Source organism: Orussus abietinus, unplaced genomic scaffold (genome assembly GCF_000612105.2).
Source record: "Orussus abietinus isolate OABI.00-Male unplaced genomic scaffold, Oabi_2.0 scaffold4, whole genome shotgun sequence".
NCBI lineage: Eukaryota > Metazoa > Arthropoda > Insecta > Hymenoptera > Orussidae > Orussus > Orussus abietinus.
This window is the reverse complement of record NW_019396014.1, coordinates 1-566,136: the sequence shown is the minus strand read 5'-3', so window position 1 is coordinate 566,136 and position 566,136 is coordinate 1. Positions and strand designations below refer to the sequence as shown.

At 46.0% G+C, this 566,136-nt stretch overlaps 35 protein-coding genes and 1 non-coding gene across 88 annotated transcripts in view; 22 read left to right on the top strand and 14 right to left on the bottom strand.

The window, feature by feature from the left end:
• The window catches only part of LOC105695780 (transcriptional coactivator YAP1), a 16,711-nt gene extending 1,603 nt beyond the window's left edge, over window positions 1-15,108 (bottom strand). The window contains exons 1-6 of the mRNA XM_012417687.2: window positions 14,292-15,108; window positions 4,404-4,627; window positions 4,133-4,317; window positions 3,860-4,046; window positions 3,679-3,743; window positions 1-3,555 (exon numbers count right to left, since the gene is read on the bottom strand). The exon at window positions 1-3,555 is cut by the window's left edge and continues 1,603 nt beyond it. Coding sequence (XP_012273110.1) covers window positions 3,460-3,555; window positions 3,679-3,743; window positions 3,860-4,046; window positions 4,133-4,317; window positions 4,404-4,627; window positions 14,292-14,929 — 1,395 coding nt within the window. The 5' untranslated portion in view covers window positions 14,930-15,108 and the 3' untranslated portion in view covers window positions 1-3,459. The remainder of the gene's footprint in view (window positions 3,556-3,678; window positions 3,744-3,859; window positions 4,047-4,132; window positions 4,318-4,403; window positions 4,628-14,291) is intronic.
• Window positions 15,109-15,581: 473 nt separating this feature from the next.
• Window positions 15,582-21,444, top strand: LOC105695696 (serine/threonine-protein kinase 3). 4 transcript variants are annotated; one of them, XM_012417494.2, is made up of 10 exons: window positions 15,582-16,304; window positions 16,703-16,783; window positions 16,863-17,043; window positions 17,188-17,415; window positions 17,499-17,820; window positions 17,915-18,048; window positions 18,131-18,293; window positions 18,376-18,467; window positions 18,539-18,733; window positions 18,837-21,444. In XM_012417494.2, the coding sequence occupies exons 1-10, from the start codon at window positions 16,282-16,284 to the stop codon at window positions 19,014-19,016; spliced, it is 1,599 nt and encodes a 532-aa protein (XP_012272917.1). In that variant the 5' UTR covers window positions 15,582-16,281; the 3' UTR covers window positions 19,017-21,444. The 4 variants fall into 4 exon arrangements, with proteins under 4 accessions (XP_012272917.1, XP_012272919.1, XP_012272918.1 ...); XM_012417496.2 differs by having other exon boundaries at window positions 15,583-16,304; window positions 18,858-21,444; XM_012417495.2 differs by having other exon boundaries at window positions 15,587-16,304; window positions 17,499-17,817.
• LOC105695697 (sorting nexin-17) lies at window positions 21,378-30,368 on the bottom strand. The gene is made up of 10 exons (XM_012417498.2): window positions 30,216-30,368; window positions 24,324-24,438; window positions 24,147-24,266; window positions 23,698-24,063; window positions 23,530-23,620; window positions 23,202-23,452; window positions 22,909-23,118; window positions 22,637-22,819; window positions 22,469-22,561; window positions 21,378-22,366 (listed from the first exon to the last, which is right to left on the bottom strand). Exons 3-10 carry the CDS (start codon window positions 24,204-24,206, stop codon window positions 22,226-22,228), a joined length of 1,395 nt encoding a protein of 464 aa, XP_012272921.1. The 5' UTR covers window positions 24,207-24,266; window positions 24,324-24,438; window positions 30,216-30,368; the 3' UTR covers window positions 21,378-22,225.
• A 2,269-nt stretch (window positions 30,369-32,637) lies between these two features.
• On the bottom strand, window positions 32,638-60,886 carry LOC105695650 (sodium channel protein para). 6 transcript variants are annotated; one of them, XM_012417414.2, is made up of 30 exons: window positions 60,709-60,886; window positions 59,395-59,423; window positions 56,807-56,962; window positions 56,525-56,730; window positions 56,065-56,193; window positions 54,362-54,453; window positions 53,913-54,125; window positions 53,668-53,728; window positions 53,110-53,419; window positions 52,276-52,575; window positions 48,933-49,386; window positions 48,344-48,466; window positions 48,189-48,257; window positions 47,397-47,399; window positions 45,843-46,093; window positions 45,562-45,735; window positions 45,116-45,466; window positions 44,415-44,649; window positions 43,116-43,223; window positions 42,895-43,027; window positions 42,701-42,822; window positions 42,364-42,623; window positions 42,091-42,264; window positions 38,814-38,936; window positions 36,237-36,359; window positions 35,979-36,173; window positions 35,660-35,905; window positions 35,303-35,573; window positions 33,696-34,000; window positions 32,638-33,449 (listed from the first exon to the last, which is right to left on the bottom strand). In XM_012417414.2, the coding sequence occupies exons 1-30, from the start codon at window positions 60,884-60,886 to the stop codon at window positions 32,664-32,666; spliced, it is 6,180 nt and encodes a 2,059-aa protein (XP_012272837.1). In that variant the 3' UTR covers window positions 32,638-32,663. The 6 variants fall into 6 exon arrangements, with proteins under 6 accessions (XP_012272837.1, XP_012272836.1, XP_012272834.1 ...); XM_012417413.2 differs by having other exon boundaries at window positions 43,116-43,235; window positions 44,427-44,649; XM_012417411.2 differs by lacking the exon at window positions 47,397-47,399 and adding an exon at window positions 44,326-44,354 and having other exon boundaries at window positions 43,116-43,235; window positions 44,435-44,649; window positions 45,843-46,117.
• A 13,883-nt stretch (window positions 60,887-74,769) lies between these two features.
• Window positions 74,770-76,470, top strand: LOC105695467 (mortality factor 4-like protein 1). Its single transcript, XM_012417010.2, has 6 exons — window positions 74,770-74,954; window positions 75,035-75,152; window positions 75,212-75,520; window positions 75,618-75,836; window positions 75,926-76,098; window positions 76,159-76,470. Exons 1-6 carry the CDS (start codon window positions 74,927-74,929, stop codon window positions 76,326-76,328), a joined length of 1,017 nt encoding a protein of 338 aa, XP_012272433.1. The 5' UTR covers window positions 74,770-74,926; the 3' UTR covers window positions 76,329-76,470.
• Window positions 76,471-91,154: 14,684 nt separating this feature from the next.
• On the top strand, window positions 91,155-95,042 carry LOC105695422 (LIM homeobox transcription factor 1-beta-like). Its single transcript, XM_012416961.1, has 5 exons — window positions 91,155-91,275; window positions 92,625-93,044; window positions 93,441-93,746; window positions 94,409-94,507; window positions 94,804-95,042. Exons 1-5 carry the CDS (start codon window positions 91,155-91,157, stop codon window positions 95,040-95,042), a joined length of 1,185 nt encoding a protein of 394 aa, XP_012272384.1.
• A 2,020-nt stretch (window positions 95,043-97,062) lies between these two features.
• On the top strand, window positions 97,063-98,213 carry LOC105695552 (cytochrome c oxidase assembly protein COX16 homolog, mitochondrial). 2 transcript variants are annotated; one of them, XM_012417188.2, is made up of 5 exons: window positions 97,063-97,187; window positions 97,275-97,411; window positions 97,547-97,658; window positions 97,741-97,838; window positions 98,081-98,213. In XM_012417188.2, the coding sequence occupies exons 1-4, from the start codon at window positions 97,092-97,094 to the stop codon at window positions 97,822-97,824; spliced, it is 429 nt and encodes a 142-aa protein (XP_012272611.1). In that variant the 5' UTR covers window positions 97,063-97,091; the 3' UTR covers window positions 97,825-97,838; window positions 98,081-98,213. The 2 variants fall into 2 exon arrangements, with proteins under 2 accessions (XP_012272611.1, XP_012272609.1); XM_012417186.2 differs by lacking the exon at window positions 98,081-98,213 and having other exon boundaries at window positions 97,741-98,006.
• A 61-nt stretch (window positions 98,214-98,274) lies between these two features.
• LOC105695551 (fructose-1,6-bisphosphatase 1) lies at window positions 98,275-100,382 on the top strand. The gene is made up of 5 exons (XM_012417185.1): window positions 98,275-98,408; window positions 98,465-98,712; window positions 99,234-99,698; window positions 99,773-99,962; window positions 100,041-100,382. Exons 2-5 carry the CDS (start codon window positions 98,537-98,539, stop codon window positions 100,230-100,232), a joined length of 1,023 nt encoding a protein of 340 aa, XP_012272608.1. The 5' UTR covers window positions 98,275-98,408; window positions 98,465-98,536; the 3' UTR covers window positions 100,233-100,382.
• Window positions 100,383-100,546: 164 nt separating this feature from the next.
• On the top strand, window positions 100,547-128,793 carry LOC105695549 (tropomyosin). Of its 14 annotated transcripts, none has more exons than XR_002762415.1 (11): window positions 100,547-100,938; window positions 104,962-105,112; window positions 105,426-105,551; window positions 114,734-114,867; window positions 117,967-118,084; window positions 120,851-120,921; window positions 121,942-122,017; window positions 122,346-122,408; window positions 123,595-123,664; window positions 124,093-127,650; window positions 128,550-128,793. XR_002762415.1 is itself a non-coding variant. In XM_012417181.1 (10 exons), the coding sequence occupies exons 2-10, from the start codon at window positions 104,999-105,001 to the stop codon at window positions 128,627-128,629; spliced, it is 852 nt and encodes a 283-aa protein (XP_012272604.1). In that variant the 5' UTR covers window positions 100,547-100,938; window positions 104,962-104,998; the 3' UTR covers window positions 128,630-128,793. The 14 variants fall into 14 exon arrangements, 3 of the variants coding, with proteins under 3 accessions (XP_012272604.1, XP_012272599.1, XP_012272598.1); XR_002762417.1 differs by lacking the exons at window positions 117,967-118,084; window positions 120,851-120,921; window positions 122,346-122,408 and adding exons at window positions 117,234-117,351; window positions 121,585-121,655; window positions 122,795-122,857; XR_002762416.1 differs by lacking the exons at window positions 117,967-118,084; window positions 120,851-120,921 and adding exons at window positions 117,234-117,351; window positions 121,585-121,655.
• A 2,085-nt stretch (window positions 128,794-130,878) lies between these two features.
• On the top strand, window positions 130,879-134,960 carry LOC105695634 (tropomyosin-1). 3 transcript variants are annotated; one of them, XM_012417377.2, is made up of 8 exons: window positions 130,977-131,018; window positions 131,662-131,668; window positions 132,821-133,108; window positions 133,550-133,683; window positions 133,757-133,945; window positions 134,068-134,143; window positions 134,216-134,348; window positions 134,436-134,960. In XM_012417377.2, exons 3-8 carry the CDS (start codon window positions 132,869-132,871, stop codon window positions 134,516-134,518), a joined length of 855 nt encoding a protein of 284 aa, XP_012272800.1. In that variant the 5' UTR covers window positions 130,977-131,018; window positions 131,662-131,668; window positions 132,821-132,868; the 3' UTR covers window positions 134,519-134,960. The 3 variants fall into 3 exon arrangements, with proteins under 3 accessions (XP_012272799.1, XP_012272800.1, XP_012272801.1); XM_012417376.2 differs by lacking the exon at window positions 131,662-131,668 and having other exon boundaries at window positions 130,879-131,018; XM_012417378.2 differs by lacking the exons at window positions 130,977-131,018; window positions 131,662-131,668 and adding an exon at window positions 131,687-131,770.
• Window positions 134,961-135,678: 718 nt separating this feature from the next.
• Window positions 135,679-141,184, bottom strand: LOC105695631 (protein ENL). Its single transcript, XM_012417374.2, has 3 exons — window positions 140,435-141,184; window positions 140,058-140,323; window positions 135,679-139,969 (listed from the first exon to the last, which is right to left on the bottom strand). The coding sequence occupies exons 1-3, from the start codon at window positions 140,571-140,573 to the stop codon at window positions 138,113-138,115; spliced, it is 2,262 nt and encodes a 753-aa protein (XP_012272797.1). The 5' UTR covers window positions 140,574-141,184; the 3' UTR covers window positions 135,679-138,112.
• A 375-nt stretch (window positions 141,185-141,559) lies between these two features.
• Window positions 141,560-142,797, top strand: LOC105695635 (transcription elongation factor SPT4). Its single transcript, XM_012417379.2, has 4 exons — window positions 141,560-141,941; window positions 142,022-142,128; window positions 142,209-142,264; window positions 142,584-142,797. The coding sequence occupies exons 1-4, from the start codon at window positions 141,873-141,875 to the stop codon at window positions 142,700-142,702; spliced, it is 351 nt and encodes a 116-aa protein (XP_012272802.1). The 5' UTR covers window positions 141,560-141,872; the 3' UTR covers window positions 142,703-142,797.
• A 130-nt stretch (window positions 142,798-142,927) lies between these two features.
• Window positions 142,928-146,371, bottom strand: LOC105695632 (synergin gamma). The gene is made up of 7 exons (XM_012417375.1): window positions 146,280-146,371; window positions 144,936-146,209; window positions 144,474-144,858; window positions 144,235-144,398; window positions 144,019-144,160; window positions 143,797-143,939; window positions 142,928-143,715 (listed from the first exon to the last, which is right to left on the bottom strand). Exons 2-7 carry the CDS (start codon window positions 146,082-146,084, stop codon window positions 143,491-143,493), a joined length of 2,208 nt encoding a protein of 735 aa, XP_012272798.1. The 5' UTR covers window positions 146,085-146,209; window positions 146,280-146,371; the 3' UTR covers window positions 142,928-143,490.
• Window positions 146,372-146,795: 424 nt separating this feature from the next.
• Window positions 146,796-154,084, top strand: LOC105695784 (late secretory pathway protein AVL9 homolog). Of its 2 annotated transcripts, none has more exons than XM_012417694.2 (9): window positions 146,796-147,045; window positions 147,346-147,543; window positions 147,618-147,846; window positions 147,918-148,107; window positions 148,290-148,737; window positions 148,871-149,005; window positions 149,084-149,472; window positions 149,545-149,633; window positions 149,693-154,084. In XM_012417694.2, exons 1-9 carry the CDS (start codon window positions 146,977-146,979, stop codon window positions 149,893-149,895), a joined length of 1,950 nt encoding a protein of 649 aa, XP_012273117.1. In that variant the 5' UTR covers window positions 146,796-146,976; the 3' UTR covers window positions 149,896-154,084. The 2 variants fall into 2 exon arrangements, with proteins under 2 accessions (XP_012273117.1, XP_012273116.1); XM_012417693.2 differs by having other exon boundaries at window positions 148,209-148,737.
• Window positions 154,085-158,798: 4,714 nt separating this feature from the next.
• Window positions 158,799-213,539, top strand: LOC105695648 (serine/threonine-protein kinase tousled-like 2). Of its 11 annotated transcripts, none has more exons than XM_012417403.2 (17): window positions 158,799-159,326; window positions 160,481-160,735; window positions 168,796-168,899; window positions 191,657-191,857; window positions 208,731-208,821; window positions 208,971-209,248; window positions 209,366-209,599; window positions 210,735-210,827; window positions 211,124-211,585; window positions 211,663-211,866; window positions 211,970-212,061; window positions 212,154-212,301; window positions 212,378-212,489; window positions 212,566-212,704; window positions 212,797-212,908; window positions 212,997-213,104; window positions 213,193-213,539. In XM_012417403.2, exons 2-17 carry the CDS (start codon window positions 160,705-160,707, stop codon window positions 213,412-213,414), a joined length of 2,631 nt encoding a protein of 876 aa, XP_012272826.1. In that variant the 5' UTR covers window positions 158,799-159,326; window positions 160,481-160,704; the 3' UTR covers window positions 213,415-213,539. The 11 variants fall into 11 exon arrangements, with proteins under 11 accessions (XP_012272826.1, XP_012272825.1, XP_012272824.1 ...); XM_012417402.2 differs by having other exon boundaries at window positions 160,119-160,735; XM_012417401.2 differs by having other exon boundaries at window positions 158,799-159,697; window positions 160,119-160,735.
• A 3,867-nt stretch (window positions 213,540-217,406) lies between these two features.
• On the bottom strand, window positions 217,407-225,868 carry LOC105695647 (DNA topoisomerase 2). 2 transcript variants are annotated; one of them, XM_012417398.2, is made up of 22 exons: window positions 225,702-225,868; window positions 224,719-225,045; window positions 224,399-224,642; window positions 223,945-224,331; window positions 223,636-223,875; window positions 223,306-223,564; window positions 223,067-223,236; window positions 222,779-222,989; window positions 222,075-222,663; window positions 221,754-221,985; window positions 221,460-221,659; window positions 221,248-221,383; window positions 220,860-221,159; window positions 220,365-220,595; window positions 220,088-220,276; window positions 219,895-220,018; window positions 219,674-219,790; window positions 219,478-219,559; window positions 219,310-219,416; window positions 219,108-219,224; window positions 218,929-219,047; window positions 217,407-218,842 (listed from the first exon to the last, which is right to left on the bottom strand). In XM_012417398.2, the coding sequence occupies exons 2-22, from the start codon at window positions 225,018-225,020 to the stop codon at window positions 218,705-218,707; spliced, it is 4,494 nt and encodes a 1,497-aa protein (XP_012272821.1). In that variant the 5' UTR covers window positions 225,021-225,045; window positions 225,702-225,868; the 3' UTR covers window positions 217,407-218,704. The 2 variants fall into 2 exon arrangements, with proteins under 2 accessions (XP_012272821.1, XP_012272822.1); XM_012417399.2 differs by lacking the exon at window positions 225,702-225,868 and adding an exon at window positions 225,134-225,258.
• A 391-nt stretch (window positions 225,869-226,259) lies between these two features.
• On the top strand, window positions 226,260-228,481 carry LOC105695466 (myeloid differentiation primary response protein MyD88). Its single transcript, XM_012417009.1, has 7 exons — window positions 226,260-226,638; window positions 226,749-226,945; window positions 227,021-227,116; window positions 227,200-227,327; window positions 227,403-227,571; window positions 227,631-227,799; window positions 227,865-228,481. Exons 1-7 carry the CDS (start codon window positions 226,529-226,531, stop codon window positions 228,250-228,252), a joined length of 1,257 nt encoding a protein of 418 aa, XP_012272432.1. The 5' UTR covers window positions 226,260-226,528; the 3' UTR covers window positions 228,253-228,481.
• Window positions 228,482-228,937: 456 nt separating this feature from the next.
• LOC105695421 (uncharacterized WD repeat-containing protein alr2800-like) lies at window positions 228,938-230,831 on the top strand (the record flags this gene model as incomplete). The annotated part of the gene is made up of 6 exons (XM_012416960.2): window positions 228,938-229,116; window positions 229,183-229,406; window positions 229,864-230,053; window positions 230,137-230,338; window positions 230,414-230,608; window positions 230,670-230,831. Coding segments are annotated over 6 exons (1,152 nt in total), but the record flags the coding sequence as incomplete, so codon positions are not given.
• A 168-nt stretch (window positions 230,832-230,999) lies between these two features.
• Window positions 231,000-290,942, bottom strand: LOC105695717. Of its 4 annotated transcripts, XM_012417544.2 has the most exons (10): window positions 290,794-290,942; window positions 288,007-288,062; window positions 263,163-263,322; window positions 250,788-250,966; window positions 247,956-248,021; window positions 239,261-239,455; window positions 237,593-237,862; window positions 236,810-237,366; window positions 235,377-236,716; window positions 231,000-235,266 (listed from the first exon to the last, which is right to left on the bottom strand). In XM_012417544.2, exons 1-10 carry the CDS (start codon window positions 290,848-290,850, stop codon window positions 234,181-234,183), a joined length of 3,966 nt encoding a protein of 1,321 aa, XP_012272967.1. In that variant the 5' UTR covers window positions 290,851-290,942; the 3' UTR covers window positions 231,000-234,180. The 4 variants fall into 4 exon arrangements, with proteins under 4 accessions (XP_012272967.1, XP_012272969.1, XP_012272968.1 ...); XM_012417546.2 differs by lacking the exon at window positions 247,956-248,021; XM_012417545.2 differs by lacking the exons at window positions 288,007-288,062; window positions 290,794-290,942 and adding an exon at window positions 276,457-276,830.
• Window positions 290,943-291,371: 429 nt separating this feature from the next.
• LOC105695819 (protein CNPPD1) lies at window positions 291,372-293,374 on the top strand. The gene is made up of 5 exons (XM_012417770.2): window positions 291,372-291,698; window positions 291,794-291,890; window positions 291,959-292,164; window positions 292,243-292,371; window positions 292,445-293,374. The coding sequence occupies exons 1-5, from the start codon at window positions 291,654-291,656 to the stop codon at window positions 293,171-293,173; spliced, it is 1,206 nt and encodes a 401-aa protein (XP_012273193.1). The 5' UTR covers window positions 291,372-291,653; the 3' UTR covers window positions 293,174-293,374.
• A 97-nt stretch (window positions 293,375-293,471) lies between these two features.
• Window positions 293,472-297,209, bottom strand: LOC105695820. Of its 2 annotated transcripts, XM_012417772.2 has the most exons (7): window positions 297,119-297,209; window positions 296,582-296,970; window positions 295,510-295,635; window positions 294,552-294,593; window positions 294,097-294,164; window positions 293,838-294,041; window positions 293,472-293,760 (listed from the first exon to the last, which is right to left on the bottom strand). In XM_012417772.2, exons 2-7 carry the CDS (start codon window positions 296,946-296,948, stop codon window positions 293,689-293,691), a joined length of 879 nt encoding a protein of 292 aa, XP_012273195.1. In that variant the 5' UTR covers window positions 296,949-296,970; window positions 297,119-297,209; the 3' UTR covers window positions 293,472-293,688. The 2 variants fall into 2 exon arrangements, with proteins under 2 accessions (XP_012273195.1, XP_012273194.1); XM_012417771.2 differs by lacking the exon at window positions 297,119-297,209 and having other exon boundaries at window positions 296,582-297,098.
• A 293-nt stretch (window positions 297,210-297,502) lies between these two features.
• On the top strand, window positions 297,503-300,273 carry LOC105695817 (vacuolar fusion protein CCZ1 homolog). 4 transcript variants are annotated; one of them, XM_012417765.1, is made up of 11 exons: window positions 297,503-297,586; window positions 297,654-297,830; window positions 297,967-298,064; window positions 298,145-298,238; window positions 298,329-298,544; window positions 298,634-298,809; window positions 298,871-299,014; window positions 299,100-299,239; window positions 299,330-299,594; window positions 299,660-299,787; window positions 299,843-300,273. In XM_012417765.1, exons 2-11 carry the CDS (start codon window positions 297,756-297,758, stop codon window positions 299,893-299,895), a joined length of 1,389 nt encoding a protein of 462 aa, XP_012273188.1. In that variant the 5' UTR covers window positions 297,503-297,586; window positions 297,654-297,755; the 3' UTR covers window positions 299,896-300,273. The 4 variants fall into 4 exon arrangements, with proteins under 4 accessions (XP_012273188.1, XP_012273187.1, XP_012273189.1 ...); XM_012417766.2 differs by having other exon boundaries at window positions 297,560-297,586; window positions 297,660-297,830; XM_012417767.2 differs by having other exon boundaries at window positions 297,583-297,602; window positions 297,660-297,830.
• Window positions 300,274-300,494: 221 nt separating this feature from the next.
• On the bottom strand, window positions 300,495-303,385 carry LOC105695815 (25S rRNA (cytosine-C(5))-methyltransferase nop2). Of its 2 annotated transcripts, XM_012417763.1 has the most exons (8): window positions 303,254-303,385; window positions 303,002-303,191; window positions 302,680-302,900; window positions 302,057-302,550; window positions 301,813-301,980; window positions 301,541-301,736; window positions 301,095-301,463; window positions 300,509-300,946 (listed from the first exon to the last, which is right to left on the bottom strand). In XM_012417763.1, exons 2-8 carry the CDS (start codon window positions 303,108-303,110, stop codon window positions 300,509-300,511), a joined length of 1,995 nt encoding a protein of 664 aa, XP_012273186.1. In that variant the 5' UTR covers window positions 303,111-303,191; window positions 303,254-303,385. The 2 variants fall into 2 exon arrangements, with proteins under 2 accessions (XP_012273185.1, XP_012273186.1); XM_012417762.1 differs by having other exon boundaries at window positions 300,495-300,946; window positions 303,002-303,385.
• A 517-nt stretch (window positions 303,386-303,902) lies between these two features.
• LOC105695605 (MOB kinase activator-like 4) lies at window positions 303,903-307,419 on the top strand. Its single transcript, XM_012417321.2, has 4 exons — window positions 303,903-303,985; window positions 304,510-304,883; window positions 304,982-305,116; window positions 305,216-307,419. Exons 1-4 carry the CDS (start codon window positions 303,926-303,928, stop codon window positions 305,310-305,312), a joined length of 666 nt encoding a protein of 221 aa, XP_012272744.1. The 5' UTR covers window positions 303,903-303,925; the 3' UTR covers window positions 305,313-307,419.
• LOC105695606 (ribonuclease P protein subunit p25-like protein) lies at window positions 307,417-325,002 on the bottom strand. The gene is made up of 5 exons (XM_012417322.2): window positions 324,881-325,002; window positions 308,190-308,308; window positions 307,933-308,111; window positions 307,720-307,833; window positions 307,417-307,643 (listed from the first exon to the last, which is right to left on the bottom strand). The coding sequence occupies exons 2-5, from the start codon at window positions 308,298-308,300 to the stop codon at window positions 307,439-307,441; spliced, it is 609 nt and encodes a 202-aa protein (XP_012272745.1). The 5' UTR covers window positions 308,301-308,308; window positions 324,881-325,002; the 3' UTR covers window positions 307,417-307,438.
• LOC105695602 (aromatic-L-amino-acid decarboxylase) lies at window positions 312,489-316,334 on the top strand. Of its 2 annotated transcripts, none has more exons than XM_023434641.1 (13): window positions 312,489-312,689; window positions 313,287-313,400; window positions 313,517-313,568; window positions 313,667-313,737; window positions 313,802-314,044; window positions 314,156-314,281; window positions 314,363-314,601; window positions 314,672-314,846; window positions 314,929-315,094; window positions 315,189-315,241; window positions 315,618-315,811; window positions 315,890-315,964; window positions 316,030-316,334. In XM_023434641.1, the coding sequence occupies exons 1-13, from the start codon at window positions 312,489-312,491 to the stop codon at window positions 316,166-316,168; spliced, it is 1,848 nt and encodes a 615-aa protein (XP_023290409.1). In that variant the 3' UTR covers window positions 316,169-316,334. The 2 variants fall into 2 exon arrangements, with proteins under 2 accessions (XP_023290409.1, XP_012272741.1); XM_012417318.1 differs by having other exon boundaries at window positions 315,872-315,964.
• Window positions 318,679-321,942, top strand: LOC105695603 (tyrosine decarboxylase). Of its 2 annotated transcripts, XM_012417319.2 has the most exons (4): window positions 318,679-318,811; window positions 319,331-319,413; window positions 319,497-319,704; window positions 319,786-321,942. In XM_012417319.2, the coding sequence occupies exons 2-4, from the start codon at window positions 319,337-319,339 to the stop codon at window positions 321,247-321,249; spliced, it is 1,749 nt and encodes a 582-aa protein (XP_012272742.1). In that variant the 5' UTR covers window positions 318,679-318,811; window positions 319,331-319,336; the 3' UTR covers window positions 321,250-321,942. The 2 variants fall into 2 exon arrangements, with proteins under 2 accessions (XP_012272742.1, XP_012272743.1); XM_012417320.2 differs by lacking the exon at window positions 319,331-319,413 and having other exon boundaries at window positions 318,680-318,811.
• Window positions 323,533-324,751, bottom strand: LOC105695607 (peptidyl-prolyl cis-trans isomerase H). The gene has a single exon (XM_012417323.2). It carries the CDS (start codon window positions 324,314-324,316, stop codon window positions 323,762-323,764), a length of 555 nt encoding a protein of 184 aa, XP_012272746.1. The 5' UTR covers window positions 324,317-324,751; the 3' UTR covers window positions 323,533-323,761.
• A 204-nt stretch (window positions 325,003-325,206) lies between the features above and the next one.
• On the bottom strand, window positions 325,207-330,120 carry LOC105695806 (zinc finger protein 585A). Of its 4 annotated transcripts, XM_012417742.2 has the most exons (4): window positions 329,830-330,120; window positions 329,535-329,728; window positions 329,272-329,449; window positions 325,207-329,176 (listed from the first exon to the last, which is right to left on the bottom strand). In XM_012417742.2, exon 4 carries the CDS (start codon window positions 328,718-328,720, stop codon window positions 325,877-325,879), a length of 2,844 nt encoding a protein of 947 aa, XP_012273165.1. In that variant the 5' UTR covers window positions 328,721-329,176; window positions 329,272-329,449; window positions 329,535-329,728; window positions 329,830-330,120; the 3' UTR covers window positions 325,207-325,876. The 4 variants fall into 4 exon arrangements, with proteins under 4 accessions (XP_012273165.1, XP_012273166.1, XP_012273168.1 ...); XM_012417743.2 differs by having other exon boundaries at window positions 325,207-329,449; window positions 329,821-330,120; XM_012417745.2 differs by having other exon boundaries at window positions 325,207-329,449; window positions 329,535-329,716; window positions 329,821-330,120.
• Window positions 330,121-330,702: 582 nt separating this feature from the next.
• Window positions 330,703-333,497, top strand: LOC105695813 (dehydrogenase/reductase SDR family protein 7-like). 3 transcript variants are annotated; one of them, XM_012417758.2, is made up of 7 exons: window positions 330,703-330,944; window positions 331,044-331,207; window positions 331,322-331,465; window positions 331,573-331,792; window positions 331,873-331,957; window positions 332,061-332,221; window positions 332,299-332,498. In XM_012417758.2, exons 2-7 carry the CDS (start codon window positions 331,061-331,063, stop codon window positions 332,496-332,498), a joined length of 957 nt encoding a protein of 318 aa, XP_012273181.1. In that variant the 5' UTR covers window positions 330,703-330,944; window positions 331,044-331,060. The 3 variants fall into 3 exon arrangements, with proteins under 3 accessions (XP_012273181.1, XP_012273182.1, XP_023290385.1); XM_012417759.2 differs by having other exon boundaries at window positions 330,706-330,826; XM_023434617.1 differs by lacking the exon at window positions 330,703-330,944 and having other exon boundaries at window positions 331,061-331,207; window positions 332,299-333,497.
• Window positions 333,498-334,111: 614 nt separating this feature from the next.
• On the bottom strand, window positions 334,112-336,232 carry LOC105695814 (transmembrane protein 11 homolog, mitochondrial). 2 transcript variants are annotated; one of them, XM_012417761.1, is made up of 3 exons: window positions 336,148-336,232; window positions 335,226-335,443; window positions 334,112-335,147 (listed from the first exon to the last, which is right to left on the bottom strand). In XM_012417761.1, exons 1-3 carry the CDS (start codon window positions 336,177-336,179, stop codon window positions 334,861-334,863), a joined length of 537 nt encoding a protein of 178 aa, XP_012273184.1. In that variant the 5' UTR covers window positions 336,180-336,232; the 3' UTR covers window positions 334,112-334,860. The 2 variants fall into 2 exon arrangements, with proteins under 2 accessions (XP_012273184.1, XP_012273183.1); XM_012417760.2 differs by lacking the exon at window positions 336,148-336,232 and adding an exon at window positions 335,774-336,020.
• A 12,462-nt stretch (window positions 336,233-348,694) lies between these two features.
• LOC105695420 (probable G-protein coupled receptor Mth-like 1) lies at window positions 348,695-437,563 on the top strand. Its single transcript, XM_023434647.1, has 5 exons — window positions 348,695-349,507; window positions 354,122-354,360; window positions 382,295-382,373; window positions 428,285-428,469; window positions 437,421-437,563. The coding sequence occupies exons 1-5, from the start codon at window positions 348,732-348,734 to the stop codon at window positions 437,561-437,563; spliced, it is 1,422 nt and encodes a 473-aa protein (XP_023290415.1). The 5' UTR covers window positions 348,695-348,731.
• A 6,877-nt stretch (window positions 437,564-444,440) lies between these two features.
• Trnas-uga lies at window positions 444,441-444,522 on the top strand. Its single transcript has one exon. It is a non-coding gene; the product is annotated as a tRNA-Ser (tRNA).
• Window positions 444,523-479,981: 35,459 nt separating this feature from the next.
• Window positions 479,982-554,710, bottom strand: LOC105704058 (HIV Tat-specific factor 1 homolog). Its single transcript, XM_012432939.1, has 7 exons — window positions 553,967-554,710; window positions 553,459-553,832; window positions 553,003-553,365; window positions 500,470-500,636; window positions 488,903-489,089; window positions 480,593-480,729; window positions 479,982-480,356 (listed from the first exon to the last, which is right to left on the bottom strand). Exons 1-7 carry the CDS (start codon window positions 554,235-554,237, stop codon window positions 480,242-480,244), a joined length of 1,614 nt encoding a protein of 537 aa, XP_012288362.1. The 5' UTR covers window positions 554,238-554,710; the 3' UTR covers window positions 479,982-480,241.
• Window positions 539,143-552,932, top strand: LOC105704065. Its single transcript, XM_012432951.1, has 5 exons — window positions 539,143-539,544; window positions 550,658-550,933; window positions 551,231-551,464; window positions 551,710-551,920; window positions 551,995-552,932. The coding sequence occupies exons 1-5, from the start codon at window positions 539,508-539,510 to the stop codon at window positions 552,236-552,238; spliced, it is 1,002 nt and encodes a 333-aa protein (XP_012288374.1). The 5' UTR covers window positions 539,143-539,507; the 3' UTR covers window positions 552,239-552,932.
• Window positions 554,711-557,451: 2,741 nt separating the features above from the next.
• LOC105703727 (X-linked retinitis pigmentosa GTPase regulator) lies at window positions 557,452-565,072 on the top strand. The gene is made up of 12 exons (XM_023434624.1): window positions 557,452-557,581; window positions 558,919-559,044; window positions 561,387-561,479; window positions 561,566-561,628; window positions 562,258-562,581; window positions 562,668-562,820; window positions 563,001-563,165; window positions 563,239-563,360; window positions 563,445-563,522; window positions 563,598-564,507; window positions 564,622-564,710; window positions 564,788-565,072. The coding sequence occupies exons 1-12, from the start codon at window positions 557,452-557,454 to the stop codon at window positions 564,809-564,811; spliced, it is 2,277 nt and encodes a 758-aa protein (XP_023290392.1). The 3' UTR covers window positions 564,812-565,072.
• The last annotated feature ends 1,064 nt before the right edge of the window (window positions 565,073-566,136 follow it).

Here is a 566,136-nt window from a genome sequence, read left to right as displayed (position 1 = left end):
ATTAGCATGACCACGTATTAAAAAGAAGAAAAAAAAATAAAAGGAAAGAAAGAAAGAACAAGTACACTTTTGAACGGCCACGAGTTCTCTCGTGCTCCGAGAAGGAGGCCGCGACGCGAATCTTAGGGCTAAAAGATATTTATGTATCTCTATAAATATCATATACTCTCCTCGCGCGTAACTTCCGATTACATAACTGCGTGTTGTATAAAATCGTAAGGAAATTTTACAAACTAACAGGGCACGCTCGCATTCTCTCGCACTCGCACACTTACTCTCACTCCTACCCTTCCTCACTAATCATACCGATAACTGCAACTTCGTATAACAAGTATAGACTTTATATATATAAAAAAAATATATATATATTCATTTCGTGGTTACTTCCCTCCATCTCGATCTCTCAAATATTTTAAAGGTCTAGAAAAAGAAAAAAAAAAAACTCTGCTGCTGCCTACTTTTAACAATTACCACGTGGCTAAACGTTTCGCATGGACGGTTGTTGCTTTGAAAGGGTGACGACCGTGGCACGCGTCGTCAGTTCGATTGCAAAAATCAAGGCACATCGTTATTCGCAGTGTTTCGCGGGCGAAAAGAGGAAAGGGGAAAAAAATAAAAGAAAGAAATAAAGGAGAAAATAAACAACTAGAAACGAATGAGAAACTTATCCAAGTGGCGCGCCGGCGACTTTGGCGAAAAACCTACTTGGCGCGCGACTTAGTCTCTAAACACTTCGCCTCCGGTTGCGCCTCGAGGCAGACCTTAAACGCGTCGACGGAAACTCGAGGGAAATCCATCCCCCAGTTTCCAGAGGGATGTCGGCATATGCCAAACTTAGGTTTTCCCACGATCGGTACATCCCCAGAAAACCCCGACGTCCTAACCCGCCGTTTTCTCTTAAACTCTTTCTTCTCTCTGCCGAGCGAGTCAGATTATCATCTTCTAGATTAAGCCTAACTCGTTCGGCGCGCAAGATCGTCGTGTCCCGACTTATATTAACGATCGGACGTTTATAAAATCACTCGATCTAATTAAGCTCTGGATTTTTAAGGCACGAACGGTGATCGCTCGATCGTCCTAGGCTCGTGTACAACCAGAGGAGCACGTACACGTTTTAGGCTACTACGAGATAAATTGCATTAAATGTCACGGGAATACACCCGTAGAGTAACGTTGAACCCGTCGAGGAACAGTTTCGTTTTTCCCCCTTTTCTCGCAAGTCCTCGACGGAACAAAGTTGAAAAGAAGTCGCCCGTGAGTTAGCAGGTCCACGGACCCGATTCTCGAGTTCATGCAAATTCTTTTTTTTTTCTCCACATACAAGTAGATTCGCATAAAAGATTTTGCATTCTCGCGAAGTCGCCTAATTGGTCAACATTTGAAAGCCATACACTAAGCAGTCAGTTTCGCATGCGAAAGTTGATTTTATGAACTCGAGAATAGGGTGCCGATTTTTCTTTTTTTATTTATCCACATACGAATAGAATCGCATGAAAGATTTTGCATCGTTGCGAAGTCTTGCCTTCGGTAAACATTTGAAAGACGTACACTAAACTGTCAATTTCGCATGCGAAAGGTGATTTCATGAACTCTAGAATCGGGTCCCGGTTTCGGGCGTTCCGCGGGTCGCTTTAAAAAAGAAAAAAAGAAAAGAAAAAAAAACCGGAAGGAATAAACAAAGTGCTTATTTCCCTCCGTATCTGAAGTCTACAATCTAGTTGCTGTAAACGGAGCGCGAGCGTACGCGGCTCCTTTAATCGAAGGCGAATACTGAGACGTGTTCATCAGGGGGTCGTTTTACCGCGACTCGGCTCTCCTTACTTTAATTGCACTTGATTCGTCTACAACCTTCGAGAAAGCGTGAGGTCTTGCGAACACATCGGGTTTTTAACATGGTAAGGGACCACAGGAAAAGAACGTGCCAAGTGAGAATAAGTTCATAAGTTCACGATAATGACGCAGTCACTGTGCCCTAAAAGCGTTCTAAAAAATGTATTGTCCTATGCGCCCTCTTCCCTGATATATCCATCCGACAATGCTTTCAACAGTTACAAATACGAGTCTAAAAAATACATATTTATATATATATATAACGTTCCTCGAACCACTTTAACATCTTAATCCTTCTCGATATACTCTGAAGCCCAACAATTTTCTGACCAGTTGACACTGGTCGGAAAAATTAACATACTCCTTCAATTATTTAAGAATGACAGAGAACAAAACTCTAATTTTTTTTTATCCTTCTCCCGGACATCTTATAATGCCTCCTTCGCCCACGATTTTCAGGAAGACTGTAGGTGCGGACGTAAGCGCGCGAAATTAAAAAGAAAATTAAAAAAGAAAAGAAGAAGAAATTAAAACATCGAATCCGGTCTGTAAAATAAAATAAAAACCGTGCGAGAGGTTAACCGCGAGCAAATCGAAAGGAAAGATTAATCGATTTCGTAAAATAAAAATACCAAATCCTAGCAACATGGAATTCCTTGTTAAAACCGTAACAAACCATAATAGATTTTTCTGATAAAAACTGCCTGGCTTATCATTCCAACTCCTTACCCACTAATTTCAGACTACTGTCCTGGCTTAAAAAACATCGTAAAAATTAAAATTCATTTAAAACAGTACTTGACACATTCTTACCCCATAATCTTACCCGGGCGAGACAGACGACCGTATGAATATCTGATACGTCATGATACCAGACCTTAAACCTGACCAAGGGGGCACCATGTAGAAACGACAAATAAATTTCTCTTTGAACCCCGCCGAGGAGATTTCAACGTATCTAAAATCAAGGTCCCCAGTTCCCACCCACGTAAACGAGAAATAAAATAATCCCACCAATTTTGTCCCCTCTAAAACTCAAGAGCCGATTAAAAAGCAACCATTGAACGAAACCTAAGAATCTCTCCATGGTATCCCCCTCGGCGGAAGAAAAATCGCGAGATGTAAAATTCGTGTCCGAATCTCGATCGTCCCCTCTTAAACCGATCCACAACGATCTACACGAGGCACGCCGGAGTGCTCTCCACCATTCCATCATCAACAATCGTTACGTATTTAATTAATTATTGTCAACGCAATCGTACCTTCCTCGTACCTCCGAGTAGCCGTATATAACATGAAAAACGAATATATAGAGCTATGTACACGAAACTTAGCACGCATACATGTACGTGTAAACTGTTCGTGCACAATGTGTACACGTACACGTGCGCGTTCGTAATTGATTGTTGAGCACGCAGGGTCTGAATTAATCGTAATCGTAGGCCCTCAGAAAAAAAGAAGTTTGAAAATTGTCCCCCCTAGTGTCCGACTCATGAAGAAGTTCCCTAGGCTAGGTAGAAATCATTGGATTCGCGTGTTCTCGACTTCCGACGTAGTCCCTTCTCTGATTATTGCAGATTCCTTGGCGAGCCGATGTTTGACGGATGGTCAGAGCCTCTTTTCCACCCACTACAGCCACGTCAGCACGTTCTCCGGTTTACTCGTGTTGGGATTGATTAACGACTGGACATCATCCAGGATGTCGCTGCTAAACTCCTCCCCCAACTGTAACGAAGGATCATCGCTAATGAAAGAATACAAAATAATCAAAGCACTAGCCGAGAATCGGGCGGAGACACGGATTCGAAGGTGCCTCCACGCGTCGCTAGGAATATTTTTATGAAATACCTGAAGAGAAGGCACGAGATCACTCAGTGTAGACAAATCCGGAGTCTCCATGGGCGCACCTCCCTCTATCAAAGATACCTTCATTATTTATATCGTAATAGTTCCTGGAGTGAAATTTCGCGGTACGCGATATTATCACCACTCGCCGAGGGGTGTTACGGATTCGATGAAGCTTTATTACCGCTAGTCCCATCCATGTTGTCGTCGATGTTGGCGAGGAAGTCTTCCGGCGTGTGAGGAAGGGAATACGCCGAGCCGAGGCCAAGCCCGCTGTCGGCGCTCTCCTGACGCGCGTGTTGTTCGTTAATACCCGACAAAAATGGATCCATCGCAGCATCCGTCGTGCTTTGTCGTAGCATTAGTTCTTGCTGAGGAGTTTAAGAAAGCAGCCAATTAAATGATCACCTCGGAGGCCCGGCAATAGACCCAATTACCAGAAAACGAGCCGACCTACCTGACGCATGATTTCCTGCTGCCTCTGTTTCAGTCGTTCGCGTTCCATTTGCAACGATTGGAGTCGCAGTTTCTGTTGACATGCCTGCAAGGTTTGACTGCTCTGAATACCACCTCCACCGGGTTGCTGCAGCCAGTTCTGCGGCAGCATGGCACCGGATGTAGGGGCCCTTTGTAGATGTGTCGCTGTAAAACGGGTACGCCTTCGTTAGATTGCTCAAATTACAAAATGGCGGATAACTTCGGGGTGAGGCAATAGAGATTGTACTAACGAATTCTCGGGTCGAACCACGAGGTGGTACGCGTCTGATGATTGATGAAATAGATCTCGCCTTCCGGGGTGCGTGCCTGTTCCCATCCATCGGGCAGAGGCCCCAGCGAGCTGGTGGCTCCCGAAGATGTCTTTCCACTTTCCACAGCAGCGGCCACCGCAGCGACGCTCGCCGCTGCAGCCGTTTTCCTGGGGTCCTCCCATGTCGTCGTCCTCGTCAGGTGGCTGGAAAACCAATATAAAAATTAGATCCTTAGAGGAAAGCAATACATCTTCGAAGTTTTCTCTAATTTTCTCCAATTTATCACCCTATAGGGATCAACTCAAGTGCCGCCATGTGGAGACCCCCGTACCTCTTCGGTTCGATAAACGAAAATTACCCATCTACCTACTTATACAGTTTAAGGTATGTGCGCAATTGTTAAAAGAGCTACTTCTAGCAGTAAATAAACAATACTCGTTAAATCGTGATTACGGATTGATCAGTTTGAAATTCTTCCTCCTCCCTCGAGTACATTACGAAGGTCCGTCGATCCAAGATGGCGGACTCCGCGCACCTGTCGAGGGTTGACCGGAACGACGTGGATTTATCATTGAATTAATACCGATTTAGGGATCTCTTTAGATTCGAATTATCGATAGGGACCTTTTTAGGTTCTTTCCCGATGAATGGAAGATCCCCAATCATGGGAACCCATGAAAACGCGAGTGGAAGCGCCTTCGGCCGTTCGCCGACGGGAGCTCCCTCCCGCCGCCACTCGCGGAAACTGTATACTATGTACACCGGTGCGCTTCGTTATCCCAATATAGTAGAGCCGTCCTAAAAATAGTTCCATTCAAAAGACGATCCTCTCGACGGAAAGAGAGGACACCCCCTCCCGGGTGTCGCCCCTCCTCCGGGAAGGCGCGCGGGGATTTATTCGTAACGAAACTAAACGAGAAACGCAGCGAAACCAAATATTCTCGGCTTAGGCCGGCCTGATTTATCGCCCGGTGACCCTCGAGGAGAGGAGACCGTCATCGCCAGGGCGAATTAAGACCTCCTGCCGAAGGGGAGGAGGGACAGAGAGGTGCGTTTATCCTCCGAAACCGAGAATAGGTCTAGAAAAGAGATTGTTTTGCAGGCCCGACTGACGTCAGACCTTCGATATACGGGGGACGGGAGGTGACGTCAGACCGCTTCCTGCAGCCGGGACACCTTGGAAGTTGGCGCCGGCCGATTATCCCCGAGAGCCTCGCTAAATCCGGCGGTACGACGGATCGAATCTTTTTCGGGCCGTTTCCTACAACCGGGACGCCCATCTAGTCCCGGCGCCAGCCTCCGCGGTCATTCGCCGTCCTGTTGCCGAGGGAAAAAAAAAAAAGGCCGTTCCACTGGGACTATAAAAAAGTGTCCGTCCAAATCGTTCGACGTCCGTAAAAACATGTGTTTACCCCCGGACACCTCGTACACACCGTTCGGATCAAGGCGTTTCTACCGGGGGTTCTAAGTCTCGGGTCGACCTTCGGGCTCCACTATTCTCCGTTGGCCCTCTTTTATACTTCTTTTTTTTTCTCGCCATTTGCTATAAAATTAAGAAGCTAACGCTCGTCTGGTCCTCTTCCAGGGTTAATCGTGGCTCGACCTAGCGTCTATTCCGAGGCGTCTCGCGTCGGCCTCGTCGATTTCCATGCAGTCTCGGAATCGGGCCCCCTTCTGGACCGCGAACGGCCTCGTAGGCTCGCGCTGGCTCTCTTCCAAAGAACTCGGAAGAGTCGCGCCGCGCGGCGCTGCCGTCGCCTCGGTCCTCCTCGGGCGCCATCGGCCGGAGCCCCTCGTTGAGAGGCTCCCGGAGGGTCGCGAAGTTAACCGCACGCCCGCCGTCCCACTGGGCGACTTCGTGTCTCACGGAGCGCGTCGCGTCGACGCCTCTAATATGATAATAAAAAAGAAAGGAAAAGAAAAACAGAATATGAAACTGAAATTTATCGTTTCCACTGTTTCACCTGAAACCTCAATATTGACCGAAGAAAAAGTAATATTTAAAATAACATTTAAAACCAATTACACAAATCCGTACCAACGCGCGAAGGTGGAAAGAAATAGCGATTGATCGTAGAAAAATGGGCTTTGCAGCGTATTTCAAGACATGAGAATTTATATGTAATATCGTAACAAGTTTCACTTTAAGGCCAATCAGAACTGCGCCCAATCCGGATGTGATTCGGTTAATCCTCGATGACGCGCAGCTCTGTGTGACGTTCTCCGGCTTAAACGGGATAACTTCCGATAGTCACTTCCGGTAATTAACCTCGGAAAAAGCGTACGCAGGTGAGTCGAGGAAGCCTATCGGTTTGGAGAAGCTTTTTCGGCGCGTCGAGCCAAGGAAAGCGCGCTCGGTGGGACCCGCGACGCGCTCAGTGGGACTCCGGGCGCGCACGAGGCCGAGTGTAGAGGCGAGCGTCGGCCCGTACAGAGGGTTTCTGTGTGCCGCACCGGCGTATACGGACCACGGTGTATTTTTACCCCGGACATCACGGCGCCGGACAACTCGTAAATAGACACTCTCTCCGTCGTGCCACGCCGCGCGATGCCCGGCCCCGACGCGCTCCCTCCGAGGAGAAGAGGAGAGAGGCCTAACGGCCCGGAGGACGCCGGCAGGAATATTTTCACACGTGTTTTTCGCCAGCTCGCCACAACTCTCGGCCGCCATCTTGTTTTCCTGGATCGCACCCTCCACCTCTCGACTCGTTGCCGACGTCTCGACAAACATCCACGCCGCCTCCCTCTTCGATTGTTCTCAAGCGTTATTCACAATAATTTACAATTTGTCAATAAAATTCTGCGAGTATTTTCACACGTGTTTTTTTTCAAATCGCCACAACTCTCGGCCGCCATCTTGTTTTCCTGGATCGCACCCTCCGCCTCTCAATTCCTTGCCGAAGCCTCGACAAACATCCACGCCGCCTCCCTCTTCGATTGTTCTCAAGCGTTATTCACTATAATTTACAATTTGTCAATAAAATTCTGCGAGTATTTTCACAAGTGTTTTTTTCCAGCTCGCCACAACTCTCGGCCGCCATCTTGTTTTCCTGGATCGCACCCTCCACCTCTCGACTCGTGGCCGAGACCTCGACAAACATCCACGCCAAATCCCTCTACGATCTTTACCAGGCGTTATTTATTATAATACGTAAGTTATCAATTGAGTTCTGCGAATATTTTCACACGTGTTGTTTTCCAGCACGCCGCAACTCTCGGCCGCCATCTTGTTTCCCTATATCACACCCTCCGCCTCACGAGCCACGTCAACTCCCTCCACGACCCTTACCAAGCGTTATTTATTATAATGTACAAGTTACCACTAAAACTCTGCGAACCGGCCAGTAGTTCTCCCTCGTCCCAGTCCATTGACGATCGATCAAGTCGAAAAGATAAATGAAATCGCGTTAGTAGGATTGAAATCACCATTTTACAAGGGCGTGTCCCAGTGTACATGCTTAAAACCGGCCGATTCCGAGTACACTGATTTTCCCCTCTACTCGGAATCGTTTTCTCGGCGATTTCCTCGATTAGAATCACGCGAAGAAAAAAAAAAGGAAAAAAAAAGTACGCGGTTAATCAGGCAAGCGGAACACCTCGGCCACGTGCAATCGTACGGGCGTAATGTCTTATCAGCAGGAGGACCTTGAGGGTGCTCCTTAAGCCGAGTTTACGACCCGGGACGACGATCGACACCTCGTGTCGTGCCATATACCTTGGTACAACTGGAGCGATGATGTTTTTTTTTCTTCTCCTCTTTCCTCCACCTCGAAATATTCGAAAGAGCCTTCGAGGCGGCCGCGATAAGGCCCGGAATGCAAATCGCCGTCGCACTTCTCGAAAGCCGGAGACCTTCGGTTAGACTCCGCTCACGGAATGCCTAATCTCCCGCGAAGAGCTGGGAATACGCAAGTGCATATAGAACGGTAAATCTACCCGAAGGTATGCGCGCGCCGGTGCAAATTACGCGTCAACACCGGAAAACAACGAACCTTTGCTTACGCGGCTCTAATGGGACAATAAATTCGGCTTAACGCTCGATTTCTCCGACGACGAGAGGCGCGTATATAATACTCCATCCTGGTTTAATCCCCAGGTGACGCAAGAATTATTCCCCCCCCCCCCCCGAATCTGAAAATTTCCGGGCAAAATATACAGGAGATATCCCAAGAAGACACGACAAGAGCGACGAGTCGACCCGAAAAATTGAAGCAGTGAATATGAGTGTCTCTAAAATATACATATAAAAAAAAATGCTCGATGTTGAAATTGACGCGTATATAATACTCCATCCTGGTTTAATCCCCAGGTGACGCAAGAATTATTCCCCCCCCCCCGAATCTGAAAATTTCCGGGCAAAATATACAGGAGATATCCCAAGAAGACACGACAAGAGCGACGAGTCGACCCGAAAAATTGAAGCAGTGAATATAAGTCTCTCTAAAATATATATATATAAAAAAATGCCCGATGTTGAAATTGACAATCTTTCATCAACCAATGGGAGCGTTACAAATAAGAGGAAGCACTCCCATACATCCCTGGAAGGTTCGATTAGGAGTAAAAGTTATAAATAAGAATCTCCGTTCCGCAAAGTACGGATATAAAATTGAATAGCGATTCGTTCAAAATATTACCCTCGGGCCGTCAACCCACCCTGAGAGAGAAAAGAAAAACAGTTCACTGAACCAAAGAAACGTTTAATTGAATAGTACCGATACAAATATTTCCCGTTAATTCCAAGAATAATTATTTCACGGAAGTAAATCGTCGTGATTCCGAGTGAACGTTGCATCCTGATTTATTCGAGCTTATTCGAGTGAAGTCGTTATTAATCGAATTGACAAAGTATATCCTTGGTTGGATGGTATTTATTTTCCTCGGTGCCCCAGGTTTGGGGGAAAGTTTGATCGACCCCCCGCAATGTCGTTTTCGTATCGCCTTAAGGTGATGTTAAAGTGGCGTCGAAGAGGTTTCGTTTATAAAACTTTTCTCCCAACTAGATTAACCGAATAGTTTGTAACCTTACAACGTGAATAGGGAGACTATAAGGAAGGTCCTGAAACTCATGAAATTTCAATTCTTTTCAAATTTGTTTATGGGTATTTTAAAAATAGTTTATAAGAAATGAAATCTTGCGAGTTTCAGGACCTACCTTAGGGTCTCCACATTCACGTTTTAAAGTATGAAACGATTTGAGAGACCCAGTTCTATGAAAAGTTTTATGAACGATTGAGCTTTCGGATGCCACTTTCACATCCCCTTAAGAGAAACTCGGTGTCTCGCGGTTCGTATCATCCAGGATTAATAAGAACGAACGGAATCAAGAGGGATGAGAGAAATAAGGTGACGTTAGAGGTGATAATCCAGCAACAGGTGGGGGCCCGGTGGCACAAGTGCGTCGCACTTTGCGCGCCTCGAGACAACCCCGATAACGCTAAGATAAGCGCGACCCGTTATCACGAGGGTCGGACGAATCGATGTACGGTGGATTTCTAGCCGATCGTTATCACGCCCGGCATAAATCGGCCTCTTCCGTATATATATCTCCTACAAATGTATAATCGCGTCGCGCGGCATTCGCCTCGTGTAATCGCGATAGCCGTTTAAAACGATAAACTCGCGAAGTATGAAGCTTACCGAGATATCTAAATCATTCCCACGGGTGTTCATTATTTTTCTCGAATCTCCCGGTTGCGCAAACCTTCGCCGCGCAGATTCCTCTTCCGACAACAGGTGGGTCCGATGGAGCATGTGCGTCGCTCGGTTTGTGCGCTTCGAAAGGAGTCACCGATAACTCGAGTACGGAGCCGTTATCACCGACCGATACGCGACTCCCGACGTGACTGACGGTAGCCCGCCCGCTTGAAAACGGCCCCCTGGTCTCCTCTCCAAAGTTCCTGTCCCAAGGATGAGACCGATGAGTCCGAGGTAAAATACCAGAAAATGACAAAAAAAGAAAAAAAAATCTCGCACACTCGTTTTTGCCGCGCGGTAGCGCCAACAAACGAATAAGAAACCCTTAATCAAGGATTAGCAAACTCTCGATTAGAGTTAATCGCCCGATTTCGATTACCAAGTAATGGATTTTAATCATTGGTTGGGTTCATTTCTCCGTCCAACACGAATAGCATTCATTCAAGATTAACTGATAAACCGGAGAAAAAATAAAAATGCATGGAAGCAAAGAAATATTCATGTTAATTCCAAGAATAATTACTTGACTCGAGTGAATAATTTTTCGAATGAGTTAATCATTTCATTTGTTCGACGAAATTCTTTTCTCAGGGTAGGTTATGTGAGTTCACCCTAATCACGGTTGGTGTAACCGGCGCTTAGATCAACCTGCGAGATGCCTACATCCAAGGTCCATGAGCCCCGATCGCACGGTCCAGGAGAAGGCATTGTCCGCTCCAACGGAAATCTCCCTTCCGCCAATGGGGAGCGCGCAATGGCGGCGGAGGATGCGCGGGCTAAGGGTCGCTCGCCTTAGACAATGACAGGGCCGAAGGTGGCCGCGAGTCGAGGAGGGGACGCTAATTGCGGGGGGAACCTTGGTTTCGTCCGAGGCGACCAGACGAGGAAGGAGACGAAACCCGACGAGGGCCGAGCGAACCCGACGACGGCCGAAGCGGGTCGGGGGGAAGGCGGAGGTAATCGGACGGGCGTGCGTGCGACTCGAGGGAGGAACTCGAACACGCTCGACCAAGTTTAAACCCGATCCCCCGGCGCTGTCGACCTTGCGGGTATTGTTTCACCTGCAGGACGTGTGAACTCTCGCCGTTCCTCGCCTAAACCTGGCCTGAACCCGCGAGAAAGGGGTTAAGAGGATGCGAAGAAAAAGAAAACAATATGGAACCTCGCCAGGGGCTCCGGCGGATTTTCAAAATGGCCGCCGCGCGCCGCCTCGGCCCTTCGGTGGCGGGCGCCATATTTAAACGGTAAATCCACGACGTCGCTCCCTCCCCCCCATGTAAATAAACACCCCACTAAAGGTAAATTCTCCACGAATAATCTCTCTCCCGGGAGCTAATCCGCCTTATTCGTAAGATATTCGAAGAGGATGGCGTGGCGTCCGAGTCGAAGTAACGGCGAGTCGGGCGCCGCCACTGCGCGTGCGCGTACCGACCGGTCTCTCGCGTCCGTCTTCCTCGAATAATGTCTCGGTTCCCACGAGTTTACACTTTGCGCGCAGCAGGTAGGCCTTCTCACAGGTCCACGGGTTCGTGGGTGAGCCAGGGGCGTACCTCCTGAGGTGGATCTCCTTCCATAAATCGGACCGATTCAACGGATGCAAGTATAACCTCAAACACCGTGTCCCGGGTATCGGCGGTTTCTTTTTTTCTACGAGATAGGTAAAGAATAAAATTCTCCCGTCTAGACGGCGGTGCATCGAGAGAAAAAAAAGGAAGCTTCGCCAAGAGGACCCAGGTTCCAAGGATAGGCGGCGCGGACCTGGATAATCCCTGGAAGGACCATGAATGGAGCCGAGAAAAGAGACGGTCCGGTATTGTTCCCGTGATTTTCGTCGTCACGCTCTTTCTCGTATCCTTCCCTCGGTAAGGTGGATTCCCAGGAACCCTCCATTCATTCTGCCTCGGATTAAGATGCGAGCCGGCGATAAATCGGCCCCGTCTGGGGCCCCGTTTACATGGAGTACCTGAGCGAGAAGATCTCTCGAGAGCACCTTCCAATACCTTCGACGAATTCGAGAAAGAGTCAAGGTATTCGACTTCGATTCGCGACTATTGCTCTGAATTTGTTATTCATTTATCGCTTTGTCATAGTTACGCGACATTAATCATTCCCCTTGATCTTCTATCGAGGATATTAGAATCCACATAATCGTCCTCTAAATTTTTAATTATCTATTTTCGAAAGCGCCGCGCAGCGTCTCCGCATTCTGCAGAGCGGTGCCGTCTCACCTGCGGCTAATCATTCCCGGAAAAGGAACCGAAAAACAGGTAGAGCGGTTGAACATATTCGAATCCATTTAATTGTCCTCTGAATTTTTAAATATCTATTTTCGAAAGCGCCACGCAGCGTCTCCGCGTGCTGCAGAGCGGTGCCGTCTCACCTGCGGCGAATCATTCACGGAAAAGGAATCGAAAAACAGGTAGAGCGGTCGAACATATTTGAATCCACTTAATTGTCCTCTACATTTTTAAATTATCTATTTTCAAAGGCGCCACGCAGCGAATCATTCCGGGAAAAGGAACCGAAAAACAGGTAGAGCGGTCGAATATATTCGAATTCACTTAATTGTCCTCTAAATTCTTAAATATCTATTTTCGAAGGCGCCGACCAACGTCTCTGCGTACTGCGAAGCGGTGCCGTCTCACCTACAGCGAATCGTTCCCGGAAAAGGGACCGAAGGACAGGTAGAGCGGCCGAAAGCGATGTCTCATCCCGAAGTTGGCAAGGAAAGGTCACCGTCTCGAGATCTCTCGAGAATTCTAGGAGTCGGGCTGCACCCGGATACGTAGGATCAGAATTCACCGAGCCCCGATCCTACGCGACGGTTCTGCACGACCGGTTGACTTTCATTAAAAGGAAAAAAAAAAGAAAAGAAAAAGAACCTAAGCCAAAGAGAAATTCAAGCAAGACCCGGTCGCTCGCGCCCGTCATTCGTCATTAATTAATCACATATCACGAGCGCAATTGCCGTTGACGATACGGTTCACCGATAAATAAACAACCGGTTGTTGTGCCCGACACATGAAAGTAATCGGTCGATAAGAACAGATTTTTCTCCCGCCGGAGTACAGTAGACTCCCGTATAACGCGGTTAATACGTTACGCGCTGCATAAATTGTTATATGAGATCCTGTTGAACGGGAATTTTTCTTGTATAATGCGAATCAAGTATTTTTCTTTTTATTATGAAGAATTGTATTTGAAGAAAGTAATCGTAATATCTTCGGCGCGTTATACGGGAGTCTACTGTACGTGCCACGTGACATCGCTCTAAGGTGAATTTTCTTATCGGACACGTATCGATAAGGCGAAATGATACGATCCGTGGACCTGGTGTAAACGTAGTCGGCAGAGTCGCGCTTTAAACCGCCACCCTGTGTAACCTGCGCCCTAACCCTCGGCACGCGCATTCCCACGACAGGTGTCACGTGGTCGGCGAGCCGCGCCTCCGAAGCGGCAACAGCGCGGCACGGGAGAGGGCAAGAGCCCGTGTCCGCGATGCTAGAACTCGGTACTTAAATGCAACCAGAGAGCGCGATAGTCAAGTGTACAACGTAAAGTCACGCGTAATATAGTCGCAGGAAGGTATCGAACACTGTACGTTGCAACATCGATGTCGATACAGTACACAAAAATGCATCCTACTGCATTTTTCGCGTGAAATGTTCCTCGGGAATTTCATTCGAGATCTCGTCCAGGACGAAGTCCATCGCGGGTACGAACGTTAATCCTTTAATTATGAAACACCATTATAATGGATTCTGTATGACCGACGTTTTTTTTACGAAGCGCCACTATAGTGACCCACGTACTCAAAGGGATAAATGAATATGAAATTCATATAAATTATTAGCGCCCTTCGGTTCCACGTGTTCAAGGCGACAAATGAATATCGCATTCTTATAAAATATTAGCACTCCACGACTGAGGTATCCGTCCAGGGACCCGATTCTTCGATCCATCCGATGAACTTTCGCGGGTGAAATTGATAGTCCCGTGCACGACTTTCAAATGTCGACCTACGACGCGAAATTTTTTTTTTCTGCGAATCTATTTGTATGCGAGAAAATTCTTATGAACCAGAGTATAGGGTCCCAGGTGGTGCATCTCCACGTACGACTCTGCCGCGGTTAAAGGGTTAACCTCGAGGAGAAAAGAAGGGACACTCACTTGAGGAAGTAGATCTGGCCCTCGGGAGTGCGGGCCTGCTCCCAGCCGTGCGGCAGGGGGCCCAGGTCGTCGACGGTGCTGATGACGTCATAGCTGCGCTGCTTCTGGTGATGGTGGTGCCTGGCGTGGGGCTGAGGGGCGTGCTGGGGCGCCTGCTGGGCGGAGGCGTAGGTCTGCTGGAGGGAGGCGGGGCTGGAGTGGGCGCGGGGGTGCGCGACGGTGAGCCCGGGGGCAGCCGCGGGGGTCGGCGGCCCGGCGGCGGGGGGCTGCGCGGGCCCAGCGGCGGCGCCGGGGGGCCCGGGGGCGCTAGCGGCGGCAGCGGCCGCGGCCGCGGCGCCGTTGGTCGCGGCCCCGGGCGCCGCGCTGCCGCCCCCCACCCCGGGAGGCGCCACGCCGAACGCCGAGTCGGCCGAATTCTCACGCGAGTGCGATATGGAGGGGCTCTTGCTGCCCGTCGAGGGCGGGTTGAAGAACGAGTCCGGCAGGTTGCGCATGCGCAGCGGCACCTGCAGGGGCCGCTTGGAGTCGGGCTTTAGGACGCTGTCGAAGAGGGCCTGCAGGTCCGACTCGGAGTTCTGGTCGATCCTCACGACGAGGTTGCTCTTCGAGAGCTGGTCCACGTCCTGGTTGAGCGCCATCTTGAATCGCCGTCGCCGGCGCACCGCCTCGCGCGTTCAGAGCGACCTCCTCGACTGGCCCGAGGCCGGGCGCGCTCGGGGCCGGCACCGAGCGCTCGCTCCCCCGGAGCGAGCGAGTCGCCGCGCGGGCTTCCCTTTCCTCCGCCCCTCGGCCCGCCGACCCCCGGCCGTTTTGTCGACGTAGGCCGCCGCCGCCGCCGCCGCTCCTCCCGACCGCCCCTCGCGGGCCACCTGCCGCCGCCGCCCGCGGCTTCCGAGCGGCGCGCGATGCGGGCCCCGCCGAAGCCCGACGCCGAGTGGCCCCACGAGTCGGCGCCCTGGCCGCCCTGCGGCCTCCCGCGCCCGGGAGCGTGCGCCGCCGAGCTGGCACGCTCTTAAGAGAGCCACGACCCGGCCCCACTCGGCGATCGGCGGGTCGGTCGGATTCGCGGACGCGCGGGCTCTGGACTTTCCGGACGGGCCTCTGGCACTACCGAGCCGATCCGACACTCTGCACGGGCACCCACCGCCGGAGACCTGGTACCGACACGACGGTGCACGTCCGCTGCACGTCGCAGCGAAGCACCGAGCCAAGGCGAGGCGTGTTGGCCTGTTGCTCTTTCTTGGCAGCGGACGGACTGGGGAGGGGGGTTAGGCTGCGCGCGCATGAGGCGAAATCTGGCGGCGACGCAGCGCCTCGAGACGCCAGATAGAAACCGAACCGAGGCTTGAGCCCGGATCGCGCTTTCTAACCGTAGATTTTGTTTTTCACCTTTTCTGATTTTCACGAATTTTTCTTAGGCCGTTTATACATGGTTCTTCCCCGCGATTAATTCCCGCCTACTTTTAACCTAGGACTATGAGAGGAAAAATATGAATGTCCCCTGGGAATTCTTTGTTGTGAATTATCGGAGTAAATTAGGGTTAGGACGGAGCATAAACTTGGTTTTAGGGAGAATGGCAGGGAACGCGGGGAGTTTAGTTGCGGTTCGGTTTCTCTCGTTCCTCATTCTTGCCGTTCCTTATTCCGATGACGTTTTTCCGATACGAAATGCGACGACGATTGTCCTTAATTGGACACCACTTGCTTTTGGGAGCGGCTTTATGATCGCGCGTTGCGAGTACTGACTAACCTCGACACCCAGAGCCGCCATTTTTCTTTCGCGACGTGCTCCGCCATCTACAATGGCCCACGGTCGATGGTTTCGATATTTCAGTTGTGGTTACATTAATTTATCGCCAAAAATGTAATGTTAATTGTTCGTCGCAGGCCTTTAATTTTCATGTCTCGGAGGAGGTGTGTGTCGGTCGCTTTAGGCTACCTTCTCAGGCATTGAATGCGCTCTTGTTTAACCGACTAAACTCGCCGACGAATGACGAAAATGTCTTCTAAGAGGTATTTCATTCTGTTTACGTTCCCGAATTAATGTCGCGGAATGTCCGCCTATTTATTTCTTGTTTGGCCCCTTCGAGGTAGAGTTACGGGAACGCTTTGCATGTGCATTATTTTTAGGAACATTTCCATTTAACTGTACAGGTTCGTCGGCTTTTTGCCTCTTTGTGGTCCTGCACTGGTAGCGAGCAATAAAAGTAATTCTTGTGCCTCCAGATTTGAGCATTCGGTGATTTCCTTAAAAGTCGATGCTGGTCCCGGCATGGCGATCGAAGCTCGAATCTTGTTTTCTTGAAAGAACGATCGAATATGCTAAACTATTCTTGAATAAACAAAACGACACAAATTTGCATGAATTTATTACTCCCATGGGTTACATAAATTAATTCCTTGTATTTCAGCGAACTGAAAAAGTTATCAGAGGAGAGTCTAACGAGGCAACCGGAGGAAGTATTTGACATTATTTGTAAGTTAGGAGAAGGGTAAGTATAATTATCTAAATAAGAATAATCATAACCGATTATTTAATTTATATCTAATCGTCACTGCTTTGAATTATAGGTCATATGGATCGGTATACAAAGCACTGCACAAAGAAAGTGGGCAGGTTCTTGCTATCAAGCAAGTTCCTGTTGATACCGACTTGCAAGAGATTATCAAGGAGATTTCAATCATGCAGCAATGTGACTCACCTTACGTCGTGAAATATTATGGAAGTTACTTCAAAAATACGGATCTATGGGTATTAATCTTGTAATTTAATTACTTCATATTTCTCAAAATGTTGCTTATCGTTTTCATTTAAAATGTTCTCGATTTAAAGAGACAGTGAAGAAATTTCAAGAGTTCGGGTGAATTCTATGAATATTTTTTTTCTGTCGTGCAGATTGTAATGGAGTATTGTGGTGCTGGATCTGTCAGCGATATCATGAGGTTACGAAAGAAGACCCTGCAGGAAGATGAGATTGCCACGATTCTCAGTGACACTTTAAAGGGCCTTGAATACCTTCACCTCAGGCGAAAAATTCACAGAGATATTAAAGCTGGCAATATCTTGCTTAATAACGAGGGGCATGCAAAGCTGGCTGATTTTGGCGTAGCAGGCCAATTAACGGTATGTTTCATGATTCTAACAATATTAATTAAGTAAAACTTGAAAATGTTTTGGATTTACTTATAATTGAATATTATTTGCAGGACACCATGGCAAAGCGTAACACAGTCATTGGAACACCTTTCTGGATGGCCCCAGAAGTGATTCAAGAAATAGGATATGACTGCGTAGCGGACATATGGTCTTTAGGTATTACTGCATTGGAGATGGCGGAAGGCAAACCTCCATATGGTGATATCCATCCTATGAGAGCCATTTTTATGATCCCGACAAAGCCACCTCCAAGCTTCAGGGAACCAGATCAGTGGAGTTCAGAATTCATTGATTTCGTCAGTGGATGCCTTGTAAAAAATCCAGAAGAAAGAGCAACTGCGACGGAACTACTCAATCATGAATTCATAGGTGGTTCTTATATTTCCTAATATTGCTTAGCCTTACCTTAAGCCTTTTATATCTCTTTTATCTTAACGAGGAGTGCAACTGAATTTTTACTTCTCAGGCAATGCTAAACAGCCCAGTATACTTAGTCAAATGATTGCCGAGGCACATGAGATCCGAGAGAAGCAAAGTGCCCATAGAGCTCATGTAATTAACAATGTGGCCATTAAAGGGCAAAATCATGCAGATGACTCGGTATTGTTCTATTTTTGTCATTGCAGATAAATAGGTAAATAGGGTAACATTTTGTAAATATTGAATACATTTGGCATTTTAGGATGAAGATGATTGCAGTGGAACCATGAAACCTCTTCCGGAGGACACTGGAACACTAGTTCCGAGTCATGATCTTCCTGACACAGGAACTTTGGTTTCGGCAATGCTAGACCTCGGAACCATGGTTATAAATAGTGATACCGACACCGAAGCAACTATGAAAAGTACCATAGGATCCTTACATGCTTAATAACCAAAATATCTATTACTTGCTACGTTATTAAATGGGGGTCCGTTTATTTACAGGGCATAATACTGGGTCTGTTGAATCTGGGAAGAAGTATCGACCATTATTTCTTGACCACTTTGATAAAAAAGAAGCCACAGAAATTGGAAAGGTGAGTTAAAAAAACAAGTAATTTAATAGTGCTCTCATTCAATGTTTGTTTTAATTATAATATTCCTACAGGGAAACGGTCAGATATCGGGTGTGCACAATCCTGACTCCGATAACAAAATGGAAATGCAAAGTCCCACAGAGTCACAAAGGTTTCAAAGTCATTTACAGCTACAAATTAGTCAGATTTCTCATCCGGTGCAAGAACAGCCTCATAATAACATATCTAAATTTCAAAATGTCTTCTCTGAGCGAGATTTTGATTTTGTAAGTATAATTTTATGTTGCGTGATATAATTTATGTTTGACAAAAAACGAAATGAACCATTTAATGTAGATGTGTAAGTATTACCTGGATCGTTTAATGTAGATAAAAAACCATATCCTGCAGCTGAAGTTCCTCTCTTACGAAGAACTACAGCAACGAATGGCCAGTTTGGACGCGGAAATGGAAAGAGAGATCGATGAGCTTAGAAGGAGGTATCAAACCAAGCGACAACCAATTCTAGATGCCATGGATACTAAACGCAAACGTCAGCAGAATTTCTAACAGTTTAGTACTTTTTTCAAGTGAGATATGTGTGTGATAGACGAAGGGTGTACAGATGTATAAATGAATAGATTTATTCTACGACCTCGTCCCCGGTTTGTTCAGAAAGCATCTCATCCTTTCTATCGAGTCATACCTTGGAAATGAGAGGGAAAAATTAATAGCATCAAAAACAAGCTTATTACAACGTAGTATCGAGAACAAACTTCTCACTTATGATGAATCGATGGAAATTCTTTCTGCAAACCTGGGGATTTTAGTAATCACTAGCCAATAGCCTGACGTCACCAATGTAAATTATTTTACACGACTTAGGAAACGAGCTACGACTATACTTAATTTTTTTATTACGTAGTGATTGTTAAATGCTATTCTTATAGATGATATAAATAATATACCTGAGTGTAGGAGACGTTTAGAGAATATAGCGAAGGAGATTAAAAGTGAATCGAGGTGTAAGTAGAGAGCCAGGATTTTAATCTTTTTTGAAAATCCTCAGCATATAAGAGCACTTAACGAAATTAATGCGTTGTGTAAGTTTATGCAACGAGCTAGTCACTTATGGCGCCATGTCTCCCCTTTTTTTTGTTTCTTGACGTGAGTACTGGGATGTATCAAATAAAATGTTATTTTTCACTTTACATTTCAGGAAACCTTTTCTGGAATGAATGTACATTCTAAAATAGTCTGGAATGTATTGGGTGTAGAATTGCACTTAAAATTCGATCAAGATTTTAAGAGGCTTGTTTCCATGTCGAAGAAACTATTTATCGTCGTAAAGTAATGAATGGATAATTTTATTTGATACATCCTATCGAGTACACAGATATTTGAGGCCTTTTTGAAAGATTCGCTCATATCGAATGCACACATTGTAAATCGTGTCATATTGACAGAAGAGCTGCCGGAGTGTGTAAAGTTTGTGTAGTTAATATTGCGAAGAGAACACCGTTAGAGAAATGATTTTGCTTCCTAATGTACTGCCATATATACATATTTGTACATTTTGCCTGCTAATGACAATTAGAATTTAGGAGTGATTTTCGCGTCTTACAGGAAAATGATTATATGAAAATGATCTTACAGGAAAAGGATTACGTAAAGTCTGCACAAGTATTAAAATACGATTTAGTTAATTAAATAGTAACACGGCGAGGTTTCTTTGATGAGATTTGTCTTCCGTGTTAGAACTCGAAATTTCATCCAGGACTAGTTTAGCTTTACGAAACATGGTATGTCTAACAATGGGAAAAATGACTTATCGAGTGTAAAAACAATTCGGTTCTTTATTTGAGAACAAAGCAAGGTAATTCCTGCTTCGATAAACAATTAGAAAAAAATTACCTCAGCAATATTTGATTAAGAAGAATCTACTCGAATAAGTCCGTTACGTTCTACTCGTGTAAAGAACGATGTAGTTGCACTTAGAAATCCTTCCTCGAATATTCCTAAAAAATAATCTAAGACGCGACAATTGTAAAGATTATTTATCTCGGTGAAGTAACGAATAATTAGCGATTAATAATAAGAGTTAGTGTCGTTTAGATCGATAGCAGGTGCTACGTATGCACCAGACATCGAGTTTATTCTTTGTTGACGTTTGGCTATTTTTCCCCTTTTTTCACGTGTAATGAATGTAGGAACATTTACACCTTAGAAAGCATATTATACAGCCCGAACTGACAATTAATTTACACTCGTTCATTTTAGAACACATAGTCGTACAAAGTATAACATACATATTTTTGATATAGAACGCCGATGCGCCACCGATGGTACACGCGTCAGATCTGAATCGAGAATTATTTATTATCGACTTTGGGCTAGCAATTTGAGATCAATGTAGTTAAAAAAAAAAAAGAGCGAAAAACTAAACAATAATATAGCGAGGACCTACGGAAAAAGAAAAAAAGAACACATTGCCCTAGAGTGGATTGCCTTTGGACTTCATTTATTCTCCGCTGTTTGTGACTTTCTTTTTACGCGCCTCGTCGCGCTCATAGAAGAAGTTAATATTAATTATTAATAGTCTACTCGTTAAGTACGAATATACAAATTTATTGGTCTTATACATTTTTAAGAGCACAAGTTGACAGAGTCAAAACACTTTATAGACGGTGACGCGTAGCAAGGGAATGCGTTCTCTCGTGTGTCATGTTAAAAGATACAGTCGATATACCTCTAGATCCGAATCCAACTCGTGTCTTGAGAAATATAAACCAGTGTCAGTGAGCAATGCTAGTATGAGTGAGTGATTCGGCGAGCGACCGTCGTGGACCCCGCGTTAATCTAGTAATTATCGCCTGACTAACCTTATCGCGGTTATCAGGAAGTAACCTTTTTATAAAACGCCGGGATATGTATTTCAGAGTGACGGTAGGAATACAATTTTTATTTTTTCACTAATAAAACCTGGCTGTACAATGTACCTCCTCGGGCATTTCTTCCCCCTCTTGTATATCTACAGTATAAAAGTTATTTTCCATTACTTTGTTAATTGCTGCATTAGCTTATCATTAGGTATTATTTACCTGTAAATAAGTACAATGCTAGTACGAACAGCGTAGGGCTTTAAACAATTTGTATCAAATTATATCTATTTTTGGTTTCCTTGTCGGAACGGAGTGTAGAATAATCTGCTTCATTTCGTGCATAAGTTTGTAATTTAAGTCTTTGGACGGATAATCGAAATCTCAATATAAAATAGTGCAGTGAATTTTATGTACCAAGCCAAAAAAAAATTAAATTGTATTATCGTTTGAATATAAAGTTTAAATCTCAAAAACGACACTGCATGTGCAGATCGATGTCAATTTCCTTTACAAATATTTGCATGTCGAAAATTTCCCCTTTAATTTAAGTAGCCGTTAATTATAGTTTGCCACCTCAGAAATTATATGATGGGTGATCGTATACCCATAGTATTCTATTGATATGTAAAATGAACAAGGCTTTAAATGCATGTGGTGGAATCGGAGTGAAGCCTATACCAGTAATTAATAGTGATACATTCTGGCGATATGCAACATTCGGTAACCTCCACACATGCATCACTCGTGTGTATCTCTCGTGCTTTATATTTTACAAAAATAGTCGAAGATAAAAACGTCAGCTAGTAAAAATGCTTCAATTGTGTCAAGTCAAAATCTCAGTGTACGTAGAAAACTATAATCTATTCTCGTAATATTAAGTTCTTCCCCTTAGGAAATTTAAAGATCATCGTCTCCTATTGTGTCGAATGCATAATTCTCCATGATATCACTGGGCTTTCGTGCTTTTACAGCTGGTGGTTTTTCAACAAGCTTTTTTACCAAAGTTTCTCCTCTTACCGTGGAGTCAGTATCGTCCTCCTAAAATGAAATCAAGTTGAATAAAAGAAAAACAATTAAGATATGTAGCTATTTTTCTACTACATCTTTAAATCGATTAAATAGTGTGGATAAACAACAAACTTTAATTCCGTCATCAGGTGACGAGGAATTTAAAAGTACTCGTAAGTGCCCATCTCGAGTAATATACGTCCATGATTTTCGTGATGGCCTTGGCTGTAAAATAGCATAAATTAAATAATATAAAAGATCTAGATGCTACAGGATACATTAAAAAATAATCAACTTTACCACGCTCTTGCCCCGTCCAGCACTCTTTAATAATAACTCGTCGATCATCGCCTGCAAACTGACCGACATCAAAATAGCTTGACCCGAAGAGATCGTTATCCATTGCAATTGATTCCTTGCTACCAAATACTGGAAGGACAATTCGTGATTACGCTCACTACTGTCACCGTCTTTATTAGCTTCCTGAAAAAATCTTTTATAAGAAAAGAACTTGATAAAATTAAATAATTGAGATGCAGTTGGTGTTTAAATAAATAGAATGGGGTGATTACAGGATTGTGCAGTGTCGTCACTCTCCAGCATCTCATTCGAGTGACCTTAAAAAGAGCTTCTCGTTCTTCATCTTGAAGATAGATACGTAAGCTTAGTTCGTTTCCTCCAATAGCCACTACAGCTTTCGTACCAGGCTCAGGATAGTCGCAAGAGCATGGTGCAAATTGAAGGTATCCATAATACTTTATCGATCGAACTATTTTCAGATACTATAATTAAAATAATAAGTGGTTAGATTGTGAGTTAAATTATAAATAAATGTTTTTACTATCATAATTATCTGAAAGCTTACTTCTTTCTGCTCACCACGTTCTCCAAGTTGCTTGAGACGTTCTTGTAGGTTATCAGGGACGAAGATATTACCTTTGTCTACTTCTGCAGATGCTTGAATGTAAAGCAAATCAAGACCAACAGGGTCATGCATTAATTCATAATCATATTCAGTGTCCCAATAATTCTTTCCAAATGTCACTCTGTGACCAATGATACGCATATTCTTCTGGGTTATCATTGGGGACTCGAAGTTCTGGAGTTTCCTTAAATCTGAAAAACAATTCACTTTGTAATCCCTGACTAAAAATAATACTACCGAAAACTTTAATTACTTCCGGCTGGCTCACATTTCAAAGTTCCATCTTCTTCCAATACAGTAATAAACAATGAAAAATAAGAGTCATACAATTCTGGGAGCTTAATGTGTCTGCAGATTTTCTGAAGAAAAAAAGAAAATTACTTTATACGTTAATAAGTCTTCAATGACAACATTTCCAGATTGTTATAAAGTGCACCTTTAAAATTTGGCCTGAGTGTTCTCTTGTAGAGACGAGTAACGTAATTTTACAGTCATTCATAAAATATATATTGAGCTTTTCATTTTCCAGGGAAACGCCCAGCGTCTCTTCTTGTGCATTTAGTAAAAATCCAGTTAACAATTCTGAGCAATTAATACTGGAGTTCTGTCCGACAGCTTGAATATACTCCTCCAATAGAAGCCGACGTTCCTCCTGTTGATTGACCGTCAAGGGAAATAATTTCTTAGGAGGAAACGGAGGAAGTTGTACATCGAAATCCTTTACTATCTGTTCGTGCAAATTGTGCAACTGTCTGTACCTAACGGTACAGTGGAACAATCCATTTATATGGATATTGTAACCCTAAAATATGCAACATATAAATTCAATAATATTTACATCACCAATTTGATTTTGTAATCACTAAGCATAAAAATTATGATTACCAAGTACGTATTCCCTGCACTGTCGATGATCTCTTGAGTGTCAGGAATGGAAAAATGCATTCTTACTGCATAAAACGTTATGATTCAATAAACTGTTAAATAAGTGTACAGGTGTATGGCCTGTAACAAATAACAACATTACGTAAAGTAGTGTTAATTCGAGCAGCTGATATTTACCATCTTCCGTAATTGACAGTGACAGTTCCTCGTCCTTCTCAGGCGACAGCACGCCCCACTTTGGCCTTAAAAGTCATTCCACCTTCGGCTCGAAACTCGTTGCGAGTTTGACAACCTACACATAGGGATGACGTATCTCTCTTAACTCATCTGTCAAATCGTTCTCCCAGTAGTCCCAGAGATGAGTTGGGAGATTGCTTACGGGCAGAGTCGCGCGATCGCAACCTGTGCTGCCCTCTGGTTTCATCCGTGATTTTTGCCCCCAAAGGGCGGTGCAACGAATTTCTGGTAGGGGTTCGCTCACTCGGGATGGTGGTGCCATCTACCAGTCGCCGTTGGCGACTCACGTACTCGTGATGGTAATACCATGCGGCTGTTGACGGTGGTGGCTTACCTACGCTTACCGGCACTGCTCGCTTTTGATGGTAAGAAATGAACACTCGTGGCGCCCTCTTTTGACTTTACCCTTCATTTACCTTATTTATTTTATCCGCAAATGGGGGGGCAAAAAACGGTGAAAGCTAACGTACGAAACCAGAGGGCAGCACAGGATGCGTTCGCGCGACTCTACCAAACTCTACCCGTAAGCAATCTCTCCACTCATCTCTGGTAGTCCCAGTTTCACGTTTAATCTGGGGGAGTGAATGCTTAGAGAAGAAAATAACATAGTGGGTCTGTAGGCCACGTCCTGGAGGACTAACCTAACCTAACCTAAATTTGGTAAGTGACGCCATCTGAGAGAAATAAAAATGTCATGACCAGTTTCACAACAATTCGACAAGATGGCACCACATACGAAATCCACGATCACGTGACCGGTACAAATTCCCACGAGATATATCGATAAGCTCACCATATGAAAGTTTATCGATCATTCGATTTTGTGCGTTAATTCCGATTGATCCCATATTAGCGAAAAAAAAAATCAGCCGAACATCTAGCTAAAGAATGAGTACACGTTCACAAGAAGATAGGAGTGAAAAAACTGATATCTTTAATCTACTTCGAGTAAAGGTAACCAACGACGCGATTGCTTACTTCATAATCTTAGTATATTAATCATATTGTGTATAACAAAGCGGTAACAACTTGTTAATTGTAACTATTATGGTATTAATAATTTACTTTATCGTTACAATAATTAATGTAAAGATTGTTAACTTATTAATAAGAAATCAATCGGTTCCCCATCATGCTCCTGTTTCGCGACCTCGGGTCTCCTCTTTCATTTTTCTATCGCCCCAATAACCTATCGACCTCTCCCTCTCGTAAGTCATTTGCTGCCTCACGCTTACCCTCCGTATTAATTATTTAACAACAGTTTTATAGTTTTTTTTTTTATTAATATTTGCTCGTTAGTTTAATAATCGATAATGAACGTCGTAATTATATTTATAATATTGTGCAAATAACTCATATCCGTACGTTAAAAGTAATATGAAAGTCGTTCGATGGGCCGCTCCTCTGGGTGGGACGATCCTGTGTTTGCATGCGCAGTAGCAGGCACGAGCAACGCGAACTCGCCTCTCACTGCGCAGCTCAATGGAACGTTCGTATATAATGGACAAATGGTGTACTTAAGTCTCGAACGGCTAACTTGGTAAAATTGGATTCTTTTTAGCTCGTCTACCTAGCTTGAGCCATGGCAGTTGCTCGTTTATTACTGGCCGACTTTTTTTTTTATTTCTCCCCTTAGCATCGCGCGTCGCAGCTTGACCGTGTCAGAAAAGCCAGCTACAGTTACCTCGACTTATCACAATGATTCGAGCCGACGTCGTGTCGCGAGATCGATAATTCTCGATATCGCCCGATTCACCGCGAAAAGATTCAACGACGGAAATTTCCGAAAGACAGGAAACATCTCTTCGAGATCGACCCGAATTTCCCGGGAGGTTAATTTCGAATTCGCCAAAAATTCATATTTTATCCTTGGATGTGAATATCCGCCCACGAGGCGCGACAATCAGCGAAGACAATCGATAGAAGTGGTCCTCGGTGGGCAATCCCGAAAGCGCATTGACAAAGATGGAGATGAATTTCTTCGGAATTTAAAACTAGACTCTAAGACCCCCCGTGACGAGATATGGAAATGGTCGCGTCTTTCTTCCTCGGCATGGAAAGTCGTTTAAATTCCCTCCCCGAAATTTCGCCCTTTTCGAAGCGGCCATAACCTCCATCCGATGATCCCTCCGCGAATTGACATCTCCGAGCTCGTTACTTCGTAGAATTTTATTAGGAATATTCAACAGCGTACATATAAAGCCTTTTCGAAGTATCACACTGTATCTTCGTCAATGCGCGCGGAGTGTCGTCGGCTGCGGCTTATAACGAGAAAGGAAATATCGGACCGTGGAACGTCGAAAACTCGCGAAAAATTATCCCCGGGGTCGAGTTCCGTCGGCTGTCGGGGAAGTGACAGCCGGCGAAGTTCGGCTAAGTTCCACGGGGTGTCGCGAAGGTTCCAGGAAAAATAGAAAAAAAAAAGAAAAAAAAATTAGAAAGTTCATTATTGCTCCTCTCCCGCCATCTTGTTAGTCATAGATCGTCGGCTCGATATCGGGTTCACCGTCACTCGTCACCCCGTTAAACGACTACCTCGAGTCACTGTGATATAATCGGCATTGCGCACATACTCGCGTAGGTTGCATGGTGCGCGCGCACGCGCGACTCCTCGTGCAAGGTTAGTCGAGACCAAGGTTCGAGGGGTAAGGAAGGGAGCGCGGTTACCACTCGGCGTGAAAAAAATGGCGGCGGTCGTCGAGGCCTACGCTTGCACGAGGAAATGGCTTTCCAGGACCACGTGCTCCGAAAGACAAGAGACAGAGGGGGAAGGGCGCGCGAGCGCGCGCGGCTCCGTGGTTCGCTTAGCGTTAGTCTCGAATTATTTGCACATATTACAGCGTCGACAATTTAACTCGTTACCGAAGCGTTAGCCGATAGTCGAAGGAATTTAATATGTTCTAATTCGGAGGAGGTCGCCGGCATCGCGGACTCTCACTGGCTTCTCGATTTCTCGTCTAAGATCCTCCTATGATCGCAGGCGGTGCGCCAAGAGAAAGAGACAGATTCGGGTCTAGATGCAAAGGAGACACGTTTCCTGATCAGTTAATAAAAATAATGAAAAAATATACCGAGCCCAAGGTAAATTCAAGAGGTTAAATAAGAAGAACGCAAGCGTATTAATATTTTCGACTCTAATTTTCTTTTTTTTTTATATAGTTCTGGAGTATTTTAGAATTTTTCGAATTCATTCGTCGTGATGTTTGAATCTGATCGTTATCATGTCGCAATATGGCGGCGTTCAAGACGCAGGACGAAAATAAGACCTCCGTGGAAGGACTTGTCTCTTTTGCATCGTGATCGTCACGGTCGAATCGATTAAACCTGGGTTAATTCGAATTTGCGTGTAAGTGGAATCAGGAATCCCTGTTGGTGTCACGTGGTGCGGCGCCGAGCCTTCCGATTGGCCAACGCCGACCCACGTGACCGAAGGTCCGGTCACGTGACGCGAATCTTCGGGCCGAGCGCAGTTGAACGAATTTTCTAGTTTTTCTCGATTTAACCGTGATCTAACCGAACCTTTGCTTTTCCCAGGGGACCCCTGAACTTAACATCGCGTCTTTTACGGTGCACTTGGACTTCAACGGCGCGTCTAGACCAGGCATCACCAATCTCCGTCAAAGCCTGAAGCAGGAACGAGCCCAGCTTCAGGACTCGCGGTCGTGGAACGAAAGGAAACGAGAGCTCTTAAGAAACGTTAGTACAAATGGCAGTTTTAGCAACAATGCCTTGTCCCCTCAGGCCCGGCGCTGTCTCGGGCTGATCCGATCGTTTCGCCGAAACTGTGCGCCGAGGGCGATAATTCGACACAAGCCTTAAATCCAGCCGAACCAACCGAACCCAACCAAGTCGATTCGAACTACGGTCATCGAATCAACCGATGTTTGCTCGAACGGAATCAAATTTAGTCGATTCAACCGTGGTAGGTTAGGTTAAGTCAGGTTAAGTGTTCGTAAGGGACCCATAACGGTGCGAGTTTAGTAAAGTAGTCCGTTATTTCTCCAGGTTGAAGCATAAAACCTCCTCCAAGAAGAAGTGAAGAGCTACCAAGATGGCGGACTCGACTCGTCAAAAGTGAATTTCGAATCGTCGTTCTCGGCGCAGCGTAAATTTCGCGTCTTCCGGCGAGCTGTGTAAAACCGACGCCGTGTTTTCCGGACACGGGAAAGCGGATCCTTCCCAGGACCTCGGGGTCCTTATTCCAGTGTTAAACCTCTGCGTCCAGAAAAGACCTCTCCCGAATTATCGCGATGCGCAGGAAGGAATCGTAATTGCGAAATCTATGTAGAAAACGGTACGTGTGGATTATTAAATATCGACGGGCCTCTCTATAACACTTTGACAAGCGGACTCGACACCGATAAGAAGTAATTTGTACGAGTAATTTACAGTGACCCTCTCATTCCTTCCCTTTGAGCGTCTAGGGCTTAAAGTAATGAACATTTGTTTGCCGTAACCGTGTGTCAAGACTCGCTTCGCCTGGTCTCGTACACCGGAGTCTGGTTCCCCTTCCTCGAGGAAGGGGAACCCCAGGACTCGCCACGTTCTCGTCTCTCTCTATCAAGGATTCCCCTCGCAAAGCTCCACCCCCACCGACTCTTATCGCGCGACAATTATCGTCGTTTTCCTCGCTTACGGATTTAGACATAGAAAAATAACGACCATGTATCCGTAACATAGATTACCTCGCTGACTAGAGCTCCGCGACTTTTTAATATTTACTTATAACGTAATGTCATTATAGATAGGTCGGTTCATCTCGATCGGCAGGACCGCATTATATCATTATATTACACGTTTCGTCTCGTTTAACGCGCGTCAAAAGTGGCGTGGGTACTTCCGGCTGAAACAACGGAGTCGCTGACGCACCCGACATGTCCGATCGGGATTCCCCGACTCCCGTGCCGGCGTCGTTTCGCGGAAAAATCACTGGGATTTCTTATCTCGTTAGTTCGAAGTAGTGTCGTTGCAACTTGAACAAAAGACGTACGTTTAGGATAGATAATAGTGGATAAAGCTTGGTATTTGCGTTGGGGGACCATTTTAACTTGACTGACCGAAACACTCCAGACACGTTCTGGGACCCGATTCTCGAGTTCATTCGATCAACTTTTCGCATGCGAAATTAACAATTTCATATAAGACTTTCAAATGTTGACCAATCACGCGACTTCGCAACAATGCAACATTTTTCATGCAAATCTATTCATATGGGAAAAAAAATCCACATGAACTCGAGAATCGAGTCCCTGTATACGATCAATGACTATTTCTCCATCGTATGCCTCGAACCGTGATTTATCGGGTCCAAACCCAATACATCCAAATTCAAGTACCGATCAAGACGCTCATGATGGAATCTGCGTAATTATTAATGCAACGGAGACATGCAATTTACTGGATCCAGATCCGATAAATTCTGGATTTAGGAGTACGCTGAAGACGTAGTCTATGCTCGCATGTGAAACTGACAGTTTCGTATATAACTTCAAAATGTTGACTAATGACAAGACTTTGCAACAGTATGACATTTTGGTTTTGCAAATCCATTTGTATGCAAAAAAGCTGTAGGAACTCGAGAACAGGATCGCAAGCTCGAAGTTGGGCGAAACGACTCGGATTTTTGTAGAAGCAGGCACGGTCGGGGAAACGATCGGTTTATCGGGGCGGCCAGAGGCTTCGTTTTGGCCCAGAGCTTCTCTACGTCAAAACGGTGAGGTGGCTCAACAGGATGGCAGGTAAGCTGAAATATCGAAGAGAGTTACGATCGTGGAAAGCGTGGTCCTAGGAGAGACGACAGGACTATACTAGCTACTTTGAGGTGCGGCTCACCTGCTGTCCTGCAGCGTCGCACGCGAGAAGGCCTCGCTCTACACTCGCGATAAGGAAGAAAAGGATCGCGCCCTTATCATGACCGTAAATGCGACACTGAAATTCGCTTTGCGAACCCGCTTAAATACGTCTACACGCGCCGCGAGCGCGCGCGTCACGTGACACTGGACCGGCCTCTGAGGAAGAGACCTGCGCAGAGTCGCTCCGCGTCTCCCGGTTCGCATATCCCCCGATAGAGGGAACGGCAGCTAGTGTTCACTCGCGGGATTCAATGGAAAAAGAAAGAAAAAAAAAGAACATGGCCGCCGGCGCGGCGCGTACGATACGAAAGTGGATCGTCGAGAATAAGTTCGTAGCTAAAAATGTCGACGCCTACCGTCATCGACTCGGTGTATCCGGTATAACAAATAAGCCTCGTCCTCGTTTCGCAAGCGACGATCCCTCCGATTCTTTTTCTGGGACTCCCCGACGGAGACAACCTGCGCGCGCGCGCGAAGCGCCGCGTTCCGATCGGACGAGCTCGTCTCACGTGAGCAAAGTCACGTGAGCGCGCGGGGACCTTGCCTCCGGGACGCCGCGATTCCTCGATCGACGCGGGATCGTCGCGGGATCGTCGCTCGCGGTCCTCCTTAACTACCCTTAATCGTATTTACTTTGAAGCCATCTACGATTGCGTAACGTGTAGTTTCTCTCGTTCTTGCAAATGTGTAAATAGTTTACTTAGGGCGGCGTGTCGATCGGCGCGCGCGCCGCGTCTCCCGTCTCCGAGTGCTCCGTGGACGCGGGCCAAGGTCGTTGGAACGAGTCGGGCGTGCTCGAGAGTCCCTAGGTGCCGGTCGAACCTGCCGAGGCCCGGGGGTTCGATCGACCTTGGGCCGCCTCGGCCGGTTCGCCGCGTTCCCGCTCGGTGATCCGCGGCAAGATGGCGCCACGGGTGCGCGCGCGCGCGCGTGTAGAGGCAGGCGCGCGCGCACGCGCGCCTCGCCCGACACCTCTCGGCATGTAGAAAGTGGATTAAACGCTCGTACGAAGATCACAAATATAGTAGAAGAATATGCGATTATAAAAAGCCAGAATGCGGAATAGGCTATTCTCACGGTGGATGGAGACCGGCGTCGGTCGGCGTCGAGCGTCCGAACGGTGCCGCGCAGTCGGGCTGCCCAGCAGCCCGCGCCTTGTCGCGCGTTTTTCGTCTCTCTCCCCCTTCCCTGCCGCCGTGCGTCTGTCTCTCCTCGCGTAGCGCGTTCGATTGGTCGAGTCTCTCCCGCCGCGGGTCAGCCCGCTGCGGCTTCGACTCCGCGGCGCGTGCCTTCTTGTATGCGGGTGTGTGGGCGTATGTCTCGGTGGAGGGGTGTGTGGTGACGCTTGAAAAATGCAATCCACGATAAAGCAACGTAGAAAATCCGAATAAACGAGGAGCACGTCATATTCCGATCTTCGGAGTAGTCCCTCGGGTCTCCGGTCGGCCGGAGTTCTACCTCCTGGCACGTGCTTCGCTTGCCGGTGCACAGGTGGCAGCACCAACAGTGCCCGCGGGTATATCAAAGCCGACTCGATGCCCCGCGCGGCAGTCGACGCTGGGTACTTGAGGGTTTTGCCTCGCGTCTGTTGGGGAAGCGACTCGAAGCCGAACCTTCGAGACTCCAGCGTCGTCGACCGGTCTCTCTCCCCAGGAGAGGGACCACTGCTACGCTTTCGGTGTCGCCGCGATCCGAATCCGGGCACCGTCGACGTCGCGGGCGGCGCCTTCCTCCGCTGCTGCTGGGTAACGGAAGGCATCCACCACGTCGAGCGTCGGCGAGGACCCGTCCGTACCCTGCGATACCGCGACGATGGCATTCGCCGAGTCGCTCGTATCTCCGGGGAGGTCGTGCCCGCGGCACCGCGGCCACCTCGTCGTCTTCGTCCTGGGTGCGCTGGATCCGGCCGACCATCTTGGATTCTCTCTATCTCTCCTCGGTCGACCCAACCATCACGGAGTCGCCGTTGCTGGCCTTCGATGCCCGACGTCCTCTGGCGTTGACTCTTGGGTTGGCGAGACACGCATTCTCGGAGATGCGATCTCCCTCGGCTCTCGGGCAACTCGGGATACCGCGATACCGGAGTTCGCCGGGTCGTTGTTATCCCGGGGTGCCGACCAGCGTTGCTACCGTCCTCGGTCCTGGGTCCTCCGATCTCGCAGAGGGGTCAGCGAGTGTTCGTGGCCATGGGATTCGGCGACGTCGGTCGTTGTTATCCCAGGGGTCGACACGGCGGGTGCGAGGCCTCGACCTGCCGTCCTTCGACCCCCTCTTCGCGCGACCCCTCGGACCCGCGGGGCGTCGCGGCGGCCGCGTCGGCTCTAACGGCGCGGCCGGGCGCGCTCGATTAAAAGGCAACTCGTTGGAGGAATGTACTTTTTATACAACTATAAGGCTGACGAGTAGTAGTGCGTTAGCGCGGCCACGATCAAACGTCCGCAGTGCGCGAGGTGACGCTCGGCGAGCGGCTGTGGATGACGACCCGGTGCCCGTTCTTCGTGACGAAACCGTCGCTCTCGACGAGGACGGCGGTCTGCCGGACCCGGGGGTCGGTGTCCGGGTCGTCGCTCTCCTCGCTAGGTCCGCCCAGGCGCTGTTGCTTGTGCTTCCTCCAGGCGTTTTGGATCAGCCGAGCGCAGTACTCCTCCCGTTGCCTCCAGAGGGTCGAGGAGACTGGCTCGTAGCCGACCTCGCCTGGGCGGGTTTGCACCTCGCCGAGCTCCGTCGTCTCCTCGATCGGGTTGCCCTTTCTCGCGAAGAAGTCCTTGGTAAGGGCGTCGAGGATATCCACGCAAAACATAAGGTCGCCCTTACATATGGGGATGTCCATCGAGACGATCTTGTACTTATTCGGCTTATGGATCTGCAGAGGGGGCTCCAGGACGTCGAGGAAATCGGAGAGCTGGTCGTATCTGATGTATTGGGTCCCGTCGGGGTCGAACTGCTGCCAGATTTCGTAGTACATGTCGTAGTCGTCGTCGGTCAGGCCTTCTTGCACGTCTTCCGTCGCTTGAGAGTAGTTCTCCAGGATCACCGCGATGTACATGTTGATCACGATCAAGAAACTTATCACTAGGTACGAGAGCAAGTATGCGATCCCGATCGTTGACGATCCGCAGTTTCCTGGGTAACCGATCTCGTTGTTCGGCTCCTGGCAGTCCTCTTCGTTGATGATGCCGTCCAACACGCCGTCCCAGCCGGCGGAGGTTGACATCTGTTCGATCAACGTTAAAGAGAGATTAGAGATATCCAGAACACTGCATTGAGAAAATTAATTTCTTTGAAGAATTGGTAATATCTACGGATTAGAAATTCTGTGAATTTCTTAAGAAATATTGTAACGCGTTTAATTGCAACAAATAACGACGGAACGTTTCGTTCGATCTATTCAAAGAAATGATTTCATTGAATGAATACAAGTTTTTTCAAGGTGGGGACACCGTCTTTATTATTGATGTACCTGGAAGAGCAGTATCATCGACTGCCCGAACGTCTTGAAGTTGTATACGTCATCCAGTCCGCTTTTATCCTTCACGTGCATGAAGAACGACATGCCGAAAATCGCGAAGATGAACATGACCAAGAACAGCAGCAAGCAAATGTTGAACAGGGCTGGCAGCGACATGGCCAAGGCGAAGAGGAGCGTTCGGATACCCTTGGCTCCTTTTACCAAACGCAACACTCGGCCGACTTTGGCCACTCTGACTACTCGGAGCAGAGTTGGGGAGACGAAGTACTTCTCTATTATGTCGCTCAACACCAAACCTGGGGGATTAAGAACTCCGTTAGATTCTTCGCATCACCCACGCTTCGCTGGGAAAATAGGAAGAATATTGCGTCTTATTTCACGATGCTTCTACGTTAGCGTGGAGTTGTTCTATGACTGTTGTTTTTTTTTTATCGGTAGCTGAGAGTAGGAGTGGATCGCGTTTTGTGGGCTTTTCCTAAAGACTTTGTGAACTAGAACTATACTCTAAGATCTGGAGTTACAAAAAAATTGTTATTGACTCGAGAGGACCGTGTAAATAAATTCTTTTTCATCTCGTGCTGTGTACTCCGTGACTACATGTTCAGGCGTGAGATCTATAGTTTTAGATAATTTAAAGTCGTTGTAAAAGTGTACTACTATTTTTCGATATTTTTTTTTTGTTTGTACCTTTAGATGCGGAGTTGGTAGATTCGTGTAACTACTCTGTATTTTACTAGGTGGTATAAGAAGTAGGCGAGACTATTCTACTCGCGTGCAGTGCTGATAGGAAATTGTAAAAAAATTGCAGGAAACTGTAGAAAATCAGAGATACGTCTAACTAGAGTCTACGTAAGGATGACTCGGTCTAGTTGTATTTCCGTGCATTCGGGTCTACATGCTGTTAAATGGCGGAAATGATAACGATGTCGTAAAACTTTCCGGTGGGCAATTTCAATTAATTCGATAATTTATCGGACAAACGTGGCTTGTAATCCGAAAATGTTAAAACTGAAATACGTGATCATTATACCCTAGGTCTACTTCTAAGAAGATTTCTAGGATCATTCCAGATTGAGGGGTGCAAGAAATTGATCGGATGAGAATGCAATTAGCATGAGTCTTACCCGAGGTCCTAGATTAGCTATCACTAAAGTGATAGGATACCAACCTACCATCCTACCAACCTGCCTACCGATTAGGTGCTAAAAGCCCACGCTTTCTGTCATTTCTTTTTTTTTTTCCGATTCTCGAAAGGGGAGGGTTGGGGGTCTCGAACATACATTTACCACACCAATGTAAGGCTACGTAACGTAATGGCATCGATCAGTCGTAGTGACTCGAATGAAACGCTGAACCTGTTTGCTCGACTTTTTTTGGTGCAATCGTTTAGTGACTCAAAATGCGAGAGAACGAGAATTCGAGAAAGTAGCTTATCAGGCATTCCACTAGAGAGGCGCTAACAGTCGGAAGAGAAAAAATGGCCGCTAAAAATCGTGCCTATGGTGTAGTAGCGAAAGGAGGCTAACAGGTTGTTGCCCTTTATCTCTGACACGTCTCACAAGGGTCACACGACTGACGCAGTCATTACGTTACATTACCTAATATTGATAATATAACGACAACAAAATCAAAGAGGTTCCACGGCTCCTTGAAGTAGTGGTAGCGCAGGGCGAAGATCTTCATCAGACACTCGCTGGTAAATATCACTATGAAGAACATGTTCAGGTAATCCAGCACGTTACTGAACGTGTCACTCTGCTGATAATGGTCCAACGTCATCGTCAACATGTTCATCCCGATGAACAACATGATGATCATATCGAACTTTTTGTCCGTCACTATTTCGAACACTATCGCCTGAGGCCTCCACTGAAATACAAAATTAATCGATAATTACTATCCTTCTCGTACCGTGTATCGAATTTTAAATAAACAGCCAAATAAAAGACGTTCACCCTCGGTCGTGGAATCGCCTTCAGAGGTTTCTTGCTGCCCATCTTCTTCATCGCGTTGTAGTACTTCTTCTGGTCCTCCGTCATGAACATTTCCAGGGAGCCCCCCGCCTTCTTCTTCTGCTCGTTGAAGTTATCGATGATAACTCCAATGAATAGGTTCAGTGTAAAAAATGATCCGAATATTATGAAGAACACGAAGTAAAGGTACATGTAGATATTCGTTTCTCGTATCGGTTGCTTGTGCAGCTGGAATGGAAATTAATGGTTCGCTCCATATTGGAAGTTATCGATATTTCATGATTTATGTTTGTCTACGTACTTCTCTGGAGTCGATCGCGTCGTTCATGATTTGTATCCACCCTTTGAATGTCGCCACTTGAAATAAACATAAATATGCTTTCCCGACGTGGTCGAAGTTCATCGGAGAATTTTCCCACGTATAATTCTCGGCTATACAGGCGTTGCGGTCGGGGATTATTTCGTGGCTCAGGGTCGTCTTGTTCGCGTCCACGCACTGGGAAATATTAATAAATAGTAATTATTTGGTTAAATACGGGGAATTAGATTGGGCTTGTACCTTGTAATACTTCCCGGCGAACAGTTGAACCCCCATGATGGCAAAGATGAGCCAGAATATAAGGCAGACGAGCAGCACGTTGAAGATAGATGGAATGGCTTGAACCAGCGCGTTGACGACGACCTGGGGAGGAAATTGAAAATAATTTCACATCGTTGCAAGTCGCGATGGGAAGTCTAAATTTGTGACAGAGTGGATCTTGTCGATCGTGTAGCCCGCGACAAATGGACCAGGTGTCCATTTAAAATCCAATATTTGAATGCAGGAAAAAAAAATTTAAGACCGCAAAATTCCTGGAACCGGAATTATGGCACGAAAATCTTTGGATTATCAAAAAAAAATTACGGACAAATTTCAGGTTTTAAATCGAGTAACCGGTGGCATTAGGAAAAATCCTGGAACCGAAATTTTGTAAAAAGTAAAAGAGCGGATTATTTATTTAACACTGGTCACTTGGTGCCATTCGATTACGGGAATTATGGCGGATGCTAAACGTCGAGTAAACTAGAAAAGTGTCCATGTTGTCCTTAAAAAAAAAAAACAAATCGGCATGATGAGATGCTGTGCTCTGTTGTATCTATGTTGCTTTATCGTGTGTACGGTACAGCGACTATCAGTGCACATAATCCAAAAAATATATACACATCGTTTGTACCGTGGCACCTCGGGATATCATCGTCGAACCAAATAGATGCAACGCCTAGGAACTCAAGATACTCTACGAAAGCGAACTGGCGAAACCTCTACATGACGATTTCTACAATTGCGGTACTAATTACCGATATTTAGTCCATTAACGGGTAAATCTCTCGAATCTACGGGGCACTTTAAAAATGAATTCCATCAAAGACGACTCTACTTTTCTCTGCACCAGCCAATCCGATCATTGCCGATTTCCGAAATTTCACATTCGGTTTTGAAAACCTCATCGGACCCAATTTTCCTCATCTCGGATCTGAATTTTGACCAAGTCTCGCGATTCGATAAATGATTCGGACGTCGAAAAGTGCATTTTCACGCTTAACATTTAAGGCGTTTTCAGTAACTCAAGCAGAAACACAGTATACGTCTATATTCGTGCACGGCAAAGTCAAGGCACAAGTAAATTCGGTGAATTTCTCCAGCAAGAAAAATGGCGAAGCAAGTATCTTCTTTCTTCTTTAAAAAAGAGGGGAAAAAGAAACGTCCATTCGGGGGCCAAAATGCGCAGGCACAACCAAGCAGGGCTCAAAGTAGCCATAACACGGTGCGTCGAAAAAAAGGGGGTGAAGGGCATGCATAAATTAATTTAAAGCCATCATACTCTGTACAGTACACCGAGTACTTCGTTGTTACGCATACGCACGCGCATTCCTTAATGGGCCTCGTTTTCGCATTCGAAGCGGCGTATTTTTTGTTTGCGACTACAGCTTCATGCAAGAAAGCGTTAGTCGTATAATGAGAAGGCCAAGTTTTGTGATGTCAGGATATGGGCATGACTGTAATTTAATACCCAATGTCTCAGCGACCTTATACATTTTACGTATCTCTAACCTCAAACTACAACTTTTCCACTGCAGAAAGTAAAAAAATAACCACGTCTCAAAATAAACATATAAACCTGGGACGATATTTCTCCGACACTTATTAATAACTTCTCCCTAAAATCGACGCGCTCAGATGGCAATTTAATTATCGTGTAATTACAAGCTCATTAAATTCTCCAGGATGATCTGTGATCACCAGTGTCGCGTTCCGTGTGTAAAACAACTCGACACGATGTAACAGAACTCAAAGAGGAACGGTAAATGCGTAATGGCGAGAACACGTGTAAAGAAAAAAAAAGTTCATCTAAATTGCATTCCCTTAGTACATGCCTGCTGGAGCTAAGATCAACGAAATCAATCGGAATTACGCGTGACGTCAGCGGTGCCTCTCTTTTGTCAAGTCATACAAGTGTCGATTCAACTACGTGTACAGGTACTACTCTAACAATGGCTCAAGTGTCTTCTAGATCCATGAAAATCGATACGGGAATGCAGCCGCTACCGCTACAGCGAGAATACACTGAGAGGAAGATGTACGCACGTAAATAGCTTTGTAACAACAATTCTTCCGATCCAAAAGACACAAGAAAGAAAGAAATGGAGAAAAAAAAAACGAAACAAAAATATAACATTCGGGGAACCGAATCCACAGTCAGGACGATGATAATCGCAGAACACAGAAACGATCCTCGACGATCATCCATCAAATCCATTAAATCTGTCATCCAGAAAGGAATTCGTCCGAATTGAAGTGTCTCCGCGTGCCATAAAATCGAGGCTAGAGAGTACTAGAACCGTAGAAAAAAGAAGGGAAAAAAAAAGTCTCGAGGAACCAGGCTCCCGAATTTCGTCTAAACACGTGGTAATCGGCGGAATGGGAGTGGCCGTGGTCGGGGGCGTTCGCGGCGGGCGGTCCGCAGCCGCTGGACCAGCCCTCATTGATCACGCCCTTCGCCAGGCCACGCCCAAGTCAGCGGCCACGTCCCTCCCTCGCCCCGTACGCACCGTTCACGCATGTAAGAAGGTCTGCTGAGACTTTTGGGTTACATACCCGCATCCCCTGCATTCTAGACATCGCCCTGAGCGGTCTTAGGGCCCTTAGGGTCCGCATAGTTTTGAAGGCTTGAATCCCGCCCGCGCCGCAAAGCGACGCTACGAAGTTAATGAGCGACACCTGCGAGCGAGAAACGAGAGCGAGTCACACCAAGGTAAAAAGCCGACGGGCTCCCGGACTGTTCTCGAGTCCGCACAAGTTTTGCGGGCCGCCCTTCCGCCAGAAGGAGGGAGGAGTTTCAGGGCTGGACAAACCTGTTCGTCCGTATTTATTTTATTTTATTTTATTTTTTCTTTTAAATTCCGGAATGACGTCAGACGGGAGGCGTGTCTTGCACGAGGCACGCGTCACAAGTTGTACAGGGCGGGCGCGCAGGGCCGGCGCAGCGCAAGAGGTCGCAGGCAACGGTATATCGTTCACGGGCATCGTAAGTCAAGTCGGTGGTTTTCTGTCGTTTTTTCTTTTTTCTACTTTTTTAAAAATCACTTCCTTTCGCGCGTATCTTTGTCGTCCTTTGTTCATGGTAGGCACCGTCATTAAAGATTCGAGAATTTTATTAATTTTTAATGGACGTCGCTAGTGGAGAACGATCATTTTCTAGGTTAGAATTGAGTAAAAACGGAGTAAGACCGAATGTGGTACTGGAAAGAGCGGTGATTTGAATACCATATTATGTATGGGGAGAATTAAATGTCAGGAAATTTTTAGAAAGCTTTTTTTAACCTTAAGGGCGCCAGACACTATAGCGCCGGCCCTGCGGACATAAGAGAGAATTGGGTAAAGGCTCGACGGGACATGTCTATTTTTAAATATTACGTTTAGGGCACACCGAGAGAAAAATTCTCTTGAAGAGGGACTTAATTTCATTTTTTTTGGTTAACGACTTCTCAGATTATTTTGAATTGTTTTTTTTTTTTTCGGGGGGAGGGTTAGTTTAGTAGCAGGGGGAATTTTTTGGTAAGCTTGGCGATCGGGGTGACTCTTTTGGATACTTTTCTCTCGGCGTGGGCATTCAAACTCGAGTAGTATTGGGTGGGTCGAACATTTCTGGCACTAGCTGCACTCAACTGTTGAAGATTACGTGGTACACCGAGCTGTGTATGTACACGTGGAACGTACTCTTATGGGATTATATTTAATGTACCGAGAGGGTAAGTTTTTTGAATGTCGATCGACGTTCCAGGCTTACATATGCAGTTTAGTGACGTGATACGACGAAAATATGTATAGTAGACAGAATAGAGGTACGATAGAGAGCGTTACAATAACGATCATAGAGACAAGGTGGACAGTACGAGATGCGTAGGAGTTACGACGTCATTAGGCGGTTAAAGGATAATCGATCAATCGGCTCCATCCTGAAACAGACTAAACCACTGCACGTCGACAGGATTCGCGATGCACGGCTGGTCCGAAATCCAAAAATTACTCTAATTAAAAGGAATGAATAATTATTGAAATTCAGGAAACATTTAGGATTTCGAACGAGTCCGCCCATCGCGAAGCAGAACGGTGCTTTTCCAGACACGATAGTGTGATATCATATTTTATCTGCCATGCTGAAAATTAGGATGATGGAGCCTTTTTCTTCAATGTTACATTAAGTTGATGTTTATATGTAACACTTCGTGTTTGGCTCAGCACGCACGACACACACGGGAGACACACAAGGAAGTCTGTACACCGCATACAAAGCATACTTCACTTCGCAACAACGATTATCTTGTTAGAACTCGAGGAAAGGCGTAGTATGGCAATAGCTAGGTACGACAAAAACTCCAGTATCAGTGCAGACACCAAGTAGATCTTTGACGTCAGTGAACCTCTGCACATCGGTATAAGCACAACCATAAATGACGCTACGACGAGTGTAGCAGCGACCACTCTTTCATGTTCTTTTTTCTCTCATTACCACGGGGAAAGCTGAAGCTTTAACGAAATATCGGTCCTGTATCGATCAGATTTTCACATAGCTTCCTCCGACCCCCATAAATAATCCATTTCTCAAGACCATGTCCAAAAAAATCACCCCTTTTTAAGGCCGGCATTCTATCGCGACATAAAATTTGTTGTTTCAATGGAAAGTATATTTCATATTTAAACCCGCATTTTTACTAGCAAAGCATTTGTGGAAATACAGCTGTCGTTGCGTAAACGAATGTTCTTTTCAAGAACGCGGTATGTAAATCGGGCTAAAGATGTAAAGTGGCATCTGAGAGGTCTATCATGAAACTTTTCTCCATATCAGATGTACCGAATAGTTTCAAGCTTTACAACACGAATATGAAGGCTATAAGCAAGGTCCCAACGCCCATGAAATTTCATTTTCTAGACAAATTTTTTGAAACGTCTATAAACAATTTTTAAAAATTGAAATTTCATGGGGGTGGGGACTTTCCTTATAGTCTCCATATTCACGTTGTAAGGTTTGAAACAATTCGGTACACGAAGTTTGGAGAAAAGTTGCATAGAGACCTCTTTGACGCCCTTTTCATATCGCCTTAACACTAGAATTACCAAACCCAGTCAAAATGACTGGTTTCAGGTGGCCCACCACAACCGAATAAGATCCGCCGGTGGTTTTAGTGTTAAAAGGGTATTTCGAGCAATGGATTAGTTACAGACCGTGGAGGAGCAAATTTTTGGAGGAAAGGTGAGTCTTAGCGTGGCCGCGCGTCCTTCTTCACTTACTCTCATGCCTTCCCAGCGTGATACCGCGCGCAAGGGCCTCAGGGCCCTCAAAGTTCTCATCGACCGGAAGGCCGGGATGTCTGCAGCACCGGCCCAGATGGCGCCCAAGTTGATCAGCGATAGCTATTATCATGAACTCACAGATTACACAAGTCCAAGGATCGGGAGTCACAAAGATCGGCGGTTAGAAAAATCTCGAGGGACGGAAATTGGATGAATCCTCTGGAGACATCTGTATATACGACCCTAGACAAGAGCTCGGTAAAGGTATTAACGATTAACGTGTTTGTTAACAGGGTCACGACCAGACCCGCGTAAAGACAAGTCGCAGCTATTTCGAGAATCGGATCATCGACGACCTCAGGTGGCCTCCTACTATCGTTAGGAAAATTCCAAGAGGACCTTCAAGGTGGATTGCGATGGCGCAGAGAGACAACATTGACATCGCCAGTAGGTTGTCTGTACGTCGTGGGACCAATTCCAGCTAGATTGGGATGTTGGGATTTATTGGAAGGGATGTGATCGACCTTTCGCTCCGCCTTTTCGGGTCCTCATCGGAATGGGCGAATTTGGGTCCTCTTACCATGACGATGATGAAGTCCAGCCAGCACCAGGCGTTCGTGAAGTACTTCTTGAAGCCGAGGGCCAGCCACTTGATCAACATCTCGATGAAGAAGATCACCGTGAAGATCCGGTCCATGTAGTAGAGGATGTCTTGGAGGATCGGGCGCTGCTGCAGGTGGACGTCTTCTAGAGCCTGAAAAAAACCCACGAGCATTACGGAATGGCTAAGTTACGTTAAAAACGATGGGAACTTATTCCTCAACCTAATTGAATATTCCAACACGAAACTTACGAGGGCTAAGCTGCTCAGCAGGATCATCGTTATGACGGCAGTTTCGAAGTACTTGTTCTCGATCAGCTGAAAAGTCTTCAACCTCAGGTTCGCCCAACCTTGCCAGAACGGCGCGTCGTCGTCGCCGGCCAGGAAGGGGAATTTTTTGTAACAATTGTCTGGACAACAATCGGCCGGCGAGTCCTCGATGATGTCCTCGTCAGCCTGGATGATCTCGCCGCCCAGATCTCTCTCGCCTTCCTCGCATTCATCTTCTAGATCTACGGTTAATTTTCAATATTAATCACGTACTATGAATAATGCTCCAGATTAATAATGGAAATTCCTCCAGACAAACCTTCCGCTTCAAAGTCCTCCTTACTGGCATCTTTCTTCTCCTCCTCGTTCAAGGAATCGGTGCTCCCCTTGTGGCTCTCGTCTTTGAAGGGTCGATTTTTATGACTCCCATAGGATTTGTTGCTAAAAAATCGCAAGATAAAAATCAGATCTCTCCAAAGACTCGATCGCTGACCCTGTTAAAAATTAACGAACCTTATGGTGTCCTCTTCGTGGTGATTGATATACTCGTGCTCTATTCTGTTGTCCCGATGGTTGATCGAATTAACAATGGCCTTCGTGTTGTTCATGCAGAGCTTCCCTTTCTTCAGCTTGTTCTTCAGGTCCCCTGCGAAATGGAAGAATTATAAAATCGGGGCAAGTACGCTAAAAGGATTTTATTTTTTTTATTTTTTTTTTCAGCTCCATGGGCTCACCGTGAATCGTAAATTCCATTCCATCGCCAATGGCGACCTCCAATTGATTGCTCAGGTCTTTGGCGCTTTTCTTATCCCTGTACGCGTCCAATTCTCCATCTGCAAGGTCTAGATCTCCGTCTCGATCAATCCCATCTGCACAAGTACGCAAAGCCTTCAACGTTTTTCCAAATTATTGGCATTACTCGAGTTATAGAGTCGAAAGTAGCGGTTGTACATCACACCAGCGCTCTACGGTCGGACGTATTAATCGAAAGTGCGTCAGTTCCGTATTTAATAACCCTCTCATCTGTGCGATTTACATCTCAAACTGTATACAACGATCCTTGACTTTTTACCCGAGTCAAAGTGTAACCGTAAACCATTGCACCTGGCCGACAAAAAAGGATGTTCATACGTTACCGTCAGCAGGAAGGAAACGGAAATCCCCTCAGGACTCGCAGAGTAACTCTTTAAATATTTACAGGTTTCTCTACCGATGCATTAACAAATCCTTCCTCTAGGGTACTTACGTTCGCTCTATTTTTCGCAATTGCATCGTTACCGTGTAACTAGGTCCCGGTCATTGGCTAATTCGATTAACTACTCTGCGAATTCTCTCCTCCTACTAATACGCTAAGAAAAGGCGAGCAAGCCGTTGTCGAATCGCTGCAAAAGTTCACCCAAGAAAGTAAGTCAGTCATCGAAAGATGCAGCTAGTAATAATTCATGCCGATAATGAAAATGAACGGCTGGCATGCATGCGACATATCGGCAGAGTATAAAAACCCTCGAGGGGGAGGCATTGTTCACGGTTACACGTTATTACGAGCAATTAAGCTAGAAGTAACAGTTCCTTAACTTCAGGTCTCTCCGAAGGTCGCCAAGATATTGAAGACCCCGTTTAATCGATCAACGATCGCTGTATGGATTCTCAAAAAAAGAGCTAAAAATCATATCGCGTTCTCTCTCTGGCTAGCACTTACCAGTTTCTCTATCGCAACAGACGGCACCGTTTACACCGTGTTTTCGGAGTTGGCCGCAACTCCAGGACTTAATTCGTCCGATTTTTAACGAAAAGGAACTCGCAAAACTCTACGCACAAGGGTCATGCAGATCGGCAGCGTCGAATTTCACGGTTTAAAATGCAAATCTGCATCTAGGAGTGCTTCCGACTAGAACTCGACTCTGCGGATCGATCTACTTAGAACTTTCTGACTGTGTCGGAAACGTTCAGCAAGAACGGAACGCAAAACCCGGCTAAGACAGCAAGACAAGACTACACAGCGCACACGGCAAGCGATCTGAGTGGATATAAACCTTCTTTCCAACTGTTGGACGGTCCCTCACCTGGCGCCTGATCGGATATCTGGTTGGTGAACTTGGCTCGCATCAACTTAGCCAGGTAAAGGAGATTTCGCTTGACCCACTTGATGAAGCGAGCTATCCTGTCTATGGCCTCAGCGATTTTGTTGGTGTCATTGTCCGCGGTGGGTGCGGACAGATTGGAGGACCCGAAGTTGCTCAAGAGCAACGCCAAGAAGAGGTTCAGAACCTACCAAGCAGACTCGTTTTAAAGTTCCACATAAAAAAATCAACCTAAAATCCCATAATTCACTTTTAACGTCTACGTATAAAATGCGTCTTTTATATGTACCCCTCAAATGGCTAAAATACGCCTTTGACCCTGAGAAAAAAAAATTGTATTGAACCTAAGAAATATTTTATTAATTCCGCATTCAACGTATTAATTTTCAATTCGACTCAATTAAACGGGAATAAATTGTTATTGGAGTTTATTTGCGTGAAATGATTATTCTTTGAGTTAAAGAAATATTTCTTTTATTCAGTGTTTTTTTGCCAATGTGTAGCGAAAAAATTTGTTTTCTTTTTATGTAGCCCTTGAGTGGCGCTAAAAATTAGGCATGAGTATACACTTAAGTCAATGAAGTAGGTGGTTATGAGATGATTCTAGGTTGTGTATAAGTAGGGATTTTTTTTTCCTTTTTGGGTATACGTACGACCAGGTTACCGATGACCACGGTAGCCAGGAAGAACGGGATGCAGGAAACGTCCCCAACCAACATGCAGTCCCACATGGACTCGATCCATTCTCCACATAGTACTCGAAAGACGATCATGAACGAGTGCATGAAGTCGGTGAAGTTCCATCTGGGTAGGACGCCATCGGGGAATAAATCCACGCTATCGGTGTAATTCTTGCCGAAGAGCTGCATTCCCATCACGGCGAAGATGAAGATGATGATGCAGAGCACGAAGGTCAAGTTACCCAGGGCGCCCACAGTTCTACCCATGATGGATATCAAAAGGTTCAACGTCGGCCATGACTTCGCCAGCTTGAACACCCTCAGCTGTAAGTGGTTGTCACAAACGCAGTGAGGATTAATTTATATTTTTTATGTTTTTTTATAAATGGGAAATATATGTAGATATTTTGCATGCCTACCAATCTGAACGACCGCAGCACCGAAAGCCCCTGCACACCTTCGAGTCCCAACTCCAAAAGCGACAGAGCGACTATGATGAAGTCAAAGATGTTCCATCCCTCCTGAAAGTAGTACTTCGGGCTCATCGCTATCAGTTTCATCGTAGCCTCGATGCCGAATGTTGCCGTGAAGAACTGTCGACAGATAACGCAAAGGGCTTTACGTGGATCTTCGAAAGAAATTTTGTCTCGGGGTGAAAAGCATTGAAAATGTAGGCTTGAGGTCTGAGGTCGACACTTACGTAGTTTCCGGATTTCAGGACCCTTTCCATGTCCTTGTCCATCTCGTGGTGGTCCAGCGCCATGAAGAGGGTGTTAACTACGATGCAGAGGGTGATGAAGAGCTCGACGAAGGGATCGAAGACCACCAGGGCCACGAATTCTTGAAACTTGAGCCACGCCCAACAGCAGTCCCAGACGCAAAAAATGTCGATGCAACGCAGGCACAACGTCAATAACTTTTCCTTGAAGGTCGGACCTTCCTCATCGTCGTCTGTCGGGAAGTAATAGATCGAAACTGTACTATGCGTTAGTAAGCTTGTCTGGCACCACTCTTTTTGGGGAAAGAGTTTTTTTGCATATCTCTTTTGGTCTTTCCGTTTTTATTCCGGACGGTGTGTGGGTGGACTCAAAGATCTCGGCCATGGAGCTCAACTCAGGCGGAATGGGCTGTGCAAATACTTGTACATACAGAAGTACGCTAGCTCACTTGCTCCTTGCATTGTCCGCCGAGAAAAATGAATTGTATGCCGTGCAAGTACGCGAGAATGGTACATAGCGCTATGTCGAGGCAAGCCTAGGCGAGCCTGCGGAAAAAAGACTCGACTGAGTTCCGCACCAAATGCGCTGCGCCGTGAAACCGGGTCTCTATACGCGAACGCTCCATTCATTTTTCTCCAAGCCTGACGGAACGTCCGAAAAGCTCGCGAACTACATTAAACAATTACCAAGCTGTGCTTATACTTCATCGGTGACGTCGAAATATTCTGCGAAATACTCTGTGCGAACTAACGAGCCGCGAATGTCGAAGCGCTCTTTTCTCTTCTCTTTACGAAGCCTAGGAGATGCTCGCTAATAGTTAGTACTCTAAAGATCTCGCGGGAAAACTCCTTGCCGTGAAAACAAAGCGATTTTCTCGTGAGCGTCGATGTGCAGAACGATAGAAACTTGCACTTCCATTCCACCCTAGAAGCGACCGGTTGTTTCTGTTTCGTTTTTTTATTAATTTTTTTTGGTTCATATGCGTGCATGATCCTCACCTCTAAGGATCTCACTACACGATCGATAAGTACTACACTTTCAAAGCATCTCTAAGAAAATCCACATTGAGCACTGAGTAGCGTGATTTAATGTCTTTACACTACATGGGCATGATGGACCGTAGCTAGGGATCGCTATTCGCGGAAGCGCCTAAAAGTTACTCAATTGCGAGAAATAATTAATATTTCTTTTGGCGGATAAAGAAGGAGATGAAAAATCGGAAAGAAATTAGGAAAACGTGAGGAGGTGATTACGAAGTTTGCCCCGAATTTGGGGTATAAAAAGTGCGTTACGCGATACCGCTGGAAGTGTGTCTGGTTAGATACGTGCAATCATGTATATAAGAAAGACAATTTCGTGCAACTAAGTGCCAAGTGTTACACGAATATCGCTATTAACAATATGGCGGAAGCTGGCGGAAGGGGAAGATGCAGAAAGGACGCTGCCTCAAATGTTCAACTGTTTTTAAGCATATTTCTCATGTACGTTCTAATGCCTGGGCCATTTTGAATATGTGTTCTTAAAACAAAGAGTACCCTCTTCATCTCGGATAAATAAATTCAAGATGAACAGTATCGTACATCGTACAAAAATGATTAAAGGAAAACATAATTATACACAAAATGGAAACCAATCCTCTCAGCTCAGGCGGAATTTTGCAAAGCGTCAAAGAGCATGCAGCCGAAAAAAGCGGCGTTTACGGTGCGACACAAAAAAAAACTCTTTTTCCCCAAAAAATCTACAAACTACATCACTCGTCAAGAATGTCCATCCAGACATTGCACTCCGTCAAACTCATACGATCACATTGAAAGTAGAAACGGTGTGGTAGTCAGGCACGGGTCTGTTGTACTTGTAGTGTACACTGTACACGAGTGTCCAAGCAAAGAATTGTACAGCATAAGGCTGTGTAAATTGTGCGTAACGCAATGTTGCGAAGTGTTAATCTCGAATGGAAGAAGCCATGATATGTCGGTTGGATGGACGGGCGTCGCGTGAAAGAGTAATTAATAATGAATGAAGAATTAATTAATAATTAATGGTGACTCTCTCGGCAGGTCCGGAAACAAGGGAGTTCCGACATTGCCAAGACAAATTGGTCTACGAGAAATGGTACACGTCCTGAGACCAGGGATGCTGCGTCGATAGATGGTGACGATGGTTAACGAGAGATCGATTGTCAAATGCTGATGTGGATGAAATGAGGAATGCACGTACGAACAAGTAGCCAAACAGTGTTCGGTACTAGAATAAATATACACAAGTACATCGAGTTCTCTAGGGTATAGGTCAAAGCGAAGTGGTGAGATGCCAAAGGGACACTTTACCTCCGTGGTCCGAGGTCCTACTCTGCCGACCAGCAGCTTGCTCGATAATGTCGTTTAGCACCATCACATCTGTCGGGAATTGAGTCAACGGGTCACTTCGGTCCTACAAAAGTGCATTACGCTAGTTTACGCCGAAAGGAGCTCTTGACTCTTACCCTTCATGTCAACTACGGCGTGTTGCTGCGAGGGTTCGATGAACGGATTGTCTTGCTGCTTCGTCTTGCCCATCGGGTCCTCCGCGTCCCCGTCCTTCGACACAGCAAAAGCATCCTTACAGTCTTACTAAACTGTCTAATTACTATAAATAATTTGTCCAGACGCGAGCATTTTTCCGCGCACAGAAATGTTCACCCTAAGGACCTCTGAGAAATCAAACGTGCATGAAACTTTTCTCCGAACGAAGTACCGAATCGTATCAACCATTACAAAGTGAATATAGAGGCTGTAAGAAAGGTTCTACACCTATGAAATTTCTATTTTTTTTTTCAAAAATGAAATTTCATGGTTCTCAAGATCTCCTTTATAGTCTCCGTATTCACGTTGTAAAGTTTGAAATGATTCAGTATATCCAGTCCGGAGAAAAGTTTCATAAACGAGACCTTACCCCCTTATTATTTTTCTTATCGTTATGCCGCCACCACGTCGTTGGCGATAACAATATTGCAAGGGAATTCTGTAAACGCGTACGAGGGTAACGAAAGGGCTTAACCACTTTTTAACGACTCTGAGTGAACGACTCTGAACCAAACTTGAAGTTCATACTCACGAAGTGGTGCTTCTGATTAGAATCAGCGACGTGGTCGTTAACGGAGGGCGGCCTGGCGGACCTACTTCTGAGTTTACTTTCCTTGGTCATGGGTTTGCCCGCGCTGGCGATTCCACCAAGAAGATCCCCATGGGAGGTGTAAGAGAGCCTGGAGGCGTGAGAAGTGTACGAGGAGTGTCGAGAACCTAAACTCGTGTAATAAACCGGCACGACGATGGTGCCATTTTCCTCGGACATGGGTGTGACGGCGTTGGAGTCGTCGGCATAGGGCAGGTGTTCCTGAGCGTCGAGATAAGTCGAAAGGACGAGCGGTTTCCGGTCTCCTCCTGGAGGCCCCACGAAACGACCGCGTCCATTTCTGATGGTAAATTGATGGCTGCCTCGACTTCCTCTTCGCAAGTTGAACGGAGAACCTGGCAGGCTGAGGCTCGCCTGAAATCCAGAACAACACTTTGCGGGGTAAAGCTCGATCCGAGTGGTATAAACTGGGTCGAGGAGAAAGCCTTCGAGTTCTTTCGACGGCCGCCATCTTGAATCTCTCCTCCGAGTCGAGCGTCTCGATCGGTCCAGGATTTGGCCACCGATTGCGTGCTTTGGCCAAGAATCCTTTATTTCCCGGTCGAACTAGAGCATGCCCTGTCCTATTTCGGATTTTTACTGATCTTTTCGCGAGAGTTTGTCGCTATTTTCATGTTTATTCTAATCCCTTGTCGCGGTAAAAAGCTCGCGCGAGAAGGGGATTGAGTCACCGGGCATTATGGGAATTTCCTGAACGACGCTCGTTTTTCTGTTAATGGTGAATAATTATTCCTTCGCATTTATGGAGTCGTTTGATATCATTAATCGACCCTGAGAAAAGGAACTCGGCTTTTGTGCCGCTAATCGATCCCTGAAACCGGTCCTCTGTGAATCAAGGGATTTTTCGAGTTTTTTTGGAAATCACATTCTCTTGATCGGGTTGGTTATCTGTTATCAATGCAGAGAAATGGTTTTAGGGCTCGATGAGCAACTCTATTGCGTATGTGCGGAGAAATTATTTTATTTAAATTCGCGGCGAAGCAGAGCACGATGGGAGCACTTTGGACTCAGGTCCATCTCGTATTGGATGGTGAGTTTTTTAAATTTCAGCAGTTGAAGAAACTTTTTTGAGCAAGTAGGGCTATTATCTTATACTTATCAGACGCGTGTCATGTACGAAACGACTTGACATTCAAAATGGCCTCATCGAGCCTTCCGCTTTCTCAACTAGATCTAGGGGAAATTATTTCCGTCAATTCTGATCGGATCGTGGGATCGAATTCTGCCTTTTAATTATCCTTATATCCTTATCTGTCGTATAATAACAGTACGTACAGTTGGAGTCGTCAACCCTTTACGTACCATCCTCAGACTTTCCTGGTAGGCATAAGTTAACTGGCCATTAGCGGCGCGAGAGACCTTAAGAAAAAAGAAGAAAAAATATCTCCTACCAAAATATCTTTACGTTTTCGTGGTGAACACCGAGAAGGCACGACTTACGGAAGCACACATATCAGAAGTGTTATATAAAGTTTCGGCAAGGTTTGCTTGTCTTTAACCAGAGCCACGTCATCGTAACTAGACAAAATAGTGGGGACAGAGCGGACGCAGCGTTAACCACTTGCACTTTCCATTCTGATAACGAGCGACACCTTATCCTTGCATGCACGGAGGATGCACCTTGTCGATCACGTCGAATGTGACGAATTTTCCGACTCCGCAGGCACTACGACACCGGTAAAAATTCTCTGGCTTGAAAACGCTACGATAAGATATTAATTGTCATAATATACAGCGGATTCCGTTACTCGAGAACGCTATGATAAAATATTTATTATCATAATATGCAGCGAAGAGGCCACTCGAATTTCGAGATCCGACTTAAATACACACTATTTGAAGTGATTAATTTTAATATCTCTAATCACTCGACTTAAAATCGGCTGCAATTTTGCCGTTCTAAAACCGAGATGGGTGCATGTGCAGATAAGTGCATTCGCAGAATCGAAATGCAAGACGCGAGAGTGTGCAGCGAGCAGAATGCGCGACCAAAAACTAAGCTAATTGCAATGCGACATCGACGGTTGGAAAATGTACTTTGTAGAGTTCTTTCATTATTCGGGATCTCTCTACAATCGAGAAATCTTGTACTACACGTGCTAGAGTGCATTGTGCGCCTACTGGTGCATCGTTCGCCATCGTGTCATCGAGGAGCCCAGGAGATGCGTCCTCTTGCATGCGAAGTGAAAATCGATTCTTATCGCTTTTATGTGCAATTTCAACCCTTATAAAAAATCTTTTACGTATGTCATTTGAAGTTTAACCGTGAAAGAAGTGAACCTATTCACGCGATGACGCCGAAGTCGGCCCCGATTGAGAAATGCAGTCAATAACGAGATGCACTTGGGTTCGACCCGAAAGCTAAAGTACTCGATCGAAAGAGACACGACTCAATATAATTACTATAATTACCAGATTTAACATGCAATGTTCTTTTTCGAGTGTTTCTTTCTCTTTCTGTCGGGAAAGTTGTTCAAAATAATAATAACGGGTTGAAGTGTGTGATTGGAGGTATAGTGCATCGTGGAGGTCTAGAGTGCTCCTCGTTCGTTTTTTCTGTGGGAAAAAAATCTGATGTGGATTATAATCGAGGCTACTTCGTGTCGACTGGGCGCTAAGCAAGTCACCATAGGTTCTAATCATTGTGATGCAGAAAAATCAGGCCATCGATAACTAATCACTACTGACTAAATCTCTAGCAACTTGTAGAGGAGGTTCAACGAGCTCAACAAACTCGGAGAATAATATAGAAATATTCAGACTGACGCAGAGTCCACATCGATTAGCACATTAATCGCCTTGCATTGATCGTTGCCTTCCATTCCAGGAGTAAAATTGTACATCTCCAGATTTGAATTCAAGAAAAAAAAGAAAAATTAAAACCGTACACTCGACAAAGTCATCTCACAGTCGCCCTCCATTAACATGAAAATTCTTATAAAGAAAAAAAAATGTAAAATAAAAATCAAGGCACCTCTTCAACTAGACCTTCGACTCACGGGTAAGATAATAAAAAATAAGGAACAAAAGTTATTTTAAGGACGAAATTTCTTACCCCCTGAAATTTATAATTGGATATTTAATTTACGCAAATGAAGTAGGAATAGAAGGCGTGAAATCGGTCCATTCCTGGAGGCGACCGGTAAGCATAAATGCGTTTAATGGGCCGACAATTAGAGTACTCGATGTCGAGACTGGGATCGAAAGCTGTACCGAACAATTGCGGGCGGCCACGGTACTTACGGCACTGACTTTTCGTACTTTGGTGGTGGTGGTGGTGGTGGTTGTGGTGTGATTGTTGTTGCTCGCTTTCACTCTGTGCTCGCTCACCGACTCGATCGACCGTATGCTCATTCGCTCCTTATTGTTGTCGTCGTTCCCCTTTTCCTGGCCTACAAACAATTCGTAGCTCTGGCAAGAGAAGTCCGAGGGAGACTTGGCGATCTGTTCTGCAGCGACTGCAGCGGCTGCAGCAGCCGCTTCCTTCGCTGCAGCCTGCGCAGCAAGTTTGTTCTCCTTTGCCAGAGCTGCTTCTTCCGCTTCCTGGAGAACAGTGAGAAATATTAGGAAATTCCAATCAACCTCCACGAGGGAATATCCGAGTCCGTTGCAGCGCACTCCGCGCTGCACCACCTCCTTAAAAGTCGAATCTGAAGGTTCCATTCTACGCGGAATCGATCGATCGACTCATTAATTTCACGTAAAAATTCAATTCCATTCTTTCCCCGATAAACATTATCGATTCCACGCGGAATTTCATTTCCAGATCCGAATCCTGCAGACATGGTACGACGAGGAGGAACACCACGCAGGGTAGGGTCATCCACTCGTGGCCGCCATCTTGTTTTCGGTGCGGCCAAATGATAATTAGTGTCTTGGTGTGAGAGTTACATCTACGTAAAATGACAATGAGAGGGAACCAATGCTTGTATCACCTGGTACTTGAATTAATATGTTTCGAAAAAATGGAAAGAAATACCGATACCTACATATCGTGGATATGAATTGTAGAGCGATTGTCAATGACACCGAGTGTATGCGTGACTCTTGAAGCTTTTAGATTAGGCTTGTTTATACCCTTATAGCTTCCTCCTCAGCTGCCTCCTCCTCTTCTGCTTTCTTTTGCAACTCGTCGTATGACATCGCGACAATGGCGAGGATCAAGTTGACGAGGTAGAAAGAGCCTAAGAAAATGATAACTATGAAGAACAGCATGTGCCATGGTCCAGCCGATCTCAGCACCAGCTGGTACAGGTTCTCCCAGTAATCTTGAGTCATTAGACGAAAAGCCGAAAGCAGGGCCCATCCGAAGGTGTCGAAGCTCGTGTAACCGTAGTTCGGGTTCGGTCCAAACCCTTGTAAACACGTGTAACCGGGCTCGCACTGCCTGCATTCAGTTTAGTTTCAATTCTTTTAATCATTAGCGGTTGCAATTGGCATCTAAAAAAATCCTTTCGCGCCTCGAGTGTACAAGAAAAAAAATAAAAATATATCTAGTAGGAGGTTAATTCTTATACGCAGAGTGGAGGACAATTGGAAGAGTTAAAGAGAAAAAGAAAGGAAGAAAACTCGCAAATTTCGATTATCAGATCCTACGTTTCTAAGGTGTTCTAATCCAACATGTTCGGGACTCACCCAGCTCCTGATGAGTTTCCGCATAAAGGCATATTTCCACCTTCGTCCACGTACCAATTAGCTGAGGATGAAAATGCGTGTCATTATTTAGCGCGAATTGGTGGCGAAAAGACCTCGAGGGAATAAATACGGAAGTTGTGATGGTCTCCATGGGGAAGAGACCTCGTCAATTTTGGGTAAACTTCAGGTCCTGGACCTGTTATCTCATTTTTTGTTTTCTTTAATTTTTTTCTCAGATTACTTACTTTCGTTACTAACAAATCGCACCCAGTTCTCGTCAGTGAGGTTGCCCCAGGAGCCGTCTTCTGGGAAGTTCTTAATGCACTTCTGCGTCAACACCCCCATGTAAATTTGAAGGCCCATTAGTGCAAAGACGGACAGGGAGAACATCGTAAGGATTATCACATCGCGCAGGTTTTTTACGGATTCTATCACAGCGCCGACTATAGTTTTCAGACCTGGGGACAGTCAGAACGAGAAAAGAATTAGTCGTGGGTCCGGTCGGAAGAGAAAAAAGGACGTAGGGGGTCTCGGATGCTGAGAGGTCCTGCAAGGACCAGATCAGCTCGCGATCGGACGTAGGATCAGAATCAGACATCAAGTGAAGCGCAGTATAATCGGTGTTTCTAGGTATATTGACAAGGTCTAGGTCTAATGTATATATCTCTTACTACCTTCTATCGTCTAAGCATACCTGGTACAATAGCGACAGTCTTCAAGGCTCGGAGGACTCGAAATGTCCTGAGAGCGGCAAGGTTTCCTAGATCTATGCCCATCGTCACATAACTGCAATACATCCGAACATGACACACATTACAGTGTTACGAACGAAAGAGAAACGCAAAGGAAAGACAAAGTAATGGGAACACACGTCAAATCATCGGAACCGACTACAGCCTAGAAGCCTACCGTGTCCCGTTTCAAGTGAACCAACGAAAAGTACCGCAGAAAGGAAAGCACGAAAATGGGAAACGAAGGATAACCGGCGAGAGAAAGAAAGAAATAAATAGGAAAGTATAAGAGAGACAGGAGATAATATCCACAAAGAAATGATCGCTTTAACCCATGCACGACAGACTTATGGTCCAATGTATATTTAGGTATCAAGTTATCGTATATCGGGTATGTAAAATCGTCTAGACCAACAGTTATCCAAGTGTACTAGTCTACCAACAATTAATGTATTAATTATAGTTCCGACTCGCACACTAGACTATCAACGAATTACAGTAATGATACTTCGTCTGTGGCCACTAGGGGTGTCTGCGTGTCCCTAACTAATCGACTAAGAAACCTATGGTTTATGTACGGTATCGTATGTGGTATGTCATTACTATATGCGTGTATATGTCTGCATATAAATATATGTATATATATCGAGACTACGTAACTGGGAGTAGCGTACTTAACGTGTCGATTGGAGGATCTATGTTATGACCTGCAACCTAACTTTTGACTAGTTAGTACGACCGACTCGGCAAATGCAATAACAATTTGCTTGCGCTTTTCTTTGTCCCACTTCTCGACCGTACGTATTGGTCGACTCTTTTTTTTTCTCGTTTTCTTTCTTTTTTTTTTTTTCTACCGAGATAATTCTCTCTGGGACTTCTCTACCGTTAATTATTAATTATTTCTCATTTATTTACGGCGGTGCACGGTCACGTCTACGGGGCACGCCGTTTACGACGTGTTTAATGCGACTGCAATGACTCCTTTTTTTTTTATTACTTCTTTGCCAGTAATGTATGCTAGTTTTGGCGTACTTGATGTGCCTAGGTGATTTCCGACTATTGCATGAAAAAAAAACGGAAAAACGTAAAGGCCTTCTCGCGTCTTTTCTCCGAGGTCGAACGTTTCTTTGAGAATTCATTTTTTTTTTTTTTTTTTTAATAAACTCGGATACTATTTACGCTTTTGCATTTTTTTCTCTGCGAGTTAGAGGAGATATACTTGACAGTGACGAGGACGATGATGGCAGTACGACGACTATTACCTAATTTAATGTACGTAAGTGATGGGCGTGAATTATTCCTGGAAAAAAAAAAAAGATGGCGACGAGATACTGGTATAAAATACGGCATAGAGATCGTTGAAGGTTCGACTTTCAAGCAATTCTCAACCTCTACTCAATCAAATCAACTTAATCGGCGTCCTTCGATATACGTGAATATGAACTTCAATAGAAATATATGATATATCCAATACATGAATGTACTTTTATAAGTGGCCCTTCAAATGGCAAATAATCTGCGTAAAAGTAATTCGTCAGAGGGGAGTGTACTCGTGATAAATGTATAATAATACCAATACGAATAGACAGAGTATACAATTAGGCGAATATCGCTAGCAAAGGAGCCTCGAATTGTAGTAAATAAAGAAATATGTATTACTACTCACGCTAAAGCTATAACTACGAAGTCGAGCCAATTCCATGCATCTCTAAGATAGGTAAAAGGCTGCAGAATGAAACCCCTCGCCATCACCTTAACGGCGGACTCAAATGTGTAGATGCCCGTAAATATCACTCTGAAACCATAAACAAATCGCTCAGCACTGAATTTCCAGTCCACCAGACCATCTTCTAATTCCTAATAACAAGGAAGCTCTTACATAACCACCATTACCTATTTCTTTCATATTTCATTACCCATTATCAGCCGCTGCTCGAAATTCCGAATAATCGATACGCAACGGTGCCCATTTAAAATATAAATTGGACACGAGCTTTCAGGAGCCTTAGAGAATTTTCCTATACTTTATGTATAAATAATTAACGTATGGCTTCGTTAAATATTAATTCATATATATATATTTTTTTTTCTAAATCAAAAAGTATTACTCGGCCCGTCTTACTTACTCAGTGGATTCGATGGTGGGCGTTGTGGGCATGATCATGAGTACGCAGTTAACCAAAATCGTGGTGATGATGAATACGGAAAACAGTGGATGAACCAAAATGTAGATAGCCACCCGTCGTATCGGATTGAACGGGTCGAGGATCCACATCGCGTCCGTCGCGGAAAATCTAAATATGTCTTTTCCCTTGCTGATGACCACGAATGTCTGAAAAATTACGATAACAGGATGTTCATTATTTTCCCTGGGGGTCTGACTTTTCTAATATTTTTTCGGATATTACCCTCTGATTGTGGTAAAAGCTGTCGATATCTTCAAGCGGGGTGGAGGCCAGTTCTGGGGGAAATTCGTTGTGCATTCGGACCGGAATGGGCGCCCCTTGCTCAAACATCGGATCCGGCTGAGGTCCTTCGTCCTCGTCTTCGTCATCGTATCGCACCTGTGAAACGAATCCTGAATCGATACCTTACTTCGAGACGATATATCGCACCTATCGAAAAATCAACGCCACGAGAAACTATGGTCGGAATCTCGACGTACATCGGAAAGAAAATCCCTAATTGGGCCGAATCATCGACTCTTATTAATTCAATGTCATTTTCAATTGCGTTAGGGAAATTGTACCGTCAAATTCGAACTAGAAAAGAATCGATTGGATTCTGAAAAGACGCGTTACATATTTATATGCGAAAATGTATGTCTAGACTAAAAGGAAATGCATCCTTGTACAGGGCGAGCTCTTTAAAGTTGTCTAATTTTCGGTATCCGAGGGAAAATATGTCCCCAAAATGGAGATATTTGGTCCAGCTTAAACAGACCACCCTGTACGCCGTATATCGCCAAAATGCTATGTACAAAACCGAGTCCACGCACCTGCATATATTTATATTACAGGAATTGAGTGTTTCACCGTGAATTATGTGCAACCTATTGATGCCCATTTTCATGTACAATTTGTACGCCGAATCTCTTCCCTTGGTGTTTAAATATTAAATATTAAATTCCCCAGCCTTCGCTCTCTTCTAAACCATCGATTGCAAAAAATCCCGATGAAAAGATCGATTCGTAATTTTTTTTTCTTTTTTCAAGATCGGCAAGACTCACGGCCAACATTTCTTTTAGGGGCAATCGGCCCTAAAAATCGAATTTTATGGATTTACTCGAGACCGTAGCCTTTTATAAGGTAGGAACCATTGAAATCGAGAATAATACCGTCTCCTCTGCGTTCGTACGTACACGACATGCATGCATAGATGCATAGCTGCATAGCTGCATAGATGCATAGTGTATTGGGGGCACGCGCAAACGAGCCACCTTTGAATCGCCGGTTGCTTTGAAATCATATGGAACACCTAGCCGTAAGCTGGTCTTTATGCGGAAAAGAGACGTTACTATTAGAGACCGCTTTCATTTCGAAAGAGCCTCGATCATTTCCCAACAGCCTTCGCCATTCGCTTAAGCTTCGTCGAGAATCGCGCAAGAAAATCCTCCGAGTTTCCAAGCAGGCGTTATCGGCGGATTTCCGGCCAATTTCCATGAAAACTACGAATCCCAGCAAGCCATAACAGGTCCTCATATTTTTTTTTCACATTTTTAAAAAGGTTAAAAACATTTGGAGCGCCCCCAAAAAGTACGACTCTCGATTTCGGCGATTCAAAACTAGTTAATCCCCAGGTAAATTGTAAATTCTGAGAGATTCACTTTCGTAAGATATGAATCGAACCGCGTATTAATTAATTAACAATCCTAAAATTTTTTACAAGCATGCAATTATTTCCAAAGAAAATTCGCTGCAGATGAAATTTCTTCGGGAATTTATGGAACATCCAATGAGGTTATGGTACTCGAAGTCCTGTTCATAGTTGTTAAGTGAAATGGATATATAGCTAAAACTAGCGAAAATGTACCCTGGTAATTATTCTTTTTGCCGAACGGGCCCCTGGGTCTTACCATGACACACAGTATTAACAATCGTCAGCCAATGATAACGCTCGTATTAACGTTTTTGACTGGTCTGAAACGGCTGGTGGTCCCTTGCATACTTACACTGGATTGTTCGTATCTCTTAACATTGCATACGGTCAATACATCTACCACCTGTAGATCTAATCTACACGTAGATCTATCTAAGTCTAGGCTTAGAAAGCTGAAACGAAAAAGGTTGAACGACTTTCCGTGGGAAATTGCGGCGAGAGCTGTGGTGCGTGCAGAAATTCGCTAACGATCTCGAATCGTCTCTTGCTGGTCCATATTTCGTAAAATCGCAACCCGAGATGCGTGTGAGTGGTTATTACGCGTGTTTCTTAATTGTCGCTGTGGTAAATAATTCTTACAAGCACTGCTCATTCATACTAAAAGCAAATTTAAGCGGCTCTGACTCTCCTCAGAATATTAATCCCTCCTGCGGTGGACTCGCCAATTGTCGTACCTATATATTGTTTAAAGAATTTCATCTGTACAAGATTTCGACCGTACGGCGTGCGAATGCGTACATTACCAACTTTTCAGGCCACTGTGTGGAAATATTTAGAGAAGAGGCATGGACAGGCGATGAATAACATATCTTTTTTTATCTAAACTATGGCAGAGAAGATTAGTTCACATAACAGTGTGGCATACGAAAGCATACATCTCTACGTGTCCCGCAATGTATTAATTATAATTAACCTGGCATATCTACGAAAACATCTAAAAGGTATTATTTTTCACCACCACTATTCTTCCCTTTCTTAATTTATAAATAATTAATACATTGCGTCCTGACTAAGTGAAAGACATCAATCAAGGCGGAGGCAGTGTGAACGTAAAAGAGTGAAACTGAAATCGGAGAAGTCGGATGAGTAACGTATTACTTAGCATGGTATATCTTACTTCTTTTTTCTTTTTCTTCCGTCCATAACCTCCCTGAAATTGGAGAATGGAGAAAAAGTAGTTACACAGATACAGACATACAGATAGCATGAGAAATTCGGTATCTTTTCTATGAGTACGATTATTCCGGGTGTACCGATCACAGATGGGGATGAGGGGGAGTCAAGATAAAACACATCCAGGACAGATGATTTCTCAAAAGCACAGGTCGCAGGTTCATATCGATGTATATAGTAATATGACGATGAGAGGGGTGTCGAAGTCCATAGACAAACACTATCTTCCATTTAATCCCACCTCTCGGATGCGGATAAAGAAATTGGCCAAAAAGAAAACGTGAGAAAAACATCTCGAAAACACCTCGAAAGAAAAATCATTTCAAAAAATTCGACTCGACGTTCAACGATTGCCTTAACAAAAGTACACTCGATAAAGTAACAGGATCGAGAGGAGAAAAATGCCGAACCTCCCTGAATAAATGAATTAGAAATTTACTTGGGAAATATCTAATTTCCCATAAAACTAGTGTTTGAATATCCTTCGCTACGAGGGTCAAATTACAGAGATCGTAAGTTGTACAATGCAAAAGTCAGAAACAGGCATAGCACCAATGACATTGATACAACAAGCTCGCACGTGGTAAGGGGTCGGGGGGCGGAGGGAAGGGGGAGGCCAAAAAACACAAATGGAATACCAATTGGCACAATATTGCTGGTAATATAGGTTCCACACGTAAATGTACACAACGTATCAAGCGGAAGTTACTGTTACTCCTTTTAAACAATTTCGATTACAGTGGATTATTGCCGAAGCGCCACGTAGCGTTAAACAATTGCCGGACGAGGATGTAGCCTATACAAGATCTGCAACAATCATTCCGTACTTTCCCCCGAGAATGAACGCACTCTCTCAGGGATCGTTAATCGGAATTTGCCTCGTCCACGGTTTCTGAAAGAAAATGGCTGAAAGAATCCGCCACGTGTTTCGGAGTCGTCAATTTTGAGTCCAGATATTTACAGGGGGTGGTGACGATGCAATGATTATTCTTGCCAATTGCGAGGAAGCGGTTGTCAACGCGCCTCAAACTGTGAACAAGTTGTGACGGAAAATTTTTGGAAATAATTTATGCCAAGCGTCTGAAATGTGACATAGCCCTGGCCTGGAAACGGTGTGTAACGTTAATATTAATTATCGTCGCCGTGTTAACGTTATTTCGTTTCGTGTCTAGAGGGTGGAATGGGCAAAACGCGCCTCGACCTCGGAAAAAGTTGATGCCAAGACGTGGGAATTTCAAATCTCCCGCGGAAACCGCGCGCGGGGTGTCGAAATATAAAATGGAGCGTACCTCCCCTTCCGCTCTCTTCTTCTCAAGCTCCTTTTGTTTTGCATGCTCCTCGGCGATGCGAGTCTCGATTGCTGCTAAGGATTCCCGCGTGAACGGACGGAACAGACTTCGTTCTTCCTCTGATACAGAGTTAGAGTCTTCAGACATTGTCTACGCTGAGCACAACCGAGCCACCTTTCTGAAAGAGAGAAGGAAAAAGAATTAGAAAATAGGGACGATACCCACGAGAGTGCGCGATAATTGATCGATAATATCGTCTCCGATACCGTGACTCTCGAATAGGTCAGAGAATCACGCCTGGAATGATTTTTCCCCAGCTATAGCCATTTTTGGTTAACGTGCTCACATCGCCCTGACCTACTTAGCACACACTCTCCTTGGCGCATGTAATTCCCTTAATAAGGGTTGACACAATTTCTCGTTGCACTTTTTTTTTCCCCTCCCCCTCGCACCTCCTTGAGTTATTTTTTAGTGTCCACTCCGAAGATTGAGTAGCGACAACAAATCCAATTTACGTCGGCCACTATCCTTCTCTCTTTCTTGCCGAGGCAAGTCCTGCTGCTGATAAACGGTTACTGACCAGACTTCGAAAAAAGAAAGAAAAAAGAAAAATTACATTTACCCCATCGTTGGAATTTAAAATCATGGTAACATTTATTTTTCAAGATGTGACCATTTCATTATTGACATTTACTTAACCACCGGTGCTAACGATTCTTGAAATTACCATTTTCACATTTATTGGAGGATTTACGAGATATTTATTTAACCAGCGGTGGTAAAAATACTTGAAATGACGATTTCTCTATTTAGGGGAGAATTTACGAGATGTTTACCTAACCACCGGTGCTAACAATTCTTGAAATGACGACGACGCTTAGTCCCCGGATGCTGCCGATGTTGGGTGCGAATCTGGACGCGGCTTCGAAGGGACCCGATAGAAAATGGCCGCGGAAGTTTGAATCGCGAGGTTCTGCAGGGTAGGACGGATAGATGCACTAGGTTGCTCCGCGAATTCCGAGTCTCGGCACCGACACTCCCGTCTCGTGTTCCACAGGAAATACTTTCGCACCCCCCGGTGTCCTTTCTCGATGCAATGGCGGCGACTTCGAGCTGCGAACGCGCTGCGGCAGTGCGTGCTATGTTGGAATTCGTCCAACGTGAACCAGGACTTCTCATGTCCAACCTGTTGGAAAAATGGCGACATAAAAATAGTCCCAAACCATATGTGTCCACCTATCGCCGAACTAATTTTAACTTTATTATTATATAAATATATATAAATTAATTAACAATAAAAGGGACTCTTCCTCTACGTATATACGGATACTCACGTGTACATGAAGCGGCGAATAGAATCAATCATTTATCTGAATTATCATAGTCCGGACTTGAACTAGTTCTTATCTGAAATCAGAAACGATAACGTGTCGTTAGATGGACCGATGGTAAAAAAATCATCCCAGGGGAAGAACTTGCGACCTCTTTTCTATCGCCCGCCATTATTGGGGTGCATTTCGTCGAAATGAAAACCGACTGCACGGGTCTCTAAATTCGGTACAGTGTCGTGTACCGAACACACCCCATACACCCCTCGACCAAACAAGCAGGTGCAGGTCATTTCACATTATCGATCAGTTATTTGGGTCAAAGCCATGTGTGTTAATGGAGCTGAGGGAATTTTCGGGGATCGACAATGGGGAACAATCGCCGCGTACCATGGGACGAATGGGAATTAAAAAGAAAAAAAAATCGCCGTTTATACCTTCAATCATTTGTTTTAAATCGGTATTCAAGTAAAAGTGCATTTCAAGCAGGGGTCATTTAATGGCGAAGCGGCCGGGAGTTGTAATCGAGTAATTCGGTAATAATTCTTCTTTAACGGTGTATCGAGACCGGTCAGTATTAACTAAACGATGCATACAGTACTCGTGGGGTCTGTGTTCGCTAAAGTGTTAAAATTGGGTCATTTAACATTGTATCGATCAGTTATTTAGGTCAAAGCCATGGGCATCGACGAGTGCGAGGAAATGCTAGGGTTAGGAAGGCCAAAGAATCCCGCTATTATTAGTTCTTAATTACTTATCAAGTTATAATTACGTCCAGAGTCATCGATTAAACTGGAGCCGAATAAACTCCCATGGACTGAATATAAACCCTCCGTAATTCATGATTTATTATTAAGAATAAACCTCGTGGCTCGCAGACTTTCGTCCTAAGGTGGGAGGAATTACATTACCACAGTGTATACCGACATGTCTATATCAGATTACGCACCTGTTGAGCGAAGGAGGGATTATCGGATTATTCGTTTTTAATCGGATGTAATTATCAGCGAGCAGTCCGGCGAGGCAACGATGCGACCCTTAAGGCGACACGAAAGCGACTTATGTCAATTTCTTATAAGAAGGAAGCCTCTTATATACTTTAGAACGGGCATATGTAGTAACAATGGAAGTGACTTAAAAGAAGGAATTTAATTCCCAGGGAGAAAAGGAGACTCCTGTAAGGCGAAACGTCCAATCGGGGGAAGTTTCCGCCATATCGGGGCCGAAAATTAAATTCCCCGGACTTCGCGATTGAACCGTGAAACGGGGAAAACGTGCCAAACGTGCCGCGAATCCCGGAAAAGTGCTGGGAAAACGACAGATTTCGGGGGAAAAGGACATTCCCACGGCCGTTCAGGAATTTCGCCGGGCACTTTAAGATTCCGCAATGCGTCAAGAAATCCCCTGTCGTGACCTGGTCTTAATTCGCTATCCATATACGAAAAACGGCGACTAGAGCCTCCCTGGAATCGCAAAAATCTCCCAAGTCTATTGTTCCGATCGATAGTCGGCAGATTTCATCCTAAATTCCGGTTACACTGCGGGAATTTCACCTCGCGGTCCGGATGGATTTCCGAAATTGGATTTCGTACGACTCGATTGTTAACACTCCGATGCATTGCGCAAACCCGGAAGCCGTTTAATCCCGAATTGTCCACCGTGTTCAGTGTCGTGGATTAAACCCTCGGTATCGGCGTAATTTGCGGACTCGAATCGAGAAGCTTAATTCCGCAACGTCTGATTGCGAGTTTTCCCGAAATCTGGGGAAAAAAGGAATAACGAGGGAGGAATCATAACCGCCCCCGTTGGATATTAATGAAAAGAGGCGACTCGTCCAAGTGGTCCGTTTTTACTTTCGAGAACTCCGCTCGATGTCAAAACTCTCGGAAGAGGAGAGAAACGCCAGAAATGCATAACCGTGAACGCGTCCTCACCTTTACCTACATTCGCAGCATTCGTGTAGTACACGATTGGAATCGGAGAATTGCTCCGAGTTTAAGTCGGTCATACCGAGTGCCTGCATGTAGAAGTTTGCTCTTCTTGCCTCCCGGTTTTTCGGGCTCATTGTGAGTTGTCAAAGTAAACATCGCTAAACATCCCCGTGGACACGTTGAAGAGAGTTCCTCGTCCCTCCATTAAGTCCGTACGTCGATTGTAAAAAATAAAACGAAAAAAAAAATATCAAGAGAGAGAGAGAGAGAGAAAACGATCATAGTGGAGGGACCGAGAATTACAAGCCCGGCACGTTTAAACGCGCTTCTTGAAACAAGTCCTGAAATCGTGCTAAGTCTGAAATGAATTTACAAAAAATATAAATGAAAGAATCTTTCTAATCGCCAAGGCGAAAATATGCGACGACGCGTCTCCGCCCCTCCATTTTGGATGCTGCATGCAGAAAGGTGCGACTGATGCGAAAAATCGTTAAGCACATGCAAATGCGGCATCTTCTCGCAGAAACATGCCCACGGGGCGAAAGTATCTCTGGAATCCATATTTATGAAGTACGCAGGCCGAGTGCGCGAAGTTCATCGAGTCAAAGCCTTTGTCGCGCGCCAAGAACATTTTCCCGACACGGCCTCTTTACGACAAGGTAGCCACTCTATCCCTGAGACTTGCGCACTCCGCTTTCCAAAAGGGCTCAAAATGCCGGAAGGCAATTGAAAAATTTTCCCCGACCTCCCCGGACACTCTAGCTGGGTTTAAAAATTAATATTAACCGGGTTACTCCTCGTAATTCTTTTTTCCCTCGGTCGAAGGTTGACTTTCCGTGCAAGTGGAGAAACGGATTGCACACTGAAGAGGGAAAAGAACGCAAAGTCAGACCCATCGGAAATTGTCGCAATGCGCGCCCAGTGCATTCCCCCGTTAATTGCACATACCCAACTCCCGCAAATCGATATATTTAATAGAATAGAAATTGCCGGTTGATTTTCAGAAAGGTTCGTACATATTTGCGTGCGTACATGCGGCCCAATCGTCGCTCGGTTTCATTGTGGCAGGACCTCCATTCCAACTAGGGTAGTATTGATCGTTCCTACAATAAGGCCAGCGTACTTATTATTTATGACGCTAGTGTTAAAAGGGACAGCATTGTTTACATGGATCGGTTTAACCCTCTGATCCCTCCTAAGTGCAAGGTTGACGGCCAATTATCCGCCGATATCAAGCCGCGATCAACCTCCGATCGAACCCTTCAAGGACTGTTGCCGATAAATACCATCTAAAAATGTACAACAAATTTCCATTGTTAAAAACTGACTCCTGTAAATTATCCCGCAATGTGAAGAATTTTGGGAAATTTGAGAAAATATCTCCCGAGGATGTTGAGGGGTGATCTTCCATTTATCCATTTCTTACGTATTTCCTATGTATCCCCTACGCATTTCCATTTCGCTCCTATATATTGTGGTCGAAGAAACGCCCTCTTTCGGGTGGATGGAAATTTCTTACCAGCCAAGAGTGAAATCGTCCGAACTCGTCTCGAGGATAAAGAGGAAAAAGCCGGGTCGCTTTCGGGGGAGGAAAAATGTTTTCCGAGAAGGAAAAGCCGCTCGCAGCAACTCGGCCTAAGGCATGCCGTAATCCGCTCGATAAGTGGAACAAGTGGCACACACTGCGGCGCGTTTCTAAGAACCAATTGTCGCTCGCGCCCTGCAACTCGTAACGACACCTTGGCGAAATGCAATTATTGCCCTCCGAACGATTTTCCGTCCTCCCCTAGTCGGGGAAATGCGATTTACCAGGCCTCCCGGTTTGCGGAAACCGAATCTCCCTCCGATCCCTTCCGAGGCCCCTCCAGAGAGAGAATTCCCTCCCGACATCGAGAAGTATCGTTTGATCGATCGATGCTCATCGATCCTCCCCGGGGAGATCGGAATCCTCGCAATCATCGCAAACTCCGAGCGAGAAAACCCCAGCTCCTCCTCATTGAATGAAAAATAAAGGAATAGTTCTCCTCGACAGTGGAAATTGAACGAGAAATTCCGAATTTTCGGAGGAATTTATTTTCACGAAATGGGAAATGGCAAAAACCGCGTTTAGGGGAAAATTGATCACTAATGCGAAGGCCTAAGAGGGCAGGACAGTTATTGACAACGTCGGGCATGATTGACTGCTAAGGAATATTATGCATTGTTTAAAAAGAGACGGACAGGTGACAACATTGGAAGTCGTCCGCTATTTTGGTCGGAATCGTCGGAGTTCTTTACGCCAATGATTGCCGATTAATTAATATTTCATTTTCATCACGGCACATGATAATTAAAGCTCGAGTCCGGCCAAGTCAATCCGAGTTCCGTGACAATTGAACAGTTTTAGCATCTTGATCGATTAATTCGGCGCGGAATCGCGGCTACTTTCTAAAATTAAGACGAGGTCCAGTGATCGATCGACGCTAATCGCGTTAGACTATCGAACACTTCCGTAAAAAGAGATGACCCATATAACGCTTTCGATTTTTCGGGAACTCAAAATTCCCTTTATAAAAAAAAATTGCAACTTCCCAAAGAAAATCTTCGAGGGTGAAAATTCGAGGGCAGCCACGTGCTTCCTAATAATCTAAAATAAGCACAGAATAAGTCTAAGAGGGTAGTTCTCCGGGATTTTGAAAAGAGATAAGAATTTGTTCGCCCCCACCGTAAGAAACGAGGAAGTCGAATTTTTTTCTCTTCGTTTCCGCCGAACTTGGCGGAATGCTATTTTTTTCCCCCTTTTCTTTTTCTTCCCTCCGTTAAAGCAGGGCAGCAGTACATATTCCGCGGGGTCGTGCCTAAAAACTGCGCTCGGGAACGCTATCTTGCGATCAATACTTTCGCGGATATGTGGCACTTTTCAGGCGAGCCTCGCAGGGCGTTTGACCGACATCGGCTCGGCCGAGAACACGAAATGGAAATATCGGGATACCCTTCGACGTGTCCGCCGGGATGTGTGAAAAGCTCCGATTTTCCCGGCGCGTTTGATTCCGCATCCGGCACCGCTGCGGGATTATTTCGCGGCTCAAGATGTCGGCTCGCGCATGACCTCGCCCCGCGAGGTGGAATGACCTACATGTATGTACGCACGTTATGCATCAAGAGTGGCCTAGGTACCGAGAGAGAGAGAGGGGGGGGCCGAGATTCGGAAAAGTCGGGAAAAACTCGACGACCGATCCGATGAAACCCTCTCGAGAGCGCAAAGATGTCCGCCGATGCGGAAATATCGACATTCGATGCGACGAAATCATTTCTGAAGAGGAGAAAAAAAAAACTAAACGCAGCTACGATATTTCCTATTATCCCGATGATCATAATTTACCGTGATATTTTCTGTCATTTTATTAACGATGAAGTTTTTTGGTTCTTGTTTATGGCTGTATGATTTTCGGTGTACCGAGGAATTTCTTGATAGACCAAATTGCTTCAAAGGAGGTGTGCACTATATCGCACCGAATTTGATTTGCGAATGGGAATAGAGCATATCGAGTGAAGGCTGGAATCAACAGATAAAGATATCCGCGTAGTGTAAAAAGACGTCGAAGTATAACTATAGAGAGGTGTGCATATTGATTTGCGCTATGTACCGAGTGCATTCAATCCATGAACGTTGCGCCTGAGCTGACGTTGACCATCCCTGTCTGACTAAAACTGCTTTTACTCCTGAGACTCTTCTACTTTACTTTATTTCAAAATTTCGGAATGCAATTTAAACTAGAAATTATTAAGTATGACTATAACAGATGATTTCAGAATTATTGTTAGACTCCGCCTGACTTGACGTTGACTATTCCTTTCTGACTAATGAGTGATTACTACTGATACTTCTCCCCCACACATCTCTATTCCTTCGTTTTCGGAACGCCTTCCCACCGAAACGTTCCTAATACATCCAGCAAACATTACTCAAGGATTTCCCTCGACTTCCTGTATGCATCCCGGCGTCCTGCCTCTGCAGAGTCCAGAGGAAATACTTGAGTGGCCCAGAATACCCAGCGAGGTCGCCCACGTATGTTTATGTATTTGCCGTAGCGGCTCGGGGAACATAAAAAGTCATTTCGGCCGTCCCAAATATTTCTCCTTTATGTATCTCCATTCTTCCTCCCCCCGGGTGGACATTTTTCACCGCTCAGTTAACGAGGAAACTCATCCCACCTCCCGTGAATTCCAGCCGACGAAGATTTCCGGGAATTCTTTGGCCCTCCCCCGACCTGGTCCAGTCCGTGAAGAAAAATGGCGTCGGGAATGAAGAGGGATTCCACGGTTCCTAAAATACTAAAATATGACTTCCAGCGCGTTAAACTCCCTAAGACGAATACCTCTCTCGGCGATTTCCGGGGTTAATTTCGAAATTTCGAGTACCGCTCTCCAGTCTGCGATGAAAAGTCTGCCTGGAGCCTCCTCGGTGAATAGGAAAAACAATAAAAATAAGCAGATAAACAAGTTCGAACCTCTCGGGGCCCCGAATGGCACCCCGGCGATGTCATTGCGGGTGCTCGTGCACCGGTGGTGCACTCGAGTGGGGTGCACTTGCACCGAGAGCAGACGGCAGTGCACCCACACGGGCGCCCTATTGGGTAATGTCTCGCGGCGTCCTCACCCTATTGGTCTATGCCGGCGCACTGCATCGTGAGAAGCGAATAAAAAGAAATTGAAAAAAATATATACGTAGCTTCGGGAGGCCCTCGAGGGAGGTTCCAGGGAGTTTCTAAGGCCCAATTGAATCCCCCAGAATTCCCTAGAATTTTTTTTCCCTCCCAGAAATATCGACCAGGTCGACGAATAGCGAGGACGCCTTTTGGGCATCTAGGGTCCTTAAATGTTGCACTAGACGTCTCATCGGGGATCGTCGACGGACCTCGTTCTAGCCCTGTCTCTCTCTTTCTCCCTCTGGCTTATTGATTGGAAATTCGCTCGGCACAATCGTGCGGAAGGTCAAAGCGTCGCGTTCGATGGAAAAAGGAGAGAAGGAAAGGAAGGGAGAGAGCGGAGTGTCCTTTCCTTCCTACCTGGATCCCCGTGATAAGGACGCTTCAATGGCGGAGGGAAACGGGAGGTCTGGTGACGTCACGTGACGTGGAAGACTTCCAGGGGTTGTCTCATTGTCGGACCCTAATGGACGAGGACGAAAGGGTGAACGCGAAAAATGTGGGGAAACGGGTAATGTCGGGATTCACGTTGAAGATCAGGGGACGTGAAAATCTTCCCCATTTTATTTTACACCCCGTTTCCAGGTGCCACGTTAAGGAGTTAATGTCATTTTATTTAGTGTTAAATTTTATTTAGTACAAGAGTTCGCAAAATCGAGCCTTTTCCCGGTGAATTTACGTACGTCATGGTTTCTCACTATTTTAAATCTCGCACACGAAATCCTTTAAAGACAAATAACTATTTAATTAAGGAATCACCTTATATCCGATTAAATTGCCCGCGAATTTTGTTAATATTTAATATATAAATCATATTTCTTATCCCTACTCGTCATCTGAGAAAAAACAAGATGGCGGCGCGACCCCTCACGTGGCGTCTTATTCGTTACAAGATCTTCTACATCGCCTACGAGTGACTGTTGCAAAAGCCAAGAATTTATTTCAGATATCCACGTGTGAATGTTTTATAAAATATTTTATTTCACGAGTTAACTATTTTTTACGGTTACTGAATTGATTCGGAGACGCTTTTGGTTTAAGTAGTAGAGTCGAGTTGCTATTCATAGGGTAGACTCATAAAAGTAATCAATGGTTACCTTAGTCTTCGACTAAGCCTACGCGAACGTAGAGTTACGTTCCATTTACATATTGACTGGATATTTTGATCGGCGTCCGATCTTAGATTGGAATATCAGCGATATGGATTTAGTCCCTGCAGCCACGCTTCTTTTGATAGCTCAATTTATCTCGACATCTGACCTGCCCTAACCTAACTTGGCGTGCTATACAAAGACACAATATGCACATCGAATTAGTTCGACGATTAAAAAAAAAAAAAAATTACCCATAAGTGAACGTGAACGTTTACCGAAAATATATCCAGGGTGGAAAAATAATCCAGGAAGCTGTTAAAAATATTTTAAATGCGGGTAGGTGGGAGGCTACGCAGAAAGTCCTTCACAAACGTTCCAAGAACGTTTTCGAGATCCGGTATTCGACCCGACCATGTCGTGAAATTTCTAGGCCATATTTACAGCAGTCCAACTATACCTAGAAGCATAACGGATACGAAGTCCACGCACTCGAGTGTCTCGGTGCACCTTACTTAACCCTATCGGTGAGCCTATCGACGAAGTTACCCGCAAGACCCCAGCAGAGGTCTCTACATCCACATCCTCGATGTGACAGGGACAGAAGGTAATGAACGTCGACGTAGCCATGTTGCTAAGCTCGACGGAGGGACACGACCGCCCAAATCCCTCGTGTAGCATCGCCAAGCGCAAAGCCCCTGCAGGACGTTCCACCATTCTAAAATCCGATTCCCCCCCAAACGATTCCCGACGCCCAAGAATCGGGTTCCATGCAGAAGGAGGTCACCGCCATCCACGGCGTAAAGCGCCAAGTAGAGTGAAACGACAGGATGCGGCATTACGGGAAGTGCAGGATGCAAAAGCCAAAATGCCCCAAAATCCCCCTAATAGTCCCGACCGATCGCAAAGCCCGGGACTCCCGGTGTCTGCGAATGCAGCGAGCCAAGGAGTCCTCAGGGACTAGCGAGGTCCAGGGTATTCCGTCCAGAGACTCGCGAACTTACGTGCGACTCGCGCAAGTAGCTCGCGTAAGGTCGGCGCTGCGTCCTGCCCGCGTCTTTTGGCGGAGGGTGCGGGTCCCGAGGGCGAGGCGCCGCAGGGGCGGGTTCCGAGTGGCCTGGGCGAGTGGCCTCCTTGTGTCCGCTCTCGATTCCGGGTCACACCACTGGCACACCACCGCGGCACACATCAAGACCTCGCTCCGCACTCTGCCGCTCCGCTCCTCTTCTCTCCGATCTCGTCCCACTGGCGCCCTCTCGCGGGTTCTTCGGGTTCCTCGGGTTCTTCGAGTTCCTCTTCGGGCTCCTCCCGGGGGGAGGGCTCTCCTCTTTGAGCCGCGGCTATTCCCGAGCACCCGTCACCACAGCGGCAAGGACCCGCCCCGCGGTCATGCTACACGAACGTGTAGCGGATGAAAAGGGCGTAAAACTCGCTCTGCGACAACATCTCAGCGGACTATCGAGCCCCCGACATATCTCGCGGCGCCGTGGCGTGGGCCTGGTCCGGCAGCTTGCGCACTGTCGGGCTGGAGGGGCCGCGGGGCTTCGATTCCGCTGCACCAGCGCTGCCGCCGGCGGTCCGTGTCGCGCGCACGCCCCCTAGCCGAGCGGACTCCTAACCCCGAAACGAGACGCGGACCCGCCGAGACACCGTTCGCGCCCGAGATTCGCCCGTTGCGACGTTGCCGAGTTCTCTGCACCCTGAGCCCCGCTCTCCTGGACTCCTGCGCCGCGCCGCCTCTTTCTCTTTCTCCCTCAAGCGCCCTCTCGCTGCCTCGTCCGTCTCGCTCCCACTTGGGCGGAAGCTCTCTCTCTCGCTCGCTCGCTCGGCCACCCTCTTCCTGGTGCGAAGCCAGCCCCGACCAGCACCGCCGCTACTGCATTGCTCCGCGCCGACAGCGCTCAGCGGCCTCCTCGCGAACTAGCCGAGCCTCCTCTCCACTCTGTCGCGGGCCGGGCCGTTTCCAAACCCGCAATGGTTGCCGCTACTTTTGGGGATTGTTTGGACACCTCTTCTGGACAGCAGGAACCACCGACCATGGGGACTGCTCTGAAAGAGATATCCCATGGAGACGTGCCGTGATTCCTCCCGCTATTTCAGGACGTTTCAGGATTTAAATGATATGTAGAAGATATTGTTAAATACCCGTTTTACGAGATACTTGAAAAGTAGTTACGTGGACTTGCAAATATAGTCCCAGGGTCTGTATTGGTCCGCGACAGGGGAGAAACTCGGTATTGGAAAGCTGTCCTATTTAGGACCGAGGCACTGCGGAAGCGGTGCGTCGATGGGCTTGAGTTAAAGTCGGGAACATGGATACTTTCGTTAAGACTGAAATATCGGTTTAACTCGATTGTTTTACCTTAACAAGGACCTGCGATTACGTCATGGACTGGCTGCACCGATTTTTTCGCTCCCGTTCGTCTAGAAAAATACTTTAACCGGTTAACCAGAGCTCGATGTACGGATTCGTTGGAATAGAAATGAATACAAATCTATAGTAAATCGAATGATACAAATTATCCCATGTGGTTTGTGGTTTAGCCTGAGATGTGTGCAGGAATTCCTCGGAAAGGCCCGTGTTTATCCATTCGCTGGTATCGATTTCATCGTCCCATTCTTCAGTGGGAGTCTTAAAGGGAATTCGGTTAACTCTCTTTCGCCCCAGTTTCGCCGAGGGGTGGACTCGGGGTGGTCGATGAGTTCGTTTTCGGAAAAAGTCGAGCCTCCACTCGGGCGCTGGATATTCGGGATCCGGTCTCGGGGTCGAGAATGGGAGCGCTCTTTAAGGCGACCCCAAATCCGCGCAGGGACGCTCGACTCAGGATTCGTAAGTTCTCCGTCATGAAACCTCCACGCCATGGACGGATCAATGAAAATATAACCCCTACCCGCCCGTTAAACCCCTCCCACGATCATGAACACGGTACCACACCGCGCCAGTCGTACTAACCTCACTGGAAAACGTCGACCCTCGACGAGGCATCCGACCATACCCACTGAGACACAATGAGCTCGCCCAAACGAACGGACCAAGGACGCGCGACGCGTCGAGATCCGTCACTCCGTGGTCCTCGCGCGCCCCTGACGGAATCAGACTGTAACTCCGCGAAGATCCAGCAATCCGCCTCCTCAAGGATCCACGGGGATCCTGAAGAAATCTATTTTCTGATCCCCGGTATATTTCGTGGATCGGACACGGGATATTGGGCAACGATAGAATTTTACCAAGACCAGGAGAATACTCGCCGTCTACCGCGACCACGTGGCGCGGCTGACGCATGCGGATCTCGACTACTTCTTGTTTAGAAGAACTGAGATTCGACGTTTACACCGAGGGATTGCTGTGGTTTAAGCCCGGGGATAGGTCCAGAGACCTGAATCTAAGATGCGAACATCGGATACATATAATGGGAGGATATAAACCGAAAATATGGGAAAAGAAGAGGTTAGGATCCACCACGTGATGCCCGGTCTGACGCAGGCGAGTGATCGACTACTTTCTTCGAGTTGTGCCGCTTCTTGGATGTTAATTCTATGATATATTGTGTTATTTTTAATAAATGAAATTTCATGATTTTTACCGTTGTGAGGTTATTGGATCTTGCAATGTGCCCAGAGAGCGGATTTCTAAAGGTTGCTTTGTAGTCGTTGTATACTTGTCGGAAATGTTTGCGGGGTTAGGGGATTGCATTGGATTAGCGAAATTACGGCATAAGTGGGATAATGGATTGCGAATGAATGTCTGTGGTTTCGCTCGGCGAACTTCGTAATAGTTTGGCATTATATTAGGTGGTTACAGTTATTTACCTGATAGTTTAATAGGATGACAGTTCTTAACCGGCTTAAACTAATATGGGATCGCTTACAGGGTTTGGTAGTTTTAAGCGTCTCAGGTTGTCGATAAGATGCCGAAAGTTTCGAATTACATCGCCGATAAATTGGCGGCTGTCGTACTGTAATCGAGAGTTCTGAAACTGAAAGTGGAGTGAACCGTTCGATGAAGTATATCTTATCTCGTAGATATACCTACGTCGAAGAAGAACGAGATCGAACAAATTATTCACCGTATACTTTGGCAACGTTGCGATGTTAATTATTTTAAGTATCTTTTTTTTTCCGCGAACACTCCCTTAAATAGCTACGTAATTTTTTCCCCGAGGCCGCCCCAGGGGACAATAAAACTATAGAGAACCGTTGAACAGAAATATTGACTAAACTATTGAGAGTATGTGCGTCATGTGTATATGACTCCTTTCGGTAACGTCCTGCTGACAATAGTGACTTTGACGTCACTATAGTAAAATTCATGTTTATCTACCGACATCACCGGCGATAAATGCAATAATGGCACGGATCGATCGTTATTCTTTAAAGACCAGGGATGATAAAGAATAAAGGTTTCGTTTCGTAATAAAGAATAAAATGTATTCGTAAATGGTGATTATATTCGTAAAAGGTGAAAATGTGAATCCTCGACATGCCCGTTTTAAATAGAACGATCAATGGAGCTCCAATTTTAAGTGCAACTTCCTCAGGGTCCGCTGTCAATGTCCCTGCCGACTACTAAAAAAATCCCTTGCATAATTTGTGGCCCCCTAATTTAGATCACCGGGTCACTCGGTTTGAAAAGGTGAAGTGGCAGGTTAAAGTGTGGGAGAATTCGGACTGCCCTTCTCGGGGCTGCTCTAGTGCCACCATCTTGGAGGAAACTTATCGATACCTCTTCGCAAAAATACAGCGAATCTATTTTTGAAAAAGAGTGAAGGAAGTAATCATGTTCCTCTTGAACGTGTATGTCGAACACAGTAATTAGTGACCTGCAGAAACGGAAACGATAATGTACCTGCAGATGGTACAGCGAGTTTATCCTATGATCTTTTTAGGTTAGTTCTTACCTTAGGTATTACCAAGGGCCGATAAACGCCGTCACTGCCCTCTGCCCGAAGAATGGTAAACCGCCTTAGACTGACAAATTGAACGAGAAATGTCTACAGCTGTGCAACTACGTTTGTTTTGCAGGCTAATGTCACAATCAGCAGCGTTACAACTTTTCCACGCTTGACAGAAACGTCGGGTGTTTTTAATCTCAAGAACGATTGAGGTTTCGTTCGGGAAAAAAGTTCACAAAAATCTCTTCACTGATGAGATGCCGCCAAAGTGCAAGTTCCAAGAAGGTGGGAGATATTATTGATTGAAAAGTGGTACATGAACGTAGAATTGCCCATTTCTATGTGATATTTGTTGCTTATTACAGGGGAGAAAGTTCTATGTTTCCATGGCCCGTTGATATATGAAGCAAAATGTCTGAAGGCTCAGATCACGAAAGAGAAACAGATCAAGTATTTAATACACTACGCTGGGTGGAATAAAAAGTATGTATATTTTTTATTGCGTTGAGAGGAGTATGTAAGTGTATAATTTTTAATATTAGCTGGGACGAATGGGTGCCGGAGAGTCGTGTTCTTAAATACAACGAAGGGAATGTACAGAAGCAAAAAGAAGTGCAACGTGCACACGCCGCTCAACAAGCATCTCAAAAGGGGAAAAAGGCCACTACTGCTTTAAAGACACAGGGTCGAAAGTCTGAATCTAGTAATAAGGACAAAGATGTCGAAAGCAGAGCTAGCACACCTGGCCTAACTAACGAGAAGATGGGTGGCCGCTCAAATAAAACTACGGGGGGTTCCATTACGCCGTCTTCTCATGACTCGTCATCGGATGCATCACGAAAAAAGAGAAGGTTATCTCTGCATCATTTCTTTAAATGTTTTCATATCGATGTGCCACGCTACTGACTCCAGAAATCTTATTAATCATCTTTTCTTTACCTTTTACAGTCGCATAGATCCATCCGTAGAAACGGAGGAACAATTTCTAACAAAAGTGGAAGTGAAAGTAAAAATGCCAGATGAATTGAAGCCATGGTTGGTCGACGACTGGGATGCCATCAGCAGGCAACGCAAGCTAGTAATTCTGCCTGCGAGACATACCGTGGATCAAATTCTAGATGACTATGTTAAATTTAAGACCTCTAGCAAAACTAATAATCCAAACAAGTAGGTTGAATTTCACATTTATCCGAATACTCCTTTGTTAACTGGTAGCACATATGCTACAGAATTTACTGATCTCAAATAATTTTTAGGGAGAGTGCCGTAATGGAGGTGACAAAAGGTCTACGTGAATACTTCAACGTAATGTTAGGAACACAATTATTGTACAGATGGGAGCGCCAACAGTACGGAGAAATTATTTCCGAAAAGCCTGGGACTCCACCCAGCCAAATATACGGAGCATTCCATTTGCTTAGGTTATTCGGTAATTATCATAACCTCCTCGAGTCAATAATATATAAAACTCTCTTCCAACCCGTTTCAGTGAAACTTGGAAGCATGCTATCCTACACTCCTCTAGATGAAAGAAGCATCCAGCTTCTGCTGGCGCACATTCACGATTTCCTAAGATACCTCCACAAGAACAGCAGCGACCTGTTCAGCCTTCAAGACTACGGCGCGGCATCCCCGGAGTACCACCGGAAGTGCAGCTGAAATTATTTTATATATTTTTCTACATAAAGGCTCAGCTCATGTGTTCCCGTCTCGCGCATAATTCATTTATCCGCTCGGCATCGCACATTCACCGCGTCAAGAGCGACTTCTGCGGACAATAAACACCAAATGTTGACATTCACGTACAAGCGTTATTCCTATCATCCCTTACAATTACCTCTCATTATCAAATTTCTACATTTTAATCCGATGTAAACGCGGATTTGGACAAGCCTGGATAATAAATTCAGACCAAAAAGCTGGATTAAATTACAGACCCAGCAGGGGTCTAATCCAAAAATGTCCCCTGTCGAAAATTCGTCGAAAAAGCTCATGATGGTTCAAGGAGACCCCGTACGACCCCGTAAAACCTGCGTAAAACCAACTGGGCACCATACGCATAATTAACCCTGGTATTTTATCAAAGTCTCCCCGGAATAGACGCGCATTCTTGAAGGGTGGTCGACCCTTGGAACAGTTCAGAACAGTCGGCCTCGAATTGTCCAAGTTCCCCAGCGAGCGAATCGCGTGCTAGGGTTGCAGAAGGCGCACGTGCCGCCAACCCCTGGCGACGTATTAATATATTTCCCTTCCCCGCATTCTTAAGCCAGGGCTGTACGCGGGGGGGCTCGTATTTATATCAATTTATTGGACATTACAATCCCCGCGTTGCCGCGGTGATGTGGCGAGGCGAAGAACGCGCCGATAGGAAAACGATACCGTGGAAATTCCCCCGTATATCGGAAAGCGATCTTCCGGATTTTCCTGCCCGCCTCGCGGTTTACGGATTCCGATTTCCCAGGAAAAACGCGCTTCCCGTAAAACGTGCGACGGCTTGCGAAAATTGCCCTGTATATCGCCGGCTTTAATCGAGCCGGGCTTAATTAGGGCTTGTCGAACGAACGGACCGATTTTTGAGGTTATGGCGGAAATTCGTTGCCTCATTTTCGGGGTAACGAGAGATACAATTTAGTATAATCGTCAAGAGGATTGAAAAAAAATAACAATAAACTGCTGCAAGTCGTAAAATAAAATAACAACTACACAAAGCATAACTGTACAATTTGAAAAAATGAATACAATTGACGAGGAATTCAAATTCTTCCAGGAAGGCCGAAAAAGATTCGGGGAGAGGTTAGGTTGATTAGTCCATCGAGCGTTTTTTTTTTTTCACGGCTTAGCCAATTTTCAAGACTAAGACTAAGTATCAGGAAACTTGGTACAGTTTTGCGCCAAATACGTTAGAAAACATGCGCAAACGGCACTGAATACTTAAGGTAATATGAAAGTGTCATACATGCATTCCAAACAGTTAAAGCATTTATAAAACGTTTCTTCAAATTCGGTGCACCGAATCATTTGAAACCTCATCACGAGATTGTGGAAACCCTAAGGAAGAACGCGATGCTCGTGAAATTTCATTTATCGAAAAATTCCATAATCCATCAGGTGTCAGACAATTCGGCGCACCCAGTTTGGAGAAAAGTTTTATACATATTTTCACATTTGATATATATACACATATAGAATGCCCCTTTCATATTACCTTAACGCCAAAATCATAATAATTTACTTAATCTCTTTTTTTGCGAAGTATCCGTTCCACGTGGATGCGATTAACCCGAATGAAAATCGCGTTGCGTAAAGCCTGTCGGTAAAGAGGAAAAAATATTGTAAATAAAAAGCAGATAATAATGTAATGTAATGTAATGTAAATTATAACACAACTTACGCAATTGTGTTATAATTTAGCGGGCAAATTGTGGGAGGAGTGTATACGCATTCGTGGACATACATTCGTCCTATGCTCGATGTCGCGCGGGAGAGGTTAGGTTCGCACCCTAGGCCTGATCGCGGCCTCGGGGCCGTAAAATGGTGCGCACTCCCGAACGAATCGGCGCATAAAGCGAAGCTTTTCTTCTCGGAGCCTCGACAAGCTGACGCCACGTATAGCGTGGCGGGAGACACCCACATCGCCGGATAGAGAAGAACCCGACATCTTGGACCCCTCTTGGCCGCCCCTGCTCGAAACCTGCCGCTGCAGGGATATTGTATGTGCAGCCGGTGTCGACCGACAGCTGCCCCACGCCGTGTCGAGGTCCCCGTGGCCGTCTATACCCGATATTAAATCCTATCCCAGATTAATCGTTACACCCCTGATCTTGCTGTCCGGAATTAGGGCTGATCTCGTTAGCGCGCATTTAAATCGGATCATGCCGGAAAATCGAGACCTGGGCTTAGAGACCAAAGGCGATAATGGGTATCGAATGGCTACTTGACTTTTTCCAAAAATTCCGGCCACCTGCCTTATCGAGTCACTAGGTCAAGAATGGGCAAAAGCAAAATTTCGAGGCAATGCAAATCCTAGCCCAGATTAATCGTTACACCCCTGATCTCGCTGTCCGGAATTAGGGAAGATTTTATTAGCGCCCATTTAAATCGATTCATGCCGGGAAATCGAGACCCGGGCTTAGAGGCCAAAGGCGATAATCGGTATCGAATGGCTACTTGACTTTTTCCAAAAATCCCAGCCACCTGCCTTATCGAGACGCCAGATCAAAAATCGGCACAGACAAAATTCCGAGGCAATGCAAATCCTAGCCCAGATTAATCGTTACACCCCTGATCTCCCTGTCCGGAATTAGGGCTAATCTCGTTAACGCGCATTTATATCGGATCATGCCGGAAAATCGAGACCCGGGCTTAGAGGCCGAAGGCGATAATCGGTATCGAATGGCTACTTGACTTTTTCCAAAAATCCCGGCCACCTGCCTTATCGAGTCAACAGGTCAAAAATCGGCAAATGCAAAATTTCGAGGCAATGCAAAGAGCCTTGGAAATTTGACTGCGTTTACTTTGTAAATAAACCTGCCTCGAATTAGGGTGACCATGAGGATTAAGATTAACCTCAAATCGAAGGTGCCGATCATCCCCTAATGGATCCCACCCTGGATGCGTATTATGTTAAACACCTGTTTTGTTAATCTGACTTCGCATCTGGTCCTAATTCAAGGGACGTTAAGAGTCAAGAGCAAAGGGGCGATGGTATCGATACGTCGATGGTATTCGATACAGAGGATATCTAACCCTAAACGCCGTTAATCGATGATGAATATCGGGCAGACTCGATTTTGAAATGCGGTACAAATTTGAGAAATCTTAGCTCTTCGCCGGATAAAAGGGAAGAACCAGAGAGCGTTACCGCGGACACGTTTCACGGAGGATTTCAAAACCTGAACGCCTTTCATCCCGGATATAAAAAATATCTCAAGCCAACGCTCCGAAATGAAGTCCTCGCTAAACTTCCTGAAATCGCAGTCAACTGGAACGAAAGACCGAAGTTAACCCGAGAAAGTCGAGCTCAAGCTTCGGGCGAAACTTCCGACATGATAATCCCGAGAAAATCCTACACTACGAGGACAAAGGCGAAGAAGTTAAACGTCCAACACGCCCAGTCGAAGAAACTGGGTCTTGCGCAATAAACGGGGACAGAAATCTCAAAATGGCGGCGTTGAGGGGGCGACGACGCCCCTTCCGAGGGTCACTCGAACGAGCGGCGATTCTCGAGTCGCGATTGTCGATTCTTAAAGAATCCATCGAGGGCGATGAATCCCGACACGGGGAGCTTAAACGGCCTAAGCGACCCGAACGGTATAAACGGCAAAACAACGGAGGCGTACCGACGAGCGGGCGCGCTTGGAGGTTAGGTTCGCGGAGGAGCGGCGTCGCGAGGTTATTCGGTGAGGCCATGCGAGGTCCGGGCTCCGCCCCGCTCTCGCTATCACGCCACCCCCGATAAAGGGACATGCGCAAACACTGACTCTCGGCGGGGGTTCTCACTCTCTTGCATCTTGTCTTCACCTGACGGCGTTTTTTCTTCCCTTTCTCAGAGCGCTCGCGAAAACGAGTCGGACGATTCGTGAAAAAAATTGATTATCTCCCGAGAGACCCGAAGGTGCTTTTCGCCTGCATTCTTGTTCAGTGCAACCTTGTTAAAAAGTCCCCTGACGGCGTTTTTTCTTCCCTTTCGCAAAGCGCTTAAGAGAACGAGGACAACGATTTTTAGAAAAAGTGGATTATCTCCCGAGAAACCCGAAGAAAATATTTTTCACCTGCATTCGAAAATGCAACCTTGTTGAAAAGTCGCTTGACGACGTTTTTTCTTCCCGTTCGCAAAGCGCTCGAGGGAGAAACAATTTTCTCTGTTTGAAAATAATGTAGAATATTTGGAAGGATTACGTGAAGGGGATAATAATTTATATTATTTTATAATATTACTGCGGGTTAATATATCGCCTCGGGGCAATAAATTCATAACAAAATCAGGAACGCACTTTTATTCACAAATTAAACATTAGCTCTTAGCGTTAGAGGAAGATCGCAACTGGCACGAAAGACAGAAGAGTCGTAAGAAATGTTGTTCGGTCCAACTCCGATGTAGCTGACCCTCGCGCGTAAACGTGTAAATTGTCCGACAGTTTCCACAGGACGACACTCGGTAAATTTCTTAACGATCCAGCTTCGACTCATTGGCTATGTCCTGTACAAAGCAATAACAGTTTGCTTGAGTAAACAAGCCCTTATTGTCAATTACCCTGCCCTATCCGTGACAATGGTTTCCACCGATCCGATCGATGCCACATTCCCAGAAACAAAATTCATTTTATTTGAAAACCGCGCCAAAATTGGACTTCGCATCGCCGCCATTTACCGCGTCTTTTGCGTACGTAAAGTCGCATTCCGAGGGCCTGCTTTTTAATCTTAGCGCGAAGCACGTGTACTTTTGCATATATATTAAAAAAGTTCATATGCCAGGAATGTTTCGTGCTCTGTGAGAGGGTGTAAAACGCAACCACGCGAGCACCCTTTTCCGAAGATCGCCGGCGAAGAACGAGAGGGAGAGACCGCCATTTTCCACATTTCCATCATCCCCAAAAATATGGAATTCATAAGCGATCCCCTAACGACGAAAATGAACGAGACAAATTATTAATAATTTTAATCCTTATTTAAAAAATTAAAATCCAACGCCTTTTCTTTTCTGCACCTGTTAAAGCGCCTACCTAGAGAGGTTTTTTAATTATGCGGTATCGATACGCGTATCGATCGTCGATATCTATTGTCGGCCTCGTTACTTTCGCAGTATGTCGAAGTACAAAGGTGATCCTCGTAACGCACAATGCTCAGAGCTCGTACATCGCGTATTATGATGCATCGTCGAATGTCCATAGATCGGAGGCACACAAGGACGAGTTTTGGGGTGCTCAAGTGGCGTGTACTGTCCTTGTATGTGCGAGCGATCTGCCATTTCTAGCATTCACCGTGGGCTCCCAGTATGTTTGACCACAAACCGTTTTAATCCTCCTATTACCGTTATTTGTGCTTTCGCGTCGTTGAGCAATAGTCGGTCATTCGTGCAAACGCTCCCAACGCTTCAATTTCTGCCCCCAAAACGCGACTCCCAGCCGAGAACGCATTTCGCATATGAAATTACAATAATCAGAGTTTTACTCAAATAACACGCCGAGCGGAAACTCGAATTAAAATTCCTAGCAGAAATCAATGGAAATTTAATTTTTTTTTACACACCCCGTAACTGAGGTTTCACAGTTAGAAGAACGTAAAATGGAGTGATTACAAATAAGGAAATGTATGGATACACGTAATGGGTATTCACTGTAATAGTCAATTTTTACCCGAATTATTTAATTTAACTTAACCAAATTGCTGAATGTGATATTACAGAGACGATGTCATTTTACTGCAATTTACTGCGGCATAAGAATAACCAATGAACGAGTGCATATATTAGTATGAGTATTTTAATCGGTGAAGTTGTGCGAAAGGCAGTCATATTGTAGGAAGAATAGAAGATTCTTGAGTAGCGCCTTCAAATAATTGGTCTCCTCTCGAAGATAAATTTCTTCCTCAGATTGCAAAGTGGAGTTAATAGATTCGATATCATCGCCGCGGATGTGGTTCCTTTTTCGATTTTAGCCGTGGAATCTTCCAGGGGGCGCGACCTGAGATAAGATATGTTAATGTAATCTCTGGCGGTTATTATTTCGAAATGCCATACTTAACATAATGGCAACGGGGAGGAAGCTTCGAGAGTGGAGTCGGGACTCTCGTCGAAATCGGAATCCCTCCTGGATTTCTTCATCTCGGGATTTCTTCGGGTCCGCGATATCCAGACTCTGACAATCTTTGCTTTACTCAATATCTCCTCAGTTCTACCCTCTCGGGACCTTTCTACCGCTTTGACGTCCGCTCCTGGTGGGGGTAGTTTTATTAAAACTCCCGTCAATAGCGCCGCGAGGTGGGGCGCAGGGGAAGTTCTACTACAGGACGAGCCATGGCGCTTTATACAATGCTACAGTACAGCCTAGACCCCGTGAATAGCCAGGGACGTCCTTTCGAGTCCCTCCTCTAATTCCAATCACGCACCTACTTTACAATTTCAATAAGTTTACGGCGCCACTGCCTTAAAAAACTTAACCTAACAACCGTTCCCCCTATCGCTGATAATCAAACACTCGGGTCTGTTTTCAATATATCTTCCGACACTTCCAATCCATAAAATTTTGCCTTCTACTAGTTACAGACCCTCAAAATACGTTTACAACGGGAGCCGATATAGAGGGATGTAGAAACTAAAATTTAGACAGTAAATCTGAACTCGGTTTAAAAACCTGGATGGGAAACCTTAAACTCTGGTTAATAATAGGATTTATAATACAAACGTATTTTCCGGGTCGGGTAACCGGGAAGAAACAATATTTTCGGAGATCGGTGTTATTCGTAGGTTTGCAGCGTTTTGTAGGAGTCTCCAACCTCGAGGAAAAATGGCGCCGGTCGGCGTCTCTTCCTGTGAAGCGGCCCTGGAACGGTACAAGGGATCAACATCAGCTTAACGGCAGGCGCCAATATACCTACCTACTACTACAGACCGAGCAAGCAGTCAAGCTATGGTATTAAACCTGGCATGCGTGTGCCACACGACCCCCGCGGCCTTGCCTCGTCTTGGATGCTGCGCCCTCTTGTTTGCGAGTCTGCGTGGACGCTCGGCCATTACCGAGATCGTACTTTCTCGCTTTTCTTCGAGGCCGGTGCAAGGAATTGCCCGAAACTCCGGCGTGAGAATATATCAGGGCCGACGAGACTATCGGCCAAATAGAGAAGTTCTAATTAGTCTTACGAGGCGTAATAAACAAGGTCAAAGTCTCGAGGTGGGAGACATACCGCCTCCCCGCGTTTTATTAACCCGAATCTTTATCGCCGACACCTGTCGAGGCTCGGGGACGATATCGCTCGTCGATGACACGTCTCTGAGAACTCGAGGCTGAATATACATCGTTATCGACAACCTGATTATCAACCATCGATACGAAATCTAACGAGTTGGCGGAACTTTTGGCTGGTTTCGGCGTCGGTCTTGGGATAAGCTGGGATGTTCCATTTTCCTCGTTGACTTATTTAGTCCCACAGCTTGGGGGAAGTTTCGTGGCATTCACTAGGTGACAGAACTCGCACTCCGAGTTCGGCTCAAGTTCGAAATGGGAGGCAACCGAGAGATTAGGTGGTGGGCAGAGAATTTCCAATGCTAAGCGCCGGGGCACGCGCCTCGGGCATTAAATGCCGTGCCATAGGAGTCATTAAGGCCCATTTATTCGCGGTTATAAATGTGACGTCCCTCGGCCTCAGAGATTCATCGCCGCGGTGGGAACCTTCTGGCAGGGTTGCACTTTTGGGCGGAGAACGTGTCTCACTTTCGCGCCGTATCCTAGCACGCGTCACCCCGGATAGAAATGTCAACAGTTACATATTCATGGCCCCGTTTTTACGATCCCTGATGGTCCTGTGTACCCATGTCCACTGCAAGACTCGAATGCAGCTGCGGAGAAAGGTGCTTATTCCTGCAAAAATTCTAATACATTAATTAAATAATTAATACAACCTTGTAGACGCAAAAAATAAGAGTAAGGCAAATTCTCCTTAAAAAATCGGCGAGTAGCGATCACATGGAAATGACATTTTCAACCCAAATAAAATTATGCAAAATATTAATTCCTCATTTTAAGAGGGATTATTTTTACTTCGTATTCCTTTTATTTCTCTGTAAATCTCAAGAATTAACGGAGGTAAATTAAATGTATACCTCGCATAAAGTGCGGATTTATGTGGAGCGATATAGAAGGTTCCGCTTAAAGAAAAATGGCGGAGTTGCCTGAGAACCTTTCGGGCGCTTCGATGCCTCAAAATGATTAGAATGCGGACAAAGGGAATATTTTCCGGCTGGAGTTAAGGGGAGGGAAGGGGTAGTTTAACGCCTACCGCAGCATGAAATACTATCGGGGGTATTTATGAAGTGCGCTTCTCTAAGTGCGCGTGACCAACCTTTGCAGCCCCTGGGCCAGAGGCATGTACCCCATGGGCCATGGTCGCGTGTGTCCACGTGCCGGGGATTACTAATTGTGCCCCCAAGAACCATGGCGATATCAAAGACCGACCGGGTATCGAATAGATACAGTTAATGTCCGGTACCGGCAAACACCGTCGGCTTCACGGCTTAACGTATGAATGGACTGCCGGAAGGAAGGGTGCGGCCATATTTGATTTTCACACATAACCTGGAAATTCTAGACGCCGGGTAAACATATGAATTTTGCGCAGTAATCCCTTCGGACCTTAGCCGGAGGCGAAAGAGGTGGAAAATGAAAGATGACTATATTATTGACGTGTATTAATAAATGTATATTTTAGTATGTTTTTTAGGAGGAGAAAAATACGTCTCGCGTGTACGTTTCGTGTAAATGTTTGAGACGACTTTTGCGAGGCGCGGATTTTCCTATCCTCGGCAAGTCGGGGGAATGTCTGGAATAATCGAGAGATTACCGAGAATATTAACTAGCGTTTAATCCTCCCAGCTTTCCCAGGCACGGAAGCAGACCGGCGAGGATCGGCGTCGGTCGAGCAGACTCTGCAGAGAGGTTTATGTCGCCACGTGACCTCTGTCAATATGATATTCGGCAGTCCCCTCGGTGAATCGGATGGGCGCTGCGAAATTGGGCCTGAACCACCTCGGGCGGCAACAAGTATTTGCCAAGAGGCCGCATTTCTGGAATCAATAGTGCCGCCCACGGAAAGGCAGGGGACCGCCACGCTTTCGGGGCGAAACCCTGGGAAACTTTGCAAAATAAACGTTTCCCGATTTATTGGCCGCGGCTCGTTTTGTTTTCGCAAACAAGAGGACTCGTAATAGGAAGGGACCCTGATGTTCGTCTTCGGAGCGAAGCGGGGGTTTCGTTCGATCTACCAGGCGAGGGAATTACAGATTTCATCGGTTCTGAATGGATCTTTAAGTATTTCTTGGAAATTATTTTACTGCAAGGGATGTCGATGCGAGATGAGACACTGAAAACCACCGTGATTGACATTTTGTCGAATTAGAGCCATATCGCACCTCAGCGTCGATCCAAGATGGCGACGGCACGCCACGACGACGCCATCTTGGATCGACACTGAGGCGCGATATCGCTGGATTTCAACGAAATGTCTTCCACTGTGCTTCTCAGTGTTTTACAGTCAATGGGTTTCCGATTCCAAAGAATGAACAGCACATAAAACCGGGAAAAAGTAGTCGTGAAAGCGCCTCATTTCGAGGGATATCGACGTGCGATCAAAGTGGCGTCACCGGCCGTCCTGTTTAGCGTATCGCCGCCATCTTGGAACGAAGCTGAGAAGCGGTATCGCTCGACATCGGCGAAACGCCTTACACGGTGCTTCTCAGTGTTTCACAGTCAACTGCTTCTCGATTCCAAACAATGAGCAGTATGTAAAACCGGGAGTTAACAGTCGAGTTACGTCACGCGGCGCGCGCGTGGCGCCACGTGGCGCCGTGTTTAAGCACGTGGAAAATCGCTCTTTGAAGCCCTCTGTTGATCGAAATCTAACGCTCTCACCTTCGCCCGTTCGCTCGATCGTATCTTATTGTACTCATTACCGGCATTCCACGGGCACGAGCGGAATTGCGAGCCATTCGAGATCTGCGACAATTAATTCCAAATTCCCGGGAATTCGCCACCGCCGGCTCTCGGCCCGTGATTCTATACCTTGCAGAGTTCACTCGATAACATCCATGACGAGAAACGAGAGAATATTTTTGACCAATCCACTCAAATTCGAAATTACAAGTGGCCCTGCTCGTTACGTCATTCATAAACTTTTAGAGCCCTTATCAAAATCCGGGAATCACGTGAGAGTCGATTAATTAATTCTTAATTAATTAATCCTCTTCCGATCGCGTTCCCCGAATTCGTGGAACACTTTATTACTGGGTGAGTCGATAACTTCGTTTTTAAGGATTGTATGGAATTTAATAATAATTCCCTGATAGTCTGTTAAAGGTAAATGGCTGAGTTTTATTATGTCCGAATGGCTCTAAAATCTAGCGGAGATTGCGATGCGTCTCGTAGGGGAATCGATGAATCGAATGATCCTTAATCCTTCTTCCTTCGGGATCGCGTCGCCTCTCAGGGGTCATCCTCCTTCTCACGTTGTTTAGATTTTCTCAAGAGCAGGATGGGAGTGACGTGGCCCGGAAGAGAAGGAATGCGCCATCAGGATTAAACGGGAGAATCCGGTCGTTTTCTATTATTTCTATTATTTCTATTATTTCCATTGTTATGGAGAATTCGCATCTCCATCTCCGAACTATGCTTCCATTCAAGAGCCCGGTCGCTTCCGTTGAACGCCCAAGAACCATGGAGGAACCAATATGGTTCCAACCCCTCGAACTTGTACTGTTTCTCGCAGGTCCGGGGTCGGCACATTCCGGTAAAACGTAGCAGACGATCTCCACCCTCTCGCCCTCTCGCTCCGTCCTTCTCTGTTCGCTGGCGTGCGCGGCTCGAAGCTCGTCGCTTCTCTCTCTAACTCGCGCGTCGCGCTATCTCTCGGCCTCTCTCTTCGCTCTCGCCGTTCTCCCGTTCCAACCCCTCGCACGATCCGCGCTCCTGTCGGTTTCGCGTCGCTTCGTTTAGCGCACGGGTATCGCTCCGCATTCCTAACAAAGCAGTCATCACGCATTCCTGGAACGCAATCGCTGACCCCACTCTCGTTACCGAGGATGGATTCGCTGAGCCGCGGCACAGAACGCCACGGCCTCGCGGAAGGGACGCCATGTTGGATTTTATGTCCCTCCGTTGTTGACGACTTTCTACGAAGGGTTTTATTTATTGCAGCGGACGTTTAAATCGTCGAATCCCATTCTACGGACTGTGGAATTTACCTTGCTGGCTCGAACAACGATTTTCTAAACACTTCCTTCCTGAAAATGAGTCAATATTATTCATTATTACCGATTTATTCTCAGAGCTGAGGCGGAGAAGGCGCCATCTTGGATTTCGCGGCGAAGAGGAAGAACGGAGTTTCGAGCTGGAAAACCGAAATCACCGATGGTCGAAGGTGAGTTTACCCCAGATCTCGTGAAGCTTGACTCGGTCTTTGATATTCGCTCATGAAATATCAATCTTCTAGATCCGCACGACCAAAACTCGGCCACGGTGAACACCGTTCGGGCGAACTTCGTCCCCCGGCCCAGTACGCTGCGTCATTTGACAAAACTGTAAATAATGGTATTCAGGTGCAGAATGGATGCGCGGTGCATACGATGATGCAAGTGTAGCACCCCTCGATGCGTGACCAAAGGGTGTTTAGGGATGGCTATTTCTGGGCGACCCCCGCGAAGCGGAACAACGCCGAACCGTGGCGGCATAATTACACGGACGGTGTTAGTGTCACGTCTCAAACAATATGTCGATCCGTGACACGAAGAGGGAGAGACGAGGCGCACCTGCACGCCGCCATATTTTATCCAAGCGTTCTGTCCTACTATGTGCTGGACCACGGAAACAACGAACACTTTCCATCATAAGTTATCGCCAAGACCCTGAAAATGTGACCCTTTGTATGCACATTATTTTATATGCAAATATGCAATTTCTAATTCATCGTAGTCACGTCTGCAAGAAGTATTACGTCTGTTCTAGGGAAATATAAATTTGTCTGATCTGAACAGATCCGACCACTTATAACGTTGAAACATAACCTAACCCAAACCGCCCAATACTGTGTTTATATCTCAGTCATTCTTGTTTTCCAGCACCCATGCAGGAGAAGACGAGGTCTCGGTTGCCAAAGAGCCGAACGAATTCCCCTGAACACCTCGATGACACGGTTCATCCCCTAGGACGCAACCCCGAGATTTTTGGCCGGCATCAGCTGGGGCATCGCCAGTGTCGATGTCAATGCCGATGCCGTGTCCGATTTAACGAGACCGGCTAACCAGACTTGCTATTTTCCCCCTAGGCTCGCTTCCCGCCTTCGGGTCGCACGTGTTTTCCCCCCGAATACTTTGCATCCCCGTCGCCCGACCCTCCTGCATCGCGGGGGATCGGACTTTGATGCCCAACTAGCCGCATCATCGGGGCTTTGTGAATAAGGCGTCGAGAATAGGGCCGGGAGGGAGAGAGAGGGCGCTCGGCGGGGAGTCGGCGGTGCGAGAGAGACGGAGATACCTCTCCGACTACAAGACGCGCAAGCGCCGGGAAGAGGTTCTCGGAAACTGATGGAAGATGCTCAGGCATGCGCGATGAGACCGGTGCACCCTGGTGCATGCCGATCCGCTAATTGCACCGACATTCCTGTTTCGGAGGCGACGATGTAATTGGCTCGACACCCCGATCAGAGAGGAGATTTTAAAGTTACGCGAAAGACGCCAAGAAATTTAATTCACCGTTCAAATAAAATCCTTCCATTTCGAGTCTCCACCCTTCTCGGCGACGCCATTTATAATTCCCCAGCGACATTTATATTTACCTTGACGACTATACGTAACAATTTTCACGTAACGTCATATTCCATATGTCGTTTCGGTAGATTGATTACAAAAACATGGAAATAAAATTCGGGAATTAATTCCCACATTCCCTCGTGTTACTCTGTATAATATTGTCGATTTGAAAACGTGGTTTACTATAAATTGAAAATTCGTGGGCGGCGGGGCCTTCCTCGGAACCCCCATATTGTGGTAAAATTTGCATGCATTCTTTATAAGACTGATAAGCGATTCGAGATTCCACTTTCACCTCCCTTTAATATTCACATTTTAATAGGTCTTTCTCTCGAGAAGATTTTAAAAATACAGTCGAATTTCGGGGTTTGTCCCTGTGCCCGACGGACCGCGCCTCCCGGGATGCTCCCGTCGTCCAGGAGCCGCTCGGCCTTTCCGTATACGTGGGTGTCAGCGTTATCGCCGGGCGATAGCGGGAGATATTGATCCTGGCATCGCGAGCCTCGGTTGAGCGCCCCTGCGGACTCCCCCACTACGCGGCGCGAGGGGGCGTGGCCTAGCGGCCGGCCAATCGGCGCGCCGGCATCGGGCCGAGAGTGGGGTATAGCAGCGCCCCGCGCACCGGGACGCCCACTCAGGCCGCGACCCCCGGGGCGGCTCGACCTCCGGAGTGGGGGCAGATTTTTGTTGTCCGGTTGACACGGAACGCACATGCTCCGGTCCGTCAAAAAACTGTCAGCAGAGACCCGATCCGCGCGACTCGTTCGGGAACCTCGCCGCCTTCGCCCCGTCGACTCCGTGCCGTCTCTAGGTATCGATTTTTAACCTAGACTTCGCACCTCGACGCGATCCCCAGCCCAGTGCGACCAACCTCGAAGAACCGCGAGCCTTGAACCGCGAACCTGCAAGTGCGGAGTCGGGAATTGAGAACCACTTCGACCTGGCAGTGAACTACCGACTTCGGCGACGCAGCCGAATCTTCTCTATCTCGAAGAAGCCTCTCTTGCGCGTCGTCTTCCTCGAAGACTCCAAAAGTGACCTTCGGTGCAAGTGTTCGCTCTTAGATCTTGACCCGGAGACGCGACCCCTCCCTTTTAACGGTGCGTTTCCTGGAAAAATTCACAAGTGACTTAGAGGGGAAGGATCCCCATTTTTAGGGAATATTCTCCTTTTACAGATTTCTACGGATACCTCGGTGCGGGTTTGACGGTGTGATTTTTCGATCATTAAAGTGCAGGGCGAAGCAACCCTGGAAGTCTCCTCAAGGCGGAGTGGAACTCTCGGTGGTTTTAAAATCTTCGGGCAAATTTCCCCACTGGAAGTGGTACTTGGTGCTGTGACCTGTTCTTAACGTACGACCCGACCCTGCTGATATCGCGTCCCGGACTGTGGGAACCTGAAAACGAAAAACTTGGATTTTAATTCGTGGTTCCAAGAAGGTGCGGTTAAGGGTACTAAAGGAATCGCATCTCTTTCCAGAGACTCGGCGATTATCATGAAAATACGGAAAAAGCGCGGATGATGGATCGTTGATAGACCCAGTGGTTGTGCTGGACGAAGTCGGATGCAAAATCGGGGTCAAAGGTGACGAGTGAACTCGAATTTAGGCTGAGATCCTTTTATAAAGTCGAGGCATTGCTCAAGCTGTCGATTTCATCGTCGACGATTTTTCATCGAAGTGGAGGATTCAGGGTGAAACGAATCGACGTCAACAGTGGACTCGAAAGGACGAAACGAAGGACAGAGAATATCTCGTATTATTTTTTCTACGCGAGATCTTGATATGACCCATCGTCATGGATGATGGACATTCGCGTCATTTTGACTCGTGAAAACGACGTCTTAAGTTATCTTGGTAATACCGAAAAGTGATCCAACCTTTGCTTCGAGGGACATGCGAGTAGGATACGCGAATTGAAGGCGGATCGACGGATGCTGGATGAACTGCTGATTTCGGAACAGGAGTTGGCAGTATGCTGGAGTTTTATCCGCCGGTCGCAGTGGGTCCTTTGAATCATGCAGGGGAGTCGGGTCAACCATTGCCCACAGGTCGAACACTGCCCTTTCCACCCACTGTGAATAACAACAACCCTGGTGAGCTGATTCCTTAGTTTAAAAAATATTTTCCGACATTTTTAAACTAGGGTCTAGAGGGACAATTTTCGATTTCTCTCCGAATACTCTCGTAAAAAAGGACGGGAATAAGTATGTATCCCCGACGTTCAATATGTACAGAAAATCGGATATTCATTTCACATTGATTTTCAGAAAATTAATACAGAGAAGAGTCGGTTATATTTTTAGAAGGATAATTCCGGGATATGGAGCATTTTTCTTAAAAGCTCATGTTTCTCGGAGAAGAAGTCCCTGACGACATGAAAGGCAATGCAACTGCTTTATCTTAGTTTAAAAAAATATATATATAATACTGATATTGAAGTGTAGAAAAAAATATTATGGTGGAACGAGAATATCGATGTTTAAATTAATGTACGGTCCATCTTGGGTCGTCGCCTAGGAGTTACCCCATGGCGTATCGCTCGAGGGTGAAGAAAATTTCTTCGGGATTTCGAGGAAACGTCATCGTCCCTCCGCGGAAGGACGCTACCGCGTATCCTCCACTCCTCCGGAAGTAGTTCGCGAAAAGTGGATGTTTCCCGTATTTCCCTCCTCCACTTTTCATATCCGACATATTCGAGGCACCTGTCGAGAAAGAGCGAAGGTATGGTGATACCGTATTTGCACGAGATATATGCGCAGCGTGCCTTTATTGCCACTCGATGAGGCATTTGACTGACGTATTTCCCATCAAATACTCCTCGATGCCGCCCATGGCTAAAGCACTTCGCAGCAACAGATGGCGAACTTCGATGGTACGGCTTATACAGCTTATAGTACGTACAACTCGCTCACTTGAAATATTTCCCCGAGAAGTATATCCTGGCGAGGGTTTCGTCGCTCCTAAACCTTCCCTAGGAAGATCCTCTCTTCTGTCCCCGAACTCAAATCTCCTACGTATTTCCTAAAAAAAAGAAGAAAATTTGAATTTATAAATTACGTCCATAAATCCATCCGCACTAAATAATAATAATATTATGCATTTAATAATAATAAACGCCGGACCTTATCAGAGCTACGATACGGAACCATAATTAGTAGTTGCAATTTATAATAAATAAGTCTTTCTTTTTATCACTATTTGTCATGTGCTATCTGTTTTAGGTGGAGCCTGTTCTATATTTATAGCTTGGTTGCATTGATCAGTTTATCCGATAATTTTCAGACCTCTTGATTTCGGTGAAGACCGAGTCGGGTCCTTTGGAGGTGATCTGCGCGAGATGCGGTCTTTTTATCGTTATTTATCATGTGCTATCTCTTTTAGGTGGAGCCTATTCTATATTTATAGCTTGGTTGTATAGATCTGTTTATCCGATATTTTTCAGACCTCTCGATTTCGGTGAAGACCGAGTCGGGTCTTCTGGAGGTGATCTGCGCGAGATGCGGCCTCAGCATCACCGGCAGATACGTCATGAGAGTGGCCGACAGAAATTATCACGAAGACTGTTTGTCCTGCACCGTGTGTGCCATGCCCCTGTCCCACTCGTGCTTCATCAGGGACCACAAGCTCTACTGTCGAGCCGACTACGAGAGGATCTTCGGGGTGAAGTGCGCCCGTTGTATGGAGAAGATCAATTGTTCGGAGCTGGTGATCAGAGTGACTCGGCTGGTCTTCCACGTAGATTGCTTCGTCTGCTACCTGTGTGGTCAGAATCTGCCAAAAGGGGCACACTTCATCCTGCGACAAGGCCAGCCGATCTGCAGGAGAGACTTCGAGCACGAGCTCTTCTTGAACAGCCCTCAAGGTCGGTGCCCCCTACCGAACCCTGAAAATAAATTCCAAAAGCTAGAAAAATGGTACTCCTCGCATCCCCGAGTCGAAATTTCCATCCTACCAAGGAAACCATGGATCTTAAATGCGTTTCAAAGAAACCTACAAAGAGGATCCTTATTTTAGACCTAAAGGATGCTGTAATTTTAGACATTTTTTGGAGTGTGTATGACACTTGAATCTATTCCTTTTTAGATAAAGTAGGGCGCAAGAGAACCGAAGTAGATCTTCGACGTTGACTTAAAGTCGATAATAGGAAATCAAGAGCTGAACCGAAAGGTCTCCTACGTAGATTCAATGTTGGAACGAGATTTCGACTCGGGTCTCTTCTTCCGTTTCCGTTCCCGAAGAGTTTCGTTACTTGTTGCAGGCGACGATCTCCTCGACGAGGCTCGACCCCGCGATGGTCGTCGAGGTCCAAAGCGGCCAAGGACCATCCTGACCTCGGCCCAGCGCAGACAATTCAAGGCGTCCTTCGAGATCTCCCCCAAACCCTGCAGGAAAGTTCGCGAGGCCCTCGCCAAGGAAACCGGGCTCAGCGTGAGAGTTGTGCAAGTCTGGTTTCAGAATCAACGGGCGAAGATGAAGAAACTCCAGCGCAAGTCAAAGGTGGAGCCGGTGATCGAGAAGGAGCCCAAAGAGGAGAGAAGAGGCGAGAGTCCGCACAGCGATCACAGTGAGTCCTCTTCCGTCAGATATTCCGCAGAAAATTTCGGCCCGTTGCGTGGAGGAGAACATCGCAGAAAGATTCACCATCTACAGAGTCTAACAGAAATGGTGGTCACGGTTTAGACAGCGCTATCGTTGAAAAAAGGAGTCGAAAAGTCCTATACTATTTTCATCCCACCGTGAATTATTTACCTGTAATAATTAATTTAAGCGGAGCCAATCAATGGATTTCCGTTGGGGAACGCGACTGATTGGCTGTGCTTCAATTAATTGCGATGCGTTCACCTTGACGCCGACGTGGCCGAAGTTTGACGCGTTCCAGGTCCGGGTTTCTTCAACGTTTCTCTAGTCCACCCAGAATCAGGAAACTCGGTAGGGCTTCACCCGAGATACATTAAATGGCATAATACGCGAACGGCACCGAATATCTTACAATATGGCGTTAAGACCTTGACCAGAGACCTCGAATCGCGGGTACGATCCATTAATTCTGCAGCTCCTTCCGGAGGTGGAACTCGAACTTGACTCCCATAGTTCTGAAAAATCGAGACAGAGTCATTAATTTAAGGTCGTCGGCGAGGGACGGGCGGTGAATAGTCGGGAGGTCAAGTTAAAAAAAATAGTAAAAAATGTGCAGGCACCATGTGAACCGTCTCATCTCGTTCGCAGATCATTACGTGAACGCCATGAACATGCGCGATGGGGAATCTTCTAGCTTCCCCTCGGCCACCCAACCGCTCAACCCCAATAACCCGTACTCGCCCGACGGTAAGTCTCTTTCCGACTTAAGTTCGCGACTTACTCCTCCACCCTGCTTCACCATGGCGGTTCTCAGGAGCCCCGAAGACCCGTGACCCCATGAGAAACCGCATTTTGGTCGAAATTAGTAGATCCGTTGTCCCCCGTTACGACCAGTCCCATATAGAGGAGATCTCTTCGTCCTCTGGTCACGTTCCCCGGACCTTGAAGAAACGGATCCTGAAGCAGGAAACTTGCGAACTAGTCCGCTAACTGCGAGGTGATTTCCCCGTTGGGGTACAGGGTTTCGCTTTTCCGATTTCCAGATACGTACATGGGCCACTCGGGGGAGAGCTTTTGCAGCAGCGACATTTCCCTGGACGGGACAGAAGCCGGCTTCGACATCGGCGAGAGCGAAAGTGCCGGGGCTGATGGAAGTCATCAGGGGAGTTCCCATTCTCACCATGGCACTGCCCATGAACCGCCACCTCCGGCACACAACCCCATCGACAAGCTCTTCATGATGCAGACCAGCTACTTCAGCGTCGACCTCGCGAACGTTTAAAGCTGCTCCTCGTATCGTTTACTTATCTCGCTGAACGTCTCGTTTCAGGAGGGTCCAACGTGTCCGTCATATTCCGTGATAGTTTCACCTGGAGAGAGGTTTCGTTGCGACTTTTCGTGACGATCGGGCCACTTTTCATCGCGCCTTTGGCGGAGAGAAATTTTAATAAGCCCTTAACCTCGGGACATTTAACGCTTCATCCGATGCCGTAAAGAGACGGTTGACGACCACCGCGCGGGAGATGAACTTGGCGCGGAACTCCATACCGACGTCCGGTGTTTTATCGTCTTCTTGGTGTTCGGGATGATATTTCAATTTCGCCTTCATAAATTTTATTGCGTCCGCGGCGGTGATATTATTCACTTGGTCGCCTATTAACGAAACCTTCGCTCCAGGTGGTCGCTGCAAAAGAAAGAGGCTATTAGAATATGGAAAGTGGTCGAGATGGGGTGTGTTAAATCTTTAACACTTTGAACTTAATCGAGGGAGATGGTTTCTACCTTTTCACCTGGGATCCAATTGGCTGGCTTTCTTTTGAAGCTGGGAAAAATTCTGTCGGACGTTGGCCTGTTTCCTTTTTCACCACTTTACGGATGCACTTGTACATTCCTTTTTATTTTTAGTCGGTTGCGAGGTACTTACCAGGTTAATAACTCCCCCAGAAATTAGCGGCCGATTTCAGTTGGAGTGTTAACGAAACCAAAGAAGCACACTATTTTTTGAAAGTACTTTCGAGGTCGAGGGAGCCCGGAAGGCTCGGCGGCGGTTGCGTAAAATGTTGCATTTATTGGATATCCGACGTTATTTGGAGCTCTAATTGAAAGTAGATAGAAGATGAATTATTCGGTATAAGAAATAACGTTTCGTAAGTGTGCGTCGCTATCCATAGGTAACGGTTGCCGAAGGTAATGGCGATATAGTTGCTTTCCGTTCCTTTGCGACAAGAGGTAAGAATAGCTGTAGACGCGCAGACAGCTTCACTCACGTGTTGTAAATCTGATTGTACTCTTTATACAGTTTCTTCGGTGATAATGACATTACCGAGTAACGTACGCAGCAATAAGACGAGCCCCGATTGCAAACCTGTGAAACAAGTTCGAGATATTAATTTCCAATTATTATCCTTTATCTGTGTTTCGCGCTAGAGTAGACATTAAGAAGACGCGTAAACTCGGCTAAATGTATCGTTACTGGCTAACGAATAAATAATTCGGTTGTACAGTGAAGCCACTTCGTTAAATTACCTACGAATAGGATTGCGATAATTATTTGCCAGCCCGTAACAACATATTTAGTTAAATATGAAATTGTCGTCTCCGTGTACATGAGCGTTCGCGAATATTCCTCGATGTTTCCAAAATTCGTGTTTTCTTATTTGAATTATAGGTTACCCTAGGAATTAACCACGCCTCCAGGAGCTGTCACGAAATCCTTGTATATCTTCGATGGATATTATAATGTACAAACGTTAAACGTTAATTTATATCTTAGATTTTGGATGTAAACGCGGAGCCGTTAAATCATTCCGTGCTTTCGAGCTTGCATGTGTTAATAATGGCTCTCGGATTATATTTCACGGCACGATTAATTATGCCGTCTAACCTTGTATAAAGTATCGACTTCTTGGGACCTGTTAATTTGCCGCATTTATTATTGTCAAATAACCGTAGCGAGTAGGAAGTCTAGAAAAAAGCTATTCGATAAGATGTGTGATTGCGATTCACGACAACGTCAACGCGTATTTGTATTTATATTTAAAGACATGTCAATGTACTTTAATATATTATAATAATAAAATTATACGAGTACATTCACGTTAGATTATGAAGTTTACGTTCCTTTTTTCTTAGGAAGTAAGAGAAATTAAATGAACGAGATGCTTTCGATTGATGGAACGAGAGAGTGCTTCTTGTTCAACGGTTCAAATCGCCGACCTGGTGGCGCCATCTAGCAGTGCAAATGACAATTAACCTCCAAATATAGAACTTCTTACCTACTGCTGTTCTCTGTAAACTTTATTTCCAACAGTCACCTCCGTTACATGTTACGATGGTTGGATTCTTACGAGGTTTTTTCAAGAAACGTACTAACTGTCAGCCAGTGAAAATAAATCAGAACCCTTTCGAGTACAGATTTGAGAAAGTGGTAAGTCATTTCTGGCACGCAGTTAATTATTTGTCTGAGCAACATCATGATTCGCTCCCTAACCTCACTTTACTGTCTTCATTCTAGATTAAATGGACACAAAAATTGACGTTTCTAAACAACGTGATTAAATTTTTGAATCGTAAAAATAACCGATTAGCCATACCATTCCTCATTTTCGTCTTTGGAGGATCGTTGGGCCTCAGAGAGTTTGCAGATCTACGGTAGTGGATTTATATTTAGTTTACATTTTATTATTACAATTCAGATACAACATATTTATTGCTTAAGAGTAGCACCACTGTAGATCTTTCCTTCGATATTATAAGAAAATTTAAATTATATATTAAATGTTTTAGGTATAAATACCGCAATGTAGCACCCGTACGCGAAGAGCTCGAACGCACTGGGGTAAAACTAAGGGATCGTAAGGAAACTACGATAGAGGCAGCTTACGAAAAGCTTAAAGAGGTACTTCTAATTTCTTAAATATACTTTTCTAAAAGCCTACACAAATATCGCACTTATATCGCCGTTAATTTTAATACTTCAGGTCGATCTCGACAATTGGGAGAATAAAAGGATACCAAGGCCTTGGGAAGAAGAAGAGGCAAATCAAGCCACAGCGTCGAAGTAGTGTTGTATGCTAATGTAAGGTGATTTATTATAATCCACAATAATCCTCACCTCTGGGTGACGTATTATATCGTGCTCATTTTCTGTAGTATACATTTCCCAATGTTGTGCCCATATAGAAAATAACACAAAGCATTGTACATATGTGTTTAAAGAACTGAATAATTACAAATCGATTTAAAATTTCCTTGCTTCCAATGTACGAGTGGGGGATTTGCCAATTTTCCCTGCATTTATTTGCGTCGACTGTTCTCAAGGCTACCACTAAATGTCGAAATTCCTGCTCAAAACGTGTGACCCATGACACTCCCAGGCTGCTGTCCCCATGCTGGCATGTCGAAAAAATAGTCGCAGCCGTCCTTGGACTTTCTACCCGGTGTCGCAAGGAACCTCATCGGTGAGTATGTACCGACATGCAAAAGTACCTTCGTTTGATTACCACCTGAGTCTTGTTTCAGCATCCGATGCGGTCCATCAGGACGGATCCTATCGATCGGCCATGATCGGCTCGCAAGTGAACCAGAAAGGCGCTCAAAATAGTCAATACATGACATCCATGCGCAGCCATACATGTGATGTAACGTGGTATGTAGAAGTGTATGAGATAACGGACCGGTGATAATAATACGGCGCGAGGATAGGAGCATGCCAGTCGTCTTCGGCTTGCAAAGAAGAGCAGGATATCGACCAGAAGCGAAGCGCAAGACAGGAAAATGACTTCCAAGGGACCGTCCTTCGACCCCAATTGCGTGACCCTGACCCGGTTCGTCCTTGCCGAGCAGCGCAAGGTGCCCACCGCGACCGGAGATCTCACCCAGCTGCTCAACAGCATTCAGACGGCGGTAAAGGCCGTCAGCTCGGCAGTCAGAAAGGCTGGGATCGCTAATATGTGAGTCATGGGTACCATGCCCTTTTTTGGCATTCCTTTGGTCCACTAAAGTACGCCCGGATATGCAAATCCTTAAGATGTAGAAAAGCTCTGCACGCCCAGACGTTAAACCTTTCCAAAACCTGAACACAAGTGTACATATCTGAGCAGAATTTAGTATAACCAGTGTTTTTAGGCACTTCATCCGCCACTCTGTCAAGGATTTTATATTACATAGAAAATGGAGTCGGCGTTATTAACGTTATTAATGGGATGCACCGAGAAAAGCCGACAAGTTCAGTAATTCGATGATAATCCAACCGTGAGATAAGGGAAAAATATTTACTTCAATGTGGAATTGCGACGCGCTGTTTTGCAATTCAGATTACCTTATCTCGATAGAATTAAATTAATTATGTTGTCTAATTGACACTGAGGTGAACGCTCGGGCGATTAAGGGCACTTGATAGTATATTTGTTATTTGCAAAGATGTGTGGTTAATATTAAATTAATATTAAATGAGAGGTCGTGCGTGTTGCAGGTATGGAATCGCCGGCTCCACGAACGTGCAGGGAGAGGAAGTGAAGAAATTGGACGTCCTCAGCAACGAGCTCTTCATCAACATGCTAACTTCCTCGTTTACGACGTGCCTTCTGGTCAGCGAGGAAAATCCAACGGCGATAGAGGTGGAGACGGAGAAAAGAGGAAAATACGTGGTCTGCTTCGATCCCCTCGACGGATCGTCTAACATAGACTGCTTGGTTTCGGTCGGCTCGATTTTTGGGATATACAAAAAATTGGACAGCTCCAAACCCACGACGATAGCCGATGCACTTCAGCCTGGGAAAAATTTAGTCGCTGCCGGATACGCGCTTTACGGTTCCGCGACCATGATGGTTTTATCACTCGGCCAAGGGGTTAATGGGTTCATGTATGACCCAGCCATCGGAGAATTTATTATAACGGAGAAAAACATGCGCATACCTTCTAGAGGAAAAATCTACAGGTGAGGTTTCCCGCCCTTGCGATTTTTCAATTTATTTCATCGCTATGTTTAATACTTCATTTCTCCTCGCAAAGCATCAACGAGGGCAATACCAGTACATGGGATGCTGCTATCACGGAATACGTGCAATCGAAGAAATTCCCCCCTAGTGGGAAACCATACGCTGCTAGGTACGTTGGTTCCATGGTGGCCGATGTTCACAGGACCATCAAGTATGGAGGAATCTTCATGTACCCAGCCTCGAAGGATAGTCCAAACGGAAAGGTAGCGACCGGAACTCCGTTCATTAATTTAATGAGCGAGGAATACGAAGCATGCCTCTTTTTTACTTTTCATTTCCAGCTGCGCCTTCTGTACGAGTGCATTCCTATGGCGTACATAGTGCAGAATGCCGGAGGACGAGCCACGAACGGCCAGATCGACATACTCGACATCGTCCCTACGGACATCCACCAGAGATCTCCGATTTTCCTAGGATCTTCCGAAGACGTTCAAGACGTCCTCGAGAATATCAAGAAGCACGCCAAGCAGTAAAAAGTCTGATAACGCCTGTAAAAATATCGGACCTCGATGTTTTTACACGACGCCTTCGTCGCCATTCTACACTTTCCAGATACATTTATATGCGAACTCTTCCCCGGATGCTTGCAAGAAGTTGAATTAAAAGGAACGCGTAAAGGATGAGAGTGCCTAGCTTGAGTCATCGGCGGTTTCCGCAGGAAACCACATTCTTACATTATCATTTCCTACCGCTTATTGATATAGATTGATGTAACGGAACTGTTATTTCTTCGCCATGTCCACGCGGCGGGATTTTTAATAGTAATGATTTATTAAGTTGTGGAGCTTCAGGGAACGGGCAACTGCCGGAGAAGGTCTTGGTCTTCTCCTGGCCAATTGACAGGAACTTTATTCCGCGTGGCTGGTCTTCATTTTTCTCTCTATTTTTGCGCGATCCGAACCGGAAACCCCTCCAGCTGTAGCTCGAGGGTAGCGACGTTCGGATTAAAAGAGATCCACGTTGTTGGTGAGGCCGGCAAAGGCTCGTAGAGGTACCAGAGAAGCCGACGTAGTGGGAGTCGAGTCGACTGGTGTACGTTTTCTCGAAACGTTCGCACGGAGAAGGAGGGAGATCCTCGCAAGTAGATTCTTGCCGGGGCCAGTTGCGAGCCGACTAGCAGCTGAATCACATCAGAGGCTAAGACACATCAGGACCGACCTGCTAAATTTTTTCCCCTCTGTAAGTACCCTGTCTGATACACTAATAAAAGTACCCCTCGAATAAGACATTAATAAATTAATTATAACCAACCCGCTAAAAGCAACGTTACACGTCATTTCAGTCTGTTGTCGGGGAAGGTATGAGGAGGGTACAATGGACGCAGGAATTATAGGGAATGCGTAAAGAGCGAAAAATATCCAGGGAAAACCAGCTCGCTGATCCGCTTCGTATTAAAATTGGAAAAATTCGGGTAATTTGATGATAGGAATTTTTTTATTATTATTGTAAACGATTTGTAAATGGATGTGGAGTTTGATTCGACGACGGATCGAGATACGAGGTTCAAATTGAAGGTCCTCCAAAGAGAGGGGAGTCACTTCGCTACCTTTGTTCCGGCAGTTTAGGATTTCGATAATATTGATAAGGTTTGAATTCGGAGTTTATAGGCTCAAATATATTAATTCGACTCCTCTTTGTGTTTACGCGAATTCGAAGAATCACGTGTACTTGATAGGATGTACTTATGTTTCATACCGAGGACCTGGTTTCGAGTTGAAGGTTTTTGCCGACCCAGGTTGGTAACGAGGAGGAATCTCTGGAATTATTCATTGTTATCTCATTGAAATGTGGAGACTTTGAAAGAATATTTGTTCTCTGACGGTACTGGTTTAGGATGTACTGTAATTATATTTTTAATTATGGTTTTTTTTTTTATTGTACTTTGAGGCGCGGAGGAATTCTATGAGCAAAGTTTGCCTTTATACAAGTCGGAATCTCGCACACCCGGCTGTCACTTGTACTTAATGTAAAACGGTAAAGTGCCTTAAAGCGGTCGAAGACTTCTTCGGTTCTTGCTCCTTCCTCAGGGTCGACAGGAAAGGGTTTTGAACTGGAATGCGCTGAGGATGATCTTCAACTCCTGGAATTCACATCTCTGACACTTGTCACATGATACCCCAGGCAGAGGATCGAATGACTTTCTTTTTACTCCGCATACTTCCAACGAAATCTTGGAGGATTACTAAAAACCAAAAGGACTTATTAATATAAAAAAGGAAAAATAGGTCGCCATATTTGGAACTCGACGCCTGGATTTTTCGGTAAAAGTAAACGGCGAAGGATGGAAAGAATCTTATCTAATCTTCAATACTCGTAATTTCAAGTAATTTCGTGTAATTTTAATCAAGCACTCCGTGTACGGCGATTTCGCCAGGTCTTACCACGAGGGGAATCAAATACCGAAGGAGTTGCGAAAGTAACGTTGCGATGAGCGCCGGTGAAAAAAATTCGATAGTAAGCTGCTTTTATAAACACAATGACGCATAAAAGAGAGGAGCAAACGCCGAGGTATTCCTTTAAGGTGAGGAAGACAATTGGGTCAGGTGAACAAGTCCTTTCGGTCCTCGATCGAGTCGGGGTTCTTCTAGAGAGAGTTCACGTCGAGGATAGCCCGTAATCCACTTCTTAAACATGTACAATAGCACTAAAAACCAATTTAAACGAGTACTTAATATTCAAAATCCATTTTAAGGAAACTAGGCAGAAAGTAACGCGACACCGTCGAGATGACGGCATCAACGTACTCGAAAGATCGTCAACGTCGACGACTCTTAGTGTAACCCGATAAGGTCCGAGGACCTCGAAGACTCCCCTCTTCGAGGCGAAAATAACCCGTTCGGTCCGTTTCACATGGTCAGCTGAAAGTGATCGGTATACGAAAACACGGTTCCCGCTTATTTTCAAAAACGTCAACAAAGGTTGCACGCGACCCAAGTATCCCTCCGTCACCTGAAGAGCGATAAAGCATTCTTCCTCTCCAATATAAAAAAATGACGCCTCATTATATACTTAAGCCTCCATTTTTTTTTCTCCAGAATTAGCGCAAAATGTCGGAAACATTTACACGCTACCCAAGTATCCCTCCGTCACCTGAAGAGCGATAGAGCACTCTTCCTCTCCAATATAAAAAAGTGACGCCTTATCACCTACGCGAGCTTCCTTTTTTCTTTCTTCCAGAATTAGCGCAAGAAGTCGGAAATATTTACAGGTTAACGCGGGTTCTCGAAATTAGGTTGTAGCTAATTCGGAGCGGATCCGTCACGGTTTCAAATTTCTGAATGGATATCGGTTCATCATCAAGCTCCTGGTCTCCGGAGTTCTCCCGTTACAGGAGCGTCGACGTCACGCGTTGCAGGGCTTACGAAATTAGAATTTTCGGTCTCGCCCAAGATGGCGGTGGCAGGAGAAGAAGCCGGGATCTCCTCAGCCAAGACCTCTCTCTATAAATAAGGCGGCCGCTCGGTCACTAATTATAACCGCAACGATACAGGCGCCGCGCCTCGCATTCGCCGATCGAAGGAAGGAAAAGTTTCCTTGGAAAATCGAGAATAGACCGAATTTATACGACACCATTTCGTCGGTCAGCGATTCCACTCTTGCGCTACTCCGATGGAAAATTTCCCAGAGCTGGAAAAATATGTCCAGCTGATGCCAGACGCTTAGATTCCCTCTAAGCATACTTCGCCTGTGAAAATAGTTTCGATTGTTTGAATTTTTCAATTTATTCCTTTTATTCCGCCATCGGTCTCTGAATTATACCTGGTCGTTGATGTGGACTCGTTTCCAGCCAGTTTCCATGTGGCTACTTCGACATGGCCGAGAACATGCTTGAACGTTACAGGCTCGCCATGAAAATGGGTACATCGAAAGACAGGAAACATTGGAAAATTTCGTAGGATCTCGTTAGATGTTTCAGCTCCATTCAAACGTACATGGCCTGTAAAAATAGTTTCGATTATTCGATTTGTTTCCATTAATTCCATTTATTTAATTTATTCCGCCATCAGTCTCTGAATTGTGTCTGGACATAGATGTAGACTCGTTTCCAGCCAGTTTCCATGTGGCTACTTCGACATGGTCAAGAACGTACTTGAACGTTACAGGCTCGCCATGAAAATAGGGACATCGAAAGACAGGGAACCTTGGAAAATTTCGTAGGATCTCGTTAGATGTTTCAGCTCCCTCGAAACGTACTTGACCTGTAAAAATAGTTTCGATTATTCGATTTGTTTCCATTTATTCAATTTATTTAATTTATTCCGCCATCAGACTCTGAATTGTGTCTGGGCATAGATGTAGACTCGTTTTCAAGCAGTTTCCATGTGGCTACTTCGACATGGCCGAGAACGTGCTTGAGCGTTACAGGCTCGCCAAGAATATAGGCTCCTCGAAAGACAAGAGACCTTGGAAAATTAGTACACCAAGCGGCGATCCGGTCGACCTTTGTCTTCCGAACGTCTTGCGCAGCATCCGTGATAAATCACTCGGAACGGGGCAATACCTGGAGTGAAATAGTTCACATGATTAGGATCATCGTCGAGCGCTAGGTCGGTTTACAGGACCATTTCAGTGAGGGTAATAAATGAAGCACTGGTACCCTTTTTCTCGTCCCTTTCTTTTCTGGGTGGTAACTCTCGTCTCGGTTGTTGAGGTCGCTCCAAGGCTCGCAAAAGTGCAGCAAGTGTTGGTACGAAGAGGGGTTTTAATGTCGTCGTACGGTGTACGCATGCTATGTAACGTGATCTATGGGTTCCATTCCGGTATCCTGTGTCCTTGGCTTGCTCCAGATAAATCAACCTTTATTCTTAGCATTTATAAATTTATCCTCTGCTAAGAAACTGCGGGGACCGCGACGATTAACTGAAAAGCAAATAAGTAAACTTAACATTTCTTAGGAATTAATTGGCGGCAAGTAGAGGAGACCTCATTCATAGATACAGATGTAACCGAAAGAGAATTGAAATTAAGTTCAAGATTATGGGAATTATCACTTGGTTCCATGGGCAATGGTCGATGCGATATTTTCCTATTTTTATTAATTATAATTTTACTTCCCTCTCTGCGAAAATGGAGCAAGGGTATATTCTTGCAAGGCGAGGGTCGGACTAACGCAGCAAGAATGCCGCAGGGTGGTAGGACCAGGGTGTATAATGTGATTTATGGACGCGACTACAATGTTTTGCCCCCTTGCGCTTGTTGCAGATAAATCGCCCGAAGGTAAAAAAGTCCGGCCGGCACCATGGACGCGATCAAAAAGAAGATGCAGGGAATGAAGCTGGAGAAGGACAATGCGATGGACCGCGCATTGCTCTGCGAGCAGCAGGCCAGAGATGCTAACGCCAGAGCTGAGAAGGTAAGCCCATAAAACCTAGAATAAATACGAAAACCCGATTAATAATTAATACTCCCTAAATTCACCTATTACTCTGACTAAAGAAGAAATGTCATTGAGCCAATGAAATATTTTCTTAATTCACTGAATAATTATTTTCACCCAAACTCGAGTAAATCGGACGGCAACACTTGGAATTACGACAATTTCTCTGAGTTCATTCAAGTGAAATAATTCATTCCTTGAATGCACATAATATTTCTTTGTTACCATTAAATTAAATTTTTTTTCCGGGTATCGGATACCGTTTCTAAGTAACTTTTTTCATCTCCAGGCCGAGGAGGAGGCGCGTGCCCTGCAGAAGAAAATCCAGACCATCGAGAACGAGCTCGACCAGACCCAGGAGGCCCTGATGCAAGTCAACGCCAAGCTCGAGGAGAAGGACAAAGCCTTGCAGAATGTAAGTCTCCTCTCGAACTTTCCCCCTCATCGCTGTCCATTACAGGTGGTCTTCTGAAAATCGTCGCACTCCTCAAGGCTCGCTCGATCTCTGAAAGAGAGCCGACTCGTTAGTAATTCAGGTCATTGAAAACGCGGCTCGATCGGTGCTCGCAAATCGGCCGATCGCTTAAACGCGCAAGCTTCCGTATTCGGTATGTACCGAGTAATTCTTCGTTGGACTCGTTATGGAGTAAATTATGAAATCATCGTAATTTCTTTTTTTTTTCTCCCGACAAATGCCCGAATACGAGAGCCATACGAAAGCAAGTCGGTCGATCTACAAATCGTTCTGCAAGAAATTACTGCGTTCTAACTACCGAGCCGATCGATGAATTTTATGTGGATTTTATCATATCGTCGAATCGTGTCAATGGGTCGAGTTAATTTCGCCGCGTTAGCTCTAACAGTCTGCAAGTCGCTGCACTTGCGAATCTCATTCTCCGTGCCTCGAGACCCGCGATCATCGAGCGATGAATCATTTGAATGACGAACCACTCGAAGGATCTTTACTTGGGCAATCGGTTTCGCGAACGCAGGATGGACTTGCACCGATAAAAATGTGAACGCAAATCATTGGTACATATCATTCGATGTCACAATTGCAGTAAAATCCGTAATATCACACGCGGCACCTAATTTAAGTCTAAGTAAATTAATATAACATTGAACGTCAATTCAAACCGCACTAACACGGTAAACAAGGAATCTTAGGTATTTTAAACAACATCTAATTTCTAATTCTACCATATTACTTTTTTTTTTAACCCAAAAGTTTAGTAACAAGCGCGTGAAAATGTATGCAAATTTCCATTGATTTTTCCCAGTGCATAGTTAGTTTGTACCGATTATTGACGCTTATCAAAAGTGTACCAAAAACGTAGTATGTGAAAATTCGTGTAAGGAGGCTTGGTAAGATGATACATCGTTTACATTGAGTTTGAAGCCTTACACTTGATATTTTACTGCTTTTAGTACGTGTACCAAGTGATCGGTGCAAACTAATCCATAGAAGGACTTAATTCCCGATTCTCGAGCGAGCCCGAGGCGAGTAGACGCGGCACCTTTGGATGACATTTCTATACGCTCGATTTACATCAAAGTTCACGAATGGCTCGACATTCGAGATCTCGGGGCTTTCGACCATAATGGGCAGAATGATTCGGCCCATAAACGGCAGTGACCCTGGTGCCAGGACTGACCGCATTCGTCGAAAGTTCCCTCTCAAGACATGAACTCGATATCTGCATTCGTAATTCGAAGGACGCCTCGGAATACATAATTTTTTTTTTTTTTTCCAGAGGGTTAAAAATAACACAGCCCTTAATATTAATTTCTCGCCAAGCGGGTGTACCCGTTAAACGGAGAGAGTATAATCGGTAACGCAAAGTCTTTCTTCCGACTCGGCACGAAGCTTGCTCGGTGCAACTTGCAAAATGGCACTTCTGGGTCATCAGCTCCCCGACGCGTGAGGAATTCAACCGGCGATTCGAAGGCCTGCGTGTCCGGTTACGCGTTTTTCCAATCGAATCATCACAATTGGCATTCGATCGCTGCCAAGCGATTCGCCAAAACGTATCCGGTTTCGCCAGCCTCGGGATTCCAGCGTTCCTTCGACGGGGAAGAAACCAGACAAGCGCCTGAAATTTTACACGAGATTAATTACCATCGAACGTAACGAAACAACTTCCGAGACTTTCCTCGGTAGGATTAAGAATAACGCGGCAGAAATTCGAGCCAGACTTTCGTGCAGGTTTCGCTTTCACCGCGAACGACGCTTAAGATTTCCGAGCAGGCTTTGTATCGGACACGTTGCAACAAAACGATTCATATCAATCTCCCAAAAGCCTTGAACTCTCCCCCCTCGGAATTTTCAACATCTCGGGATTTATCGATACATCCATGAGATGATTAAAATACGCGAAATCGCGAGCAGACTTGCCGACCCGCCGGCGTTGCCGGTTGAGTACGGAGTCGGGGCGGCAATATCGCCCCGCTCCGCTTGGCAACGCCGCCTGGCGGTGGGCGGCGGAACCCGCAGGTAGTCTCGGCGAGGCGGTGGCGCAGTCCGCCGCTAGTTGGCGGCCGGTCCGCGCGTGGCGTTCGCGCAGCCCACCCTAGGCGCGCGCGGCGTTCGGAATCGCGGGGAGCGCGCAGCCTCCGAATCGCGGGGTGCGCGCGCAGCCGGGTGAGTAGAGGGGGTCGGAGTCCATGCCACTCCGCGTAGGTGCGCCTCTCGGCCGCGGTGGTGTACGTGTCGTCGGCCAGGAGGTTAGGTCGGCCACGGGGCGCGCTTGCGCGCGTAGGTGTGCGGACGGCGCGCGACACGCGAAAGGAAGCGCGTGCGAGCAGTGACAGGCAAGATGGCGGCGCGGCCGGTACGATGGTGACGGAGCGGCCGGCGGACTAGCAGCCGCCAGGTCACTCGCGCGGCGAGGGCCATGGAACCGCCGCTGACCTCTACGTCGTCGAGGCGTCGCGGCCACCAGCACCACCCGCGTCACGTGACGCGCCGACGCCTCGACGCCTCCAGCAGAAGACCCGCGCAGTGTGGCTCTGCCGGAGGTACCGAGATCGTCGTCGGCGGGAGGGCGACACAGGCGCCCCCGCCGGGCCCAACGGCGGTCGTCGGCAGCGACAACGTCCTCGGGGTCCTGCGCCCTGGGGTCCCGAGTCCGCCGGGAGAATCCCGAGGACAGCCGAGGCCTCCCGAAGCTGGCGATCCGGGGGACCGGAGACTCTCCCCAACAAGGCCCGCGCGGTGTGGCCAAGACCCGGATCGCGGGTCGACCCGACCCGAGAGAAGGGACCTCGACCTCAAGGAGGTCGTCGAGACTCCGACTAAATGCAGCTGCGACGACCCGGATCCCAAGGAGGAGCCTTTAACCGACGGCGCTCCGAAAATCCACTCGCCAAGCGAAGAGCGAGTGGCCAGTCCTGAGCCCGAGCACGCGGTCGCGAGGGCTCGCGGAGATGGGAACTCGGACGACGAGACTCCCAATCCCGAGGAAGACCATGAGCTCGCCGAGTTGGCTAAGCTCAGGTGCCCGAGCGAGCGCACGGAGATCCAGGCCGAGCGGGAAGCGCGCAGACGGAAGCGCTGCGCCGACTACCCGGGCCTTGCCTTCGGCAGCTCCATCTTCTCCAGCGACACCATGATGAAGTTCAGTCTGATTAAGAACGAGCTCCAGAATATCATGAGCAACCAGCTCAAGCGGGTCAGTATCGCCTAGGGGCGCCCGAGAGCCGAAATTCCTTCTTCCTCCTATATCGTCGATCGCCCGGCCAGGCGATAACGACCATGGAGAGGCGACTTTGACCCTCGCGGGATTTTCCTAAACCCATAAACAGTCCTGACGGACGACGGTGTCTTACGACCCGTGGCGTTGTAGCTCAGTGCACGAACGCCACGGGGCAAAGAGACCCGGATCGGACGACCTTGTGGGCGTCGGGGACTCGGCCGGTTCGAAGACCCCGCCACCGCGCGGCCACGTGACCTCGGCGCCCCGCCATTTTGGGGTCACGAGGCCACGAGTAATTGCATACGCGGCGAGACTCCGCTCGGCGGGGAAACGGACCGAGTTCTACGACTGCACTCGCTTTCGTTTCGCCTCCCTCGACACCCGGGATGTTCCTTCCGAGACATTCCGACTTCCGTGATTTTCCACCGGGATGAGGGTTTTGGCAGGGACTTCGTATTCGGCCGACTCGACTACTCGAAACGGGCCAGTGAGCGATGCGCTGGCACGGCACGATCGCGGACGCATTTTAATCCGTTCCATCTCCTCGAATATGGACTTTTAAGGCCCGAAGATTATTAATCCTTCGAAATGTCGCAATCCACCGCGGACGCATTTTAATCCGGTCCATCTCCTCGAATATGGACATTTAAGGTCCGAAGATTATTAATCCCTCGAAATGTCGCAATCCATCCTGCGAGCTCGCGCCCACTGGCCATTTTTGGTCATCGAGTCCAGGTTCTGCTGTTTCTTTCCTTTTCCACGTTCGTACAAGGTGGCAAGAAGTACGCACGCACGAGCATCTCCGTATGCTACGATACAGCTTCCGAAGTCCGCGGTTATCTTGCTGAAATGCTGTCGCAATTCTTCCTACGACTTAACGTCACGCCAAAGGGGCATCAGGGGCCTGATTCTCGAGTCCAAACGGATTACCTATTTTTTTTCGCATGAAAAATTTGATATTGTTGCGTCATTGGTCAACGTTTAAAAGTCGTAGACGACACACTTAATTTGGCATACGAAAGTTAATCCCATGAACTCGAGAATAGGGTCAATCGTTCATGAAACTCTTCCCCGAACTCGGGGTATCATATCGTGCTTTACCACGCCAACGTGGAGGCCCTAGGGAACGTCCTCACCTCCGTGGAATGTAATTCTTTTTTATAAGAAATTTGAGCAAAAAAAAAAGTCGTAAAACGGGTTCACGGAGGATTATGGCAACGGTAAACCACGACGCGTCATGCACTAGTCGTTCCGCTCTGTATGGAAGATGTCCAGAAAGTCTTGATGGTTCAACGAAACGCGTTATGGGAGCGGTTTTATAGCTCCTCGCCTGCAGTCGCGAGGTATCCTCGGAGTTTTTGAGAGCGACTCTCTCGAGCCAAAGTGATCCACTGTGGTCAGGGTTCTAAAAATACTTGGGGACGATCCAGTGACTCCGATCTCTGGGCGAGCGTTGCCGCGGAAGGTTGCATAATGCTTCCGGAATGCGCGGAACGGTTTCGGCGGCGCATTCCTGGGATTTGCCCTAGAATTCGCCTTCGGCTCTCTTGTTCCAGCCGAGCGATTTTTTCCTTTTTTTCTTTCCTCCCCGCAACGGGATCTCCCACGCGGAATCACCGTTTCGGAACGTCGAGGTCGAGCCGACCGAAGTCTTCGTGCCGACATTGGGACCACCGAATTCGATGAATTCCTTTGTGCTTCGGGGTTGAATTTCTTTTCTCGCGTTCCACGACCCGGGTAGCTGAATTTCTGTCGCCGTTTTTACGACCCTTGAGGATTTTGCAACCTTTTGATGGCCTCCTGTGCAGTCTCTCGATGCGTTCTCCGGCCTCTCGTCGAAGAAGGCTGGAGCCGGAATGCCCAGTGTAAATTTCCGGTAGGAACGCGTCGACGTTATTTTCGGACACGTGAAAAGCGGCTGTATCTGGGCACGAAAATATCTCGGCTGATCGGTTCGGGGAATACTTCATATTGTGCCGGGGAGTCGAGGTCCTCCTCGTGAATCTTTTATCCAGGACTGCGTATACACTTTGGGGGGAAAGAAATTTCCATTCAAGCCTTCGAACGATTTAAGATGAGACTTTGTATGGGAACTCTATTCCCTGTATAGTCCTTCCTCGATGCTCACACGTAGATACCTTGACGGATATTTATGGACAAGTTGATTGTAATACCTATCTCGAGCAACAGTCAATTAATCATGCTCCCTGGGAGAGATTATTAACTCGGAAAATCATGGATTCTGATACTCGAAACCACGTGGAGATCGCCGAAAAACGTCACACTTTTGAGGATCAACGTCCTTTGTTACCGAATCACATTGTCGCGTGAAATCAAAGGCAGTCGGTTCTCCAAGGAAATCGTCTTCGCAGATTTCCCCGTAAATACATACGTGGCTCTTAATAAATAATATAATATAATATAATTCATTGGACGTTTCGCGAATACGTCGAAGTTCCACCGAAGGATGTTCGTGATTTAATTGACTGTACCGTCGATAAGGATTAACAAAGAGAAAACACCATCGAACGGTGAGATAATGTGTCGAGGTTTACGTGTAACCGTCATATCGCTCGGCTTTTAACCCCCAATGATGTCATTCGGCGATGATCCTACCATCACCTAGCCCACTTCCGTTGGCCTTTGGACCACGCGATGTCGGCACGCTTCCTGTGGGCATTTCTTTTTCAATTTCACATCCGAACGTCTGCCTGCACCCCGCGCTCGAATTATTTCCCCAGTGGGAAACATAATGCGTGACTGGTTGAATGGTACCGGATATGGGGTTTCCGCGATTCGAATCTGATGGCCGAAGAGCAGAAGCGGTCGCGTCCGTAAACGTCCAATGGCGATTCTATATCAGGGAGGGAAAAATCGTTATTAATTCTCATAGGCTTGGATTTGTATGCGACGAGCGAATTTCCTCGTCTCACGCAATTTGGACTCGACTCCGGTCATACATTATGCATATTTCGCGGGATTTATGTCATTAGCACACAATACAACGTATATAGACATGCTACGCACATTTCGCTCGGTTGACTCTAAATTCCCTCCTTTTCTCCAACGGAGGCCCGGAATGATAATTCATTTTAATCGGGATATGTAGTCGATACTAACCAAGTCCGTTTGTCGAGGGTGGGGTCGGAGACGCTAATGGCGGTCAACGGACGACTTCGCAGGTTAACCTTGAGCGACCTAGAAATTACACGTGAAATGAACGATACTATCGGTAGGATTTAAAATAGAGTATCGACTAGTAGAAGGAAGTTGACGAAATAGTCTCGTGCAGTGTATGAGCTACTTTAGATAGATTTTTTCCTTTTACAAGGCCAGCGCAATTAGCCAAGCGAGCCCTTTCGAGTGGGACCCTCTCGAGGATCGACCACGTCCTCCGGAGGTAGCGCCTTCTCTCTCTTTCCCATGGCCCGACCCGTCTATCCGTCTTCGTCTGTCGCAGGGCCCATGTACGGGCGAGCGGCGCGCGTTCCCGCCGACGCGAGCGTAACCTGACAATTCCGTCATTGTGGCAGTGCGTAATTGCGCTTACGTCGAGTCGGAAGCGCGCCTGGCATCCGGATTAAAGGCCTCGGACGCACCAGGGACAATGTCCGAATTGTTCGCCGATTCGAGCGGGCGGCGGCGATGTGGACGGGTGCGGTATTTCCGGGGCTTCGCTCCACGGCGTAGGAACGGCCGTCGCCGGGCGAATCTAACAGGCCGGTGGTCCGTAGCCGGCGGGGACCGGCGCCGCGACGAGCGGTGGGCTCTCACGGAATGGAGCGCTGCGATTGGCGGTCGATATGACGGCGCGCGCTCTGATTGGTCGGCGGGTCCCGGGACTCGCGCACTACTTTCCAGCGCGGACGCTCGGCGCGTGGGTGCGCCACGGTCGCACGGCGGCCATCTTGAATATACCGCAGCCGCAGGCCAGTGGTCGAGGTGTGCGCGACAGCCCGATATACAGCTCGGCAGCATTCCGTGAGCACGACGCGAAGTCCGCGCCCACTCGAATCCGACAACCGAGTTTTCCGCGTTCGGCGGGTCCACAGCGCGTTCGACCGGTGCGTTAACCCCAGCCCAGAGGAGTCACGCCGCAGCCAAGATGTCGACCCAGGTCCAGGGCACCCTCCTCGACGGCCTCAAGAAAAAGATGCGCCAGACCAAGGAGGAGATGGAGAAGTACAAGGACGAGTGCGAGGAGTACCATAAGCGCCTCCAGGTCGAAGTGATGCGTCGCGAGGCAGTGAGTGCCTGCCGGTTTCTTCCGCGCGCTTCGCCCCGCCCCCCCTGGCCCCCGCCGGTCGCGTCTCCGTCGCTCCTGCGCTCCCCGGCATGCTTCCGTCCTCGTCGCGCGGTCGTTCCACCTGGCCGTCGGCGCACCGCGCCTAGCCAGGTGCGTCCGGGCGACGCCCGGCGTCGCCGAAGCCTGATCGATCGCGCGTGGCGGGCGAACCGGCGCGGGCTCGAGGTGCGCTCTCTCGCGAAAAACCCGAGAGAAGATGGCCTCGGCCTTTTCTGCAACGAGAATTTCCGGTTGGGCTTAATATCTGAAATTATGACGCCCCGACAGGAGTTTTTAGATTGGGCACTTTCGGTTCGTCTGGGGATTTCTTGACTGATGATAGGTACTTACAGGTGGTGGTAGGATGGAGACTAGGGAGTTGGATCGCTCTTATCTAATCGGAGTTAGAAAGGAAGCTGCGGTGAACCTGCATCGAGCAGAAGGGGTTCGGAAGTCAAGGAAATTTCCTGCTTGGTTGTACATAGAATGCTGTGAGGATGAATTTCTTATGTACGTTAGGAATTCGGAAGCAATACTTGAAGAGATCTGGGTGTGCAGTCGACCGTATCGAGATGCATCTCGCAGATCGCAATAGTAGAATCGTCACCCGAGTGACTGGGTGGTCAAAAGAAGGGGCAGGGTTTGAAGTGTTCCCACTGTGGTCGTATCTTCCTTTGCACGAACGAGATACCAACTATCTAGAATGATGGCCTTGATTTCTTGCTGCTTGCGAGGATGAGTTATCGATGAGAATTTCTTTGTCGATCTAGGAAAACTCCAATGATGTACGGGAAGGCTTATTTAGAATTCAACTGGAGCAGGAGGATTGAAACTGAAAAAATTCATATCGAGGAAGGATTAAATATTGTAAGAAAATTATACTTCGAATTGAAAATGTGGTTAACGTGGAGCATTTATCAAGCCAGGCGTAATTGATTCGCGTTTGAATGAATATTGTACAGCACGTCGATGAAAGAGACCCCTTGAAGCCATGTTCCGTCCCGAGGAGTCCTTAATAATTGACAATCTGCGTGCAAGCAATGTGATGCAAAACAATGAATACTGTTTGCAAACGATGTACGTCATGGGTACTTCCGGGATTTTAAGGCAGCCACTCTCCTGCCAGCGAGTCAAATGCATCGATACATGTTGAAATTTTATGATCGGTTGCATGGATTAATTGTCCAATTAATTTTTCCATCCGGCAGTGGTATCAAAATTAGCAAGGTACATTGACTTTGAAATATCTCGTAGAACATCATTACGTATATGTTATAAGGATTATTTAACCACACGGGTATAAGACTATAATTGAATAATTGCAGTGTAAAACACAGTTGTAACGGAGACGTCGAGTAACTCGTTGGCGAATTGCAACGCCTCGTTGAATCGCGTTAACGAGATTATTACTCACAGAAAAAATTGATCAGATTGCTCGGCACTCGATGATCGAGTTCAATTGAAGTTCAGTGCGTAATAGAATCGTTTGTCAGGAGATCATCTGTCGCAATCGTTGCAGGAGAGGTTTTCTTTTTCATGTTTTTCTCCCCCATTTTTCATTCTCATTTTATTTAAACAAACGATGGAATACATGGAGCGATTTTTCTTTTCTTCCAGGCCGAGTCCGAGGTGGCGGCTCTCAACCGACGCATCCAACTCCTGGAGGAAGACCTCGAGAGGTCGGAGGAACGACTCGCCACTGCCACTGCCAAACTGGCAGAGGCCTCACAAGCCGCAGATGAGAGCGAACGGTAATTTGCCGAAATATCTGCCTTCTGAAAAATCGAAAAAAGGGTTCGCCCGGAGTTCCGAGAGAAAAGCCCTCCAGAAGAAAAAAAAAGAATTCGCCCACAAGGTGGCTGCATTTATCTCGGCCACTATCTTCCAGTCAGATAGTGCGATTATCTGTCGATAAGTTCCATTACTTTAAAAGAACAAAAAATTGAAAGCGTGGAAAAGAGGATATCAAGATCCGGGAACTCGATACCAATTCTTGAGTAGTCGTTGATCGTCGCCAGATTATTTCAACATGACGAAGATTCATGCCTTATTTGGGTGTGACTCATACCAGAGTCAATTTCCTATTTTTCTTTCGCACTTTGGCGTATCTTTAATCACCTAATTGTATAAAATTAGCAGTGTCATTGTTTTTACACTTTATTACTATGGATCCAAAGGGTTCAAAATTTGGACCCAATGGCAGTGTCGTAAAAATGGAGGAAACCGTGGAGGTCGAGATTTGGCCGTTCTGGAGGGAAGACTCGGAACTCGGGGCGATCCTTTGTCGCCGGTGTTAACATAAGGATAACGAAAGTTTGCTTCGCCGGAATGGAATGTCAGGAGGCGAGCTGGTGAATCGTTGCACAACAGGTTGGGATTCACCTGTTGCAACCGCAGCTACGCTCGCCCATCGAGTCTCGGTTGGATGCCAAGTTAACCCTGCACCTCCGCTGGAATATTTAGATCGTTCACCTGTCTCGAGATCGATCGGTCGTTCCCTAGAACTCAATGAGATCCTTGGGACAGGTGACGTTAATCCATGAATCGACGACCACGTGGCCGCTCGCGGGCGCCGCCATCTTTAAATGGCCGCCGTAAACTCGAGTTTTTAGTTTCTTCCTATTTTGTACTCCTTTAGTCCTTTTTTTTTTGACGTCATCTCTAACACCGTCGATGGCGCCGATCTCCAGGGTCAGCACTGCTCTCTAATTGGTCAGGGTCTCGTTACATCATCCGGAGTTATTTGATCGTTGGAACGATGACTCAAATCAAACTACTAAGTACCACATCCCCACTACGGTGGAGTCTTCTTCCTCGCTGGCTGACCCTGTAATTTTGTTTACACGTAGTATACCCTGGAAAAGGAAATAATAGGGAGGGATAAAAAAGAAAATCGCGTTGGACCCGTCGAAATCGCCAATGCATTTTAATGTCTCGAAGTCGGGCCCCGGTGTACAAATCCTGGGATCTTTGCAGGAAACGGTTTGCCAGGTTTCGCCGTAACGAGTAACGGAACGGAGGACGTTGCCAACGCAAGAAATTCCCGTGGAAAATCGCGCCAACTCTAGGGAGAAAATCGAAGCCTTTGCTCGGTTTCTACTGGCTAAGTTGGCACGAAATTTCGACCCTCGTCCTCCGTGCTCTCGAGAAAAAAAATCCCGCCGGGGCATCCCTTTTGTTAAAGGATCGATAAGGAGAGAAAATAGGAACGGTTGCGTCGATTGGCGCGAACTTTGAATATTTCTCCTTCGTAATCTCGAGAGAAAGAAAAAAGAATTGCGATCGACGGTCCCCTTTATTAAGAAAAAAATTGGAAAGGTGCAGCGAGCCTCGTCTAGAGTGCACGCCGAGATGCACTTTTGCAGCCTCAAAGCGAACCGGTCAGCCGAGGGTTCCTGACATTCCTGTTCCGTAACTTCGATGGAAACTTGTGTCGGTGTCGTCGCGATAACCTCGAGGCGAGTTCTCTCTCTCGGAGTTATCGCCCGACAGGTTACTTAACCGTGTAACGTCGAAAGAATGTACTTTCTCCGGTGGATTGCGGGGGTGTGAATCGTGTTTCCACGATTTTTCAATTTCTTCCCTCGTTTCCGCTTTTATTTATCGCGGCCCGAAGAGAAGGCGCGCTCTGGATGTGACTTTCTTGATTTCACGGATTAAGCGCGCTATCGATCGCCTTTATTTCGCCCCGCCTTTATTTTTATCTTTATTGCCGATTGGGAGTGTCCGTACCCCAATTTTACGCTCTCGATCGAAGTTCTGGAATCGGTTGATTTGGTGGCTCAATAAATATATCAAGAATTCGAGTCGCGATATATCCTGGTCGAGGGAGAGGAAAGGTTTTTTTTTATATTTTATTTCTATTTATTTATTCATTTTCGCGCTCTCGATCGAAGTTCTAGGATCGATCGATTTCGTGGCTCAATAAATATATCAAGAATTCGAGTCGCGGTATATCCTGATCGGGGGAGATGGTCGATTTAATTCTCTTTCCACTTATTCATTTATTCATTTATTTATTTATATTCGAGCCTCGCCGCCCCGCAATCCCAGGAAGGAGTTATTGCTCTCTATCGACCCGCTAACCCCGTCCAAGTCTTAAATAAAAAATCACTAGGATACGGAAGGCACTCGAGAACCGAACCAACATGGAGGACGACCGCGTCTCCCTGCTGGAACAGCAGCTCGCACAGGCTAAGCTAATCGCCGAGGAGGCCGACAAGAAGTACGAGGAGGTGGGTTCCCCGGGTCCAAAGAGACTCCTTCAAGGACTTCCTCGAGAAAACGGTACCAGGTGCCCGTGGCCTCTCGAAGCCCCTCCATCTTGGCTGAGACTATTTAACCAAATCGGGTGATTCTCTAACTCCACGGACAAATCATTTTTCTTTTAAATTCCTTCCGGGGGTAATTGCTTAAATGAAGCTAGAAGTGATCTACAGTACCGAAGAACATATTAGCCCGATCTCATGGGATCCAATTCCAAGGCCACCTGGGTCTGCATTGACCCACGTGGTCCAGGACGGATTGATCTATTTATTAATTCCTTTTTTTATTTCTTCTTCTTCTTCTTCGGTGCAAAAGACTCGTTTTGAAAATTTGTCCGCAGACTAGGGAGCGATAAAGGATGTCATTTGTCCAACATGTCGAGCCGGAAATGAGGAGAGGGCACCTGGTCCGATTATCCGACGTTCTTCGTGTACTCCGTCTAGGTGTCTAGGGTGTCGCAGCGACGCAGAGGAGACTTGGACGACCTCGATGCAGAAGCAGAATTCAACGCTTGTCACTATTCTTGTTTATCGCCCGACTTTACCCGCCGATTAATCCTCTCTTTCCCTTGAACATGTGCGAAGCGCCCGCAAGGTTCTCGAGAACCGCAGCCTGGCGGACGAGGAGCGCATGGACGCTCTGGAGAACCAGCTGAAGGAGGCCAGGTTCCTCGCCGAGGAGGCCGACAAGAAGTACGACGAGGTTCGAGCACCCAACCCCATCGAGCCTGGCTGCAGCGATGGTTCCTAGTCGATAGTTGACAAGTGCCTAATATAACCCTAACTCGCGCTGTGTGTCTCGCTGTGCCGATGGGGAGCTTACCCAGAGGACCCCCAGGTCCCCCCTCCTCGGGGAAGGTCGTGGGAATCCACCTTACCGAGAGGTAACGGTGGCCTCCACCTTCGTTCAGGTGAAAGTACACCTCGACGGGGGGGTCGTCGAGACCCTGACCCCGTAGAAGGGGTCGAGGATTGTCGAGGTCGGGTCCAGGTCACCGCCGACTTACCCGGGATATCGGGAAAATGCGCGATCAATTTGCGGGAATTAATCCGATCGATCGACACACTTCAGGATGTGCACCCTGAAGTGCACCTTGTGGAAGTGGGGGGAGTACTTGAATTTGGAAAGAACTGAAATGAATGTCGAAGTGCATCTCGCGTTCAGGATGGCGCCGTATTTGGGGTAGTGGACCGTGGCTCTTAATTCGACCTCGATATCGAGGGTCGAGCCGAATCTGTCGATCGATCCCGCGTGGAATGTCGTAAAAATGCGCGATCAATTTACGGGAATTAATCCGATCGATCGACTTTCTTCAGGGTGTGTACGCCCGAAGTGCACCTTGTGGAAGTGGCACTCGGGGGGATGTTTGAATTTGGAAAGATCTGAGATTAATGTCGAAGTGCATCTCGCGTTGACGAAGAGGCCGAGTTCGGGGTGGTGTGTCTTAATTCGATCTCGATATTGAGTATCGATCGATCCGTGGCCTCTCTCTCTGTGTATGTGCGTGTGCCGAAGCGGAGGGCTGTGCTTCGCGATTCGCTGATATCGCGAAAAGTGTTCGACCTCGAGTGCGCAGAGCTGATCGTTAAATCGTTAAATCGTTAACGAGCTCCCATGGGGGGCGAGTTGGCGTTAAATTAATTAACCGGCTAACGGAAGGGTTTATGGGTTTGGGGGAACGAGAGAGGTCGGTCTTGCTTGTCGGTTGAGGTTGGAAAGTAAAATCTGGCCTAGAGGAGGGTAGTGACTTTCTCGACGGGGACATGTTGAGGGAGGATTTGTTAGAATTGAGTTTCGTTGCTTTTCACGCGACGAGCCAACGAATTGTGCCACTTGTTGTTTAGGCGGGACCCTGTGATGCTTATATGTGACGTGGTGGACGTTGTTAGAGGATTGTTCGGAGATTTATTGGCGCCGCGCCTGGTCGCGCGGTGGTTTAAGCGTTACTATATGACATTTTCTGATTTTTTTTTGTTTCTTTTTCCGGGCGGTTCACGCGATTTTCGGTGACAATCTTGCGATATACATATGTGCATATGTAGATACATATATCTTTTCAATTGAGCCCGCCTGTACGTTAAAAGTTACGAGGTAGCCTAATAGAGACCGGGAAGTCCGGAAACGGTCAAACGTCCATCCCGTAAAACGTGTTCGTGATCCGCGATCAACAGTGGCTTTTGCACTCCTTGTGTGCGAAAAAATTAAGGCGAGTAGATTTTGACGATATGCGACACTTGGGCGTGGCGGATAGGACGTTTTGGGATTTTTTAGCATTTTTTCTTTCTTTTTTTATCATTGGGAAACGCGGGAGAAATGTGACTAAAAGGGTAGGAATATATCTAATCAGGGTGATCGAATCTCTTTTATATCTGTGTATATACATATATTTTTTTTATCACATTTGCGGGCGGAATTTGTAACGAAAGGGGAGGAATTTTAATCCAGGGATGAGTTAAGCGTTAAGGTGAAATTCTCCCTTCAGGTGGGCCAGGAATATGAAATAAAAACGCGGGAGAAAATCGAGTCTCCTCGTCAGCGGCGTTTACAGAGTGTTGCGTTTATTAACAACCCGAGCGCTCGTCATCCATTGACCGAATTAACACGAATTAACGGATTGTTTGTCATCCCCTTGATTTTACTTTCAGTCCTGATGCCTGTTTTACAGTGCCCCTAACGTTCTAATATTTCTAGACGCTGTTTGCCGATTTGGATCCGAGCCTTTCCCGAGTGCATCTCTGTGCATCCAAATTCTAACGGCTCTTCAAGAACTGGTCCCTTCCCTGAAGACGTGGAATCGTCATCCCCTTGAATTTGATATAACCGGAGGCCAAAATTCGCCTGTTCTCCGAGGGACCATTTTTTGGAGTGCCCGGGATTAACTCGCTGCTTGCTGTTTCTCGGCGTTCGCAACCATTGGCCAATCTCCATATTTTACCGGACTCTTGCATCGCGTTGAATCGCAATTCGCCGCGATATCGGGCGGAACTCTGTTCCTTTGTGCAATTTTTCTGGGCCGAGTGCTTGCGAAACGCCGATAAACGTTTCCATAATATCGCCGGATGCCGGCCGAATGTATTCTTGCACTCGTGTTTAATATGCGTGTTGTGCGTATGTGCGCGTGTCGAAATTTGCATTCCTCGGTACCGACGAAAGTGCGCCGAGGAAAATTATTTAACGCTTGTTAACGGCGAGCCTATGTGGTGCAAATGATAAAAATCGCGATAACAGCGACGTGGACCACTCGGGTCTCGTTCAATGATTAATCGCCGTTTAATCTTCCTCGGGTCACTTCGAGTCGGCTTTTCTTTATTTTTTTTTTTATTACTTCTTTTTTTCTGCGAAAAAAATATGTATCACCGACCGACTGAGTCCTTTTCTCAACGTCGCCTGCTGTTATCAGAGACGTGGAGAAGCGTTCCCAATGGCGTCGATTAATTTAAACGGAAATTGTGATCGTCCTTGACACAGGTTGCCCGCAAGTTGGCCATGGTCGAGGCTGATCTGGAGCGAGCCGAAGAGCGCGCCGAAGCCGGAGAGTCGTAAGCATCGTTCCCCTTCCCTAGGGAGTGATAACTTGTCGTGTACATGTCCGTCAGATGTAATCTCGCATGTCCAACCTCGTTCGAGTGAACCCCCCCATGCAGGTCCCCAAAATCAGGCCATTTAAAAAAAAGAAGCAACACCTAGAATTTTCTACTCCAGAAGAGAAAAAATTCGAACCTGCACTTTGGGGCTCCTCGAACGAGTCACTGATAACAGCTTATAGTAGATTAAGTCGATCGAGTTCTACATCTAATGGAAACGAGGAATTATCTCGAATTTTATACTCTATCAACTTGTAGACTTTAGATTTATTTATGCTGATAGCGGCGTTACCTTTGGATGTAGAATCACCGCCAGGCGTTGAAATCTCCACTTATGGTTTCTAGAGTGCGTGAGATGTTTGATTAGATTTATTTTATTTTATTTTATTTTTCTCGCCTGAAGAGTCCAAGGATCATTTCTATAGGACGGGGAGGAAGCCGAGGGACACCCTGAAGACCAGACGTGCTTCGCCGTTTTTGCCGTTAATTAATTAGTTAATTCCTCTGGATTTATTTGCCTGTCTCGCAAACTGTACTGCATGTCCATGCGACTTTTTTCTTGACATTTTTGGTTTGTCCTTTTGCTTTGGCATGACTCGAATGGCCCGTTGACCGCAGGTCGCCAGGAAGCTGGTCATGATGGAGCAGGATCTTGAGCGCGCCGAGGAAAAGACCGAACTCTCCGAGGCGTGAGTACATTGAGCATGGCTTTTAATTTCTTTATTTTTTTTTTGTACTTATCCACGGTATGACCCCGTAGACTAATTAGATCCCAGCTGCTCGGTATAGCTGTACAAGCTCTATGTAAATTTTTGTATGTTTTATTGTTTGTTTGTTTGTTTTTTTTATAACGGTTACGTTGATTTCCTTCATAGTAGTGGTAATACAAAAGTGGAGATAATTTCGCGGTATCGATCGAGCCGGGGATGCTTATCCTTCCGGAAGCCTCTAATGGATTCCATTTCCATTTTTCAGTAAGATCGTCGAGCTGGAAGAGGAACTGCGAGTCGTCGGCAACAACCTGAAGTCCCTCGAGGTGTCCGAGGAGAAGGTAAAATCCTATTTGCAACTTTTATATTTATAATCGAAGATTGCCTCGGGAAAACAGTCGATTGATCGGCCGCCGATGTTTTAACGTCCTCGCGAAAGTGGAACTTTTTGTCGCCGATCGCCGCGACTTCTCGCGGCGAAAATCGAAAGCAACGGCGTAACAAAGGAAAGGAGATTGAATTTTGTCCTCGCGGATGAAAAGGTTAATCGCTTTAAAAAGTAAAAAAAAAAGAAATTACGGATAGACGGGAGATAGAGATTTAATTTCCGGGATAAATCGTCGGATGGCTGTGAGTTTAACTTTAATGACATTCGCGTGATGTACTTAGGCCAACCAACGTGAGGAGGAGTACAAGAACCAAATTAAGACCCTCACTACTCGTCTAAAGGAGGTACACATCTCGTCAGAGTGTCTGATACTGAGTGGCCTGTACTGTTTCTATTTTTTTTGTTGTCTTTTTTTATCAGCTTTGCTTGTTGGTTAGACGTACTAAACTCGATAGAAAAAGGAAACCCTAAACCGGCCTGCCCATACATACTTTGGTGTACTCGCAAGCATCCTCGATGGCATGTGTAAAAAATGAAAAAAAAAAAAGGATAGAGAAAACGTCCTTTCGAGGATACTTGGCGAGGATGAGGACATTTCTTTATTTTCCTTTTTTTTTTCCTCGCAATGGCTCGAATTGCCTGTATATCAGCATGTAGCGTTTGTACACTAACGGCTGTTTGTTTTTCTTTCCTTGTGTTTGAATTTTGCTAACACACGCACACGCACCAGGCGATAGAAAGGGAGGAGACGTTCAAGGGCCAGGTGAAGATCCTGGAGTGCCAATTGAAGGAGGTAAGACGATGCAGATTGTCACGAGGACAATTTCCTGTTTTTCCTTTTGTCTCTCCGCGATTAAATTAACTGTCCCGTGATACAAGCTGCTTCCAGCTTTGCACGGAATTATGGCATAGGTGACGACTTACTATTTTCTTTTTTATGTAAATTAAGATTACGTTCCTTTTTGTCAATGACTGGAAGAGCGATTACGGCTTGCCACGGCCTTCGCGAATTTTAATTTCTAACTTCAACGTTCATATATATATANTATATATATATATTTTTATTTCCTTGCAATTATCCGTACATAGTGATTTAATAGAGAGATAAGGTATAACTCACGGAGGGGCATTTAAATCCTTCGAGGGACAGGGTGCGAACGTTAAGGTACGACCCAGCAGAGTGGTTAAACGTGTTTAATGTCACAGTTATGCCTACTAACTAGTAATTGATGTCTCTGTAATTTAGAAAATACGCGGAGTATGGGCAGAGTAATAATTACGTAGCATGAGTGTGCATTTTAGCCTTGCCGTTGAATATTAATTGCCTTGCCGGTTGGTCGGACAAGCCGTTGATCTCAGAACTCATTAGAGAGTACTTGCATAGATGCAAGCGATTTCAACGCAACAATTAGCTTTCATTTTGACGAACGAGACATGGTTCTCGCAGGGGATTCCTAGTTCCGAGATCAATGGCAATTAACTCTGGGGATTGATTCATGGATTGATCGATTTTTCTCTACAATTTTACAGGCTGAAGCGCGCGCCGAGTTTGCCGAGAGGTCGGTGCAAAAGTTACAGAAGGAAGTGGACAGACTCGAGGGTACGTATTCGTTTACTGAAGACTTATCGCGACGAGACGGCGGAGAGGTAACGAGGTCTCGGGACCTCGGACCTCTTTTTCTTCTGTCCATTGTAACTTGAAACGTTTAACGACAACTGCCCGCCATACTCTCGAAAAACGAAGGCCAAGAGCGCGGATCTCGTCGTTTTTGCCCTGAGTGTAACGGCCACCCCGTGTGCGCCTTCGTTCCACTCCTCCGTAATCTTCTTTTTATTTTTCTCCTTTTTTTTTTTTGTTGTTCCTAGTCCAGGCCTTTTAATTTTTATTCACTTTTGTTTAATTTTGCTCGTGTCATGCGACACCGTTAACGCGCTCTCTCGCCTATGCGTGTGTGTCTGCGTGTGAGTGTGCTTACGTGTGGGTGTGCGCACGTCGCGTGGTTTTACAATAACGAGTGATCTTTGCAGACGACCTCGTCAGCGAGAGAGAGAAAAACAAAATGCTCCAGGAGGAGATGGAGGCTACTCTGCATGACATCCAGAACATGTAGAGCGTGCTGCGGAGCGGATTACACACATAACCCCACTTTCGGCTGCGCGCGCGCCCTCTCTCGCTCGCCCCGTCTCACTCTCTCTCTTTCTCTCTCTCATTTTCTTCCCTCCACTCCATCTATCCGCCTCTGTCTCTCTTTCTCTCTCTCTCTCATACTCTCGCACGGTGCAGACCTAACCCTAATGGACGGACGCAGCCTCCGAGCCGAGGCCGCCACATCGCCGATTCATCGGCCGATTGCGCGGAAACGAGCGAACGAAATTACGAATCGAAGTCCTGGGGAGGAAGGAGAGACGTGAACCTTCGTCCCGACGCCAGCTCGACCCCCGGAAATGGCCGAGGTCGGGTTGGCGAGGGCGCGAAGTACGAGGAGAAGGACGCGCGGCGTCGAAATTCTCGGAACGCGCGTGCGTGGAGCGCCGCTGCTGCCGTTGCTGCTGCTGTTGCTGTTAACGTTCCGCCGACACGTTCTGCATACCTCGGCGGCCCCGATCCGGACGAGACGCCGCGGATGTTGTACTCTTTCTCGTCGGTCTCGCCGATCTATGCTCGTGGATTCATCCTAGAGGATGCGCGCGCACGCGGGAGGTGTCCACCTGCCGCCCGATCTTCCGGTGTACTCCGCGAGTTTCACGCGTTCCGCGGTCCCTCGAGCCGCGCCGTGGAAGTGCATTTATCCCTTTCGTACGGTGCCACCGCGTACGCACGAGAATCAATTTTAATCTCCGCGTTTTCGCGATGGATTTTCATTTTACCCCCCGGAGTTTGCGTTCGGTGAGGATCGAGCTTCCGATATATCGAGGCGCGTGCAGACCTGCGACCTCGCCACCCAACATGGCGGCGGTTTCTGGACGTCGTCGCATCGCGTACAATTTAAGAGATTCGCGGAAACGCATTCGGACATCAATGCCGCCGTCCCTCGGAATATTCACCTTGCCGTGTATCGCGACGAAACGGTTATCTCGAATGCGACTTTTTGCGAGTTATCGGGCATTAATTCAGAACACCATCCACCGATATTGGGTCGCGTTATTTGGCGCGCCGCCGCCATCTTGCGCGGAGAGGTTGCAGGTCTTCTGGACGCACGTTTATAGGTACAGTGCACGGTAAAGGTATTCTCTTATCACGATATCGCGGGTCGTGGAAAATTCGTCATTAGACGCGTGTGATATAGACCTTGGATCGCATACATTCCTTCTCTATTCCTTAATTATACAGGGGCTAGCAAATTGGAAAGGTGGGAAGGCTCGATCGGCACTCTTTCGTATCGTTCTTATCACGAGAGGAGAGGGGGGACCCCCCTCAGCAGGAGGGGCGTTATCGCGCGGGGTTATCGCGATTATCCCTCGTTATCCACGTTATCAAGGGGAGGGGGGTCGCTCTCGCAAATTCCTCATTTTCTCATCCCAGTTGAGCTGCGCGCTTTTCAGACACGCGATAATCACGAACACACACCGACTGTGCCTGTATATACATATATTAGGTACCCCATACGGATAATTATCATGGCTAATCGTACCTCGATTCGAGGAGAACGTGCTCAGATCGGTTAACTTCGCGGAATATCTCATGCGATCTAGAATACATACATTGCATACATACGCGTGTACACATATGCCTAATTAGGAGTATACGGTTTATATATATATATATACATTCCCTGCGCACATCGCTGGCTGCACAAAATTCATAATCCCCCTCCCTCTCCGAAACGTTGCATTTCCTTAACGAGAGCAACCACTGCCCCGAAATTCCAATCTCTTCTTTCTTTTTTTTTTCCCTTTTTTTACCTTTTCTTTTATTAATCCCCCCCTCTCTCTTTTTCTCGCGTCGCGTAAACTGGCCTTTCACGATTAATTTCCTTCTTTTCTTTGTTTTTCCATTTTGGTTTTTTTTTCCTGGTCTTTTCGGTTTTTTTCGCAATAAATGTCCTGGCCGGGGTTTGACGCGCCGCAGAGTTCGCGAATCCGCGACGCGTCAATCTTCGGGCGGAATGTTGAAAAGTGTACTTTCTTTTTTTTTTCTTCCCCCTTTTTTCCTGGGCATGAAGGAAAGGAGGGATCACAGGTGCATGAGAGTGCGTCGATCGTTAGGCGTGGCGGCTCCCTTGTGGCGATTTTTCCAGGGGGGAGTGGAAAGGTAGATAATTTTCGAGGAGGGATTTTTTTTTTCCGCCGTGATGAGGCGAAAATTCGCGCGTCGCGTCGAGCGATGATCCGCGCTTAGGAAGAAAGTCGCGCTCGGTGTTTAATGGAATTAAGCCCAAGGAAAGAGAAAAAAAAAGAAAAAAAAAAGAATATCCCGACATGGGCTCATCGGCACAATGCAATCCCACGTCCTATTAATTTTAATTAATATTACTATTATCGCTCCAATTATCCGTTGTATCGTTTCGATTATCTCCTATCCTCAGTTCTCTACACGTTACGCCCTAATTTTTACGCCGGAAAGAGATATGAAAGAAAGGATAAAAAAAGAAAACCCACGATAAGCAAAAGACGTTCGAGACGGAAATTTTGATTTATCACCTTAGCCCATTAATTTACTTAATATTAATCGAGAGAGAAACGATAATAACACTAATATTATTGTATTAATTATACACCAACATTGCTATTATTATAAATTTGTTTATAATATATATTTTAATTTTCAATGCGATTATGCGTGCGTCGTCCATTTTTTTTTTCCGTTCGTCTCGTTTTCGACCGAGTCGAGAGAGTCACTTTTTGTGCGCCCGGAGAGTTGTTTCCTGTTAATCGTTTTTACCACGAGAGCCCATTAACAACACGCTCTGCCCGATTGTTGTCGACGAGAGTCGTGGTTAACTGCATGAAGCTCCGCCGAAATGTGTGAAATTACCCAGCCGCCAGTAAGTACAACATTGCTCGATTATTGTCTACTAACTATCAAAAACCCCAGACTATCGGGGTTTTCGGGTCCCCTTTCCCCTGGAGATTTTTATGTTAATTTTCTAAATTTCTCCCCCATGCCTCTACGGTGTCGATTGTCCTCATTTCATTTCTCCTGTATTTTTAGTCTTCGTACCAGTAATTTAGACGTACCACTTTTGCAGAAATTAATTTTCCTTTTAAATTATGTAAAAATCCCATTTATTTTCCTTCCGTTTGTTTATTTTGACTGTTCGCATTAGTTTTGTAATTTTCTTCTTCAATTTCTTTGGTACGCATTCTTTCTTTTTTTTTCTTTTTTTTTTTTCTGCGAATAAAATTGCGAGCGCGTAATTATCAATAAGTCTTTTGTACTCTTGGGGAATCCCCGCTTCGATGTAATGCGGTAATCTCGAAAAATCCTTGCAGATGAGATGGTGGCCGAGAAGGAGAAGTACAAGGAAATCGGCGATGGCTTGGATAATGCATTCTTTGAGCTCTATGGGGTCTAGAGTGCCTAGCTCCTGATAACGCTTCGACGTGCCTTTATTGCGTTTAGCTTGCTCTCTCTAACCAACTTCCGTAAGTTATCACACCCTCGCTTTTAACCCCCTGCGAATCGCCGGGTCGTCCATTTCGCCCTAGGCCCAACATCGACCAAAAAATCGACCAATCTACGACGAAGGATACGAAAAGAAGGATCCGAGTCGTACAAGAACTCGCACACGACTTGCACGTGGGGATATCTCCGACTTATTTCATGGTTCCTCGACCCGAACTTTCCTGCAATTGTCATCTGGTCGCTTCAAGATCCGGCTACGATGAGCTCATTCAAGACCTGCTCTTCGCGTTAAAATTTTGTCGAACATCCGTTAAGGCGGTGTGAAAATCTCATCAGAGGACTCAATGAAACTTTTTAACGAACTCGATCTACCGAATCGCTTTACACTTTACCTCGCAAACGTGGAGATCCTAAGGAAGGTCCCGACACCCATGAAATTTCTTCTTTTATAACAAAAATTTGTTTAAAGATTTTTTTAGAAATTGAAATTTCATAGGTGTCAGGACCTTTCTTAAGGTCTCCGTATTTATAGGGTGAAATTTGAAACGATTTGGTATACCTAGTTCGGAGAAAAATTCAATAAATGAGACCTCTTCGGCGCCTTAAGGCGATATGAAAGTGGCGTTTTAAGAAAAAGAAAAATTGAGAGATATAGAATTTAAAACAAAGTCATGAGCAGAGGGGCCTCCACGTGGTAGAATTTGGAACAATTTGGTAAATCTAGGGCGAAGAAAAAAAAAAGAAAAAATTGTTACCGATTCTTCATATCGCTTTTGGATATCAGATGAAATTAGAGATGATCTTAGCCGGATCTGTACTTACTGTACGATTTATAAGGGATATCGAATACGCTTATGGCTCGTACGGGCTTTATTGCGAGGTGGCGGCGCTTTGTCACGAGATTTCGATTTAATTCCAGACGAGCTGGTCCACGAGAAGGAGAAGTACAAGTACATCTGCGACGACCTGGACCTCACCTTCACCGAGCTGGTCGGCTAAAGAATGTCTTTCCATCGTCGCCGGATATGATAATCACGGGATTCGCCTCGCCGAGCGATAACGCGGACCGCACAATCACGTTCGGGCCCAACCTACGGATTAAATATACCTGTATCATTGTAATTAAAGCGAGATTATTATAAATAAGCATGTGGAACACTGGACGCCTGCGGCCATTTGGTCTTTTCGGTGGGATTCCTATTTCTTTCCTCGATTCCTTGAATGAACGAACCGCGAGTGGGGTCAGGTGTCCCTTAATAATTCGACTATTGTCCCAATAACACGTAATCTACCCTGTGCCATCTACTAATCATTCCATCCTGACTTTCTCGTTGCAGACGAGCTGATCAACGAGCGCAGTAAGTACAAAGCGATCGCCGACGAGATGGATCAAACGTTCGCCGACCTCGCCGGATATTAACGCAAGCCGAGGAGCGTAAATCACGCTCGGATTGACACGTCGTGCTGCCATTACTTTTCGACGTCGCCTGTCATTTCGTGAGAATGAGAATCATCGAATCCCGGAAGCACCGACCCCGATATACCGAGAAACCGGTGCTCGAAGTTGGCCAGAAGAGGGGACTCGTTAATATATAAAAATCCTGTAAAAAGAGCAAAAAAGAAAGATACTTCCTACCCCGAAGAACCGTATACAGAGTGATCCGAGGGAAACGAAAGGTCACGCCTAAATTTCGAGAAAATTACAATCACGATGTTATTTTTAAAAAATCCATACGACTGCCAATGTGCAATGATACTTCCCGAATCGTCCTGTATAAGTAGGAATAAGAAATTTCGGCATTTTGGGTTCTTCGGGGGCAGTTGATAGTCTCTTTTTGAGTTAACATTTTCGACAGGATTTCTCGAGTTCCGATAATGAATTTTATGACTAACGATAAGCCAGTTTCGAGTCGCGTCCCGCGGACGGTAAAACGCTAAGTATTCGGATTTTTCCCGAAATCTCGTTGGAATCTTTCCCTCGTCTCTATTAGTCCTGTAAATAAGGTTAATCGGCTCGATCTAAGCAGTTTTTTACTATCTCGAAACGTACAAAGGACTTCTCTCAAGCATTGTTGAAATTCTCTTAAGGGAATTATTTGGAAGGATCGTTAAGTGACATTCTTAGATACGTGATTCACGTTGGGAAGTCATCGAAAATTTGGGGACCCACTTAATCGGGTTGTTAAATTCTATTCTTACTGTCGCCGTTGCTATCCTTGGGCTTTCAAGCTTCCATGCTTCCGGTTTTTTACTTTTTATTTCCCGACCTCGAGTGTTTATTGCGCGAAAATTCGTCAGTTAGGCTTGCCGAAAGCTTTCGATGGCGATTTGAATTTAATACACAGAGCATTATGTAATTGTGATTGTATATGAAATGTCTTTCCTTAGCAACGCCTTAATCATTACACTCGATATGCAAAGTATCGTTGTCCCCCGCTCAAAGGAGAGTCCACGTGTTCCAGGGGAGCGGTAATTATAAATAAGCGCAATAAAATTAAAGATTCAGGTAAAGATTTACTGGGGACATTGGCAATAACTTTAAACGTCAATACGTCACTAGATATGAGGCAGCTTTTTTCAGCTTAGCGAATTTCGTAAATATCTACTAGCGTAGCGTAGGTTTTTTTAAAGAGATCATGGAAGGGGTAACGAGGGAGCATTCCTTAGAAGCGTGTAACGTCCACATTCCACTTCCGAAGATTCTGTCAACGAGCAAATCACTCGGCAATCGTCCATATAACGGATCCATCATTGTAACAAGATTCACTGTGTACCATTGTACGCGTTCATTTCCATGTATTTTGTTACCTCGGATACAAGAGACGACATTAAAAATTGATTCGAGCGAAGCGGCGGCCATCTTGAATTCCCGGCGTCGCCTCGCGCGCGTCACCGTAAACAAATGAAATAATTTCCCAGTAGGAACACGAGGGAGGCGTCAATGGGCGATAAAATTAGACCGGAGACGCTTGCCCCACTTTACCTGGTCCCATTTTTCCGACTCTTTCCTGTTACGCGTTCCAAATTGTTACACGAGACACCGTTTCGCCCGGTCGGATTTTTTAAGGAAATCCAAGATGGCGGACTCGATTGCTTCCCGATGAGGCGCAATATGGAAGCCGATTTGCAGGGAGGAGGTCGAACCGCGGGATTTCGCCGAAATGAAATCGAACCCCCCTCTCGGCTCGAGCTCCATTTCGTGCTTTCGTGATCTCGTCGGCTCCTTAAAGCTTTGACTTCTCGGTGTTGGTGCAAGCGCTTCGGAGCGCTTCGTCGATTGGCGCCTTGCCATTTTTGGGTTCCCCACCCGCGAGTTCGGAAGCTCCGCCGAGGGCCGACGCTCCGAGGGACTTCACTCCACTCGCGACTCTCCGCTCGCCGAGAATAGGTAAGTCCACCGAGAGACGTTGAATTTTTTGATACCGAGGGTCTTCCTTTGGCCTGCATCTCGCTGATCCTGGCAGAATTAATTACAAGCTTCGCCGCGTGATATTTCCCACAACTCCGCGCGATATTTCCCACAATCCGTTGCGCCGACTTTCTCCATGATATTTCTTATTTTGTATATATTATATTATATATTTATTATTTGATTTCCACGCCTCTTTTTTACAAAATTCTCCCCAGTGATATCTTGCTATTTCCACATTTACTAGATTTTTACAGCGCGAGATTTCCCGCAAGTGTTTATGACCTCTTCGCCACCTTCCCGCCTACCCGTCCGTGAAAATAGCGCGGGGAGACCTTGCCCTAAAAAAAGACCGATTTCGGCAGCTGGAGAGAGAGACACGATCTCTCGTTCTTCGGGAAGAACCATTAAGTGCAGAATTTTGAAATTCCCGGGTTTTCGGATATTCACTTAGGGCGAGTTCTCCATCGGACAAGAGATTTTGACAGGAACACCTAAGAAGTCTTGCACGGGAGGATTTAAAATCAATATGGATCTTGCTTGTATTAGATTTAGAGAGTTCTAACGGTTTTTCGGACGTTTTGCAACCGGATACCAAGTTTTGGAATGATTGTTCTTGCAGAAGCGAGGTTAGCGCCGTCTATGGAGGAGAGATCCGACCCACGCAAATTCTAACACCGCTGCTTACGCTTCGGAGCTTATTTTGGGCTTGTAACAAATCTCGCCATGTCGTAAGTAATCCGTTGAAATCGCAGCGAGCGACTGCGGTAGCCGAGATACTTATGTATGAAGGCGAGGCGCGTCGCATGCTCGGCGCATGGGTGTGTTTATTTTTTCCCTCCCCTAGATAAAAATGCAAAACTGAAAAGAGAGATTACCTTCTACCCTAATGCCTTGCGTTTAAGATGCCATTTCGCTTTCTGACCTGAAGCCAGAATTTTGCTATGCTGAATATTTTGTTTCTCCAAATTCCAGCCAATTTAACGTAGCTTTTCACGAGTATTTCACTTTTAAAGCGGCATGTTGAAGGCCAATTTGAGTATCTGTATTGCGGAAGTATATGGCGAAAGACATATCGAACGAATTAAAGATGGCGGCGACCGCGTCGGTTCTCGCGGGGCGCGGTACGAAGTGCGAAAGTGCGAAAGTTCGAAAATTCGAAAATTCGCGCCGCTTCGAGTTCGCCAGGGAAATCGAAAATTTGGGGCCGCGCGGTTTTCGGTAGGCGGAAAAACGCAGTTCTATTAATAACGAGAGCAGTTAGATCGGATGTCGGTCGGCGTTGACGTCTAAGTAAAGCCCGATCTCGCGAGTCAGAGAGTCTCGGCCCTCCCGTTTTCTCGCTCGCGGTTTATTCGGCGACCGAGCTCGGAAACGTATTTATAGAGTCCCGCTGGCGTCCATGCTATTTCCATGGACGCCGACTAAGAGGGACCGCCGCGAACACCCCGAGTCCGCCGAAAACGATCGGCGAGAGCCAAAAAAAGATCCCGCCAGAACCTACCGTTCTTTCGCTGCATCTTCCCGCGGCGGCCATCTTGATTCTCCTCATAGGAATTCCGGGCCCGATATTTCTAGGTTTTCGAGCACCATTTATGCGATATGGTTTTCAGAAGCTCTCAGTTTTCATTTATACCAGAAATTGTTGGATACACCACGACTTGCGCTTTGGCCCTGCATGGAAATTCGCAGATTGTCCGTTCGGAAATTCTGCAAAAACAGACGCCAGGGAGTATTTCCGGGAAGATGGAGACATGCGTTAATACAGACATGTTTTTCAGAGCACTCGTCGGTTACCCTAGGAAAGGTAGAAGGAAAAGGCCGCCACCATGGACGCGATCAAGAAGAAAATGCAAGCGATGAAGCTTGAGAAGGACAACGCGCAGGATAAAGCTGATGTCTGCGAAGGACAGGCCAAAGAAGCAAACCTGCGCGCCGATAAGGTCCTTGAGGAGGTCAGCGACCTCCAGAAGAAGCTCACCCAGGTCGAGGGAGACCTCCAGGCCAACAAGGGAGCTCTCGAGCAGGCCAACAAGGACCTTGAAGAGCGCGAAAAATCCCTCACCAACGTAGGTTCAACCTTTTGACACCCCTCAGCTTTAAAGGACTCGGCTGAGTCTCGCGCCAAGTACATTTCGCGCCACCTTGGACCAAGACCTTGGTCAACTCGACCTTGTGTAACAGCCACGTTTTACCTATTTAATTTAATTTAACAATTCCGTGTACTTTTATGGAACTTTCCGTGTCGAAATATGTCTCTTTACTTTGAACCTGCGTTGCCTGACATCTTTTAGTCCTTTGGTGCTCTTTATATTCTACTTCCTACCTTGTATGTAATTTAATTGCAAGCATTGTGTTGGAATTACCCTTTGTATTATAAATAAGGCCTATTTAAGGCCTGCAGTTAGAAGTCCTGAATAGGATATATAGTTTTACTCGGGTTATGTCTATGATTTTTAAGATTTTATGGGGAATTTCATAATTTGAATGATAAAATTGATTTTTTCCAGGCCGAGTCCGAGGTCGCCGCCTTGAACAGGAAGGTCCAGCTGATCGAAGAGGACTTGGAGCGCTCCGAGGAACGTCTGAACACCGCATCCGCGAAACTTACCGAAGCTTCCCAGGCTGCCGACGAATCTAGCCGGTGAAATTGCGTTCCGTTTCATTTGGACCCTGATAACGCCTGATTATTTCTCAATGTAACGGTGGATTTACAGAATGTGCAAAGTGTTGGAAAACCGCGCCCAGCAGGACGAGGAGAGGATGGACCAATTGACGAACCAGCTGAAAGAGGCTCGTCTCCTTGCCGAGGACGCTGACGGAAAATCCGACGAAGTCTCCCGCAAGCTGGCCTTTGTTGAAGACGAGTTGGAGGTAGCCGAAGATCGCGTCAAGTCTGGCGAGGCGTGAGTATCAATTTTCGTACAGCAAAAGAATGTTATCCACCCCTTTCTTAGGAGATCCCAGAAGATCCTGGATTAATTCTCGACCGCCACGATTCATCCTTTCCCATTAATTTTTTTTCCAGCAAAATCATGGAACTGGAAGAGGAGTTGAAGGTCGTCGGCAACAGTTTGAAGTCCCTGGAGGTCTCCGAGGAAAAGGTAACGTCAACCTTGCCACCATTTGTCAGAAGCAAGCGACTTCGTTAGGCTGATAAGTGTTATCTGTAACAGGCCAACCAACGTGTCGAGGAGTTCAAACGTCAGCTGAAGACCTTGACCGTCAAACTGAAGGAAGCCGAGGCCAGGGCCGAGTTCGCCGAGAAGACCGTGAAGAAACTGCAAAAGGAGGTTGACAGGCTCGAAGGTTTGTTGAGGCCTGACTGAAAATATATTTCCGCGACGGGAAGGGATTTTTCCAAATTTCAATCCGTTTAATCTCTTCCCTTTTCAGACGAGCTCGGAATCAACAAAGACAGATACAAGTCCCTTGCCGACGAGATGGACTCCACGTTTGCCGAGCTGGCAGGATATTAATTCGATCGTTCCCCTCCCGATCTGTTATCACTGCTTAAAGTTATCCGCTTAGGCGAAATGTCCTTCGAATTTGTCAAAGAATAGAGAGATGAGGCATTGACGTCTCCTTGCCGGACTGTCAGTCGAGCTCTGTCGTCCAACGGGAACGTCCTTGACCTTTCGCGTACTTGTATGGATTTGATGTACACACTTGTATGGATAAGTGTAACGCAGCGGCCAAATGTTTCGCAACCGAGCTCAGTGCAATATTAACACGAGAGAAAAGAGAAGGAAATGAGGTGTTCATCTAGTCACTCGTCCATCTTCGCGACCAAAGAACGAGGTAAGCCTCCCCCTCCATTCGCAGATACGTTTATACGACATAAATAAATGTTAAATTCTGTAATCAAGCTCTTATCATTGTCTACCAAGGAGGGCGCGAATAAAAGATAATTCCACCCGCGATCGTTATTACCCCGAATCGTCACAACCAGCGCTACTATCTATTTATCAATTTTTCTTCCTCGTCGACTCATCATTACCCGTAAAACTCTAGAAATTAACTTTCTAACAAACAAGTGATAACCACCAGTCGATGCCGTGTCTGGGAATGAAAAAAAAAAATCATACGCACATACAAGTCCTTCTTTGCATTATTAAATCTTTATTATACATGCCTCGAAATGACCTTATGTCTCAGTATATGTAATAACAAGATACGCTAAAAAATATCTAGATACGGATACTGCAATTTCAATTTGTACCTGGAATTAGAAAAGTATCTACACGTCGTACCAGATACTTATCTCCTAGCGATTACTATGTGTACCTTATATACTCGTATCTAGATACTTATCTACCGACTATCTGCCACGTAGCTACGCTATATATGTCTTATGTACACGCGATATATCTATCTACCGTGTGGCAGTGCGCTTAATTATAAATAATCCTCCATCCGAATTAAACGATGCGCACGAGACTCGCGACGCGGTTTTGCAGAGTACATTGCCGTGTACATACGTGTAAATACGTGTACATACGTATGCATGTGCAATAATCGGTGCACTCGATTAATGCCGTGCTGATTAACGAGGATATCAAGATTAACCGCGGTCGCAATGTCGGTGCACGAGTCTTGCATAAATAACGCGGTAGTTTGCACTATGTAGTTTTCCTTCGTTCTGCTTTCCCTCCATTTCTATTTTCTTTTTTTTTTTTTTCATTTTCTCTTAACGGGAGATCAAAATTCATTCGACCGCGACCCGAAGTAAGGAGTCGCTTCTCACGATACGAGAGCTCGGCTTCGATTCCGCCGACAGTTTACGAGTTATAAATAAATGCAGCTGTGCAGCCTATCGACGATTTTCTCAAAATAGAGACTCCGCTTTAGCATCCCGCGGGACGTGTTCCTCGAATTCTAGATCAAAACCTCTTGACTCGAAGAAAAGTGGAGAGAGAGAAAGAGAAAAAATTTCAAACAATTCACGCGAGATCCAACTAGGATGTTATATTAATATGTATATACATATGCACACAAAGCTTAATTAACTTGGGTATATATATTTGTAGGATTTGTTGAGAAAAACAAAAAAAAATAAGGTTCGATGATTTTTCCGAAAATCGGGCTGCTCCTTTGGCAATAATTGACCACGTCGAGAAATATTTATGGGAATCGCGCTGATGTGTATCGTCGATCAATTAATTTTCGAGTGATTTTCCTAATTCTAGGACGATAAACAATTACTATTGCGATTAGATCAAGCGCACTTTGTCGAGCACTAATTTCTTCTTTGCATTTAACAAGCTATATGGAAAATGCGTAATTATTTGCGTGGTTTGCGTTTAAGCGATAAGTACTCACTCTTTGAGAGATGAAATTAAATTAAGGAGGGATTATTTGCCTTCTCTTTTAATGCATCGCGAACGAAAGTGAATGCGACTTTTATAGGAAAAACGATTAAAAACCTCGAAACAAGCTGCAGATACAAACAATGCTATTGTGGCAAGTTCTAATGGCCCAATGGCGAGAATGTAAATATTTTACATCGTAATTAAGTGTCCATCGATTCTACTTTCGGTATCTAAAAAGTTATTGCGTCAATCGGTTCAACAAAAAGTAGAAAGAAAGATGCCTATCGGTATGATTAAAGCCAAAAATGTCTATCGCGTGTTCGAATTCAAAGAAGAAAGATCATCCTTCACGAAACGTCCGACATGATTATAGATTTCATCTTAGGCTCATGCGCACCGATTTCATCGAGGCATCCCGAATTATAAATAGAGTTTACAAACACGCTTCTTAAAAGTTTAGAATTACTCGGATATAAATTGCTTAGTCCGATACGAAGAGACACTTGACGACTCACACGTTACGACACACTGATACACGATTTTTTAAGATTTACAGATTTCTCGCACTGATGCTCCTTGAAGCTTTCTTATCGAACAGAAGAAATATATATGTATATATATATAGAATATATATATATATATGTATACATACAACTAGAATTATACTGTGCTTATGGAGCCAGTGAATGACCAATCTAGCTATGTTTATCACTTCAGATATGAACATATACATGTATAAATAAACGTCTAAATATTATTTAAATGTGGACGCACTCACTCCGTATCGACTGCACAAACATTTAAGTCAATTTAACTAGAGATTAGAAGAGGACACAGAAGATTGAACGTTGATTGTTTTTGATTGAACATTAAATTAATTAAATGTCAGTGCAATCGTGTCCAACTTCTTTATACACTTGATCGTAACCGATTTAATTCCTTGTCAGAGAAGTTGAGACAAAAAAAGCATTTTTCGAGAACACTCTCCGAAGGGAACAAGTCTACCTGCCGAGAAAAGTTATCCTAACACGTTTATATTTTCATCTTGTAACGTTAAAATACGTGTAATAGAAAATGTTATAAATACTCCTATCGTCTCTTGCGACTACTAGTTTACAGGTTTAGTGAATCTTTGATCAGTTTGGGATGTAGCACCCTTACTAATGTTTTACAATCGATACGCTTGACAAGCAAGATCTGTAAAATATTAACACTAACACGACACTCTGCACGATCCGATACTCCGTGATACATCATGTCCGATATTTTATACATATTCACACGGTGATAACACTGGCATTAATCCTAGCTGACATTACAGTTGGGAATAGCACAAAGTACATAAGGTGCTCCTCGAACTACTTTGAAGCAAACAAATGATTCATTCACTCAATTTGTAAAAAAAAAATACAATTATTTGTGCCGCTTGAGATTACAAAATCACTGTGCGGTGAGCACTAAATATTCGTAGAAATAATTCCACACATAAATTGGATCGTTCTATGAAACTTCACAATAGATTCATGATAACATGGTGTCGTTATAATATAGTCAAATCATCGAACTGCATAGGCCATTGGCTTAATTCGATCTCAAATGATAGTAAAAAAAAGAAACCATAGAGCCTTTCTTGTTAAACTTGCAATTCACAATTTTGCAAACTGTACATCTCATGTAAATGCACGGAACCACGGATGAGAGAAGTGTCTTCCTACATCTGGGCAAAGAATTGAGAGCTGATATGCACTACGGGACAGACGGTCACGACGCAAAGAACTGTTGTAAACGTTGCACAGTGCGACGGTCTAGAGCACACAGATCAAAGTCAAATGTCTTCTTTGTGATTTCGTACTGGCCAGTCTCTGCGATCACTTGCACAACTCTTTGCAGTTCCTGATTATCCTGAAGAGTCATGATTTTCTGTTGTAAATCCTTCAATTGGGAAACGTAGTCTTCAGAGAAGACCGGAGGTTCCTCAACGTCTGGCTCGACCAAAGTACTGTTTGTTGAATCAGGAGCCACTTGCTCGACTTCGGCCTCGATAGTCTTCCCCAATGGCTGTCCCACAGGTCCTCGATCTTCCTTATCTTTCAGAGGGTGCACCGGCTCGATGTCCACGGCAACAGGCGACTGGCTCGAAGAAACTGGTTCCAAAAGAGGCGAGGAGGAATGACCCCTTTCTTTTTCTTTCTTCAACACAGGCTCGTCTTCGCTTTTAGTCTCGTTCCTCCTTTTCCTTTTTCTGCCTTCCTTCTCCTCTGTCTTGCTGGTTTTTGTCTTCTCCTTCTTGACCTTTTCTGTTTTCTCCTTTTTCACCTCCACAGGTGGAAGAGGCGACAGTGGTCTCGGCGGTTCGGTGGACTGGGGCAACGTGTCCGGTTCTTTTTTAATAAAGTTAGGTACAGACTTTGCTTCGAAAGAGTCTTCGTCCACCGATGGCGTAGAATCACTGCTGTCTCTATCAGGCATGTCAGCCAACAACGTCGACAAAGGATTCACTGTCGATTGAGTTGTAGGGAAATTGTTCTGCTTCTCATTTGTAAGCTTTACTTTCTCTCGCCTCTCCTTCTTTTCTCTCTCCTTGCTGCTATCCCTCTTCTCGCGTTTATCCTTCTTTTTGTGTTTATGTTTTTGTCGTTCCTTGTCATTCTTGATCTCGTCTTTCGCTTTTTCTGGTTTCTCACTCTTGTCTCCTTTATCTATTTTCACTGGTTTCTCCTCCTTTGCTTTTTCCACCTCCTTTACTGGCTTCGAGAACTTTCGATCCTCCTTCAGACTTTTAACATCGTGATTCTTTTCCTTCTCCACCTTATCGGGCTTATCTACCTTCTCTGCCTTTTTCTCTGTGACTTTTGGAGCTTCCTTCGATTTTTCTCGTTCCTTTTCCTTGTGCTTCTCTTTCCTCTCTTTGTCGCGATCCTCCTTATGCTTCTTTTTGTCTTTCTTTCGTTCACTTTTAGACATGTCCGTTGAAGGTTTTACATTGTCCTTCACCTTTTCCTTCTCCTTTTCTTTTTCTTTCTCCTTCTCCTTTTCCTTCTCCTTCTCTTTTTCCTTTTCTTTCTCCTGTGGAATCTTCTTCGGCTCTTTATCTTTGGGTTTTGGGGAAGGTTTTCTCATTGCCGATGGCATCACAGGACTCGGTGGCTTTTTCACTGGAATAGGCGATGACATTCTTTTACTCTTAGGGCTCATATGGTTGTTTTTACTCCCTGGACTCGAAGGTCTTTTTGATCTTTCTTTGCTCCGATCTTTTTCTTTTCCATGCTCTTTATCCTTCTTCTCTTTCTTCTCTTCTGGTCCCTTCTCTTTCCTTCCATCTTTGTGAGGACTGTGCTTTCCTTTAGCTGTCTTTTCTACTTTTTCTACTTTTTCCACTGCAGGTACTAGTTTAGGATTTGGAGTCTTCTCTGGAGGCTGAGTTTTCTTATTATCCGGTGAGATTTTTGCCGTTTTTATAGGAGTACCGAACAGGTCTGCAAATGAATTTGTAGCCTTCGGCTCTGGCGGTCGATGTTTCTTGCCGTCGGAGCCACTTAACTTTGGTTTACCTACCATTGGAGGAGTAGTCTTTGTCTCGCCTTTCTCCGATGTTCCTTCCGTATTTGGAACTATAACCTAAAAAGAAATATTAGCAGCGTACAGTGTAAAGAGCAGAAACATTTCGAAAGCAATGTTAACTTTAATATACACAACTGATACTTACAGCACCACCTTTCAACAATTTTCTTTTGAAGTCCTCTGAAGGATTAAGGAATACCTCGCTGTGTCGGATAACATTATTGATAGCAGGACCGCTCTGTTGCAGCTCCAGATCATAGGAAATTTGAAATATCTTTGGTTCGTCCTTGTTCCTCAAGTAAACATAAATGGGAATCAGAAATCCCGCGTAGCCTGACTCCTTGACGACGTACGGCGGTTCCTTCAGGATCCTCTTTGGTTTCGGGAAGGTTTCATGTAGATAAAACACGACTGAAGGAAAAGCAAACAAATTACCACTATAGACTTCACATCGAAACATCTTTTCTTAAAGCGTTTTCAATGTAACGTGAAATAGATCAAATGCAATGACACTCTATATACCTTTCTCGATGTACTGGTGTATATCGGCATTGTCCACTCCACGGACAAATACTTCCCAGTCATGAGTGTAACCCTCTGGAGTAGTGCGAACACGTAACATCGACGCATGCCCACATTCAAGGGTGACTCGAATTGCCATTGTTCTTTACAGAAGAGTCCGACAGTCTTTTTCGAAACGGCTAACCCGTGTGGGATCCGTATTAATTAGACTTAATTTAAATTTCCATCGCTGGCTAGTTGAGTTTTGCCTTCGATATTAGTCGCATGTTTCACGAGCAAATTTGAGCGGTTCAATTTTCGAACGGCGCGATCGTCACTTCGAGAAATCCGCCGCGGCGACACATCGTGACAGTCGATCACATTCTACGGCAGCGATAACAATATTTATTCTGCCAGTCGAGTCGTGCGAAACAAGTTGATATCTACATCGCTTGGTCGGTCAAGTTTTCTGTGAAAACTCGCACTTTTCCATCGAGAAACCTGATATTTTCTCGCGACGAGTCCATCGGGGGCACTTTGATTCCTTCGAGTCCTCCCTGTCGGATATATTCCTTCACAGGAAATTGATTGCGACTGTCAACAGGTAAACCTTATAGCGACAAGAACCGATCGCCATCATTGTCCTGGAAATTCTGATAAAAAAAAAAATCGACATTGATACCAACTTTGGGAACGGTGACTGACATTGCGCCGAAGAATTTGGACGATACATAGATCGGGTAGCAGCGGTCGCGGGGTGGGACTCGCAGTGTCATAAACTGCTTCATCACAGATTCGCTTGGGTAGAGAGTATAGGAAACAGTTATTGAACACACCAGCTGTGGCATCTCTTCGTATCGACATAGTTTGTGGCAGGTTTCGCTTTCGGGGTCCTAGGGATATTTATAACTCCCCCTAGGTTATTCGCGTTTATAAGCCCAATGTTTTACGAAACACGTGGTATAAACGCTTACTTTTTGGGGTGTCAAACGCGAAACTTACCATGAACTATGTTTTCAATATGAAGGAATGCCTTAAATAATTTGTCCAATGATGTGTGACCACTGAAATATTTGCTACATATTTCAGTGGATGCCGTGACAGCCTTTTGCATTCCTAAAATAACGCTTAAAATTCTGTACTTGGTGTAACTGGCAGATGACGACATGTAACTTGTCGCATTCTAATACCAGAGACTGCTAATACTCTTTGCTCTCAGCGGGAGCTCAGTAGCGGCCTGCTCATTTCTGGTAGCGGGATTTTGGTGTAGTTGATGAAGACATGGTGCACATCTGTGTACGAACCAATTCATTGCTAAATATTCGTAGATCAACTAGTGAGTGACATTCACGTAAATAAATATTGCAACTATTTATTATTGAGAGAGACTGAGTGCAAAAAGTGAATACTAATCGGAATTCTTCGAAGCTGACAAATAATTGAAATTCGTTGACTAAGCATGTCTATGGAAACAGTTCCCAAAGATTTGCGTGGTTTAAGAGCATGTTTAGTTTGTTCGTTAATCAAGGTACATTGAACAATTTCTCTTTATAGTAATATATTACATCGTGTTGCTGTTGTATGTATATTTTAAATGTTTGACAACAGACCTTCGATCAGTTCGAATTCGATGGCTGTGATAATTGCGATGAATTCTTGCGCATGAAGAATAACAAGGACAATGTTTTCGACTGTACTAGTTCTAACTTTGATGGGTACGTTTCGTTTGTATTTGTACGTTGTAGTTCATATATTTATGTGACGTATTATTAACTATCATTATAAATGATTATAGCATGATCGCAGCTATGAGTCCTGAAGATAGCTGGGTGTGTAAATGGCAAAGAATTAGTAAGTAATTTCATATATTTTTTTTCATCTCTTTATTTGATGTATAATTCACATCGTTGTAATGTTTTAAGTATATATCTTTATTTATGTATATTATTACTTTAAATCTATATTAAAACTAAAAATGATAATTGATGTCAGACCGCATACTCATACTGAGATTCACTTATCACAAGTATTAGGCTATACTTTAATTTATACATCTGTGCTTGCTTCTCTCCTGCTAGTACTAATGTGGCACCATTCCTGGTCAAAGAATATTATAAGAACCTATTAAGTTTATCGGGATAAAATAAAAAATTCATTTTGTACATTTCAGATCGATTTTGTAAAGGAGTTTATGCTATATCGGTATCAGGACGTCTCCCAGCCGGTGTAATCAGAGATATGAAAAGCAGAGGCATCGTTTACAGGCCACGGGATACAAGTCAACGATAGCACTGTAAAATACTTCAAACGATACATTTTTTCAATTGTATAATATAAAGAAATTTGTAATTCACCTTAATAAAGTACGATACAGATCTTGTAAATTTTATATTAATTTATCCTTTTCAGTATTGAAAAATCAAAGACATTGACCGTGTGACTTGTTACATCAGTATCAACAGAAGTTGAGTTTGATTCTACTGATATATTTTGTATTTGCTCTATGTTATTAGATATTTAATGCTAAAAGGGGTATACATTGTATCGAGTATATATCTAATTCTACAAAAAATCAGTCAAAGTAAGTACTGAGCTTGTAGAATTCCTCCTTCAGGCTATTCGTACATCTAAAAACACCACCTGTAGAGTAATATATATTTTGATATTTGTAAACAATATCCAATAAAATAGTTTATACCACAGAAATTTAAGGGGTTCATATTTTGTAGAAATAAACTGCTATTTTCGACTCGCCTATTGGATTATTAGATTAAAAGAAGTTATTAATGTTTTAACCTGTACATCGACATGTGTGCTTTGCTTAGATCACTGAAAGACTGGCTCTAATGGGAATGAGTAGTTCGATTGGCCCCATTTTTTAATCATAAAGGAACATTGGCATTTATCACTCGCGCTAAGCGGTTAACAAAACAATCAACTAAATCAATTGTACAGTTTAATATACATTACAAATAATCATGACCCGAGAACAATATCGTTTTTTTTTTGTAATTGTAAACTGCATTGATGGCAGGAGGTATTCAAGCTGCAATTATAAATCCCTACTTGACTTTACGTCAAATGTGACTGCTACTCGAAGGTACTGAAGAATGCATTTGAAACGTAGAATATGCTAAGGCAGGGAGATCACTGCTCACACAGTTTAGCCATAAATTAGCACACGTTGCATGATAATTATTTTCATTGTAAACTACTCTACCACTAGTTACAACTGTTAAGCATAAAGCGCAAATCATACCCTCCCCTTGATGTTCCGGCCATACTGGTAATTCTGTTACAATCTGTGAATTGTAGTAATATTTTTTTTTAATAGAATAAAATTTTACTTAACACGACCACTTTCGTGATACTATTCCACTTACCGGAATGTTAGCATAAAATGGTTCCATTTCAGCCCAAATTCTATCGATATCCAGTAAAAGGTCATCGAATCCCATAATATTTATATCCATTTCTTTGTGCGAAAAGTTCACTCGTCTGCAAACTGCAGCAACTTCGGCTAGATCTATTAAAGTATGATGTCAAAATTGTACAGCTCGTTATGACAATATTTTCTAAGTTATTGACACTCAAATATGACTTACTGCAGAGAAAATTGTATCCTTGAGCAGAAGATAAGACTTCCCGTAATACTACTTCTGATGTAATATTTGTAAACAGATTTGCTGCGACTTGTAGCAATAAAACACAACTTTCCATGTACTGCTTCCACTCCCAGTATATCAGCTAAAATTAATTAAGTAATATTAAAGAGCTTAATTAATTTTTTTTCTTGGAGTTTTATTTAAACAGAAGCTTACCTGGTGCATATTTTCTACTTGCTGCTCTTCATCTTGGGTAGATGGCAAAAATGATTTCAGATCTAAACTAGGTACCGATCCAGATCGTGTCAAACCTCCTGTCGTACCATTTCCTAATTCTATGCTATGTATAGATAGCGCATCTTCCTTTTGAAATGTTTTATCTAAAAGAGTCAAAAAAGACCACTTTAAAAATTTCACCTTTTTTAATCATTGTAATACTTATACGTTATATTTACCAGGTTCATTGGAGGTGTAAAATTTGTCCTCCAATGATTGTTGGTCAGTGCTACTTTCAATTTCAAGAGCACCAAAAGTTTCAGAAATTGCCTGAATTAATGACGTATCTTTCTGATTAGGATCATCTATAGGCTGCTTGAAGTCAAAATCAGTGAACAAATCCAATGAACTTCCAGAACTGGAAGAATTTACAGCTATCTGAGCTGGTTCAGGTTGCTCAGCGGAAACAAAGTCACCAAAATCATCACGAGTTGGTGAAGTGGAGGGTTCAACAAGGGACGGACTTGCATCTTCCACTAAGATGCGCAATGCACTGTATTTATCTTCCACTGGCTGCAGGTTCATTAGATCTTGCTGAACGGATTCTGCATCCTTCGGTACAACCTACAATAAAATATATAAGACTTGAAAACTTAAACAATATTAGGCATTACCATGAATCATTAACGTTTCATAGATACCTTATTACCATATCCTAGAACTGCAGTAGAACTATTCGATATGGAACTTGCTTTTTCGCTAACGATGGCAGCATTTTTTGAACTACTTTCAATTGTTCTGGGTGGTTCGCTATTTCTTATCACTGTATCCTTCAGAATTACAGTTTTTGCTTGGCTCTTCAATGTGCATTTAGGAAATAATTCTAACACTCGTTCAGTCATTACTCCATCCTTAGTATGCATAGCTGGATATACATTTGCTGCGGATGAACGAGTCTGAGCATTGGTATGAGAGTTCTTGTTGGCACTAGACTTTTTGACTTTATCGCTAGGTCGCTTCACTCCCAGATTATGATTAGCGAGCCTACTTCCAATAGCAGAGCCTTGTTTTGTATCCAGTATGGAAATAGTAGGAGTGCTAGGAATAGGAGCACTCTGAAAATCTGAAAAATCATCACCAAAATCTGTCGTCGAAGCATTGCTTGTAACTCTGGAATCTTGATGAACCTGAAAGTTGTGTCTTCCATCTGGGAAACCGACAGAATTTAAGCTTACTGGTTGTCCACCGGTAGGTTGAATTTTTACATCCAATTTTCCATCATTTGGAAACTTCCCATTGAATGATGAATGAGCTGGCCCAAATGGTATCGTGTCAGATGGATTCGATCTACTTCCAGCTTTTCCTTGAAGCACGTGTTTCCCACCAAAAGTGTTGACATTCACGTTAGATTCAAAGGAGAATGACGGGTCTGCATTTCGATCACCCTTGTCCCTGGTGTCTAATAATGCGGTATTCAAGAAAGGTGTTGGTGGCACAGGGACAAAATGTAAAATATCTAGGCTATTGAAAGAGTAAGAAGCTTGGGCAATTGCAACCAGTGCTAGAACAACGTATAGCTCCTGTTCGGTAAGCTTCCCTGCATACTTTTGATTTGCGAGACTCCAGATGTATCCCAACACATGAGCAGGTAGATGACTACTGAGCAAAATCGGAAAGACTTTATTGGTGTCGACGAGCAATTCCCCATGTATGCTTCCTGGACTAGGTTTGTCCTCTCGAGCAGCTTCCCACACATGCTTATAAATCGGAGGCAGACTGTTCGAGTTGACCCACAACCAGCTTGGCAGCTGTGACATTTTTTTGTCAGTACCTCCTTGAATCTTGCTCATCTTCGGGAGTTTGCTCGACCGAGTCCCCTGAAGGAGATCTTGAGGAATTTTGAGTAAAACGGTGTTTCATGAAAACGAGCTCAGCATTTCACAGCGGGGACGCGCTTCGCGGTCAAATACTGGAACTGCAGTGATTTATAAGATTAATATTAAGACTTATAACCTGTTGTGGTGAAACATATTTCTTGTACTTACTTTTCCGCATATTTTTCGTTTGAACACTCCTCGTGCAGACGACTTCCAATCTGACAAGCTGTCACTGCAATTGACTGCCTCGAATAAAGTAACACGCTAGATATGCCGTGTACTTGAAATATTGACTCCTCCTTAGGCCTATTCTCAATTTAGAGGAACAATTTCTCTTCAGCGATTAGCAGAGATGAGTTGGGAGATTGCTCACGGGCAAGGTCACGCGATTTGCATTCTGTGCTGCCGTCAGTAAACAATGCGGACGGATCGTGCAACTTGCCCTCAATAGTGGCTCAACTCAGGGAACCAACTTATTTCTGCTCTCATTTTACCTGTGAGTTGGGTTGCCATTGGAGATAAGTGCACAAGCCGCCCACATTCTCCACCAAGAGTAGCACAGAATGCGATCATGCAACCTTGCCCGTGAACAATCTCCCAACTCATCCCTGCTATATGTCTATGGTCGTAACGGTGTAATCGAATGTATTTTAGCCGCGTCATAGAAACAAACCTTGGTTGGAGAAGTGCATGGTGTCTGAGCCGTAATCAAGATGGCGCATGTTAATCCGTCTGCTATCGGTATGTCAGACGAAGAATGGAGTTGTTATTCCTGTATTCTCTAAAAATGAAGTTAATAAATTGGTCGATGTTTTAAATTATCGAGGCAGTGAATGTTATTACAGTTCATCGCCAAGTCGCAAATATGGCGGAATCAGTCGGGCCGATTCTTCACGTAATTGTCGTTGGGTTTCACCATAAAAAAGGATGTCAAGTAAGCAAAAACCAATCGACGAATTTCCTTTTACAGACTTACACGTATACTTTTATTGTTTACCGAGGAATTACTTCATGAAAGTGTGTAATTGTCATATTTTAAGATGTAGGGTTACTAATATTTAATGACAACTTCAACACTTGAAGCTGTTTTATTATTAAAGAACGTTTATGAATTAGATGCAGTTGTGCAGAAGTTATAAGACCTTTGTATCCTTTATTATAATTTTATGACTCCATTACCTGTTTCAACTTACTTTTCATAAGTAAGTTATCGAAAATGTTTTTATTCTTTTAGGTGGAATATTCGTTTCCTCCGTTGGTACCAAGTGCACCGAACGAATGCCCATTGGGTTGGAAATATCTGCCAACTCTCGCGCTACCAGATGGATCACACAATTATGACGAAGATACTGTGTTTTTCCATTTACCCAGCCTTAATGATCCTAAGCGTACAGTGTATGGAGTATCATGTTTCAGACAAATCCCAGTAGAGGCAAGTTTTACAATTTAAATAAATATTCGCCTGTGAGTGTTATAATACTAATCTTTGATATTTATTATTTCTAGAAATTGAAAAATCGCACTTCTGATATCACCAGAGGAACTGTACAAAAGTCTGTTTGTGTGTTAAGTACTATGCCCTTGTATGGACATATCCAAGTAAAAATGGCTTTGATAACGCATGCATATTTTGAAGAAGGAGATTTTAGTAAAGTTTCACTGTTGGAAGACACATACCATCATCTAAACTCTTGCATGAATGGCGATAGCCAAACACCGCCACAAATTTTTGTTGGTAACTATCGATTTATATCAATTTAATACCTTGTCGTAAATACAAACATAAACATTACATTATTTTCACAGGCTTGTCCGCAAGAGACTTCATATTGCAGTTTAGGCATAAGGCAGTATTGTTATTCAAATTACTGCTGCTTGAAAAAAAAGTCGTCTTTTACCAGTCTCCAGTCCAACCACTCTGTTCTGCAATTCTTACATTACTATCATTGTACCCTGGAATGATTGAAAATGGATTACAACAAGCTGCATGCGTCAAGTAAGACAAATAATCAATTTTGATCATTTTGTCTGAACTGCTCCGTATACATACTAGATTATTATTTTTATATTTTTCCTACATTATTTCTCCTTTTTAAGGCCATCAAGACCAATGTCTCCGATACCCAATTTTGACGACGAAGAAATACTAACAAATATTATCGATTCTAACTTGTCTAGTTCAAATGAAACTAAAAAATCGAAGGCAGATGTGAATCATACGGCAAGCAGTGACATAGAGAACAAAAATTCTATATGCCTAAATGACAATAAAACCTTGGAAACAATGGAGGGAAAATGCCTCGACGGGCTAAATCTACCTTCGATCAGAAATAATAACGACAATGTCAGCAATGAACAAAAATTAATTGAAGTAGAACCATCGAAGGAATGCATAGAAGCATACACTGACGAGAGTAATTCAAAGTACTCCCCAAAACCAAATGACAATGTACATCGAGTTCATAGTGTATATACTATTAACTTGGGAATGGGAGACGTGGATGCTAGTTTACCTCGAGATACAAGTAATGACGCTCTCTCGGATGCCCGTGTTACAAACAATATCACACAAATTGCCCACATAAACCCTGATCTCTGTGGATTGCCATTAAACATATTCGTTAAGGTAATAATACGTTCGTTTCAATACTCGATATAATCAACACCAAAACATAATAGTTATGTCTTCCAAGGAGGGGCGTTGAATTTTATTACCTTGACGTCAGGCTGATATGAAACATTATCTATTTTTATTTCAGGGGTATCTCTGCCTGCCGTATCTCTCACTCCCATATTTAGACCTTCTAGGCGATATTAATGTGCGAGGGTACGTGGTAGGAGCTACCAATGTTCTATTCAAGCAGAAAAAACAGCTGATCGACGTTCTGGTCGAGGTAAGCACCAAACTACATTTTCCTTTATCTTAAAAAGTATTTTAATTATTTAAATAACATATTTTCTTATTCCGGCAGGTCGAAAGTGCCCGAATCGAAGCAACAGACCCAGAGCTAAGACGACAATTACACTTGACTACTGAGGATCTTAGGTTTGCCGATTACATAGTTCGTCACGTGGCTGAACCTAGGAAGGACGTCTTCCTAGACGGAGTCGGTTGGGCAGGAGGCGACGAGTGGATCAGAACGCAATTTCGAGTCTATCTCTTGAGCCTGTTGCGTACTTCCTTGCAACAAGACACTCGACAATCTGATCATTTCAACTCGGCCTTTATGACCGCTTGGCGAAATACGAACAACTATAAATCGTGGGAAAGCTTGAGCAAGACCGAAATTAACAGCGTCGAGCCTGGCCATCCATTTGCTGGGCAGCTTTCAGTGCAGGACATGAAGCTACGTCTATCTCAGTAAGTCGAAAGAGAGTTGAATTACTTGAAGAGGTTACTAGCTGAGAGATACTATTTATTATTTTTATTTAGTACCATGCAGAACACGGAGAGTGGCAGGAAAATAAATCAAGCCATGGCCTCGACGGGCAGGGCTGTAGCCACGACCGGAAAAGCAGTAGGTACGTATCGCTTTGTAAACTTTTTATATAAGTTTATAATGTATTTCTGTTATGCAAAGGCGGCGCGATCTCGCAAGCCAAAGGAGCCTTTTCAAATTGGTGGAGTACCCTAACGACGGTCCAACCTATCGACGTCGATGGAAAAGTGGATGGACAGGCGATTGATGGACGACAGGTCGTATCCGTCATGCCTGATAAACCAGAAGTTGCCGAGGAAGTAGCCGAGGCTCCTACAAGTAGTGCAGACGCTACCACGAACTAGATACCGATGGTTACTTCACTATTAATTCTGTTGACATATTACTCGAGGTCTCTGGCTGTTGCCTCCGACCTCGTTGGAACGTTTAGAGCGATGGAAAGAAAAAGACAGGGTATCGTCGTGCCCAACATGGCCGAAACGCAACAAGGCATCCAGATAGAAGCAAAGGCCGAACTCAATGTAACTATATATTTATGAAGACCGAAGTGGACGCAAATTAATTATTATACGGATTCACGGTTACTTAGTGCTAGAGTAAATAGCTTAAGTACATCTTCACGTACACTCGATATCCGCTTCCACGTGTGCATGCATCCGGATATCTAATCGCTAGTGTCGCTAACTTAGTTGCTTTCTGTTCTTGGAGAGTGAAAAAAGAAAGCGAGATATCGTGTATTCGTGGACAGTACCGATGGGAATGAAGTAGATGTTCAGATGCCGATTAAGTCCAGAACATGAAGACCCTGGTTACTGGCCGTAATGATTAGACAATCCTTGAAATGAAATTAACAAGGCTTCCCTGGAGGTAATTTGGATGAATTGGGGAGATTTATGAAATGCAAATTTATAACAAGTTCTGATGGAAACAAGGAGTGGACAATATTGAGTGGCACAAAACAGAAAATATGATAACAGTATCGGTGGAGTGTAACAGGATGGACCGATCAGCAGCGAAATCCAAAATTTCAGCTCTGGTTTTATTGTACTTGTCTTGAGGTTCTACCAAAACTCCTGATTCTCTCCGAATAACGAAACGGAGTAAGTAAAATGTCCTTTTATATTTGCGCAGTTTCTGCAATCGAAACCGATTAGATCTTATGGGGCAGTTTTAACTTTTAAACGGAATTATAAGCCCATCGTGCAGAACTCGTTGAGATACGGAACACATAAAATTCTTACATTCATAAATTCTTAAAGGTGAATTTAACGGGTTTTGTACATTTACAACTACTGAAAAGTATCTAGAACTACCGCAATGTTGGGAAATCTCTGATTAACGTCACAGGTCAAGAACTGTAAACCTAACTGACATGATCTTGCCAAGTGAAGAGAAAGACGTACTGGATGTACTGATTATTAAACAATTTAAGAACTCGTATTAGTGTTAGATAAAATTCGTTTCCTGTTAGCTTAAAATTCTAAGTCTACTGCAAATATCTATTAATATATATTAAAGTATATCGATCGTGTAATTTTTCATAAAGTTTAGTGGTAGACCTTTCACACAAATACAACTTGTTGGTTCCTGAACATTATGGTGAGTAAAAGTTACAGGATCGATTTGTACACAAATTTTAAATTCACATAACGTTGAGTCATAAAAGGTGAACAAGAGGCAATGTGAAGTCATTTTTGGGTCCATTGTCTATTCGCATTATCAAATAAGAAACTCAATAAAAAAAAAAAATAGGTTCTGTTTCCCAGTCGTTCAAAACCAGAGTAGTTTTTTACAGAAATTTATACAAAAATATTAAGAACCTATAATATTGAAGAATTCAGTCATAGACCACTATAATCCATTGCCGTTTTTTGTAATACTTTTCTCGGTTTTATTCCTTTCATTAGAAGCAGTTTTTAAAAGTACACTCAAATAGTTATTTATATTTAATGTCTTCATACAGTTGATATTGTTTTTTGAGATTTCAATTTTTTATGTTTTAACTAATACAAAATAGTATATTTCAAGTTTCTTTTCCTGAATGATTTAATACTGTTATATATGCATTAAAACGGAACAATATTGTGTCAGCATGAGAATTGAAGCTAAGAATAAGACGAAGATACAAATATCACTTTTCCAAAAAATCCATGGAGACCTCACAAATTTACAATAAACCATACTAACTTTTGCAATAACCCAGAACACACGCACTTTAGGTTTTTCTACTGTGTTCACAAAAAATCTAAAAAAGAAAAAAAATGTAAAATTTGAATTTATCTCTTGTAATTAAAATGCAAATACCCCAAATAGAATTTTATAAATATATAAAATTCGAAACAAATGCGCGCAAAACGAATGCTCTTACTATGCCTAAATTAACTGTAAATTTCGTTTTCTATGGCGTTGGGGTAGATTTTGTAATTTGACATATTTTTCTCTAGCAACATAGTCACGAGATACGGATTAGCTAATTATGTTTCATATATGAATTAAAAGCGAATTTTATGCGATTCGTTTTTTGATCGATGGCACGACTAGCGTATACGATTGTACCTAATTTTATTTCCCATATAAGCCTGTTATGCTCTTAATTAATATTAAGTTAGTTATTTAATGCGACGAGTCAAGCTGTACTGAGTAGATACGCAAACACTCGTAATTAATTCTATAGAAGGAAGTTGTAATGTGATATTTTAGAACTGTAAATGTTATATTATACATAAAGGTTTCTTTATATGCTTTGTATTAAGATTCCTTAGCATCGGCACGACTTTTACGGGCTGTTTAATTTCAATCTCTTCTTCGTTGTGCCAAACTCGAGCGATTATCCTTCCTCTAACTAAGACGGAAATCTTTTGAAATTAGTACGAAGATTTACTATGTCATTAAGACACGGTACGCAGAAATGTCAAGGAACAACAGACAAGAACGCGGTTGAATTGTCTGAAAAATTTAATGTATAATGGAGATACTATCTCGTATGGAAATAATTAAAATTGATTTATGTATTTACTTGCATCAACGAGGTAATTAACGTAGCTAATTAATTCTAGTACATGTGTATTTCTGTGTACGATGATCTTCATGATTTTCGCTAAACGAAGCTACCTGAAATTAGTCGAACGAATGCTCGTTCCCGTTGCTTCAGAAATTGTATTTTTGAGTTTGCTCGGATTTATTCGTTTATAATCGTCACATCGACCGCTTCTAATCTCATATTTCGGTGATAAGACCGAGGAGGAAATCAGTACTCGTACGCGAATAAATTCGAGCGAGTCGGGGATTAGGAGACGGTGTTCAGTACGGATACACGTCGGATAGACAATTAATAATTTTGTACGTTTTGTACCCGAGGAAAGCGGGTGCTTCCTGAGAAAATTCTTGTACTAGTCATACGAGTACGTACGCAATATCACCCGGACCCTATCACGGTAATTCATCGCATCTCAAATAGTGGCGAATGCGTATTAGACGATCCTTTCATTGATTCATCTTGTCTGTATATTTAGCATTTATGTATAATAGGATGTACGAATCGATGTAACGACCACTGGGAAAGATCTTTCACGTGGAATTACAAAAAGCTAGTCCGCGGTAATAAAATAACCTAGGATCACTCGGGTACGTTGTGTCGTAAAACCAATTATTTCTCTTCCAAGGTTTGTCTCGGTACTTTTTGTAATTTCACAGAAATTTTTTTACAGTGAACCGTGAAATGGAGGGAATTAAAATAGCACGTAGTTAAGTAGATATTTGACCTCGTTAAAGGCGATCGAAGATTCGAAACTCCGAGGGGTCGATTTACATACCCTACTCGTTTTGTGCGTCGTGTAATAATTTCAAGTGTTAGAAGAAAAAAAAAAAGAATTGCGATGGCTACTACAGGGCTTAGAATAACTCGAGTGACAACATAGATTAACGCAAGATTATAGTACGCAAAATCGATTGTAAAACGCAAAATCGCATTGAACACTTGATCGATCCCGATTGCGAATAGATTAACGATACGTAAACTCGCGATTACACGGCCATTTCGGTGCTTTAACTGTCTTGATGATGTTAAATTCAACGAACTAGTAGAGACCTATGCAGTGGCCCTAAAAATATACGTATTAGTATGTATTCGTTAGGGTCATTTATCTATGTAAATGAGCCTAACCGAGCCGAGAGGATAATCGAATGATCGACTCGCCGATTAAACTGTTTACTTATTAAATTAGCTCACTCGTAATTCCGTTTTGTAGTTACGGGATCGCCAAAAGTACCTCCGTAGCCACGATGATCGTGCCTACAAACATTTATCGTTTGTCGTACAATTATTGCGAAACGCGAGACGGTATACAGTACTTCAAGTTTTAACTTAACTGTTTGTAGACATCTCATTACACAACTCTTCACCCCCCCTCACAATGTAGAAAGAAACAGCTATTCGATGTGAACATCGCTTCGATGGCGGAGTCGCCAAAGTAAAGTGCGTTTAGTCAATTTTAATAAATAAATAGTAGCAGTCGCGAAGTAGCGGCGACCCCACGAGAGGTGTATGATCTCCTTTTAATAACGATTTGTTTAATTTCCCTCGAGACCTTGTATTTCAGACCCGACCAAAGGTAAACGTAAGGAAACACCATTAGTACAGGAATTGCCGAACACGCGAAATAAATCCTTCTACCTGGAACTTTTGATACCTATTATTCGCGTCGTTGACTTTTGACTTCTAGGAAATACTTAGTCCTTTGTAATAAATTGCAACAATAGAAAGTGTGAATATCTCGTGGGACTGGAAATAAAAACTTGGAAAAGCAACACTTGCTACGGACTTTGGTTCTTTCCGTACGAATAAGCGTTCAAAAAATGCCGCCGAAAAGAGACTAATCCAGAACATGCGCTTAATTGCCATGCGTCCTTTCTCAAGTATAAAATATCTTCAGTTTGCATGTTTGAATAAAAATACGTAATATATTTGATTTTCACGCATATCATAGGAAATAAATACGAAAGTACTTTTTATGGCCGCAAATGTGGCTCGGTAACGTCGTAGATCAGTTTAGTCGGTGATGCCGATGCTCTGTGAACGGGCGCCCTCTACTTCGTGTTTTCTGTCCTCCTTCTTCCTCGACATTACCGACCGGGATCTACACTGACCGACTTGCAAAAGACGCTTCCTAGTTAACCGATGGAACCCGAGACCTGTCGATACAACGATTAAAATTAAAACATTGGTTAAATATTTAACAATGTGCCCAACGAAACCACTAAAGCGAAGGTATTTGCATCTTGGTCGTAGACGTCGACGGATCGAAAACAGAAGAAACGAACAGACGAGGAATCTCACCGATGGCTCGTTTTTTTTCCTTCTTTTTCTTCTTATTTTTACGACCCAATTTCAAGGCTGCTCGTTACAAAGCCTTGCGTGAAATCAGGGCTCTAACTCACGTACGCTTTTAATTATTCATCGATCAAGCTTCGCTGGACGAAACTATTAACATCGAGTCTAGTAGGCCTTTTATCTCGACTTTTTCTCAATCCACCGGAATAAACATTCGAATCTTCATCATCGAAGATAGATACGCTTCTGCTCGGCGTGATAAGCTGACCTATCAAGATACAACCGACGAAAGCGGTTAATTATACGAATAACACATCCAAAGTGCCCCCCCTTACCTCGTTCATCTCTCCTGTATAAAACTAAGAAGTTTCCGTGCTCTTCGATTCCGTTCAATTTTTTTCTTTTTTTTCGGGGCTCTTGCGAATCGCTTAGCAGGCACATTGCATGATCACGTTGACGCGCGGATTTGTAGAAAAACACCGATAACACCGATGATACGGCAATGCTTAAATATAACCTAACTGGAACACCGGAACAATGTTTTCACTGTGGGATGATGTAACTCTTTCCGATGTTAATACTCGAAGCCGATACTCACTTAAAAATGTTGCGGTTCAGTTACGTACAGCTCGTTTTTCGAATAATTACCTGACCACCAGTATCCAGTATCTGGGTCAAATATTTCGAGCGTTTACTGGGACCCCCGTGCGGAATGCTTCAATCACTGCAAATCCTCCGTTTACGATCTTTCGTACGTCTAAAAATACCGCAGAATTTATTCCGTCCTCTTGAATGACTAATCGGAGTCCTTGCCGTAGATTGGCGGAAAAATCATTCCAGTGGATATGTGATGTAGCTGCTCTCTTCCATGGACCGCAGTTCTGAGCGTATAAAGGGTAAGTCTGTTTACAGTAAAAACAATTGATCGATGCGCGAACGGATGACCGTACATAGATATATGGCAGAAATGAAAGTAAAATGGTAACGCGGAAACGACTTCGCGGAACGCGAAGCATTAATATCATCTCAAGGTCGTTTTGGTTCTCATTCGAGGAAACGCTTCGGAGATGACCAATCTTTTTCGTGGCTCCGACTCGTTAATCCGTAATTCGCCAGTGGGAACGAAGCGTTTATCGATTCTCGGCTCTTCTCGCCGAGCTTTGAGGCGCATTCGGGTTTACGGAGTTCCCGGCCATCTTGTGGCAAATCCCCGCATCGATACTCCAGCTATTAGCGAAATTGAATCCGTACTTTCGCTGCCCTCTTTCTGCTTCCTCTCCCGATTAATAGCTCCTTCCCTGCAACACACAGCGATCGGTTGAAAAAAGACTTCGCGTCACGTTTCTCAAAATTACCCAATCATACCGGCTCTAACGGAAAGTCTCGTCGAATGTATACCCACGGTCCGAAGAAGCCGCAAACCTTCGTGACGCGTACGATCGATCGCCCGTTGAGGAGCGTATAACTGCGGTAAAAAGTACGTCATCGTCTTGCGAAGTGCAGCATGTATTTTACTATCCAGCAATTCGATCCTATCTAGGAAGAGGAAGATAACAACGTTCTTACGGAGCTCTACGACGAGTCTCGTTCCTCGGCGGGAAAACAAGATGGCGGCGCTCTTCCAAGACCGGTACCGAGGGTATCGGTATTCACTCAGGAAATCATGGATTTTAACGCTCGAAATTCACGTGGAAATCGTTGATAATCTGTCACTGTCACAATTTTAAGGCCGAACGTCACTCGTTACCAAATCGCATTGTTGTCTATCATATGAAATCAAAGGCAATCGGCTCTCAAAGAAGGAAATTGTTTTCACTGATTTGAATGACTGAAGTGAATAGCCCCTTGATCGGGGCTCAGCGATTCGACGTCATGTCTGGTTATATCCTGTCGAATTTTTGGCCTGGAAATAAAAACGTTATAGAGGGTTAGATTATCCCCGATCTCGAGCAGGGGCGCGTTTCAAGGACGTCGTGGACTCAATCGGTGCGAAGTTCACCGATAACGAAGATCTCTTTCCTCCGAGTTCGGAGACAAGATGGCGGCTGTCGGAGAGACTCTCGCCGAGCCGCGGAGTTTATCAATAGTCCTCGGATGGTAGCGCTTACGTCGCACCGTTAATAATAACCCGTCTCGCCGAACGGCTAAGTGTTCAGAGCTCTGTACGCGGTTACCGCAGCTTCGGAAAAGAAAACGCCCCGGTCTTATGCGTCTTATTACGCGGTGGCGGGCGAAGGGGTTAGGGGCGGGTCGGGGCGGAGGCGAAACGCATTAGCGTAGGGACACGCTCTCTCCGAGTGAGGTTAGGTTGCCCACAAGGGGCGTTCGATTGCGAGTCTACATGTTGCGACCGGTAGACGAGAAGGGTTGAGTCCACGGTTAAATCGGCGGGCGGCGGCCATTTTGCGACGCCATATTGAAATATGCTAAACGGATGTCTATCGATGATCCGCTATATAAATTAAATTTATATTCAGATTGATGCATCTACATTTATTTATTTATACACATACGTACATTCCTATATAATAAACGAGTTCCATTAGTCAGTTCACATGCACAGTTCCGAAGTACCCTCAATCGTGTCACCGTGCCACGCGTCCCATAATTCCTGCGTGCATTACGTATCGCGTACAGGGTAAAAGATTTCGGAAGTGTTTCACCTCGCCTTTAAAGGGATGAATAATTCATGCCCGGATTTCGACGGCCCCAGGCCCCGTCTTTCGACGGCCCTGCCGTTATGTAGATGGCGCGGATGTGTATTCAATTCGGCGCGAGGATTCTCCGTGCTTACCCCGTCAATCCGAGTATACGCGTGCATTAACACCTGAAAAGAAAATACGACGACGTCAGGGCAATCGGGAAGGAACAAGACTTTCAGCGGTTGGAATAATTCCTCCCTCTGCGTAGATAATTTCCTCAACGACATTTCCGGCTGAAACGTCCATTGGATAAGCATCGGCGGAAATCGTTTCGAAATCGAAAGGTGAAAAGATTCGCATCCGCGGCCGGATCGGTTTCCGTAGACGCGAGAGTAGTCGTTGCGCCGTGAAGTGTGCATAGAACGTAGTTCGGGGTACTCGACGCGAAGATCGTGCAATGACGCGTCATTCGAGGTTTTTCACGTAAAATACTTAAGGAAAGTAAAATACCTAATAAATTCCACGATAAAAATGACGATCCGAGTTTTCCATACATTCCATATAAAATGTCGAATTCCAACCATATCAGGAATAGGAAGTGCAAAAACATAACGTCTCATACCCACCTAATTTACATAACGTATGAAACTTGTAAAGTAAGGTACCTAGTAATTTATCATAAAAACGTACGTAAATTACCTAGGGTATTTTACCTACCCAACCCTGCACTCGACACTCGGCTAACCCGCGGTCTCGACGGCGCGGCGGTTCGGGACCTCGGCGCTCTCGCTCCGGTGGCGCCCTCCACGCCCCGCGACCGAAATTCCCTCGACTCGCACCGGCCACCGCGTTTTGCCGACAAGCTGTAACCTCGTTATTCCGGGACGAAGAAAAAGAGCGAGAGAGTAGAAGTGAGGCGGGAGCGCCGTGCGCAGGAGCGAGAGGGGCGATCGGATAGGCGACCGCAGAAGCGCGAGCTAGAGAGAGCGAGAGAGAGAGGGAGCGAGAGGGGGCGACCGGTGCTCCCGGGGGAGCGAGAGAGACGGAGCGGCCGCAGGGGCGCGCGCTCGCTTTCTCTGTCTCGCCTGCGGTAAAGGAGACGCTGGAGAGAGAAAGAGAGAGAGGGACCGAGGGCTCGCCGTGTCCGTGGCGGGCCGTGCGTGTTAGTCGGTCCGTTCGCAAGGATTCCGCGCGGCCGCTGGTGTCCCTCGTGGCTGGTCCGTTCCGTGTTCCGCGCGTCGTAGCCGCCGCGGCGCGCCGTGTCGCGTCTGGGCACGTCAGGAGTTGCAGGAGTCGCGGCACGACTCGCGGCCGCCTCGGAGAAACGCGCTCCTCGGAGTCTCTCGCGGCTTTGGAACGTCGAGTCGATCGAGTTGCGTGCGTCGTCACCGATTACGTGCGGGATTGCGTCGCTGCGCCGAAGAGTGGCCCGTACGAGGGCGAGGAGAGCTCGGTGTTTCGGCCCGACGCCGCCGCCACGCCGTAAACTCTCGGCCGAGCTCGAGCGAGCGAGCCGAGAGAGGAAATCCCCTATATCGATTCGCACGGTAACCTCAAACTTCGGTGCCAAGTGTGGGCTGGGAAAGAGGAGAGAGAGAGAGAGAGAGAGAGGAAGGGAGTGGAAAGGGGCGGAGAGGGGCGAAAGAGAGGATTCGGGCAGACGGCAGAGCGCATCGCCGCGGAGGGAAACCCTCGCCCTTGGCGAGGCCCACCCGAGACGACGGCCCGGCTCCGAGACCACGGACGATCGCTCCGTATCAAACCGCCGTCGTTACCGCCATTTTCGACACTCCGCGGACGACAGGTACATCCGTCGGTCACTCGCGAGGCTCTCCTTGCCCTTTCGCATCCCCGTGCCGACTGCGGGGAGGCTCCTTTGTTTTTCGGCCTCCTCGGCCGAGCCCGACACCGGGACGACGTAACCTCTCCTTGGGATTCGAGGGGCATCCTTTTGCCCTCCCCGGGTGCGCACCTCGACGTACCCTGGCCAGGATGATCGAGTACCTTGTGCCTGGCTGAGCCCTCATGCTCAGGGAGTCTTCCAGGGTGTGTGGCAGACCATGGGCTCAGGTCTTGGGCTTTCAAAATTCCTGCGGAGGAGCTGACTTCGAGAGGAACCCTGTGGAGCGAGCCATTGATGATCCTTGTCGATCGTTGGAATTGGTGGAGTGCGGAGTAAATTGAACGAGACATAAGGTAGAGCGTGCCCAAGGCAGAGGGTTTGGAATCGTGAGCCTTGCTCGATGTTTAGATCAATTGAGCAGGTAAGGGTTTAATCTCTACTGGGTGCGAGAAAAGGGGTCATTGGTATTGTCGATTAAAGGAATGGAGTTCAGATTTAATGGGAATCGGAACCGGTTGGGGGTGCTTTGAATATGAACTTTGTAGAGATGAGCAGTTGCCTTGGGTTCGGTCTTTTTAAAAATCTAAAAATTAACGCTTAGAATCCTGTAGTTTTCAATATATATATTATAGGATTTATGGAAAACGGAGGAAAGAGAGAATTAGAAATGAAATGCATTATCTGGATAAAACAAATTTGTCTATACTTTTCACTCTATTGAGGTTATTTAAACATTTTTTTTATATTCTTTAGGCTTTCCAAAGTCTTGGACTTGGCTCGACGTTCGGATCAAAAAGGCTTCCATTATTGAGGTTCATGGAGTTTATGAACTTCAAAGATTGGCTATTTCAAGTGATTTTTAAAGAGACTTTAATTGTGTCCGCTCGACACATAATTCATATGAATCCCAAGGAGCGTTACTCGTTCTTTCCCAATGACATGTGATAAGAGGCTGTACATTGAGGGGCTCGATGAAATTCGCCAAAACTCTTGAGATCTCTCTTACGAAAGTGTTCGGGAATCCATGCTTGTCAAGAAGTATCCTCTACCTGCGGTATCGTGTCAACCTTCGTGCTCTTAAAATATCGTGCAGTCCCGTTGTCTTTTAATTTTAGTTCAGTGTTCCTCAAATGACGGAGTGGAGTGAGTTCGCCAAAGAGTCAATTGTGTCCATAAAAGTGTAACACGGTTGAAAATGCTTCTTACATACGAAAAGCTTACGAGAAGTGCATCGTGGCTGGACCTATTCGAGAAGAGGAGCTTCTTTGTGATATAACTAAACACACTTGGATATTGGTGTAAATGTCCTGGTGCCAACATTGCAGATGGATAAACAGGGATGACTGAAAATTGCTGGAACTCTGGTGGTGGTAAGTTATCTTTCCTTCACCTTATATCCCAATATTCGATAGCGCTGTATAAATTGTAAAAATGGACAGCAGATATCATAAATCTACCATCAAAGCAAATGAACATTTTTTTCGCACAAGCAAGCATGATTTGGAGGATGCAGAAATAATTTCACAGAAGTACCAGTATTATTTAATGTAAAAAAAGCATGTTAGTTCCGGCACATCAATAAGTAAATCAATTTTCTTCGTTAATATACTTCCTTATTAATTGTCTAAAAAATCCAAAACACATACAAAAATGACGAATAAGGCTAACATTAGCAGAGACAGAGTTTTGAGGTTTTTATCTTGCTTGATAATCTTATCTCGGTTGAGCTTGCAGTTATTTTTCTTTTTCCACGGCTCCAATTTTATGTGGCAAGGCAGGCTAAGAAATGTCACGGATACTTCAATCACTGTTAATGATTTATATCAGTATTGGGAAATGTGGAAAAATAAAAATGAGATAAATTACTTGGAAGGAAAAGGGCAAATAATGAAATCATTCAGTGGCGAAAAATTAATGAAGTGGCAGTGATTCGATATATTATTCAAAAAGTTTCATTATCAAGTTTTAAAGAAGTCAATTATACATGCTGCACCTAGACCTAATGATATCATCAGCCTCGAATTAAAAGCAGATTAGAACCCATTTATTTGAAGTACCTAGGGAATGGGACAGCCATTTTTCTCTCCTATTATTTCTCCTTTACTACAATCTTCATTACAATGTTTGATCACTTATTTGAAGTACAGTGGAAAATATGTTAACAACCAATTCCCCATAGAATCAGGATTTTATTTGAAATAAATCTCAGCTGAGATGAAATATGTTTCTTCCAACATATCAATTTTTTTTTTTTGTTAAACAGTCTGGAAAAACTCGTTGATGGTCCAGGACATATTATTATGTGCTATTTTATTTGCAAGACCACATTACATATGCATACTTAACGCACACATATCTCCTTCCCTAATTATTCCAATTAGACGTTAGTTAAATGTTCTGACATTTGAATCCGACTGGCAGTGGGATAGTTAATGGATAAAAATAAGGAAGATAAATACGTTTGTATTACCGATTGCCTAAGTCACAAAAGAAGCATCAATTATTATATCCGATTTAATTCTAGGAGACAAATACGACGTTGCGTAACCTTATTATGCAAACCTACCCGTAGAACTGTGTCACTTTTAATTTAACTGGTATTCTTCAAGACCGTTAAGCAATCATTTCCACCGATATAAACGCCTTTCCGATCCTCTCCCTTCGTCGCGGCCCTTCTACGAGACATGAAAATCCCCTTAAAGTCCTTTCCCCGGAAACTCTGGAATCGGCGCAGGGGGAAGAAAGAGCCAGGATAATAATGGCACGCATTTCCCCATTCGTTACGTGGACGTTAAAACGGACTTTTGTTACGACGCGAAAGTTTCGATCCTCCGGTTAATTTCCATCGGCTCGCCGGGGCTCGCGTCCAGCCGGGCTCCGTTTCCCCTGGAACTCGGCGCGCCATAGGTTATTTCCCCCGGGCCGATCGACCGGTTGACGGACAGCTGATCCGGGGGAAATGCCTCCGCGCGATCCGGCAACGCCGCGTTCAACTCCCGGGGTCCGCTCGGAGAAAAAGTTCGCGAGCGGGGTTTAGCACACGCCACGAATTCCGCTCGCACAATGCACGCCATGTACACCGAGTCGGCCGACGACCGGCTTCTCTCGCTGGTCGAGCTTTTCCTCCGATTCGACCAATTTCTCCAATGAATCCGATCGGCTTGGGCGGATGATTTCTCGGAGTCGGCCAGTGGGAGCCTTCGACGCCCTCGAAACTTTCCGGCCTGGAGGCCCCCCCCGACTCCTTCGCAAAAGGCCCCCCCTCGTTCGAAATCGATTCGCGACCCTTCCGCCGCCGCTGGCGTCGACTTTGTCTTAATTTAAATAAAATCTAACGAGGTGTCTTGTTCGCCCGATCGGAAACGATGTCTCGACGGGTCGCTGGGAGTGCCGTTTAACGGCCGAGCGCGCTAACCGCGATTAGCGCGGAATTCCTAAACTGCGATCAGTTGATCTCGGGTTGGTTAAACTCGCGTCGGACCGTTAGTTAGATTAACCGAAGATTGAAATCCGTGGTTAGGTATTTGTAACTTCATCGAGCGTTAAGTGACCCTTAAGCGGGGATTTTGACTCGAGTTATTGGACAAACGGCTCTGTATTAGGCGATGCAGCGATTATTTACGGTTTACTCGGATCGGTTCGACGGTAACGTCGTCTTCTTTGTTTTAAACAGCACGCAGTAGACGCGGTTTTGTTCTCCTCGGCCGTCCCGTTACGGAAATTGGAACGAATCCAACGGTGTCTAATGGGCCTCGTATAATAATCTTGTCCGGCGCGTTACGAAATTACTAACCCGGTGTATGAAAGCGGGACGTGATGTTCCGATCACCTTGGACTTACCGCGACGTGTTATCGCTCGACCGAGCCTCCGAATAACGTCCAGGACCTGTTTACGCAAAATATTTACACGTAGCTCGTTTCGAGTGCGTTCCCGGAGCTGGAGGTCGGGGGGTGACAACGCGTATACCGAATTGCATAAAAAAGTATTAAAAAAAAAGAAAAAAAAAAACCAAGAAGCATAGTTGACCGAAACAAATATATCCATTCCTGCCGAAATTTCATTCGCTCAATCCGACGTCTCCGTTGAACGAATCCGATCGCAGGATTTTGAATTTCGCAGCGCATAATAATTCTTCGAGTCAACCAGCATTGTTTTTTTTTTCTTCTTTTTTGATCCTTTATTTCTCAGTGTAACGCCCCTGCTAACTTCGTATCTTTGCCCTTGAAAAAATAAGAAGAAAAAAAATAAAAAGGGTATACATAAAAACGGGGGAATAAAAATATTGAAGAATTAACCCCGGCACAGGGCCGGCCTAACCAGAGGGGCTTCGGGAGTCTCGAGTGGCGCGTGCCCCCCGAAGGCTTAATTACTTGTTGCCCGACCGGCGGCCAAGGAACACCCTCGAGCTTGGACTAGCGAACCCCAGGGTGCGAGCGATCACGCCGTCAGAAAAATATTCTCGAGCCGTCCTCCTAGCGACGGCGGGTCTCGCCGGTTAACCTCGCCGAAGTGCGACAACGGGAATGGAGAGTGATAGAGGGGGGGAAGAGAGAGGGAGTCGTCTTCGATCTCCGTCGCACGGATTCGCCTCCTCCGAGTCCCGCCGCGCCGTCCCCTCGGTTCCTTTTTGTCTCGCGTGGCCGCCCCTTCCCCTCGTCACCACCCCCGCGCCCTCCCCCTTAGCCCTTGCCCTTTACTCCGTCTCTCTCTCTCGACCCGCCACCTCGCCATCTGTCCGTCTCTCTCCCTCCCACACTCTCTCGCTGTAATGCCGCTAAAACGCAAGCGAGTATCGATTTGCAGTTTCCCCGACTGTTTTTGACTCGGCGATGTAATGCAGGGCTCTCTCTTTCTCTCTCTCTCTTTCTCCGTCTCTCCCCTTCTCTCTTCAGCCGGCGCTCGAACACGTCGCGGGACAATGCAGAGAGGGCGACGATCGAATCGTCTTAATGAACGGACTTCCGTGGATATAACCTCTATTTTGGTCTTTGTTGTTTTCTTATTTCTCTATTTAATGCGTATGAATAAATTTGATTAATCGAGGTGATATGAAAGCGTCACGCAAGCACACACCAAACTGTTCTCGCAAACAGGGTGCACCGAATAATTTGAAACTTCGGCACGTGATTATGGAGGCCCTAAGGAAGAACGCGGCGCTCATGAAATTTCATTTCTCCAACCGAAGTTTTGCATGTATCTTAGAGTAGAACCAAGGACACGTATTTTTGCTTGAACAATGGAATTTCATGAGCGTCGCGGTCTTCCTTAGGGCCACCATAACCACGCGTTGAAGTTTCCAACGATTCGGCGCACCCAGTTTGGAGATAAGTCTTATAAATATTTTGACCCTTTATGTATGTAGAATGATCCTTTCATATCACCTTAGTGGAGGGATGGGAGGGAGCGGGCGGCGATGTTCGACTTTTCAATCGAGAGATGTATCCCGTTTGTTTTTGCATGCGATTTACTCCCGAACGGCGTCGTTTCAGAAGGCTGACCGCAAGGGAGTGCGGTCCCCTCTTATTAGAGACACGCAGTCGCCGTGGCGCAAGTGTTATGCTATAGTTAAAGTCTGCCGTTTCGAGGAGCTCCGCCGGCGAGTGCGGCGCCACTCCGCGGCGGCCGGCTGCGGCTTCGGACCGCGTTATCGAAGGTATAAGTCGCGAATCCATTACGTTGCGCGGACGCGCTTAACCCGAGGAACGACGCAGGGTACAGTAGACCCCCGTATAGCGGGGTCTCACTAAGCGCGGCGCGTCGACGCGGCCGAAGTTGAGCACAATTACAAGACGGTCCTTTATCCCTTTTTACCACGTGAATATCATGAAGCCCCAAAGAAGACTCCGACGTTCGTAGATATTTCGTTAAAAATGTATAAATGTTTCATTAACGATCCTTCGGAGGCCACTTTCGTTTCATTCTAAACGCAGCTTTTATTGGTTTTTCATCCTTGATTAGATACGCGCGCAGTGGGACAGCCCCCCCCACGAGGCGACTGGCAGTTTCCTGGTTTTGACTGGAACACCATGTGTGTCCTAACACCTCCGTGATTCTAGCGATCGGGATAAGCACGCGATACGCAGAAAGCGATCGGTAGCGACGACGAGACGCCCGCTTAGCACCGGCTCTTATTACGAGAGCCAGATATACATTGTAATGACATCACTGCGACATGAGGGTATTGCGTGGATCGATTCGCCTTAATAGGATCTACTTTACTGGATCTATATAGGCGTCGGCCTAACCTTCGCGTGCGAATTTCACCCATGGACGTGTAGGATGTATGGACCTCGAATGCCCAATGACGCTGATGTTCTTGGGACTGCAATGAGAATTAGACTGGGGTGCTTTTTTCTCGGTGTACGGCCATGATTTCATCGCATCGGTGTACAGTGGTTGCGCGAAGAGGTTAGGAACACACGGTCTCGCGGCATTCGGGGAGAAATAACGAAAGCCAGTTGGTAAACGCGTTCATTCGGCCTCTTTTGGGTCTCCTCGGTATGGAAATTAATCGGGCCCACCCCGCAGGGGCGTAGAAGGGGACGAGGCCTGACCTCGTTCGGCTCGGCGACGCGCGAGTAGTTTTACGCGCCGAAGACGCCCGAAGGACGATGCCGATCGGATCGAACGCGCCCGATGGTACCTTCGGCCGAACTCGGACGCGCTCGGGGTTCCGATTCGTCTCCCGGGCTCCAGCGGAAAGTGGCCACGCCCATTGGGCTACGCGGAAACGGGAGGATCGCCCGGCGCTTCCCGGAACCCTCTGACGCGCACGTTACTGCGCAGTGCTAAACCAACGAGTTTGGTCAGGTTAGGTCGAACCGATTCGGCGTCGCCGAAAGCTACGTCCCGATCTCCCTATCTCTCTCTATCTCTTCCGCCCTCCCGTCCTTCGAGGTTAGGACGCGGCGGGACGTTTTAAGGCGCCATGCAAACGCTAGGTGAAATTCGGACAAATATGGCCGACTCGACCCAAGAGGAGCAACTTGGGTCGGCCCGTCTCCATGACCGATCTTACGAGGCGGCCTTGACATTCTCCTCGACATTCCGCCTGGCCATAAAGAGCCGGCAATGGATGCACTTTTACCCTCGCATGCGGAACGAATCCTCGGCCGAAGTTTTTCGCCGCCGCGGGAGACGCGTAAGCCCGGCGTCCCACTGAGCGCGGCCCGGCAACGCGTCGGGGATGAAGAACAAAGGGAAAATGCACGGAAGTGACGCTAGGAATTACATGTAATTCCGAAGTATCGTATATTCTCGACGCGTTTGGTGGACCTCAATTATGATCGATTCGTTGATCGACATCGACCGTTCGGTACCAAACGACGATTTTTTTCACGATGTCATTTTCGAAGGTATGAAATTGCCGGGTGACTCTTTTTATCTTCTTTAGAAATTTCTGGGTCGGGCCTACGCGTCGGGAATGAAAAACCAATTGAAAATGCAGGGAGGTGACGTGAGAAATTAAACATCATTCGGAATTGTCGTCTATTTTCGACGCGTTCGGTGGGACTCCGATTTGATCTATTCGTTGATCGATTTCGAGCGTTCGGTACCAAAGGACCGATTATTTACGATGCAATTATCGAAGGTATGAAATCGCTGGGCGACTCGTTTAAATTCTTTAGAAATTCCTGTTTTGGGAATTATTGCAAGCGGGAGGCTTCATCGCGCGCCTCTCGATCGGAATGGAAATCACGGCAGCACTTTTTCCGCCTCCGGGCTGAGAGCGGTATTTTAAGTGCCCCCGTTAATTCAGGACTGGGGGAGTTGATTTTTGTTTTGGGGAATTGGCCGGAAAATGGAGGCCCGTGACCGGTCAATTCGGCGGGGTATTGATTTCCGAGCTAAGCGCAAGATGGAGGTCAAAGGGTCGCATGCGGTTTCCGCGAGGGACGCATTCCGCTGGTCCCTCGATTTACGTTGTTTCTCCTGTTTTTTTTTCCCTCTCAACTCCGTTTTAATCCCCGCGGTTTTCCGTAATCCTAGAGGACTCTCGAAGAAGCGGCCGCGATTTTACGGAGGTCTGGATCAATCGGGATCAATTTATCGATCCTTCATTATTCCTGGACCATCCAGTGATGAACGCTACGAGGATGGGGATGAAACAACTCCGAGATAAGAGATCGCATCGTACCAAAATTATGTTAATTCAAAAAGTAATTATTCGGCTCGAATCAACTCTAATAAATAGAATGGAAAGTTTATTCGGGGCTGCGACAATTTAATTCGGCTTATCCGTATCAAGTAATTATTCTTTAGAATTAACGAAATATTTCTCTGGGTCAATGAAATCTTTTCTTCAGGGATGCGAGATTTCGCGACCGTGCTAAAATGAGACCGGTTAATCATTTCGAGTGCACTCAGAGACACTCCGTTGCTACGTCTACGTATTTTTCTGACCGTCTAGATAAGGAGAAATCTCGGGCCGAGATAAGCGGGAAATTTCCAGGGAAATTCAGGGTTTTCACTTTCGCGCCAGACCAAGATGGACGGCCGCGGTCATCGCGACGTCGGTGCAATTTCTGCACGCGCAAGACCGATCTTACTCATCACCGGGGGCTGCGCTTGGTGCAGTCGAATCTTCGGTCGCCGGACCCGGGAATTCCATGTCCGAAAATATCCAGTCGGCGGGATTTCACGGAAGCGACCGATGGTGGAATCGCGGTACGCGTTTACCACCTTCGGCGGAGGGGCGGTCATATTGGGATGTCACGGAGGCATGTTTAAAAAAGAAAAAAAGAGAAAAAAAAAGATAGATCGAAAGCGAGAACAAATTCTGCGTCGCGGCGAAATTAGTCCTCACGAGAGCGCGCGAGAAAGTACTCGTTACAGTAGGTTGGGAAGACTAATAATATGACCAATCATAACACGTAAAAATTGTAACAGGCCTCATAATTTAACATTTTTTATAGCTTGAAAACGTGCCGATAAGGGGCTGTGTGAACCTGAAATCCAGTTTGAGGCACAAACAAAATTAACAGGCTTATTCGAATGTTTGTCATGTTGTTTTGTTTGACATTTTTTTTTTTTTACAAAAACCAGAGCTGTTTAAAAAGATAAATTCCGAAATCGTGAAAATTTCGATTTTTCAAATCTAATGGGTTTTCCGAATTTGTTGATATTTTTTTAACAACTCTGGTTTTTGTAAAAAAAATTGCACAATCAAAACTCAACATAGCAGAAACGTCTACATCACCTATACATTCCAATAAGCCTGTTAATTTTGTTTGTGCCGCAAACGATATGCCCAACTAGTTTCAGGGGATAATTCGATTAATATAATAAAAGGCGTTAAAATCAATTACAGAACGGAAACTACAAAGAGAAAGCGTTACAATTGGCCTCGGTGTCCCTTATAGGTTAAGATCATTTATCGGGTGCATGATTTATAGGGACGCCCTTGCGGCAGGTGTGAATAAACGACAGTGTGGACATGTGTTGCAGGCGCTGGCGTCAAGATGGAGCACTTTCAGGCCACCCTGGACCCCAGGAAGCAGGAGTTACTCGAGGCCCGCTTTCTCGGAGCGAGGGTGAGTAGCGCAATCGGTATGACTATCTCTCCGTCTCCCTCGCGCTTACCGCCGCCCCAGTAGGTCCGTCCTCCTCCCTCTCGGGTCCGCCCCCACCACCCAGCGGAGCCGCGCGCGCATTTCCGATCGGTCCCCGCGGCGAGCCAATCGGGACGCGGCGTTAGACCCGGCGCGGCGGCGCGCGTTGAGGCAGGTCGGGCTCTCCGCGAGCCGTCCCCGTAACCGGGAGGAAAGGTTCACGGTGAAAGTCAGCCAATTACGAAACGCTTCCATTGGATCGCCGCAGAAAAAGACGCGGCCCGTTCTCTGTCGGGTCTCCGCCGGCCATTGAGGCTGGCCGCCTCCATCTTGGCCGTTGGTTTCGCCCCCGAAATTCGACCCTCCGCATTTCCTCCAAAGAATCTTTATCGGCTCCTCGAAGCTATCGCCGTTAATTCGACCGCGCACACGGAGAATTCACTCGTCTATTCCACTTATGGTAATTGGATTAATTTTATGAATTTCCATGCAAAGTTTCGACTCGTATCGACGCCTATTCCGGGATATAGAAGATGCCTTTCGTTTTTTTTCTTTGTTCTTTTTTTAATTTTTTTTTATTTTTTTTTAGTCGGGATTCGGCCCTGAGAAGTTCGAAAGGGAATAAAAGGAGAGGTGAAACCAGGGTCTTGATGGTCGTCCGCGAGAGACCCTCCCCTTTCGTCATCGGCGTGCGGTCGTTGCGGTTTTCGAGGTTAGGTGGCGCCGCGAGACGCGTGTCGGGCGGAGCGCTGGCCGCTCTAACCTCACTTTATCCCGAGAGATGCCCACCGCGGCCTGGTGGCATCCTCCGGCTCTCGCAGCTGCGTCGGATCGCGGCGTTTCCGGAGTCGCGCGGATATTTCTGCCGGGTTCCCCCGTGGTGTACAGTGGGCCGCGATAAAGCGCGCCGGGACTCCAGACGTCTTCCGTTGTCGGAGCCCCCGGGCCGGGTTACGTCCCTCGCGACTTTCTCCGCCGTTAATTTAGCCGGAAACCAACGAATCCGGCTAGGCGGCGTTAAAAACACCAACCTAGATAATTACCCGACCGCTGTTATTTCCTGTTTTGCCGCATTGACGGTTACGCCAACGAGGCCCCGTTACCTGGTCAAACCGAAAACATTTCAGACTTCCGGAGAATCATTCTATGAGCGATTACTCCAACCATAGGAATCGACGTTTATCGGGTAAACATCCCCGATTCGCGATAATTGCCATTGTATAACCCCGTCCCGGTCCACCGAGCATTTCCGAGCGGCGATTCCCGGGCTACCGGAACGTCTCCCGGATTATTCCCCGGCGTACAGTCCGGGGCAATAACCCTCCCCGTGACCCACTTCTCTTCGGCCGGATCTTTCTCGAGGTCTCTCTTTTCTTTTCCACCGCACAAAACTCTCGCCGCCTTCTCGGGGGAATCGGGCATACTCGGCGCGTATTTCGAGCCGCCTAATATTAGACGTGGATTAATCTAAGGGACAGGTGAATAAACCGTCGCGAGCTAAGTAGACGGCCGAAATTAACCTTTTCAAGGCTCCCGCCGTCACTTGGGCGACGATCGAGATTTTTCCTCCTCTTTATTTTTCCTCTCTTTCCCTCCCCGATATATCTCGCATCGCTTCGTTGAAGTAAGTCTCGGGGGACGCTCCTCTCTTGCCCGATAAGATCGCCCGGATCGATCCTCGGTCGAGGAGGAGCGAGATTGCCGGGAGCGACCCGAGAGGTGCCTAACGACGTTTCCGCTGGAACCGGTAACGGGCGCTGACATTGGCCGCCGCGCGGCCGAGGGGAAAGGTGCTCGCGGGTTCGCGGCACCTTCCAAGCGCGAGGTGTTGTTCCGATCGTTACTCCCCGGTGACGGGAGCGGGCACCGAGCGCGCAAGGGGCGAGCACGGAGCGGACGTACGACGGGCGCAGTGAGACCCCCCCCAACCCCCCACCGCCGGAGAAATTCCCTAGGCGCGCGTGTGTCGGCATCGCCGCCGCCGCCGCCGCACGCTCTCGTTCCGCAATGACGAAAGCGCACCCACCATCGATCCCACGTGACCCGCCGGCTGCCGCGGTGATTCGCGACTTCCCCTGGAGCCGGCCGAGCGATAGGTGTGGCCCTTTAAAGGCAGCCATTTCTCCTCGCCCGGCCGGCGTATCTCCTAGGATTCGCCCGGAATTTTTCTTTCTCTCCTCGTTTCGCCCCACGCGAGGATGTTATGCATGTTTTTCCTAAATAATAAGGGGCACTCCGGGAGGAGCGGACTGATTTTCTAAATAAGAAGGAAAAACATGGTCCTTTCGTGAAAAAAAGAAAAAAAAATATCGGAGTTTCCTAATCGAGCGCGAATGGCAATTCACGTATTTTTTGTATTCCGGGTTAATGGGGGGAGGGTTATATATCTAATGGTGTGTATAATTAGGAATATTGAATTGATAGACTTTTCCGAGGGGGAGGAAATTCATGGAACGTCGTTGTAAGATACTCGTGTATGAATTCACCTTTATTCTCCGTGGCGAGGGCGCGTGATCACCTAACCATGTGACCGCGGGACCACGTGACCGCTCACCAATACCAGGCCCGAGATTCCGCGGTGTCGTTTACCCGACCCCGACCCGCTTGGTGCGGCCGGACTCCTCCTTACCGACCTCTCGGTGCACCGCCGCCGCCGCCACCCGCGTTCACGCACTCGCCGTTAGTTATTCTCTCTCGGCGGCGGCGGCGACGGGCATCTCCGCCTCGTGTACACCCTCAAGGATCGATCGGGAGGGAACGGCTCCGACGTTTCCATGTTTTCTTTTTCCCTTTTTTTTTTCTTTTTTTTTTTTCGACGCGTTAGACGAGTGGGAACCGCTTAGCGGTGCGCCCTGCCCGGCCATACTTCGAGTCCGGACCGCGCCATTAACTCTCACCGACACGCACTCGCCCTTTTCATTTATTCTCGCGACGGCGACTCTTTTCCCCGCCGCGCTCCACGGCGGATCGATCGGGGTGGGGACCGGTCCTCGTCTAGGAGGAAATCGGAGGCGTAGTTGGGTACTATGAGGGAAAATAATAGTAAACACTGATGCCCGCGGTGCAGACGCCGGCCCCTGAAGGAGACTACAATGTATCTAGGCAGAAGGAATTACTTTACATGTCGTTACTTCGCAATTTGTAAAGATACTTCCTCTTCGTACATGCGGAGCGTGGTCCTTTAGGTATCGGTATCCATTTCACGGCTCACGGTGGGGTTTGACGCTATTTTTATTTTTTTTTCCTCGGTTTAGGACGAGGGTTTAGAACCGGAACCAGTCTTGGAGCGCGTCCTAACCCCTTGGCGCGGCGCACCTGCCTGCCCGCCGGATTTCGCGGAATTTATTTGCAAGACAGAGGAGGTAAAGAACCGACGTTATCGTGGGGGATTAAAGGTCGATTTGAGGGTGTCATGCACAGGTGGGAATAACAGATTTATATTAGGAATTCGCGAGTTTCCGTGCCTATTCCCTAGCACTACAGGTACAATATATATATATATGAGTTACCGCCGATCCAGGAGGACGCCATCTTGATCATTGCACGAACGTAGCCGAGAACACCCGAATATGCCCGAGTCAGTATTAACGTTAAAACAGCGTTAGAAATGGCGGAAGGAATATTGTACCGGAAGACGTCGAGGAAGAATCTGGCCGGGAATCCGTCGTTATGGAGTTCCTAAAGAGGAATCGATCGAGTGAGGGGAATAATTACGGCTAAAGTTGATCCATTAGAAGGGTCGACGGGGTGTCGGGCGAGAATGCCCGAGTTTTTCCCCGAGGCCCTCGGAAAACTCTCCAAGTTGGCCCGTTTGATATATACGCGAAGGTCGTTTCGAGGGTTTTCAGCGCCCTGGGCACCGGGCTCTGAAAAACATAAAGCCCGAAGCTGCAGACTCGGTGCCGGTGCACGTTGCAACATTTAGTACGTGCGTACGTCTAGGTGCCTTTTATCGATCCCAGGCTTTCAGCGAACCTACCGTGTGCCCGGCCGGCTCCAACGCCGGTCCTTCTTCCGGGTCTAACGCGTCTCCCCTGCCCCACGATTGACCCTGCAGCCTCCACTAGGGATGCATCGTTGCATCGTTGCATAGTTACATAGTTGCACAGTTGCATAGTTGTGTCGTTACGGCGCCAATAATCATTAATATACCACATCTTACCCGCAGGACACTGAGAACGTTCGCACGTTAATTCCTCACCGTGCAACGAACGTATCTCGCAATAATGGCGGGTGCGACATGAAACGGTCTCTCGCAGTGGCTGATAAAAATGCCAATTTTTTTTAGGAGGGGGGCATCCCCAGCCGAAGGAAATTGATTGGCTTAAGGAAACTCGATTATCAGGGTATGGCCATTTCGCGCAAAGTTTCCGGCCCGATGGTTCCGAGTGCCTTTTATCGATCCGGAGGTTTCAACGTGTGTAGAGAGTACCCGGGTGCTGGCCCTCGCTGCACTTCGGATGCATCTCTACTCTGCACCGCGCCCGGCCCCTTGCGCGGGGATGCTCCATTATATCCGGTGCGCCGGAAACGCTCGAAATATAATGGACCTACTTTTTACGCACCGGCCTACGCAGGTTACGCAAGCGAACGCATCTCTTAAGGTCGTTTTGTGGAATTATTGTCTATCGAGTGAACCTTTGTATCGAATCGACTGACACTTTCTAATATGAACATGGTGGCCCTAAGGAAGGCCTTGATGCCCATAAAATTTCATTAAAAAAAAATTGTACGAACACTGTACATTTTTTATGTAAAGTGAAAAATTTCGTAAACGAGTCCTTCGAACGTGTCCGGGCCAAGGAATTGAATGTTTTCCCTTTGGAGCGGAGAAAGAAAAAAGGACGCACTTTTGGAAATCCCGCGTTACACGAGAAGGATAATGACCAATGGCAGGGCAGGTTTTCCTTGAACTTTCCGGCGCGATACTTGAGGTGTCTTTTATCGATCCCGAGCTTTCAGGGTGCATATAGTGCAGGCCGGCTGCAGGCTTTGGTCCTTGTTCCTCATTGGATGCATCTCGCCCGTACACCGGGTTCGGCCTCGGCGCCTGCAAGGGGACGACTTCTATTTACACGTATATACATATTTTTAATATACATATTCGCGTATACGTATATGTACGTATACACCTCGTACATACGGCGCACCGCGTTGGACGTGGCCTAAGTGACCCAAGATCCCTTTCTTTTTCTTTCTTCTTTATAAACATTGGGTTTCTTATTTATAATATCCAGGTCGATGCGATTGCCGTCAGGCGACGAGCCTCGACGATAATTGTTGCGTGCACCAGGAGGCCTTCCAGAAGACGAGTCGTTCCACTTTCTGTGCCGTCCTAGCTGGAGTCTGCAGAAATTGATTCGTATATAGGGGGATTCAATTATTCCGGGAGTCTCGGTTCTCTCAAAACGCGCATACCGGATACTTGAGGTGCCTTTTATCGATCCCAGACTTTCGGTGTAGGTACACCGAGTATAGGACGTACACACCTGGCAACCGGCGTTGGTCCTTGTTCCTCGGTGGGTGCATCCAATGCATCTCCGTGCACTGCGCCCGGCTGCCTGCGCAACGCCTCGCCGTGTTCGATATATGCCGGAAATGCGAGAATTACGCCGGATTTACGTTTTACCGTTAATACGCCGACATGGAGCTTCCGTTGCGTCGGGTCCCCGGGGAATTGCGACACCCTGGAAAACGTGAAACCGTGAAGAAACGCTAGAAAAAGAAAAAAAAGAAAAAAGCGTGAAAAGGGCAAATGGTTTCGTCCAGTATTTTCGTCCTTTTTTCCCCTGGCCGTTCCTTAAGTACCCGTCGTACGGCTGATTAATTTCATTCCGGTCTCTGGGAATGTTAACGGCCGAGGAAATCGGCGCTAAAAGTCTCGCCGAGGTTCAGGAAGTCGGTTTGAAAATTGCCGAAGGGACGCCAAGAAGAAATCCTGCATTTCGACCCGACCGCTCAGCCGCGAGAGTGGGGCAAGACCGGCGACGGTTTCGCCGCTTGACTTGCAGTTTCCCCCCCGTGTAATCGTAAAAAGCCGCTTAGTTCCACTTAATAATATCTCAAAGGAGCTGTAAACCCTCGTCGGGGGATTATTAATCGCGTTATTTCGCGCCCGACGAGGAACGTCCGCGCATCTTGCGCCTCGGTTCCGAGCAGGTCGCGCGACTTACTCGGCCGGGCGGAACACTTCCGGAAAAATGATCTTCTCCTCCGCGGAGAAATCATTCGTACAGGACAAAATAACGGATCCTTTCGCGCCTCTCACTCGGTTCCGCGGTGCCCCGGGACACCGGCGATTTCTAATGACGATTCTCCTCGCTCCTCGGCCCCGGTTCCATAAAAGCCCCCAGGAAAGAAAGACCTGACAAAGATAGTACATTTATTGTAAATAACATTTTCTCATCCCTCTCTTAAGTGGAACTTTTCACGACATGGTCAAATTCTGTGTATCTCCCCGTGAATTGAGGGATCGGTTTTGAGAAGTGACGTATTTCTTTCTTTTTTCACCTTTTTTTTTTCGAATAATTAATCATATCTAATAGTTATCTTAAAAGTTGGAAGTTTCAATTCCAAAGCGCGAGCCGATTTTTCACTTTTTGCCAGTTATTACCTTACGTCTCGGTGGTTTTTAGGTTATGAGAGACCGCGGGCGCTTACGCCAATGGTCTCCCACGCTTGGCGACGTAAAATGGCGGCCGGGCTTTTTGCCGGGAGGGGGGGATTTTCCTTGGCGCGGGGAGTAATTATCCGCGCCTACGCCGCTGCACCCGTGACGGGCATTACGATCTCGTAAAATCACCGCTAAGCCGGAGGACGATTGCGATTGACAATCGCTTTACAGCCGGGGAGCTTTCTCCCGCGCCCGTCGCGGCTGTAAAGTCCCCCGGCGAAGTGTGTTAACAGTCTTTAACCGAATACAGTGTTTCCGAGGAGAAGCGTGCCCGGGACGTTGCGCTGCAACGAGGAAATCTGCTTTACCGAGTGAGCTGCGCGAGGCATAGATTTCCGTTAGGCCGCGTCGCCTATTTCCGTTAGATCGCTTCGCCGATTTCCGTTGGGTCTCGTCGCCGATTTCCGTTAGGCCGCTACGAAACTGTCCGCGATGACTTCCTCCGAAACAGATAATTGTTTTCCCGTTTATTTCGAGAAAGATGTCGGAATTCCTACGAGTTTTCTTGACCTCCCTCGAAAGGATGCAATTCGTCGTTGACGAGTCCATGATACAAATCCTTTGGGTGAAGTCAGGGTAGATCGCGTCGGTTCGACCAAGTTCCCGCGTCGTATCGAACGGGGTCGTCGACCGATCGCGTAATGGGTCAGCGACCGCCATGACGATGGATCTAGGATCTGGGAGAAGCGTAGGCTCGGCATGGCGAAACAGCCTGCGCAAAGATCGAGGTAATCGAACTCGTGGACGCCAGCGGGTCGTCCGGTGGTTCGATCGACCGAATGTCGCCGGTTGGGCGAGAAAAATCGGAGGAGTTGTGGGATAAAACGTTCTCTCGTTGGGAGAGACCGAGCTCCGCGGGGTGAATGAAGAGCCAGCCCTCGACTTCGGTCATGACTGCGCAGCGCGGACTCGGAAGAGGCCAAATTAACGCGGCACCGGGATATTTAAGTGCGGCGCTACTTGTTCGCGCCTGATTTACAGTCCGACGATCTGGCAACGCCGCGTGCAGATCGCTCCGCTCCGGAGTCTGGTCTAATTTCGAGCGCGGCTTAGGATTGGGAATCGTCACGAACGAGGGAGAACGCGATTTTAAGAGGCCTTGGATTCGCGGCACGCGATTGGTTGATCGGTCATGAGTTCCACGAATCTCATTGGTCGAGCGCGAGGCGAAAGAGTGAAAATGCGAGATGAGGCCCTTCGCCGATTCGAGGGGCCTCGAGTTCGCGGCACGCGATTGGTCGGTCGGTCGCGGGTTCCGCGAATCTCATTGGTCGGGCGCGTTGCGAGCTCGGCCAATCAGGTGGCGCGGCCGGTCCTCTCCCGATATTCGGCAACGCTGCCGGGCCTCTCGCGAGCGATCCGATCGATCGAGCGAGAGGGCGGAAAATGGCCTCCTCGCGGCCCGTTAAAAGCACCCGACTCCGGCCTTCGTCTCGCTCGTCCCTTTTCGAGGTCAAGCGAGCGTTACCGCGACGCGACGTACCGAGCCCCGATCGATCCGCCGACCAATCGGGAGGCGGCGCATCTGCGTTCCTCCGAGACCCCTTGGAAAGAGACGGCGTCTACATCTCTAGTGGGTCCCGACTCCACTTAGGGCTTCCGTTGCGACGGACCCGGGGGGTAATTCGAGCGTTATCCCGCTTTCGAGATTTCCGTCCTCTTAGTCCGCCGCAAATACCGGCGATCCGCGAGTAAAACGTTTATATTATGCGATTCAACGTTTCCGGAATCGCTGGTTCTTTCGCCCGGTGGTCGGCGCTCCAGGGGAAAGTCGGCCTCGCCGGATCCAGGGGAATGCAAGGAGGGGCCGAAATGGCGTCGTCCAATTTCAAGCGGAATCCTCCCGAGACTTTCCAGTTCCCGTAGTTCCCGTAGTTTGGTACTTTCGTACCTTCGCACTTACACCGGTTTTCCGTTGGCCGCGCATTCTCGAATGGCCGCGCTATAAATGCATTACAGTTGCAGGGAGGTAAATAACGGCGCCGGGGGTAACTTGCGCAGAACTGCGCGCGTCCACTTTGCAGTAAAGGGAACCAAGAGCCCGGTAGAACGTTACTCGGCGAGCCGAGATCCAATTAGCCCGGATCGACCGAATTCATTTTCCTCCTCGATGAATCTTTAATTGATGAAATCTATTAATATTCACGCGGAAAGCTCTCGCGGTCTCGCCTCTCTGCGGGATTCCCCTCGCGAAGCCATGTATCCGTAAGCTCCTTCTTTGACGGTTTGTCGCGAAGTGCGAGCAATGATGGACGCTCGGTCTCGCACACGAGTCCTCGTTACTTACTCGAGGACGTCTTTGTACGCACGTAACATTTGCGTGGTCGAATGCAACCCCGGCCTATAAACACCGACGAGGTGTTTCTTCACGTCTCAAATGCATAATTGATCGAGGCCGATTCTTCTCCGATCGATATTAGTGAAGTGCTATGTAAAAAAAAAAAGATAGCAATTCCCTTCCCCCGATTGCAGTTTTTATTTCCCAGCAAGAGTATCACTGGGGGGATACGTCTCGTCGCCCTTTAAACATCTAATTGATCGAGACAATTTTTTTCCGATCGATCTTGAAGTGAAGTTTGATATACAAAAAAGTAGCGATTTTCCCTTCCCTAGATTAGAGGTTTCGTTTCGGAGCAAATGTTTCACTAGGCGATACCCCACCCTTTAAATATATAATTGATTGAATATAACGTTTTTTTTTTCTTTTTTTTTCAATCTGTGTTAGTGAAGTTTCGTGTATAAAAATGTAGGGATTTTTCTTTCCCCCGATTAGAGGTTTCGTTTTCCAGCTGAAGATTTACTCAGAATGACGTTCATCGCCTTTTATATGTATAATTGATCGATTTTGTCTCGATCGATATCGGAGACGCTTGATGAAAAAATGAGGAGCGGTCTCGGAGGTTTCGTTTCCCGGGTGCAGTGGATTCGCCGGGCGATGCACATTCGACGGGAGAGGACTCTTCTCTCGGGGCGCGCGTCGATAAAGTCGCTCGCCAGTAGTTGGCACGGTTTCTGGTTTCGGTAGCACCAGCTTCGCGGGTATCGGGGGGTCCGCCCTTTTCCACATTACCCACCGCGCTCGATGCCGCTGATATCGACCATCTTGAAATCGCGTGCATTCCGGCCCCGCGGAATCCCGGCCGGAACTTCGACGCAGTTGTCACCCTTCGGGGTTTATTACGCGTCGCCGGGGCGAGTCGACGCTCGCCCACCGATGGTCGGTATCCCTAACCCCCGACAATCCCATATACACACACTGCGAGCTCCACGGTGAGGAAGGACGCTGCAACTCGAGCCCGTCCCGAGTCCTGAAACTTTCATCCGCCGAAATGAAGAATTTTACCCTCGCCTATTTACTAAAAGTAGGGATGGAAATAATACGATAAGTATCGATTCCTAACAGTAATGCCAACCGCGTCGTATCGCTTAACTTCGGAGATCAGGCGTTGACTTTTATACTTATAATAGGTTTAAAAAAATGTATAGATCGTGGGTGTGGCAATATTACGGGAGTAATGAAAATGGAGTTATTGTGGGCAATGTATTTAATATATTATGAAGATTCATAATAAATTACGGTTGGAATTTTTCATCGTAATTGTTTTCCCGGTGTTCTTAAGCGGTCACCCATCCCGGTGCCAACCGCGTCGTGTCGCTTAACTTCGGAGATCGGGCGTTGACTTTTCGAGGTTATGTCGTCGATATACCGTGAAGGGGTCTTGTGTGTTGGGTCGAAAGTGCGTCCCGAAAGTTCGGTCGCTCGGCTCTACCCATTGTGCGGCTTGCAGGAGGTCCGCGCGCTGCGCCGCCATCGAGCGTTGGGCGCTTTCGTGCGCGGGTACTCCCTTCTACATCAGCGATGCTTTCTATGCCTCGGTCGGGCGCGCTCGCGAGGCGTGTATCTCCACTCGGTTTAAAAATATGGAATCTCTCGGCTCTCGCGGGCGACCTCTCCACCCGTGGGCAGAGTAACGAGTCACGGGACGCGCCGACGTCCGAGGCGGCGGAATATCGCCGACTTCGACCTTGCGGGACTACCAAGAGGGGAAACTCACCCGCGTCGAGCCGGAAGCCACCAGGGGGCGCGCCCGCCGATGACACGCGGAATGCGCGGAATCTCAACCCGGACTCGATAGAAAATCCCTGAACTTAAGGTGCTACATATAATGTTAAAATATTTATAAAACTTTTTTCTAAACTGGATGCACCGAATAATTTGCATCTTCAACGCGTGATTATGGAGGCCCTAAAGAAGAACGTAGTGCTCGTGAAATTTCATTTTTGGTACAAAATTCTTATATTCAGCCCCGACTAGAACGAATCCTTTTTTTTTTTTTTTTTTAATTTAATTTCATGGGCATCTCGTTCTTCCTTAGGACCTCCATAATCACGTGCTGAAGTTTCGAATGATTCGGTGCACCCAATTTGGAGATAAGTTTTATACATATTTTCACGTTTTGTGTATAGAATGACCCTTTCATATCACCTTAAGTGATTCATCGGTACTGATTAAAAGTAGCGCACGGAAGTGACGAATCGTCTGGGTTCACGGCTTTTCGATAGACCGCCCCGCGAGGTGCGCGTTACCGCTTCCTCCTCGTTGTTTTCCGTAACGAACTCGACGTGTCAAGGATGTGTAACGGTATCGGGAGTTGCGGTACCGATGTACGAGTTAATCGGCATGATAACGCTATTTTTCCGTCAGTTTTCCTGGTTCAAGAGTCGAGGACTAAGTGGGGGCCAATCGGCGACCGGTCTCACGGGGTCGGTAAAACAGCGCGTCGATGGCCCGAAATCGATCGGCTACCCTCGACCGGCTCCGCTGACGGTGTAACGGCAATGTGCACGGACACCCTCGCTTCTATTTATACATGTAGACACCCCGAGGCAGGACAAAACGGAAAACAATCGCGACATGGCGTGCCGGTCGCTCACCGGATGCCTTTCGGTCCGCAGTGCGTATTTTCGCGTTTTCCAGTAATCGAGCGTCGATGACACCGGTCCTGCCGATCCATGGCGCTCTAAATCGCGCGGATGCGTGCGGCGCTCGTTAGTTCCCCTTCCGGCCGCAGGGCCGAATAACTGCCACAAAATCGTAAAAGCGAACCAAATCGTAGAGGTTAATGGACGCATTCAAACTGCGCGCACTTTCTCGTACCAACTATCGAGATAACGAAAATCTCGAAACGAGCTCGGCGGTTAGGTTAGGTTTGAAACAAAGAAAGCATAACGCCTCCCATGAATTATTCGCCTTGAATAATTAGGTTAGGGTTAAGTTGAGGTTGATTCAGTGCATACCTGTACCGTTAACGTTTCAACGTCAAGGGCGAGAAAAGGATATAAATACCACCTGCGACCCTGCGAGGATTAACGACTCGTACATTTTTAAGCTTTAAGGGCGGCCTATGGTGCGTTTGAGCATTTCTGGGGAGAAATTCTCTGTTTCGGGAGGGAAGGGTTCTGGGCGAGTTTATTCGAGGCTGCGCGGTTACAGGTTATGTTCCCGGCTCCCGATTGTGCCGCCGCGCGGCCGTCTCGACGCAACCGAGCCGTGGCACGAGAGGGAAACGTCATTGCGACAGACCTTTACGTAATCGCTCTGGCGATATCCTAACATACCTACCCATTGAAACGGCCGCGATCGATCCGGTGTTCCAAATCGTGGGGACTGTCGGCCGAAACGCGCAGCCCGGGAAGCTCCTTGCGGCGTCGCCGCAAGAAGGGCGGCCCCCCGCGTCGTCGCGGCGCTCCGTGATCCTAGACTCGCGAGGCTCGGCCGCCGAAATCGCACGTAGAGATGCAAAACACACGGCCTAGATTTCGCTCGAGATATCACTTATCGCGTTATAATTAGCTTCAAAGTGTAGGCGGCGATCTCTCGAATCGCCGCGAGGTGCCTCAATAACGCGGCCGCCCCCTCCCGCGGGAAGTTTCCAGACCAATTTAATATTTCATTTGTCCATCTATAAATAGCCTCGACTCGATCCACCTTTGATCGATTCGCATGAAGTATAACCGAGTATATAATGGATATTTGCTCGGTCGGTGGCGTTACGCGCGACGAAATCAATTGGGCGTAACGACGCCGAATGTCGTCCCGATTTCCTACGCGAGAGATCGGCAGATTATTCGGTTCGATTGTAGGAAGCATAATTGACACGTCGTCAAACCGCGAACACGTGACGCTCCGAGCACCGACGACGTCTGCATAATTTATTTCCCATTCCCACGGTTTTCGTTCCGCATGTGACGTCACCTGGTATAACATTATCCCGCGTTCAGGATTTCTGAATTTCCAGATTCGGGAAGAGACCCATCGCTGTCGCAGAGTACCTTATGCTAGAATATAGAACGTCGAGGGTTCTTATGTAGCACGTACGTGCATCGATTTATCTCCGGCCTGTCCGGTCGCTTTACCATGGAGCTTCCTCCGATAACTCGTTCGTTCGCCGATAACGGGCGTAATTGGTCCCCTGCACTTGGAGACGTGCTGGGAGGAAGCGGCGAATTAACGTACTAATTGGATTTCGTGAAATTTTCCGACATTTAGTCGGATCGCGCTCGAGCGCTTCGCCGCTAATAAACGACGATTTTAATTCACTACGCACGCGCGTGCGCGACAATGCTCGCTTTTAACAGTGAATTACGGAGTGAGTTCGGATGGGAGTCGTAACGCGAGAAGTCTCCTCGAGGCTGAGCCTTGTCTATATTAATCGAAAACTCTCAGGAAAAGCGACGTTATCGCGAGTCGCGAGTAACACTAACGTGTCTTCGGACCGATGAGCGGCGAGCAGAAGACCGCCGGTGGTATTATCTAATTCGCCGCGTTATCGGCGTTCGTTCTACGTAACATAGAGCTTCCATTGTACGTATCGTCCTCTTCTCTCTGCCTCGCCCTGTACCGGCGCTACCGCGTCCGCCATAATGAGTCACGTCGTGTCGGATTGGCTCCTTCCGATGCTGCTCGTATCCTTCTTCCTTTCTCGACGATTGGCCTACGAACGCACGTGATGTATCGGTATCCGTCGCGAATGGAACATCTCGGATCGGTACTTACGTATTCACCCTCCCCGGGAGTTAATGCGCAAAAGAGGAGCCACTTTTACGAGCGTCGGTCTCGGATCCGAAATCCAAGATGGCGGCCGATCGCCGCAGCCGATTGGCCAAGCGGCGGCCTTCCGGTGCCCGCATTGGCCGACGGGACAAGATGGCGGGCCAATGGCGGCGCGCCTTCCGGAGGGAAGGATGCAAGACCCCAGAGACGCCTCTGAGCGCGATCCCGAACTCAGCCTTAGTAGGTGGAAATAAATTACCGCGCCCGTCAAGTTGACACCGGACCTCGGCCGGTACTGCAGATCCCGGCCCCCGGCGGACGCCATTTCTGACGTCACTAGTACCGAGAGAGGGGGAGGGAGAATTCCCCGTCTCTCGCCGAGGGAGAATTTCGCGAGTCCGAGCGAGCGGCTGCCTTGCTTCACCTTGCCCTGCCTTGGTGCATGCCCCCTGTATTGATCCTTTCGATAGTAAGTGGGCACCACGCGCGTTCCGTCGAAGGTTTCTACGGCGCGTGTGTGCCTAACCTGCCTCCGCCGACCTACCACCTTCTCTCCCGTCCTCTGCCGGCGTTAAGGTAGGAGTCTACTTTCGGCCCACGTGACCCGCCTCGTTGCCGAGACCAGCTAGAGATGCCTTTTCGAACGCGTCGTCTTTCCGGCCCTTACAAGAGACTGCCCGATTCTTCTACATCTCTCTTTGATGCCTGCACTGCGTAGCGTGGTGTAGCGCTAAGTAGCGTGGCGTGGCATGGCGAGGCGTCACGTGGCGCGCCGGAGAGAACGCGGTTCTCGTATCCTTTTCGATACGTAAAAATATCCGTGAAAATATATTTAATCCGCGATTGGATCTTTGAATTATCCCTTATTGACGGCTTAAAAAATGAATAATTATATAAAGCCGTGTCTACTCTAGGGCGACGAATGTCGGCGACACGTGTCACCCTCGGTAACTTACGGAAACTGCGTTCCTGATGTTCATACAGTGCAGACTGTCCCTTCCAAATGTCCCGGGAGGAACGTAGGAATGTGGATTAAGGCCTTCCACATGAGCGCGACGCATTTGTCTCTCTCTCGGGTTTGGATGCGAGTCTCGACAAAGAGCCTGGAACTTTGGCAGAGGCCGGTGCGCGTTAACCTTGAAAAATGGCGAGAATAACCCCTCCGTACATGAAAACCCGGCACGATTAACCGCCCTTAAGCCGAAGGTGCGGGGAGCTTCACCCTTTAGCTGCTAAGGGCGACTAAAGTCGCGTCACGAAACCGTACGCCAATAGGAGGGGCGACTTTAGTCTAGATCCGTACAATTCATGCCGAAATAAAAAAGTCACCACCCTGGAAGGGTGATTTTTTTTTCCTAATATTTTTATACCGAGGAAGTTAATCTAACTCGACGTCGGTACTGCCTTGTCTCGAGTCGCTCGTCTTGAAATTTTTGTATCTCATGGAGAGTTGGTTTAATATTTTCCGTATTTGGTTGTTATACTTTCTGGGTACATATTCCATGTTTCGATTTCGTTGTATCGCGCACGGATGGGGATTTGGACGGTCGGCGGCGAACAAGGAGTCCCCTTAAGGAGCCCCTCTAAGAAAAACGTATTCGAAGGTTCTCCTGCACACCGAAGGTGTGTCGTGATCGCATTTACCTACACCGTGCTTTCGATACTCTTCGGTACGCGCTTACTAACCGTTCGGTCCTCGTAGCACCGACTTACTAACCGTTCCATATTCACGGACACCGACTGCTTTTACTAACCTTTCGATACGACGCCGCGTTACTCGCGCCGCCTCTGCGGCCCCTCGTCGCGCTCGCTGCACGCCGCAAATCAACGCGAAATACCGAACCTGATATAATACTCGCATTTTGAGATCAGAGTCGATCCACTTGATACCGCGTCTACGTGGAGGTTACATATTGCCTTAAGGTGCAAGCGTCGACGAAATAACTCGCGTATCAATGACCAGAACCTCAACGGTAAGAATTGGCCGTTCGAACTGGCAAGCGCCGACGCCATCTTGGATTTTCCGCGACTTCACCGCCCAGTTCTCACCGTTATTCTCTTACCTTTTATGCCTGCGTTTGTTGACGTACATACGTACGTTCTTAACCGGTGGAACGTGAAGAACCTAACCTGAAAGGAACCGAAAATCGGGAGGGGGTTAAGACGTCCTAATTGCAGCGAGCGAAAGTGACGCGCGACGACGCGTGCGCGCGAAATCGTAACCGCGCGGCGACGCGTTAAGACAAGATATTTATTATTATCCGAATCCTGCCGAGTTGGAACAACGTAACCGCATAAGAATGTACGCGCTAAGTATAGAGCGTCTCCGCCCGCGTGGATTTAGAATCGAAAGTGGCGTGTACAGGTCCGGTTATTAGGGACCATTTGTCGGAGGGCAATCGGGCGGGAAAATTTAATTCCTCGCGCGTTCGAGGAGTTCGCCGGGAAATATTAATTCGTTAACGGTCGTGTCGTCGCGCGCGTCGAAAGAGTTCAAACGGAAAAGGGCCGCTCGAAGACGTCGCTTATATCCGACAGTTCGACTCGGGAGCAAACTCGTTTGCACGTAGCTCGGTGCGCGTGCACCGGCGTCCAACGCGCGTCCATTTAGCAGCGAGCGAGATAACCAAACACCGAGGGCAAACAACCGCTGATAATGGTTTCGTATTAGCCTTTGAAAGAGTACACGCACCGTGAATGGCGAGCAGGTGTCGAGCGAAAGTCGCGCAAATTGCCGCGTCGGTGAAACGGGTTCCGAGGATTCCACCGTAATTTCCTGCCCCATATATCGAGGATTCGTCCTTTTCGTTACGCATAAACGTGCATACGCTTAACCAAGGTGTCCGCCCCATATCTAGGCACGCGGATTGCGGCGCGTCATCGCGTTCATTCATTAGAGATTCTCCGAAAGATCTCGGCATGCAACGTCGCGCCAATATGGCGGCGCTGCGCCGCGGGAATCAGAGCAGCGCGCTCGAAGGACTCGGTGCACGTAAACCGTAGTCTCCGGAGAATTCCGAGAATCTCCATCGGAGATGCATAGCTTCCGTAGATCGAGACTTTCTAAGATCCGCGGCAGTCCCTCTCGAGTTCCCATATCGCGCGCAACGTCATCTCCTTTCTTCCCCGTGCGAGTATTTCCGTGTCGCTTTCCGTTGGGCCGCGCTCCGGACCGGGGGCACTCCCGGCCAATCAGCGCGCAGGACCCAATGGAAAGAGCCAATCCCCCGCGCGTTCGACGGCACTAGACCACCGCAAGCGAGTACAGCTCCCGTAACCGCGGAACCACATTTTAAATATACCGTTTAACTCGATTCGATCGCTCGAGTCTTGCCGCGAGGCGAGTCCCCTGCATCGATCATCAAGTACGTTGAATTTTTCACAACGGCCATGGGGGGTACTCGCACGCTCCGCGGTCGCCATTTTCTTTTTTCCTCTGGATCCGTCCTCAGCGGCGCGCGCACAATGCGCGCGGCGTTCCCGCCCACATGATGCGCTCTCTTCGGTGAAACAAGGCCTATCTCTCTCTCTCTCTCTCTTTCTACCGCGAATACCTCCGAGCTCATCTCCACCGGAATCAAGCTAGCCATATACCCCTCATCCCCGTCACCCCTAAACGAGCACCTAGGGGTGCTTCCCTCCATCTCAAACCTCCTCCTCGTAATCGTCACCCGCAGCAAGCCCGCCTAAACGATAAACCCGCGGTTTTCCGGAAACACGCCGTAAACCTCCGCGGAGGATTTATCGCTCCCTCTGGGATTTATAGTAGGCCAACTAACCGTTTACCATACGGAGTCAATAAACGTCGATCATCTGTACAAATATCTGCCGAGTCGGGGTGTCGTGTACGCACCGGAGCGCGTCCGCGACGGGTGTCATGGCGGCCGCGGAGGTCGCGCATCTAGTCGGCGCGTAGCCGTGGCCGAACGAGAGGAGCGGGGTCTACTTTGTCGCGCCCCCGCCGCGCGCGGTGGGAGGGGGGGGGGATGCATCGCGGGTAATCAAAGATGTCCGCCGGGGCGCAATCTGCATTACCGTCCGCTAACCGCGCGCCCGGCGCTTTTCCTTTTCCCGAAGGACTGCGGTATCGACGGGGGCGGGGAACGTGCGGCGCCCCCATGTCCCCCCCCCGCGCGTCGCCCCCCTCGGGCCCGCCACGTCGGGGGTCGCCGGTTACCGTCGCGAGCCGAGGCCGCGCGTCCTTTTTTATCGGCCGGCCCGCTACCGGCCGACCGGCCGAGAGAGATCTCCCGGCCGTCAGAGGAGATCCTCTCGTCGCGCGGATCCGCCGCCGCCGCCCCGCACACATTGTCCGTGTCCGTACGCCGCATGTTCGACTCGGCCGCGCGATTTTATCGACCGCGACCGGGTTATTTCGGCACCCAGGCCTCCGAGTCCGCGTAAAGCCGCCCGCCCCTCCGGACCGACGATCATCGGCCCGCGCCGCCATTTTCCTCGGACGCGAGGAACCCCCTACAAAGGCCTTCTAGGTTAGGTCTGGAAATGGGCGAAGATCTCCGCGGGTCCCGAGATGTACACTGATTACAATCGATGGGAATTAAGATTAATTTTAACACGCTTAATGACTGATGACTTTCACGGAGACATCCTAATCTAGCTTTATCTGGAACTAGAGCGCCGGGTATTCTTATAAGCGTTGCGAACATTCTTGTTTGCTATATATTTCTGGGCGATTTCCTCTCGAGAGGGAGATTCTGCACCTGGGATGTAGGATTGCATTTTGTAGGGGATTTAGGTGTTCGTTTGTTGCTGCCATGAGTGGCGGAGAAAGGTGCAGGTTGCCTAGGACTAGTTCGTCTAGAACGACGCCGTAAATCGTCGGTTTATGACAACCGGTCGCTCGTACGTCGTGGAGTAACCCTTATCGCCACTTTGACCGATCAATCGGCGCGACACGTGTTCGGAGGCTCGATGAGGCATTATGGAGTGGACTCGCGTTATGACTGCGTTATACGACCTGGTTGTATAGGTTATGTCGGGGAGGTTGGTCGCAGGATAGTCCTGGATTCACGAATTATGTAGCCCCGAGAGTGACCGGTGATCGAGACGTCCTTTGAGAAATCCCCGAGGCTGTTATTAATTATGGCGGCAAGTAGCTAGTATTGACGCTTAACGGCTGCTTTTCTTGTTTTGTTGGCGACGGAGGACGATGGGGAGAAGGCCGATTATGCAGGCGTTATGCATCGATCTCCGCGTTGAATGCATCGGATGCATTATCCGATTCAGACTGCTGGCTTCGATTTAATCGATCGTTTCTTCGGTCATATCGGTCGCGGATCTCGGCGTCTGCGACTTAAGCTACAGGATTTGTCGCACGAAATCTCAAAAAAACGAGGAATTCGTCCTCGAGGTTTGGACGTGCAAGAGTTCGTTCGAAGCTTCGCGGTACTAAAAGTCAGTCGGCGAAGCTTGGAGAGCGAAACTTCGTCGAAACATCGAAAAATGAGAATTCCTCGTCGAAGTTTCGAAGGAACGAGAATTCCTCGTCGAAGCTTCGCGGACATAAAAAAATTGTCGAAACGCCGAAAATAAGAATTCGTCGTCAAAAATTTCGTAGGAACAAGAATTCCTCGTCGTAGCATCACGGACATAAAAATTTGTCGAAGCGTGGAAAATAAGAATTCATCGTCGAAATTTCGAAGGAACGAAAATTCCTCGTCGAAGCATCGAAGGAGCAACGGAAGGCTTCGAATAAGCAAGAGTTACCCAAGGCTCCGTTCTCCTCCACAAGCTGATAACCATCGAGTTATTAGGGGAGATTACGCCGCACTCGGCGCTTTTATTCGCGACTCCACCTCGCTGCCGTCGTAAATTAATCGGCGATCCCTCCTTTTCTTATTCGCCGAGGAAATATGAGTCAACGCCCGATCGCGTTTCAATGATCGCATCAACCCGTGGGCGCGAGAGGTTAATTAACCTGGAAATAATTTGCGAGTTTCGAAGGATCTTTCGATGTGCCGATTACGTATCGCACGATCGCGGTCCATCGACTTCGCATTTTTCACCGGCTCCGATGTGCTCATTACTTGAGAACAATTTTGGTCCTTCGACCTGGCTTTTTTCCACGACATCGAGATGTGCCGATTATTTATAAACAATTTTTGTCCTTCGACTTGGCTTTTTTCCACGACATCGAGATGTGCCGATTATTTATGAACAATCCGTGCTAAGGTGGATCCGCCGAGTTACCTTTGGATTGAGGACGATGAAACGTTATTCTGTGTTTCATTTAGAAAGCGCACTGGCAATCCGAGGGCCTCAGTTCTCGGTGCATCGTGCACCGTGCATCCATCGCGTGAATCGACGGTCACCTCTCGACGATGTATCTCTACATACAGAGGTTGAAACTTTCCACCGATCAATGTACTTCCTCCGAGCAACTTTTTTTTTTCCTTTTAGAATCTACGTAGCCTCCGAAGTCGAGACTCATCTGGCAAGGACAATGGCGTCGGAAAGTGCATCTCGATGGAGATGCACTTTCTGTCCGATATCGTATAACGCAGTACTAGGTCGGTGCCAGCCTCGTAGTGTCGCAAAGTAACGAGGCGGAGGAAACGCTCGCCATTTTGCGTAATCTGAAGCAATGCTCGCCGCGCGTCCCACAGACCTAATTGTAGGGAGTGACGTAGGAAAAAGAAAAGAAAAAAGAAAATCACCGGGAGGCTATTTGTGATATAAAAAAGAAAAGCAGGAAGGAACTAGAATCCGAGTGCAAGTGACAGACCTTGTTTCGAAACTACGCACTCGCCGGTGATGTCGGCAACGTGACCTTCTGCCTGAACGGAAGACAAATCATGAATTAAAAATAACAAACCAGATATACGATTTTTGCGCATAGGGACCACTTTTTGGGCGCATTAAGGGTATATTATTTACTAAGCAAGTTTTCATGGAAAAACTAACGCGTATGGTCGTTTTGTCGGTGTAGTGATAAGATCGCCTGCGTTTACACGAGAGATTCGATTATTGAAATCGGACTATTTTCCATGAAGACATTTTTTTTCGGGCGAATTAGGGGTATATTATTTTTTAAACAATTTTTCGTGGGGAATTGACGATAATGGCCGTCTCGCCGGCGCAATAGCCCGGCCACCTGCGTTTCCACGGGAGATTCAATTACTATAACCGAACCATTTTCTCCGGGCGGAAGATCGATAGCCGGCCTCGCGAGGAAACCCGTGAAAGGGCGTTGTTGTAAATGTGGACACGTTTACCGGGGGCTCCGTACACCGCCATTGTATAATACATGTCTAGATCGGTGTTAACCTCGGAGTGGTTCTCGCGGCAGTTCGGGTCGGGTTATAACAACGTAGGGCCGATGAGGTGTATTTTCGAGGTGCCTTCGCATGGAAACGAGGAACTATACTTAGACCGCGAAGTGCGCCCTTTGTCGCGGAAGAACTCGCAGAGGTGCATAAAAAATCGGAAAATAATCGACCCTTTAAAACCTACATTGTAACAAAAGAAAAAAAAAAAAAGTGGAAGTACCCATGTCCTGGATTTAGAAAGGGGTTTCTCTCCCTCGTCGAGCTGAATTTCTAACAATTTAAGTAAGATCATCATTAATTATGATTAATTATCATTCACCACCGCGAGCGGTACCCCAAGAAAAAAGTGTCATTGAGCCAAAGAGATATTTAATTACATCAACCGACTCAAATGAATTGTCATCATTTCCGAATAAACGATGCGTCCAATTCATTCGAGTCAAATAATTCTTCCTTTAATTAACAAAACGTTTCTTCCGTTCAAAGAAATATTTCTTCGGTTCGATGCCATTTTTATCTCCGGGTAGAAATTCAGGGGAGGGAATTTATCGTGTATCTCGAAAATGGACCGGTGAGGGATCTTGCTCCAGCCGAGCCGGTCCTCGACCATCCCGATTACGTACAAATTCATTCCGCAGTACATACGATCGATCAGAACCCCAAAGGTTCACGAAGAACACCCCTCGCGCGTCTCTCGGCCGAAGCTCCGTCTGTCCGCCATTGTTCTTGGAGCCAGACCCGCTCGCATCCACGCCTGTTAATTCCCCTCGAAATCCTTTCACGCCGTTCCAAATGCAGTTAACGATCCGTACAATTTCCCAATGTCTTGTCTCCCGCCGAGCGCTGAGGGCATTCCAACGAATCAGGGATAATGTAAAGAAAACCCGCAAACGGTACACAATCCCCTTTATTAATTCGCACGAACATTCATAATACCCCAGTGACGCCACTTAACATCTTAATTAAAACTCCTCGGGATTCCGTGTATCACCCCGTCCTGGTGACTCTTCAAGTTTCCTCCCCAAGATGACGCCGTCCGAGGTCTCTGCCAACTGCGCGTCCTTCTCTTCATACTTCAAAGAAAACCATCCGTTGCGTTGACCACTGCGTCATTAGCTAAGGGAAAAAAAAAGAAATTAAAATGGGCCGATCCCCGTTCCGAGAAATTCGACGAGTCGTCCGCCCTCGAGTTCCTCCATAAGACAGGGGTCAATGACCGTGTCGGGACATAACTCACCCCGCGTTCACAGGGTCGCGACCCGACCCGAGGACGTCGATGAACGATCGAGAAACAATCGAGAACAACCCGCTTCGATGATCCCCGTCGCAACGACCTAGCTCGACGAGGCCGCCTCCCGAAATTCAATACAAAAATCTACATTCGAAAGCCCTAATCTCTCGATAAACTCGAAACAAGTCCCGGTCGGCCATTGCTCGTCCGGATCGGCGTCGATCTCGCGTAGCGGGCTCTGTCGGCGGGCCGGCGTGAACGCAGCCAGGGCGCGCGCCTCGTATAAACGTAGTCAATGCTCGCGAAGTGTCTCGCGGCCGTGGAGGCTCTGCTCTCGCGTGCGTCCCCCCGCCCCCTTCTCCCTCCCCCCCTNCCCCCTCCCCCGCCCCCTCCGGCCGCTCTCCTCGCCACGGCGGTCGAGCACGAAGCGGCAACGCCGCTTCTCGCGGCGCCATTGGCGGCGCCCACACTCAGTGCGAATGACGTTTTCAGGGTGGTCAGAACAACTCGTCGGGTAAAAATGCGGTTAACAACACGCAGTTCTCCGCATCGATCCCGAATCCCGTGAGGTGCGGCCAGCCGACTGCCCTGGGAATAGACTGGATACGCCGCGAGAACGCCCCACGTGACCAGCGCGACCAACGGAACTCGACCTCCTGCACGAGCGCGCACGCTCAGGGCCAGCTCTCTCAGGTACACGCCGTAGAGTATATCCAGTGCGGGCGCGACTGGCCGAGGCGACGCCGGCGGGACGCAGCGCGCTCTCCCCGGCGTCGCCGAGGCTAAGGCCCGTCTAGGTTAAGTCTCCTACCCCGGAGCGCGCGCAGGGTGCCCGGCATGCGCGCGCACCGCCGAAAGCACCCGGCTCTTCCGAGGGTCCGGCGAGGACGCGAAAGGTTGGAATCCTCTGAGGATAAGGGATGGAGGGAGGGGGAGATAGGGAATAGGGGACGGAGCCGGAACACTCGGAGGAGGTCTTCAAGGTTGATTCCATTTCCTCAGAGGGACTGACGGAGACTTTCAAGCTCCCGCGGTATTCATTACGAGATTAACCCTTTCGATACGGTTAAGGGGATGTCGATGTGACAGACGAAAGCTCAATCGTTCATAGAACTTTTCTCCGAACTCGGTGTCTCTAATCGTTTCATACTTTAAAATGTGAATGTGGAGACCCTAAGGTAGGTCCCGATACTCGCGAGATTTCATTTTTTTATAAACTATTTTTAAAATTCCGATAAAGAAATTTGAAAACAATTGAAATTTTATGAGTTTTAGGATCTTACTTATAGTCTGTCTATTCACGTTGTAAAGTTTCAAACTATTCGGTAGACAGAATTGGGAGAAAGGTTTTATAAACAAAACCTCTTTGACGACACTTTCACATCACCTTAAGGTGATGCCAAAGTGGCATCCGGAAGAGCGATCGCTCGTGACACTTTCCTCCGAACTGGGCGTACCGAATCGTGTCAGACTTTACCACGCGAATGTAGAGGCTCTAAGGAAGGTCCCGAGATCCGGGAGATTTCAATTTTTTATAAATAATTTTAGAGACGTAAAGTGATTAAAAAAAATATATATATGGGATTTCTTGGGGGTCGGTTTCTTTGTACCCTCCCTCTTGATGTAAAGTTTGCAGCTGGTTGGTACGTTTCGTTCGGAGAAAAGTTTCACGAATGAGAGCACTGATGCCACTTTCCTGTCGCCTTGATTGAAAAGCATCTCGCTGGTATGCTTTCTCTGTGCCGGCACGACCAAGGTTTATTAATGTCGAATGTTAAATATTTTAGAGTAACGTGGATTAATTCAAGATTTTAATGAGTATAGTCAGGTGGTGTTTATAACGAGGGGGATGGGTAAATACTCTCACCCGTGGTATCGAAAGGGTTAAGTCGAGTTCGCGAGTCGGTTCCAGGGAATTCCCTAAGGCTACTGGGAATCTTGCTCGGGTTTGCCAACCGGAAGTGACTTACCGGGTTTCTTGACGTCCGTGTAGGGGATAGATCGAGTTTGCGTGGTCTGCTCGCAGTCTAGATCGGGACTGAGCGAAGCTAACTTGTCGGTCCCTATGGGGTTGTGGTGGATTCCCGCAGTCCGAGAGGCCGTCCCGGGGGTCTAGGTTAGGGCCGACTTTGACGAGAACTTGCTCAAGTCTCGTTAATACCTACGTCGATACGCCGTCGAGTCTGCCCGTCCTTCGAAAATTCAAGACCCAAACCGAGGGAATAATTTCCAGGGTACTCTCTACATCGTACCACGTTACTCTTACCCGAGACACTTTTCTATAAACTGTATGGTAAATACTGAAAAAAAATTATGAACCCGGCGACGTGTACACGGATAATGCGAAATTTGGCTCGACATGCCGGAACTTTTTGAATATCCGACGGTAGAAAATGACCGCACATTCTGTCGGGGTGAAAATGCGGCATTTGTACCGACATGCCAGAAATGTCGGAATATCCGATGGCAGAAAATGGCCGCCCATTCTTTCGGTCAGAAAACATGTCAGAGCATCCGATGAATGGCCGAGCCTCGCGTATCTAATTGCGTGGCGGACTCGAGTGGTCGGTTCCGTAAGTCAAGCGGTGGTCTCGTGTCGTTCGTCCCTCTCGGTTAAGATTGTCGCGAGCGAAAGGTGCTCCAACCGGTGACCATTATTCGACCCGAGAGCGCGTTAAGCAATCGCGCGAGTCGATAACGGGAGACGGGGCGAGAATCGAGAGGAGGCGCGCTCCTCGTTACCGACCGCTCCGCCGCCTCCGCGGTGGAAATATCATCCAAGTCGGACGTGTGCGGAAGAATAGTTCAATGGGGAGGAGTGAAGCTCGAAAATTGGGGAGACGCGAAGCGCTAGTTAGCTCACCGGTTGCGTGATGGCGCCACGGCTCTTAGGTTACGACGCGATAACGCGCGGAGACCGTTCTCCCTCCTTGCGGGAGATCCTAACCTATCGCTTCCGTCGACCCCTCGCAGTCCCAAAACCGTCGCGGAAACGTGACATTCGGGAAATAAGGTAGTAAGATAATTCCCAAAGAGCCGGACCACCCCTTTTAAAAAGCTAACATTCCCCTAGGGAAGAACCCACTGACCGATGATACCAAAGGCAACGTGACCGTATCTTTTTATTATAATTTAAAAAATCAACGCAGACTAAATAGCTCTAAAGGATGTAGTTTCGGAGAATAAGGAATGAGATTCTAACTTTTTAAAGAAAAAAAAAAAAACAACCGGTAATTGTAGACAATTAGTAACTATTAATAGCAATTAATGGCGCGGAATTTAAAAATAGGTTCCCACTGTTATCGCCGAGGATCGGCGGTTGCATCGTCTTGGCGCGACGCGTTTTGGCGACCGTAGGGGATACTAGGGGATTCCGGGGGATTCTAGCGTATCCTAGCGGATCTTGGGGGATCCTAGGGGATTTCCGGCGGAACTCGCGGCGGGTAGCCAATCAGGGCGTGGCGGGCCGTCGAGACTCGTGCGCGGTTGGAGACCACTGGGGTTTTTGCGCGGCCCGGGTTGGACCGAGCCACGGCCATCGATGATGCAGAACGAAAGACGGCGCACCGACGGCGACCCGGTCTAACGGGTTATCGCGTGGTGTCGATGCACTTGGCGGCGAGCACGTGCTCCTAGGGAATTCCTAGGGCCGCCTCGCGGGGATTTCCGTCGGCCGATACCGAGAGATCTAAGCTAATCGGCAAACATTCCGACGTCCGAGCGATCGATTTCTCCGACGACCAAAGGGCGTAGGAAAATTACACTACCTCAGGGCATAGTGACCCACGGCGGCGAAACACCATTCGCCGTCTCGGTTTCTCATCCTCCGTTGCTCGCCGTCCTTTCTCGGCCGGTAAGTTAGAACTCCTCGTGTCAAGTCCCCTCGTTGTAGTGATGACATCGGCTCGGCAGATGGAGCGAAGTCGGGCTCGCGGAAATTTCCTTTTCTAATTTCGAGGTTCGAGGCCGCCGCGCGGATTACGCCGCGTCTCGATCTCGGCGCGACTCGCCGGGAGAGAGATCGAGGGGTACTCGTCTCGATCTCTCTTCCATCATACGGAAGAAACGAAAAATAAAATGGACATTCGCACTCTTGACAAACGACGGCATTGCCGATCCTTTACCTCGTGACGTAGAAGAAATGCTTGCCAGATTAGGAAATAGAAACGGCACAGTGGAAAAAGAGAAAAAAAATAGAATTGTTATCACCACTCGATCATACGACCGATATCCAGTTTCTCGTTATTAGCGGGGAATGTTGCCCCCATGACTGATATCTCTATTCCCTGAATTACCTTCTTATCGTTTATATATTGGCAATGAATTCTTCTCAAGACACATTTTCCCCTGCCGTGAATTATTTTTCTACGCGCGGTAACACCTCGAATTCGCTTAGGAATCCGTGGATTTTAATGCTCGAAATCACGTGGAAATCGGCAAAACGTTGCCACAATTTCGACCGTCGCTCGTTACTGAATCGCATTGTGTTGTATGAAATTAGTGGCAATCGGTTCTCGAAGAAGGGATTCGTTCTCACCGATCGAGGGAATAACTTTCAACTTCTCGTCTCGAGTGCATCAACGAGTGCTCCCTGTCGGGACGGCGAGCGAAGATTTGGCAACACCGCGCGGCCAGCCCGCCGGGTGCAGGGGCCACGCGGCTTAAGCGCTACTTCGCCGCCGTCGAATCTCCCTGTGAACCGGACCGAACGTATGTGTGTCACTCGGAGAACGCGATGACAGGGACGGCTCGATAGGTCGACCGGCCCCGCGCAGACGCGCCGCCTCTGCCCACGCAAAAATAAACAATCCCGACCGGGACCCTCCCTCGAACCTTCGGACAGAATCGCCGATTAACATGGCGCCGGCTATACTAATTCGCTCCGCCGTTTCCTTTTCAAGTGAATCTCCATTGGCCGTGATATGATACCTTCCATTCCGAAAACCAGAAACAAAAAAATAATCACAACTTTCGGACAAATTTCAAGAAGTGCCTAGAAGACAGTAGCGAAGCAAGGGGGTATTCGTAAAGGGGGCATCTGATGCATCGGATCTATCGAATATGAAATTTAATTTTAAAAATAATCACGCCATGTGTACCAATATAAACGGGGGGGTCAACAGTTATTACGAGTGTACTTCAATCTTCGCCTCGATGAAACGGACATCTGCGAATTTAATATCAAGGTTTATCTTTTTTTTCTTATCTTTTTTTTTTTTTCCCCGAGAACGAGTTGCACCTTATCGAGGCATTGGTTATATCTCAATGCTCGGTTTCACCGCGATAGTTTCGGATAGATTTTTTTCTTTTTTCGGCACTTCGTGTTGAGATTGACAAATCTTAAAATTAACAATCCTACTCCTACGACTATTTGGATTGGCTCGTCTAGTAACGCGCGACGTTTCCGCCCGGAGTGGAAATGCAATCCCCTGCCACGTGGCCTGTCTTTATTCCGTTCGTTTCGCGTGACCTGTCCGTTGATCTCGAAACACGCAGTTGGATATCGGGGCCCCGAGACTTTAAGTCGAACGACGAGGCGGCATCCGCACACGCACTTGGCACACGCGGAAAAAGAAACTCGCCTCGCGTAAGCAGAACTCGCGTCCGACATACGCTCTCCTCGGCTGCGGTAATTCAAAACCCCCCAGGAGGAGACTCGTCCGCGATCCGAGGCGATTCGACCGCCTCCGTATCTTTCGCAACGATCAGCGAAATTCCCGCGGCGGATCTAACCTAATCTAACCTACCTCCGATGCGTTTACAAATCGCGCGACGTTACAGGCACAGGACATAAACGAGTAAGTAAACCGTAATTTCAAAATCCCTCGCGAAACGTAGCCGTCGATAAACGTAATCTCCATTAATCGAGGAAATGGACAGGCAAAGTAGATAATAATAATAATGTAGAGAAAAGGGGATATAATAAAATATAAAGAAAAACGGAACCAGTAGCCCTGTTTGTCAGCGACGCGTTTTATCCGGGTTTTATATTATAATCGCGACGAAATAGGTAGACCGGATTCATTGGCTTTAATCGGTGGTACCCAGAATTCCGCGTCCTTCTATCGGGGCGGACGAGCCACGTTGGGCCGTTGTTACCGTTCTCCGCTGGGTCATATCCTTCTCCAATGGCGCGTGACCCGCGCCAGGGCCCGCGCGAATCACAACAATCCCCGAGCCGCCTCGTTCCGCCCGATTGGCCGGTCGATGGCGACCCCACGGGTCGCGCCGAGGCCCGGCTTCTTCAGCGACCGCGAGAACCTCAGCCGATTAGCGCGCGGTGCGGAGAGTCGAAGAGTGACAGCCGCCACGGCGAGATAGAGAGGAGGAAGAGGAGAAGGAGAAACAGCTGGCGAGGCGCACGCGGCCGAGCGAGACGGAGCGAAGGCAGGTAGTGGGGGTAAACGGGTGGGCCGGGAGTGGGGCAGGCCGCGTGCCGGCAGTCGCGCCGCCGGCGCGCGCTCAGTCGCTCGGCGACTCGCGCGGGGCGACGTCACCTGGCCGGCGGCTCGAGTGGTGGGGCGGGCGCGCCGGCGTTGCCGTCACGCCGCCGCGTGGCCCGTCAGCTGATCCGGCCGCGTGGTGGGGGCGACTCCGCACCAGTGGGCTAATGAGCGTGCGACCTATTGGGCGCGCCGGTGGGGGACGCTGTGTTGCCGTCCACGTGACCGAGGCACATGCCGCGGCAGCGCGGCTCGCCCGATCGAATGGCATTGCAAGGTCTAGGAGGCCCGCTCGCTGTCAGCCGCTCGCGCTCTCCCCTCTCCGCGCCGCGCCGACCTGTCGTAACGCCGCCGCGGACGCCGCGTCATCCGCGCGTTTTCGCCTCTCCCAGAGGCGCCGACTCGCCGGCTTTTAACCGGCTCGAAAATCGCTTTCACTTCGCTGCCCGCCGCTCGGTTTTCGACGCCGACCTCTTTGCCGCTTGCGAAACAACCGTCCGCCCGTGACTCACCCCTCCGACGTAGGCCGGCCTCCTCGAAACGTGCCCTACACGCTTATTTATATTCGTACAACGTGCTAATTAACCTCCGCTTTGAGGCTGCCGCGCCCCGTGGCCGTGCTTACGCAACTGGGCTTCAAACCCTTCGCCGTTCGGGCTATTTTAACCCGTACCCTCGCGAGTGTGTCGCGATAATTCATACCCATTGCCCAATTTCGGATATTCTGAGTTTCGATGACGCGAGCATAGTTTCCGGAGGATTTTAATCTTGAATCCGACGTGGAATCGGACCATTTATTGATCCAAGTCACGTTTTAGGAGAATTAAATTTTTTTAATAAACGATTCGATTCTGGGTAATTTATTTCGACAGGTTGAGAGGCGCGGTTAATTAATTCTTATCTGGGGCGGTAGTTATTAAATTATGTCATTCCGGGTCACATTTTTTGGAATTATTAATTACCATCGTGGCACGAAACCGGTTTCCTGTGTCGCGATTCTCATATTAGCACTCCAATAAACGGCTCGAAGGACCTGATCAAATTTACGTCTTTCATAGTGACTCCGTTTAGTTAAAGACGCGCGACTCGACGGCGCCTTTTAAACGACGACGCGAGTCGTGTCTTCGACGTATGTTGTCTCAACAATCGGTTTCAATTAGCGCTACTCGATGCCCCGACCTTGAGGAGCCGTGGCTTCCGAATGGTTGCCCCGTTATCGATGCAATGCGAGACGAGGATTACCCTTTACGAGATTATGCTTTTATTTACACATGCGTTAGATTACACCAATTTTACAATTTCTTGCGATACGCAGATCAGTAAGGGGGGGAGGTGGGGTGGGGGAATAACCAATTCCCTTCCTCGACAAGTAACTTTCACGCACGTCGCAACGTCCAGATAATATACACGAGCCAAGATATTAAAAATAATTTCTCCGAGTTCACCCTACGTGATGCATGTACGAGGGCACGACATTTACACAGTTTTGTCACCGTTACTTTTCATTGCAACCCGCAATCGATCGGATATCGCATCGATACCCGCACACTTTTTGACTTGTTGCACCGATAAACCCCTGTTTCTTTTTTTTTCACTTTTTTTGCACGAATTCGGAAAAATTGTTCCAAGATGTAATAAATCGCGGATTGAAAAACGTGGTTCAATTATCGTATGAGAGGAGCGCGGTGATAGTCGACGCGAGGTGGAGCACGGAGAGCAGGCAAGGCACGTCCGCAGCCTTGGAGCGCCCAGACACGACTGAGCGCGCGCGAGACGGCGGGGCTCGACGCCTCCGCTTGCCCCCCGAGCGCGGTTACGTGTTCCGTAAGCTCGCCAACCGGCCGTCTGTCCGCGCGAGTACGCGCGTACGGCGATACGTCCACTCATCCCCCTCCCCCCCCCCCGTTGGCGCGAACACACCGCCGAGTGCGCGCGCACGCGGGATGCATGCGCGCACACACCAGGGGGTGCCCGCGTCACTCCGTGGCGCAGTGCCGTACCCAGTCACGCTCCGAAGCGCGACTCCCTTCATTCCGAAGGTTTTTAGACACCCGGAAGACACATTGTCCGGGATTGCCGTGAAATCGGAAATAATACCCTAGACAGGGGGTCGGGACTTGGTCCGCACATCGTTTTTTATTTTATTTTTTCTCCTAATGACACTCAACGAAGCCTTCTAGACGACTACACCCATGTACGTGCACTCTACTCTCTGACTCATCGATACACGTATCAAAAACGAGGACGATCCTTATCTAATTACTCCGACCCACCCGGATACCTATCGCACTCGTCGAAGAACAACGTCCATGCGTCGCGCATCCCCAATGAGTAATTAAATTAATTCCTCGAAATCATCCATTTCTCGTTCACGGCCGACCCATCGCATCGTCGAAGCCATTACGCGCCTCTCGGTTTTACGAGCGAGGTTAATACGCACTAAAGCCGAGTCCCTTGCATCGAGCCGGGTCATTTGAGCGCGAATTACGTTGTCTCAGCAAAAAAGGAAAAAAAAAAAGAATACCCGAGCGAAAAAAAGATATCAGGCCCGTCGGCGGCGCCTCCCTCGCAGTCCAAGCCGAACCCGGCGTGTTTCCCGTAAAAAAAAAAATAATACAAGGTCTCGTCATGCCCTGTAAAAATACATCCCCCGAAAAGCCGGACTCTCGTTCGAGGCCTCGTCGAAAGTCCCGATCCCTCGGGCCTATCTCGCTCGGTCCTAAAAATACCCACGTACGTATCGAGCCCGCGCGACGTCGTCTCGTTTTCAAGTGTCTATACTCACGTCGGTAGTACCGGTTTCCCTCCCGTCCCCTCGGACTCTTATCCCCGGTGCAAGAGCACCTTCCGCCACGGCATGTAATGGCACGGGCACACTCGGCCACATTGATTTTACCGGCCGGCTCTCTCGCTCGCGTGCATATATATGTAAATATATACACATACATATATATATATATATACACATATGTACACATATACCTATACGTGCCGTTCGCCGAAGGAATGTCTCTCGTGTACCGCTCGCTCTATCTCTCTCTGCCTCGGCGCAGGGCGGCGCGCGCTCTCTCTGTCACTCACGGAGTCTCTCTTTCCCTCTGTCCTGCCTCCCCGGCGCCCCCCTCTCCCTTGCCCCCTTCCCACCCCCAGCCGCCGTCTGACTCTCGTTGTGATCCCGGGCGGTAGCGCCGGCGGGGAGGAAGGGGGGAAGGGCGGAGGGTGGTGGTTGCACCTTTGGCCGCATCTCGGAAATCGGGCGTCGCTGGCCGCGCGCGCGCGACCCAGGACGGACCGACAGGAAGCGCAGGGGAAAAACGAGCGAGAACGAGAGAGGGGGAGGCAAAGAGAGTCGGAGAGACGCCGATCTAGCAGTATCCGCATGTCCCGTGGTCGAAGGACGGTTCCCAGGGCGCTAACCCGCGACTCGTCGTCGAATTCGCCGTCGCCGTCGCGGTGGCGCCACCTACGCCCCCTGGAGACCGGCGAGATGTTGATACCGGTGCGATCGTGTATCTTTGATATTTGGGTTTGTACCATTCACGTAATATCGTTAGGGATTAATGATCGGTCAATCGGTGGTCGGGAACAATGTCACGTGAGTTTGGTCGTCCGCGCGTTAATCTCTCGCCTGGGCGAGAGGTCTCGCGTGATGTATGCAATTGTCCGGAAGGTTCTGGAAACCTTCGGGTTTGTGGGGATCGTGGGGTATGTCGATTATCTAGATGCAGTTGGATTCGGTGAGACGGGGAATAAGGATTCCGAGGGGATGGAATTTTTTGTCCAGCCGTTGGGATTAATTTGTTTACGAATTTGAGCAGGTTGGAGGTTGCGCGTCTCGCCGCGTCGCGGGATCAGCGCTTTGCTGGCTGTCCGAGTATATATGCGCGGCTGGACGCGGGGATGAGAGCGTGGGAGGGGGCGCAAAGAGAGGAAAGAGACCGGCGATCTAGTAGTACTCGCGTGGCCCGTGGCCGAAGGACGGGCTCCGGTGCGTTCCGTCGGTCTCGTCTCGTTTCTCGAGGTCCTTGGGCGAGGAGGGCGCGAACGTGGCGCCGGCGGGGGAGAGCGGCAGCAGGTTGCACCGTTTGCTGAGGACTCGAAGATGTTCCTGTTGGTACGATCTAAAACTGCATGCTCGATGTAACGATCGGTTAACCTCCGACCAGCCGGTGCGAGAAACGGTGTCGCGTGTGGGTTTCCATTACCATTCTTAAACTCTTCCGACCGATTTATCCCGGGGGTACCCGACGACAATTCGGGGTGTTTAAGGTTTTCTCATGCATAATCAGTCATTAACGGAGTGGCCCGCCGGGTGCCATTTTCCTCGTCCATAATTTATTTCCCTATTAAGCGAGACAAATAGGAAACGACGGGGACGTTTTGGCGACATCCCAACCCGATGACGACGCACGTCGGAACCCGTCTCTAAACCAATGACCTAATCGGCCGCGAGTAAACACCTTTTGTCCCGTCTTGAATTCCGTGCCCGCAGCGGAATGGCGACCGACCCGGAGCCGCGAAAAGTGGTGAAAAAAGGACGGGAGCGCGCCGTTCTAACAGTATTCACGTAGCTCGTGGTCGAAAGCCGATTACGGTTCCACTTGGTTCCGGCGATTGTCGTATCTGGGCGGCTTCGGCCGCGACGGTGGCGCCGCCGCGGCGCGCGTTAATCTCGTCCGGAACGCGAACCGGTGGTCGGCTCTATACTCTACTACGCGCGATGCCGTACTCCCCGCGGCCATTGACGGCGCGCCGCGCCGTTGGCCCCGCCACGGTTGCGATCCGGCTCCGGTCCATATGACCTACCTCTACGATCGTGCCCACCGGCGGCCGTCCCGTTGATTCTCGTCCACGGATTACGCGAGACCGCCGAGAGAGAGCGCGCGCGACCGCCGCCGCGGCGTCGCGCCGCGACCTCGCTCCTGCCACGGCCAGGATCCTCCCCGCGAGAGACGGAGAGAGAGGGAGGAAGACGCGTAACCGCGCGCCGCGGCCCTTTCGCAAAATAAACCCGTTCCATTCCTCGCGTTCCCGCGTCGACTCAAGACCTCTCTTCCTCTCACGGTAAATCCGTGGCCAAACAAGTTACCGGAGGCGGGCAGCCCCCGGCGGTCGGTTTACTGACACCGACGCGCCATCGATAAGGAAGTGCTCTAGAAGACCTGCCGAGTTGTGCGGGTCGCTCCGTCTCTCTCCCACCCGCGCCCCCCTCTTCTTGGCGCTCTCGCTCTCACTGGCGCGCCGCCGGCTTCCGTCCCCCTCCCGCGACGAGATTTACCATCCAAAGGGTCGTCCCGCCTGCTTGCACTTTCCGCGCCGGGCGAGCGTGTGGGCGACGCGCGCCGCTCTCGACGCACCTCGGCCGGCGATTACACGGAGTACGCCTGGTCCCTGCCAGAGCGCGTTGCAGCGGCAGGTTGTCCCGCTACGGTTTGTGGATCGCTTTAACCTCCGAACCGAAGACGAGAGAGTGGCGGCTGTTGCACCGAGGCTGACGCCCGACACCGCGTCGACCGGTACCTGCCGTGTGCGGCACGTGACTCGCCACCGAGCCTGCCGATTGGTTCTTTCCGATGGGCCGCGATCGGCCATTGGCCCGCCGCCCTCCGCGACTTTCCACGAACCACCTTCCCGGGACGAGAGAAAGAGACGGCCTTTCCTTAACGCATTCTACACGGAGTACGATTCTCAGGGGAGCGCGTACGAGCACGCGCGGATCCTAAGGAGATACGGATTTTTAAACGGGAGCACTTTTTTATCGACCGCGTGCCGGGGATCAGCGGACGAGACGACGAGGCTCGCCGATAAGCGTCCACGCGCCGCCATATTGAATTTCAGCAGCTCGAGAAAACATGCCTAAACAACGTACTCGACCTTCGACGATAAATATTTCGAACTCTAAGCTCTAATCACCGATGAAATCTTGAAAGACTATAAATAACCAAATTATTCGAGGACTTCAGCCCTGAAATATTTGCCTTCTAACTGTTACATGCAACGGACTGTCGGTTTTACGATTACGCGTGTCCATAAAAACGCTTGCCAATGCGGGCGCCACCGAGACGCGTTCCATTGAGACGGGTAGTCCCAGAAATTTCCCTAAATTATCCTATCGGCCGGCAAGTTCGACGAAATTTCGATTTTAGATTAGAGTAGTTGGGACTCCGGGTTAGAACCGCCGAGGCGAGCGTCGCCGTTCAAGGCCGCCATTTGTAACGGCCGACTGGTCTTACACGACTACGCGCGTCGTTGCGGGCACGGATCATTGAGACGGATAATGGAATGAAAACCGCGTTTTCGTCGTTCCTTTTAAAACATCCCCTCGCTAGGGACATCCGCGAGTAAATCGGAATCGGCAAGGAAGGTCTTGTGCAAGGTTGCCATTTGTAACGGCCGGTCTTACACGACTACGCGCGTCGTGTGAACGCACATCATTGAGACAGATAATGGATTAAAAAAACCGCATTTTCGTAGATTCTTTTATAATATTTTCATGCTAGGAACAACCGCCAGTAAATCGGAATCAGTAAGGTTGGAAGGCCTTGCGCAAGGCCGCCATTTGTAACGGCCGTCTTACACGACTACGCGCGTCGTGTGGACGCGGCCGTCACGTGACGACGCGGATCGTTGAGACGGACAATGGAACGAAGAGCGCGTTTTCATCGTTCCATTTATACTATTTCAGCGCTAGGGACATCCGCGAGGTTGGAAGGCCTCGTTCGAGGCCGCCATTTGTAACGGGCGGCCGGTCTTACACGGCGTCGCGTGCCGCAGAGGACGCGGCCGGGCTGCAACACCGCGGACAGTTGAAACGGGTAATAGAGTCGACGCGCGGTAACGAAAATACTCTCGGCAAGGCGCGTGGAGAGGAGGGAGGGGGGCGGCCGTGGCCGAGGCCAATTTATCGGCTGGGCAACGTCACGGTGACGTAGTAGCGACGCGCGCGGACTATAGAGTTATTAATCGCGCCGTTAAGGGGATGGCGCGGCGTGGCATCTTAGGGGTCAATCGTTAATGAAACTTTTCTCCGAATTGGGTGTAGCAATTTATCTCAAATTTTACCACACGAATAAGGAGACCCTAAGGTAGGTCCCGAAACTGGCAAAATTTCATTTGTTATTAAAATTGTTAATAATAGGTATGAACAAATTATCTTAAAATTGAAATTTCATGAGTTTAAGGACCTTCCTTGTAACCTCCATATTCACATTGCCAAGTTCGAGACGATTCGGTAGGCCTACTTAGGAGAAAAGCTTCATAAAGGATACCTCTATGATGCCACTTTCACGTCACCTTAAATCGAGAGACGCTCGGCCCTTCTCAACGGCACGCGCGCACGTAAACGCGTCGCGAAGGCGCGCGCTGTCATTGGAAGGCCGCGTCGTGACGCGATTCGAGTCGCCGCAATCGACGTTTCCCTGGAATCGCGAGCGACTCTTAACGCGCCGGCCGTTGACCATACCGGTTCGAAGCTGGCCGTGGTCGTTAGCTCGCATCCAAGCCAACGAAGGGACGGAACTATGCTAGAACTTTTCCCCGAAGTATTTCCCACAATTTCTCCCGGTATCTGGCTTAAGGTACCCTTTCATTGGCGTAGACTCGATGCCGGGGCTGGTCACGTGATCTTGCCGTCGCCAAGCGGAGCATGGCCTGGCCGCGTCTCCATCGTGCGGATTTATCGGATCCAAACCCAGTAAATCCGCATTTAAGTGATAATCGAATATTTATTAACGCGATGAGAGGCGCGATTTACTGGATCCGGGACCGATTAATCCCGGATTTAGGAGTGGGATATGAAAAGGGACTGCAGCGTTATTTAACCTATTTACGGAGCACTTGGACTTTATTATCGCGCCCTTTGCAGGTTAATCCGCGATATGTTTTATCTTTTGGCGGCGACTCGAAGGTCATAACTTGGTGTTCGAAGAGTAATTTGTATATCGGCGATAACGTCGCCAGGCGAATCCGGGATTCCGGCGATCGACGCGCCCTCTCGGTGCGCGCGCCGGAGGCGCTAATCGCGCGCTCTGGGCCGCGCATGCAAATAACTTTCATTTCGCGCGGACCTACGCCGAGCCACGACTCGAAGTCGCCCGATAATGGCGGCTTCCCTCGAGGCGGCGACGGCTTCGAGATGAATCTTAGACGAGGGACTCGAAGCGTCGGTGCAGCGACTCGGGAAGTGGAAATGTCGGATTCTAAGCGGACGACTAGACGCGCCCCTCCGCGCAGTTCGTGGCCGAACGACTCGTCGAGTCCGCCATCTTTTAAAGGCTAACCTCGCTAACCTGTCATCGATTGATTTTAAAGTTGCGTCCGACTTTGCGAGGTGCCGTGAAGTTGGCCGCCGAGAGCCCGTGACGCACACTAGGCGAGATCGCTCTATACGAGGCGCGCTACCGCCGCCATCTTGGAAAGCCTTGTCCGAAAACGGTGAATGTAGGCGGCCGGTCGCTTCCGGTAGGGCAGGCCCTGACGCGCAGCTCGCGCGAGTAATCGCAAGCATGGTTGTCACTTTTCGATTTCGAGATAACGAGGTCATGTCGGCGGTACGCTCCGCAGGTGAGCCTCCGAGAGCATATCACGGGATCCGTGTTTTCCATGACCGTCGGAAACCGCTACACTCGTCGAGAAAGGTAACGCAGCTCAACCCCTTAAAGCGCGTTTATTCGAGGGATGGATCTACCTTGCATGGGGTTAACCACGGATTCCCGTATTCCATAGATTCCGCCTCCAAAAACATCCGAATCCTTCCCGTAACGCTGAACATGTTTTTTTTCTCTCTCCTTAACGTAGTCACGTGGTCGGTACGTGTTTTTATGCGTCATTTGCGATGGGGGCAATTTCGCGATTTTCGATAACTCGAAGTCGAAAAGTGTCAATGATAATGTGGAAATGGAGGCGTTAGGAATGTTAGTAGTACTTTTCAATATGGCAAGTTTGACGGCTCAGCGAGAGGGCGTTGAGTAATCGCGCATGTTTTCGCGGCCGATCAGCCTGGAGGTCCCAAGAAAATATAGCCTCTCCCTGGTCGTTGGAATGGTCGCAGAGTTTAAACTGGAGGTCAGCCATTTTATAAACATAGGTTATCGCGGGTTCCCTCGTAGTCCCGATACCCGGGGTATAAACCACCCGGCACGCTATCTCGATTCATCGGGAAATGCTCGGTGGAGTTTAGAAAAGTCACCGAATTTTCTAAATGGTCGATGCACCTTTAGCAGCCCCGGTTTCACGGCAGGGCTTGTAAATTTATAAGGGTAGGTCGAGCTCGCTCGACGCGGTCGAAATTTTGCCAGGCTACCTGGGACGGAAGAGGACTGGTTCTCGGAAGCGTTTCCGCCTGGTAATACAATAACTCGCCGAGCGTGCCAGCTTTTGTTAATCCCATTGAAACCGATCGGATCCCAACGGGCCGCTGGTAAACTAATCCCGAAATGTACCCAATAACGGTAGTCGCCTCGAGTCCCACGACACGCCTTCGGATCACTCGGGACGAGCGCGAAGCAGCCATGTTGTGTCAGTGGCTCGAAATCGAAAGTGAAATCGCCGACGCGAATGTCCGCCCGCGCCAATTTCCACCGATACTCCTGCCGCGCCGGCCGAATTCACCGTTTCCCGATCCGAGTTCGTCCGCGCGGGATAAATCTCGCGGCTCATCTCTCCCGCTTCGTCCAGGAGCTCGGAGGCGGAAGAAACCTCGGGTTCCCGTCGCGCCTAAAAAGCAACGCGGTGGCCGCCCCGCCTTTAGGAACACCTGCTTCTTTCGCCAGGGAATTCGATACGTCAATCGAAAGGTTCGCCTAATCTCCGGGCTGCGCCCGGTTCCCGTGATCCACGTCGGCCGGCGGCGCCATCTGTCGGCGACGAGTCGGGACCGGTGGCGGGCGAGCGCCTCCTTATCGACCCCTCCCCCTCCCGCCGTCGCCCTTCTGCTCCCTCCCCCGCCCCGCTCGCTAGGGTCCTCCATTTTGTCGTGATTCCTCTAGCACTAAGCGTATATCGCGGATTTGGTCCTTACGTCTCGATCGACTTTCGCGTCCGAGCCTCTCGCTAGTCCGTGCCAATGGTTGTCACGTCGGCCGACGGCGCCAACACCGACCACGACTATGGGGCTCCGCCGTAGTCCGTCTTGGAAGGTATATCTTTCTCCGTCTGTCGTCCCTCTTCCTCGCGCGGCTACCGCGCCTCGTCTTCTCTCCGTCGCTCCGCGGCCCCCCTCCCTCGTCCCTGCTGGCGCCCGTGCCTCTCGCTCGCTCGGCCGCGCTCCCCCATGGCTCCGTCTCGCTTCCTCGGCTCGACCCCGTCATCCGCGGCGAGAACCCTTGGTCCTCGAGCGCGCGTTAGTACGTCATTTTCCTCGGTCCGGCTGTTCTCGCGGGAGGCGCGAACCCGGATCCGCGAAGATCCGCGACGGATCCGCGGAAGTGCGGCGGCCCGTCTCTCCCGCTCCCTCTCTCTCTCTTTTTCTCTCCTTCCGGCCATCCCGTGGCCGTTCTTCCTCCGGACTCCTCGTCTTCGTTCCCCGTCCAGGTCCTCGCGTCTACTTTCTCCGTCTAGCTCCGTCGCGCTCTCCGTCTCTCTCTTCCCCTCTTGTCCGCGCATACGTTCGTCTCTCTCCCACCTTCGGTTGCTGCACGAGTCGCTGCGTCCCTCTTGCGGACGCTGCCGCGAGCCTCGGGTTGTCTCGCTCCTTCTTGGTTATGTCGCTCCTCCTTGTCTTCGCTGGCACCTCTCGCTCGACGTGCTCCTCCCCCCCCCCCCCCTCCCGGGCCTCGATACCGATTCTTAACGTACTGTCACAGTGCCATGATTTTTAACTGTAAATCAACGCAGCGGTCTAGATGGCTTACGGCTTGGTACGATCTATTTTTCTCCCTCGTTCTCTCTCTTTCCTCCGTCGCTCCCGATCCCTTGGCTCTCTCATGATCGGGCCAACTATGACTTTAGGCCACGGTGGGAATCGCACGCGATTTACAGACAGCGAAATCGGCTCTCGCTGGAACGGAATTCCGAACCTTGTTTTCATGTCCATGTTGCCTAGGGAGGACCGTGTTAGGAGATCGCGCGAGCTTTGATGCGTTCCTCGGTGCAGCTGTGGCTTCATGGGTGTCATTTGATTTCAGATGTCCGCTGGGTCACAAATTCAGATGGCACCTCAATCAACCGTAAACTCTGGTCAGTCGGTTCATAGTCAAGACTCTAACATGAGCACCGGTGAGTAAATTCCTGAGTTCGATAAGGTGTAAATTATGAAAGGTTACTCTTGATACAACGGATTGACGGCGGAGTCTGTCAGTTGTATGGAAAGTATCTTTAGGCATGGTTCGAAAGAAGAGGGTTCAGTGCTCATGGTTATTTTGCAGGCTCTTCGCACAGTGACAAAGAGGTGGACCCAAATACGCCAGAAAAGGTGCCAAGAACCCCTTCCGAAAGGAAGAGAAAACGAAAGATCGATGACGGAGGCGGGGGTGGTCCTGTTGGACCTGTCGGGCCTATCGGGCTGGCAGGAAAAGGAGCACGCTCTGCCTCCGCCTTGGAAAATAAGAAGATCAACGACTACTTCCCGAAACATCATCTCGGAAGCAGTCCTATCCGACATGGCGGTGCTAAGAGTCCCTCCCCTCAGCAAGGGTACCCTATGGTTAGTTACTTTTTCCATGCTTGTTAGAATTTTGGTGGTTATGCATATGTAAAGATGTGGTTGCTTTTTAGGTTATATCTTATCGTAACGTTAATTGACACCTAACCGTTTCTACAGTATCCGCCTTCGCCGCAACAGCACATTTCACCTCAGGTGACGACACCCAACTCAGTAGTGGCGGAATTTTCTTCGTTGATGCAGCCGCCACGACCTCACCCTCAACCTCCTCCTCCTCCTCCGCCAGCCTCGACTCAACCTGCCGGCTCAATGGTCAGCAAGCAGGTGCAGGTAAGGCCTACCAACCTCCCTAGGACAAGCCAGGTCAGGCAAGCGAAGACTAACACCCCAAATGTAAGCACCATTCCAGTTGTGTTCCTGCAAACATTAAACTTTGAAGGCTTCTGCGAGGTTATGAGATTGCCTCGCTGTACTCAGGATTCTTTTCGGGATAGATTTATGTGCACATTGGAAAACTGTCAAGGTATATCTGCTTCGACGTGCTCATAGCAGAAGGCTTCTTGTCAAATGTTTGCAGAGATCCGAGCTAACTTACTGCCGGTCAGTTTGTAGCACTGTGTCCATTTGTTATCGTACAAATGCAGGCTACCTTGTAACGGCACTCCCTAGGTTGACTGGAATTTTTTTTCCTCGTCTCAGTGAAATTGGCGATCTCGTTTGTTCTTTGGTCCTCGATCTTTGAGTTCGATTTCAATATCTTCTTTCTATTGGCACGGAAACGTAACGTTGGGTGTGGACGATACTTAATCTGAGTGGTAATTTAGTCTCGAGTCATTGAGGAGCTACATCGGAGTAACCCATAGGAGCATCTAATAATTCCCATCGTTTGGATATGTCATAAGTTACTTCGAATGTATCCAGTCCTCCATTGGAATGGTCTGACTGTTACGTGTCATGGACGTTCGTACACACCCACATAAATGCATACATTTTTGGTGTTTTCCTTGCTGCCTGCGCGGCAGTCGCACTTTCGCCCGTGTCTTTTAGCCTCGCCGCAAGCATAGCTGCTTTCAACGTCGTCCTCTGTTTAAGAATTCTCTCCAGCCTCAAGTATTGTCCTGGAGGCCACTCTTTGAACAAGAAATATAATTATTTATTTAATACGTTTCAAACGATGACCTGATATCGACAGAAAGTTTCACTTTATATCGACCTTAATTCCATTAAGCGATTAGTTCCTCATCAAGTATTACGTATTCGAGTGACACTTGGGGCCTGGGTAGACTGTAGACAGATGATCGCAAAGTTAGATTAATTAGAGGGTCGTTGGAATTGAAACTGTCGCTTAAGCGAGTGCTCGAGGCTGGTCGTAAGGCGGCATTGTCTTGATATAGCTTTTTTCTTTGAACCTTATGGTCAATCTTTTTACGTAGGGATGAACGCCAAGGTATCTGTTATTTGCTAACAAATGTATCGGTTGCTACGTCACCGATTACAATTCTGAAAATGTCCCGATAACGATTTTCAGACGGAACTCACTTGCCAGAGGATACAAGAGTTCGAAACGCAGGCGTCGTCAGATTTAGAGCTACGTAATAACAAAATTGACGAATTGAATAGAGTGAGTATGAATTACACGGTGTTAAGCAGATTTACGGTGTTACGGAGCATGCGATCTCTTCGGGACACCGTCTAAGATCAATTTCCAACGTCGAAGTCGGTTTAATCATTCGTACGATAATGTGGAAACGATAGTAAATGTTGTAGATGGTAATATTTTATGGTAACCCGGAGAAGCACTATTGTCATCAGGATATCGTTAAAGTCAACCTGAGGATTCCTATCGTTTCTGCACGTGAACGCTGCCTTTCGATTTGTCTTTCGTAGTACTAATCGTAAGATGTAATTATTTTTCAGACGACGGATGAACTTAGGCATCAAATGGCCAATCAGCAAAAGGTGATTGAGCAGCACAAATCGCATATAAATAAGTGTATAGACGTTGTAAAGAAGTTATTAAAAGAAAAATCAAACATAGAGAAAAAGGAGGCTAGGCAAAAGTGTATGCAAAATAGACTGAGGTTGGGTCAGTTCGTGACGCAAAGGGTAGGGGCGACGTTCCAAGAGAATTGGACGGATGGGTACGCGTTTCAAGAACTGGCTCGACGGCAGGAGGAAATCACGACGGAGAGGGAAGAGATCGACAGGCAGAAGAAGTTGCTCCTGAAGAAGAGGCCGTCGAACAGTGAAACCGGAAGAAAACGAAGCCAGCCTCAACCTTCCCTACATAACGGCACCGAGGCTACTTTTCTCAAACCGGATGCGGTGCCTGGCTCCTACACTTGGCAGGAGTATTACGAGGCTGACGAAATACTCAAGGTACCTTTTGATCCTTAAAATTATTATTATTTTTCGGGTTACTGTGTCTACATTTTCTTGCTTCTTTTGTTCGCTAGCTGAGGCAAAGTGCGTTAAAGAAAGAGGACGCAGATTTGCAACTGGAGATGGAGAAGTTGGAGAGGGAACGGAACCTCCACATCAGGGAATTAAAACGCATACACAACGAGGACCAATCGAGATTTAATTCTCATCCCGTACTGAACGAACGATACCTTCTACTTATGCTGCTAGGGAAGGGTGGTTTCAGTGAGGTGCATAAGGTAAATTGTAACTCACGTCTGTGCAACTAAATACAAGACCCGTAGGTTAATTTCTTTTTTAATCCACTGATTTATTCAATTGACAAATATCTTTGTGTTTTAGGCGTTCGACTTAAAAGAGCAACGCTACGTGGCCTGCAAGGTACATCAACTAAATAAAGACTGGAAAGAAGACAAAAAAGCTAATTATATTAAGTAAGTGGGATTTATTTTGACACAGTTATTTCAGAGCACGGCCACCAGATTATTCAATAATTTTACGCTATCCATATTTTATTTTTGTTTAGACATGCGTTACGGGAGTACAACATACATAAGGCTCTAGATCACCCCCGGGTCGTCAAACTGTACGACGTGTTCGAGATCGACGCCAATTCGTTTTGTACCGTCCTAGAATACTGCGACGGACACGATTTAGATTTCTATCTCAAGCAGGTATATCGAGTAAATATTGTATGATGGGTTGATTACTTAACGTTTAGTTCTATATAATACCTTCACTTTATTTCAGCATAAAACAATACCAGAGAGAGAAGCGAGATCTATCGTTATGCAAGTAGTGTCCGCATTGAAATACCTCAATGAAATAAAACCCCCAGTCATACATTACGATTTAAAGCCAGGTGAGGAGGTCGCCAACGGTATATGTACCTTTAGGTTAAGGTATAATATTTACAGCAGATTTATTTTGTGTCGCAGGTAATATTTTATTGACCGAGGGCAATGTGTGCGGCGAAATCAAAATTACGGATTTCGGATTAAGTAAAGTCATGGACGAGGAGAATTATAACCCAGATCATGGAATGGATTTGACTTCTCAAGGGGCTGGTACATATTGGTACGTATTATTTCAAAATTACTTCGTAAATTTGCATTCCTTCCAAAAAGGCGTTAAGGCCTGGATTTAATTTTCTTCTCGCAACGTTTCAGGTACCTTCCACCGGAATGTTTTGTAGTAGGAAAAAATCCGCCAAAAATATCGTCAAAAGTCGACGTTTGGAGTGTAGGAGTCATATTTTATCAGTGTTTGTACGGAAAAAAGGTAGGTTTACCCCTTTAATTTTTTTGTCCCTTCACATGCGATCTTTCAATCAACGTACACGGTTCATGCTCTGGTTGTCCGATTACAGCCTTTCGGGCATAATCAATCGCAAGCCACGATCCTGGAGGAAAATACAATTTTAAAAGCAACGGAGGTCCAGTTCGCCAATAAGCCGACCGTTAGCAACGAAGCGAAGGTAATGTATTAAACGACTGCGTTCACGCGAATGGGAGAAAAAAAAATATATATATACCGAGACTAACGATATCGACGCGAATTTTCAGAGTTTCATTAGGAGTTGCCTGGCGTACAGGAAAGAGGAGCGCATCGACGTCTTGACGTTGGCGCGACACGAGTACCTCCAGCCACCAGTGCCAAAGCACGGCCGCCAAGCGAACAGTCAGCAGCAGCAACAGCAGCAACAGCAACAGCAGCAGATCCAGCAGCAGCAGACATCGTTTACTACCGGCATGTTCAGTGGTATGAACGCGTCGAGCAGTTCGTAGTGGAAAGAGAGACTTAAAAGATGAAGTATCCTCGACATACTTATACATGCCAAATCTTGAACACTGAACTGCACACCGTCTCGTCTTAAGGAAGTAACGATTGCTATAATCAATTGTAAATACTAAACCGAATACTATATCATCACCACCACCACCACCGCCGCCACCACCACCAACACCACCACCACCACCACCACCGCCACCACCACCACCACTACCACCACCACCACCACCACCACCACCGTCACCACCGCCACCACCACTACCACCACCACCACCACCACTACTACTACCATTACCATGCAACCACCACACCGCCACCACAAGCATACTTACAGGTCGACTACGTAGGACATCGTGAGGGAGAGGCTCGCGAGGAGGCGAATGGCCTCGTCGGTGGCTTTCGAGGATCCAAGGGCCCCCTCGTGACGTCTCTTCGCGAATCAAGCCACGCTAACATTATTCAGCATGACAAAATGTTGTGTTCGTAAATATTCAATTGTATTATCGTTCCTTGTATCGAACAGTGGGCTGACTGATAATAGTGTTTAACATGAGACGAAGGAAGGGGATGAAAAAAAAACACAAAAAACATGAAACGAAAGAAACAGATAAACATGTGATAAGTCATTGTGAATTAAAAGTGAAGCGTAGACTTTAAGGGAGGACGGCGAGACGACGGAGGGAAGGAAACGCGAGGACGGGAGGGAAAAGGGTAGAGAGGGACCGAGGAAATTCGGATGTGAGCGAAATCGACGCGGAGGAAGGCTATCCAGTGGTAGTTAACGACGCGGTGAATGCGGGAGAAAGAGCGTAACGAGCGGGAGAGAAAGAGGACGGACGAGGAAGAGTAATTCTAGAGATCTACCGTAAAACGATGTGTCTCCGGACTCGCGACGCAGAAGCCGATTCCGCTCGCGCGTCCACCGCGGGAGGGGAGGGGGTGAGTTGGCATATATTCCCTCTCTTCCGACTCTTTTCTTTTTAATAATGAATGCGTGAGTGCAACTCGAGAGATTGTTAAAAGACTAGCGTGCGTGTACATATTTATACTATATATATACTATATCTACTAATAAATCCGATATAATATATATATACGGTGTAAAGGACAAGGGACAAGCATGGACAGCGGGACGACGACTGTGGTGGCTCTATCCTCGCATGACCGCATATACATATATACCCGTGCAGCCAGGTATTCCGTGAATATTTGACCGCACATCGTGTTACTTTATTCAAATAATTAATATTATTACCTTGTATTCACGCATAGTAGCGAGTAACGAGAGCAAGGGAAGCGTGTGCGCGTGTGAGCGCGAATGAGAGAAAGAGACCGACTAAAGTCAACGTTTACGCGCGTTAAATTACACGCACGTACACACACTCACCGACAGGCACACGTACGCGGCTGAAACCCGCGCGAGCGACGTACTTCGATCGAAGCACTGATGCGGTGATCGTTGCGTAAACACACACGTATTTGCATACGAGTACGTCGGCATAACTACGTGCAGGATGTACAAGTAGTACACGAGGTATGAGAGTCTGGTTGGTTGTTCCTATTCCGAAGCGAGAATGTGCGATTACGAGAGCGAATGGAAGCGACAGACCCGAGAGAGACGCGTACCCTTAGTCCCTCGATCGAGACGTAAATTAGAGAAGAGGACGGAAGGGAAGAGAACGACGAAAATTCGGACCTGCGGCCATGCGATAGCGTATACGGTTTCGTCAGTCTTTTTTTCTTGGTCTTTTAAAAAATGGTTATATGCGTTCTTCGCGAGCGTACGGTCGAGCCGGACATAGCGAATATAACGAGAAGTACTGCGGATAATATCTTGTATCTAATAACGGATAATATCCGATATCTCGTCCTCGACGAATTCTCGCTCGCGGTAACATTCGCGGGATATCGCCGTTCTCGAATGGTTAGAAATTAAGGCGAGTGGTTTTTCCAGTGTTCGACTCTACTCGGGCCCCGATTTCTGGGCTCTTTATATTTCGTAGCGTAGGGTCATTGCAGGATTGGATAATTGCGGATGCAAAGAGGTCTTTTGCCTTTCATTTTGCATGTAAGATACGGAACGTACGACGCGTATATATATTTTATATATATGTATGTCTTTTTAGTCCTTTGGTAATATATATATATATGTTACCCGAGGGCTAAAAAGAAGCAATCGCCTTGTTTCACTGGGCACGGTCGAAAGTTTCGTTTCCAATTTTCGGGACTCGCCGTATCGAAACGGGAAACGCGTGATATAAGGGAAACTCGGAGGATAACGTACGTAGTAATTTACATATAAAAGGCTATGTATGTAACTACGGGTATTTTACGGATCCAAGTTTCTTAACGAAGTCGAAGACTGGAAAGAATTTCCGTTACTACCTGCGGATGCTACCGCGCATGCGTCGTCGGCGTAAACCGACGCGGTTCATTGTGAACGGTTATATTCCGTATGAACGGGTCGGCCGTATTATCTCGGAATCTATCATAAAGAAGCCACCGTCGAGTCGTTCCTCCGGGCTCGGAAATCTTTCCCTTGTCCTTTCTGAGTAGACATTCGGCTCCCCTCGAGCATCGTGGTCCTCTTCCTCCTCTTCTCCTCTTCCTTGGCGAGCGCGCAATTTGCCTGTCCTTTGCCGTAGTCATTGTTCGTGGTAACGACCGCCGGTACGAGAATTTCGCACCGTGAGACAAAGAGTGAACGATAGAAGGGAATACACGGAGAGAGTGAGAGAGAAAGGGAAAAAAAAAAGAAGCGAAACGACGAAAAAAAATCCGAGTCAGGCGACGCGGAGTTGACCTTTAAAAGCTAAGCATCATAATAATTGTACCGACCTGAAATCATTAATAGTTTTCTTTACTCATAATTTGTTTTATATATGTATGTTATATAGAGATAATATTATGAAATAGAGAACTAAGTTATTTTATCAAGTGCCCTTGCTTTGTATTATAGTAGCGCGCGCGCGCGCGTCTGTCAACAAATTGCAGCTTTCGGGAGAATAGACAGAGAGAGACGATGTGAGAACGAGGGTGAATGCGTTATGGAGAGAAAGAGAGCTAGAGAGAGACAGAGAAACGTTGTTAAAATGTTGTGTAAGTTGTTAGTACGATGTGGGCACAGCACGTATATCGGGATGACGTGTCTCGATATCTTACCGACCTTTCGTTGGCTAAACAAGTGTGGTCAGAGGAGAATACATTACAAGTCTGAACAGTGTCTACTGCATCCGTCGCTTCTACTCGAGATATAGGTAATCGGTACCGATTATCGATCGATTGACCCCCACTGATCCCCCTTTTCCCCTAGTCCCGTCTATCTCTCGTTCCGTTCGGGGGAGACCCGAGAGACAGAGAGAGGGAGAGAAAGATCAATCGAGCCTCTCTCTCTTTCTCTCTCCACGCGACCTTCAACCTCGCATCCAGCAATAATTCTACGGCTGGTACACGCGCGCGTATGTCCAATGCGAATGTACACATGTGTATATATTTATTGTAAAACGAATTAAGAAAGAAAGAGAAAAAACAGTACGACAATGAGACATCCACGTCGTCCCTCGAGCTGATCCCGGTCCTATCCGAAAGTGAATTCGTTTAACGAGGCGGCCGTAATTATCCTCTTTCTTTTTTCCACCGATTGCGCCGCAATGTTATTTATTAAACGGTTAATTGTATACTCTGGGAAGGGATAATTCGAGTTGGGAAAAATGCCGGACAGCGGAGGTTAATAACGAGTTTTAGTTCATTTTGAGGACATTTTTTTTTTTTTCACCGCAAATAACGTGTCCTTGCTTGCAGTAGGTGATGATTTTTGTGCGGAGGCCACTATCGGAAAAATTCAAATATAACATCGCTGAGAAGGAAGAGTCAAATCGAGATTTTGGCGGTAGGGTAGCTTAATTAACAGGTGGAAAATATGAATAACGTGCGCGGCCGAGAAAGTGAAATTTGTAGTAACTCTTTCGATACGGATGGACTAAAGAAAGATTCTGTATATTTTAATTTTATTTAGCATATTTCGTTCAGTTCGGTGACTAAAGTCGTTTTTAGTACCTGGAGATCGTTTCGAAACGAGCGATTCAGCCCCTCTTAGGAGTAAAAATTCTAACGTAAGCGTTTCAAATAGTCAAAATTATATGCCGAGATTACTTGCTAAAAATAATATACCGTTAATGCGATTTACAAAGTACCCTAATTACACGAAAATGGAGCAGCACACAATTTACATAATTTAAAAATTATACGATCTCTTTCTCGAATTAATGATTCTACGTTGACTCACATTCTTAGATTGCCATCGATCTGTTTGTTAAGACATTTCGGGACTCCTTTCAGACCTGCTGTGAACGTGTTCGAAACAAGCTTTTATTGACGGCAGTTTCTTTCGTGTCATCGAATCGCTAGCTATCTTATATCGGTACTACACGAGTTCCGTGAGACTTAGTAAGGCTATTTTGCATCTCGTACTTCAACGCCCGTTGTGGTTAAATAAATAATTGATCGATATCATTTTCTGCGCGAATCCTCAATGTTAGTCTCGTCTAAGTTTATTAACGGGACTCCGAACATTTTCAAATACGATTGTACCAAGAATTCGCATATTATGTAATCGCAACACTTGCGAGTTTTCTTTCTCTAATCCTATATCACTTTTGTGACATTTACAAACGAAGGTCACGCGTGTATCCGGCTTACGCTAATTCTGAAATGACACAGTGTTCTTTGATAAACGAATCCGCCGGACAGTCTTCTATATAAAACTCAGACAAAACTCGCAAAACCCTGAGTTATCGAAATCAGGTAATAACATTAAAACGTTTCCCTACAAGAATTTGATGCTCGTCGTCGGTAACGCGTTATTCACGTAAATGTCTCTTCGTATAAAACGTGTGCCGATGAATTTATACAATTCCACGCCCCCGAGGATTCTAACTACCACAAGTACAACCACAGTACGTGTATGTATACGAAGTAATATATATATATATATATAAAAAAAGAATACGGAGAGACCGTTTGGTGCTCCGATCAGAATCAGATCTTCAATATTGGTGATCGAATGCTTTATGAGTTCCACGAGTCCTCCATTTCACCGGAGTCAGAACGACTGATAACACTTTTTTTTTTAAATCTCAATGGAATGAGAAATCCACTTGATTCCGATGTCGAATGCTGAGGGATCATTGATCGCTCGGCTTGCGTTGATCGATCTAACCCGACGACTCTGTCGATTTTTATACGAGCACATTGTCATCAGTGCTCTCGATCTTGTGGACTCCTTTCTCAGTCGGAATCATCCTCGTCGTCGGATTTGATTGTATAAGATACTGGCTTCCTTGCACGACCGACTTTCCTAGGTGGCGTGACAATGGCCACGTCGGAATCGTTGTCGGACTCGGATTTCTTCTTTCGCTTCTTTACCTGAAAAAACAAAATCAGAGTATGGCTCTAAACCTTGACAGACTTGCAGATTTAATGCTCCTCTATTTTATTAAATAACTACTCACAACATTCGTCTTGGTCGAAAACATGTCGTCAGATTCCGATTCTGACGATATGACCTTCTTCTTTGCCTTCTTCACTCCTCCCTTAGCTCCACCATTTTCGGCTTTCTTTTTAGCGGGAGCTACAGAAAGAGAAGTATTAAAATCAGGAAAAATCCGAAGCTTGATATGATAGACTCTACCTTTTTTAGGTGGCAAAGGTTTTATCGGGGAGTCCTCTTCCGATGTAAATGATATTGGATTGACTGGCTTCGATGGGGAATTGCTTATTAACGAGTCGAAGAGCTCTTCTGAACTTGCTGTTGGTATATATAGCATGTAAATATTAGGTAGCTTAGAATAATAGACAAAATCAAAGGCAATGCTATGGAATGTTTTACGTACGTTTTGCTGGAGGTGGCTTTTTGTCTTCTTTAAAATTGTCATCGGAATCGCTGTTGGTCGTAGTCGTGGTTGTATTTAAATTTGGTGTTCCCGAAATATCTTTCATCCTGCAACACATGTCAACGATTTTAGCGTCCACGTTTATATGTCGATGCCAAAATAACTTACTCGACTTCTGAGTCTGACGAGAGCAAATGTGGGCCTTCGCCATCATCCGATTCATCACTGCTCTGCGTGTATTTTTTATTAGCTGCAATGAAAATCCAGTTAACACGGTTTGACATTCTACTGTTGTTAGGCCATGAAATGAGTCATTCTTTAATTTTTTTTCCCTTTAGATAATGAAATTTTACATGAATTATACCTGCGGCAGCTCTTCGCGGCGTTCGTGGAGGTGGCGGCGAAATGCTTCCAAAATCTATATCGTCCGGTTTCTTTTCTTTCTTCACTGGTTTAAATTGTAACGTCGTTTGTTTTAAACCTATTAATAAATACATCATATATTCGGCGGGACATCCAATTTAACTATGAATATAATCGAGATAACCTGCATTGGCAGTAGAGAACTTCTAACAATGTACTTACCCTTTTTACCAGATTTCTTTTCCGTCTTCTCTATCGACGATCCAAGTCTGTCCTCAAGAGACTTTGCGTTAGAGTCAACCAAAGCATCGAATTCGTCCTTTTCTTCCAACGGTTCCTTCTTGATCTGTAAATACCATTATGTGTCATTTACAGATTCTTTTTCAGACTCGTCCATTTATTTTCTTGTCCTCACCTTCGGCTGCTTCTTTATCCCGTCCTTCTTATCTTTCGCGACGATATCCGCCTTTTCGATTTTCTTCTTCAGATCCGTGTCTATGATCGGAGCAATGCGTCGCGTGTCTTCCCCTTTGTAGAACTTAGGCGGAGGCTTCTTCGCATTTTGCCGGGACTTTTGCTCATCTTTCCTTTCTTTCTCTTCAATCTAAAAGCGTTAAGATACGTTAGACACGTGGAAACTTAAATTAAATATTTTACGTATCTCCCATTACAAGGACGGTGGAAGACAATACCTTATTCAATTCAGTCAGTAGATTATCAAGGTCTTCCTTCCACAGGGATACGGGCGTTCGGTTCTGCAACTTTTTCAGCTCGACCATCTTGTCATCCCGTTGACGCAAGAGCTCATCCTTCCTTTCCTTCGTTAGATTCCACATGGTCATACCCAGCAGATAATCGAAGTTCTCCCTTTCGATCGCTGCCACCTCGACGGGCTCTTCGTCGACGTTCTCGGCGACTTCCTCCTGTCGAGTTTAACTGGCCGGTAATCAGAGACAATCCCTTTGTCGCGAGAATTAGCGACAAATGTAATACAAAAGGTTCACGACGAAGGATATAATTAATTCGGGGACTACCGGAGGGGCACTGTCGCTCACTTACTTGATACTCCTTGCGTAGCGAGGACAATTACCACTTAACTTTAGTACGAACTGTCCGTTTCTTATGCTCATTTGTTAATAGGAATTTTTTTTTTTCAAGTAGATCGCAAGAGGATATCATCTACTCACCAGTACTTCTTGTCTGTTTTGCCTCAGCTTCCACGCGACCACCGGATCGGAATCGTAGTTACGCCTAACCAATTCAGCTATTATGTCCTTCTTCTTCTTGTTTTCCACCACCAGATCGCCGTCACATTTCTCGATGATGAACCTCGCTTGGTTGGATAACTTCGCAGCCTCAGCCTCCAAGATTCCTTCCAAATAGTCTTTTCGCCTCTGATATGCGTTTAGTCTGTACTGGTAAAAGCCCTTCAATATCTGCATCACGCTGTCGTATTTTTGGAGACATAAATTCTCGTCGAAGGCACACTAGAATTTAATCAAGCTGGTTAGATCACTCTTTTTTATTACATTAATAATTATAGGAAATATGTACGTGTACAATTGTCATTCTTACCATTGATGTGATCGTCATGGTTGTCTGGAGCTTAAAAGCTTTATGAAGGCCATCTCTTTCGAGTTCCAACAACTTGTCACGATTCAACATCACTATGAAGTGTACATCGGTATCTGTGTTGTATTCTTTGTAATCGCTGAAACGAAAAGAAAATAATTAGAACATCCAGGATACATTTTCTGCAGAATGGAAGGCTTGGAAAGTACACTTACGTAATGAGTGCAGGTGTTTTGTCGGAGCCATGTAACATCGGTTCCAAAACCTGTTCTTTGTATGCTTGAGTCCACGTACCAACTGGCAGCTCAGTTATTTCCAGCTTATCTGGTCCTATGACTGATATTTCGCCGCTAATAACATATCTATAGTCTCCACAGCTCTCTATGGCCCCTTTGAAGTTCTTATAAAATGGAATCTACCCAAAAAATTTCGAATGACAATTTAAGGAAGGTTCTAATGGTGCAATTCTAATGGTACACAATTATAATGGTACTATATGTTATAGTTACCATTGGCTTAGGATCTGCACCGTCCATCATGCGGAAAATATTTTCAATAATTTCTCTAGGATTATAATTAGGAATTTTCGTCATCCAACCAGTTCCAATACCATCGGCACCATTTACCAAAACCATCGGTATAACAGGTATGTAATAAACGGGCTCAATTCTCTGGTTGTCATCATATTCATACTTCAAGAGCGGTTCATCATGTTTGTGAAAGATGAACCTCGCCAATGGGCTAGAATTAAAACAGACCGTTATTTACTACGTTTTAAATATTATCGATTTAAATCATGGAAGTTATGAAAATTAACATAAGAGACTTACCTGAGCATTGTAAAAATGTAACGAGGGCTCGCGGAGTCTTTACCACCACAAAGCCTCGTACCGAATTGACCATTGGGTTGAAGCAAATTTATGTTGTTGCTACCGACGAAGTTTTGTGCTAAATTAATGATGGTTGCCATAAGGGACACTTCGCCATGGTGATACGCGGAATGTTCGGCAACTGAACCAGATAGCTGCGCTACCTTGACTTCACGTTTGTCATTACGCTTAAAGCACGTGTACATTACTTTTCTCTGACCAGGTTTGAAACCGTCCATCATGTTGGGAATGGATCGCACGTTGTCGTAATTACTATACAATACTAGCTCCACGTTAACGAAGTCTGAAAAGGTGACAGCTCGCGTATCTTTTTCATATAAGAATTTTTCACTGAGACCTATCTCTTTCCGACGCTTTGTTTCATTCATATGATTCGTTAGCCAATCCTTGCGTTGATCAACGCATTTCTTACTGAACGCCATAATGATATTTTGATCATCCTGTTCACCATCGTATCTAAATCTAATTCTGTGACGAGCCATGTTTTCAAAGTACTCTTTTGCCTCTTTGGCGGAAGAAGTACCCAAACCTATAAATTCACCCAAGAGTATGAAATTTTAAAAAGTTATTGATTGTATAAATTAAAACCGATACCTTTCTACTAGTTGTCGTCAACGTATCAAAGGAGAAATAAAAATAAAAACCTTTGTAGTACTTGATTTTGTAAGTATGGAAGTTTTCGGTCTCCTTTTTCCACATCTCAAATTCAGGTAACGAGAAAAATGATAACACTTTGTTGCCCTTCGTGGCCTTCACAATTGGTGTGATGAACTCTTCAACGAAATTCAGTTTGAGAAGTGACGGCCAATTATGGTGGATAAAATTAATCAGCAGTCCTTTTATATGCGAACCATCCTACATATTGCAAAACGTCAGTTAAGAGCATTGTTAAGACATTATTAAAAAATACTGGATAGTTGGAAAATAATAACCTGATCCTGATCTGTCATGATCATCACTTTTCCGTAGCGCAACGTTTTAAGGTCATCTCGAGTCTCATACTTCTTCTTATACTGAAGCCCCAAAATTTTAATAAGATTGTTAATTTCTGCATTCTCCAGAATTTGTTTATGTGTGGCTTCTCGTACATTTAGAATTTTACCTAACATATTATCACTGTTAAGTCGACGTCCAAGTAGATATCACTAAAAATGAAATTTAAAGGACTTACCTCTTAAAGGAAATATACCATATTTGTCTCTGCCAATTGAAGCGATACCAGATACAGCCATTGTCTTGGCTGAATCTCCCTCTGTTAAAATGAGGGTACAATCCAGTGATCTTCCTGTACCAGCATCATTAGCATCCTCAAGTTTGGGCATTCCTTGCAACTTTCTTTGTTTTGATTTGGGTCCCAGTTTTTGAAGTTGACTGTCAGCTTTAAACTTGGCCCATGATAGCACTGCCTCAACAATGCCAGTTTTTGTGACCTGATATGCAGTCAAAGTTTATTGGAAACGTGTATACCGACAACATACATAACGACCATTATTCTACTTACGTTTTGAATAAACTTTTCGCTTAGGGTACACTTTGAGCCAAAACTTTTTGCTTGAAGTGTCATATTTTCTTTGGTCTGAGAATCGAATGTTGGATTGTTGATTAGACAATTAACAAATATCCAGAGATGATTTTTTATTTGAAACGGTTTAATGGCAATTCCTCCCTTGTTCTTCTTTTTTAGTGTTTCTATCAGTTGCTTCACTATCAAATCGGTGACATGATCAACATGACGACCACCCTGTTTATAAATTCAGTTATTTGTATAATGCTCACTATTTTTCTATACGTAAATATAAAATTTAAATACCTTAGTGGTTGCAATACTGTTCACAAATGACATTTGTTGAAATCCTTTGTCTGATAACGCCACTGCAACCTCCCAACGAGGTCCACAATTCTCATAAGTAATTTTTAATGGATTCCCTATATCATCTTCCTTTCCTTTAATATAAAGGTCTACATAATCTTTAAAACTTTTGACTGGCACTTTGGCTCCATTAAGGTAAACTTTGACCCCTCTTGTGGAGGCAGCAACATCAAATGCTCGTCGAGACATCAATGATACAATATCCTTATCAAGACTCTGCATTTTGAATTTGGATAAATCCGGTGAGAAAGTCACTTTTGTAAAATCTTCCCCACAAAACTCTTTGATTCTGGCTTCGCTGGCTTTTCCCATATTATTTCCCCATGTCTGTTAAATGAATTAAAGTTAATTATATGATTAACCACTAATTTGTAACAACATAACGAATACTCACTTGTTTAAGACATTTTTTATATTCTTTTGAAGCAGTTTCAACAGTGAAACGATGACTGAAGATGTTGCACAATTTGGCACCATATCCATTTCGGCCTCCCGTTACCTTTTCTTCTTCATCATTATAATTGGATGATGTTAATAGATGTCCAAAAATCATGGTGGGTACATACATCTTTTCATCTTTATGAATCACAACTGGTATGCCTTTCCCATTGTTCCATACAGATATGGTATTGTTTTCTCTGTAAAACGTGTCACAAAAGGTATGATTTTTTTTATCAACAAATGCCCATGAATTCTAATGTTATATCAACTTACGCATCTATGTCTATTTTAATTGTGTCCATTTTTGCATCCCGCTGCTTGTTATCTGCAGCATTTACAAGGATTTCATCAAATATTTTGTACAATCCTGGAACATATTTGATTTCTTGTTGCACCATCATTTCCTTTTCGGCATCATAGACCCACATCATTTCCTGAACGAATTCAACGGACCCAATGTATGTATCAGGTCGTAATAAGATATGCTCCAGTTGTGACTTTTTCTGGTAAATACCCTCAATGGTTTTCTTTTTCGGCCCATCTCCCGCACCACCATTTTCTACTTCTGTACTCATTTTTCTGTATGTGCTTCCTAAGCGTCTATGAAAAAGAGAATACACCATCTATACTACCATTAATGACTTGCCACCTTATCATAAGTACTAGAATAAAGGTATGACAAGCACACCTAATCACACAACCGAGTTAAAAAAACTTGAACGCAAAGAAAAAGTTTAAATAAATCGAAGCTAAAAAGTTCCAAGACATCAGCAGGATCTACTGTTGGACACAGGTTCAGATAGGTCTCAAGACCTTTTCATTGTCATCGTTGTATAGCTTGTCTACTATGTTTCAACTTGGACAGAACTGTCAAAGAATAAAAAAATGTAAATAATCGCCTACCCTACGAATATCCGTAAAGTATGGCGGGAAAATGCCGCCATCTAATTGGCCGAGTGAGCGAGGGGACGCCAATTTTGTATGGACATCTGCCTTTCGAAAACTTTAACATACCTTTGGTAAACGCTATGAAAACGACAACACACAACAGAGGGAATGAAGGACCAAAATTCTAAAGATTTTTTGGAGTCATTTAAAGCCACGCTAAGGGAGGTAGAATTTCGTGGCGCCCCAAAAAAATATGACGGGATTCTACGGCCACAGCGCGATGCTTGACTTCAGAAATGGCGATTGGCATATCCCAGTAACTACCGCAGCATCACCGCCAGTATGCGAGTCTTCTTCTTTTCGTTTACCTTCTTAATTAATTTCTAGCAACCATCGTCTGCACTGATTCTGGCGACTTAGGAAATAATAGCGCTCTTTTAGTTAACGTTCGAAAGTTTGTTGCGATTCGTCGAGACGCACAGAACTCTAGCCGACACAAGCTAAGGCGGTAAACGAGCTGCGTCGGGAGGATCTCCGAACGGTTAAAGTCACTTTGGCGCCATTGCTCGTGTTCCAAAATACATCAGGTTTGTTCGGATTTACTCGATCCAAAATCTAGTAACCAATAGAAGAAGAATAGAGATGAGTTGGGAGATTGCTCACGGGCAGGGTCGTACGATCGCATCCTGTGCTGCCCTCTGGTTTCGTACGTTAGTTAATTCGACAAATAAACCCATGTGAAATGAAAGTACGAGAAGTGAGCGCGTTCGTCAAAAATACGTAATAAACGCCCTATTTTAACCTGTCCGCTTCCTCACCTCCCTCACAGATGTCCCATAAAAACCAGTCAAAACCTGTCAAAACTCTTTTTTGTGGACATTGGCACGATCAAGCGGCGTGAATCGGAACTATTTTCGATACAACGCATTTTAACCAAGCATTGAGCTTCTAGGAGATGTTCAAATTCATCGATGGTGCAATCTAATTGGTGCAGTCCAATTTTTAATTATTAACTATTAATGCAGGTCTGTTCTGACGTTAAACGTCATGAGACCTCCTATCAGTTTAGAGGTTAGGAAGGTGTGGATAAGAGCAAATGTCAGCAAATGTATTACCTTTCCATATCAGAGAATATGTAAACTTTGTTATATGAACATGTAAGAAATAGTGTATAATTTTTGTACATTTTTACAATATGGATCCACTATCAATGCCACTAGTAGGCCTCACCGATGCAACTATGAGGTTAATGTCCACTTTGTTGAATCCTCTGAAAATCATCCCAACCGAAGATGGTTTTCCAAGGTAAATATGTATTTGACTTTTAAAATTATTAATTTTTGCAATATTGTTAAGAAATGAAATTAAATATTTGTATTTGACAATTCTGTTTTCCTACTTGTCATACGATTTAGGGATTGGAGAGGTCTTGCGCATTTATTGAATTTGGATGGCGAAATAATGCCGTCTATCATGTCGGAACCTGATCCGACAGGGCATATTCTTTCCATTATGCGGAAGGATTTTAAATCATTTATGGTCAAAGACCTTAGGACAATGCTGGAGACATTAGACCGGTGGGATGTAGTTGACGATACTGAAGATCTGATTGGTAATTCATTTTGAAATAATTTGTGACTCTTAAAGCTGCTGGTAATTGTAGTCAATAAAGTTTATTAAATCGTAGAAAAAGATGCCGAAGTGTATGCACACGAGTTGGAAAAGTCCAAGACTTCGGCAGAGATCATTCAGCCTAGTATTGACAGACAAATGCTAACAATAGGTGAATATTTTACATAAATGTAAAGGAATATAATTTTATGCACAGTAGGAAATCATTTAAATTCAACATGTTTTCCATTTTAGATGATCTGTACAGATTTAGACAAGGTCTAGATGAACAATATTATGATGCATTCCTTTTGTATGCAGATGAAGACTTGGACTTTGCTAAACAGATGATAGAAAAATTAGAAAAAGAATATGGTCTAAAGGTATTGAAATTATGTTCCAACTATTTACAAATTTCTTTTACTTTTAACAGCCTCTTTATAATGCTATTGTTTCAGTTATGTATCAAAGATAGAGATCTCGTAGGTGGAATTACATTTGAACATGAAGCTGTTATGCAGTTAATATCAGAACGGTGTAATCGGTTAATAGTTATCATTTCACCCAATTTTGTGAAAAGTCCTGCTAACAAATTCTTTTTAAACTATGCCCAAGCACTAGGAATAGGTAAGAAAATAGATACACATTTTCTTTTAATTGATATTACAAATTATGTATTTCTCCAGATAAACGTCAAAGGAAAGTGATACCGTGTTTATATCAGAAATGTCAGTTGCCACCACAGTTGAGTTATACTTTCATTTTGGATTATAGTAGAATCGGACTATATGACTTTTGGGGTAGACTACGTGATTCCGTAATGACCCCAACTGCTGCAGATGGTTGTCGGAAAGGGTAATTTAATAATTTCTTTAATTTTTTGGTGTTATTAAGTTTTAACATTAACATCCCTTTTACAGGCACATCACTGCCGAATCCCAAGGTTTGCAGTTCCAAACTGCACAAGTTGTTGAAAATTCTCAAGACATTACAGCCAAGGAAGAAAATAAATTAAATGCTACTCTTGATGAATCGAGAACTTTTATTACAAAGAATGCCGATGATATTAAAAAACCAGAAAACAATATAAAATCAAGTGATTCTTCTAAACCAACCCGCATTCAAGAAGCCCCTGATTTGTCGGAGCTTCTGAATTCTACGTCTGACCCATCGGACAAGAAACTGTCGACAAGTTCAGGATCGTTACTCCAATCGTTACGAGCGAAAGTTCAAGTTCCTAAACTAAAGAACATTTCCTCTGCATTTAAGCACAAATCTAAACGAACAAAAATTAAACTTGAAAATTAAGAACAGATTTATAAAAGAAAAGTCTCCATTTCCTTATGTATTATGTATTCCCTCTACAATATAGATAAATGACATTGATATTTTTATACGCGAGAAAGTTACCTGTACGTACTTGTACATAATTTGTTATGAACTTGAGTATTTTTGCTATCGTTGACAGTATCTCTGTATCTAACAATTTATTCACGTTGTTACCAAATTATACTCTATTTATTAAGATTTTAAAAAAGGTATTTTTACTAGTCCCGTATCCTCGCAACATCCTGTATATATTTCCCACTCGAGCAAGACCACAAGACTCGAAACGATCGTCACTTATTTATCGACTTTTCTAATGAACGACGTTTCCGTCATTGCAAAATTTCCCCAGGAAAATGTTAAAAACAGGGTTGCGCTTAAATTTGAAAGGATGGATAGTCGATCGCCAATTTTCAAAGGAAAAGATGTCTCCACCTTCTCTTGGTCGCGTATCTTATATTTTATTTATTACCGACAATCCAACAATTTAGAGTAAAAATCTATTCAGTTCCGGTGAGTTAAAAAAAAAAAAAAAATCGTCCTTCCCTATCAAAAGTCATGTGACCTTTATTCAGAAATCCGAGGAGTGGATCTATCTGTATAATATCTGCGGAATAAATCCGCAATGGACAAGCGAACTGCATCGAGATTAAGAACTCACCGAGGCGATGCTTTAGACTCTTACACATCTGTCGCAAATGCTCCAAAAGCTGCTAAAAGCACATACTTGACGAAGTCTTTTGCCTACTCCCGAGGTGCCGGAGCTTCCGTCGACGAAGAGTCCACAGTGGTCGAAATTCAAGGAGGCCCTCGAAAAGAAGGAGACATTAGCATCATTTCTCAAATGTAAGGTACACAGATTGTACGAAGTCGTCGAATTTCACTCTTACTGGGAGTAGAATTTTATTTCAGCGAGGGTGGCCAAGAGATACTCACTGTTTGCTACACGGAGACTTGTGAGTCGCTGGCCGTAGGAGTGTCCGATGGCACCGTCAAATTATACAAAGCTGGTTCTGGAGAACACGTGACAACTCTGAAAGACTCGGAAGTGACCCAAAATCCCGGGCCCGCCACCTCCATAAAACACCGACCCGTCCACAGATCGCACCCCATAACTCAGACCTTGACCGCCACGTGTAAGAAAGAATTTCAGAATTTTCGAGTCATTCCTGGACCACGGAAATACCTCCCATTAATTACGAAAGTTGTCGAAGTCACATTTCTAATTGAAACAGTAACTTCACGATATCATCATTTAAATTCACGTAACAAAGCACGAGGTAGGGGAGAAATTAATTGCTTTACATTTCTTACCTACATTGAGAAAAGAAAATATATCATCGAAACAAAGAAATATTCCTTTGAATGGTATCAATGAAATATTTCGTCAATTCAAAGAACGATCATTTGACTCGATTAAATTCGAACGAATGAGACGCAACATTTATTCGGAAGGTATGACAACGTAAGTTAAATAATTATCCTTGAAATTAACAAAATATTTCCTTGATATCGTTCAAAATAATATCTCTGATTGAATGGAATTTTTATCCTAATGGGAGATTACTTTTATAATTACGGGCACAATTGTAGATGCGACTGGATGCGTAAAATGTTGGCACTATCCTACGGGGCAGTGTCTATATACGATTCGGGAAAAGAGGCAGACATTGGGCTTGGCTTATCATCCTTATCTCTCGAAATTCGTCACCGTGGGGGACGACACGAATTTGAACTTATACGACGAGGAAACGAAGACCCAAGAGCGGATACTTCACGCCAGGTTGGTCTGATCACGGTATCTAAGAATTAAGCCTTTCAATTGAAAGCTTTTCCGTTAAGTAGTGGACAACCTTTTTCCCCTAGCGATGCCTCGGACGTGATGAATGGACACAGGTCAAGAGTCTTTTGTGCCGTCTTCAACCCTAAATCTGCCCACGAAATTATTAGTGGGGGCTGGGACGACACCATTCAATTTTGGGACATCAGGCAACCCTATGCCACTCGTCATATCACCGGGGTGCACATTTGTGGGGATGGCATTGACACGAGCAAAACTGGGAAAGAGGTTTACGATTATTTCAAATTTCTCCGGATCCATCGAGAACCTTTACGTGGAGTCGAACGCGTCATTTTGTTCTAGATTTTGACCTGCGCCTGGCAAAGGTATAATCCCCTCCAATTGTGGGACTACGGTTCGGGAAAACTCATCGACACCTTGGAGCCCGATTGTTACAACAGCCTGCTCTATTGTGGCAAATATATGAACAATGTTTTCGTAGTATGCGGAGGAACCGAAACCGCTCTCATACGAATCGTCGACTTGCGGACGCATTTAGTTAGTTCGATGCACGACAACTCGTTTTTATGTCTCCTTCACATTTGCCTTAATTTTTCAGACCATCGGTGCACTGAGAAACTTGGCTGGAGGCGTTTACGCTCTTGACATAGGACCAGTGTTGACGAAAAAAGCCAAAAAGTCGAAAATTACCGACACTCCTCCGTTGCCAAAAATCGCATTTTGCAGTGGGAAAACTATTTACGAGATAGACGTCGGATGAATGCTCGAGATTTTTCCCTAGTCGTATTTGCATTGCTGATAAGGTAAACTAGTTGGACTGCGATTACTTGCACGTCTATTTTATTACTCACATTTTATATATCATCGAAAAATGATGGATGATTAAGGGGGCCGATCGGGGTTCCATTGCGCATTGAAGGACTTCCTGTCAAGCAATAAACAAGTATTTTATTTAATACAAACTATGGTACAAAATTTATACAGAACAACGCACGGCTTTCCACTTGTTTTGCGACATAGTAGCTTCTCGTCTTGCTTTAAACGCACACTCAAGCGGGGACATTCTCGAGGGTCAGGAAAGAGTACTAAAAATGAGCACATCGATTCGTGATAATACAAACTTACTCGACCGCTAGTTAACTAAGCTCGTCGGTTCGCCACCGACTCGGGTGTTTTCGGTAAAGACAGGACCAAATTGGGGATTCCGGGCAGAGAAATGATGGAAAATCATAGTAACAGCCAAACTTTCGCGTGCCTGGATCGTTCCCACCATCCGAAGATAGGAGGTCTCGTTAGTCCCGACTATGTATGAGGAATCTAGATTTTTCTATCCCTTTGTAAAGTCTACGGATAGTCCGCTATCGTTCACCTTTCGTCCCTTCCATTCGCTCGCTCGATTTCTACACGCATAACCGACGTCCCTATTTGGTCTGAGAAGTCATGCGGTAATAAAATATAGTCATCGTGGTGAGGTCTATGGGAAGTCGCACTCCATGGCGAGCTCTCATCATGGGATAGTAGAAAATTGGTCTGGGACGCGGAAAAGCGACATAGCCGATTTTTTTCTCTCCATCTCCCGATCTCTCCTCGGACTCTGCTGGACGTGACAACAAACCCTCGATATGTTTGAAAAAATATCTATGAGACACGAACATTGGAGGCTTATCGTTACCTAGTTTAATTGATTTCCTTCCGTTTCCTTCCTCTCTCGTTGATTTGCTTCTTCGCTTATTTTCGTTTATTGTTTGACCAGTGCTCGTCTCGCACCCTCGGTTCAATTGTACTTTTGGCATTAGAGAGTCATGCGAGAATACTTCGTACGAATCGGCCTTCGTCGAGGAGCGATTTCGCAATACTCGACTGAATCCTGGATGGGGATCACGCGATACGCGACGATTAATTGGTAATAGAAGTGTATAAAGAGTACGATAATAATTAGGCGTGTAGAGATACCGAGTCGACGAACATTATCTGGACACTCTCAGGCTTTCCTTTTTTCAAAAATCCCGATAAACATTTGGGTAATTATATACTTGATACACCGCAAGATTTTATATACTTTAAAAACGGACTAAAATTGAGGAGTTCCGAGGAGCGACGTAAAGACCATTCTTGGACAATTTGATATGCATGCTACCTCGCTATCGTAGTTGAAAATCATGAATAATTCGCAGCAAAGGCTTCTGAATGGAAATTCCACTTTACAGGAGGGCAAGTACATGGAAAAAGGTCGCCGACTTGGGGATCCCTAAACGCCGATAACATCCTTATCCTCGGTACAACGTTCACTCAAAGATCATCACCCGGACAAATGATTCGCAACCCTATCAGCGCACCTAGACCCTCACCTTTCTCTCTCTTGCAAAAAAAGATGAAAACAAAAAAAAAATGATAAAAACCGGGCTCGCTTCCCTTAAAATCAGCCTCGACGACGATTTCAAGGAGCTCGCGGCACTCTAATCACATGCGTCATTATAAGTTACTAAATAGTCCTTTTTACACAATACGATTCCGTTTCAGAGTCCCTAGCTCCGTCCGATGGGTTCGCAGAGTATCGTCTCTTGCACATTAAAGTCAACGTCTCCTTTCAGTCGAAGAAAGGAGGACGATAAGGGGAGAGATAAGAGAGAGACCGGACGTGATAAGTGGGAAAAAAGAAGGCGGGAAAAAAGATACACGACGAGGCTCAGATGTTACATTCACAGCCGAACTGAGCGCTCGCTCCCGGGTTCGCTCGGAAGACCCGAGAAAAAAAAAGAAAATAAGAGACTCTTGACTTTCGTCACCTTCGTTTCTTGCGGTAGCTCCACGCACGCGACTCCACTCTCCTCCCTCTTGCGGTCTAATAATACATTTTTAATTCTTTTTCCCATTTTAATAATATTTCGTTTGACTTTATCGAAGTCGACGCCTCGTCCTCCGCTCGCTCGCGAGGAGGCCTCCCCAGGTTGGAGGATCTTTGATTCCGAGCCCACTAAATTATGACGAGATGACTTAGGAACATCGGTCCTCGTCGAACGATGCGCCTTTTCATTTCAACGACGACCTATCTTTTTATTTTTTTTTTCTTTATTGCTAACATCCTAAGCGGGGACGACACCGAGCCAAGGATCCGACGAGAGATCCACGACCTCTGGATCAGGATTAGGACATCTATCGAATTGAGTATTGATAGCTGAGCAATGAACGCGCTACGGGATTACAAATCGGAGCACTATCGTGGAAAATTGGGGAGCGTCTCTTTTATCAATCCTCGCGAGAGAACGCAGATCGAAGACTGTTTAAGTACTTCTGCAAATCGGGTCAATTTCTGGATCATGGCGTCAAAGGTGGTACTTTTTTCTTTCTCGGGGTCGAAGTAACGAAGTAACGCGAAAAAGCTCCCTGCGTTTGCAAATACGTCACACAGACTACACGTGTTCTCTATATAAATTGACTACTGACTTCGTTTAATTTTTACATGTATGTACAACGCGACATTCAAGGCTCTCCAATGGAGAAGTTGCGGCGACGAGGAAGCAAATTATACATTCCCTGAGCAGAATACGAGTGACTCCACGCTTTTGTCGGGTCGGCGTTGGAGATGTCCCATGTTCCCTCTAGAGATCGTGTCCCACTATCCCGAGTTTATTCCAGGTCGGTCTTTGACTGTCAGCCAAAATCGGACTGAATTGGCATTAAAGAGATCACACGAGTTCCTCGGCTCTTCCCTCACACCATGGGTACCCATAGGTACCCTCGCACCTCTAAGTACACGAAGAGACGCGGAAACGTACTCGAAGACCGGAGACCCTTCCAAGGATATGCTCTTCAAGGTGCATTTTCCCTTCAATCGCTGGAATAAATCCGCGTTCCAAGTACCATGCACGATTTGGCTGACGTTGCTCCAAAATGGGACATTTCCCAGGCTTCCATCGTATCGTCTACAGATACCCAAGTACATATCCTCAGAAATGGTCTAATGGCATCGCTAAACTTGTACCTAGACACCTTGGCCAACATCGTTGGTACCTACAGGTACCCTTCAGAGACCAGTGCCAAGATGCCAACTCGGACATCGGGCAATGTACAGTCGATACCTCTCAATTGACTCGTAATCCAGGGCATCGTTACATGGTGTTGTAAACGGGACTGCTGTGCCTAGGCCTGACCTGCAGCCTGGTCAACGGATGAGTTCTCCCGTGTTGTTGTTGTTGCTTTTTACTAGCTGCCTTGGCGACGACACTGGCAACCACGACGCTGGGAGAGGGGACAGGTGGCCTTCCCGGAGCTTCAGGATTGGCCTCGCAGAACAAAGGGCTGGGATGATGTTGGTCCATGGCGACAGGAGCGGACCTCCTGGCGAATTCGGGGGCGATCTTCGACTTGGCAGGGGGGTGAATCTCCAGGGAATCTCGGTCCCTGTGAGGTCTAAGCTGAACTTCGATGGACTTTCTAGGTTCGGGCTTGGCGACCTCGTATTTGCCCACCAGGACCCTGACGGACAGATCCTCAACGCTCTCCTGCCGGTGCTGGGAAGGCGAGGGTAGTGACGCGGTCGAGGACGAAGACGAGGACGACGACGAGGATTCCTTCCTCCTAGGGTCTTTGTCCTTCGCCTCGTTGTCGCCTAGTGGTTGGGAGTTCATTTTGGACTCGTTGTGAGCTATCACCGGCGAGGAGGGCAGACTCCTGATCTTCCCGTCCTTCCTGGACCTGCTGGGAGGAGACGAGACCTCGGCCTCGTTCCCCAACTCCGGACTCTTCTCCAGCTTCGTCGACTTGGCCTCGAACTCCTTCTTCAGATTCTTGACTATCCCCGCGCTGCTTCGAGGGCACTCGGCCTCTGGAGAGTCGTCGACCGAGAGGCATCGTTTGTTCAGAACGGGCTTGTTCGTCAGGTTCTCTAGAACCATTTTATGGTGCTTCACCGAAGGACACTGGGGCGTGTTCACCACGCAGGGGGATGAAGTCTCGCTCTCGGAGCGGCAGCTGCGAAGGGACACCGGTAGATCCGTTTCTGAAAGGGAAGAGGGTGCCGGTGCACTGGTCGAAAGCCTTCCAAGTTGTCGAGTGGACTGCGATGGGGCTATATCTATTCCTTCAGGGGGTCCAAACGGGTCTCGGATTGTACTGGACGACTTTGGGATGCACTCGGTAGCAGGGGAGGGATCCCTTCTGCATGGCGTCGGCGATGGCGTATAGTGCAGTAGTACCTGGTCGTAGAAAATCAAGGATTAACGTACGATTACCGATTTATGGTGCCCACAAATTAAGGTACCATTTGTAGTATTAGGCGAGATTATTCTGTGTATGTGAAAATTACCTGATTGTAGGCCTCCACGGGAACGTCGTCTTGGTCATTCAGCCTGTCCGCTTTCTCTTCAGGTTCCGAAAGCTGCGTGCACACCCTCTTGACGGTTCCAGTGGTGGTGCCTTCTTCCAGCTTCTGCTTGGTGCGCTTGACGGTGCCAGGATGCCAAGGTATCTCCTCCCTGTCATAGGGGAAAAGCCCGCTAGATCCAAGGGGATCGGTGGGTCGCATGTCGTAGGACCCCCAGGAACTGTTCCTCGAAGGTAGGGTAGCCCAAGAGCTGTGAACTGAATTGTTGTCCAGGCCGACCGCGCTGTCGTAACTGCTCCAGGAACTTTGTCGACTAGGCAAGTCCCGACTAGGTTCGCCCCTCCTCTCCTCCCTGTCAAAAACTCTGTCTAACTGAGCGCTAAAAGGGTCTCCGTCTTTCCTGTTCCTCCTGTTGAGCGTCCCAGGATAAACGGTTGTCGCCGTCATCGTCATAACGGACCCGGTCGTCGTTGCTATAGTTCCAGTCGCCGTTGCTATGGTTCCGGTGGCCGTTGCTATGGTTCCGGTCGCCGTTGCTATGGTTCCCGTCGCCGTTGCTATGGTTCCCGTCGCCGTTGTTATGGTTCCGGTCGCCGTTGTGACGATCGCAGTCGTGGCTGCCATGGCCCCGCTGGCTGTCAACGATCTTGACGCGCCTCCTATACAGTCACTCTCGGCGCTCCCTACGATACTACCGTTAGTACTATTAACACTAGGTCTCACGTTAGTACATTTAGCTTCTGCCGAGGCAGTCCAGACTAGACATTCACTATTGTCAAGGGTATCAGGCTTATCGGTCAGCGCGGTCTCCTTCTCGTAGGTCTGGTCCCCGGGGTCCCAGACCTCTTGCTTCAACAAAACGGCTGTCAACTGCTTCGGTGCTCGCTGACCCTGGGAGTCGTCTCGACACCGCTCCTCCAGGGAGGAACACCCTATCCCGTTCGAAACCGGCTTATCACCCGCTACAGGACTCTGAGGTAACGGCAGAGGTTTCGAGTCAGTGTCCGATCCTGGGGACGAGGGCTTGCTGGTGGCTGCTTCGAACTGGTTCGTTAAATTCAGCACCAAGCCCTTTCTTCGAGGACCCTGGGGCTCCAGTTTGCTGACGCGGTGCTTCACGCTTGGAGTATCGGGTCCTGGCAGGTGGACGATCTGGTTCTGGGACACGCTGTATGACTCGCCGTTGTCGCAGGGCATCAGCACGTTCCTGGCCTCCTGCTCGCCGCCCTGCTTCGTCGGATTCGAGCCTCGCAGCAACTCCTCTCGGGTGATTTCGGAACTTCCAGCCTTGTCGAGACTCTCCAACGACTGTGAGAGTGGGGCTGGAAAAATCCAAAATTGGACTCTCTTGATAGTGGGAAAAATGAAGAAAAAATTGCTTGGTTCTTTTTTAACGGTAAAGAGGAAATTCTTACCAGGGGGCAGAGCGTTCTCCGCCATTTCGGCATTAGGCGACCAGCTTTTAGGCCTCTGGCCGTTCCTTTTGAGCTCGGCACCTGATACCTCCAGGAGACTGCTTTCAGGCCCGTCCGACTTCTCCTCCTTTTTCGTACGGTCCTTCGTCAGGGTCGGCGACTTGAGATTCGTGTCCGACTTGGACCTCTGCAGCTTCTCCTTGTTCTTCATCGCATCGAGGATGCCTTGGTAGGTCTCCAGCTGCAGCAGGAAGCTGTTGTTCGGCTTGATGCAGTTGCGCTTCTCCTTTACGTGCTTCCAGGCTTGGGAGAAGTCCCAGTTGTAGGCCTTCATGGCGTAGGCGATCACCACCGAGGCCGACCTCGAGACTCCCATCTTGCAGTGGACCAGGACCTTCGAGCCCTCCTTCTTCGCCTTCGTTATGTACTTGAAGGTGTCGTCCCAGTGCTTCAGCAAGTCCGTCTTCTCGTCGTCGTACACTCGGACGTTCAGGTAGTTGAACATGCCGGGGAAGAAGTTGTCAATCTCCCTCGTCACGTTCAAGATATGCCTCACCCTGGAAGAGATAAATGAAAAAACCTTGATGAATTACCTAGCCCCAAATTGAGTGACTTAGGTGCAAAGCGTCTCCCTTCAGGGTCACTCTTCAGCGTAAAAATTCTCCCTAGCAGCTAATCCGAATTTGGACGGGTTTTTCAGGTTTTCGTCCAGGAGCCCCAAAGAGAAGAAACCAAGTGCGAGGCTTGTGCCAACTCCAGTAGGTAAAAAAGGTCTAGTCTTACCCGTTCTTCTGCAGCTCCTCCAGGTTACTGGCATTCCACTCGCTCCCAAGGTAAACATGGTCGAAGATTTCCGTAGGGGCGTCCATTTGCCCCAGGATGGTGAGCATCTCCTGGTCGATGAAGGGCTTGAATTCCCCTAGGTCCATGTCCAGGTCCTCCTCGAGGCGTCCTCGGATGTACTTCGAGGTCACCTCGTCGAGGTCCACCGACATCATGATCTCCTTCAGGGTCGACCGAATCACTCGCTCCGTCTCGTCCCTTTCTCTAGGCCTGGAAAATCAACGAAAAATGTCAAATTCGCCCGGAGGATCCAGGAAATCGGAAAAATGGGCAGGAGAGTTCGAACCAGGGTATAAAATTATCCGATAGAGATCGAACGGCACCGGTCGCGCAAGTTGGAAATAATTGAAGGACAAGTATAAAGTTATGCTCTATTTGTGCGTGGACATAAGCTGGCTCGAGCCAGATACGTCAACAAAGCTCCAACAAAGTTGGCAGGCTACCAGGCCAATTCGGCATCGGCTCGACCAGCTGTTTCTCGAAGAATCCACCCCGAAAAATGCACCCGTGCCAGGCCATACAAAAGCCGTGGATTCGTCTCTCCGAGAACACAATACAAGTGCCCCTTACCCAGAAAGGACCAGAAAGGACCATAAACCATGACCATTCCAGGATCCTTTTCAACGATTTATACCCCTAGCCTCGAAATTCCCCAATGTGCCGTTCCCGTTTTCCCATTTCCGGAAACCACATCCGCTCTTGCTCGATAAATTCTAGTTTCCCTAGTTTCCCCCTCAACAGGTTTCCGAAAGCGTTTAATAATTCCCATCGAGCCCGTCAAAACCACATCGTTTCCGCCGTTTCTGAAAATCACTTCCATCTGACACGAGCTCTATTCTCGGCTCAACAGGTTTCGCGCGAGGCGCACTTAATAACCCCTGATAGCTAAATCGAAGTCATTCCTTCCCCGATTTCCCACTTATTTCTGAAAATCACTTCCGTCCCCATACTCGGCAAACCTTTCTCGACTCAACAGGTTTCGGAAAAGCGCACTCATGGAGGCGGCGCGTCACAAAGGCCGTCACAATTGGCACTCGCACCCCTTCGGGAGTGAACGCGTCGTATCGGAGCCGATGGAGGGTAGGTCGGGGTTCGATCGGCTCGAAATGTCGATAAAGGACTTCACAGATATCTCGTACGAGTGTAAAATTAAAAACTGCTCTAGAAACTTTACCTAGAAAATCCAACAAAACGCCAATTCTTACTATTTTGCCCGCGGTCACTGTTATTAGAGGTAACAAGTTTCAACCTTCACATATAATTAAAGTACCCATAAACACATTAGCAACAATTAATTAAAAACATAGGTATAACAAAGGATGGTAGCGGTACGTGGTAGGAGCGGGAATTAAAAGCTGCATCAATGGTCTATATTAAAGTTTAAAAAAATATGTATATACACACTGTATCATGTATATAATTTGTATGGCCATAAAAATCCCAAAGGTATGGAAGTTTTTCGACGGCTTATTTATTCAATTTTTTCTACTTATTTTTTATATTCTACTTTATGTTCGGCGATTTGATTGGCTTGTTTTTAATGCTGTGTTTATGGATACTCTTGGGAGAGGTATGTTTGAAGGCCTTTTAAGCGCGAGATCTGCTCACTTGTTGCGCACGCTGTCGGGCGAAGGTGGTCTTCTGGACTCGAGGTTGTCCATCGCGTGCCATTCGTTGAGGCAGGAGCGATCGCTCTCGATGCGCTGCTCATAGTAGCTGACCCAATCGTGCGACAATCCGCCGAGGAAGTAATTGTGCTCGCGAGCCTTGCTCGACACCTTGTGCAAGGTCTGCAGCGCCGACCTGAAACCAGGAAACCAGGAAATCAAGGAAAGCTCAAATTGAAAAGGAGAATAATAAAATAGCACGTATAATCAATAAATCCCCCAGACAGCTGAACATTATTAAAAAACTTAATTAAGCACTAAAGCGCTTTGCTTAAGATAAAAAACAGCGTCATAAAAATCGACGTACAAAAATATCCTAGTTTTCGTATAGGATGTCCGACAGCTCATACTGCCCAAAAAATCGAATAAACGTGATCGAAAATGGGTATAAAGAAAATTTTGAAGTTTAGTATCCTTTCTGAAATTTGCATAATTCGTATATTAAGCTATTGTGGATGAAATTAGAAATATTCCGGCTTGAAGAAACTTCGCCCCCTATTTGCTGTATTTCGCGGGGACATTTAACAGGGTAGAAATCGATCCGTAAAATCTTGCAAGATATTAGTTAATCCGATTCGCGCAATCGAGGTCGACCTCAGCGTGAAATCATTTCGCAAGCCGACTCGCTCTTTGACGAAGCCGCCTTGTCGAACTTAGGTGCAGTGGAATCGATGTCGAAGGGAAACCGCAGCGCGGTATTCCGGGTGAAAATAGTATCGATACCTTACGCGGTATGTAATCGACTATTTATGGATGTGGGAGGTAATACAGTTGTACGACTTCACGCGCCGCAGCACATGTGCAAGAATTTAATCCTTTATCACAAATCTTGTTTTCCCGCGCGAAGGTTTAAAACCCTCGTTTCATCGCGGATAGAACACGCGGGATTAACGTCGGCGCGTCATGTCAAGATAAAATTTATAAGTACCGAGGTGCATTCAATTCAGCCACCCCGAAACTACATATCAACGTGCATTGTACAGGTCGAACCGAGACCGCCATCAAAATGCAGGGCATAAACTTCCTCGGAGCGATTTGCGTGCCGCTTCCGCATCCGGAAACCGCGGCATGCTTCGAAAGGGGGATAAATCTCGGCGAAACGGAGACCGAGCCTTGCGGAGTGATAAGGACGACGATAACGATAACTGCTGACCGAAGTGTCCGGAGCAAAGTACTTCGCTTGGGTAACATACGAATGCGAGAACGGGAAGAGGAGCGCGGGGAGAAACGCGGCATCGGTAACAACAAAGTTGGGAAAAATTCGGTATAAAAATTGAGCGTCGCAGATTTTCTCTCGACAAATTGTGAAAGGGTAGAGAGGATGCGCAGGAAGGGGCGCGTATATTCGCGATCGACCGATATCCGAGGAGGGAATTTGCAAATAATTAGCTAGACCGATCGACGCCCTCGATAGACCGGTCGAGCTCGAGCCGCTCGAGTCTGGCTCGAGTCGAGCTACTCGGCCCGACCCGACTCGACTCGACTCGGCTTTGCTCCTCGAGCGGTCGTCCTTGGTCGCGAGAATGACGAGGAATGTGAAAAGTACGAGTCGAGGGAGACCTTGCAGGTCTCGGCGAGCTCGAATCGGACCCGATTCGAGCAAAAACCGAACGACTCCCGACCTGTCACCGAAATCGCGGTACTTCGTTGGCAATGGGAATTTTCTCCATTGAAGAAAAAATCGAAACCTGCGTCTTTTATTTCTCTATAAGGTCAAGCGTCGATTTTTTAAATTTAATTCATTAATTTTCGAGGACGGGCCGATCGTATGGTGAGTCGCGCCAAGTGCGAAAATCGCGACTCGCAGCTCGGAGGCGAACTCGACGATTCGCGATGCAATTATGCACCGAACCACGTCATCGGTGCATCCCGAAAGGAGGGAACGCCGACGAGGCGAGACCTCGAGGACACCGTCAGACCATCGGTCGCGCCGACGGCGGCGCCGCGACGTCTCGACGTCACCGCGAGGGATCCCCCGGGGCTCTTCACGTACCGCATAACCCGGTCATCAGCAAATTCCGATCCTCGAAAAAGGGAAGTGGGACACTGCCGATATCCAGTCCTAACAACCTATGCGATGGATCTGGCAAAACCACGTCCTGCTCTCGACTCCCTGACGTCAGAAGGGGTCGAGCTACTCGAGGAGTGATGAACGGTGATGCGTTTTTTGTCAGACCAAGACCATGGCATCCGATGCACCTGGCAAAACCGCATCCTGTTCGCGCAGCAACGCCCTGATATTAGAAAGACTCGAGCGACTCAAACAATGAAAGATGATGCACCGATCTCGGTCTTGCGCTTTTTGCGAGACCAAGACCAAGTCTCGAGTACGCGAAATCAAGACCAGGACTACCATATTCTTGGTCTTGGTCTTGCTCGTCATTGGACCCAAGAGCCGACGTCAGAGAGTAAAAAGCCGACACGGGGGATGAAACATGAGCCGGTGATCGGATGCTGCGTACCTTGTCAGGCCGCCGATCCCGGAGAGGGTCGACGGCCAGTTTTTGCTTCTGGAAAGCCTTGCGATCCAGAGGAGCACGGGGATCGCCGAGAGCAGGAGAGCGTAGATCGATCCCCGGGACCACATCTCCCCGAGATCCTTTTTATGGAGCCCCTTTTGTCGGATTTCAGGTTCCAAATGAAGGATCAGTCGAAGCGAAAACCTGACTCTGACCCATTATCGGCGGTCATGGGGCTTCGATCAGCTGATCGTGCCAAAAGATCGATTCCAGTCTCCAGACCAACCACCGGTCCACGAGTCTCCGGATGCTGGGACGCGGATTCCGGCAAATCTAGGGTATCGATCCCGAAATCGACCACCTAACCGCCCAATCAATGGATCGATGGATCGGATCAACGGCGCGTGGATCAGTCGGCGGTCCACGTTTCCAAGAGACTGGTGCGTGCTCTGCCATCGGCCACGGCGGATGATCAGAAAATAGTACGGCGCGTGGGCCAGAGTGCCAGAGGAGGGAGTCATGACAGATGACGAAGGGTCTCCATATTTAGTATTGGCACGCAACGCTTGTCTTTGCCCCTCGGATGTGTACCTCCGAGCCACTCGGCCGGCACTTCTTTCCGATACCCCCCTCGAATATTTCATTTTACTTCATTTAATTGAATTAAATTGAATTTATCTTAAATTAATTAGATCTATTATCACTAACCCGAGAGTCAATACTGAGACAAACTACCGAGTTTCGCGCCAAATGTACACACTTGTATACGTACGTGTGTATACGTGAAACGCCACCGAGTTCTTAACGCCAAGTTTGGACGTGTTAAATTTGTAAGAATTAATATTCCTGTATTTAAGAATTCCTCGTGGATCAAAACTGAGATACATAAATACAAATGGTTTTCGCAGTTATTCTAATTGTTTTTTTTTTTTTTCAGATTTATCGATGTCATTTTTATCCTATATAATGGAATGTCCGGAAAGTTCGTTCCGATTTTTGTAACCTAATGCCTCCTATTAAAAATCGGCACGAACTTTCTGGACAACCCAATACAATGTACAATGAAAGGCACAAGTGGCAAACTTGAAAGAGGGAAAAATAAAAAATAGGGGGTTATCGTGAATTCTTATCCGAGATGTAGTTCCGAGAGGGAATTCGCGTTTCGAGAGCAACAGGAAGCTCTCTGCAAAGTGGAGCGATCGGTCGACGGGGGGACGAGACCGTAAATCTGCAAACCTGTAAACCCGCAAAACCCTTGGAACGATCTCGCGATCGAGCCCGATCGAGAAAGCTGTTATCGTCTCGCTCACTTTGCCGATGCACCGTTGCGAAACGGAAACAATGCCGCTCCTTCTGAGCGAAGTGGAAAGCTCACGATCGGCTAGGCTGCGATCGAGAGGATCGATCAAGAGGATGGATCGACTGGAGCTCGGAGATCGGCGATGTCGAGGTAAATAAACGCCGATCATTTGGACCCGAGGCGCCTGGATCGACTTCGATCTCGGAATCTGGTGGATTGGTCGATCGACGCCTCGGGCATTGTCGATCAATTATTGGCGATCGGCGCAATAATAAACGCGCCCTCGCGGGCTCGGATCCGTCGACCTCGGATATATCGAGCTCTTTAAACTCGAAGCTCGACCCGATTCTCGAGGAGGTATAATTGGCACGCGAGTTTTACCGATCCGAGCCGAAGAGCTCCGTCTGCTCGCTCGGACTCAAGGGCAGGCCACGATGGACCAGGCTAACAATTCAGAAAAATATTAATCTTAATATTTCATTAAACGTTAAGCACCCGATGTACGCGACAAAGACAAGAACATTCGTGGTTTCAGCCATCGCATGCCTCGGTTAGGATAAATAGGTAAATCGATCGACTCGATCCAATCGATGAGAGTCGGGAGACCTCGGTAACCGAGAGCGATATCAGCGACGGATAATGAGTTAACGGTCTGCTTTCGAGCCGGAACCGATCGGCGAACCGGCCCTTTGTAGTCCGTTACGCAAGGCCGATTGCGCGGGACGAGGCCGGGATAGATTAAAAAAAAAAAAAATCGATAGGCTACCGATCGACCACCGGAGAGGTAATACCCGAAAAAACCGACGTCTGGGCTTCTTTGGAGATTCTCGACTCAATCGATCTACTCTCTCGGCGTTGACTCTACCTCTACCAAAACAAAGACCGGTCTCGAGAGTTCTGACTCACCCTGTATATGAGTAAAAAGAGGACACCTCGATGACGGTGCGATCGTGATTTAGCATCTTCCGGGGTGTCTTTTAAATAATTTTCCGTTATTTAAATAGTAAAGGGGAGTATAAGTTTGAATTTCGCTGGTGCGTTGGAAATAATTGTTTGGCGGAGAAGAGTACGGTAGAAGAGATTCCGGAGATCTCGGTCGGAGAGCCTTTCGTCGCGCCCACCTAAAACAAAGGCGTTCGGCGATCTGATTCAGCCTGTATAGAAGTAAAAAGAAAGTGTCCAAGGAGCGAGTCCGCGACGAAGATCGCGATCTCACGTCTTCCGGAGTCCACCTTTGAGACAACTCGTCCGACGACCACGCACACGGCCCACTTACCCTCGACCTCATGCCGCGCCCTTCTCGGTAAGCGACCTCAAAACCTACCGACGTGACATCCTTTACTCGAGTAAGACCAGAATCAGACGAGACCGGACGTGGTGCGCGAGTTTGCCATCAACGGAAAATAAAAAAAAAAAATAAATATGTAACTAAACAGGATTGCGAACTAGATTTCCATCATGTCCCAAGTCAACGGAGCTCCTCTTCGATCGATCGGCCAAATTGATTTGCGAGCGAGTTAACGACGAGATATCGACGTGAGACTCCTTTCCCTGACGAGGGGCTAGGGAAGAGAAGTCCCTCGGGAAGTTCCCTCGGATCCGGTCCCCGGCTCGACCTACGACCCCCCTCGAGAAATCGCCAGAAGTCGTGGAAACGGAAACGATCTATCGGCGAAGTCGGCGAGATCGCGTGAGAAGGCGCACAAAGGATGCTGCGGATCCCAGAGATGCATCGAGGCAGAGGTCGGCTGCGCCCGGTGCACTTTCTTCCCATAAATCCGCATCATTAGCGCCGGCGTTCGATTCGATTTCGCTCGCAGAGACCGTATCTTTTCGGTTCCGATCCCGCCTGATTTACGATCGATCGTCGATTCTCAATACCGATCAAACGTCGGGGTCTGGAAGCGCAAAGAGATCGACGACGTCTGAACTAACGAACTCGCGAGGTGCCGAGCAAGTTTCGGTGACTTTAAGGCGATGCAAAAGCAGCATTCTTTATATTAAATAAATTTAAGCAAAAAAATATAATTTCACGACAGTCGAGACTTTCCTTAGGGCTTCCACGTTCACGTGGTAAAATGTCAAACGCTCCGGTGCACCCAGTTCGGAGAAAAGCTTCATAAGCGAGACCCGTAAAAATATTTTTTCTTCTTTAGTCAGAGCGAAGCTCGTCGACGCAACAAGTGTCTCGAGGTTAAGAATCGGCGAAAAGAGGAAAATGGAAAAAATCATCCATATCCGCGGCGGCCGAGGGCAGACGTGGGATGTAATTTTCCAAGCAAGATGGCGGCGCGCGGAAAAGCTCGCCGAGAACGACTCGACGGCGCGTACGCTCTCCGCCTATTTATGGTACGGATCGTTTTAGCGTCGCGAAGGTTCAGGGTCGTTGATGAAAATACCTCGGCGCTCGTTCGCCGCCATTAAAATATTAATTCGAGCCCGAGTCCCGATACGTCCGCCATGATGATTAAATGGCGCGCATAATGTATAACACCCGGGTATCGGTTCGTTCTCGGAGCTTGATCCCCTTGAGGCGTATTTCCAGTCGGGCGACGAAGACAACGACGTCGCCGACACCAACTGCGGCGGCGGCGGCGGCGACGACGACCGCCACGACGACCACGGCGACGTTACAACGCTCTAATTGGGTTATATGCGCATTAATTAACCGCCCGATACTCGTTAGGGCTCGTGGGCCAATTAGCGGCGGGTTTACATCGGCGAGGCGGTTCGCACTCTCCGCCTTGAATTTTCATGTCAAGGCTCGAAAACGTCGCGCCTCGCGAATTCCGCGATCGAGAAAATCGGAGGGCGCCATCTTGTGCGCGCGCCGCCATCTTTGTTTGCAGCCTCGCGTCGATTCCTCTTCAATGGTCAGAGGAGGCATTGAGCTGGTTTTATCAACGAGGGTATCAATGAGACTTTAAAAAGATATTAGGTAAGATTTGCAGGTATTTATAGACGATGTATTTATGACGACGCCTGTCATGAATGTAGATACTTTACGAGTGGTACTATAAGTTGAGGTGCAGTACGTTATCTAGGAGCGACGCGGAGTAGGTTACATATGCACACGTAAATGTTATCGAATCTGTAGAGACAACGGTGGATATTTTAATATCGCGAGGTTCGATAAGCTCTAAAAGGGTGGGCCCGTCCTCGGGGCGGTTTGGCACCGGGAAGCGTCGCGACGTCGCCATAAATGGCGCGGGCGTTGGTCCGTGGTTGCACCTCACTACCGGAGGTTAGGACCACGAGGCTTCGCTAAGAATAGAGGGACGCCGAGGCGTCTTTCACCTCGGTCGTCGGGACGCCGGCGAAACCCCGACGAGACGGTTTCCCTCGTTTCGAGGGCCAAGTTTTCCCCGGCAACAATCCTAGGGAGCATCCAACGGAGTCCGTTTTTTAACCCTCGTTTCTGCACTGGTCGGCGGGCGTCCGCCATATTGGATTCAAGAAGCGTCTCCCGTTCTTCAGGTCGCGTCCCTCGGAGAGAAGGGCGTTAATTCGCGCGATTACGCGTCGACTTTCGATCTAGCGGCTAGCAGGAAGTAATTCCCGGCTGATTATAGCACCGAGACGCCGATAAATCGACGTTAGTCATCTCTCTGGTGGATCGAAGATGCGATCGCCGGATACGGCGATTCTAAGGTAATCGACTCGCGGTCTCGACGATGCTTCGCGTGGGAGGGCATTTTCGCCGGCGCGAAAAATCGCCCCTCTTTCCCCGGCCGGCTAAGTGCATAAAGGGTCGGCAGATATCTCTCGCTAACGCGGTATCTCCGGTCAGGACAATCGAGACGTCTGCCAATTAAGCTGCCGCCCACTCACGCGCCATTTTTCCTCGACTCGAGAGCCCCAGACGGCTCGAAATCTCGTCGCGCCGGTTGCGCACCTCGTACACGTTTTCTTGGATTTTTACATCCGGCCATTAACAAGAAATCCAGACCCCTTTCAAATCGGACCAAACTCATCGATCCTTCGTAGCTTCGACTCGATATTTCGAGGTGAAACGGAAAACTCGGGATGATTTTAAGCCATATCTCGTTAAGATAATCGAAACGCCCATCGACAGAGGTACCGCCCACCTCGACCGCTTTTCCTACTGTTAAAAAAAATTAAAATATTGAAATTTTATACAAATTTTGTTGGAAGCTTTATTCAGACACGGTGTACTAATTTTAGTCTTCAAACAACATCTATAACGCATGTTATAAATTTAATACACGAGTGTACGCGTTTTTCTACAAAATTTCACACACTTCTAATGCGACGTTAAAAAATTACCATTTTGAAGTTTATCATATAGCTTATGATAATTATCTTTTGAGACGTGAGATTTATCATTTTACCACAATCTAATGTGTTAAGAGTGTATGAATTTTAGGAATATTTTTAACAGGGTAGATTCGAACATCGAAGGGAAACACGTTTTTCTCGAAAAAGTCACACGATGGATACGACGGCTTTCACGTTCTCGGATATTTTCCGCCAAGTCGAGAGAGTCGACGTCTTCCGCTAGGTGTTCATGATCGATGTAACCATCTCGGTACTTTTATTTGGTGGCTGCATCGTAATTCGCGCCTACGCGGTTTAATACTCTTCCGGCAGATGCGCATGACACGCTTCCTACACCCGTGGGTGGGTACAGAGAATTTAAGTAATTACCCACGGTACGTGGAAAAAGGGGGGAAAAAAAGAAAAAAAAGAAAGACGTCGACTCTCGTTTCTCGAATTTCCCCAGTATGAGTTTCTGCAACGTGCATACACCTTTCACCATGATAAATTGAATCCTGCATTTTCCTTCAGCTCGCTTGGGTAAAGCTTAAAAATAACCACGGATAAATGGATTCTTTTTAGTCGTCCAATAGACTTACCACATCGCTTGAACGGAGACTGGCTTAAAAATATGCTGACGGCCGCAGACGCTGACGCTGAAGCCTCTGAAATTAAAGAGAGAAAAAACCGGTAAAACACGGAACGTCTCCCAAAAGGTGAAAAACTCAGTCGCGTGTCATGGTCAAAATACATTCGACGTCGAGCCAAAACTCCGCTACGACTTTCTCGGACGTTAACGTTTGAATTTTTCGAATTTCTCAAATTCTTAAGACGCTTAAAACAGGTGGCGAGGTTTACGGCTCGCGGCGTTCCTAACCTCTCCACCGGCCGAGATCTCTTCATAAGTGGGGACGAAGAAAGGAGAGTACGATAAAGATCGAGCATACGGGAGATCGTGAAGGACGGTGAACTCCCTCGGGACCTTGAAGACCTTTTGCGAGAAAGAGACGGAGAAGAGTGGGGGGTTCAAGGTCGAAGCAGAGACCGTTCTCCAGAGCATGACTCGCTCCAGCGGAAAGCGTTTATCTAACCAGGCGTGTGCAAACAACGGACCCATTAGTTTCAAAACATAACCGACCATAAGAAAACACATAAAAACACACAATACAACTCATTAAACCCCACCGTTCCCGAAATTGCATGGTCCTGAATGACCTCGAAACGCCACAAGGGTCTAACCTGTACGCAGAATGGTTGTAAAAAATGGCGGAAAGCAAGGCGAAGGTGCAAAATCGGCCACACCGAAGATTGCTACAAAGAAAAAAGGGGAGAAAAAGTTGTGCAAGGGAGAAAAAGTGACGGCACGAGAGAGGGCGAGGAGACGGAGCAAAAGGAAGAGAAACCGGTAGCCGGTCGCGGCCGTGTTTACACCGGACAGGCGTAGGCCTAAGAAAGAAAGGCCAGCGGGAAAAGAAAAGAGAGCAGAAGGGGAACTACTCCAAGGAGGAGAAGAAAATGAGCGAGCGCCGGGCAGTTCGCGTTCCTCCGGTGTCGATGACCCGCTCTCTTGGACTTTCTTCCGTCCGTTCCATTCCGTTCCGTTCCACCATTCCGTTCCACCATTCCGTTCCGTCCATCCGCGCGCCTCCGTCTGCGCACGCGACTGCGCAGGCCGCCCGCGCGCCCCTAGCGGCTGCCGGCGGCACTAGCGCGAGACTCGCCTTACCGGCGCGCCCCCTCGTCGGCCTACATCGCCGCAGTCGGACTCGCTCGAAACGGAGCCGTGCCAATTTTCGAAAAAACGACGCGTCATTGCCTGCGCCACCGCAGGATCGTTAGGAATGCGGAGGAAGGGACGTAGAGGGGACCGACGTGGCCCACTCCGAAACGGAGGCGTCGATTTTCGAAAAAGGAGCCACCATCTTGCCAACGGAGAGGGGATGGAGGTTATGTCCGAGTCGGGTCTCTCCGAAACGGGGCCGCGCCGATTTTCGAGCGGCCACCACGTCACTCTCATTGTCTCCCGGTGGGTTTGCACAACCATAAAGCCGAAGGAACAAGGGGAAGAAAGAAGCGGCAAAAAGACAAAGGAAACGTTTATAAGGAAGCTAGTCGCGACGCGTACTGGGTGACTCACCGAACGATCCACGCGAGAAAGCTCAACGTTCTTTTTTATATATTTTTAGGGATAAAGAGCATGGCCTGCCATTTAGGAGGAATCGGGGATCGCGTTGTTCCCAGGAGATGGTTTCGTGGTAATGGACTCCCACTTGCCATGCCAAATCCGAGGAAAAAGGAGGGATTTGGACTTTCTTGCGGCGCTGTAGTCTGTCGTTGGTCGATGTACCCCCGAGTCACCCTGTATGTATCCTTGCCGAGCGAGTTATGCCCTTTCAGTATTCCAAGAGATAGGTCAAACGGGGAACCTTTTCGACGACCTCGCGGCTTGCTCGGCTGAACCGCGCGAACGTTGTTTGAGCGATTCCGCAACCTTTTGTACGGCTTAATATAGATAGACGTAAATCTCTCTCTGCGAGAGGAACACAAGTCCCCTTGAATCCGTCGTCGACGTCGCTGAACGAGTTCGTATAGCGATAATTGGAGCGCGGCAGGTCGGATCGTAATTTTCGATAATTATTTCAGGAACGCTTATGGGGCCATGGAGAGAGCGTCGATTATCGATGGGTCATATGGGGGACCTTTATCCACGGTCAGGACTCGACTCGTTCCCCATGGAAAGGCTTTCTCCGCCATTAGCCCGGCCACGCGGTTCCGGCTGCGGTGACCGCTTGCGGGGACTCTCCCGAGGTCGTAAACGCGCGTTAATGGCTTACGTAAGTAACCGAGAAAGAAGGAGAGAGAAAGAGAGGGGGGGACTGGATGCAATCCCGTCTCGTTTTGTCCCTGCTTCTCTCCGTGTCTTTTCCTCGGGCGCGATAATGGCTCGCATCCTGTAGAGCCTGAGAGAGACGGAGAAGGACTAGAAGGACGACCGGCGATATTCAGCAGTCGGTTCGGTTTCTTCGAGTTCCTCTCCACTCGTCTTCGACTTCCACATAGACGGTACCCGGTACCCGATACGGGGCTGTGTGAACCTGGAATCCAGTTTGAGGCACAAACAAAATTAACAGGCTTATTGGAATGTTTCTGTGATGTAGACGTTGTGTCATGTTGAGTTTTGTTTGTGGCATTTTTTCTTTACAAAAACCAGAGCCGTGTAAAAAGATAAAAAAAAAATGACACAAACAAAACTCAACATGGCACAAACGTCTACATTAGAAGAACATTCCAATCAGCCTGTTAATTTTGTTTGTGCCTCAAACTGGATACCAGGTTCATGCAGCCTCGATACGGCTTATCCGGCCACGTCGATTACTATCACCTTTTGATCGTTTTACAGGGTGACGGGGAATAGGAGTAAAGGAACTTACCCATCGCCGTCCAGGGTGATGGCAGTGTCCGCTAGAACCCGGAGGACCAGTCCCACTGTCGCCCTGGCATGGCAGTCGATCCCCAGCAGACAGCTCTCTTCGGCGTCCTGACGACCCGTACAGGACACCACGACTAGGTAACGCGTTCTCCCAGGATGCACCGACTCCAGCTTCACTGCCTGCAACACCCAACAATTCCTACGTTCAAGATCATCAATGAAAATGACACCAACGGCAAAAATATTTGCAATCACGTAGAATCGAGATGTGTCCATTGCGGTTTTATTTGGTAAAAGTGTTTACTAAATTAGCAAATGGATTTGTAGCAACAGCCGAGAGAATGTTATTGTCCCTACTCGATCGATTGAGCGATATAAATTATGTTGTTGCAAGGAAAGGATGTTGCAACCGTGAATATAATTTCCGCTGCCCCAGTGAAGTAATCGTTCTTTTCTCAACAATACAATAAAAGCGTTTCTGGGCAAACATTTTGCTGGCCCATTTTCAAGTGTTTACGTTTGTTGAAGCGGGTAAACATTCTTGCTATGACTCTCGCTTCTTATTCTGCGGGTAGGGGAGCTGAAACGTTCAGACGACATGCTCGACGGAGGATATTTAACCTTTTTCCTTATTCAAATGAAGCGAAGGGTGGAATACCCAGGAATTGGGAAGACAAGAATCCCCTCGATAGGAGAACCCGTTTAGAGAGCGAGTGTCTCTTCTTTTTGAGGCAAGTGGGAGAACCCGAGGGACACTCGAGACGTCCCGTAAAGTACGTGGCCTAAGTCGCCGTCTTAAGAGCTTAAGTTTGAAGTATGCATGTAGGTCAGTTGTGAATGCACCGGGCCTAGGGTTTAAAGGCTCATCCAACACCGTAGTCGCCGTCGCCTATGACGTTACCGTCGTCGTCGATCATGCATTATGGATCCATTATATATCCCGGCGACACCGAATTACCGTATTTTACTGACCGGTCAAGGAAACGCTCATTACACCGGCCATTATTTTAAAACGAACTTAGTACGTCAATGGGTAAGGCGAGATGAGGCGCATGCATCGACACTTGCGCGCGCATGTCGCGAGGAACGGCGAGCCCTGATTGGCGGGCGGAGCGCGGCTCCAGGGGAAAGGGCCAATCAGCGCCCGGCACTCAGACCGCGGAAGCGGCAGTCGTTTTACGCGACGCCGGCACTTCGCAGTCCATTAACCCCGAGGACTCGCCTCGAAAAGCTGCTCTAAGGGTGTCCCCTGGCCATCGTTCGAACTCGTCGGATACTCTGGGATATTCCTGGCGACTCGACGCCGCTCTCACGTCGACAGCCAAGTGTCTCCCGGTGAGAAGGTTTAATTGGAAAAAAAAATACCTCTCCCCGCAAGAGGCTTCCAGAAGCCGCAGAGCCGAGTTGGCTAAAACGTTTAATCGAAGTTAAGGTGATACGAAAGGGTCACTATATATATAAACATGAAAATATTTATAAAACTTCTCTAAACTGGGTGCACCGAATAATTTGAAACTTTAACACGTGATTATGTCGAAACTCGCGAAATGTCATTTTTCATGAGTTTCAAGATTAGGACCTGCGTAATCACGTGTTAAAGTCTGAAATTGTTCGGTGCACCCAGTTTGGAGAAAATATTTATAAATACTTTGACTTTTTTGGGGTATATTTACGACACTTTCATAACACCTTAAGGAACTTACTTTCTTGCCCCACCTCGCCAATCGGATGCGGTTTCACCTGGCTATGTCGAGGTTCGCAACGACTTACTAATAATGCGCCTTTGTACCGTGTTTACATTAAGATGTTTCTCCTGTTTCCAGTAATTCCGCCGCTAATAGCCGATCCGTGCAGACCATGCCGCGGACGGGATAATGGCCAGTCGTCACGGTGATAGAGGGATAAAAAAGGAGCAGGGAGTGGCAGAGGATCAAAGACCGCGGCGAGTCGATGACACCGATCGGCTCCAGCGGCGATCGAACGAAATCGAATCGGATCAAGGATCGGAGGAGCGAACGGGAGCGGAACGGAGAGCGATCTCCAGGAGATCGGCCTCCTTCCGTTGAACGATCTCGAGAGCGCTCCTCGACGGGCGTTACTCCCTTCATATAATTGCTCGATATCACATTCACTTAACCCGGGCCCGATTCGGGTCAGCAATTTTCAGATTGGTAGCCGAGATAACCCTCAAGACGCCGTTGCACTCGGACGTCGTTGCAGCGTCGCGGAGGACTGCACAGATAACCGCGGATAACGGCCGGCTGCGGAGGATCGCAGAAAATGCGGAGAAGAGCGAGCGGATCGTCCGATAAGAGCGAGGAAGAGATGCCCCGTTACGTCGATTCCAATTTTCCGGGTTAATCGTGAATGATTTTTCCAACTGATTCCTAGCGTAGGAAAAAAAAATAAAATACCAGGATCGAGAAGGAAATCCCACTTTTGCGGAATTCATTCGGCTGTTTTTGATTAAATTCATGAGTTTAATTCTTTCCATGAGTAAGGGCTTCTGGCCGTGGGACTGGTGCAACCTGAGGTGGCAGCAGTGGGGAAGGAAACGCCAGAGGAGAAAATCCCTGACGACGGCGGACAGGTGCGATCGCAACGAAGACTAATGGCGATTCCACGTCTTTTTTGCGAGCGCGCATACCGCGGATTATCGCGGAGATGTCGCGCGTCCTGCAATTACCCGGCGTAATTACGAGAGATGCAGCTGCGGGACGGACGGCGGAGGCATCCGCGGAAATGCGAGCCGATGTGGGTATATCTGATCGGCCCTTGGAGGAGTCGATTAAAAATTGGCGGATTCGATAGGGCGAATATGCAAGTGCGGAGAGAGCGACGAATCGACGAGGAAAATCGACGCAGATTGACCCGGCGTCCCGGAAAACGTGCAATTTCAATTTATCTCCTTTTTTCCTTTCAATCATTTATAAGAAAATGCAAGTCTTCCCCGAATCTCGGCGTTCGTGGATCTTCGCGAGACGCTTCCGACCCGTGATAAGGGGGAACGATAGGAAAGTATCGATTATAGAGGCTTCGATTGGCCGTAGGGGCAGGCCGGGGGAAAGAGGTCGATTCCGGGGAAACTCTCCCGGCCGACTCGGGGCTAAAAACAGGATCGGGAAGTCCGCCGTTATCCCGGACGAGATTTATCCCCGGCGATCGATGATCGATCGAGCCGCCGCCTGGCCGGCAATTATCTTCGATTTAATTCGATTTGCTCGCCGGCACACCGAGATTGAGTTACCCCCGGCTTATTTCCCGATCGGAAGGGAAAGCCTCGGGTCTCTTCCTGTGAGAAATCGACTTTGCCCTGCCGGAAAATCACGGAAATCGTTAACCATGCCCCTTAACCGCTCGTCATTTATTGCCGATTAATGCCACTTCCAATAATGCGGGAAATTAGAACCGAAAGCGTTGCCATGAATTGTTGAAACTCTCCCGGGAGAGCGAGAAATGCGATCGCGTTAACGATCGGGAGGAAATCGCGATACGGCGCGGATCGATCGCCGATCTAGCCGCTCTTCCGGAGTTTCGCAACGACACACGCCGTTTAACGTCGGAACGACTCCGAAAGTAAACGCGGCGGCTTCCGCGCGTCGCACTTTCGTTTTCGCGCGGAGAAAACGCAGACTTTTGCATCTTGGAACTTATTGCCGCTCCAGGGGAGAGAAATGGGGAAGAACCTCGAGCTGGTCTAGAATTTGTTACGACGATTTCATTTGTTGGAAAAAGAAAAGGACCGAGTAAAACGTCGCTTAATCACCGTCGAAGGGGTTTCTTGGGTCTTACATTTTATCGGTCTTGGAATTTATATTTCCGGATTAATTACCCCCTTCGGGTCGCCCTTTCGCATTATCTTTTAAGATCTTTGGTCCTCGTGTCCGGGAATTAATCACCTCGAGAGACGACCTCGGAGGTCTCGGATCGCAGCTTAAAGCCGCTATTTTCGAATGAGCTTGCATGTTGACCTCCTTAAACGGACGTCCCAGGGATTTGGCAAGAGCACTCTTGACCTCGCTAATCCCATTGGGCATGTCAAGTGGGTCGATTCTTCCCAAAGTAGGTTGCCCCAGCAGTTTCCCGGCCACGAGGGGCATCCAAAAGCGTCCGTCAACCCTTTAATCCGGAAACTGACCTCGGCGCCGGGGAAAAAAAATTCCATTTAAAATTAAAATCAAAATTGCACGGCGCAGGTCCTGCGGCCATTTCTGCACCGAGAAAAAAATCGGTCGAACCAAAGAATATTGTCAATTCAGGGAATTATGATTTTATTCAAACTCAAATAAATTGTCTTAATTCCGAAGAAACGCTGCGTCCGATTTATTCGAGTTCATTTCAGTCAAATAATTATTCTCGGAATTAACAAAATATTTCATTGCTCCAATGAAACATTTTTCTCGGCGAGTAAATTAGCGCCGCGCGCAACAAGCGATCAAATTAACCGACCGAATTAACCGAAGCCTGGGGATTATTTAATTTTTCCCCGTCACGTTGGAAATCGAACGGCGAGTCGTTTCGGGCGGGAACGATCGCGTGTTTTTCGAGGATCGGCCGCAGTGCGGATCGGCTCGTTAACCTCAAGGCGCACGTAACCACGGAAGGAAACGCTTAACGCCGGTTACGAAGTGCCTCGGGCGGTCTCAGGCCCGTCTAATTAGCCGCGTTTATTGAGGTTAAGTGCGCGGAGTTACGAGGCCCCGGAAGCGTTCAAAAGTCCCGCTCGTCCGCGATGCGTGCCGAAACGACGACAATCGGCTCGCAACCCCATGGGGCATTATCGCGTCGTTCTAGACGGCGAAGAAAGGGATCGTCAGACGACTTTAGAAGCTTCCAGACGGCGTCTCTATCTCGTATACTCAGACGCTCCTCGACTCGCGACGCACGCCCTCGAGGTGCGCACTTCGGCGGGTGGCGGTTTTTCGTCCCCTCGGCCGAAAGTCCGTGGATTATTCGACCAAGAGGGGAAAGAGACCGAGATTGACCAAGACCTCGGTTGTAGGGTCTCAGAAAAACCGCCAGGAGTGAAAAAGAGGGTAAAACAAGAACCTCGTCTAGCCACCTCGGGCACTCTCGTTTTTTATTTTCAACGACCCTCGATCGTTATTCTCCTGCGCCGTGTATAACGCGCCGGATCCTGCCTAAGAGATGATGCAGGGTGATACACGCGTCCTGGTGTCGACTCGGCAGTGCTCGACCGACTCGATCAGGGCCCGAAATCGAAGCTCGAACGAAAGCGAGTTGAGTCCGGTTCCCCCCGGATCTCCTCAGGTGCCCAGACGTGACCTGCCGGCAATAAATTCAAGCGCGGCGCGCAAGGTAGAGGCGCGCGCATCCGCCAATTGCAACCACCTGCGCGCGCAGTCACGTGTGGGTATATATGCGGGCGTAGGAGCCGAAGCGCGGTCACTCCTACGCTGGCGCGCGCGGCGAGCAGGCGGGCCGAGGACCCAGGGGGCTGCGAGGAGGCAGTAGGTTGGTAGGTATATGGGTAGGTAAGCGCGCACTCGTCTTTGGGAGCGCCGCGATATGCCTCCTCTCTCTTTAGCGGGTGCGCGGGCCACGCTCCACCGGCAGCGCGAGCCTCGCCGTCACGTTCCGCGGTTTCTGGGCCGCGAACGTGTCGATGCGCCGCTCGCGCGGCCCGTCTGCGAGAACCGACTGCGGAATCGGCCCCACGTGGGAATCGATCCGCGAGCGAGAGCGACGGTAATACCTCTCGATTGCGCTTATACGCGACGTCACTCGCCAGTTCTCGGATCAACCCTGACGGGAGGCCGCCTCTAATGGTAAGCGATACGAGTTAACGTCGGTTTATCCTGCGATGACTCAACGCGGAACCGCATCGCCGCCACCGCGACCGCATCCACGAGGACGAGTCCGCGCGTTAACCCGCGACATACCGTAAGGTCTCGACTTAATGGAAAACCGAGACCGTAGATATTAATCCGGGACACGTCGGAAGGAAGGGAAAGAAGAGAAATAAGAAGGGCCCATTAGCGTGGATTTTATTAGCCCTCATTGACGCTCATTGGGGTCAATTGACCGCTTCTTTCCTTTTTCTCCAAACGCGCAATCCCCAGATGGGTCGCGCTTTCGTTAGACCTCGAGTAAATGCATCGCGATAAATTCGTAGATCTCGAGGGATTGCGAAGTAACATTTATATCCTCGACATTAAGGACAACTAGGTTTGCCTCGGTACATTCATCGACCGGGTCTCAACCCTAGATCCCGGCGTGTATCGATTATCGACGTCGCAGATAGGCGCTCGTAATCCCTCGCTCGCCACTAAGGCAGTGCTACTGGTATTTCCTTACCTTCTAATTGGCCCATTAATTTACCGCGCGAACCTGTACCCCATTATGGTTATTATAGTTATTACCAGGATAGCGTTGCCACACGGACGCAGAAACCGCGTTACACTTTATCTCGTATCAGCTGCAACGTATCCTCCCCTCCCCTCGTTCGAGATTTCCGGCCTCCCGCCTCTGATAGATCGATGCGCTATCCGAGATATCGAATAGGGGGCCCTCGACTCGGCGTTATCGGGTTACATATATCGAATGGATATCTCCGAGATTTATCTACAAGATTTTTCAATCTTTCGCCAGGTTCGACAAAGGGAAGCCGAATACGCGGATCGAAGAATTGCCTCGCTATCGGCCAACGGAGGAGTAATCGGCGATCTTCACCAAAGAACTCGAGTAGGGCCGAGCAAAGCTCATGGGTATCCGATTACCTCATGGGGAACGGATACTTCGGCTTACCGCAGACATCCGCGTTCGATCGCCATCGACGGGTACTTGCATGCGCCCATATGCGCGCGCACTCACCTGCACTCTCGCATGCACCTCGAGAGTGCACTCGAGCGAGCTCTTATCGCGACGATACGCCTCTTCCCGCGGGAATTGACATCGGCAGTCCCGATAAGAGCCCCCCACGACCTGGGTCTCACGGTTTTTTCTAAAATATCTCAGTTATAGCTAGAAATTTTACTTAAGCGAATGTCAACAGAAATGGGCTATCATGTTTTCCCTTTTTCAGGAACGTTTCCGCTGTATGGACAACGAAGATTATTACTTCACTGTGCGGATTATACGAACGGATGAATTCTTCAAGAGAAAAACAACGGAAATATTTCCGCTGTTGGTGTAATTATAATCAGAGGAGTGAGATATTGTCGGTTACGATGTTCCTTTTCGCGGGTAGGTACTCCTTAATTCCTGGTGTCGTATGATAAGAGTTTAGTTGGAATTTTCCTTTTTCTTTGAGGTTCATCTCAGGATTCCGCACATGGCGACCTGACTGGGCTTTTCTACCCGGCACGTCCGAGGACCCTCTTTCTCCCTCTTTGTAAAATTCGAGAAGCCTCTCCACGTCCCCTCGGCGGGTGTCAAGTGACAGAAAAAGGTGTCACGTTCGTACGCTTCCCGGCCCTCCAAGACTCGGATCCGCAAAAGTGGAGCAAGTTTATCGGGTGTCGCGTCAGCTCTGTAATCCGAGTCTGGCCTACCTAACCCAGTAACCAAACTGTACGGCGGAGACTTCCGAGCCAGACTGTAATTAAACCAGAGCCCGTTAATTGCGAAACGCGGGGAGGCCCGGACGCTCGTGCCAAGGAACCGCGAGGAAAAGAGATTCGCCACCGACGAACGGCAACGACCTCGAGCCGTTAGAGACTCCTTAATCGAGATGTAAGGAGAGGACGGAATCGACACCCGAGGAAGTCAAAGGCAGGACTTTCTCACGCTCGTGATGGAAACCGGTGTGTCGGGTCCGAGGAGGCGGAAGTCAATTTCGAGATTACTGCCCGTGCGTTCCGTTTATGTTAATACACCGCGTCACGAGTGGTCCCGTTACGCGTTCGCTTGACAATCCCGAGGAATTTCGTAGACCCGTTCGAGAGATCCTCGACGGAATTTCGATTTCGACCTCCCATAGCACAATTATTTTTCTCACTTCCAGGGAATTCTCTCGCCATTACCCAAGGGTGCATCGAGTGCCCTCGAAAGCTCGATGCACCTCCACCCTCTTGACGCCGAACTAGGAAGTGAGCATTATATATTTCTACTTTTCCCTCGTACATCTATAATATTCCCAAACATCGACACGGTATGTTGAAAGAAAAGAAATGGAAGGAATGAAAAAAAAAAAGATTACACTTGACCACGCAGGTTCGCGCGACTCGGACATGTATGTCGACATTCGAGTAACCGGGTGACCGAAATTCGACCATTTGTCGGCGCCGTGTCAGCAGCATGTCTCGAGTCAAATCGAGGAATTGCGGATCCCACGTTCGTTGGGACGACGACCTGGATCGACGATTTTACCGAAGGGGGAAGTTCTCGAACTCGGAAGGGGAGCAATGTCAGCTTGAACCAATCGATCTCCAAGAGGAAATGAGAACCGATTGTCCCGAGGTCGTCGCCTTCGCTGGAAGCCTTCGACGAGCGAAGTCGGTGATAACTTATCGATGGACCTCGATCGACCCCGGAAAACGGAGGAACCTCGACTTATCGACTCGTTGTTTACCGTGTTATTAAGAGGAAACGAGATTACAGGGATTACAAGAAATTACAAGGATCATCCGGGTTGAAGGCTGTAGTCGTTGCGTCTCGAAAAGGGCCTTTTGATTGGACGAAACAATTTTCGGACAGAGAAATGGGTACCGCTGAGCGGTAAATTTTAATCTAAAACTGTGTTTGGCCGAAACTGTCACGAGTTCCGTGATGTATCGTCATCGCGAGAGGTAGACTCTGTTGGAAACCGCGTCTCAAGGGACGGAGCGCCGATGAAGAAGAGGAGGCAGTCGCGAGCACTCCGAGTGCGCCTCTTCACCAAAGGCTCCGTTAACTTTTATGCACCTGCACGCGAACGGGCCTTTTACGGGCAAAGTGTCAGCGACCTCGACGTCCATTAACCTTTGTCTGTTCTTCGACTTCCGGCGCTCCGATCGACGACTCTTCGTCAGAAGCCCGTTCTTGGGCTGGGACCAAGCGAGCGTCCAAAATAACGCGCGTTACGACGGACGTTACATGTGTACGTATACATAAAAGCAATGTGTGACAACGACTTGTAATTACCAATTCTTTTTTTCACTATATTTTGTTAAACTTTTCCGGGGGAAATTATTTCGAGAAAATAGCGCACGAGCCGGTCGATCGATCGGCTCGATACGTCGACCGGGTGTCGGAAAAGGCGGCTCGATCGGGTATCGATCGGCGATTTGTCAGGGCCCCGAGTTGGCGGCCTTTCGATCTCGATCTTAACTTCTGGGCCCCCGGGACGATACATAAATTAGATATCCCCGGTGCCGGGCGGCCGATCGATCGATCGAGCTCTATCGGACCGATCGAACTTTCGATTGACCGAGCACAATGTAAGCATTGCCTAGTCTTTCGACGTACGGGTCATTCAAATTTCCTGACTTCGATTCGATTCACGGAAAGAGAAAAAAGAAAAGAAACATACACAACGTGCGGGGCCCACTTCGACTCACGAGGTCTTCTCGAATTTCCTTTACCTTTCAAATTTTCTATGAATTCGATTAAATTCGTTGCGAAAATGAGTAAAAACAAATTTTCATTGACAATGAAAATGAAATCTCCTTTTCATCGAATTCGAAAAAGAAAATAAATATACACAACGTGCGGGTCTCACCTCGACTTATGAAATCTTCTCAAATTTCCTTTACCTTCAAAATTTTCTATGAATTCGATTAAATTCGCTGCTAAAACGAGTAAAAACAAATTTTAATTGACAATGAAAACGAAATCTCCTTTTCATCGAACTCGTATATACCACCGAGAGACGTGGTTAAAAATGAGAAGTCCCGTTTCGCTCCGCCTCGGAGAGAAAGAGAGACCTCGTAGAGAGGATCCTCGCTCTCTTCGATATCGACGCGATCGAGAACGTTTCGAGATGCATTTCTAGGGCGCAATTTGTCAAGCCGCCCCGCCTCCGATTCCTCGCGCGTTCCTCGTGAACGGCGATTGAACCAATTGATCGGAATCCCTCGCTCATTCCTCGTGACCGATTGTCCATTGCTCGCAATCGGAGCGAATCTCGGTCTCGTCGAGGCCACGATCATCTGGCATCCCGCAGTAACATTTTGTCGCCGCCTCGCAACATCAAAACTAACGAGTACAATTTTTTTTTTCCCCATTCTACCGGGGAAGAAGTTGAATAGAAAAAGGGGGGAGAAGAAGAGCCAAGAGAAGGTAACGAGCCGGAAACCTTCGTTAGGGTGTGGGGCACAGGGGGTCGCAAACGCGGAAAAAAGGGAGGAAAGAGGGAAAAGGGGTCAAATGTCACGACTCGTGGTCCAAACGCGGCGGAAAGGGAGGAGGAATAACGCGGGCCGATGATCTCGTCAAACGAACCGCAGATAGTGTCCCAGAAAGAGAACCAGAGGGCTTCCTCTGGCAGCGAGCGAGGGCACTCGCGATTTTTCGAGTACATCATCGCATGCACTCTACCCTGCACTCGCTGTCGGATCCGAAAAAAGCTCTGCGTGAGGAAATTCAGTTCCATAAAAAATGGAAAAGCAAAATAATGAGACACGTCGCATTTAGAATTTTCGAGTGCATCGCCGTGTGCACTCTACCCTGCACTCGCTGTCGGGTCCGAAAAAAGCTCTGCGTGAGAAAATGCAGTTCCGTTGAAAATGAAAAAGCAAAACAATGAGACACGTCGCATTTAGAATTTTCGAGTGCATCGCCGTGTGCACTCTACCCTGCACTCGCTATCAGGTTTGAAAAAAGCTCTGCGTGAGAAAATGCAGTTCCATTGAAAATGAAAAAGCAAAATAATGAAACACGTCGCATTTAGAATTTTCGAGTGCATCGCCGTGTGCACACTATCCTGCACTCGCTGTCGGATCCGAAAAAAATTCTGCGTGAGAAAATGCAGTTTCATCGAAAATGAAAAAGAAAAACAATGAGACACGTCGCATTTCGAATTTTTGAGTGCATAGCCATGTGCACTCTTCCGTGCACTTTGCTGAACCAGAAAACCCTGCGTGTTGAAAGCGCGTCGATGGTGGGTAAATACGATTCCATTAGGGGGGAAAAAAACAAAAAACAAAAAAACGGAAAAAGTGCATCGCACTCGGAACCTGCGAGCGTATCGCGATTTTCCGAGAGCACTCGATTTTAGAGAATGCATCGCCGTGCACTTTTCCGCACTCGCTGCCGGGTCAGAAAGAGTGCATCGAAATCGGGTCGCTTGCGAGCAAATGCGGTTCCATTAAAAAAAAAAGGGGGGGAAAAGAAATGAAAGGGGGTACGTCGCGTCGGCCTCGCGACCGGAAGTCGCGTTCGACCTCTTTTGCATCGTCGAGTGCGTACGACGCACGACAAACGCGGTCACAGTCATTGTCACAGTCACTGTCGTCATCGCGCGGGTCGCGGGCGGTAATTCGCGAGTAATCCCGGCATGACGGCGAACACGGAACGACAATAACTGGGCACAATTTCAGGGGAGAATGCCGGTCGTTATCGAAGATTGGAATCGGTGGCCGGAGAGACCCGACACGGAAGACTTCCGGCGGCGAGTCGAGGCGACGTCTCGACCGGAGGAAATAATCGCCGGGGCCCGAAAGAAAAAGTGGAGAGAAATATTCCCCCGACACGAAATGCCGAACCGAAGGGGTCAATTAAATCCAATCCGAGCGATCACGAAACCCAGCCGCGAAATCAGCGAGAGTGCCTCGACGGCCAAGAGTCGCCTCGAATTTAAGTAATCCCGATTACGCGACAGAAGTAAAAGTCCGGAGAAAGTACCTCCATCTCTCGACTCCTTTTTCGTGGGTGCGAGCGGAGGTCACGGAGAGAGGAGGGCAAAAAGAAGGAAAAGAAAACGAAATCCCCGGCATTTCGAGGCCTTTCGCGGATATTAAAGAAATTCGAGAGTTCCATCCTTTGAACGAAACGGAGCGGTGAGAAATGTTAAAATAATCTGAAATACATCGTTCGATCATGTACGAAGTGTCGGGTGCGAACATACGCTGTCGAAAAAAAGAAAAAAAATAGTTGACTGAAAGAAATAAATACATATATTGTTGACACATGTCCCTCGAATTAAGTATAATCGCAAGAAAGTATATCATTTTCTTTACTCGATCCATTTCTTTGGGCACATTCGATCGCAGGATTTTGTAATCGGATATTTCTTTGAGTCAACGTTTTTCTCGGGGTAGCTCTCAGCGTCCGCGTATGACGGATTTCGGTTAAAAATGTATTTGGCTCGAAACTCTCCCGGTTCTTTGATTTTACGTTACGGTGACGCTCGCTCGCTGACAATGAGTCGGTACCCATTGTTTTTACGAATGGGAAGACCATTCTATGTAAAAAGTTTCTAGATGAATGGACTCACCATCTTCAGGGTCTCCTCCGGCCTTAGGAGGTAGAACATGGACTGCAGATGCTGCTGGATGTCGCATCCCGCGGCGGAGACTCTCCTCGAAGGGCGGGCCCTCTCGTTCGGCGGAAGTACCAGGGCGGCGCCCTTTCCGGCGAAGTAGCATTCGCTCAGGCTGAAATTAAGGACGAGGCGGACGTTAATATACCCGGGATTAAGGAGATTCGTCAAATCTTTGGAATTCGTTAAAGGAAACAAGTGGTCAAATGGGTTTCGAGTCGGAGGTGGTGACGACCACCGGGGCGAACAGGATCGGCTTTCACCGCCGTTTACGGCGGATTTTCAACACTCGAGCACCACAAGTTCAAGGAGAGCCTGGGACACCGGAAACACCTGACCACGTGTCGAGTCTTTCTCCGGCTCGAGATCGATTATCCCGAGGCTCGAAGGGCGACGCCATTGTGGGGACGCCTTCATGGCCGGTCGTCCCATTTCTCGTCTCAAAGACCCCATCAGCTCCAAAAATACGCCCTCGACTGTTCCACGAGGATATAACACAGTCATGCTTCCGCGAATTGTCTTTTTTACGCGAAACTTCATAAACCTCGGTACACATAAGCTCGCGTGTTACGGAACTGACCCGCTCGAGAAAGTGAAACCCTTTCTTTTTCCGCAATTATTGGGTTGATGCATAAGTCATTGCGTATTTTTTCAAATATAAATATGCGCGCAGAAATTAAATGTTTTAACATAGGGTTATATGTTATTTTAAAGAGATATTTTTGCCCCACAAGACAGTCTTTTAATATTTTTCTTAGATTTAATTTTTCTGAATTTTCAGGCAATTAAACTGGAGGGTCAAGTGGAGAAAAATGAGCATTTTCGACACTTTCTTTTGATCGAGTTTAATTGCGGCTCAAATGCTTCCAAAACGGCTCAATAATTATTTCATCGGGTGAATGGATTTTTTTACTCAGTGTAACGATTGATGATATCGAAAAAAAAAAACTAACATGGAAGTTTCGCTTCCACTGCGGGTTTTTTATTTTTTAATAACATTTCTTTTTAATCCTTAGGGCTCTTCGGAGTATCCGCTGCGGCGCGGGAGGAGCCAGCGGTAAATCGCAGAGCGCGCGCACTCGAAGCGCCCATTGCGGCAATTTTCCTCGGTGCAACTCGTCGAGGTCGGCGAGCAAATTACGTGCTTGCACGTTTAAGACCCGTCCCCCCGAGATTTATTCATCGATCTGGCCGGCTCGCCCGTTCGTCATCACCTCACGGCGACCGATCGTCTCTTCCTCTCTCCCTCTCCGCGCGACGGCGTCCGTCGGTCGCATCTTCGCTCGTAAATAAAGGCGCGATTACGCGCCCTAATGGCGGCGGTTCCGCGGCCGAAGGAGACGCTCGCGAGTGTTCGTTAACGGCGAATAGGTGGCGCCCCTCCGCGAGGTTTCGCGCATCGCGAGAGAGGTACCTAACAAGTAAGATGGCCGCGACTTCGTCAGCGCTATTTCTGGCGCGACTCGAGAAATTTCGAGCTGACGGGATAGCAGACGCTCGGCGCGTCCTACGTATCGCGGAAACCGCCGAAAGACTGCGACTAACCGAGCGGAAAGACGGAAAGCGGAATTTCTTCGTAATATTTTGATGAGCGTTAAATTTGTAGTCGGGACAGCATCTGTTAAAAGCGGGGCCGGCAGTAGGTAAGAAAAAAAAAAAGAAAAAAAAAAGAGGATATCTTTATATTTGCGGTGCGAGATTTTGTAAGTAGGAGGTTAGATTCAGACCCACGTGGAGTCGGCCGCGGCGCTTTTCCCCTGGAGCGGCCGAGCGCTTCGCGCGCCCCTATTGGTCAGCGCGCCCGGCCCAGGAGAAACAGGAGCGCGCCGAGGCCCCGGAAAACCAGGCCTGAGAGAAGACTCGAAACGCGTCGCTCGACCGGCGCCCGCGCGTACGCACTCTCGACTGAGGCTAAAAAGCGAATCAGTTCGGCTAGCTCGCTCGAGAGAGCCCAAACGAGCAAGAACGCAAAGGGGCGACCGCAGTGGACGGGAAAAACACTCGCGAAAGTGGACGGGAGCGACAGAAAACCCGAGAAGAAGGGACGAGGGAAAGCTGGCACATTGTCTCGGAAAAAGGCGATTCTTTAAATTGCCCCCCAACAAGGTCCAACTGCGATCGATTGAACTTTCGCTTTCCCTTAACTGAGGCTCCTTCTCTCCTTCCTCGAATCTCCAAATTTTACCCGTCGACGCGGTCGCAGCGACGCGAACCCGACGTTGTCGCCGCAGGGTCCTCCGCCACTAGCTCCTCCGTTATGAAATTCCCAAAACCTGTCACTATAGGCCTTGTAATTACAAAATCTGGTTACTAACGAAAACCACTCCGCGAAACGCTCTCTTCCCGACCTCTGCGGAATCCACTGGGAAAACTCGGGGATGAGAGAATCGAGGATACGAGTTAACGCGCGAACGCCCTCGCGACACTTTCCGTGGCGAAAGTCGACTGGCAACTAAACTTCGTCCGGGATTTCGAGTGCGGGAAAATCGAGTCGCGTGGGTGATATCTTGAGACGAGCGGCCGCGATTCGCGTGTACGCGGAAACGCGCGCGTGCACTCCGGGCCACGCGCGTCCGCCGCGTATTATTAGCGCGCTCGGAAGTTCCGCGAAGCGCCGAGAGTGCATTTCGCGAAAAGAGACCACGTCGCCTAGCGCAGAAGGTTCCCCTTCGCGGAGGAACCTCCTCTATTGCATCCCGTGCCAAAGGCGTGCGCGATTCGCGATTTCGGAACTGTCGGATCTCGGCAAAGCTTCTCCTCGAAGACCGGAGAGTGACAAGAGCTGTCGTTGCGTTTTCCGATCCCGATTTGTAACGCTCCGAGGAAAGACTTCACCAAAGACCACGTGGTAAGTGACAACTCAAGTCGCGTGCGATAACAACGAAAAATAAAAGGCAACAGAAAATTCGGGTATTTTCTAAGTTTTTCTCCCTCGACGAAAAAAGAGGGCAGAAAATACTTAGCATTTTTTTCGTGCATCTTTCCTCCTAGTCGGGAAAAAGTTCCTTAAAACATAAAAAAATTAATAAAAAGGAAAGAGCACTTCGAGGAACGGCATCGCCGGCATCCACGTGGTCAGCGAGTACTCGTGATAAAAAATACCGCATTTCCTCGAAAATTCGTCTCCCTCGATGCGATTTCGGTAAAGGTCTCATCTTATCTCCCCAAGGCTCCTTTATCTCGGAGATAATGCGTTTTCTTCAGGGGAGTGTACCAGCGATTGCATCGATTCTCTGTCGGCAGTGACGTCACCGATCCCCGTGACGTTATCAGAGACGGCGATAGCCTCGTCCCACCTTCGGCGGTGGGCCTCGCGCGTGCTGCCGCAACGACGAAACGATGACATAACCTCGTTGCAACGAGACTCCCCGCTCGCCCAATTATCCGGCGCACGTATCGATAATTCGAGCTCACCTGGGGGAGGGGGGGAGAGAGAGAGAGAGAGAGAGAGAGAGAGAGAGAGAGAGAGAGAGAGAGAGAGAGNGAGAGTTGCCCGGGCGGCGACACGAGTACGTATAAAAAATATTATTAAAACATAAATATCAATGAATTTTCATTCTCTATAACTTTTCATTCACCTTGAATGAATTTCAGTTGAATATCTTTCGATATCTCGACCTCATCTAAAAATATTCACGATGGCTCTTCTCAGTCCATCCGGCGTAACTCGGCAGTTGCGGGGTAAAGGACGTGGGTTATGTCAGTCCGTGGGCCGGAGCGAGGACTCCCGCTGCGGAATGGCGAATGACTCGACTCGGTCGAGTTGTATGGCCGATTATTAGCGGCGCTCCGGTACGAGATCCGACAAGTACTCGCATATGCAGTGCGACCACAAAGGCAGTGGAGTCGCGTGCGCCTTTGAGACAGATACGAGCGGAGGAGAGAAACGGCGAAGAGTCGCTCTCTAAAGCCGGTCCCGAAACGACGACGGGCCGAGATCCGGTCAATTTCCGCAGGAGCCGGCCCAAAGGGGATCCCGGTTGGCAACGACGTTAACCGGGTCGTTAAAGCCGCGACGATGGCCAGCCTAAAGATAGAGGGCCCGAAGCGTGGCGGACCGGCCCGAATCTCGGAAGGTGTTCGCCCTGCCCGAAATACAGCGACCCCAAAATTAACCAAGGTGACCCGGGGGTCCCTAGGTTCACCAAAAGATCCCGGATAATCCCTTCCCACGGAACGCCCAGCATTTGGGATTTCACGCGCCTCGAAAATGTAAAAAAAAAAAAATCCCAAAAACCTCGAGAAAACCACGAAAATCAACGCGCGGTTCGCCGCGCCCCAGGCGGCAAACTAGGCTGCGCGCGCAGCCCCCGCCAATGTAGGCAAAACGCGACTCGCGCGTTCGGTCGCGATTTCCGATCGAACGCAAAACGCGACTGAGTTGCACGACTGAAAGCGCACCGAGTGCTTCTGCACCGTTAAATGAGCCCGAGGGGTTACCTCACCGCGAATGCCGAGCGGATTCCGAGGGGGCCATAATAAACATCGAGAATTATTCCTTGGCAGAAATCGACGGGTTTTGCAACCGTGGTTCGCTTGGCCCCGGCCGCGGTCCAAATCTCGCGGCCCGGATTCTTTTCTCTTTCTTTTTTAGCCGCGTTCCAAATCTCCGGGTTCCACCTGAGGTCGTAAAACCGGGACATTTACCATAAGTGGAGACCACAGTGAGGGAGGGGGAAAAAAAAAAGAGGCATTACGAAGTAGCACGCGTCGAGTAGCAAGGGTCGAGTGAGTTCCTACTGAACGAGTCACGTACGACCACGTGGGTCGCGGGAGTTTGGGAGAACGAGATTAGGTGTTGCGCGGCACACGTCGCGCGGCCGACTGACCGGCGTCGCGAGTCCGCGCGCGATTTGAGTGGCGCCACGTGGGTCGGTCACATGACCGGGTCACGTGGGAGGATCACGTGGGTTCGAAATGACAGCCGTCGCAAGGGAGTCCTCGCCTGTCGTACCAAGGATTGTCTCCCCGTTTCGAAGGACAATCTTAAGATACCGTAGGTATGGGGGTATCTTATCGCAGATGAGACCTTCGCACCCTCGCGGGTCTGGACCCTGATATGGTGCCGGCGATAGGAAAACGACAACGGACAAAAATGGACGAGGAAAGCGGAGCTCCCGAGACCCGCCATAGACTCCAAATTGGGCGAGAATGGAAAGCTCTTTGTACTTTCTCGCTCGCCCTTATCGGCGCGGACGCGTCGACGAAACCGTTCGCTTCCGCTCGGCGGACAAACGCGAACCGCAAAGCGGAAACATAGGATTGCATTATCGCCGCGTTTTTTTATCACGCGACTTCGAGCGACATAACGCATAGGCCCGCGAACGACATCAGCTCCGAGGTAACTGGTAATGATCCTCGCAAAACGCGCCTAACTCCATTTCTCCTTATTCCCCGCATTTAATTGCTTATTGACATTGTACGCACGAGAGTAATGCACGTCCCTGGAAGCGTCGTAAATCGTTCCCCAGGAGCGGCATTTTGTCGTAAAAAGGAAAGAAGGTTCAGTGGTTAAACGCGAGGCAATTAAATGTTGCATGAAACGATGCAACAGTCTTTCTTTTTCTTCCCGTGGCCGGGCATGGTTTCTAGGTAGCGCAATTAGCGGAGTAATTGCACATTTTTATGCGCAAGCATACCCCGAGCGTATCCCCCCCCCGAGAGGAAAGGAATCGATTCATGAGGTGCTTTCGCCTCGAAGCTCCCTTCGCGAATTTTCGAAAATCCGAGAAAAATCCTCAAGGCGTCCAGAGGGTCGACTCGATACCGAAGCGCATCTAACCGAGAACTCATCCGTACATCTTCCCTTGGATACCCTCCCAAGCAGTCGGCGAGATTTAAAGGGGCCTTAAAAAAAGAATAAAAATAAAAAATAAACACGATCATCGCATAGCGGCTTCAATGACTCGACCGTTAACCCACTTTAAACTCGCATTTAACCATGCCACTCGCCGCCATTTGCGGTTAAGTTGTTAAATCTTCGACGTACGCACGCCCATTTATTTTTTTTCCCGCCTTCAGAGGAGCGAAGGGAAGTCAAGACGTCGCGATTTGCCAATTCATTGGATCGGCAAGAAACGGTGGGTAACGAAATTGAACGCAATTCTCGGACACTCGGGGAACTTTCTTCCACTTTGCTCGCCATATCTCTATTTGTCACCCGACGATTGCTCGCGTCGTTCCGTCGTTACAGAGAAAACCTGCAGGGGACTCGGTTTAGTCATTTCTTGAATTATCGAGAGCTGTCGATAATGGCGACCGGCCGACAGGTGTCGAGAAGAGTGTTCTCCAACCGATGGGGAAAATCGCCAAGTCCGGCATTAGGACGTTTATTTTCCCGCAAAAGCGCCGTCGTTCCGCACACATCTCGGCTTTCACTGGCAGTAGCCGAGTCGGTTGTCCATTGTCTAGTCGCTCGTTACATCCCAGGGCGAGAGTAACGACGAGGGCAGAATGTGCTCTCGCGACCGGGCCCCTTTTTATCCGGCCTTAAGTGCGGCTCCAAGTGCGAGCGAGAGCGCGGATTAACGCCGTTAAACGCGGCTTAAACGCGGCTGCAAAATCCCGAGTCCGGTACTCGGGAAACATTCTCCATTTCCACGGGCGATTGAAAGTACACTAGAATTTCGAAATGCCTCCATTGGTGATTTTTCCTACGTTGAAAGAAAAAAAAAAAAATGCCATTCAACCACTGAATTTGATTAAGTTAAGAAAGAATAATCATTTGCCTAAGATAAACTCCAATTAATGGGACGCAACGTAAATTCGGAATTGCGACAATTTACTTGAGTTTATTTAAGTCCAAAAATTCATTCGATTGACGAAATGTTTCGTTGGTTCAATGTATCCTTTTTTTCTTAGGGTGGACAACCGGCTTGTTCCCTCTTATTGGAAGCTAGGTTTGCATAGGTTTTTTTATTAGAACTACTCATGGGACGATTATGGGGGTAAATTCGCGCGTTAGAAATTGGGCCATGTTGGGAATTCGTTTATAAATATTTAATTTCATGGTTGTAGTTTAATTTCATTCGACAGAAAAATTCCGTTTAATGGTAAAAGTGATGTTAAACAGCGATTCCTAGACCTCTTAAATATATACATGGGAAACTGGTGGTGCAATCTTGGAGTCCGACAACGGAGAAGAGTCTATCGGGCACCGAGCCAAACTCCGAGGCGACCTGGGAGAATCGCGGGACTTCGCGGTCTTTAAACTTCGCGTCTTCCCCTCTCGGGTCCTCGCACGGTGAAAGTGGAAACCGAGGACAGAAAGAGAATGGCTCGGAGATGCTTTTGCTAAATGTCACGTACATCCGATACGGCGTAGTAGTTGGAAACCCTTCGGCGCTCCTGCTTTGTCTTCGAGGTCCTTTCGCGCCGGGGAATTCCGAAACGCGACGAAGGAGCGTCAAGAAAGCGGCTTCTCTTAGGAAGAAACCGGGCTTCGTCGCTTTCCTTACGAAGAAGTCCAGCTCCGTTGCCTCCGTTACAAAGAAATCCACCATGAAATCGAGCTTCGGGCTTCTCTAAGAAATTCGCCAGGAAATCGGGCTTCCCCGCTTCTCCTACAAAGAGATCCGGAGAAAAAAAAACCGGGCTCAGTTCCTGTCGCGGAGATATCCCTTCTAGAAGGGAATGGAAAACGACGAGACGATCGGTCGTTTAATCGACCAGCTCCGGGCAGGGCTCGCGGGAGGGAAAAATGAGAATAGGCAGATGCGCAAAGACAAAGAGGCGATCGGCGAACGTTTCCGAGGTACACGTGCGTCAAGAGGGGCATTTTATCCCGGCGAAACGAGACGAACCGGTTGCCTTCGAGAGGCTCGATCGACCACCCTATATATATACGCCTTTACAGCGCTCGCCCTCTCGGTATATAGAGTTTCGCGAGAGAGCCTCGAACCGGAGAGCTCGCCTGGAGAGAAAGAGAGAGGTAGAGAGAAATACGGAGAGTCTAGAAAATCGAGTCCCCGGAGAAACCAAAAATTAAAGTCCATCGATCGGGGAATAAAAAAAAAAACACGTGATAAAAAACGCCCATCTCGCCGCCACCGCGCGCTGGACGTGAAATTTCCTTTTTCTATTTCTACTTCGATTCGAAAGTCTACAATCGACAGAGAGTGCAGTGCCTCGACGAAATTTCGCTTAAATTGGAGGACGAAACGCGCGAGCGACGAAGGAGGAAAAGGAACGGGACCGACCGAGTGCACGAGCGCGCTCCAGGTCTCGAGGAAGATTTTTCTCCCGAGGGATCGGTCATCGGGCTTTGATCGGCGACGCGGAAAATGATAATCCGTCCCGTGTAAACTACAACTAGTCAAAGGGGAACTACTCGCGCAAATGGCCCCGGATTCACTGGGTCGTAACAGACGAGTTTAATCGATATTTTGCGTTCGTCGGGAGCATCGCCGAGAATATCGAATCTTGACAAATTTCTTGCCGGACCGAAAACTAGATTTCATGGATCAAGACTTTGCAATCGAGACTTCAAATCCAAGATTTCAAAGTCGAGCCTTCAAACTGAAGACTTCGCGACCAAGACTTCGAGAACCAGGACTTCGAGAACCAAGACTTTGCAATCAAGACTTCAAGGACCAAGACTTTGGAATCAAGACTTCAAGGACCAAGACTTTGCAATCAAGACTTCAAGGACCAAGACTTTGCAATCAAGACTTCAAGGACCAAGACTTTGGAATCAAGACTTCAAGGACCAAGATTTCAAAATCAAGCCTCCAAACTAAAGGACTCGCGATTTCACGATTTCACGAGCTAGACTTCAAAATCAAACTTTCAAACCCAAAACCTGAAAAACTCAAACTTGAAAGACCAATCTTAAAAATCCAGCCTTCGACCCCAAGACCAGCTTCTCTCGTCGCTCCGCGTGAGATTATCCGCAAGCCCAATGGTCGCGTGACGTAGTTCGCGTCAATTAACGGCGCAGTTTTCACCACTCGCCAACGAGCCCTCGTCTCGTCGGTGGTGGCCGTTGCGACACAAAAAAGGTCGTTGATCTCGTAATCGCACACCAGGCGAGGTCTCGGCTGGTACAAACGCGATGACCCCGCTTAGAGTTTAAGGTCCCGTCCACAATGAGCCCGCAGGCAGCACCTCGATATTGATTTTCCAGCAACCCTGAGCAATGCCGAGGCTCGGTAAGGACACAAAGCCCTTGACGTGCATCCCTTCGGGTTCCCCTCCTTATCGAGTCGTTAAAAAAAAAATGTATCACAGTTCACGTAAAAAAAAAAAATCCATTCAATTGAAGCGCATCAGTCAGCCACGAAACATAAACGAAGATATCAACGACATAACTCCTCTCATCCCGGTCCCTTCGCTGTTCCCGAAACCCGTAGAAATTTCCGCCGTCTCTCTTTTTCCCTTTATTTACCATCCAACAGTCGCATCTCGCCTCCGGTGAGCCCCGAAATTTTTATCCCTCTCCCGCGGGACCATGGGGATTAATCCACGTTCCAGCATCCCGGTCGCCCTCCTCGGGGTTGCTCATCCCCTCGGAGCCCGACAATGGGCAACAATGGGCAAACGAAGGGCCGGGAGAGGTACTTCGTTTCGCATGGGATTCCGCAACGGCGACGTATCGATCGACGAGCAACCCCATGGAATTTGCTCAACGATAAAAAAAGACCCCCGAAATTCGGGTCTAGATATTTTCTTTTCTCACTCGAGTCTGAGACGAGTCGACGACATATTCCACGGGAATTGGGCTCGGGCATCTCCGCTCTGGAAACAATCGGCGGCCATCTTGAAACCGAGCGACTGTTGTGCCTTTCGGTATCCTGGCAACATCGATATACCCGACGCCGGCCGCGAGATCCTCGATAATAAGGATAAGCCTCGATTCCGCCGAGAAACGTGAAACGGAGGATGGGGAGTCCAATTTGTCGCGGAAATTCAAGCGGAGGGTGGACGTCAAGGTCCTTCGAAAGGGAAGGATTCCAAGGGAAGGACTCGAGGTGAACGACCGAGGGGGTTGACGAACATCCTCGACGCCGAGTAGGGCGAATATCGCGATTCGGCCTTCCCAAGGGATTTGATAAAACTTCCATCCCGTTTCTGGGCAAGATAATCCCTTCATCCTGTATCCTAAAGGACCTCCGACTTCGCGGTCCCATAGGACCCGTTAAATCCGAGCCCCATGACTGATCGACGTCCGCCGGCAGCCGATTAACGGTCGATCGATCGATCGGAATGACGTGCCTCGACGGCCAATCGGAAGGGAGGATATCCCGGGGAAGGAGAAAGGGAAAGAGGAGGAACAGGGAACGAGGATGAGCGATGGAAAAAAAAAAGAAAGGAAGAGAGAGAGACGAGGCCGGTTAATTCGGGGGATACGCGGGAACGCGGGACACGTCCGGGCAAGGATCGCAACGATTCGAAGACCGTTATCCTCGTTAACGTGAATTTTGCGCCGACCATTCGCCGAGAGGGAGATAGAGAAGGCGGAGCCCGTTTTGAGATCGATCACCCGTCTATTTAATATTTCACTTTGGGCACTCCGAAATTTGAAGTACACCACAGTGTCCTCTGAGCAAACCGATTCCACGAGGCATACGAAGCGGTTCTTTCTTTTTTTTACCTCAAGTGCCGGTCAACATTAAAGCTCATTAATATTATAGCACCTGGCTCGACCAAACCGATTCCAAGATGTGTACGCAGCTTTGTTTTTCTTTTTTTAACCTCAAGTGACCGTCGATATTAAAGCTCATTAATATTGCAGCATTTTGATTAGCTTAGAAAGATAAAATGAAGGTACTTAATGCGACGTTTACGCAAAGTGATATGCATAGACGGGCAAAAAAAGAAAAGGAGCGGATTTTCAGTGATCCCCAAAGGAAGCCCCGAGGTCAAAGGAGGTGATCCTGGCAACAAGGATGCCCCTAAAAATCGAGGACCTTAAGTCGTCGTTTGCCCACCGCGGTTCGCGTACAACAGGTCGGAAGAGAGAGATAGTGAGAGAGAGAGAGAAAGGGCAAGAACGAGAAAGAGAGAGGGGAGGGGCCGGTCCACAAGGGGGTCGGGCGATTCGTTTCGTTCCCGAGGGGCTTCCATTTGCAAAAAAGGAAAAAAGAAAAGAAAAGAAAAGGGAAGAAGAAAACAAGAGGAAGAAGAAAGAATCTCCCTCTGATCTTCCGTCCCGGGTTCCCCTTGGCGCCCCTCAAAAGCGCTCACCTCGGAAACTCGTGGCCAGAGGGAGATAGAAAAGAAAAAAAAGATTTAGAGAGAGGGAGAAAGAGAACCAGAGGAGCCCCTGGCGATGCGCCGAGGTTGCCACTTTCGGCCTCTCTCTCGTATCCTCCCCGCGTCTCTCTCTCTCGATTCAAGATGGTCCTCGTCGAAAATACATTAAATGAAAAGAAACCACCGATCTACGTGGATTATCTCCCTCTCTCTCGCCTCCAGGTCGAAGATCCAGGATCCTTGGTCTGGCAACGCCGGCTAGACGGTTAAATCACCGGATGCCAAAAGAAGGAGAGGGGAGGGTTAGACGAAGATGGAAGAAAAGAAAAAAAAAGGCCCGAAATCGGAGGGTTGCCGCGGAGGATCCTCACAAAGGAGTGCTCCTCGAAAGGAGAGGAAGGTGTTTAAATCACCGATAGGGGGCCCGTCGGTGTGTGCGGCCTCAGGTGCGAGAGGCGCTGCCCCGTCGGTCCGTCTCTCTCGCTCCCCCGGCGTCCGCCATATGGCCGTCCTCCTCGCACTCGCAGTCGGGATTTCGCGCCGTCTCCTGCGCACGGGCCATCGCGTCGTCGTGCATCAAAATACGAGACGACCATCGGTACCGTTTTCCCTCCGCGTTAATGCTCGCCTGCGACGTCCGATCACGGGCGTCGATGCAAGAGCTATGCACGTGATACACGTAATGCATGCAACTTACGTACGCGCTCTCCTCTCTTCGAATCAATTTACCATGGGCTCTCGTCCGTGGAGATCTCGCGTAATGTCGCGGGATACTACCGGGTCGCCTCTCCTGTGTGTGTGCGCGTGTACCATCGCGTGCGGTATCGGTGTACAGCCGATAACGACCGACCCGAAGAGAGATACGTACCGACGCCCGTATGGATACGAACGTATACACTTGTACCGTAAAAACGACGGAGAGAGCGAGAGGGGAATACGTGACCCGCGTGCAAACAGGCGAGTAACGTGTATCCTCCTCTCCTCGAGCCGAATTACGGGCGGGATATATCTTGGAACCGAGATACTCCGTTATACACGGCTCGTACACACGAGGACGGTCGTAAACAAATCGGACGTCGAGTTTATCGATTTCCCGGGGCATTGTCAAGTCGAAGTTCAGGCTTATCGATCGGCTTTTCGGCGTTTCCGGAGTTTGCCACGGGTTATTCATACGATGGTTGAGGTTAGGCTCGAAGGTTCGGTTCGGAGGTTAGGTATACCAGCTCGACGAGGCTTTTCCATACCCATGAGGCCTCACGAGAGGCACGGCCACGTCCTTTGACTCGATCTCCGTCCTATTTATAGGAGCTAATTGGCAGATATATATATTTTACGGTCAATGAATTCATACATTACGAGCATCTGCTTCCCAAGTAGGAGAGCTTTTACGCGATCGGGGTGCACCACTCGAGGCGAATTAGAACGAAACTATATATATACGCATCATCGTCGAGAATTCCCAGATGGCGAAGAAAAATGACGTCACTTACGTACACCGTGCCTCAGGCCAAAGTCCCGAGTCGAGGGTCAGCCAAAAAAAATGTTTCCCAAATATTCATTGAGCACGGTTGTTTTTTATTCCCGGGGATTTAATCGCAACGCGGATCCAGGGAAAGTTCCATTGCCGAACATCCCCTCTCGCTGAGCGTCGTCCGAGAAAAGTTTATCTCGTTGAATCGATTCCTCCGAATTTCACCACGCTCGATACCCGCGTGACTTATTCCTTAGTTTCGAGTTATTCGAGAGTTTTCGCCGAACCGTCAGTCGCTGTTTCGCGACGCTCTCGCTCGGGAAGATCGGAGTCCCACCGAGCGCGTCGAGTGTCTCATAGACCGCGGCATGAGTGAAAGACCGGATTGTAAAACCTATTCTTTGCGACCTTTCACACCAATTGTCGATCTATCACCCGCGCCGCGCTCTGTGCGACGTCCGACGCGCGCAGAGAGCCTTGATTTTCCCTTGGCGGTTGGCCGTTCGAAGTCTGCCGCGGCAGATTCGAATTTCCCGCCAGTCGAACGGTTTCCGCGCGCCGTGGGTATTAGTTCGAGGTCCTTACCTGATGTACTGAATGTATCCATGCCTGGCGTCCTCTATGAGGAACCCCGGGTTGCGCATCGCGACGATCTCGAGAACCATCGAGCCGACGGCGCCCAGCTTTGCCGCGCGCAAGACGAGTACAACGACGACGGGCGTCCTCACGGGCCGTCGCGACGCCTGACATTCCTCGCCATCACCCGGCGAACTCTTTCACGCTCGGTCGCGGCTCGGGACGGACACCTAACCTCTTGATGCGCCTGCCCGCTCGAACCCGCACGTCCCGCGGGGGCTCATGCCGAAACCGAGTCGCGCGCCCACTTTTCCGCCCGCCTGGCGAAGCCCCCCCCACTCGCCCTCGTCACCCGCGACACGGAGACTCGGATCGCAGATGCGCACGCCGCGGCGGTCCCGGTGCGACTGGCGACCGCTCGACCGCTGCCGCTCTCCCGCCCTGCCGCCTTCCCCCTCCACGCGCCGCCGCGTGCAGCCTGCGCGAAATACTCGAATGGGAGTTGCTGCGAGCGACGCGAACCGTATTTCGGAACAGGATTGATTTTCTCTCTCCCTTTCTTCCTCCTGTATATTTATCTCCGCTCTTGTTCCTTATAGTTTCACGGAACGCAACTTAAAGTGATATGAAATAGTCCTTATATGTATACACGTCAGAATATTTATACAACTTTTCGCCAAACTGGGTGCATTGAATAATTTGAAACGTTTACGCGGAATTTGTAAAGGTCTTGGAGAACTCACGAAATATAATTTTTTTGTTTGGTTCTTCTAAAAGAAAATACATTTTTCTTTTCGACAAATGAAATTTCGTCAGGTTCAAGACTTTCGTTAGGTCGCTAGGTTAATCGCGCGTTAAAGTCTCATTATTATTCGGAGCACCCAGTTTGGAGAAAAGTTTTATAAATATTTGGACGTTTTGGTATGTGTATATGGCACCTTTGTAACGCCTTAAGGAACCGGCGACGAGTTATCGAGCGACTTATCGTATCCGGGAATTTAGACGTGGGGAATTAATCGTAACCCCCGATTTCACTTAGGTGGAGGATGACGAAGTTTCCCAAAGATTGGATACGCCAAAACTTTGGGGAAAAGGCGAGTAATCGCGGAAGAACCCGGAGCATCGCCGTGACGCAACCGGGCCTCTGCGTTCTCCGTTTGCGCGGACAAAGGGAAGCCTTGAGGATTTTCCGTCATGCGTTACACCCTCGACATCCATCCTCGAGGTGCGTACACGAAGCGTGGAGGTCGGGCTCCTTCCTCCGGTTATCATTTTCCCGGCTCGAAAATCAAGAAAAATAATTTTTCTTCATTATTAACAACAGCGATTAACAGAAAAGTGAAATTTCCAATCGAGATGAGATGCCGACAAAGCTACATATACGACAAATTGAAATAAAATGGCATCGACGTTCGCGTAAAATTGCACCAATGCGAAAACTCACAAATAAATATAAATACCCTGAGAAAAACATCTCATTAAACCAAAGAAATATTCCGTTAATTCAAAGAATAATCATATAACTCAGGTTAATTTTTAAATAAACTCGCTGCACCGTTCATTTGCAATTATAACCATTTAATTCAGTTAAATAATTATTCTTGGAATTAACAAAATATTTCTTTGGTTCGGTGTTTTTTTTTGTTTTTTTTTTCGGGCCTAGGAATTGACCGCGAAAAGGGCGTTTTACATCCTGAAACGGGCAATTTTTTTATAATTGTATCGCACTAGGTTTCGATTGAAAAAAAATATATATTTTTCCATCGGCATCTGCCGTACGTCTCTCGGCTCTTCGGTATCGATGGATCATCGGCGATCGTGCGGTCGCGTGGAAATCGAAACCCGGCACCAAGGACCTCACGCGACGGGTTTACATACCGGTAGCGTTATATGGCGGCGTAACTGCGCGACCACGTAATGCGAAAAGCGCAATTCACAGCCGGCAGTCCTCGGGTTCGCCGGTAAATCGGCACCTTTCCAGGCTGCTGCGATCGGTGAGTCACTTCAGCCTCCGGATCGGCAAGACGGACATTTTTACGGTGTCGTTATACAGGTGGCACGTCGATTTTCAACCTGCAATCAGCGTTCCCCCCCAGTAAGTTCACGATACGTAAACCTCGTTGAACTTTCCACGTGACGGGCATTTTTACCGTATCGTTATACAGATGGCACGTCGTCATCGATTTCCAGCCTGCAATCAGGATTTACTTTTTTCCCGAGTAAGCCTCAAAGTCCATCATTTCATTCGCACTCCGATCTTCCGTAAACGTGAAATTGTCTAATGCAATTCGATAGGAGGCAATTCCCATATGTTCTCGGTAAATCGGCGTTATCCCAGGTCGCTGCCATCCGTGAGTCACTTCGACCAGTTCACCATTAGCAAACCTGCTAAATATCTCGAATGAATTCCAAGAGTATCCGCCGACGACTTGAATTCCTTCAGGTTCATTATTTATATCTCACGAAAAGGAAGAAATTGGCGTAAACTCGTAATCCAGCTGCGTCAGCCATCGAGTGGAACCCGACAGGAGGCAATTCCCAGGTTCGCCGGTAAATCGGCACCTTTCCAGCGACCGGTGAGTCACTTCGGCCTCCGGATTAACCGGCAGACCATTTTTATGGTCTCGTTATATACAGGTGGTACGGAGAGGTGTAATTTTCAATCCACCTTGGGCCCGTCGAATACATATCCCCTGGCTAGGCAAAGCTTCCTCGCGGCTAAGCTCTCTTTCTCTCTCTCCATCGCCTGTAAATTCGCCAAATGACTTCGGCCAACAAGCCTCGAGGAAGTGAACGGAAGCGACGCCGGCACGAGGAAACGTCTTTATTTCTGGCCGAGGTACGAGCCCGCTCCATTGGACCGAGCAAATGAAATTAGAGTCAATTTCTAATGCGGTGAAATGGAACGAGTGCACGGGAAAGGGACCACCACCAGCAGGTGAGCGCCGACCAAACTTTTCACCTACGCCAGATCGAGAGAAATCCGCTCTTTGAGATGCTGCGCCTCGATAATTGCCCCCCCCCCCCGTTGACTTAATTCCGGTGAAGGACGGAATTAATTGGATTTGTATCTATCGAAAGGACATTTTCCAGGGCGATTTTCAAGGGAGAGAGTCCGTGGAACGACCCTTCCGGAAAAATGAACGGCACTCGATGGTCGTCCCTGTAGCTCCGCGAGGTTCGCCCGGACAAGAACAATGACGGCATTGTTCTTGCAGGAGATCCCCGCCTTTTATATGCCGGACATTGTCCACCGTTCGACAATGGTGCCGGCCGACGTGTAAGTGGACAAGTTACGTTTGCAGTGCGCGATCGCCTACAGGCCTGGCTGCAAGATGTAAAATGCGACATAAATAAAGGCCCACGGTGACGTAAAAAAAAAAAACTCCCCAGATAAATCTAGAAATGTCCAAGGATCGACGTAGTTCCGAGATTTCCAGATTTCGGATGATTCGCCTAGGACTCGCCTTATCGTAACTCGAGGGGACTAACGCGGCCTTGAGATTAAGATGAAAGTTACAATTTACGGCGAAGTTTCTCAGGGATAAAGAATACGGTAATGGAGTCGTAAATCACGGTAATTTAACGCATTAATTACCGAGTGGTAACGCGGCCACTTTGCGCCTATAAATACCCCTTTGCATATCGAACGGACCGGCCCCATTAAAAGTACCTTCGAACTCCGACGCGTATTACGGATTTTTCCGCAAAAACAATTATCCGAGGGCGTAATCGACCCGCGGCTTGGTAGTTGGATTTTTCCCAGGCTCGAAGATGCTTTACTACCGACTCGTGTTTTATCGACTCGAGGGGACCAGCCAGGTAATTGCACCGAGTAGGCACTCGCGAAACGCCGTCGAAAATTAATATTCATGCATAAATCCCTGACCGTCTCTGAGTTTGCAAAAATGTCCTCGGCGAAGAGTTCCTTCCATGTAATCCTTGTATACGAAAAAAAAAAAAAAAAAATGAAAGAAAAGAGTGAAAAGTGCGACATGGAGCAGTCTTACGTAGCTAGATTAAGTACGGCAAGGCATCCGTTTATAGGAAATAGAAAGCAGGGACACGGTGGCGGATTTTTACGCAATTGCTAAATCTCAGTGCAATGGTCGATGGAAACCGTTTGCAGGGCTGGCGGATTTTTCCGCGGAATTAATTGTTCCCTCGGCCGCTCGATTTTTCCGCGGCGTTAAACGACGCTTCGCTGCCGTTTTATCGACGTGTAAGAGGGAGTGCTAGCCGAGAGCCATCGGAGGCGTTTTCAACGGAATGGGCCTTAAAAAGCGACTTGTTCGCGTCAGTGCCCGTAATAACGCGGATACGGACCTCGGTAAATTCCGCGGGAATTTCGCACCGGCGAAAGCCTGCGGAATCGTCGAGATCTCGCTTAAGAGTAACGTCCTTTATCTCGAGAGTTTAGATATTCTCTATGTTTTCTCTATATTTCCTCCGTAAGAGGAATTCAAGCAATGCCTGATTTTTCCACAGTTTTTTCGTCGTACGAGACGATGCCTTAACTTTCGAGTGCATTGCCTCCGATGCCACGTTGCACCGTGCAGCTTCTGGACACGTAGGTATATGTGCATGTGCATGCAAATGCGCGATCCTTGACCGATCTCCGTTACCTAAGGTTAGATCGAATGGCTCGAACTCGATGTCAACGACTCGTTACGATCTATCGAACCGACGGCATCGCCAGTCAACCGGATCGCCCGTTCGGGACACTCCCCTTAACGGCCGATGCACGACCTGCAGTGAAAAGTGCAACGAGAGATATTATTTTCGCGATTGATTTTATTAGGACGCTAAGTCAGGTGAAACGACTCGATCGGTCGATGCCACGATATGCGGCGAAGTGCGCGAGAAAAAAAAAGAAAAAAGGTGCAACGTGATTTCCTTTCCTCTCTTCGCGATTGATTTTATTTGGACGCAAAGTCGGTGAAACGGCACGACCTGCAGTGAAGTGCGTGAGGAAAAGTGCAACGAGGAGAATTATTTTCCCGATGGATTTTATCCGGTAGCGAAGCCAGGTGAAACGACTCGCGCAGTCGATGCACGACCTACAGGAAAGTACGTAAGAAAAATAATGCAACGACAGTTATTACTTTCACGACTGATTTTATCCGGTCGCGAAGTCATATCTAACGACTCGAGCTGCTGTGGAGTGCACGCGGAAAAATATAACAAAGAATATTATCTTCACGGCTGATTTCATTACGGCGGAAATTTAGGTGAAACGACTCGAGCGGATCGAAGTCGAAGGTGCGAAGACATTCGCGAGATCCAAATGCGGAAATTCGCGTTAAACCGGAATGGAAACGGAGCCGCCAAGTTTACGGGAGCGATTAATTCCGCGCGGTGCCTCGACGCGACCCGCGGAATGTCCGCTCTCAATAATCCCATTCACGTTTGCTCTGCGCTAATCCAATCGAAATTAATTCACGCGACAGATGTGAGAGGAGCGTGACGAAGGCGGGTCGGTCTTGGTACAATATAACTTCAACAAAGACTCGGCCTCGAATCACGAGGTCCTTTCAAAATCATATCAGCCAACATTCCCAGAACAATCGGCCCGAAATCCAGCTCGCCCGAGTGTTTACACCGACGTCGAATAATGCTTCCCAAGGCTGACGGTACAAACCGAGGTTTATTAAACCTCGGATTATTAAAACCGAAAATACAACAAAGACTGGTCGGAGCAGCGCATGGAAATTCGGCTTTTCTTTGCGGAAAGGAATTTCGAAAGTTCCCGGGAAAAGGTCCTGCTCGAATTCGAGATCACTTTTCTTTATCCTCTCTTGTCCAGAGAGGGAGCGTTTCACTCGGAGGTAATAAACGCGAAATCAAGGACCCACTTGAGGAAGTGTCGAGCTCGCGTTTCAAAAAGATACGTAACGAGCCCCGGGGAAGGCGACTCGCGCTACAAACGGGTAATTGCGTAAGCCGGCTGCACAATAAAACTCGAGGGGGGTAACGCCTTCGACTTTTACTTCTCGCCTTTGTGCCACGAGGAGGCTCGCTGCATTCAGCGGAAACCGCTCGCGATCCTCCTAAAGGCTCGTTCACGTGTCTTCCGAATTTATTTCGGATTTTTCCGAAGCCTCGAAACCTCCACCTGGCCATCTTCGCCGATCCTCAAAATTGTTTGACGTTGATTTCCGACGATATTATTTTTTACCGACCATAAATCATCTCTTAGAGCTTTGATTCATCGACGAACCCCCATTCAAAGAACCGTATTCCACGGAATCGTTAATTTTTCCCGATTTTTCAAAAAATTTCGGCGCCTCCACCGGACCATCGCCATCGATGCCCAGTATTATTCGAAATGTTCGACAGTCAATTTTTGACGATATCATTTTCTGACAACCGTTAACCATTTCTCACCACGTCAGTTCATCGACGAACTGTCAACCGATCAGCTGTTTTCACAAGACGCTCCTCTGTTTATAACGCTTCCGTTTAGCAGCTGCGTCGCGTTTCTCTGCCACGTGCCAAGTCATAATCGATTTGCCGCAATCGATATGACAAACTGGCCCCGGCATTGAGTAATACCCTATAGAACCTCACCCAATTAAAAAATAAAATCGAAAATCACCACCCCCACCTCTTTCCCGCGTGCCATCGTTTCGAAAAGTCACCGGCCCCCTTAAGTCGATTTTCATTCTCAAATCACGCGACACGCTCGCCGAGCGAGTTAACTCGACGCATTCGCTTTCTCCGAGACAGCGGTGCGAGTGCAAAAAGAAAAAGGCCGCCTCGTGAATTGCACAATCCGTCACGACGGCGAGGAATGTGAAAATGCAGGGAAAATGATGTAAATAACAAAGGAAAAAAGAAGAAAAAAAAACACCGTGACATTCGGCAACGAAACGTGACAAGGAAGTCCCACTTGATGGCTCTTTCGGTGCACTTGCTATTCTTGATAAACTAAGAAAATTCTCGTCCGATAAGGATTCGTCGTGATTAGAGTGACTAATCGTGATTGCGTTGGATCGAGTCGTCGGCAATAAATTCGCTGAAAATTCGGTGCCTTCTGTACGTTTCTCCCCTTAACAGTTATTGTCGATTTTTTTTTGCGGTTAAGGCGCGTCGATAAGGCAACGTTGTTATTAGGAGCAGGTCTCGACGGTTCTCGTATTGAATCCCGATTAAAAATCCATCGCTCCGGCGTGTCGGGCGTTTAAATGGCCACTCGTGGCGATGTATATGCATGAGTTCCTCGATCGCCACGTGGTCGTCTCGAGCGAACAAAGCTGCGCGTTTTTCGTCTCTCCTGCGCAATCGACGCACTTAATAATTCCCCGTAATTTTCGCAAGAGTATTTTTAAAGCTTTAAGGTCTTACGAAAGAGTCATTCCATATGTACCAAAACGTCAAAAGATTCTCCAAACTGGGTGCACCGAATCATTTGAAATCAGCACGTGATAGCAGGTCCTAAGAAAGTCATAACGCTCATGAAATTTCGATATTAAAAAAAAAAAATATTGAAAAATGAAATTTCACGAGCATCGCGTTCATCCTCAGGGCCTTTACGTGCCGAAATTTGAGATGATTCGGTGCACCCAGTTTGTAGAAAAGTTTAATAAATATTTTCACGTTTAGATACATATTGAATTACCTGTTCGATTAATAATTCTCCCTAAATTTCCGCGACGATTTTTTGCACATTACAATCCATTTCGAATTCCCTCGAAACCTAGAAGACTCCACTCGATGATTGTTAGAAACGTTCGACAGCCAATTATGACGATATTATTTTCTAACGACCATAAACCATTTTTTTTTCCTCATTCAATTCGTCTCCCCCGCGGAATCATTCCGCAAAATAATTCTCCCTCAATTTCCGCGACGGGAGAACGGCCCTGCGGAAGGTCGACCCGCTCCCGCGAGGACTTTTAACCTCCGCTCGGTTTTTCAAGCGGGCCATTGTTGGCCGGCGTGTTATTACCGGGCGATTTGCATAAACATTCCGGCCAACGACGCCGGGTTAAACAAAGGTTAGCCTCTCGACGCGGGAGAGAAGGAGAGCGATCTCTCTCCGGCCAAAGGGCACCCACCGCGCGTAATAACGGAGCATTCGAGTACACGCGGTTTTTACCCGCAACTCTTCGCGTGCACTCGATGTGCACACCATGTACCGACGAGGTACTCTTTAACGAGGAGTCCGCCCCGCGTAAAACCGGACTTCTCCAAAAGAGACATCCGGGTTCTTTGGGCGCACTCGAAACGAGAGCAGCCATTGATGGTCACAAGATTTTTTTTTTATTCATTACTATCCCCCCCCCCCTCCTCTTTTTTCTGTTATATCTACGTACAGGTACAATTCTCACGGCGAGTTATCGAAGGCTAGGCCGATAAGTAACGAGCGCAAAGTCGGTTTTCATGTTCGACCGTGGCCAATACGTGGAAGCGATCTCGCGGATCCTTTTGAGCGATCGACTTGGCAAGGTCGAGCTCGGGACCCCATTAATCGATCTCGCAATTTCGAATAAATCAAGCCAGAACTCGTAGTTCACGGCCGGCGACGTGACTCGAGACTATCGTCAAAGATCCTTTTACTTTCGTGCCGAGAAACCTTCGATCGCGCAGGATCGACTCAACCTGGCCCTGAAGCCTCGATATACCCCTTTCGCGAGGTCCCCTCGATTTTTCCCTAAAAAGTAATACCGATTTTTCTCCCCGCAATATAAATACCGAAGATGTAATCTTCCCAAGGTGCCCACCACCCTTATCGAAAGGATCCGGCACTTTAGATCATTTTTCCGCAGCTGATACGCCGAGACAAAAAAAATGTCATCGAGCCAGAGAAATAATTTGTCAATTCGAGGAAAGAATTATTAGACCCAAAGAAACTAGAATCAATAAATTGGATGCAACATTTCCTCGGAATTGCAACATTTGAATGTATTGGGGTCAAGCGATTACTTTTTGAATTATTGAATTATTTCTTTGATATTAGTCAAAAATATATTTCTTTGGTCCAATGAATTTTTATTCTTCTCAGTTTCGCGAGTTGATCTCTTTGGTGTTTTTTCTTTCCGTAAAAGGTGAATAAATCGATTCTACTTCCCGTAATTGAAATAACGAAGATGAAATACCCTCTGCCGACCTTCTTACCCACCGGGAGAATCCGTCGCGGATAATTTTTCCGCGGCCGATCGTTTCCGGTCGAACGCCTCGAAATTCGCGTCGTGAGTTTTTTTGCGAATCGTTGGCTCTCGCCTCTGTTCGGCATACCCAATTAACCATCGAAGCTTGCGCCGCTCTCCTTGGTTTCCGCTTGGCTTCGTCTTCTGAGTGCACTTCTGCTCCGAGAAAACCAGACGGGGACTTTCCCGCGCGCCGGAATTCTTTCAGAAGTGCACGCAAAGTGCGGGAATTCTCTCGCTTGGAAATGTCCACCTCCGAATACGATTTTTTAGATACATTTCTCACATTATCCCAAGGTCCCCGACGATGCACATAGACCTTTACGCGAACACGGACGAGCAATCGCGAATAAAAGCGTTCGATCGACCCGATTCTTCCGCGACTTGGAAGAGATCCGACCTCGAAGGGTGCACCACAAAGCGGATATATTTTTACGGGGCGACCTTTAGGCAGGATGCCGAAGGTTGTCCATCTAAAATATGAGATTATTTATAAAAAAAGCCACCCTCTGAACGGTACAAAAAAAAAAGTAATCCCACAGATACAAGCAATTTTACAGAGGACGGTATCGCACTTTGCGCACAGCTCGTACGATTTCAGGAGTTTCGAAATCGACATCCGAGATAGTACGAAAAACGAGCTTTGTCTTTAATTTGCGAGAAAGGGGTAGAAATAGAAATTGTTTCTTCGATTGAGATAAGTAAATTGGGAATTTCCGTCGCGCGAGTGCACTTCGGCTCGATTTCGACGTCAAACGGAGGGATCTCCTTTTTTCCCTCTCTCTTTCTTTCGGTCCGTATCTCCCTTCTTGGCAATCGCGACAAAGGAAAGACGAGGACGGAGCATCCGGATGCGAGTGAAAAGACGACGCGAGTCGAGCTGCGCTTCCGGCTCGTCCCAGTTGTCAAAGCGGTCTCACGGAAGAGCACCGAGAAGAGGAAATAACTTTCCTTTTCTCGTCGTGCTCGGCCGTCGTAATTGCGCTCATTGCCCCTTCCTCGATCGCGAGGGAGGAAGAGCGGCAGGAAAACTCGCCGGCCGGAAAATCCGTCCTTATGGCCCGAGCCGAGGTTACGCGAGGTTGCGCCATTCTGGCGGGGCAAATCGCACAAGAAATTGTCGAGTTTCTCCGATTTCTAAATATCGGGCCTATATACAACGCAACGTGGTTTCTCGACCCGCGTGACGAAAATCGAGTCCCTCTACAATACGCCAATTTTACTATTTTATAATTAATTATTATAAGTAATCAGTGCGCCAGACAAAACATCCTACAAGATCTTCCTCGACACGTGCAATGAAAATCGAATCCCCCCGCAAAGTAGACGTTCAATTAATTATTATAAGTAATTATGTTGCAGTAAAATACGTAAGAGTAAAAGATAATTTTCAAATAATTATTATGAGTTAATGATGTACAGGAGAAAGAATTCGAAAAAGACTTTTCGACTCGATTGTCAAGATAGCGATGTGTAAACCATGAACAGGAATTCTATCCAGCCTTGGGTATACATGTACACATGTACATACAATACAATGGCGACCTTAGTTTAGCTCACGTCGAGCACTGCACTTGGATGCAGTCGAGCGTCCTCGCCGAACAACCGCCCCGGGAGGGTTTCCTTACGTCTTACTCGCCGACCTTAATCGGCGACTTGATCGGTTTTTTTTCCCTCTTTTTCCTCTTTTTTGCTTATCCGCTACATTCGAAGTGAACTCCGACGCGAGGCCATGTTCGGAGCCCCGCGGAGTACCGCGACTCCTTACCAAATTTAGAGAAATTTTCCTTACTCGGATCCTTGACCTACCTACTACCTCTCGGATACTGTCGCCGAATCGCATTACCGCTCGCGATCGGTTCTTATCGATTAATCGAAGGCACCCAGAGGAGGTCCCTCGGCGAGAAGAGCTCCTATTCTCGAGTTCGTACGAATTCTTTCGCATGAAAAATCTCACATTGTTCCAAAGTCGCTTTATTGCTCAACATTTGAAAGCCGCACACTGTGCGAAAGTTGATAGTACACCGAGAAAAAAAAATGACACTGAACCAAAGAAATATATATATATATTTTTTTAAATAGTATCAAAGAATATGTTTGGTTAATTATGGGATAACCATTTGACTCGAATAAATTCCAATAAATGGGACGCGACATTTCTTTGCAATGATGACAATTTATTCAAATGAAATATTCTTTGATCTAATTATTTCTTTGGTCCGATGAATTTTTTTTTTTCTTCCCAGGGTACGAACTCGAAAATCGGGTCCCAGGGTCGACTCGATCTTTCCGCCGTGCGGTATAATTTAATTCTATCTATCTGGAATTTTCTTTAGAGTCTCCTTTTAATTACGAATACCAGAAGAATGCACATCGCCAAAGTGCACCATGCAGGTGCAAGGCTCACCTCTTGCAGGTCCTGGCCGAATCGTCGTCGTCCGCCGGCGCCCCAGCGCCCGAGTCCTGCAAAAGAGAAACTCATTTCAGCGTTTGTAAACAAACCGAGCAGCCAAGGTTCCCCTTTTCCTCCCCGGCTAGGATTTATTCCCCGATTGCACCGGATTCACGGTGCGCCGCGCCCCCGAGATCGAGGAAAAAAGAAACGGGGGCCCTCTCGGCGGGCTTGTGCGAAAAATCGCGGCGATTCATCGCGAACCCGACCGCGAGGCACGCGCAAGACCGAACAATAGCGGTATTATAAGCGGAAGTACAGTTAGCTGTTTAACGTTTCCTCTCGATGTGATCTTTGAGCGAGCAGGGACTCTCGAGAACGAAGATCCTCCCTTTCGCACATCGACAGGTTGACGAAAATCAGGTTTTTTTTTTCCCCCACCCCAAGAAGTCAAAGATTTGTTTTCTTCCTTCGAAATAAAAATCGTGATTTTCTTCCTTCGAGATAAAAAACGTGATTTCCTTATATAAAATTCATGATATAAAAAAAATAATAATTCATGATATAAAAAAAAATTCTTGACTTTAAATATTAAAAATCGTGACCGTTGAAAATATAAACCAATTGATGAAATCGCTGGTTTTAATCGCGATTTTAATCAAATTATGTAAATCAGCTTAACCCTGCGTATCGCCGCGCATAATTCGCGCGTATCAGGAAGACCAGGGGGGCAGGGGGGGCTTACAGGGGGAAAATGCGCGCAGTAAACGAGGCATTAAAAATCGATAGGCGTGCATCGATTGAAGCCCCTTTTGGCGCTCGACGAGAGGAACGCGTCACTGCCTCCTCTGTGCGCGCACTTCGCATAAACTAGCCGACCATTCAGCCTAAGTACAGGTCCATGGGGTGCGAATCACCCCTCGGCCCAACCCCCATGGGGTAGGCCAAGGGAGAAGGTCGTCCGCCCGCGGTCAAAAATGAGCGGATAAAAAGGGACGGATAAAAAGGGATATCCCGCGGCGAACCGCGGGGGTGGAAAATTCGAGTACAGAAGGGAATCACAAAATTCATCCCTATCGGTGCACCCTGGCGAAATTGCCCACCCCCCCAAAAAAAGAAAGAAATAAAAGTACCGGGGAAAACTTGAAAAATGAAAGAACTGGGGAAAATCTTCAAGAAATAAACTCGACAATTTAGAAAGAGCTTCGATGAGTTTTTCTTTTCGCCAGGGTGCGGCAGAAAGATAAAAAGGGGAGGGGGGCGATGACTTCCTTTTTATTTTTCCAAGGGGAAAGGCGCGTGGGGGTGAATTTTTCACCGGATTGAAATCCACAGAATTTCGCGACTTTCTCGGGTAAAGAGAGCAAGTAAATTCTCCTTGTCTGGGAGTGCAGAGGGGCCTTTCCGTTCTTCGCGTCGTAGAATTTTCCCGGAATTTCTCTCTCTACCGAGCGTCGCCGTCTTCCCGGCGGGAACGGGTTATTCTTAGGAATTGAAGGGAGGCGAGCACGCGCGAAACGGTGCCCACCATCCGGGGGTAAGACCGACGGCCGTGTCAGGGAGCTTTTTAGGGGCTGAAAGGAGAAAAAGAAAGCATTTCTGTGGGCGCAGTTTCCTCGGCGCGGTAAACGAGGCTCCGCTTTTCCAAGAGTCCGTCGGAGAGGCGCCCCAGGGCTCGTCGAGGACGAACGTGGGACCGCGACGACACAGATTGGCATCGACCCCACGGAGGCCGGCCTTTTATTAAACCATTTCCCACCAAACTCTGGAGAGCTAATTGCCTCGGACTTCGGTGCAACCGGGTGCTCCTCTTTCCACGGGAAAGAGTTCCCAGAAGGGAAGAAGAGATTGCGTCGTCCCGAGACCCGGTCCACTTTGAGACGCCCAAGCTTGCGCCACAATGATTCGCGGAATAATTAAATCGAGAATGATATTTCTTGTATCGAGAAAAATTACATCAATGAGTTCTTTTTTCTTTTAAAGAAAAGCCACGTCATCGACGAATTTATTTTTAAGGGAACCTGCAACACCCTCGAAAGGTACCAAGCTGACCAACGATGCCAAATACCACTTAATATCACCTACCCCGAAACAAGATAATGAATCTTCAGCCGCCACTAATTTTCCCGCGAACTTTCCCATTCAATATACCCAATACGCGTATAACGGACCTGTATGGGGGGGAAGGATTTTGATAATGGCAGAAGTCGGAGCACGTGCAAGCGCGATTGCACGCGCAGCCGATGACGGTTGGCGGTTTCGCGCCCGAGTGCAGTAGGCGATGCGTTAACCCGGCGTCAACTGCGTGTTTACTCCGCGTCCGGAGGGCGAGCCACGGTAGCGTCGACTTGACGGCGAGTCCCCCTAAGAGCGCGCGCCCCTTCCGGGAAACGGCGGGCAGGAAAATCCAGCACCCAGGAGGATCAAATCGGAAAAATACCCTCCCCGTGAGTAATCCCGATCGACCTGGCATCGAACGTCGCGCAGACTCCCTTGATTCGACCCCTGAATTCTGATCGAAATCCCGGGGTGACGGAGTCGAGTCGAGGGTCGAAGGGGGACGCACACCCCCGAGCGCGTGCACGTCGACGCGCGTTATGACAGGTCCGAACAGGAAAGCAAGGTGGTCGCGAGCCTTGGAGCGTCATCGAGCGGCCGCGAAGGAGGGAAACGCAGGAGGGAAATTGAAAGGGGGACCTTCGCATGGTTCGAATTCCTCGGGGCGATCGATCGGCGTTTCGAGACCGGCACGACCGAGGGAGGCATCCTCGACCCCTCACGGATTAAACCTCGGAAACCCACCGAGCTCTGCGGCGAGCTGCTGACGCTCGGCGACCGCTGGACCGTCACCAGGGCCATGTTTCGCGCCCGCTGGTCTCGCCGGCACTTCGCGCCGGGCCCACGAACGACGCACACTCGCGAACCGACGCTCCTACCGTCAAGAACACCGCGAGGTACTCATTTTACGCGCACGTCAAACGGCATCGCGCTCCCGCCGGCCATCTTGGATACGGAGTACCTGCCGTCGGGAGCGCGCATGCGTCCGCCATCTTGCGGCCGGCGCGACATCTCGCGCTCGTCGCCCCGCGTCACGTGACCCGGCGCCATTGGCGGGAGGTTCGAATCGATTCACCTGACGATTATCGATGTTAACGAGGCCGTTGTGCTCGTTCGAACACCGGATAAGAGAGGGCGGTATGTGTAACGGTGGGAAGAAATCATGGATTTCGGAGACATATCAGGGAAAAAGTGAAAGATTACTAGATTTATAGTACCAAAAGTAATGACTAACTGTGAATAAGAAATATGAATACGGCGTCGTTTAGTTTTTTTCAGGGAAACGGGAGAAAATTAATTTTATTCAGATTTCCGTCGACTTCCCAGCGCTCGTGGAAACGGGCAGAAACAGGATTCCATAACCCATCCAATTCGATCATACTCATACCACACTCATCCCTCGGCTACAGAATTTTCTCTACCTCGTGCTAGACTAATGATATTTGGTATTATGCATGCGTGTAATATTGGTAATATCGGTAGCATGATTCATAGCAGTTAGGTTATTGTTTTGGTATTAAGGTATTTGCTACTTTTAATTTAACAAGTGTACGAAAAACTTAATTTGAAAGTCGGAAAATTGTCTCTGGAAAATCGCTATCACTATGACGAACATTTCGAAAAGTAAAAGGTCTTCGGTGAAATTCAAGGTGAGTTTTACTCACAGATAAAAATGTGCGCAGCAGGATACGCGAGGCACATTACATTTTACAGGGATATATCATAACGTATGTTACTTTTACAGAGCATAGACGTTCATGATGAATTTTTAAATCGAATTAAACAATCGCTTTATTATACCAAGTTACCGAGGACGGATTGCCTCAGTTTGCCAGTAACAGGTTAGTGCTGGCAGCCATGTTCCGATGATTGCTTCGTTATAAGTATATTTGCACATAGATTTTTTTAGAACTTGCTGCAGAGTTATTTACGGAAGTTCGAGGTGGTCACACTCTGAAACGTCTGGATGTCGAAGAAGCGAGCCGTGTATCACGGAATGCTTGTGTTTCCCCTTGCTCGCTTGTTCTAGCGCTGTTGTATCTTGAACGATTGAAGGACTGCAATCCTGAATATCTACAGCAAGTGGCTCCATCGGAGCTTTTTCTAGTCACTCTGGTTATACAAATGATTTAATTTCTATTGACGATGCAAAAAATTCAGGATATTCGAAAATTAATTAATTTCTTTTATCAGATGATAGCCAGCAAATTTTTGCACGACCGGGGAGAAGAGGATGAGGTTTATAACATCGAATGGGCTCAATCAGGCAATCTGACTCTTTCTCAAGTTAATCGTCTGGAAAAAGAATTTCTTAATGCAATTGTATGTATTAACTATCAACCATGGTCATGTATATTCAATGAGTTCATGTAATATATTTTGCTCCACTTTATAGAATTGGTCCGTCTATGTGTGCCAGCAAGAGTTTTGGGACCGTTTAAGAAGATTGGAAAGAGATGTGGCATATAAGGAAGCGAGCAAACGAGGCTGGTTCTCATATGGAGAACTATGCTGCTTAGTTGACTCGGTTCGATTGCTGGATGTTGTTCTGACTGTGGTTAATATGTCATCGATATGCCTTGCAACATATGCAGCAGGAGTAGTTACCCTCTTAGGATCTGCACTGGTCACCAGTCAAATACCAGGAAGTTTATTTACGCCAAAACAGTCTGTTCAATTGACCGACGCTCTGGAGACAAAATTAATTCCGATTTTGGAAACTGAATTGCCGAAAACGTATGCCATACCCTCTGATGACTTGCCAATAGACTTTTTATTCGCTTCATTGGATTACAATGATACATGCCCGAATTGCATAATAGAAACTCAAAATGCTACAGGATGGGAGTGGTGGCTAAATTCAGTTATGACTTGGTTGCCCGTGTTCTCGGCATTGGAATCAAAATCGGATTCTTCTATTGAGGATAAGTTAAATAGAATTAATATGCTTGTCACAAATGCCAGATCTATTTCTGAATCTGTTGTTTATGTGCAAGACCCTGTCACCATGACAGTGGAGCTTAATTGGAAGCAAACTCCTGATTTAGATTTCAAATTTCCCTTACGGGACTGGCGATACTATATGACTTATGTCACAAAGATTTCTCTTGGACCCAGGCGCTAACGTTGGAGTTGGTGACAGACTAATATCAAGCAGCCATACCTCTTAGAACTAATAATTGTGGTAGAAGAGACGTACTGTCAAGTGTATATTTTTTGTACTTACTTTTACTCGACAATTTTCCGTCTCTAGTAACTATGTGCTAACTTTTTCAGTAAAGTAATCGCAACGATGATTAAGAAAATAAAAAGAAACATGTGAAAATCTTTCTTATCTCTACTGGATTACGTAATCATATGGTGTCAATGTGTCAGTGTAACTTATGTGTAACACTGTGATTGCATCGGGACAGACACTTTCATACTTAAAACAAACTATATACACTCCTTAAATATATACAATACTGCGGAAGACCATATAAAAAATGCATCAATAAATTGTCACAAACATTGAGTTTCCAAAATGATCAGTGGGCTTTAAACGGCAATTACTCTAAACAGTAACACGGTGAGACTCCGCTATTGGTCGGTTTTGTGACTTTGTCATCTACTGGTTGCCTCTTCTGGTTGAATTTCTCATTAAACATTGCTCGTTAGAAGAAGTGGCGACATTCCCAGGAAACATCCTATCGTCACTCCGAGTACTCGACCCTAGATTGAAATTAACTTTACATTTCGTGGACAGAAATTCTTGGTACTCCGATACTTATAACTGGTAATGACATTACCGCATTAGCGTGTCTTCGTGTTGTCGGCAAGTTCATTTGAATTGGCGTTAGCTCGGGTTGTTGGAAGCCAATTTTCGTAGCAAGTAGTTCTACGTAATATGCTGATCCAATTCCTATAATGTCAGAAATAGTATTCCCGATTGCAGCAGCTCCCATCGTCGAGATAGGCACTATCGAGCCAAGCGTCGCCTCGATACTATCACCCTGAAATTTACAAATTACAAATCGGCAACTAAATGGCATAAACAGTAATACCTACAGCGATAATCATGATGGCGTTGTCAAGAAAACCGAATCCGATGAAAGGAATTGCATTTGCGATTAATACTGAAAAGATATTGACTTCATTATTAAGACGGTTCTAAACTTTGCAAATATTATTATAACATACTGCACCTAGTGTGCTATAAACAAACAGTTGTGGAACGAGCATAAAAAATATGAAACTAATTAAAGAATCCTTAAACTTATTGTTAGAGTAAACATTAAGAATTAAAAAGCGGATAAGTCACGAGCAGCCTACAGCTGTAATTCAAAACAAAGAATTGTTTAAGAATCCACTCTTTGGCTGAACATTCTTATTATTAAAAAAAATACTTTAAATAATATAACGAAATGGATTAAAACTTCGTGCATGAAAAAATATTAAAAAAGTAATCGATACTGCTTAGGACAATAGAAAGTAGTGAATGTTACACAAAAACGTTCCCTCACCTTTCATCAAGTCAGCTCTGCTTGGATTTGGCACTGTTTCAACTGTAATGTAAATTATTTAATTAGATACTTCAGTGGAATAAATTCTGCTTAAAAATTGTAGCAGAAAATGGTACACCATAGGATTACGCATACAAATCATTTTCTACTGTGGTTTTGATGGTCTATCATTTTCTTCTAGAAATATTCAAGCAGTAATAAATCCAAAAACCTGATTCGATTTGGACATGTGATAAGTGAAAGTGTACTTGTGTATTGGCAAAGTTGACAATGTGAAGGGAATTTCAGTGGATAAGTACAAGCAACAATGCACAAGATGTAAAGCAGCTGAAGGTAGAAGACTTACAGAGTAGATTTTATCCGTAGAAGAGGTGAAGCAGAGAAGGAAAACAGTGAAAGTTATTAGACACCGGTGAACATTACGTTGCAAGAAATTTATGCCCAAAAGCAGCAGGTAAGTGTGAAAAGGTGATCGTGATTCGAACGGTGGAGGCATTGCTAGCATTCAATTCATTCAGAAAATTCATTTTCTTCATGTAAATACGGTGTTTGCGAGTGGCAGTTGGAATTTTTGTTGTAATTTGTTTGTAATTAACATTGAGAGTCGTTTATTTACATAAAGTTACTAGAGCGTTACATGCAGGCTTACATGGAGACAGCTTTTGAAGATCTCCTTGAAGCACAAGGACAAAATGAATTAGTATTTTAAAACCAACAAACGATCAAACTATTGTTATTAAGAGACGAACAAATGACAAGTCCCAAGTATCACTCAGGAATTTAAATGATGGCTCCCCGCAATCACTCCACCTGCTGCCACGACTAAGTACATGTAAATCAATACATTTCTTTCAATAACGATGCATACTTTATGGTACACCATTGCCACTGCCACCACCGTAAGCTAAAAGAGGTCTTAGAACTAGAATGGGCTGGGCTCATTCGCCGAAACTCGTACCATACTTTCGAAGTAGCCAATCATCAGGTACCGCACAGTAGCTTCCAGTAGGGTCCACATCACCGAGAGTTAGTACTTTGGTCGGACGTCCAAATTTGCTTCTCCAACGAAAAGCTGCTAGTTGACCTATAGGATTAACATTTTGAGTACCCAGATAATACTTTATGACATATATGTGCTACCTCAAATGTGACCAATTTTCATGTCCCGAATGGTTTATACAAATTGGGTTGAATTATGCATAAATCTACTAAAAAGGACTACTTGCATACAGATGTACCTCTATCCATATGTACATATTCTAAACACAGTTATCTAAATCAATTAATAAATACATGTAAATTCTATATGTTGAACAAGTACACTAAAAAATGAATGAAATAAAGTAATTTAAATTTGTTCTAAATATGCAAAGTTTATAAAAATATGTGAGCACTATTCGTATAAATCAGATTGTCTGTTAAATGCTAAGCTACTTACTCGTTAAAACCTGATACACTTACTCACTAAAATCTAATATTAAGTGTTGCACAGAAATCTTTGACAAAATATGATCTAATGATAAATACTTTGAATAGATAATTTAATAAGATCTGGTAAGATTATACTGGTAATGGCTTCTGTCACTTTATACGATGTCACACCTTTAATTACTTTAAAAGGTTTACTGAAAATATCATCGCAAATATATAAAACCTAGCATTTACATATTTTCATATACACACTGCCGTAAACTGTGTACGATAGCAGCATGCTTTAAATACATAAAGACCAAACTACTAAAATTAATTAACTTACAAAGTATCATGCCTATCATACATCGATGTTATATCTCCCGATAAAACGATCATTTGTCCGACTAGATATAAAATATTCCAACCCAAGTCCAAGGTAAATCTCAAAGAATATGCAATTCAGAAACGATATTACAACATAAAACCAAGAATATACTCCAAAAACTTCTAAGAAGGTGCCTTCGACTAATCGTACGTATTACAGAAATTCTACGTTTAAGTAATTCATTCAATAAACTTGGACTTGCGTTAGACTAAGGAATAAAATATTTCGTTACCTTCGTACTCTGCTTTAGTTTGTTTTGATTGACACTCCTGCAGTGCTGAAATAAGAATTTCTCGTTCAGCCGAGGTGAGCCTGATAGCGAGATCCATTGCTTGTTTCTTCGATAGGACACCAGCTCCCGAGCCCGTTGATCCGATCGATGAGATTGCAGTGTTAGATGAGAAAGAGAGCATCCGAGTGTTCCAAGGGCCTTGAGAGTTTAAATGCATACTTCCCTGGTAATCTTCGGACATCAGAATCTCTTTCGACTCTGTGCAAGAGTGCAGCTGGCGAGATAGGTTCTCATTGTTTAGATAGGAGCTAATTAACGGACGGAGTTCTTGGCTGTTGCGACGTAACAGTGACACGAGGATGCTCATTGTTGTTTCTGAACTTGACAAGCTAAATAAGATAGTACAAAAAATACAATAACAATCGTCAGTTATGTGATGATTACACGAGACTTAACAACAGTTACTATTGGGCTAGGCCAAGGTGAGTTAGACTACTATATGACGTCAAAAGCAATCAAACGGAATAGTTTACTTACTGGCTGAGTATATCGATGAATATTGGAATGCGCGGAATTCGGATTAGTCCACCACAGATGACATCATATCAAAAAAAGGGGAGATGACGATGTGCGCAATGGTGTATGATGGACCAATCAAGTAGCGTGCACGGTTTTGACAATTACCGAGCGGGTGTTTTGAAATTTATACATAAAACATGGTAGAAGTTATATTAAAATTAAATTATCCAGCTAATTCAACCAGTATATCTTTCTGGACATTAATAGAATGAATTTGTCGAGATCCGTAGGGAAAATTGACTGAAATTAAATTTTCTAAAAGGTTACTGATAATGTCCATAACTGAGAAAACACTTGCAGCGCCAGAAATTCATAGCAGTGCACTTGAGTACTATAGCAGTTCTCATCTTCTCTTTATTTAATGCAATTCGAGTCCTCATCAGAGCTACTGCGCTGTGTGATTTCAATGTTGATGAAAATCCTATGGTAATTGAGTTATAAGGTTAGCTGTCAAATTCGGAGAAAGGTTGACATAAATAAGTGATAAAAATAGTTTCAGTTACTGCAAGTGAAACTTTTGTGCCTTACTGATGTTTTAAGAGAGCAGACAATTCCTATCGCGAACGTCCAGTGAAGACGTCTGAACAGCATTAACATGACAGCAAAGTCGGACGTTACTTTGGAACACTTTTATATTTTTAACGGAACATATGCCAAAAAAGAAGGGGAGGTACGGTGAACTTGAGTTTTTTGTTACTTTGTTACTACCAAGCAAGTAATTCGTATATTGTTTGAATTTTGTTTAAAGAACTGACAGCAGTTTGATAAATGCAGTGGTTGATAATCTCCTGTTATATGATTTTTAGGAAGAAAATAAGATACTATACTATTATCCAACGAAGACGGATATAGATACAAAAATCAGAAATATAGGACTGAGCGAAGCTATCATCAAGTTTACAGAGTAAGATTAAGAATTTATAGTATATTTGGTATTTATATTCTATGTTTAAGGATTGATCGTAAGGTTTCTCTCTGACATAGGTCATTTAATCCTGGTCAACCATGTGATTATTGTCATACACATAAAACGCGACAAGTTTATTATCAACCAGAGCCTAACTTTTGGATGGTAATGGTAAGGATGATTATTCATTAATAATACTGACATTTTATTTATTATATATTGCATAGACTCAGTTTAATATCCTACAATAATTATAATTAGGTTGTTGGAATACCTTATGTATGGAAAGTAAAGGATGGCAATAAATACATGGAGTATCAAAATGACAAAGTATCAAGCACAGTTTGTCAAGCAGTTCTCAAACAGGCATATGCCATGTTTCGTTTATTTATGGGTTCTTTTAGTACAATTTTGAGTGAACCTGACTGTGGATCGATAACACTTTTAAAGTACAAACTCGATCACTTCTACTCATGGGTAAATTACTTTCTTTATGAAATAATTTCCTTAATGTATCGATAATGTGTGAATGCGAATCGTAGCAAATATAAAAATGTTTCTTTCAGTATTTATTGTCCTTAAATTTGAACAACAGCAACATTGTTGACATCTTTCAAGGTCTGTTGTTTTTACCATTGGATAAGACGACGTTGCTTCGAGTGCAATGTTTTATGAATCTTATAGAAGCTATGTTTTCCCAAGTTAAATATACAGCATTTGTTTATAATGATCAACTTGTATGGTATGTATCCTCTGACAAATATAAAAACAACTGTAATAACAATTGTACAATTTCAATTTAGGAGTGGACTTGAACCGGAAGACATGCAAGTTGTTTATCACTATCTGGTGACTAGACTTTTACCAGCTCATCTTGAAAAAGAATTATATGGAGGATCTGTGCCACGACAGTCACCATCTCCTTTTACTAGTTCACATTACGGAAAGTACGTACAAGAACGGGTTTTTTTCTAATTACACTTAGAAAAAATTAATGTTTCAAAGACTTTTAATTGTGATAACTCATTATAGATTTGTCACCGGTCCAGCAAGTATTCATGAACCAAGTGGAACGGTGCCGAAAGTCTTCATTAATTACAATACAAAGCCAGTCTCTTTGTATTTAATAGTATATCGTTCTCTCAGTGCTACGATATGTTTGTTTGTCGATGGTGAGATTATCGAACATATAATATTGATCTGTGAATTTTCCTACTTATCTGATATTTTTATTTAGATTATAATGCATCATTTTAATGTAGGAAAAAGCAGCTTGGTGATGGATTTCTTTAAAAGTTTGGATACTTTCCTTGGACCACAATTAACAACATTAGTAAGCGCAGTTGCTGAGCAGTGTTCCAAACACACAAGTCCTGCTGCGGAATTGTATCCGAAGTACGTCTACTTCAACAAGTTAAACTTAGCATATAAGAGCACTATTCATTCGGACAATCGACGATGTTCTAATGTTCTCGTAACATCGGAAGTCTTGAGGGTAATGACTGACATTAACAATGACATGGACAGGTAATTTTGTAAAAGTATCTTCCAGTAGTTATAGATAACTCTTTTTAACAAATAATTTTTATTAGATTACAGAATGCAGGGGAGATCGTTATTAAAACAATGAGCGATTTCTGGGTCGTTGGAAAATTGTCTAACTTAAGGAAATTTTTTGTTGTCATACAAGTTAAAAGTTCAACATTAATTGAAGTTGAAGGTGAGGACTTTCTAATGTGCTACAAAGACTAGAAATTCACTTGATTTAATTTCAGATGAAGTCAAGAGAATTTGCGATGAAGAATTGAAAGGTATCTTCTTCCAATAATGAGACTGGACAAGAAATTTTTATGGAACCACTTTGAAGATACCTTGAAAGTTCCTGGATAGCATCATTCCAAAAATGTAGAACGTCACTTATTTTATAGCTACATGTCAACGTGTAGGAATGTTACTAAATTCTCGAGTTCTACAAAATATGCTGCTGGATTTAGAAAAAGTCTACGAATCATGAAGGGCGCATAATGTTTTATGTGCACTGTATATATTTGTAATTATAGGACAGGGCAAGTTGATTATTTTATAAATATGTGCATTTTACAATCGCATTGCGAAGTTAGGTGAGCACTCGTAAAATATAATTTCTGTATACAGTTGTACATAAGTTTATACAATTAAAGGCAGTCCAATTTTTGATGAGGCAATATCATCTTGATCTTTTAACTGAATATGCCTGTTTTTTTTTTTTTTATTGTTACGAGGTACCATGCAGTAAATTTGCCATGGAAAATCTTTAAATACTTTGCATACTTCTCTTATATTCACACGATACATACTTACATGCCTTTAATTCAATGCAAAGTACATTAATTATGTTACAAGAATCATTAATTGTTTTATTGGAAATGGTACAAGAAGTACACCAAAGTCTTATTCGCATTTTATTGTTTCGGTATAATGTTGGAAAATTTTTTTAATTTTGCAACAAAGAAACCGTCCATATTATGCACATGCGGGTAAAAACGTTTTGTCAATTTTAGGGTTGGATGAAATCTATACTGCCTGTAGTTAGTGAAGCCCTCGACTCCAAATTCCAAACCTGTCGGTACTAATTTTACATCTCGTTTCTTCAAAGCGTAATCAATTATTACTTCATTTTCTTCTGGTAAAATTGAACAAGTGGAATAAACTATAATGCCGCCAGTATCTGAACGTGCGTTCACACAGTCAATAGCAGCTAAAAGAAGTTCTCGCTGTAATGTATAACAACGTTGCACATCAATTTCATCTTTATTAGTTTTAACACTTGGATCCTTGGCAACCACTCCAGTGCCTGTACATGGAGCATCCAGTAAAACTCTGTCAAAACCTTTCATGACCTGAATGATAAACGTCAATGTAATTACATTCAAACTGAATATTAACTAAAAATACATAATTATATGGTATGTCAAAGGCGTGCATTAATTGTAATTCAAAGATTTTGATAATGAACTTTTAAGATACCATTAAAGGATTGGTGCTTACCAAAGGCATTTTTCTTCCATCGTAACTGCAAATTACAGAATTAACTATTCCTAAACGGTGGAAATTACCAACCACTGCTTTTATTCTGTCTCGGTTTACATCATTTGAGAAGAGTACTCCGGTGTTTTTCATAAGTGCTGCTATGTATGAGGATTTTCCGCCGGGTGCAGCACACATATCCAGGATTCTTTCATTTTCTTTAGGATCTAGTGCCATTACTGGTAAAAAACTAGATGCTCCTTGTAACATGTAATGTCCAGCCAAATATTCAGGCGTTGCACCCATGGGAACTTGAGAAGAATATACAACTAGACCCACTTTGTTCCACTTTCCTATTGGATCTAGATTCACTCCTCGGTTAATCAAGGCCTGATAAAAGAAAAAAAAATTGTTTATATCCACACAGAACAATTCAGTATATTTCTATTTTTTCTAAGCTATTGTACCTGTGCAAGGTCTCGACGACGAGTTTTCAGTGTATTTGTCCTAATTGTCATTGGTCTCTGAACTTCACTTGCTTCCAGAAATTCAAGTAATTCGTTCAATGGAAATATTTGCATTAACTTTTCAATGAGAAAGTTGTTGTAACTAAAGTATGTGCACAAATCTTTTTTAAGTAATTCCAGGTACTCTGGTCTCGATCTAACAGAATTAAACATTATGTAATTGACAATATATTTCTTGTGTTAGCTGCTTGTATATTCATAATCTACCATACCGATGTTTTTGACGCAGCCTCTTAAAATCTGATAAAACCATAATGACGTCATGAATTCGTTGCTGCACATCTTTTAAATTACTCGTATTTTCAAGCTCCTCTTCAGTAGGGAATGAAAAAAAATCTTCATTTGTAGCACTATCCTTCATTTCATCTTCTATCAGTTTTCTGTAACATTTAGTAGCAATTTTTAGTATGGAATATGAAATTGAAAATATACAGAAATGACTAAAAAAACTATTACCTCTCCTTTTCCTGTTTGCGTTTCAATTTTTTATTAGCTTGTTCAATGGGAAGTAAATCATCTTCACTTTCTTCATTATCTTTTCCATCTTCATCTTCATCAGAATCTTTTTCAAGCTCATCACTGTCAATTTCACTGTCACTGAATGTATCAAAGTTATTCATTACCGTTTTATCTTGATTTGAATTTATTTTCAGTTTTCGGGCTTCAGGTAAATCATCTTCACTTTCAAGCGATTCTTCATTTTCACTTTCTGATATGACTTCTTTAGCGGTATTTTGACGAGATTTCTTTTTAGATTTTATGGTTAAAAGTGAACCAATTTTTTTACCGTTACACTGTTCTTCTTCACTTTCTATTGACGCTTCCTCATCCTCTGAATCATCTTTAGAGTGATTAAAGGATTTTTTAGTTTTATCAATCCTTAATGAAAATGGAACGTTTTTGGAAAGTTTAGCTTTTTTCCATTGTTTATTCTGAAGGGATTCTTCAACCTGCAATGGTGATTACATTAAGCACTGTTTCCATATTTATATCTCTATTTAAAATATTAAAAATAAAATAATTAATTTTCAGGTTTTAAACAATCTTAAATACATCATTGGTGATAAAGTAATACATACGTCTTCAGAAAGTTTGTCTGCTTTTCTTTTCTTAACCGTTTTAAGTACTTCTGACTTTTTGTTCTTTAATAATGGTTTCTTTTCAGGAATATTTCCATCTACATTCTTTTCTTTTTTTAATAGCTTCTTTTTCAACCTATTTTCTTTTAACTGCTCTTTTTTCTGAAGCCTTTTTTTCATACGCTGCTTTTGTCGATGACTTAAACTCTGTGTCTCCTTTTCTATATAACAATAATCATTATTACATTCGCTTAAAATTTAAAACCTAAGGAAAGAAATATTATCAAATTGATTAGTTGTAAATACATAAATCATTCTATACCTATTAAACCTTTCGGGAACTTCGGATCACCCTGTTTCTTAGCTTTCCTACCATGTCCACTCCGAACACCTTGTCCAGTTGTTTCATCAAATTTTGCTTTGCGCCCCATTTTTATCTTAACTTGAAGTTTTGTTTATTACTAAATACAAAAACTTAACTGCTCTCTATCACAAATCAACTGTGCACTCATCTGGCGGTTTGAGGTTAAGATTAAAAAGTAATCGATATGGATTCACAATTTTCAACACTTACAGCATAAACAAAATACTATATGGACAACATTTTTGCCGATAGTAATAAACTTGAGAATCCGTATTATTTATACATGATTTCAATCACACGTGGAACATACACAAACCGAAAACGTGCTCGACTTGTGCGATCTCCGAGGCATTCCGCTATTGGTCGAAGTATTTTTACTCCATACACCATGAACATTTCACACCGTAACACATTTCTAGTGGGATAGCGCAATCACGATGGCGGTGCCATCTAACAGTACCCGTTAGCGGCTCACGCACTCATGATGCTCATACCCTGTGGCAGTTAATATAGGAACACACAGGAAGACGAAAGATCAATTTGAACAGAAACAACCTTCCCCGTCGAGCTACTATGATCGCAGGTGCGAGAAAAATTCACCGGCGGCTAGGCAGCCCGAAAACCGGCTGAAGAAATCATGAACCCCTCACAAAAGCTTCAAACCCTGTATCTGCCATCGCGATTGCGTGAGTCCTCACCAGAGATGTGGCGCCGCCACTGGGGGGTAACAGGTGGCAAGTGCGTTAGCCGTCCGTATCCTCCATCGGGTGGCAGCACAGGACCGATCGCGCGACCCTCCCCGTGAGCAATCTCCCAACTCATCTCTGATAGTTATCAAACTTAGTCGCATATACTCCTTGGTCGAGTGCAACAACTGGAAAAATGAAGATGGCGGACGGTACGATAATGCACAGAAGAAACAGGCCCGGAACAAAAGCAAAGGTTAATAACGGCATTTGTTTTACAATCCATCGTAGATTCCACAAGAAACAGACACGTACTAATTATCCCTCATGTCAGAAGCCATGCTTTTACATCTAATTTGTGTGTACCTACTTTTTTCGGCACTTCCCCCCGAAAATCAATGAAAGCTTTATCGGCACGTATTTACATAGTTATGATGCATTTGAAGGATAGGATTCCACTTTAGTGTATGTCAGTTATTCTTCATTTGTTCGACGTTTTCAATGATCCCTGACGTGTGGCGTTGGCCACGTTTTTAACAAGTGTATATTTGACAGGATGCTCCTTTTCCAGAAGGCAAGGAGTAATCTGCCTCTGTTGACATATATGTGTATATAAATACATTTACATATTTATCACCAATATATAAACTAAAGTCCTGTTGTATATTTCAAGTAACTGTTTTCATTAATAAATAAAGTGGCTTAATTTGCACTCGTCATTGAAGGGGTGATATATTGGATATGCAGATATTTATAATGATTATGGTGATTTCATGGCAGGATTTCAGCAGATGGCCGGATGAGCCTTTGGAAGAAATGGACAGCACCTTGGCGGTGCAACAATATATTCAACAAATGATTCGCCGTGATCCGTCAAATATTGATATGATTTTGAATATACCCGATGCCCAAGACGAAGGTGTATGGAAGTACGAGCATCTTAGACAATTCTGTATGGAGCTAAATGGTTTGGCAGTCAGATTACAGGAAGAGTGTCACCCGGAGACTTGTACCCAAATGACTGCTACGGAACAGTGGATCTTTCTTTGTGCTGCTCATAAGACACCCAAAGAATGTCCAGCCATTGACTATACCCGGCATACTCTCGATGGAGCTGCCTGCTTACTTAACAGTAACAAATATTTTCCTAGCAGGTAAAGAACTGGCAGGCGGTATTAGTAGCATTAAAATAAAAATTATGTTTTTATGTGACGGTAAATTAAAATTAAATTTCATGTAAACTTTTTAACAGGGTGAGCATTAAAGATTCTTCAGTGGCAAAACTTGGATCGGTTTGCCGCAGAGTCTACAGAATTTTCTCACATGCATATTATCATCATAGGACAATATTCGATGAATTAGAAAACAAGACTTTCCTCTGTCACAGGTAAAAATTGATGTATATAGATGTGTGATAACCTGTTAAATCCCTAGATAGCCCTAAAAGAACACAATGTATATTTATCATGGTTACCTTCTTGTTTAGGTTTACAGCATTTGTTACAAAGTACAACTTGATGTCTAAGGATAATTTAATAGTGCCCATTATGGAGGGAAGTGGGGCAACGGAAAGTGAAGCGTAGGGCTCATCAGTCCGTTACCTTTGTTTGCAACCCAATTGTCAGATTTAACAATACGTACTGTTAAATCGAAAGTTCTTTAATTTTCCCCGTAGTGCTTTCGCTCATAGCGAGAGTGTCGGAGGAATGGGAAGTTGAAATGTCACTTGGACACTTTTAAAAATTTCAAGTATGTGTAAACTATTACTCTGACTTAACAGTCCTGATGTGAATGTAATTCGCAAGGAACAGACGATCGAGTAGATCTGCCTGATTTGAAACATTGAAATACCGATCCACTTCCATGAAAACTTCAGAAGAATTTCAATTTTGGAAAACTGTACTTTTAACAAAATGCAAGTGTACTTTAAGACTTTACATCAATGTTGTAACAACTAAATGATCGATAATAGTCTTGAGATCGCTTTGAGGCCCACGTATAATTAAACAAATTTTGTATTTAAAAGTAGAAAGTTAGTATATCTATGTTATAGATTCATTTCTAACCCGTGAAGAACAGTTTAGCTCGTATGGGGTATACCCTACGTATCGGACATTTAAGATAGGCTATCTGACAAAATAATTTTACAGGACGAGTACTTTTAACACCTACCATCTATTGTTTATAGATATCATCGATAACAAGTAATGACAGGAGTAGTCATGTTTCCATTTGACAAATGCTTTCACTATGAGTGCTTTTAAGATTTTGGAACATTATTTATTACTCACAAATTTATGTAGTCTTTATCAGATGTCAGTTAACAATTTTATTTATTTAAAAACGCAAGTATCTCTCGTTTGCTCAAATGAAATTTACTGCAGGTTATTTTCTCCGTAAAAGCATATACTATCGCAAATGTCCATAAAAACAAGTAGTATTATTGCCAGTAATGGAACATTTTCCTAATTATCGTGAACCAGAACGTTTAATTTTATTAATACTTTATGTAACGTAACAACCTCAAAACGCTCAGTTCCTCTACGCTCCGAAACGAACACGTCTTATAAATTAGTTGAGAACTTTTTGAAACCTTTTACGCCGTCGAGTTTTTTAAAACATTTGATATGCCGAGAAGAATGTCTGGTAATAATAACCAAAACCGTTACAATAAACCGAGTACTGTCAGTTGGAAAGCGCAAGATTGCTTAAGGTGCGGTCAGTGCTGATAGTTTAGTGATAAATGTCATACAACATTTAGAGACAACGCGTTAGCCTTCTATGCCCGCGAATCGGGAAGACTAGTACCCTTCTTACTCTGGATGACGTCCAGGCAAGGATGTACGTAAAATTAGGATAAGAGCGACATGGTAAAATGCAAGTAGATCTTCGCAAGGTGAACAGCGAGTTCACCTGTTTGGAGTAGCGAAACTTTTATACGACGTTTCGGAACATTCATGACATTTCGACGCAGCCTCTGATCAGCAGGCAATCCAAAAATGCACCGCATTGAGAAACATTCCGCCTTCTCGGCAGCCCTAAAAAGTGCGAACATATGAAAATTAGTATACAAGACAAGGAAAAAGAAAATGGTCAGTTAGTAGAGAATCTCGTTCGTCCTTGAGGATGTGGTAATGTTTTCTAATGTGCATGCCGAGCGAAGCAATATCAGTGCCGGATTGTTGTCTCATATCACTGCCGAATATTGAACTCCGGTAAAGTCCAGGATCTATTGTAACGATCGAGTGAACACCCCGCACATTGTTCCGCATCATTATAATCTTTAATCATTTCCTTTCCCGCAAACTACGGTCCGCAAGATTCCAACGCTTTGTCGCTTGCAAAGGTCTCGCAACTCCGTGACTTATTGTCGAGGATAATCCGCTACGTGTACATACGATCTGTAAATACTACGGAGAAAAGGGAAACTACGCGAAACTGAATTGATTATGTAGGAGCGATTCTGCGAAGGTGACAAAAGTGAAACTGACAAATGGCAGGAATGTACCCCGCGTGACCACTTCCGTAACGATACTCGATGTATTAATAAAAATCCAATTTATACCGAAGGCTGGTACTTCAATTCTGCGACTAGAATTATTTGATTTCTTGAGGATCTTTTGTCAGTCTCCATTTTCGATTTTGCTTTACGTTTCACCCTATACCGGTCTATCTTGGGGGACAATCGTCCTATTTTTACTTCGATCTGTTATTTATCACTTTCGAGCTTTTTTCTTTTCGACATTGCCGCGTACTGCTCCTTCGTCATCCTTTTCTGACCGATCCTTAGGCCCATTGCAGCGAATTCCGCGACTGCCAAAGATGTCCTTTTGCTGCATTCTGGATTATCGCCACGCTTTTCCGATTCTTTTGCCTCGTCTGGAAACGTGCCCATTGCTCCTGCAGCTTGATAACTGAAATGATTTATGTCTATTAATTAGGCTGGCTGTATTTAAAAATCGAACGAAAAGGTGGGGCCGAAAAACAAACCCTAATTCCTTGGTGTCCAATGCTTTCCTCGAAAGCAAAATATGAATTTCGGCAGCAGGAGGTCCTTTCTTATCGTCAGTCTTTTGTTCGGTGAGGTCTGTTTCTTTTTTTTGCCTGAAATGTAATAAACCGTAGAAATTGATTTAATTAAAACTGTTCCTACGGATCCAGCCAAAGAAGCTTGGCGTATAGTTGATTATTTCTTCCACTTACTCGACACATCTCAATTTCGTGATCTGCCCCAAATTAGGGTTTTTCCTTTTGAATATTTCCGCATAGGTGATGGCTTTATTAATCCCTTCTCCGCTTCCTGTCCACACTATTGTATGATGATTCTTGAATTCCTTCAGGGCGTATCCCAAAACGTTCCTCATTTTGGTGCTACTTCTCACCTGATTTACAAACGGGAATTATTGTTCCATCGAAAGGTGTTAAAATCTTGTATGAAAAATATTCATTTTCCTACTCACGCGCATCCAAAGATATTTCTCCGGTAAACCGGGAATCGGAATCTCTCTTGTGTCATTTTCGGGCGATTTAGTCTTTTCCAAAAGCTTCTTCTTCTTCCTGGACTTCGCCATCTTAACTCCTGAAAGAAAGTGATTTAAATAAATAAAAATCATTCGGTTACTACTCGTTACGAATGATATTAAATAATTTTTAAATGGATTATGGGAAGTTAGGAGGAATAAAATCTTCCTCCGTTTCAGTGGATATATATTTTTAATTGTCGTTCGGCAGGATTTCGGGATCCTTATCGGGTTCGTTTATTGATGGTAGTTATTCGCAAAATTTAATCGTTTGACCAAGAATTCCCGGGAATTAAACTCGTGGGAAGGTGTCTTGAACAGAATGGGGTCTGGTCCACCTTAGTTCGGAGATAATTCACGATTGATCTGCAAAAGGTTAAGCAGATCCTGAGGAAGGACGAGAGCAGTAGGTCACGAGTTCACAACCATTGCAGCGCATGCCTTCGGCAGAACCATTCATGGCACTCGAACGACCTTGTACAGTGATACGCAAAAATATCCTCCAGTTAAAGATAAAAGATGAAAGAAGGCCAAAACAAGCCAGACAAATTGAACGATTCTATTTTTGTCTAGCACAGCCCGAAATAAAAATCCTTTACCTTGCTCGAAATTTCTCCCCCTTCAGACAAGGCTACCGGAAAAAATATTAAATTAAATTAAGGAACTTATTTCCCGAGCTTGGATTATCCTTCAGCTTGAAAATACAACCTTGACTCTGCTTTAAGCCGAAATATCTGTCTATAAACGTGGTTTATTAAGGAATGCATTCGCTTTCATTGTCCGGAAGAAGGATATCGCGCGTCCTTGCAAGAACACATAAGGTGCATCTCTCGCATAATTCCAGAGTCCTCGATTATTATACTATTCTGTAAATCGTTCCTAAAATTGAAGGACACTTCGGTTACATTAATGAAAAATACTGCAAGATTTGTGGGTCGATCTTTCGGTGCCAGAAGTCAAAGAAACGCGGAGGCGCGGTTCTCTAAGAAAAAAAATGGCGGCTTCCATGGCATAACTAAACGGAAGATAAATCGCTTCAAGGAAACGATCATTTGCCGATTTTGCCTCGGTTAGAAGTGTGGATTAATCGTGCGTTACTTTTCAGGAGAAATCCCCGACCGGCGAGCGTCAAAGGGAAATTAGGGAGTAAAAAAATAGACCCGAGTTGGAAACATTGAAGATTTCCAAGATGGCGGCTCCGAGCGCGCCCCTCCTTAATTTCGCAAATTCCGGAATGGCCTCGTCCGCGGGGAAAAAGAGACGGAAGACCCGCCAATATTTTCCAATCAGCAGTCGATTGTGCGGTATATCTCGTTGCGATGGGGTCCAATGGGGTTGGCGTAGGCGTATATGGTGGTGGTATGCGGCATAGCGGGCATAGCGTCGCGACGCCTCGACGCCATATTGCATTATTAAGCACCCCTGGCTGCTCCTCGACCCCCTCGCATTCCAGCATTATGAACGCTTTTATCCCTAAAGGGTTCCACTCCTGCCACCCACGAAAGAACTCCAGCTGACTCCTAAAAATCCCCCAATTTTGCCTTTTCCAAATTTCCCCATAAACCGATCCTGCATCCCAATGCGCCCTTCGGCGATAAACCTCTCGATCGGTAATAAATACGTTTGCGGGAATTATTCATGACACGATCTGCGGGGATTTTTTCTCGTTCCATCGGATAAATATATTTGCGAGATGGCGGAATTTTGGTAGAAAGTCATTGGTCGAGAAATTCAGGAAATCGACGATAGGTTGAGCGAAGTCTTTTTGTCGCCGATGAGACGGAAAGGGGAAGGATCCCGACCCACCGTGAAATCTCTAGCAGACTCCAGGGTGCCTACGTTTAATCGTGAATGATATTCATTCGATATTTCCGAAAGACACGCCCGAATACGTGCTGATTCAGCTGGAAAACTTATTTGAGTAAACTGGAAACCACACGGAAACGATAGACGACATTCGATCACCGTCCTCAACACCGGGAATACCTCCTCAACGTGACAAATTTATCTCCTGAAAGGAATACTTCGAAGACTTATCGTAATGATTTAGTTGTAGAAATTATAGCGAATAAAAATATACGTATATTAAATTGAAATAATAAAAGTGGTACAATGAAAAATAAGAAAAGGTTTATTCGTTTAGGTTGAACCCGTGCGTGAAATTCATTGAATCAGTGGGTTCGATTTGACTAATTATTGGCTGATGTTTATTACGTTATAATTAAGGTGGATTTCCGAACGGTGTGCATCTGACAAGTCCCTAATGCACCGGTGCACCCTCTCACTTCAAGACTCAACATCCAATTTACTCAAGTACCGGTAGCTGCAGCCCTGTGTGCGCATTTTCCGGAAGATGACTTCCGACTCGAGACCTTTCAAGAATTCTTCCCCTCCCGACCCTTTTTTCCTATTTCCTCCCTATTTGCACTTATTTCTCCCAGGCCTCGATATACCTGCATATTTTCCAGCTGATTCCCCAAGGTATGAAATTTCCACTGACTGGAAAATTTCCCCATTTTGCAGTCGCCCCGGAAAAGGGTCTGAAAAAGGAACAAGTTATTTTCATCACCAATCATTACACTATTATATTAAACTTGTCCCTTTGGCGTCACTCCGAATCACGTTTCGCATTAAATCGTCATCCTTTCCCCATAATTTTCCCATACCTTGTTCCGAAAATTATTCAGAATAACGAATAGAAAAAGGTTCCCACACCCCACGAGTGTCTCGGGTGTCGTGCCTCTTGTTAACCCCAAAGCATAATTTAATTAATCCATTAACGTATCGCAAAGGGATGCTACCAAAGTATAGATATCAGGAGGCAATGCACCCAGGATGGTTGAAAAATTTAATCTAATCATTCCATCACCTATTCCCAAGGGGATGTAGTCTGGAAAATGTTGCAGAGGCCAAATTTTAAGTTCCGTGTATTGCTCCATTTTTTTTTTTTAATTATATTTTTGCCCCTCAAGGCTCCTTACATTTTATTCTTAGATCCTTTTCCCCGGAAATAAATTACCGGATGACTTCTCCGGCCAAATTCGACCTAGACCCATTTAAAAGGATGCTTCGTGAAATTCGGCCCAGAGCAGAATGGGTTATTTTTTCTCGCCCTCCCGTTTGATGGGGCGAATAATGGGGCCAGGACGGAGGTCCTTGCGTTTGCGAAGGATGCGTGTGCGCAGGACCTCCGGGGGTAGGGAGAAGGAACAGGAGGACTAAGAGTTTTCCTTGGAAGTCCCCGAGATAGTTGTAGGTTCGCAAAGCTCATGCCGTCTACCGAGTCGGTACCTTACTCTTAGTGCCGCATCCAGCATCTTCCCGAAGGACCACCCGCGACTCCGGTGCCAGCAACAGGTAGGACCGCTCTCTTTTCGCCTGAGTTCGTCCCGAATTTACACGTGCACTTTCAAACGTAACTATTTCCCGGAAACCTATTTTTGCTATCGCGATTCTGTTCCGTTATCATGACAATTATTTATTCACCACTTCTCGCCGCAATTAAATGCCTTTGTTCTTTCGTCGCGTACGGAGCACCGGGAAGTGTTAAAGGATTATCCGACCAGGTGGGACAGACTTCTTCAGGTGAAATTAAATTCTCACTTTCGAACGCGTTTCTCCCGATGTTGTGACATTTTACTACTTTTGTTTTTTATCCATTACTCCGAATAAAAAATGATTAAGAAAATTGGCCAGTACAGGTGTTTAGGAAGTATCTCTCAGGGCATGTTGCCGATGGGTATGCGCATTTTTTAACTTCCTTTAGTGCATACTTTAGACGTTATTCATATTATGTTTTAGTTCATCTTCGATTTTTGTAACATTAGTCACGGTAAACCGCTCGCCGTTTATCACGTGTTCCGCTCAAGGCTCGGCGCAACGAGATGGAGTTAAAATGATTAATTTCAATATAGATTTTTTGGCTCTGATACTAAATTAAAATGAGAGAATCGGATATTTGGTGAAACAATTCACGTGCAAGGAAACTGTCATTCGGGGGAAATTTGTCTCACTTGCGACTGGCAAGCAACAAGGAAGAAACTATTTTTCGAATTACATTCCACTCCTGCCAACGGAGTTACAATGAAACGTCCATCCCAGGCATTCGAGCAATGCTCTCAATTATGAGTTACAATAAAATTTTACTCTTGAGCTCGAGGCTTTGAAACGTTTTAATGGCTCATAAAACGCATTTCAGGGTGTCCTAGACGTAACTCGCGAAACGAGGGTGTTACAAGAATGGACATCGAGGAATTCCGCATAAGGGGGAAGGAAATGGTGGAGTATATCTGTGACTTTATGAGCAACATTCACAAGAGACGAGTGACTCCCGACGTTGGTCCAGGATATCTTCGACCACTGCTTCCTTCTCAACCCCCAGATGAGCCAGAATCATGGGAAGACATCATGAGGGATGTGGAATCGAAAATCATGCCAGGGGTACGCGGCCATATTAAAAAATTCACGATCTGGCAACAAGAAATCGGATTCCTGAATCTAACGAAAAAAAAAAAAATTACGCCTGGTATTCGGACTAATTAGATTTTCTTTCGCCATAAAATTCAACGAGATTTAATTTTTCATAAATCTACAAAACGCGAGGAAGGATTCAAAACTCAGGCGACGATCTTATAGCCCACAATTATTCCTGCGGGAATAAATTAATTCCTCTCCAGGAATTTCAGAGAATTTACGTGTCCCGGAATAATTCGGTCCGGTTTATGAGTGTACCCTCGTAGAAAATGCTTATTTTTTTTTTTAACAATGGTGTAAATTTCGTCGGGCCACGTAAAACATCCACATTCTCGGTTCAAAGGAATGTCCCACAGGGACAGCTATAGTCTTTTCAAAGGGGAAACAACAGGAAAAAAATATTTACTTTTAACGAGGAAAAGTCTGGCCATATAAAGCAGTACGTATTCCGCAAAGAGGCACGGGACTGAGGGATTTGATGTACATTCAAACGTCAGATAATTTTCATAAGCAACGCAAGGGATTGCTTTTGAAACTCGCTGTAAATGTTTACTATGTCCTCAGATTACGCATTGGCAACATCCCAGGTTCCATGCATACTTCCCTGCAGGGAATTCCTTCCCGTCCATTCTGGGTGACATGCTAGCGGATGGGATTGGATGCATTGGATTCTCCTGGGTAAATACAGATTCCAATTCCCTTTTCGGCAGTTCAATCTGCTAATGTCAAATTCATCATCGCGTTGTCAAAGTCCTGATGACAGATCGCCCTAATACGTCCTTTTCCTCCTCCAGGCTGCGAGTCCAGCCTGTACGGAGCTAGAAACGATTGTCTGCGATTGGTTCGGTAAATATCATGCATAGCGTCTCCCTTGCATTGATTATATGTACCTACAAAGCAAGATATATCTTCAGAACATCATAAAAAGTTTCTTTCGGTTAAAGGAAAAGCCATCGGGCTGCCGAAGAGCTTCCTCTACTTCAATGAAGGCAGCAAGGGTGGCGGCGTGATTCAGGTAGTGGTTTCAAGATGGCGGCGCGCCAGAGCGAAGTCCTTTGTCTCCACCTCGGATTTTTCAGGGCTCGGCATCGGAGTGCATTTTGGTCTGCATGTTAGCTGCTCGAGCACAAGCTATAGCAAGGTTGAAGGAATCTCCAGCACACTCTCACCTCGATGAAACGGCTCTTCTTGGGAAGTTAATGGCATATTGCAGTCGGGAGAGCCATAGCTGTGTGGAAAAGGACGCCATGATCTGCTTCGTCAAGCTCCGAATCTTGGAACCCGACGAGAAGAGTGTGTTGCGTGGAGAAACCCTGCAACAGGTTCTCCCGACACTTCTACACGTTTTAACCGGCATTACCCTGGTCCATGGGGACGTTTCGATTTTTTTTTTCATTTTTTAGAACCCATTAATTGGACATTTTACGTTTCAGGCCATCGAGGCGGACGTTGCCGAAGGATACGTGCCCTTTTTCGTGGCCACCACTCTTGGCACGACTGCTTGCTGTTCTTTCGATAACTTGAAAGAACTCGGGCCAGTGTGCAAGAAATATCCTGGAGTGAGTGTACGATGGACATTTACTTTTCCTGAATATAAAATTCAATTGAACCGCTAAGTTCATGCAATTTCCTCGGAGTAGGTCTGGCTGCACGTGGACGCAGCTTATGCAGGGAATGCATTTATCTGTCCGGAATTGAAATACTTGATGGCCGGAATTGAATACGCGGACTCGTTCAACACGAACACGAACAAGTTCTTGTTGACGAATTTCGATTGTTCGTGCTTGTGGGTTAAAGACAGGTTCAAGTTGACGAGTGCACTCGTGGTAGACCCTTTGTACCTGCAGCACACCCATGCCGATACGGCAATTGATTACAGGTAGGCACCCCCTAAAAAAACTATTAGAAATAACGTAAAAATAAAATGCACAATCTTGCTCTTCTTTTAGACATTGGAGTATACCGCTGAGCCGAAGATTTCGGTCTCTGAAATTATGGTTCGTTCTGAGAAGCTACGGAATATCCGGACTCCAGGAATATATTCGAAATCACGTCGAACTCGCCAAAAGATTCGAATCTCTGGTGAGGAAGGACTCCAGGTTCGAGATTTGCAACGATGTCGTGGTGAGTGGTATTTCGTTCTGAATAAAAAAAATAAGAAAAATAGCCACTGGATGATTACAAATAATTAAATGACTATGTGCAGCTAGGGCTGGTCTGTTTCCGCGCAAAGGGCAGCGATAAGCTGAACCAGAAGCTCCTAAGTGCGATAAATGACTCCGGAAAAATTCACATGGTTCCCGCAAAAGTGAACCAAAGATACACCATCCGCTTTGCTCTAGCAGCACCCAACGCAGCAGCCGAGGACGTTGGTAAATGCATTTCCCTGGATTAATATTTTAAACGAGCTAAAAATAATATTTAACATCACTGAAATTCACGTCATTCATGTTATACAACTTCTAGACATTGCTTGGAGCATCATCACGGACTTCCTGGCAGAATTACTGGAGTCCAAGGTAATGTATTTATAGTACCGTTTTCCAGTCAAGCAAGATCTTAATTTCTGTCTTGACGTATCGACGCATGTAACCAATGTGTCGGCATTTACATGCGATGGATGCAATCGGTCAATGACTTTCCTCCATGGATGACGCACTTGTTAATTTTTACCTCAGCTCTGACATTCTCCGATTTACGCGTAGCGATTCTAAGGTACGATGGGAGAGAGAGAGTGCCGTTTTCTTTACGTCACCGTTGTTAAAAAAGGAATCTCCAAAGTAGGGCCCGATGACGATCGCGATCTTTCTCTCGGGTTACAAACCTCTCGTGGGAACCCCAATGGGACGAGTTTCCTCAGATCTATCCTCTCAGACATAACTTTTTTAAACCCAGGATGTCATGGACGAGCTGGCGGACATTCGGGAGAAAAAGAGGAAAGCGACCCTGGAGAAAAGGAGATCATTCTTCGTGCGCATGGTGTCGGATCCTGCGATTCAGCCAGGATTTACCAAGACACCGAACAGACCAGCAAAGCTGGACACCCAGGCGACCATCGGTGGAATTGGATCCAATCCTCAGACAAACTCGTAAGACATCGAGGGTCTCGGTTTAAACATCGTCGATGATATGACAGGATTTATATTTAGAGGCTGGATGGATTTCAGACGTTCCTGGATATCCTGGCCACTGGCTTATTTGATGCAAGCAAAGGATGCCGACACCGGCGAGCTTTCTCTGAGGTAAGGTCCACGAATAATCCAAGACCCGAAGAGTCGGCATAATTAAAATTGGGAACCTAATTCAGGTTTCGACATCTCGATACAATGGTGAGATTAAAGACTGGCGGAGCAGGAAGTCGACGAGGTAGCAGCAATGGCTGCAGTCCGGAACCATCGCCATCCGTCTCACCATCTCGAGGAAGATCACCAAATGGGAGGACGTAATAGACCTCAGCTTCCGACTTTCGCATCCCACGGGATTTCAAGAAAAGACTCCGTTTCAATGCTCGACGACTCGTCACCGGATCCGCAATTTCTTCGTCGAAGACGAGAATCGTCAACGCCAGGAGACATCGTCTCGTGGAGGAGACGAATGATCCTGGTGTCTTGACGAGGTCAAGCCAAGACACGAAACTTTCCCAGATCGATCGCTAAAAAGTTCTTCTACGCCGACTACGACTGTGCACGTCAAACAGTTGACAATATCAGAAAATTTGACAATAAACCTTCGCTTGGGAACGACAATAAATCTCCGGTTCCTCCTGGAGGACGACTCTGAAGAGGCCGTTCTTCCACGCTTTGCAATCTTCGGGGCATCTAATATAAAGGACTTGAAGAGAATTCTATCTGCATTCTGCGACCTGGAATTGTAATTATATCCATACTTAACAATAATTAATCGAAACCACGTTCTAGTTGAAAGGGAGAGAACGATTGTCAAGCATCGACCTTTTGACGCAGAGAATGCAGGTGGACGGCGTTAATATTAATATGCTGATAAGATCGTCGTAGGATATACGTCCCAAAGAGAAGAGGATAAGGATAAACGAAAAATATGACATAGTTCTCTCCTGTACCTCCGCCCTCTTCGCAGCTCGTATTTGAAGAATTTTAACGATACTAGGATAGGTCGCAGTACACTATGCCTAAAACCTTTGTACATAAGAAAATATCGCTGATGTCGTTCGATGGATTTACAAAGCTCAAGTTCTCGATACAACTTACGATTAGTGGCGACGATGTAATCATTACATCGCCGAATCCTGTTTATCATAGCTTTCAGTCATAACGAGTTCAAATTGCTAACGTTAGTCTCAATTGTATTCTAAGAACGCTCCCCCAAGGATCCTACATCTAATAGTTGTCGAGTACAGGACTTAAAGATTCTACAATAGTAGGTTGAATTTATCTGATAAAAACGCTGCGCCTAAAATGTCCGCAGAGACTGAATAGAGTAAATAAATGATTCTGAATGTGAGTTAAAATCCCACGATTTCGGCCCATCCACTGAATTTCTCAAGATATCCCTCCAACCAGAACATTTCAATTAATGTATGAAAAAGAGTTTTGAAAATTATCGGTACGTCACACCGTTTACTCCTCTACGATCAATTAAGAGTTTCCTCCCAAATGAAAGAAATGTAAATCCCGGCATTAATTAGACTCGCCATCGGCGGTGGAGCTCAATCAAAACGGAAACAACGGCCGCAGGGATTGCGATCCGAGCGAATTGACTAAATAAATGCGAGTCTAGGGCGCATTGTTCTCCATTAAACTCTACCTCTCTGTGGGCACTCCACCCTGGACCAATTCGGACGCATTCGAACAGGTCGCCATGCGTGAAGCTCGCAGGAGAAAAACTCGCGAGTAGTATTACACAGATTGAGCGGTGACCTGTCGCTCGTCGCTTCAACCAAGTGTTGTAAATGTAGGTGAAGAGTAAAGGTCTATTTATAAAGCGGGAGGGAGGCTTACCCTCCCGTTTTGCGGGCATGGTAACGACATCCAACAACCCCGGACCCCATCTATACGCGACGTTACAGTGCGACGTGTGTGTGACATATACGCGCAACTATCCCATGTTATTCTTCCGAAGGGGGTCTTGGCAGCCATCTTGACAAAACGGTTGAAACTCGTTAAAAAAAAAAATCGATTACTCAAATCGAGTTCTCCTCTAAATATCCAGAGACCCGATTTTCATGATTTTTTTCCCATATAAATAGATTCGCGGGAAAAATTTTGCATTGTTGAGAAGTCGCGTCAGCATTTGAAAGTGGTGTACGAAATTGTCAATTTCGTAAACCACTTTCGTGCGACGTGTGTGTGACATATACGCGCAACTATCCCGCGTTATTCTTCCGAAGGGGTCTTGGCAGCCATCTTGACAAAACGGTTGAAACTCGTTGAAAAGAAAAATTCGATTACTCGAATCGAGTTCTCCTCTAAATATCCAGAGACCCGATTTTCATGATTTTTTCCCCATACAAATAGATTCGCGGGAAAAATTTTGCATCGTTGAGAAGTCGCGTCAGCATTTGAAAGTGATGTACGAAATTGTCAATTTCGCACGCGAAAGTTAATTGTATGAACTCCAGAATTGAGTCCCAGGTGATAGCCTTCCGAGCGATTAGGACTCTTGTGTTCGCACTCGAAACGTGTCCTTAATTCGTTATCTCAATGCTCGGCAATTATTTATTATCGGTTATTGGCGAAGGTTACCAAATGTACGTGCCGTGGTCGGTCGATTTTTTCTCCCCGGCCGAGATAAGCGAAGGCGTTAAAAACAAATTACATCGGCCTACCGGGGCATTACTTTTGGGCTCGTGAAATTCCCCGTGACAAACTTACGCCAATGGGGAACCGGTTAAAGGCGAACGTACTTTCCTACGTAGTCGGTGACGTAGAAAGCGCCATGTATAAAACCGATCGAGAGTCTCCTCGAGAGCACAGTTTCATCTCGACCCTCGGAAAGAGGTGTCCCCCTACAAATCTACACTCTCGCTCGTCGCGGAAAATAATATCCAAACGAAAACCCGAATCGTTGCGAACCTAAGTTTTTCATTTCCGTGAATTGAATTCCCTCCCCAAGTGAGTAAAATCTATGGTTTCCGATATTACCGCGAAATTGACCCGATTTTGATCCTTTCGTTGCCGAGAGCGATTTTGGTCCCCGGGATTAAGAAAAAAAAAAGAGGGAAACCTTACACATCAGAAAAAGAAAATGCGGTGTGGATAATTCCGCAGCCTCTCCGTACCGAAAGGATTAATATTAAATATTAAATATTTCCACATCCTGAGTTCACCTTTCATTTTTCCCGAACGATAGAAATTCGCTCCACGAGTTTGACGCAAGAATTGCTGGAAGTACATTTCCTATTGTCTCAATCTCTATTTTCTACCGTCAAATTCCCCCATTGAGTGATCCCAATTCTTTTCTGTTACGTTGGATTCATTCGATTACCTATATCCATTTTTATTTGACACAACCCATCAGTGTTCCATGCAATAAAATGTCAGAATTGGAATTATCCCTTTTAAGATTAATTTCTCTATAGTTCGAAGTGTATTATAAATCGGTCGCAAAAGTAACATTAAATTTGTCAGCAGTCCAGGATGGATTCCCCGAAAAGAATATTAAATCGAAAGATTCTCGCTAATAGACACACAAACGAGGAGAGCTCCCAGTGCCAGTGAGTCTTCCCAGCTTCTCGTTCGGTGTGTCCATGAAATCTTCGCATAGAGTTCCCATTAAATTCATTTCTCTCTCACTTAGACGAAGAATGAACATCGAAGAGTTCCGAGTGCGAGGGAAGGAGATGGTGGAGTACATCTGCGAGTACTTGCGAACTCTGGAGAGTAAACGAGTAACGGCATACGTGGAGCCAGGATATCTGCGGCCTCAGCTTCCAAAGGAAGCCCCCGTGAAGCCAGAGTCCTGGGACGCCATAATGCGCGACGTGGAGTGCAAAATCATGCCAGGAGTAAGTAGGGCCTCCCCTAAAAGTCCCAAAAATCCGCTCATAATAGTACCTCCGGTACCAATACGAAAACCACCATTCCAGATTACGCACTGGCAGCATCCCCGCTTCCACGCGTACTTCCCATCAGGGAACTCGTTCCCATCGATCCTAGCCGACATGCTATCGGATGCAATCGGCTGTATAGGCTTCTCATGGGCAGCAAGTCCAGCGTGCACGGAGTTGGAGACGATCGTCCTGGACTGGTTCGGAAAAGCGATAGATTTGCCACAAGACTTCCTGGCGGAGCAAAAAACATCCAAGGGCGGAGGAGTGATCCAAGGATCAGCCTCCGAGTGCATCCTGGTGTGCATGTTGGCGGCAAGATCCCAAGCGATCAAGATGCTGCAGCAGCAGGACCCCAGGACGGAGGATTCGGCATTTCTCCCAAGACTGGTAGCCTACTGCTCGACCGAGTCCCACTCCTGCGTGGAAAAGGCGGCGATGATAAGTTTCGTGAAATTGCGAGTCCTGGAGCCGGACGAGAAGTGTTCCTTGCGAGGGAAGACCCTGGATGAAGCGATAGCCGAAGACGTTGCAAACGGCCTGGTGCCTTTCTTCGTCTCCACGACTCTAGGGACAACCGGCTGCTGCTCCTTCGACGACCTGACGGAGATAGGTCCCGTGTGCAAGAAGTATCCTTCGATCTGGCTTCACGTGGACGGAGCGTACGCAGGGAACGCGTTCATATGTCCGGAACTGCGTCCTCTGATGTCCGGGATCCAGTACGCGGACTCGTTCAACACGAATCCGAACAAATGGCTGCTGGTGAGCTTCGATTGCTCCTGCCTATGGGTCAGAGACAGGGTGAAGCTGACCTCGGCCTTGGTGGTGGATCCGTTGTACCTCCAGCACGCCAACTCCGACGAGTCCATCGACTATCGCCACTGGGGCATCCCCTTGTCCAGGAGATTCCGTGCTCTGAAGCTGTGGTTCGTCCTGAGGTCCTACGGCATCACGGGCCTGCAGAAGTACATAAGGAATCACATAAGACTGGCCAAGAGATTCGAGACGATGATAAAGAGGAACAAGCGATTCGAGGTCGTCAACGACGTGAGGATGGGCCTGGTCTGCTTCAGGCTGAAGGAGTCGGACGAGATCAACCAGGAGCTCCTGGCGAACATCAACGCCTCGGGAAAGCTGCACATGATACCCTCCAGAGTGAAGGGGAAGTACATCCTGCGCTTCTGCGTGGTCAAGGAAGACGCCACCGAGGTGGACATCGAGTTCGCCGTGGACGTCATAGAGGAACACGCCGCGGAGGTCTTGCTTGCCCATTACGAAGGCGCGGAGTCTGCGGAGTATATAAGGAAGAGCCCGAAGAGTCCCGTGCCGATGGACAAGAAGCTGGTCAGGAAGTTCAGCTTCACCAGGAGCGTCTCCAAGGACGTCTACAGGAGGTCGTTGTCCAAGTCCAGTCTTCACGATGGGGCCACTCCCATCATGGTGGTCGACGACCACGCGCAGGTGGAGACCATTGAGGAGGACATGTTCTGTAATGGTCGGTAGACCGCGTCGAAGCTCACGGTGTCGAAAGAGAGTGATCAATTATTCTCGTTACCGTGAGCCATGCGACCTGGTGATCGTCCGCGGGAATACTTGATATGATGACCCTCCACGTGTCCGTTAGAGGTCCCAGATGATACCCATGGAGGTTTGGTGGCCCGATGTCTCGAATGGACCCCGAAGATAAGTTGCGATACCCTCGTCGACTCGGAAGAATTCCTGCGATTCCTCGTGAACGTTCATCTATCATCGGTCCCAGAAGATGGTTATGGAACTTTGATGGCCTCGGATCCTGACGTAGCGCCGGAGACGATCATCCCCAGGTCGCAAATTTCAGCTCAGCTGGTCAGAATACCGTTGTTGGACCCTCTATATATTCTTCGGAAACACCAGAGGATGCCTACGAAACTCTGGTGGCCGTTAACCCTAACGTAGTTCCAGGGAATGCCTATCGAACTCTCCTGGCTCTAGAAGGTTCCACTCCTGATATATTGGGTTGATGCACAAGTAATGGTGTTTTTTTTCATCCAATTTATGAGGATAAACCACTCATTACTTACGCATCAACGTTATAATCCGGAAACGTTTCTCGATAAGTCGCGGTCATTTTCGAGCCGCCTTAAGGATGATATGAAAGTGGCGGCACGCGTTTATAATACTTTTCTCTGAATTGGGTGTATCGAATCGTTTCAAAGTTTACATCGTGAATATGGAGGCTATAAGGAAGGTCCTGACACCGATGAAATTTGAATTGTTTGAAAATTTGTTTATAGGTGTTTATAACATTTTTAATTAAAAATGAAATTTTATGGGAATCGGGACCTTCCTTACAGCCTCCACATTCCCATTGGCAAGTTTAAAACGATTCGGTACACCCAGTGTAGAGAAAAGTTGCATAAACGAGACCTCTCTTGACGCCATTTTTACATCCCCTTAATGGTGGTTAGAAACTCGTCCCTCGTTGAACGCAACGTTCATGGGGCGATTCACAAATATACAAACATATCGTAGAAATGTCCTCGGTAATATAGTATGGTGGTATCCCACTTTTCCGAATTTTTGAAGACTTCTGTTAGATAACGGGTTTTTTTAGAGTTCAAATTCATAGTCATGGCTCGATTGCAATGTCTTTGATTCGGTATCAATAGGTGGCTGTTGTGGCGGTATTTAATATGTGAAAGGTATGCGTGGAATCACTTTTAAGGAAGTAACTTTTTAATATACAAAGTGTAGCTTGTCTAGCTTGATAATTAATGTAGATAGATATTCGCTATTACACGCTGGAGATGGACGATTCGTACATTCGAGGAACCCCTTTGTAAGGATATTTGTATTCTTGTAAGAAAATGGAAAGAGAACTTCCAAAATGAATACGGATGTAACGCCATGATCTGTTTTAAATCTTAAATTTACAACGTACAGGTGGTTCTTACAGCCATCACGTTCACATCGTTATGTATTCATTAGAAGTCTAATTTGATGTAGCTTGTAAATAATCACTTATTCAATAAATCTACTCTAAACGTATATAAGTAAACTGTTAATGTTATCTGTTTGCTAAAGAATATAAAATAAGCGCGAATGAAAGATCTCAATATATATTAGATTATTATAGTTTTATAATAGGTTTTCTGCTCGGGCTTTAAAAAGAAAAAAGAAAGAAACGCTACCAAGATCGGAACGGAATTACTATAGAGCCATTTTTATACTTTTTAAGGGCATCGAAAGAGACTTTTCAAGATTGTGCAGAGCAGAGTTCTACACCGAGTGTATAGATAATAAAAACTTGCTCGATAGTATTAGATAATATCGGAATTTGTCTATTCATAATATGTATCCGTAGGGAAAATCTGATAATGCTAGTTGACCGTATAAATGGTCTAGGTAAAACCGGAAGTGTACCTGTATGTACTTAATGGAGCCTACGTGATCATAGGGGCTTGAACGAGAAGTCGACTGTAGTTAATTCACGTCGATTACGGGTTAGGCTTGGTCGAATCGATCGAAGTGTATTATGTACTCGTCTCGTTCATCGGGACGATAATTTAAGCTGTATATAAACTGCTGCAATATATAATAAAATATTAAAAATTATTCTTATGAAGTTCGGACAATACTGACCTTGACTATTTTTAATTATAAAACGTGCTAATAATACTTGTACGAATTGAACCATAAATATTTACGTGTACAAAAATCAATATACGAATTATAGGCATTACTTTTTTTTGCAATGTATGTCTCTCGGTTGAGTATCAAGGAATACGTCTCTCCGTTACCCTGATATCGAAGTGCAACGGTGCAGCCTCTTAACTTCCTTAAGTAATTAAGGCTAATAGAAAATTACGGCATAACTCAAAGTAATAACGGCATAATATTGGAAGGAAGGTATCGGATAAGATTCAGAAATGTGCAAGAATAAAAATTCTTTCCATGAGATGTACAAAGAATGTTACATATTTAAATTAAAATAAGGTAGTTCTTAGCAGGTAAAGCTTCTTACAGAAGCATGACGCTACATTTGCCCGCATTGAGATATAGTCACAGGTATCTTCGGTTTATTGTTTGGCCCCGTTGGAACGTTCTCCACTTTTCTCATAACTAAAAGTCCATCGATCACTCTGCCAAACACTACGTGCTTGCCATCGAGGAAATTACATTTGGCACATGTTATGAAGAATTGGCAACCATTTGTGTCCTTTCCACTGTTAGCCATTGAAAGAAGTCCAGGGGAGTCGTGCTTTAGAGTAAAGTTTTCGTCAGGAAACGTACTACCTCCATAAATACTAAGGACTCCAGTCCCGTCTCCGTTAACAAAGTCACCTCCTTGGATCATGAAATCTTTGATTACGCGATGGAAGATCGCTCCTTTGAATCCCAATGGTACACCATCTCTTCGGTACTCTCCAGTGCAGAATTGCCGAAAATTCTCTGAAGTTTTCGGACAAACATCTTCGAATAACTCAAAGATTATACGTCCAATCTCTGTCGTACCCACAGACACATCGAAAAAGACAACTGGGTTGTTTGGGTTGCGCAATTGTGCTTGTATCTGATTCCAAGTCGGCATTTTGCGATTCCTTTCAATAAATGCTTTATTTTCACGCGTACAAACGTCAATTATTCCTTTAATTCCAATAAAACACGTTTATTCCTTCAAGTGTTAGGTTATGATCAAAACCAAGTTCAATATCTGACGAACGCTTCACATACGCATATTTGCAAATTAGCCAGTAAATATACCCTTTATGGATTCTTTCGACAACAATGCGATTTACTTAAAAATTTGTTTAATACAATAATACACTACTTTTACTTTCGTGTAAACATTGTTGTCATCCGGTAATGTACATACGTCTAACCTTATCTCTTACACGCTTCCATCCCCCTGTTTTCAAAAATGAGGTTAGAAATACTTAATTCGCAGCCCGTCATTAATTTTCATTTAAAAATGTAACTAACTATTTAAAAAAAATATATTAAATAAACTCTTCAAATAAAGTAACCAAAATACATTGAAATAATTACTTAACTATTCATTAAAGAATTGAGCATCTTTCGTTCGCACATGTTTTGTCACGTGGTACGAGACACTTGTTCTGTTTTTCGTATATCCTTAGGATTAAATTCATACCTTATTGTTGACTGTGTAGAGATCTTCCAAAAGATTATGCCGGAACCATTATATACCTAACTATGTTCACGTAACTAATTATTTCACAAACGATTTATGCAGAACAATTTAATTGCACAAATTCAGAGATCACGTGACGACGCTTTATACTCGACCACGTGACTTCTTCATTTTCGCGCCACTTCAATTTCCCAATAAACTCGATGCTAGTGAAATTATCAGTTTCTTGATATAAATAGAATTTCCCGAACGAATAGGATTAAAAATCATGATTATACTTACATAATAAATTCACCAGAAAATACAAGAAGCGAGGTACAAAATAAAATGCAATTTATTTCCAATAAATGTATCCTCATTGCACTTAAGTGCTACATTTTCAAGTACCCGATGAATCAGTCGAGGTAATGATAATGTTTAATATCGTAAATGAAGGACCAACGATCCATGTTAACGTAGAAATTATGACGTTCCGGACATTCCTGCATATTTCAACGTTTACTTACGATATGTGGTTTTCTTTTACTTTAATACATTCACAATTCTGCTTGCGTATATTATCTGAGTCCTCTCTTCGGAGCCTAGTGGTTGCAAGGACACGTACAAAGTTTATAATACAATACATGCACATGGGGTCTTCGTATGTACAAAAGCGACAAGGGAACTAAATCAAAGTTGAAAACGTACAAATTCGGTGTAGACTCTTTGTAACAATAAAAAGTCAGTTGTCGCGCACCACTTAAGATCACTTTGCAAGATAAACCTATATTCCTGAACTTATCAAAGGCATGGCGACTGAAACAGAATCTGAAATAACAAAGAATACTTCTTTGTCGGATATTATATTCTATACTCTCTGACCATGCACTTGGCTTTGCCATAGCCATGACTGAATTATACATACAGTTCATTTAATTAAACCAACAGTTGTTTATATGATTCTGCTAGAAATTACAGAAAATATCACAAACTTGGACAGCAATAAATTACAGTAATTTATATGTGAATTTTGACATGCTCCATTAGCACATCCTTGTCATGGAAATCATCTCCACATATCCCACACACAAGTTCTTCCCCGTCATCACTTTCCTGCTGATGATACTGAACAACGTGGATGACAGCTGGCTGCTGGCTTCCTTCGTGTATCAAGGACTCTTGTTGGGCTTGCTGTTTTATAGTTTGTTGGTTCTGTCTCGATGAATGATGCGTCACCATGTTCATTGGAACATCTGCGTTACTTATTTGTGCGATTTGACTGGAGAAGTTCTCATGACTCTGAGGATTCGGAATAGCTAAAACCGGTAGAGCTTCGTTTTGTTTAGATATCAAGTGAAGGGTGTTACTTTGTTTATTAGTAGGTATCAGATGTAATGAGTCACTCTGCTTGGAAGTAGATATCAGATGCATCGACGAAGTATCTCCATGCCTGCTGGCGATAGTATGAATAACGTTATTTGCTTCAACCGAAGACACAAGGTGAGCAGAAGTGCCACGCTTCTCAATGGCAATGAGATTTAAGGACTCGCCGTGGTTCCTCTGAGAAATGTGAGCAGTTTCATTTTTATTCTCAGATATGAGTCTGACATTATTAGGCTTTTCGGACATTATATGCATCGACTCATTCCGTTTCTCTGAAGGGCTTAAGAGCAAAGATTCGGTTTGTTTATTCGTCATATTTCTATTATCAGTGTTTTTTTCGGCAGGTTCAGTAATCGAGAGCAATGCCTCGGTTTGCTCATTTTTCAATGCCATTCTGTTTCCAGAGACAGACTTGGCCTGAGCAGCGATTCCCACAGATTTCGTTTTCTTCTTAGGGGGTTTTGGTTTTGGTGAATTATTGTTTGTCTTTGCCTTGGCCTCGGCGATCATTTGATCAGAATGTTTGACAATGTGAGCACAAAGTTCATCTCGATCTTGATTTAGAGCACCACACAAAGGACACGGAAAAGGTGGACCGGTGACTTCTGTTTCGTTCTTTCCAGCAGCATGAACCCACCTTACGTGCTCTCTGAGTACAACCTTTTGGTTGAAAGCCCTTGAACACAACGGACACACGTGAGGCCTCTCTCCTGTATGGATTCGTTCATGTTTTCTTAAGGTCCCGCCATCTCGAAAAGCTTTCCAGCAGAACTTGCATCCATACGGCCGCTCACCGGTGTGAGTACGATGGTGTATCAAATATCCTTGCCGAGAAGAAAAAGTTTTTGAGCAAGTGTCACAATGAAAATGCGCCGGACTTCCAGCATGAGTTCTTCCATGTTCCCATAGACCTTGTCGAGACACAAAACTTTTACCACATTCGCTACACGTGAATGGCGAGTCACCAGGATGAGCCGATAATCTATGCTCGTCTAGTTGATTTTGTTTCTCGAACTGCGAACCACAAACTTCACAGGAGTGAGTCTTCTTTCGATGAATCCACTGATGACGAAACATCTTCTGCTTGGTCGTGAATTTTTTTCCGCACTCAGAACATGCATGCTTACCCCATTTATTATTCGGTACTCCTTGCTCGATATTATTTTGCATCATCTTCTTGGCACAAGTAGTTTGATGTGCAGCCAGGTGATTAGCATCTTGAAACTGCTTGTCACAGTATTCGCACTCGATAGGCATGCCCCAAGTTTTAGATGTGTGGATCTTCTCGTGGGAGGCTAAAGCAGTAGCCCGAGAAAAGTTTACGCCACAGTGACTGCAAGTATGATTTTTTGTTTCGGTTACGTCAATTTCTGTATAGTTCCTCCTGTTCTCGCTGGAGTATGGAAGTGTTTCCACCTTTACCATGGAGTCTTGATTGTTAAAGGAATTCAGTGACAGATTATACTGAGGATTGATTTGACTAGCCATAGCAGTTTGTTGAGTAAACTCGAACTGAGTTACTTCACCATTGGGCATGACCGTGAACTCGTGCATTGTGCCCATCTTCTCCTGGTGGGTAGGAATGGAGCTAACATTAGTTTGTTCACTGTGAAAATTATATGATGGTACCGACCAATGTACTTGTGATACATCATAATTCTGGATGGTCTGTACAGATGACGTGTGCACGGTATTGTTCTGTGAATCGGACATAGTATTCTCTGGCCATTTTCTAAACGACTCGACACTTTGTGTCACATTATTTGTTTGAGCCTGCATGATCGCTCGACCAGCTACATAAGAGTGAATTTTCATATGATTGGATAAACTCGAAGGTCTCTGAAAGTCTGCTCCGCAGATGGTGCATTTATGGGGTCTTTCTATTTGATGGACTTGTGCCATATGAGATTGCAGGTTAGCCTTTGAGCGGAATAAATTTCCACAGGTTCTACATGAATGTGGGCGATCCATCTGATGACAAACCACATGATTGGTTAAATCTATTTTCCTTTCAAATCTTTCTCCACATGTAGTACAAGTTAATTTAATTGGAGTACATGTCCCATGATGCTTCGCCATTTCACTTTGTGTAAATAAATTTGAACAGTTAGGACATCCGATTTTCTTATCTTCAAAGCAAGGATACATTCCTCCGAGTTGACGCAAAGCTTCTACAGCCATGGATTCATCATCTCCTGATGTATACTGTTGCTGTTCCTCTTGTTTGATATAAATTGGATAAACTACAGAGTTTTCATCCTCTTCATCCGACCGATCAGCGAGAATCTCAACTGCTACCTGAGTTTCAGATATACCACTGTTCACATCTCTGACAGATACTTCCGTAAGGCCTTCTCTCAAAACACATTCCTCCACTGGTTCACAAATTTCCTCATGAGATATGATTCCATCTTGCATCTGCTCGTGCACTCCAGTCAAAGGAAAAGTAACATACTGCTCGTTCTCATGAGTCTCCATTATATCCTGATCTTCTAAATGTCAATACGTCTCCTAATTGTTCTATACAGTCTCCTAAGCTTCGATCCAATTTTACGTTATCCCATGTTCAATTCTTTTGTTTCACTTGAAAATGTAACATCCAGAAATCTTCAATTTAATTACCTTTTCATTTAATTATTTTCCATATTGGAATTTACGAGGCAGTAAAGCAAATTTGAAGCATTAATAAATTATTGTTAACTTCCTTCTTTGCTTATCATAAAGCAATGTGTAAATTGTTTGTTTGTACTAAGCCTTCCATGATGTGAGCATTAAACAAGTCATTGTCACTGATACAATGAAGCTAAAGGAAATAGAGGTACGATTTGTTCTCATTGACCTCTAATATGTAAGAATGTTACTAGGCACCTTATCGTATCAGGATTTCCAAATTTTGCATATAATCCCATCAATCCATTATCTCTTCTGCCATTCCTGGCCGATAAGTAGCATTGATAACGATTAATAAGTATATATTTCCAATTGATAATAATCACTGTATCAGCTGGAACAAATGTGGCGTTAATTACCTTTTCCTCTTGCTGCTTTCCTCATCCACCATATTCATTAAATCAACTTCTTCATTTCTTCTAAAACGACGCATGAATTTCTTTTTTGCCTTAAGCATTTTATATCGTCGTCAGATCATGGTGATCGAACGAATACTATCGAAAGATACGCCGTTCATTTTCATAGGTCCATACCACCCTACAAAGCAGTTATCAAATTCTTTTTAGAACTTCTCCACATCAAGGTAACTAAACTTCTTCCACAAGAGTTCTGAAATACCAACCTTGCGCTGAATGTAGCCTGTGCTTCTCATTCTCTAGATTAACGATACCTCTATCTCCATCGAGTAGCACCAATAGCTCCTTTGTGCAAAACTTCTCATCAAGGTCACCGCTAGACACTTTGTGAAATCCCTTGTTAGGTTTAGGAGTCTTTAAACTACTTCCCAATTTCTCTTGTGAACTCCTAAGCAACAACCTAGTATCACCTCATGTTAAGTTAGGTTCTGTCATTCCTGGCCTGCAGGCGGCACGCGCTACTCTCACCATTCCGCCTCCAAGAATTCTAACCTCAATTACCTTTCCTTCGCGATGTCGCCGCGTCTCCGAACGAATCAGAAAACGATCCTTCGGACTAAAGCAAGCGAGTCCTTCGCTTTCCTCTATGCAACACACTAACCGCTTCCTTCCAAGGAGGCTTCCGTCACCTCCGGATCGAGTCGGATCTTGTCACAACGCGCAGGAGTAATCTTCCTCCGCGAGTTTCCTCTCCCAAAGCAGCCGTGTGTTTATCGCCAATTTTCCAAACCATCCGCGTTGCCGTTTCGCCGCCCAAGCATCGGCAAGCTACGGTCAACGTCGGTACAACAAGGTTATTCCTGGGCCCTGTAGTGACTGCTATTCGATGCGATATTGCCCACGAAGCACTCACCGGATCGATGCATATCGATCTTCGATAGTGCGCGACTTCACCGACTCGATTCCTTCCTGCAAAACCCTGCTATTCCCTAAATGAATCAATCTTCATTAACACTTTCTAATTAAATGTGTTCTTGAATTTATGGAGTTATTTTTTATATCGTTAGAACAACTAGAACTGCGTTATTGCTTGAATATTCGAGGTTAGGATTGCGATTCTTGAGAACAGGAACCAAATCGAAAACTGTTCTCGTATCGATATTTGAAATGATACGCGAAGCGTGGCGGGTTTTTTGAACAATTAATTTTTAGTTTCTATCATTTGAATATTTCAAGCATATTAATTAAATGTTGTGATATACAAAATGTTTTCCATCTGTCGATTGGATTTCGTATAAGGGTATTATTTTAGAATTTAGTTATACTAGTTAAAAATGAAATAACCACAAAAAATAGCTAATGCATTCATGCGATGGCGCTTGAGTCGTCATTATGTCTATCTCATTTTTACGCACCTTGCACGAGTAGCGAAAAATGGTTTTCTCTCTCGCACGAGTACAAAACTCTGCACGTACTCCTGCAAGTATTTTTGGAGTATCTTCGTATTATCATTTTTTAAATAAGAAACAGCATCCTACAGGTCACATGTGATTCATGGGTAAAATGACTTTATGAATCGGGCAATGTATTCATATGTGAACAGGGTTCGAAGGTTATAATCGAATCATGAAGATAAAGTGAAGGACTATTCAAGGCATTTTCTTGTTCACTCTACTGTAAATGGCCATCACAAATAGATGTGTTTAAAGTGAAATACAATACGATTTTAATTAAGATTTTTAAATATAACACTTCTTGAAGGACCGTTTCAGCAGGGACTTAATATACAAATATGAAGGAACACGAAAAGCTTGGAGGATGGACTTTGATTTGGTGGCTGTTTAATATATTTGGCATTCCCATTACACTGCCTTGGTTAATCTATCACATATATATGATCTTAATGAAGAAACATAGACGAGGATTGCTCAATGGCAAGGTAATCATTTGGCAGCTCACTTTTTGTTGACGACTTAAAATTAAATATCTGCAGACATCGTTACTTATTAAAATGACTAGTTATTAAATTACTTTATTTACTACGATTGTTCAGGTTGTATTGATTACTGGAGCAAGCTCGGGCCTCGGTGAATCTCTAGCACACGTTTTCTACAATTGTGGTTGTCGATTAATCCTAGTGTCAAGGCGTAAAGAACAACTGGAGAGAGTAAAACAAGAATTAATTAGTACACATTATGTACGTTTATGTACAAGAACTAGGTAGTAGCCTGGTTGGCCTGTACTGGAACCACAAATTATCAAACGTGTTAAGATTTATATTAATGGTTACAATATGTTTTTCAGACTGTGCCCACTCATCCCCCTGTTATCATGCCCTTGGATTTGACTGATATCAATGCACTTCCATCAGAAATTGCAAAGGTTACAATGATTCACGGTCACATTGATATTTTAATAAATAATGCAGGAATCTCTTATAGAGGAGACATTCTTAACACTAATGTTGATGTCGACATAAAAGTTATGTTGACCAATTATTTTGCACAAATTGCTTTAACCAAAGGTAATACATTGTTTCATAAGATATGAGGATTCGCAACCATGTCTGTTCTTCATTAATTTAATGTTCTGTTTAATTTTCAGCTGTTTTGCCATCAATGATCAAACAGAGAGATGGTCATATAGTCTATGTAAGCAGTGTGCAGGGAAAACTTGCTATTCCATACAGGTAGTTGAAACAGTATTTAATTATTGTTTATAATTAAAAAAAACTTCAGAAATGTTGTGTTCTGAGAGGTTTAAAATTATGTGTATAATTTGTTGGGTTTTAGATCTGCATATGGAGCATCGAAACATGCTCTGGAAGCATGGTGTGATTCGGCTAGAGCAGAATTAAGTGACAAAAATATAAAAATTACCGTTATTAGTCCTGGCTACATTCGAACGGCACTGTCTATTAATGCTTTAACGGGAACTGGACAAACACATGGAGGTCAGCCAGAAATGCAAGAATCATTTTATATCTTTTTTTACTTGCGTATAAATTATAGCACTATGTTTCTTTTTTAGTAATGGACAAAGATTTAGAAGAAGGTTACACTGCCCAATACGTTGCAGAATGTATCTTAAATGCTGTGTTGAGCAATCAAAAGGAGTTGATTATTGCTCCCGTCGCCCCAAAAGTTGCAATATTCTTACGGTGGGCGTTTCCCTCCCTATATTTTTGGATTATGCACAGAAGGGCTAAAAGATTGGCAAAAGAGGAATAACACTTCCAATGTTTCATTCTTCCTACATTATTTCATAAACCAAACTAAATACTACAACAATAAACAATGCGAACAAAGTACTATAGCTGTGACAGATCGAATTTATTTTTCTTTTATAATTCTTTCGTTGAACTAATCTATTTTGTTATGTGCACTTTTATAGGGTTTAAATAAATAATTTCTAAAAGATTGGAAATAGTTGAAACCAAACTTGTCGACTATTTAAAACTATAGTTTATTATTATTGTAATGGCCACGAATAAGTGGAACATGTTTACATTATGTACACTTTAAGATTACACTCGCGACTGAAATCGCAGCTGAAGCATGTTTTTAGGTACAATGAATATCTTCACCATGTTGAAATCGAATTTATCACTGATAATTAACAGTTAGCTGTGCTAAATTAAGGAACCTCATCCTAATTCGGTGTGATTGATCTGACTAGAGTCACGATTTGCACAATGACCATGGCTATTTCATACTAATAAAAGAACAGGGATGAGAGTTTGTGTGGGTTGTGAGGCTGCTTATAAAATAAATGCAAGAAAATGCAATAACGCTGCAACGATGCTATTAAAATTCATTCGAGTGACTGGAGAAATCGATACTGTCATTTGTACAAATCTCAGCAGTAAAACGTTCCTAGCACATTTGAGAATTCAATTAATAAGTTGAGTTAAAGAGGAGAAAAGTTGGAAACGTTACGTTACAGTAATCCTTTGTTTGTAATGATTACTTGTACAAATATTAGTTTTCACTGTAATAAACTAAGATTTTGCAATGAAACAGTTTTGTCTGTATCATGGTTTTTAGGAATGAGTTGAGTATGTTTCAATGATTCCTGATGGAATAAGTGTTGTGGGAGATACGTGTTATATGATAAATTCTTCTTCGTTGTATTTCAAAATAATTTTGAAATGTGCTGTGATAGATTTCTTCAAGAGAAACCATGAACGTTGATGTTACTGCCATCATTGGATTAAAAAAAAAAAAAAAGAATACCACTGCTATCAAAAGCAAAATTGATGATTTACCCTTCCGTAACGTTGAAACTAAAGAAGCATATGTAGAAGTGCATTCTACAGTTATCTTACTGAACATCATTCTTCATAAAAGTATTTGAGCCTTTCGTGTCTGAATTTATTACAATACAAATAACTTAATAATTGTGCAATTACTTCATACATTATTCTTTTTCCCTAAAGGGACCTGCTGAATAACCATTGTTCGTGCATACGTATTTTAAATATCTGAACAGTATAAGAATTAAAATTAGATGTACATCAGTGCATCAGAATTGTACAAATATATTGATTTTTATATTCTCAATTAGTCACAACGGAGAAAAGAATTTGCATTACGTAATGTGATTCAAGCCAAATGTTATGCATATTGGGCTCATTCTATAAACTATACCATTCATAAATCTGTATTCATCACGAGAGTAATAGGAAGAAAAATGTAAGTTCCTATAGTATATCTAATGCATTGTGACTAAACTTGTATAATTTCGTACATCTTTGTTCCCTAAATGTTTGTTTGGCTTCATCATGAGCTACAAGCGTAACCATGTTATTTAGGAATTAGGAAAAATATAATTTCTAGTTAGATTTACTTTTATCATATCTGTATTACAAATTTATGATGTCATATTTTATTGCCCAACTTCTGCACGTGCAGCCTCCTATAAATTTTCACAGCAGTATACAAATGTTAATTTCAGTTTGTTTCTTGATAAATAAGTGGCATTATATTAACCATTCTAAAATAGTAATATACTTTTAACAGTATTTTTTGTTAAATTGTAGCTACCCACTTTTTGTTCGTTCTTGTTATACAATTAAAATGCTCTTCAACTTGATGGGAATTTGAGTACGGATAGTTAAAATGTGTTTTAATAGGATAGAGAAAATCAGGTAACTCCCTCTCTCAAAATGTATTCAGTGTATTCAGTGTATTCTACCTATTTTATTTACAAGCTAACATAACAGTGGCCTGCGTGTACCCTTTTATCAATGGTGTGGTGGACTGCATAACTGTATTCTATGTACGTACATTTTGCTCTCATGCAATTGTAAGTGGAAAAATTGAGTGTTACTCCTTTAATCACTGTCATTTTATAAAGTGGCAGTTATTATTTAAAGAGCTTTTAATTAATGAGACAGTGGTCACTGTCAAATGCACAACACCAGTTTGAGCGACATTACAATTTGCAACTGCTCGTAGGCAAAGCAAAATTGTATTTTTCCTAATTCAATGAGTCCTATTTTAATGTCTTACTACGAAGATCACGCGTGAAATCCTACCTTCCTGTCTTTTTTATCACCTTAAAATTGCTCAACCCTTCGCAAGGGCAATTTCACTTAAAAGCTCGATACAATCTCCAGGCACAAACACAAAGTGCTGTTAATGTAATTGTTGTATGTAATATCCTTCTTCTTGTGTCGTCCTTTCTAACAAGGAAAGTTGGAGAAGAGGGTCCTAGAACTGCCAGCAATTCAACATGTGGTAGCTTACTGGTGTCTGTTTCTACCTGATACTGACAACAAGGATCAAATTGCCAGGAGACCGTGTACAGTCCACAGGTGATAATCGACGTAAAACCTAACGGGCCACAGATGTATGGTCGATCACCCCATACGAGACCTGCGAATAGAAAAATTTTAATTTACAGAAACATTGAATGATCTGACCAGCAAACTACATTTACACATGAAGGCAAACCTGTGACTATTGCCGCAAGGCCAGAAATTGCAGCTGTCTTATGAAGACAATTCCCAACAGCTATCCATCGGGACGTTTCATCACCGAGCTTCGATGGCTCGATGACTATCAAACTACATTCAGACTCCAGTGCCCTTTCCAATTCATACTCAAATGTTTCATGCGCATTCTCACTATCATATACCTCTCTAATAATGGCAACATTTGCAGCGTCATCTCTGCATTCAAATAAAAATTTCAAAGTAAGTTACTTAAACCTTCAATTACCACAATAAAGATTTGAATCAAAATATGTCCTCTCTGATTCTTTTTCTACAAGCATCTAATAGTTAGACAACGTGTTTAAACATACATATTCAATATAAGTCTATTTTTGTTCTATTGATAAATCCTGACCTTTATTCAAGTACCTCATTAATATTTATTTCTTTTACATGTTATGTAAGAGATTGATAAGAACATATAACCTGAAATTCAGCAATGTGCAAGTGCATCCTGGACGTTAATTATAAGTCAATAAGAAATACGAATTAGGTGAACTATTGTACCTGAATAATCTGTGATCCGATAAATTCAAAGTTAAGATAATTGTATAATAAATAACAAAAACATTAAAAGTATGGTTGACAGACCCGGTATCTCGTGCACGTAAGCCACGAAAAACCGTAGCAAGTGACATTAAGAATACAATGATACGTCATTGCAGGAATTGGATACAGAAAGACATTTTCGCATGAAAAAAGTGAAATGAGTTTAACGAATGCCGGTTCATTTCGGCATTCTGGACAGAGATTGAGGTTAGCTCCTCGTTAGAGTGAGCGACTTCCAGGTTGCGGAAAACAAAAGTCTCGGTTTGTTGATAAAAATTAAGGTCGGCGTTGTTAATTTCAGAAGAAAATCAATGTAAATTGTCCTTACGAACCTGTCTCCTGCCTCATCTACCATCTTTTCCATCGCTTTCGCCACGGATCACTGGAACGGTAGTCCACCGGACCGGAAGAATTTTTGAACCGGATAAAGAGAATCAGCTGTTTCGCGCTTGGCCGCCATCTTGAATAGCATCTCGAGACGCCATCTTGTGACGCCATCTTGGAATCCCACGATCGCGACCAACGACTCCAGGTAAAATGCTTAAAAAAAATCTTAGGAAATTCTTTTTTATTTCCAGAGGGAGCATTTAATATCCACCAGAAACCTGTAGCGATCTACCATAGAATTGAAAACAAATTCTTCTGTTAAATTCTCTGTAAGGTAACCTTCAGTAAATCCAGTTTTATCGACGGAAGATTATCCAACCTCTGAAGGTAATTTCCTAACCACGAATCAGCACGTAGCGCACTCTACACCAAAATAAAGAACTACAGCAAGCATTCCCAAGTATTCAAAGGTTGCATTCTACCGTGTAAATGTCCTCCCTAATTCTCGTTGTTTTTTTTCTTTTTTTTTTAATTAGTGCAATGAAGTACCCAATTAATTTTGAAATGCACACATATGGGCTTGAGAATGGAGTCTACTCAAGTTGAGTGCAGTTCCACGTTGCTTTGTCCGGACATGAGTGATAAAATGAAGCAAGATGTACGAATTTTACCTGCATTCAATAGAATCAACATCTCTACCCTTAATGCTTGTAAGTAAAGAGAAAAGATAGCGAGACTTTTTCCGAAACATCGCGTCATCTAAAGCAACTATCACATCACGTCGGAGCGCTTTGATCTCGCCGATCTTTGATCGAGGCCGAGCGAGGACCGTATCACATTCAGTCGTGAAAATGATTCCCCTACCAATCGTGTCGCCCCGGCCATCGATCAGCCCTCAAGGATATCGGGTTTTCATTTCTTCATGCTTGATTTACGTTCGCATTCTCCAGTAATTGAGGGTTTTATGTAAGTGTCCTGCACCGGTGCAGGATGCGCGTGCTCTTGTTTTTCCTTTGCAAATGAGTAAACGCCTTTCGACGAACGGCTACCGGTACTTTCATTCCACTTAATCGAATTTTTCCTTAGGATTCAGTTTCTAAATCGTCGAAGATCCACTTCAGGAAAATAATTACGGAAGCTGGTGCAACGGTACCTGGGCTGAGTCAATCCTGACGTAATAAATATCTACCGGAGAGCAGAATATCCCATAGGTATCATTTATTGTTTATTACTTAATTATCCTGGATGGGATTTATTAACAAGCCCTAAACGACGAGATACCGTTTACCCGATTAGCGAACTTGTATTCGGCGAGGAATTCTGCATATCGGGAGGAGTGAAAGAGTAATCGGTGCAGGTGTGTATCTATATGTACCTCACGACTGTATCTCACGTAATTACAGCAATTACCGCCCAGAAATCCTGCCGATTTTTTTCTTCGCGCGGCTGAAATCTGCGAAACAAATGTCTGGCCCGGAGTTGCGTTCACCCTCGGATGAGACGAAGATTGAAGAGTCCCCTGAAATAAATCCTACATCCGTACAATGGGAGTGTTATTGTTTCGCCGCTGAATGTGAATGAATAGGTTTTGAGTGAATGCGTTAATCCGCATTCATAATCGACGAGTGAGGCGTGCAACGTGCCTCATGCGCGAGCCGAAACGGCCTTTAAGGGCCGGTTCTCGTGTCGCCATTCATGCGTAATTCTCTCTTTCTTCGACAGGCCTTTCAATGGGACCGGAAGCTCTTTCATGCGTCCGATTTCGCCGGTGAATGGGACCTTAACCCGTCTTGGAGCTTTCCATGGGGGCCAATCGGGGCCTAGGAAAACGCACGAGCCACCACGGCCGCAAGGACCAAGTCGAAGGAAAAGCGCTTTGCGACTCGCCGCCATTGGAACCTCGAAGAGGACTCACATGTCGGGACCTTTCGACCAAGGGAAACGTTCTCGGCAACTTTTATCATTTTCTCGAGATTAGAGGGGTTCTCCTCGAAGGGTGTGCCGAGACCGAGAGGCGTGACATTACGCAACTGCGTGCGACTTCGCGGAGAGCACGATTATCGTCCGTGTTTCGAATTAGCGAGCCGATCGAATTAGAGACGGTCGGCAAAGCGGAAAGCCGCGGACTGCACCTTAAGATATTGAATAAAATATCTATCCGCCGTAGCTATAAATAAAGATCCGCCGACGTCATCGGCAACATAACCGCTCGCGATCAACGCAATGTCCTGCGCCTTATATGGATCAATTCGATACGTAAGATAATTAAAGTCCGATGCCTAACGTTGCGGAGAAACATATCGCCGCTACCGTTGCTTCTCCTCGAGTGTCGTAATCGCGAGAGCGATTATTGCACGAGCAGGTCCGATATTTCTTTCTTTTTTTTTTCGTTAGTTTTGTTGCCATCGTCCAAGGTACAATGGCTGGTGCCGGATTAAAGCATAGTAAATTAACAAACAAGGCATGAGAGGGTTGAACGAAGACACCAAATGTTGGTCAATATAATTAACATAATTTGGAACACACACGTACCAACGGTGCTAATTTTATTTAGGGTGCGCTTTAATCTCGGCAGCGTCTCAATTCACATCTGGCATCGGCTTTAAACGTTTTCGTTTCCTCTCGCTACCGTACCGTGTAAATACAATGTCAAAACTATTGGATGGATTACTAAGAACGTGTCGAGGAATTACACGGTAGTCGTTCTCTTTCTAAGCTACGTTACCTATTTGTAATGTCAATTTCCGTATCGTATGCGGGTGTATCCGAGCAATTACTCGCATGGTCGCTTAAACAGTTCGCAGATCTTCATCTGCAAACGCGCCGAACGCCCATGTGGGGTCTGCTCTATTTTTTACACCGTTAGAAATTTTCTCTCCAGACTTGACGACCGAGGAAGCGTCCTTTGTTCATGCGTTTCTGACCCTCGAGTCTCACAATGACGACGGGTGTTGGATCCATGAGACAATTATCATCTCGAGTTACATTCACTGGCTCCGTTTCCATGCGCTGACCATCGCCTTGCAGGCTATCAGCTTTCATGAGGACAAGACCTAATGGTCGTATGCGTGATTGCCCAGATGCAGGGCGTCGTCTTCGCGAGTCTCGCATTCCGTGCAATTCCGCGAATCTCTGACGAATGTAACTTAACTCGAAAAATCCGCCATTGACGAAGTCGTCCGTAAAGGTCTCCGTTGTGTAATTTTAAAACTCGAAGTCGGCCATTACCGACGTGCTCCCCCATGGCGATGAGTTCAACGCCGCGTTAGTCATAGTTGTAAACCAGCCCCTGCGGTACTAAAAATCGCAATCAAGCCCCCAAACATCCCCCGCTGTTTTCTCACCCCAATTTCGAGAATTCTCGTCGCTCTAGGAAGCAGGGGCTCGTTGTTCCTGGTGGATGCTGGGGGACCCCCGGCTTTTGCTTCGGCTGATCGCTCGCTCTGGGGATAAATCATCCCCTGGGACCCCGGCACCCTCCGAGGTTCCGATGCTCGCGTATATTCGAAACATTATGCATTGGACACCCCCGGTCTCACGCGAGTCGGCGTCATCGCTCATCGGCTGGAATTGCGCTAGTAATCCCTAGACGACTACCGAGGGTATTAACATAAAAGTAGTAATAATGAATCGGGGCCGTTTCCCATTTTCTACGAAATTGGAAACTCCGAGTTAGAATACTCACCCTTCGTTTTTGTGTCACGGGAAGTTGATTAATGGATTCACCTCTTTCTGGGGGAATATCCTTGCGCCATTGTTCTTTTATACGTGTACTGATACTATTGTATGCGTTACAGATCTCGCAAAAAAATTGATGTAAAATGGATAAGAAGCCACGATCCCACCTGGTGCGACGAAAACGACTTATGTTACACATCCTTCATGGACTGCCAACAATGGGTACGTTTTTAAAAGAACTCGGACGCATACCTCGCAATCGAGGACATTGTCATTCCCGCATAAGCCACGCATGCTGCGTCTCACATTCATAAAAGTCACCGGGGCTCATCGAAGACCCCAGAACGAGATCCACTCTCCTCATGGTCGTCTGAATACTTTCCATGCCAAGTTCAATATCCTCCACGGACCGAAGAAGGAGGACTTTCATTCCCCATTTATCACGTTCCATCGGTGCTTGGTATAATTTATCCATCTCGTACATCTCATTTTTTTTTCATTTCATGTAAACCCACGAGACCATAAACACCATGCCTATTCTTACGACGAACGATTTAATTGTCACAGAAAATTTTTCTTTCAGTTAGTTCCAAGGGTGCGTCCTTGAGGTCCTGAAATCCCGGATAAAAAGTCAGGATTATCCTTGAATAATGCAGACGCAGCTCCCGCCTCGTATTCATGAAATTTACATGCTGGAGTTCATCGAGGACCCCAAAACGAGGGCAGTTCCCCACGTTCTCAATGTTTTCCACGCCCAGTCTGACATCCCCCTTATCACGCAAGATTACACGAGGGGAGTGTCCGTGGCGCACGCGTGCACCGCGATGCGTGCAACCATGGACCACCATCCGCCAGCATCCGGCAGGAGCGAATCGAGCCAGCTGTTCCGATCCGCTCCACCGTGTCGAACTATGCAGGCCCAAGTTGGTGAATTCGACAGGATGGAAAGGACCTTTGTGTGTATATACACACAGGCATATGTATATAATAAACCCCGACACATGCCGTATACTACGTCGCACAGGAGGGTGGGCTCTGCAGGGTCTTCTCTCCCAAGAAGCCTCGCCAGGGGTGGGACAAAAGGACATCCACTGGGCTACTTTATTGCTCCTGGGATAGGTCCTAACAAACCGTACGTGCAGCTCGCCAAGTTCCTTCCCGACCTCTCCGGCAGCTCACCCGTGAAGATTTTAGATAAATTCGAGAGAGCACGGCGGCGGCCCGATGATAAAATTTCATTTTTACTACCGTTTACTGCCTACTGAGTAGGTTCGCACTCCTTGGGGGAACGCGAAATCGGCTTTATATCACTCGATCGAATGTCCTTTGCGACGAGGTAGTCCTTTCCCTGCACGTCCTGCGTACGCCTATTAATTGGATAGGTGGTTAAACTGCCGGTAAAGGGCTCTAAAATTTTGTACAAATTTTAGAATAATCTCTAAGAGGTCCTTCGTTGGATTTCTGTGTTTTTTCTATTTATCTTGTAATTCGCTCGATGTCAGCCCCGAACAACGAATTACCCGGGGGGTGGTAATCCGATTAAACTGAAAGTTTCGTGTAGTTCGCCATTCCACCCTTCCGTCATTTCCACACCCCAAGATCCGATCGGCGTCCCTCGCAATATGACGGCGAAAGCGCTTGAGCACCCTTCTCACGTGCGCCTTGTCGTGCATACTGGACTCGAAAGTTTGTTTATTAAACGCGCCCTTTAATAACGCGCACGATTTACTACCGCCCCGTGACGCTTCTTCCTTCGAATTAGAAGTTTCGTCCCATACGTCCGGCTTGTAATTCATATTTAAACGCCTGTATTTAATATTCCCCCATACTCGGAACGTCCTATGGGTTCTTTTTATTCGATTTTGACTACTTAAATTGAACATACCGCGAGCGATACTTACTCCAGTGATACTTACAAGGCTGCATCGAGCGATAAATATTCCCACGAAGGACCCTCCACGACGCGTAAAATAATGATGCGAGTAGTTTAAGATTACGTGTCAACATTTTTGTACATACTGAAGAGCCGGAGATCCTGTCCGGAGGGTCGTAAATTTTTCGGCAAAATTTTATGCCGCTCACTGGGGATGATATAAACTGTTCAACCGAGAGTAGTTGTACGTTTTCGAGGTCCTGGACGTAAAACGGCAGTTCTCGAGCGACAGAGAACTTGAGCTTTTATTTTACGACTTCGTCCCGCTCTGTGCACGTATTTGCTGGGGGAGAAGGCCCGTCTGCATTACAAGCGAATATTGATTCGCGATCGTACGAGTCGTGTACTTGCTGGCGGGGAGTAATGTACCTTCGCGTAGCCAATGAATCCGCGTCTATTTATGATGCAAAGCTACGTGGTCTTAGCATACTGTAAGCTTGCTTTGGGTTTATGCGCGATAACCGGCAGAGATTAGGCGAGCGTGCGAGGCCCTACAGGCCGTTTCACATCGGCCCTCGACTTACAGGCGGAAGTAGAATATTGTAAAAAACAATTGGACGCTTGTGGAAAATTGTAAAAATTGTGACAATCGTTGCAAACTGGAAATACGTCTTTCTGGGATGCTGCGATATCTCCCTCGATGCGTATCTTCCGACCCTCTTCACCGATTTTCATGCGTGTCGCTCGATTCATCTCACTGCTCCAGGGAGATTCCCTAACGAGATTCGCGAAATCTATTCAGAGGGGAGGAGAAAGGTTAAAAAACCGAGCAGTCCTCACGTCGAGATGGAGTTTCACGCATCGAGTGAGCCGCATTTAAACGAATTCAGGTCTCGCCGCACTTTTTCTCGTATGCATCTCGCTTGGTGCGCATCGGAGGGTGACAAAGTGCGATCCGTCACTCTCGCGTGCAGGAAACGCGAATGCGATTTTTATTCCTCGGAGTGATTTCTTGCGAGTTGATTTCCTTATCAACGCGATATATAAACGTCTCTTGAGCGAGATTTCCTTGTAAAAAATTGTGGAAAAATATTCGCCGGGTAAATAGCGTCCTGTAGATTTATACATTCATGTAACTCCCTCGAGGTGCGATCGTTTCCGTAATGCGCAACAATGGGTGGCGTAAATCGGGCATTTAAATGCATCCAAATTTCGGCGCGCTTCCCGTCAGTCAGGGGGTGTCAAAATGTAATTCATCACCACGGGACGGGAGCCCAACGGCGAGTCGGGGCTGCACGCACCCCGAGCATCAATCTTCTTCACCAACAATGTTCGCGTAAATTACCCTCATCGATATCGAGCCGAGAGGGCCCGAGGGATGGCCACGTCGCCGGCGGATCAGCCTTCTTATTTCTAGCGAGTTAGAAATTGAGTTTACCAAGTGCACTCCCTCATAAAATCGGCTCTCGTCCCGCCTGGCCCTCTCCTGGAATATTCGCCTAGAGTCCCGCCGGCTTGGACTCGAGGGGTGATTTCTCGCGCGTGACGTTAGCCGATTCCGTGATGGATGTGCGAGCGAGACCCTGGATTTACCTAATTGTGTCCGGGGAATTTCAAGGGGGTTTTTCCGACCGTGACATTGCTTCCTGGTGTCGATTCAAGTGGGAGAAAGAAAAAAAATCCAGGTTAAATCCAGGGCGCGTTCCTCGCGATTTTCACCCTAGAGAACGACGATGCACCCTAAGAAGAAAATTGTCACTGAACCAAAGAAATATTTTGTTAATTCACAGAATAATTATTTCACTAGTATAAACTCCAATAAATTGGACGCAACCTTTTTGTTCAGAATTATGACAATGTATTTGAGTTCGAGTCAAATAATTATTTTCTGAATTAACAATATGTTTCTTTGGTTGAATGCTTTTTTTTTTCTCAGTGCAGGGAACAATTGCGAGGGCCGTTTTTAATGGACTTTTCTCTCGCGTTTCAGGAGCCAGAGAATTCACGCGTCGATGGAAGGACCTCGTCAAGGATGGAGAGGGAATGTCGCAGGGACGAACGATTGTGTCCGGCCAATAAAGGAGCGGGAAAGACCTGACTCCATGGGAAATGGATTCTTTTCTCCCAGCCGCGGTGGACCTTCTCGAAGCTCTCCTTTCTCCCCGCGAAATGGCTCCCTCTTTATCGAGGCTGGGCTCAGGATTTGGGATTTCGCTCTTTTAAGGCCCTCCACGGGGGCCGGAGAGATTTATCCCGAATCGGCGGCATCGTCGTCCTGGAGATGTGCTTAATGTTCCGTTATGGCCTTTATGGTCGTCGTTTATAGTCCCAGAGATTGGGTCGTCAATGGAAGCGAGGCTCCCACGACGTTGTCTATCGGGCTTCGTTTTTTACGCCGACGAGCATCCCTCTCGTAAATAAGCGGGAATAATTCAGCCGGCAAGCTAAAATGGACTCGCTTGACGCGAATCCGCCTCCATGCGAAGGAAGGGTCGGATTGAAAACGTCCTCGTTTGAATGAAAAATCAAACCTCCTGATTGGACCTCCGGCAGGGTTGAAACTGGACGCGCCACTGTTCGGGCGGCGTCATTTTTTGTTTTCTTTTCAATTAGCTACACCGGAGAGACAGGTGGACGCTGGGTTTTCATTTAAATCGGACGCGTTCATCGGAACTAGGAAATAGGGTATAAATTAAGTTTTAATGTTCTATCTAAGGGGAAGCGTTGTGTTAAAAATAGTGCGAAACATTACCTTCGGTGATTTGACGCGTCGGTAGCGAAAATTCTGAAAAATCCGAAGTAGTAGTAATTACTGGTGTATCTTTGGTCGAGTCGTTTTAAGTGGGCGTCAATTGGGACGGAACGGTGCCCGGAAATTCTGGCTCGGTCGGGGGTGAATTATGAAAATTTAACGCCTCTCGCCCGCGAATTTTCCCGCGCAGTTCCCCCTAACGAAGCTTGTTTTAATTGTCCTCTATCAGCCAGAGGGCTCGCGGTGCTCGGTAATTGTATTAATTGCAAAGTGTCTTCCGTCCACGCGGCACCCTCGAAGGACACCACCGGCCGTCGACGAGGGTTTTAATTTCCTGCATTTCCGCCGTTTCCACCCCAGGGAAGTCTCTAATTTCGAGTCCGACTCGGACTTCCTCCCCGCGCTACAAAGCGACACTTATGTCCAGCCCCATCAAACGAATAATCAAGGCGATGGTATTCCCGAAATTGGATTCCAAATAACATCCCTGTCAAGTATCGATCTAACAAAGGGTAGAATTACCCTCGAGAGCACCTGGAGTATCGTAATAAATTGCGGAGATCATTCTTCACGGCTACTTTAACAGAAAAATCCGGAAAAACGTCCCGAAAGTGCGGATAAGAAATTTCCCATTTAGGCTGCCGGCTCGTAAATATCGAGCTGGAGCCCCATAAATATTGGATCAGAGCCCCATCGATCATGCCAATCTGATCGGAATCCCTTCGAAGGAAATTAACACATTTTCCTTCCAGAATCGCCCCTCTGACACTCCGGAGGGTGATGTGTCTGTCAAGAGTGGAACTTACTCCAGCAATCGCGCCCATCTAGGAAGGTCGATGGATGCGACTTTATGCAAATCGCCCCTCACCCCCTTTCCCCTCACCTGCAACATGCATCGCGTGCACTTAACCGTACACCCGTCCGAGACGAAGCCTTCGTTTACGCTCTTCGTGACGAATTCACGGGTTCCGAAAAAGATAAAAGAACATAATCTAACTCAAGGGTCGAAAGTTTTGCGGACCGATAAGATTTTCTGAGCGAGACCTGTAATTACCTCCTCTCTTCCGACATGCACAAGGTTTACGTGAATTTTGGCCAATTCACTTTACACCTGACCACGTATCTTGGTTATGCAAATTTTTGCAATACGTTATCTTCCTTTAAAATCATTTTCCCACCGCGATATGTCAGAGTATGTATGTTGCGACCGCCCCATTATATTTTATCATTGTTTCATTAATTTTTCTACACGGACCGTGTATGGGGGTGAATATTTCTGGGGATGTCCAGCCATCCAGCGAACGATTCTCGGGGGTGGAAAATCATTTTTAATCCCCGCGTGCCTTTTGTCATCGAAAATCGGGGTGGTTTGCGGTGCCAGCTCGGGGTGTCCACCGCAAAACAATGGCCACGGGTAAATCACGGTTTTGCTTACTTGTATCAATGTATTATCCCGGTACTTGGTCGGTACCGATCTCGTGTGCGTGCCTTCGTTAATGGGTTTGCACGTGCGTGTCCCTAAATGCAAACGTGATACCGATTTTATCATCCCCCTTGTCCACACAGGGGTTAGCAAAGAGGGTAAAACCAGATGGTTTGATGCAAGCCACCCCGAAGGAACCCTTTGAAATGTGTTCACGATTAACCCTCTCGTCTGCCGAGGCTAATTTATTTATCTCTTATTACAGGATACATTATATCCCTTTGTAGATTAATCCGAAGGCCATTTTCTCAGGGGCGTTTCGTTTTAATTAATTCTCCTCGTCATTAAAACGGGGCCGCCTGTATAATCGGCTCGATCAAAGAGTACAAATGACGGATTTCAGAAAATCGAAGTCAAGAATCGAATTACCCCCGTTCCTGAATTTACGCGAATGAAAATCGCGTAGCGTAAAGTCTGTCAGGACGATAGAAAAAATATCGGCAATAAAAACCGCGTAAATTATGTTATCATTTACCGCGTAAAAAAAAAAAAGGAAAAAACAGAGACTCGCGTAAATAGAGGGAGGAGTGTACGTTTAAAAGTGCAGGACGACGGAAAGTGCGCCTTTCAGCTAAGACCCCTAAAATGTTTACAAGGAGGAACCCTGGAACCAGAAGTATCCGATTACGGGTTAAACTAAAGGCGACCCCAGAAGATCCTGAAACACGAGCGCAATTAACTGCAGGAGAAGTTCCCTCGTCTTTCTCATAGGACACTCCGTCTTCCCTAATAATTTAATCTCCCTTGAAATAAATTTAACTACGCGACTTTTTGTCGAGTCGAGTCCTCGCGGGAGGTCGGGATCCTCTTTTTCCCCTTCTTTAGGGGAAAAAGTTAAATCGATCTCCGTAGGTCGGTCCCAAGAACGAGTCGGTCGCGTCGTAAGGGATTTTCTAATTAGGAGCGACCACACCGGAGGATCTTGATTAACGGAAGTCGGTAAAAGAAAATGGAAAATCAGGACTCGCCACGGCGGGAGAGCTCGAAACATAAATTTTCAATTTTGCCGGGGCGAAAAAGTTTAATTGGGGGCCGTCCTGGGGTCGGGCGAAGTTTTAAAGCATTTCCGGCCTCGGTCGAACGAGAAGAGCTTTTTGTTCTACGCGAAGAAACCGCTTTCGCGGAAAGCACTCTCTTCTCGCCGATGCACTTCGCCGCTTAAGTAGTCGCGGCTTTCCGAGGGGAAGCTGGAATTTCGAGGGGAGACGAGGAGCCGAGATTTTCGGATTGTTTATCGTCTTTCGCATCGTCGTTTATTTTGGCCCCAAGGACGATCGAAGGAAACGGATCGGCCTTTTCCGCCAAGGCCGGTGAAACTCCATTTCCGGAATCGTAAGGCCCACTGTAACATGTGGTCCCGTCTTAAACCATTACATCCTGTTTTCACTCCAAATAACACGCGATTCGAATTGACATAGTTTATTTTCCTCCCCAGGAAATTGACTTAACTTAAGAACTCGGCACCTGCGCGAACGATATTTAATATCTTTTCAGAATGTCATGATTATGTACTAAATAATTGTAATTTTCTGGTTGTTCTAGAACTATGTCAGGGGAATGAGATCACATTTCTGGCGATATAGTGTAGTGTACGTAGTGGGAAAAGTTGAATCGTTAATGCAATCGGGAATTAACTCGCTCGCATTAGCGTTGAATAATTGTCAGCGATAATTCGGGACGACGCAACTTCGAATCAATTACGTTGTTAGAGGCCCATTATCGCATTGACCCTTCTTCGAGTACTTAGCATTCTAGACGCGCCTCGTCGTGCTTCCTTCCCTTTAATCCCATTTCCTCTGACTACTTTCTTTTCCCAGCATCGCCAACGCCGGGAGCGCCGATCACGCGAGGGAACCGACGAGGAGAAATCGAGAACGGGAAGGAAATCCAATGCCCGCCGAGAATCACGACGAAGTGCAGCTACGATTTCACAGTCTTGTTACTACCTTACCTCGCGAAAATCATTATCAAAATTTTCCAGAAATTTTGTCATCCGCTTTTCGTTCCATTTCCCGAGGCAAAACCGCCGTGGAAGAATCCTAGATGAAGGAAATTGCATCCAGTCTGAAGTGATTGATTCATCAAGAATAAATTTATTTACTAATTTATTTTATTTATTTATTTGCACATTAAAAATTGATTGGAAAATCAGTTATAAAACATCCTACGCAACGATGACCAATTTACCTGACGAGATGATACAATTATGTGTAACCCTCATTTCCTCCGTACAACGTGATGTTAAAATTAAGTGTGACAAATCTCTACGTGGTATATATCTCCTCCATCCAACCTATTATCAATTTAAAATAATCTGTCTTCCCTGTTTCCTGGGTCTTAGCCGGCGCCCTTATCGCGCATCCCCAGCATAGGTGCGATATACCAACACCTCTCGGTCGGCGCGCTTCGCGCCTCTGCGGTCCTCGCTAAAGCGCCTCGCCGTTAGTAGGGTCGGCATGCGAGGTGGGGTGCGAGTGGCCGGCTCGGTGCGCGCGCACCCGAGCACGCCGGCGGCAGGCTCCGCGTGGTCGGCGCGCCGCGGCGCGGTTCAGTCGTGCCGCAGCCCTCGGAGCGCGAGGTCGTCGTCCGTCGTGGATCCCGGGAACCAAAACAATCCGCGCCCCGCCGCTCGTCGAGCATTCCACGGGCCTTCCCCGGGTGTAAGTACCTTCCAAGCCGGTCGGTAGAATCCGAAGCCACGGAGGGTTCCCCTCGCGGGGTCGCCGTACCCGTTGGCCGATTCCACCTGCCAACGGAGGGCATGCGCTCGCTCGGTCGCGAGTCCTCGTGAGCGGTCCCCGAGATGGCGAGAACTCGCGTCCTGGCTTTGCTAGGGCCCTTGGCCCTGGCCCTATCCTCGGCCTCGACGCCCGACTCCAGGGTGTCGGTTTTGAAGTGCTGCCCGAATGGCAGCGAGTTGTCGAACCCCGAGGGCGCCGAGGGGCCTCCACGTTGCGTGCCGAGCACCGGCCCTTGGCGACCGCTCATCTACTCGCCCAGTCGGCAGGGTATGCTCAGCGAACCTCCCCCCAACTGGCGCGTCATCGAGAACTCCAGGCCCAACTGCTCGCCCTCTACAGTGCTAACCTACATCCCGAACCGCAGCTACAACCCCTTTTTCCTCCTCGAGGTCGGCAGTGCCGTCCTCGACGTCAGCGGTAGCGGGAACTCGTTCGAGCCCGGCGAGTTTTGCGCCGACGGCAACGCCCTCCTTGTCTGCGCGGCAAAGCGCGAGGTCGGACAGGCGGCCGCGACCGCGCGACCAAGGGTGCACCGGTGCTGCGGCGACGGAGCCGCCTTCCACGAGGAGCGCAACACCTGCGTCAATCTGAAAGAGGAACCGGACGCACCTGCGCTTCTGCCTAACGCCTCCTTCGTTGAAATCGTCCCCGGCTTCCCGCCGTGCCCCAAATCGGACAACTTCACCATCCTCGCCGGCACGGAGGACGCCATCTTGAAGGAGGACGGCGGGTTGGAGGTCGCCGGCGTTAAACTCCCGCCTGGACAGTTCTGCGTAGAGAGGATCAAGGAGATCGGATCTGCGAAAGTTTTCGCCTGCTCGGTGCACGCGCCCCAGAGGTATGTGAGATCGGTCACGTTTACCCCGAATTTTTGAAAGTGGAAATGTGAGAATATTCGCGGAATATATAAAGGCGTTATGGAAGGGTCATTTTGTATGCGACAATAAATACACAGATTTGACATGAAATGTAAGGTTAGTAAGCAAAAATGGGATGCATCTCTCATTTGAGATTTTCCGCCGAATTTTACATAGAAGTAGTCATAAATAATATGGATAATGAATAGTCATTCATTATTAAGTATTCCATTGTGATAGTTTTTATCCTAGGTTCTAAATGTCGGGCCGAGTTCTAATATCTCGGATACAGGCTCTAAGAGAAACAGGTGTGAAGCTACGAAGTGAGGTTAGGTCGCCGCGCTTTAAAAACATATCGCGCCGAAGCGGTCACCTCTGCTCCATTGTTTTCCCCCGGACGTTGAACCGTCAGTATACACGGTGATTCACCGAGTGTTTTGGAAAACGTTATTGGAAATTATACACGCCGGCCTCTGGTAAACGATCCACTTCGGCGTAGGTTCTTTCCGGCGGGGAGAGAGGGAGAGAGAGAGAGAAAGAGGAGAGGGCCATTTCCGAGAAAGTGTTCCAAACACTCGGACGCTCTCGGAGCGCCGAAATTCTCGGCCGCATCCTCGAGATACTGGAAATCATTCGAAATAAATCCCCCGTATAAATATTTTCGACAATCCGGAGCCGAGATTGCATCGTGTCGGTGGATAAATACGTCTTACAACTTGTCGCCCGAGATATTCTTAGGTCGATTCCTAGTTGAGATAAAAAATTTTAATGTCTAGGAAGAAACGGCCCGGCTTTTTATACCGCCAAGCCGATTTTTTAAAATGCCCCCGGGGAACTCCGGAAAAAAAAAAATGTTATTCCCAGGTGGCCTCCTGCTATCGGCGGAATAAATTTCCCAGATTTTCCGCGAATGACCCGTAATGACGACGCACGTTAAACTTTACGTGGTGTAAGGAGTCGAGGTCCTGTAAAAGTTCTCGGAGGGACCTCCCCATGATGTCGAGCATCCTTTATGGGCTTCCCCTGACCCCGAGCGGGCGGAACGAGGGGACCTTCTCCTTGGCATATTGGAGGGAACGTTTCCAGAGCCCGTTTTCAAGTTTCGCCCCCCGACGTTACGAAATTTGCCCTCTTTCTTCCCCTGTAATCCGGGAAGGGGCGAGAGGGGGACGGGACGAGAACCATCGCGGAGGAGGGTTTTCCCTCTCGTTTCGTTTTTCTCTTTCTCTCTCTGCGTGGCTCTCCCTCGACGAAAGAAAGCTTCGGGCCGATTGGCTTACGAGACCGTCAACAAAGGACGGTCGAAGCCAGCTCTCGGAGGCTTCTAGGTTAGGAGGTCGATATTTTAGACCTCGAGAGGCCGCAAACGGTTTTGAGGTTAACTCCCCGCGGGGGGGTTTTGCCGCTCCTTTTTTACCTGCGATTTTACGCCGACTCTCGGACCTCTCTCGATGCACTTTCGGTCTCTCTCTCGAGGTCCTCTTCGTCTCTCCGGTGCACTTCCTATCTTTCTCTCTCTCTCTCTCTCTCTCTCTTTGTGGCCTCGGAGATGAGGAGTGCTCGAGAGCCGAGCGCAAAATAAACCCGGATTTAAAAGTCCAGGCTTTTCTCGGGTTGCTTTTTTTTCCTCCTCTTTCTTTCTTTCCAATTTTCTTGCCCGCGCAACCTCTAGTCTCCTGGTTATTTATTTATCGACGAGTCTCTTACACCTGCTGGAGATCGATGGAAATTTACATGCAATTTTTACACACCTCGTAAGTGAAAGCGTAAAATGGGAAGCTTAGAACATGTATAAATACCCACGATATGGAATATTTACCGCGTTCGTGCATTTTTTACTCGAATTAAGTGGAATATTACGTTATAATTTTCTTAAATGCTGCATATATGTATCGTAACGAATTTAATTTTACTGCAATTTTACTGCAAACGATTAAGTGTGTAAAGTTACGTGGCATTTTTATCAGCGTAGGACGCTCGCAATTCCCCCCAAATAATTACCGATATATTGCGTTGACTTTATTATTACACTTTCCTCGTTAAAGTCGAATGTTCCACTTCGAGGTCCCTCCAGGTCGTCGAAGCTCTCGAGTGCTTTGAAAGCTCGGTTGCGAGGTTGCGATTTGCAAGAGTCTCGAAGCTGAGGCTCTGGATGTGCGAGAGTCGGGGTGTATTAATTATTAATTGAGGAATTAATTGCGAATCGCTGGGAGGAGATGCGAGAGTAGGGAGTCGGTGCAAGTAGCGACCTACTTAACCCTGTGCACGGGGCGATTTCTTTTTTATCTCTCATTCTCATTTTTTTTCCTCTCCCTCTCTCTCCTCTCCCTCTTAAATGTCGGGCCTTGTATACTCGAGCTGGACCGCGATGCACCTCAATTTACCGTGGAACGAGGCCGGAACGAAGTATCGGGCGAATCGCGCCGATCGAGGTCGCCCCTCGAGCTTCTCTTTCTCTCCCGAGGTCTCCGAGAAGCGCCTCGATTTTTTACGACTCGACTTACCCGAGTTAAAAAAAAAAAAAGAAAAAAGAGAGAATAAGATTGGCCAATTCGAGTCTGGTCTCGAGTCGGTAATTCGACGTAGGAAATAGAAATAAACGGAGTCTTGTCTCGTTGCGAGACAACGTACCGATGACTCGAGTTACAAGAGAAAATGACGGTAAAGAAAGTCTCGAAGAAAATTACAAGGGCCATGAGAAATAACGCTCTCTACATGTGTCAATAAATATAAATATTCATCCGATCGAACTGGCGAAATTTGTTGTTAAGACCTCTTTGGCGAAACGCATGCGCGAATGTCTGCGGATGCGATTTGGCACGAAATTCTAGTGGTTTATATATATGTTTATATAATTCGAGGCGCGGGAAAAGTAACTCGAGTTGTCTCGATTTAACTAGAGTTTAACCTTAACTCGTCGCGGATAGAGGGCGAAGAAAATTCAGGAAAATAGGAGGGCGAAGCGAGGGTAAGGGAGAGCGAAAACGGCGATCGGAAGTCGAGATGTTCGATCTTTGCGTGACGTCGCGACGGCAAAACCCAAACTTTCTTCGAGACTTTCCCTGATTTCTCGAGGAAGCCTCTCGGCAGACTTTAAGGCCACTCCCGACGCGCCTACGGGAGACGTTTACCGGCGTTTTACGAGCCCGCCGTAATGGACGATACGCGGGATCGATTAAATCACCGTTAAGCTTCGTTGCCGCGCGTGGCGAATCGTTAACGCGGGATTTCTCGACGGGCCCGAAAGGATTTCGGAGGTTTCCCAGCCTGGAACGCGGCCAGGGGCTCGGAAAAATTGGAAAATCTCGTTGAGGGAAATCCTCCTCCGGTTCGGCCTCGTCATTGCCTCCGACGAGGTTGTTGGAGTTCTGCCGTGGATAAATTAATTCGTATATACCTCGGAGGTCTGTTTCGATTCCGAAATCTCTCGATCCTGAGTGGCCTTAGAGTCTTCCGCAAAAAATTGGAAAAATTGGAAAAATTGGAAAAATGAGAAAAATTGAAAAATTGGAAAAATGAGAAAAATTGGAAAAATCGGAAAATCTCGTAAGGGGAAATCCTCCTCCGGTTCGGCCCCGTCATTGCCTCCGACGAGGTTGTTGGAGTTCTGCCGTGGATAAATTAATTCGTATATACCTCGGAGGTCTGTTCCGATTCCGAAATCTCTCGATCCTGAGTGGCCTTAGAGTCTTCCGCAAAAAATTGGAAAAATTGGAAAAATTGGAAAAATGAGAAAAATTGAAAAAATTGGAAAAATGAGAAAAATTGGAAAAATCGGAAAATCTCGTCGGGGGAAATCCTCCTCCGGTTCGGCCCCGTCATTGCCTCCGACGAGGTTGTTGGAGTTTTGCCGTGGATAAATTAATTCGTATATACCTCGGAGGTCTGTTGCGATTCCGAAATCTCTCGATCCTGAGTGGCCTTAGAGTCTTCCGCAAAAAATTGTAAAAATTGTAAAAATGAGAAAAATTGAAAAAATTGGAAAAATTGGAAAATCTCGTCGGGGGAAATCCTTCTCCGGTTCGGCCCCGTCATTGCCTCCGACGAGGTTGTTGGAGTTCTGCCGTGGGTAAATTAATTCGTATATACCTCGGAGGTCTGTTTCGATTCCGAAATCTCTCGATCCTGAGTGGCCTTAAAGTCTTCCGCGAAATCGAGGATCTCGAGTTTGGGTTCGATCTCAATTTTAGAACGAGATATCCACATGGTCCGGTGAGTCGATGTTGACATAGGGTAGGAATACGTGATTCACTGGGTTTAAAAATCGCCTCCGACGAAGTTTCGGCAAGGTCGGATGTATTCCGAGTCTCGTCTGGGTGCGTTGGAGTCGGGGACTGTGATTACAATTTTGCGAATTATTTGGATTTCTTTTCTTTTTCTTTTTCCCTATATCTATGTGTACTGTTTTTCTTTATTTTTTTTTTTATTGTGCCTAAAATATTCATCAAAGTGTACGTAGAACGTAGAGAAATACTTTCTAGTCAGAATTATTTGGCCACCCAATGTACAACACACGAGTCAGGTATTGACACTATTTGCCCCTAAAAGTCACTGATGATGATATATGATTTCTATGAAGGTTATCTCGATTGCAGGAAGGTGGTCCAGCCTGAATCGGACATCCGGTTCACCCTGTACCCCGTGGGGTTCATCATCAGCGTGGTCTTCTTGGCAGCCACCCTGGCAGCCGGATGGCTCCTGCCGGCGTCTCACCACGTGCTTCACTGGCGATGTCAAACCCACCACGTGGCGTGTCTCATGCTGGGGGATCTGCTGATGGCAATCATACAGCTAGCCAGAGACTCCCTTCAAGGTGAAGTGTGCAAGATCTTCGGTAAGTGATGCAGAGATCGATCGACCCTGGAAAAGAAAAAAAAAATCGACCCCCCTGGATTCTTCGAGATCTAATTAAATCCAACTCCACTATCGCGCCAGTTATCCAATTATCCGATTACATTTCGGCGAGACGAGGCGTTCATACCTCGGCTAATGACGCCGGGAAAATCGAAGAAACCCTCGCGTACACACTCTCGCCGAGGGCGATAAATTCTCCTTAACAATTTGCATTCCGATCCTTTATCCGGCCAGATAAATGGATTTAATCCCGGCCCTAGGGCTCGCGACGGTGTTTGGGGAGCGTTTAATTGAGGGAAAAAATTAACATAAAAAAGAAAAAGGAACGTGCCGGTTACGTATGGAATGCTAGGCACGTGACGGCTTTGGGGATTTCAGGATTAACCGGTGGTCCGCGTAACGATCGCCATAATGCGCTCGGGGGGCCCAGGTCCCCCTTTTTCCCCCCTCTTCTTCTTTTTTTTTATTCCTCTCAATTTTCCAAAGCGCGTTAATTGTCGTTCCGTATATTCCCGCCGGATAATGCAACAAATCTGAAAACCGATCCGCCGACCCAATTTAAATGCCCCGGCTCTCCGCAGCCCGAGTCCGGCATTATTCGGCCTGGTCACGGATTTCCAGGGGTAATTCGGGTAATCGCGGTAATCCGATGTAGAGCTCGTACCTGCCCAGACAAAACGGCTGGCTTCGTTCCTGAATTTGAAGCGTTTCAACCTGTTCGAGGACCTTTGACCCGAAAAGACCTCGAGAGCCCGTGCGACATGAATTCCTATTAACATTCGTCGCGGCGTATGAATTTCTTTTTCTTTATTTTTCAATTAAGGTTTCAATCCTTTCTCCATTTCCATAACGGAGAGTTTATCTGGAATTTTATATCCGGAAGCTTTTTTTTTTTTGTATAACATTTGTACACATTTTTTTAGGTTGAGGAATAAGTTCCCGTCGTTTATGACGTAACGTAGCGCAATTGAAACGGCGGGAACTTAGTCTTGAACTTACTATAGTTACGTGGTTTGTAGGCAGACCCGTGACTATACGTGGCAATGAAAGTAAAGGTCCGAAGGTCGAGGACCTCGATAAGGTCCACGACCTTAAACGCTCAGTCATCCCGAAGACCGGCGAAAGGAGAAAGTGGGACGGAACTCCGTTGGCCTAGAATTTAATACCGGAAAGAGAGGGAAGAGAAGTCGAAATACGAGAAAGGGAATGAGAGGAGAAAACGGCCGTTTCGGGTCTCGTTCGTTTATTTCCTCCTATGTCAGGGCTTAAACGACGTACAGGGGAAAGTCTTCTCGATCTCCGGGACCGCGAGGAAAGGAAGAGCACGTATTCCTGTTTCTCTTTTTCCAGAAAGATTCTTCTTCTTCTTCTTTTTAATTCTCCCCGATGTAGAGTCATTCCATTTGCCCGGTTTGCCTCGATTTTCCCCCCCTTCTCCGCCTTCGGCGCGTCAAAGCGATGAATATGCAGGATTTAAGAGGTCCTTCCGGGGCTTCGACGTAAAAAGCATTGTTGACTCTGCCGTGTAAACGGATTCGGCCGTGTCGGCGCCCTTTGAATGTCCCGCTCCCTCGGGATAGCGCGAACTTCCATTCGATCCCGGGACACCCCTCTCGTTCAAAATTGAGTTTTCCCGAAAGATTTTAGGGATGCACGGAGGCGAACGCCTCCCTAGGGGGTTCCTCGAGTTCCGGGATTCCTGTCTTCCCTCTTCCTCTTCGACCCTCTCCGCTCTCTTTCGAACGAGGAACCCGGAAGTGGGTTTTATTCCTCGTCCTGGGTCCTTATACTTTTCCTAATCGAATTTTTCGACACGCTTCTTTATGTATATTCTATGCCTCTATGTATTGTACATCTTCATTTATACCATACACCTTTATTTATCCTGTACAGCTTTGATACTGTTTAAACGGCGTGGCGGATTTTCGCGAATTTCCTGCCCCTTTCACGGATTCCCGAATGGGTCCGTTACGAGTTCGGCTCCTCGCTCTCTTGTCTCCAATTATGCCTAATGAAAGGAGAGAGTTAAAACGACGTCTCTCGACACCGTGCAATGCTATTCGCCTCGGTGTACGCGTCCGTCGAAGTGCGTTTTCAGCGGCCCGGACAATGCGCGAGGCGCGTATCTCATTACGACGACGCGGCATAATGAAGGCCTCTCCGGTAATCAGCATGAAATCATGGCGTTCCATTAAAATTTAAATTGCACAAGGCACGTGCGCACCTCCGCCCAGGGGGGGCCCTCGTCCTCCTCCGGGGTGAATTTCGTATTCCTCGAGGCTCTTTGATTTAAGGCGGGGGTCGGACACCCCTCGATCCTCATGGAAGAATCCTTTCCCTCGAAATAATACGTGTAGATGTACTATACATATTTTTTCATAAATCTTGAATCAAAGGAATGAGCGAAAGGAAGGAAAAAAAACAAAATATCTGCTCGGATTCGCAGGGGCGCCGAGGAAGTAAAAGTACCGAGACACGGGTATACGTATATTAAACGTATTATTCAACAAAATGTCGAGTAAAAGAAGTGACGCGATATTGTACATACTTTTTCATAAATGTGGAACCAGAGAAATAAGTGAAAAAAAAATATATATATTTTTCGATAGTGCGGCGTGAATAATTTCCCGGGGTAGCAGCGGCGACGAACGAAGAAAAGTGAGATCCACGAATATTTTGGACAATATCGAATCGAAGAATTGAAAAAAAGAAAAAAAAAAAGAAGAAATCTCAGAGGTGCGGTTTACAAATTTCCTGGGATCTCGTCGCGTCGGGAGAGGAAAAGTGTCGAGAGCCACGAATACCCACAGTATATATATTTTTTTTTTAATAAATATGGAACCCATGAATTTAGGGAAAAAAAAAAGAAGAAAATATCTCAGAGGCGCGGTTTGCAAATTTCCTGGGATCTTGTCGGGCAGGGAGAGGAAAAGTGCCGGAAGAGACCTCGTCCTCGTCCTTCGGCAGTTTTATTTTCCGGGAGAATAAGCCTCGGGGAGCTGTGAAACCTTCCCGTGTTCCCTGACCGCGGCGTAATGGCGTGCAGATGGCACTTCTCGTTCAACTGCAAGCGCAACTGCACGGTGCAGCTGCCGGTGTCGCGAAGCGTAATCCAAGCCCCGTGAAACTGTCGCCCCCAATAAGTCACGTCAGCGAGGCCGAATCTCGAGTCGGTCTCGGGAGAAAACGGGGAAAAATGAAGAATCGACGCCGCGGCTTTCGCGTTTCAACATTGACTAGGGGAAAGGGAGGAGAAAATTCCCCCTTGTCCCGCGCCACCCCCGAGGGAAGATCTTTGATCTTCAATCGGTTCTCGTGAACGGATATTTGATTTTCGAGGAAGTAAAGTACAATTTTTTCTTTCTTCTTTTTTTTTCTTTTCATTTTCTTAAGGGAAGTATAGTTTCTTTTATCTTTAATATCAATGATCTAGATGCAAGGAAGAGTCCCGGTGGTCTTTGGACAAGGATCTCCCGAGGTATCGTTTCGGAGCCCCGTCCTTGTGGCGAGTCGCTCAATGCCTGGGAAGCGTCTCTCAGATTGGACCCCAGCATCCCCCTCGAGAATTCTTTGCCGATCGGCGCGGATGCACGCAGAAAAAGTTCCCTCCCCAGGATGTCCTCGGAGTCGGCGATCAATTCCCTCCTTTGTAGCCGGGCATTTCCGTCGGTTCCTTCCATTTTCGGCCGGATGCACTTTACCCGATCGCGCCGTGAAATATGTATCTCTCGTGGCTGCAAAGACCGGGTATGACTCGATTACCCGAGTGCACTCGGACTGCCCGGAGACACGGAAGGGAATTTAATTTTTCGGTCCTACGAAAGGACCCGACCGCGCGAGAACGCCGGACAATTCCGCGGCGGTGCTTTTCATTTACTTCCACTTTGAAATGGAAAAAAATATATATATACATATTTTATATATATATATATATATGCACAACAAAATGCGACAAAAAAGAAAATCACGCTCCACCAACTCGCAGCGGAAATTCGCACGGACTGCCTCGCCGCATCACGAGATACCAATCCTTGATTTTATCCCTTGACGTTTTAACAAGGGATGCACTTTAATCCCTTACGTCCTTAATTTTGCGAACCTACGGAGAACTTCGTCAAATCTTTTCATTTATTTCTACTCTGGAATAAAAAATAGGCGATAAAAAAAAAACAATGCGCTCCGCTGACTCATGGCAGAAATTCCCACGGCCTATTCGTCGCTTCACCAGATATCGATCCTCGATTTAATCTTTTGATAATTTAACAAGGGATGCATTTTAATTTTATTTAATCCTCAATTTTGCAAAGCTTTACCGAAGTTTGGAAAAATCTTCTCCTTAGGTGGACTTGGAATGGAGGGATAAAACATGGAGTCGGGGCCGTTCAGCGAAAAGCGACTTCCTCGTCGCCTTGGGGGAAGTTCCCTTCTTATATATGTATATAATGTGTCTATATATGTGCAGGAAATTCGCGAAGACACCGATTGGATGATTGCTCTCCGGTTTAATGTCATCCGCCGAGTGGCGAGTGATTGACTCTCTCTCCTTCTCCCTCTCTGTGATTCTCTGTCTCTCTTTCTCGGTACGTCCCGGTCTCTCTAACGAACTCGCCTTTGAACTCTCGACGGTCGGAACTCTGGGAGTTTCATCTAATTAGTCCCGGCCTATCTGGGCACTCGAGCCGTTAAGTAGATGCGTGGCAGGGGGGCATTGCTCGGCGATTTACTCGATTTATTTGTGGGCTACTCGCCTCGGATATATACGAGACCGAGCACTCCGAGCGAGAAGCGAGTAATCGCGGATTTTGATAAGCGGGTTCTGGATGCGCCCACCCATCGACAATGCTCCCTCTGTCCTTCCCTCGGGAACAGATGAGACCCCTCGTCTCCCCGCGAGAGGATAGTCGCAAAATCGTCAATCGCGGCTGCAGATTTTCCGAAAATTTGCCATTTTTTTTCCTTTTTTTTGGCGTCTTAATATTATCAAGAAAAGATTTAAGAACGCGAGCGTCGAGATTCTCTTTGACGTCCCGCCGACGACACGTGACTCCTTGCCCTAACAATAAGATCCAGAATTTCCGAAACAACGATACCTGGGTAAAGGGTTGGGATCTGAAATTTTTTTGGTGGTGCATCGGTTGGGTGATTTATTTTATATATATATTTTTTTCTTCTTTTTTACCGACTTCGATGAAACTTTTCATTTTAATCGATACCCTGAAAATCTTCAAAATGACGTTACCTTTGGAAGAGGGGTTAAGACCTTAGGTTGCATTAGTAGGATGTATTTCTTTGATTGGCGCGATGAAATCTCTGAGTTTTCCACGATATCCGGTGTCCACTGGCGAAGAGGAAAAATTGTAAAAGTCAAGATGAAGCGAGTTTTCGGTTCCCCCCAGGGGAGTGCGGGAAACTTCGGTGCGGAAAGTGCGCAGACCGCGAAACAACCGACCAATTGAACGCCACCCGAGTGGACGTACGCATTCGGGCCGACAAAGAAACGAGGCGAGAAGTCGAGGGGAGCTCCATGGCGCCATGGGGTTCCCCTCGTCCCATGGCTCCCCCCTGCACCAGACGTATGGCAGGCTGGCAGCTCGCTCCTCGCCGGCGCCGATTATGCTCTCGCTCTCCATGTAAATATGATTGATGTCGCGCGCCGTCAATTTAGAACCAAGAGGTGGACTGTTCGCGTATCAGCCCGCCTATCCCACGTCCCGCCGACGAGGTCTAAATTTCACGGAGTACTAACCAGGCCAGGGACGATTTTTCGCGTTTTTTCCCGTATTTTTACATCTTCCTAAAAAAAAAAAAAAATACCCTTTGTCGTAGCTGACGGTTATTTTTTACGGTCATTGATTAAGACTCACGGATTGAAATGTTGCATTAGTTAGGAGTGCGGAAAGTGCGTATCAGCTAGTAACTAGGTAGGGGACGATTTTTGGCGTTTTTTTTCTTTTCGTTTTTATTTTCGCGTCTTCAGTTTTCTTGGGTTTTCTCCATTTTTCTCCAGTTCTCTCGAGTCCTCCTTCTCTTCCTTTTTTTTTTCCTTTTCAAGAGGTGCCCTACGTAAGGTACTTCGCGAATGTAATTATTCCACTCATCGGGGGTTAACGAGGGGGAAGGAAAAATTCTAGGTTTAATCGAGGCAATTATTTCGCGGGATGTTTGGAGTTTTTCATTCGGAGGAGGACAAAGGGAGTGATAAGGCTCACGGCGAATTGTAACGAGATCTCGGCCCGGCCCCGAGATAACCCGATTTCGGGGCCTCGGCGAAGATCTAAAAACCGGGGTTGTGTCTCGCCTAACGAGATCCATTTCGCCTCGGAGGTCCCCCGGAAGGTCTCGGAAACTTTCCCGAATGAGTTCCATTCAGTTTTCTCCCCCGAGTCGACTCACGGGAATTAACCCCCCCGGCCGCGTCCCTCGGGATACGCCGCGAACTTCGCGACTCCGGGAAAGGAGACCCAGTTTTCCCGGTTTTCCCCGCGGCCTTCCGGGTATCCAGCGACTTCTGAACATCGACACCCGAGTTCGATCATGCCCCGTGCCTCCACCTATATTTTTCTACAACTTCCCCCATTGTGTTTTAAAGTTTCCTTCCGATTCTCCTCCCGCGAGGCGACACGGCGGAAGGGATTTCCATGGTTATCAGTTTTCATGCGAGGATCCTTAACCGCGACTCGTGCGCGGCGTCGACGTCGGGTGCAGAAGCGACCCCTGACAGAGCTTTCTTTTCATTCGCTAATGAGATCCGGAAGCTCCGAAAGGGAGAGACATTAATTCTCCCCGGTCTCCTAGCGAAGGGTGGGGCGAGTCTCCTTTGCGCAATCGGGACGTCCCCCGGGGGGAAAAGCCGGGAAATTGATCGCCGGCTTTCCCCGGAGCCGCGGTGGCTGGCGGGCCACTCGATCTCCAGCCTTACCCTCTTGGAGAGTCCCAGGGGTCGAAGATCTACACCCTTTGGACGGAACGGCGACTCCTGCCTCTCCCCCTCTCCTCCTTCGATGACTTAACTTACCGTCGGTTTCAGAAAAAAAAAAGAAGAAAAATAATTCATAATCGCCCCGATCGAGCCGCACTCCCGGAAAATCCGATACCTTCGATGCCAAAGGGGATGCGAGAATTAAAGAGCCCCGATCTCCAGATTTTCCTCGTTTCATTTTTTTTTCCTTCTGTTCCTTCTTCAAGAGAATCCGATCGCAGAGTCACCCCCCTAACTTGCGGGGACATCTCGAAAGGACCTCCGTCCCATAGACATCCAGTCGAGTCCCATGGGGTGGTTTTCAGGGCGACTCGAGGGAGGGTCAGAAATCCGCGACTGGTCCATTTCTCGAGGGATCTGGCCAACCCCCCACGTGCACCCGGGGCCATTCCGGGCCCTTCTTCTATCATCCCAGCCCCTACCCACGGGGGAGGGATGATAAACCGGCGAGAATCCGAGCGTGAAACCGGACGTCTAGTTCCCCCTTTCGGCCGGCTTTCCCGCGGTACATTCTTCATGTACCGCGGGGAAACAGTACGAGCAGAACGAGTACCCTGGAGCAGGGGTTGCGCGTGAACCCGGGACGCGACCATTCCGCCGCGGACAAAAAAGGGGGCGCGAGCCCCCTGCCTCGCGGGGTGGACTAGAGCGAGGGAGGGTCTCTCAACGAGGGGGGGGGCAAATGTCGAAAAAGGACGGCGCAGGGTGCGGTGCCAACGGTGAAACAACGTGCACCCCTTCACTCCCTCCACCCCTAGGACCATGGAACCACCCCCGTGACGCTGGGCGCCACCAGACATCGACCAGACAATTGGGGACATCCATCCTGGGCCAGGCACGGGCCGGTGTCCCCCTTCTCTCGCACTCCCTCCCCCCTGCTTTGCAGCTTTGCGTGAGCTTCAGGGGTGTTTTCTTCTCCTTCTTTCATGTCTTCCTTTTTCCCCCCTTGATTTCCCCGCTCTCTGTCCTCGTCTTGGCCGTTTTCTCCCCGAACCACCCCTGCGTCTCCCCGAGGCGGAACGGTCCTCGGAGCCGAACAAATAAATCCCCCCTCCCCCCAAGCTTCCCCCAGAGTCGCAGAGTGTACGGTTCTTGGTTTGTTCTTCCTTTATACGTTTTTTTTCTTCTTTTTCCCCTTACTTTTTCTTATTTCAATAAGAGGGCTTTGATGTATCTTGTACACCGCGAGTGATTTCATTCCTCGGCTACTTTTTGGGGGGAGGTGAATTATTGCCGGCCTCGTATTCGGATATTTAAGAATCCTCGGTACGGGGGGGAAGGACAAAATCTCCACAGGGAATTTATGATGAACACTTTTTCACCGGTCTTGCGACTGTGTGGGATTTTTATTTCTTTTGGGGGGGGTTTTCCAGTTTGCTCAATGGCGCGATCATTTCTCTCGCTCTCCTTGCTGGCTTATTAAACGGTGCGTCTCGGGGGTGGCTGCGTTTTTTTTCTTCCCCTTCCCTCCCCCCGTTTCATTTTCTCACGCATTGTCTTTGTGCTGTTCGTTTCGCCGGGACCGGGGAGCCCTTTAGGGCGAAATAAATCTTCCCATAATAAATATCCCCTTTTCGTCCCTCGACGTCGGGACGACGTCTTCACTCTGTATCATCTTATCACCGTCCCGCCGTCTCTTGTACGGTGTATTTAAAAATTGATAAGGGAAAGAAGAGTACATTCGTCGATATTTATTTTTTTTCTACCCCGGATTGTCAAATCATCTCACCACCTCCTCGTTACATCTCCTTTAAGCGTCTCACTTCCATCCGAAACGCAGCCGGAAGAGATTTCTCGATGCGATTTTCATCCCCTTTATTTCTTTCTTTTTTTGGCTTTTCTTTCTTGCGCTCTCATTTCCGTGGAAAATATCCGCATGACGTGGGGTTAGGGTATATATGTATATATCTCGGTGGAGGGGGCACTGTAACCGAGTCGCAGGAACGTTTTTCCAATTAATTAGGGAAACGAGGAAAGATGTCCCTCAGCGGAGGGGGGCGACTTGGGACCCCCTTCCCCCTTTTCCGGTCCCTGCTGGGTCGGCACCATTTCGCGCGGGGATTTATTATCTCGACGTGGAATTTGGCTCTGAGGGGGGTGCGGAGGGTCGATCCGCACTCTCCGGGACATCCGGGATCCCGTTGAAACGGCATCCCGGGTTTTATTTCGCGTTCGATCGGTCCTAACGAGAGAGAGACGGCCGTCGATGCACCCCCAGCGCACCCCTTAAGGACTGCACCCCCTATTTAGGGGTGGGAGGGGGCCTCCGAAATATGATCACGGGAGATCGCGGTCGAGGGCTCTTCGTCGGGATTCACCCCGATGCGCCCTCGAGGACCGATTCATGGTTCCGGATGATTTTTCCCGCTGGCGCCAACCGCCAGCGGGAAAAAAAATTCTAAAGTGATGCCGCGCCTCTTTCTCTCGCTGGGGAGTTTTCCCTCCGCCCTGAGCGGTGAGGGGGGGGGTACCCTCCCGCGGAATCCGCGGAAATTTATGCCCGCGAATATATTCCCACAGAGAAGCTCGAATTTGTCTGCGGACTCGGGGAGCTTCCGTCGCCTCGAGAAAAGGACCAAAAGGACCAAGGGAACTCCGGAATTCCGGTTATCTTTCCTGGGACGGATTTAAAAATATTTCCTTGTTATTTCTCTCCAGTTGAAAATGTCTCTCTAGGAGGGTGGTTAGGTATCTCTAGGGGATGTTGTCTGGCTGCGGTGGTTCTGCTTGGCGGAGGGCGAGGTCCTCGGAATAGACGTGGCAAAAACATGTCCCGTCGAGACCGCGGCTCGGGTTTTTGGCCGGAGTCACGAAAGACATGGCTCGATCCTTGAAATCGCGTCGATGGGGTTTCCGTGTCGCCGACGTGCCGGAGTTTCCACGGGGTGGGAAACCGCCCCGGAAAAGCGCCGCCGCGAAAGGGTTGACGCCGAGGGAGAGGGAAATGCTGGGGAGGGATAGAGGGGGAGAGACGTCCTGGAACAAGGGGTGGGACTTCCTGGCACGAGTCCTTTCTTCGTGTTCCTTTTTGCGGCCTCCTCCGTTCCGGCAACTTTGACTCCTTCTCCCTCCTCCTCCTCCTCCTCCTGGGAAATTTATATTTACGTGTTTTCCGCCCGGAGGCGCGATCGCCATTGGTCCGGCTTCTTTTCGCTGGAGCCTACGCTCTCCAACTCCTGGGGGAACTCCTCGACCTTCCTGTTCCTCCACCTCGGAAAGTTGTTCCCGGGGAGGAAGTTCCTCCCACTTTGGTCGAGGAGTACCGCGAAAATAATTAGAACCGCGGGGAGTCCGAATTAAGAAGAAAAACAAACAAACAAAACTCTACAGCTGACTCAGCCCTTCCCGCACTCGTAAAAATCAGTGGAAATTTACACATCCCATAAATGAAGGTTAACATGGGGAAAAAAAAACGTAAGGTGGATAAATTAGAAATTAGGAAATTAATTAGATATACGATCATTACCAGGACGACCAGACATTTGCTCGACGTGAGAAAATTCTCGTTCACGTCAAAATCTTAACTCGGCGCGAAATATTCGATTTAATCGCGATAATATCCTCCGTAATTAACCGATCGGATTTGATGAAAATAACTTCGTTTGAACGAGGCAAAGACGAGCTCGATCAAGCGAACTGAATTTCGCTCGAACGAATTTTTTTCGGAAAGGAATCAAATGCAGTCGAATGACATTTTTTTACTTTCTATTTTTTTTTTCTTTTTTTCAATGAACGAAGCTTGGCAATTTTCATTTAACAAACTCGCGGGGAGGTTTCGTTGAGGTTAGGTAACGTCGGCCCGCGGTGCGGTAATCGGCTCGCGAGTCGCGCGGCCGTTCCGCTATTCTCGCGGGATTCCTCCTCATGATTTACGGTCAGTTATGGCCGCGTCGCTTTCAGACTCTGCACCGAATCGCTCGACTCCACTTCCGAATGCGCCAGGTGCACGAAACCCCGTGAATGCGCCTCTACCTACGCGTAGGGCGTTCAATGGCGGTGGCCGCGCTTATGACGCCTCGCGTGACACCGCGGCACGCCACATTGCGCTCCCCCATTGTCCCTGACCTGGAATTAATTCCCCGTAATTGTCCTCGGGAGCTTTTCAAACGATGCTACCACTTCTCTTCCCTTTCTGCGTTCCCCGGCGTGAAAAAGGAAAATAGAAAGCACCATATCTCCGCGACTCTACCAGAGTCCGACCGAGCGCGTCGGGTGTCGGACACGACGCGTCGTGCCGCGGAGGAAAAACCAGGGGCCCGATTCTCGAGTTCATACGGATTATTTCGCATGCGAATAGATTCGCACGTGCGAATTGCCCGTAGGTAATCGTATGCGACTACGAAGCAACGTTGCCGCTTGTTTCAGAAATTCATGGGACCAATGAAATGTTCGCTTTGGCAGTTGTTTATTTTTTTTCTTCTGTCATTCCCTATATGGTTATATTGATCTTCAACCACTTTATGATAATCGATAGTTTTATGTTATTTTCGTATACGAATTATCTCTTTCGCATGCTATGACCCATGCGATGTAATTCCCATGGTATTATTCAGATACGAAACCGCGGTGATCACTCAAGAATGCCAACTGTTTAAAGTCGTATACGAAACTGTCAATTATCGTATGCGAAAGTTGATCGCATACAGCCGAGAATATCGGCTCCCTAAACGGCGAAGAATTTCTCGCCGCAACTCCGACGCGGCGTTGACGCGCCGCGCTCTGTGGGACTCCGGCCTCGGTAAGGCCGGCGGACGCGCGCAGGATTCCTCCCGCGTGACGTCAACAGTCGGTCGAATAATAACGGACGATAGCGCGAAAGTCGACGGGCGTGGTTCGGTAACGGGGTAGCCCCGATCGCTCACTAGGAGTGAATGAAGTTATTCCCCCGGCTATTTTCGCGCGCCGATAACGACCCGGCCTAACGCCTAGCCGCCATCTTGGGCGCCCCATTAGCCGGCGCAATAATCGTAAAGTCGAAACGCGACGGTTTTCTCACCTGAAAGTTAACTGGTCGGTCCGAATTCATTTCATGTCCGGATAATAACGGAGGCGGGGTCACGTGACCGCGGGACCACGTGACCAAGATGGCGCCCGGCTGGATTCCGACGAGGCGCTACATCGCGAACCTTTTTTCACCCTCTTGGCGGTTCCTCGCCGACTCACTGGACACATTCTTGCCTCGTGACGTCGCAGATTACGCATCGAGGATGTTGCCGCCGTTCTTCGATGTCCCACGTCGTGTTTTCGCGCCCCGGGAATGGCCAGAGTCGAGGCGGTTCCGCCCGCCATCTTGGTTGATTCTTTCGGAGCCGCCGAATCTCCGAGAGACGAGGACGGACTTACGCACGGGACGGGAGAGCGAGAAGGACGGAGCGAGGCTAGAGGAGAGCGGAAACGCGTTCGCCTGGATTCCTCGTAAGACCCGCTCGGTAGAGCAAATGGAACGGAATCTCGCGGCGCCAGCCGGCTCGGCCACTCGAAACTTCGAGTGCCTTCGCGGAGGGTAATGCGAAATAACGCGACCCGACGTCGCATCCCGAGGTCGAGGAACCCGGGCCGCCCGAGGGCCCGGCGACGCCATTGACCGGCCCTCGAACTCTACCGAGAACTCGATCGAGCGGCCGCCATCTTGTTTCAGAGATTCACCTGGGATCCAGGCACCCCGCTCGTTAATCTTTATATGAGACCGTATAATTACAGCAAGTAACCTTTTGGGGGTATGCGTTTTCGTGGAAAAATCTCAATTTATAATTCTGGTCGATTTCAGACCATGAGCTTCGGGTTTGACGCGCTTTTTTTTCCCGACAACAGGTAGGAGGCGCCTTTAAGGACGCCGCGGGCGGCTCTTTAAGGACCTCCCTTAAAGCGGATGTGGTAGTTCCTCGAGGAATGTTTACGCCGAGGACTTTAAGGCCGGCGATATAACTAGGACGCGTAACAAAGAGTGCCCTGGAGAAGGTATGAAACCGCCTTCTCCTCGTAAGTAGAGCATGAAGCATAAGTATGCTGCCACCGCGGCCCCGGCCGCCTGCGTCTTCCGCGGTCGCGGCTAGGGCCGAGGACTTTCACTCAAGGCTTGGAAAATCTCCGGAAATTTTCCCGCATATGGGGAAAGTCCTCCCCTTTGGCCCTCCTCGACATTTCCGAAGACTTCCCCCGTGAAGGTCCGCGGAGAAATTGAAGGATACCCTGGAGAAGAAGGATATATTCCTTGAACCAGAGATGTACATCTTTGGATAGTACCAAGGAAATATTCGAAGGATAATCATTTGCCAGATCATTTAATCCTTCGAATTCGAAATATATTTCTTCGGCGGTATTTGAAGAAATATTTCTTTGGTTCGAGGAATGTTATTTTCATATTTTCCTTTTTTTCCTTTTTTTTTTTCGTATTTAACAGGCCACTTGTATTATTTAAGATCTGGAATCTGATAAGTAAGATTAAAATCCCAAAGTAGGAATTTAATTACCGTCGATAGTTGGAACTTTTTTGGAAAGAAATCGGATTTAGTGTTCTTTTCTTCCTTTCGTTTTTCCTTTTTTTTTCGATAAATCGGTTTGGGCGAGATGACTCATCTCACGCGCTATTGACGCGAATTAATGCGGCCGCGAATTCGATGGACTCGCGGCGGAAATTCGTCCGGGGTGGAGTTGCCATTACAAGAGCGGGTTTCATAAATTTCGGAAAAATTAGAGCGTGCTCGGCAGGCACGCGTCGTGTTTATTGCCGTGTTATTGCGACGCGTGGGCGTGGGCGTGAGTCACGAGTTACACGAGACCCTGGCTATCGTTTCGAGCGAAATACCCAGGAGTTGCGTTGCCCCCTCGCTTCGACGGGACATTCCATAATTCATGCTAATGTGGGGGTAGAGTTTTCAAAACGCCCCCTTCCGTCGGAAAATTCGACACAAATTCTCAGGATTACCGTCGAAGGTAATTTCCATCCCTTAAAGTTGACGATCCGAGAATGAAGAATCAACGCACTTTTGCGAAGTAATTCCGTTAAAATGTATAAGTCGAAAGTGGAGAGTTGGAGAAACTTCTTTTTTTTTTTCTTTGAGTACCTGGAAGGGTAGGAATATGTCGAGCGTAATCGTTGTAGGATGTCGCATTTTGGAGGTCGGGAAAAAATGGGGAAAAAGTGAGGGGAAAAAATTGTCAAAGCTTGCCGCGAAATGTCGAGGTGGAAGAGGACGCGATTCGCGCCTTCTTCGCCGGCGTTTCCGTCGCCTCGTCTTCGCCATTCTCTTTGCCCTTTTTTCCTGGTTTGCTGGTTTTCCTCCTCCTCCACTTTGCCCCGTTTCGCCTCTTTTTCCCGGAGGCGCGTCCCTTGCTCGCCCTCGAGCTGCAGTCGGCTTAAACTCGTTTACGGGGAGTCGCGACTCCTCGAAAACGACGAATCGGGCTTGTTAGACAAATTGGGCGGGACGGCGAACCGGAAACCTGATGACGCTCGAGAGGTCTCTCTCCCTCTTTCCTCCACGATAATTAATTTACCGCGCCCCTTCTGCCGGAGTTTTTCAGGACATTCTGAGAGATGGAAAGCGAGGGGCCGAAAAGGAGGGAGGAAACTGGAAAAGTCGGCGAGTTTGCAAATCGCGATGCACCCTCGAAAAGACGAGCCGCCATTGGCCCACGGTCTTCGACGATCGATCCGATTATCGGGAATTGGATTAATCTCCGAGTGGAAATTTCCCTTTCTTCAAGTTCGTGAAGAAGAGAATTTTTCCTTGAAATTCGCGAAGAAGTAGATCTTACCGTGAAATTCGCGAAGAACTGGATTCTTCCATGAAATTCGCGAGGAACTGGATTTTTCCATGAAATTCGTGAAGAACTGAATTTTTCCTTCAAATTCACGAAGAAGTGGATTTTTTCTCAGAGTTGGCGAGAATTAATATTTTTTCCTCGAGTCCGCGAAGGTTCTTCAAGACTCCAAGGATCCTCATCGAGGATTTTTCTCCCGAAAATTGACTCCGTACTTTTCTGAATGTACTTTTCGGTCATTTTCCCTGGGAGGGTGGAAATTGCCGACTTCTCTCGGGACGCGGTAGTTACGGAAACGATGGGGTCCCTTTCTCTTCGCACGTGGTTATTCCCGGCACGGATGTCACACGTGAGGGGCACCTTTCCTTTTAGATGGTCTTCAGCCCTCGGAAAATCACTGTGATTCTCCGCAGGTTTTCGACGAAGGTCCCGAGGCGGTTTTCTCGGTTCCACGGAAAAGCCGGCGGGAACATTCGCCACATGGTGCGGGGTTACACGCGGAAAAATATTCGGTTGACTCAGTGAAGCTCTTGTTGTCCCAAAAATATCCACTTTCACTCCAAATATTTAATCTACCCGAGAAAATTCATTAATTATTTTTTATTTATCACAACAATACATCCATTTCAAAAAGGCCCTCGATTAGACGCTATCGTTTGGCCGTAAAAATTTCATCCCCACCTCAACCTCCACACCGATAATAATAAAATGTCATCGAACCAAAGAAACATCCCTTCGAGTGGTACCAATAAAATATCCTGATAATTCAAGAAATAATGATTAGCTTCGAATAAATTCGAAAAAAATTTCCCCGCAACGTTTCCTCGGAATTATGGCCATTTGAGTTTACTTCAGATAAATCATTTTGTTGAATTAAACATTTCGTACGTTCAACGAATTAAATTTTTGTCAGTGTACCTCTATGTGCATCGCAGGGTGAGGTTGGTAAGACCTTGGCGCGTGAGTGAATTAATTCCGAAATTCTTGAAAAAAAAGAAATGCCTCGAGGGAGGCTGCAAGAGTAATTAGACGGATTGTCCCGAGAAAAGGGAGAAAAGGAGGTAAAACAAGGGGCTAGACCCGACCTCTCCTCCTGCCTCCCTTAACTTCCTCTCTAGGTCCTCGTCCGGTATATACGAGGGCGTTTACTCGATATTCCGCTCACGGGGGAAGATGTCCTCTCGGCCCTTTCGGCGCCGCTCCCCCGCACCCCCTGCGGCCTTTCCGCGGCCTGACTCGAATATTTCTGATTGAATCGCCGCCAGTCGATAATGGCGATTCCTGGCGTGCGCGCTTATCGAGATGGAATTGAATTTTCTCGCCTAGTCCGGACCTGCTCGGGGGTTTATTTACCCGTTTCCAGGCCTTTCGATTGGACGCGCCCCCCCGGTCGCAGATAAAATTCCTTCGCCGATATCCCGTTCGCGGATGCGAGGAGTTTGCCCCCCCCCCTCTTTCTCACAAAACTTGCACGCTTGAGAAAGGAAGGGGGTGGCCCCCCTTTTCGATCCTCCTGAAAAGACGCTCCGAAAACCGGTGGACGACGCGACGTCTCGAGAAAATCTAATATCAAGTCAACGAAATTTTCCGGGAGAATTCAAGTTAATCCTTTACGCTCCAAAACACTCCCTCTTAGCGTAGATTTTATTGCACAGACGTTTATTAGATATTTCTTTTAATTTTTGATATCGTAGCGAGGTCAAGAATTGGCAGTCAAGTCCTCCAAACGTGGTGGTTGTTAAGGTGAAGTGAAACACGTTGAGGAACTTGATCGACGTCGATGAAGAAGATTTTTCTAAATGCCTACGTTGCGGACGTTCGTTTTTATATTGACAGCTGGGTCGAATTATATTGGATATTGTACCAAATGGCATACTCCACCTGTCGTTTTCGTAGAATAAATATCAAGAAATCGAAGTAAAACTCCAGAAATCCTCTGGATTCGTGCTTTCTGGGGCCCTAATTGACTTCAGAGGGACCTCCTGCGCCATCTGTGATTTCCAGGTCAATTAAATTTTCACTCCGAAACCTCGTATTCTCATCGTTTTAGCATAGAAGCGCATACAACACTTTTTTTGCCTTTATCCCGTTCAAATGCGAGTTTATCGATTACCAGAGTGTTCTAAATTGTCGTAAAATTATCCTGACCCTTTCGTTTCTCATATCAGAGCCTTCGGTAATTGTATATTGATCGAAATATGAGAGCTCGACGCGATTCCAGTTCTGGTCTGGGGTAAGTTAAAAAATTTTTTCCAAAAATCCAAATTTTGATTGTGTCAGGACAATTCTTAGATGATCAGGAGTGATGTGTTAAAGTTTCGGATATTTTGGTCTAATACCCTCGAAAAAAAAGTGTTGTATTCGAATCGACTGATTCTGACAAATTCAAATTTCACTTCACCTTAAACGGATATGAAGTCTCTCGTCGGCGCATTTTGCGAGTTAATAATTATTCGTTGTATTCCTGTATATTTAATTTTGATTGCAAGGATGATTAGGAATAATGGGAGAAAAGGTCGAAGCGGAACTCGCAGGGGGGAGTTTGACATCCCTCGAGGTATACTCATCGAAGGGCGAGCCGTCTTCCTGGCTCGTAACCCCCGGGTACGGCTAACGAAACGGCCGTTACGTTAGCCAGGAGGTGGTCGTAAAAAATCTTAAGCGACCCTCGCGCCTAGAAAGCGAACGAGCGCGTTAGTTTTCCCCGTAAAAGAGCGGAAGGGCCTCTCCGTCTCTCTCTCTCCCTCGCCCTTTGTCTCGCGGGCGTGCGTGGTTCTTTTTACAGGTTTACAGGGACCTCGGGGAGGGCGGTTATCTTTCGCCTCTTTCGACCCCTTTCTCTTCCCTCTTTTACTGCCGGAGAGAGAGAGCACTTTCGCGAGAGACTCTGCGGAAAAGTCGGCGCAAATATTTTTCTCTCCTCGAGGTGTATATCACGCTCCGGAGTTGAAATCTCGAGATTTGGACCTTTGGCGTGGCAGATTCGTCGGGGACGAATATTTGTCCCGACGGAAAGAAGAATTCAATTCGAGGACGCGAATGCAATCCTTCTCGACGGAAAGGACGATCCGATTCGTAGCGAGCGTGGGCACGATTTGCTCCAACGGAATGAAGGATCCGATTCGTCGGAAAAGTCAACGCGATTCGTTCTAACGGAATGAAGGATCCGATTGGGGGAAAACATCAGGACGATCCGTCCTGTCGGAAAGAAGGTCCCGATTGGTCAAGTACCCGGGCCCATTCCGTTGGACCGGAGAGCATTCCCCTCGGGACCCGGAGCCCGAGATCAAGACCGTGACCTGCATTCCCGACGTCCCGAGAACCTCCTCGATCAGGAGTCCAGAGTTTATTCCGACCACCGATCGTCGATCGCTTTTAAAAATCGATGTACGACAATTGCCGCACGAACGAGCCCATGGGGTCAATTAAACCCCATCGCGCAGTGCCGATCGAGCTCGATTTCGCGAGTCCCCCGCAAGAACGAACCAGAGATCTTGGTCACTGCATTGTTAAAAGAAAATTTCCTAAAATTCATACACTTTTAGTACATAAGGTTGCAGTAAAATTATAAATCTGACGTCTCAATAGTGAATTATTACACACATATTATAAAACTCTAAGTAAATTTACAATTTTATAACACCGTGTTGTAATTCTTGTCAGATCGCGGAGAAAAATTAGAAATTCGATATTCGTGAGTCATTTAGTACGCATTGTTTGCAGATTCTTTATATGAGTTTTCATAAGTTTATTTTTGAACAAATTATCCCTTCGTCTGTAAATCCGGGTCTTTCATGTCCGAGGCAAAACGGTTTCGGTTAATAACTTTCTAAGAAGGACATTGGGGCCGCTGTTACCCCCAACAAAAATGTTATAAAATTATATTATATTTTTTTTTCTATAACAGTGCAATTCTTCCCAATCAACCAACAATTCTTCCCCCCGTAATCGCGTTTTTTCGACTCATTCAACTATCCGTCATCTTTCTAACCTCAATTTTTCACGCTCGGTCGATCCTTCGGTATTGCGCAAGCGCGTGCGCAGGACACGGGATTTGCCGCGCCTCTCCGCGGCGTGTTCGCGCAACAATGAGGCGCACTCGGTAGTTTCGCGTTTCCCTTTCTTCCTGTCACCCGCGTGCCTTCTTTGTGCCTTCTGCGGCCTTTGTCGAGCCGGCCGGGGCAGGCGCGCGTGCGCACTCGCTCGCTTTTATTGCGCGCGCCCGACGGCCATTGTCTCGCATTATTGCAACTAAATTATCGGCCGGGCCGGGCAGTATTGAATTATGAGGCCCGTTTGCCGGAACAATATTCGCGGTCCCGTGCTTTAGAGCTTTAAAGCTTTAAAGCCCCGCACTCGGCCCGCGTAGCGCGTGCGGCGAGATTCCGCACACGCGGATTCTCGCCGAGCATTATCGACGCACTGATCGATTGCGCGGCCCGGCATTATCGAAAAGTGCCCCCTGGCCCGGAGTTTTCCTCGTTTTTCCACGTTTTTCCAGGTTTTCTTTTTCCCTCCATTTTCCTCGTTTTTCTCCGACTCCGTTTGTTCTCCCCCCCTTCTCTCTTTTTTCCCGCTTCCGTGGTCTGCTTTTTTCGGTTTTTGTTCCCCCTCCCCCGTTTTTTTGTTCCTTCCTTCCCACCCCGTGCACCGGTCGCGCGAAATTGCAGGAACGTTTTCCGCTAATGGCTCTGCGATTTCCGCAGGAGGTGCCTGCCCCTGACTTTCCATCCTTCGTCCTCGAGGACCTCGTTCTTCCTGACGGCGTTGCTCTCCTAGAATTCTTCATATCGATATCGATACATTGTATATAATATATATATTCATATCTTGAGTATTTCTTGCGATTTAATTATACATTCTATTGGGATTAGTCTTTCATTTATTTTTATTATTCAAATTGAAAGACGGGTCTCTTGTATTCCTTTTTTTTTTGCACGCTTTTCGCTGTAGGGCTTGCGTAGCCTCTGAAACGAGGGCCTCACTTGGAAATCGGTGTAAACGATTTCCGTCTTGAAGAACCTATTGCCTCTGATTTCATGTGATAAGCAGTGCGATTAGGTGACAAGGAACAGTCGGCCTTAAAATTGTGGCGTTTCGATTATTTCCACCTGATTACCGGTATTAAGGTCCGTGATTTCCTGAGTGAACACTTCCTCGCTATGAACTATATTTTCCGGCAGAGCCATCGAGGGCGATATCGGGCCGATAATTGGCGATGATTCGGCCCGATCGCCGTCGAGCGTAACAATCGATGGCGTGACAAGAGGTATCTCGATCACCTGTGGCGCTCGGGGCACGTAACATGAGGTCGAGGTGTCAGGTCGGGCGAGCGAGTTCTCGGTGCATCGGCGCGTGATGCACCGATGCACCGATGCACCGACGCGTGCATCCACGTGTCCCCACGTTACGCCGTGCCACGCCACGGCACAAGACACGCGGGTCCCCACGTGGCGCACTCGCGATTACTCCCGGGGACAATTGGACGGGACGGCTAATCGATAGTAACACGGGAAACTCGGGAAGTTATCACGAGTCGAGATATCCAGGAGCTTGATCCGTAACTCGGTGCATTTATCATGGTATCGATAAATGCCAAATAGCCAAATCCAACGAGGGATCTGTAAATTATTTGGCAATTCCATTGTTGGATTATTCAGTCCCTCGCAAGGGAGAGGGGGGTGGAGGAGAACAACCGGAGAACTTTTGGATCTCTGATTTTATCCGGGGAATGTTAAAATGATTATTTCTGGTGTCGCCTGACCCGAGGGTCGACATTTTTATCGCCTTTAATTACCACTCCACCCGAAATATCCATTAGGTCGCGGGATTTATGAACCGCGGCGCTTGGCCTATTAATTCGATCGGCCGTTTAATTCCTGGCAATTTGAGCCCAGGAATCGCGTGGAATTGGAAATCGGGATATGTATGGCTATTTTCTATGTTACGCGGGGAATCATTCGATTCGATTGGGGCCGAAGTTTACGGATCGTTGGCGCGACGCCGGGTCATCGGGCGGTTTTAATCGGCGCGTTTCGATTGTTTATATACGCGGACGCATTTTCCGAGGTCGGACTGCGTGAATTCCCTTCTGTCGGGCTGGCCTCGATCGTTTTGTTTTCCCGGTAATGCGAAAATCCAGGCCGATCCATCCGACGGATCGCGAGCGTGTCCTCTCGGATCTGCTAGACTGACCCCAAAAGATGTTTCATTTGGCGTCACGAGTCCTAGCTACGATGTTGCGCCACCGAAACGGATGCCGACGGCCTGGTTTCCATTCCGACAAGCAGCCGAATTGCATCAGTTTCTGCCCCGAAAACTCGACCGAGCGAGTCCGACCGGTCGGATGGCCCGAAATGAGGGGGATAAAAAAAGAAGGAACGGTCGGATGATTTATGAGCCGGCTCGATCTGGCTCATCGAAGGACCTCGTTCTGACCAGCACATTTTTTTCCCGTAGAATATTACGGTGCGCGTGTCAGGAAATTACGGGCTTGGGCAGGAAGTTACTTCGAGAGTGATCAGTTATTTTCTTTTTATTTCTATTAATTTCACAAGGCATTTTGTTTCATGAGTCTTGTGATCAGCGTCTCGAGAAAATGCTCATCTTGTTCACAGCTTGAATGTGCAACGGAGGATTTATTAATTAATAAATAGCGGCATGTGTCGTTGAGTTTCGTGGTGACAAGAGACACTCCATTGATGCGCCTCTTCGGCCGCTCGGGAGCGGTAAGGACCACTTTCGTGTTTAATTTATGTATCCAATGATTCATATTAATTATTAAGCATAGATAAAAATAGAAAATAAGAATATGTATCTAATAGTAGCTAAATATTATTGTGTCTTATAGGTATTAATAATTTCGGTATTAAATTTCTTTTTTCTTTGCATTTACAGTATTTTGCACGAATTTGCACAAGAACAATCATTTTGAACTTCTTAACTTGGAAATTTCGACAAAAATCAATTTTCATTCGCTTTCACCAATTGATTCTAGGTGCGAATTTTTCGGCGAATTCCGCTATACTACTAATTCTCTTCGTCAATAAATAGCTGCAAGCGTTGTCGTTGAGTTTCGTGATAACAAGAAATACTCCATTGATGCGCCTCTTCGACCGCTCTGGAGCGGTAAGGACCTGGGGTGGTTCGCACCTAGGATCACTTGGGGTAGTGATCCTAGGTGCGAATTTTTCGGCGAATTCCGCTATACTACTAATTCTCTCCGTTATTAATTACCGGCACATGTCATTAAGTTTTGTGGTAACAAAAGACACTCCATTGATGCGCTTCTTCGGCCGTTCTCGACTCGGGATGCTGATAGTCTCTCGAGCCGCGCACGGGCGCGTCGAAGCGAGACGGGGCGGAAATCGAGCGATTTCCGAAAATCGAGTCAAACCAAAGCGGAAATTGTGTAATCGCCGTGGGTCGGTCGGGGACGCGGGTCCCGGGGGAGGCGTTTGCGGGGCGGCGCGCGCGGCCGTTCCGCCGCGATCCGTCGGGATCCCCGAATGCGGCTCTCGTATTCGGGACACGCGGTCGACTATCCCCCGTCGACGGGACTCGAATTTCCACGGCACAATGCGACCTCGTTGCACCTTCGCCGACCTTTTCGCAACTGCAGCTGCCTCGCGGGATAAGCCTCGGGGTGGCTGACGCTTTCGCTTAGTCGACTAGAAAGAGGGGAGGCCAGGCTTTGAGCCGATCCTAAAAAATCTCGAAAAATGAGCCTACACCTCAAAGAAGGCTCAGAGGATCGTGAAAAAATGGTAAGAGAGGGAGAGAAACGATTTACATGATTTATATGTACACACCGTGAGACAAAAGTTTCATTGAACCAGAGAAGTATTTCTTTGAATAGTGGCAATAAAATATTTAACTAATTCAAGGACCTAGGACTTCACTCAAATAAACTCGATCAAATTGGACACAACGTTTCCTTGGAATTGCGACAACTTATTTAAGTTGAAATAATTATTTTTGGAATTAAAAAAATGTTTCCTCGGTACAATGAATTTTTTGGCTCGGCGCGAGGGTGATGAATATCCCTTGTAAGAAACGCGATGCAACGATGGCGTCGACTGGACTTCCGGGGAAAGGCAAAGATAGAAAATATGGAAATGGGCGAAAAATTTCTTGGGAAGTGCAGCCTTTAAGTGGAATCGGAAATTCGAGGAGATTGTAAATAAATATCGGCTCGGTCAATTCCAGGGTGTAACGCGGCTTCCTTGAAACGCGAAAACTCGAAACCCTGGCGAAGAAGGGATAGAGGAAGGAGGGAGGGAAGGAATAGGATATAGAGTGGACGTGCAAACGTCTCGAGTTCCTCCTCGTCCCGTTTCCGGTCGCCGAGTCGGACGGCCTCGAGTTTCCGGCTCGCGTTACTATATAGGTATCGACTCGATGCACCGATCGATCCTTAATTGCCCCTCCTGGAGCGCTCGAAAAGCGGCTTAAGGCTCCAGGGAAGTCTGGGGAATCTCTGGGAGGACCTGCTCCAATTTAAGCGATTGGAAGGGCCATTCGGGAACTGGAATACCGGAAAGCGCGCCAGGCGGTGGAAAAATTTTACGGAAACCCCTTTAACCAGTTAGCTGTGTTTGACGAGTATACTCGTCATGAAAACACACGTTTCCAATAGGTCGACACAGTTAACTGGTTAACGGGTCGTTGATGAGAGATCCTACGGGAAACCCTTTGAACAGTTCCCGGGGAACGGATGTTAGAATTTGACCGAGGAAAAACCCTCCAGGGGTTGGTATACAAAATTCTCGAATTTCGACGCCAAATGGAAATGGCGTCGGGGTCGCGCGAGAATTTTGCACGGTCGCCAACCTGAAACCACAATTTCATTTTCAACTTGACGGTCGCCGGTTATCTCGCCGTTTGAAAATTATCCCCGGATATTGAAGTCCTTTCCGAAATTCCCCCGGATTATCGGCGGTCGCGCTGCACTCGTTGCACAAGCCCGAGTGCATGGATTTGCACGACCTGCAATTTCGGTCTCATTGACCGAGATCAACGATTCGCGACTACCCCTTATCGGAAAGTATCGGTTCGGTCTATAATTTGCGTATTTAATACTTAACATCGCGATTGTTATAGTAATTTTTAACGGTTGAATTAATGAAACATGTGAAATGGTGACTTGGTAATGGGTAATTGTCAATTTTCCCCACCCTTCAGAATTAGCAATTGGCGATCGACTTCCTCATCGCAATGCAACCTCGGTATTTTGTTCACACGTAGAAATTATGATTCTTGCGCCTTTGTCACAATGAGGAAATTCCCCTCGGTGCTCCTCAATGGATGCAATTTTAAACGTTTGCCATTATAGGAAAAAAAAAAAGAGCTTTTACGATGTGATGGGATCGCGACGTGACATTTTAATTCGCGATTCCAGCGTTTAGAGCTCGCCAAGACATGCCGTAAAACAATCGCCTCGTTTTCCCGACCTCGGTCGAATGAATCGATTCGACCGCTCGCAGACGGCATGTCGGAGAAGCTTTTAACGACTCTCTCGCGAATTCACGAATTCGCTAATTCGCGCGTATCTCGCCCGCCGGGCCGATCGTAAATCCCGGCCGCTTCGTAAAGCCCGGAATTCGCAAACGACACGAAGACTGCCATTACGGATTGCACCCCGCTCGCAAATCCACTCGGGAGACTTAAATGCGTGGGCGAGTTGCCAAAAGTGTCCGAGGCCTGTACGAAACTCGCAGAAGCGAACCCCGGATTCGGGATTGCGCAACGTCCGACTCTTTTGCAATTTCCTCTTCCCCCTGATTTATTTCCCACCCCCCACCCCTGGAAACTTAGGGGGCAACGAGTGTCGAGATTCGAAAATTTTCCCACATTTCCGTGCGAGGTAAAAAGCGCAGAGAAGAAAAATGTAAACGTAAAAGAGGAAGGGGATTCGTCCCGCGGAGGCTGCGCGCGCTCCAACGGAAATTGCAAGAGGGCGGCTTGCCAAATTCCGTTGGAGCGCGCCGGGTTTTCCTCCCGGCCCGATTTATGCGGCATTTCCGCGCCGTTTCCCCGCTTTCTCAGGATTTCCTGCGGGCTCTCTCGGCCTCGGATTGATCGCCGATATGCCGAGTGAAAGGGAACTTAGCTCCGGAGTAAACGCAATCACAGAGGAAGGCGTGGCTCGTGTGTGCCCCGGTGTACCTCGAGTGTGCAAACTCGCTCCGAAATTACGACTATTCTTGCTTAAAAGCCGAGCGGTTTGTCGAGAAATTGGAGCAAATTGTTGGAACGCTTCCTGGAGCGCCGTGGAGTCCGCTAAATGGGCCGATTTCTAATTTCGCAACCTCTTAACGAGTCGGATGCGCGAGTCGGTTAACGAGCTCTTCTTCGTTAACTTTCTAACGAGTTGACGACCCGTTCCCCACTTACGCATCCCCTGAAATATCTCATTTCTCGTTATAATCGATAATCGAGACGGCCAAAGGAGGGCCTCGATCGGGAGGAAATTAATTTTCGCATGGCGAGCCGAGTGGACAATTCGAGGAGCACTCGAAAACGCGGAGTCGCCTTTGCGGAAAAATTCGAGGGGATTCGAGTGGTCCAGCATCTCGATCTGGCGAGCTCTTTGATTGGACCACGTGGAGGGTCTCGCCCTCGACTCGTCCCGCTCGAAATTGATTCGATACGAGGCACGGATGAGCCTCGTTGCCCTCCCCCACCGCCTTAAACTTCGGAAAACTCGGCTAGCTTCTTATATATTTTCTTTCGTAAAATGAAAAGGTTTCCCTATTTTTATTTTTTTTTTTTCGCCAACTTTCCCGACGTTCATTCCTCGCGTCGCGTGAACTTTCGTTCCCGAAACTCGCGCGCCTCTCCGCGCACGTGCGCGAGCCTCGGCCAGTTCGCGTGCGAGCGACAAGGGAGGTTATATTTACACGAGGGCTGATTCACCGGCACTTCATTAGCGCGAGTAGGCTGGAAAGCTCGACCACTGCCGGAGCGGACCGTCCCGGACCGGTCCCGAGGTACCAAAGTGGAGCGTCGCGATGCACCGGCTATATCGGACGGTCCCGGGGCCAGAACTGAATCTGCCAAAACTAGAAATCCGCGAATCTCGCGTGATTATAATTTTTTCAAATTTCTTCCTTTTTATTATTAATTAAAAATAATTAAAAAGAGGAGTCAAAGGGGATAGTCGCGATGCACCGGATATATCGACCGATGGCGGTTCTCCTCCCCCCTGGAACTAAGATAAGTCTCCCGGAACTTAGATCTATACATAATACAAAATCAATTACAATTAATTAAGAAGTCCTTAAGTGAAGTCACAGTCTCAGCTCGCCTCCCCCCAGAATCAAGATGAATCTGCTAAAATTCAAATTTGTTGAGAATTAAGGGAAAAAAAAAATTAAAAATCGGCGTCATCGAGCCGGGTGCATACGTTATCACGCTACCCTCCAGGGGGTGCATAATCTCGTGCCCGAGTAAAGGGGGAGTATGTAGGAATTGTAGCGATTGGCAAGGTTTAGGGGACGAAGGAGTCACTTCGCGGGGTTGAGAGGAAACACCCTCGTGGACAAAGACGCGTCGGGCTCGCCCCGTGAAACGAAACGCGCCGATCCAATTGCAACCCCATGCAAATCGGTCGCCCCGGTGGCAGGGGGTGTTTCGCCCCTTTCGGGCCTGACCGCCCCCGCAGTCGGCCGTGTCGCCCCAGCCACCCCGAGTGCACCTCGAGGGCCAATTCTCGTAAGGGTTGTTTCGCCGTCCTTCCCGAGGGTGGGGGCGAGAGGGAGAAGCGCGCTCTTCGGCTGTCGGGAAATGGAATATCGGAAAGGGGATGCAAATTTCCGGCGAGCGGGAAGAGGGAGACGGCGGTATGCGCGGGGGAGGGAGAGGGAGGGAGAGAGGCGATGCAACGGGAAGGGGGAGGACGGGTTTACGGATGAATGTCCCTGTTTGCGCGCAGTTGTAATTGCAACGAGCCGTAATTAGTTTTGGAAATTTAATTATTTCCGCGAGGACGCGGTCGTCGGCCGCGATAAATGTTGCCGTCCCGGCCCGGCAGGAAACTGCCATGCCGACGCCGCGAGGAGACGATGATTATTGCCGACTCGGACCTTTGTCTTTGCTCGGCGACAAAAGTTCCTCATTTTTGCTGCTATCCCTCTCTCCGCTACCATTTCCTATGTACAGAATATTACCATCTCGTGTCGCTTAATTCTTTGCAGAGATGAAAAATACGTCCTCCACCTCCTCCACTCTACCGTGAGAGTCGGCTCGGAACGCCCTTAATCCCCGGATTTCATTTTTATACTTTTCCGTTACAACTTTTCCGACGTTTTCGGAGGGAACTCTTCTTTCAGGAATGTCGGAGAGTGGAAGTTTCGAATTTCGTCGGGTATTTCCTTTCTTTTCTCCGTTTCCTCCTCGAAACGCAGTCCGACGCCCTCGGCGCGAGTCTCGTGCTTTCACGGAAGTCTGAAAGAAAGCTGAGATTAAGCTGCGAAGGGGGAAAGCTTAGAAAAGCGGAGGCCATAAGCGTTCGCATGGAGGTTCGCGCACCTTGGAGGTCGCCGACGAACTTCGCGGTGGGCGAAAAGCTCCCCAAAAGCTTCTTTGTCGCCCCCATGAATTTTCGAGGGGTCCACTGAAAGGCCGCCCTCGGAAAATCGCAAAGCGTCGTCCGACCCATTAATTTTCAAAAAGCTCGCCCTACCCTCTTCCCTTAATCCCCCTTCCCAAGTCCGATATCCACCGCCCTTAACGTAATTACATCTCGCAGCGATATCCACGGTGATTAAGGTGATATGAAAATGGTGCCAAAGAGGTCTCGTTTATGAAACTTTTCTTCGAACCGAGTGTACGGAATCGTTTCAAACATTACAATGTAAACACGGAGGGCCTAAATAAAGTCCTGACACCCATGAAACAAAAAATTTCCTTTTTAATCTGTTTATAGATATTTTTAAAATATTAAGAAAAAAAAAATGGAATTTCATGGGTGTCAAGACCCATGTTCAAAGGGGTAAAGTTTCGAGGGATTCGGTATACCCTGTTCGGAGGAAAGTTTCCCGAATAATTACCCTTTAGATGCCACTTTCGTATCGCCTTAAGAAAGCTCCTGGGGGAATTATCCGAGGAATTATTCCTATGAGCTTTTTGCCTCGACGCGAGCGATAATCTCTTGTATTTTCTGTTTCAGCCATAATGGCCCATTTCTTCTTCCTCGCTGCGTTTTTCTGGCTGAACACCATGTGCTTCAACATCTGGTGGACCTTCCGGTGAGTCTCGATTTTTCCCCATTCATTATGTTTCTCGTTTTCTTTCCTTGCTTTCGGGGAGCCATTTGTACGCGCGATACCGCGATGGCGGCTTCGCGCAAAAAGGATCTCCGGAGTTTCGGAGAGGTAATGTCGTAACCACCTACGAGAGTGTTAATGTCGGAGAAATTGATTTACACCCAGGCGGCGGATAAGAGAGACAGAGAGGGAGAGAGGAAACGGGAAGAGAACGACACGGTCGTGATCGTTTGCGTAATGCGACGTGTCGGTCCCAATCGGGACTCGTACCTGTTATCGAACGCGGTTCGATTACTTGGATGCCTATCAACGAACCTCAGATGCGATTAAACATATATAAACTATATCCCGACGGATGTCAAGACTCTGGCTACCTTCTCTGACTTTTGATTTCACCCTTTGAATTCGGTGCCCTTTTGACGTATGGACGAAATTCGTCAAACCGGTCAGGCCATATTGGACCAAACGTCGGACGCGTTCAGGCGTCTAGGACGTATTGGGTTGAAATAATCCAATGATTTGGAGGGATTTTTATTTCTATTTTTTTTTTATTTTTATTAAATCGACACGAGAGGATTTTAAAGTCGCGTGATTCTTCGTCGAGGTTATCCAGGAAAACGGGTTCTAATGCAACGGATGCATTTATGAGAAGGTACCTAGGATGCGTTCCCGCCGTGGGATTTAATTTCTTGGATTTAATCGTTTCTTACTAACGGCAGGCCTCGAGGAAGCGATTTCCACGTCTGGTGCGTTAATCAAGACGCCGTTGCGAAATCCGCGGAGGTTAGATCACGTAAAAGATCGGCGGGAAACGGCGGCGGGGACCTAGGTGGGATCAAGATCACTCGGTCGACTGGTTAATGCAATGCGGCACATCCGCCGTAACGGAGTCGTTCGTTTCTCTCTCTCGCAGCACTTCGCGCGATCCGTCCGTCTCCCTCGCGCAGCACTTCGCGCGATCTGTTCGTCTCTCTCTCGCGGCTCCTCGCAGGTACCGCTTGGTCTCTCCTCCAGTCACGGATACCCTCTACCCCTCTCTCTCCCTCTTTCGCCTCGCGCCTCGCTCCTTCTCTCTCCCTCCCTCTCGCGTCCCGCTAATTCGTTCGCACGACTTGACGCCGGGCTTGCGAAAACCTATTCTTTCCCGGGAACGGGAGGAACAAAAGGAGCAGAGGAAAGCCGATTCGAGGCCTCTCGATCTGATTACTTCCCGGCGAAGATGCGGCCTCTCCGTCAACTCTTAATTGCCGGTGGAGCCGCCGCGAGATGTCGCCGATGTCGCGGGTTTCCTTTTCACCGATTGTCTCGAGAATCGACACGTGGAAACGTTCACTGCCAAGGATCAAATTGCGCGGTTTTATTTCCAGTTATTCGGATTCCTTATCCGCAAAATGGACGTTTCTTTTCTCGAGGTGGACGCCCGGACGCGGCGGCCATCTTGGAGTCGCCGCGCCCGGCGCGGAGGGTCGCGCCGTGTTGGCCGCGACTCTCTATTGTCTCCTTTCCTCGACGAGCTCGTTTTGTCGCGACGTCTTGAAACGGGATGCATTTTCCGAGGAACCCGCTCGATTGCATAACGGTTAACGGCTTCCCACGATTGCCGTGCGCGCGTTTCCTAACCTCCTCGCGTGCAGCTCGGTCGCGCATTCCGCGGATTTAGCGCCCCTCGTGCCTGTGCCGATCTAGCCGTTTTACGGCCGCCGTTGGCGAGCTCTCGTCCCTTCCTCGAGCAGCTCGACCGGCACGAGTTGCCCTCGCGGATGGCCCTTGGTCGTAAAAATATTTACGGAATATTAAACGTAGGTACTTGAAATTATACACGCATCCTCGGAAAACTTATACTCATACACTCGTCAAAGCGCGACATCGCTGACAGCTCACCGCGGTAATAATTTATGCTCCTAACCGTCAGCCGGAAAAATTGCAATTCTATCAAACCTTATCCGCACCCCTAAATCTACTTCCTATATATCCCCATGAAATATTCTTTCCCACCCGGAATAAAATTCTGCAAAAAGAATTACTCTTTTCTAAATTACCCCATTCAAGTACCATTCACCATTAATTTTGTTGCTTCGACCGGGAATTATTTTCCTGCGTGTATACCCCGAGGGAAAAATTTCGTCGTCACAGAAATATTTTGTTAATTTGGAGAATAATTATTTCACCCAAACTGAAATAGACTGAATGCAACGTAACGCCGAAAATATTTCTTTTAATATTCAAAGACCCACTCAATGAAACGTTTCTTGGATTCGAGGTATTTTTTTTTCTCCTCGGGGTATGTATACCGAATCGGCCTTTTAGCACTCACTTTCTATATATGAATATATTTTTCTTTTTGTTCTGAAAATTCATAACATATTCGATGATTTCCCTCGACAGGGCCTCTGCATTCCTCGGGGTTTAGCGGTCGCCTCGGCGTTTATTAACGCGGCGATTCCGCTCTTAACGACCCGACCCTTCCTCCCCGCTTGCTTGCATTACGCGGTGCATAGAGCTGCACTCGAGTACTCTTACGTCGTTACACATCCGCGGGTCAGGCCAGGACATTTTTCCGATACCTCCCGCGACCGCCTCCTCGCGTGTCCGACCCCTCTCGGGCCCCGTGGGAAGTCGGCATTCCGGGCGCTCAATGCACCGTGCTGCACCGTGCTGCACCAGCCGGGGCATATGCATCCGAGGCGAAGATGTGCAATTAGGCCCCAGTTTCCCTGCCTTCCTGTTCGCAGCCACTCCCGTTATCGGCGATTTAAAATTTCCCCCCGGCCCTCGGCTAAACTCGCCACTTCCTCGAGATGCACTTTTACATATGCATCTCTTCGAGATGCAGCTTCTAATCGCGTCCGATTAAATGAACGCGAGAAGCGGGGGAAGCGACTCGATTGTCCGACGCCACTCTCGGCGGGTGGTGCACTTTTGGGGCGATCCCCAAAAATTAATAGAAGGGCCGGGGAGGTTTTGCAATTTTCGCCACCCGGGTTTGCATTAATTCAGTTAAATCCAGGCTCGAGGAACCCCGTGAAATTGAATAGGGTCGGAAATCAATTTCGCCCCAGATATGTCGCGCGAGGACGCGAACTCGAGAACGGTGGATGCATTCCCGAGCGGCCCCTGGAAATCAGAAACTGGAACGGGTAACGAAAGTAGCGACGAAACGCGAGAACGCGAGCTCGCTCTTTTAGCCCCGACGAAATTGCCGGGATAAAGCGCAATCGGAAACCGGCGCTGTTATCGTGCCGGCCTCCTCCCTCCTTCCCCCGCGGTCGAAATAAAAATGGCTTGGTTTCCGCCGCTGTAAAATAGGAACGAACGGCTGGGTCTGTAATTCCTCGGAATGGACCGGAATATGTCCCCGATCCTCCGATTTTTATCTATCCGCTGTTTCCCGCATTAGATGGACAAAAAAAAAAATGCGGCGGAAATGGGAGAATACATCCCGCGAAATCGGGACCCGAGTTGTCTCGGTTTCGCGAGGAAATCCTTAAGGTGATGTGAAAGTGGCGCCGAAGAGGTTTGGTTTATATATCTTTTCTCCCAACTCGGTTTACCGAATCGTTTGAAACTTTACAACGTGAATAGGGAGACTATAAGGAAGGTCCTGAAACTGATGAAATTTCAATTCTTTTCAAATTTGTTTCTAGGTATTTTAAAAATAGTTTATAAAAAAATTTCCCGAGTTTCAGGACCTATCTTAGGGTCTCCATATCCACGTTTTAAAGTATGAAACGATTTGAGACGTTTAGTTCGTAAAAATGTTTTATGAACGATTGAGCTTTCGGATGCCACTTTCACATCCCCTTAAAGTGATGTGAAAGTGGTGTCGAAGAGGTTTGGTTTATATATCTTTTCTCCCAACTCGGTATACTGAATCGTTTGAAACTTTACAACGTGAATAGGGAGACTATAAGGAAGGTCCTGAAACGGATGAAATTTCAATTCTTTTCCAATTTGTGTCTAGGTATTTTAAAAATAGTTTATAAAAAATGAAATGTCACGAGTTTCAGGACCTATCTTATGGTCTCCATATCCACATTTCAAAGTATGAAACGATTTGAGACGCCCAGTTCGAAGAATAGTTTTATGAACGATTGAGCTTTCGCTGCCACTTTCACATCCCCTTAAGGCGATATAAAAGTCCCCTAATCGTTCGATTATGAAGCTTTCCTCCACCCTGGGTGTACCGAACCGTATCGAACTCTCCACCGAGAATATGAAGGCCCCAAGGAAGGTCCCGACACCGGTGAAATTTAAATCTTATAAATGCTTGTTAGTTACAACTTTTTATTATTATTACTATATATATATAAACCGAAATTTCATGGATGCAGAGACCTTCCTTATAGCCTCCATATTCTCGGTCTAGGGTTTGAAACGATTCGGTGCACCCAGGGTGGTGGAAATGGTCCCTGAGATGTCATTATTATATCCCCTTAAGGATTACGCGGATTAGATTCCACTTCCTTATCTTTCCTTTCTCTCGAAAGATTTTTTCTTTCCTATACGAAGGATTAACCTTTTATTTACTTTTCCGGGGAATTCGCAGCCCATTGTCAGGCCGCATTCCCGAGGTGCACATTCTTATCGCGTTGGCACTCCCCTGCGTGGTGCGAGAGCAACCCTGCGGTCAGGCCGTAATGTCAATGTCAGTCCGACACGCGTGCGAGTGCGTGACACGCGCATTCTCGCGGGACGTTTTTTCTTCCCCGCGAAAGGGTCCGGCCTGGTCGCTCCCGACGACGGGTCCCGATAATCGAGCCCCCCCTCGATTCGATTTTTATCACTCGAAACAACCGGCTCGTGCTTAATGGCGGCGATAAACCAGTCCCCGGACTCGTTCTCAGGCGGCGCAGGCGGGACTCCCTCGGCCGCCAGGAAATAACGGTTCGATCCTGGACCATTGACTTTTCTGGCGGATCGATCGGTCCGATCTGGGTCCGAGATCTGGAACGACGTCGTCCGCTTCCCTTTGTTTTTCGTAACCGCCGATTTTCTCCTGCCTCCTCGACCACCGAGACGTCTACATCCGGCGCGAAGTCGCCTCGACGGCTCTTTTTATATTTTTTATTCATCGCCGATTTTCATTCTCCCCCTGTAAAGCAAAAGTCAGTGAGGCACTTTTAAATGAGAATTTCATTAAGATGATTAAGATATAGGGAAAAAAAAAATCGTGACTTGAAATAGCTAACATATTTAAATAATGGAATTTAAAAAATCGCCGATTCTTCATCTCTTAAAGGAAGTCACGATTTGCATCGACTTTTGCGAGGAGAGTTGGCTGGGAGGTTTAGCTTTCTTGCCTTGAAATCGGACCGGCAGGATTTTTCATCCTTTTGGTTTTATTACCCCGAGGTTTCTTTCGCTACGTGCCTTCCTCCGCTCGTGCTGCACGTTAGCGCGCTCGTTACCTCGAGTGCATGTAAATTACCCTAAGCCAACGTGATCGTCGGCCCTGCACCCCACCTGGACCTTGCATGGCGAGGTGTATGTCGAGGTGCACGGTGAGGTGCATGGCGAGGTGCATGGTCTTTCTTGGGCCCCAGAACCCCATCGAGTGCATTCGCCCTATTGTCCCATGTTTCAGGGTAGGAGGTTGCGCGAGGTGCATTTGTTCTCCCGGATCAATGGGCCCCATGAAGTGTTTTTCTTTTCTAGGGTTCCACCTGGGTCTTACGGGGTGCATACGTTCTCCCGAGCCCCGCAAAGTGCATCCGCTCTCTTGGGTCTTACGACCTCATGCTCGGTGCACGTACTTCCGAGTCCCATATGGGCCCCGCAAAGTGCATGCATTTTCTCGGGTCTCTAGACTCCCCGAGATGCACGTACCCTCGGATCCCATCTGGGCTTAGCAAAGTGCATACGCGTATCTCGGGCCCGCCCTGTCAGGCCCCTAAACCCCGCAAAGTGCATCCGCCTTCCTCAATCCCTAGACCCCAGGAGGTGCACATACTCTAGGCTCCCATCTAAGCCTCGCGACTTGCATACGCTTTCCCTGGGACCCCACGAGAAGTGCATTCCCTCCTCAGCCATGCACCATGTAGGCCGTGGACATGCCTGCCTTGTAAATGTCCACGATGCAGCATGCGAGTGAATCACGCCGGGCTTTAAGATTCAGAGCATGGCCGCGGGGCGCCGTCTTCCCCGGACCGCCAGAATGCACCAGCGCGTCGGCTAGAGTGCACCAGATGCACCGGCTCGTCCTACCGGGTACCTCTCGGTCGGTGCATCTCCGACTCCCTATCCAGGAAGAGCATAAATCACCCCGGAAGTCGATTCGAGCCCCGGTCAGCGGTATTTCCCGAGATTTACGCGAAACGCCGCGATGCACCGGTCGCGATGCACCTTAACGACCGACGAGCGGTGCACCGATTTTTACGAGGGTAGACCTTGACCTCCGATAACGTCGCGTCGTCGACGTTGCAATTACTCCCCCGATTCAATTCATAATTCATTCATTCAATTAACGATTTATCTCATTTTCCTTGCATTCGTATGATGCACTTGCGTTATCAATTGGATTTAAATTCTCGACGGATCTCGACGTTACCATTATCACCAACCATACCTGGGGATTGAGATTTCCTATAAATTTCGACCGACCGGCCTCGATGACACGAGCCTTCTTCGCGATTCCGGTGCAGTGCACGCCGGTGCATCCGCGACATGCACCGGTGCGTGCACGTCGGCACATTGTACTCGCTTGTCGGTTGTTGCATGGACGGGTGCATGGGCAACGTATGTACGTATGTACTCGCTGTCAGTTACGCCACCAGGTAGGGGATTGATGCAGTTACCCGGGGATACGTAAATGCATCGGTGCACTCGAGACGTCCATAAACGTCGGCGGTCGAATGAAGAGGTTACCCCCCTAGGAAAAATCACCGCCGAGTCAATGAGAATCGCTGGGCTAATGTGCACGTGCACGCGTGTACTCGCGTAATAATGCTAAAATGCCCCCGTGTATGTGCAACCGTGACTGGCGTTGGGATTACGGTAATTGTCCGGAGCACACGTTGTTACCCCCAAGGACGTTAATCGCGGCATCTGTAGAGCGCACCGTCAAAGTGCCGATATAAATAACGCTTATCACGGTTACAAGACACTTTTGCGGACTTAACTGGATTAATTGGAATAATCATCATCCTGGAGAAATCTCTTATCGATCCGGAATGAAGAATAAGGATGGCAATGATTACGCGCGAGTTTCGCAGCGTAGGAGGACTTAGGGTCGAGTCTCCCATTGTACATTTAGCTGTATTAATTTGTTTTGTTTAAAGGAGAGGGGTCCTGTATTTATTTATAACGTCGAAATTACCGGTGTATCGTAAATGGCGGGGGGAAAAAAAATTGATTCGTCTGTCGGGGTCGGTGAAAAAACCGAGCCCTGACACGTGACGGACCACCGTCGACAGGTTCGGATGAAAAGGCCGCGAGGGACAAAGGACCTCGACAAAGGAGAGCTCAATCGAACGCTTTATCTGCGTTTTCTATTAGAAGGAGAGGGAGGGATGAAAAAGGAAGGCAAACCGCGCGGTGACGTTTCGCCGAATACCGAGCTGCAGCCAGAGGGCGCGGCGTTGAAGTCTCCGGGCGAGACGCGTCCCAGGGGCCTCGCGCGCTGCTCGATGAAGCTTCGATATGAATCACGGCGATCGAAAAATGGGAATTTAATTGAACTCTATTTTTATTCATCGAAAACAACGTATCAATGTATTAATAAGATGTGTAACGCCTTGTTGCTCCAACGGTTACCGATGTCATTCCCAACTATAACCTCAAAACGAGGCAGCTTCGTGCCTTCACTCGGAGCCTTGATCTTGGAGTTCCTCGAGGCGTTCTCTCTCGTCTTCGTGACAGTGAACCTGCCGAGGCGTGACATTGTCATCGGTTGCATCACGATGAAGGAACGGCTATGCAGCCATTTATTATAGTGCGCCCAGCTGTACCGCGGCGGCGTTATTCTGCAAAGTTCCTTCTGCGCCGCCATCTTGGAATTATTATGGTCGCGAAGAGGCACTCGATTTAGACCCGAAGATCGAAGTAAAGGCATAGAAATGGTACATTCCCGTACCGGGTATCTCGTATCGTCTCATCTCATCTCGTGATCTTCGTTTCAATCCAATATGGCGGCAGCCTCTTGCTCGCCGGTGGTCCTTCCGATTTCCCGGGGCCGCGAGCACCCCTGCGGTCCCCGTGACACTGAACCCGCCGCGGTGTGACATTGTCGCGGGTTGCGTCACGCCCGGCGGCGGCTCGGCCGGTAACAGCCGGCACCGCCGCGCGATTCGCGGTTAGGATCGCGAAGGCCGGAGACGGCCGAACGGTGACGAAGATGCGCGATGGACGGCCGCGCGGGCCGCGGCGGGCCCGGAGTGGGGGTAGGTCGTCGACCTGCGCGCGCAGGCCTCGGGCACCTGCGGGCGGCGCGCACACCACCTGCGGCCGCCGAGGCCCGCGGACCGCGCGGCAGCGCTCTGCCTTGCCGACCGGGCCGCGGACCTTACCGATATCCCGGCCGGCCGTACAACGAACTCTCGCCGGGAAAGAAGTCTCGATCTCTCGATTACCGCCGAGCCGGAATGCCAGAAAATTCGATCTTCCGCTCGTGGCTCGCGCGCGTCAGTGGCGCTCAACTCGAGGCCCTCTAGGTAACGACTTTTGAAGTTAACCGGCTCTCTTTTTAGATCTGCGAACGAGACTCGAAGAGGAAACGCCATTTCTCGCGGACGTTGACTGTCGGGCGGGAAGAGACGTCCGGGTATCTGCCTGCAGCTCGTGCAGGAATTCAGGGTTGAGTTTAATACAGGATAGAGGACGTGCGCGTGTTCCTGTATGTACGATTAGGTATACGCGTTTATCATTAGACGAGACTTCGACTGGTCGCTTTGGCCGTGTCGGCCGATTAATTACGCATTGCCGGTTAATGCCGTTGCGGCGTTTCCTACTTTTCCCTTATCGAGGCCGCTTTTTCGAAGGCTAATCCCCACCGCGATCGCCAGGGGAGCTCAATCGGAAACTACCTCTTTGCGATCCAAGGAAATTATCCTCCTCGACGAATCCGTAACTACCTCTTCCGAGGGTTATCCACTTGAAAATCAGTGAAAACGATTTTCTTCTTTGAGAATCAATTGTTTTTCATTTTATACAATAAACAATGCCATTTGGTAACAAGGGACCGTTCGGTCTTAAAATTATGACAGTTTTTCGGTGATTTCCAACAATTTCGAGCGTTAAAATCCATGATTTCCTGAGTGAATACGTGCACCGAGAAAAACAAACAAAAAATACATCAACCAAAGAAATATTTCTTTGAACAGTACCGATGAAATATTTAGTGTAAGCCAAAGAATAATTATTTAACTCTAGTAAATTATCACCCCGAAGAAAATGTTGCGTCCAATTTATTGGAATTTATTTGAGTCAAATAATTATTCTTTCAATCAAGAAAGTATATTCTTTGGTACTGTTCAAAGAAATTATTTCTTTGGTTGAGTGGAATTTTTTTTCTCAAGGTACACCTTACGACCTTGGACTTTCTCTTGTAATCGGAAATTGAATTACCGACCGGTGCTATTATCCGTTATGCAATTAATAAGCTGTCCCGGTGATTCCAGGAAAAAGGTGGCGTTATCTCTTGAGATAATCATCGGATGGCGCAGGATCGTCCGAGGACTTTTCTTTCGCTACTGGGAAAAGGAGCTATCGTTACGTTCGCGGGAACGAGGAGAAGACTGTACGCGGAAAAGCGTAATTTCATCCTCAGGGGCCAAGTCCGGCTGATAAACAACGTGCTAATTCGAGGGATCGCTTTATCACCTCCCAATAGCGAGTGGGAGGCGCGAAGCCTCGGGCGGAACTCTTTTCCACGTTTTCTTTTTTCTCTCCTTTTTTTCCTTTTCTCTCTCTACATCCTCCGCGAAGAGGCGAGCGATTATCCGCTTCCTGGAAAGGAGCGAGGTTAGGAGTGTCAGCCCCGAAGGACGAGAAGAAGACGCGCGCTTGCACTTCTGGGATGCACTTTCTGCGTCGCCTTCTTCCAGGAAACCGAGCACGACACCTCGGTGCAAATTGGTAACCGCGGCGGTACTTTTAGCGAATTAACACTCCGAGGATTCCGGCGAGTCTCTAGAAACGTTAGGAGAAAAAAAGAAAATTGAAAAAAGGGAAAAGAAAAGAAAACACATGTACTCCTTGGGCTCGATGACGGGATTTCTCGCCTGAGTACTTACGCGCTCATGTTCTGGATGTACAATTTCGGGATTACTGCGTGGAATTAATTTTTACAATTAATTATGAGACCCTCCCTTGAGGCGATTCGCCTCCCCGATTAGATATGGCGACGTCACTCCGCGTCACTCGGCGTGGCCGAGAAAAACATGATTTCTACTTAGATTTGAATTTATTTCCTCGCATCGGGCAACGGGTTATGCAGATTGCCCTGTCCCCCCCCCCCCCCGTAATTATGCACCCGCTGGAAAGGGGAAATAAAAAAGGGAAAACTCTAAGCGTCGCGAGGGCGAGTCGATCGAACGCGGCCGGAGCTGTTATCTATCCTCTGTTTTCCATTATCCGGGGGGGAACGTCGTCGACGAGGAGCATACTTCCCTCTCGTATTCCTCCATATTGCGCCGACGTGGCTTAGTGCCATAATGCATTTCCCGGGTAGGTGTGCGTGCGAGTACTCGGCCAGAGGTGCACTTTTGTATGCCGCGTCCGTCCGGGTCCCTTTATTTAGAAAATTCCGCATTCCTTCCGTCCAATATGAGTCGGTCCGACACTCGCTTAGGAGCTTCTTCATTACCGGCCGAGCTTTTCAGGGGTCCACCCTCCCCCTCGGCCCGAGGTTTCGTCGTTTCCCCCGGAAACGAGAATTTTATTAAATGTTCCTCGCATACGCACACCATTTCCCTCCCCCACGAAAATGGGCAGGCTGGGAAAATTCGAAGGATTCCGGGGAAATTAAATGCAATTTCTTTTTACAAAGCGACGTCGTTATCGCTTATGGTTTTGCGAATTTTTGGAGGGGTGTTTTTGATACCGAGGGGATGGATTTGGATTTCAGATGTTTAGTGAATTCTTGGACGTGGCAGGAGTGGAGACGGTTCGATGCCACGTTCAGTCGCAACATCCGTATCCGGTGTGTCCTCCCTTTCGAGGAGGATGGCCTTCGTACGGTTCGCCGAATCCAATATGGCGATCGATCGCCGATACTGGATTAATCGTGCTCGTGGCGTCGCAAACGCCGGACCCCTCGATTAGCGTAATCGCCGACCCGTTGTGATCCTCTATCGGATTGCGGGATTATGCACCGATCGCTGTATCGCGACGGTTCTCAATCTGCCGGGTCGAACCCTGGGAAAACTGGAGAGAGAGTTGGAAATTATAATATCCTAAAGGGTGAATAATGCTTATTCACATTTTTAACGGGAATAATAAAAATAGACACCATTTTAATACGCGTAATAAAAATATTCACAGTTCTTATTACACTCATTGAGTACAAATCGTTATACTGTACATGTGCGTGTACGTGTGTATTTATTTACTTTTTGATAAGTGCATCGATGCACTCTTAAAAATTTCGTATAAAACATATACATATATTTATGTATTTTTTGAGCACGACAACGAAGGATTTCGGGTGCATCCCGTGACTGCACCTTCACGTGCATCTCTTCCGTTCCACGAGACCCATAGTGCGGGGGTGGCTTTTCATATTTATTTATTTACACATTTCATGCGAAACCTTTAAAGTGCGCATCGATGTACGACAAAGAAGGAAACTCCTACGATTTCCGGTGCATCCCCTGGCTGCACCTTCACGCGCATCCCTTCCGTTCCACGAGACCCATAGCGCGTGGGTGGCTTTTGATATTTATTTATTTACACATTTCATGCGAAACTTTTGAAGAGCGCATCGATGTACTTTTCGAGCACGACAAAGAAGGAAACTCCTGCGATATCCAGTGCATCCCCTGCCTGCACCTTCACGCGCATCCCTTCCGTTCCACGAGACCCGTACCGCGAGGGTGGCCTTTGATATTTATTTATTTACACATTTCATGCGAAACTTTTAAAGAGCGCATCGATGTACGACAAAGAAGGAAACTCCTGCGATTTCCGGTGCATCCCCTGGCTGCACCTGCACGTGCATCCCTTCCGTTCCACGAGACCGATAGCGCGGGGGTGGCTTTGATACCGGCCGGGGGTTGTTTGTCAAAATCCCCGGGTTGGAAGAATTCCAGTGCTCATCCAATCGCTCGTCGCTTCCCGGAGCTCTTTCCCTTCGGTCGGGTGAACGCGCGGCGAAAGCGCCGCGGAAACGTCGCCGTACGTCAGGCGCGTTATTGCGTTTTCCCCGCTTCATCCCCTTTCGCACCTTGTTTCGCCCCGACTCGCGCGGGGGATCCGCGAAGTTGCAACTTCTGACACTCTCCCGGCTCGCGCGAGATCTGTCCTCCCCCGATCTGCTGGAAAGTCGACCCTCTTCTTCCCCCTTCTTCCCCCTCGCCATCCCCTCGTCTTCCGGCCACCCTTCGAGCAGAAAGACGGGATTTAAGTTCCCTTCCGGCTCGCGTGACCGGAAACGGGAGATCCGCTCCGGCGAGGCCGCGACGTCGCGACGGACCCCCTCCCTCCTCTTAAGGGAGACTGGAAAATTTTGAATATTTTATAAATATACAGGAATATTTTATAAATATACAGGAATATTTTACATACACCCGTGTACATTTACATTTCCTGCACACACGCCCCACCTCGAATTATTCTCGGGAAATCCGCCATTCCTGAAATTCAATTCGGGTCGATTTCGATCCCGCGTATTTCTTAAACCAGATTCTACCCTGTCAAAAGAACTATTACAATTGTATAATATTTTTCCTGGAAGTTTCACTCAGACATGGTATGACCAGGTTGACAATATATTTCCGAGAAATGTATAAAATGTATCATAAATTCAGTACACAAGTGTAGGAATTTTCCCATGGAATTTCACAAGATTATAACACGATGTCGGATTATAAGTTCATTCAGAAATTCCTAATAAATCGTGTACTGATTCACTTTTAGTACCTGACATTTATAATTCCATCTGATCTCTTTGCTCTACCAGAACATTCGACGTAATCGGTCAGAAGTTCGTTATCAGAGAATTTTGTGCCATTAATCATGCGTCTACGTGTACTATGGGTGAGCAGCGATAATTGTATCGGTTCGACTATTTTTTTCTGCGCGAATCCGGGGTTTTTAGTGAGGGTCTCTCTTCTCCCTGTCGGGGGTGCCTCCGAGGAAACGGTTTCTCATTTATTTCGAATTAGGCTGCCAAGGGGACGGCGATGTCCTTCGACGGGTCCCTTGGTTATGAATGAAGTTCAAAGCCGCCCCCGAAGACCCGGGACCAGCTCGAGGGTGGTTCCCGCGTCCATGGCTCGGCCCGTGTCGGGCAAACACGCGAGATTATTAAACCACCCTCGCTGAGGGACGTTTCATCTTTGATTTGCCCCGGCGCCAGTGTCAATCCCTCGAGCGAGTTTCCTGCTCGGCAAAGACAAACCCCGGCCCCCCGTTTTCACCTGACGATCTCTCCCCACGTGCTTCTGTAGGCTCCGGGCGACCGACTTTATTGAAAACCCACCCCTGATAAGGGGGCCTGGTTAACGAGGGTCCTCGCAAATTAAGAAACCACCCTGGACGCGTTTCCGACGAGATACCATGGATAATTCGACCCCCTAAAGCGACCTATCGATTTTACCCTCACGTTTTAGCGTACACGTGTTTGCTTTGAGGACTGTGTTGAATTTTTTTTAGAACTATTTTTTTTTCTGGGTGGGAATTTCTCTTTTCACATGGTGCACGTTGCTTTGAGCTGTGGCGCCGTGTTCGAGGGATTTCATCGCGTATACGTGCCTGCATGAAATTCTGCGTCTGTGCTGAATTTTTTAGAATTTATTCTGAGGGGTTTTCATCCCGACATTTTTTCTTCACGATGTGCACGTTGGCCCAGGTCAGGGACGCCGTGATCAAGGGAGTTCATCGTCGTTACGGGTCCACATCAAATTCTGCATCTGTGCTGAATTTTTAAGAATTTATTCCGAGGAGTTTTCATCTCGTGGAAATTTTTTCCCACGACGGACACGTTGTCCCGTGACGCCGTGATCAAGAGATGGAAGAATCGTGAGGTGCGAGACCCGTGCGGGAAATATTTTTGCGATGTGCGGAGAGGTGGAGGCGTCGTTTTAATGGATTGGGCGGGTCATCCAGGGTGCGCTGCTCCTTTCGGGGAGGACCCGCGAAAGAAAGTCCTCTGTCGTTCCCAATCCGCCTGAGAGCCCGTAAGAATCCAGTACGAGAGAGGAAGGGGGTCTTTTGCGGTTTTCGCCACTTCGCAAACATTCGCCGAGGTGAATCTTCGCGAACGAGACGGACCCACTTCTCTCGGCCCTGATAAAAAGTCGGGGTAGCTCGGTGGATTTTCGCCGGTATCACCCCCTGTGTCGAGGTCGAAATAAAATGAAATGAAACGGAATAAAATGAAATAAAATGAAATAAAATGAAATAAAATGGAATAAAATGAAATGAAATGAAATGAAATGAAATGAAATAAAGGAGGAATTAATTACTTCTTAATGGGAGAAAAGTGGCCAAGTTTCGCGGAAGAAAATCAAGAGACTCGTCAGAGTCGAGGGTGGATTTCTGCTAATTCGTCGTTCCATGGAGGAACGCTTTCCGAGGGTTTCGGCGGGTTCAAAGAGGGTCGCGGGTACTTTTTCGACTTTTGTCGCGGTAATTTGAAGGGAGCCTATTTAATTCCAGGGCCGCCACTTCCGGGCCCTTGTTCCAGGGGGTGGCAGACGTAACCCGGGAGACGCGGGGTTGCGTTCCTTGCCGCGTCGTAACACGGTCTGTTAAACGGAAATTGGAAGCCAACTTGGCGAAGGGTGGGCGCCCTCCACGTGTCGAGGGTGGAAGACGTGCCAGGCAGTGCGTCAAAAAAGGGGGACGAGTAAACGAGTTAAGTCTGCGTACATGCAAGACAGTCGGTGCCGCCCTCGGCGATGTCAATGAAAACGTCTGAAAGGGGGGAGAAACGAGAATCGACCGAGTCAAAGGGGCCGCACAATTTGGGAGGAAATTTAACGTCGATTGGGAGCTTTATGGTTGAATTCGCCCCTCTCGATACAGGGTGCAACGTAGCCCCCCGATGAGCCGCGACGATTTGTCGCAATTTTTCTCACTTCTTCTCATTTCCCCTTTTCATTTTTATTATTTATCCCCGATTGGGGTTTTTATGAGCCGAATTCGCCCTCTTTACACGAGGGGCAACTTGGGGGCACAGATAAGTTGCAGCGATTTGTCGTCAATTTTTCACATTTTTTTTTTAACGCAGCTTGAGGGTATTATGAGCCGAAATCGCTCTCCTGCCAAGAGAGGAAATCTGGAGCCAATGCGATATGCCTGTAATTTTTCCCATTTTTTTGTTCTCTCCCCCCTCCCCACTTTTCATGGACTTTAATTCCCCTACTCGAGGGAGATTATGCAATCGGCGGAGCGATTTTCAAAGCGCCGCCGGGGAATTTCGAAACCGGCCCGAAAACGATCGGTGCGTGTCGCGAGTTTCGCAGTGTTCGCTGCTGACGCGGAATTTCACGGAATTTCGCGATGCGAAATGCCGGCCGGCAATTAGCGGCGAAATCGCGCGGCGGGAACGGGTTTGTTTGAATTCTTTATTCGGACAAAATCGCGCAATCCGCTTGCGAAACGCCCGAAAGGAAAAAAAAAAAAAGAAAAAAGAGTCGGTCCGTTCTTTGCCTCGGATTTCGGCAAAGTCCGAGACTTTTGGAGAGCCGCCTTGGAAGCGGAATTTCGGGCCTGGGCCCTCGGGGGAAACATCGGCGAAGGTTTCTGAAATTTATGGGCGCCTTCTTAACACTTTTTCTCGGCCCTCCTTTCCGGGAACGTTGGCGTTGTCTCTTCTCTTCTCTTCTCTTCTCTTCTATCCACCGGCGGTCGCACGGTTGTTCCTCGAATTCCCCAGAGCTTAGAAGTGCAAACCGGGAGAGGATCGGAGTCGACCGATAGAGAGAAGGAAAACAGTTTGTTTGCATTGATACGCTCGATATCTCGACGTTTCATCGGTGGGGACACGTTCCAGTCCCTCGGGTGAACGCTTCTTCAAACACTGCAGGACGGATAATTCTTGCCGGCGCATGTCCATTACCATTCCTACAAGAAGAGTGAAGAAGATGAAGAAAAAAAAAAATACCAGAATATCGAAGAAAATGTTTCAGGAAACGTCGAAGAGAAGATATTCCAGAAAATTACGAAGAAATCGTAAATTCGAGTCCGATCCTCCTTGTGCATCTCTCGAGGTATCGGTCGGTCGTGAACGCCATATTTCTCCCGTATAAATCCAACCTACGAATTTTTCCCCATTTTCCCCCATTTTTCCGCATTTTAGGTCGAATTCCTAGCATCCCCTCGGTCACGCTTCCAAGTCTCGAGGAATTCTAGCTGACGTGCAGAAAACGGGGAAGTGAAATTCCCGGCGATCCGCCGATTTTTCCTGTCCGACCTTCCGGCTTTCCCCCATTTTCCCGGATTTCCGTGTACCGTTTATGTGAACATATGCAATGGAAAGGGAGGTTTCCGGTTTGACGAACCGTCCCTTCGATCTACGGAGAGAGTCTGAGATTTTATCCGACAAAGGGGGCATCTTCTTCCCGAGGGTCGCTCGTTTCGCCTATTTCGTTCATTTAGTTGATTTTGTCCATGGGACCCATGGGACCCGTGGGACCCGTGGGACCCATGGGACCCAGAGGACCCAGGGGACCCAGGGGACCTAGGGGACGCAGATGGGCCCTTGGACCCGCTCATGTCCTTAATTAGGACCGACGTTCTGGATTATCCTGACGATATCGCCAAGATAACCGGGCTCCTTCTGGATCGCCTCCAGCCCATGTCTCGACCACTAACCATCGATTTAACGCGATCATTAGAGTCCCAAAAACCCATGGAACCAGTTCTCCTTGAATCTGGTCCCGAATGCCCCGAAACCAGTTTCCATCCTTTTTAAAAATGACCCTAAAAAAAATCGGGACCTTCCAATCCACTTACCTGTCTACCTCCTCAATTTATGTTAAGCGAAACATTTTACCGGACAATAGTAACGGTAACAAAAAGGATTCAATTTGGAGTGTGAGGAATCTTCTTATGTATTTTATTTTACATTAACCCGCGATTTAGATTAAAATTTCGGAGCGGTGCCGAACACTTGGAAAAATCCAAAATCTTCTCGACTAAACTACTTTTGAAGTAAATAAAATGTTGGGGATGTTTCTTTTTAAATTAATATTCGTAAATGTATTTTATTGTAAATTCATGTTTCTTCACGGAGGCATCTCGGAGGGAGTCCACCCTCGAGTTACGTCCCTCTCGTTACGCGAACGGTTAATTAAAAAGCACTCGCGAGCCCCCGAGTTGTCATCCATTTGGCCGAGTCCACGGTTAATTAAAAAGCGATATCGCCAGGCGTCGTCGTTATCGGGGCCAACGACGCAGGAGGAGGCAGCCGTCGGTTCGTTTGTTTGCTTCGATTAACCCTCTCCCCTTGCCTCCTCCCGGGAGGACGAGGGTCGCGATCGGAAAATATCGCGGGGATTAATTGAACGCGACGCGGAGGGACGATGCGACCCCCTCGACGGTCGGGAGTGTAGTGCCCGCTCGCCGCGCGTGTTGGGCTAGGTCGAGTCCGCCGCGAGCTCGGCCAATCAGCGCTCGGTCCGTCGCGAGCTCGACCAATCAGCGCCCGCCTCATCCCGAGCTCGACCAATCAGCGCTCGCGTCACCGGCAGCTCGTCAAATTAGCACCCCACCGCCCGTTCCTAAACGGATTAACATCTACCGGGCCGCATGAATGAACCCATCTTTATTCGCCACCGAGCTATCTCGCGTCAGTAATTACTTTTCACGCCCCACCTGGATTTTTTTCTCTCTGTCTGTTTCTTTATTCTCGTTCTCCCTCTTCCTCTCTTTCACGTCGTTTTTTGGAACGCCTTCTATTCGGGGTCCGACGTTGACGGCTCGCGATGGGAAGAGACCCGGCTTTCAGGGAGGGACTCGCTCAACGGGCTAATGAATCGGGAATTGGCCGCGAGTCAACTCTGACCCCCGATAATGGTCGCGAATTGGCTCGGGGAATTCGAAGACGCGCGCTCGACTCGGCTTTCCCTCCCCCTCGTTTGAAAATTCAAGATGTCTTGTGAATTATATTTTTATTCCACTTTTAACTGATTTTCTTCCCGCACTGTGCAGGACTTAAATTTTCGCGAGGGACTTTGTTGCCGGGGGCACTCGACCCCTCTCTTGGGGAATTACTCCGGTCAACTTTGACCTCGGTTAGGAGTTAACGTAGGATGGCCGTAAGCAGAGCTCGCTCGTATAATTCCGAGGGATATTAAGGGCCTTGGTCGCGCGTTCAACGTCTGCTTAAACGGTCGACGTACTAATTTCAGAACCGGCCTGGACGCTCAACTTTGACCCCCCTTAAGTGAGAGCCGAGCATCCATTACGACGGACCGACCCTACGAGAAGTGTCCGAGACGGAAGTGCCGGAGAGAGCGGACTCATCGCCGGGAACGTTATCACTGGTCGACGGGCCGTTATCCGGAAAAAGGCACGGTCTCGTCTCGAACCGGTGCGCGAAAAAATGGACGACGTCCCGACCGCATCCGGCGACTTTCCCGTTGTCTTCTTCCCGTGACACTTGCTCGTCGCCCATGTCAGTCGCCCATGCGATTATTTCATATATCGTCCTCAGAAATGACTCGACTCAAAATACCTCGAGTAAAAAATTCCCTGTCGTACAAAAAAAAAAAAGGAACAAAAAGAAAAAATCATAACCCACCCTTCTACCGAGGCGGATTTTCGAGAAGATTTTTCGTTCTTCTAGAAAAAAAATAAATAATAATTCCGAACGTGTGGAATAGGAATTGCGGGTTTTTAAAGGATCGTCTCGTTATATTTATCTTTTAAGGTCTGTCTTGTTTTTCTCTTTTTTTTATTTATGAAGGAATGTAGAGAGGTGCAAGCCGAGGATTTTGAACTTTGGCAGAGGTCCCAGGCTTCCGCTCGTTTTGGTCGAAAATTCCCGGAACTCGCGCCAGCCGCTTCCGGTCTCGGCGCCTCCACTTCCGGGCCGGCGTTTGCGAAACGCGGCCCGCTTCCGGGGTTTAATTGCTTAATTGCGCGAGTACCGTAATCAGGATGTCGCCATTTAGCGGTTTTAGGGCCCACACCTACGCTAATTCGCGGCTAATTTCGAATCGCACGCCCACGGGCGAGTCGGCGGTTTCTCTCCGTCTCTTCCTTCTCTTCTCCTGCTTGCAGGTACCTGCTTTATCGGCGCGCGGACAATTAACGCGATTATTCCGCGGTTACTCCCCGCAGGAGCGGCTCGACGTCCTGTCGTAAATCTTCCTGCCGATTTTGATAATCGCCTCGGGGCCATTAAAAGTGTCTCTAATGATACCGTCCGAGCGATTCGCCTTGATGGATCGAAGGGCGGATCCCTCGAACGAGTTAAGACTTTTTACCCCTTTTGCGGAAATTCACTTCGACACCCTTAACGGAAAAGATCTTGAAATAGACTCCTCGAGGACGGGAACGTCGTGGAGAAACCCGCACACGTAATCGCTTCCTATCGCGAGTCAAAAGAAAAAGAGAAAAAATAATTTCCTTCACCTCTCGGGCTGGACTTTCATCGGCGCTTATGTCACGGGATCTAATATGCCTTGTGCAGTTTTTGGTATTTTTCTTTTTAGCGTAATAAAAAGGTGGTAAACGCACGCGCGGTGGGAAATTGTCGGCGAGAAATTTCTTCTTCGCGACGCTTCTCCGCGTGATAAGACTGCGGATATGGCCATTAATCATTCTCGATTTATGGGCAGATTCCAGTCGAACCTTAATGGCGCACCTCGAGGGACGCGTCGCGAGTCCGCTTTTTTTCATTCGGTCGGCGGGACGAATTATTTCGAGACCGACTCGGCGCGGAATCGCACATACCCCGCGGGTTTTTGGCAAGCCGCAGAATTTCGGGAGTTTCGTTTCAAGGTACAACGACCGCGGAATAAGAAGCGCCGACCTCTGTCTGGTATGCCGTCGTCGCGACGCGAATTACGTATTCCATTGGTCACCGTTGAGTGCACTCTTGTTGAAGATGCAGTTTTCATAAACGGGACTAAATATCATAATCCTTGAAACATTATCAAATTTGGGGGATTTTATTTTTATTTCGAATTTTTTTCGCGTCACGATGCAAATCCAGGATTCCCATTGGTCACCGTTGAGTGCACTCTTGTTGAAGATGCAGTTTTCATAAACGGGACTAAATATCATAATCCTTGAAACTTGACCAAATTGGGGGATTTTATTTTTATTTCAAATTTTTTTCGCGTTAATTAATTAAAAATCTACGAAATTGCACGATGAAATTATTCCGGATTTCATTTTTATTTATACTTTATTTTTTTTCGCGCGTCCCGCGAATTCTAGACTTTGATTGCATTCTCGGTCGCCGTTGAATGTACCCTCCCCGAAGCTGCAGTTCCCATAAATGGAGTTAAATCTAAAAATTCCCGAAATTTAGTAACGAAATCTGGTAATTCCTCCACGATTTGTTTTTATTTTATTCCCGCGAGAAAGTATAATTTCCATGTGTAATTATTCTCCTCTTTATGTCGAAACTCGAAGCCTTACGCCTTAAGGACTCGAAGCGTAAATAATAGGGGGCGATTATTGAATGTTGGAAAACGGGGAATAGTTATTTTTTGGACCTGGATAAGGCTTGTTTGCGGGGTGTGGAATTCCCGAAGGATGAGAGGTCCTTTGAGGCCCAATTTGCCGATTGTGGCCAGTTCGGGAGATCTCGTTGCGTGCTCTTTTGTCGGTCCATTGCGATTCGCACTCGCGGCGGATAATAACCCGCTCAAAGGGCCGGCTCGACCGGAAATAATGCACTCGCGGATACGCACGTCGGCTGCACCGGGACCCCGACCTAAAGCGATTCGTTCCCCGTGGCGAACGATGTAAATTTAGTCCGCGCGCAAATTCTCGCGGAATTCGCGCGGTCTTCCCTCTCTCGTTCCGAATTCGCAACAGGCGTTTAGACGGCGACAACTTGTCCCGTCCCAACTTCCCAAAGATTTATAATTCTCCACAAATTAAACGTCTCATGAATGTTTCTCTTTCTGTTTCAGGTAAGATACGGACACGAAATGAGCGCATCTTAAATCGTAAGTGCTCACTGAGATGAAAGACTAGTTGACTGGAAAAAAAATATATATACACATATTGTCACCGAATGTAAGTGCAAGAAACAATTATTTTCTTCAGAAGAAAAATTCATGTTGCCGATTTAAATGAATTCCGTTTCTCAATCTGACATTTCTTTCGACGTATTCAATCGCAGAATTTTCTCGTCGCAATGCACATTTCATCGAGTCGACCGACTTTGTTTTTTCTCTCATTACTCCAAAATGAACGGCCGCGAAATAATTTGTAATTTCAATTTCCTCCATTAATCCTTCGCAACCCTATTTTTCCACGCACAATAGTGACCCGATATAACTGATAAAATTAGGGAGTATCAACATTCCCAGGTGAACTAGTAATTAATTTACAATGAGTGCTCGCCTAAATATGTATTTGATTCGAAACTCTACCGAGTTTCTTGATTTGTAATTCATCTTTTTATCATGTAGAAATTGAATAGGGAGACGCTACATGCTCGTTGGAACAATTGAGAGAGAAAAATATAGATTTACGGGTCACACGTTGTAGAGGGTTAGAAAAAAAAAATATTAGTTTGATTTTCGGTTCGACAGGTGCTTAACACGAGTGTCCATTTTTTGTTCAATGTAAATGGGAAATCCAGGAGGGGGATTACGTCGAGGAGCGAATTTCCGGGCGTAACTCCGGAAGGGCACATTCGGAAATGGGTTCGCGGTGCAGTTTCAGTTGCAGCTGCAGCTGCACTCCGGGTCGGTGGAAGCGAGGCCGTGTTTACCGACCCGCCACGTTTCACATGGGCAGGAACACGACTTGTAACACGAGTCTTACATAATTCATCGTCCTATAAGTCCTGTCGCGAGCGGGACGTCTATACTTGCGGGGAAATAAATCCTCTCTCTCTTCCTCTCCTCTTTTGCTCCCCCGAGAAGAGAGGATTAAGCCGCGAGGGCAGGACAGAATAGGAAACTGTTACGCTGGTATCGACAGTCGCGACAATCGAACCCCTTCTCCTCCCCTCTCTCGATACTTCCTCCGTCATGTACAGCACTCGAAACCTACTCGAGATCCTCCAACCACCTCTCGGCCTCCTTTTATCCTCCACTCGGCGAGATGACACTCGAAGGCCCTTCGCGATACCCGGAATCGTTTAACGACCGTCCTTTCTCGTGTCGCGAACACTCTCCCGGGTGTACTTGTACCCCGGAACCGTCGTTAATAATTATTCCCTGAATTCTTGCGGTGCATCCATCCGCGTATTGTGCGCTGTTTCGCCTGATACGAGTGCGGCTTATCCCTATATCTGGAATAAATAAGTACGATAGAAGGCATCAAATTTAAATTAGATTAAAATTTCGATTTTGAGCATTCCCCGCGGCCGCCAGTTTTATTCGATGCACGTTCAAGTGTGAATCTTCTTTCCACCCGGTTAAAAAAAAAGAATAATTCCATAACACTTCTGCTGGATGTTTTATTTCAATTGACAATTTCACGGAGTTACAACATGATGTTATAAAATTATAAACCAATTTAGAATGTTATGATGTATAGTGATTCCTTAGTGAGACATCGAATGTATTATCTTACTACAACCTTACGTACTAAAAGTATGAATTTTGTGGATTTCTTTTTTCAACGGTGTATTTTTGAACATACGTTTGAGAGAGAAAACGTGGCATGCACTTTGCTGTGCGGGAATTCAACCCTTTTAATTATGATACCCAAGAATGATGAAGATGACAAGGTGTCACCTTGCGGGTAAATTCGGTTAAAATTCCCGTAGGGGAATTTTAAGTCACCCGAGTCGGTATTCTGATTCGATGCATCCACCCACGTGTCCGCCGGTGCATCCTCGCGTGCACTCGCTAGTGATAACCTCACATTGGCGCATAATCGCGGTCGCCGTGCACCAAGATTGGCCACGCATAAATCCGCGTCCCTACATTTACCCCCTGTGGCCGGTTAAAGACACGCCCGCGCTAGTAAAAGTGCATCTCGCGGTACTCGCGCCGGTCCAGCGCGGATGCTGCGCCTTTTCAAGCGGATTCTAAGAGGATTTATGACCGGTCTTTGTCCTCTTCGAGGCCCTCGATATCGCGTAGGTGCACCCACGTGTCGCTTTCGACTCCTCTTCTGGAGAACCTGACCGAATTTGGAAACCGTGCCTCCTCTTCTTCGCGCTGGAGAACACTTCCTGGTCGCCATCTTGGACCGCGTCTCTTTCTCGCATATATGTATGCACTTGCATATTATATTAACATTACGCATCCGGTCGTCATCTCGAAGCTTCGCAGACGACCCGAAAAGTCCCACTCTCGTTTACACTCCCCGACACCTCTCTTTTACAGGCACTTGCGTATTATTTTAATATTTCCGTCCGTGTCTGGCCGCCATCTTGTTAGCGCCCCGCGCAGGTGAAATTATTATCGCTAAGTCTTTATCCGCATATATCGCACACCCTTGGCATTTTGTAATTCGCTGCCGAGTTAAAATGCTTCCATATATCGCTTTACGGCCGCTTTCTGGGCTGTGGGACCAAATTTGGAAGAGGATGCACGAGGCTTGGAATGCACTGCTGGGAGCCATCTTGGGTGGTCCGGTTGCTCGTTGCACCTGGGGTGGAGGGGCTCGTTTTGTTTCTACGCGCAATGGCCGGGTACTTTGATTAACGAGAAGCTACGACGCGATATTCCTTGGTGGGTCTCCGTCGTTTGGAAAATTCCCGGTCAACCTGATGAGCCTTTTTCTTCTTACACTAGGAAAAAAAAAATTAGTTGATCGAAACAAATATATATCCCTGACATATATATCGTTACCTGAATGATAAGTAATTGCAAGAAAGAATTATTTCGTTGAGAGGAAAAATTGATGTGGATTTAAATGAATTTTCTTCGATCAATCTGACATTTCTTTGGATCTTTCTAATCGCAGGATTTCGTCGACACGATGCGTATTTTTTCGTATCGACCGAATTTACTTTTCCCAGGGTGCAATATTTGTTTCCATGCATTGTTTATGGCTAGGAAAGCGTCTAAACCCCAAAAGTCTCGCGAAACACGTGCGGGGTTTGTTTCTTGTATTTTATTTTCTTTGCAAGAAAAAGCTGCCGCGGACGCAAGTATCGGCGGGATCTTTTCCGAAAGTTTCTCCTCGGCACTTTGCGGCCCTAACCACGCGGTGTTACCGCACGACTTACCGCTTTCCAATAACCACCCGGTAATCCTCTCTCGCCTACTTTGAGGCGACTTTGGAACTTGGAGATCCTCGGGGGCTACCGGTCCCGCAAGACTTGCCAAGTTCCCGCAATCCAGGCGCGGAGTCCGCAACACTTGGCCATTTTTTTATCTCCACCCTCGGTCGGCTTTCCGTCTTTACCCTTTATCTTCCCTCTCACCCTGGGTCCGAGAAATGTATTTTGTTAAGTATAATTGAAAAAAAGGAGGAATATTGGAAATAGAGTCATGATAAGAGGAGTAGGGTGCTCTTCGAAGTACTCTTCAAGCTGTTCTTCGGGATTCTCTTAAGGGAATGTTAAAGTGGCATCCAAGGGGTCGTTCATGAAACTTTTCTTCGAACTTGTATACCGAATCGTTTCAAACTTTAGAACGTGAATATGGATGCTATAAGGGAGGTCCCGACACTCATGGAATTTCATTTCTTTTTTTTTTATAACAAATTTTTAAAATGCCTATAAAGAAATTAAAAAAAAAAATGGAAATTTCCTGAGTTTCAAGACCTGCTTTATAATTTCCATATTCACATAGTCAAGTTTGAAACGATTATAATTGAAAAAAAGGAGGAATATTGGAAATAGAGTCATGATAAGAGGAGTAGGGTGCTCTTCGGGGTACTCTTCAAGCTGTTCTTCGGGATTCTCTTAAGGGAATGTTAAAGTGGCATCCAAGGGGTCGTTCATGAAACTTTCTTCGAACTGGGTGTACCGAATCGTTTCAAACTTTAGAACGTGAATATGGAGGCTATAAGGAAGGTCCCGACACTCATGGAATTTCATTTCTTTTTTTTTATAACAAATTTTAAAAATGCCTGTAAAGAAATTTAAAAAAAATGGAAATTTCCTGAGTGTCAGGACCTGCTTTATATTCTTCCTCGATATTATTCGCCTCGATGTTGCCCCTGATGAAAGTATCACTATAGAGTACATTGTACATGTCTGATACATCGTTAAGACACGTACGTAGGTACAAGTCTGTACCGAGGCTTTCAAAAGCTACCCTGCCGACTTCTCTGCACCCCTTCCTCCCTCTCTCTCTTACGCGCGAGTTCCTCAGCAAATTGTCGGGAAGTTTGTCGAAAATTTGCATAATGCACCGGGCATTCGCGGTATTTATAGGCCCCTCGAAAGTTCGCCGATCCGAGGCAGCTGCGAAGGCGACTCCTCTCGTGTAGGTTCTGCCGAAGCCCTCGAAGAGCCTCTCTTCGTGGTAGTCTTCAGGGCCTCCGTAGTCTTCGCTCGCGGGGGAAATTGCGGTTTCTCCCGCGGGTTCTATGGGGTCTTACAGGACTCCCAGAGACCCTGCGCCACCTCTTCAGGGTGTGTACAGGCAGTTTGCTCGGCATCCTGTGTACCGTTCGGTCTCCCTCGAGGTCTCGCAAGGTCTTAGCGGAGTACGCACCTGATGACGTTCTACATAGGATTTCGACATCCGGTGACTTTGCGGCCTGGTACCGAAAATCCTTACCTCCTCGCTATTAATTTCCCGACTCCGAAAATATTTCCGGGATAAACTACTCCTCTTCCTCGAAAAAAAAAAAATAATATCTAAAAATAAAAAATATGACTTCTTGCACCTTGAAGAATTTTCTGAAGGGTCTGTTTCTCCCCCTGAAAAACAAAATAAAAATGATATTATGAAATATATTATGTTGATTATTTGACCCGACATCGAATTTATAATTGGACTCTACGTTTCTTATTGTGATAACTTATTTGAGCCGAATAATTTATTCTTCCAATTGAAAATTTATTTCTCCGGTACTATGTTCAATGAAACGATTCTTGGGTGAATTCCTTCCATGAATTTTTCTCATTTTCTCAGCGTGCCTAATCTTGTTCTTCATTTATATTTTTACTTGCGAGAGGGTTAGTCATCCGCGACTATTTTTTTTTCTAACGTTCAGACTGGTTTATCCGAACGTTTCCTTTTTTTTTTCCACGATTAGAACCGTTTCAACAGTCGTGACTTTGCGACTAACAATGTCGGGGATAGGAACTTCGAGGTTAGGTTTCCTCCGGGCTCAGCCTCGCATGCCGCGATATATACTGCATGACAACATCGATGATTGCAGACTCCACGGCTTGTATTTCTTCCACGGTACTTCGTGCAACACGTATTCCCTTCGCCGATCCTTAATGACGGCGATGATTACAATGACCGTGGCGCTGACGAGTACTTGCGCGCATTCGCACTCTACCCTGCGGTAATGACCTTTCGATTTACACTCGCAGGAATTCCACGTAAAGTACCTTGCACGGTAAAGCACCGATACTCTGATAAAAAGAGTGATAAGATCCCGCCAGACGAATCTCGCGCTCAGAAAACTCACAAACAGAATAATCGAAAAATCCCAGAAATTTACTTTAATTGATTTACGTTAAGAAGGTGTGGATTTACCGGAGGGAAATTTCAAGTTGATGAAATTAAGAGGGTCGGCCTACTGTAAAATTAAAAAATATATATAAAAAGTTGCACTCGAAGCCGAGTGCAGTAAATAATACACAGGTATCAATGAGGTAACAATGGCTCGGTACAATCGATTTTTTGAGTAGTGTATATTTTTTAAAATATGAATTTTGTAAATCCGCGACTAGAGGACGCTTCTTGAGTCTGTCGCAATAGGTTAGCCGCTTAATTTTCATTTTCTCGAGGAAAATCTCAAGTTGATGAGATCAAGAGGGTCGGCCTACTGTAAAATTAAAAAATATATAAAAAGCTGCACTCGAAACTGACTGTAGTAAATAATATACAGGTATGAATGAGGTAACAATGGCTCGGTACAGACGATTTTTCGAATAGCATATGCTTTTTACAATATGAATTTTGTAAATCCGCGACTAGAGGACGTTTCTTTGATCCGTCGAAGTAGGTTAGCTGTTTAATAGTCCATTTTCCGAGGTAATTTTTCCGGGAGAGCGAGAAATCTCGTCACTCCCTTATCCGAAGTTTCGATTGGCAATCGAGGCACGGAATAGGATGAGATTCGGAGGTGGAGGGCGTCGACTTTTTCTGGGACGTGGTCGAGGTCCGGCCATCTGCCACCACGTCGGAGGGCAAGCCGGGCAGAAACGCGGCTACTGATTTGAATATCGGGATATGGTTTGAAGGGGACGATTCCCGAGAGCGTGGGGGAGGGGCTTTAATTAAAACCCGTGTTTCACTCCTCGGCGTGTCCGCGAGATGAAAATCGAAATATACTCTTCCCCTCCAGGACTCGCGACCGGTCCAGCCCCAGGAGCAGCTGCTGCTCGTTATATGGCGGGAAAATTGAAAAACTTTCCGAGCCAACGAAGTCCTGGGGATTTCTCGAGGGAAGTGGCCGTTCCGAGATCGGTCAGCCGAAATGTCGCCCCGAAATCCGGAGCAGTGATAAGAGAGCGCGACCCTGAAGAGCCACTACGAGGAACAAGCGATAGCATTGTGCGATTTTCTGCCGGGGATAACAAAGATCCTCTTCAAGAACGCGACGCGCATCGGGGAGATAATGGTCCGCCCAGAACACAGATGAGCGCGCGGATCGATGCACCGATGCATGGATGCATCGAAGCATAGATGCACCGAGATCGCGGAACAATCGCGGACGAGAGGGCTGGGACCGATGATTGCCCCGCTGGGCAGGAACAAGGAAGGACCCAGGGAACGACTCGTCTAGCCCTCCACCCTGAGAAAAAAAGAATATATCGAACCGCAGAAATAATTTTTCAATTGAAAAAATAATCATTTTCTCGCAAATATAAACAAGTTGTCATAATTCCGAAGGGACGTTGCATCCGATTAAATCCAGTTCGAGTCAAATAATTATTCTTTGAATGAATATTTCTTCGGTACTGTTTGAAGAAATTTTTCTTTGGTTCAATGGAAGTCTTCTTTCCAGTGCACGATATATTACGAAACTTAGATCGGTATGCTTATACAATGTTCTGACATTTTTAACAGCGTGCATCCGCATTCGCCGAGCGCGTTGCACCCCGGGGTGGAGAACGAGTCGATTGGATCCGTCCATGCCCTGTCGAGGATGCAGAAGAGGGAGATCGCAGGACCCCGGGGAGAGGACGTAAGAAGGAACGCACGGCTCTAATCGCGAACCCGAGGCTGAAGAGACCCAACGACGGGGATTTATCGTCGAGAGTTAATCGTGCGAGACATGGCGAGGGCGGGTCTTCTTCAGGGCTGAATCCGCGTTCCTCGGCCGTTGGCGTGTCCGTTCCTCTTCGTCTCGCGTGTCCGGGAAGCCCGCTGTCCCCTTGCTCGTCCATTTCGCTCCTTCCTGTTCCATCTCCCCTTTTTTTTTTTTTAAGATCCCCGGACGAAGTGTCGACGGATTCGAAGGATCCTCCCGACCTCCGACAACCCCGGAATTTCCTCGGCTCGGAAAATACCCCAATGGATTTATTTACCATCAACAAGAAGCAAGAATAATTTTATTATATATAATTAGTTATGCAATAACGTAAAATCCTAGATATTATTGAGGAATACAAATTTCCGGAAGCAATACCTCGCCGTTTGATTTCTAGGTCTTTTTTACTTTTCCGTGGACACGATGAACTCTGAAAGTGTAATTTTTTCTTTTTTTTTTTTCGCGAATTTCGGGAACCAGTTTTAATATGTCTTTACCGGGAATTTTTCTCTGGGATAGAATCAACGATTTATCGCCGTGGGTGACTTTATTGGGGAGCATCCAGCCGATTCGTAGAGACGTTTTACACCCCTTCTTCGGGGTGTAAATCTCCCGGTCGGCTTATAAGACAAGCCGGCAACGCGGGGTGCTTATTGCACCCCCAAGGGGGGGTTTAGCTTTTCCAAAAGCCGTCTAATATAAAGAAATAATATGCTCGGTTACCGGCGTGCCGTCTATTCGTCTTACTAGTCTCGTTCCTCCCTGTTACGTGACTTCGGGTTTATTGATGTCGGCGGAGCTCCGATTTGCGGAGCCCGAGGAGCGCCTCCACCTTCGAGGCGCAAACTCCTCCAGAGAATATAAGATCAGCCCGGCCTACGTGGAATTTATATCGCCGCTTTTGGCCCTCGACCCCTCCCGATAATTGGGCAAAATGAAGAGGAATCGAATCGTCTCTTCAATCAGTCCTTCGTGGCTTCGTGATAAATTTATTAATTTCACATTTGGTTGTATTTTCCCCCGTCGCTAATATTAAAAAAAAAAAAAAGAAAAAATGTCCCGCAGATGCTTCACAATCTGTTCGCAATTTGATTTGTTTAGGCAGCTTGTGCAACCCTTTTTCGAAGCAACATGCAGAAGTGTCGTCTCTAGGTTGCCGGTATTTCGGGGGAATATTCTTGGCGCACCCTGCAGGCAGTTTTCGGGGATTTGTGGTTCCTCGCGAACTTTGTGGATGCACTTCCCCTCCCCCTTTTTTTATCCGACTTTTTATTTCTTCTTTCAGAATCGAGGTGCTCGACTTTTTCCCCGCTCTTTGCTTTTCGGATAAGGTCGTAGCCTTCGAGACGCGTAAATCTTTAAAGGGAGGGAAAGGTGGAGCCTGCCGAGTGGCGTTTTTATGGCGACCCCGGGTGTTTAGATTCGGGTTATTGGGCTTGACAAATTGTATTATCTCGTCGATTGGGCCAGACTGGGTACACGGAGGCTTCGATAACGCCGGGCCTCTTCGGCGAGAATATTTTTAGAAGTCGGACGCACCAGGCTCGGGAGACTTCCCTTCTCAGGGACTTACTCAGCCCCTCGAGCGATTATTATTCCCGTCAAATGATTTCCACATAAAGGAGCCCTTGAATAGAAAATTATAAATATTCGAGAGAATCGAAGACTCCTCCGATTCTCTCCCGACAAGGATTCGAGTGTTCGGATTTGGACAACGGGCTCGACAAATTACGCCGCCTCGTCGTTTGACCTGGGTCGGCTGATAAACCGAATCTCTTCGAGGAAGATTATTTTTAGAAGGTCGACGCGGTCCATTTAGTCGATTTAGTCACACCAGATGCACTCTCAGGATCCTTCGGCATCGATAAAATGCCTGGGGACCAACCTTGAAGTCACCCTTCCTAAAAAAAATCTTCGACAACTCCGGATTTCTCTCTCCAAGGTATAACCCCCTTATCAAGAAATTCAATTACGTCAACGCTGGTTTCATGTCGTTACCAAATCCAAATCAGATTTATTGTTAGCGCGATTCGTCGGAACTTTTTGATGGTCAACGCTATTTAAGGCCCCACGTCCACGGTCCAATTTCTTCGGCCGAAGCTTGGCAGAGGCTCAGAACGGCGGCGTAAATTGTCCCGATGGTGCGTTATACTTTGTTAAATTAACCGTGAGTTACATTGACACTCTGAATTCCATCCAAGTTCTATTTCGAGGTGCCAGGTCCCGGCATTTGAAAAATTTCTCGGGCAGACTCTTCCAAAATCCCGGAATTCCGCGAGCCGAGAGAAGAATAAGGGAAAAAAAAAAGAAAAAGAAAAGGGAAAGGACCGGGTCCTTCCTGTGGCTTTGTCTCAAGTGATTTTTCTTCAGGGTTGCGGGAGCTGTCAGAGTCGTCCCTTTCCAGGACAGGTCCCTGGGGAGAGGTCGATTCATTTCCGCGGCCAGGAAGTGGCCAGAATTGGCAGTTTCCTGGCCCTCCGCCACCCCCTCGGTCTAGGGAACTCGTCGATGACGGAATCCGCAGGCGGATCCCAAAGTCTGCCCAACGGAGGACCCTCTTTACTCCTGCGGAATCCCCCGAACGCTTTGCATTCCCGGCCAGGAATGTCCAGGTTCTCCTACGGGAGCTCCTCCGACATTTCGCGACTGCCAGGAACTCGAAGAGGCTATTCGAACGGGAGGATGGGGGCAGGAACGCTACTCTACAGGTTGACGAGTGATCCGGTTTGGACCCTCTTCAGGGTCGAGTTTGGTCCCGGATGCCTATCCTCGAGACGAGGATCCCTCGCCAAGGAGAACAAAATTGGGATCTAAAATTAAAAAAAAAAAAAGGAAAAGAAAAAGAGGAAAAGGAACGTCTCGAGACACTTTCTTCCGCAGAGAAAGTCCCCTGGGAGAGGAATTCCCAGCGGATGGTGAACGGTCCAGAAACGGCTCGCAAATAAGTCGCTCGAGGGGGAAAAACTCGACGGAAGCATTCGAGTGGCGAACGCGAATCGGTAGCCTGTCTGCCGACCCTCTTGCCAATGCTCGACATGCTCCGAGCATTCCCATCTGGTGGCTGCTAGCACGTCTTCAGGGTGTGTCAAGTTTCTCGTCTAGGAAGGGTCAGGTTGGAGTTATTCTAAGAATGGGTACTCCCTCGAGTTCCCCGATTCCTTCGATCAAGAGGAATCGAGTCGCCTCCTCGAGTGCTGGACGAGAGTGGGTTGCAGCACTCCGACTCTCACTTCCTGCTGACCCTGATGAGGGCGATTCGGAGACGTTGGTTCCTTCTGATCAGTCGTGATTCGGCCTGGCGTCTTCTGGCTCTTCGACATCAGGGATTTATTTTCGAGCGGTCTGGACCACCGCTCGGAGGCTGCGAGACGTGCAGCACCAGATGAAGACGAGCGGCACGCGACACGTGGCAGCGTCCTCTTCCGCTGCAACAAGACCAAGGGAACCCCCGGACCCACGGCGGCACCAGACGCTGCTTCTCCCTTCTGATCGCTGGTTTGCTTCTTGGAAGTCGCTTCGCGTTCCGGGAAGCTCCTGTCATCTTCGACCGAAACGGCTCTAATCCGCGCCGATAAAATCCCACCAGGCCTGCTCGTTCCTGGATGAGAGGGCAATAACTCCCCGGTCTAAAAATCACTGCACCCATGGCTTGGCGATGGGGTCCTTGCACCCCGTAGATGGGGTCCAAAATCCAGTCTCTTCGGCATCGAAAGGACGTTCTCTACCAGAGACGAACCGTTAAGACTCCGTTCTTTCTGGATGACAATGAGGGGAGGCAACGAACGGAGGCCTCGACACCCTCCGGTACACCCTGGACCTTGTCTTCCTCCTGACTATCTAAAAAATATATAATTCGTACAAAGTGATACCAAAAGCGTACCTAATCGGTGCAGTCTTTAGGCCACCAGCCTGGTACCATTCCACCGGTCCCAATCCAAGTAGCTTCATCAAGAAAATGCACTCGATCGGAGCAGTCTTCAGGTTCTGCAGTCTGTTAAGTTTCGGCTGGCCCAATCGGAGCTGGTGCCAGGACCATCGGGAGGCGATTCCTTTTTTTGGCAGTCGAAGATCCGAACAGGTTTCTCATCGCTCTCCTCGTCTTCCAGCGGCATTACAATGGACGCGGCATGAATGCGTAACGAAGAGGGTGCCGGGTCCGCGTTCCCCGCGATTTCGCGTCGAATAATTCCCCCGATAAATAATTCCTACTCTGCCTGCCCAGTCTTCCCTCGCTTGGTCCTCTCTCTCCCTCGCTCCGAGGGGCTCTCTTCTCCCCGGAAAACTTGGCCCTCGGGCTTAACTTGTAAGCCGGCTTTGGGCTTAATGGGCCGAACGGTTATTCCGCCACGACCGACTGGCTTCGGGTTTTATCCGATCCTGGCCCTTCGCTAATGGCGGCCAAACAACCTTGCGAACTCACTCTAGGGTCCGGCCAATATCTCTGAGTTCTTGGCCGCGAGGCCTCGAATTAGCATGGGATGTGCCAGGGTCAAGGTGTGCTCAGGGTTAGCCTAATTGAGGAACGAAGATGCGCCTCGGGCTGTGGAGAAGTTTGAGGCTTGAAATCTGGTCACCGCGGCACCCTTCTTGATGGGTCTTCTAGTAATGGGCCAGCTGTTGGACCCAGAACTGGGATTCTGGATGGAGAGGTTCAGACCTGGACCTAATCATTGAGATAACTTGGTTGATGAGCTCCATTAACGATCCAAAGGCTGGACAGAAAAGGGGGACTCTAGGTCGAGAGGTTTCAGACTTTGATCTTGTCATTGAAGTACCTTAATCGGTGCTTACCATTAATGGTCCATATCTTGGAAAATGATAGTGCCGTTTATCAGTGGTCCAGGTGCTGGACCAAAAGGTGGACACTGGACGATGAAGCCACCCACCAACGAAGATTTAATATTCATCATCAATTTTTTATGGTGTCAGGACGTCAAACTGGGATTGGACCAACTTCGGTCTTTCGATGCTGGGAAAATTCTAACGATAGCGGTAATTCATTTGATGACTCGGTAGACATCCAGATTTTGATTCGCGGATTCTCGGGATGATACTCCTGCGAATCGGATCCAGATCGAAATCCCAGGACCAGGACTCGGTTAGTATTCCGGAGAGCGTTAATTCGAGGCTCGGGAATTTGCTGATGCGACGCGGAATCAGGGTGCAGATTGGAATCAGCACTTAGACTCCTAATGGCTCAATCTACCGGACTAAAACATGACGGAAGTTGGGTCCATTAGGTACGCAGATGGCTTCGGCTTTGGGCTCTCCAGATCGTCCCGGGGATTAGCTCGAATCGGGAACAGCTTATTCCGGATGAAATCCAGAGTACTTTGATTCGGAACCAGGTCTCGTCGCGATATCGGATCGCTGCAAATCGGTCGGAGCAAACCTGCTAATGCACTCCTATTCGGGGGCAATTGACGGTACTCGTGCACAAGGACCACTTTGTGTATCTCGTTTTGGGTCCGACGAGCCGCCCTGCAAAATGCCCGAAATTTCGCTCATTGTTCGCGCATTTTCCCTATGAACAATTTTTTTTTTCCCGGTTTTCACGTCATCAAGTCTATCTAGATTATCCCAGCTCACTGTAGGAAATGCAACGAATTTTCGGAGCAACTTGGAAATTTTTTGAATTTTCAGAATTTCAACCACTTTGTGTATCTCGTTTTGGGTCCGACGAGCCGCCCTGCAAAATGCCCGAAATTTCGCTCATTGTTCGCGCATTTTCCCTGTGAACAATTTTTTTTTCCCGGTTTTCACGTCATCTAGTCTATCTAGATTATCCCAGCTCACTGTAGGAAATGCAACGAATTTTCGGAGCAACTTGGGAATTTTTCGAATTTTCAGAATTTCAACCACTTTGTGTATCTCGTTTTGGGTCCGACGAGCCGCCCTGCAAAATGCCCGAAATTTCGCTCATCGTTCGCGCATTTTCTCGGTGAACAATTTTTTTTTCCCGGTATCACGTCATCAAAAGTCTATCTAGATTATCCCAGCTCACTCTAGGAAATGCAACGAATTTTCGGAGCGACTTGGGAATTTTTTGAATTTTCAGAATTTCAAGAATTTCAAGAATGAAACAAATTCGTCGTGGATGTCGATCGGTTGTATCCGTCGGAGATCAAGTTCGATCGCGATTGGTGCCCATTCGACTTTGAATTCCAATCGAAACGGGACACTTGGAGGCAGGAAACCCGAATTGCTCGGCAAGTTCACTTCTGGGTAAACTTCATTATTCGGCGAGTAGTTATCCGCTCTATCGCCTCGGCAAACCACTTCGGCGAGGCGTCTCATTTCGCGGGCTGCAGAGGCGTCCCAAGATTTGCTCATCTCTTGACACTTGACAGCATCTAACGTGGACCGTTGTCTTCGGCGTTCGACATAGCATCTCCGAGTAAATTCAGAGGAGACGTCGCAGGATTTCTCTATCCTGCCGGAGAGCATCGAGGGTGCGTGATTTAAATGTCATTATTCATCCCATCTCACGGCTGTCGGAGATCGGGAAGAGACGCTTCCCTCGGGTTCACGGGACCGGAAACTCGGACTTTCGTATGTATTTTACATGGAGTTTCCGGAAGGGGGAATTTTCTCCCATTTTTCCTTTTTCCCTTTTCTTTTTTTGAGGGCCAGTGTCAAATTGGAACGTGCCCATCCGGGCCAATCCTCCATTCCGGGCTGATCCGGGGTTGATTATTCGCCCCGTCGACCTCGGTACATCTCGACGAGGAAGAATCTCACGTAGAGATTATTCGATCGGAGTTGCACGTATATCATTTAGATATCGACTGTGAAATCCATTTTAGCGAGACTCGGCGTCCGAATCCAATTATTCGCGCGATCGCCTCGAGGAAACGACCTAAAGGGGACTCTTCAGGTCTTGAAGAGAATCCCGAAGAGTACCATGAAGAGTACCATGAAGAGCACCCTAAAGAGCACCCTAAAGAGCACCCTGACAAGCACCTCGAAGGACCCAGGCAGCGATCGAGGACCAGACTCCTCGGTAATCGAATTACACCGGATTGAAACACCTTCCGAAAGGACAGGTCCGGATGTCGGATTCGAAATCCTCTTTCTGGGTGTCCTCCCCCAACCAGACCCGATCCAGATCCAGTTACTCGCCCCGTTACCTCGAAGAGCCTCTCTGACGGAAACGGCGCCTCCCGAAGACGCTTCTTCATCTCCGGAGTAATTCAACGGCGGATTCATCCGTAATTACTTGATAATCGACTCACCTGGGGGAAAATCCGAATTCCGGGCTGGACTTGGTTGGGATGGAATTGTCATGTGAATTTGAAGTCTGAAGTTGTCCCTTTAAACGCGCGTCCTCGGAACTTGTACATTTTTCTAATCTTTGGGGATGATTAACGAATTAGGAATTTCCTCATCTTCGCTGACGATTTATTTTTTAGAAGGGGAATAGTGGGGTGTTTCGGTTTAGATTGGACATTGTATTGGCGAAGGGGTTCTCCTGGTTCGCGACGTCCTCCCTCGGAAGTCCAACAGCTTCCGGGGCTATCTCCAGCCATCCCTTGGACAAACGACTCGACGGGTACAATAATCTCTCGGCGGTGATCGAATTATACGCGAACAAACTACCGCTTCAATTCCCATTCCCGACGAGATTCCAGCCACCCTTGACCCACTCCACCCTCGTCATCCCTTGCCTCGGGCTCTCCCTCGGGAACCCACCCTTCCTTCGCGGACCTTCGTTTGCAGACGCACTCCTTTACTCGGTGAACAATCGCGGTCTCCCGGGTGCAGAGCTCCCTTACAAATTCCCGTCGATCGATCTTCAAGGTCGCATAATTAATTGCAAATTAATCACCACGCGTAACACCCCCGGGAGAGAGAAATCCTCCTGATTAAAACAAAAATTGTTCAAATTTTCCATTCCTCCCTAAATTGATTTACAAACTCATCCTCACGGGTTTAAATTAGCGCAGCAAGTGGAATTCCTAATCAAGGTTGTGAAATTACATTCCTGTTCGTGATTATAAAATTATTTATCTGTTTTATAAATGAAATTTTGGGGAAAATCGTACATTTCGCAAAAACGCTTCCTCGGAGGCAAAACGTGAGATTATTCTTCTGCATTTTTCACAACAATCCTAGAGAGTCAATTCTTTCCCAGGCGCAGCATCCGTCCATCGGTCCATTCATCCCGTCGTCTCGACTTCGTCGAAGACGTTCGATCCATCCCCAACAATCGCCACGAAGTATTGCTTATTTAATTCCCATAATATGGCATAGAAATCGCACAGGCGAGGTGTCCACGGGCGCCTTTATCGAAACTTTGGGATCTTTCTGCGAGCCGCGAGGTCCCTCAAAGAGGTCCCGGATTTCGCCCCCGGGATCGTCCTTTCTCCGAAAGTTCCCGTAGATCCTCGACCTCGCCCCTTCCTGGCGAGTCGCGCCAATTTTCCGGGTTCCTTTCAGCCTCCCGGCTGTTTTCACCCCTCGGGCTCCCCCTCGGCGCTCCTTTCACGGGGCGGGCGTCCTGTTTAGAGAATCCTGCGCCCCGGGACTCTTCAGGACTCCCCTGGACCCGGGAGCCGTCTCGAGGACCCGAAGAAGTGCGCTTCTGGCCTCTGCGCGTGCTCGCGCGTTTCTCTCCCGATCCGTAAACACCCCATCTGACGTCCTCCAGGACCCCCCAGAGGTTGACGAGGTCGCACTCCCGATATTTCGGCTTCCTAAACCGCGGAGAATCCGCAGCCACGAGTTTCCGACTCGCTTATTTCCCGCAAAGAGCAATTTCATATACCTAATGCGACTGATTCCGGACGACGGACCCGGAAGTGCCCCCGGATGCTGTCCGGACCAACTCCTGTTGACGCTCCTGCACCGAGATATGAAATTAAACCCACGAAACGACGGGTACGGGACTCCTGCTTTTTGGAACTATTATATTAAATTTCGCGGGACTTGCAGGATTTTCTGCGTCATTTTTAAGTGAAATTTAAATCTGACGATCATTCCCGGGATTTATGGGCGAAAGGGGTGGTTTTTAATTTCTACACTCGCGGAGTTAAGTCTTCTCCATGGTGCAGATCGAATGGTTCGGTTAGGATTAATTGTTTAATTAAATCTATCCCGCAATTTATTCCTTCCGGGGTGCGCAAGTTTCTCGTTCCCTTCATGGTTCAATCAACTCGTCTCGCTTCGATTTGTCTTTCCGAGATCAGCCTCGCGAGTCTGCAACACGGGTTTTCCTTTTTCCACAGAAGGAAAACCTGGCAGTGATCCACGAATAGTCCGGGAGAGAGGAACGCTTTCTTCGGGATCTCTTGTTCTCCCCCTTCGCTTTTACTTTCTTGTTAAGGATTTCTTTTCCTCCGGGATGCTGCGCCCCGATGGTCCATCTTCCGCTTCGACAGCTTTGGGGAGCTCGGGAATTCTTTCTTTCGCATTTCCTGAAAATAACGGCGATAACAGGTGATCGATATCCTCGCTCCAGATTAGAGATGCGTCGAACTTGAATTTATATTATTGACGTTAATGGCGTTATTCTCCTATTTATATTTCCTTTCGGTTGAGAATCGATCGTCTTTACTAATTCGAGATCTTTGTTCCCTCTCGAAACTTCTCAAATTATTTCCGACCATTTTTCATTCTGCACTCCGCGGAAAGGCGTTGCGTGAGACAATGCTTTTTGCTTTCCCAACCGAAGAGAAACCCTTCGTGCGGCACGCGATAAGCGATAATGACGTGTAATCAGTACCCTAATTGTCGTCGCGAGTGCTCGCCCGACTCGCATTTTGCAGTTTCTGTAATTCGTCTCGCGAATCGCGGGATTGAGTGATCTAGAAACGTCGTCGTTTCTCCAATTTGCGAGGAACATATTTTCCACGGGGGCGATGACAGAGCTTTTAATTATAAAATTTAATAAAGATTGGAATTAAAATAGAAAATAATATTCCTGAAATAAAAAAAAAAGTACGATCATCGCAGCTTTCCCTTAACAATCGTTCCCCCCATTTCGCATATTTCGAGGTGATAACATCAACAAGGCTCTTAAAACATGTAATGAAAATAAAAATAGAAAATGTCTCTGAGAAATTCCAAAGAAAAAAAAGTGACGCCGGTATAGGTTTCTCCATATTTTGTCATATTTCATTCGGGAAGTAGAGTTTATCCACGCGGAAATGCAATAATCGATCCTAGTCGATGAATTGCCGATGAAGTTCGACTTCGAAATCCAGCCATTATTGCTCGGCGCGCAATCATCGACAAGTAATTGCACCTACCATTCAACATCCGGAAGCTACACAGAGCACATCCCGGCTCAGAAGTTCCGAACGACGTAATGAAGCCGTTGGAGTAGCTTCCATCGATTCCGGGAACAATGGGACCTCCTAGGGAAGATTCGCGGCTACTCCCTAGAAGATCCGCAAGTGTTCCCATAATCGCAGCCGATGGTTCCGTGATAAGCCTCGAAATCCCTGAAATCCCTGAAATCCCCCAGAAACGAGGTAATAACTTCGACCTCTGTACTTCTCAAATTGAATTCGTAAAATAAAACGTTAAAGAAAAATCCTGATCCCCCAGTGGAGCCCTGATAAGCCCCAAAATCGATTTGATAACATCGACCACTGTGCTCATACATAAAAAGAATGAAAAAATAGAAATTAAACGAGAAAATGACATGCCTGAAAATGAAAAGAAAAGTAATGTAAATGGAATTGATTCAGTTTTTTTTAGCAATTAGCTCGGCGGGATATCGGCGGTATAGTCATATCGATATCAATAAATAATCGCAATAAGTAGTTAACGAGTGTTTCATGTTGACTTATCAAGTAGTCTTAATGAAATCGCGAGCTACTAGGGAACATTACTAACCGATCCGTGTCGGGGGCCGGTATAAAAGGAAGCCTACTTAATAATAAGTCATTGGAGGCGAATCGCGGCTCATAAATAATATAAATAAATAATGGGGAGCAGTTTCCAGGGCCTCTCGGCACGCTCGAGCTCCCCCGGCGAAACTAAGTTAAGTCTCGGGACACGAATGCATTTAGTGCCATCTTGCTCCCGATAAGTACTAATCACCCCCGCCACTCCCTTTCGGTGAAGTCTAATTATCGCCAGGGTCTTAACCAACTCTAGAGAAGCTAGAGTACTTCGCTCTTGATACTCGCTTAACCCACTTTGAGCGCAACTCAAGGAGGCTTTAAAATGCGAATTCTGCGATCAGGTTGCCTTAAAATGAATTTAAATCACTTCCAGTACCGCGAGAAAAAGAAAAGGATTCGAGAGGAATCCTCCAAGCGAATTTCACGAGTCGATTCGTATAATCGCCTTAAGGGGGTAATTTCTTCCCTGATAATTCCCGAGACAACTTTACGCCCTCCAGGGATTCCTTCGGACTTGGAATTAATTTAAATTACTTCGCGGGCTTGGGAAAAAAAAAAATACATACCCAAAGCATCCTGGGAGATTTCTGGCGAGTGAATCGATTTTTTTGTTAGGGCCGCCTTAAGGGGGTAATTTCTTCCCTGATAATTCCGCCGGACAAGTTTGCGCCGTTAAGGGTCGCGCAAATCAGTTCGGTCGTTTGCTGCCCGTTAAGGCGGTAAGTCTTGGACTTGGAGGAAGAAGAGCGAAAAAGGAAGCCCATCTCGTGGGCTCTTTAGCAACGACGAAGAAGGCTGCCTTAATTGCGCGTCCCGTAACGGTAGCTCCTCCCTCCTTTACTAATTGCGCTGCCATAATTACCCTATCGGGGGAATAAATACCGCGAAGTCGTCGCTCGTGAGGTAGGACTCGCTAATTCCGACAAGAGCAATAATTAATGCTCAGGGACCGACTAGGTTGGAAAAGGGGAAGCAGAAATAACGGACGTCGGATCGGTTTTTCAGTCTCAGGACGCTTAATTATGCGAACGGGATGCTCGAGACCCAATTACAAATGACCCAGTCACGTGACAATATAAATGGCAAAAAGGCCTAACTAAATCAAAGATAACTTTTTCTTTTCCGTTCAGATTGAAATGACTAATTTTGCGGTTCAAGGGAGAGAGAGAGGTGGAACGCGAAATTTCACTGGAAAAAATTCTATTGAAGAATTTAAAAATTGCCTGTGAAAGGAAAATCGATAACCTCGGATTAACGCCGCGACGCGTCGCACCCCTCGTGGGAGGAATTGTGGAGAATTCGCTCGATGTAATTAGTATCTGTCGGATTCTCGGTTCCGGAATGCCCAGCCTGATAGGCGAGGGTGCCTGCAAGTATTTCCAAGGGGAATCGGCAGCAAGTTTAATTTTAGGCTCGATTAGGAGCGCCCCCGGGCTTCCGGAACGTGGAACCAAGATGGCCGCCGTCGCCGAAGAAGCGTCGCTTGGTTTATTTATTTAGAGATTTCGAACTTATCCTGGATATGCTTGTAGATTATTTCGCTGGCTCTCGTTTGCCCCCTTTTTCGCCTCGAAATCTTCAACGACGTGGTTATTATTAATTAAATACGAAACTCCTTCGACGGCCGCGTCCCCGGAAAGCCGCGTAAGCGACGCGGAGGCATCCGAGGAATTTATCGCTCGCGATTATTAACAAAACTCTCGAAGTCCTGAAATTTCGAGGGTTTTAGTGCCGCTCGTAACACCCAATCGTAAAGCCCGATCATTGTCTGGCCGGTTTAACGTCGCCGTAACTGCGAGTGTCGGCTTTGGGGCCCATAACTCGGGCACCATGACTTCCGGTCAGAACTGCTATCGTTGACAGTCGGCGAAGTGCGAATAGCGAGAAATCTCTCTGCCAAGTGTGGGAAAAAAGTCAGGCAGTAATGCTGGATTCCAGGATTTTATTGAGGTACTCGAGAGATCTCTCGACAAAAATTAAGGGTCCAACTTCTGCCAGCTCTGACGGTCGGAATGTCGGCCCGTCATGATTTCCCTTCAACTCCTTCTTTAAAATGATTTTTCCTCCCCAAAGGAAAAAATCTCTCCCTCTCATTAAGAGTAGTCTCATTAAGCTTGTACAGCAGAAATTACTTCCCACGCGTAGCGTGCCAAGAATTTCCTGCGACACTTATCGAAGCTCACTCCCTGAATTTCTTAATCGCCACTCAAGGTGCATTGATAACGACTCGGACTGCCAATATGGAGTCGTGATTCACGAGGGAAAGCCAAGGGAAAATAATAACTTCGAATCACATCGCGTCATCAACGAAGCGGATCTCGTCGACATCTGATGTTTTTTTTCTTTTTCTCCTTTTACGTAACTCCGTGGAAAAATTACTGAGAGGTGCACTTATAATGACTCGGATTGTCAATAAGGAGTCGCGATTCGCAAGGGAAGATATGGGAAAAATAGAATAAGTCTCCACTGACACTTGACGACTCGGGTGTAATTACACGGGAAATGCGCGTGGGTGACGCACTCGTGTATCTATACGTGACGTGAGAACAAGAAACGCGAGTCGAGGTGTATTTTTATATGCGGTATTTTTATGCGCGTCTAATTTTAGGCGACGATTCCTCCATCAGGCCGGTTCGTCTCTTGTCAAGTCTGGTAAGAAAAAGTCTAAAAGATGGGAGAGAAAACGCCAATTATCCGGATAATTGGCTCCCCGTGACATCCTTTTAGAGGATTAAGTCGATTTTATAAATGCTCGACTATGAAGGCCTTTTTTTCTAGGGTTTAAAAATAATCCCCCAGCCCTCCGGGAATTTTTGGGAGGCCTATAAAAACTCCCCGACCTGGGATCAAATTATGATTTAGTATTTAAGGGGAGCGGAAATCGACGTTTTAATTCTTCTGCGCCGGTGGGGAAGCTAATTGTCGAAAAGGCAGAAGCGTTTACCGTGGTTTGGTGTTTCTCGAACCGTGAAATTAATTTCACTTGGAGTCGCGTCGAAAAGTACAAACGACTTCCGTTTTACCGACGGCGATAACGACGAGATGGCTCGATGTGCGTCTCGATGTCGCATCCGTTGTCCTGGGTCATGAAATGCCGATTTCAGGGAGAAAATTGACAAAGAAGACATAAAAAAAATATTTTTAACGCGCATATCGTCGCTAACTACGCGAGTATAATGCAATTGTTATTAATGGGCTTGTGATAAATCTTCGAGAAACTCGCGAGAGATGCTCGCCGTTGACAAATGACCCCTCATGAAAATCAAGGCTTCGAGATTATCCTCGTAATTCCTTTGTCTCTGTTCTGGGATAATTTTTACGCGGCGATAAATTATCCTCGCATCGAATGGAGTCATTGTGCGAGGTGCGTTCGAGTTGATTGAACGCCGCCGATAATGCGGCGGTTCCGATGAATTTCCGATTGCACTTTTAATGAATGCAGCCGATCATGCAAATGAGTCCCCGATGTTATTACCGGACATGTCCGAGTCTGACATGGATTTCTTCCCCGGTGACAGGAAGTCGTTACACGAGATGCCCACGACCGAATTATCATCGATAATGGGATCGATATATCGATAACACGGGATCTAGAACGAATGCGCTTTCTGAATAATTTAAAAAAAAAAAATATCGCCGATACGATGCATCTGACAAGGACATTTCTGAGTGCAATTTTCCGGTAACGATATAAGGTGACAAGGTGGCAATAATTTCCCTCCTCGAAGTCATCTTACGAAATCATTTTCCAGGGGATTTCTACACTCCCGATAATTACATAATCGGCCGGTGGAAATTTTAGTAAATGTGCAGTTACCTCCTAACTCGGGCGCATAATGATGCACATTATCTAACACGCGAGGGTTTGCAATAAACGTCACCTCCATTTCGCAAAATGGCATTGCGCGAGATTCCATATCGGTTAAATAATCGCGATAGGTTTTCCTATCGAAGTGTGCAACCCAGGGAATCATGCAAATTACCGTCTCGCGGGAGTTATCAAACATGTCCTGGACTGCAACGAGTTCCGGAATTGTCCGAAATAACGACAACTCGAGATAAATGATTCAACGATCTGTTCGAAAAAGCGGTGAAAGCCACGAATTAAAATCTCTCTCGATTTCAATGACCACTTAACAGTGGTTATTAAATTTTCCGGTTAAACCAACCGCGAGTGCACCGTATGCAAATAGGTGTCCCGAAGATACATCACCAGAGACGCGTAAAATCAGGGTTTAATTTCCGGGGAAAATTCCCTATATAAAATCACCATGTCGTATATATTGCAAAATCACGCGCAGTAGCTTTACAGACTCTCGGTACACGGTTTTACAATTTATTACCCCACTTACAATTTCATTATTTATTAATCCCGGCCAATTATCAGGTAAGATATCATCCTCGTAATGCTGTTAGGGCAAGAAAAATCGGGGAAAAAAAATCATTAAGCCACCCTCCGATAACAGGATAGCCATTACTGTGTGTTCGCCGATTAAGCTAGCCATAAATGCATCGAATCATGCAAATGCACGCCCTGGGGGAATTTTATTGGACAAGTTGCCTCTTCGGCCTACTAACTCGGACTCGTATGAATAAATAAACGGCCCTCTCGAGAGCGTATATATTCGTGTCTCGTGGTGTATAGGTATGTCGGTAAAATCGAAAGTAATAATCGCGCGGCCTTCTCGAACGCTCAATGCTTCCCAGAGAACTGGCACGAGTGACGTCACGACAATTATCTCGGGTGCAATTAATGCACGCGCTGCATTCCCTGCATGCCGAGGTGCACGCCGACTCGGTTTGTGTTGAAAAAACAAGTTTCGCAAAACGAGAGGGGAAACGCGAGAGCCGAACAACGCGTCGGTACGAACTGGTACGGGGATGTTATCACGAGTTTGATAAGCGATCGCCCCGCGGGCCCCACGCGATATCTCCTCGATTCAGGTGGGAATTTCGCTCGAAGTAATCAAAGAATAGGTAAAAAGGGAGGAAAGGGAGTTAAACTGATAAATGAAGTGAAGTTCCACTCTACGAAAAAGAACTAAATAAATTACGGGAAAAAAAATGAGAATTTTAAGTTCCAAGGCCTCGATTTTTGCCAGTTTTAATTTTCACCGATTATTGTAGCGATATCTCCTCGATTCAGGTGGGAATTTCGCCGGAAGTAATCAGAGGGGAGGTAAAAGAAGGGAGAAAATGAAAACTGGAAAGTGATATGAAATTTCATTTCAAAGAGGAGAGCTGTAGGAATTGTCAAAAAAAAAAAAGCAAAAAAATTGAAATGGGGAATTTAAAATTCGTAGAACAAGATCTCTGTCAGTTTTATTTTCACCGCTTATTGTAGCGGTATATGGAAATAATAAAAATGGTATATTCAAATTCCTAGACCTCAATTTTTGCCAGTTTTATTTACACGGATTATTTCCTCGGAAACATGCGAGTTAATTGGGAGGTATTTTGATAGATGTTTTAGGCAGGAGAGATGAAGGGATTTACTTTTTTGTGAGGATTGAACAGTTTTTTCCGAGAGGCTGGTTAGATGGGAAATTTGGAGGGCAATTCTTTTTTTTCGATGGGGATTTTTACTTTATTCGCAAAAACCGGGAAATTACTGTTTGCCGAGCGGCGAACCGGCGCGAGAGATGTTTTTCCGTTCGGTTCGATCGCGGCAGCGATAAGCGATCGATTTCCATCGATCTCGGCGATTTCCAGGCCCGATGGGAATACCTCCGGTCCCTCGGGAGAGTTCCATTACAGACTTCAACGAGTGCCACGGCAAATAGAAGTAGAATTGAAAAGCTCATCGCGTTTCCTCGTGCGCTCGGAAACGATATCTAAAATGGCGGATCTTAAGGTCCTCGCGGCTCCGCCTTGGCGAACCTCTACGCCGTGAAATTTCATTCCCACCGCCCTCGACGTAGAAAAATCTGTAGAAAATATGATATAATTGATATCGCTAATTATCCCTGGTTTCATTTTTTCCCCCGGATAAGGGAAACAGCGCCCGCCGACCGGAGAGTAAATCTCTGTTGTCGATTTCACGAGTCATTAACCCTTTGGCCACCCAACGGGGTGTGCACCGCGATCGAAACCGCATCGGTGGTCGCACTAAAAATCGGATGCCATACCTTCCGAAACCGACGGCTTGAATTATTCCGGAACCACCGAGTCCCGAATAAATATCCCGGCAATTCTTCCCGCGAAGTAGCGGAAATCAGTTAAATTATTCAGCCCGCCGAAAAGCTACACTCGTTCGGTTCCCAATACCGGGCTACTACCCTCGAGCCTCGTTGCTGATGAGCGCAAAAATGAAAATGTAAATGTATATCCCATACAGATTTTTATATTTATTTTTCTGGGGAGTTATCATGTTAATTTTATGTTCCCTTTTGGTTACAGGGATCTGAGACCTGCGAGTCTGGAGAAGGGACAGGAGACCCTTCGGCTTCGCATTTATGCGTGCTATGCTTGGGGTGGACCACTTTTGGTGGCGGGTATTGCCGCCCTTTTGGATCACCTGCCTACTCAACCTGAATATGCCAGACTTAGGCCGCGATTCGGCGAGAAACAGTGCTGGTTTTATGGTGAGTAGAGTTCACGGTTCCGTGGGTTGAAACCGTCGCAGCTGTCTGAAATTCGTCTCTGGTGGGTAACCGGGAAGCGAAACGGGGAACGAAACTCGGCAGCTCGCAGTTCCCTCGCGCGCCGCTTGTGGCGCTCGCGTCGGCCGATTTGTCACGGCCGGCTTCGGGGAAAGCGACGGCTCTCTATTTGCCCTCTTTCTCCCGGCTTTCGCGCGAATCCGCCGGAATATCGCTGTCGTGTTCGCGGCACGTCAACCCGACGCCGACTCGGCGAATCGCGATCCAAATTAACGGAATCTCCCGAAAGGAAGTTGACGAGGTCTTGCGGGATAAATTAGAGAACAACATGGATTTTGAGTAATTTAGAAAAATTTCACGCAGGATTTTTTAAATGCAACAATGCTGCCGACTCGGCGAATCGCGGGGAAAATCGCGATTCGAATTCACGAAATCCTAAGAAAGGCACTCGACACGGTCTTGCAGGATAAATTAGACAATAACTTAGATTTTGAGTAATTTATAAAAATATCACGCAGGATTTTTTAAATGCAACAATGCTGCCGACTCGGCGAATCGTGGGGAAATTCGCGATTTTGATTCACGAAATCCTAAGAAAGGCACTCGACGAGCTCTTGCGGGATAAATTAGAGAATAACATGGATTTTGAGTAATTTATAAAAATTTCACGCAGGATTTTTTAAATGCAACAATGCTGCCGACTCGGCGAATCGCGGGGGAAATCGCGATCCGAATTCATGAAATCCTAAGAAAGGCACTCGACACGGTCTTGCGGGATAAATTAGACAATAACTTAGATTTTGAGTAATTTAGAAAAATTTCACGCAGAATTTTTTAAATGCAACAATGCTGCCGACTGGACGACTCGCGGGGGAAATCACGATTCGAATTCACGAAATCTTAAGAAAGGCACTCGACGAGATCTTGCGGAATAAATTAAAGAATAACATGGATTTTGAGTAATTTATAAAAATTTCACGCAGGATTTTTTAAACGCAACAATGCCGCCGACTCGGCGAATCGGGAGGGAAATCGCGATCCGAATTCACGAAATCCTAAGAAAGGCACTTGACGAGGTCTTGCGGGAAGAATCTGACAATAATTCGGAATTCTTAGGTACTTCATACAATTCTACATGGGAATTTTATCAATATATAAATTTTACCAAATGGATGTTAGGACAAAATCACGCGGGAGGAATTTCCGAAATACAGAGGGGATGATTTTCAGTGGAGCGCCATCGGGTTTGGATGAATTCAAGCGATGGCTCGATCGCGGGGACGCATCGGACTCGCGTGTAAATTTAGGGGTTGCGGGGTCGAGGGTAAAAATTGGGGCTGGGGGTGGCGGAAATTGTTTATCACGTAAATGTCGAGCTCGTTGTCGATATCGGCGCCGAGAGTGACTCCGTGAACCCGGGGCAATAAATCCTGAAGATACCGCACGGGGGATGGAGTCATCATGGATCGCGAGGGGGGTGGCGTGCGCGTTATCCCGGCTGATACAGTGATAACGCGATTCGATTGCGATAACGCGAGGGACGAGCCGCCCTCGCATGAAACGCAATTACCGGAGTCGACATGTCCCCTCGTCGAGAGAAAACGAATTCCAAGACGATTCAGAGCCTCTTAAATTGTCAAAGAACGGAATTCCACCAAAGCCGCTTGAACGTTTATTACAAAATATTGAGGGTGGAGTGCTCCTTATATTTCTAAAGTACAAAATATTGAGGGTGGAGTGCTCCTTATATTTTCAAAGTACAAAATTCCACCAATACTGCTTAGACAATTATTGCCAAATATTAAGGGTACAATGCACCCTCCAGGCACCGACCCTTAACGAGAGGGCGTAATTGTAGACAATGTTCATTGTCGAAGTCCCTCGTTACACGAGCCTGCGTCTTGTACAAAACGTGTTCCCGAGTTTCGGGCTTTCTTCGCCATAGTTTGACATTTTCCCCTGGAAAACAACCCCCTCTCAGGGTGCATAATTTCCAGCACCCGCTCGTTAATTCCACCCACTGTACGTCATTATCAAGGCACGCGAAGTGCGAATCCGGGGCCGCGTTTGCCACCCCCGAAGGCGGTGCTCACCACCCCCTAACGAATCCTCGAAACAGATAATTTCCTCTCGTCCTTCCTGCACTTATATACCGAGGCAAAAGTGCGTCTGCTTCGAAGTCATTTCTGCGGTGGTAAATCAGGATAATGGCGTCCCATGGGAAATGGGGGTGGACTATTGCGAGTCGTTCCCATCCTGACACAATGCCTCCCGCTCGGGGTGGAGCTGCCACCCCCGATACCGTCTCCGGTGGTATCCAGGGTCCTGCACCGTACACCGCACCCTGTACTTGCACCCCATAACATCGCGGCTCGAGACGATGGGGTGGCGAGATAGCCCTGGCGCCAAACCCACCCCTTGCTCATGGCGGCGCCTAATGGCGCACACCCTGCACCATGGCTTGGGTCCGTTAGGAAAAAGTAACAGCTTGTAGGTGCACTTGCAGAACGTGGGGTGGTTAATAAAATTCATTCCTCCGTTTCACCCCTATCAATTATTGAATTTCCCCGGATCGGGGGTGACGTTTCCTTTCTCAACTTTAATTTTCTATTTAGAGGTTTTACGATCCCTTATATTATTTTTTCAATTATGCCTTCCAAGTGCACTCAGAGAACGTGGGGTGGTTAATGAAATTCATTCGATCGTTTCACCCCTATCAATTAATCAATTTCACCGGATCGGATGTGACGTTTCCTGCCCCGATTTTAATTTTCTTTTCGGAAGTGTTACGATTCCTTTTTTTTTTCCCCCTCCTTTTTCCGGAATTAGCTCTCCCGGGGATGCATCAGGCGCATTTATCAGAGGTGCGCGTACCCCTCGCGAGGGGAAATTTCGCTTTCCGCGAAATTAAAAGCGGCGCGAGGGGGTGCACCCCCGACGCCGGCTCCATCACGCGAGACTCACCCCTTGCCTTGTAATGGGAATACGCCCCGCTCCGTCCTTGTCGCGCGGACTTGTACGACGAGGGAAAACAATTTGCACGATCGGTGGATTGACGTTTCCAAGGGATGCGCCGGGAAAACATTCCCAGGGGCGCGAACGGGGACGATTTAATCGCCGCCCGCCGATTAGATTGCACCGACAAATGCACTTTGGTGAACCGGATTCGCCGGGGCGGGGGGTGAAAAATCGCGAAAAGGTACCGAAATACCCCCAAAAATCGTCCCGTTACCATAAAGCGCGGCCAAAAATCGATTTTCTTTTAAATAATAAATCAATAATTAATTCCAATATCATTTTACACCGAAAAGTCAGGACTACAGAAGTTATCCATATATTCATGTGTTACCAGGTAACAATAATTTTGTAGATCGCCGCGGCAATAATTTCAGCCCTTAGTATGCTTTTATGCACCTATGTGCACCTAATGAATGAACAATTCATTAAAAAATCACTTGATATGGAAAAATTAAGACTGCAGGAATTATCTGCCGGGAGATAAGACCTGCACCCTTGTCATGTCACGTATCGTCCCGGTCACGAGCGGCATGTTGACAGCCTCTCTGCTGTCAGGTCACCGTAATTCCGTAGATCGCCGTGACAAGAATGTCGGCCCTCGGATCGCGCACACGGGCTCCTCTCCTTGTATGCACTCGTATGCACTTGTATGCACTTGTATGCACCTAGGAACGCGCGGTGCCTCGTCAGCGGTGACGCGGAGCTAACGAGAGCCGCAGGGAACAAAAAGTTTGGGCAATCAATTTCGGATTATGCGAGTCTCCCGACTCGATTAATTCACGTGGCGAGCACATACGCCAGGCATGTTTCGGGAAACATGCTTCCCTCGGGACTCCGCCATTCCCGGGGGAAATGTTGTCCGCGTTTTGCATCTCCACAAGGGCCTCCGAAAATCCGATCGACAAACGGACAAATCACTTAACGACTCTTCAATTAATCAAGGGGGCCCGTTTTAGCTTTGGAAATTTAACTGCGATTCGAGGAATCTTTCGAGCCCAAAGAAATATTAAGGAAAGGCGGAAACGCGAGGGAGGAGGTATTCCCATTAATTGTTTTTTTTCTTTTCTCCCAGCGAGAAAGAAACTGATTTAGGACCGCGAAAACGAGCGGGGTTTTACATTCGGGGCAAAAAGCGAGGCGGAATAGTTTTGGCAGATTCGGGAAATTGCGGGTGGTCGGCTGGTATTCGGATTGTTATTCCGTCGTTAAGTCTCCTCTACGAGGGAGTACCGCTCTCGGCTTAATTGTACGGATAACGATCGTTAGGACAGGCCACAAGAAGCGGCCTGCGTGTGGACGGGCCTTAACGAACCGCCGTTTACCATGGGAAGGGGGTGGAGGGTGCACGAAAAAATGCATCTCCCGAATTCTTGATAGTAAATAATAAAATAAAACACCGATCGACACCTTGGGGACTGTCCCATGGATTTAAATATATATGTATGTAAATTTCGTCCCCATCGATTATCGACCCTGGTGAGATCGAAAGGGGAGGAACGCTCGGGCGCATTGCAAGTTGTGCAATTACGCGCGGGGTGCATAAGATGCATCGAGTGCGATAATTGCAAACTGGTTTGCCGGCCTCGGGGTGAGGTCCCTAGGTGTTGCCGACCAATCGGAGCGGTCGCGAAATTAATCGTTGCGAATTTCGACGGCACTCTCGGCCCGTGTGCGGTGGGCGGTGGGTGGTGGGTGGTGGGTGGCGAATCGAATCGACGCGGGCGCCATAAAGCATCGAACGGCACGCGCGAATATAATTCACTTATGTTTGTTATGGGTTGCCATGGAGTGAGATATAACCCAGGGAACAGCTATTGTTGGAGACCTGCCAGGCCCAAGCAAATATAGACGCGTGTCTTTCTCCTCTCTCTCTCTTCGTCTCGCAGACTACTCCAGGTCTTGTCTTCCCTCTTGCACACCCGGGGGATAATAATCGGGAATTTGCATAGCCGCTGTCCGCGGACAAAAAGGGACACGTCGAGCTCCCCCGACTCGAGTTTCGACTTTGCTAAAAGACGATCGCTACTGGCCCGGCAATTTGTTTATTTATGGGGGTTTGCCAAGTAGTTTCAACAAGGGAGGCGGGCGAATCTCGGGGGATTCTAAGGAGGGCGTCATGATACAGGAAGCGAGTCATATCATTAGGCAAGTCAATCTGTGACCATTTAACTACGATGTTTGACCCGACGTTTAAAATTTTTTAGAAAAAATTTTTAATGGTTTTTGGCCATTAAATGGTAAATTGGTACTCTGGGTCGAGGGAAGTCGTGCAGTCTCCGGCATTGTTTCGGGTTGTAGGATCGATAAGAGGCTATTAATGGGAAGTTCGACTCTTGGTAGTTGTAAGGTTAGAATCGGAGTTGTCAATTTATTTTGAAACTTGTATTAATTGTTTTCCGGGCTTTGAATGAGGAAAGAGGAAAGACGTCCGGAGTGATGCATACGGTGCAGGGAAGTGGAAAAAGGAGTGCTCCAGATTTATGGGGGAAAGCTCGGAGGAACTGGGTCAGAGTTCCGTGCAATTTCCGAGTGTTTTCCCTCTTCTCCCTTCTCTTCCATCTTCCACCTTCTACCTTCTACCCTTTGCCGGGGGTTTTATTGATGGGTTTGTTTGCCGGCTCGGCGATAACTGGCCATGGGGCTGGCGTGCTAGGGGCAGATTGCACACCCTCGTGGTTATGGGGTTGAGATACTTCCAGAGGGTGAAATAGAGGCGATAACTGTATACCGGATTCGTTTTTCCTCGTAAAAGCCTCGATTCGAGGACCCTTCGGGACAAGGGAGACGTTCCTGGAACGAGGCCTCCCATCTTCTGGGATAAACGCCCCATGGCGACGAAAATTCACCCTTAAAACTGGACAATTCATATTTCGACGGAAAATGGAGACACATATATATATATTTTTTTTTTATGGGGAAAAAATTGCGGGCTTGACCAATCACCTGGGAGTGAGACTTCGAGGAGTAACAACGGCGGCTGGTGACAATACAGGTAACGAGATATCCCTAGTTGGGGAAATATTTTTCCAACCCCTGACTGACGACGCCTCCACTGTTTGCTTTCCTTCGAACTTCTTCGGCGGTTTTTCTTTCTCGCCCCCTTTGCCGACGATCGACCTCGTCGAAGTCTCTGCCATGTTTCCTTTAATAATGCTTTTCTTATCCCTGGGTATTTTTTTTTAACCACGAAGGGTGGATTCCTCCCCCGACTTGACTCGTCATTCCGCACGTAGGAAACTACTTTATCGGCATGACGTGTACTTATATCCTGGGAATGAGTAGTCCGAGGTCGTGTCATGCTCTTCTATGGAATTCTCGTGACGTGGCACTTTGAAAATTCAAAGGTTGAAACCCTTCGACCTACCCTTTGCATTTCCAGCGATTTGCCCCGCATCTGTCCTTTCCCTTTATTACTAATAACCCGGGAAGCAGCCTAAAATTCTTCCCGATTTTTCGAAAATACATTCGATTCTCAGTACAATATTGTGCAGTATTTGCAGATGTAAGAAAATTTACCCTCAGACCTCTTTCTATTTTTTTTTTTTTTTGAGAGAGAGAGCGAGAGAGAGTGAAACCTGATCACATATTCCAGATAATAAACCCCGAACCATTCTAAATTGCCGTTCGATATTCCTGGGGATAATTTCACTCTCGGTAATGCCGAGACTCGCAAGTCGTTGCTCGCATTACGGTGGCTTACTCGGCCACGGTGAATTTTACGGGCGCAATTTGCATAAGCAAGTGGACCGTCATTACCATGACTAAAACGCTTGCAGGCTCCAGGCTGCGTTTCTCCTCCTTCGGATCCAATCAGAAGGTGATTGGAAACGGAGGGCATGCAGACTACTTTGCACTTCGTCTACATCGTTTACCATTATTTCTCGAAGACGCGGCCCAGTGCTCCGGGAGAATTTATGGGGTTTACAGGGGAATGGGACTCTGGTGTTTACGTTGGTCCAGTCTGTTTGCCCCGGGTCTGTCTGCTCCGATAGGTTATGAGCCACATCTAGACCCGGCCTGCAACTGCATTCCATGTCCGTTTTCATCCTCCGACCGACCACTCAACCAACTGCCCAACTACCCGACTACGAAGCCGCCAGTTTATTTGCAACCGGTCCTCTGTCTACAATAGAGAATGAGATTTCTGCGGATACGTGATCTCGGTGCACGCCATGGTGCCCACCGAGTAATGGTCCAGCGCCGATCGCTGATTACTTCGAGTTTCACTCGACGTTTCCTCTTCCCTAGACTCCGAAAAAGTGACAAAACGATCTACGAACCTCGGGAGAATATCTAAAAATATTTTCAATTACGATTCTTCATAAAGAATTACCTGAATTTGGGTAGTCTTAAATTCTGCATCATTTTCTGCAGTTGCAGAGCCGATCGCTGATTACTTTGAGTTTCACTCGACGTTTCCTCTTCCCTAGACTCCGAAAAAGTGACAAAACGATCTACGAACCTCGGGAGAATATCTAAAAATATTTTCAATTACGATTCTTCATAAAGAATTACCTGAATTTGGGTAGTCTTAAATTCTGCATCATTTTCTGCAGTTGCAGAGCCGATCGCTGATGACTTTGAGTTTCACTCGACGTTTCCTCTTCCCTAGACTCCGAAAAAGTGACAAAATGGTCTACGAACCTCGGGAAAATATTTAAATATATTTACAATTACGATTGTTCGTGAAGAATCACCAGAATTTGGGTAGTCTTAAATTCTGCATCATTTTCTGCAATCGCAGAACCGAACGCTGATTACTTCGGGTTTCACTCGACGTTTCCTCTTCCCTAGACTCCGAAAAAGTGACAAAACGGTCTACAAGCCTCGGAAAAATATCTAAAAATATTTACAATTACGATTGTTCGTCAAGAATTACCAGAATTTGGGTAGTCTTAAATTCTGCATCATTTTCTGCAATTGCAGCACCGATCACTGATTACTTCGAGTTTCACTCTACGTTTCCTCTTCCCTAGACTCCGAAGAAGTGACAAAACGGTCTACGAACCTTGGGAGAATATTTAAAAATATTTACAATTAGAATTGTTTATGAAAACTCATCAGTTAGTGTACTCATCGATGCTGCATCATTTTCTGCAGTTTTTTTATAGGCTCTCTTTAGCGCGGTTCAATCGTCGTTTTAATCGGGACTGCTCCGGAGGGTTGCATGGATTCTTAGAGTGATGTTAAATAGTTCCGAAAATTCGCTACAACTGCCGGAAATTTCTTGCAATCGAATCGATGACGTGTACTTCCGGTGTTCCGTGGGTTCGCCACTTCTTCGCGAATCGCACAGGAAAAAGCAAACAGACCTGGGCCAGTTTCTGGCCCGGAATTGCGGTTTATTTTTACGTTGTCTGGGATTTTCGACTAATGCCCGGCTCGACCTCGATTTACCTTTAGGATCGATCGCGAACCGCGGTTCTCCGATATTCCGGCTGCATATTAATCGTTCCCTGTGATCTCGGATCATTTATTGTCTTATCCAGCGCCAGATGCCTCATTGGTTATTCTCGTTTAACCCAACACCGTTCTATATCAAATTTAATTGCAAGAGTTTCGACCGATTGCCAAAAGGAAATCGAATTATTACAGATGAATTAAGTATTTTCATGACAATCGGTAGACGGCCCTTCTCGCAGAATCGCGATAAATAAATAAAGGTCCGTATATGCGACCGATGATCCGAGTCTAAGTCCAGATGAGAATGCGCATCAAATTGAATCATCTCCCAGAGATCCACATCCGTGATCCTTGATAAGTTATATCTGGAATGAAATCTACTCCTGAAAGGAATTTCAAGGATGCGAGGAGAGAACCGTGAGAGCAAGTCGAGAGGCGTAGCGGAATAAATTATAAAATATTCCAAGAATTGTTATTTAATTTTTACACCTTTTTTTCTTCGTGGATTCCAGGTGACATGGAGATCCTGGCGTATTTCTTCGGACCCATAGGAGCACTTTTGGCGGTGAATCTGCTATTTTTCGCTGCCACAGCCAGGGAACTCACCTGCGGCTTGTGGAAAGGCGAATTCGTTAAGAGCACCACGGAAAGGTGAGCAGCATAATCAAATTAATAAAATAAAAAAATACTCAAATGTTGGTATAACCGACCCTAAGTTTTTCATGTTTGAAATTTCAAGTGTGATGTCACTTGCAAAGCGATATCGCCGGTACTCAGTATTTGAAAGGGAAAAAATTAATAAAATAAAAAAATTACTCAAATGTTGGTATAACCGACCCTAAGTTTTTCATGTTTGAAATTTCAAGTGTGATGTCACTTGCAAAGCGATATCGATGTCGATATCGAAGGAATGCTCGTGACGCTCCCTTGCTCGTAACACCGCCAGCGATTAATAATTGAACGGTACCAAACGTGCGAGGTTGTTGCCAAGTGTGTTAAACCGACATCGCTCGCATAATTCCGCAACTATAGCGTCTCGTACCGGCGGGTAATTTTTTCTTCCTCTTTCCTCGATGCCACGGCATTGCATTAGCCCCGATGCGGCACTATCGAGGACGGCTTCCAGTGCAACGATGAATTAGTTAGACGAGGGACAAAAAGTACCCCTGACTAGCACGGAAGAATAATGGCCTGTATAAATAGCGGAGGTTTCCAGCAAGCCGGAGACGCATTAAAAGCCTTATTCGCATAATGCACAATGGAGCGAAGTGCGTCGAAAAAAGGAGCGCACTAAATTCCCGGAAACCCCACACCACCCCGAGAGAGAGAGTATTCCGTGAGAAGGAAACTTTTTACTAATCTCTCGGTGTGATATTAACCTAATCATGCCGTAATTAACAGTCCTTGAAACGAAGGGGAGGATTGAATTACGAACACCTCGAAGACGCCACATTTGTCTCGGTAGGAACGAATGATCAGAAAATGCATCTAATTCCGACCGACAGGTGCTGCCCCGGCGTAGCAGTCGAAACAACGAGACTTCGATCGGAATGCCAACCGCAGAAAACCGAGATGGCGCGGACCGGTGTAAGGTAGTCCTTTCGCGCGTGTCGCAAAGAATTACGCTCCTAGACTAAAAACGGAACAGCGCCAAGGAATGCAACGTTGCGGCGCACCTTGGCCGCGGCCCGGCTACGTCGACGAGATAGGCCGTGCGTGAGATATGGCAACGCCGCGCCGATAATTGTCGCACATCCCAACGATGTCGCGCCGGTCCATTCCGTCGCGCGACGCCGCCACTACCGAGTGACTCGTTACTCTTGCCTAGCATTCTTTGCCCCTGGGATTATCATCCACTAATCCTTCCTTTTTGCAGGACCCACGGACTGGTTTGAACCCTGTCGATGAATTATGGATCCGGTGAACCTCGATTTGCGTCCGGGGTGAGTGTAAAACAATTCAATAGCCATGAATTATTTCTAACAGGATAGGAGAAGCGAGGTTATGTCGTAGAGTGGCGGAACGGACCTCGGATCGCGCTATATCTTCGTGCACCGGAAATGGATACACCCGGGAGATATTAATGTTAGCGTTGTCGCCTTAATTACATGTTCTGTCGCCGATAATAAATGAAATCAGATTAACGATCATCGTAGTTTTATTGGTCCTCCTTGCTGACGCCCAGAGACTGAATTCTGGGCGGCGTTTGGTGATGGACGGTCCTGGATTTTTGTATATCTTTAAAGATATCTTGCCATCATTTGACGGTTATCGTCGGAAATCTTGAGATCTGAATTTCCGGGAGTGAACTCCCGGAAACTCCAGAGACCTACTGAGTAGGCAGAATGGAGCTGCCCCTAAGAACCTCCGATTCAATTCTAATCGGCCGACGTGGCGAACAATTGCATCGACGATGCGAATAGGAGCCACCTCGACGACCCCTGTGGAAGGGACTCCGCAATCGCAATCGTGGGTTAAATGATGAGAGTATTCTCACCGCGTCCTCTTCGCGGCTGGGTATTACACGGCTGGCCTGTTCAAAGCGCCGCACCGCCGGCGGGTGCTGCTCCTCCGGCATCGTTAATATAAATTACCGGGTCGTACGAGGGACAACATTGAACCTGCCCCCGCCGACATATTACCAGATTCCACGGAACGTCTATAATTTTCTGCGAGCCTCTTTAATATGCGTCAGCATCCACCGGTAGCCACCGAGGGAATCTCGGCTCGCGGCTCCTATCGAGTGATGCAGGAGTGCTGCAGGAGTGCTACCCGGGTAACCGAGGAATGCCTATGGTGCTACGCCATTTTCTACTTAGGGTCCTTACACAGGACCCCTTGGCTTCCCGATAGTACCACCAGTTTAACGTCCAAAGAGCTCGTAAAGGTCCGATAAGGGCGCGCCTTAGCCGGGAAGACTCGCCGATAATCGGACCCCGAGACACGTTCTCGAGGAAACCCGGGGCCGGGGTGCTAATCGAGGTCGCTGACGAATTTGTAGCCCGGTGCTGGATGTACTTTACGGAGTTATGTCAATTTTACGTATTCCTGTACTCGGGGAGGAGATAGGTACACACGGGAGAACTCGAGGGATCATTAGTTATTGGTGACCCTGGTCGTATTTCCTGCGCCGGTTACGAGCACTTCTGTCTCTTATTATGTGGTGTTACACGGGAAAGGGGTTCCCCGGAGTTTAGTACACGGTAATTTGTTTGTGCGGTTTGATGGTCCAATTAAGCGTGGTAATTGCCGGCTCGGGGTGCACTCTCGATAGTCGGTACCCCGCGGTCATCGCGGCGTATAGATTTTCTCCAGAGCTGGACAGAGTCACTTTTTAATATTCTTTTGCCAGATCGGGGGAACTCGATCGAACGCACTGCGAAGAATTGCTGGATCAGATGTTACGGAATAAGACCAAGCGGTTATGGAGTCTGCAGGTTTAGTCATGGGGCCTCGACCACGCAGAGTCTGGATAGACGCGCACGCTCACAATCGGCAGATTCGTAATTGCAGATGAGGAATTAACGCGATTGCCAGGCCGGTCCGCCGTCTTTGGCAATTTACTTTAAATGGAGATCCGGGAAGCCAGAGGCCTCCGTAAAAACCAGCGGCCCTTCACCTGTCACTTAAACGAGCAGGGTGCTTTCTCGTTTTACGACAGAGTTGCACCTTGTGAATGGCGACCAATTCATTTCAGCCCGTCGTTCCTCTACGATCTAGTTTCCGAACTCGTTGCCCCGACTGAAAACGCGAAAAATTCATACACTTCCCACGACTCTTGCCAATCTTTTCTAGAGTTTAGTCACGTTAAGGTGATAAGAAAGAGTCAACCTATATATATCTGAGAAGTCAAATCATTGGCGAATGTATTTTCCGAATTGGGAATACCGATTTGTTTCAAATTTAACCAGAGGAATATGGAGGCCTTGAAGTAGATCCTGAGGCTCACGAAATTTCGTTTTTCATCTAAAATTTATTTATTTATCATGGACTAGAAGCAACATGGCGTGGTCCGGGCACGTTTTCGATGTTTTACGCTTCTCGGAGGCTTATAATCGAAAATGAAGAGTTTCAGGATCTAGCTCGAACAATTTAAAATACCGTAGAAATGGAATATTACGGAGTCAGATGGGAAATTATGGAAAATAATTTCACCAACGATTGCAAGAGAATGCTGAATCGTCTCTTGGCTAACGCGTGTTTTGAGAGCAAAAATTTAGTTCCAGCTAAACGTCACAGATGGCGACGTTGTTCCGTCATAATACAAACAGTCATGAATTCACGGGATTTCGACTGTTTTACGTCGATCTTCTTATCATTACTTTACCGAAATGACATATAGAATGCTTCAGTCTGTACAATTCTCAGCGTAGACTGTAAAACACTTAAACATAAATATAAAAAATGTCGGTAGCAGGACGCGCCAGCTTATGTTACCACTTGAGTATTCAAAACGACATTATCACCAAAAAGGGTATAGATGAAATTTATTTTATCGATGTAGATCAAATATCTCAGCGCCTTTCGTATCATCTTAACTAAGGATTACCCGTGTTCGATCGTATCTTCGCTTTTTCTCAACCGCCCGGCATTGAAACTTGGAACGTCTATTTAAAAAAGACACCTTTTGGGCGAGGCATTTTCTTCGTATGAAAGCCTGCAGGTTGCCCTTGGTTTTGTTATGAAATATTCTAGCTATACGTTAACACCGGCCAGCGGTGGAGCTGCACTACCAATAGGCCAAATTGACATGTCAACGTTGCCGCGCGGACCACCTCTGACGTCGGGTTAATAAAGCATCCGTGGAATTGAAAAACTCGTGCGCATGCGCCATGTCGGCAACCGGACGTGGCCGGCCGATCGGCAAGGAAGAATGCGAATCGGTTGCGTTGTAATTGTCCTCGGCCGTCACGAATTCGCGGAATTCATTCCGCTGAGCCGGAATTGTGCGATTCCTTGCCAGGCGGCTCCTTCCGCGAAGTCGACGCTCTTCCTTCGTAGAGAGTCCTCCGTTTCGACATCGGTGAACGTCTTTTCGCGTCCTCCATGATAGACGCCGATTCATCGACCTAACCTAACCTAAGCTAACCTGTACGCTTTCCCGACCAATTATAGGAGACGCGATGGAAATTTAAAAAATCAAGCAGCATCTTTTCGCGTCCTTCATGATAGACGCCGATTCATCGACTTAACCTAACCTAACATTCTACAGAAGAGTACGCTTTCCCAACCAATTATAATAAACGCGATGGAAATTCCAAAAATCAAGCAGCATCTTTTCGCGTCCTTCATGATAGACGCCGATTCATCGACTTAACCTAACCTAACATTCTACAGAAGAGTACGCTTTCCCAACCAATTATAATAAACGCGATGGAAATTCCAAAAATCAAGCAGCATCTTTTCGCGTTCTCCATGATAGACACCGATTCATCGTCCTAACCTAACCTAACCTTCTAGAGAAGTGTACGCTTTCCCGACCAATTATAATAAACGCGATGGAAACTCCAAAAATCAAGCATCATCTTTTCGCATCCTTCATGATAGACGCCGATTCATCGACGTAACCTAACCTAACATTCTACAGAAGTGTACGCTTTCCCGATCAATTATAATAAACGCGATGGAAATTCCAAAAATCAAGCATCATCTTTTCGCGTCCTTCATGACAGACGCCGATTCATCGACCTAACCTAACCTAACATTCTATACAAGTGTACGCTTTCCCGACCAATTATAATAAACGCGAGGGGAATTCCAAAAATCAAGCAGCATCTTTTCGCGTTCTTCATGATAGACGCCGATTCATCGACTTAACCTAACCTAACATTCTACAGAAGTGTACGCTTTCCCGACCAATTATAGGAAACGCGATGGAAATTCGAAAAATCAAGCAGCATTTATCATCGTTAATTCCACCACAAAGTTGTACAAGGAGACACAACACCGAGTATCGTTCAGGAATCCAGAATCTTCAGATGTTTACTGATCAAAGCGCCTCTTCCGTGAACCTTTGCAATTAAAAACTAACGTCTATTAGCGTGTCTACTATCACATTAAAAGCATCACATTCTGGACTGAGAAAAAAAAAGTTTATGGAATCAAAGAAATATTTCGCTGAACAGTGCCCATCTTAATGTTTTGTTTAATCAAAAAATTGGACTAAAATAAATTGTTACCATTTCGAATAAATGTTGCATACAGTTTATTGGAATTTATTTGAGTAAAATAATTATTTCTTATATTAATAAAATATATTCTCTGGTACTATTGTGTATAATTGCAAGATTAAAAGGGTTTTAGGTTTTTGCATCGATGGGCAATGTTTTGATCACGTGGTATCGAAATTCCCAGAACTTCTGCAACGCTGGATCGGCAAAAATTCGAGATTTCCGAGTTCCGATCCCGAGGACGTTTTATAACCGACCATAGGCGTTACATCTCCTTAAACCACTTCGTGAATTCTACAAAGTTCAAATCACCGCAAAATGTTACACGCAGTCTAGAGGTTAGGTCTTATCTTTTATCTTTAGTAGCGGGCGTATAATGGAAGCCGGCTACTCCGCGGCTCTTTGTTTCACCTATCTCTTAGCACCGCTAAGCACTCTCGGTAATGCCAAGTCACACGTGATAAGTGTTTACGGTATCTTTGAATACTTTCGTAGCAAGAGACACCCCCAACGCCGCGTCTCTTCCGCCATTTTCTTTCCGAGACGAAACAAGGACGCTGGTATCGAGCGGCCGCCGAGCGCCGTCCCGGGACGAGTCAAGGGTTGACTCGGGGCTTTCGATTCGTCACTGTCAACCGACACGATGTCACGACCGCCAAGATGAGACAAAAGATTGGGAGGGTGAAAAATGATCCGCGAAAACCGGAGACATTCCGCCCGCCGGGCCCGTCTTGGCCCCGAGGGAAGCCCCCAGGCGAAGCCTCGGAATCTTCCAACTTTCGATGAAAGATGGCGACAGGTGACGTCTCAAACTCTTGAAGAGGGTGTCTCGGAAAGCGTCATCGGCGGGAAAATGCAAATTGGAAACAAGGGAGAGGTCTAGCGACCCATAGTTCCCTACCCGAAATATCGGAAGGAATTTTTTAATCTCACTGTAAAACGACCGATCGTTAAATATGAGTATTTTTTCGAAAAAATCGGTGAAAAAATGCAAATTGGAAACAAGGGAGATATCCAGCGACCCGTAATCCCCTATCCGAAATCCCAGAAGGAATTTGTAAATATCACTGTAAAACAACCGATCCTTAAATATGAGTATATTTATGAAAAGTCAACTTTCGTAATATCGTTACATTTGTTTCGTTATATTATTCACGTTTGTTCCGCGCGCAATGCATCGTTTCGTTGTAATTCTCAATTGTGAATTACACATAAGTATCAAGTTAAGAGGTAAAATACCGTTTCACCTCGATTTATCGTTTATCAAAATGGAATAATAAACATTAATACTACAGAAGTCATTTATATAAGTGGAAAGGAACGAGCGCGTTTAGAACTTCCATATGAGCACCTCGTCGAACAGCTGCGGTGTCCGAGCGGTTAAGGAGATGGACTTGAAATCCATTGGGTTTTGCCCGCGCAGGTTCGAATCCTGTCCGCAGCGAGAAATTTTTTTTTTTCTTCCAAATTCCTGGAATTTCCCTCCGATCCTTCCATATTCACTTTAAATTGTTAACGAGTCAATTTCACCCCGTTTGAATAATTGCATTACCGATAAATCTCCGGATTAAAGTCAGAGCTCGCCGAGGCAGGCACGTTGAGAGAATTAGCAGGCAAGTTATCAACGTTATTAAACCGCGTAGAAATGAAATGAATTCCCGAGACGTTTTAATTCTTCCTTCAGTCCTATCCGGACTTTCGGGGGGAATTTTTTCACCGAATCAAGTCCAACTTATTCCTCGCCGGCTGGAAGAGGGACTGCGGCCGCGGCGGAAGGCGGAGAATCATTTCATAAAAATTCTTGTCCACCATCGCTTCTGGCCCCTCGGGCATTTCTTCACCTCCCCGCCTCCGCGGCGCCCCGTCTCGGCGCGTAATTGAAGAAACAAAGAGTCTGCAATTACGCTCGCAATTGCGCCGACCCGCGTTAGAAAAGTACTGCCGCCGCCTCGGCTTTTTCACGAAATTACTTCCACGAGTAATGAAATAACAATGCCGCCTTGATATCGAGCTACCGGAAGTGCGCGCGGGGATATCAATCGAAACCGATAACGAACCGAAACGGCGTAATCACTGCACTGGATTAAAAAATGTTCATCAAATCAGACATATTTCTTAGTACCTAAGGAATGTTCTCTTAATTCGGAGAATAATTATTTGACTGAAATAAACTCCAATTAATTGGAAGCAACATTTCGTCGGAATTTTGACAATTTATTTGACTTTATTTCAGCCAAATTATTCTTTCAATTAACCGCATATTTTTTCGGTACTATTCAAATGAATATTTTTTTCGTTCAATGAATATTTTTTCCTCACTGTATGATGGTTTATCTTTCGGGCTTCCGTAATTTAAACAACGTACTTCGTATATCGGAATCTTAATTTTTATCATTACGAGGACCGATCGCCGCTTGAGTGCGTGATTTGTTGCAAAATATTAATATAATTACATATTTAAATTAATGTAATAATTTTCATATTTTAAACTTCACAACGTGAATACGGAGGCCCTAAAGTAGGTCCTGACACTCATGGAATTTTATTTTTTACAGCAAATTTTTAAAAAATTGAAACTTCCTGAGTTTCAGGACCTTCTTTATGACTTCCATATTCATATTGTCAAGTTTGAAACGATTCGGCACACTCACTTCGTAGAAAAGTTTCATAAACGGGTCCTCTTTACGCCACTTTCACATTACCTTAATCATACGTATTTCCTGCCGATTATCGGTATTTCCCTTTCAGGAAATCATTCCTGGAAAGTACGCGGAGACTCGTAATTGCCGAAATAAAGGAGAGAGAAGGAATGCGCAGAAAATTGACGAAAAGAAACGGCGGCGATCGTCCTAAGAGCGCGCGCTAGAGAACCGCGATCGGGTTCGAACGAGAAAGCGTGTCAATCGATTTCCGGATGGCCAGGAATCGAGCGGCGATCGTTGACTCTCAATGACGCGCGATAAACACGTCGCAAGAAATAACGCATCCGTCGAGTTTGCGCAATTCCGCGGGACTTTAAGACCGACGCGTGCCATAAAACACTCGTCGGGTCGGGCAAAACACGGCGGAGGCTTTCGCGGGCTCGCGAGAAGAAAGAAAAAGAAAAGAAGGAAAAAACGAAAAGTCGATCGCCGAGAAATAAGAAGAGATGACAAAAATCACCCCGACAAACCAGACCCGCGCACCTGGCGAGGAATAATTCCCAGCCAGAAGGAGAGCAATCAACCCGAGCGCGAGTTTCTCTGACCGCTTCCTGGCCGCCATTTTTTCCCCCCAACGCTTCTCGCCCTCGTAGATCGACCTTGAGAAAAGTGCACATCGTGGATTGCCGTGAAAACATTACAACCGACGTAAAGAGTCGTAACGGAGACAGCGACAAGAGCACCCGAAGAAATTCCACGAGAATAAGAAGAGGAAAGAAGAAGTTCCCCGGCCGCCATTTTGGTTCCGCACTTCGGAGGACGCTGTAGGGGATCTAAGCGCGCGAATAAATCTAGAAATATTCTTCGATGCGTCTTTCGAGTGCATTTCTTATTAATTTCCCATGAAATGTACGTATGAAACGGACCACGAGGGTGTATCTAACGATTGTAAGGAAAAAGCGGCGCACCTTCGGGCCGTCTTCTTCGCGGTCGCCATTTTCTCCTCGTCCACCGGTCGGGTAATAGAACGCGGAACATTACGAGTAGTGCCGAGGTAGCAAAGAAGACGAGGCAGAAACACCGCAGCGGGTCGGCCGGAACAAGAAGCGGCCGTAAAGCTGCCATGATGGCCGCGCGGAAGAGCTGCAAGAGGAACCCCGCAAGAGACCCCGAGGGGCGCGGGGGGCGCGACAACGCCATTGTGGCCATTCGACCGGGCCGCCTCGATAATCGGGCGGGTCGGTAGCGTTTAATTAGTGCAGATCGGAAATCACGAGCCGCCAACAAGAACGCTCGTCGCAAAGGCTCGTCCGAGGCGCGCTTAACGACGCGCATACGTCGGTGGGTTCACACGGACGACTCCTCCGGTCGGACTTTTTCGACGGCAGCCGATCTCTTTACGAGCTCGGCCCGGGATTGAGATTTCAAAACGAGCGACGAGAGAGTCGCGAGGCACCCCGGGGCGCCGTCGAATCCCCGAATTAACCAAATCCGAAAGAAAGAGACCGTTCGTCTCGGCCCGAGGTTCTTGCAAACGTTCGCCTAACCTGGCAAAGAGTGCACCTCGGGTGGAGAAATCGATTAAGACATCGGTTTTAATTAAAACGTGAATAACGATACATTATCGCCCTAGGTAATTTCTCCCAGGTGTGCGATATTTTCGCGGAGAGATCTTTGATGAACGAAAAGTGTAATGTTCATCGCCATGGCGTCTCTAAGAGACCACGTGACCTAAGATGGCCGCCTCCAAATCATGGAAGAACGACGCCGTTGCCGAGAGTATATAAATATCGGTGCATTACTGCTTTTGGTAGATTTTTTAAAATGTGTAATCTTTCCGTGGCCAAATCGTTGATAGGAGCTGTAATTTCCATCGCCATGGCGTCTCTAAGAGACCACGTGACCTAAGATGGCCGCCCCAAATCATGGAAGAACGACACTGTCGCCGCGAGTATATAAATATCGGTGCAGTACTGCTTTTGGTAGATTTTTTAAAATGTGTAATTCTTCTGTGGCCAAATCTTTGATTGGAGCTATAATTTTCATCGTCATGGCGTCTCTAAGAGACCACGTGACCCAAGATGGCCGCCCCAAATCATGGAAGAACGACGCCATCGCCGAGAGTATATAAATATCGGTGCATTATTGCTTTTGGTAGATTTTTTAAAATGTGTAATTCTTCTGTGGCCAAATCTTTGATTGGAGCTATAATTTTCATCGTCATGGCGTCTCTAAGAGACCACGTGACCCAAGATGGCCGCCCCAAAATCATGGAAGAACGACGCCATCGCCGAGAGTATATAAATATCGGTGCATTATTGCCCTTGGATTTACTGATCAAAACAAAACCTTACATTTTTCAAAATGCGTAATCTTTCCGTGGCCAAATCTTTGATAGGAGCTATAATTTTCATCGTCATGGCGTCTCTAAGAGACCACGTGACCCAAGATGGCCGCCTCCAAATCACGAAGAAGCGACGCTGTCGCCGCGATTGTATAAATATCGGCGCATTACTGCTTTTGGTTCATTTTTCAAGATGTGTAATCTTTCCGTAGCCAAATCTTTGATAGGAGTTGTAATTTCCATCGTCATGGCGTCTCTAAGAGACCACGTGGCCCAAGATGGCCGTCCCCCAAATCACGAAGAAGCGACGCTCGTGGCGCGCGCCCTCCTCGGGGATCGTAGTCAATGGCCGCGGGACGGCCGCGAAATTGATGAAAGTATGCCCGCCTCGCGAATTCTGCGAGCGTTTCGCCGCTGGGCCGCGATCGCGCGAGGCGACGAGCCACGCAAACGGAGTCGCTCTTATTAATGAGCGGACATTCTCGACGGGCCACGGATATCCCGGGCTGCCAGGGATGTGCGCGATTCCCGGCGCGACTCCGAAGACGAAGAATTCGCCGATACGCCGCGCGAATGAAAAACAGATGGCGTCGCTGTCTCTCCCTCGCGCTCCGCCGGCGGGGTGCGAAGAAAAAAGAACGAGAGGAAAATGGCCGCCGGCCCGTATCGAGGAATCCGGCGACCCCTCGGCCGGTAAAGCAGATTCCGCCCGGCGGCGATCTCCGGTGTCGAGAGGGGCAACTCGCGCCTCTTAATCGGCCCCGAACTTTCTTCCCCGCGAAAGTTCCTCAGGGGGTCCGGAAGGGGGCGCGGAAAATCGAGGCGGCTCATTTTTGAGACAAAGCCTCGATTGTCCGCTAACTTCATAACAGCGCCCCGTGTACACTCATTATTACTCGGCGGCATAATAAATGATTATTACCGGGGCGGAGCCAGCGCCGGGGGTGCCTCCCCGGGCACGGGGAGCATCTTTGATGTTTCCTCGCTCGACTCGCCTCCAGTCGAGCGACAAATTCTTCGATATTCGCGCAATGAAAAGCACCCTTTGAGTGGTTAACCTGCTAATCTGGAGACCCGAAGGAGGGCGCGCCTTTGCCGGAGTCTTCGACGTCCCTCCCCATCTTTAGGGGCTATTAAGCTCTCGAGAAAGAGGACGATCCGCATCCTCGGTTCCCCGTGGAGAGCTACTTTCTTGCGCAAATTATGGATACCGAGTTTCCTGCCAGTTGGACGCTTCCATCCTTAAAATGGACCCGTTTCCAACCTTTGACGCAGTGACTTCGATTAAAACTTGGAAATATACATTTTTGTCAATATTTAACCCACGTCGAAAGCGTCGATTATCGTTCAATTACAAAAGTTAAGCGACATGGACGCAGTTCGTACTTGGATGGGTGGACAGCCCAGGAACAACCGTATGCACGGGAAAGAAAACAATGGTCTCAGACAAACCACAATTGGGATATAACCTTCCCAGGAGGTTCTGACAACCAGAGTAACTTAGAAAAAGACCAAAGTTTATAAAGAGGTTATGATAAGCACGGTTAAACAAATCGTTCCTTGTAGTTACCTTGACAAAATGGCGACGTAACCTTTTCTATGTCACGCTGGTTCCTGCAACCGCCTACCCAGGTTCTCCCAAAATGATAACTATTACCACAATCGTTCTCCTGATCATTCTTCTTTTTCCTGTGCCTTGACGACGAAAACGAAACAAACTACCATAACGTAACAAATACAACCATAACTTCAAAGATATTAAAAACTGAGTGAGGTGTCTAAAGGGGAATACTGCAGGCCAAGATAGGCGCTGAAAAGTGGGAATAACCACAAAGCAACATAAATTTTGCTGATATCAGGTTACCATCCGTACTAGAACGTTGATCCTTGAACGACGACCACGTTCAAACGCAATTCGAACGCTCAACAGTGGCGCCCACGTGAGAAGGCCTCTACATTAGGGGTAACTCGGCAACTTGGCGGGCGCACAAGGCGAACTTCGGGCTCTATATTAGTCGGCTTTATGCCGACGCGAGTCCTCGTCGAATTAACTGAAGAAGGTGCTCGGCACCACGCGAGATCAGCATGGCAGGCAGCAGCGAAACGCTTAGGCGCGACCGCCATTTTGGTCCGCTTCTTCGGGAGCACTTTGACCCCCTTGGGAACCATCCCGAGGGGAGCTTGTCTCGTCCTCGGGCACGATCTCAAAGCCGTTCTTCTCCTCGAATTAATTCGATCGGCGTCTGCTGACGGCAGCCGATCCGCACACACCACCGCCGAGCAGAAAACTCGGAGGCTCCTCTCGGAGAAGCTTTAACCCTTTGATGGATCGCGCCGAGCCGGACATTAATGGGCGAGCCTCGCAATAAGTTAGCGGCATCCTCCGCGGCTACTTCTTCGGCTCCGTTGCCTACCCGGATAAGTACCGCCATTTGTATCGAGCCACCAGCACGGTATAAATATGTATACGCATGCATATTAAGCGACGCGGTGAATTTCAGAAACTGTCTCGGGGGAGAAGCGCCGAAGGATTGCCTCCAAGTGCGCGGATGCTGGTCCGAGGTAGCCCGGAACGGGTTCCCCGGGGTCCCGAAGTCAATGACCCAATTTCCATCGGGAATATAGCAGGGCCCGAATTAAAGGGGCTCCTTGGAGATTCTTTGGGTTAGGAGTTATCGGCGGATCCGGACACCCGTCACCGCTGGTCCGAGGCCTTGAACCCTGAGTCCACGAGGAGGCACCCTGTAGTTCTACTTTCGGATGGAGAGAACGATTAAGATTATGGAGGAAGCTTCCCGGACACGTCGAAGACCCGTCGCCTGGAGGACGCGGAAGGGACGGCGAAGGAAGGATCGATGGAATTCGAGAAAGTGAGGATAGACCAATTGCCGGCCGAAGGGCTCTGCCTCGCGGAGGAACGTGTCCAATGGCTCCGGTATGGAAATGCGATCGGGTTTTGAGCGTCGAACCGCGGTCAGCTATGTTAATTCCACATACATGTTGGCGGAGGTGTAACTTCTGTTTATCTTCAAATCTACCCGATGTACACCTTAACGAACGCCCGGGACCACCTACGTACGGGCAGGAAACGGCAATTTAGGCCCCCGAGGTTTGAGGATTTGGTAGGACTCTGCAAATAGAGATACACGTGTACGCGGCCGTAGGAATGCGCAAAGGGGGCCGATCTCCTTTTCCCGGCGTACCTTTTTCATTCCTCTCTCTTCGGTTCCATAAAGTGCGACAACTGGAGCGACTGGCAAAAAGGAAGAGGACGAGCGGGGAGTCGAACGCCACCGCGGGCCCGCTAAGCTCCGCCATTTTGGTGTCCGAGCGGCGCAAGAAGAGCCGCTAATTGGGGACGTTGAAAACCTCCCTCTAGAATTTTTCCAGCCGGGAATTTGCATAACCAGATATCGACCGATAATCCCCCCTCGCTGGGGAAGCGACTTTGGGACAGCTCCGGGGAACCTGAACGACCTGGCGAGGGTTTCTCATCGCGGCTTTTCCGAAAGTCGCCGAAGCGACCAGCGTGGAAGAAGTCGAACGGGGTCGGCGGCGATCTCGCGAATCCGTCAAAAGGATCACAACGTTGACCGTAAGCGATCGCGGCATTAATTTATAATCGAACCGATAGATCGTGTACCCTTGATGCGCCGATAAATCATCTGGTTCCAGGAGGCCGAGGGATTCGCGGTATTCGAGAGAGGTGCGAAGCGACTAAACGAGGAGTTGTCATCGGTGACGGTAACATATTATGTGCAAGGCTTCGCGAGTTTAATGACTTACGACCGAGCGTCGCAATGGCGTCTACAAACGTCGGGAATAACCCTCGTGACGTTCCGTCTTGAGCCGACTCTTTGAGCGCCCGAACGAACGTCTTCTCCGATGGGCACCGCCACGTTCCAGATTGCGCGAGACCACTTCCTTTTTCGCGGGACTCCACCCTCCCGAAGACAAAGCGAAGAGGAAATCCCTTTAGTCGAGAAACAAGGAAGCCAGGGAAGACCCGACCACCTCGGCCCACAATGGAGGACATCGCGAGGCCCGGCACGTCGTGCGGAGGCCATAAACGTCGCCATTAGACCTATTGACGCATCCATCTTGGGTAAAATCCTGGCCCAAGGTTTTCGAGGACTCATTACTCCCAACTTATGGATGCATAACGAGCTCGCCCGGCCCCTGAACCTCACTAAGTAGCTTCTTCGATTCCTTGCCCCACCTAGAGGTGCAGCTAGTTAGCCGCGAACCAGGAGTCGAAGACCTCCCCGGCATAAAATACGGCGTACCATCGTAAAGCACTCGGCGCGTAGTTACCGGCTTACAAATGACTCTCTTAATGCCGACTGGCCGCTGTATACATTTTACGGGTAGTCCGCTCCCCGGCGTAAGTTATACTTTCCTCTCGTCTTAGGCGCCCGGGTCGCGGGCCCTGGATGGAAAAAGAAGGACGCCCGATCGGCGTTTTCCGTCTTAACTGGAAGGCCCCGTTACGGGGTCCAGTTTCTTCGAAGTGAATCGATCAAACGGGAGTCACCCGCGGAATACGCGATCGCCGGCTCGCGACTAATGGCGCGCGACTCGCGCCCGGGGGGAACGGGTACGACTTTCTCGCGTCGCACTATATACACGTGTATCTACGTATATAGAATGATTTCTGCCAGGCGTTGGTCTGCCATTTCCTAGGCAGCCAATCCCGCGAATCCGAATCCGAAACCAGAAGAGTCAAATCATTGTTACAAGGAAGTTCCGTCGCGGCGAAGAACTTATTCAAGATGGCGGCCGATCTTCCTTTGAACGGACTGACTAATGGTCAAACCAGGATTCCAGGGAGAAATATACGAACCATGGTGCTGGAAGTGACCCATGAATGGAGTAAATGAATCTTGAAAAGTTTTCTAGCAGAGCCGTTACCCAAAACTCGGGTTCTTGGCATCGGACCACAGACGACGACCTGGTGATGAATCCTCTCTCTGCCGCTCTCAAAGCGTTTCTCAAAAGATCATTAGAGTGCTCTTAACTCCTAGTCCCGTGGGATACCACGGTTCCCGATGGATAGTCGACATTAGGCACGCGACCGGTGTCGTTTCGTAATTCCTGTGGGACTCTTCGTCCCCCCTCCTTCAGTGGTTCCTCCATTCCTCGGCATTCGATCTCCTCATATTACAACTTCGCGAGACAGCTCTTTTTATCCTTTCTCGTTTTTCTTTCCTGGATTTTCTCGTTCTTACTTAATCGTTGCCGGCCATCCACCGTTGCATGTGAGCAGTAAATCCAACTATAAATCATATACTCTAGATACTCCTTATAGGGTTATTATTACCGATTTAATAATGTATCGCCAATTTTCCATCGCTCCTCGGTTATTATTATTATATCCAGACGGACCTATCCTTTGCGAGAATTTCGCGAATCGGTAACTTTGCGAGCGTCGCGACGCGTCGCGCTTGGACTCCCAAAAGTGATTTACGCTGACACGACTACTTACCGGTTAACTTATGGTGTTTACCGATTCAATTAGAGGTACAGCCCCGGCTCCCATAAGATGAGATACATTTGTTTCGACATTAATTTACCGAAACGGCCCGCTGTCATAACAAAACTATAATAAACCCCGGTAGCTGGCACGAGGCCAGCTCGCGAATGGTTTTCGCGCTTCGTAAAAAGCTCCACAAAGTGACAGTAAAACCCGACATTGTTGTACCTCCCCTCCGGCCTTCTAAGAGCTTCCTCGATCGACATTCCCGCGTTAACGTCAGTCCCTCTTGAAAAAAAAAATATTATAATCACACCCGGCATCGATCGCTACCTCCGCGATATTAAATGTCGAAAATAAATGTCAATTTTAATTACCATCCACTCTTTTTTTATTCCGACTTCTAACCATACCTAGTGTAAAGCGTACATTTCACCGTCAGAATTTCTTAGCGTTTCCAAAAACCAACATTAATGTATCATTATTATTGATGTATTTTCTGGTAGGTCCGTGATATTAAACATCGAAAATAAATGCCAATTGTAATTACCATTCACTCTTTTTATTCCGATTTCTAACCATACCTAGTGAAAAGCGTATATTTCACCGTCAGAATTTCTTAGCGTTTCCGAAAACCAACATTAATGTATCATTATTATTGATATATTTTCTGGTAGGTCCGCGATATTAAACATCGAAAATAAATGCCAATTTTAATAACCATCCACTCTATTTTTATTCCGACTTCTAACCATACCTAGTGAAAAGCACACATTTCACCGTCAGAATTTCTTAACGTTTCCGAAAACCAACGTTAATGTATCATTAATCATCATTATTGATGTACTTTCTGGTAGAAGATTTCTAATTTGTGAGAGGAAAAAAAAATAGCAATTCTGTCTACGGCAAAAATCCCACGAGGGAAAAAGACTTGTCCCTGCAATTATGTTTTACCTAATTATTTTCAATAATTCTTTCCCAGGACAAGCTCGTATTGGCGGATGCTCCACGTCGCGAAATCGACGGAGCGTTATCGGATCCGCGAGCGTGTCCAGCTCTCTCGTTTCTGGCGCGAAGGTGATTAATCGCTTATCAAAGTAATCGAGCGCCACTGCCGGGCCAGCGCCGGCCGAAGTGTGCCCCGCCATTAAGACCTTATCGTCGTTATTACTCTTGTTCTCTAATTCGATCGATCGATAACACCCGTCCCTTTCCTCATGCAAATTAACTGGCCGGACTTGTAGCCGTAGCTCTGCGTAAAGAATCCAAGTCCGATCCCATGAGGAGCCGGACACCGATGGTGAGTTAAACGAGAGCGCCATAATTGCGAGTACTATGCCACAATTTGCAATGAGAACTATCAGTACGGACGGATAATATCTCGCCAATATAGATATCACTCGTAAATAGAGTCCTCTAGTCAGTCCCATTAAGGTGAAGTGAAACATCCTTCAAATCAGTCGATTCGAATACAACACTGTTTTTTAAGGGTATTAGACCAAACTGTCCGAAACATTGACACATCACTCCTGATCATCTAAGAATTGTCCTGACACATTAAAAATTTGGATTTTTCAAAAAAATTTGTTAACTCAGTCCAGACCAGAACCAAAATGGCGTCGAGCTCTCATATTTCGATCGATATACAATTATCGAAGGCTCTGATATGAGAATCGAAAGGGTCAGGACAATTTTACGACAATTTAGAACACTCTGGTAGTCGATAAACTCACATTTGAACGGGATAAAGGCAAAAAAAGTGTTGTATGCGCTTCTTTGCTAAAACGATGGGAATACGAGGTCTCGGAGTGAAAATTTAATTGACCTGGAAATCACAGATGGCGCAGGGGGTCCCCCCGCAGTCAATTAGGGCCCCAGAAGGCATGAATCCAGAGGATTTCTGGAGTTTTACTTCGATTTCTTTATAATTATTGTACGAAAACGACAGGTGGAGTATGCCATTTGGTACAATACCCAATATAATTCGACCCAGCTGTCAATATAAAAACGTAGGCATTTAGAAAAATCGTCTTTATCGACGTTGATCAAGTTCCTCGACGTGTTTCACTTCACCTTAACACGTCTTATCTTATTTCCACGGTACACGCGTTGGAGCGACAAGTGCAACTGCCAGAATTTATCGACTTAAGATGAAAGTAAACCTTATCCCTGTAAGAATTCAAGGAAATAAATGCCAAGCTGCACATTTCCTCCCAGACCCGGTTGAGATATTCGCAGGGCAGGAAATGTCACTTCCTCGACTTACTTTCGTCGAGAATGCAGCGGCAGCTGGTCGACGGTGCCACAAATCATCGAAACCGAGGACGATGCAACTCTTTGTCCCCATGTCGTGTCCCCTCCTTTGCGTTTGGTGCGTAACGCATGCCTACGTACCCGGGGACATTCGTTGCATTTGAAAAGGTAGTTTAAAAATGCGTCGTTTCCTTTTCCCTCGTCCAATGACTCCACGGACTCGGCATTAGGGAATATCTTCGGGGGCGATCGACATCTCGCGTCCCGATCATCGATCAATTCCAATGATGCGTGGAAAAGAGGCCGCCGAGGCCCTTTTATCCTGGATAAGGGACGTGGATGGAGAATCTCGCGGGGCGAATCGGGAAAATCGCGCCTGGTGGCAGATCGGCGAATCGGCGAGTCGGTATTCCAGCAATGGAGCCTTATCGCTGGCTTCCGCAGAAGTCCAAGTGCGCTCGCTCGAGGTCGTCATTAATTTGCCACTTACTCCGTGCACTCTGCCCTCCAGCATCTACCGTCCTGCCTTTCGCATTTGCGCACCCAGCCCTAGGCCGCGCCAGGCACGCGGATAATAATTGCAGCGGCGTCTTGCAAGCCGTTGAAGTCGCCAGCTGCAGAAGCGACTCTAAGAGGCGGCCATTTTGGTACCAGGGGAAGATACGAGCGTGATTAAACACAGCAGTGATCCATTTGAAAGAAACCCTTGAAAATCGTTTTCTAATCCAACACAAAGGTTTCCTTCTTATCTAGTGACGAGCAGAATGGGTCTTGGTCTGGATCTTGCAAAAAATAACTTAGTCTTACATTTGTTTGTTACTATTCCTATAAGGAGAAATCGTTGTTAGGGGGTTCCTAGAAACGGGCGCAATGGTTAAAGTGAAGGATGGCAGGATTTCAATGGTAAACGATTTTTTTTTCTCCAACCAGGCTTACGTATCCAGAACGGGTACAGAAGTAGGATGACACACGCGGACATTTCCTATTTGCGGCGTCTTACAAGCCGTTGAAGTCGCCAGCTACAGAAGCGACTCTAAGAGGCGGCCATTTTGGTACCAGGGGAAGATACGAGCGTGATTAAACACAGCAGTGATTCATTTGAAAGAAACCCTTGAAAATCGTTTTCTAATCCAACACAAAGATTTCCTTCTTATCTAGTGATGAGTAGAATGGGTCTTGGTCTGGATCTTGCAAAAAACACCTTGGTCTTACATTTGTTTGTTACTATTCCTATAGGGAGAAATCGTTGTTAGGGGGTTCCTAGAAACGGGCGCAATGGTTAAAGTTTCAATGGTAAACGATTTTTTTTCTCCAACCAAGCTTACGTATCCAGAACGGGTACAGAAGTAGGATGACACGCGCGGACATTTCCTATTTGCAGGTTTTATTTTCCACTGTCCGGCCCGGCGTCGTTCCGTTAATCTATTTGGACACGTCGACGTGTAGGACCGGTCCGATCGGACAGCTGACGATTCAAAGGGCCGCCGACCGAGTGGCGGATCAGGCCCGCGAATAAAATCAGCCCTCGGATGCCGGCCGAATGATTTCCTAATTAATCGTCCCTATGCATCGAGGACGCAGCGGCGATCGATTCCTCCGGAGGCGCCTGCGAGGTTCCTTTCTGCGTTTCTTCGACGGTCGGATCCCTTCTCCTACCGATCGTTTATCGCCGATCATCTGTACGTCATTGGCGTACAGCTACGCACAATCGCGGCGTATCGACGGAGTTCTATTTCTTTTTTCTTCCCCTCCCGATACAGTTGTCATCCGGATGTTCCCACTGGCACCGGGATCCCCAAGGCCGGCGTAAAAAATGATCAGCCGACGAGGATCTCTTGGAGAGTTACGATCGACGTGGCGGGCACCAATAAACACCGGCAGCCAATTAGGAGCCGCTTTAATTGCGAATTTTCCAAGTAATCGGCCGCAGATGGCCTTCGCCGTCCGATAAAAAATGAATCGATCTCCTTCCGACTCCCCCTCGGGGGATCTCCGACCGCGATAGGGAGACTCAACTCTTTCCGGAAACGGCGCGATCTACGACTGTCCCGATCGGACATCGAGATCGAGAGACAAAGGAACTTCGAGGTTAGGCACGCCGAGAAGGACCGCGAGAGGAAAGAAGAACGGTCGTCGAAGTCGAGTCTAGGAAACTGTCGACTCGGCTTTGGACGGGCGCCATCTTGGATGGGCCTCGATCACTCCTACGATTTTCTAAAGAGAGTTTCACCGCCCTAAAACCTCAATTATCATGCTAAAAGTCTTAGAAAATTTCATTGCGTATGAACCACTATGAATTCCAGGAGTTCCTGCCATATGAAGATACTTTTCACCCCTTAAAATCTCGAGTATGTGTTCCGAACATTCTGGAGGACGCCATCTTGAACGAGCTTCAACGACTCCCACGATATTCTGCCCTATGGAGGTAAATTTAACGCCTTAAAACCGGGAATTTTTATGCCGAAAGTCTTAGAAAATAACATTATGTATAGTTCCCAATGAATTCCATGAACTCCCGCCAGGTGGAGATACTTTTAATGCCTTAGAATCTTGAATTTACGTTCTAAACATTCAAGAAAACGCCATTGCGAACATGACTTCGATGTCTGCCCGTTTTGTAAGGATACATTTACCACTATAAAGTCTTACTTCATCCATAAATTTTCTAAATTTTTGAATCGTTACAAAAGTGATCATTGGGGAATTCTGTTCCTATCTTTCTTTCACTTAATACTTCTCTCTCAAGCAGTGAGAAAAAAAAATGGAGGAGCTCGAAGATGCAAGACGCGCTCGGAATTGCAAATTCCCGGGACTGGATGGACCAGGTCCGTCTTCGAGAACCGCGGAACCGGAGGAACACGAAACGCGGAATAATATCTGGGTTACGCAAGGCACCGAGAAGGAAAAAAAAAAGAGCGAGCGGAAAAAGAGGCGGAAGAAGAGGCGGAAGAACCGGACGCGGAAACGGCGCGAGTCGTTCTCCGTGGTCGCCGATGCCGCCATGGCAGACCCCTTCGATGCACCGCGCTTTATCATTGAATTGCAGATTCCCCCTCGGAAGGACAGATGGACGCGTCCTCGACGCAAGAGCACGAACAACTCGCAAAAAGAATCGCGCCTCCGTCCGACAATGGCGGCCCTTCCGGAACCACCGGCTGCCGAGCGACCAAATTCGCTCGAGAAAGATCTGCAAGTCAATTCGATGTACAAGACTGGTAATAACTAATAAAAGAAGGTAGAATAGAAGGTGAGGAATTAATAGCGACCCAATATACATCCCTTCGCGATATTTTTCAAAGACTAGTTCCACCGGAAGGAAGGAACAATTTCGAAGGAAAAAAGAACGTCTTCTGCATGACCTTCACTCCTGCAATTGGGTACCGAAGTTAAATAACGATCCTTGGATAACAAAGACCGTGGTAACGGTAACAAAGTGCTATTTCAAGAAAGTGGCATCCGAAAGCTCAATCGTTCATAAAACTTTTCTACAAACTGGGTGTCTCAAATCGTTTCATACTTTATAACGTGAATATGTAGACCCTAAGATAGGTCCTGAAACTCGTGAAATTTCATTTCTTACAAACTATTTTTAAAGTACCTATAAGGAAATTTGAAAAGAATTGAAATTTCATGGGTTTCAGGACCTTCCTTATAGTCTCCCCATTCACGTTGTAAAGTTTCAAGCTATTCGGTAAATCGAGTTGGAAGAGAAGTTTTATAAACAAAACCTCTTCGACGCCACTTTCACATCACCTTAAGTACACTGTCCGTATTCTCTTAAAAAAGTCCAAAACAAAGTCGGCACTCGAAAGCCCTGCTCGATAAAAATATGGATCTCTCTAGAGCACGATACGAACCGAAGCTGCGAGACATTGACTTTGGCGACCCTTATTTTACGACCCCCGTTTTATCGCGAGTTATCGAAACAAAACACCGAGGAAGTACGCGGTTCTTAAGGGAGAGGCAAGAAGTGCAACGCACGACCTCGCTAAGCGCAGCGCAGTTTTTCCCGCTCCCGACACGGCGAGCGCTGCGATCGGCGCGAACGCTCGCAGCGGTACTTCCTAGGAATGCACCGGGAGGTCCGAGGAAAAGGCCGAGCCGATCGAAATTAATTCCTCCGAAGTGGGAACAACAAATTACACCCGACAGTCGATCTCTCCTAATACGACGCGCGGGAATGCCGGAGGTCTCTAGGTTAGGACGGACGACGTACAGTCGTCCGACGAGGCCGTTGTCCACTGCTCCGTAGCACATTTGTTACGTATTTTGCCCGCGTATCGGCACAAATCGAACAAAAATGGAGAAATTTGGACGTTTGACCATTCACTGAAGCGTTTAAAAAAATTATATCCAAGTATTTCGAGGTGACGGAAATATTTCATTGGACCGGTAGCGCCCCCTAGCGGCCGGTGCGCGAACTAGCGCAAGCGGCCCCGCTAGCGACGCCGCGTGGATCGCTCGAGTTTCCAGCCTGATCGTAAGCATTCGGATCTGCGCTCCGCGGCTCTGTTAATTCCGCGGCCTCTGGTGCGTCGCCCCGGTGATGGAGTGTCCGATGGAAACGTTTACAGGGATTCTCGAGGCGAAACGGACCAGAGGTGTCTTAAATTACGGGAGAGTGCGTCGGAGCTTCGCCGAGGTCCCGCGAGAGCGCGCCACCGAGAACGCCCGAGGCTCATTTAAAGTTCCATCGGCGTTTCTCCGGGGCCCCAAAAATACCTGGCTAATATATGGCGCTCTAAGAACGTCGTTTTTACCCCGGAAAAAAGGATTTTTAAATAGATCCGTCTGTCTCTCTCTCTCCTCCTCGACGGCCCCCTTTCTGGCGGGCTCTGTTCCTCTCTTTCTCCCGCGGCCAGCTTCGCTCTCTCGTTCGGAATGCCAGAAGACCTGGCGCCCGATCCTCGTCAAAGGGGGCACTTATCGACCCTAACGATTGTTTTGAGAACCATCTTAAATGTTAAGCCGTATCTCTAGACGTCGCCTCGCGTTCGGTAGCCTGGGAAACTCGGAAATTTGAATTTTAAAGGCCGATTCCTCTTCCACCCTGGAAACCCTTTCCACTCTTAAGGGGTTACACCACTTTGACCCACCCAAAAATTACCGTTTTTCAAGAATTTCTTTTTAAGAATTAAAACGTTTTTATCCTAATTAAAGTACAGTAAGGTATTATACTACTATTAAACAAAAAAATGCTTTTTTTGTATTTTTTTTATTTACAAAAATGGCGGCTTGAAAGGCGATTTACCGGGGTGCTGCGAAAATCGATGATCGTGCAGTGGGCACGATAACTCAGTCCAGGTTTAAGTTAGAACAATAAACGAAAAAGAATTAGTTTCTGTAGCCCAAAAGCTAGCGAAATACGGAGCCGTTTTCAAAAATATGTATTTTTCACAAAATGGCATCGATTTGAAAGGAAAGATACGTATTTTGCCCTAAATTTCGTTAATTAATGTTGCATAAAAAATGCGAATATCAATACATTGAAAAAACCATACGTATTTCGCTAGATAAACATATCACGAACAAAATAAAAAAAGAATCAAGACGATTGATTGAAAATTGGCGGAGCTAGAGTGCCCACCGATTTTTAAAATACAGTTTTAAGAAAAACGCGTTTTCACCTATACACCTGCCCACTGCACGATCACCGATTTTCGCAGTGAGCGAGTTTAATAGTAGTATAATACCTTACTGTACTTTAATTTGGATAAAAACGTTTTAACTCTTAAAAAAAAATTCTTGAAAAAACCGTAATTTTGGGTGCGTCAAAGTGGTGTAACCCCTTAAGGAGTTGTATGTAGTTGTCATAATCGAAATTCAAGTATTTTTTTTTTTTCTTAACAAAAATGCATTTTTTAAAAGTACAAAGCGTGATTTCATAGTACAATCATTGAACTTAACGTGTCATTTTTTTTGTCAAGATATATTAAAAAATTGGCGAGGTACAGAATTTGCGAGGTACAGAAGGTGTAACCTCTTAAGGACGCTTAGTATCAAGCAAAGAGCATTTGCATAACGAATCGAAAGACGCGGTGCCATGGACCAGATAGAAGAGAAGGGATAATTATCTTGCCGATATGGACGACCATCGACATAAGCACCCCCTTATGAGGGAAAAAACTTCCTCCCGGTTGTCGCGCAATTTTCCTCGAAGCCGCGAGAGCGCGCCTTTCCTCGCGAGGCGAACAATCGCCGGTTGCGTGGAAACCCGTTAAACCGGCAAAGTCGGTCGTCAAACGGGCCAACGCGGTTGGCGGAAATGGAAAAGCGACTCCATTCGATAACCCGGGCAACCCACGAGCAAGACGAGTGCGTTGCTCGCGAGCAACGCACCAACAATAATGCCGCAAGATGTGAGACAACACACTGTTAAAAAAATTATAATTGTATGACATTTTTGTTCGAAGTTTTATTCAGGCATGGTATACTAATTTTATATTTTCAAATGAAATCTATAACATATATTACAAATTTAGTACATATGTGTAATAAATTTATGATACATGTGTTATGAATTTGTGTGTTGATCAGGACTTGATATTAAATGTTTTTTTTGCAGATAAACAAATTTGACATACGTTCAAGGCACGTTCGAGGATCATTTCAGAGACAGCCCTACCTTATACTCCGGAAGAAATCTTTTCACAGTAATAAAAAAAAACTCACGGGAAAGTACCACTTATTTGTAAGAATTGATTGTAAGAATTTCCAAAAATATTATTTAAATATTTCTCGCACTCAAGATTGTCGCTACAATGTTTCTCCGCCAATACCGTCGATACTTGTCATCTCTCGATGAAATTTGCTTAAAAATAAATTTACGTAAAATTAAAAACTTATCTAAAAAAATGACAAACGATGCGTACTAACTTTTGAATATCAAATTAATAATTTTTCTCCGCGATTTCACAAAATTATAACACGGTGTTATAAAATTCAAAGTTTCACTTAGAATTTCATAATAAATGTATACTAATTCATTGTTAAGATATGAAATTTATAATTTTATCGCAACCTTATGTACTAAAAGTGTATGAATTTTATGAATTCTTTTAACGATGTACCGGTACTACGCATTACGTCGGTACACCAGTATTGAATCGGCAGTACATCAAGAATACCCCATCGATGCACTGATAATGAACGCTACGTACCTGCTACGTACCGGCAACGTTCCGGCAACGTTCCGGCAACGTACCGGCAACGCTCCGGCAACGCGCCGCAAACGCATCGACAATCGGCGTGCACGCGAGTATAGTCGGTTTTTAGGATCCTAAAAACACGCGTTTCGAAAGCAGCTCGGGTTAAGGAGGGTCCAAAAGCCACACATGGGGCGATATCGACAAGTTCGGGTGCGCATGCGTATTTTTACGTCGCCCCACGAGGCCGTCCCACCTCGAAAGCGCGCAAACGCGGGGCACTTAATTTATGTAGGAGCCTAGGAAACTGAAAAAAAGGCCCCGATCCGAACATGTGACGGCGCAAAAAGGAACACGGTCGTTATAATTTATACGTTAAACGCCTCTATCTACACTCGGGAGCCTGGTTTTACTTTCATGACACTACAGGACGTTTTACCTCTGACGTGTACCGAGTGTCACGTGGCACCAGACACGTTTCCGGGTAAACCGGGTAAAGAGCATGACGGTTCGAAACTGGGTTGATATGGTTTTTGCTTCGTCCTCGTAAATCTGGAAGAAATCATCCGGACGAGACGCCACTCGTTTGCCATTTGTTATTTTATTTATGCGCCATGCTGTATTAAGCTGGAAATAATTTCTGAATCATCCGAGTCCGTTGATTTCGTATCTCTTGAGAGAAGGTCACGTCGACAGGAAGTTTAGTCACTAGGGCCTAGTCGAGGTGGTTCCTCCAATAAAAAGGATCACCTCGGACCTACTCTAAATCACCCCGCCGTAAATCCCCGATGAAATCTCGATGACTGGTTATTGCTCCATAAAATTCGGTAGAAACAAACAAACGGTTAAGTATCCGCAGTATATTAAACGGCACTCCAGGGACCCTATAAACTAACGTATTAACCTTTCTGGAGTTTCATTAGCTTCCTGGTTCCCACTGCCGAACTAACGAGGCAATCTCTATTTAATCGAATTAACAGAGACGAAACGCAAATCTGTTTCGTCGAGGCAAACAATTTAAGGTCCAGCTTCTGGTAACACTTTCTTTGGTTAAAAAGTTGTGTCAAAAAGTCTTATGAAATTACAATATATATTTTAACAGTGTGTAATCAATTTCTGCGCAGGGTATCATTAAGGTGATATGAAAGTGTAATATATACGTAAGCGAAAGTCAAAATATTTATAAAACTTTTCTCCAAACTGGGTGCACCGAATTATCTGAAACTTTAACACGTGATTATAGAGGCCCTAAGGAATAACGCGCTGTTCATGAAATTTCTTTTTTTGGCACAAATTTTCTACTTATCTCGGACAAGAACGAAAAAAAGATATTTCTTTTCTCGAAAAATGAATTTTCACGGACAGTGCGTTCTTCCTTAAAGCGTCCATAATCACGTTTTAGATAATTTGGTGCACCCAGTTAGGAGAGAGGTTTTATAAACATTTTCACTTTTTGATATGTACATAATCAGACTTTCATATCACCTTAAAATCTCCTCTGTAAAAATCCACTTGCCTCTCGCAAAATCAATCCTGGAGGGAGATCCTAGAGGGAGAAAAAAAGATATTTTTTCCGTTCTTCCTCCGATCTCCTTTTTTAAATTTTTTGAAAAATGAAATTTCACGGACAGCGTATTCTTCCTTAGAGCGTCCATAATCACGTTTTAGATAATTTGGTGCACCCAGTTAGGAGAGAAGTTTTATAAACATTTTCACTTTTTGATATGTATATAATCCGACTTTCATATGTGCCCATAATTATGAAAGTGGTCTAAGTCAAAATTAAAAAAAATGAATTTATCAGTTATTTCACGCCATATTATTTCAAACGAAATTAATTCAATGTAATTTCGAAACAAAAAATATATGACTTAGACCACTTTCATAATTATGGGCACATATCATCTTAAAATCTCCTCTTTAAAAATCCACTTGCCTCTCGCAAAATCAGTCCTGGAGGGAGATCCTAGAGGGAGAAAAAAAGATATTTTTCTCGTTCTTCCTCCGATTTCTCTTTTTTTTAATTTTTTTAAAAATGAAATTTCACGGACAGCGCGTTCTTCCTTAGAGCGTCCATAATCACGTTTTAGATAATTTGGTGCACCCAGTTAGGAGAGAGGTTTTATAAACATTTTCACTTTTTGATATGTACATAATCAGACTTTCATATCACCTTAAAATCTCCTCTGTAAAAATCCACTTGCCTCTCGCAAAGGCAATCCCGGAGGGAGATCCGGATCGGTCCGAAATTGCCAAAACCGTGCCGAAATCGAGCCCGACGTCGAGAGCGAAGCCAATGGGACCCCGGGCCATTTCGGGGAGCATGGAAAACGAGGACACCGAAACCAATGGCCGGCGCAAGGACGAGGCCCCTTGGAGGCAGCCTCAGCTGGACCGGGCCCAGATCCTGCCTAAATGATAACCGAAGGACACATCGGCACCTCGGCGCGGCGCTCGTAAAACTTCGGCCCAGGTAAAAAGCGCGGCCCGTTTGAGACCCACTGAGGGGCCCGACACGGGAGCTGGTTATAGGTTAGCTGGTTATGGGCCCGGACTACTCGTGGGTCTATCACGAGGCCAAGCGCGAGGTACCCGTACGGTCGGGGTGGTCCTCGGGACGACATCGGTTCGTTAATCGGCGGATACCGCGACTCGCGCGGTAAAACCAAACGGGAAAAAAGGAACGACCGGACGCTTTACGACCGCGCCAGGAGACGAGTTCCACCGCGGGTCGCCCTTCGGGGACCGTCTTTCCGGATCGACCGGGAAACCGCTGATGGGATCGGCGCCTCCAGCCATTCCCAAGGTGGAGGAGCATTTCGCGGCCGATAAGCCGATGAGGTTCGCAATTGGGCGCGTGTTCAATGTCCAGGAAAGGTCGCTAAACTCTCCTGCCTTGGTGAAACAACGAACGGGAACGTGTGAAAAGGTCTCATACCCTGATGTGAACGTCTATAGGCCTCGGGGGAACAATCGGTGACTGATAAGTTTGTCAGGATGTTCACAGTAGATTCTTATACCCTGAAGAATGTATCACGAAGATTGTCAATATCGTCATGTACGGTGGGTCCGAAAGACAATCGTAGAGATTTCTACGTGTCTGCATGTACTCGAGGCAGAAAATAACACGCGTGTGCGTACGTTGAGAAAAAAAATGTCATCGGACCAAAGATATATTTTGTTAATTAGAAGAATAATCATTTTAGTGAAATAAACTCGAAGAAATTCGGTGCAACGTTTCGTTCGTGATTATGATAATTTATTTGTTGTTAGTTGTCATACCCTGATGTGAACGTCTAAAGGCCTCAGGGGTACAATCGGTGACTGATAAGTTTGTCAGGATGTTCACAATAGATTCTTATACCCTGAAGAATGTATCATGAAGATTGTCAATATCGTCATGTACGGTGGGTCTGAAAGACAATCGTAGAGATTTCTACGTGTCTGCATGTACTCGAGGCAGAAAATAACACGCGTGTGCGTACGTTGAGAAAAAAAATGTCATCGGACCAAAGATATATTTTGTTAATTCGAAGAATAATCATTTGCGTGAAATAAACTCGAAGAAATCCGATGCAACGTTTCTTCGGGGTTATGACAATTTATTTGAGTTTTTATGAATTAACGGAATATCTCATTGGTGCCATTCAAGGAGCTATTCTTTGGTTCGGTACATTCTCTTTCTCAGGGTGTACCGGTTCCGTGTGTATCTATTCGTTGTTTGACAGAGTGAATTTTGGAAATGGTAGGGATGGGGGAAAACAACGTCCCCGAGACGAAGAGGTTGGTTCACGAGGTTAGACGTTAAATCTTGATACAATTGCGGATATCCTTGGGAGTCTGTAGATAAAGTTGCTAAGTCTGCAGAATTAATGGCACCAATCTCGTGATAACGAGGAGGAGGCTCGAAAACCCCGGAAACTCTGCGAACGTCTAGGCAACGGCTACGGTACGTATGTGTCCGCTACGTTGACGTTCCCGAAGAAGTAGCGCCCCGTAACGAGAGACGAGAGTGCTAATGAAGGATATCTAGGTTCTTGCGAAGTTCTTCTGGCGAGTGGCGTGCACCTGTCTCCTCCACACTCGTTTCAAACCACACTCTCCCCAAGAAACACCCGACCATGCGAGTTGGTAATACCTGCACCGGCCTATCTTCGTCCGATCGTTCCTTGACAGAGGTTTCTTATGTGTCCTCTGGCTACCCAAGTTGTCTACGCATTATATATATTTCCGTTTGTTTATATACGATATATATAAAATATACGTGGCCATACGCGTACACATATACAATGCGTTCGTACATAAACACCCTCACGTGTATGTTTCTTGTGTGTCCTCTGGCTACCCAAGTTGTCTACGCATTATATATATTTCCGTTTGTTTATATACGATATATATAAAATATACGTGGCCATACGCGTACACATATACAATGCGTTCGTACATAAACACCCTCACGTGTATGTTTCTTGTGTGTCCTCTGGCTACCCAAGTTGTCTACGCATTATATATATTTCCGTTTGTTTATATACGATATATATAAAATATACGTGGCCATACGCGTATACATATACAATACGTTAGTACATAAATACCCTCACGTGTATATGTATACGCATTGCCCAAGGAATAACGTGTCGTCACCTGAGACCGGCAATCTCGAAGAGAAGCATGGAAGAGGTCCTCGGTTTTAGAGGAGATACTAAAACGTTTATGACTTTATTGCGTCCAGTCAAGGACTCGTTTTAGGAACGTCAGGCCCCTCCTCTCTGGATATATCCTGGACGCCGAAGAATATCCCAGGAACATCCGAAACGTCCGATAATTGATCATAAATATCATCGCGTGATAACGTCCCCGCGCGGAAAGAACTCCAGGACCTCGCATGCTCCTCCCGTCGATTAGAGTTTAATGTACAGGAATTCAATACGCATTCAGGCAATTTCATTCCCTTTATTAACAAGTCAATTAACATATATTCTCCCCTAACTTAAGTATTTTAAAAGTTATTATCATAAATCACAGGAGATAAAAGATAGTAAGCTGCGTAGATGTGTCGTCAGGAGCCCCTCCCCAGGATTTTTCTTTTTATTAAGTCTATATTCATAAAGTAAAGGTACATTTTCCGGAGACTTAAGTAACTTAAGCATTATTATTAGTCGTAGGAGGTATGAAGGAGCAAGATGTGTAAACCCGTCGTCAGGACCTGGTCTTCGATCGATTTCGCCTCTTCCCCAGGATCTTTCCCCCGACGAAGTCAGGAGAAATCCGAATCTAAGTAGAGCGTGGTTTTCGATATTTCTTTCTTTTCTCCTCTCGTTGCTCTCCGGTTTAGGCCCGCTGACAGAACCAGCTCCGTCTCTCCTGTCCGTCCGTCGACTCTCCATCCCCCGTTCCCTCCGCTCGGCTCCTCCTCTTCTCGCGTCCTGACAGCTCGCTAAATGCGAGATCTGTCGACACTGATCGGCAGGACAAGACATCCGTCACGCGTAGAGTGAACGCCCCGGAAAAAAAAAAAAAGAAAAAAAGAAAGAAAAAGAGGGGAGAAGAAATTCATGCCCGACTTCCAAGAGCCAGCCTCCTCCGTTACCGCCTGCGGTTCTTCCGTTACGGAGATACCGGGAGAGAATCGCCCGGCAAGGCTTATTTCCCAACGAGGCCACTATTTCAGCGACCGAGACACCGAGGGAGGACCGCGTTGTCGCATTTTTCTGGCGTCTGTCGCGATGACGCCCTTCCAGCGTGCACCAAAATGGCGCCACCGGTCCCCCGCTCAAAGAGCATTGCTCGGTTTAAAATACATTCCCTCGCTCACGGGGATGTGCACGCTTTGGACGATTAACCTAAAACTGCACTCGTTAGTCCGGGATTCCAACGGTCGGGGGCAATTTTCAATATGGACCGATTTAATTAAATCTCCTTCCGAGCGCAACGAGGCCGCAGTCCCACTGGACGCTGTCGCACAGAGCGCAACGCGCCAACGTGACGTGGATAAAGAACCAATCGGAATTGCACCGGAACACGGTGTTAACCTTCGTGCCTTCTTCGGGTCCATTTAAACCCCCGAAACGATTTTCTACCCCCTTATGTCCTTCTTTGCTACGTCTTTCATTCCCTAAACGTTAATTCTGTAAACAAATTTGAGGTTACATCATCCTCATGGTAATAATGATATGAAAATTGAGAAAGGCGTGGAGATTAAGTTACGTTTGATTTATTATCGTCGGTACGGTAACTTGCCGCGTTCTATGCGACATTCGACGCCATCAGTGGGTACCAGGTCTAAAGGCAGCTTCTCGTTAGTGTCAACCTAGTCACGTGATCTTGGCTAAAGAGAACGCAGCGTCGATACCAATCTGACGCGTGGTGTTCGTTCAAACGAACTTCTAAATCTCGTAGGGAAGTCCGGCAACGAATGTTGCCAGTAGTCATCGCGTCCAATTGGCCATTTGATGATAATAGATTGGCATCTTGAGAGGCCTTCGACACCGCGACTCGTAGATGGAAGAGAAGGGTCCGTGAAAGCAGCCAGGTTCCCGTGCGCGCCGCCGCGCGGCGCTGCCTGTCCCCGCGGTGGTGGCGACACGAGTTTACTTTTATTTAAACGTTCCTTCCTTTTATTTAGGGCCTGACCCAACCGGTCACTTTGCTCCTTTGCCGCTGACCGGTGTCCTCGGGGCCTGAATTAATAGCCGAGCGAATTCGGGGGAACGCGCGCGTACACGAGGCGCGCGCGCAGCCATGTTTGCGTGAGACCGGCCCACGGGAGAAAGAGAGAGAGGGCGATAGCGTCCCGGGACTATCGGAGCGCCGTTTTCACCGAGGAATTTTTTTCCCCCGAAAGCCGCGCCGCTGGCCGAGCTGGGTTTCGTGCTTTATCGCTCTCCAGAAACTCCCCAAAGCTCGCAACTCGAACTCCACCGCGGAGTGGTCTACGCGACCTCGAGTCCGGCCACGGAATATATGTTTAAAGAATGCAGGGGGTATGCAGGGGGGCGATGACCGGAGTTACCTTAACGCGTTTTGAGGTTAAGTCGATCGAAAATGCAGGAACCTGTCGAGTAAAATACCCAGGGGGAAACTTCTTTCGCTGTTTTCGAGGATTTAGCCTGGTATTTTGACAAATTTGATATAATTAACATTTTTTAGGATTTAGCCTGGTATTTTGACAAATTTGATATAATTAAAGTCTCGAATTCTGTCTTTTCAGCGACAGGCGACAGCATAGCGTGAACTGGCGAGTCGAGAATACCCAGGGGGAAACTTCTTTCGCTGTTTTCGAGGATTTAGCCTGGTATTTTGACAAATTCGATATAATTAAAATTTTCTAGGATTTAGCCTGGTATTTTGACAAATTTGATATAATTAAAGTCTCGAATTCTGTCTTTTCAGCGACAGGCGACAGCATAGCGTGAACTGGCGAGTCGAGAATTAATTCATTTTGAAAGATCTTGAAAAATAAGACACCTGTGAAAAAATGACCAATATACAGAGGAGAAATTGTAGAATTTCGAGGATACGTCGAAAACCCCTAATTCGAGTAGACTGGTAGTCGCTTGATTTCTTTACAGGATCTTGACCAAATTCCACGGTTACTTGCATGGAGACTAGAGATCAGGAGAACGAATACAACGTTATAGAAGTTTCCTTAAAATCGGATACAGCTCTTTTTCTGCTAGGCGGCGCCACATTCGCTCAGGAACCACTACTTGACTAAAGCGCGGGCGGATTTAAAGGTATACAATTGCGACACGTTTACATCGTCCAAATAAACTAAGATAAAATATTCAAAGGACATTTCATCTATAAAATATTTTCATGGGCATTTATTTCTGACATATGTAAGTACTGTAATTAACAAAAAAAAAGTTTCGGCTCAGGTAGTAGAACGTGAAGTTTTTCCGAGTTTTCGACTTGACAGTTCTCCCGCGTGACCCCGAGATTCACAAGATTGGGCACTCTATGTTGGTCCCTTAGCGACAGCACTGCCACCTACAGAGAAAATGTTAAACAATGTTCCGTATCCTTTTTCCCGGACACGAGCTCTCATTAGGGACCCTATGCAGTTCGTCCTCCTGGTCTCTAGTCTCCATGCTTACTTGTTTCAATTATTTTCGGCAGCCATTTTGGAGACGCAAAGGGAGAGAAAAATCGTCTCCTTTCGCGCAAACCCTAGCGACATTTGGACACGTTTCAACGGGCCTTCTCGTGGCACGGGGAGGGGAGGGAAGAGAAAAAGAAGAGGACGAAAAGAAGGTGGCCGAGGTGACTCCTAAGAGAACGAGGCGCCACTCAACACCCCGCCGTGCACGGATGGGTGCACGTAGGTTAGGAACACGCCTGACCTGCCGCCAGACGGATTAAAATGAAGCACGACCGATCCCCAGGGACCCCGTCCACCCTTCCCCCAGAACGCAAACTATTTCAGGAGTTAGCCACCTAAAAGCTGGAATCTCCGGGGCAAGAGCGAGAGAGAGAAGGCAAGAGGGAGGACCGGAACGTATCCGTGTCGTTTGCGCCGAGTGTTTGTAAACAGCGTAGCGCGCAAGCCTCGCCTTTGTCGCCAGAAGTGGATGACGACGATGACGCGTGACGGCTTTCAATGAAACTCCCAGACGTCGGGGTAACTTGGCCCGGGTTGCGCGTTTCGCCGTCCGTGTATCCGCAAGTAGGATCCATCTTGCGACTACCAACGCATACCGGGAAGCACCTAGAATGGGATATAAATACAATCGTTGGATACATATCCGCCCCCGAGGTTTGCGGCCCACGTGGGAGAGAAACGGAAGTTGACCGGTCCGCTTACAAGCTAGGGAGTTATCGACTCCCATCAAAGGCGTCTCGAAGGATCCTCCAGGGACACAAAGAAGCCGCCCGAACTCCCCAAATACAGAAGGCAGAATACGAGCGGCCCTCGGGCCGCTAATTCCCCGAAACCAGTATCGTCGAGCCTCTCCGGTCGGCGGCAACCTGCTGGGTCGCCTCGTGCCACGGCGGCCATATTGAAAAAGAGGCCGAAAGGGAAGCTGCCGCCTCTCGCGTTATTGTTTACTTTGGGCATTAAACGGATATCCAAGTGGATGATTACGAGGTGTCATAATCCGGTTGGGTAGCCACCTCGAGCCCGGACTCATCGCCCCTCCGTGTGTGCGATTATTCCACGTCAGGTGTTAATCGGATTAGGGACGGTTGGGTTATTGTATTTCCATAACCTGTCTTCTACGAGCCCGGGCCGAAACGTCTACTCTACCGGCGCCAGTCGCGACCGAATTCCGATTAGGCGCTTTCGAACCGATCCGCTGCGCACACGGACGAGGTCTTGCGCACTTGCCTCTCGATTTCTTTCCCCCAGTTCAAAGAGTTACCCAACTTTTACCCACGGAGCGTCTCTTGGGGTCGACGCGACCCCTTAAAATCGACGAGGCAGCTCTTTGGCAGATTTTCAGAGGTAATCAGAGAACATAAGGGACCGCGCACGGTCCGTACGCACTAATGCGAGGGAATCTCCCCTATCTTCGCTTTAAACTACGCGGAATGCAGACGGCAAGTTCTGCATCGCGCACATTTACGAGCTACGCTCCTTGAAAGGACCTCGCTCTGTGCGGTTTCGCGTTGATGGCTTCATTTCCAGACCCCGCCCGCCTACTTTCGACTTAATCTTATTTAACGCACCGTGGCTACACCCTCGTTTACATTGAACCGTGATAACATTAATTGCTGGCGAACGCGCCGCTTCGTCGCGGTCCACGGAAGTTGCGGATCGAAGATTCCATCCCTTATCCGGTTTTCATGACATACGCGACGTGTGGGACAAAACGCCACGTATGGATATACCACCTTATCGGATAAGGATTCTGGAATTATAAGGATATCACTTCGTGTTATCTCGCCGCTCATCTGGACAAATTCATATTTTGACTTGGAAAACCCGCAAAAACGGGAAAGATCGCATTAAATTACGTGAAAGAATACGTAAAGGTAATACGAAAGGGTCATCCTATGTATATATCAAAACATGAAAATATTTATAATACATTTCTCCAAACTGGGTGCACCGAATAATCTGAAACCCTGACACGCGATTATGGAGGTTCTAGGAAAAGTCTTGAAACTTCTTAAACGTCCATTGTCTGTTACGCATATGTCTAAAATATATCCTAGCGAAAGGATTACCAAATTAAGGCGATAGCGTTGTCCGAAGAGTCAATCGTTTATGAAACTTTTCTCCGAACTGAGTGTATAAAATTCTTAAAAATTTCACCACGTGAATGTAAAGACCCTAACGAAGGTCCCCGCACTCGTGAAATTTAATTCTTTGTAAAAAGATACTTTAGACATATTTATAAAAGAGGATTGATTTTAAATGAAATTTCAACGACGCTCAGACATTTCTTAGTCTCCACGTCCACGTGGTAAAATCCAAACGATCGAATATATCCGCTTCCGAGAAATATTTCCACTTGCGAGAAAACTGTGAAATTTAATTTTCGGTGAAAAAACACTATAGACATATTTATAAAAAAGGATTGATTTTAAATGAAATTTCAACGACGCTCGGACATTTCTTAGAGTCTCCACGTCCACGTGGTAAAATCCAAACGATCGAATATATCCGCTTCCGAGAAATATTTCCACTTGCGAGAAAACCGTGAAATTTAATTTTCGGTGAAAAAACACTAGAAATATTTATAAACAAAGATTGATCATAATGAAATTTCAACGACGTTCGGACATTCCGTAGAATCTCCACGTTCACGTGGTAAAATCCAAACGATTGGGTATACCTGCTTCCCAGAAATATTTCCACTTGCGAGAAAACTAGACGTTGAAACGCCATATTTATGCCTTTATATTCGTATGAAAATACCAAGGGTACCGAATTAAGGCGATAGCGTTGTCCGAAGAATCAATCGTTTATGAAACTTTTCTCCGAACTGAGTGTATAAAATTCTTAAAAATTTCACCACGTGAATGTAAAGACCCTAACGAAGGTCCCCGCACTCGTGAAATTTAATTTTCGGTCAAAAAAATACTTTTAAAATTTTGATAAAAAAAGATTGATTTTAAATGAAATTTCAGCAACGTTCGGACATTCCGTAGTATCTACACGTCCACGTGGTAATATCCAAACGATTGGGTATACCCGCTACCGAGAAATATTTCCACTTGCAAGAAAACCAGACGTTGAAACGCCATTCTTATGTTCTTATGCCACATTATCTTCCGGATAACACGACACAGAAAAATCCTCCACTCTCGATGGCCTTATTAAAGTTGACTTTACTCATTCAAGAGGTTCAACAAACGACATTCATTGTCCAATTTGACACGCCAGGCTGAACATCGTGGATAATTACTATATATATATTTGGCGCGCAACTCTACCGAGTTTCGTAATCGGCAACGAATAAGGGTAAGACTCACCCTATCGTACTGATGCGTCGCCGTGGTCGCCGAGAAGGGTTGAAAGGGCGCCGGCCTTGCCGGACTGTGATGCGCCGCATGGGGGTTGGCGTGCGGATGCGGATGCGTTGCGGCATGTGGGTGGGTCGGATGCGGGGGTGGCGGTGCCCTCTGATAGATGTACGGGTAATAAGGATACATAACCTCGCAGCCGCTCATCACCCCACCCGGGCCCGGCCCCCCGGAGCCGGCCTGGCGACTCGCGTACCCGAACGTCGCACCACCCTCGAGACCAGCCCCGACCTCTTCCACCCTCGCTATTCCTCCCCTGGCCGAGAATCCCTCGTCAAAGAAGGGCTGGGGGACCGTCCTCTCGGCTGCTCCCAAGGGAACCGACCTCGAGAGCCGCCGCTCCGTCAGCGCATCTTCCTTCACCGGGGGCCGAAGGGCTCCGGTCGTCCGAGGGCGGCAGGACAACGTCGTGGCATCGAACCTCCCCTTATGGGAAGCCTCGAGGGTCTGCGAATCGAAACGAAGGACCTAGGTCCTCCCTTCTGGGACTCGGGAAGGGTGGCGCACCAAAAGGACCTCCGCTTTCCAGGAGACCAGGGTGGAGGAGTTCTCGACGAGGTGGCGATCTTGGATTGGTCCAGCCGGATCCCTCGATTCGGAAGTACCGGTAGATGTATGGATACCGAAGAGGAGAATAAGGTGAGTTCCGGAGAACGCGTTCTGTCCACTCCGGAGGAGTTATCGGGGACTCGGAGCCTCCGGGCACCGAATCGCAAAAGCGGTGCCCAAGGTCCTCGACGTCGTCCCTCGCAAACGGGCACTGCGGGAGATCGGGTTATCCCGGTTAATCGCAAAGTTCCCGTCGCACAGAGAGGTGGGCTCGGGTTTCGATAAACACGTAACTAATGAACACGGAGATTGCAGCGCCTTCCCGCGGACATCCTGGCACCACCGTTCGAGAGCGTTCACCTCCCCCGACGATCAGCGGGCACTTCCACCTTTGACGATTAACTCAGTCTCCGATCTACGAGACGGGCTCACCACTCGATCCACTGCGCATAGGAACTCACGGTTTCTGACTCGCCTCGAGGAGAAGTCGAGCGGACCGATCCTCAAGGTCGACCCATTGCGGTTCCGGTCGAGGCGCGGGTAGCCCGATTCGTTGTCTTTGGTGGTCGAAATGGAACTGAGCACGGAGCGAAGCCGCCCGTCCTTCGGGACCGGTCGGACTATCTCCGATCCGAAGACCCGGACCGATCACGAGGCTGCCGACGCGGATCCCAAGGGCCGGCCCGCGTCCGGACCCAAAGCGAGTCGAACGATTTGTAATCTTTCACCGGTCGTCCCTCTCGGAGTCACGCTGGACGACCGCCCAGACCGGTCGAATCGGAGGTCGGGGGTCACCGTGGTCCCTGGCCCCCGGGGAACCGATCGTCGGTGGCCAGGGGACTTCCCGGAGCGAACGCACCCTTTCCACCTGCCGGTGGGCCAGAGGACCGATCGCGGCCGGGATCGATCCCGACCGGCGTGCTGAGGTCTCCGGGCGAGCGACTGTCGGGTCGTGCGTGGCTCTCGAGATTGCGTGTCTCTGGTGGGCAAAGGAGAACTGAGCCCTCTCCCGGCGGGGCCGGTCGGGCAGGCGGCCACGCCGGCGGCGGCGGCGACGTCGAGGGTCGAGCCGACCACCCCCGGGAACGCCTCCTGGCAGCGCCCGCACCGACCAATCGCTCCCCGGGAACCGCCGGCCAATCGGCGCCCGGTGCCACTCCTACGGCCGCTTCTCTCTGTATTGATCTCACAATGAACCCGACTCTACCCGGCGCCGGTATTAAGAAGTTCCTGCTCGGGTTAAACCACCCCTTCCGGGCGGCCGCCGCCCCCGCCTCCCCGAGGAACTACTTCTCCGCCTTCCTCCGGGGGCATAATGAGTCTTAATTAACAGTTTCGCGGTGTTTCGGGAAGCTTAATTTCACTCCCGCCCGGGACCCCGTACTACGGGGAGTTTCCAAGTTTTTCGACAAATTCGCCGGGCGCGGATTCTTGGATTACTCGGTGACTCCGGCCTCCCCAAGGATTTCGAGGCGGGGGGGATTTTTAAACACATTCGCGAACGGCAAATTTTTCCGTTTCGAATACTGAGTACCGGCGAAAATAATGACATTCTGAAACTGGAGGCCGCATACTTGTAGCGTGTATCGTTATGGACGTGATTCATGTCAGCGGCAGTCAGGAATAGAATTTAAAATGACGTGAATTCACGTCAGCGGCAAACAGGAATAGAATTTGAAAAGACGTGAATTCACGTCAGCGTAAATCAGGAATAGAATTTCAAATGACGTGAATTCACGTCGGTGGCAACCAAGAATAGAACTTGAAAAGACGTGAATTCACGTCAGCGGAAATCAGGATAGAATTTAAACGACGTGAACTCATGTCAGTGGCAATTAGGAATAGAACTTGAAAATACGTGAATTCACGTTAGCGGAAACCAGGATAGAGTTTAAACGACGTGAATTCACGTCAGTGACAATCAGGAATAGAACTTGAAAAGATGTGAATTCACGTCAGCGGAAATCGGGATAGAATTTAAACGACGTGAATTCACATCAGTGGCAACTAGGAATAGAATTTAAAATGACGTGAATTCACGTCAGTAGCAATCAGGAATAGAACTTGAAAAGACGTGAATTCACGTCAGCGTAAATCAGGAATAGAATTTAAAGTGACGTGAATTCACGCCAATGGCAACCAGGAATAGAACTTGAAAAGACGTGAATTCACGTCAGTGGAAATCAGGATAGAATTTAAACGACGTGAATTCACGTCAGTGACAACCAGGAATAGAATTTAAAGTGACGTGAATTCACGCCAATGGCAACCAGGAATAGAACTTGAAAAGACGTGAATTCACGTCAGCGGTCGCGAATGTGTTAATACGCCGGTTCTTGGGCGATGATCGTTTTGAGACTGGGATCAGAAGTTGGGAACGAAAAGAGATTCGAAGTAGACGGCACGGTTTATGATAATTTTTGGAAACACGATTTTGCGCCTTTAGGTTTTAGGGGTTTGGGATCGAGAGCTTAATCGAGGACGAGTATCCCTTGTTTTCATCTCCCGTTTGGTTGGCCCGGCTTGGAGGAATTTAATTCCACCTCATAATTTCCTGCCGCTCGAAATGTCGCCGTTGGTACGCGACTTTGTTGTTCCTGCACTCTCTTGCCACTTCATATCCTACATGCGCACCCCGCGAGACTAAACGATCCATATTTGTTGTAAATATCAATAATATTCGCCCAGTCTTCGCGCATCATCGCAACCACGACGTTGACTTTTCTCGTTCCTCATATTTTCCATACCTTTCCACCGAGCGTCATCGTTCCCCCTTCTTATCAATTTCTCCTTCCATATTTCATCGTAACCTTCCATCCATGAGCATCGCGATCGATTTTCAAAATTTTCCCAACGCTCATTCTTTCATTACGTTCCATCAAACGGCATCTCAACCGTGTTTTAAAAATCTCATGTGCCTCGTTTCTTTTTCTTTTTTTTTTTCACTTTCCATTTACCGCCGTTTCACCACGTTAACCTCGTTTCGCCGTTAACCAAGGACTCCTCCGTCGCACGTTTCCAATTGAAATAAAAAGCTTCACTCCCATCATCTCCCTCATTGCCCTCGTCCTCCTCCTCCCTCCACTCTCCTCTACCTCCCTTTCGCAAATCCCCCCCTGTGATGAATTTCACCGACCGGGAGACAGGGTCGCGAGATGTCCTCTCCTTTCCCATCTCGACACTTGACCGAGTCGAATCGCCTCTCCGTGTAGCCGGTGTCTAATCTCACGTGTAATCCGAAGCAGGTCCTACACGGGGTGTCGGGCAAATCCAATAAAGCCCGACAAGCGTGACATTGCGTCCCGATCCCGGTTTTTGCCGCCCCTGCGACCCCGATGTGCGCGACCTGCGCATCAAACGAAGCTACAGAGCGACGCAGGAGGTTGCACAATGCGAGCCGGCCCTACAGGGCGGTGCAACGCTGCTTTACGGGGTATAAAACGGCGCGGGGGGACCTGGGGGTGCAATGGACCAGGGGAGTCATCGCGCACGTGGCCTCTTCACAATGGAGGAGGGCTCCCCGCTGCTAATAGTCGGGCATTAAATTTGTCAGTGATATTACCACCGCTGGGGTGCCCACCCCGGTCCGATGAATGGGATGATGCTCGAAATATGCTCCGAAGTGCTCTTGGCGAGAAATCCATCCCCGAGGGGCGCCGATTTGCACGAGTAAACTGCGGCGTTAGCCGCTGCGAATGCCTACCGTCACGGCGCGTCCCCCTATAAAATTGCAGACTTTTTCTTTTTCCTGCCCTATGGAAATCGGATCGACAGACGAATTGACCAGGCTTGAGAGTGAATTTGGTATGGCCTGATTTTGGAATTATTTCGGATTGTTTATTGTTTATTTATTTAAGGTGAAGTGAAACACGTCGAGGAACTTGATCAACGTCGATAAAGAAGATTTTTCTAAATGCCTACGTTGCCGACGTTCGTTTTTATATTGACAGCTGGGTCGAATTATATTGGGTATTGTATCAAATGGCATATTCCACCTGTCGTTTTCGTACAATAATTATAAAGGAATCGAAGTAAAACTCCAGAAATCCTCTGGATTCATGCCTTCTGGGGCACTAGTTGACTGCGCAGGGACCCCCTGCGCCATCTGTGATTTCCAGGTCAATTACATTTTCACTCCGAGACCTCGTATTACCATCGTTTTAGCAAAGAAGTGCATACAACACTTTTTTTGCCTTTATCCCGTTCAAATGCGAGTATATCGATTACCAGAGTGTTCTAAATTGTCGTAAAATTGTCCTAACCCTGTCGATTCTCATATCAGAGCCTTCGATAATTGTATATTGATCGAAATATGAGAGCCCGACGCCATTTTGGTTCTGGTCTGGATTGAGTTAAAAAGTTTTTTTGAAAAATCCAAATTTTTAATGTGTCAGGACAATTCTTAGATGATCAGGAGTGATGTGTCAATGTTTCGGACAGTTTGGTCTAATACCCTTAAAAAAAAGTGTTGTATTCGAATCGACTGATTTGAAGGATGTTTCACTTCAGCTTAATTATCTCGAGGAATTGGGACTCTCTTTTCCAACCTTACCGAGCGGAACTGCGAGGACTGTACTTCTCGGAGGATCCTGGATCGAACAAATTGCCCTCTAGCGAGAATTCGACGGTTTCCAGGGGCCGAAAAGGCTGAAGTCGCCGTTTGCGGACTGGAAGAGAAGAAACGCCGGCCCGGCGAATCACGTTTTTTGACGTATCGCCGACAGCCTCTCGCGAGGAGTCCCACGAACGGCACCGCACACGGGTCGGCAGGAATGTCGAAATAGCAAATTAGGAGATTCCGCGGCTCCTCTCTTCCCTCATCTTATTTTCCCCGGCCCTCTACCTTTTGTCTGCCCTCGAATCCATAAAGAAGCTGCGCGGACGTTTTCGCGCTGTTCCGTTAGGCCTTTGCCGTCGCTGACACTTATTGTCCTATTGTAGTCGATGGAGTATTTTGAAAAGATAATTAAATCGTATAAATTGTGTTAAATGTCGCATGACGTGAATATTGAAGAGACCGCGTCAAAATTATTTGTCTTTATTATCCCTTGTGGTCTACATTGTGTCACGACGTTACTAATGTAGCAGCGATCGGGCGTTTAACTTCATTTTACGGCTAGAGTTAAAAGCTATCGAAGGAGCGACGCGGTCGGTAATCGTAATCGCGACGACTCCTGTTAATCGATTTAATTCGCCTTAGACTTCGACAAATCGTCACTTGTTCTAAGACTGCTCTCGCTTAATTGATGTCCCCTCGGAGACCGATTGAACGGTACTTCTTTTTAGGTGGATTCTTTAGCTTTTAAGGCCGCCGCTTCTTTCTTGTCTTCCTCTTGCTCCAAGAACTTGTCCCACTTGTCCAACCTCGCCTCCACTTCTTCTTCCGTCTCCCGCACTCTGTAACAATTATTAATGTAAATTATCATTTCTACCTTTGCAAGGGATTGTATTGTCGGTTATGCACCTGTTATTCTAAGTTAATTATTTTAAAGGACAGGTAACGTGCCGACTGCAGGTACCTTCCTTTCGTTGGTAACAAGGTTGAACAGTTTTTGTACCACCCATTGGTAAGGCAGGTAACTGGCTATTCTATCAGTGTCGATAAAGCTGGGGTCTAATAACGATGAACTTACTTGTACTTGGTCTTTCCATCCCAGATTTCAGCCGATATTTTTCTCTGACTGAACCAACGGCCGTTCAATAGTTGAATGCACGTCTGCGCTTCCGATGGCTCTCGGAACGTCACTTGAGCGACGCCTTCCGGATGTCTCTGGAACCCAAATGAAATTACCATTAAAATTTCCATACGATTTACAACACTCTCATTCCTACTTCTATTAGAACACAACATGTCTCCGTATGATAATAATTCCAATGAGAAATCGGGGTCACATTATATAAAATATTTCTACAAAAAATAAAGGAGGAAGATTAACACTGACGTTCGAAGGAGTCATTTCTTATCTTGGCAGTTGCTTCCTTTCTTTTTATTACAGATAAAAAAGAATAATAAGCTATTAATAATTAATAGATACACGCCATAACAATTAAGAAACAATGTACATACTACCTAATCTGTTTTTAAAAAGAAATTTCTTTCACTTAAAAGTTATAATAGAACCTAATCAGGCAGTCAACTTTGCCCCACTCTGATATTGTTCCCGCAAAACAAGTAAAAGGCGTAGATTAATATGAATAAACCTATATTACGCAATTCGCGGAGAAAGAAACCTTCAACATTCAACCCCAACAATCGTCCAAGAAACTGGCTTAAAGAAAAAGTTTAAACAAAAAATTTCTTTTACTTAAAAATTGTAATAGAACCTAATCAGGCAGTCAACTTTGCCATACTCTGATATTGTTCCCGCAAAACAAGTAAAACGCGTAGATTAATATCAATAAACCTATATTATGCAATTCGCAAAGAAACAAACCTTCAACAATCGACCAAGAAACTGTCTGAAAGAAAAAGTTTAAACAAAAAAATTCGTTCACTTAAAAATTGCAATAGAACCTCATCAAGGAGTCAACTTTGCCGCGCTCTAATATTGTTCCCGCAAAACAAGTAAAAGGCGTAGATTAATATCAATTTAACCTATATTATGCAATTCGCGGAGAAACAAACCTTCAACATTCAACCCCAACAATCGAGCAAGAAACTATCTAACTAGAGAATCGCCGGTTTATCAACATGAACGACATGGCATAGAGAACTGATCCCAGAAGATTGACGTGTTGCCCGTTAAACGCCGGCGAAGCCGCCATGTCCGTGGCCGCGGTAATAATGGAATCTCAACCTAAATCTAACTCCACTTAAGACAAACCGACGGCTTCAGGACCCGAGGGAACGACGGGATCATTCGCGAAGGCAATTAAGCAAGTCAAGAAATCGTCCCAAACCGACGGTGTCCTCGGCAAAACCAGTCGCACGGCTCGCAGGCCCGATAACAAAGATGGCGGCCGGAGACAAGATGCAAATAAATCCACGAAGGGCTGACCTAACCCCATAAATTCCCCGCGCCGACACTCCCAGCTCTCTCGACCGCGAATCCATTCAATGTCAAAGCGAATTCCATTCTCCGACTCGTCTCTACCGGCGAACGAGACAAAAGGGTTATTCCCGAAGAGTAACCGCCGCGCCCGACGTAAAAGGAGCAGAAAAAGGAGATTGGATGGGAAAGGGCGCGATTTTCGAAAATCGCCTTTTATACCGTCGCCTTTCATCGGTGTCCCTTTTTATGGGGAACGGAAGGATCGAGGATTTGTCCAAGAGTTATCGAGCGGGTGGCAAACTGCGGCCGCTTGGGGGGGCGGTTGGTCGGTAAAACAGGTTCCTAGACTTTCGGGGTTGTATTCCGGGATAAGAGGGCACATGTCCATCCGAATGCAAGTGCCGATGCAGGTGTCGACGCGGGTGGGAAAGGGACGTGCACATTTCACCCGGTAAATAGCAATCGCCCGTTCGCCATTCGCCGAACGGCTCTGCCCTATTTTCTTTCCTAGCGTTCTTTCGGCGTTCCTGCATCGCTACTCGAAGTGCTCCCTACTTCCCAAGGTGCCGCATTGCCAGGCCATTTGCGAGGCGTTCTCGAAGCGTTTCCAAAGCGTTCTCGGGGAGGAAGAAAGAAACGGGGTAAAAGGCTGCTTGACTCGAGGCACTTTTCACCGCGTTTAGGGACTCGATTTCGAGAGGCGACTCCGGGGCAAACTTCGCTCTCCACTTCTCCACAAAGGACCTGACAATGTCCCGCGACATTGGTTATCAAAATTATTCAATACCGAAACCGCAATCCCTCGGCAAGATCTTGCGATTAACGAATTCTTTTTTACCACATTCGCGACCGGCAAATTATTTCCGTTTCAAATACTGAGTACCGGCAAAAATAATGAAATTCTTAGACTGGTTGCCGCAAACTTGTATCGTGTATCGTTATGCACGTGAATTCACGTCAGCGGCAATCAGGAATGGAATTTAAAATGACGTGAATTCACGTCAGCGGCAACCAGGTATAGAACTTGAGAAGACGTGAATTCACGTCAGCGGCAATTGGACTAGAATTTAAAACGACGTGAATTCACGTCAGATGCAATCGGACTAGAATTTTAAAACGACGTGAATTCACGTCAGCGACAATCAGTTGAAAAGACGTGAATTCACGTCAGATGCAATCGGACTAGAAGTTTAAACGACGTGAATTCACGTCACAGTGGCAACCAGGAATTGACTTGAAAAGACGTGAATTCACGTCAGCTGCATTTGGACTAGAATTTAAAACGACGTGAATTCAGGTCACAGTGGCAACCAGGAATAGACTTGAAAAGACGTGAATTCACATCAGCTGCAATTGGACTAGAAATTAAAACGACGTGAATTCACGTCACAGTGGCAACCAGGAATTGACTTGAAAAGACGTGAATTCACGTCAGCTGCAAATCGGACTAGAATTTTAAAACGACGTGAATTCACGTCAGCGGCAATCAGTTGAAAAGACGTGAATTCACGTCAGCGGCAATCAGTTGAAAAGACGTGAATTCACGTCAGCTGCAATTGAACTAGAATTTAAAACGACATGAATTCACGTCAGTGGCAACCAGGAGTAGAAATTGAAAAGACGTGAATTCACGTTAACAAATGTGTTAACACATCGCGACCGGAAATTTTTTTCCGTTTCAAATACTGAGTACTGGCGAAAATAATGACATTCTGAAATTAGTTGCCGCATACTTGTATTGTGTATCGTTATGGACGTGATTCACGTCAGGGGCAAACAGGAATAGAACTTGAAAAGACGTGAATTCACGTCGGCGGTCGCAAATGTGTTAACTAAATTTCACCAAGACCTGATGTGCACATTTTTTCGTCAGTAGGAGAATCGTTATTGTTTATTTATTGTTATCGTAATAACGAAACTCTCCTTAAATTGATCGACACCACGTATTACTAAATTGCGAACGGGATTTTTACGTCCATTTTCCACGTAGACGTTCTCCGAGAAGCACCGCCAGGCATTTGCGAGGCATTTCCGAAGCGTTCTTCGGGGAAAGAAAGGAACGGGATAAAAGACTGCTCGACTCGAGGCACTCTTGGCGCGTTTAGGGCCCAGATTTAGAGAGGCTGACACCAGGGCAAGCCCGTGGCATTGGTCGAGCTCGACTAAGGGACAAAGAGCCTAACACTGTCAAACCGACCGAGTTATAAAATTAACGCCCCGACGAAGGAGTTCATAAAACCGCGGCTCGGGGCGTAGGCAAGCCTCCAAAAGGAGCACCACGAAGATACGAAAACGAATCGAAACCTCCCGGAAAAGGGAGCCGTAAAAAAAAGAAGAAGAAGAAGAAAAGAATATACAATGCCCGGAGAACGGGAAAGGGAGGAGGAAAAAAGGCGGCGGGCACGGCGAGTTGTAACAAAAGCTCGCTTTTATAGCTTCGAAGCGCGGGAATATCGAAATAGAAGACAAAATTCGATTCCGCCTCACGATCTACCTGAAATAACCTTCCACCCCGAATAAAGGAGCGATCGTTTCCGCCCTGTTTCCCCATTCCAATTTTTTTTTTAATATTTTCTCTACCTTCTTTCCCCCGGTTTAATTCGATACCGTCGACCATAAAGACGGTTTCGATGGGAAAAATCACGGGTCCAGAGTGCTACGTGAATGCAATTCTTTTCTGTGAAAACGAGGATGCTGGTGACACCGCGTTCAATTTTTTTTTCTTTTTTTATTTTCAAATGAATGCAACGCGTTTAGTCCGAGAGAAATGACTGACGTTTTACCGGGCGGATCAGAGGAGGGGAGACCGAGGTCAATTGTAACAATTTAAACGTTTTTATTTCTACAATTAATTGCAACAGCTCTTTATGATCGAATCTTGGTCCATGTATTAAGTGAACCTTCCCCTGAATGACAACCTACATTCGAATTCAAGATCCTATAAAAATGAGCAATTTTTATTTTCTCTACTAAATGTAATTGTTACATGTGCAATCGTTGCAGGGGCTGGGACAAATGTAACACCACTGATTAATACAAAAATACTCAAATAACTATAGTTAATAACTATGTTTTGGTAGATACGGATGAACACAACAAAAGTTCCTTACAATGAATAAATATAGAAATAAATAAATATGAATGTCACATATTTAATTAGTAATACATTTCGAACAGTAAAAATTGACATAGTCCATTTTGTTTTCCATGTTACTGATTTCACATTTCATGGGACCATTTCTTGCATTGAAGGGCACTGAATCCAAATTTGGGCTATTTTGGTCCTATCGGGAAAAATGAAAATAACAAGAGAACGTCTGATATAATAATCATGAAACGACTGGAAGATGTCCCTAGTATCCATGGGAAGCTTCCACTGCTTAACCACGCTTTATCAAGTTTGAATAAATAATTCATAACGTTTATTACAATTGCCCCGTGTTACATTTGACCACGGTCTCCCCCTGCGGAAATTTTTGCGATTTTTTCTCTTTAGAGTGATTCGCGACTATTCGCCTCTTTTAATGGCTGTAGAGGAAGTCATCGAGCCCGGTGAACGACCCGGACACCTGATGGAACCACCGCGTCCAATCTAATGATCTTCAAACCCTATGTTCAGCACATCACTCGTTGTTAAAGCATAATGAGAGCGAAACGTCCATCCCGTCGCCTCGACCACGCCTGCGGTCTCCTCGGCAACGGTAAATCCTAAAAAAGAGGCTTTCCGAGGATTTCCGAAAAAAAAGCCCCGAGGTAAAGAAAGTCGCCCATCCGAGCCAGATTCGTTTAATTGTCCCCCAATTACGGGGGCTCTAATTATACGACCGCCGCGTAAGTCTTTCGCTCTTCGTTCTCGATCAGGATCGACTTCTCTAAGGCAGGATGTTCCGCGTTCCAGAAATAGATAGATAATCCTGAACGTGAAGAAACACTAACGGCCTCGATCACACATGAAGCCTCGCCACTAAAAAACGGGAGCTCGGGCAGATTTATCTCGGACTCAAAGTCATTTTAACTGCGCAATATTCCGATCATAAAAGCATTACTTCCCGTGCTAAATAGCCATTATTTATGGCGGATAATCCTCAAGTGCACTCACAAGGAAGGTATCCCAAGTCGATCTCTCCGATTTCACTTCATTTATAATACGCTATAGTAGACTAAAAACTAAGCGACACGTATTTTTTTTTTATCTCCCATTAAACACTTTAAGGGTGAAACCACCATCCAAAGTAAGGCATGTCAAGGGGCGATTTTGCAGTTTCACCCACAAGAACATATTTTTTAACCAATCCACCTGGAAAAGCTTTCTCATAACAAGAAATGAAAAATATAATTTTCTGAATTAATAAAAATTATTAAGGGGTGAGCCACCCCTAAATATGATTACTTTGGATGGTGGTTTCACCCCCTTAAAGTGTTTAATGGCAGATAAAAAAAAGTACGTGTCGTTTAATTTTTAGTCTACTATAACATATTATAAAAGAAATCAAGTCGGGGAGATCGACCTGGGATACCTTCCTTGTCAGTATTTTTTTTTATGTCCCATTAAACACTTTAAGAGGGTGAAACCACCATCCAAAGTAAGGCATGTCAAGGGGCGATTTTGCAGTTTCACTCACGAGAACATATTTTTTAACCAATCCACCTGGAAAAGCTTTCTCATAACGAGAAACGAAAAATATAATTTTCTGAATTAAAAAAAAAAATTAAGGGGTGAGCCACCCATAAGTATGATTACTTTAGATGGTGGTTTTACCCCCTTAAAGTGTTTAATGGCAGATAAAAAAAAATACGTGTCGCTTAGTTTTTAATCTACTATAACATATTATAAGAGAAATAAAATCGGGGAGATCGATCTGGGATACCTTCCTTGTCAGTTGAGTGAACTAAAAAAGTCGAAGGTTTGCGCCGCTTACTTTTTTCAATTACATTCTCTTTTTCCTGGCGGTTATTAGTCGATATCATTGAACGATTTACTGGAAGCTCAACTTGACTGAGGACTTTGTAGAGCGGAAAGGGATTAATTTCTAGACGCGATGGAACCTGGCAGGCCGGGATACATAATTTTGAATAATTCATCGGGTCGTATTCCAGCAGAAGTTTGCGCAATGCTCGCACGTGCGAACGACGCCTACGGTCATAGACGCGTGACGAAGTTGTACCTGTAATTGTTTTGGCACCGTCAGTACACCCCCGTGTGCACCGGAACGCGGTTACGTGCAGTTTGCATCCACCTATGCGTGCAGAACGTTTCCTATACGTGAAAGCAGCCGACACTGCGTCACGAAGATACGCAATCACTAGCCCGGTGCGTGGAATTTCAAATAGACCTAATGTGCTTTAAATTACACGCTTCTTCGCTTATCAGGTTAAATGATTTCATGTCGCCGAGAAATGGAAACCCGAGCCTGAAAACTGGAATGAGGCGGGAATAAATGCACTTACAGAAAGGGATATCCAAGAGTCCGTCACTTACTTCATTCGTTTTATAATACCTTATGAAGAATTGAAAAATAAGGGACACTTGTTTTTTTTTATACAGCTGCCCAAATTCACATTTACGAGGCTTCGACTCTTCAATGTTTGCAATTGTAGGAAAATATTCGGTCGAATCAAGAAAATTGTTCTTCATTCAACGCTGGAATATGGTTACTTAACTTTTGGTCGATTACATAAAATATTGTGGATGATCGCGTGGAATAATAAAATAATCTGGTACGTCTAGCCAAAGTACTTGGTTTATTGACTAAAATAACTTATGAAATCCACGAAAAGGTTTAACCAAAACAGTTTAGCTAATTAAAGCCAACGAGTTTGTCCAAATGAATTGAAATTTGGTTTACTTTACGTATTCTGAAATTAACTAAATGCAGTCAATTAAACGATTTTGCTAGATGAGCCAATTTATTTCCTTTCCTGCGAGCATACTTGAGAAACATTAACTTGAAAAGTATGAACGAAATTACCCGATGAAACTCAATGAGAACTCGTAAGTTCTGCTTTTTTATGCCAGGGTATAAATGAAAATTACGGTAATATAAGTAGTGCGATAAATGTCAATTGGATGGTAATTAATTATTAGTTTAAGCGACTTGTTACATTGTAAGTGTCGGGTGTTCCAGTGGAATAAAGACAAGTGTTCAGAATGACTAACAATAAGTTTAATGGCTTTTCTTTCCCAGACCTATGCTTGCTATTGAGACATCACAATGTCGGGAAACATCGATATCAATTATCTTCCCAGAGTCCGGGGAAAGTGACCAGTCCCCTTGCTGACTTGCAAATGACGATGTCAGTGATAAGTTACGACAGTGGAGTCGCGAGTTATGACTTATAACGCGTTTAACCACATTTGCGAGTACATTATCGCTGAAGTGGTCGCAGCCTCCGAGTAGCGGAATGATACATTGACTCTTCCCTTCGGTATCGAGTGTAACGAGAGGTCAGTATTTCATTGACAGGTACATTTTCTCCCACATAAACGAGAAAAAGCCCCGAGTAATGGTGGAATTTAGTGAACTTGGAATTCCCGATGCAGCGCCTCCGAATAGCGAACACAGAAGCGCGATACATCCTGGATGAGATAGGCGAAATGAATTGATAAAATTCAATTTCGAAAGTCCAAATTGCTCTTTTTAGCCGATATGTAGATAGAGGCACTGGACCAGGTATGCGTGGATATGCAGATAAAATGCAGGTAAAACCTTGGATTTTTCTCCCGCGGAGAAACGCAGCCGCAAGAGACACGGAGAACAAACGGAGACAAAACCTTTCCTGGGGAATTAGCATAAATGATGTTTATGACGTGTAAAATGGAGGTTCGATCGTGACTGCAAAACGGCGAGCCTTGCGGTAATAGAATCGTCTTTGAAGCCGCTTCCTTGTGCCAGTGATGCATCGGTAATACATAATCTCAACGTTGTGCCGGTAATGTACAATGCCACTTACATCGTAAATGACCACCTTTCGCACGTCCCCGCATTTTTGGCATTCCGAGCGGATGTCTTGCTGGTATTCGAGCAACAATGCGACCTCCTTGTCGAAATCCTCCGGGGAGAAGAGATTTTTTATTATGACCACGCGTTCGCATTTCAAGGGCTCGCCTCGCATCGGTTCCGGTCTCCAATCGAAGAGTCTGTGAAAAGTAAAAAAAAAACATATTAGAGGCAATTCGATAACTGCGTAATTTTTTCTTAACAGAACAAGAATAACCATATAATATAATATACAATCTGAAAACGGAAGAATTTTTTAATACGGGGAAGAGAATTTTGAAACGGATTGATAATTGAACATCTCGTCTACTGAATGTGCCAGTCACTTGTAAAGTATTCCATCTCTGCGTATAGGAGAAAAAATTATTAATCCATGCGAGATATTAGCACGTCATCGTTCAGGCACGTCTCTTTAGTCATCGAACAATTCCGAGGACTTACTCCGATACCAGTTTTTCAGACACGCAATGAATATCTTTGATGGTTTGAGTCAGAACCTGCGTTAGTGAACTACATTGTTAAGCAATTTGTCATTTGCATACGACTTTATTTTCTTATCCTCGCCGATGACTCCAGAGAATCACGTCATTTTCGATTTCCACTAAACGCGATACTAATTGTGTGGATTCTTCGTCAGCAGTTGCATTGTCCGCATTATTCACTGTTTACCCTACCTTGAAGAACCTTGCTTATCTCCTTTAATCGCATCATTTCTGACACGCATTAATCACATCCGGAAATAATAATACAAACAACATTGTGCAAATCATACGAGAGAGGGTAATTTCAAGAATGATTAAATCGACGAATTAAATTCAGATTTATTTAACCAAAATATATGGACTTCGTCCGCCAAGGTAATTCAATAACCGAACCGAAAATTGCGGTTGAACAATTTCGAATGGAACTCGAACAAAACGAGGGAGCGAACGAAAATCCAGTTGCGAAACGCGGATAAAAAATTATTCAAATGGAACTTTCACCAAGCGAGTTATAAACCCTCATTCCCATAAATGAATTTATATTCGATAACGAACGAAATTTGCATTCGGTCAAATTTGTATTCACCATCGATTGGCCACTGTTTTGTCCAATTTCAACTCGGGTTGACTATTACCACAAAGCCAAATTGAAAACCCATTTCTCATTACACTGCCAAAGCACATGTACACATTGCAATTTCCTCGAATTTCACATAGCGATACGTTATTTCCCTAAACCATACCAAAACCATCTACCAACATCGTGAAAATATATAAAATTCACTTTTTATTAAAAAATTAAGTTTTCAACCCGCCAGCTGAACCATCCGCGGTGATTTTCCATTATTACATAAAAAGCATCCACTTCACTGTTCAATGGAAAAATTGTTCACATAAAAAAGACGCAAGAAAGTTATCTTCATGACAAAAAAAAAATCCAAACGGGGTCTTTCAGCTCTATCACGTTCGCGTAGTTTCATAAAAGATATCAAGTGCCCCATTTAATGAAAAATTGTTGACACGAGGGAAATAACAAGAAAAAATTTCATCTTCAGAGCGGAGATGTCCAAGGTGGTCCCCGTTCCTATCGCGATCCCAATTTTTATATCAAAGATATTCCTTTCCATTTTAATGAAAAGTTATTCATAGGGTCGAGAAGAGAAAAAAAAGGGGGCTAAAAAAATCTGCGCCAATAACAGGAACGTCCGAGGTGGTCCTCCGGTTTCGCAGCCGGACCGGCCAATCCGGTCGATAAAGCGCGGAAACGCGAGCGGCCGCGTGCGCGATGCACCTTTTTCGCCGTTACACGGCCATGACCGTTGGCGCTCGAAGCCGCGCTGTAAACTCTCCTTTACGGCAGTTTAAGGTGATATGAAAGAGTCAGCCTGTATATATCTGCGAAGCCAAATCGTTGGTGAAAGTATTCCCCGAATTGGGTGTACCGATTCGTTTCAAATTTTACCACGTGACTATGGAGGCCCTAAAGTAGGTCCTGAAACTCATGAAATTTGATTTTTCATAAAAAATGTATTTACTTATCATGGACTAGAACCAACATGGCGTGGTCCGTGCAGGTTTTGATGTCTTACGCTTCTTGGAGGTTGAGAATAAAAAATTAAGAGTTTCAGGACCTAACTCGAACAATTTAGAATACCATAGAAATGGAATGTTACAGAGTCAGATATAAATACTTTCGCCTTTTAGTTTAAGGTGATATGAAAGAGTCAGCCTATATATATATGTCCCAAGACTAATGAAATTCGATTTTTCATTAAAAATTTATTTACTTATGGACTAAAACCAGCATGGCGTGGTCCGTGCAGGTTTTGATGTTTTACGCTTCTTGGAGGCTGGGAATAAAAAATGAAGAGTTTCAGGATGTATCTCGAACAATTTAGAATCCCGTAAAAATGGAATATTACACACTGAGAAAAAAATTTGGTTGAATGAAAAAAAAAATAGTTATTTTAAATAAATACGGCGGTTACGGGCGAAGGAACGAGAATGCAGTTAAATCAAAAATAAATGCTTTCATTCGAATAAATGAAATTTTGTTAAAATGAAGAAGTATGTGATGATACGAACAATATATACTTTTAAATCAAGTTGATATATCTTTGAAAGGAGAATATGGTATAGTTTATTAGAAGAAGTTTCAATCAAATAAATAAAATATGAGTTTGAAATGAAAATGCATGTAGTTGATTGAAGCACAAATTTATTTTAATCTCTTGAATATACCGTTGACATAACAAAATATCAGCGTATACTTAAATAAGTCTGACTCTGCAGAGTCAGATGGGAAAATGTGGGAAATACTTTCGCCAACGATTGCAAGAAAATACTGGCTTACCTCGTGGCTAACACGTGTTTTTAGAGTAAAAATTTAGTTGCAGCTAAACTTCACAGATGGCGAAGTTGGTTGGTGAAAATATAAACAGTCATGAATTCACGGGATTTCGACAGTTTTACATCGATCTTTTTATCATTACTTTACCGAGATGACATATGGAACCCTTCAGTTCGTATAATTCACAACGTAGACTGTAAAAAACTTGAACATAAACATAAATGTCGGTAATTGTACGCGCCAGCTTATGTTCCCACTTGAGTATTCAAAACGGCATTCCCCCCAAAAAAGGTATAGATGAATTTGACTTTATCGACGTCGATTAAATTTCTTAGCGCCATTCATGTCCTCTTAAGTAACATTAACGATCCCGGCGAGGGGAAAGTTCGTCGATCCGCTTTGAAACGCGAGAATATTTTCTGTGCCCCTCGGTGTCGTATCGAAAGCTTACGGCCCGATCGATGGATCGATCATTACGCCGGCGACCATTACGGTGACCGGTCATTACCGAGGTGTACGCACCTCGACCGAGTGGTCATTCATAAAGACGGTGATTTCCTTCGGGCAGACTCGAAAGTGGCGCCCTAAGAGGCATGGGCGGAACTTCAGCATTTCCGACGTGTCCAGGATGAAAAAAGAAAAGCCGAAAAAAAAAGAAGAATCAATTTCTCGCCCTAAGGCACGAGATCGATCATTACGAGAGATTATTCGTACCTGGATCGACAGGCGACCGAGAAGGCCACTTTGATCCCTAATGAACTGTACTGCTGTACTAGCTGAACTAGGCTGTAATATTCTATGATCAAGGGAATTAAGAAAAAGACCTTAATGTCCGGTTTTTATCTCAACGTCGCCGTAGGCTAGGATTAGGAATATTCATAAGTCGCGAACTGTGTCATTCAGGAATTAATACTCTCGCAATTATGCGCCTGGTAACTCGCGATTACACGGCGGTACGACCCAGTGGTAATACCGTGCACAGGGAGCTAGTAACAATTTTCCAGCAACAATTACTGCGTCCGGCGATCCCCGGAAGCAGTGGCCTTCGTTTCGCGCCATGTCGCGGACCCCCCCGGGAGAGGTGGCCAGCGATTCCGTTTAATAATTAAGTTGCCATTAATTACGCGCCCCGCCAGCGTGACGGGACTTTCTCCTGCGGGAAGTCCCCTCGCCCCGGGGGAGAGGGGTAAACATTTCCCCGATGTAATTCCTCATTTTCAAAATGGCGACTTCTTTCCCTCGTTAACAACCGGCGGCCTCTGTCGGGCTTTCTCCTCGGCGCGTTCTTAACCTTAAAGACGGCGAGGAACCGCGTACGCGGCGCGGCCGTTTCCTGAATATGTAAATCGAGCCTCGTTATTATGCAACGGGGACTCTAAGTGCTTTATTACGAGTTACGGTATCACAAGGTGGGCACCTACGCCGCCCCCGTAGATGGCGCGCCGGGCGCCATCTCGCGGCAGAACGGCGAACGACGACTCTTGATACGAGATATCTCGCCGGGGAAAAGCCGAGAGAGACCTTAGGTAATCGACAAAGAGGCGGAAAGGGAGAGTCGAGTGACGTTTTCGTGGGTGTAGGCCGTGGTCGGGGCCAAAGGACTTCCGGTTGCCGCGCTCCTTCGTCGGGCGATTCGCGGCCTCGCAAATAACTGGTTTTCGCAAAGTGCCGGCCATCGAACTCAGGCCCCCACGGCGAGTACCCGGGGTTCCGCCAAGAAAGAGAGAAGGACTCCCATCGTCCGCGGAATTAATGAATATGGAGGATTGGAGGGAACCAGATCGAGCGGAAGATGGTGATTCCCTTTATCGGTCGCCCCAAACCTGGGAATTATCCCGAGAAAAGTGCGAAAGCTGATACCAATGCGTGGGGAAAAATATCACCTTGCATCGATACAATTTTTCTTGCCTGAATCGTAGAATGGGATTGTTGTATACTCAGCCAAGTATTTCGGTTGACACGATGAAATTCATTGGTTAATAATTTTTCCATGGTTACATCAAATGTAGTAGGTTATACAAGATCGTACTTAATTACTTATTAATTAAATACGGTCAAGTAAACGATTTTGGATGGACTAATTTTTTTTTTTTTCCGTTGGCACTAACTGAATAGCTGATCGATACAATTTTTCTTGCCTGAATCGTAGAATGGGATTGTTGTATACTCAGCCAAGTATTTCGGTTGACACGATGAAATTCATTGGTTAATAATTTTTCCATGGTTACATCAAATGTAGTAGGTTATACAAGATCGTACTTAATTACTTATTAATTAAATACGGTCAAGTAAACGATTTTGTCCGATGGACTAATTTTTTTTTTTTTCCGTTGGCACTAACTGAATAGCTGATGCCGATTAGTTTCTTAGGCCAAGAATTTGGGGACACATTCATGACACGCCAGCGCCACTGAAGGTGAACCGCGGTACTAAAGAAGTAACGTATGCGCGTGCGCATGCTTCTTTTGAACCACGTATTGTTTCTGACGCATGAGCAAATGGTAATTAGTTCATTAGTCTATAATACGAGATGATGTATTAGACTAATAGTCGTAGAAATTTATAGAGCGTCGGCTATTCAATTAATATACAGATCAATGATGGGATCGTCTGGGAGGGGAAAATCGGGAGGAGGAAATATAAATAAAATGGCCGCAATTCCCGAAAGAGGTTCGAAACTGTTCGCCGGGTGCGGCAGCTGCAGGCCGCGAAATTGCCGCGCCAGGGAATTTTAATAAGGCCATTTAATGGCAGGGAAAAAGAGATATATCATCCATGTTGCGGTGAAACGATCCCCCTATGTGTTGTAAAGAGCCCGGCCCTTGTGAACCGAAAATAAACGAGGGTAACTGGTGAACTTGATTTTTGGCCACGGTTAAACGCAATCCATATAGATGGACCTCGCATCAACTGGAGTGGTAAAGAGCTATCCAAGTATCGGGGGAAAGTAATCGAATCTTGCAACCCTCAAGGAATTTGTCTTCCTCAAATATTTATGCCACTAGAACACGCTAACTTGCGAGAAGTGAAACAAAACTGAAAGCCTAAATGAAAATACCTGCAACGGGAAAGCATTTTTGACACCTGTACAAATTTCCTGTTCAAAGCTTCACGCAGGTACTTCATTTTAACCCATTCGCGTCCGCTGACGTGAATTCACGTCTTTTTAAATTCTATTCCTGGTTGTCACTGACGTGAATTCACGTCATTTGTTTTCTGGTTGTCACTGACGTGAATTCACGTTATTTGTTTTCTGGTTGTCACTGACGTGAATTCACGTCATTTAAAATTCTATTCCTGATTGCCAGTGACGTGAATTCACGTCTTTTTAAGTTCTATTCGAGTTTGTCGTTGACGTGAATTCACGTCTTTTTAAGTTCTACTCTGATTGCCGCCGACGTGAATTCACGTCCATAACGATACACGATACAAGTTTGCGGCAACCAGTTTCAGAATTTCATTATTTTCGCTAGTACTCAGTATTTGAAAACGGACAAAATTTGCCGGTCGCGAATGTGACTCCATAATATTCCATTTCTATGGCATTCTAAATTGTTCGAGCTAGGTCCTGAAACTCTTCATTTCCGATTCTAAGCCTCCAAGAAGCGTAAAACATCGAAAACGTGCACGAATGACGCCATGTTGGTTGTAGTCCGTTATAAATAAATACATTTTTCAATGAAAAATGAAATTTCGTGAGTTTCAGGACCTACTTTAGGGCCTCCATATCCCCGTGGTAAAATATGAAATAAATCAGTACACTCAATTCGGAGAATACTTTCCCGAACTATTTGACTTTGCAGATATACATAGGCTGATTCTGTAATATCACCTAAAGGTGAAGTGAAACACGTCGCGGAACTTGATCAACGTCGTTAAAGAAAATTTTTCTAAATGCCTACGTTGCCGACGTTCGTTTTTACATTGACAGCTGCATCGAATTATATTGGGTATTGTCCCAAATGGCATACTCCACCTGTCGTTTTCGTATAATAATTATAAAGAAATCGAAGTAAAATTCCAGAAATCCTCTGGATTCATGCTTTCTGGGGCCCTAATTGACTGCAGCCATCTGTGATTTCCAGGTCAATTAAATTTTCACTCCGAGACCTCGTATTACCATCGTTTTGGCATAGAAGCGCATACAACACTTTTTTTGCCTTTATCCCGTTCAAATTCGAGTTTATCGATTACCAGAGTGTTCTAAATTGTCGTAAAATTGTCCTGACCCTTTCGATTCTCATATCAGAGCCTTCGATAATTGTATATTGATCGAAATATGAGAGCTCGACGCCATTTTGGTTCTGGTCTGGGCTGAGTAAAAAGATTTTGTTAAAAAATCCAAATTTTGAATGTGCCAGGACAATTCTTAGATGATCAGGAGTGATGTGCCAAAGTTTCGGACAGTTCGGTCTAATACCCTTAAAAAAAAAGTGTTGTATTCGAATCGACTGATTTGAAGGGGGTTTCACTTCACCTTAACCCTTTGGGACCCGGAATTTTGGAAAATAAAAAGGCCCACGTTGCACAAAAATTCTATTCCTCTTTAAATCAAACAAAGTTGGTTTATTTTTATTAACAAAGGAACGACATAATATAAAAACATAAAAAATAATAATAACTCAATTAAGTTTTTTGTTATAGGGTAGGACTCAAATAGCCCCACCGTGCATATTCACCCATTAAAAAGGTGGGATACTTTTAAACCTTTACCACCGTGCCTCAGTGTTAATGGGTGTTTCTTTGGGATTCAGGAAAATGCCCCTGCAGTGGGGATGATTCCCTCGAATTTCAGACCCGAATGAGCGTTCTCCATTTTCCAGGCGCAGTAAATCTCGAGGTACCGTTTGCAACGGCACACACGGTAAACAAGGAACGGCGCCTCGTCGTGCCACCGCATATCCACGACCTCTTTTGTGCGATTTGCAGCAGATGCGCCCAAAGAGGAGGCCGGCCCGGGAAAACGCCTCGCGGAGGCCGCGGAACTGCAAGAAGAGGACGCGCATACTCGGCCGATACCCGCAGCGTATACGTGCAGCGTGCTCCAGTGCACCGGCGCAACGTGCGCACGCTACACACGCTGCACGCGGGTGATCGGTGTGCACAGCTGCATTTACCGGAACCGCCGACGCCGACGCCAACGCCAAGCAGTCTGGCCGAGCGACGCGAGTCCGAAGAAGCGTCTTGGTGCATGTGCATCCTCGCGGATCCGTGAATATACGAGATGCAACTTAGTTCATCTGCGCGCATCTGGATGCATGCCTGGTCTTGGTACGCACTCGTGCGTCTGATACATAAACTTTGAAAAAAAAAGAAAAGGAAAAAAAAAATGCATCGAACCAAAGAAGCATTTTCTTAACACATTCGCGAGCGGCAAATTTTTTCCGTTTCAAATACTAAGTACCGGCGAAAATAATGAAATTCTGAAACTGGTTGCCGCAAACTTGTATCGTGTATCGTCATGGACGTGATTCACGTCAGACTTTAAGGTGAAGTGAAACATCGTTCAAATCAGTCGATTCGAATACAATACTTTTTTTTAAGGGTATTAGACCAAACTGTCCGAAACTTTGACACATCACTCCTGATCATCTAAGAATTGTCTTGACACATAAAAATTTGGATTTAAAAAAAAAATTTTTAACTCAGTCCAGACCAAAACCAAAATGGCGTCGAGCTCTCATATTTCGATCGATATACAATTATCGAAGGCTCTGATATGAGAATCGAAAGGGTCAGGACAATTTTACGACAATTTAGAACACTCTGGTAATCGATAAACTCGCATTTGAACGGGATAAAGGCAAAAAAAGTGTTGTATGCGCTTCTTTGCTAAAACGATGGTAATACGAGGTCTCGGAGTGAAAATTTAATTGACCTGGAAATCACAGATGGCGCAGGGGGTCCCTCCGCAGTCAATTAGGGCCCCAGAAGGCATGAATCCAGAGGATTTCTGGAGTTTTACTTCGATTTCTTTATAATTATTGTACGAAAACGACAGGTGGAATATGCCATTTGGTACAATACCCAATATAATTCGACCCAGCTGTCAATATAAAAACGAACGTCGGCAACGTAGGCATTTAGAAAAATCTTCTTTATCGACGTTGATCAAGTTCCTCGACGTGTTTCACTTCGCCTTAAAATAACGTGAATTCACGTCAGCGGTCGCGAATGTGTTAACACGAAGAATAATTATTTGACTCTAATAAATTCCCACAACAGCGAGTAAATGTTGCACCGAATTTATTTAAGTTCATTCCGAGTGAAATAATTACTCTTCGAATGAAGAAAAGTATTTCATTTGTTCAATGAAGCAAGTGACATTTCTTTCTCAGCGTACACACGTGAAACCCGACTTGGCGCACACTCGTGCATCTATATACACGCGGTGGTACACGCACACGTACCTGTATATACAAAACGCGCGTAGGTGTACTTTCGCGCATCCAAGTGTACGTAAATCGCATGAAAAGGATTTTCGAAACTCGGCTACGAAATGGCATAAGCGCATTTTCGGCGTGAATGCGCCGACGAAATTCCTGCGGCAGATCATGAAGACATCCTGGAGGAATTCCCGATGCACCGAAGGAAAGAGGCGGGGAGGAATCTGCAATTCAGAAATCCAGGATATTGACGATTGGGACCTATTTGATAGCGATGTCGGCGAGGTTTCCCATCGGGGGCGAAGTGGAGCACGAAAACGAAATATATGAATATAGGTGGAGGTGTGTGGGGCACCCCTTTAAGGTGAAGTGAAACACGTCGAGGAACTTGATCAACGTCGATAAAGAAGATTTTTCTAAATGCCTACGTTGTCGACGTTCGTTTTTATATTGACAGTTGGGTCGAATTATATTGGGTATTGTACCAAATGGCATATTCCACCTGTCGTTTCCGTACAATAATTATAAAGAAATCGAAGTAAAACACCAGAAATCCTCTGGATTCATGCCTTCTGGGGCCCTAATTGACTGCGGAGGGACCCCCTGCGCCATCTGTGATTTCCAGGTCAATTAAATTTTCACTCCGGGACCTCGTATTACCATCGTTTTAGCAAAGAAGCGCATACAACACTTTTTTTGCCTTTATCTCGTTCAAATGCGAGTTTATCGATTACCAGAGTGTTCTAAATTGTCGTAAAATTGTCCTGACCCTTTCGATTCTCATATCAGAGCCTTCGATAATTGTATATTGATCGAAATATGAGAGCTCGACGCCATTTTGGTTCTGGTCTGGACTGAGTTAAAAAATTTGGTTGTAAAATCCAAATTTTTAATGTGTCAGGACAATTCTTAGATGATCAGGAGTAATGTATCAAAGTTTCGGACAGTTTGGTCTAATACCCTTAAAAAAAAGTGTTGTATTCGTATCGACTGATTTGAAGGATGTTTCACTTCACCTTTACGGCCGCGCAAAATGCTGGGAAAATCCTACGGTAATCCCCTGAAAAGCCGGGGGATAATTAACGCCGATAAACGACGTCCTGTCCCCTGGACGTGGCAGTTTTAAAAGTAACATCGACGGCTCCGGGGGAAGATGAAAGAGAGTGCCCATCGATTGGGAGGTCGGAGAGAGATCGCTGGACGTAGGAGGTCCTGGGGGAGTCTGCGAGCGAATCTGCGCGGCATCCGCGTCGGCAACCCTGAATATCGTAATTGCTGATCCTAGGGGCCGTCTCCGAAGACGTTGCGTCGCTGAAGATCTGAAACTAGCGAAACCTCTCGGGCCCTCAACGCGAAACCGCGGTAACTTTGGCGATTCGATTAATCCAACTTAACTGGAAAGGGGATTCAATCGCAAATGGCATCGGAGCGAGACTCTTCGGCGAAGAGCGGAAATCCACTCCTGGAAGTCTTGACTTCGCTCCGTGCCAGGAGTTCAGATTTTAAAACATTAAGATGTCTAGATGAAATCCCTCGGGATGAAAATCAGGATTTATGACGATCTGTGCAAATATTTTTCCACTTTTCATCACATATCACCTTAAGAAAGGGTCATTCCATATGTGTGTATATATCAAAACGTGAACATATAAAGCTTTTCTCGTGAAATTACATTTTTCGGAAAAAAATGCCTTTTTTTGCTTCTTCTCTGAGATTGATACAAATTTTTTTTCTCGAAAAATGAAATTTCACGAGCATCGCGCTCTTCCTTAGGGCCTCCATAATCTCGTGAAGGTTCAAATGATTCGGTGCACCTAGTTTGGAGAAAAGTCATATAAATATTTTTACTTTTTGGTGTGTATATGTGACACATTCATGTCACCTTAAGGGAATGCGAAAGTGGCATCTGAGAAGTCAATTACTCATGAAACTTTTCTCCGAATTGGGTGTACCGAATCGTTTCAAAATTTATAATATGAACACGGAGACCATAAGGAAGGTCACGATACTCATGAATTTTCAGTTTTTACCAACAATTTTGAAAATACCCATAAAGCAATTGTTAAAAAATTGAAATTGAATTTTCAAGAGTGTCAGGACCTTCCTTATCGCTTTCATGATCATATTTTCAAGTTGGACACGATTCGGTACACCCAGTTTGATGAAGAGTTTCATAAACGAGACCTCTTTGACGCCACTTTCACATCGCCTTAGTACTCACAATCCCGTATCGAGGATTTCGTTACATACACCCAAGTGAACGGACCGCGCTGTAGCAGAATGAAAAAAGGGATAAACTCACTTTTCTTGTATCTTCTTTAGCCGCTCCTTGTCCTTCTTCTTGCGTTTCGGTTTCAACCCCGGATTGTACTGCCCCTTCAGCTGGAACTTCGCCCTCTGGACTGACAAAGTCTTCCCTCTCAGCTGGCTGCCGTCTAGGATCTTCAAGGCCAACTCCACGGATTCCACCTGCAAAGAAGCAGTATTTTTAATTTCTTTTATTTTCGGATACCGATAAAATTAATTCGCGAATTTTAATCGATGTTGGACTAATGCCCTGACCGGTTGGCCGTGCCCCGTAGTCGGGTTTACATCCGGAATATATATTCCGAATTTGTCGCGTGGATTTCAATGGGAGACTCCGCGCGATTCAATATCCGCGTTATCGGGCTACCGTTGACGGTCGAAGCCTGAAGTATATATATAAAACCGTCCGTATTGAAGTTTATTCAATAATTCTGTATGCCCTTTCACGGATAAGCGCGGCTCGACTCCAGCGCGGTACAGATACGAAACGGACGTATGTAAATCGGCCTTTATTCGGGCTTGCGGCAGGATAAACCCATCTGGATAACACGGTTCGCGTAATTTAGGGAGAGCGCGTTTCAAAGCTCGACAACGTTGCGCGCACTTTGGATAAAAATATATTAGGCTGCTTTTTCCATTACCATCGCCGGTGTTCTCATTCCGATAAGCTACTCACTATAATATAGTCACGCGTTCCAGTGATTCGGTTCTAAGAGAACGGAGGTGTTAACAAATTCCGTAAAATTACTCGCTGCGTTGTTACAAGCTCTCTAGTAATTTGCTATTAATAAAACACGGGTATTGAAAATAATTTTGGATCTTCACACATTAACCACTTCGATACGGCGCTCACCGGCCTGGCGGGTTCATATCACGGCCGTCGACTAAAGTCGACGCTCGGCTGTGTGCGCTCATCTGTGTCCGTCGACTATAGTCGACGCTCGTACCGAAGTCGTTAAGGACCCGTTCCGTAAATCGCGGGAAAGTGGAACCGAGCTTCGAGTGCTCGAGAAGAGCCGCAAACCGTGGCCAATGTTTTCTCGAGTTCCACTTTCGCCAAACGCGGCTAGGAGCTTAAAATTAGGAAAAACGCGAGGCTGTTCGGCTTACCAAGTGCCGAGGTAGAAAAGCACAACATTGGGAAAATCCCGCACGCAAGGGAAACGAATGTCGACCGTTTTCGGGAATTTCGCTAGACCGGTCGACGGCGCCCGGATGAGCTTTCATCGAATTGCGCCCTTCGAAAGCCCCCGATAAAGTTTCAATTGGAAAACAAGAATTTCCCGATAGCACGCCGAACATTTAGCAATCAATCAGTTCGCCTGGGGCATTTGTGTGTTTTTTTTTTGCTTTTTTTTTTAACCTCACCCCCGCCGATTGTGCCTTTTTCGCCCCGTTTCGGGAAAAATCATCAGAAATTCCCGCGCACGTCCTGGCTAGGCTGGTAATTAACGCGAAGCTTAAAAATGGCCGCCCAATGGCGCGCACTTCCTATGGTGCGTCCGATAGAGCGTTCAGCCATTAAAGCAGGCCACATGAAAGCACAGAGGCGAATCCCCCGGTGAAATATTCCGAATAATCGATGCGCCCCTACCGTGGAGCGAACGTCGCGGAAAACCGGCGAAATTAAATCCCGGGATTCGGGGGGATAAATCCGCGGTTCCGCGGAAGCCAGAGTCAGCCATTGACATGTACGGCCAACTAGATTCGGAGTCCATGAAAATTTCACCTTATTTTCCCCGGGCTCCGAATCCGAGGGAAAAACCGATTAAAATCATAAAATCTAAGAAGGGCACCCACGATCTCCTCTACCCCACTTATTTCCGCATAAATTGAATTTATTCCACGCTACGTCAAAGTTATAAAATTAAACGATCAAAGTTCCACGCGGCCACCTTTCTGTAATTATCCGGCACCCATAAACCACGGTTTATGGTGTTACGGAGTTAGATGGAGGACGCACCATCGCCGACCTCTCTATCCTCATGAATATCCTTGTGAATCCGTCAAATTATTAGTCATGGGAGCCGCTGAGACCCCGAGCGTAAAACCATCGAGAGACGTACAGCCCCCGCTAAGTCACCGCTTATCGTAATTTACGTTCACCGTGGACGTCCAATTATTACTTCTAACGTCATACCTCGGATAGCTATTCCTGAAGAATTGAAACGTACCGTTACGCGTTCGTCCGTCCTATCGTAAAATCTCAGATAATTATTCACGGCCTTTAGCGGCGCATCCATAACCACGAAATTATTAGATATACGATGGTCGGCATAATTGCTTGAATTCCACCAAAAATCCTTACACCCCAATTCGGAATTTATTGAAATTCCATTCAACTCGCCGGTCCTTTGGAATTTTTTTCCTTATGGAGAATAGATTATAATTTATGATGTGTCAATTTCACGGAAATAGGAGGCATGGAAATATCAACACGAATGACGCGTCACGTTACATAAGAGTTGCCGATCAGCGTTGCTGATATCGGAGCAGTGACGTCATAGTTGTCACTAATCGATACCTCATTGTCCGAAACACGTCATGGCTGTTTTCAAAATTCTCTACGGGGAATAATCCCCAACGCGTGTCACGGATGTTGGCACGGTTTTAACGGTGACATCACCGAAGGTATTCACGCGTGAACATCAGGCAAGAAGTAGGTTGATAGGTCGGCCATGTACCCGTGTACATTGGTGATACAAGCGTGTCATTGTATGCATTCTCCCGTACTCCCATTAATTGTGGATAAGTAACCGATCTTGCTAACGGATTCAAGGAATCGGGAAACAGTTCCCTGATTCTCTCGGGAAGTAAATGGGCTTCTAAGGAAAAGCGTACTCCGCCATTAATGTGCATACAGGGTATTACACTGCATACTCAGTACACTGTATGCAGTACGAGACTAAAAGCATGGGGGAATTTTAAATCCTCTGTCAAGCTCGGAACAAGAATGAAAGGAAGATATAATTAAAAGAAATTTTCTCTCAAGGTGGACATTGTATGTCGAAAAGTACTCCAACTTAAATATCTACCCAACATGGTCGTTAACATGCATACAAAATATACGCTGTTCAGCAAAAAAAAAACCTGCAATATTTAAACATCGAAGTTGTTACATGTCTAATAATCACAATTACCATTTCTTTACATTATTCTACACAATACTTGTTAGCGTTCGATTTGTACGATTTTTATTTTTAGGTATTGTGGCTTTTCTGGGAAAAAGGAGAAAGGTTCAAAAGATAAATAGTGAAGTAATTGAGATAAATTTCCTTCCAGAATTGAAACTTCATTCCGAAGGCTACTCAAGTGTGAAGATTTATTTAATAGGATGCAGATAGTGTTTTATTGAAATTGTGGATGATTCTTGAATACATAGGTGTATAAAGTTCAGATGTATAGATGGAAGAAATAATATTGCAGCGTCGTAAAATTATTGCGGCAATGAGAACAGGATTCTCCTGAGTATGACGTACTCCGATGGTGCATTGTTCGAATTTGCGAATGAATAGCGGCATATTTCAACAGGCCATTACAATAAGCCGCAGGTTATTTTCGAAGTCAAGGAGAACTCTTTCCCCTTTCCTTAATTCGAATTAACCTGGAAATACGCGATGTTATTCGCTTTATAAAACTCCCACGTCAGGCTTAAAAATAAACGCTAACGTGAATAAAATTGTATTCAATGCAATATGCCGTCGATTCGTTATTATTAATAAATATTTCATAAGGTATATCCAGCGACCGTTCCCCGATCTGCCGATATAAAGCCACGCAGTTGTTTGCAATTCTCCATCGTAAAATAAATATAAAATGCCTGAAGATGCATTCGATAAGCACGAGACTTCGGTTCTTCTACAAACAATCGATAAAGTACGAATATAGTGAATCTACTGTACGCAGGAGAAATAATATTTAACCATGACCTAAACTTCATTCAATAAAGACTCTACGAACGAAAACTTACTTACACCATAAATGCGCGATTATTAATAAAAACGTGTTTATACCTTCTGATCGATGAGAATAAAAGTGACTCAATTTTCTTCTTGAATTATGATGTGAAAAATTGAGTCGGGAGAAATATTTAAATCATTGTAAACAGAGAATCATCGAGGAATTGTCTCGGTCACCACGCTACTCGCTTATGCACCGCACAAACTCGACGAACTACGATTACGCGCAATTGCTTGAATACACGAGGATGTATAAATATTAATGGGTGCAGCGAACGTATACAAGGAAAAAAGTGAAGTCTCCAAATAAGCCCGTTCAGCTGCGCCGACATGTACGACCCTCTATGTGCAATTCTCTATGCACACGATGACATAACGTCATGACGTGCCACGTGGTAACGATGAACCCGAATAATTACACATAATTAGGCACGACAAACTAACGACGAAAATCATGATCCAGGAAAAAGAGTTAAATGAAAAAAAAAAATACGATACTGACTCGCTGGAGTAAAAATTTCTGCTTCAATTATTTATTTTGAAAATAATCGCCCTTGTTTCTCAACAATGCTCGACGCACTCGAAGGACAGTCTCGAAGAGTCGTAAACTTGAACGTGGCGACTGCAAGTACAAAAAAAAACACAATGGAGTGCTTTCTCGCGACCAGGGTCGCGAGCTATTTCTGTATAGTTGGGTGCATAAACACTCGACTCCCTTCCCGTATGCAAAGCATTTTCCCGATATACTCCAGGATCTGCCATTGCTTGAAATGAAATAATTCTGAGATTTAATTTTAATAAGTGCATCATATTTTATTTTTCAAGCCCTGTAAATCGCCTCGTTAACGAGGGTGGAAATTATTCGAGAGGCATAATTAATGTCACGGGGTGTACTTCTTCCCACGCATGATTACGACCCTGAGTGCACATCGCGCAGACTTGGACGTCGGGAAAAAATATGAACAAGTCCCTTGAATGAACCCACGCGGCGAGACGCGCCTCTTCTCTTCGTTCCGAGTTTTTCCTTCGACTTTCGCATTGCACCTAAGTGCAGTGCGCGTTAAAGGGCCCCTCCACACCGAGCGACGCAACCCCGCAAAACGCCCACGCGTTCATTCGACGTTACGCCCAAGACGTCTCTCTTTGCGAACGGCGATGACTTCGCTCGTGAAAATCATGGATCTGTCCACGTTTCCCAACGTCCCTCTTAAATCCACGATATTACTCCCCAGAGTGAAGATTCGAGCCAGAAAGAAAAAAAAAAAAAGGTCGAAGGATATCACTGCGCAAGTGAAGCTCAACACGTGAAAGTAAGGAACAAGCGGCGGCCATCTTTCTTTTACGGGCGTTCTCGCATGTTTTAGACTTATATAAATATAACTTCAAATAAACGGTAACTATTATTGTCACTTACAATTCTTACGTCCTTATACATAATATACAGCACAATTTCAAAATCGTTGTGCCTTTTGGCAGCCGCTTTATCATACTTGAAAATAGGCGTGGTACATACACTTTAGCTACCGGTATTCTCTAATACAAGATTTCGTACGTGTGATATAGCAACGGGAGCTTCGGTCCCTGATTCCAGAATCTAACTTTCTGCCTCATCCCTTTACTCCCAGATCCGTGATCCGAGTACGTCTCAGCTCTTCGGCCGCCATCTTGGTTCCTGTTCTGAACACAAATCTCTAGGAGTAAGACCCTCGGAAGTGCGATTTTGACGCTGCTGACTATTCATCCGTAATGTCGTCAGGTTTCCGTCAGTTCGCAAGCACTTTATCCGCTTTTATGTTTATTCTTCGTGGGAGGAAATCGATGAAAAAAGAAACGGCGTCGCATCGCCGCCCTCCTTGTGAGTCCGGCTTTAGAACTCGTACCCAGACTTGGGCCAAGCAGTCTGCAGGCGAATCACGAGCTCGGCTCCTCATCGATAAACGCCCACGAAGATTAACAATGGATTGGCTATTAATACGACAATCGATTATCGAGCCACTGCCGCGTACGTGGACGCGCATTTCAGTCTCATCCCCGGCGCGAGGAAGCGGGATGAAACCACCGAAGGAGCCTCGACGACGGTAAAAGACCAGTCAGGAAGACCACCGAGGAAGTGACACCATCGATAACGCCATAGCGTTTGCTCCTTAGAGGAACCCAACCAACCCACGTCCTCTCGCATGACCCCACACGTATCCAAATCCAAATGCGCACACGAGCGTTTATGTATTCATAAGCCTCGCGAAACTCCCCGCAATCGCGAGAGATACGCGGAATGCACTATTTGCTCAGGGCAGTCCAGTTAACCTGGAAACGTCATGTCCAGAAGAGGAGCATGAAATCACGCGTTTACCACGCTGGGAGAGTTGGACCCTCAGGCTCGACGATAAGGAGCAAGGACCAAGGATAAAGGACCTCGACGTGGCTGGGACGCGCTATGGTTATCTCAAATTGGGTAGAATCAGTTACCGTTCAACGACATGAAAAAATAAATCCGTCACCAGAAATTAAATTCAACAATTTCCATACAATTTCCCATCAGTTGATGTAAAGGAATTCCTCTCCCTTAATCCGTGAACGGAAATTGGGTCAGTTTAATCCAACATCATCATCAAAATCTGAGCTTTATATATGTAATCTAGGGCTTTACCCTTTTAGCTTTTGGGCTACAGAAACTAATTCTTTTTCGTTCATTGATCTAGCTTAAACCTGGACTGAGTTATCGTGCCCACCGCGCGATCATCGATTTTCGCAGCGCTCCGGTAAGTCGCCTTTCAAGCCGCCATTTTTGTAAATAAAAAAATACAAAAAAAATATTTTGTTGTTTAACCGTTTGAGTCCCAGGCAGTGCGATTGCGCTGTTCAGATTTTATGTCGAGAAAACCCAGCACATTTCGAGCGTTGTGGACAACTGACGGTGCGTCCCCGATTGTCAAAGTCGCTCAGATTCACTGACCCAAGTACATTACACAGCTCCTTCTTTTAACCTCTTAACTTACAATATCGTGTGAAAGACGTGGTAAATCAATCGGGCCAAACGTGAACAAAACGTGCGAGAGACGTGGTATGTCAATCGGGCCAAATGTAAACAAACCGTATGAGAAGTTACGTTCAGCCAAACCTTGAAATGGGCCGATGTATGACCGACACTTTTGTTGTTTATGGCACGCGCTATTGGAATTTAAATCGTAACGCAAGGGTGTAAATAATACATCTTACAATTGAAGAAACGCTATCGCGCCGAGTGGGATTCATAGACATAAAATAAACAAAGCGCTATCGCGCTGTTTGGGCCTTCTCGTACTCATTTAGAGAAAGCGCGGTTGCGCTGTTCGGGATTCTTCGACAGTGTTTTTTCAATACCCCCTAGGACTCAAACGGTTAATAGTAGTATGATACCTTACTGTACTTTAATTTTGATAAAAACGTTTTAATTCTTAAAAAAAAAAAATTCTTGAAAAACCGTAACTTTTGGGTCGGTCAAAGTGGTGTAACCCCTTAAGGAGATATTCTTGTAATTTGTGAATTCCGGCGTGCAGGTGTAAATCATTTCTCGCTTAACACGGGACTCTTCGTTAGGCAAGAATCATCCTTTCGGAGATACGTCGGCGTATACTTTATTTAACGTTAATTCACGCTTTCGTCATGGCAGTTTCTCGCCTCGCTAACGAGACGCGTCAGTGGAATCGTCATGTCGTGGTGATCAAGACGGTTTCAATAAAGGAGGACCCTCGTTCCATTGTACTGGGACCACCGGGGAACGAAATCCCTGATTGAATTAAGCCACGCCGCGCTTTTCCAGCCTCCCTTCGCGTCTCGCCTCGACGTCTTCTACTTCGATCCTGCTTCGGGGTGGGAACGCAAGAGAATAGAGTATTCCCTCGAACTTTTGGAACTCCTGGAGAGGAGGCGCGCGGGTACAGGAATTCGTACTTACGCGCAAGCGAATTTCAATGGCGCTGGGAATTAGGAGGGAACGAGATGAGCTCCCAACCCAGGGATGCGGCAAATCGGAACCTTAATGAGGAATGGTATCGTCTTACCAATTTGCGGACTGACAACGATTCTTCCTAAATCCGCTCTTCCGCGATTCAAAAATCCCTCCGCCTTCCACAATCCTGCACTGAGAAAAAATATGGCTAAATTGTATTTTTATCGCTACGAGCTGTAAATGATATGATGTGCAACTGCGGAAAGAGTAAACTTCACAATTTTTTATGCTAATTCGTACAATTTCTCTTTTGTAGTGTTCTACAGCTCGTAGTGGTAATGTTCGATAGAAGGGAAAACGTGTAAAAAGTACGCCGTACATTACCCTCCTCTTAATTTTTAATAAAATAAAAATATTAAATCGGGAAGAATGGGTACTTAAGGTGAAGTGAAACATCCTTCAAATCAGTCGATTCGAATACAACACTTTTTTTGAAGGGTATTAGACCAAACTGTCCGAAACTTTGACACATCACTCCTGATCATCTAAGAATTATCCTGACACATTCAAAATTTGGATTTTTCAACAAAATTTTTTAACACAGTCCAGACCAGAACCAAAATGGCATCGAGCTCTGATATTTCGATCAATATACAATTATCGAAGGCTCTGATATGAGAATCGAAAGGGTCAGGACAATTTTACGACAATTTAGAACACTCTGGTAATCGATAAACTCGCATTTGAACGGGATAAAGGCAAAAAAAGTGTTGTATGCGCTTCTTTGCTAAAACGATGGTAATACGAGGTCTCGGAGTGAAAATTTAATTGACCTGGAAATCACAGATGGCGCAGGGGGTCCCTCCGCAGTTAATTAGGGCCCCAGAAGGCATGAATCCAGAGGTTTTCTGGAGTTTTACTTCGATTTCTTTATAATTATTGTACGAAAACGACAGGTGGAGTATGCCATTTGGTACAATACCCAATATAATTCGACCCAGATGTCAATATAAAAACGAACGTCGGCAACGTAGGCATTTAGAAAAATCTTCTTTATCGACGTTGATCGAGTTCCTCGACGTGTTTCACTTAACCTTAAATGATCTTCGGAAGCCTCCTCCAACCCTCGCTTCGGTATTTGCCCTAAATATATCATGTTACGATATTCATATTTATATTATAATACTCCGAAAAAACGGCGCTAACGTAATATTCGTCTGAAATCCTCAGCCAATCACCGTGTTGGAATTATTGAAAATTAGGAAAGGGAGAACCAGGCGTATATGTTCCAGGAATAGCGAAACGAGGTTTCGAGAAATCGAATGTTGGTTCAATAAAATGGCATTACGCGTTCCCAGTGAAACACGACAGGAAATCATGGGGACCGATCGAGACGAGCCGATCGACGCTGCGAGATGGGCGGGAATTAAGCGAAAACAAACCGAGCTTTTCTGCCGAGGGCAGGCGATAAATCGAGGCGTTATTTCGGGGCTTATGACGGTCGTTCGCGGTTTTCACGACGACCGTGTCGATATAACGGAGTCCGAGCCTGCGACGCGACATTTATAGATTAACGATCGCGCGAGTCGGAAAAGTGACCGTTCGTCTTCGGAGGCCAGCTTCGCTTCGGCCGATTTGTAAAAGACCCATGGCGAGTTTTTAAACGGATAGAATTTCCCTCTGCAATGGAAACATGCTTTATTAACACATTCGCGAGCGCTGACGTTAATTCACGTCTTTTCAATTTCTACTCCTGGTTGCTACTGACGTGAATTCACGTCATTTTAAATTCTATTCCTGATTGCCGCTGACGTGAATTCACGTCTTTTGAAATTCTATTCCTGATTGCCGCTGACGTGAATCACGTCCATGACGATACACGATACAAGTTTGCGGCAACCAGTTTCAGAATTGCATTATTTTCGCCGGTACTTAGTGTTTGAAACGGAAAAAATTTGCCGATCGCGAATGTGTTAACACATTTGGTTGACGTGAATTCACGTCTTTTCAAGTTTTATTCCTGGTTGCCGCTGACGTGAATTCACGTCATTTTAAATTCTATTCCTGATTGCCGCTGACGTGAATTCACGTCATTTTAAATTCTATTCCTGGTTGCCGCTGACGTGAATTCACGTCATTTTAAATTCTATTCCTGATTGCCGCTGACGTGAATCACGTCCATGACGATACACGGTACAAGTTTGCGGCAACCAGTTTCAGAATTTAATTATTTTCGCCGGCTCAGTATTTGAAACGGTAAAAATTTGCCGGTCGCGAATGTGTTAACACATTTCGTTGACGTGAATTCACGTCTTTTCAAGTTTTATTCCTGTTTGCCGCTGACGTGAATTCACGTTATTTTAAATTCTATTCCTGATTGCCGCTGACGTGAATCACGTCCATGACGATACACGATACAAGTTTGCGGCAACCAGTTTCAGAATTTCATTATTTTCGCCGGGACTCAGTATTTGAAACGGAAAAAATTTTCCGGTTGCGAATGTGTTAACGACCCAGGCCTCGAATAATGCCGGAAGAAAAAACGATCGAACCTTGGGACTCGGTAATTCGAGCCCGCCGGAAAATTACCAAGGGAATCAATGAAAACAGTTCTTTGAGAACCGACTGCCTGATTTCATATAACAAACAATGTGATTCGGTAACAAGTGACGTTCAGCCTTAAAATTGTGACGATGTTCCAGTAATTCCCACGTGATTTCATTGCATAAAAATCCATGATTTTCTGAGCGAAAATGACCCACTTGAGAATTAAGAACGAAGTTGATCAACCGCGTTCCACTCTGGGCAAGGAAGAATTTAATTTCCTCTGAAGGAATACCTCGCACTTGAGTTCAGCATGTGTTTTCGAAATCGAGGCAAACGGGGGAGTGAGGATAAGAAGACGACTTCCGGTGTCGGAAAATGGGCAGGAAATGGTCCGCTGATGTGTGGCCAGAGTTTCGAGTGGGGTTTGGGAGATCTTCATGTCGGCAAACTTCCGAGGCATAAAAAGTCGCGTTTCGTATCTTTATACCGAGTGGTGGTCGATCGCGGAAGAAATCTTGACACCGGCCTCTGAAAAGGCAAAGGGGGAAAAATCCCGAGCGAAGAGCGAACGCTCGAGGGTACTCGTTCCCGGAAAAATGAAAGCTGGACAGGGAGGGCGATGTATGACGGACGAGAACCGAAGAGTGTGTGTGTGTGTGTATGCTCACGGGTGTACTTTCCGGGTACGTGTGAAGCTCCGACGAGCTAAAAAGTCCCTTAGATCTTAGACCACCCAGCGTACCACCCGCGACCATCTCGCAGCCTTCTAGATTACGGCCATTACTTCTCATGCTTGTGGTGCGCGTTTCAATTATGCACGTACACATTGAAAGCGCGAGCACAAGCGTGTCCCACTTGTACGTGACGTATAGCGAAGCGGGAGAACGAGCTCATATTGTGTGGGAATTAAATCCCTGGTTTTCGGATCTTTCGAGTATCGATTACCGACAAGAAAGACCGTTTCATATTCCGGCCTTGCTCGTGGTGGGAATCGTCTCCAAGAATAGCGATGGCATACTTAATCATTTCTTTCTTCCTTACCGAAGAGTTAACTAGCGACAACGTTCACACAAATTGTCTCAACCCTAACGCATTAGCAGGAATGTAAGTGATGATGAATTTTAAATATCAAAGTTACATCAATCGTGTCCACACCAAATCGGAAAGACGGATGCAAATGATGATCAACTGTAAAGGAAAGAAATAAAGAAAATTAATCATCGAAATATCAATAATTATTTCTTTATTCATTTGTCGAGTATGAATGGTATACATTTAAATTTTAACGGCGTTCACCACCAAAGTGGGAACGATGACTTCCACCGCTAGATGGCATTAGCATCGAATTCGGTGGGAGGTAACCAAAACGTACTTTCTCGCTCGGATGAGGGAGACACGACGCACAATGGGCAGTGTTTAGCAACGGACGAAAAATGTGAGCGTATTTTGCACGTATACAACTCACACAACGGCTAGACGCCTCTGCACTAGGCGCCGAAACGTGGGTGACACTCGGCCGCACGCACACGCAAGTTGGCCGCTCCGCCTAGAGCCGGCAACGGCTGCTAAGGAATGCCCAAATTCCTCGCGAGAAACTCGAAAATCCTGAAAAAGGTGCTCCACGGGGACAACGATTTTAAGCGTATTTCTCAACCGATTGAGCTCAACGAGTGCTCGTTTTAAAGATAAAACGTTGACGTGTGTTTATATGGAAGCGATTTTCGATCGAGCACCTCCTTCCTAGGTAAAAGGGCATTGAAATTATGTCGTTGCACTTTTTTATATGAAAATGACCACTTATCGAAAATCGCTCCCATATAAACACGGGTCAACATTTTATCTTCTATATAAGCACTCGTTAAGCTCGATCGGTTTAGAAATACGTTCGGAATCGTTGTCCCCGTGAGGCCCTGCAAAATCGCTGGAGTGGTGAGCGCCCTTAAATACAAGCGGAATATTTCTCTACGTTTTTGTCAAACGTGTAACTTCTCAAAAGTTCTCCGTAATGCAACTATTCACGTACACACGTATACGCTCTATGGTAATTCCCAAACTTAAGCGCGACTGCCAGGCAGCCGTTTTGCGGCTAACCGAGCTTGGAGGTACAAAGGGAGCTTTTAAGGGTTTTCTCGCAAAACTAAAAGGTCTGGAGCCACACGGTGAGCCTTTGACTTCGCTCCAGGGCAGGTAGAGAGTGACAAACACGACGACGAGGGAACTATTTACGAGGCGTCTCCAGCGATTGGCCGATTCGCCACTTCCCCTCTTACGTATGACAAGGTGTAAATTTCGCCGGCTGAAGTTTACTATCTTCTGTACGCACTCGAAGCCTGTTTGCGAAAGTCCCGATTTTATCCCGATGTCGGAGATAAAGTGTGTTGGGATTTTAAAGACGTCGCTAACGACAAGACGAACGCCGACTTTATATTGGGCACCCCAGGGCAAGTAACTCGCGGTGAGTAATCACGTCTTTGAAATCGAAGTAAGTAGACTTTACGTCGGATCCGGAGGTCTCTCCGAGGAGCCCAGGTGGAATTCCCAGCAAGTGAAGACCCCTCGTACATTTCGGGAAGTTACTCGGGGGTTTCTACAGGGACCTGAATGCCTCTCCGAGGACATTCGCCCCCGAAGAAAAAATGCCTGGGTAAATTGTGGGTAATGAAACGAGACAGTTTTTCATTTTCGTCCAGAATGCTGCGTCCTCGAAATCGAAATAAGATTTTACCTCGGATTTGACGTTTTTCAGGGATCTCGAGGGCATCTCCCAGGTTCGCTCGAATTATCCTCGCGCGTTTAAAAGCCGTCTTACCGCTCGTTTGCGACGAATTTCACGCCACTTTACTCGAGGAAATTCATTTTGGAGAGAGAAAAAAAAAAGCACATCTTTTTCACTCGGCAGCGGAATATGCCGCATCTTTTAATTTCTCCAGCGTGCCGGAAATTGCAGGAAAAAGACTCGCAGTTAATATAAGGATCACCTGGGTTGGCATTTTTGAAAACCTCGGATGTCGGTCTCCCGACCAGTCATTTCTGGGATTAATAATCGGAAGTCATTTTCCGAATTCGAATTATTCCTCTTAACGATCGTCGTTTTCGACGTGGGAAAAGGTGTGATTACATGTATGTGGGGATAATTCGATGTAAACGAGTTACGCCTCGTCTCGATACATTTCGGGCGGCAATCGCGGTGTTTCGATGCCACCTCGTTTTCTCCGGACGATTTATTCCCCCGCGGTAATTCCGTCCGGAATATTCAGTGACCGTCTCTTGCAAAACGATTTCTCTTCGGCGAGGATATCTCGTGCGCAAGGTATGCAGAAAATTGCGCAAAACGCCGAGCCGCGCATCTGCTTTGACAGCGACGAGTTTGCAAACGCTCGCGCTAACAAACCCCCGTTTGTGTACACACAGCGCAATGGCGGAAAGAAAGACGCGGCCTCCGAGTAAACCTGGATCCGCACATCCGTTTGTTCCCGGCAGGGGTAAACACGAGAAAGCAGCCTCGTAATTAAGAAAACTGCGCGATGAAAAAGAGACGACGTCTCTCAAAGGCTTTCCCGAGGAACAACGAAGAAATTGGAACGAGAAAATCTGCAGGCGAAATTGCGAATCTAATTAACCTGTCAATACCTATTTGCCCCGCCGAACCGCGACTCGATACAGAAGACCGTTCAAAGGAGAATTTTTTCTCGAGAAAAAAGTACATTAACTCGGGCTTGCAGCTGCACCTGCCAATTATCGGTCGTCGGGCATTCGAGTGCATTTTTCAGCGCTCGCTGGTAATCTGCGTGCAAATTGCACTTTAAATGGTTACATAATTAGCGAGTCCAGTTTGGATTCAGTGGGTGGGTAGGGGGCACTCGTAGAGAGAGGAAACGCGCCCTGCAATGAGCTACGAGTAGCCAATTATTAAATAAATTATGATGCCCTTGTTAGTAAATTGGAGTAATGAGGAAACGTTGATTCGTTTGATGGCTTTCCTGGTAATTAATCGCAGTTGTGTGAACAACTCTAGACCCTTTGCGGGTTATTTATTAGGAGGTAATTATTTTCTTTATTACGACGGGCCATACTTTGTACGTACACCTCTAGGGCGAGATATTAATTCAATTTCGCGTGCCTCCGTTACTTTTTTTCGATTCGATCGCTCCATGGGGTCAAACCAGTCCGAGACCCTGCGGAGACTTTCCCAAGACTCGATCGAGACTTTCCTCGGAACTTTTCAGAGTCCCCGCCGAGTCTCTCCGCGGAATCTAGGACGGTCCCAGTGGGGAAACCTAAATGAAACTTTTGTGGGAGTTTTGCGAGACCATTACGAGGGCTCGATAAAAACTCGAACGAGATCCCGAACGGGCAGATATTCGGGCTGCATAAACTTTCGAAAGACTTTATGAAGGCGGAAAAAGTAGCCTTTCAAACCGGAATAATATTCCCGACGAAACGGGACGCTCTATCGAACTCGTTAAAAATTTACAAGAACCATGACCTACCTCCATTCGGGATGCATTAATCGGAAAAGTAATCCGACCGAAAGCGAAACTGCGCCATCAATGTTTACCGTTTCAATCCCACTCTACTAGTGCGGTTAAAGTAAGCTGTTTAAAAAATAATTCCGTTCTCTCGAGTTTTAAACCAACGCCGGAGGTTGTTGCACGACCTTAAGGTGAAGTGAAACATCCTTCAAATCAGTCGATTCGAATACAACACTTTTTTTTAAGGGTATTAGACCAAACTGTCCGAAACTTTGACACATCACTCCTGATCATCTAAGAATTGTCCTGACACATTCAAAATTTAGATTTTTCAACAAAATTTTTTAACTCAGTTCAGACCAGAACCAAGATGGCGTCGAGCTCTGATATTTCGATCAATATACAATTATCGAAGGCTCTGATATGAGAATCGAAAGGGTCAGGACAATTTTACGACAATTTAGAACACTCTGGTAATCGATAAACTCGCATTTGAACGGGATAAAGGCAAAAAAAGTGTTGTATGCGCTTCTTTGCTAATACGATGGTAATACGAGGTCTCGGAGTGAAAATTTAATTGACCTGGAAATCACAGATGGCGCAGGGGGTCCCTCCGCAGTCAATTAGAGCCCCAGAAAGCATGAATTCGGGGGATTTCTGGAGTTTTATTTCGATTTCTTTATAATTATTGTACAAAAACGACAGGTGGAGTATGCCATTTGGTACAATATCCAATGTAATTCGATACAGCTGTCAATATAAAAACGAACGTTGGCAACGTAGGCATTTAGAAAAATCTTCTTTATCGACGTTGATCAAGTTCCTCGACGTGTTTCACTTCACCTTAAGTGCACATTGCATGCACATTGCATACGTTGCACATTGCGAATCGTCCAGAGCAACATGTGTCGTGCAAGGCAGCGGCGAACGCTAAATGATCCAAGGTCGGTCATCGTTCTAGCAATGATAATGAATCATCAGATATCCAAAGCTCGATTAATCGAACTCTTAAAGAAAATTACGCTTAACGATCGCGTGTCGACGATTACGACCTATCGATTCGTCCCTTTCTTAATCAGGATAGTGAATTCTTTGAAGAAATGAATCAACCAGCCGAATGACGAGTGATCCAAGATTAATAAATCATTAGTTGTCTGAGTGAAAATTAGAATAGATCTGTGACGTCACTGGGTAAGGATTATGGAATTGGATATTTAGGGTAAAAATGGTGCCACGTGTTTGCTCGTTATAATAATGCGACTTTAATTCCGAGGAGTTTGGAAACTGCAATTTCGTTTCTCCTTCTCCAGTAATTCAATTTCCTCGATTTCACCACTTGCAAGTAATGCACTCGTTTAAAGGAACTCGAGACGCAACCTGGGAGAACGATATTAATAACAGTTTTTACCTGCGGCATACTTTCAGCAAAGCGATAAATTTCAATTTAAAAATTCCGAGAGTTCCCGCGGGGGGAAGAAAAAGTCGACGCCGAAGAGCAAAGGAGAAAACTGCGATATAAAGACTCCCAACGTAAATATGCATTATACCATTAAACTTCGCTTAACTGGTAGCAAACAACACCCCGTGTTGCGTCGTATTCGATTAAGTTAGGACGACGAGCATGCAATTTCGAGTCGGTACTTATCAAAAAACCTCAATTACACGAAGCCAAAAAAAAGTTCCCATGCAAGCCTTAAACGTCTTAAGATCAAACTTTGTACGGGAACTTTTCCCCCATCCTGTATACAAATAATATAAATCTAATATTTATACGTACACACACATACGCAAAAAGTTCTCATACAAAGTTTCCGCTTAAGGGCGCTCACCACTCCAGCGATTTTGCAGGGCCTCACGGGGACAACGATTCCGAACGTATTTCTAAACCGATCGAGCTTAACGAGTGCTCATATCGAAGATGAAACGTTGACCTGTGTTTATATGGGAGCGATTTTCGATAAGTGGTCATTATCATATAAAAAAGTGCAACGACATAATTTCAATGTCCTTTTACCTAGGAAGGAGGTGCTTGATCGAAAATCGCTCCCATATAAACACAAGTCAACATTTTATCTTTAAAACGAGCACTCGTTGAGCTCAATCGGTTGAGAAATACGCTCAAAATCGTTGTCCCCGTGGAGCACCTTTTTCAGGATTTTCAAGTTTTTCGCGAGGAATTTGGGCATTCCTTAGCAACCGTTGCCGACTCTAGGCGGAGCGTCCAACTTGCGTGTGCGTGCGGCCGAGTGTCACACACGTTTCGGCGCCTAGTCCAGAGGCGTCTAGCCGTTGTGTGAGTTATGTACGTGCAAAATACGCACACATTTTTCGCTCGTTGCTAAACACTGCCCATTATGCGTCGCGTCTCCCTCATCCGAGCGAGAAAGTACGTTTTGGTTACCTCCCACCGAATTCGATGCTAATGCCATCTAGCGGTGGAAGTCATCGTCCTCACTTGGTGGTGAACGCCGTTAAAACGTTTGAACGCTTTACCAGGAACGTTTTTTCCATTCTATCTGACAACGCACAAGGTAAAGAATTATTTTTAAAGAATCATTCGGACAGAACGGCAGTACTAAAATTGCACATAGAATTACGAGTTTTCAACAAAAACGTAATTCAATGCGAATAATATTTTCCTGCAAATTTTGTTCACGTTAATGGAAAAGCAGAGGCAGAAGTAGTAGAAAAGAAGAGGAAAAAAAAATGTAAAATAAATACCGCTTTAATAACCGCTTTAAAGGCAGTTCATTGGGTTTCGAGCACTTGTTGAAGTATATCAGGTGTTTATCCCCAACAATCACGGTCAAGCCGGCGATCAAATGCTGCGGTCAACCTTGGCTGACGAAAAATCCCCCTGTTGCGGTGTCAGACCTCGTTAACAAGTGTCAGAATATGAACGGTGACATTATTCCCCGGCTCTAAATGTAGTTAGCGAGTGTCAGTCATCGTTAGGGCTCTGGCGACCCTCCAAAACTCTCGCCTGTGCAGGCGTTAATTGCTCGTGGAAGTATCCGACTGCTCGTTACGGGGGATTCCTCAACGATTATCTGTCACAGCGGAATTAAGATTGAGTTAAGACACCAATTTACCGGAAACCCGGGGAACGCCGAGTATCCTCGAAATGAAATCCTACGGTCTCCGAAATGCCATCCCGAAAGCTGCGCGCCGCTTCGAATCGCATTTCCAGGAGGTCTGATCGCTTTTGGTGCATCCATAAAATTCACCTATTTTCGAGCACGCGTCAGTTCTGCATTCTCCCTTTGCCATATTTTATTCCACGTGGGAAAATATTCTTTCGCGAGTCCATAGAAAAATATTAAAAATTTATCGACGGATGGATGTTCATAGAAGCCGTGACTCGTCTGCTCGATAAGAGGAACTCCGTTCGGTAGTTCGGTCATTTTGGAAAGAAAAACGACTCGTTGCCTGGTATCGAGGGATCATGTCGTGATTAAGGGTCAACTAATTGTTTCGAATAGATGGACCTCCCAAAGGCAATGGACCATTCGTAACGTTTGGCTCCATGCCCGAGGTTATGTGTCAGGAAGCGCATCCAAATATATCCGACACACAACATCGTCGTCGGTATTTTTGGCGAGCACAAATCGATCTTTCACCCGTCCTCCGATGAAACTCAAACTCCACGTCTGTGATGGAACGTGCCCCGAAACCCAGGTAAACTCGGATTAACGAGCGAGCAAATCAACTGCACCAATAATGACTCGTTCTGCATCAAACTATCTATTATTAGATCGAGGAATAAATTCCCGTCGTTTTAATTACATTACATTAAGTTAAAAACCGTGGGAACTTACTCCTCAACCTCATGTATCCCATTAAGATCTCATGAAAAATGTTCATAAGTCGACATGATATAATTCTCTGATTAACAAATTTCGATTAACTACATTAAATATTCCGATACAGATTGCGTCAAATATTAGTCATTTGGTACATTTAATCCAAATGTTCTGTTTATAGACTAAATACGAGGGGATATTCACTCAGAAAATCACCGATTTTAACGCTTTGAATCATGTGTAAATCAGCTGTTAATCGCAAGCAGAAATCAGAGAAAATCATTGGAAATCACCGACGCACACAATTTTAAGGTCGAACGTCAAATGTTACCGAATCGCATTGTTTATCATATGAAATCAATGAAGGAAATCGTTTTCACTGATTGCCAAGTGAATAGACCCTCGCTAAGATATCTTCTAAAATTAAGAAAACAATTTAAAAGAAATACTTTAGTGGCTTGAAGCAAACGAGGTTGGTCAAGGGAACTAAACTTCATTTCCCTCGGCCGTTTCCGAGATTAATCGAATTGCAAATGATTTTGTTCAATGAACTACATCTTTTTTCTGGACATAGGCAAAAGGTAGGTCTTCGGCCTCTGGGATGCAGCGAGCAGAGACGCTGAAACGTGCGTCGAAGTGTCATGGCAGCCTGAATCGTGGACACGTCTAGTTTTTAGCTGCCGCAGTCGGCAGAGCACTTCTCTCGCCTGTCCTTTCCGGTTGGTTCGTCGCCTCTTCGACTCGGAGAGAACGACGAGGGAGAGAAGAACCGGCCGTTCCGGAACTCGCCGCATAGGAGGAGTCCTTTCCCGGGGAGATCTGCGAAATAAACATGAGCCGAGTCCCCTAGGACTACGGCGGAAATAGCGAAGATGCCTGCATAAAGCATCGCCAGGATCCTCGTTGTCAGATTTACCGGGGGCCCCAGGTCCAAACGCATAATTAAGTGACGAAAGATGCATACGATTGCCCTCCAGGCAAGGGGCTGCTACAAGCAGCGTTTAAACAATTTCTAACATTCCAACAAAATTAAATTAAAAAATGCCAGGTCCAAACGCATAATTAAGTGATGAAAAATGCATACGATTGCCCTCCAGTCAAGGGACTGCTTCAAGCAGCGTTTAAACAATTTCTAATATTCCAACAAAATTAAATTTAAAAATGCCACGTCCAAACGCATAATTAAGTGACGAAAGATGTATATGATTGCCCTCTAGGCAAGGGACTGCTTCAAGCAGCGTTTAAACAATTTCTAACATTCCAACAAAATTAAATTAAAAAATGCCAGGTCCAAACGCATAATTAAGAGACGAAAGATGCATACGATTGCCCTCCAGGCAAAGGACTGCTTCAACCGGCGTTTAAACAATTTCTAATATTCCAACAAAATTAAATTTAAAAATTCCAGGTCCAAACGCATAATTAAGTGCGAAAGATGCATACGATTGCCCTCTAGGCAAGGGACTGCTTCAAGCAGCGTTTAAACAATTTCTAATATTCCAACAAAATGAAATTTAAAAATGCCCACGCAGATATTTGTGGATTTATTTTAAATCACTTAAAAAAAAAAAAATAGGAGATATGAAAATCAGGTTTTGCGAGGAAGTATTTGATTGTTTAATGGAGAGAGAAAGGGCCAATGTGGTCTCGTTATGGTCTCAACAGTGATAAGTGATATGATCTTTCAGTGTATCTTGTGACGTCGCTTCCGTTCCGCGGACCAACCGAGTGCACCTGTATTAAGTTATGAAAGTTTGATACCTAAGCCCCACAATGTGTGACAAACTGACAGGGAGCAACACGTCGTCGAGTTCACGATTTGACACGAGGTGGAATTTAAACAGGACGACTGAACACCTGGAAGGCGCGAGAAATAAATAATTGCCCCGTCAAGGTGATAAAACGAGTGGGATTTAATTCATGCCTGAGATACTCGTTAATGCACTTAGGAGAGATCCATTAAGGGATATTAAGAGCAATGCAATGAAATCTGGAAATCTAGGAAATCTCCTTACCCACTAGAGACCAGAATAGAATAGAAAAACAACCGGAAAATCTACAAATTCGAAGTTATAAAAAGAAGAGAATAGTTATAAAAAAGAAATACCACGGAATCGGCTCCAAAAGAGATTTTCTATGAATTCAAAACACCATTAAATCCAGCTCTTGTATTCAAACTTAAAGTAATTTAATCGATTTTCTCCGCTCGGAAAAATTGCCCGTTAAAATATTTTCAACCGCCGTGAAATTTAGTACCTACTGAAGGATAAGATCATCAGTGATGAGCAGCCTTTTAATTGCCACTAAAGTTCTCAATTAAACTACCGTATCCACCCTCAACCAATTCCCCGGTTTACGAGCGCGAAATTGAGCAACGAATCGCCGGAACCGAAAAGAAGAAACAAAAGGGGAAAGAAAAGAGAAAAACCCTTGAATTACGGCGTTTCAGATCCGCAACGAACAGATAGGTCTTTATCCCAGGGCTCATCGGCTCCCGTATTGTCGCAATGTATTCCAGTAATCAATGCGCATCCTTCATCAGCTGCAATGAACGCTTTTAATCAACACAGCGCTATTAGTGCACTCTGCAATCTAGTCCCCTTCAAAGAGTCGCAAAGTGCGGGAATAAAAACGAAAAGAAAATATATATACTCTTCATCTCCGCCGAAGAGGTCGCCGTCGATGGACCAGGAACCCGGGACGGATAATCGATTGATTAGTCCGAATTTTAATTAATCGTCGCTTCAACCGATCCGTAAAGACCAGCATCCGGATCTCTGGACCGGATCTGGGCTTCGACGAAAGGCTAAACTTATTTGAAAGATTAATAAACCCGAATTTTAATTAATCGACGCATCAACCAGGCCGTGAGATTCGGCATCCAAATATCTGGACCGTACTCAGAATTCGCGCATCCACATATCTGGACCATACTCAGAATTTGCGCATGAAACATACCTATTCGAAGGAGGTGATTGATTACTCCACTTTTTAATTAATCAGCGTTTCGACCGGCGCGCAAAAAGCCGCATCCGGAGTACTGGAACGTATCCAGATCATTTGTAAAGCACTAAAGATATTCAAGGGAGTCGATTGATGAACCCGAATTTCAATTTCAATCGATACGCGAATATTTAAATCCAAATCTCTGGAGTTTATCATTAATTTGTTGAGTCGTTCGCTGAAATCCCAGAATCCTGAAGGGTCTCGTTTATGAAACTTCCTAAACTTGAAATTGTACCACGTGAATTTAGAGGTCCTAAGAATGGTCCTAACATTCATGACATCCCATCTTATAAATTTCTTTATGAACGTTTTTAAATTTTTTAATTTAATATCAATATAAGAGGGTCTTCATATTCAAGCGGAAAAATTTCAAACGATTCTGAATATCCAGTTTGCAAAAAAACTTCCTAGCCGATGGAATCGACGCTTTCATATTACTTTAATAAATCGATTAATAAATTACTTTAATAAATCGAATTATAAATTAAAAATTGAATTAATCAGACAATGAATCGAAAATTGAATTAATCAGACAATGAATCGAAAATTGAGTTAATCAGACAATGAATACATTTAATTAATCAGACAATGAATCGAAAATTGAATTAATCGAAGCTTCAGTCTCGGCACGAATATCCGCATGCGAATCTCTGGAACGCGTCAGAATCTCTTGAATGTATCCGAAGCTCTCGCCGGGCATTAAAGATATTCGAGGGAGATGATGCTTTCAAAATTACGAGCGAGATGGCCTCCTCGAGCCGATGGCCGTGCCGTATCCGAGGAGGAACTTATTTCGGGAGCATCGCCGGGTTCCTAGAGGCTCCAAAGCCGAGTGGAGTCCCGGGCCGCACTCGAGGGAACTCCGGTTGCCCCTCGGGAGCCACTCCAGGATTCATCGTACTCCTCCTTCCGGGGACCGAACTCCGGACGAGATCTCGTTCGAGCTACGTCGAGTTAAAACAAGACGAACTACCTCGACTTTCCATCGAGCGAGCGCGATATTTCTCTTCGAGGCGAGCGAAAAGCTCTCCAACTCCAGCAGAAAACGAGCGCCCTCGGGCATAAAGGGTTGCGAGTCCTGATTAAAAATCATTATTGCTCCTCGTGATCCTTTGGACGAACCGCGAATCCAACGACGCGGTGGCGGAGGATTAAAAGCGACCCATCGAAGGCAGCTGCTCGTGCGATTTGTCTTTTAACACATTCGCAACCGGGAAATTTTTTCCGTTTCAAATACTGAGTACCGGCGAAAATAATGAAATTCTGAAATTGGTTGCCGCGAACGCGTATCGTGTATCATTATGGACGTGAATTCACGTCGGCGGCAATCAGAGTAGAACTTAAAAAGACGTGAATTCACGTCAACGACAAACACGTATAGAACTTAAAAAGACGTGAATTCACGTCAGTGGCAGCCAGGAGTAGAATTTAAAATGACGTGAATTCACGTCCACGTCAAAATGACGTGAATTCACGTCCACGTCAAAATGACGTGAATTCACGTCCCACGTCAAAATGACGTGAATTCACGTCCACGTCCACGTCAAAATGACGTGAATTCACGTCAACGACAAACAGGAATAAAACTCGAAAAGACGTGAATTCACTTCAGCGGTCGCGAATGCGTTAACATCTCAAAAGTCAAACCAGACTCGAAGCACGTTAATCTCGCCGGATTTGATGGCGTCCGATGACCACTCGAAGTTTGGGCACAACTTTTCTGCTGACTAAAAAACTCCATCCGAGCATGTCACCGATCGGTGTCCATGCAGCGATATGCAACTCAATGCAACATGCTGACGATGAATTTCAGTCATATTCCCGTATTTTTTGGGAGTTTGTCATGAAGTGGAGGATCGCAATTCACCTCGAACTCTTAACTACGGAGTACTCCAATTAATGTATCCTTTAATTCACGCTCCCTCATCCAACATGGGTCATAGTTGCATCCGTGATAAATCGATCTTAAAAAGAAAAATGACTAAGGTGAAAAAAAATCTTTCCAAAGATAACGGATGATAATAAAATTTAAGGGTGCACGAGACGGGCCGTGGTTTCATAAATTCCGGGAAAATAAAGAATTGCGAGGTAATACATGCACTTTCCGTCCCAACTACCTTTCAATCCTAGTTAATTATCCGACATGACGGTTTTTCAGGACACGGAGGCGAAGAACACGGAATCTCGGCCATGTAGCACCCCATTCCTCTGCGACACCGTAAACCGTTGCAGGACTGGTTTTCCTGCCATTTCCACCCCAATCCAATGACTTTTCCCACGAATCTCTGGCACAGAAGAAGACTCAAGAACATGAGGTATACTAGAAACTTCATGGCGACTTTCGAGGAAGACTTCGATATGCCACTCGCGTTCACGGTCCTCCGTTTATATACCCTCTAAATGGGCACTCGTTGATTTTATCGTTAATTTCGCGGCACGATTAATTTCTCCCACCCCGTGGAGAGATTCGATCACGTGCAAGACGAAAAACCGCGTCCAGAGAATGGTCCCTTAATAGATTATTAAATATCGGATTATCGAGCGCAAAGTCTGCATTCATCGAATTTCTTTATCCGGATCGCTCGGTTAATATTTTGTATTTAATTATGCTACGAGAAATGGAGGTTAAGTCGCTAGTCGGAGTTTTTGAATAAAATGATTTCGACTAATTGCTCATCTGGAATAAATGTCACCGGATAGTACTAAAGTGGATACTCAATTCTACTTATTTAACACAATTTCCAGTACGTTACCTGGGATCAGTAACCTTTAAAATTACGCATAAGCAGTTTTAACCTTCGTTTTATTCCCCGGCATTAATAATCGCTTCATGTACGCCCACGCTTATCAGGATGAACGTCGCGGTCAAATTTTCCACGGTCTCGTTTTTAATTCTCTCCGCCTTGGCCGGCGACCATAATAAGCAGTTAAAACTACAATCCAGAGATGAAAAAAGTATTCAAGGAGCAGCTTTAAGCCTCGCGATTCAGCTCCCGTCTCGAGTCGAACAACTCCACTCCCAGTGCCGCATGCAATTTCTCCATTTAAATGAGAATTCCCAACCTCGAGGTAAGTAAACGAATTACTTGAAAAAAATTATTTAATCCCCCGTCTGCCGTCACAATTACATCCGCAAACTCGGTGTCTCGTAAAAACCGCAGCCCGTTGTGCGGATGAATCTCTGGGCGACGCTGAAATGCAAATTACTGATAAAAAAAATATTTACAAAAATGCTGTAAGTGCCATAATCAATTAAATCCAACGATCCAAGGTTCGATGAGAGAGTCTATTAACATCAGCGATAATAACCGATCTATTTCTTCGAATGCCCGGAGGTTTCGCAAATTAACGAAGGAACGGGCACATCTTCCCTTGGCAAATCGTTACTTCCATAACGACTTGATAATGAGAAATCGAATAATTCCTCGAACGGCACTTCCGGATTATCGCGCCGGCTCGTTATCGGGAGCTCCTCGGATGGCGCGCGATACGAGGTGGACGAGGAACGAGGTGATCCACGGGATGATGGGTGGCCGTCCAATGATAGCTCTCGGGATGAAGACGCTCGTTACGATCAGCCCCGGCAAATAAATATCCCGTGGGGGAGAGCCATAACTTAAAGCGGCCTCGAATTAAGCTCGGAAAGAAAGCCCTTGTTAATTTCGACGAGGTCAACGGGCGAGGTTACGATCGGGAAAGAAACGATCGTTTCGATCGGTCCTACTGGTTCCCACGAATCGATTTCCAAGATTCCACAAAATCCCGAACAAATGTAGAGTAAATTAAGAATCCGTTCTAACCGAAAAAACATGAAAAAAATCCTCCCTTCCTTTAATTAAAAAAAAAAAAAACATCTCAGAAAAGTTCCTGAAACGAGGAAGGAAAACTCCGGTCCAGGATATAGATTTGATCTCGCGAGGGAAACGTGCCGTATTATAAAAATCTCGCTTGCGGAGGGTCTCCCCTTTGCAGGGGGAGGTGGGAATTTATGAAATAGGATCCCTTCTCCTCGATCCTTCGCTATCGGAGGAATCGCAGAGGCAGGACGTTTCGTTTTACGCTTCTTTTAATCCGGTCCTCTCGCGAGGTATCCGAGATCGATCACCCGTAAAAGTTCAGGATTTAATATAGGTTTAATACGCCCCTGTCCTCTCGGAATTTTTTTAAATCCGAGGAGTCCTCGTCTCCTTTTTCGAGTCTCTTTCGAGGTGCATCGCCGGGATGCAGAAGACCCTTCTTAAGGTGATATGAAAGAGTCTGCCTATATATATATATATCTGCGAAGTCAAATCCTTAGTGAAAGTATTCCCCGAATTGGGTGTACCGATTCGTTTCAAATTTTACCACGTGAATATAGGGGCCCTAAAGTAGGTCCCAAAACTCATGAAATTTGATTTTTCATTAGAACTTTATTTACTTATCATGGACCAGAACCAACATGACGTGGTTCGAGCACGTTTTCGATGTTTGACGCTTCTTGGAGGCTTAGAATCGCAAATGAAGAATTTCAAGACCTAGCTCGAACAATTTAGAATACCGTAGAAATGGAATATTACGGAGTCAGATGAGAAAATGTGGTAAATACTTTCACCAAGGATTGCAAGAGAATGCTGGCTTATCCTGCGTGTTTTTAGAGGAAAAATTTAGTTCCAGCTAAACGTCACAGATGGCGACGTTGGTTTGTCTAAATATAAACAGTCATGAATTCATGGGATTTCGGCAGTTTTACGTCGATCTTTTCATCATTACTTTACTGAAATGACATATGGAACGCTTCAGTTCGTGTAATTCTCAACGTTGACTGTAAAAGACTTCAATATAAATATGAATGTCGATAACGGGACGCGCCAGCATATGTTACCACTTGAGTATTCAAAATGACGTTACCATCAAAAAGGGTACAGATGAATTTTAATTTATCGACGTCGATTAAATTTCTCAGCACCCTCCATATCATCTTAACTTTCTGTCTTACAATTAGAGGATTTAATCGCGACCTCATTGTCTCCGGCCTTTTGGCGCGGGGTCGAGATGTGCCAATAAGAGTTTGCCCGCCAAAAAAAGCACGTATAACGCAATTATCTGGACAAGCCTGGCAGAAAGCCACGGCGAATCTCGCCGAGGTGTCCATGACTCATCCAGGGGATGCCTCCTTGCACATCCCTCAACCTGTCATGCACTCCTGCATCCATGCACTTCCACGCATAAATATCCACGAGACTCGTGTAAGGTCATGTTTCGAGGCCACGGGACGGAAGCACTTATTCCGAATTCTCCGCCGGCGAAACGTTCGACTTTTTTCGCTCCCACTCGGCCGTGGGAAAATAAATGTCAAATGTTCTTTTCCACGCGGATGCTTTATGGGGATGTTTGTGGAAAAATTTGACAAAGGAGGGGAGTTGTTTAGGGTGCTTTTGTACAATTTTACGTCCCGTTTTGAATACCAGATGTTGCCTTCATTATGCCCAGAACAGCAAAGCTCGGTTCCTTAAGCAATTTGTTGATAAAATAATAGTCCCCTAAAAATGAGTTATGCGTCATATTAAATGATTAATTTCCGGTGTTGTAATGAGAGAGTCATGCGAATCGGCCAAGTTATTCCGAAGCAGCCATGTTGTGAGAGGAAAAACCAATTACGAAATATCGTCCACAATACCAATACACTCGGATATGCATTTGGGGATTCAAATTCCCGCGGGGAAATAAAATTCATGGGGAAATCGCCTTTTGAGGGATGGTTACGGGCGGGTACTCTCCGGAAATGAAACGTCGATGCTTCGAAATATCTCCTCTTTTTTTTTTCTAAATAATCTATATAATTTTAAGAGTTAAAAATGACGGCATTTTGGATTTAAAATATTCCATCTCGAGTTACCTTTTGTTTCTTTCTAAGTAGTAAATATGATTAGACGGTTTGAAAGGACGACATTTGCTTCTTCAACATTTCTTCTCCAGTTATTTATTTCCCTCTAAACAGTCAATATACGGCAACAAAACATCCTTGCAAAGCAGTGATTTACATCATCGGACACCCATGACCGACATGGTCTGAACGGAAAATGTCCCCCTGCAGTTGGCATATTAATTAAAAATATTCCACGTTATCCAAGCTGAAAAGTTACTACATTGTATTAATGGAAAAATTTACCGCGAGGTCTCAGCATGGTAATTAAAAATATTCCAAGTTCCTCCAGGACGGAAGTTACTATTTATGGAAAACGGCGCGAGCTAAGTCTCGAAACCTGGAAAATGATCATTACTCAGACCTTATGGTATGTGCTATCATCGTTTTCCGCGGAGGCGAGCTCGTGCCTTCCCCGTGCTCTTGTTTTCGCGGAAAAATTCCACGACGATGGCATGCCAACAAGAGCACTGCCGAAAGAATTGCAAAAAAAAAAAGAATTCGCCCAACGGAGTACGTAACGCAACATCTGGACAAACCGGCAGGAAACCGCGTAAGACGAAATAAAAGCAACGGGTACCACCGAGTGATGCATGACTCATTCCGAAAATACACGTACTCCCCACGTCAGTACACTCTCCCGTATCAGTGCACTCGTGCACCAAGTGTCACGTGGAGTTCTTTCAAGATCGTGATAAATGCCGCGATACTTTCTCTCAGCCTCCTCCACTTTCGGAGTCGAGAAATTCAGCCGAGACATTTTAATGTCTCGAAAGAAAAAAACCCCTCGAAAAGACATCTTATGTTATAAATTACAAAGGAACTGGTATAAGAGTGCTTGAGCGGAATATTCCCAGGTACGGAACATTCCATACACTTTGTACCGTCGACAGTGATCATAAGGATCATTTTGAGCATTTGTAATTCATGTTACTATATGCCTTCGAATCTTCTATGTAGCATGTAACGAGTGTTCCGCGCATGAAAGTCTCTAAGTATTCCTCTGACAAACGCCTCGCGTACTCACTTAACTTGCGCGCTTTGAAATCCACCAGATTTTCAGATATCAGGGGAATTCCACATCAAGGCGCTTCGAGGGGAACACTTGATGAGCCCTCCAGCGGAAATTCATCGCGAATGGAATCCTGATTTCACGGAATTTACTGAAATTATCCATATGACCTGCAGTACGAGTTCGTACGTTGCAGCATGCCCCGTAAAAATATTCCCTTTTCTCGACTAAAACTACGAAGATCTATAAAAGTCATAATCTAATAGCATTTACATATAATATTTGTACAAAGATAAGGAGCAATGAGTGTATATTTAGAAACTCGAAAAAAATAAATAAATAAAACTACTACCGCAAGGCAAACTAAAAATCAAACAAATATATCTATATTGGCAGAGGCGATACTTATGATTGTTCATCTCCACGGTACAGACATGTAGCGATTACAATCTGTATAGTGTTAAAATAAGAACAATTTCTGTATAAACAATCGGCGCCTACCTTCTTTCATGTTTCAATTCAATCCTTCGATTTACACGTACAATAAATTATTAACCAATTTCCACGTATGCATCGTCATTAGACCGGGGAGGAGCTACCTTCCCATATTTATGTGCACAGGTCCGATTGATCGTATCGATTGACGCGAGGTAATCGATTCGCGCCGGATATCGCGTTATTGATCGCGTTATCATGAATCAGCGCCCTAACTCCGGCGTGAAATTACTTATGTAAAACGGTTACATGTGCATGCTGAGTACACAACTTTTGCGCCCATTAAAGAATCATCAATCCGACCGATAGCGGGTCGTATGATCTGGGATTACTATCAAGCGAGACCGTAGCCGTCAAAGAAACGTCAAAATAATCTCGTAATAAGTATCGAGCCACGGGATCAATGGTTTCTTAAATCCCCCTTCTACGAGGCTATTAATATCCCTACTTTAACGACGAGATAGTAAGCACTAGACGATATCTCGGCTAATTCTGAGAGCATTCAAGCACTGCATGAAAATGGAGTGGGATGAAATTATGTAACTTCGGTGAACGGAAATTCGAACAACCCATATTACTCCACTATAAAGTTCGGCGAGTTCAAGCTCCGTCTACAAATAATCGATAAATAATCCACAAGTTATTGAAATAAATCCGTAGTGTCGTCTCGTCCGATGCTCGGAAAATAAGTTACCTTACATCACCTTCTTATCGCGGTTAAGAAAACCGAGAAATTATTATTTCCCGGATTCGAGGGCGAGCGTTTCAAAGACACGATACGATACAATTCCGCGGCAAATGCGATCCTTTGAGCCGAAAATAGATCCTTTCCCTCATCGCGGGGCTTTGAAATGCGGAGAACGAGAATTCCGAAATTCAGTTCGGAGCGCGAGTCTTTGCGAATTGTATTACCGAGGGGAGAAAACCGCGTCCAATCAACCTTCCCCAGAGCCGGTATTAAAAAATCGCAAAAACAGGTGAAATCTACAAATGACGCCGGAAATACTTTTGAGGGAACCGGGGAACAAAAGGTCGCTCGGAACATGCATTTCTTCAACGAAGAAAAAAAAAAATGCATGAAAATCATGAGAATTATTAGGCATCGATCACTAATCCTGAGAAGTTAATTCTGCAGTGTCCAGAGATTGACAGGTCTTAACACATTTGCGACCAGCAAATTTTTTCAGTTTCAAATACTGAGTACCGGCGAAAATAATGAAATTCTGAAACTGATTGCCACAAACTTGCATCGTGTATCGTCATAGACGTGATTGACGTCAGCGGCAATAAGGAATAGAATTTAAAATGACGTGAATTCACGTCAGTGGCAACCAGGGCTAGAATTTGAAAAGACGTGAATTCACGTCAGCTGCAATTGGACTAGAATTTAAAACGACGTGAATTCACGTCAGCGGCAATCAGTTGAAAAGACGTGAATTCACGTCAGATGCAATCGGACTAGAATTTTAAACGACGTAAATTCACGTCAGCGGCAATCATTTGAGAAGACGTGAATTCACGTCAGCTGCAATTGGACTAGAATTTAAAACGACGTGAATTCACGTCAACTGCAATTGGACTAGAATTTAAAACGACGTGAATTCACGTCAGCTGCAATTGGATTAGAATTTAAAACGACGTGAATTCACGTCACAGTGGCAACCAGGAATTGACTTGAAAAGACGTGAATTCACGTCAGCTGCAAATCTAACTAGAATTTTAAAACGACGTGAATTCACGTCAGATGCAATCAGGAATAGAATTTAAAACGACGTGAATTCACGGCAGGGGCAATCAGGAATAGACTTAAAAAGACGTGAATTCACGTCAGCTGCAATTGGACTAGAATTTAAAACGACCTGAATTCACGTCAGGGGCAATCAGGAATAGACTTAAAAAGACGTGAATTCACGTCAGCTGCAAATCGGACTAGAATTTTAAACGACGTGAATTCACGTCAGCGGCAATCAGGACTAGATTTTAAACCGACGTGAATTCACGTCAGGGGGAACCAGGTATAGAACTTCAAAAGACGTGAATTCACGTCAGCGGCAATCAAAGTAAAATTTTAAATGACGTGAATTCACGCCAGCGGTCGCGAATGTGTTCAGGGACGCGTAAAGTCCAGCAGCATATGATCCGCAAGAAGAGCGTCTCCTATTTCCTTATCAACCATTTCTTCGGGGACATTAACGCGCAACGATACTTTTACAACGTGGCGATAATTCTTCGACGACGGCTGAGCAGACGGGTGAGAGTTTTTCGCGAAAGCACCCCCTAAAAACGAGATAATCTCATCTTGGCGAGGAGCGGGAACCGGCTAACAAAAAACGCCGCCAAGGCGGGTACACAAGCCTTGGCGAATCGCGATTCTTCGCGCCCGCCTCGCGACGCGACTTTCGCGCGAGTCCTTTCGAGGAAGCGCTTTTAAGAGGGTCGCCTTGGAGCCGAAGAAAAAGAGAAAGAGAAGGAGCCCGCTGAAAGAATTGTCCCATTTGGTCGACCCTCTGTTTAAAAGGGCTAACTCGGGAAGAGAGGAACCCACCGGTCGCGACTAATGGCCCGGGAATAATTAATAAATCACTTTTGTAGGTCGAGTGAGTCACGCGAGTCACCAGGAATTAGGATTCCAGTCGACTGTTAAATTCCTCTTGCAGATATAACCGCGTCCGACTCTTCGCGAGTCGTCGCCGTCGATTTACGGGAGATAACGGTGGCTCTGTGCGAGAGCTGCATACGAAAATTAAAAGACTCGCGGAATGCCTACATACCGTGGAATCGAATCACACGTCCAAAAAACTCCGTTAAAGGTGCCGGCCAGTTCCCCAAATCCTTAAACGGCGCGGAAAATTAAAATCAGGAGACATTCAATTACTCCTCGCATCCCGAGTTGAAATTTTGATCCCATTTCGAATGTCTAATTATAGGGCTCTTTTACGTGGGCTTTACGTTAATCCGAAAAAGCGTAACTTCTATGCAATTGAGGTCCTACTTTAGATCTTAAAAGCGGTAGATATTTCCATTTCAATTACGTGTATGCCTAAAGTAGGGCTTAATTCGACATTTTTCCCGGAAACTCCTAGCAAGTAGGTCGGTCGACGATCTTATTTTTTTCCAGACTTCGCAAGGCCTTTAAACATTTCGAGAAAATGTTAAAGACGCGAGTTCCAATTACTCCTCCCATTTACGAATTTACGAGTCAGCGAGTCGAAAGTGGACGCAGCGAAATTACAATCAAACACCGACGAAATCAGAAACAAAGAAATCCTTCCGCCGCGGCGAGGTGAAAATCGCGTATGGTGACTGACTATATGAACGTGACAGTGATTTCGATATTTCTCGCGGCATTCTTAGCAAATCGATTGGTCCACCATCTTTTTTTCACAGACTTCGCAGGCCCTTAAACATTTCTAGAAAATTTAAAACCTCCTACGTGAATTGTAAAACCTGATCACCGTGATTGACTCACCTACACAATCTATTTAACCGAACGATGCGTCGTTAATAACCAGAGTAGTTGATGCGACGTTAAAGGGGAAAAAAAATTTAAAAGACGCGAGCTTCAATTACTGCTCCCATTTACGAATTTACGAGTCAGCGAGTCCAAAGTGGTCTCTTCGAAATTACAATCAAACACCGACGAAATCAGTAACAAAGAAATCCTTCTGCCGCGGCGACGTGAAAATCGCGTATGGTGACTGACTATATGGACGTGACAGTGATCTCGATATTTCTCGCAGCATTCTTAGCAAATCGATTGGTCTACCATCTTTTTTTCACAGACTTCGCAGGCCCTTAAACATTTCGAGAAAATGTAAAACCTGATCACCATGATTGACTCACCTACACAATTTATTTAACCCAACGGTGCGTCGGTAATAACCAGAGTAGTTGATGCGACGTTAAAGGGGAAAAAAAATTTAAAAGACGCGAGCTTCAATTACTGCTCCCATTTACGAATTTACGAGTCAGCAAGTCCAAAGTGGACTCTTCGAAATTACAATCAAACACCGACGAAATCAGAAGAAAAGAAATCCTTCCGCCGCGGCGAGGCAAAAATCGCGTATGGTGACTGACTGATAAGAACGTGACCGATCTCGATATTTTTCGCGGCATTTTTAGCAAATCGATCGGTCCATGATCTTTTTTTCAGACTTCGCAGGCCTTTGAACATTTCGAGAAAATGTAAAACCTGATCACCATGATTGACTCACCTACACAATCTATTTAACCGAACGATGCGTTGTTAATAACCAGAGCAGTTGATGTGACGTTAAAGGGGAAAAAAAAATGTTTAAAGACGCGAGCTTCAATTACTGCTCCCATTTACGAATTCACGAGTCAGCGAGTCCAAAGTGGACTCTTTGAAATTACAATCAAACACCGACGAAATCAGAAGGAAAGAAATCCTTCCGCCGCGGCGAGGCGAAAATCGCGTATGGTGACTGACTGATAAGAACGTCACCGATCTCGATATTTTTCGCGGCATTCTTAACAAATCGATCGATCGACGACCTTTTTTTCACAGACTTCACAGGCCTTTAAATATTTCGAGAAAATGTAAAACCTGATCACCATGATTGACTCACCTACATAATCTATTTAACCGAACGATGCGTTGTTAATAACCAGAGCAATTGATGCGACGTTAAAGGGGAAAAAAAAATTTAAAAGACGCGAGCTTCAATTACTGCTCCCATTTACGAATTTACGAGTCAGCGAAACCAAAGTGGATTCTTCAAAATTACAATCAAACACCGACGAAATCAGAAGAAAAGAAATCCTTCCGCCGCGGCGAGGTGAAAATCGCGTATGGTGACTGACTGATAAGAACGTGACCGATCTCGATATTTTTCGCGGCATTCTTAGCAAATCGATCGGTCGATGAAGCTCTTTCTTTCCGGATTCCGCAAGTCGGCTGACTCGAGGAGTGAAATGCAAAATAACGGGATGGAGTAACGCGAGTCGCGATGTCGCCGTCGGGGCGTTGGACTGGCGGCGAAGCTCAAAACCCAACTTCCGAAATACCGTCACGAAGCCGCGAGAAGAGATACCGCCGGCAACTGGCCAGCTGCCAATTGGATCCATCAGTGTCGATCCGCGGGATGGGTACGACTTCCCGAAGAATTATCGACTCCGCCTCGGGCCGAGCCCCCGCGCCTTGGACGCAGATTAAATCGCGAACCGACGTCAGGGATAAATCTCCCGCGAGTTCCTTCTTCTTCCCCTTTTTTTCCCCTGTTTTCTCTCCACTCTCCTCGTAAACCCCTCGCGAGCATCGGCCGTGTCGCCTCCCTTTGTACCCCGATCTTCCTCGGCCTCTATCCGGTCTCTTCCTGCCCTGTCGGGCCTCTTCCTCTCTCTTTCTCCTTACCTCAGCAATTTCACAATTTTTTTTTTTTCCACTGCTGACGTAACTCGAGTCACTCTCCCAAATATAGTCCCGGTTTAAATCCTGACAAAACCCGGTTATGGCGATGACCGAATTCACGCACCTGGTCCGAGCGACTCGAAATGTTCTTGGCAAGAAACTCTGCCGAGTTTCTTAACCACGAGGAAATGAAATCTCTGCGTAAAAGATTGAGGGAAATTCACAACAAAAATTCATCTTCCATTTTGTACAGTAATCTTAAGGTGGAGTGAAACAATTTCAATTTTAAAAAAAGTTTCTTTATAGATATTTTCAAAATTTGTTATAAAAAATGAAATTTCGCGAGTTTCGGGACCTTCCTTACAGCTTCTATAGTCATGTTGTGAAGTTTGAAAAGATTTGATATACTCAATTCGGATGCTACTTTCACATCCCCTTAATGTCTTGAAATTCATTTTTGAAGTCCTAAGATTGGTCATATCAATTTTTGCTAAATTGGTGAGAAATCGAAAATTCAAACAGAAAGCCGCGAAGTGACGAATAGGTACGACCAACAACCATTCCCTCTTATTTTGAGACCAGCGTCCCTAAGCGTCAGCTGATGAACAATCGATCCCGAAAGACGATACACGATTGTTTGGAAGAGAGAAAAATAGAGAAAGGATTCGAGCCCTGAAGAGTTATCGGGAAATTCGATATCCCGTGGGGGAATGGTTGGTCCCAGAGCAGACTCGCAAAGAATGGTACACGATCAAAGAACTCCGACCTCGTTACTGGATAAGAATAAACGTTGCCTCAGAAACCTAAGATCCTGCGAATGGTAGAAGAAAAAGATAAAAAAAAATATATATACATTTTTGCGAACGAACCCATGGCAAAAACATTATCCAACGTACGTCAAACATCTAATAATATTCCTTAAAAAAAATGTCGGCTTGTTGAATCCATTAGTAGATACAAAAAAAAAGAAATTGCAATTTATTGAGACCAGTCGAATCTCCGTCCGTCGACCTTCGGCAGTGAAATGCTGAACGTCAGCCAACACTCCTGCAAATCATTCAGAGTGAGCCAGAAAAAAAAAGGGAGTGGTTTCGTTCCTGGATAAGAATAAACGTTATCTGAGAAATCAAAAATCCTGCGAATGGTAGGTGAAAAATATTTTTTTTAAATATATCTTTACACGTGGCAAGAGCTTTATACAACGCATATCAAACGTCTAATGATACTGCTTAGAAAATGTCAGACAATTGAATCTATTGAATGTTGAAATTTTGAATATCAGCCAACACTCCTGCAAATCATTCAGAGTCAGAAAAAAAAAAAGAGGGTGATTCGCGAACCCCGCAAGAAGGAAACGCGATATGGCGAGAACAGCGAGCAGAATATGCAATTAAGATATCCTCTCATTTATTCCGGCCATTCGCATAACCGGTCACGCACAACCCGCGAATTCGAGCGGATTATATTAGACCGATTCGCGGGAGAAGTGGAACGAATAAACATCTCACGCGAGGCGTATTATCTCTCGGACACGAGAGCTGCCCGAGAGGTAACATTTAGTCGAACAACCCGAAAATAGTTATTCCCAAAGCCTAACGTATCTCGTTGCACGAGACAAATCGTGGATAGTGAGAGATTCGCTCGCGTGACCGTAGACACCTTGCCAGAAAATCGGGGATAAACCTGAAATTCGTGGAAAATCTCATCCCGATTTACAGTGTCTCTCCAAGAGCGTAACATCCGGGCGAATATAAATGAAAAGTAAATATCCGAAAGAATTTCGGAGTGAAAAAAAGTGATTCCTCGGAATCCCCGAAACAAATCCGCGCCCTAATAGTCACCGTGACGAGCGATCGCACCTGATCATTCATATCGATTGATGCGAAATAAACCTTGCAGGTTGTTACACCCACGGTAAAAAGTAAAGTGACGGCTCAAGGTGTTCTCAGACTTTCATAGAATGACTAGACTTCCCTAGGAAGCGATCCCTTTACGTGCCGTAATGAACCGTAGAACTCTACACAGTCGAGGCGAAGGCCATCGTTGAAAGAGGTAAAAAAAAAGGGGGGAGAAAAAATGGGCCAGGCAAATCGGCAAAAATATGTCTCGGTGTTCGAAACGAGTTCGCAAAAAGAAGATAAACGACCACTTGGACCGCGGATTGTTCCAGTTAAGGAGACCGGCTTTGCGAAGTCGCACACGAGGACTCGTCATGTACTCTCGTGGAGTATTAACGTCAGGCTCGAGGACGTCCTATTGGCGATAAATTATTTTTCTCTTTGGCTCGTATTCCCGTACTTCCAGTATCCTTATCTGCGTTTAACCTTCTTGCACTTTAAACGCTAACGGGGATCATCGAACACGCTAATATTTTTACGGCCAAATCGATATCATCCTCCTGGGACCTTATCCCTTGAGCACGGTCTCTCGGTCGTTTTTCCATAAGTTATAACCGTCGCGAGATTTCATATTACGAATGAGAATTTCTTGTAAAGCGCCTCCACCTTCTGCATTTACCGTCCTGTTAGAGCAGCGCATCTCTCGCGCGGACGAGAAGGGTTGGCGATTGCATCTCCGTGCTGATAAACTAATTGCAAACGTAATTCACCACGGAGCGCCTATGCACGGTAGTTCTTATGCAAACTTCGTTTGCAATCAAGAGCTTCGACTCGAAGTTCGAGGGAAACGTAAAAAAAAAAAGAAAAGGACGAAAAGTCAAACGCGAAAAACCGACTCGAAATAAATACCGAACGAGAAGAAAGTTATCGGATAACTTTCTTCCGCCGTCTTAACATTTTTGCACTCGCAAGGTAGAGATAACTCGACCTCGTCCTTTCCGAAAGGTTCTATGGTAGGATACATCTCGAGTGAAATGTTTAGAAAGGAAGGGTCTCGTAATGATTTATAAGCGTAAAGATCATCCTGAAATAAATAAATTAAAAATATTAATTCGTTACCTTCTCTCCCCAAGATTTACTATTTTAACAACTAACACCACATAAAAAATGTCGCGCTGATTCATAAAAACTGTTCGTAAATAACGAAAAAAAAAAATGTTTGTCTTAATTCCCCATTCATTTTTTTTTTTCTTATAACAGTGACTGATACCGCAGTAAAAGTTTCGCGCTGATTGAGCAGAGATATATATTCTCGTTCCCATAAAAAGTCCTAAGGTAGAATACATAGAATATACCTCGATCCAATTCTATAAGCCAATATCAATATTACAAAAAAAAGAATTCTCAAAATAATTCATAAAGATCGTCCTTAAATATAAAAGAAAAATTATCCAATGGTTGCCTACATTCCACGCTTTTTTCTATCAAAATATCGACTAGCCCCACGTCAGAAGTTTCGCACTAATCCAGTTGAGATGACTAGTCCTAGTCCTCCCCGAAATGTCCTAAGGTAAGACATATCTCGAATCGTCCTTAAATAAAAAGGAAAAATTATTCAATGGTTGCGTATACTCCACTGTTTTTTCTATAAGAACATGGACTAGCATCACATCAGAAATTTTGCGCTAATCCAGCCGAGATGACTAGTCCTCGTCCTCCCCGAAAAGTCCTAAGGTAGGACATATCTCGAATCGTCCTTAAATAAAAATTAAAAATTATTCAATGGTAGCCTATATTCCACGGTTTTTTCTATCGAAATATCGACTAGCCCCACATCAGAAGTTTCGCACTAATCCAGCCGAGATGACTAGTCCTCGTCCTTCCCGAAAAGTCCTAAGGTAGAACATATCTCGAATCGTCCTTAAATAAAAATGAAAAATTATTCAATGGTAGCCTGTATTCCACGGTTTTTTCTATCAAAACATCGACTAGCCCCACATCAGAAGTTTCGCATTAATCCAGCCGAGATGACTAGTCCTAGTCCTCCCCGAAAAGTCCTAAGGTAGGATATATCTCGAATGGTCCTTAAATAAAAAAGAAAAATTATCCAATGGTTGCGTATACTCCACTGTTTTTTCTATAAGAACATGGACTAGCATCACATCAGAAATTTTGCGCTAATCCAGCCGAGATGACTAGTCCTAGTCCTCCCCGAAAAGTCCTAAGGTAGGATATATCTCGACTGAGTCGAGCAGGCCACAGGGGAAGGCGCGGAGCCGGGATCGCGAGTCGAGCTGCAGCGAGCGGCGTGGAGGCAGCATCAGTCTCTGGCGGACCTCCACCGAGGAACGTTCTCCGCACGGTGTCCTTAGTTCTCTCTCCCTCTCCTTTTTCTCCCTCGACATCGAAGGGAGAAAAGTCGGGAACGCAATCCCCGCAACAGGGTCCTGTAACCTCGAAGTGTCGCGCCCTATTCGAGATTTCCACTTGAAGAAAGATTTCGGAAAGTTGAAAAGCGATTTGAAAAAAAAAAGAAAATAGAAACAAATTATCGTTAACAAAGGATCAACCGCGATGTGACCGAAGCCTCGAGGATTCTCCCCGGCCCGGAAGAGTGCGATGACGGCCGCGAAGATTGGCGCGAATCGCTCGAACGGTCTCGGCTAGACCCGCTCGTCCCCAAGGGGGATAAGAGGAACCATGTGGAAAAATTGCATCTTGGTTTTGTGCGCCGCAGGTAATTCGCCTTGTTGACAGCCTCGAATGAGATGCGAGGGTATATACATGTGCATCCTGCGTGTAAAATTACGCACCGCCTAGTGCGAAACGAGAGACCGGGATTTCTTTCACCTATGCCGTTGGCGTTTTGCCGGGATTCGCGGGAATACAAAAAAAAAAAAGAAATAATCCCGTATTCCGTATCTCTTAATCCCCAACAATTTGACCAACCCGGCTAAGCGATGAAATTTTAATAAGTGTTCCCCGGCATCGACTCACTAACCGGAGTCACTTAACGCGGACTCGGAGGGGAGTACACGGGAAAACCGCGGGGAACTTCTGAAATTGATTTAACACTTTTCCGTGATTTTCCCTTCATACAAGCGATACCTTTTAATCACGTTTTCATGAGCCCAAGTGGAACGATTCGAAGAGCGGATTTTGAGCGGCATGCGCAAAGGGAATTTCAGCGGAATTCGCTTAGTTCGTACCTGTTAAGTGGAATTCGTCCTCGTGCACCTCGACGTGCCAAAGTTTTTGGTGTCAGGAAAAATACAGAGAGAAAATTAACCGGCGTGAACGGAGTTTCTTTAAATGATTTTCCCCAGCGAGTGGAAACGACCCGATGACGAAAACCCGGCAGGGGTACGAATTAATTGAATTTCGCTTAGCGCAAACATTTGGCATCTCTGCAAACTGACTGGATGCTCGATCAAAGCGACCTCCACTTGGCTCGACTGATTTAATATTTGATCGGGTAATTACTTGACTGGGGCGTGCCTATCCGACTTTGGGTCCCATCAGAAAGAATCGCGCGTAAAATTGAACAGGGGAGAGCAGGGATCGTTTAGCGACCCCAATTTTCTCACATTCTACGGAATATACCACCATTGTTATCCTGTATTTGTGCTCCCCCCCTCCGAGGGTCAACAAAGCATCCGAACACGGCGAACTGTTGGACGAACCAATAAATTTCATTTCTGATCGCCTCGTATTTACACTTAATTGCATATATCAACGATTACAGGACTCGGGTGTCGTTATTACAGGATGTTCGAGTGAATTGAACATTGGAGGAAAAATAGAAAATTGCCGGGATGGGGAAATGTCACTTGTCGCCTGTACGCGTGGGAATTAGTACCTGACACCGTGGCTGGAAATGAACTCCAACTTCGTGGCATACATGACTCGTTATCAATAGCGCGCCGATGAGCGTTTCCATATAGTATGCTAATACATTCTAATTTGTCATCGTGTTTCAAGAGCTGAGAAAACGCGTTCCTGAATTCCAGTCACGCACAGCTGAACTAACGTGGACTCAAAAATGAAACCTTGCGCAGAAAACGGCAAAATTTGTATTCCTATCTGTTCGGATATATATTTCACAATAGCATTGAACTAGTTCGTTATCACGCGAAGTCTGTTTTTGAAATATTGGACAGTCCGCATTTATTATTAATACAAATTACAGATTAAGCTAGTCACAACGGCGGTTGAAAATATACCAGAAATATATTGTTTAACGAGTCGGTCAACCGCGAATTGGGGCAAAAAATGATGAATAGGGAATCGTTTGCATGAATATGCGAATCGGTTGCTCATGTGCCTTGAGTGGAATTATTCGATCTGCACGACACAGATAACTCACACTGTTGACAATCAGGTAACGAGGAGATACAGAGAGCGTATGATTCATGCCAATGAAATTTCAAATCCCTCGCACGCTACTTTTAACCTTTCTGAATGTTCCCGATGAATTCACGCTTCCAAGACTCTTACTTCAATTTGTCAACGTCTGATTATTTAATAGAATGACTAACGTGGCGTACAATACATACCGTCTTGTTAGAGCGATGCCGAGAATGCAAGGATTTTTTTAATTGGTGCTCAACGATTTTTTTCCTTTTTTTTTTTTTCATTCACTTTTGCCGGTTAGTTACTTATACCGGCACTTGAATGAATTTCCTCCCAATTTCCCCGACAATTGCCCGCGTTCCATTGAATGGAATCTGCGAAGCGCGAAGAAATGTAGGCACGGTATTTAACAGTGTTACGCCAGAATTCATGAAAGCCGATTATGAATGTTCAACAGCCGTGAGAAATGATCACGCACAAAACAATAGGAATCTACGTGCCCGATTATGGCAATTACGCTTAATGGCCGGTTGTTCTTTTGAACTTGAACGTTTATCTAGACAATCTGTCAGGTAAAATGACTTTTTCGAATTACTATCGTGGCTCGTTAAAAATATATGTCACGTTTGCCTTGAACATTGGATAACGATTATCGAAGGTCGTGGAAATAATTAAAAAAAAAAAATTGACGTTATTACATTTAGAGTTGTAAACTGATTTGGGTCTTTTTTCAGAGGTTTAAAATAACTTTGGATCCTCAAATCCGGATTCTCAGTTCGAGTTAAAATCCTTTTTAAATCGTCCTGAATAGCGGAGGCCAAATTGGGGCGGTAATTCATTATTAACACGGCCTATGAACTAGATAGGTTAAATTTGGATGGGTCAACCAAACGGAAACGAAGATACATAAGTAAAGGGTGAACGATCCCGCCGACCCTGCGATGAGCCAAAACATCCTTTGCCAAAATAGCCGTGCTAAAATGGAAAAGGAGTAGCGCCAAAAACACAAACGTTTCGGGTTATCAATTTACCATCGCCGCGAGCTCGCATAACCCCAATACATACTTCCTGATACGTGAGCAATTTATTAACGAATGACCGAACATCCCCGCACCGTCATTCCGCCAAAGCCGCAATCGCGATAATGCCTTCCCATCGCCACGGCGAATTCATTTTTTTTTTTTCATTTTTTTTTTTAATTAAAACCGCTTCGACATAGGTATCGTTAAAATACCGCATCGACACAGTGTTCGAATGATAGGAAATAATCGTAAAATCAATATTCAACTGTAAAACGCGGCAGTACTCGTCCACGCGGAATATGGATTAAAGCATAAAAATATACCCATATAAAAAGAGACAGGACTAGAGGTGTTAAAACTTCAAATGACCGGACAGGCAACTCGTTTCCATTCCATCATCTCTCGGCCTCTTGTCGAGGAAAATTCCCGCGTAGTATTTTCTCGAATTTCCTCCCTGCATTTGGAATCCGAATTTCTCTACCGAGAGCTCTAATAGAATTCCCTGTACAAGTCGCCATTCAAAATTCTCCGAATCTCCCTCGGAATTTCGCGAAAAATTCCCGAGAGGTCTGTTATTTCCGCGCATACAGGACGGACCGAGCCCTTGCAGGATTCTCTTTTCGCGATTTTACCTGACTTTTTTCAAATTTATATCTCCGCTCAGCGTTCGAGGGAACTCGACGCGACAGCGGCCCAGTTCGACCGAGACTATCTCTACCTAGAAAAGGAAATGCAACCGAGACTCGTTAATCCGTAGGTACAATCAGGAGCGATTATTCCGCGGCTTCGAGGGATCGCCTCTCGGCTGATAAAGCGCCGCTGGTCGCAATCCGTTTTCGTCGCCCACCAGGAACTCGGGACGACCAGGCGCGATCTTGTCGGGCTCTAGGTGCGAAGCTATCTATTTTCAACGAACACGACACTAATCCACGGAGACAATGGAAACGTGCGTTGCACGATTTGTCGCCGCGCTAGATAAGGCCCTGCCGCGTTTTTTCTCACCGCCTCTCTCTTGCTCCAGATTTAACTCCTGGAAGAGATATACCGACTACGCCCTCGCCAACTCCTTCGTGACATTTTATCCCATTGCCGAATCGGCCGACGATATCGACTTACATTGACTGACATACGGCATACATTGGAACACAGGAAACATAACACCCCCTGGCGGAAATAATAAATACCGGAGGTACTTAGAGAGTCCGTATATTTTCACGACTTTTTGCGTCGCATTACAGGCCGACTTTATTTTGCAGAACCGCGGCTGATAACGGTAGCAACCTTGTTATCTACGATTATAAGCAGTTTATGCTCTAGCCATGCCGTGCATCGAATTACAAACTCTCAATGGCACGTTATCGCTTAAACTGATAGAGGAAGTGGCATTGTTAAATTCCGTTCTTCAGTTGCGTTTAAAAAGAGCAAAAGGGCAGTGTCTACTGTTAGATTATGTTGGGCTCTAAAGTTTAAAGAAATGTAGGCTCGTAGGTCTTTTGATCGTTAATTAGTAGCGAAAAATTCCCGTCGACTGATTGATTTCAATGAGCCGTGCAAACGGTGAGCCATAATAAACGTTTGCGAGCTCAGCCTTGTGCCAGATGAATGAAAGTGGCTGCGATGAGCAGATCGGCTCATGTATGATACGACTGGACCATGGAGATATAAATAAATACTCATATAAGACCAGAAGATATTCCCGAGGCGAGTGGAAATCCCAAGGGAGTCCTAGTCATGGTTATAAATTTAAGCGCATTATAAAAGCGCAGGATTAATAACAATGGGCTCAGGAGTCCTCTAAAAAGCATGAAAATTCGGGATGGGTAATCGGCGGCGAAAAGTTCGAATCGAACGATCGATCTCAATGAACACGGTATTTGCACTAAACCACCGAACATTAATAGGCGTGGACGAGCTTGATCTCGTACCACGTGAGTAAACGTGAGGCTTCAATCAGGAAATTGGCTCATACATTATGGGATGGGATAATCGAGATATCAGGACACGAGAGATGCTCGCACAAGTTTGCCAGGAAATATTCCCACAGGGGATAAAAATTACGATGGAATTATCGATTTCTGGTTATTCGCGGTGTATTATCAGGTTTTAGTCGCGACGCTGAATTAAAATTCCAACCACGTCGTAAAAACACAGCACATCCCCGCAGGGTTAATAAGAATGGACCTTGGAGCCCCGTAAAAGGAGTAAAAGTCCTCCGGCCGTTTAATCGACGACGAAAAATTCGAGTCGAGTAATCGATCTCAATGAACATGGTAAGTGCGCAAAAGCACTAATCGTGCATAAACTTAATGTCGTACTGTCAGGAATCTTGGCAGAGTTTGACGCCAAATACATGTACATAAGAGGTATGCGCGAAGTAAGTAGACGTGAGACTGCACCGAGCAGATCGACTCTTTAAAAAAAAAAAAAAAATGACGACGGAATTATCGAGTTTTGGCCATAAATCTAAATTTCTCGCCGATCATAAAAGTACAGCACATCCCAGCCAGGATTAACAACAATGGATCTTGGAGTCCAGTAAAAGGAATAAACGTGCACGAAAATTGCGAACACTAATAAACATGTACAAACTTAATTTCATCCCATGAAGAATCTCGATCGAGTTTCGCGCTCAAAATATACAAGAACCCTGCACAAATGTAAACAAACATGAGACCGCAATCAGCGGATCGACACATACAAGATAGAAAGAGATAATCGAGTTGTCAGGACGCGCGAGATGGGCGCATCAATTTGCCAAAAAACATTCCTAAAGAGGATAAAAATGACAATGAAATTACCGAGTTCTGCCCATGAATTTAAATGATGACAACAGCACGGAACATCCCGGACAGGATTAACAACAACGGGCCTTGGAGTTCCGTAAAAGGGGTAAAAGTCATCAGGTCGTTTAATCGACGGCGAAAAGTTCGAGTCAAGTAATCGATCTCAGTGAACATGGTACGTATACAAAAACTGCGTACACTAATAAACATTTACAAACTTAATGTCATCCCATGAAGAATCTCGGTCAAGTTTCGCGTTAAAAATATACAAGAACCCTGCACAAATGTAAACAAACATGAGACCGCAATCAGCGGATCGACTCATACAAGATAGAAAGAGATAATCGAGATGTCAGGACGTGCGAGATGCGCGCATTGATTTGCCAAAAAAGATTCCTAAAGAGGATAAAAATGACGATGGAATTACCGAGTTCTGCCCATGAATTTAAATGATGACAACAGCGCGGAACATCCCGGACAGGATTAACAACAACGGGCCTTGGAGTTCCGTAAAAGGGGTAAAAGTCATCCGGTCGTTTAATCGGCATCGAAGAAGTTCGAGTCGAGCGATCAATCTCAATGAGGACGGTACATGCACAAAAGCACCGAGCACTAATAAGCGTGCACGAGCTTAGCCTCGTACCAGATGAATGAAAGTGAGATTGCCATGGGCCTATCAGCCCATGAACGATACCGCGGGCTCGTCGAGGTATAAATACACCCCAAGAGATGCTCTCCAGAGAGTTTTTCGACAAGTTCCAATACCAGAAGCGCAGAAACAGCCGACTACCGTGTAACAATATCGTCGGTACCGATGCACGCGCACACGAAACGTTCACCAGCAGGCTTCCACATTCGAGGAAGCCAGACGAGGAAAATCCACGAGTGATCCCGAAAATTCCGGAGAACGAACCGCACAAAATTCGGAGTAATTAGCCCAAAGGATAAAGCCTTCACCTAGGAGCTGATAATGGAGCGTTGATGAGGGATGGTCAGGTGAAATGAGAGAAGTAAGGTGAAAGGTAGACAAAAGGAGCGCAAATGTGGGCCAGGAACCCGAAAATCCCCCCCGGAAATGGGGCGGAACACCCGGCGAATGGAAATTCAGGGAACGGCCCTCGCTGGGGAAACGCGGAATGAAAGCGGAAATAAGGTCAGGCGAAAAGGTGGAGGAAAGGGCACGGGATACCGTAGGTACGAGTTACGTACGCGGCAAAATCCCGCGCATCGTGAGTCCGCTTATTTATTAGGATACCACGTAAATCAATAAGCGTATCTCACCGGCCGTATTGCTATCCAGTTAGATTTGCATTGAATGCGCGTCCGGGACGAAGACGAGGAGGGGCACGACATGCGAACGCTCGCAAACTGTATTCCGCGCAATCGAGCACCCCATAGAGGCGCATTTATGCACCGGCACTCGTACGCGACCCCCGTCTGCGATGAGGAGCTGGTGCCGTTACGGGGGATCCCGTAAAGGATCATCCACCTAGATTCCTCGCAAGCGGAATTCACTGCGTGTTCCTTGGCAGATTTTCCCCTCGGTGACACATTTTGACGACCACTTAAATTCCCAGGCTTTTAAACAGTACGATACGTAATGGAGCAACACGTGTACACGCTTTTATGCACTTGTATTCATAAGCGACCCCCCTTCTCTTCAAGGTTGTACCTCTTACATGAAATCCATCATAAAGGAGCATCCACTGATAAAAATCCATGGAAGTTTACATACATTTTTACGCCCCTCATACCTGAAGTTACACATAGTAAAACGTTAAATTAAAAAAATACGACATATAAGATATGTAAATACACCTAGTGCATTTTTACTTGAATTAGACGTAACGTCACATTATCATTTTCTTTAACTTAACTAAGATGCCGAATGTGACACTACAGAGACAATGTAACTTTACTGGAATTATCGTGGCATCAAAATAATCAGTGACTGAGTATGTAAATTCGCATAAGTATTTATCACCGTAGGAGAGCTTCCTATACAAAAAGAAATCCTTCCTAAATCATCAAAGAAATTTCTGCGCAACGGCGACCCGGGTATTGTCCTCCCTGCTTGATCAACCAAACGATGCAACGTATTTACCCTCTATTAAGGGCGCTCACCACTCCAGCGATTTTGCAGGGCCTCACGGACAACGATTCCGAACGTATTTCTAAACCGATCGAGCTTAACGAGTGCTCATATCGAAGATGAAATGTTGACCTGTGTTTATATGGGAGCGATTTTCGATAAGTGGTCATTATCATATAAAAAAGTGCAACGACATAATTTCAATGTCCTTTTACCTAGGAAGGAGGTGTTTGATCGAAAATCGCTCCCATATAAACACACGTCAACATTTTATCTTTAAAACGAGCACTCGTTGAGCTCAATCGGTTGAGAAATACGCTCAAAATCGTTGTCCCCGTGGAGCACCTTTTTCAGGATTTTCAAGTTTCTCGCGAGGAATTTGGGCATTCCTTAGCAACCGTTGCCGACTCTAGGCGGAGCGTCCAACTTGCGTGTGCGTGCGGCCGAGTGTCACCCACGTTTCGGCGCCTAGTCCAGAGGCGTCTAGCCGTTGTGTGAGTTATGTACGTGCAAAATACGCACACATTTTTCGCTCGTTGCTAAACACTGCCCATTATGCGTCGCGTCTCCCTCATCCGAAAAAGAAAATACGTCTTAGTTACCTCCCACCGAATTCGATGCTAATGCCATCTAGCGGTGGAAGTCATCGTCCTTACTTGGTGGTGAACGCCGTTAAAAACTATTACCACCGCAAATATAATCTGTGTCGCGTTTTCTCGTACACGAGGCAATAGTATTTCTCAGAATTTCCCTGGCCCATTTTCAAGCGTTTACGCCGAACCAAGTGGAATCCTTCATTACGACCGAATATTTCCCCCCGTGTCTCTTCTCCGATCTTGGATACGGTGACACATTTTGACGGGCGCTTAATTCTCGGTGGCATGCGAATGCTCCGAAATTGCATGCCGCGCAATAGCGCGGCCCATAAACGCGCGTTTATGCGTCGACGCACGCAGAGGGCACGGATGCGTGCCGAGAGCTGATGTCATCGCGGCAGATATCGCGGGAGAATCATTGGACCAGATTGAACGTCGGTTTTACGAGAGGTGCTCGAAATCAATCGAGCGATAGAAATTGCGATTCAACTCGGGGGGGGAGGGGGAATTATTCTTCGCGAGCGGCATTCGCAAGACTCGAATCATTCGCGATCCTTGATGCGACCTCGACGCGACTTCCTCGGGGCCAAGATTCGAATTTCTGGAGTTCTTCGAAACTTCCTCGTCCGATGAGGCGCCTTGTACTTTTCCTAGATTTTTTCTTCTTTCTTTTTTCCCCCCCTAGAAAACATTCCCGACAGCGGCAAAAACTTCCTCGGGATTCCATCTTCTTTCTATTTCCCCTGAAATACGTCCCCTCCGCGTGTTTACCTTAGACTCCGAAGTTTCGGGGAGGCGCAGAGTAAAAGGAGTACTCGCGCCTCTGATATCCCGCTATCACGAAATGCCGGAACAAGTCTCGACGAGGTAACTCAATACGAGGGGGCGAGTTTTCCGAGATATCGGGACCTCTTCCTCGACCTGTCGACATGGCGAGGGGTGAGATATGAAATAATGGAGGAATTAATACCGCGGTTAAATGAAACTCGGTCATAGGTTCGAGAGGAGCGTCGGGACGCATTTATTGTCGACCCTTATTGGCGTTCGATTAAATGACAAGGAGACGAGGCAACGACGGGGGCCGTAAATTTCTCTTGTGATGTATAAGCGGCGGGACCTATTGATAAAATTCCAGAGACTGTTAGGCTTACTTAAGATGTGTTTGACCCACGTTGCACATTTCTCTCGCGTTCGCACGTTTGTCAGCCTCGTAATGGTCGCTCGTCTGGTGAATAGCGACAAACCGGTAAGGGACGAGACGTATGCGTAATCGGTGGCGGTAACGGGCTCAGAATGCAAGATCGAATGATCGGGGGACAAGAAATGGGAATGTACATATGTGGAAGCCGATTAGAATAGCCGGAAAGGGAATAAGTAACTGAATTACTGGGATCACGGCCGTCCGGATAGCGTGATAACGCGATAACGCTCCGGCGAAATGCCCTTATGTCGGCGAGAGCGTTACGGGGTAAAAAGTGATTAATCGAGTCGGCCGGATGAAGTTTCAAAGCGCGGAAACAACTTTAGCTCATTTAACTATCCGAATGTTGTTCGGCTTCGGCGATGGGAGAGTTCCGAATGTTTAAACCGAATCGCTCGATTGCCGAAACGCGGTATCTCCGGTCGGCTGATAAACGTTTGCTTCGTGAAGTTCTCCTCAAACCGTAACGACGAGAGTCCATATTCTCTCTGGTCAGCTAAATCCTCTATCTCCTCTCGACAAAGGGGGTCCTAATTATTAATGACGCCGGCTAAACCAGGTCGAGAAATTAATAAAGCATCAGGGTTCAGGCTTCCTTCTATTCGAGTACGGAGGCGGCCATGTTGTCATGGGACTTCGATCGTGATAAAAGTGACCTGCTCGAATTTCTAATCATACATCTTCGCCATCCTCGAACGTGTAAACCTTCTCCTACGGTAATTCATATTTTCACGATATTTTACGTCCCCGGATACTCGAATTATGAACTGTAACAGAGAGAAAATCTTCGAATGAAATTGAGCCCGTGTTGGGTTAAGGGGATGTGAAAGTGGCATCCGAAAGCTCAATCGTTCATAAAACTTTTCTACGAACTGAGTGTCTCAAATCGTTTCATACTTTAAAACGTGAATATGGAGACCCTAAGATATGTCCTGAAACTCGCGAAATTTCATTTTTTATAAACTATTTTTTAAATACCTATAAACAAATTTGAAGAGAATTGAAATTTCATGAGTTTCAGGACCTTCCCTATAGTCTCCCTATTTACGTTGTAACGTTTCAAACTATTCGGTAAACCGAGTTGGGAGAAAAGTTTTGTAAACAAAACCTCTTCGACGCCACTTTCAGATCACCTTAAAATTAGGAGAGAATGGACGTCGGATGTTTTCCTTGTACCTTCGACAAACGTCGCTCTTGTTTCTGCCAGTGACATAAACACGAATCGGTAATGTGCCTTCACGCGTGACGGAAGAGTTTCGGGTGTAGCCGCGTGTTTAGCAGACGCCGTGCCCGTTTCGGATGCATGATTACATTGAATTCGACTGGGACACAATGCTCGATAAATATTCCCTCCAGATAATGCCGGCATTCATCGGTTGCCCACGTGCGCCACAAAACGCAGTTACTCGACATTCTTTTTGACCGATCCTAGTTGGATCTCCTTCGTAACGAAGCTTCTTCACGGTTAGTGCGATCTGCCCTTAATTATGTAACATATAAATCAGTAAAATCGCCGACGTCCTTGAATGCGATGGCAAGTACGACATCATTCCAATAAAAGAAAAGAGGGGAAGTCAAGCGACATCCTGTTTCCCCTAAAAAAAGAACTTCCTAAAGAGATGCTAAACGGGTCAGCCTTTGTTGAACGTCAAACGGCGACGTCAAAAGTCGAGGTAGTTCGAGCCGAACAGCGAGATATCCCTTCTGTTGCAAACCGCGGATTAACGTATCACGTGCCACGTGAAGAAACTTCCCAACAATATCCAACTCCGAAGTAACACTCCGTTTGGTTTTTGCTCGTAGGGATCGCCTCGGCCGTGGTGGAGCCGCAAAGCTTCAGCGTTAATCCACCGCCCAGGCACCGAGGAAGAAACGGCAGAGGAAACGAGGGTATCCGACGATTTGCGTGTCCCGTGGGATTCTTCAGATTACGGAGGAACTGTTATTACTTGAGCGCCGGTACGGCGCCCTGGAGGGAGGCCCACTTCCACTGTAAAGACAGGAACGCGACGCTTGCGGTCCTGGACAAAGGCGGCAAGGACAGGATCCTGAGGAAGTACCTGATGGGAGATCAATTCAGTAAGTCGGGACATCCATATCGACCATTTCAGGGCTCTTTTCGTTTAACCAAGGTCCCAAAGGACGCCGCATCGCGGACGGAATCCATCCCCAAGAGGATTCCAAAGTTCCGGTGCTGGATTCTAGAATTACATAAGAGTCCTTTGATCTGATCCACATTACGGGATAACGCGAAGCTTCGGCAATCACTGAGAAACCGCGAGTCTGCCTTTTCAGCGGAAAGGGGAATCGAAATCGCGCCCGAGCTGGGGGAACTATGTCGAGGGTATGATCACCAAAAGGCTCCTGTCTTTGCAGCCAAACTGGAGCGCTGGATCGGCGGTATCTTCAATTGGCAGCAAATGGCCTGGGAATGGGGTGTCTCCGGCGAGAAGATAGTCTTCCAGAGCTTCAGCAAACTGAACCCTGGGAACTCTAAGCAGTACGCGTGGCACTGTATCATAATGGACCCTGCTCTGAAGTATAAGTGGAGCCCCAGGAGTTGCGTGGAGCCGAAACACTACATCTGCGAAGTGCCGGCAGGACGTATAGGTAAAGAAGATTTACGACTGCTCGACTAAATTGCCTCCCCCTTGGAAACTCGTACAGAAATCAGTGGAATCCGAGCAACGTGCTTCGGGCGATGCCTCGAGGTTTAACGGATGTTTCTCTCGTTCTCTTTGCAGATTATTAGGAATTTATCCTTTCATTTGGGTCCTCTACATAAGCTTGAGCCGGATAGGCGACCCCTTCCTTGTGACTTCTATATGTAACTTCCTTGTCTCTTTCCAACACAGCGAAGCGACGTAAGAAACTGGTGGATGAGCCTCAGAACCAAAGGATGAAGCCTCGGAAGACCGGCAAGAAGTACAATCCTAATAACAATCAGAAAATCAGACAACACCGTCGAAATAAACAACAACAGGCGTGGAGACGAGAGTGGATGCGACAAAGCGCCAACGAAGGATGGTCCCATGGCGTTAACTTGGGCTCCCGACCACCCTCAAAGTAAGTTACCTATATTCTCAAATTGGTGAGAAAATGTCGTTAATAATTGTTTGACAATGCTAATGAAATTTCAGCGTGAGACTGGCACCGGGAGCGAGACCTAGCGACAGGATGCGTCACGCCAACAAGTATCTTCAGAGCACCGTACCTCGGGTTTCCCAAATTATTCCCCAGGGTCGGGAATATGGAGCTTATTTGGGAGACGGTCCAGCAAACCATAAGCAATCGCAAAGTCTGGCCGACAGAAATAACGAGCTGTCGCAGTTCCATGCGAAAATTAACGACCTGTCGTTGGAAGAAGTATTACTTAAAACGTGAAGAGAGAACTCCCCGAGACAGCGGATTTTCTTTTCGAATTCCTTTGCCAAGAAAAAGTGCGCGACCCGCGCAGCTTTAGACTTTAAGTAGTAAGAACAGACTGAAATAATTTATTTATCGCGCATACTCTATACGTTTGGCGAATTTAGCGTTAAGATGTCATTCTACTCAAACTTTGAAACGACGAATAACATTACTTAGTGGATGAAGTTAAACAGAAGTTATCTGTTGAATACCTTATTCGTTGATGATGAAACTGCAAATTGGTAGCTTCTTAATTGTCTTAGTTACAATAGCGAACCGAGAAAATATCCCCCATCCCTTAAAAACGATTATTTCATAATTGATTAATGCTCTTGTAATTAAATGGTTGTTACATTTTCGTGAAGCCAGGAATTCAATGTAAACGTTGCAAGCATAAAGCTTATCGTGTCTGCGAATATTTTCCTTTAAGTTATAATGCACTTCGAGCTAGCTTTAATCGCATTGATGTACTACTTTTTACACTGCTATGCCTGTAAATATATACTGTGTAAGGTGCCGAACCACTGAAATTTGTTGCACCTACATTTGAATGTATTTAACTTAAATGTATTGTATCTTAACGTAACTGTACTGTATATCGAATTCAATGAACCATCGTCACTGTATCCAAATGTCAGAGTATTAATAAGACACAATAATCAATGTAGAATGCAGACATAACTTGTACGAAAGAATTTCATTTGTGCAAGATAGGTGAATACGTTTCTGCTGCCACTTACCTTTATGTAAGTACACAATGCATCCCCTTTTGGCGCCCCCTGTGCGTCTCTGTACAATTTAATCTTGTCTTTCCCCTTCTCGTCCCGTGCAAGGAGTCCGCACTTGGAGAAAAGTTCTGTGAGTTCATCCAATGTTATATCCAATGGTAAACCAGATACATAGATTGCTGTGTTATGAGCTTCGTCTACTTCGAACCAAGTCGGTGGTTCCTGGGCTTTTCTTTTAGCTTCTGCTTTCTTTTCCTCCTTTTCTGCTTTCGAGAGGACAGGTTTCACGGGTCTTGGTGGAGATGCACTTTTAGCTTGTTCTGGATCTGTGAAGCCATATCCCATTTGATACCTGGCCATAAAATCCTCGTCCACCTAAAATATAATTCAAAATGATGAAGGATTCCAACATTGTTGAAACATGTAACTCTGGAAATAAACTCGATTTAGAAAAGGTTGGTACTTCACCTTGGGAAACCAAGCGCTCTTTTCTCGGTCCCATATGTACATGCTTCCATCGCTTGGATCTGTGTATGTATGAGTGTCATTCTCAAAGCCGTAAACACCACCAGGTGCTGCTACGGCAGGACCAGTTGCTTGTACATCTTGAGTATTTGTACCAGAACTCTCCGATTGTTTCACGACCCATTCATTCTTCTCCTGGTCAAATTTATATGTTATATTACTAACTTTGTCTGTATACAAATAGGTTTGACCGTCAAACTCATAATGCTTTGAAGGATCATCTTCATTTCCTGGTGCTTGTGAGGTAGAACTGTCCGAGCTTGGTACCCACTTATTTAGCTGAGCATTCCAAGTTAATGGCTTATCACTTTGAGAACCTGTAAGATAAATATATAATACATTAATACGAACGACTACTGAAATTTATACATGCAGTGTATCAGAACAATAATAGCAAACTCATTAATAAGATACTTTAATTAAGAATGACACAGCGATAATTACTACCGACCTGTATGCTCTTCTTCTTCTTCTTCTTCATCTTTCTTTTCTTCTTCCTCATCATCGGTATCAAATTCTTCGATTTGTTCTTCATCTATTCTACTCCGTACCTTAGGTTTTTCCTTTATAACTTTTGTAGGAACCTCATACTTCGTCTTTGATTTCACAGTCTCACCAGACTGGTCACCGTTAAGTTTGTCATCAAGACACTGATCTGCATTATCGTTAGAAGAAACTTCAACTCGTTCCTTATTCTGTACATATGAACTGTCTTCACTCATTTCAATCAATAATTCTCCCACCTATTTCTCGTAATTCTCCTTTTACTTATTTTTATTTTTAAATGCAACAATAGCAGTAACAATGCACTGCTCTCGAAATACCCCTAGTACTTTGGAGGTTATGTTATCACAATTACACCTAAAACGTCGGAGTCACGCAATTGTTTTCGTTACATTGTACCGCAAAAGCAACAGAAATATCGTTTATTATTCAGTTGCAGGAGAAATCAGACGAGAAATCGCATTATATGTCGATTTAAATTTCCCATTAACCAAGAGAGGTTAGAATACCAAGACCAATTAGATTATATACAACAACTGTCAATATCATTGCATTCTGTTACAATTCTTATTCTTCTTTGTTATAACCTTTGAACACTTTTTAGTTAATAAATTTCCACCGGCTAAACTTTTCGCGAAAAATAAAGGAAGTTTTGACGAAAATTGACAGCGGGCAGAAAACGTTGGAAACTTCCGATGCAAGTGCTCCATGCGACATTTTCGAGAACAATCGACGTTGCTTCGAGACTATCGAACTCGCCGAATAATTTTCAAATCCAAACATGATTTGACAAAAGTTATGAATTCAGATCCGTTTACCACTCTTACTGGGCAGTTCCAATAACGGAACATAATATAATCGATGAAACTCGTAATAAAAACATTATACATTTTATAAAAAAGAGAAATTGGAAATGATATGCTGGACAATAACTATCATTTCCCTTTGTAGGAATACTCTTGAGTAACAATAATAAAAGAAGAAGGAAATATACGCACTCGACAACCTACTCGAAACATCTTCATTTAATTTTCACTTTTAAATGAAGAAATTATCGGACAAATGTTTGAATCTTCTCTTCGACCCGCGCTTCGTGAAATCGATTCGACAATTCGCGGAATTAGGAATTATTCGTAAAGAAAATGTCTCAGAAAAGGAGTCGCGGTGAACCTCGTGAATGTTCGTTCTCATTCTTAACGCAGACATACTTCCCTTCGGAACTGTTCGGAATTGATTTCCAGTTGCTAAGCAACGTAGAGTTGAAGTTGGAAGCGTACACGCCGGGCCGGTAGTTAGTTCGCAGGTTGCGCGGCACAAGGTGCGAACATGGGGCTACCGGACTTGGACAACATACCGGGTAACCACGATTTTCATTAATTTCTCGAAAATCATCCCCAAACTCAACAGCTCCCTTAACAATCAGGGTATAAAAATAGATTCTCTCGAGATGCTTCCGCGAATGCACTCAAAACTTCCACTATTAAAACTTGAGGCGAAACTTGGTTTCACGTACATACCTGGCAGTAATTAGGAAAAGTAATAAAGAAACTATGCAAATAGTTAGAAAAAAAAAAATTGGAAAATCTAGTTTACGGGTAATCTCGTGATTTGCTGTATGAGAAACAATATAAAACGTTAATTAGTACCAGGAAACTCGGTAGAGTTTCGCGCCAAATACTAATACGTATTTCTCGGAGAATCGTTGCAAACGGAGAAATTTATTCGTTCGTTACATATATAATCTGTCCGAGGCTGTTTTGCGGATATTTGTCTGATAAACATGCAGAGGTATGTTTTGCTGAATGTTGGGATCCGGTTATTCTATCCTTGTGTACTAACAGGGGCTCGTTAAAGTTTCTTTTAATAAGTATAAACGAATTTATTTGTCCACCGCGGTAATTAGCATTTAACTAGATAGGACAATATTTGGGTTTCGGGCATTTTAATTTGATGTTCTTTATGGTAGCCGGTTTCGCCGCAATTAACGAGGCAGTAAAACGGTACCTACCTTTATTTTTCAGTATTATACGATTTATTATGATAAACAATTACATAATAAATTAATTCCAAATTACGTAAAAATTTAAGGCGTTATTTACATTTCTTTCATTCTTTTTAGTACTTCTATATATGGGTTAAAACGATTTTAAGGGCTCCGAGTATTCATATGCCACTCAATTATTTAAAAACTTCCAATTGTTATCTTTTTTCACGTCTATGGACATACGTTGCAGCTGGTTTTTCACGTTATCCTAAATTCTTCTATTTTATTGAACGAGCTGTTTTCGAATTATCCAGATCTATAATCACAGGGTCTTGCGTGTTTAATTATATATAGGAAAAATAATGGCCCTGCGTGTAAAAATGCGTAATCGACGACGCGTTAAAATTTATCTAATGTAATCTACGTGTGTTTATATATGCAGGTAAAATCTATATTCAATCCGCACATAAATAAATACTTAGACACTATTCCCGTAAGTGACCTAAAAACTGCTTCGCCCTCAACACTTACAAGAATTTCAACCATAAAAAAAAGATACGATTACTTCGAAAGCAAAGAAAGAAATCTCGTAACGAATTGGCCTTTGTTGCACTTCCCGTTCCCGTATTACATTTCAGGTATTCACTATCGATTAATAATTCCCTTTTAGGCCGTTGACCTACGGCAAGGTAAGGTAATGTAGTACTCCTGACCTGAAAAATAGGTGAAAAATTGATAACAACGTAATAAGCGAGGAACCATGAACACTATACCTTAATTTGTTCCCAGTACCTAAACCAACAATCTCTGATATTTCGGCTATTCATAACTTTCATAACCGGAAATAAAAATATCTCAATATCGAGATTTAATCCACTCCCGAGGCCGATTTTCAAAATCTATTTAAAGGGACACGTAAAATAAAACATCCTGATTGGTTAACACTTCCAGTTTATTATACCCGATACAATTTGTTACAAAACATGTAAAGACAGTGACATTTCGTTATTTCCTTACTCCATGGAGTTTGTTAAAGTATTCCTGAAAATCTTCAGGTCTTTCATCAACGGTAGACCTTACCTCCTGTTTCAGATTTATGAACCCGTTATTATTCGTCGTGTTCCTTTTTTCATGTACATTTGTAATCGGACTCATTATGCATTGCCCTCTTAAACAACGAATGCTTGAATGAATTATGCAATAAGAGCGTTTGAACTTTTGATAAGCAGAAAGCAAACGTGAACCCGGACGATATACGGGAGGATTTACATCACTGACCTTTGCCAACAAGCATCTTGGACGCTTACTTGATTCATGGTCCAACAGGGAATTTGCATACTCGAGTAACCGACTTCCTTCCACGGAGCACACTAATTCAATGATTCTCTATAATATCGCAAACATCTTGAGTTACATTAATTGTAATTGACAGCGCTCTGTCTTGAGAAATGACACGGTACTTTAAGGTTAAGTATATGCTACGAGAACCAAAGGTTAAGGGCTACAGGTGGTTCCGCACGAACTCTATCTTGAGTCTATACTTCGAGTTCTGCGACATGCAATTTGCAGTAATGAGTGGTGTCTAGGACAATAAATTTAAGAGCATTAACTGCATACGAGGCAATAATTAAATCCTTCTGGAAGGCTGCGATTAGGGGGGCTAGTAGATTGTAAAATACGTTTTGATCAAAGTGAGATCAAAAGAAAGTGAAAGGGGATAAGAAATATTTTTCTTCCAGGAAAATAACCAGTTTGAAATAAAAATTTAAGATGGCATTAAATACTGGAGTAAATGATTTAAGTACCGATGGCAGGGATCCTTGACGAAAATTTCTATTAAAAAAATGTCGGCGATTAAACTCTAAGAAGCAAGAAAAGATCATTTCCGTTTGCTTTCTTTTATTCGGGCCTGAATTTCTTTCTCATTGAAAACTCATGCCGTAAGATCTCAAATAATTTACTCTGGTTTCTAAAACCACCTGAACTTTTCATTTCAGACTTACCGTTCACCTGGAATCGTGTATACCGTGAAAACTAAAAATAAGAAACCTCCGGCCGCCGCGAGTTTATCATTTTTAAATATTAAAATTCTTTTATCTCCAATTTTTTTTCGACCGTAAAAAAAATAGTTCCGTAACCGAAATACATTTTACAATATACTAACCACTTTAAACCTCAACCGTTAGACCTTGAATTATTTATTTGATAACACATCTTTAAGGACACCCCCAGAAACCCTCTATAGATATGAATGGCGAGTAAAGACACCGCACGTGTCACGCTAAATTCCCTTCTCTGAGCACTCACAAGGCGTGCTTTGACCCTAATGAAAGGTCATACTGAAATAAAAGAAAACGCACAAGACGCGAAAGAAAGAATTGATTTTCCTTGCGCGACCTCGACTTCGTTCTCTGCCTAAAAGAAAATCAGGGAGTGTAGTAGCACGCACCTTCTTAATGGAGGTCGTCCAGGAGTCGCGATGCGAGATAACTAAGGATCGTTAACGTTCTTTGGAGTTCCCAGACTCGAAGGAAAGTTCTCCCTGGAATCATACTTAATACACTGTATTTTAAACGTTCTATCTGAGGACTCCAAGAGTTTAATTACTCTCGACAAATCCTCTAGGACATAAACTGTACGTAACAAGAAGTATTCTTCAAGAACCGCCTATTCCGAGATTCTTGCATCTTCCTTCCCTTCGTTATGTTTTTTAATTCAATAACTCATACAATTTAATATTTTTAATCGTTTTTTTTTTTGTAAAAAGTGTTTAATTACCATATGGTGAATTGTCACTTTTCCTGAAACCATCACCCAAGTCGGCACTGTTAGAAAGGATTAACGCATTATCCTTGCACCTTCTACCTTATTTAAAAATTGAAGCAAACCTGATCAGCCTCTTTTTTTCTCCTCAGACACAGGAGCCGTGTTCACCATCGGCCGCAGCCAATTCGCCGACAATGTGGCATCGCACTTCTTTATTCGAAGAGATCCAGTGATCAAAATCGCCTGCGGGGACGAACATTCGGCCGTGGTGTGCGGTAGGTAGTCAGAAATCATTTCCCACCTCGGAAAAGTAAGAGCAATGAAATAATAAGTAATAAAACGGAGTATAATTTACGAACCCCTTGTATTATGGTGAGGACGAAGCTGTCTCGTTAAATTTTCCAATCGGCGAAGTAAAGTCGAAGAAGGTCATCATTCAGTCCACGATGTTCTCTGTAAAATAGTAATGTGGTAACGATTTGCACCAAGCGTGGCAATCGATCTTTTTACAGGAGTCTATCGTGAAGCCACAATAGCGTTAGGTCACTCCTCCTGGCTGCAATTAGTCTCCTGGACGGGAATTATTCTCTGCGTGGCATTTTTATTTTTCCCGCTGGTTGATATTCAATTTCGCTAACGATAAGTCTATCAGAAATGTTTCCACTGCTTGAGGAGGTGGGTATTCATTTTGAAACGGTATCGAAATAGGGATCGAAGCTCGCATAATTTACAGCTGCTGCAGCGCACCGTGCCAGATGCTTGTACCTGCATAGGACAGCCACTGTCCACCGAATCGATAAGTACACGCCGTGCTCGAACTAATGTTCAACCGTTCTTCGTAAATTACCGAACTTGAAGTTAAACAAAGAGATTAAGAGCCGTTGCGAACATTCGTGTACCTTCGAGACATTTCTGACCCCCTAAGAACCCCAACTGGTCCACCGGAAACTTGTTTAGGGGATGGTTTAAGATTCAAGGATACAAGGGAAACTCTCATTAAGGGGTTACACCACTTTGACCCACCCAAAAATTACGGTTTTTCAAGAATTTTTTTTTAAGGATTAAAACGTTTTTATCCAAATTAAAGTACAGTAAGGTATTATACTACTATTAAACAAAAAAATGTTTTTTCGTATTTTTCTTATTTACAAAAATGGCGGCTTGAAAGGCGATTTACCGGAGCGCTGCGAAAATCGATGATCGTGCGGTGGGCACGATAACTCAGTCCAGGTTTAAGTTAGAACAATAAACTAAAAAGAATTAGTTTCTGTAGCCCAAAAGCTAGCGAGATACGTAGCCGTTTTAAAAAATATGCATTTTTCACAAATGGCATCGATTTGAAAGGAAAGATACGTATTTTGCTCTAAATTTCGTTAATTAATGTTGCATAAAAAATGCGAATATCAATACATTGAAAAAACCATACGTATTTCGCTAGGTAAACATATCACGAATAAAATAAAAAAAGAATCGAGACGATTTATTGAAAATTGGCGGAGCTAGAGTGCCCACCGATTTTTAAAATACAGTTTTAAAAAAAACGCGTTTTACCTATACACCTGCCCACCGCACGATCACCGATTTTCGCAGTGAGCGAGTTTAATAGTAGTATAATACCTTACTGTACTTTAATTTGGATAAAAACGTTTTAACTCTTAAAACAAAATTCTTGAAAAAACCGTAATTTTTGGGTGCGTCAAAGTGGTGTAACCCCTTAAGGAGTTGTATGTAGTTGTCATATTCGAAATTCAAGTATTTTCTTTTCTTAACTAAACTGCATTTTTTAAAAGTACAAAGCGTGATTTCATAGTACAATTATTGAACTTAACATGTCATTTTTTTTCAAGATATATTTAAAAAATTGGCGAGGTACAGAAATTCTCCGATAAAGTTTTGTTTTTTCTTTTTTTTGCGGTGACCACGATATCTCGAAAAGTATTTCACCGATCGGCTTAGAATTTTTAGGGCTTATTTTACACGTGGAGGACTGCTAAATGAAGGATTTTTCGAAATTCCTATTTTTACCAAAATGGCACTGGTTTTACTGAAAAATCACTTTTTTCGTCATATAACATTTTCGTTTTTCCTTAATAAAACGGCAAGTTTTAATAGAAAAAAAAGAATCCTTCTTTCATTCAGCAGTCCTCCATGTGTAGAATGAGCCTAACAATTTGAAACCGATCGGTGAAATACTTTTTGAGATATCGTGGTCATCGCAAAAGAAAAACTTTTTTAGAGAATTGCTGTACCTCGCCAACTTTTAAATATATCCTGACAAAAAAAATTGTACATTAAGTTGAATAATTGCACCATGAAATCACGCTCTGTTTTCAATTATAAAATTTTAGTTTTGAAAAAGAAATTCTTGAGTTTCCCCTATGACAACTGCCTATGACCCCTAAATAACCCAAGAATTAAACAAAAAACTATATTCTCGTGTCATTTGAAAAATGTTATTATACATATGATACAATAAAGACTTAGCTGAGTAAGGCTTGGAACAGCGTAAAACGTGGAACACAAATACACGGTGGAACTGAAATCTCGGAATAATAATTGTTCCAATATCGGACGGATCAAAGTGACTAGAATAATCAAGGTGAATTCTTTTTTGCAGAAAGTGGAAGACTCTTCGTTTTCGGCAGCAACGATTGGGGTCAGCTGGGTCTCGGCCATAAGAACCACGTCAGCAAACCTTCCTGCGTGAAGAGTAAGCAATAATTAGCAACGTCGGACATTAACGAAAGTAATACTGTACCAGAGGCACAGATAATACATTTTATTTCTGCACTTTAGTATTAAAGCCGGAGAAGGTGACACACGTCGCATGCGGGAGAGCCCACACTCTGATATGTACAGGTAGGTACATATTCATGCGACGAGACACTCGACACGAACGAGACGTGACGTACTTGTAGCATGAGTCGTTGAACCCCACGCTATATACCCAGATAAGCTAGTTTCAATGTTACTAGATTCCACGTTAACGATACGTAAGGGCTATCTATAAAAATGGCAATAACTTAACCGAGCGGAAGTGATCTTCAAGAAATACATCTGTTCTTCCTCGACCAGTTATCCTTTAATTATACGTCAAGTTACGAATTCAATGAACTTGTACAAGCGGTACAATTCGGGTAAAGCCCTCGCAACCGAAACTTCGGTTGCGAGGGCTGTTCAATAATTTGTAGAACGTCATTCCCCTGATAATTCCATCAGAGGGGCGCTCGCCATTAATATTCCACGAGCGGCAGATTACTTTCTTCGGTCGAAATTAATTGAGGCCACGCAGAGCTTTCCAAACGGGTGGCCGATATAGCGAATTACTCGTAAATGGAATATGAGTAAGTGAAGAGTGCCCGTCATTGATCACCGTTGCGATGGACAGCTGCGATAGAGTACATTGTGAAATGGCTGAGGACAAAAAAATCGATACATTAATATATAAATATATTGAGGCGTGCACTTATATACGTTATTTCATACAGGCGGACAGAAGATCTTTTCCTGCGGAAGTGATCAAGAGGGTCAACTAGGAAGAGGAGACCAGACGATTGGAGATTCCTCCAGCTCTCCAGTGCCAATCTATGATTGCGGATTAGCAGGGCAAAGAGTGGTACAAATGGCCGCAGGATCCCACCATTCGTTGGCTCTTACAAACGATGGAGGTATTTTAGCATGGGGCAGCAACAAAGATGGCCAATTGGGACTTTCTGAGGTTTCCGGCTCCGTGAACACTCCGACGAAGATCCACATCCCGGAACCGGTGAAAAAGATCAGTGCTGGGTATCATCACTCGGCTTTCTTGACCGGTAACATCCAAAGCGAGCTTTTTTTCAACCTCTCCGTAGAAGCTCATTTAATCTGTAAAAGTATTGTCGATGTTTCATTCATTTAGAAAGTGGATTGGTTTACGTCTGCGGCGAATCAGAGAGCGGCAAACTTGGAATAGTCACTAATTTTTCTACCTTATCGATGCCCAAGCAGATACAGTTGCCTGGTCCAGCTTTCAGTGTAGAATGTGGAGGACATCACACTTTTGTCTTAGCTGGTAATGGTATATTTAAGGCAAATTTCATACACAGTAGAATTAGAAATAGGGAGGCTGATGGTAATTAATTTCAAAATATTATTCATGATACATAAAATTTGAAATGAACTACTGCTAATATGAATAGGTGATAATATTCTGACTTATGGTGTTAAATGTGTAATTTTGGGTATTTAATAGAAAACGGTAACTTAGTTTGCTTTGGAAGCAATGCAAGTGGCCAATTAGGAATGGGTACTAATGTAACTGAGATCCCAACTCCGAAAATACTCCCCCGTGGTGCACTTCAAGATGAAAGGGTTACGAAAGTGGCAAGTGGAGAAAGCCATAGTGCTGTTATCACAGGTATCAAATTTGTCTTATTAACGTAACTGAATTTATAAGGAATTTCATGGTAAAACATTTTAACCCCTTACAGAATCAGGGAAGCTGTTCACTTGTGGTGACGGTCGATATGGGAAACTGGGTCTGGAAGAAAATGAAAATAATGTTCATGAACTGACACTGGCTAACCGATATCAAGAATTAATTATAACGGATGTAATTAATCTTAAACGGATGTAATGAATTTTAATGCAAAGCGAGTGGTTTAAAAATAATTATATATTATTTTTCTCCGATCAGGTTTCTTGCGGAGGATGTCACACTATTCTAGTTGGACGAAAACGTGAGACAGAGACACAAGATGAAAATGCTCAAAAGGTAATATACTAAATATTTATTAAAAATATTATTAAAGTTGAAAGGTCTTACACTTATATGTATGTTTCCTTTCAGGAATCTTTCATTCAGAAAAAAAGCTTACCACCTTTAAAAGTCCCTGTTGGTAGGTTTAAGAACGACGTGACGACAGAAAATACAGAACAAGGCGACGGAGAAAATAACATAGAGTCTGAAATTAAAGAGTCTTTAGATGTTTTAGAAAATACCGTCCAAAATGCTCACGAATCCGTAAATTGTATCGAAAAACCTGAAAGCCCTAAGAAACTTTCAGATTACATTATTGAAATGACAACAGAGAGTAAAGAAGAGGAGCAAAACTTGGAAGTTACAAAACAAATACTCAGTAATAACAACGGAGATATTATTGATACGATCGAAGAAACGCTGAACATCGAAAACAACACAGATGGAGTGAAAAGAATTACATCCGCAATAAGTGAGAGTTTTTCAGGCTCCGACATAAGTAGAGATCTCATAGAAGCAGAGAAAGACTCAGCAATGAAGGACACAGAAGCAATGAATGTAAAGGACGATCTTCCATCATCGCCAACTATACCTCCACCGAAACCTCCACGACTGAAGAGTGGAAGCATTGATAACTGTTCTTTAGACAAAGCAGCTTCCTCGTTGATAGAATTAGCATCGCCAAAAACGCCCAAAATTCTGTCGGTGGATCAGAAGGATTTACTGGAATCAAAGGACGCAGAAAATAATATTGAAAATACAGAGGTCAAAAACATTGCGAAAGAAGAGGAACAACAAACTACACAAAAAGAGTCTCCAAACAGTCAGAAGTCCCAGTCTGCAATATCGAAAGGAATTACTAAAGAAATTGAGGAAGTAGACGGACATATTGAAGGTGCGAAGGAGGAAGACAAGACAGAAAATACTACAGACAAAATTGAAAAAATCATATCCTCTGCAGGTGATACAGATGTTGTTACATCTGTGCCAACAAAGACTGGTTAGTGGTTGTTACTGCAAATTTAAAAAACAAAACATTTGCCTTCATATAATTACTTTTAAATCTATTATTTAGAAGTAACAATCGTAGTTACTGAAAAACATTTGTTTTTAGGAAAAATAGCAAAGCTGTTCAAGAGCCGAAGGCAACTAGACCTAGAAAATGGAATCAAAGAGAGCGGTGGAGTAAATCCCAAAGTAAAGGTATGTATTTGATATTTACATTTTCTTGAATTCTCATTGAAAACATATACTATATAAATATTTTCTTACTGTTGCAGTCGAAAACTTGTACTGTTCTTTAACCGAGAAGACTTCAACGTATTACAGTATCTCATTATATTTTTTTATAAAACGTACCACTACATTGATGGTTGGGACCAAAAAGAGTGGAATCGAAATTCGTAAGAAAATACCTGATACAAGTAGTCAGCCTTTGTTGCTTTTACTATCGCAATAAACACACATTACATTCAGTTGTATAAGGCTATCTCCGTGTGATCTAACTTCGCAATTAAGATTATAAATATGAGCAATAAAAGCAATTCTTTAATTAATTCAAAAAACAGATATTCATTATTATACGTTCGAATAATTATGTATGTATGACCATTCTGTGTGTATGACATACAGTAAATTCTACAGAACTTCGCATGAGCGGAAAGAGTTTCTCCCCAAATGCGACAAGGAGGAATAATAACCAATAGTGTCATCTGGTGCCTGAGATAATCATCCTGTGTTCAGTGGAAAATGTGGGCGGTTAACGCACTAACAACTTGAACCCCCCAGTAGCGGCCCAACTCAAGAATGAGATGGGAGCAGAAATAAGGAGGATCCCTGAGTTGGGCCGCCACTGGGGGTATCACGTGACAAGTGCGTTAGCCGTCCGCATTCTCCACCGAGGGCAGAACAGGACGCGATGGCGTGACCCTGCTCGTAAACAATCTCCGAACTGGGCGTTTATTGCGTATTTTTGACGAGAGCGCTCACTTCTCGCACTTTCATCTCACATGGGTTTATGCGCCGAATTGCGTATTCACTATATGAAAGATCGAGCGAAAAATCAAAACACCCAGGAGGTTTTCCATTTTGAATTTCGGTGCCGCAATCCGTGGAAGATGGCGTTCACGGCGTTTATTTTTCTATCTTTTCTTGTATGCTTCACCATTTCGCTTAAAAATTTGTGTCGAGCCAGTTCATATGAATGGTCTCGCATTTTCACCACCAAAAACGTTCCGTACTAACGTGGGCTACTAATTTTTCACATTTTCGCTCAATTTGCTTTACGTAATAGACCCTCTCATCTTTGTTGATTACAATTAATTTTTTTATACATCAAACAATGGACGTGTTCTAAGATACTTTAGAATCACTGGGAATTTTTAGATGGGCCCTTATTCATTTTGGGCTTTCTGATTGGTTAAAAGTTTGATACATCCTTTGCCCAACTTTTCATTACTTTTCTGGTCACTACCAGAGATGAGTTGGGAGATTGCTTACAGGCAGCATAGTATGATCGCATCCTGTGCTGCCATCTGGTTTCGTACGTTAGCTTTCACAGTTTTTTGCCCCCAAGGGCGGCGCAACGAATTTCTGATAGGAGCTCGCGCACTCGCGATGGCGGTACCAT

What these genes read in the sequence shown, in the direction of transcription:
- LOC105695549 (XM_012417176.2), top strand. Translation starts at nt 108,031, where the DNA reads ATGGAACCGCCGCTGACCTCTACGTCGTCGAGGCGTCGCGGCCACCAG. An exon ending in GCCGCAGATGAGAGCGAACG is followed by an intron (nt 114,868 to 117,966) that starts GTAATTTGCCGA and finishes ACATGTGCGAAG; the next exon opens with CGCCCGCAAGGTTCTCGAGA. An exon ending in CGCGCCGAAGCCGGAGAGTC is followed by an intron (nt 120,922 to 121,941) that starts GTAAGCATCGTT and finishes TCCATTTTTCAG; the next exon opens with TAAGATCGTCGAGCTGGAAG.
- LOC105695467 (XM_012417010.2), top strand. Translation starts at nt 74,927, where the DNA reads ATGCCGCCAAAGTGCAAGTTCCAAGAAG. An exon ending in GCATCACGAAAAAAGAGAAG is followed by an intron (nt 75,521 to 75,617) that starts GTTATCTCTGCA and finishes TACCTTTTACAG; the next exon opens with TCGCATAGATCCATCCGTAG. An exon ending in AAAACTAATAATCCAAACAA is followed by an intron (nt 75,837 to 75,925) that starts GTAGGTTGAATT and finishes AATAATTTTTAG; the next exon opens with GGAGAGTGCCGTAATGGAGG.
- LOC105695697 (XM_012417498.2), bottom strand. Translation starts at nt 24,206, where the DNA reads ATGCATTTTTCCATTCCTGACACTCAAGAGATCATCGACAGTGCAGGG. An exon ending in AACGTGGTGAGCAGAAAGAA is followed by an intron (nt 23,119 to 23,201) that starts GTAAGCTTTCAG and finishes TTTTAATTATAG; the next exon opens with TATCTGAAAATAGTTCGATC. An exon ending in CTGGACGGGGCAAGAGCGTG is followed by an intron (nt 22,562 to 22,636) that starts GTAAAGTTGATT and finishes GCTATTTTACAG; the next exon opens with CCAAGGCCATCACGAAAATC.
- LOC105695635 (XM_012417379.2), top strand. Translation starts at nt 141,873, where the DNA reads ATGTCTATGGAAACAGTTCCCAAAGATTTGCGTGGTTTAAGAGCATGT. An exon ending in TAGTTTGTTCGTTAATCAAG is followed by an intron (nt 141,942 to 142,021) that starts GTACATTGAACA and finishes GTTTGACAACAG; the next exon opens with ACCTTCGATCAGTTCGAATT. An exon ending in ACTAGTTCTAACTTTGATGG is followed by an intron (nt 142,129 to 142,208) that starts GTACGTTTCGTT and finishes AAATGATTATAG; the next exon opens with CATGATCGCAGCTATGAGTC.
- LOC105695603 (XM_012417319.2), top strand. Translation starts at nt 319,337, where the DNA reads ATGGATTCCCCGAAAAGAATATTAAATCGAAAGATTCTCGCTAATAGA. An exon ending in GAGGAGAGCTCCCAGTGCCA is followed by an intron (nt 319,414 to 319,496) that starts GTGAGTCTTCCC and finishes TCTCTCACTTAG; the next exon opens with ACGAAGAATGAACATCGAAG. An exon ending in AGTGCAAAATCATGCCAGGA is followed by an intron (nt 319,705 to 319,785) that starts GTAAGTAGGGCC and finishes CCACCATTCCAG; the next exon opens with ATTACGCACTGGCAGCATCC.
- LOC105695632 (XM_012417375.1), bottom strand. Translation starts at nt 146,084, where the DNA reads ATGAGCAAGATTCAAGGAGGTACTGACAAAAAAATGTCACAGCTGCCA. An exon ending in TTCTAGGATATGGTAATAAG is followed by an intron (nt 144,859 to 144,935) that starts GTATCTATGAAA and finishes ATTTTATTGTAG; the next exon opens with GTTGTACCGAAGGATGCAGA. An exon ending in TTACACCTCCAATGAACCTG is followed by an intron (nt 144,399 to 144,473) that starts GTAAATATAACG and finishes TGACTCTTTTAG; the next exon opens with ATAAAACATTTCAAAAGGAA.
- LOC105695422 (XM_012416961.1), top strand. Translation starts at nt 91,155, where the DNA reads ATGCTGGAGTTTTATCCGCCGGTCGCAGTGGGTCCTTTGAATCATGCA. An exon ending in CTTCTTGAACAGCCCTCAAG is followed by an intron (nt 93,045 to 93,440) that starts GTCGGTGCCCCC and finishes TACTTGTTGCAG; the next exon opens with GCGACGATCTCCTCGACGAG. An exon ending in TAACCCGTACTCGCCCGACG is followed by an intron (nt 94,508 to 94,803) that starts GTAAGTCTCTTT and finishes TCCGATTTCCAG; the next exon opens with ATACGTACATGGGCCACTCG.
- LOC105695466 (XM_012417009.1), top strand. Translation starts at nt 226,529, where the DNA reads ATGGATCCACTATCAATGCCACTAGTAGGCCTCACCGATGCAACTATG. An exon ending in CGATACTGAAGATCTGATTG is followed by an intron (nt 226,946 to 227,020) that starts GTAATTCATTTT and finishes ATTAAATCGTAG; the next exon opens with AAAAAGATGCCGAAGTGTAT. An exon ending in TGCCCAAGCACTAGGAATAG is followed by an intron (nt 227,572 to 227,630) that starts GTAAGAAAATAG and finishes GTATTTCTCCAG; the next exon opens with ATAAACGTCAAAGGAAAGTG.
- LOC105695696 (XM_012417494.2), top strand. Translation starts at nt 16,282, where the DNA reads ATGACGAAAATGTCTTCTAAGAG. An exon ending in TCAAAAATACGGATCTATGG is followed by an intron (nt 17,044 to 17,187) that starts GTATTAATCTTG and finishes TCTGTCGTGCAG; the next exon opens with ATTGTAATGGAGTATTGTGG. An exon ending in CACCGAAGCAACTATGAAAA is followed by an intron (nt 18,294 to 18,375) that starts GTACCATAGGAT and finishes GTTTATTTACAG; the next exon opens with GGCATAATACTGGGTCTGTT.
- LOC105695551 (XM_012417185.1), top strand. Translation starts at nt 98,537, where the DNA reads ATGACTTCCAAGGGACCGTCCTTCGACCCCAATTGCGTGACCCTGACC. An exon ending in TCTAGAGGAAAAATCTACAG is followed by an intron (nt 99,699 to 99,772) that starts GTGAGGTTTCCC and finishes CTCCTCGCAAAG; the next exon opens with CATCAACGAGGGCAATACCA. An exon ending in AGGATAGTCCAAACGGAAAG is followed by an intron (nt 99,963 to 100,040) that starts GTAGCGACCGGA and finishes TTTCATTTCCAG; the next exon opens with CTGCGCCTTCTGTACGAGTG.
- LOC105695634 (XM_012417376.2), top strand. Translation starts at nt 132,869, where the DNA reads ATGGACGCGATCAAGAAGAAAATGCAAGCGATGAAGCTTGAGAAGGAC. An exon ending in GCTGCCGACGAATCTAGCCG is followed by an intron (nt 133,684 to 133,756) that starts GTGAAATTGCGT and finishes GTGGATTTACAG; the next exon opens with AATGTGCAAAGTGTTGGAAA. An exon ending in TGGAGGTCTCCGAGGAAAAG is followed by an intron (nt 134,144 to 134,215) that starts GTAACGTCAACC and finishes TATCTGTAACAG; the next exon opens with GCCAACCAACGTGTCGAGGA.
- LOC105695605 (XM_012417321.2), top strand. Translation starts at nt 303,926, where the DNA reads ATGAAGATGGCGGACGGTACGATAATGCACAGAAGAAACAGGCCCGGA. An exon ending in GGCCCGGAACAAAAGCAAAG is followed by an intron (nt 303,986 to 304,509) that starts GTTAATAACGGC and finishes ATTTCATGGCAG; the next exon opens with GATTTCAGCAGATGGCCGGA. An exon ending in AAGACTTTCCTCTGTCACAG is followed by an intron (nt 305,117 to 305,215) that starts GTAAAAATTGAT and finishes CTTCTTGTTTAG; the next exon opens with GTTTACAGCATTTGTTACAA.
- LOC105695606 (XM_012417322.2), bottom strand. Translation starts at nt 308,300, where the DNA reads ATGGCGAAGTCCAGGAAGAAGAAGAAGCTTTTGGAAAAGACTAAATCG. An exon ending in AGAAATATCTTTGGATGCGC is followed by an intron (nt 308,112 to 308,189) that starts GTGAGTAGGAAA and finishes TTTGTAAATCAG; the next exon opens with GTGAGAAGTAGCACCAAAAT. An exon ending in TTGGACACCAAGGAATTAGG is followed by an intron (nt 307,644 to 307,719) that starts GTTTGTTTTTCG and finishes AAATCATTTCAG; the next exon opens with TTATCAAGCTGCAGGAGCAA.
- LOC105695552 (XM_012417188.2), top strand. Translation starts at nt 97,092, where the DNA reads ATGGTTGGATTCTTACGAGGTTTTTTCAAGAAACGTACTAACTGTCAG. An exon ending in AGTACAGATTTGAGAAAGTG is followed by an intron (nt 97,188 to 97,274) that starts GTAAGTCATTTC and finishes TCTTCATTCTAG; the next exon opens with ATTAAATGGACACAAAAATT. An exon ending in CTTACGAAAAGCTTAAAGAG is followed by an intron (nt 97,659 to 97,740) that starts GTACTTCTAATT and finishes TTAATACTTCAG; the next exon opens with GTCGATCTCGACAATTGGGA.
- LOC105695717 (XM_012417544.2), bottom strand. Translation starts at nt 290,850, where the DNA reads ATGGCCCTGGTGACGGTCCAGCGGTCGCCGAGCGTCAGCAGCTCGCCG. An exon ending in ATCACCCTGGACGGCGATGG is followed by an intron (nt 248,022 to 250,787) that starts GTAAGTTCCTTT and finishes CTTTAATTTCAG; the next exon opens with AGGCTTCAGCGTCAGCGTCT. An exon ending in GTCTCCGTTCAAGCGATGTG is followed by an intron (nt 239,456 to 247,955) that starts GTAAGTCTATTG and finishes TCCTGGTTTCAG; the next exon opens with GTCGGCGCTGCAGACCTTGC.
- LOC105695648 (XM_012417403.2), top strand. Translation starts at nt 160,705, where the DNA reads ATGACTGAAAATTGCTGGAACTCTGGTGGTG. An exon ending in AGACTCTAACATGAGCACCG is followed by an intron (nt 208,822 to 208,970) that starts GTGAGTAAATTC and finishes GTTATTTTGCAG; the next exon opens with GCTCTTCGCACAGTGACAAA. An exon ending in AGTGTTTGTACGGAAAAAAG is followed by an intron (nt 212,909 to 212,996) that starts GTAGGTTTACCC and finishes GTCCGATTACAG; the next exon opens with CCTTTCGGGCATAATCAATC.
- LOC105695420 (XM_023434647.1), top strand. Translation starts at nt 348,732, where the DNA reads ATGGCGAGAACTCGCGTCCTGGCTTTGCTAGGGCCCTTGGCCCTGGCC. An exon ending in AACATCTGGTGGACCTTCCG is followed by an intron (nt 382,374 to 428,284) that starts GTGAGTCTCGAT and finishes TTTTGGTTACAG; the next exon opens with GGATCTGAGACCTGCGAGTC. An exon ending in GAAACAGTGCTGGTTTTATG is followed by an intron (nt 428,470 to 437,420) that starts GTGAGTAGAGTT and finishes CGTGGATTCCAG; the next exon opens with GTGACATGGAGATCCTGGCG.
- LOC105695806 (XM_012417743.2), bottom strand. Translation starts at nt 328,720, where the DNA reads ATGGAGACTCATGAGAACGAGCAGTATGTTACTTTTCCTTTGACTGGA.
- LOC105695819 (XM_012417770.2), top strand. Translation starts at nt 291,654, where the DNA reads ATGACGAACATTTCGAAAAGTAAAAGGTCTTCGGTGAAATTCAAG. An exon ending in GGTCTTCGGTGAAATTCAAG is followed by an intron (nt 291,699 to 291,793) that starts GTGAGTTTTACT and finishes TTACTTTTACAG; the next exon opens with AGCATAGACGTTCATGATGA. An exon ending in AAGAATTTCTTAATGCAATT is followed by an intron (nt 292,372 to 292,444) that starts GTATGTATTAAC and finishes TCCACTTTATAG; the next exon opens with AATTGGTCCGTCTATGTGTG.
- LOC105695784 (XM_012417693.2), top strand. Translation starts at nt 146,977, where the DNA reads ATGGCGGAATCAGTCGGGCCGATTCTTCACGTAATTGTCGTTGGGTTT. An exon ending in ACCATAAAAAAGGATGTCAA is followed by an intron (nt 147,046 to 147,345) that starts GTAAGCAAAAAC and finishes TTATTCTTTTAG; the next exon opens with GTGGAATATTCGTTTCCTCC. An exon ending in ACCGCCACAAATTTTTGTTG is followed by an intron (nt 147,847 to 147,917) that starts GTAACTATCGAT and finishes TTATTTTCACAG; the next exon opens with GCTTGTCCGCAAGAGACTTC.
- LOC105695813 (XM_023434617.1), top strand. Translation starts at nt 331,061, where the DNA reads ATGAAGGAACACGAAAAGCTTGGAGGATGGACTTTGATTTGGTGGCTG. An exon ending in GAGGATTGCTCAATGGCAAG is followed by an intron (nt 331,208 to 331,321) that starts GTAATCATTTGG and finishes ACGATTGTTCAG; the next exon opens with GTTGTATTGATTACTGGAGC. An exon ending in AATTAATTAGTACACATTAT is followed by an intron (nt 331,466 to 331,572) that starts GTACGTTTATGT and finishes TATGTTTTTCAG; the next exon opens with ACTGTGCCCACTCATCCCCC.
- LOC105704058 (XM_012432939.1), bottom strand. Translation starts at nt 554,237, where the DNA reads ATGAGTGAAGACAGTTCATATGTACAGAATAAGGAACGAGTTGAAGTT. An exon ending in AGAAGAAGAAGAGCATACAG is followed by an intron (nt 553,833 to 553,966) that starts GTCGGTAGTAAT and finishes TTTATCTTACAG; the next exon opens with GTTCTCAAAGTGATAAGCCA. An exon ending in GAAAGGTGGTCATTTACGAT is followed by an intron (nt 480,730 to 488,902) that starts GTAAGTGGCATT and finishes TTTGGGTTCCAG; the next exon opens with AGACATCCGGAAGGCGTCGC.
- LOC105703727 (XM_023434624.1), top strand. Translation starts at nt 557,452, where the DNA reads ATGACACGGTACTTTAAGGTTAAGTATATGCTACGAGAACCAAAGGTT. An exon ending in CCACACTCTGATATGTACAG is followed by an intron (nt 561,629 to 562,257) that starts GTAGGTACATAT and finishes TATTTCATACAG; the next exon opens with GCGGACAGAAGATCTTTTCC. An exon ending in ATCTGTGCCAACAAAGACTG is followed by an intron (nt 564,508 to 564,621) that starts GTTAGTGGTTGT and finishes ATTTGTTTTTAG; the next exon opens with GAAAAATAGCAAAGCTGTTC.
- LOC105695602 (XM_012417318.1), top strand. Translation starts at nt 312,489, where the DNA reads ATGGACATCGAGGAATTCCGCATAAGGGGGAAGGAAATGGTGGAGTAT. An exon ending in GATTGTCTGCGATTGGTTCG is followed by an intron (nt 313,569 to 313,666) that starts GTAAATATCATG and finishes TTTCGGTTAAAG; the next exon opens with GAAAAGCCATCGGGCTGCCG. An exon ending in GTGGAGAAACCCTGCAACAG is followed by an intron (nt 314,045 to 314,155) that starts GTTCTCCCGACA and finishes TTTACGTTTCAG; the next exon opens with GCCATCGAGGCGGACGTTGC.
- LOC105695607 (XM_012417323.2), bottom strand. Translation starts at nt 324,316, where the DNA reads ATGCCGACTTGGAATCAGATACAAGCACAATTGCGCAACCCAAACAAC.
- LOC105695631 (XM_012417374.2), bottom strand. Translation starts at nt 140,573, where the DNA reads ATGGCAATTCGAGTCACCCTTGAATGTGGGCATGCGTCGATGTTACGT. An exon ending in ACACCAGTACATCGAGAAAG is followed by an intron (nt 140,324 to 140,434) that starts GTATATAGAGTG and finishes CTTTTCCTTCAG; the next exon opens with TCGTGTTTTATCTACATGAA. An exon ending in AATTGTTGAAAGGTGGTGCT is followed by an intron (nt 139,970 to 140,057) that starts GTAAGTATCAGT and finishes ATTTCTTTTTAG; the next exon opens with GTTATAGTTCCAAATACGGA.
- LOC105695820 (XM_012417772.2), bottom strand. Translation starts at nt 296,948, where the DNA reads ATGAGCATCCTCGTGTCACTGTTACGTCGCAACAGCCAAGAACTCCGT. An exon ending in TTGGCTACTTCGAAAGTATG is followed by an intron (nt 294,594 to 295,509) that starts GTACGAGTTTCG and finishes TTTACATTACAG; the next exon opens with TTGAAACAGTGCCAAATCCA. An exon ending in CAGAGCTGACTTGATGAAAG is followed by an intron (nt 294,165 to 294,551) that starts GTGAGGGAACGT and finishes ATATCTTTTCAG; the next exon opens with TATTAATCGCAAATGCAATT.
- LOC105695817 (XM_012417765.1), top strand. Translation starts at nt 297,756, where the DNA reads ATGACAGCAAAGTCGGACGTTACTTTGGAACACTTTTATATTTTTAAC. An exon ending in ATGCCAAAAAAGAAGGGGAG is followed by an intron (nt 297,831 to 297,966) that starts GTACGGTGAACT and finishes TATGATTTTTAG; the next exon opens with GAAGAAAATAAGATACTATA. An exon ending in GATATGTTTGTTTGTCGATG is followed by an intron (nt 299,240 to 299,329) that starts GTGAGATTATCG and finishes ATTTTAATGTAG; the next exon opens with GAAAAAGCAGCTTGGTGATG.
- LOC105695650 (XM_012417411.2), bottom strand. Translation starts at nt 60,886, where the DNA reads ATGTCTGAAGACTCTAACTCTGTATCAGAGGAAGAACGAAGTCTGTTC. An exon ending in GAGTATGAACTTCAAGTTTG is followed by an intron (nt 48,467 to 48,932) that starts GTTCAGAGTCGT and finishes CAGTTTAGTAAG; the next exon opens with ACTGTAAGGATGCTTTTGCT. An exon ending in TAGGACCTCGGACCACGGAG is followed by an intron (nt 46,118 to 48,188) that starts GTAAAGTGTCCC and finishes CGCATAGTACAG; the next exon opens with TTTCGATCTATTACTTCCCG.
- LOC105704065 (XM_012432951.1), top strand. Translation starts at nt 539,508, where the DNA reads ATGTGGAAAAATTGCATCTTGGTTTTGTGCGCCGCAG. An exon ending in CTTGGTTTTGTGCGCCGCAG is followed by an intron (nt 539,545 to 550,657) that starts GTAATTCGCCTT and finishes TTTTGCTCGTAG; the next exon opens with GGATCGCCTCGGCCGTGGTG. An exon ending in AGTGCCGGCAGGACGTATAG is followed by an intron (nt 551,465 to 551,709) that starts GTAAAGAAGATT and finishes TTTCCAACACAG; the next exon opens with CGAAGCGACGTAAGAAACTG.
- LOC105695647 (XM_012417398.2), bottom strand. Translation starts at nt 225,020, where the DNA reads ATGAGTACAGAAGTAGAAAATGGTGGTGCGGGAGATGGGCCGAAAAAG. An exon ending in GGATAAAGAAGCAGCCGAAG is followed by an intron (nt 220,019 to 220,087) that starts GTGAGGACAAGA and finishes TGGTATTTACAG; the next exon opens with ATCAAGAAGGAACCGTTGGA. An exon ending in TTTCGACCAAGACGAATGTT is followed by an intron (nt 218,843 to 218,928) that starts GTGAGTAGTTAT and finishes TTGTTTTTTCAG; the next exon opens with GTAAAGAAGCGAAAGAAGAA.
- LOC105695814 (XM_012417760.2), bottom strand. Translation starts at nt 335,904, where the DNA reads ATGTCACTTGCTACGGTTTTTCGTGGCTTACGTGCACGAGATACCGGG. An exon ending in TCGGATCACAGATTATTCAG is followed by an intron (nt 335,444 to 335,773) that starts GTACAATAGTTC and finishes ATTTGAATGCAG; the next exon opens with AGATGACGCTGCAAATGTTG. An exon ending in CCTTGCGGCAATAGTCACAG is followed by an intron (nt 335,148 to 335,225) that starts GTTTGCCTTCAT and finishes TTCTATTCGCAG; the next exon opens with GTCTCGTATGGGGTGATCGA.
- LOC105695815 (XM_012417762.1), bottom strand. Translation starts at nt 303,110, where the DNA reads ATGGGGCGCAAAGCAAAATTTGATGAAACAACTGGACAAGGTGTTCGG. An exon ending in CAGACAAACTTTCTGAAGAC is followed by an intron (nt 302,551 to 302,679) that starts GTATGTATTACT and finishes TCACCATTGCAG; the next exon opens with GTTGAAGAATCCCTTCAGAA. An exon ending in CGCAAACAGGAAAAGGAGAG is followed by an intron (nt 301,981 to 302,056) that starts GTAATAGTTTTT and finishes TAAATGTTACAG; the next exon opens with AAAACTGATAGAAGATGAAA.